This window comes from Myotis daubentonii, chromosome 12 (assembly GCF_963259705.1).
Source record: "Myotis daubentonii chromosome 12, mMyoDau2.1, whole genome shotgun sequence".
NCBI lineage: Eukaryota > Metazoa > Chordata > Mammalia > Chiroptera > Vespertilionidae > Myotis > Myotis daubentonii.
In genome coordinates, this window is record NC_081851.1 from 44,635,997 (window position 1) to 45,173,367 (window position 537,371).

A 537,371-nucleotide genomic window follows, 5' to 3' on the forward strand; every position below is an offset into this window, starting at 1 on the left:
ACCTAGTAATAAAAAGTGAATTGAGAACAGGCTGTATGCTGGATACTTGCTGCTCATTATTTCCCTGAACCTTCACAATCTGTGAGATCACTATTATCCTCCCTCATTTCACAGAGAAGAATCAAGGCTTTGAGAAGTTAAGGTAACTTGCCCAAGATCACATGGCTAGTAAGTGACCAGTTTAAGATTTAACTCAGGTCCCCATCACTCCAAATTAAAAACCATGCAGAATGTGGGTGGTATACAGTTAAGTGCATCACGATGTACAGTTTCCATAGGTACATTTTATCTAAATTATATCCCAGTAAAGTTAAATTTTAAAAATCATGCAGAATGAATATGGTGTTTTTATTATAAAACTCATCAAAGATACAGCATTATGATGATTTGACACATGATAGTTTCTGAGGAAAAACAGATGATGTGATATAAATGTGTTAATAACATACACACTGAAAGACCGGTAACACCATAATCAAAATCATCTAAATGACTTTCCCAAACCAGATACAGATGTATAGAAATATCAACCCGGATGCTCCCAGGGATAAGGGACATGCAAGCCTGTAGTGCCGTGCAAATCAACCAAGGGAACACAAAATTGGAAAAGACATCTGAAGTATGTGATATCAGACCTACCAAAAATATGTTATAAGTAAAAGGCATTAAAAAGTTAGATACTTTGCCTGGCTCAGTGGTTGAACATCAACCTATGAACCAGGAGGTCATGGTTTGATTCCCGGTCAGGGCACATGCCTGGATTGCAGGCTCGATCCCTAACACTGGTCGGGGCACATGTGGGAGGCAAACAATTGATATGTCTCTTTTACATTGATGTTTCTCTGTCTCTCCCCCCCCCCCGCTTCTACTCTCTTAAAAAAAAAAATCAATAGAAGGAGTGGGAGGGAAGAGAAGGATAGGGAGAGAAACATTGACATGAGAAACACATTGATTAGTAGTTGCCATCCGAGCACATGCCCCATCAGGGTCTGGGATCAAACCATCACCAAGGTACATGCCCTTGACCAGGAGACAAACCTGCCACCCTTCAGTTCACAGGCCAACACTCTAACCACTGAACAAACCATCCAGGGCTGGAATTATTTTCTTAATTTCATGTTTTAAGTGTTCATTTCAAGTATATAAAACTACAATTAATTTTTATATCAGTCTTGTGGCCTATAACCTTGTAAAATTGTTTTCTAGTTTTAATAGTTGATTTCTTAGAATTTTCTATATAAAAGATCATATTATCTGTGACTAGAGATAGTTTTATTTCTTTCTAATCTGATGCCTTTTATTTCTTTTTCTTGACCAATTGCCTTGACCAGAATCTCTAGTACCATGTTGAATAGAAGTGGTGAGAGTGGACATCCTTGTCTTATTCACAGGGGAAAAGCATTCTATCTTTTACCATAAAGTCTGATATAGGCTGTTACTTTTTCATGGATGCCCTTTTTTTAAGTCCTCTTTTATTCCTAATTTGTTGAGTGCTTTTGTCATTAAAGAGTGTTGGATTCTGTCAAATGCTTTTTCTGTGTCTTTTGAGATTGCCTTAGCCTGCTTGGGCAGTCATAACAACAATACCATAGATGGAGTGGCATTAACAACAGAAATTTATTTTATAATAGTGCTACAGTCTGGAAATCTGAGATCAGGGTGCCAGCATGGGTAGGTTCTGATGAGAATTCTCTTCCTGGCTTGAAGACACCCACCTTCTCACTGTATCTTCACATGGGGGAGAAAGACCAAATTCTCTGATATCTCTTCTTATAAGGGCACTAATCCCATCATGAGGCCCCCTCCCTCATGACATCATCTAAACCAAATTACCTCCTACAGGACCCATCTTCAAATATTATCACATTGGGGGTTAGGCCTTCAACATATGAATTTGTGGTGGGATAGGGTGGTACTTAATTTGGTCCATAGCAGTGATGATCATGTAATTTTGTTTTTTATTCAACTAAAATTATGTAGTAATTAATTGACTTTCAGATGTTGAACCAACATTGCACTCCTGGGATAAATCCTATTGGTGATAGTGTAGAATTCTTCCTGTAAATTTCAGAATTTAGTTTGCTATTATTTTGTTAAGGATTTTTACATCCATATTCATATGAGATACAGATAGCTCCCTTTCTAGAGCAGGTTCCCTATCTAAATTGTTTAGCCAAAGGTTTTTGTTTCTTAAAAATAACCAGCTTAAAATAATCATTATCCCAAAAAGGTCATATTTGGGAGTTGCAAACTCTGCTCCCCTCAAGTAGAAAGCTCATTTTAGGGTTTATAATATGTAAGACAATATTGGGTAATGGCTATCATCATGGTTTGACATGAACTTTGGTCACATTTTTCTGAATATTTTTGGTTCTTTACTAAAAGATTGTGAAAGCAAGTTTGGCCTGATTTAGCCAAAGTGACACAAGTTTCCTGAGGCAGCAGTAAGCCTCCCACTTCATACCAACATAACCTACTTTCAGACTTATTTCTAGACAGGTGGATGGTATTAAGGCCCTGTTGCTGGTGATTCTTGGATTCAGGATACAGTGGGGCCTTGACTTATGAGTTTAATTCGTTCCAAGACCGAGCTCATTAAGGAGCTCGTTAAGGAGCTCGTTAACTCAAATTACTCTGTCAACTCAATGGAAAAAATCGGGGGAGAGACAGCTGGTATCTCAAAAAACTCGTTAGTCGGGACACTCGTAAATCAAGGCCCCACTGTATTTATGACTGCTTTTGATTCCTTTATAACCACAGTAAATGCCATGGAACCTGTGCCCAAGAGATCCAAAGGCAGCCTGGCTTTACCCAGGTTAGGAGTGTAGGTGACTCCTGGAGTTCAGCAGCATCTCTGTTTGAAAGAGGAACCTGACCCTGCACTTACATGTTATTCAACTCTCTAGCAGCTCATTACTGATAGGGTACAGCATGCATTTCTCCAACATCAAGTTTGATTATTCCTATTGTGCCTATGTTTGGTAAATTCAGTAGTGAAACCATCTAGGCCTGGGCTTTTCTTTGTGGGTAGTTTTTTTTTTTTTTTTAATTACTAATTCAATCTATTCAAATTATCTATTTCTTCTTGAGTTAGTTTTGGTAATTTGTGTCTTCCTAGGAATTTACCTATTTTATCCAAGTTATCTAATTTGTTAGCATACAATTGTTCATAGTAATCATCCCTTTTCCTTATGACTAAACTGAGCTAAATACTCCTAAAAATATAGGGTGTCCCAAAATTCACACAAGAAGTAATTTTGATAGAAAACACAGGTTTATAATTAAAAATTGTAAATTTTTTATTGATTCATAAAGTTTACAATATAAAGTTATGTATGGAATAGCACACCGGGTAAATGGCCTCCACAGCTTTGCTGGCACATACGCAAAGCCGTGGTCTTCATTGGTCTTCATTATCCCTGCTCCTGGGCCATAATTGGTACTTGGTAATGCTTATCAAATTGAAGGGATTGAAATTAAAGGGCAACACATATTAGAATCTGATTCAATGAATCAAGTAAAATTAGGCTTTTATTTTTTGTTGTTGTTAATGCTCACACAAAATTCAAATCTTGGTGAATTTTGGGACACCCTATACTTTCCTGTCCTTTCCATTTTGTACTTGAAAAGCCCTCAACATAATCTCTACCTATTGATACCTACTGGGATCAAAACATTCTTCAGAGTTCTTTAGGAAACACAAACAGATAGACAAGGTCTCGGCTTTCAAATAGCATATGATCTAGTATAATATTTCCTAAAGTATGTTTTTTGGAAATCCTGCAAAATGCAAATAAAAAATAAGGTTCTATGATCAAAGACATGAGGGAGACATTGTATATCATTCCTTCTGTAGGTGATTCATAATTCTCATTGGCATATTAATTGCTCTAAGATGTTCTGCCATAGAGAAGCCCAGTGTTTACTCCAGTGTTTTTGTAAAAGTATTTGAACACAGAACTCTTTCTTTTCATAGCATCTATTAAAAACCCAAAGAACTTCTCTTCCATGGAACACACTTTAAGAAATTGTGGTATAGATGAAACAACACCCAAGTAATTGCAGTGCAAGTTAGAATGTCATAATTGAGCATAAGTTTTTAAAACGTAAGTTGGAAGAACTGGAGAAAAGAATAAAGGAAAGGCTAAGAAGGAAACAGATGAAGCATTCCAGGAAACAGAAAAAGCAGAAGTGGAGACAACAGTTAACCTAGCCGTGCTATTTGGCCCCTTGAGTGTGGCTCTTCCTAAGCCTTAGGAGTACCCTAATTAAGTTAATAACAGTGTACCTACCTATGTAGTTTAAGTTTAAAAAATTTGGCTCTCAAGAGAAATTTCAGTCGTCGTACTGTTGATATTTGGCTCTGTTGACTAATGAGTTTGCTGACCACTGACCTAAGGGAAGAGAACTGTCAACAATGTCAAATGCTGCAAAGAGGTCAAAGAAACCAAGAAATAACTCTTAGATTTAACAGTCTTAAAGTCAATCTTTCAGAAGAACAATTTCAGGACAATGGTGGATCCAAATAAAAAGGAAATGAGAGCAAGGCCACAAAGAGCAGATTAGGAGGAGGCAGGTCAAACATAACAGATAAACTGAACTCATTCAGAACTCTCTGAAAACAAATTCCTCATTATGGGTTCCATATTCCAATTAACTGTATGAAAATTCACTCAAGCACCCAAGCTAGAAACTCCAGTCTTCTTCTTTTTTAAAAAATATATTTTTATTGATTTCAGAGAGGAAGGGAAAGGGAAAGAGAGAGATAGAAACATCAATGATGAGAGAGAATCATTGATCAGCTGCCTCCAGCACGCCCCCTATTGGGGAGTGATCCCACAACCCAGGCCTGTGCCCTTGACTGGAATCAAACCCGGGACCCTTCAGTACACAGGCCAATGCTCTATCCACTTGCCTGGAATACTTTAATGAATTTCTAACTAGATTGAATTTAGTAGCTTTCTGTTCTGAGTCCTTTCTTCCTACTGCGACCGGAACTATGGTCTTAAAACACAGATATGATCGTACCATTTTCCTTTTCAAAAAGAGCAGTGATTATCCATTTCTATCTATTATATTTCCTCATTTATTAAGTGCCTCCTATGTGCGAGGTGCTGGGAATGCACAGATCAATTATGATAAAGGGGACATTTTAAATTAGGGATGAAGAGATCAAATGGCCATAACAAAATGAAAAGATGCTCAAAGATGAAGTGTTATTTTTCTCCTGTGAGATTGGCAAAGATTAAAAAGAATGAAAATGCCCAATGTTGGCAAATATGAGGGAAAACAAGCAACCTCATCCACTATTGGTGAAAGTATTAATAGATACAAACTTTTGGTGTGACATTTTAGCAGTACGTGTTGAAATGTAAGTAATACCCATTTGCCCTAACTATGGTTATCTCTAGAATTGTGGAATTATGGAAGACTGACTTTCTACTTCTCACAGTCTTTTTCACTATTTTTCATAGTATTTCATTTTTATAACATCTATGTATTTATTTTTCAATTTGAAAATGAAGACACAAAAGTGCAAAATAATTTTTTTCTTTGATGGATTCACACTTTCTAGGTCAACATTCAAGACTGTTCAAGTGATTCCCTAGCCCAGTTTCAGCCCACCTTCCACCATTCCCGTTCACAACTCCCTCACCCAAGATAGGTAGTGCTTTTCACACCTCTCTGTCTCTGAGGTTCCTCAAAATGCCTTTCCCCATTCCTCTATTAATCAAAACTATACTTACCACATTTCACTTTTCTACTCATCTTCCCAGAACATCTCAGAGCCACTTCCCTTTCCAGTGAAGATTCTCCTCCCATCTGGTTTAAATTGCCCCTCCCTGGTGCCGCAGAAGGGGTGGTGTGTGTTGGGGGGTGGGGGGTGGGGGGGTAGTTTGTTTACACCTCTAGCAAGCACAATTTGGTTTGTATTGTGACTTGTGTCTGGTGTCTCCCTTGCCATCTTTTATTTTCTATATTTGCCTTTTCTTTGAAATAAATGTTCATTTCAAAATATGTATTGTCTTGTATGTTCAATAAATCCACACTTAAATTATACAGCTCTTGGAGACACACAGCTCAGTCATGTGGGCAATTACCTTCATGTCACAAAATGCAATTTTGTGTTAATTTGTATTTGAAGAGAGTGCAGGAATTAATTATACATGTCTATAGATGCCTGGTATTTATTCACTGACAATGAGCTGGAATTATTACCTCACTTTAAGCCTTTCTCTGGTGATTTGTTTACAGAGTTGTGCTAAATAGCTGAATTGTTGTCATGACCTTTTGCCTAGATCTTTTCAAAACAGTCATTAGACTTGAATTTTACATAACAAAACACACAAAATGGCATAACCAGGAGAGAAACTGAAAACAATTCTTAGAATTTTAAGCTTGCACATGTATTAATATTGGGCTTACAATAATGGGCATAGCCCATGATTTTGTTACTCAACAAAAATTAATTCTTTCCACTTGTAAGTGCTGAAGTGTAATGGTTACCAAACTGTAATAATATGTAGACTAAACTTAAAACCTTAAGTGAACTTTATCAATAGGGATCCTTTCAGTAAATCAAAGCATTAACCACTCTTTGCTATTTGGGTGACTCCACAGTTCCAGGTCCCCAAGTGGGAGTAGTTCTTAAAGCAAAAGTGACAGCCCCATTATCATTTGTAAATTTCCACTAACAAGCCAGGCTGGCAGTGTCTGTTGGCTGCTTGGACTGTGACCTTTCTAATAGCATAGTATTTGTCATTGTTGCGTTTATGAGCATCTATATATGCCATGGAAGTTCTGGAGAGGTTCAGAAAAAGAAAACTGAAACTAAGAAAAAATCAAACGTGAAAAGCCAGAAACTACTTCTTTAGCCCTTTCTTAATGATTTCAGGACTTCTGGGACCTTGAAAGATTGATTTCTTCTCACTCAGGTTTCTTATAAAACTAGCTTTGGCTCATACATCTGTAACACAGTAGTTAATTGTACAAGATAAGCAATACAGGGGAAATGTATCTGAGGGGGGAATCGAGTGCTGCAAGCTCAAGAGACACTTATAAGGTCACAGAACAAAGCTGGTAAGCAAAGTAGTCCTATATAGCCTTGCAAATAGCAAAGGGTCTGCTTTGGGTTAATTTCAGTGTATCTTTCATCACATTTCACTTTTCTTCTCAGCCAGCATTAAATATAAGTGGGCCTTACTGAAACCAGTTCTGTGAGAGCCTTTTGAATTGTCCAGCTGAAGAGCAATCATGATTTAAGTTGTGAAACTTGAACTTTGTATTTTAGCATCCACTTCCCTGTAATGGTCCTGGAGACTGCACTGACACCACAGCAATGAATGCATTAACCAGTTCTTCATGCTCACAGCTACTTATTCCTCGAGTCTAATGTGCTTTCAGTTAAGCACTATTGACTATCTGAGCTGGAAAAAATATTACAGTCTTTTTAAATTCAATCCCCTCATTTATATCAGGGGTCTCTGAGGCTCAGAAAGGCTCCTAAAGATCGAGCAGTTTCTTTGAAAACAAAGCTGGAATTAAAATCAAGTATCTCAATTAATCTAGAGCTCTTCAACTCTGTGACTAAAAGCCAGAATAATGTCTCACATACAGTTAGAGACAGTCTCTGTGAATCAATTAATCGTTTTATTTGGATATGTTAGTTTTTTAAAAGATGCAGAAGAGTCATGTAACTTCAATATACAACAGCATTGGGAGAATGGTAACAAATAAACTTCCCTAAGAAGCATCTTACAGATGTTTTCTAAAACAGTTTGATGGGACTGGCCTGTAAAATTGCTCAATGATTCACAAATTATGAATTTTTAAAAATATATTTTTATTGATTTCAGAGAGGAAGGGAGAGGGAGAGAGAGGTAGAAACATCAATGATGAGAGAGAATCATTGATGGACTGCCTCCTGCATACCCCACACTGAGGATTGAGCCCAAAACCCATGACCTCCTGGTACATAGGTCAATGCTCAACCACTGAGCCACACCGGCTGGGCCACAACTATGAATTTTTAAGAGAACATTAAGCCCGGCTAGCGAGGCGCAGTGGTTGAGCATAATTTAGCTATTTTGATTATTTATTCATTCAAGAAATATTTGATAAGTACCTACTATGAGTCAGGCACTGTTTTAGGTGCTTAGAATACAACAGTGAAGTAAAAGGACACTCATCTCTGTTCTCTCATGGGCCTTCTAGATAGTATGATTTAAGTAGCTTTTTCCTTTTGTTGAAAGAATTCTTAAGTTAATGCTCTCTCAAGAATTCATTTTTTTTTAAATCTTATGACTTTTTTTTTTTTAACCTCACCCAAGGATATTTTTCCCATTGATTTTTAGAGAGAGTGCAAGGGAGAGGGAAAGACAGAGAGAAACACCAATGTGAGAGAGACACATCAGTTGGTTGTCTCCCGCATGCCCTGACCACGGCTGGGAGCCTACAACCGAGGTACGTGCCCTTGACGGGACTCAAACCCGGGATCCTTCAGTCCATAGGCTGATGCTCTATCTACTGAGTCAAACCAGCTAGAGCAAGAATTTATTCTCTCTCTTTTTTTTTTTTATTGATTTTTTTGCAGAGAGGAAGGGAAAAGGATAGAGAGTTAGAAACATCGATGAGAGAGAAACATCGATCAGCTGCCGCCTGCACACTCCCTACTGGGGATGTGTCCACAACCAAGGTACATGCCCTTGACCAGAATCGAACCTGGACCTTTCAGTCCACAGGCCCACGCTCTATCCACTGAGCCAAACCGGTTAGGGCAAGAATTTATTCTTAAGTTCCCAGAAATGAGACAATGAATTACATAATTAACTAGAGGCCCGGTGCATGAAATTTGTGCACAGGTAGGGTCCCTAGGCCTGGCCGGTGATCAGGGCCTATCAGGGTCTCCCGGCTGCTGGCTGGGGCCTTCCTTCCCTGCTGCCGGTTGCCAACCAGGGCCTTCATTCGTTCCACATTGCCCCCTGGTGGTCAGTGCATGTCATAGCGAGTGAGCGAACTCTCGGTCTCCCAGTCGAACTCCCGATGAGACAGTTTGCATATTAGCCTTTTATATGTAGAGATAATTTGCAATACTATTTAAATGCTTTGAAGGAAAAATCCAAAGTGCTATGGGCAGATATAATAAGAGGATTCATTAGGGACTTGTTCATGGAATCTCTTGTTGGGGGCTTGCTGAACTTAATGAGATTCTGAATCTAGCTGTGGGTAGAGAGAACTTGATATTTTGAAAGCCCCTCCTGATGCTTCCAGTTCCTTCTACAACCTTCCCTTTCCTTTATGAGAACCCTACACCATACCCTAGAGCTCCATTCCTGGGCAGGGCAAAAACACGGCACATTCTTCCTAATGCCAGGTGTTCTAGATAAGCAACAAGCAGCAATTTGCTCTGAAAGCAGGGCCAAGTGACAGGAACTTAGGAGGGAGCCGTGCAAGTCTCTCACCATTAAAGACTCTGACATTTTCTTTAAACATGACATCTAACCTAACTTTCTGAAATGTGAAAAACACTCACTTAGTGTTAAAAACCACGCAAGTGTTCATACCCTCTGATTCAGCTTTCCCACTGCTAGGAATTTAACTTAAGAATTAATTCAGCTGCCCTGGCCAGGTAGCTCAGTTGGTTAGAGTGTTGTCCCAATATGCCAAGGTTGCAGGTTTGATCCCAGATCAGGGCACATACAAAAATCAACCAATGAATGCATAAATAAGTGAAACAACAAATCAATGCTTCTCTCTCTCCCCCTTCTCTTCTTCTCTCTCTCTCAAATCCAATCAATTAATAAAAAAAATTTGCCCTGCCAAAACCGGTTTGGCTCAGTGGATAGAGCGTCGGCCTACGGACTGAGGGGTCCCAGGTTCAATTCCGGTCAGGGGCATGTGCCTGGGTTGCGGGCGCATCTCCCAGTGGGAGATGTGCAGGAGGCGGCTGATCGATGTTTCTCGCTCATCGATGTTTCTGGCTCTCTATCTCTCTCCCTTCCTCTCTGTAAGAAATCAATAAAATATATTTTAAAAAAAAAATTTGCCCTGAACGGTTTGGCTCAGTGGATAGAGTGTCAGCCTGTGGAATGAAGGGTCCCAGTTTCGATTTCGGTCAAGGGCATGTACCTTGGTTGCGGGCCCATCCCCAGTGGGGGGTGTTCATGAGGCAGCTGATCATATTTCTCTCTCATCGATGTTTCTGACTCTCTATCCCTCTCCCTTCCTCTCTGTAAAAAATCAATAAAATATATTTAAAAATAATAATTAAAAAATTTTTAAGAGAATTAATTCAACAGGCAGGCTATTTTTGGAGCATGCCTACACCTTTCTTCCCTCTAAGGCATGCATCTTTAATTTTCTCCTAAACTCTAAGGATCCCCACAAGACTTGCAACCAGGGGAGCACTTGGCAATGTCAGCTCATCCCAGGCTTATCACCTGAATCTGTCTCCAAGCTCCTGTTTTCTCTGATTTTTCAGTGAGCTAACAGCAGCCCCACATTGACTCCTTTACTGTGACTTTTACTTCTCAGAGAGTCCATGCAGCTCAATTGCCTCACTTCTTTCCTATAACATTTCTAGAGAGCCAAAGTAGAGCACCACTTAAGGTCTCTCCTGTTGCTTCTACCCTAAGCCTTTCCGTTGTTTCACAGTTCCTTGCTTTAATAAACCTACTCTTGAAATAAGTTTAAAAAGAGTTAATTTGCCTGGCTGCAGTGACTTTAGTGGTTGAGAATCAACCTATGAACCAGGATGTCACGGATTGATTCCCAGTCAGGATACATGCCCAGTTTGGGGCTCAATCCTGTGTGGGGCGTGCAGGAGACAACCGATCAGTGATTCTCTTTCATCATCGATGTTTATAGCTCTCTCTCTCCCTCTCTGAAATCAATAAAAAACATATTAAAATATAAGAACAGTTCTGGGAAATGGTTGTGATTGGCCTGGCTTCAATATAGCAACAATGGCCATGCTACCATGATGGGTACCCACCTCTCAACCAATCATGTGATCCAAAAATCTAGGTTAAGAAGATAGTAACTAACATTTGGATCCTGTTTCTAGAGGAAGAGGGAAGCATTTCTCTAAAAGGGGAGAGGTGCTGCTCCCAGTGGAAATAAATCTGCCTATTGTTCCATTTGACATTTTAGAAAGACATCTCATTCTTTTAGTGCTGCTCCCAATAGCAGATTGTGATTTCCTGATGCAGCATGCTTTATTATAAGGTCACATGGTATAGTGGAAAGAGCACTAAATGCTAGAAAAATGGATTCTCATAGCTCTACCATGAATCAGCTGTGTGTCCTTGGGCTAGTCTTTGTCAATGTAAGAAATATCCATATTAGTAGAGAATTTTTTTACAAGTTTATTTGAACAAACTTAAGACATATGCCAGGAAGCAAGATCTCAAATGCTCCAGAGAATGACAGTTTGCAGTTTCTTTTAAGCATTTGGTATGAAGGAAGGAAAGTAAGGAAGAGTATATGATGGTAGGAGAAAGCAAGGCAGAAATTGGATTATAGGCTAGTCAACAAGATTATGTGCTCACTTTAAAAAATATCTATTTTTATTGATTTCAGAGAGGAAGGGAGAGAGAGAGATAAAAACATCAATGATGAGAGAGAATCATTGATCGGCTGCCTCCTGCACACCCCCTATTGGGGATCAGGCCGCAACCCAGGCATGTACCCTTGAGGGGAACCAAACCCAGGACCCTTCAGTCTTCAAGCTGAGGCTCTATCCACTGAGCCAAACCAGCTAGGGCGATTATGTGCTTTTAAGGGTGGGTATGCCTTTGAAGGGTCTGGAAAAGAGGATTACTTTGGCATTTCAAAGATGTGTTAACCTAATGCACAAGAAAATAGGGCTTGCTTAAGGCAAAGATAAACTTTTTACTAAAAAAGTTATATGACAAATAAGAGAAAACTTTGGCATAGAGATTTTTTTTTTTAAGTTACATGCCATCTTGGCCAATATGGCTCAGTTGGTTGGAGTGTTGTCCTGTGCACCAAAGATCATAGGTTTGATTCCTTCCTGATCAGGACACATATCTAAACTGCAGGCTCAGTTCCCAGTTGGGGCACCTGTGCAAGGCAACCGATTGATGTAGCTCTCTCACATTGATGTTTGTCTCTCTTTTCCTCCCTCTCTAAAATTAAAACAAACAAACAAACAAAAACAAAAAAACTAGTCGTCCTTTAAAAAAACAAGTTATATGCCTGGGGCCTGACTACTCACCATGACTTGCTGGGATAGGAATTTATGATCAGATCATTTTTTACCACTAGACTTGCAGAACCCCTTTTTGTCCACATCCTTAAACCTCTCCAGATGTCAGTTTCTCCATCTGCCAGAACGGAGTCACCTCCATGAGGGCAGGAACTAAATCTGTATGAAAGGGAGATTTACATTTGGCAACAACTGTGGGGGTTTGGGTTAGGCAGAGGAAGAAGTTGAAATATGATATGGTTGTAACAAAGGCCTCAGTTGATCTTGTGGAATGCTCTGAACTTAGAATCGCCATTCAGAGTTGTCACAAATTTCAGCAAGTAGGCCTACTCTATATGCCTGTTTAAACTGGATGTGGTCTATCCCTAGGGAGGGACCATAAACTTGGGCAAGGCAGTTTCCTCAGCCTCTGGCAATTTCTGGAGAGAGGTTCACCTAAAAATTTATGGCAGCCAATACACCCAGTTACTGGGAGAGTGCGTGTCTTGGTCCTGAAGGAAGTTATCTGGGCAGCACACTACAGCATTGACTACAATCAATATGTTTTTAGTACCAATCAGTATAGTACATGGCACTGTACTAATTTAATTAATGGAAAAAGGAAGGACATTTCTTTTGGGTTTCAATATATCAGACTCAGAGCTAATGCTTAGATTGTAGGAGGCATTTTAAAAAGGACAGGTGCTCATTAAATATTTGTTAAATGAATAAATTATAAAAAGGAATGTGTGGATTAGATCATCTCTTTTAGCAATATTGCATACATCTATCTGTTTCCTGGAGAATATGTGGAAAATTTCTGAGTTAAAATCCTCACAGTTTTTGTTGTTGTTGTTTTAAAATAAAGAAGTAGGAATAGGGATAGGAGATAAATGTGTACTAAAATTAATGTTGACTGAACTGCTTGGCTAGGAAAAAAGTATTCTTTGTGATTGAGTTAATAGTAGAAAGCATTAGGGAAGCAATTACTATAGATATTATATAGAATCAAACTGTGTTGTCTAATACAGTAGCTGCTAGCCACAAGAGGCTATTTAAACTAATTAAAATTAAATAAAATTTAAAATGTATTCTCTTAATCACATGAGTCACATTTCAAGTGCTCAGTAGCGTTATGTGGCTATTGGCTACCATAATGAAACAGTGTAGATCTACAAAACTTTTCCATCATCACAGAAAGTTCTATTAAACAGAACTGAATATACTAAATAGTTGTGGGTTTTTACCTTCATTCAATAAAAATCTAATTTACTCTCATGAATTCTGCTGTTCATTATAGTGAGATTGCTGGAACTGGAGCCAAAACTTGAAAGGCTTGGGGGAAAACCATTGCCCTGTATCCAAGTTTCTTATTAGAAATCCAAGTAGTACAGAACAATACTAAAATGGAACAAGTATTTGTTGTCACTTCATCCTGTGTCTTCCATCTGGATCATCTGGGTAACCAAGACAAAAGGCCTTGAGATTCTGAAATGTGCTCGGCTCCTGCTTTCCACAGCCAGTGAGGCACGACTTCAGGCCTCAAACTGTCAAGATTTAGACACTGGACAACCAGATTTATGTCCTTTTCAAAATGCCTCCTACAATCTAGGTATTAGCTCTGAGTCTGATATATTGAAACCCAGGAGAAATGTTGTCTCTCTTTTTCCATTAATTATTTTGACCTCTTATATTATTGAAAACTGTGAACACATACTAATGACTTAAAAAACACACCTTAGTAATTCCTTAATATCTTAAAATATCAAGTTATCCAAACAAGGTACATATAGTGCCAATAGCTGCTGTATCTTTTAAGTCTTTTAGAAGTTTTCAATCTCTCTTTTTATCCCTTATAACATTTTTTCAGCCTTTTAATTGTTTTTATTACTCAAAAAAAACTTCATTTTTTAATTTGTTTAGCTTTCTGATTCTGTGCTTGTGCCTGCAACACTTTCACGATTTTCTGCTCCTCAATAAGGAAAGCACGCTTGATTCTGTCACGGATACATTTAGCACACATGATTCCGCCTTAGGCCCTGCTGACGTGTTTTTTTGTTTTAGACAACCTCATTAGAACTTTAGGTCTCACAGCACAAACTCCGAGAAGTCGGCCTGGGCACACACCACATGCAGATTTTGGTGCTTTCCCAACCTTCTTGGTATAAAGGTAAACAATTCTATTACCAGAGGTTTGGGACAGCCTAGTTTTGTTAGAGGCTGTATTATAGGACAGCCTCCCATGGTATGATGAATGCCTGAAGTCACCACCCCCAGAAGAGGAAAAGGAAAGTGCTTGCAAGTTCAAAGGTCCTCCCTTATAACTTTTTGTAGAGGAAGCCAGGTCTTCTGTCCTGTGAAGTTTTCCAGAGCCTGAACTTTGTTCATTGCATTCCCATCGTAAAATTTAACACAATTCTCAGTCCTCTTTATTTCTCGTAGTTGTAAATGGATAGTTGGACCTAAAAGCTTAATTAGATTTAGGTTTGACCTTTTTATTGATTTTTTACAGAGAGGAAGGGAGAGGGATAGAGAGTTAGAAAGATCGATGAGAGAGAAACATCGATCAGCTGCCTCCTGCACACTCCCTATCGGGGATGCGCCCGCAACCAAGGTACATGCCCTTGACCGGAATCGAACCTGGGACCCACTGAGCCAAACCGGTCAGGGCAGGTTTGACCTTTTAAAATGTATATTGTGTTATGTCCTTCTATTTGGTTGAAGTATCAGATAATTATGTGACCAGTCATTGCTAGTCATTGCCTAGATTCATTAATTAAATTTAAGCTGCAAAACTGTGACAGCCTGGCCAGAATGGCTCAGTTGGTTGAGCGTCGTTCAGTGCACCGAACGGTTGCTGGTTGGATTCCCAGTCAGGGCGGCATACCTTTGCAGATTCGATCTCCAGTCGGAGTGCATACAGGAAGCAACCAATCAATCTCTCTCTCTCTCTCTCTCTCTCTCTCTCTCTCTCTCTCTCTCTTTCTCCCTTCCTCTCTCTAACCATGTTCTTGGGTAAGGATTTAAAAATAGAAAGCAAAACTGTGACAATCTAATTCTGTCATTTTCTTCATTTATTAATTAGAATATATCCATAAAAAAATGATACTTCCTCTCATTACTTATTCAGTTATCCAGAGGTGAAGTTAATGTAGTAAAGGTAGAATAAATCCTTGATTTTTTTTCTCTTTATTACTAGTTTTCTTTTTTTAATATATTTTATTGATTTTTTTACAGAGAAGAAGGGAGAGAGATAGAGAGTTAAAAACATCGATGAGAGAGAAACATAGATCAGCTGCCTCCTGCACATCTCCTACTGGGGATGTGCCCGCAATCCAGGTACATGCCCTTGACCGGAATCGAACCTGGGACCTTTCAGTCCGCAGGCCGACGCTCTATCCACTGAGCCAAACCGGTTTCGGCAATTAGTTTTCAAATGAGTAGATTCCCTCCCATCTTCCAGAAGAGTAACTGTGAGTTTTTATTTTCTTAGTATAATTATAAGAGAGAAACATATTTGATGTGTTTCAATCTATTGTAGTTGTTTATCTTACACACACTGTCCCATCTTTGGCCATTGGGAGCATCAAGTTAACTCTGGAGTCCTTTTGACATGACCTCAATTGTCTTTGGTAATTTCTTTACTATCTGGTATAACAATATGTACCCATTTTCACCGTGGCCAGGTAGTTCAGTTAGTTAAAACATCAACCTAGTTTGCCAAAGTTGTCATTTCAATCCCCAGACAGAGAACATACAAGAATTAACCAATGAATAAATGGAACAGAAAATTGATGTCTCTCTCCCTCTCTCTCTTCCTCTCTTGAAAAAAATTTTTTTAAAAAATATATATATGCTATATACCTATTTTCTAATCTGTTTTCTTTGCTGTCATCCCATGTTTTCCCACAAATACACCAGTCACTGGGATTGTGCAGCCTCAGAACCAGAGATGTTTCTTATATAACAGAGAAATGCAATCCTGTATCTTCAATACATTTTCACTTACTTATTGAAAAAATAGTTACTGAAAATTGGCAATGTATCTGGCACTAGTACAATTCTCAACTCAGTAAGAAAGACAAAAGACAATAAAAGATTACATAAATGGTCCTAACCAGTTTGGCTCAGTGGATAGAGCGTTGGCCTGGGGACTGAAGGGTCGCAGGTTCGATTCCGGTCAAGGGCATGTACCTTGGTTGTGGGCATATCCCCAGTAGGAGGCGTTCAGGAGGCAGCTGATCGATGTTTCTAACTCTCTATCCGTCTCCCTTCCTCTCTGTAAAAAATCAATAAAATATATATTTTTTAAAAAGATTACATAAATGGCCCTAGCCTGAATGGTTCAGTGGATAGATTGTCAACCCAAGTACTGATGGGTCCCAGGTTCAACTCCAGTTGGTCACGGGCAGATACTTTGGTTGCAGGCTCCATCCTCAGCCCTGGTTGGGGCACATGTGGGAGGCAACCAATTGATGTGTCTCTCTCATCCATGTTTCTGTCTCTCTGTCTCTCCCCTTCCCTCCACTCTCTAGTAAAAAAAAAAAAAAAAAGGAAAAATATCCTTGGATGAGGATTAACAAAAAAACAAAACAAAAAATTACATAAATGGTTATATGTAAGTGTGCTATGGTGACCGGACTGTAGAAAAGTGTAAAATGAGAATGAACATGTAATACCTGGTCAGAAGTGTAAGAAAGGCTTTCCTAAGGAAGTTAGTGAGAAGCCAAAATGCAAAGGGTAAAACGCAAAGTAGAGACAGAACAGCATGTGCAAAGTCTGAAGGTGGAAAATACTTATCACATTCAGGGAACTGAAGGGCCTGCATGAGCTGGACTGTGGTGAGAGAGAGAAAGTTCATGATGAACTATTCAGAGATCAAATCATGCAGGGCCTTGTGGGTCATGTTAGGATGTTATACTTCATCCTAAAAGGAATGGGAAATCACTGCAGTGTTGTAAGAGAGAAACAACATGATCAGGTTTCTATTTTAATGAGCCCACTCTAGCTGTTGAATGGAAAATAAATTGGTAGGGGTAAAATGAAAATAAAAATGAGAGAGGATATTACAGGTGAAAAAATCAAAGTGTCTTGAACTAAGGTAACAGCAGTGAAAATAGAAGTGGACAGATTTAAGAGATTTATGGACAACCAAAAAGCTAACTTTGTGCTTACTGCAGAAACAATGGAAGCATTATTACTAAACTCAGGAATAAAACAAGATGTCCACTATCATCATGGTTACTTAATGTTGTTCTAGATATATTAGTCAATGCAATTGGACAAGAAAAAAATAATTAAGTGGTTTTAAAACTGGAAAGGAGGAATTCTAAAGTTTCACTATTTATAAATGATATGATTATATATCTGGAAATCTCTCGAGAATAAAATGGAAAATTCATGATAAACAAAATAAGAACGTGCCTGTCCAGTGTTGCTCAGTGGTTGAGTATCCATCCATGAACCAGGAGGCCGGGGTACGATTCCCAGTCAGGGCACATGCCCAGGGTTGTGGGCTTGATCTGATGATTCTCTCATCATTGATGTTTCTCTCTCTCCTTCTCCTTTCCTCTCTCTGAAATCAATTTAAATCCTATCTAATAAAAGAGAAACATGGTAATTGGCATACGACCGCTACCTTTCCCATTGGCTAATCAGCGAGATATGCAAATTAACTGCCAGCCAAGATGGCGGCCGGCAGCCAGGCAGCTTGAAACTAACATGAGACTTGCTTGCTTCAGTGACGGAGGACTCCAACGTTCCCTGCCTGCCTTGCTGGCCTCTGAGCCTGCAGTTTAAGAAACACTGTAACAAATATAGAAGCTAAACAAAACCCCAGAAACCATTTCAGCGAGCTGGGATCTCAGAGCTGAAGTTGATACAGAGTTTCGATTATAGAACACAAACAAACCAGATACCTTCTTTCAGCACCAGAGACCTCAAAGCTGGAGCAAGAGCTAAAGCTGGCCCAGAATAAAAAAAAAAAAAAAGAAAAAAAGGAGCAGTTGGGAGCTTCAGTCTCAGCCCCTCACCCAGACTGGCCAGGCATCCCAGTGGGGACCCCCACCCTGAAGGGTGTGTGACCAGCTGCAAACAGCCATCATCCCCTCATCCAGGCTGGCCAGGCACCCCAGTGGGGACCCCCACCCTGATCCAGGACACCCTTCAGGGCAAACCAGCCAGCCCCCACCCATGCACCAGGCCTCTATTCTATATAGTAAAAGGGTAATATGCCTCCCAGCACCGGGATCAGCATGACAAGAGGCAGTGCCCAAACCCCCTGATCGCCCTGCAGCAATGTGTGTGATGGGGCGGTGCCACAACCTCCCTATCGGCCCTGCTCTGTTCCTGACAGGGGAAGGCGCCCCAACACCCTGATCGACCCTGCTCTGTGCCTGATACAGGGGGAGCTCCCCAACCCGCTGATCGCCCTGCGGCTCTGTGTGTGACAGGGTGCAGTGCCCCAACCCCCCCACCCCACGGGCCCTGCTCTGTGTGTGACGGGGTGCGGCGCCCCAACTTCCCCCCCCCCCCAGGGCCCTGCTCTGTGTGTGACAGGGTAGAGCCATAACCTCCCCATCGGCCCTGCCCTGAGTGTGACAGTGGCGGCACCCCAACCCCCTGATCGGCCCTGCTCTGTGGGTGATAGAGGGTGGCGCCTCGACCCCCTGATGGGCCCTGCTCTGTGGGTGACAGGGGGCAGTTCCCCAACTCGACTATCGGCCCTACTCTGTGAGTGACAGGGGGGAGCTCCTCAACCCCCTGATGGGCCCTGCTCTGTGCGTGACAGGGGGGAGCTCCCCAACCCCCTGATGGGCCCTGCTCTGTGCGTGACAGGGGGTGGCACCGCAACCTCCCCATCGACCCTGCCTTGAATGTGACAGGGGGTGGTGCCGCAACCCCCCCAATCGGCCCTACCCTGAGCGTGACTGAGGGTGGCATCGCAACCTCCCAATCTGCCCTGCTCTGTGCATGAAAGGGGCCGGCGCCCCAACTCCCCAATTGGTCCTGTTCTGAGCCCGACCAGGGGCTGCACCTAGGGATTGGGCCTGCCCTCTGCCACCCAGGAGCAGGCCTAAGCCAGCAGGTCGTTATCTCCCGAGGGGTCCCAGACTGCGAGAGGGCACAGGCCAGGCTGAGGGACTCCCCCTCCCCCCGGAGTGCACAAATTTTTGTGCACCAGGCCTCTAGTATATATATAAAAGAATTCAATTGCTGTATATAAACCAATAGCTCTTATGTACACAAATAGTAACCTGTTAGATAGTGTGGAAAAGACACTATTTACAATGAGAACAAAAAATATAAATTCCCAAGACTAAACTTACCAAGAAATCCATATGATGAAAACTTTAAAATGTTCCTCAGGAACAAAAAAGAAAACATGCCCTAGTTGGTTTGGCTCAGTGGATAGAGCATTGATCGGCCTGCGGACTGAAGGGTCCCAGGTTCAATTCCAGTCAAGGGCACATGCTAGGGATTGCAGGCTCCATCCCTAGTAGGGGGCTTGCAGGAGGCAGCTGATCCATGATTCTCTCTCATCACTGATGTTTCTATCTCTCCCTCTCCCTTCCTCTCTGAAATCAATAAAAATATATTTTTTTTAAAAAAAGAAAACATGCACAAGTAGAAAAGTCAATCAGGTTCTTGGATAGGAAGACAGAAGACTTAGTCACAAAATAGCAATTCTCTCTACATTAATTTATACATTTAGAAACAGACACTGCCGAAACCGGTTTGGCTCAGTGGATGGAGCGTCGGCCTGCGGACTGGAGGGTCCCAGGTTCGATTCCGGTCAAGGGCATGTACCTGGGTTGCGGGCACATCCCCAGTGGGGGGTGTGCAGGGGGCGGCTGATCGATGTTTCTCTCTCATTGATGTTTCTAACTCTCTATCTCTCTCCCTTCCTCTCTGTAAAAAACCAATAAAATATATTACAAAAAAAAAAAGAAAGAAAGAAACAGACACAGCTTTGATTACATTGGCAAAAGTAATTTGGATCACTTAATAGGCAAAAACAGAAGCTCTGAGATAGGGAGAGGTCAAAATGCAAAGGCTAAATAGATCATGTTAGCTAAGTGTCTTTTTTATGGGAGTAGAGACAGAACAGTATGTGCAAAGGTCTGGGGGTGGGAAATACTTGTTCCATTCAAGGACTGAAAGATGTGCATGAGGTGGCCTGTGGTGAGGAACAAAGGGTATGGGAAGAAGCTAGAAAGGTAGTGAGTCCAGAAGTAGTGATTAGAAAGTGAGGCAGTGGCAACCAAGGATGCAGGCAATGCTGCAGGAAGGCTGCTGCTCAGGGAGTGGGGAGAGGGTGTTAGCTACCATTCTCCACCCTGCCTCCCTGTAAAGGGCAGCATAGGAATTCTTCATTGCTCCTTTCAGCGTAATGCTGTAAGACAGACTAGATCTTCATGAATGCCTCCTGAGATTACTGGGCTGAGGGACCTTGCTCCTTCCTAGCTCCCATGCTCTCACCGGAAGTTGGTGACTTAGCAGCATTTTTCTAGCCCTTCACAGTTACACACTGTTCTTTTCATAAGGCATCCCCACCCTGACTTAATACCAGCAGGGAATGAACTTGGCATTCTTTAGCCAGGAATGAGATGAGTTTGAGAACCTTTACTCCCTCCTGTCTCACCCTCCCATGGTGAAATCTGCTGCATGCAGGCCAGAGAGCCAGCTTATCACAGGGTGGATTTTGTAGTTAGGAATGGAGAAAAGCTAATCTGATACTTGAACAAGACCCTGAACTCATTACCCAGTATATTACCCAAGAGAGTTAACAAATGGCGTTGCAGTGTAGACCTAAGAAATGCGATTTAACATACCTAGCAAATGCCTTGATTTCCCATTGCAGAGAAGCTTGGGCCCTGGGAAGGTGACTTGAAGTCCATTTCCTAGAACAAAGGCACATAGTAGTCCTGCTTCATGAGCTGCCAAGTAAAACTGACAGACTCTAAGAAAACCATGCCCTGGCCGGTATTGTTCAGTGGCTAGAGTATCAGTCCAGGAACCAAAGGGTCTCTGGTTCAATTCCTGGTCAAGGGGATGTACCTGGGTGCAGGTTCAAACCCTGTCCTGGTCGGGGCGCATTCTGGAGGCAACCAATCGATGTGTCTCTTTCACATCAATGTTTTTTTCTCTCTCTAAAAATCAATAGAAAAAAATATCCTAGTATGAGGATTAACAACAACAACAAAGAAAGCAGGCCAGTCTGGCTGTGTTTATTGAGACTAGCCATATGAGACAAAGAGGAAAAGAATTTTCATTCAATTCACTCACAGTTATTTATTGAGCACCTACCATGTGCCAAGTCCTGTTCTCGGTGGTAGGTATACAGAAATGAGCAAAGTAGACAAAAATACTTGTCCTCATAAAGCTTACATTTCAGTGGGAGGAGATAGACAATAAAGATAACAGACAAAGTATTGTGGACAAAAAGGGGCCACTTACTAAACCTGACTAGTTCAGGGAAGTCCTTGCAAACTCAGAGACCTAAAATAACCACCAAGAATGGTCTGAAATTAAAACTTTTTAACTAAAAGCAGTTTATGATAGGGAGTCATGTCCTATGCTAGAATATACCCTGACAAAGGTCAGTCTTTATTTTAAGCCTGTCTGACTATCTTTTGCATCTATGATTACATTTCTTTGAAGTGTCAGGGTAAACTCCCCTTTTTCCAGACCCCTCAGGACTCATGCAATGCACCAGGGTGGAAACCATAAATCCTCTCATTGTTTGAACATGTTAATTGTTGACTGTTAACTATCCTGTACCAACCTATGTAAAAGATGTATATGTTTATCATTTTACTTTTCATCCAGTCCCAGAGGTCCCTCCCACTCTTTCCTTTCTTCCACTTCCTTAATCCATCTACAATGGATTTCATACATCATCTCTTTTGATTGTAATGTATAAAATAAAGTGCAAAACTGCCATTCTCCAGAACATTATCTCAATCCGTTGAGATTTTTGTTTCCCGGCAATTGTCAACAGTTTGATTCAAATAAACTCACAAAAATTCTTCACAGGTTTGAATATTTCTTACATTCATAACACTCCTCAGGGAAATGTTATTCAGGTCATTTAATTTCATTTTAAATACCCTTTTAGTAAATTTCTTTTATTTTGTCAAAGTATTCTGCTTTTTATTTATTTTTATTTATCTTTTTGATTAGTTAAATCTTTATTCTTCAGATTATTACATTTGTTCCTCTTTTTTTCCCCCATAACGCCCCTCCACCCAGTTCCCACCCCGCCCTCCTCCCTCACTCCGCACCCACTGTCCTCATCCATAGGTGCACGATTTTTGTCCAGTCTCTTCCTGCATCCCCCTCACCCTTTTCCCCCCCAAGCATAGTCAGTCCACTCCCTTTCTATGCCCCTGATTCTATTATAATCACCAGTTTATTCTGTTCATCAGATTATTTATTCACTTGATTTTTAGATACACTTGTTGATAGATGCATATTTGTTGTTCATAATTTGTATCTTTACCTTTTTCTTCTTCCTCTTCTTAAAGGATACCTTTCAGCATTTCATATAATACTGGTTTGGTGGTGATGAAGTCCTTTAGCTTTTTCTTATCTGTGAAGCTCTTCATCTGACCTTCAATTCTGAATGATAGCTTTGCTGGATAAAGTAATCTTGGTTGTAGATTCTTGGCATTCATCACTTTGAATATTTCTTGCCACTCCCTTCTGGCCTGCAAAGTTTCTGTTGAGAAATCAGCTGATAGTCGTATGGGTACTCCCTTGTAGGTAACTGACTTTCTTTCTCTTGCAGCTTTTAAGATTCTCTCTTTGTCTTTTGCTCTTGGCATTTTAATTATGATGTGTCTTGGTGTGGTCCTCTTTGGATTTCTTTTGTTTAGGGTTCTCTGTGCTTCCTGGACTTGTAAGTCTATTTCTTTCACCAGGTAGGGGAAGTTTTCTGTCATTATTTCTTCAAATAGGTTTCCAATATCTTGCTCTCTCTCTTCTTCTGGCACCCCTATAATTCTGATGTTGGTACGCTTGAAGCTGTCCCAGAGACTCCTTACACTATCTTCGTATTTTTGGATTCTTTTTGCTTTTCCAGTTGGGTGTTTTTTGCTTCTTTGTATTTCAAATCGTTGACTTGATTCTTGCGATCCTCTAGTCTGCTATTGGAACTCTGTATAATATTCTTTATTTCAGTCAGTGTATGCTTAATTTTTAGTTGGTCCTTTATCACAACCTCGAGGGTCTCATTAGATTTCTTGTAGGTCTCATTAAGTTTATCGGCAGTTTCTAGAAAATTCTTGAAAAACCTTAAAAGTGTGGTTTTGAACTCTATATCCAGTAGTTTGCTTTCCTCCATTTCTGTCATTTGTGTCCTTTTTCTTTGTCTCCACATTTTCTATGCTTCCCTGTGTTGATAAAGTGGTTTTCTGTGCTAAGTGTCCACTAGGGCCCAGTGGTTCAGGCTCCCCAATTACCTGAGGAGGACACTCTTGGTGCACCCCCTTGTGGGCTGTGTGCACAGTCTTGTTGTAGTTAAGCCTTGATTGTTGTAGGTATCACTGGGAGGAATTGGCCTCCAGGCCAATTGGCTGTGAGAATCAGCTGTGTCTGCAGTGGGGGAACTTCTGTGCTGGAGACACCCCTCTGGGGCAAGACTTGCTTCAATGGGGCTTTGGTGCTCACTGAGTCTGCCCCCTGAGTGTGTCCTTTATGTTTCCACGGAGCTGCAAACTGGATGGTCCCACTTTGACCTCTGGGCTTCCTGGCTCCTGGATCTCTAGGGAGGTGCTAATCTAGCCTTTGCCTGAGGCTATCCAGCAAAAACCTCCCTGCAGGGCTTGGGAGGGGCAGGTCCCATGGGATCAACAGGGTGGGGCTAGCAGTTATGGCTTCTGTCAGTCTTGCCCTCAGAGGCTTTGCTTCTCAATGTACCGGTAATCGCTGCAAGCCCCTCAGAGAGAAAGCTGCCCTCCAGTTTCAATCCCTGCCAGACAGTCCCGTTTCTCCCGTGTGAGTTTGGGTCCCTAGAGACTCGCCCGGAACTGGAGCTCAGAGCCTGAGACTCCCTCCCGATTGAAAACGACAACCACGCCCTCAGCCGCCAGCCCGCTCTGCATGCACCTCCGCACCTTACTATTTTACTTCCGCACTGCGCCTCCTCTGAGTCTCGGTATGCTTTTCTCTTTCCTTCTAGTTGTAGAATTTCCACTCAGCCTGCCTTCCTGTGGTTCTGGATAATGTCTGTTTTGTCTTCTTTTTTTTTTTTTAATTAAATCTTTATTGTTCAGATTATTACATTTGTTCCTCTTTTTTTCCCCCCCATAACTCCCCTCCTCCCAGTTCCCGCCCCACCCTCCGCCCTCACTCCCCACCCACTGTCCTTATCCATAGGTGCACGATTTTTGTCCAGTCTCTTTCCGCATCTCCCACACCCCTTTCCCCCCCAAGAATAGTCAGTCCATTCCCTTTCTATGTCCCTGATTCTATTATAATCAACAGTTCATTCTGTTCATCAGATTATTTATTCACTTGATTCTTAGATTCACTTGTTGATAGATGCATATTTGTTGTTCATAATTTGTATCTTTACCTTTTTCTTCCTCTTCCTCTTCTTAAAGGATACCTTTCAGCATTTCATATAATCCTGGTTTGGTGGTGATGAACTCCTTTAGCTTTTCCTTATCTGTGAAGCTCTTTATCTGACCTTCAATTCTGAATGATAGCTTTGCTGGATAAAGTAATCTTGGTTGTAGGTTCTTGGTATTCATCACTTTGAATATTTCTTGCCACTCCCTTCTGGCCTGCAAAGTTTCTGTTGAGAAATCAGCTGACAGTCGTATGGGTATTCCCTTGTAGGTAACTGAGTTTCTTTCTCTTGCTGTTTTTAAGATTCTCTCTTTATCTTTTGCTCTTGGCATTTTAATTATGATGTGTCTTGGTGTGGTCCTCTTTGTTTGTTTTTTTTTAATTAAATCTTTATTGTTCAGATTATTACATTTGTTCCCTTTTTTTCCCCCCCATAACTCCCCTCCTCCCAGTTCCCGCCCCACCCTCCGCCCTCACTCCCCACCCACTGTCCTCATCCATAGGTGCACGATTTTTGTCCAGTCTCTTCCCACATCTCCCACACCCCTTTCCCCCCCAAGAATAGTCAGTCCATTCCCTTTCTATGTCCCTGATTCTATTATAATCAACAGTTCATTCTGTTCATCAGATTATTTATTCACTTGATTCTTAGATTCACTTGTTGATAGATGCATATTTGTTGTTCATAATTTGTATCTTTACCTTTTTCTTCCTCTTCCTCTTCTTAAAGGATACCTTTCAGCATTTCATATAATACTGGTTTGGTGGTGATGAAGTCCTTTAGCTTTTCCTTATCTGTGAAGCTCTTTATCTGACCTTCAATTCTGAATGATAGCTTTGCTGGATAAAGTAATCTTGGTTGTAGGTTCTTGGTATTCATCACTTTGAATATTTCTTGCCACTCCCTTCTGGCCTGCAAAGTTTCTGTTGAGAAATCAGCTGACAGTCGTATGGGTATTCCCTTGTAGGTAACTGAGTTTCTTTCTCTTGCTGTTTTTAAGATTCTCTCTTTATCTTTTGCTCTTGGCATTTTAATTATGATGTGTCTTGGTGTGGTCCTCTTTGGATTCCTTTTGTTTGGGGTTCTCCGCGCTTCTTGGACCTGTAAGTCCATTTCTTTCACCAGGTGGGGGAAGTTTTCTGTCATTATTTCTTCAAATAGGTTTTCAATATCTTGCTCTCTCTCATCTTCTGGCACCCCTATAATTCTGATGTTGGTACGCTTGAAGCTGTCCCAGAGGCTCCTTACACTATCCTCACATTTTTGGATTCTTTTTTCATTTTGCTTTTCCGGTTGGATGTTTTTTGCTTCCTCGCATTTCAAATCATTGACTTGATTCTTGCACTCCTCTGGTCTGCTGTCGGGCGTCTGTATAATATTCGTTATTTCAGTCCGTGTGTGCTTAATTTCTAGTTGGTTCCCCAATATAAGATCGAGGGTCTTATTAGTTTTCGTGTAGATCTCATTAAGTTTATGGGCAGCTTCTAAACAGTTCTTGAGAGACCTTAAAAGTGTGGTTCTGAACTCTATTTCTTCCATTGACAATTTTGTCCTGTTTCTTTGTCTCCGCATTTTGTTATGCTTCCTTGGTGCACCCCCTAGTGGTCTTTGTTTGCAGTCTTATAGATAAATCTTGATTGTTGTAGCTAATTCCAGGGAGGGTTTGACCTCCAGGCCAAGTGGCTATGAGAATCAGCTGTGTCAGCAGTGAGAGAACTTCTGTCCTCTAGGGAGGTGCTAATCTAGCCTTTGCCTGAGGCTATCCGGCAAATGCCTCTGTGCAGGGCTTGGGCGGGGCGGGTCGCACAGGATCAACAGGGTGGGCCGGAGAGAGCAGTTATGGCGGCTCTCAGTCCTGTCCCCAGGGGCTCTGCCTCTCTGAGTCCCAGCACCCGCTGCAAACCTCGGAGAGAAAGCTGCACTCACTCTGACCGAAGCCAGACAGTCCCGCTTCTCCCGTTTGAGTCTGGGTCCCTAAAGACTCGCCTGTATCTGGAGCTCAGAGTCTGCGACTCCCTCCCGATTGAAAACGCCAACCGCGCCCTCCGCCGCCAGCCCGCTCCGCGCACTCTGCACCTCAGAATTTGACTTCAGCACTGCGCCTCCTCTGAGTGTCCGTATGCGTTTCTCTTTCCTCCTAGTTGTAGGACTTCCACTCAGCCAGCGTTCCTGGGGTTCTGGGTGATGTCCGTTCCGTGTTTTAGTTTCACTTTTGAAGTAGTTGTTCAAAGCAGCAAACTCCGGCGTTAACCTATGCCGCCATCTTGGTTCCTAAATAAATACATTTGGTGGTGTGGTCCTCTTTGGATTCCTTTTGTTTGGGGTTCTCCGCGCTTCTTGGACCTGTAAGTCCATTTCTTTCACCAGGTGGGGGAAGTTTCTGTCATTATTTCTTCGAATAGGTTTTCAATATCTTGCTCTCTCTCATCTTCTGGCACCCCTATAATTCTGATGTTGGTACGCTTGAAGCTGTCCCAGAGGCTCCTTACACTATCCTCGCATTTTTGGATTCTTTTTTCATTTTGCTTTTCCGGTTGGGTGTTTTTTGCTTCCTCACATTTCAAATCATTGACTTGATTCTTGCGCTCCTCTGGTCTGCTGTCGGGAGTCTGTATAATATTCGTTGTTTCAGTCCGTGTATGCTTAATTTCTACTTGGTTCCCCAACATAACATCGAGGGTCTTATTAGTTTTCGTGTAGATCTCATTAAGTTTATCGGCAGCTTCTAAACAGTTCTTGAGAGACCTTAAAAGTGTGGTTCTGAACTCTATATCTTCCATTGACAATTTTGTCCTGTTTCTTTGTCTCCGCATTTTGTTATGCTTCCTTGGTGCACCCCCTAGTGGTCTTTGTTTGCAGTCTTATAGTTAAACCTTGATTGTTGTAGCTAATTCCAGGGAGGGTTTGACCTCCAGGCCAAGTGGCTATGAGAATCAGCTGTGTCAGCAGTGAGAGAACTTCTGTCCTCTAGGGAGGTGCTAATCTAGCCTTTGCCTGAGGCTATCCGGCAAATGCCTCTGTGCAGGGCTTGGGCAGGGCGGGTCGCACAGGATCAACAGGGTGGGCCGGAGAGAGTAGTTATGGCGGCTCTCAGTCCTGTCCCCAGGGGCTCTGCCTCTCTGAGTCCCAGCACCCGCTGCAAAGCTGGGAGAGAAAGCTGCACTCGCTCTGACCGAAGCCAGACAGTCCCGCTTCTCCTGTTTGAGTCTGGGTCCCTAAAGACTCGCCTGTATCTGGAGCTCAGAGTCTGCGACTCCCTCCCGATTGAAAACGCCAACCGCTCCCTCCGCCGCCAGCCCCGCTCCCTCCGCCGCCAGCCCGCTCCGCGCACTCCGCACCTCAGAATTTGACTTCAGCACTGCGCCTCCTCTGAGTGTCCGTATGCGTTTCTCTTTCCTCCTAGTTGTAGGACTTCCACTCAGCCAGCGTTCCTGTGGTTCTGGGTGATGTCCCTTCCGTCTTTTAGTTTTACTTTTGAAGTAGTTGTTCAAAGCAGCAAACTCCGGCGTTAACCTATGCCGCCATCTTGGTTCCTAGCCCTAGTTGTATTTTTGAAGTGGTTGTGCAAGGCAGCAATTTCAGGTGTTTACCTATGACGCCATCTTGGTTTCTCTCCTTTTAGTAAATTTCTTAATCTAATTTGCAGAATCATAACAGATTACCAGCATCAGATTGGAAGGGGCGGTCCTTCTGTCCAGTCGACCTATTAATTCAGTGAGTCATTTTGCTTGGAAAGCACCTTTCCCCATGACTGACCTCATCCTATACTGTAAGGATTCCAGGATTCATCCAAATACCCTTATGACATTTACATTTACTATGCCATGATGTAATGGCAAGAACACTGATACATATTAGTCCTGATGCAAATCCTGATTCCAGCATTCATAGTGAGTGCACTATGATGTGCACTGACCACAAGGGGGCAGATGCTCCAACCAGTAGGCTAGCTTGCTGCTGGGGTCCAGCCAATCAGGACTAAGCCGGACATGCCCTGGAGCCCTCCTGCGGTCTCTCCCCAACTGGCCAACCTCCTGTGTCCCTTCCCGGCCCAGATCATGCACCAGTGGGGTCGCTCAGCCTGTCCTGCGCCCTCTCGCAATCATGCCTGAGGGACCCCTGCGTCGTGCACCATGCCTCTAGTATATATAGAAAGAACAATGTAAAGTATAATGTATAAATGTAAGATATTTTGTTACTTGGGACTGATTCAGAGGTGTCCTCAAAGGGTCAAGGAAACCTTTAGGTCCTTGTGTCTACAACTTGAAGTAGTTGCCACTAGGTGGCAATGTTTTCTTAAGCCAAATTAAGCCATTTTTTAGTCTACCCTGTGGTCTTCAAATTGGGGGTTCTCATCCTCTGGGAGTACAGAATGCTTTCCAAGATGTGCTCAGTTATGGATAGCTTTGAGGAAGTCAGTTTTCCTATCCTCAACTTCTCTGAGTCCTCTTTCCTAAATTAACCTGCTTGGGAAAAGTACGATAGTCCTCCAGTTTTTAAAAAAAGAAAAGCACACCCATTATTCATCCCAAATTTGATTTTATGGCACCACCAGGTGAATCATATACACCAGGACATCAAACAAAGGGGAAATCTCCTTCAACAATTAACAAGGAACCAGTCTTATCTTTTATACTAGTGCATGAAATTCATGCAGGGGGAGGGAAGGGTGTCCCTCAGCCCAGCCTGCACCCTCTCCAATCTGGGACTCTTTGGGGGATGTCCGACTGCCACAGGGATCGGGCCTAAACTGGCAGTTGGACATCCCTCTCACAATCCAGGACCGCTGGCTCCTAACCATTCACCTGCCTGCCTGCCTGCCTGATCACCCCTAACTACTCTGCATGCTGGCCTTCTCACCCCCAATTGTCCCCCCCCCACCAGCCTGCTCGCCCCCAACTGCCCTTCCCTCCTGGCTTGATCGCCCCTAACCACCTCTGCCTCGGCCCCGCCACCATGGCTTTGTCCAGAAGGACATCCGGAAGGTCTCCCGCTCTAATTAGCATATCACCCTTTTATTAGTATAGATACTTCTGTGAAGAGTGAAACTTTGCTTTAGACATGGGGTATTTTTAGCCCTGGTTGGATAGCTCAGTTGATTAGAGCATTATCTGATATGCCAAGGTTGCAGGTTCGATCCCGAGTCAGGGCACATACAAGAAGCAACAAATGGATGCATGTTTCTCTCTCCCTTCCTCTCTGTCTCTAAAATCAATAAATTAAATTTAAAAAAAGATTCAGGAAAACAGGTCATGTTATTGACTTCAGAGTAAAAATTTTTTTAAAGAAATGGAATATTTTGGCTCATATTGTCAGAATAAAATATACAATCCAGTACAATGGTGAAATAAGGCTTCTAACATCCTCTAAGAATTATCAAAGAAAGCATTTATCTTAAGGAAACAATATTTTTTTAAAAAATATATTTTATTGATTTTTTACAGAGAGGAAGGGAGAAGAACAGAGAGTTAGAAACATCGATGAGAGAGAAATATCAGCTGCCTCCTGCACACCCCCCACCAGGGATGTGCCCGCAACCGAGGTACATGCCCTCGACCAGAATCAAACCTGGGACCCTTCAGTCGTCAGGCCGGCACTCTATCCACTGAGCCAAACCAGTTAGGGCAGGAAACAATACTTAAATACAATTATTTTTACCCATTCTCAATACTCATCCCAAAATCATGTCATTAGTAGGAAACAAATATGTTGCAATGACCAAAGCACGTTATTATTTTAGATGTAACTAAAATATTTTCTAGGATGGCCAAAACCGGTTTGGCTCAGTGGATGGAGCGTCGGCCTGCGGACTGAGGGGTCCCGGGTTCGATTCCGGTCAGGGGCATGTGCCTTGGTTGCGGGCACATCTCCAGTGGGGGGTGTGCAGGAGGCAGCTGGTCGATGTTTCTCTCTCATCGATGTTTCTAACTCTCTATCTCTCTCCCTCCCTCTCTGTAAAAAATCAATGAAATATATTAAAAAAAATATTTTCTAGGATGACTAAATTTTTCATGACTAACTAAAACAAACCAAGGTCTTACAAGATCTCTTTTAAATTCAGTGTGTTATTCAATAAGATAGTTACAGCATAGCACACTCTCCCTCCCGGGAGCATACCAGTGCCTTTCCCTTTTCCCTCTTCTTCCCTCTCAGGCCTGCATCTCCTTAGCTCTAAGGGACTCCACTAGATGACTTGTAATCAGGGGACCAATGGGCAGCAACAGCTCACTCATCCAGGGCTACCCCCCTACCCTGTCTCCAAAGCCCCTTGTCTCTGACTTTCTAGAGAGACAAAGCAACCCCACCTAGGCTCTTTCCTGTTGCTTCTTCTATCCTCAGTCCTTCCTTATTTCACTGTCCCCAATTATATATATTTTAATATGTTTTATTGATTTTTAGAGGAAAGGAGAGGGAGAAATACCAAAGGGCTGCCTCCTGCACGGCCCCTACTAGGGATCAAGCCCGCAACCCAGGCATGTACCCTGACCCAGGAATCGAATCCTAACCTCCTGGTTCATAGGTCAATGCTCAACCACTGAGCAACACTGGCTAGGCTATATTTATTTTTATAAGAAACTACCAAACTGTTTTCCAAAATAGTTATACCATTTTGCATTCTCAGCAGCAATATATGAGGGTTCCACCAATATTTGATATTACAGTCCTTTAAGTTCAATCATTCTAGTAGTGTGTAATGGTATCTCTTTGTGGTTTTAATTTACATTTTCCTAATGTCTAACATTGTTGAGTCTGTTTTCATGAGAATATTTACCATCTGTATATCTCCTTTGGTAAGGTGTCTGTTCAAATCTTTTACTTATTTTTTATTTTTTAAATATATTTTTATTGATTTCAGAAAAGAAGGGATAGAGAGAAACATTAGTGATGAAAAAGAATCATTGAGCAGCTGCCTCCTGCATATCCCACACTGGGGATCAAGCCTGCAACCCAGACATGTGCCCTGAATGGGAATCGAACCAACTGAGCCATGCCGGCTGGGCCTTTTACCCATTTTTTATTTATTTTATTTATTATTTTTTAAATATATTTTTATTGATTTCAGAGAGAAGGGGAGAGAGACATAGAAACATCAATGAGAGAGAATCATTGATTGGCTGCCTTCTGCACACCTTTCCTGGGGAATTGAGCCCTCAGCCCGGGCATGTGCCCTTGACTGGAATTGAACCTGGGACCCTTCAGTCTGCAGGCCAACACTCTATCCACTGGCCGAACCAGCTAGGGTACCCATTTTTTAAATTGGATTGTTTGTCTTATTATTATAGGGTTGTAAGAATTCTTTATATATTCTGGGTACAAGCCCTTTGTTAGATATATGCTTCATAAATATTTTCTTTCAGTCTCTGGATTGCTTTTTCTTTTAAAGAGCAAACATTTTTAATTGTGACAAACTCCATGTAGTGGACTGAACACTATTCCTCCAACATTCAGGTTCACCCAGAACCTCAGAAACTGATCTCATTTGGAAATAGGATCTTTGTAGATGTAATTAAGGTAAGGATTGAGATGAGATCCTATTGTATTAGGGTATACCTTAAATCCAGTAATACTAACCTTATGAAGCAGGGAAAGATGAATAGAGTCACAGAGAAGAAGGCACATGAAGATGGAGGCAGAGATTGCAATTATGCAGTAAATAGGTTCTGGTATCGATTCTAGTATGTGGGGTTTCCCCCCACACCACTAAGCAATTTTCTCACACAAGCTGGATGTCCTACAATTCAACTAAATTCTGACACTATCTACACAGAGATAACATCAAATTTCACAGGTGAAAGACTTGGTCCCACAAGACTGCCCTCAACTTCAGATGCCAATTGCAAGTCCAGGTTGTTACCTTTGCTTCTGACCAACTGGCTATAAATTGGAAGTTCCACAACTTCCTCTTTGGATTCAATTAATTTGCCAGAATAGCTCACAGATCTCAGGAAACACCTTTACACACCAGATTACTGGTTTACTGAAAAGGATCAAGGATATAAATCAATAGCCAGATGAAGAAATACAAAGGATGAGGTCCTGAACAAACGAGCTTCTGTCCTCATGGATCTTGGGGCCTGGCACAGTGGCATGTGGAAACATTCTGGTTCCCCAACACTTCCCTTTGGGTTTTTATGGAGGTTTCATTACGTAGGCATGCCTGATTAAATCATCAGCTATTGTCAATTAGTTCAACTCCAGCCTCTCTTCCCTCCCCTGAAGTGGGGTTGAGGCTGAAATTTCCAATCCTCTAATCACAGTTGGTTCTCTTGGGAACCAGCCCTCATCCCTAGGTGCACCGCATGAACATAACAAAAGACAGGTTTGTTGCTCCCAGCACTTGGGACATTCCAAGAGTTTTAGGAGCTCTGTGTCAGAAATGGACTAAGACCACATATATCTTTTTTCCTTTTTTTTTTTAGAGAGAGAGGAAGGGGGAAGAAAGAAAAGATAGAGAAACATCTATTTGTTGTTCCACTTATTATGCATTAATTGGTTGCTTCTTACATGTGCCTTGACAGGGAATGGAACCTGTAGCCTTAGCTTATCAGGATGACACTCTAACCAACTGAGCTATCTGGCCAGGGCCTATATTTCTTATTATAAATCACAATATCACATTCTGCCTAGGCACACCAAGAGCCACCAGAAGCTAGAAAAACCATGGAAGGATTCTCCCTTGGAGCCTTCAAAGGGAGTGTGACACATTGATTTTGGACTTCTAACCTCCAGAAATGTGAGAAAATACATTGGGGTAATGTAATGGCAGCCTTAGAAAACTAATGCAGTTTAATTTATCAAATTTTTTCTTTTATTGTTCTTCCTTTTTGTGTTCTATTTAAGAAAATTTTGCCTTATACAAGGTCACTAAGATTCTCTTTTTTCCCCCTCTAGCAGTTTTATAATAGCTCCTACATTTAGGTCTATGATCCATTTTACAGTAATATTTTACATGCTGAGAAGTAAAAATTGGGGTTAATTTTGTTCTTTGCATGTCAATATCCAATTATTCTAATATCATTTGTTGAAAAATTTATTTATTCCCCATTGAATGACCTAGGAAACTTGGTCAAAATTAATTAGTTGTAATTCTGTGGGCCTATTTTTGTACTCTGTTCTGTTCCATTGATCATCTTTTACCATATCACAATGTCTTGATTTCTATAGCGTTATAAGTCTTGGAAACAGGCTTATAAATACAGTCCTCTAACTATGTTCTTTTTCAAAATTGTTTTGACTTTTCTAGGTCTTTTGCATTTCCATTTAAATTTTAGAATCACCTTGCCAATTTCTACAAGTGGGATTTTAATTGGAATTGCATTGGATATGTTAACCTAAAAATAAAAAGGCTTTTCAAAATGAGAGTCAACAAGCATTTATTTGAGATTAATAAAAATAGCTATTCAGGATGCACTGATTTAGGCAGAAGCTGTGTTCTGATTAGGAGATAAAGACAATGGGTATTTATGAGAAAGGAAAGGGACAATTATGTCAATAGAAGGAAAGCATTTCTGTTAGTGCAATAACATAACATAGTGATGTCAATTTTGAACAATTTTTTAGTTTTCAGTCTGGTAGTCATAATACCTGCTTTCTTGCTATTTTTGCAAACAGTTCTTTGGGGCACAGGTTGCTTTAGTCCCAGCCCAAAGGTTCTTTTGCCCTGTTTTAACATTACAGAGGTTTGAGGAATAAGATGTGCAAGTCGGTTCTTCTGGCATGGCAGCTCTGGCTTCATTTTAAAGTAGCTCCAATTATTTATTTACTCATTTATTTACTTATTTAGACAAATTAGTGGTTCTTAACCACTGAAAGAAATATTAAGCAATGTCTGGAGACATTTTTGGTTGTCTCAGCTGGGAGTGGCTACTTGAATCTAGTAGGCAGAGGCCAGGGATTCTGCTAAATATTCTACAATGCACAGGATAGCCTCTCACAACAAAGAATTATTTGGCCCAAAATGTCAGTAGTTCTGCTGCTAAGAAAACTTGTATTGAATATATAGATTATTTTTAGGAGAAATTACATCTTTTTTAAAATATGTATTTTTATTGATTTCAGAGAGGAAGGGAGAGAAAGAGAGAAACATCAATGATGAGAGAGAATCATTGATCGGCTGCCTCCTGCATGCCCCACACTGGGGATCAAGCCCACAACCCATATGCCCTGACCCGGAATTGAACCATGACCTCCAGGTCAATGCTCAACCACTGAGCCACGCTGGTTGGGCGAGAAATGACATCTTAAAGATAGGGAATCTTTTTATCTACAAGCTCAGTATTTCTCTCCACTTACTTGGGTCTTTAATTTCTCTTAACAGTATTTTGTAGTTTTGGTGTACATGTCATACACATTTTATCTTAAACTTATCACTATCAACTATCACCACTATCTAGTTCCAGGACATTTTCATTATCCCAAAGCTGTACCCATTAAACAGTCACTCCCCACCTCCTCCTTCCTGCTTGGCTCTGGCAGCCACTAATCTGCTTTCTGTCTCTATGAATTTGCCTCTTCTGGATATTTCATATAAATGGAAATATTCAATATGTGACCTTTTATGCCTGGCCTCTTTTACTTACATAATGTCTTTAAAGTTCATTCATATTGTACCATGTATCAATACTTTATTCCTTTTATGGCTGAATAATATTCCAATATATACAAGTCAGGACAAAAGTAGATTTACAGTTCACCCTCACACACATACCCCCAGGCCTTCCTCACACTATTGTCTGTGTCCTTGGGTTTTGCTTGTATGCATATAAGTTCTTTGGTTAATCTTCAGGTATAAGTTTTTTGTTTGAAGACCTGTTTGCAATTCTTTTGGGTATATAATATTTAGGAGAGGAATTTCTGGGTCATTTGATAATTCTTTTTCTTTTTTTTTTTAAGATTTGTTTGTTTGTTTGTTTGTTTGTTTTTAGAGAGAGAGAAAGAAGCACAGGTGTGAGAGCGAGATATCGATAGGCTGGCTACCTCCTGCATGCCCCTCACTGGGGATGGAGTTCACAACCCAGGCAGGTACCCTTACAGGGAATGGAGCCAGTGACCTTTTGGTGCACTGGATGCTGCCCAACAAACTGAACCACACCTGCTAGGGCACATCTGGTAATTCTATGCTAAACTCTTTGAGAAACTACAAACTATTTTCCACAGCAGCAGCACCATTTTACATTCCCACCAGCAATGTACAAAGACTCCATTTTCTCCACAACCTTGCTAACCCTTGTTATTTTCCTTTTATTTTTATTTTTTTACATTGTTGCATCCTAGTAGGTATGAAGTGGAATCTCATTGGGATTTTGAATTGCATTTGCCAAATGACTATAATGTTGAACATCTTTCATATGCTTATTTGACATATATATGTCTTTTTGGAGAAATATTCAGTGAAGTCCTTTGCCCATTTAAAAAAAAATGTTTTTAACCCTCACCTGAGGATATTTTTCAATTGATTTTTACAGAGAATGGAAGGGAGAGAGAGAGAAATATCGATGTGAGAAAGATACATCGATTGGTTGCCTTCCCACATGCCCCGACCAGAATTGAGCCCTGGGGATTGAGCCTGTGACTGAGGTACATGCCCTTGATCAGATTTGAACCCAGAACCCGGAGCCCTTCAGTCCGTAGGCCGACACTCTTCCAACTGAGCCAAACTAGCTAAGGCCCCATTTTTTTAAATCACCCCAAATTCAATCTTTATTAACATTTTACCTAGATATAAACATATAGATATACATATACATATAAACATTTTAGAGCTACATATATTTCTATACATTTATATTTGCAAATATATCTACATCTACCCTATACATCAATTTATTGATAGATTGATCTATTAATCTATCTCAGCATCTATATCTACAAACACATGAAATCATGTAGTATACACTATTTGATAACTTTTAAAAACTGAACATATTATGAACATTTTTTTTTTAGATAGTTTACTTATTATTTTTTTCTTTTTTCTTTAGGGTCCCATTTTTATATTATTTTATTTATTTATTTTTTTAAATATACTTTATTGATGTTTTACAGAGAGGAAGGGAGAGAGATAGAGTTAGAAAGATCAATGAGAGAGAAACATCGATCAGCCGCCTCCTGCACATCTCCCACCGGGGATGTGCCCACAACCCAGGGACACGCCCTTGACCGGAATCGAACCCCGGACCCTTCAGTCCGCAGGCCGACGCTGTATCCACGGAGCCAAACCGGCTTTGGCAAGGGTCCCATTTTTAGTTGGGTTGTTTGTTTTTCTGTTGTTGAGTGTAAGAGATGTTTGTATACTCTAGCTCAGCCTTGGGCAAACTACGGCCCACGGGCCGTATTTGGCCCGTTTGAAATGAATAAAACTAAAAAAAAAAATACCATACCCTTTTATGTAATGATGTTTACTTTGAATTTATATTAGTTCACACAAACACTCCATCCATGCTTTTGTTCCAGCCCTCCGGTCCAGTTTAAGAACCCATTGTGGCCCTCGAGTCAAAAAGTTTGCCCACCCCTGCCTACTGGTCCTTTATCAGATATATTATTTGCAAATATTTTTCTCTGTTCCATGAGTTATCTTTTTCCACTCTCTTACTTTAATGCACAAAGACTTTTAATTTTGATGAAACCAATTTATCTGTTTTTTCTTTTGTTATTTGTGCTTTGGGTGTCATATCTAAAAACCATTGTCAAATCCAGGGTTTTGAAGATTTAGCCCTATGTTTTCTTATAAGAGTTTTATTCTTATATTTAGGTCTTTAATCCATTTTGAGTTCATTTTTATCTATGGTTTGAGTTAATGGTTCAGCTTTATTCTTTTGCATTTGGACATCCAGTTGTCCCAGAATCATTTGTTGAAGAGACTGTTTTTTGCTCATTGAATGGTACATTATTTCTTGTTGAAAATCAATTGATCATAAATGTATGGGTTTATTTCTGGTTGCTCAATACTATTCCATTGACCTGTATGTCTATCCTTATGTTAGTACCACACTGTTTTGATTACTGTAGCCTTGTAATAAGTTTGAAATTGGGAAGTGTGAGTCCTCCTATTTTGTTCTTTTTCAAAATTATTTTGCCTTGGCTGGGTAGCTTAGTTGGTTATAGAATCATAGCAATACACCACTGTTGAAAGTTTGGTCCCAGTCAGAGTACATAGAAGCAACCAATGAATGCATAAATTAGTGGAACAAAAAAATTGATGTTTCTCTCGCTCTTCCTCTAAGATCAATAAATAAAAATTATTTTAAATAAATAAATAAATTTCCTTTAAATATTGCCTTAGTTGCATCACAAATGTTGATATATTGTTTTCATTTTCATGCAGTTCAAAATACTTTCTAATTTCCCTTTTGCTTTCTTTTTTGACCTACAAGTTATCCTCCTCCTCACCCTCGCCCCCTCCTCACCCGTTCCAGAAACCTGCTTCTGCTCCAAAAACCTGCTCTATCCACTGAGCCAAACCAATCTGCGCTCTTCTCCTCTCTCTTTTTTTTTTAGGGCATAAGGTAGAGGGTTTTAAAGCAGTACCAAACAGAGAGATAAAGAACTCTACTTGTCTACTTGGACACAGAGCAGTCCAAGTAAGACCCCACAGGCTTGAAATACTGTACAAGTTGGGGAATTATGATGTGTTCCAAACATAGAGTGAAAGAAAGGATGGAAGGAGATGAGGTTGGAGAAAGGGCTCCCAGGCTGTCCTCACGTGGAAGTCATTACAAAGCCTGTCTTTCCCACACTCCCTCTGCACTCTTTCTCCCTTTCACCAAGTTCATCTATTTGCTTTAAAATAACCCCTCAATTGAAAATTGAAAACAATTCAGGACTTACTCTGGATTTTCACCTTTATCCTGAGAACAATAGGAAACCATTTGGCAGACTTAATTAAATGAGTGGTCAGAGCAGGTTTTTTTTTTTTTAAGTTTATTCTCGTTGCTGCATTGAAAATGGTCTGAGAAGGAATGGACAAGAAAGATTTGGACAGAGCAGTCAGGTGGTGGTGATAGGTAAGAGAGATCATGGTGAACTGAAGTGGTGGTAGCAATAAGATAGAAGGAGTATTGGACAGGTGTGAAAGTATTTCCAAGGTAGAATTGATAGGTCTTTGCTGACGGGTTGCGTGATCTTTTACCCTCTCTGCATCCACCCCCTGCCTCTGTCTCCTGACTTGACCATGTGCCTGGCTTTGGGTAATAGAATGAAGCAGAAGTCCAAGTATGGTGCTTCTAAGTCTACAACTGGAGAGGCCTTGCTCTTTCTTGTGCTTCTGTCATCTCCATGAGGACATTCCTGAGGTAGCCTACTGGCATGGAACAGATACGTGGCAGAGACTTGAAGTGCCCAGTCAGCCCAGCTGAGACTCGTCTAGATCAGTGGTCGGCAAACTCATTAATCAACAGAGCCAAATATCAACGGTACAACGATTGAAATTTCTTTTGAGAGCCAAATTTTTTAAACTTAAACTATATAGGTGGGTACATTGTTATTAACATAATTAGGGTACTCCTAAGCTGGCCTTTGCTAAAAACGTCCTCAGTCTGATTGAGGTACGTTCGATGAGGTCCACCCTTTCCAACTCTCCCATCCACACTCGTCTTGTATACTTGTTTCGTATATCTCCTTTCCGAAAACTGACTTCTGCGCATGGGCCATGAAGTTTCAATGGCACTGTACGTGCGCACCCGCATGTGGTATTTTGTGGAAGAGCCACACTCAAGGGGCCAAAGAGCTGCATGTGGCTTGCGAGCCGAGGTTTGCCGACCACTGCCCTAGGAGACAGAATGACTAAATGTAAAGTGTATTCTGAATGGGATTCAGGAATGGAAAGAGGACTTCAGGTAAAAACCGAGGAACTCTGAATAAAGTATGGACTTTAATTAGGTTTCAATACTGGTTCATTATAACAAATGTACCATGTTAATGTAAGATATTAATAATAGGGGGAACTTCCTGAACTATTGCCGGGAGCCGGTCCATCCTTGCTGTTTCAAGGGACCTGGCATATATAGCATACTGTTCTTAATATGTTTGCTCACCTTCTTGGCGCTGTGTTTTAACCAAGGTCACCTCTCCAAGAAAGATTGAATCCCCAGGTAGGGATTTTCCCCTGAAGTTAGGGAGGGAATAAAACCTCTTAACTAAGTGCCAGGCGGGTAATTAATCATTTTAACTACGAACAATCATGCTTAAGCTACATAATCTTTACTCCCTGGAATGGAGATAAGAAACGCCCTAACCTTTGGAATAGAGATTGATAGGATTGGAATCAACTGGTATAAATACAGATGCAACAAGACAGCGAGAGACAGAATTCAGAACACAGAACCTACACAGAACGTTCTCTAGAGACAGAAGAACTTCGCTGGAGAGAACATGGCAAAAGATCCTGGACTGAACCTGACTACAGAAATTGGCAAGAGAACCTGACTAGAACCTGGTGACTGAACCTGGCTGGAGAACCTGGACTGAACCTGGCTGGAGAACCTGGACAGAACCTGGCTGGAGAACCTAGCGAGGGAACATGGCCACAGAACCTGGCTGGAGATCCGAAGCAGAACCTCTCTGGAGATCGAGACCAGAACTTGGCTGGAGATCCTGGCTAGGCTGCTGATCAACTGAACGCTGTCTCCGTGTCATTCCTTCTTCGCCAACTCCATCTACGCCTTTGGGAACCCCTGGACCTGCTGGGGTTGGACCCCGGCATCTGGCGCCCGAACAGGGACCCCTAGGTAAGCCCCACTCTCGGGATGGATAGGACTCCACCCTGGATAGAACATGGCAAGAGAACCTGACTAGAACCTGGTGATCGGTCAGAACCTGGCTGGAGAACCTAGCAAGAAAACATGGACACAGAACCTGGCTGGAGATCCTAACCAGAACTTCGCTGGAGATCCAGACCAGAACTTTGCTGGATATCCTGGCTGGAGATCCTGGCTAGGCTGCTGATCAACTGAACACTGCCTCCATGTCCTTCCTTCTTTGCCGACTCCGTCTACGCCTTTGGGAACCCCTGGACCTGCTGGGGTTGGACCCCGGCAAACTATCTTCATAATAATTTTATAAATCTGAAACTATTCTCTCTCTCTCTCTGGAATAGAACCTGAGACCCTTCAGTCCAGCCAACGCTCTATCCACTGAGCCAAACCAATCAGGGCTCTTCTCCTCTCTTCTTTTTACAGAGGATAAGGCAGAGGGTTTTGAATCCGTACCAAAAGGAGGGATAAAGGGCTCTAGCCCTGACCGGTTTGGCTCAGTGGATAGAGCATCGCCCTGCGGACTGAGGGGTCCCAGGTTCGATTCTGGTCATGGGCATGTACCTTGGTTGTGGGCACATCCCCAGTAGGGGATGTGCAGGAGGCAGCTGATCGATGTTTCTCTCTCGTTGATGTTTCTAACTCTCTATCCCTCTCCCTTCCTCTCTGTAAAAAAATCAATAAAATATATTTTTTTAAAAAAAAAGAGCTCTACTTGGAAACAGAGTAAGACCCCAGAGGCTTGAAATAGTGTACAAGTTGGGGAATTATGATGTGTTCCAACCATAAAGTCAAAGAAAGGATGGAAGGAGATGAGGTTGGAGAACGGGGTCCCAGGCTGTCCTCACATGGAAGTCATTACAAAGCCTCTCTTTCCCACACTCCCTCCTCACTCTCTTTCTCCCTTTCACCGGGTTCGTCTATTTGCTTTAAAATAACCCCTCAATTAAAAATTGAAAACAGGGGGGAGGTTGGGGGTTAGTGGGGGGGATGAGGACACATTTGTAATACCTTAACTAATAATAATAAAAAAATTGAAAACAATTCTGGAAGGAAGACTTGCGACATCAATGGCATCTGTGAATGCTCTGGAAATTAATCCGTTATATACATCATTCTTTTTTGAGGTGGTTTTATCTTCCTTCTAAAGAACTCAGAAACTCAATGACAACTTGAAACAGAACCCAATTTAGTCCTGTCATTAAACCAAGAGGGTTTTATTCTCCCTGGTCCTCTGTCAGATTTTAAATGGATGTTGTTTTATTCCCCTTCTCTAATACTGGAACATCTAATACTGGAACATATCCATCTACAGCAATATCTCACTTTTAAATGATGTTCTTATATTTCAAGAGACCTTTTAAAGGGGAAAAATAATAGCTCCACTCTAGACAAAGCTCATGGCTGGAAAGTGAGTCTACTTATCTCCAAACATTCAACAAATTCTTACAAAGTGTTGGGCCCAAGTTCTTGGTGGCTAGAGGAGGAGCTGGGGTTCAGAAGGGGGACATGACTTGCTCAGAGACACATAGCTAAGTTAGTGTGTCACCTGTGTACTTTCCTTCTTCTCATAGCTATTGGGTACTTTCCCTCGAAGTGAGACCCAGACTCTGGTTGGAACAAGAATTCCTGTCCTATGCTCTTCTGAGATATAGCACCCTAGAGAATTAAAATGTTCAGCTGTTGCCATTGTCTGGTGTAAATCTCTCTATATTCACCTGTTTCCCTTGGCAAAGAGTGACTCAATGGACCATGGCTGAAAACCCCACATAGTCCAAACCTTGGTGATCTGTTTGGCTTATTCCCTCAATGGACCTCTTCTCTGTAGCCACACCCACCCTCTGTCCATTCCTTGTACTGTTTATAGTACCTCCCATCACAGGGTCTGTGCATTTATGTATTTCCCACATTCAATCATCCTAGCCCACCCTACCAGCCACTGTTCACCCACCTAATCCTCTCTCATTCTTTAGGTCTTATTTTAAATGTCCCCAAGGCAACCACCACCAACCACTGATTTCTCAGACTATCAGAAATATAGCTACCTGTACCATTTATTCATCACACTGATCACATTTGTGATTATTTGAGAGTCTCTCCCACTTCTCCATAAACGCTGTTCTAGGGTCTCTCCTGTCAGGTTCTCCAGACTAGGGAGCTCACTTGCACTATACTCCTCCTTCCCTCAAGCCTAGTTTGGGTGGGGAGACGGGGGGTGTGGGAGGGCGCACTTCAGGGAGACCATGTGAAGAATTTGATGTGTCTCAGGAACAGGGAACCCGTGTCTTGGTGTCTATCTGTTTCTTACTTTTTGATTCTATTTTCTTATTTTTCTAAGTATTTCATTGTAAGAATTAGAGCAACATTATTTCATTTTTTATTGAGATGGAATCCACAAACTATAAAATTCACCCTTTTAAAGTATGCAATTCATTGGTTTTTAGTATATTCACAAAGTTGTGCAAAAATCACCCCTATCTAATTACAGAACATTTCCTGTCCCCCAAAGAAACCCCACTTCCTCTTCCCCCGCAGCCTCTGGTAGGCACGAGTCTACTTTTTGTCTCCATGGATGTGCCTATTCTGGATATACTATATAATGAAAGTCTAATATGCAAATTGACCAAATGGTGGAACGACCAGTGGAAAGACTGGTCGCTATGATGCACACTGACCACCAGGGGGTAGACGCTCAATGCAGGAGCTTCCCCCAGCTCTCAGGCCCCAGGCCAGCCAAGGCAGTAGGGGGGGTAGGGGGGGTGGGGGGGGCGGCCCTTCACGATCACCCCGCCAGTCAGCCTGCAGAGGGAGGATACTGATGGTGGTAGCAGGGGGTGGGCCTGGCTGGTGAGCGGGTGGTGGTTGGAGGCATGGCTGGCCGGCAAGTGGGCGGTGCAGCCCCCCAATCGCCCTGCCAGTTGGCGGGGCTGGCGAGCGGGTGGCGCCAGGCCAACCAAGGCGGGTGCCAGCGGGGGGCCCCCCCCCCCATGGGGATTTATGTCTTTAAAAGCAAAAATCTCTTTATTGCCATTTTAATGGGAGGGAGCAAAATTAGAGGTGTGTATTGGATCTGCCATTTTGACCTACATATGTGACATCGCACATTAACTGCTGGGTTATTTTTAATGTTGTATATAAAAAGAAAAAATTACATTTTCAGTTTTTAAGAAAAATTGCTAAGTGATGTTTGAAGTGGACATTCTTACCCTAGACCAGAGCACCCAACTCCTGGAAAAGCCATGAGGTTGAGGGAGGTTAAGTCTGAAGATAAGGGAGATTTGGGATGGCTCAGGGTGTGCACAGGGTGAGGATGAGGTGGGTGTTAGGCAACATGCAGAAGGAAACAGCATAGAACCTAGAGTTATATGTCTATTCTATCACAGGCTTTTTTCACAATCATTCTCTGGGGTGTGTTCATTCTCTGTGAAATCACTCGTATCCTCCATGGTATGCATATCAAATCTCCATTTCTCTCTTAAAATAAGAATAGTCACACACATTTCATTTTAAATAATACATGCATTTGTCAGCTTAATGATAATACATATTTTTTCTTTGAAAACTTTAAAGGAATTATCTGCTCTTGGTAGGTTTCATGATTACAATTCCCCAAGCAGAGTTTGAGCAATTCAGGAATGCATTTCTTAATTTCTCCCTATTGAGGACACAAATAGGGAAATGTCCCCCAATTGGAAAGTATCTTCTTTCATCTTCAGTCAGGGATGTTATCAATTTGTTTATTTTTACATAATGTTTTAATTTTGATTTATTTATTATAAAATGGCTGTAAAAGCCGAAACCGGTTTGGCTCAGTGGATAGAGCGTCGGCCTGCGGACTGGAAGGTCCCAGGTTCGATTCCGGTCAAGGGCATGTACCTGGGTTGCGGGGCATATCCCCAGTAGGAGATGTGCAGGAGGCAGCTGATCGATGTTTCTCTCTCATCGATGTTTCTAACTCTCTATCTCTCTCCCTTCCTCTCTGTAAAAAATCAATAAAATATATTTTAAAAAAAATAAAAATAAAAATAAAATGGCTGTAAAAGAAGAGATATTTATATCACATTATGCAGTCTTATTCTCAGCTCTAGATTACAAAGGATATTTTCAAATAAGTTTTCCATTCGTTTTGGTTTTTTTTTTAGTATCCAATATTATAAATACATTTAATTGGATACTTTAGGCCAGTGTTTGGCAAACTCATTAGTCAACAGAGCTAAATATCAACGGTACAACGATTGAAATTTCTTTTGAGAGCCAAATTTTTTAAACTTAAACTATATAGGTAGGTACATTGTTATTAACTTAATTAGGGTACTCCTAAGCTGGCCTTTGCTAAAAACGCCCTCAGTCTGATTGAGGTATGTTCGCTGAGGTCGACCCCTTCCAACTCTCCCATCCACACTCATCTTGTATGTTTGTTTCGTCTATCTTCTTTCGTTCATCCTCTCTATATGTCCAAACCATCTCAACATACCTTTCTCAATCCTCTACACATCTTCTTTCACTCCACAACGTTCCCTAAAATTAACTTAATAAATTTTAAAGTTTTAAGTCTTGGTTAAACTATAGGTACATTGAATAAAACCTGATATCATACTTAATAACGATATTATTTATTGATAAAATTAAATTCCTTACAATTTACCTTACAATATCTATAAAATTAAATCATGACAATGACTGACAAACACTAATGTGAACAATGGCCTTGCATCTCCTTGGAAAGTTTGGGTAAGTCAGGTTTGTATGTTGTTGTTTCTCATTTTAGGCACGATTCCAGGTTCTCATCAATAAGACGACTTCTCAATTTACTCTTGATAAGGTTCATGCTTGAAAATGATTGTTTGCATAAATATGTAGACCCGAATAAGGAAAGAACAGCAAACGCTAGTTTTTTCAGTTGATTATATGAGTCAGGAATACTATTCCAGGTGTTAAAAATCAACATATCTTCCTTCTCCAGGTCTTTCAAAGCAGACCACTTGTGCTGTGAACTAAGTTCACATTTGTTTTTCTCAAATATTTCTATATCAGCACAAAGACGTTCAAATTTCAAGCGCCACAGTTCTTTGTTTTTTAAATCTAGCAATTGCATTTCAAAGTTGCCCATGTCGATATTAAAGGCAGAAAAATTTAATTCTGTTACAGTAGCATTGAGAGGTTTTTTTAACCAAGGCTAACATCGCTTTGCTGTTTCTGAATTCCTGAAACCTGTTGAGAAAAGCTTCCCTCATATTTAAAAGTGTTGTTTTGAAATAGCAAATATCAATATCAGAATTATTTTCTTGGCAATGTTTCAATAGGCTTGGAAAGTGAATCAAAGTTTCTCTTTCAAAATCTTGAGCAAAAAGAGGTAATTTGTTTTTGAATGAAATAACTTCTTCTAACATCGAAAAAACTGTGCTTCCTTTCCCCTGTAGTTTACAATTAAGCTGATTTAGATGAGACATAATGTCTACCATGAAATAAAATTTTTGGATCCACTGATGATTCGTTAGTTCTGGATAGTGAACACCCTTCTCAAGGAGAAATGCTTTAATTTCTGTTAATAAGGAAGCGAAACGTTTCAAAACGTTTCCTCTTGATACCCAACGTACCTTGTTATGCAGCAGAAGATCTGCGTACTCACTCTCCATTTCAACTAAAAATTCTTTAAATTGGCGATGATTAAGAGCGTTAGCTATAATGGAGTTGATAATCACCAATTCCATAACTGTAAATTTCTTCTGGAAGTGTCTGCGCACAAAGCGCTTCTTGATGAATGATGCAATGGTAAGTAAGTATCTCGTGATAATTTTTTTCTTTCAAAATAGCAACAAACCCGTTTCTTACGCCAGGCATACTTTTCGACCCGTCCGTTGAAATTGAGACAATTTTATCGAGTGGAATATGATGTTTTTCAATGCACTCAATTACAGCATTTGCTATATCCTCTCCACGTGTTTGACCTTTGAGTGGCAATAATCCTGAAAGTTCTTCTTTAGGCCCTGTAGATGACATAAATCGTACAAAAAGTGAAACTTGCGCCATATCATTTACGTCACAAGACTCGTCAACTGCTATTGATAAAGCTGAAACCAATTTAAGATCTTCGACTTGCTGGTTGGTTATATTCGAAGACATTTTGACTGTTCTATCTTTCACTGTTTTAGCAGACAATGGTAACTCTTTAATTTATTTTTTTTTTTAGAATATCTGCTTTGTTCTTAAAATCCCGAAATAGCTCTTCGGATGCATTTATAAAACAACTTTTTATGTATTCGCCATCTGTATATGGTTTTCCTCTCTTAGCAATCTCTTGACTAACCACAAAACTTGCGATATTAACATTGTTGGGAGATTGCATCCAGTAATTAAATACAGAACTTGATTTTTCTTGACTCTTCTGAAGTTCCTCAACTGCTTTCTTCCTTGCATCACCGACAGGATATTTAGTACTAAATGACACGTGTTTAGTTGTAAAGTGTCTCTCCAAATTTGATTTCTTGTTATGCGCCAATTTTTCCTGACAAATAAAACAGGTCGGAAGGCCATTTAAGTTTTGAATAAACGCGGAAGTCTCAGTCCATTCAACTTTAAATTCACGGTTTTCGTCTTCCGTTTTTCTTTGCTTCTTTTTTGTAGCCATGACAAACAGGACACCTAAAAAAATGTTTCATTTTATAATAATAAAACCACCAACACAAAATAATTACAATTCTTAAATTGATAACAAAATACCTGTAGGATTTGCAGCTGGTTGGAAAAATACAGGTAACTTTATGCTTCGAGTAGGTACTTTTGTCACCCGTGCGCGATTTGCGGACTCGACTAGCACTAACCACTGCACAATGAGACTGCTGACTGGCTCACTCAACTCGTGCATGAATCGCGCGAACCTCCCCCGCGCGGCGTATCCCGCAGCCCGCCTGTGCCGCATCTCCAGTCGTCCGACCGACTGACACCCCCCACTTCTTCTAACGCCACTTCTTCAAAATAGACTCGCCCAGGCCGAAAACCGACTTCTGCTCATGAACCACGAAGTTTCAATCACACTGTATGTGCGCACCCGCACGTGGTATTTTGTGGAAGAGCCACACTCAAGGGGCCAAAGAGCCACATGTGGCTCGCCAGTCGCGGTTTGCCAACCACTGACCTAAGAGTATCATTTTCGTGGAGGCAGGGAAAAGAACAAACCATCAAGGTTCTTAAGGTTCCTTCCAAGGACAACAGAATCCACTTATTATCAGGTATTAGTAGGCACATGAGATTGTTGAAAGGGCTAGAGGAGCAGGATTTGCCCACGGCTGTTCTAGATAGAGCTCCTAGAAACAACATCGAGCCCCCAAATCACACTACTGCTCTGTGGAGGAGAAACTGCTTCTGTCACCACAGCAAGCTGCCGACCATTGAGCATACTGCCTCCTTTGCCACATCCATATCAGAAATACAGATAATTGTCTCCTGGTTTTATTTAATTCTGAATTCAAGTCTCATGTGGGAGCATCTGATTGTCAGAACATAAATTGCACTCAATGTCTAGCTAAAAGGGAGTTTGGGAAATGCAGTTTTTTGTGTTCTAACTTTTGCAATAGAGCAAGACACAGTAGAAAGAAGTTGCAATTGCCAAAGCCGGTTTGGCTCAGCGGATAGAGCACCGGCCTGCGGACTGAAAGGTCCCAGGTTCGATTCCGGTCAAGGGCATGTACCTGGGTTGCAGGCACTTCCCCAGTGGGGGATGTGCAGGAGGCAGCTGATCGATGTTTCTCTTTCATTGATGTTTCTAGCTCTCTATCTCTCTCCCTTCCTCTCTGTAAAAAATCAATAAAATATATTTAAAAAAAAAAAAAAAAGAAAGAAGTTGCAATGGATATTGACTGAGCCAATCCACAGTACTTACTATAAGGGTGGGGAGAATATTTGCAACAATGCCAACGTTAGAAAAAAATCTTGGCACATCCAGTCAGGCTGGAATATGCCAACTTAGTAAGGACATGATGGTATCAGGAATAAAAATGAATGTGCAGCAAGGCCTGGGGGTCCCATGGCTCCGCACGGTGTGGCCGGGAGTCCCGTGGCTCCACGCAGCGTGGAGGTGGGACCCCTGGCTCTGGCCTACCTCTTTGGGGCAATCCATTGAGGAGTCCTGGATGGGTGGGTGGGGCCTACCTCTTTGGGGCAATCGATCATGGGGCTCCCGCACTGTGAGAGGGCACAGGCCAGGCTGGGGGACACCCCCCCCCCGCCCCAAGTGCATGAATTTCATGCACCGAGCCTCTAGTGCTAAATAAAAGAAGGCAATCACACAGTACCACAAAATATATGATTCTATTTATATGAAATGTCCATAGAGACAGAAAGATCATGATTATCTAGGGCTGGGGAAATGATGGATAAATTTAGATTGGCAGGTGTTGGCTAATGGGTGCAGGGTTTTTTTTAGGGATAATGAAATGTTCTAAAACTGATTGTGTTGATGGGTACACAACTCTGTGAATGTAGTAAAAGGCATCGAATTGTGCATTTAGTGCATGAATTGTATAGTATGCTAATTATATGGCAATAAATCATTTTTAAATGGACTTCTAAGCTTATGAAATAAACAACCAAGTGGATGAAGGTACAATTTATTGAGATTTGGGCTTCCATTTTCAGTAATATAGCAGACTGTATTCAGACTCACTGTCTTATTGAAAACAACTAAAATTGCTGGCTTAAATATAAAAAAATGTCTTCTTTTTTAAAATTGACTTTAGAGAGAGAGGAAGAGAGAGAAAAAAACAGATTTGCTGTTCCTTATTTATGCATTCATTGGTTGACTCCTGAATGTGCCCTGACCAGGGATCAAATCTGAAATATTGGTGTATTGGGACAATGTTCTATCCTACTGAGCTACCTGGCCAAGGCAGAACCATCTTCTTAAAAGCAGCTTGCAATATAGTAAGGAAAATATCATGCTAAAACAGAAGTGAAGGCATGAACCAAAACAAGTAAGTGGAGCATTGAAGCTACTTTTTTTTTTTAATATATTTTATTGACTTTTTACAGAGGGGAAGGGAAAGGGATAGAGTTAGAAACATCAATGAGAGAGAAACATCGATCAGCTGCCTCCTGCACACCCCCTACTGGGGATGTGCCCGCAACCAAGGTACATACCCTTGACCGGAATTGAACCTGGAACCTTTCAGTCTGCAGGCTGACGCTCTTTCCACTGAGCCAAACCAGTTAGGTGAAGCTACTTTTGAGGAAAATGACCAAACTTGTCAAACTTGAACTTCAGTTCGCATGAAGGACAAAGATCAGGACCTATCCTAGATGGGGGGCGGATAGGAGACCCTGTGTCATAAAGTTTGGACCAGAAATAAACCTATCCCTACTCCTACCCCTGTGGTGCTGTATAGAGTGGGGGTGGAAGAGTGTGGGGAGGGGGAACTGTCCCCAAAAGTTATAACCACAGACTAGCAACATTTCTAGTGTAGATTTGTAGCCCAAATGTACATTCTTGGGTCCTACAAACCTCAGGCTATGCATTAAGTTTAAAGTGATCCAGTACTGATAGATGGTAGTAAAGTGATGTTGCATGATTTCTGAGACTAGGTCAGAAAAGGCCATACAGCTTCCACCAGGTTCTTTTGAAATGTTCACTTTCAGGAGATGCCCCTTCAGAATTCAGCTGCCTCGCTGTGAGAAGCCCAAACCATACAGATTCCAGGTATGCCCAGCCTTTTGAGACATTCTGGTCCATGCATCAGGTATGTGAATGAAGAACTCTTCAGTAGTTCTAAACCTTCCTAATGCTGCGACCCTTTAATACAGTTCCTCATGTTGTGGTGACCCCCAACCATAAAATTATTATTTTTAAAAAATATATTTTATTGATTTTTTACAGAGAGAAAGGGAGAGGGATAGAGAGTTAGAAACATTGATGAGAGAGAAACATCAATTCAGCTGCCTCCTGCACACTCCCTACTGAGGATGTACCTGCAACCAAGGTATATGCCCTTGACCGGAATCGAACCTGGGACCCTTCAGTCCGCAGGCCGACGCTCTATCCACTGAGCCAAACCAGTTAGGGCCATAAAATTACTTTTTTTGCTATTTCATAACTGTAATTTTGCTACTGTTATGAGTCGTAATGTAAATATCTGATATGCAGGATGTATTTTCATTGTTCGCGACCCACAGGTTGAGAACTGCTGCTAGATGATTTAGTGTCAAATCAGTCACGCTTGATGTTCAAGTCTTTCTCACTGAAGATCCAGACATTGTGGAGCAGAGACAAGCCTTCCCTGTTCTACCTTATCCACATAATAAGTCAAATAAAATGGTTATTATTTTAGACCACTAAGTTTGAGGTAGTTTGTAATATAGCGATGATAATCAGAATGGATTTTATTACATGGGAATGGATGCTGCCATAAGAAAAGTCTAATACATGTGGGACTAGTGGCAAGCAGAAGCTGTAAGAGGTTTTGAGATCGCTAGCAGAAGCCTGCCAGAGCTCCAGGGACTGTCAGTGAGGGCTTACAGGGAAATGAGAAAATTTTTGGAAGCTGGAGGAAGAGGGAGTATTTTTTTTTAAGAGGGAGTATTTTTACATAGTGATGGAGAGTTTAGTAGCCCTGTTTCCTGCCATAACATGGAAAACAGGAGCTGTACCTAATGAACTCAGTGATGTACTTAAGGAGATTTCTGGGCAGGGTGTTGAAACTGGTTTCTTATAGCTGTGATAATAAGATTTGGACAGAAATGAGCTAAAAAAAAAAAAAAAAAAAAAAAAAGTAAAAAATTTGAAAGAACTTTATAAAAGAGCCAGGACTTATCCAATTTGGAAAATAAAACTATTTCTTGTTCCCAGCTCTTCCAGAAGGCAAACAATTCTCAAATTTAAGACTTTTCAGGGCAAAGATCAAAGCCAGAGTGGGCCTGTAGGACCCCTACTTAAAACCTCAAAACATCTAAGGTGGTGCCTCATAAAATCTTTCAGCTAAACATAGGCTTCTAAGGATCTCAAAGGTGTGCTTTGTACACCCTGTCTGCTAAAACAAGACTTCTAGCCCTAACCGGTTTGGCTCGGTGGATGGAGCGTCAGCCTGCGGACTGAAAGGTCCCAGGTTCGATTTCAGCGAAGGCCATGTACCTTGGTTGCGGGCACATCCCCAGTGGGGGGTGTGCAGGAGGCAGCTGATCGATGTTTCTCTCTCATTGATGTTTCTAACTCTCTATCCCTCTCCCTTCCTCTCTGTAAAAAATCAATAAAAATATATTTAAAAATAAAATAAAACAAGACTTTTAACAATAATATAGGCATTGTCTTCAGCAGGCACACAAGGGCCCAACATAATGACCTTCTGCAGTGTAACTCTGCCACCACTCCATCAAGAGATGCAACCTAATTTCCCTCCCTCTGAATCTAGAATGGCCTCTATCTCTCTTGTCACCAGTAGAATGTGGCATTGCCTGACTTCTGAGTTAGGAACAAAAAAGGTCTTGCAGCTTCCACCTAGTTCTCTTGAAATGATGCTCCTTCTTGAAAGCCAACCTCCATGCTGAGAAGCCCAAACCACATGGAGAAGCCATAGCAGGTGCTCCAGTCAGTAGTCCCACTGAAGCCAGCCTTGCATTATAACAGCTCAGACACCAGATGTGAGTGATGGAGAACTTCAGATTATCATAGCCCCAGCCATTCAACCGCCCTCCCCCGACCACCCCCCCCCCCCCCCCCGCCTCCACCACCTGGATTTGAGTCTTTTCAGCTGAGGGCCCAGTCACCATGGAGCAGAGACAAGACATCCCCGCTGTGCCCTACCCAAATTCCTAACCCACAGAGTTTGTGAGCATAATAAGATGGTTAATGTTTCATACCACTAAATTGGCAATAGAAAGCATGACATATTCAAAGAACCAAAAAATTGTGTTATGGCAGATAAACATAGGCTACGACTGGGTACTTGAAGTAACAATTATTTCTGCTGTTTTCTACTCTGAGGGGGGAAAAAATCAGATAAAGGAGAAAAAGGCAAGATTATTTGAGAGAGGAATGGTTGGGGAAATTATGGCAATGTGGCTTATACTAGTACCTCTGTATAACCCCCAAATCAAGCAGAGCACATCACTCATTTTCAGTCTTTCCCATTTATTGTAGAGATAAATACAGAGGCCTCTGGTCCTACCCAGGTTCACTTTGCATCAGGCATCCTTACATAGCAGGTCCCAACTAGTGTGTCTCAACCCACGGGGAGCAACAACCCAGCAGATGTCTCAGCTGGCCCTCCACACCTCCCTGTTCTGCTCCTTGCTAGCACCAGGCAACTGCTGCAAACCCTGGGGTTGGGGCTGTTTTGTCCCCTGTCCAACAAAATTAGCTCTCTGTTAGTGGCTGTAGTTGTTTGATCACTGGAAAAGAAAAGGCTAGAAATTTCAGTTTCTTTGGCCCAGATATGACATCCCTATCCCCTCAGCCATTCTCCTACAAGGCAAGCACACCCTGCCATGGCTCATTCTACCCTATCTTAGGTGGCTTTGCATGAATTATGAATCAGGAAGCATTAGATCTTTAGGTCATTTGCACAAGGTTTTCACTTTGGAATGCACTCAGGGCGCAGGGCAAATGCCTGCTGACCCCATGTTTATTTTTTCAGCTGGTGATTGAAGTTCTGGTCCAGTTATAATAGATTGGAATGCCAGTGTCTTGTTCATTTTCAGCTATATTGCAAATCTTGCATAGCATAGGGGTCATATTTCTACTCTCAGCATGTAAAATAAAAGTTATTTTTATGTTTGTGTTTCCAAAATAAATATCATTGTTCGCCCTCCACCCCATAGAACTATTTTAAAAAGAAAATACATGAATATGGAAAATAACATTCTAAGCTTTGGGGGAAATGTTATTAACATGTGAGTCTTTTTTAAATTATCAAGGCTGTTAAAAAATACTGTATTCTATAATCCATGACCACTATTCTGCCTATAGTATCTTATACCTCCTTAACTGAATAACAGTACTCCTTTTTCTATGTATTTAGTCAGTCATTTAATATATATGGATATATATATATATATATATATATATAGTTAATCCTCACCCGAGGATATTTTTCCATGGATTTTTAGAGAGAGTGGAAGGGATGGGGAGAGAGAAACATTGATGTGAAAGAGATACATTGATTGGTTGCCTCCTGCATGCACTCCAACCAGGGCCTGGGATTGGACCTGCAAATGAGGTTCATGCCCTTGACTGGAATCAAATCCACCTTCCTTCAGTCCACAGGCCAATGCTCTATCCACTGAGCCAAAATGGCTAGGGCCATTTAATAAATATTGATTGAGTGCCTATTGTGAGTCAGATATTGGGGATACAAGAGTGATCAAGATGGACAAAGTGTAAAAAAAGAAAGAAAAGATGGACAAAGTGGCACCTATATTTGGGTTCAGGGACACAAACTTTCAACAAGTAAATAAATAAATAAGGTAATTTCACATTGAGATTACTTTAGGTAGAGTGGTCATGGAATGCCTCTCAGAGACCTAGAACCTATGAAGGAGCCAGTCATGCAAAGAGCCTGGGGAAAGAGTTGCAGGCAGAGGGACAGCAAGTGCATAAGCCTGTGGGTGGGTTGAAAGAGCGTGGAAGAAGTCAGAATGCAGCTGGAGAGCTAGGCAACGGCCAGGTCATGCAGGACTTTGCGAGCTTCCCCATAGAGGTGATTTTTGCCAAGGCAGCGACATGATCAGATTTCTATTTTTAAAGTATCATAGCATTGGCCCTGTCTGGATAGCTCAGTTGGTTAGGGCGTCCTAATACACCAAGGTTGCAGGTTCTATCCTTGGTCAGGCTACAGAATCAACCAATGAATGCATAAATAAGTGAAATAAAAATCGATGTTTCTCTCTCTCTCTCTTTCTCTCTCTCTCTTTCTCTCTCTCTCTCTTTCCCTTCCTCCCTCCATCCCTTCTTCTTTCTCTCTCTTGCATATAAATAAATTTTAAAATATAAATAAATAAATAAATAAATGCTGTGTCCCTCCCTTCTCTTGACATCTTTCATTTTGTGACCTACCAGATAACAAATCACCATCTTCAACCTCTGAAAATGAAATAAGTACACTAATTCAATGCTGCAAATGTTTTGAGCACTTGGTATGTATAAGACACTGTTAAGATTTGGATATTGAAAAATAAATGACACTTGGTCCCAGCTCTCTAGGAGACTACAGATGAGAACAAGCAGACAACCTATCTTATGAGAGGCAAGAAAATCAGTAACAAGATGGTGCTTTGCTTTCTTGTGGGAGTAGAATAAACCCCCTCATGACCCTGGGAGCAGAATGATTCTACAGACCTCTGGATGGACTGGGAGAGAAGAATCAGAAAGACTTAGCTAATGTCAGAAATGAAAAGATAATTTGTATCCTCAACTTCATTTCATCTATGCAGCCCTCCCTGGAGTGAAACCTTTACAACTGATTTGCTGGTGTGATTTTCTTTTTTACTTCTTGATATATGGAGTGGTAGAAGCCAGTGAAAAAGGGGTCTTCTGGCTTTAAGAAGATTAGAGTCAGCTCATTCATAAAAAGTGATATCTTCAGTCAAACAAAATATGTCCCACCATGTCTTTCCCTGGCCAAATTTGAAAAAAACAAACTTCCACCCAAGCTGGTTTGGCTCAGTGGATAGAGCTTCAGCCTGTGGACTGAAGGGTCCCAGGTTCGATTCTCATCAATGGCACATGCCCGAGTTGCAGGCTCTATCCCCAGTGTGGGGTGTGCAGGAGGCAGCCAATCAATGATTCTCTCTCTTCCTCTCCCTTCCTCTCTGAAAATATTTTTTAAAACACATAAAAAAACTAACTTCCGTGCCAGATTGGTGTGGCACAGTGGTTAAGCATTGACCCATGAACCAAGAGGTCACCAGTTCAATTCCTGGGGCGGGGGGGGGGGGGAGGGGGGGTTGGTCCCCAGTAGGGGGCGTGCAGGAGGCATCTGATAGATGTTTCTATCTCTCTCTTCCTCTCCCTTCCTCTCTCTAAACTCAATAAAAACTTTTTTTTAAAAAACTTCCAGCCCTAGCCAGTTTGGCTCAGTGGATAGAGGGTTGGACTGTGAGTCAAAGGGTTCTGGGTTCAATTCTGGTCAAGGGCATGTACCTCCTTTGGGTTGCAGGCTCCTCCCCAGCCCAGGGCACTGGTCAGGGTGCATGCAGGAGGCAACCAATTGATGTTTTTCTCACATCAATGTTTCTCTGTCTTTCCGCTCTCTTTCCCTCTCTCTAAAAATCAATGGAAAAAATATCCTCGTGTAAGGATTAAAACAAAACAAAACAAAAAAACTTCCACAAACCATGACATTTAAAAATTATTTTAAATTAAAAAAATGTGTAGAAAAGCTCCTTTAGAAAGAATACCTTGCCCCAACACAACAGCAGCTAGAAACTGAGCTCTTTGTACTTCCATGTACAAAATTGTAAGGCAGAATTGAGCACTGCAACTGCTCTCAACCCTGGCCACATTGGAATCACTCAAGGAGCTTTAAAAAAATACAATAAAATATAATAAGCGATGACTGCATCTCAACCCCAAAGATTCTTCTTTTTCTTTAATCCTCATCCAAGGATATATTTATTGATTTATTGATTTTTTATTTTTTTTTTGAGAGAGAGAGGAAGGAAGAGAGAGAGAAACATTGATGTGAGAAAGAAACATTGATTTGTTGCCTCTCACACAGGCCTCCACTGGGGATCAAACCCACAACCTAGGTATATGCCCTGACGGGGAATTAAACCCACAACCTTTTGGGACAACATTGCAACCAACTGAGCCACTGGGCCAGGGCCCCAAAGATTCTTATTTATAAGTTATGTCCTAGGCATCAATAGTTCTTGAACCCTCTTTCCAGGTGATTCTAATGTGCAGCCAGGATTGGGAACTACTGTCTGCTAGCCACTCAAAAAAAAAAAAAAAAAAAAGAATTGCACTTGGGACCAGGGACTAAATGAGAGAGAGAGATTGCTAGACTAATGTCAGTCTCCCCATCCTATGTAATAAAGAGGTAATATGCAAATTAACCCTCACCCCATCACAAGATGGCTGCCTACGACCAGGCCGGCAAGGGGATTAGTGAGGGACAACCAAACAACTGAACAGCAGGCTGCGTGGGGTGACCAGGCCGGCGGGGGAATTGGGGGCAACCAGGCCAGCAGGGAGGGCAGTTGGGGGCAACCAGGCTGGTGGGGGGGGGGGCATTTAGGAGCAATCAGGCCAGGAGAGGGGGACATGGCTTTGGATCACTTGCTCTGGAGGAAGTCAACTGCCTTCTTGTGAGGACACTCAATCAGCAATGCAGAGGTTCACATGGTGAGGAACTGAGACTTCCTGCCAACAGCCCCATGAGGAAGTCATCTTGGAAGTGAATCCTACAGCCCCAGTCAAGTCTTCAGAAGACTGCAGTCCCTGCTGACATCTGACAGAAAACTCTTGAGAGACCCTAAGCCAGAACCAACCTGCTAAAGCTCTTCAAAATCCCTTACCCACAGAAACTGAGATAATAAATGCTTGTTGTTTAAACCGTTATGTTTTCAGGCAATTTTTTATGCAGCAGTAGAGAACTAATCTATAATAATAAAGGCTTTAATATGCTAATTAGACTGGACATCCTTCCGGACGACCTTCCAGACGAAGCTGGGGCTGCGAGGGAAGCCGGGGTCCCAGGTGCTAGAGGGAAGCCAGTGCTGGCAGCCGGGGGAAGGAAGGCCTACTCTTGCTCGAATTTTGTGCATCGGGCCTCTAGTATAAGAATATAATGTTAAAGCACTTAAATATATAGTAAGTACTCAGTAAATATTAGTCATTGTTGTTACTCATGTTCTCCTTTGAATCCTTATCACCTAACATACTAACATGCTACCTATTTGGAACTCACTATATAGCATGTGACTGAATGGATAATAAATAGATATAAGTAAAATGAAGGCTTGAGGCAGTCATCCATGGCAGTGGCTGAAGTTATTTGAGCAAGGACATTTTCAAACAAAATCTTACCCTGTGTTATCAGCCATAGTTGAGTCAAGAAAACAGAAACTACTTTAGGCATTTCAAACAGGGGGGATTTAATTTTAGGAATTGGTTACATAGGTGATGGAAGAGCTGAGAAGCCAAACAGGAAACAGTAAGACAACCAGAGATTAGCCAGAGCAGGAAGCAGCTATTATTCCTAGAGCTAGAGGGACAATGCGAAGAGGTAGTATTGCCAGAGTCCAGAAGTTGGGGCCATTCATAATGAGACCACAGGAGAAAGGTTGTTGGGCCAGAGCCATGAGAGAGAAGCCACCTCAGTCAGAGATAGAGACTAAGAAACACTTCCTTCTTCCTTGGTTTCTTTCTTTTGCCTACAGTCTTTTACCAGTGCATCCTATTGGCCAAATCTCCATGAGAGACAGCTAGCAGCCTGGGAAATAAATGGAGTTCCCTATGAAACAGAGAGCAGGAGAAGGGTAAGGAATGAATCTAAAAGCAAAATTATATGTACATAATTAATATATGTAATTATATATGTATGTGTTTATATAAGTATGTATATATCAATATATAGACAGAGAGAAAATAATAAAGCAAATCTGGAAAATGACCAACACACAACAAAAAAGAAAACATAAAAGCATTATTTTATAAGGTTAAATGTAAAGCATTTATATTTTTTGTACAATTGACAAGAACACATTAATATATTGGTAGTCTCCAGTGTGTTAAAAATTTAATGTCATGCTCTGCCAGCATGGCTCAGTGGTTGAGCGTCGACCTATGAACCAGGAGGTCACGGTTCAATTCCCGGTCAGGGCACATGCCTGGGTTGCGGAGTTGATCCCCAGTGTTGGGTGTGTAGGAGGCAGCCAATCAATGATTCTCTCTCTCTCTCTCTCCCCCTCCCCCTCCCCCGTCCCCCTTTTCCTTCCTTTCTGAAATCAATAAAAAAAAATACTTTTAAAGATTTAATGTCATATTTGAATATGTATTTAGTTTTTACTTTTTAACTTAAAATATAATCCTAGCCCTAACCGGTTTGGCTCAGTGGCAGAGCGTCGGCCTGTGGACTGAAAGGTCCCAAGTTCGATTCCAGTCAAGGGCATGTACCTTGGTTGCGAGCACATCCCCAGTAGGAGGTGTGTAGGAGGCAGCTGATCAATGTTTTTCTCTCATTGATGTTTCTAACTCTCTATCCCTCTCCCTTCCTCTCTGTAAAAAAAATCAATAAAAAAATAAAATCATAGATTGGGGAAACCACTAATCCAGGTGATCAATCAAAACACTTTTACCCTAGCCCTGGCCAGGCGGCTCAGTTGGTTGGGCATTGTCCCCTACACCAAAAGGTTGTGGGTTGGATTCCTGGTCGTGGCACACACCTAGCTTGTGGGTTCTATCCCCTATTGGGGCGCATACTGGAGGCAACCAATTGATGTTTCTCTCTCACATTGCTGTTTCTCTCTCCCTTCCTTTCTAAGAAAAATAATCAATTGGGAAAAAAAACATTTATCCTAAAAATTATTTTTTTTCCATTGGCCATAAATGGCAATATTAAGATACTTGATAAAATTTTAATAAACTCTTGATTAGAATAATAATATTATGTAAATGTTCATTTCCTGATTTTTATAATAGTGCTATGTTTTTTAGGAAGCATACATTAAAGTATATATTTAGGGGTAAAGGGGCATCATCTTATGTTCATCATGTGTGTCAAATGGGAAAAAGTATGAATATATGAAGAAAGAGAGGGGAAAATGATAAAACAAATGTGGTAAATATTAACATTTGGGGAATCTGGGTAAAGGGAATTCTTTGTGCTATTTTTGCAATGTTTATGTAAGTCAAATTATTTCAAAATAAGTTAAAAATAAATAAAAACATTTTTGCTTAAATTACATGTGATAGAGTGGGGGCGGAGGGTTGGGAGGGAATGATAATAAACTAGTTAAGAACGTAAAAGAAGAAAGATAATTTTGGCGAAATCTGAAAGTGGGCCAGCCTAGTCCCTTCCATCTCTGGCAAACCACATCGTGTCTATAACATGCAGCTGATGGCTGGGGACGTTCCTGCAGCTGCTGACATCTTCAGCTCTCTACCCACAAACCTCTGGAAGGTGAAGACAGAAAGCAACAGACTTGCAGGATTTACAGAGCATTCCAATACTTTTAGCTCTTCTCCCTAGTGGTCGCCTTAAAATGAAAAACAGTAAACCAGGAGAACTTTAAAAAAATAGGACATTTGTAAAATGTAAGAAGAAGAAAATAGGATGCACTTGGGAAATAGAGGGGGGAAAATAAACCTTAAATAATCCAGAAAATGTATAAAAATGTGGGATAATGCTTAAAACTCTAGGACTAGTCTTCATAAATCCAAAGAGGCCATCAGCATATTGTAAACTAAATTTCCTGAAAAACCATCTGGAATTGAACTAGTATTCAGCATATGTAAACTTCATAGAGAGGCAAAAAACTTTGCTGTAGATTAATGAGAACATTTATTCAGAAGTTTTCTACAAAATCAAGATGTAATATCTGAGAGTGAGGCTCAAAAATTCTATTAAACAATACTTACCAATCTACCAGAAAATGACCAGCACCCAGGGAAAAGTATACAAAAACAAACAAAAAACACAGGCAATTTACTAAAAGAAATGCAAAATGCCAAAATAGATTCTTTAAAAAAAAAAAAAAAAACACCCGTCTAGTAAGAAAAAGAACTATATATTTATGCAATGATGAAATATTATTTTTATCTATCAAATTGGCAAATTTTAATACACAGTATTAGTAAATGTGGGACAAAAGAATGTAGATAGTTATTATACATATCAAGAAAGAGCATAAATTAATGCTTTTTGGAGTATAATTTAGCAATCTATTTAGGAAGGCTTAAAAATACACATGCTTTTTGACACAGATATTCTACTTCTAGGAGTTTATCATAAGGAAATAATCCCCAAAGATTTTGCCACACGAATACTTATAAAAAGAAAAAAAAATTGAAGCAGCCTATATTTTTACTATTGGCTAATTAAACCAAGGTATATGGATTGCATGGAGTACTGTGCAGCCATTAGAAATGACATAAAGGAAGAATAACTCTAGGACAGGAAAAATATTCTCACTGAATAAGAAAAAAAATGTGTTATAAAATAGTCATATCACGTTTTTTAAAAAAGCATGTTCAGCCGAAACCAGTTTGGCTCAGTGGATAGAGCGTCGGCCTGCGGACTGGAAGGTCCCGGGTTTGATTCCGGTCAAGGGCATGTACCTGGGTTGCGGGCACATCCCCAGTAGGGGATGTGCAGGAGGCAGCTGATCGATGTTTCTCTCTCATCGATGTTTCTGACTCTCTATCTCTCTCTCTTCCTCTCTGTAAAAAAATCAATAAAATATATTTTTTTAAAAAAAGCATGTTCATAGTTGCAAGACTGAAAGAATTTACACCAAAGTGTTACCTCTGATGCTCTACAAGTGGTAAGATCATGGGCAATTTTTATTTTCTTCCTCTTGATCATATGTGTCTTGCAAATTTTCTCCAATAAACAAATTATTTTTTAAAGTATGTGTTTTTAGTTACAAACCAAACTTACAGAAAAAGTCAGTGGGGATTTTGTCATAACAGTGGAGTCCCTGATTGCTCTCATGTCTTTTCCCAAATAGAGAGAGCTTTGGATGCTCCTCAGTGGGGCTTAGGGAGTTCAGGGGATGCCACTTGGAAAACTGAGGTCCAGCCCAGTAGACTCTCATAAAGGGATATAGAGGATTCAGGTTTGAACAACTTGTGAAATTCTGAGAATTTAGGAATTGGTAGAATCAAGAAATACACATACAGTGATCATGGGAACCCTGGGATGCTCCCTGATGGAGGGAAAGGAAACGCAGTTTTTAACTTTTAAAATTGAAATCAAAGATGAAAGCACTCTTGGTTACTCTTGATATAAACCCTGAATTCAATTGACCAGTCAGATCATCTCCTCTAAACTTTAGTTTAATTAAACACATCTTCCTAAATTACATTGCTAGCCCTGGCCAGTGTGGCTCAGTTGGTTGGGTGTCATCCCATTCACCAGGATGTTGCCAGTTCAATTCCTGGTCAAGGGCACATGCCTGGGTGACAAACTCGATACCTGGCAGGGGGCATGCAGGAGGTAGCCAATAGATGTTTCTGTCTCTCTTTCCCTGTCCCTTCCTCTCTCTCTTAAAATCAATAAGCTATTCTTAAATTACTTCGCTAAAGTCTGAAAATGATATTAAGTGTTCTAAACATAGGAGACTGCTCACATACTTAGCCTATTTATGAGGACTTAGAGAAACAACACAATTCATTTGGGATCATTTTCTGCCTGGGTCTCTGAGAGACCCTAACCACTAAAATTCGAGACCCTCTCTAGAAAATATTCCCTTTCAGGGTACTCAGAGATAGGATCCATCCTGGTTACCTTCAGAACTATGTATATCCCCAGCACAGTTCTCTAATCAGAAAGAAAAAACATTTTTTAATATATTTTTATTGATTTCAGAGAGGGAGAGGGAGGGAGAGAGAGATAGAAACATCAATGATGAGAGAGAATCATTGATCAGCTAGCTGCCTCCCGCATGCCCCCCACCAGGGACCAAGCCCGCAACCCTGGCATGTGCCCATGAACCTGGGATCCTTCAGTTCGCAGGCCGACATTCTATCCACCGAGCCAAATCAGCTAGGGCAAGAAAGAAAAATTTGCTTTCCAAGTTTGGCAGAAAAATTTTCTATTCATACTGAACCTTAAACAGAAACCTAAGTTATTTGTACATCTTGGAAGACAGATTCTGGATTTCCCAAAGAAGTGGTTGAAGGAATCAATTCCTCAAAACTGAAATTGTTACCCTCCATCTGGGAAATTTAATTTCATGCTTCCAAATGTATGTTAAGGGCATCACTTTGTTTTGCAGGGCACACATAGCTCTAATTACATGGGAATAGTGGGCCAAGAAAGCACATGGCAACCATCATGCAATTGGAGAGTAATTACCAGCTCCTTTCTGTTGTCTAAACTACAGCCACACAATAAAATATTAAAACTGTAAATAATATAGCAATTAATCTGTTAGCTATTTGGACAGTGTTTTACTAGGTGTATATGCCTTGGGAGAGGGAAATGTTTAATCATAAAAACTTTCAACCCTCAATTTTCCCAAACAAAAGGACTTCAAAACAAAAGAAATAATGCTAAAATGTTACATAGCATCTAGCTTTTAAAAAAAAAAAAAGAAAGAAAGAAAAAGAAAAGCTGAACTGCCTATTTTTGCCTTACAGAAACTGTAAGGTCTGAGAGATCCAGCTTTGGGGACAATGGAGCCAGATGTTAGTCAACCCTGTTAATTTGGTAGTTCACCCAAAATAAAAAGGATCCCAACCTGTGAAATAGGATCAGTTGAAACTGATTTGATGTTTTCTGATCCTTTTAGGCTAATCCTTTTGGGGTTTGTTTGTTTGTTTACACATAAAATTTTTTAATATTTCAAGAAAAATTATTTTAAATATGATAATGTTGCATGCAATAAACAGTATTTCAAGAAAAACAATTTAAAATATAATGTAACATACAATAAACATTAATATTTCAAGAAAAATTATTTTAAATATAATATTACATGCAATAAACATTAATATTCCAAGAAAAAAATATTTTAAACATAATAATATTACCAAAACTGTACTGACATAGTATAATATCACAAAAGCTGTAGGAAATATTAAAAATCTACAAATAACAGGATTACTTCTATTCTAAAATACTTTTTTCTCTGCCTCTATTTTTGTTCAGCAGTTTATATTGTTCATTATATTCCACAAATGAGTGAGATCATGTGATATTTATCTTTCTCCAACTGGCTTATTTCACTTAGCATAATGCTCTCCAGATCCATCCATGCTGTTGCAAATGGTAAGAGTTCCTTCTTTTTTACAGCAGCATAATATTCCATTGTGTAGATGTGCCACAGTTTTCTAATCCACTCATCTGCTGATAGGTACTTAGGCTGTTTCCAAATCTTAGCTATTGTAAATTGTGCCGTTATGAACATAGGGGTGCATATATCCTTTCTGATTGGTGTTTCTGATTTCTTGGGATATATTCCTAGAAGTGGGATTATTGGGTCAAATGGGAGTTCCATTTTTAATTTTTTTGAGGAAACTCCATACTGTTTTCCACAATGGTTTAGGCTAATAGTTTCGTATAGCTGAAACCTGACAACCAATGGATCCAGGTACCTGTCACTACTTGAGCCAATTAAGCAAAGACAGGGTTGAATCATGTATGAATGTTTATTCCAATAATGCCAGCAGTGCGAGAGCAGCAGGTCCAAGAAAATTTGCTCGGCAACCACCCCCCGTCCCCACCCCATAAGCCAGCTGCTTATACTGGGTAGAAGGACAAATATTACATGGGGAAGTGGGCAAAAGGAATAAAAATGTTTGTGGGTTTTTTTTTTTAACCGATTTGAGACCCTTGACCAGGTAGTTCAGTTGGTTAGAGCATCATCCAGATACACCAATGTTACAGTTTGATCCCTGGTCAGGGTACATACGAGACTTAGCAAATGAATGCATAAATAAATGAAACAACAAATCCCTCTCTCTCAAATCAACCAATCAATAATTAAAAAAACAAACAAACTGATTTGACAGTTGGAGCCAATACTGTTTAAGCCTGCCTCAGGAGTTTTCTCCCTAAACCACTTTCACATTTCTCCAAGCCTCTCTAGAGATTTGTTATTCAATAAATATTTGCATTAAGATTCTACTAAAGTGTCAGGTAAGGCAATTCCTAGAGAATTTCTTTGATTCCTCTAATTACCTGGTGTAGTGCTAATAAGCACAGAATCGAACAAAGTCCCAAAAAGCTAAGAAAATCCTAAGGTGGCTGCCATAAGTTCATGCCAATGGTTTTAAAACCATTATTGCTCTAACCGGTTTGGCTCAGTGGATAGAGCGTCGGCCTTGAGGACTCAAGGGTCCCAGGTTTGATTCTGGTCAAGGGCACATGCCTAGGTTGCAGGCTCGATCCCCAGGAGGGGGTGTGCAGGAGGCAGCCAATCAATGATTCTCTCTCTCCCTCTCCCTTCCTCTCTGAAATCAATAAAAAATATTTTTTTAAAAATTAATTATTTAAAAAAAGAATATTCAATGCAATATTCTTTCTATTAGCAAAAGATTAGATGTAAGTGTCCATCAGAGGGAAACTAACAAAAGACCCATTTCATCTTGTTGCATCCTTGTTAGAAATGACCAATGATTGGTTAGGGAATCTCATTTTAACCTTCCAAACACTTGAAGTCATTTGTGACCCCTTAGCCTTCCTTCTTACCAGTGACCCTAACCCTTAACCTTTACTCAAATATCAATTTAGCAACTATTCAATCATTCTGGCTTCTTTGAGCTCTGCAAATCTTTCTTTAAATGCAGATTTCCAATTGGCTTATGATATTTTAGCAAGGATCACACGTATCAGATATTGTGGGAGGATGATGGAACAGGTTTCACATTACCTTCCATTAACACTTTCCTATGTTCACTTTTGAAAGAAAATCTTTTTATCTTTCCAGAGAAAGCATGGAGTTCAGAAAAGAGAAACAGTTTCAAACCACGAGACCCAACTTTTGAATTTCCACCTCCACTATTTGCTGCCTGAGTGGCCTTTCATAATTCATTTATTCAAAAAATATTTGTTGAGCCTACTCTGTGCTAGGCGCTGTCTAGGCACTGGGGATAGAGTAGTGAGCAAAACAAAGTTCCTACTCTCACTGGAATTTATATTTTAGTGGGGAGAGACCACCAATAATCAAAATGAGGAAGTAATCTATATGTCATCCTATATGGTGATAAAGAAGAGGATATGAAGCCCTAGCCGGTTTGGCTCATTGGATAGAGCGTCGGCCTGGGGACTAAAGGGTCCCAGGTTCAATTCCGGTCAAGGGCATATACCTTGGTTGCAGGCACATCCCCAGTAGGGGTGTGCAGGAGGCAGCTGATCAATGCTTCTCTCTCATCGATGTTTCTAACTCCCTATCCCTTTCCCTTCCTCTCTGTAAAAAATCAATAAACTATATTTAAAAAAAAAAAGAGGATATGAAGCATGGGGGCAGGAGGCACAATTTAAAAAAAAGTATACATTTATTTCAGGGGGCAGAGAGAGAGAGAAACATCAATTTGTTGTTCCACTTAATTTATGCATTCATTGTTTGATTCTTGTATGTACCCTGACCAGGGGAGTACAATTTTAAATAGAGTCAAGAACATCTTTTTTTTTGACAAGGCCACTTTGTAACGGTGATAATTGAGACAAGACTCTAAGGATGTGAGGGAGGGAGTTACATGGATTTCTGGGATAGAGGGAACAGCAAGTGCAAATGCTCTGAGTTGGTAAATGGCCTTGATGAGCAGCAAGGAACTAGTGTGGCTGGACGGGAGTAAATAGAGGAGCAGAGCAGAGAGTTCAGAGAGGGGAGGAGTTCAGCCAGAGAGGGGACTGTAAGGGGCTGGACAGTAACCTGTGACTGAATGAATTAATTTCTGAACAATTATAATAAGACTTCATTCTCTGAGGTTTAAATAATGTAATATACATGAAAAGTGCCTGCCAAAAAGTATGACCTGAGCAGATGGAAGTAAGTTGGCTTTTTTTAATATATTTTCATTGATTTTAGAGAGGAAGGGAGAGGGAGAGAGATAGAAACATCAATGATGAGAGCCAATCATGTGCCCTTGATTGGAATTGACCCCAGGACTCGGCTAGGGCTGTAAGTAGGTTTAATTGTCTGCAAGTTACTGTGGCTGTTTTTCAGGTTGGGAGTTGTTTTTACCTAATGATTTATTCCCTATGATTAGAGAGATGTCTGTGTTCTGAACCATTTTCACAAAGACAAAAAAAAAACACCACACATGTGGCTAATGTCAATTAAGATGTTGGGCCATATCCCAGAACTGATGTTTTTTATATCTAAAAGATATATGCAGATAATAAACTTACTCATCTGTGGCAGAGAGAATGCTGCCAAGACACCCTCCTTTAACAGAAGCCAAAGGTGAAGAGGTGAGAGGAACAGCAGCCCAAGGTCACTGGAGCATAACATACAGACTGATTTAGTTGATTCAGCAGAACATTTAGTCAATGCCATTATCTGATAGTTGAATTCTCTGCAACACAGGCTAGACAACTTATCTAAGACCAGAGTTTCCAAACTATAGTATTGCCTAGCCAAAACGGGTTTTTCTCTGCCAATGTTTCTATTTATTTTCTGATTAAAAAAAAAAAAAAAAAAAAGGATAGAGGCAGCCTGACCTTCCAGAAGCCTGTCTGAGAACAAAGGTGAAAGAAAACCAATGGAGAAGCCTGTTTCCAAATCCAGATTCTACAGGCCACAACTGCTTTCAGTTGCCTCTTCCAGAAGCCCTTGCTTTCTGTCTTGTAGAAAAGATTTGCTGTTCTATCAACAGATAGAAACCCAGGTGGATTGGATTAATTTTGCTATCATCAATCCATTGATCTCACGTCTGTTAAATATTAATGCCTCAGGTCAAGGTGACGTAATGTTCTCCAAGAGGTATCCAGGTAACATAATTCAGCTACATCAATAACTGGAACTAACCTAAACCCTAAACACACACACACACACACACACACACACACACACACACACACACACACAAACACACAGAGTTATGCTGACAGAAGATGAACTAAAATTAGTTGTATTAGAGCAATGAAATTATTTTATTCTATTGTTTTAAATATCACTTTTGAGGTTTTTTTAAATGCATATGGGGCTCAGCTGGCATGGCTCAGTGGTTGAGCATCGACCTATGAACCAGGAGGTCACTGTTCAATTCCCAATTAGGGCACATGCCTGGGTTGTGGGGTTGATCCCCAGTGTGGGGCGTGCAGGAGGCAGTTGATCAATGAGTCTCTCTCATCACTGATGTTTCTATCTCTCCATCTCCCTTCCTGTCTAAAATCAATAAAAATATATTTTAAAAAATGCATATGGGGTTTCTGTTAATGTAGATTACCAAGAAATATTGTGTGATTAATTTGTGTTTTCAAACTCCAGACAACCTATTCTATAAAGGAGATTGATTTTAAAAACTTTAGTGCATCAATATAATATGCAGCCATTAAGATATATTATAGAAGCCATGGCCAGATAGCTCAGTTGTGTAGAGTGGAGTCCCCAAGCACAAAGGTTGTGGGCTCCATCTCCAGTCAGGGTACATATAAGAAGCAACCAATGAATGCATAAATAATTGGATCAACAAAACGCCTCTCTCTCTCTCTCTTTCTCTCTCTCTCTCTCTCTCTTTCTCTCTCTCTCTCTCCCCCCCCCCTTTCCTTTCTCTCTTTCTCAAATCAATAAATAGCCTAGCCAGTGTGGTTCAGTGATTGAGCATCAACCTATGAACCAAGAGGTCATGGTTTGATTCCCAGTCAGGGCACTTTCCCAGGTTGTGGGCTCAATCCCAAGTAGAGGGCATGCAGGAGACAGCTGATCAATGATTCTCTCTAATTGTTGATGTTTCTATCACTCTCTCCCTCCCCCTTCCTCCCTGAAATCAATAGAAATATATATTTAAAAAAAAAAAAAAGAGCCCTAGCTGATTTGGCTCAGTGGATAGAGTGTCAGCTTATGGGCTGAAGGGTCCCAGGTTTGATTCCAGTCATGCCTCGGTTGTGGGCTTGATCCCCAGTCGGGGGTGTGCAGGAGGTAGCCAATCAATGATTCTATCTCATCATTGATGTTTCTATCTCCCTCTCCCTTCCTCTCTGAAATCAATAAAAATATTTTTTAAAAATAAATAAATAAAAATTAAAAATAAATGAAAAAATAAAAGAAAAACATTTTTTTATTAATTTTTAGATAGAGAGGAAGGGAGAGGGAGAGAAAGAAACATCGATGAGCTTCCTCCTACACATCCCCTACTGGGGATAGAGCCCACAACCTGGGCATGTGCCCTGACCAAGAATCGAACCCGGGAACTCTTGGTTCATGGGACGATGCTCAATCCACTGAGGCACACCAGCTGAGCTTATAATAAGAATTATTTCAAATTTGTGTTAATTAAAATTCAGCTGCCTAATATTTCTAAAAATCAAATTAAGTTTCTAACTAGGAACACAAATAAAGCAATTCATCTATCTACTTTCTCTCCTTCAGAAAACAGCTTGAAATAAGCACACAGCCATAAAGATTTGTGTTACTGCGTCACCTCACCTAATTTGCACAACCCCATGTTGAAATCCCCAGTAGGGAGCCCATTTTAGAGATGATAAAACCAAAGAGCAGAGAGGATAAGTAAATTGTTCAAGGCCACAAAGTTAGGAAGAGCACAGACCTGGGTGAGGACTCAGGGTTCCAAAGCCTGAGTCCTCACCACCACTAGTGTCTATATCTGTGCAGCCCTGGTCACCTCCTCATCTATATCTCCTTCAACAGCAGTGGCAAGTTCTAGCTCTATCCTCAAAACCCACTACACACACACACAAACACACACACACACACACCCTATCTAATAAAAGACAAAAGGGTAATTGACCGTACCTTCACTACGCTTCCCATTGGCTAATCAGGATGATATGCAAATTAACTGCCAAGAAAGATGGCAGTTAGTTTGCATACATAGGCGCCAACAGAGCGAAGCCAGCTGGCCCTGGGCAGGAGCAGCAAGCGAAGGCCGGCATGGCGAGCGAAGAGCAAAGAGGGAAGCCTGCCATTCTGGCCTCGGCCACGCCCCCAGGGCCCGCGCGGCGAGTGAATCTGGGTGAGAAGTTAATTCTGTGGTTTGGTGTCCTGGCTCTCCTGGGGCCAGGGGTGGGCAAAATGGGAATCCCTGCTCTGAGAGTTCAGGGTCATGGGGAGCACACTGCCCCCTGGTAGAGCACACAAGTGGTGCCAGTGGCAAGGACCCTCTCAGACCAAATGCTGGTCAGAGACCAGGGTGGCTGGTGGGGTTGGAGAGTCCCCCTGATGCGGACACTCTGCCATGCCCCTGGGGCCTGCGTGCGGCAAGCGAGGAGCTAAGCCCCTCGCCCACCACACCGGCCTCCGCCACACCCCCGGGGCCCGGGCCCCTCCCAGCAAAGAGCGAAGGCCTGGGTTCTGGGCGCTGGAGGAAAACTGGTGCCAGCAGCCAGGGGAAGGGGCCCCCAAGGGGCCCCAGACTGCGAGAGGGCACAGGCCGGACTGAGGGACCCACCCGAGTGCACAAATTTTTGTGCACCAGGCCTCCAGCGCGCGCGCGCGTGCGTGCGTGTGTGTGTGTGTGTGTGTGTGTGTGTGTGTGTGTTAGAGGCCTGATGCACGAAATTTGTGCAAGGGGCTCGGCCCTCACAGCAACGGCTTTGTCCAGGTCGCCCAGACCGCCGTTCTGCTGTTCGTTCTAATTAGCATATTAGCCCTTTATTATATAGCCTATTTTTTTAATTGATTTCAGAGAGGGAGAGGGAGAGAGAGATAGAAACATCAATGATGAGAGAGAATCGTTGATCAGCTGCCTCCTGCACGCCCCCTACTGGGGACGGAGCCCGCAACCGGGCATGTGCCCTGATCAGAAATTGAACCATGACCTCTTGGTACGTAGGTCGATACTCAACCACTGCGCCATAACGGGTGGGCTTCAAAAGGCACCCTTAACAACTGACCCAATTTCAGAGAAAAGGGGAACCCCTTCAGCTTCCTGCATCCTTCCCTGACTTAACCATTCTCTCTCAAAGGAAGAAACCTTATATGATTGCAATATTTGGGATATACTTCTACTAAAAAAGTTATTATTTATCTGAAATTCAAATGTCCTGTTTTGGGCAACCCTACTTAGAGAAGATTCTCAGCTGTGTTTCATACTAAGGAAACATGCCAAAACCACCTTACTTTCTTATCCCCCTCCCACAACCAATCATCTAGCCCAAAGATGTCTATCATGTCTACCATTCCCGTGCCTCCTCCCAAGGAAAACTGTGTGACAACAAAACCACATCTCCTGTTGTCCTTGCCGGTTTTGTTTAAACACATTGGCATCTGGCCTCCATAGCAGATTGGAGACTGTCCTGGGGGATTGCTACAGCCCCCACTTCTGAACTCAGAGCCTTCCCACTATTCTAGCCAAATTTCAGCTGTCCCCCCAGTTGTAGTAATGTCAGTACACTAGGAGATCCGTGGTCAGAGGAGACCTAACACCTTTCACCCATGGTTACCCTCTGCATGTGTCAAAAGCAACCTGTCTGATTCAGCACCTCTCAAGTCCTCGCACCTTGCCCTGGGCGTGGCACAATGTCAGTGAGGTGGGGAATATACTAGTATAGCTCCTCAAGAAAAGACTGAGCCATGGTAGATATTCCTGGAAAAATGGGATTCATCCTGCACAAGAAAGATTACATGGAGGTGGGAGAAAGCAAGGCGGGGATGGGATTGCAGGATAGTTAAGATTATTTGCTCTCATGATGGTGGCTTATTTAAAAAATTTGTTAACCTACATGCACAGAAACAATGAACAAGACTTATTTAAGGCAAAGAGAAACCTTTTACTAAAGAAGTTATATGTCTGGGGTGAGACTACCCACCATGACCTGCTTGATTAGGAATTTATGATCAGCCTACCCTTTGAGATTATGTTCCATAGAACCCATTTTTTCACCCTGTGATGTTACTTTCCATAGAACCCTTCTCCCACCCACCTCCCCCCCCCCCCCCCAATAAGCAGAGACAAGGGGGAAAAAAGAGTGATTGTTGGATAGGTTCCATTACCATGTATTAGTTTTCTATTACTGCTATAACAGATGATCACAAATGTAGTGGCCAACAGTGACACAAATTTACTGTCTAATAGTTCTGTAGGTTAGAAGTCTGACACTCGACTCACAGGACTAAAATCAAGGTGCTGGTAGGGCTCTATTCCTTTTTTTGAGACTTTAGGGGAAAATCTGTTTCTTTCCCTTTCCTAGCTTCTAGAGGTGGCAATTTCTGGGCTCATGATCTTCCTCCATCTTCAAAGCCAGAAATATCAGGTTGCTGATCTCCCCTCTCCCACTTTTAAAAATCTTTGTGAATAGGTTGTACTCATCCAAATAATTCAGGATAACCTCCATATCTTGAGGTTGTTAAACACATCTGCAAAGTCTCTTTACAATATAAATGAACATATCTGTATATCTCTTAGGACATGAACATCTTTGGGAGGCCATTATTCTGCCTCTCACAATCAAATTTCAAAACTAGCCCAGCCAGCATGGCTTAGTGGTTTAGTGTCGACCTATGAACCAGGAAGTCACAGTGAATTCCCAGTCAGGGCACATGCCCAGGTTTCCGGCTCTATCCCCACTAGAGGGCATGCAGGAGGTGGCCAATCAATGATTCTCATCATTGTTTCTCTCCCTCTCCCTTCCTCTCTTTGAAATAAATATATTTTAAAAACTATACCATATGAAACATATATTAGGTATGAATTTTAACACACATAAAATAAGGAAATATTACTTTTAATCCCACATTTTGGCTCCCATCAGATTAAGATGAGAAACTAATTAATCATTGGTTAGGATGCCTTATGTGGTACCCATAATACCATAAAAATCTTGGTCTCAAAAAAAACCACACCAAAATTTTGGTCTCAGGCCATGTGGTTCTCTAATGTACAATGACATTCCGTTTGGTCAGAATGTCATTGGCATTTCTGTCCAAGCAGGTCACCTTGGGGTCCAGTCATTGTAGATACCCCAATACACTCTGAGGTCTTGACCCACTCCTGGGGCCCCAAAATTATTAGTGAAGTTCATGGTAATCCAGGCCCCTCCCCTTTTTAGGAGGATCTCCCCTTTCCCCACCCTTCCTCCATTACTAGTACTCTCTCAGGCAGAGGCCTCTCTCTTTCTTCCTTCCTTTTGACTGGATTTACACTTTTACAAAAAAAGAAGAGCATTTGGCTTTAAACTGCTTTTGGCTTTCCCTCTTGCAAACATCCCAAGAAAGGAATTACAAAAGACCTATGAAGGACCTGTGTAGAGTAGGATGGGGCGGGCTTGTGTGGAGGCTCAGAAATGATACGGTGATCAAAACACATTGGTACAAAACAAAACAAAACCCCAGACTAGTACAGCCCTATCCGGTTTGGCTCTGCAGATAGAGCGTCGGCCTGCGGACTGAAGGGTCCCAGGTTCGATTTTGGCCAATGGCACGTGCCCGGGTTGCGGGCCTGGTCCCCAGTAGGGGGCATGCAGGAGGCAGCCAATCAATGATTCTCTCTCATCATTGATGTTTCAATCTCTCCCTCTTCCTCTCTGAAATAAGTAAAAATGTATTTAAAAAACACATTGGTACAATTAATAAATTAACATCTCAAAAAACAATTCTGTTGCATAAATATAGCCTACTATTTTATCTTTTTCCACCAGGACCTGTTTCTATTTAGATAACTTCTTTCATTTCAACTTCTTTACAGATAGTTCTGCAGAGGCACTGGTAAATTCTGATTTTTTTCATGGTCTTTTTCTTAAGGATCTTTTTCTTGACATATGTTTTTATTGATTTCTGGGAGAGGGAGAACTAGAAACATCAGTGTGCCTCCTGCACACCCCCTACTGGGGGTCAAGCCCAAACCAGGGCATGTGTCCTGACTGGAAACTGAACTGTGACTTCCTGGTTCATAGGTTGATGCTCAACCACTGAGCCATGCCGGCTGGGCTTAAAAATTTTTTTTCTAAAGAGAAAGTTTATTTAGAAAGTTACACAGGTAGTAGAAGTGAGACAGCTGAGTTTCGTAGGCTTAGAAAACAAGTTACAGATGCAAAAGGGATGCACCTGGGGGGAGAGGAGAGAGAAAAGGGGGACAGGAAAGTCCTGGGCCTGCTCCCAAGAAGGAGACTCACCCATTTGAACAATTTTAAAGTGTACCAATCAGTGGCACTGAGTGCCATGTGGCTATCTAGATCTAGAACTTTTCCATCATCCCAAATGAAAATCCTGTACTCATTGTCCGCGGAAGGAAGGGTTTATTTGAGCCCAGCTGATGACATATGCCAGGGAGCAAGATCTCAGATGTTCCCAAGAATAACAGTTTTGCAGCTCTTTTTATGCATTTGGAATGAAGGAGGAGAGGTAAGGAAGATTACATGGAGGTGGGAGAAAGCAAGGTGGGGATCAGATTACTAGATATTTAACAAGATTATGTGCTTTCTTAAGAGTGGCCATACCTTCAAGGGGTATTACTTCTGACTTCTCAAAGGTTTGTTAACCTTGCATAAGAATAATAGAGAAAGCTGGCTTAAAACCTTTCACTAAAGAAGTTACAGGCCTGGGTCATGACTACCCATCATGACCAGCCCAGTTAGGAATTTATCAGATCACACTGTGAGGTTAATTTCCATAGAACCCTATTTTTTTCCTCCACATCATTAACCAGTCACTTTCTACCTACCCAATCCTTCAGTTGTATAGATTTATATTCATTTTTTCATATAAAATACATAAGCAATATAGAAAATGTGAAGATAAAAATCTCTTTCCTGCCTAGCTGATGTTGCTCAATGGTTGAGCATTGACCTATGAACCAGGAGGTCACTGGTTTGATTCCCAGATTTCGGGCTTGATCCCCAGTGTGGGGTGTGCAGGAGGCAGCTGATCAATGATTCTTTCTCATCATTGATGTTTCTATCTCCCTCTCCCTTCTTCTCTGAAATCAATAAAAATATATTTAAAAAATAAAATAAGCCCTACCCAGTTTGGCTCAGTGGACAGAGCGTCAGCCTGCGGACTGAAGGGTCCCAGGTTTGATTCCGGTCAAGGGCACATGCCTGGGTTGCAGGCTTGGTCCCCAGTAGGGGGCCTGCAGGAGGCAAAGGATCAATGTTTCTCTCTCATCATTGATGTTTCTATTTCTCCTCCCTTCCTCTCTGAAATCAATAAAAATATATTTTAAAACATAAAATAACCCTGGCTGGCTTGGCTCAGTGGATAGAGCGTCAGCCTGAGGACTGAGGGGTCCCAGGTTCGATTCCAGCCAGGGGCACATGCCTGGGTTTCGGGCTCGATCCCCGGTGGGGGGCATGCAGGAGGCAACCAATCAATGATTCTCTGTCATCATTGATGTTTCTAACTCTCTCTCCTTCTCCCTTCCTCTCTGAAATCAATAAAAATATATTTAAAAAAATAAAACATAAAATAAATTAAAAATTTTTAAATATATATCTTTATAAAGTTATTGTAGCAGCTAATATGTAGGATTACCATAATTCCTGTTTTGTTTGGGACAGTCCCTCTTATGCCAGTGAGAATTAATCAAATAAATAAATAAAGATATTCAACATCATATCATTAGGGATTTGTAACTAAAACAAAAAGATATTACTATACACCTATCAGAATGGCCAAAATTGTTTTAAAATATATTTTTATTGATTTCAGAGAGAAAGGAAGAGAGATAGAAACATCAGTGGTAAGAGAGAATCATTAATTAGTTGCCTTGGCTGAAGGGTCCCGGGTTCAATTCCAGTCAAGGCCTATGCCCCAGTTTCGGGCTCAATCCCCAGTGTGGGGTGTGCAGGAGGCAGCTGATCAATGATTCTTGTCACTGATGTTTCTATCTCTCCCTCTCTCTGAAATCAATAAGAATATATATATATTTTTTAAAATTGAGTGTGGCATATTTCTAAGAGCCAATTTACTTAAGGTATACATAGTGTTAGATGAATAAAGGAAGTTCAGAAACATATTTTATGATCCTATTTTGTGTAGAAAAAAATATAGAAATGGATATGTTTAAATATGCTCAGAACATTAATGGAAGAGCAGGAAAACTTGCTAACGGGTTTCTTTTGGGGAGTGGGTTGGGGAATCGGGAATGGGAAACTTTTATTTCCTTCAGTATATAGATTAAAATGTTAATATGAGCATGTTCTTATTTTTTATGATTACTTACTTTATTTATGTAACAAGTGGATATGTCTTTTTTTTTACAAAACAGTCTAACAATTCAGATACAGTAAAAGTGTTCTTGACTCCCCTTCATACACAGGCCCACACTCCTCCCAGGACAGAACCTCTGCTGGCAGTTTATTTGTATCCTTGTTTTATGATTTTAGAAGTATAAGTAACTCCTTTCAAGCTGCTTAAATCTCTGTTTATTATTAGTTGTAACATTCCCCAGTGACCACAGAAATACCCCTTATGGGGAAAGGGAAGTTTTAAAATAGGGGAGCAGCAGTATTTGTCATAAACCAACCAGGCAGCAGGGAAAACCCCAGGCCTTTTTTAGATCTCTGAAGGATGGCTTAAGGGACTGGCCGGAGACTGGGAGTGGACAAAGAAAGGAAGGCCAGAACAATAGAGTCACTCCACCTCTGCCTTTCTGGAGGTGGGGCCGCTGCAGTAAGTGTGGGGTTGGCCTAATCAATGTAATTTAGGGAGTAGAAACTCACCACAGAGTTTAAATTTCAAATCATTACTTGGAATTCTAAGATAGAATATGGTGAGAAGAGTGGAAAAGTCTGTCAGTTGCTCCCTTGGGTCCAAACACTTCAGTGGAGTTAGAAAGGCCCGGAAGATGGTGACATTTAAGTTATTTTGCTGCTTTACAATTGTTATAGGGGTTAAAAACACATGGGTGTTAGAGAATTTTTTTTCACTAATGAAGTTGCTTTCTGTGTTGTTTTTGGATTAACAGGCTTTTTCCCCCAAATAGTAATTTATTTTTCTGATCATTAAAAACAACAACAACACTGAATTTTAGCCTGTTTGGTCCAGAAGATGCTTCTGGAGTGCAGGGAAAATCCTAATCTGATTTAATGGGGAAATCCCGGGACTGGGACTCCAGTCCTTACTAACTGGAGTCCTTGAGTCCTTATTGTGTAATCTCTCATTTAATTGCTTGGTGTGTTAACGTAAAAAAACATTGAAACCTGTAAAGAATTTTGTGAGTTTATTTGAGCCAAACTGTCGACATATTGAAGCAGAACCTCAACGAATTGAGATAGCGCTCCGGAGAATGGCAGGGTTACATCCGTATTTATACATGAAATTCATTGGTGACAGATTTAAGGAGGTGGGATTAAGCGAAGCGGGGAAACCTCTGTGATGGGATAAAAAGTAAAATGATGGACACATACTTAGGTGGATGCAGAAACAATTAACATGATGATGAAGGAATTTGTGGTATCTGTCCTGGGCTCAGCACACCTGGCTGTGCCCCAGGGGCTCCATAAAAAGGGAAGTCACAAGTTACCCAAGGATATGTTATTTTAGATGCAAAAAGACAGATAAGCTCAGTTACGGTAAAGGTTGACCTTATCAGTGAAGATACTGGTTTAGGACGTAACTGCCCACCATAACTGCTTTTAGTTAAGGTTTAATTTCAGACCATCCTTTGTGGTTACTTTAGGTCTCCGAGTCTGCAAAACTGCCATGCAGGCCTCTCCTGAGCTTGTCAGGTCAGCGTGTGGCCCCTTTTCGTCCATAGGTGCTTCACTTGTAAAATAAGACTTGGTACAAATGATTTCTATGGTCCTCTGGCTCAAAAATCTGTTAGTTGAACTTGTCTAGTTAATATAAGACTGTCAGACTTATCATACAGTCAAAATGAAGTGGAGAGTTGGATCAATTGTATAGGTCATTCTGGAAAAAAAAGGAAAGTAAATTGGACCTCAATCAGGCCTATTTCAGGCCAAGTTGTTTATTCTGTGTGTTTTTTTTTCTGAGGCTATGAAACCAGAATCCTTTCTACCTGATGGATCAATGCACCTCACTTCTTCTCTGCTCCATTTTACCAGGTGGACTCCACAAAAATTCAAATACTGACACCTAAAACTGCTAGGCATAGTTTTGCTCTGTATGTGCTAGAAAAACAAAAACGTCCTTTCAACCTCAGTGCTAAACGGATTTCACACATAGTGTCTACCATCATGTAGTTAGCCAGCCCTTCTCAAACTTTCTAAAGGGCATAGTCACCTGGGGATCTTTTAAAATGTAGATCTTGACTCAGCAGGGCTGAGTGAAGCAATGAGTCTGCATTTCTAACAAGCTCCCAGGTGATCCTGGTGCTGGCTGTCTGTGTCCTTCACCTGAACTAGCAAGGGGCTAGACTGGGAGCCCCTCACTGTCTTTTGTTATTCTCTTTCTCAAATGCAAATTATTTTTGATGAAAAATAACTAACTCTAATTTAACTGATTAAAAGAATGCTGCTTTCAGATAGTATTTGTAAAATAAAGCCAAAATTAAGGTCATTCCTAAAATAAATGTGTTGGGCCTGGATGCCTGACAACTGCTAAGGTTAGGAAACTTACAGGTATGTTCCTTTTGTCTTTCCATCTATAGATATCTTATACAGAAGGGAAGACTTATTAACATATAAAAATCTTTTGCTCCAAAAAAAGGATTCAAGGCAGAAAGGGGACCTGGCCCTGAACAGGTCTGCCTAGGTCCAGCGGTAGTGTGGATACTCAACTTCGTGCAGAAAAAGTGTCACAATACAAATCCAGGTGAATTTTATTTTTAAAAAAATATATTTTATTAATTTTTTACAGAGAGGAATGGAGAGGGATAGAGAGTTAGAAACATCAATGAGAGAGAAACATTGATCAGCTGCCTCCTACACACCTCCTACTAGGGATGTACCTGCAACCAAGGTACATGCCCTCGACCAGAATCGAACCTGGGACCTTTCAGTCCGCAGGCCAACGCTCTATCCACTGAGCCAAACCAGTTAGGGCCAGGTGAATTTTAGAGGACGTTTATTAAAGCTGGGGACAATGAAACAAAGAAGGACTGGGAAAATGAGTCTAGGAGGGGCTGCTTTGGCTCACCAAATCAGAGAAAAGGGGGCCTTGGGGACAGGTTCAGGGGGTTTGCCTGGGATGAACTGCCACTGCTCATTGCTGCCCTGGTTACAAGCCTCATGGGGTTCTTTCGAGTTTTGGAGACACTTGCCTGTGGAGGAAGAACTGTGGGACAGGCAGGGGAGAACTCCTGGGAAGGAGAGCATGCGTTAGACCTTTGCTTTGAGAGGTTTTAAAGGCTGGGCATTTAGGGGAGGTCTTTTTTTTGGGGGGGGGGACCTTTTTTAATGTTATTTTATTGTTTAAAGTATTACAAATAGTAGTACATATGTCTCCTTTTTTTCCCCATTGACCTTCCCCCAACCCTCCTAACCTCCCCTCCCCCACACATGTCCTCACCACCACCACCACCACCACCCCCTCCCCCGCACCTCCCCACTCCCCCACCACCCCCACCCCCGCCAGTGTCTTGCATCCATTGGTTATGCTTATATGCATGCATACTAGTACAAGTCCTTTGGTTGATCTCTTACCTCTCCCTCTCCCCCAGGGGAGGTCTTAAGGGAGGATCTCAATAAAATATTCATCAGCTGCCGAAACCGGTTTGGCTCAGTGGATAGAGCGTCGGCCTGCGGACTGAAAGGTCCCAGGTTGATTCCGGTCAAGGGCATGTACCTGGGTTGCGGGCACATCCCCAGTAGATGTGCAGGAGGCAGCTGATCAATGTTTCTCTCTCATCGATGTTTCTAACTCTCTATCTCTCTCTCTTCCTCTCTGTAAAAGATCAATAAAATATATTTAAAAAAATATATTCATCAGCTTTATGCTGACATACCAAAATGAGGTTTATTCTCTTAACTTCATCTGTCCTTGGGTGTGGTTGGCAAATGGCACTAATTGGATTTCTGCTATCTGTCTCCCTGAGTAGGGTGATTTAAACTATTTAAATCTGGTTGGAGAGACGTACACATCTTTTACTCTTAAGTGTCCCTGGTTTAGAGAAGATAGGATTTACTAGGGGGCTGCAAACTGCTGTTTAACTATGTCTCAGTTTCCCTATTCTGCCTGTTCTGGTTTACAGACCTGTCTCAGTAGGTTGTGAGGATTAATGAGGTAACCTGTGTGAAAACCCTTCGCCTCGTGCCTCGTATTTACAAAATACATAACCAAAAGATATATTACCAAGTAAGGCAAAAGATCCAAAGGGGCATTTCATAGAAGGGGAATCTTGAATGGTCAATAAACATTTGAAAAGATGCACAACCTCATTAATAATCAAAGAACTGAAAATTCAAACCACAGTAAGATACCACCTTAACCTCCAGAATAGCAAAAAGTAAAAAACCATACAGTAGCATGTATGATTGTTGCAGTTACTTTGGAAAACAATTAGGCATTATTCTGGAAAGTTGAAGAATATGAATATTCTACTACCTAGTAATTCAAATATTAGCTATAAATCCTAGAGAACCTCTTGCACTATATACCAGTAGACATGCACAAAGAAGCTCATGATATCTCTTAAGAACAAAAAAATGAAAACAACCCAAGTGCCCATGCATAGTAGAATGGATAGGTAGTTTTATATTCATGTGATGGAATATTATATAACAGTGAACATGAAAGTACTATAGTCACAAACATCATGGATAAATCTCACAAACTTAATGTTGGCAGAAAGAAAAGGCAGAGAAGAATACATGTAATATGAAAACACAGTGTATTGAAGAACATATATATTCATCATAAAATGGAAGGAAAATAAGAGAATAATAAGTACAAAAATCAGGGTAAAGATTATATTGGGATAAGGAGGAGGGAGACATAACTGAGGTTGGGTACCATGAGGAATTTCAAATGTATTGACAATGACAACATGTACAATATTAAAGTTTTTATCCCTTTCCTATTGTCTTGAGTTGTACACTTTATCATCATATTTTACTCCAACCTCTGTCCACATCATATCAGTTTTTAAATATATATATACTAGAGGCCCGATGCACGCGAAATTCGAACAAGAGTAGGCCTTCCTTCCCCCAGCTGCTGGCACCGACTTCCCTCTGGCACCCTCACAGCCCTGGCTTCATCCTTCGTCCGGAAGGACATCTGGTCTAATTAGCATATTACACTTTTATTATTATAGATTTTTTTTTTATTTCAGAGAAGAAGGGAGAGAGAGAAACATCAATGATGAGAATCATTGATCAACTGCCTCCTGCACACCTCCTACTGCGGTTCGAGTCTGCAACCAGATGTGCCCTGACTGGGAGTCAAACCATGACTTACTGGTTCATAAGTGGATGCTCAGCCACCTAGATACACTGGCTGACCATGTCACTTTTTTACATGACCTCTCTCATTTAGGACATCATTAATCCTCTCACCAAGCCAGAATGTGAAGGTCATCTTTGATTCCTCATCTCCATGTCAATTATCAAGTTCTCTCATCTAAACATTTCTCAGATCTCCGCCTTCATTTCCAACCCCATCCCCACTAATATGTGTTAAGTACTAGTAAATCTTGGACTAGTGGAATTACCTAATATTTCTCTCCTTATCTTATCTTTCTCCAGTCTTCCCCTCTATCCTCTTCTGCTGCCAATAATCTTTCTAAAAAGAAATCCAATGTTGATTCTCCCCTAGAAATCTTAAACAGCTCCCTGTTGTTTTCAGGATAAAAAGCACACCCTTTGTCATGGAAGAAGCCATTTTAACATTATAAAATTAATACTTTTAACTAACATTTAGTCAGCACTTACTATGGGTTAGGCACCATTCAAAATGCTTTACATTTATTACTTGTCCTAACAACAACTCTATTAGGCTGGCATTATTATTATGCATTTGGCTCACAGTAAGTGATCAATAAATGCTGTTGAACGAATGCATTTCTCTTTTAAGGATGGGGAAATGAGGCTTAGCATATTAAGTCACCCAAGGTTTTCATAGCTAGTCAGTGGTAAATTGTATACAAAGGGCAGTCGGACTCCAGGGCCTATAAGTTTGATCCATTATATCTCAAGTCTCTTTATTTATTTATTTATTTTTAAATATTTTATTGGTTTTTTACAGAGAGGAAGAGAGAGGGATAGAGAGTTAGAAACATCGATCAGCTGCCTCCTGCACACCTCCCACCGGGGATGTGCCCGCAACCAAAGTACATGCCCCTGACCGGAATCGAACCTGGGACCCTTCAGTCCGCAGGCCGGTGCTCTATCCACTGAGCCAAACCGGTCAGGGCTCAAGTCTCTTTAAAAGTGGACCCTAGCCCAACCGGTTTGGCTCAATGGATAGAGTGTCAGCCTGTGGACTCAAGGGTCCCGGGTTCGATTCTGGTCAGGGGCATGTACCTTGGTTGCGGGCACATCCCCAGTGGGGAGTGTGCAGGAGGCAGCTGATCGATGTTTCTCTCTCATCAATATTTCTAGCTCTCTATCCCTTCTCCCTTCCTCTCTGTAAAAAATCAATAAAATATATTTTTTTTAAAAAATAAAAGTGGACCCTAGACCTGACTGGATTGGCTCAGTGGATAGTGTTGGCCCAAGGACAGAAGGGTCATGGGTTCCATTCCCAGTCAAGGGCACACACCTCAGTTGCAGGTTCGATCCCCAGCTAGCTGGGGCATGTGCTAGAGGCAAACAATTGATGTTTCTCTCTCGCTCCCTCCCTTTCTCTCTCTTCCCTCCCTCTTCTCCTCCCTCCCTCCCTCTCTCTTTCTCCTTCCTCTTTCTTCTCTCCCTCCCTCCTTCCTCCCTGCCTTCCACTCTATCTAAAAATCAATGGGAAACACAATCCTCTGATGAGGATTTTTTTTTTTTAAGTGGGCCCTACCTTACTTTTCTGGCCTTATCTCTGTATACTTCCTGGTGCTTTTTTCCCACCCTAGTGATTGTTCTCTGCATTTATGAAGCTAATTCATACTTGCCCATCTTTAGTCAGGCTCTTGGCTCTGGAAATGTCTTTCTCTACTCCAGTCTTGGTCAGGGTAGCTCTTCTCAGCCTTCAGTATCCAACTTGCATATAACTGGGTCTGAGAAGCTCTTTTTTACCCTGAGGCTGAATTACTCCTTCCCTCCCCTTTTGCTCCCAAAGCACTTTATTCATGCCTTTAATTACAGACACTTGAACACTATATTATAGTTTATTTATGTGTCTGCATTTCCCTAAGTTGTGTTCTCCTTCAGGGCAGGGACTGGGTTTTATTCATGTTTGTATCCTGTCATGTAATCAGGGTTCAATAAATATTTGTTAAGTGAATGAATAAATGGATATCTTTAATTTGACTTTGCAAAAGATGTAGGAAATATTTCTTTGAAAGGACATATCTTATAATAATCTTTCTATAGAAGCTAAAGCATAAGATTAAATCTTAATTTACAAAGGCCCTTGGCAGGAAACTATTTCAATATCAATAAGGTATCCTGCTTTCTGAAACTATTGAATACAAGGGTATCAAGAAATAGTTAGTTACTAAAACAAATCCTAAGTGCACTTAAATGGAAGAGGCTGAGCAAATAAATATGAATGGTTTGCTGGTACTAGCCATCTGGAGAATGAAAACTAGAGAAATTAGAAACCAAGAAAACTTCAAATATTGTCATTTATCTTTTAAAGTTTAGATAGGAAAGTTGTGAGTAGAGAAAAAAATTTACCAGGCACCCTGAACTAAGTCTATTTTTATGACTTTTAGTTCGAATGCCTTGTCATAAACATTAAGGACTTCAGGTCCCTTATTGTGGATTATGTGTCATCTCTTCTTTGTCTATGAGATGTAGATAACAGCAAGTTTAGTTTCTGAGACCAGTCATTTGGTAGGTCATTTGGATCCTTGGATCTCTGAAAATTGTTAATTCCTGCCAACCTGTCTCACTAACTACTAGCTTAAAAAGAGATGCATCTGACTCATCGACAGATTCAGAAGTTTGCCCATCCTCTTCATTGTTATCCTGGTATAATACTCGACAATTATTCCAATACTTGAGGCCCGGTGCACAAAATTCATGCACGGGTGTGGTCCCTAGGCCTGGCTGGCGATTCAAGCGTGAGCATCTGGCTTGGAAGGGCAGGTCCCAGATGACCTCTGGGCCCTGGGCAGCACCTGGGCCCCTGCTCACACTCACTGTGGCCTGGCGCCACCCGCTCACCTGCTCTACCATCCTGCTTTGGTCCCTATCATTGGGGCCTATCGGGGCCAGTAGCACCTCCACTGCTGCCCACTGTAAACACTGTGTCACCAACACCCGCCATATTCTGCACCGCCCCCTGGTGGTCAGCGCACGTCATAGCGAGCGGCCAAACTCCCAGTTGAACGACTGCCTTAGGGGACAATTTGCATATTAGGCTTTTATTATGTAGGATTATTTTCAGTAACTTGGTTAAGTTTTTCCACCTTTCCCCTCCCTACATTTTCTTGTATAAACAAAAACATCAGCTGAACAAGCAAAGTAATCTAGAGAAAAGAAAATGTTATTAAGAAAATCATAAGGAAGAGAAAATGCATTTATAGTATTTATTGAAAAAAAATCTGCATATCAGTGGACCTGCTCAGTTCAAACCCATGTAGTTCAAGGGTCAGTGTATATGCATAAAGATGTTTTTGTTAGCTATTTGCCACTGCTTCTTTGGTAAACTTGAGCTGCTTGCCAAAATAGGATAACAAGAAGAACGTTTGGGTCCATGGTCACAGGAGCATCACAGAAGTGCCTATAAATAGACAGGGGGAGCCTTCATGCTGACTCTATCAAATTGCTGAGTTATAACTTAACCGGTTAAAGACTAGTGAGCCAGAGAGATTCAAAATTCAGAGAGAGAAGGTGATTAGTAGTGCAGAGCTCTAGAGTATGGGTGTGTGTGTGTGTGTGTGTGATCCGCAGCATAGGTGGAAAAAATAGCTTTAATAGGTGGAAAGGAGGGGTGTTATTTTGGAGGCAGGAAGGCGGGGGAGTTCCTTTTAAAGCCCTCTGTTTTTCTGAAAGGAGGAGGTGAGGTCATTCTTAGAGGGTGAGATGGGAAGGTCAGAGATTTGTGGAGGTTTAAAAGGGCTGTTGTCGATAATAGGAAACACTCCTTGTAGCCTAGCAGTCCTGTGAGCCCTTTTGCAGGTGAACCACAGAAAGGTAAGGGAATGTGGGGTCAAAGTAAAGAACCAAGAGCTACAGGCTGGAGAAGTAAGAAATGAAGGCAGGAGGAACTCAAGCCAAAGATAGAGAGAGAAAAGAGGTCAAAGAACCTGTGTCTGAAGAAAGGACAGGGGGAGGGTGGGGAAAGCTTGGTCAGACAGTGTAAGTGGGTTGTCATTTTAAGTGTAAAAAAGAGTATGAGTTTGAAACAAAATTGAATATACTGCAATTTTGTGATCTTGCATTTGAACATTGGTTTTATTTGTAGATTGTGTTTTTCAAACTTTTAAAATGAAGTTTTAAATAGATCTACCTAGTTGAATCCTGAGTGGGTGATCTAGAGCCCTATGGACCCTCTGCCAGCTTTACACCCCCCACAGCAACCTCTGAGGCACTTTTACCCCAGGACTCCACAGAACACAATTTAAATATCCACTAAAGTTTTGAGACTGAAAACAATTTTATATCAAGTGAACACAATTCTGGCCTTGTTTGTTAAGATATGGGGTCACATACTTACTGTCAAAGTCATGACATCATCTCAACAGCACATTCCTATATTTCCCATAGTGGATATGTATTACATTTATAATGTGTTCTAACTGGAGTCAGAAGTGCAGTTGATCCTAGATTCGGTTCGATAATCTATCCAAAGGAGCTAACACTTGAGAAATCCCAAGAATGGGTCTCCCAGCTATGGAAAAGAAGCAGGTAGAGCTAATTTTCTGTATTTTTTAGGGCTAACATAGTTTTCAGTCTATCCTGTTTGCTTATTTAACATTTGTTAGAAAATAATTATAGGAGAAACCAAGATGGCGGCATAGGTAAAAACCGGAAATTGCTGCCTCCCACAACAACTTCAAAAATACAGCGAAAAGACAAAACGGACATCATCCAGAACTACAGGAAGGCTGGCGGAGTGGAAATTCTACAACTAGAAGGGAAAAGAAAAGCACACGTAGACTCAGAGGAGGTGTGGAAGTAAAGTGCAGAGGTACGGAGGCTCTAGCACACGAGTGGAAAGGGGCGGGCACCTGAGGACGCGGCTGTCTTTTTGAATCGGGAGGGAGTCACAAGCTCCCGACTGCTCTGAACTCCGGTTCCGGGAAGTCCCTGGGGACCCAGGACTCATACGGGGAGAAACTGGACTGTCTGGCAGCAGGCAGAGTTCGGAACTTGAGGGAGGCTTTCCCTCAGAGGTGCTTGCAGCAATTACCAGGACAATGAGATGCGCGGCCCCTTAGGGCAGGGCTGAGGATCCACCATAGCTGCAGGCTCCACCCTTTGATTCCCTGAGACCCCGCCCCATCCAGGCTGCGGCAGAGACTTTTGCATATGAATGCCCTGTCCCTTTGCAACCTGAAAATTACCTAACAAATTGCATCTGGGCCAGACAGACCCAGAACTTCCAAGAGAAGGCCCAAGGCCCCACAGCAGCTTGCATTGCTTCACAGCTGGGCCTCATCTGGGCACCTCCAAACTCCAAAAAAGAAAGGGGAATCTGCAGTTCTCTTTGTAGCTCCTGCTGGGTAACCTCAGGCAGAGGCTAAATTAGCACCTCCTTAGATCCAAGAGCCAGTGTACCCAGTGGTCAGAGGGGGACCATCCGGATTACAACTCCTCAGATCCATAAGGGACACACTCAGGGGGCAGACTCAGTGAGCACCAAAACCCCACTGAAGCAAGTCTTGCCCCAGAAGGGTGTCTTCAGCACAGAAGTTCTCCCACTGCAGATACAGTTGATTCTCACTGCCAATTGGCCTGGAGATCAATTCCTCCCAGTGATCCTACAACAATCAAGGCATAACTACAACAAGACTGTGCACAAAGCCCACAAGGGGGTGCACCAAGAGTGTCCACCTCAGGTAACAGGGGAGGCTGAGCCACTGGGCCCTACAGGACACCTAGCACACAAAGCCACTCTACCAACACAGGGAGGTAAAAAAAAAAATGCGGAGACAAAGAAACAGGTCACAAATGACAGAAATGGAGGAAAGCAAACGACTGGATATAGAGTTCAAAACCATGTTTATAAGGTTTTTCAAGATTTTTATGGAAACCGCCGATAAATTTAGTGAGACCCTGGAGGATATGAAAAAAGACCAACTAGAAATTAAGCATACACTGACTGAAATAAAGAATAATATACAGAGATCCAACAGCAGAAAAGAGGATCACAAGAATCAAGTCAAAGATTTGAAATACGAAGAAACAAAAAATACCCAACCAAAAAAGAAAAAAGAAAAAAGATTCCAAAAATATGAAGATAGTGTAAGGAGCCTCTGGGACAACTTCAAGCGTACCAACATCAGAATTATAGGGGTACCAGAAGAAGAGAGAGGGCAAGATATTGAAAACCTCTTTGAAGAAATAATGACAGAAAACTTCTCCTACCTGGTGAAAGAAATAGACTTACAAGTCCAGGAAGCACAGAGAACCCCAAACAAAAGGAACCCAGAGAGGACCACACCAAGACACATCATAATTAAAATGCCAAGAGCAAAAGACAAAGAGAGAATCTTAAAAGCAGCAAGAGAAAGAAACTCAGTTACCTACAAGGGAGTACCCATACGACTGTCAGCTGATTTCTCAACAGAAACCATGCAGGCCAGAAGAGAGTGGCAAGAAATATTCAAAGTGATGAATAGCAAGAACCTACAACCAAGATTACTTTATCCAGCAAAGCTATCATTCAGAATTGAAGGTCAGATAAAGAGCTTCACAGATAAGAAAAAGCTAAAGGAGTTCATCACCACCAAACCAGCATTATATGAAATGCTGAAAGGTATTCTTTAAGAAGAGGAAGAAGAAAAAGGAACTCTTACCATTTGCCACAGCATGGATGGAACTGGAGAGCATTATGCTAAGTGAAATAAGCCAGTCAGAGAAGGATAAACACCACATGATCTCACTCATTTGTGGAATATAATGAACAACATAAACTGATGAACAAGGACTGATCCAGAAACAGAGAGGCATTGATTGGACTGTCAGGCCTTGGAGGGAAGGTAGGGGAGGGTGGGGGTAAGGGGGAAAGATCAACCAAAGGACTTATATGCAAGCATATAGGCCTCACCAATGGACACGGACAACAGGGGGGTGAGGCATGAGCGGGGTTGGGGGGGGTAGGGGGTAACGTGGGGATAAGGACACATATGTATTATCTTAATCAATAAAAAATATATATAAAAAAAGAAAAAGAAAATAATTCTAGACCTCTACCACCTATATTCCAAAATATATTCTCTATAGAGTAAAGCTTTAGATATAAAAAATTATAATATGTAATTAGAACAAAATATAAGAAAAAAATTATATAAACTTGTATAAGAAAGGCAGCTTATAAACTTACTAGAGGCCCGGTGCACAAAATTCGTGCACTGGGGCTCGGGGGTGTTCCCTCAACCCAGCCTGTGCCCTCTCACAGTTTAGGACCTCTCAGGGGATGTAGCAGTGTGCCAAGTGGCAGGTGGCCAGAGAGGAGCTCAAATTGAGGCCAGGTGCCACGCCACTCACACTCATCCTGGCCCGCTGTACCTGCTGTCGTGGCACAGTAGTGCTGCCGCGGAGTCGGAAGAGGCTCCCACAGTGGCAGCTGTGCTCGTCAGCATGAGCCCAGCTTCTGACTGAGTGGCACTCCCCCTGTGGGAGCACATGACCACCAGGGGGGAGCTGCTGCATTGAAAGTCTGCCCCCTGGTGGTCAGTGCACATCATAGCAACTGGTCATTCTGGTCATTTTGCCGTAACAGTTGCTTAGACTTTTATTATATAGACCAGAGGCCCGGTGCACAAAAATTTGTGCACTTGGGGGGGAAGGGGGGTCCCTCAGCCTAGCCTGTGCCCTCTCGCAGTCTGGGACCCCTCAGGAGATAACGCCCTGCTGGCTTAGGCCTGCTCCCGGGTAGCAGAGGGCAGACCCAATCCCTAGATGTAGCCCCTGGTCAGGCTCAGAGCAGGGCTGAGTGGGGAGTTGAGGTGCCACCCCCTGTCATGCGCAGAGCAGGGCGGATTGGGAGGTTGCAATGCCACCCTCAGTCACGCTCAGAGTAGGGCCAATTGGGGGGTTGGGACACCGCCCCCTGTCACACTCAAGGCAGGGTCAATGGGGAGGTTGTGGCACCACCGCCTGTCACGCACAGAGCAGGGCCCATCAGGGGGGTTGGGGCTCCTTACCCTGTCATGCACAGAGCAGGGCCCATCAGGGGGTTGGGGAGCTCCCCCTTTTCACGCACAGAGCAGGGCCCATCAGGGGGTTGAGGAGCTCCCCCCTGTCACTCACAGAGTAGGACTGATAGGGGAGTTGGGGCACCACCCCCTGTCACACACAGAGCAGGGCGGATCAGGGGGTTGGGGCGCTGCCACTGTCACACTCAGGGCAGGCCGATGGGGAGGTTATGGCTCTACCCCATCACACACAGAGTAGGGCCCGTGGGGGAGTGGGGGGTTGGGGCGCGCCCTCTATCACCAACAGAGCAGGGCCGATCAGGGGGTTGGGGCACCGCCACTCTCACACTCAGGGCAGGGCCGATGGGGAGGTTATGGCTCTACCCTGTCACACACAGAGCAGAGCCCGTGGCGGGGGGCAGGGGGTTGGTGTGCCGCACCCTGTCACACACAGAGCCGCAAGGCGATCAGGAGATTGGGGAGCTCCCCCGTATCAGGCACAGAGCAGGGCTGATCAGGAGGTTGGGGTGCCTTCCCCTGTCATGAACAGAGCAGGGCGGATAGGGAGGTTGTGGCCCCGCCCCCTGTCACACACAGAGCTGCAGGGTGATCAGGGGGTTTGGGCGCTGCCCCCTGTCACGCTGATCCCTGTGCCGGGAAGCCTCTCGGCTCCGCTGATCCCGGTGCTGGGAGGCATATTACCCTTTTACTATCTAGGATAGAGGACTGGTGCACATGTGGGGGCCAGCTGGTTTGCCCTGAAGGGTGTCCTGGATCAGGGTGGGGGTCCCTTCTGGGGTGCCTGGCCAGCCTGGGTGAGGGGATGATGGCTGTTTGCAGCTGGTCACGCACCCTTCAGGGTGGGGGTCCCCACTGGGGTGCCTGGCCAGCCTGGATAAGGGGATGATGGCTGTTTGCAGCTGGTCACACACCCTTCAGGGTGGGGGTCCCCGCTGGGGTGCCTGGCCAGGCTGGGTGAGGGGCTGAGGGCTGTTTTCAGGCTAGCGGGTGACTGAAGCTTGCAACTGGTCCTTTTTTTCTTTTTTTTATTATTCTGGGCCAGCTTTAGCTCTGGCTCCAGCTCTGAGGCCTCTGCTGCTGAAAGCAGGTATCTGGTTTGTTTGGGTTCTATAATCAAAACAATGTATAACTGCAGCTCTGAGATCCTGGCTCGCTGAAAGCAGGTTTCTGGGGTTTTGTTTAGCTTCTATATTTGTTACAATGTTTCAAACTGCAGGCTCAGAGGCCGGCAGCGGCAGGCGGGGAACGTTGGTTTCCTCTGTCACTGAAGCAAGCAAGCCTCATGTTAGTTTCAAGCTGCCTGGCTGCCGGCTGCCATCTTGGCTGGCAGTTAATTTGCATATCGCCCTGATTAGCCAATGGGAAGGGTAGGGGTGGTACGCTAATTACCATGTTTCTCTTTTATTAGATAGGATACCAGAAAGGCAAAGGCAACTCGGGAAAGTCAGAAGCCCAAATTAAAAAAGACAGACCTATCTGACTACACAAAAGGACAAACAATAACAAGGGAAAAGATGCAAAAGACATAATGAAAATCAGGACTGCTAAAAATATCTGCAACACATATGACAAGCAAAGAGTTAATATCATTACAAACAGATAAGAAAAAGACAAGCCAACCAAAAGCAAGGCAGACGAGGAACAGGCAATCCACAGGAAGGAATCCAAGTAGCCAACATATATATGAAAATAGTAGCCAGGAAAATAAAAATGAAAGTAACTATCAAACAACATCCTGTGCTGGGAAGAAACTGTAGATATGGGCACTCTCAAATTTACCATAGTGTGTGTGTGTGTGTGTGTGTGTGTGTGTGTGTGTGTGTGTGTTACTATAGCCTTTTTGAACAATAATCCAGCAACAGCTATAGAATTTTAAATACTAATAAGATGAAAATACAAGTAAACATGTACTTAATCTTTTAATTTTATGTTTAAATTGTTCAAATCTATAGAAAAGTTGCAAAAATAGTACAATGAGCAACCAGTCACCTACAGTCACCAATTGTTAACATTTTATTATATTACTTTCTCTTTCTGTATTTCTATATATTTAATATGTAAATACTTTTTATTTTCAAGAATAAAAAAAGTTTATTGATTTTTTATTTTATTTTTTTAATATATATATATATTTAAATATATTTTATTGATTTTTTAAAGAGAGGAAGGGAGAGAGATAGAGAGTCAGAAACATCAATGGGAGAGAAACATCGATCGGCCGCCTCCTGCACATCTCCCACTGGGGATGTGCCCGCAGCCCAGGTACATGCCCTTGACCGGAATCGAACCTGGGACCCCTCAGTCCGCAGGCCGACGCTCTATCCACTGAGCCAAACCGGTTTTGGCTTTTAATATATTTTTTATTGATTAAGATATTACATATGTGTCCTTATCCCCACATTACCCCCTACCCCCCCCTGCTCATGCCCTCACCCCCCCCCCCCCCGTTGTCTGTGTCCATTGGTTAGGCCTATATGCTTGCATATAAGTCCTTTGGTTGATCTTTCCCCCTTACCCCCACCCTCCCCTACCTTCCCTCCAAGGCCTGACAGTCCAATCAATGCCTCTCTGTCTCTGGATCAGTCCTTGTTCATCAGTTTATGTTGTTCATTATATTCCACAAATGAGTGAGATCATGTGGTATTTATCCGCTCTCCAGTTCCATCCATGCTGTGGCAAATGGTAAGAGTTCCTTTTTCTTCTTCCTCTTCTTAAAGAATACCTTTCAGCATTTCATATAATGCTGGTTTGGTGGTGATGAACTCCTTTAGCTTTTTCTTATCTGTGAAGCTCTTTATCTGACCTTCAATTCTGAATGATAGCTTTGCTGGATAAAGTAATCTTGGTTGTAGGTTCTTGCTATTCATCACTTTGAATATTTCTTGCCACTCTCTTCTGGCCTGCATGGTTTCTGTTGAGAAATCAGCTGACAGTCGTATGGGTACTCCCTTGTAGGTAACTGAGTTTCTTTCTCTTGCTGCTTTTAAGATTCTCTCTTTGTCTTTTGCTCTTGGCATTTTAATTATGATGTGTCTTGGTGTGGTCCTCTCTGGGTTCCTTTTGTTTGGGGTTCTCTGTGCTTCCTGGACTTGTAAGTCTATTTCTTTCACCAGGTAGGGGAAGTTTTCTGTCATTATTTCTTCAAAGAGGTTTTCAATATCTTGCCCTCTCTCTTCTTCTGGTACCCCTATAATTCTGATGTTGGTACACTTGAAGTTGTCCCAGAGGCTCCTTACACTATCTTCATATTTTTGGAATCTTTTTTCTTTTTTGGTTGGGTATTTTTTGTTTCTTTGTATTTCAAATCGTTGACCTGATTCTTGTGATCCTCTTTTCTGCTGTTGGATCTCTGTATATTATTCTTTATTTCAGTCAATGTATGCTTAATTTCTAGTTGGTTCTTTTTTCATATCCTCCAGGGTCTCACTAAATTTATCGGCGGTTTCCATAAAAATCTTGAAAAACCTTATAAACATGGTTTTGAACTCTATATCCAGTCGTTTGCTTTCCTCCATTTCTGTCATTTGTGACCTGTTTCTTTGTCTCCGCATTTTTTTTTTTTACCTCCCTCTGTTGGTAGAGTGGCTTTGTGTGCCAGATGTCCTGTAGGGCCCAGTGGCTCAGCCTCCCCCGTTACCTGAGGTGGACACTCTTGGTGCACCCCCTTGTGGGCTTTGTGCACAGTCTTGTTGTAGTTATGCCTTGATTGTTGTAGGATCACTGGGAGGAATTGACCTCCAGGCCAATTGGCAGTGAGAATCAGCTGTGTCTGCAGTGGGAGAACTTCTGTGCTGAAGACACCCTTCTGGGGCAAGACTTGCTTCAGTGGGGCTTTGGTGCTCACTGAGTCTGCCCCCTGAGTGTGTCCCTTATGGATCTGAGGAGTTGTAATCTGGATGGTCCCCCTCTGGCCACTGGGTACACTGGCTCTTGGAGGTTACCCAGCAGGAGCTATGAAGAGAACTGCAGATTCCCCTTCCTTTTTTGGAGTTTGGAGGTGCCCTGATTAGGCCCAGCTGTGAAGCAATGCAAGCTGCTGTGGGGCCTTGGGCCTTCTCTTGGAAGTTCTGGGTCTGTGGCCCAGCTGCAGTTTGTTAGGTAATTTTCAGGTTGCAAAGGGCCAGGGCATTCATATGTAAAAGCCTCTGCCGCAGCCTGGGTGAGGCGGGGTCTCAAGGAAGCAAAGAGCGGAGCAAGGAACTATGGCGGATTCTCAGCCCTGCCCTAATGGGCTGCGCGTGTCTCAGTGTCCTGATAATTTAATTGCTGCAAGCACCTCTGAGCGAAAGCCGCCCTCGAGTTCCGAGTTCTGCCTGCTGCCAGACAGTCCAGTTTCTCCCCGTATGAGTCCTGGGTCCCCAGAGACTTCCCAGAACCGGAGTTCAGAGCAGTCGGGAGCTTGTGACTCCCTCCAGATTCAAAAAGACAACCGCGTCCTCAGGTACCAGCCCCTTTCCGCGCGCGCTCGAGCCTCCGTACCTTTGTGCTTTACTTCCGCACCTCGTGACCCTCAATGTGCTTTTCTCTTTCCTTCTAGTTGTAGAATTTCCACTCCGCCAGCCTTCCTGTAGTTCTGGATGATGTCCGTTTTGTCTTTTTATTGTGTTTTTGAAGTTGTTGTAGGAGGCAGCAATTTCAGTGTTTCCTTATGCCGCCATCTTAGTTTCTCCCCCTTTTTTTCTAATAACCCAAACCACTTGAGTTTCCAAGTAAGTTATTTTCGTTGTTTATCCTATTTCTCTTCTCTTGAAATTTAAACTCTCTCTGAACTCTGAAAATAAAGGTAAGAAAGAGGCAGAAGGCTGGCCTAGCCGATAGCGACTAACCCACCAGTAGCCGAGGAACTCGGTTTCGACTGGAAAATGTCTTTATTGATTTTTTTAAAATGTATTTTATTGATTTTTTACAGAAAGGAAGGGAGAGGGATAGAGAGTTAGAAACATCAATGAGAGAGAAACATCAATCAGCTGCCTCCTCCATACCCCCTACTGGGATGTGCCTGCAACCAAGGTACATGCCCTTGACCGGAATCGAACCTGGGACCCTTCAGTCCGCAGGATGATGCTCTATCCAGTGAGCCAAACTGGCTAGGGCAATAAAAAATGTTTAAATAAAAATATTTTAAACTTGAGATCTAGGTTTGTCAGTGTCAAATAAAAAAATTAAATGGAGGACAACCAGCTGGGGTACCTCCCCTTCAATAGGAAGCTTTTCCTTAATAAAACTGCTTTTCCTAGATTGAATGAATGAATGAATGAATGAATGAATAAAAATTAATGGAATCAAGCTCTCTGCTCTGCATAAAATAAACCCATTAAGATACATAATTTGCCCTGACTGGTTTGGCTCAGTGGATAGAGCATCGGCCTGTGGACACAAGGGCCCCAGGTTCTATTCCGGTCAAGGGCATGTACCTTGGTTGCGGGCACATCCCCAGTAGGGGGTGTGCAGGAGGCAGCTGATCGATGTTTCTCTCTCATTGATGTTTCTAACTCTCTATCCTGCTCCCTTCTTCTCTTTAAAAAAATCAATAAAATATATATATTTTTTAAAAAGACACACGGTTCTATTTTGGCAATGGCAACAAAACCCTATTAGGACAGGGAGTTTGCCTTATGCATAACTATATCTCCAGTGCCTAGAACACTGCCTAGTATATGGACACTTCTTAGTAAATATTTCCTGAATAAGTGAGTGAATTGAATGAGTGAGTAAATATGAAATTATTTGCATTTTTGTCTGTTTTCCATTCAGTTGAATATCTAACTCAGGTGTCTTAGCTGAATAAAATTTCATTTATAAATATGTTCTGAAGTAAAAACTATGGATTCCTGCATGGTAATTTATGCTTATCAAAAATAATAAGTGTTGTGCTCACTTTGGCAGCACATATGCTAAAATTGGAATGATACAGAGAAGGTTAGCATGGCCCTACCACAAGCATGACACACAAATTCATAAAGCATTCCATATTTTAAAAAAAAAATTGTTCTAGGTTTGTTCATTCATCATTTATTCAGTCACCACTCAGTCCCCAAACATTTACTGAGTATAGTTCCATTCCCAGCAAGATATTTGCTATGCGCCTGAATTAGAACAACAAAAGACATAGCAGTGAGGTGGGGGAGCAAACAAGTAAACAAACAATTAAGATGCTCTGATGGATTTAACAAAACTAGATAGTATTATGAGCACACAGGTTGAGAAACTAAACAAGCTTGGTCAATCAGGAAAGGCTGCTTAAGGGAAGTAATATTTACATTGCTTTTTAAGGGATGAGTAGGAATTAGGCAGATGAATGGCATCCTAGTCAGAGGAAGCAGCATTCATTCATTTATATGTTTATTCCAACATTTACAGCACTTATTGTGAGCCAGTCCATAGGCTCTAGAGATGTAGCAATGAACAAGACAAAAAAGTCTATGCCATCTTGTGGGGAGAGATAAATAAACAAGTAAACAAAAAAAATGTATAAATGACAGGAAGGATGAGGGATAAGAGAGGGCCTGAGGTGGTATGTGCATCTTAGATAAGATGACTAAGGGAAGGACTAACAAAGGAGATAACATTTGAGCGAAGACCTGCATGAAGTAAGGGAGGGACTGTGAAGGAAGAGCAATAAGTGAAAAGGGCCCAGCCTATGGCTCAGTGGTTGAGTGAGATCACGGTTTGATTCCTGGTGAGGGCACATGCCCTAGTTGCGGGCTCAATCCCTAGTGGGGGGCATGCCGGAGGCAGCCAGTCAATGATTCTCTCTCATCATTAATGTTTCTATCTCTCTCTCCCTCTCCCTTCCTCTCTGAAATCAATATATATATATATATATATATATATATATATACAATAAATATACATATATACGTATGAAGGCCCTGAGGTGACCAGTGAAGCTAGAACTGAGTAAGTGGGAGAGCAATGCAACAGGAGATAAAATCAGAGAGATGTAGTGGGAGATCACGTAGAGCCTAGCCCTCAGCAACTGGTGACTTTGATGAGATCGCCAAGGAAATGAGGGTAGAGTTACAAGTCTTAGAAGTGAGCAATATTTAAAGGTCTGGAAATACCAATATTTAGAGGTCTGAAAAAAGATAAAGACAGAGAAAAGGAAACTAAAATAGGAGCAAAACCAGGCATAAATGATGTTCTAGAAGTCTAGTGAGTACGTGTTTTAAATAAAGAAGCTATTTACTCTGCCAAAATATAGAATATTACTCAGGGAGCAGGGAGCAGATTCCGGATAGAGGGTGCAGAATCTGGGTAGAATGATGGCAGGAGAAAGTGGTCACAAGCAACTTTTTCAGTCAGATAACTTAGCAATGATATTGACATGGAGGTCTTAAACATAAAGCGAGGCAAATGTAGAGCACTTTATCATCTTAAAATTACTTTTCCACACACCGGCTCAGTTGTCCCTCTAAGCCAGCAATTTTCAACCCGTGTGCCACAGCAGGCACACTGATGGCCGAAAGAATATTTATTTATTTATCATTGAATTCACTTGGATGACATTGTTTAATAAAATAGGTGTCAGAGGTACAATTCTACCACAAGAATTTTTTTTTTTTCTCCCAAGAATTTTAAAAACATGCAATACCTGACTATTTAGTTAGGGGCACTGACCTCTTTTCCCTTAGATTGTCAAATTGAAAAATGACCATGAAAAACAAGTAAACAAATAAAAATTGACAACAGCCAACACAATAATAAATGTCTGGCGTGAATAAATAAAAATTATACCGCCGAAACCGGTTTGGCTCAGTGGATAGAGCGTCGGCCTGCGGACTGAAAGGTCCCAGGTTCGATTCCGGTCAAGGGCATGTACCTGGGCTGCGGGCACATCCCCAGTAGGAGGTGTGCAGGAGGCAGCTGATCGATGTTTCTCTCTCATCGATATTTCTAGCTCTCTATCTCTCTCCCTTCCTCTCTGTAAAAAATCAATAAAAAAAAAAAAATAAAATAAAATAAAATAAAAATTATACCTTTTTTTTTTTTTTGGTCAGTACAGAAAAAAAAATAATATATTTCTTGGTGTGCTGCAGAAATTTAGTAATTACTTTATATGTGCCATGAGATGAAAAAGGTTGAAAATCGCTGTTCTAACTAGTCCAATGCAGGACAGCCTTAATTTTCTTTGTCTCAAGGTATTCAATTCACTTTATTAATTTGAATCCATTTTTAAGTTATCTAGCTATATAACCATGTTCAAATAATGATACTTTGCCTTATCTTTTAGAATATTTTCATATTGTAGAATGCATTGGCTAGAACTTCTAGCACAATATTACAGGAAAGTACCTGCAATTTACATCAGAAGCCGGAGTTCATCTTCTTTGTATAGAAAAAGCTCCTACCAAACACAGAGAAAAAGACCAACAAGAGAAAAATGAACAAAGAATGTGAATAGACAGTTCAGAGAGAAGAAAATACAAACTTAAACATTTAAAAAAAATCCTCAGCCTTACGTATAGTGAGAAAAATGCTTAGATTGTCAAATGACAAGACGTTTGTTAACACTGTGTGTTGCAAGGCTGTGGGAAAACAGGTGCCCTCATTTACTGCTGACGGGAATGTAAATCAATTCAATCCCTATAGAGGGCAAGTCGGCAACATCTATCAAAACAACATGCATATACCCTTTGACCCAGCAATACCAACCTTAGGAATTTACCCTTGGGACATACTTGCACATGTGTTAATTGACCTATGTACAAGATTATTCATTGCAGCATTGTTTTTAATAGAAAACAAAAAGGAAACAATCCAAATGTCTATCAATAAGGAACTGGTTAAATAAATTATAATATATCCATGAAATGGAATACTATGCTGCCAAGAAAGAATGATGAGCTAATGATACAGAAATATCTTTAGGACATATATACTAACTGGAAAAAAAAAAGGTGAAGAACTGTGTGTATGATATGGGTATGCTACCTTTTGTGGGGGAAAAGGGGCAAAATAAGAGCATATATTTTTATTTGTATATTCATAAAGAAATTCTGGAATAATACAAAAGTACTTATAATGGATTACCTTTGGTAATCTAGGTGTGAGCCAATGGGAGACAGGAATGGGAAAAATTAACTGAACCTGCTTATTTAAAAAAAAAAATGTTTGAACTGTGAGAGAACAGACTGATGGTTGCCAGAGGGGAGAGGCATTAGGGGGTGGCTGGGTGAAAAAGGTGAAAGGATTAAGAACTACAAATTGGTAGTTACAAAATAGTCATGAAGATGTAAAGTACAGCATAGGAAATATAGTCAATAATATTGTAATAGCTATGTAAGATGCCAGGTGAGTATGTACTTGAAATATTGGGGGACCACTTTGCAAAGTATATGAATATCTAACCACTATACTGTACACCTAAAACTAAAACAAAGTACTATTGAAAGTAAACTTTAATTGAAAAATAAAATATTTTTAAATAAAATAAATTTTTGAACTGTGAGAATTTATTATCTATTGAAAAAAAAAAGTGGGGAAAACATGTAAATGAGTTACATACTCAGCATTTAAAAATGTAAATCAGCCGAAACCGGTTTGGCTCAGTGGGTAGAGCGTCAGCCTGCGGACTGAAGGGTCCCAGGTTCGATTCTGGTCAGGGGCATGTGCCTGGGTTGCGGGCACATCCCCAGTGGGAGATGTGCAGGAGGCAGCTGATCGATGTTTCTCTCTCATCGACGTTTCTAGCTCTCTATCCCTCGCCCTTCCTCTCTGTGGAAAATCAATAAAGTATATTTTAAAAAAATGTAAATCAATTTTTAATTGGCTATTTTAGGTCCTTTTTAAATTGCTAACAGGGCATAGTGAAGTGGCTGGACATGTTCACAGGTACTCACGTCAGCTGTTGTGTACATATATCTGTAGCTTTCTGCTTTGGGGCTGGAAGACCTGGATAAGCTGGATTAAATACTGCCTGTGGCCTTAGGCAAGATCCTTAACTACCACCTAGGGTTTTCCTGAGGATTGAATGAGGGAGATAATGTACAGGTTTTAGTTCAGAGCCTGGCATGTGCCAAGTGGAAAAGCGTTGTTTCCATGTTTTCTGAGAGTTGGTTCTTGCTTCTCCCTTCTCCCAAAGCACCTGTTACCCACTTCCTGTCAAAGCTCTCCTGCCCTGTGCTAGCAGTTTGTTTGCAAGTCTGATCCCTTGAAGGCAGACACCCCGTCTTAGTGAACTGAGTCCCCATAGTGCCCAAACACATTGTCTGGCATGTAGTAGACTGTAATGGGCACACAATGAATATGTGTTCCTTCATCCTACAAAGATCTATGAAGCACCTACTATTTGGGCGGGTACTGTTCTTGCTACTGAGCATTAAAGAGACATGTGGTCCTGTTAATTTAGCAAAAGATAAAGACATTAAAAGATACTTGATTGCAGTGGGATGAGTGAGAAGAAGGAATAGCATCTAAAGTACAATGAGACCCTACAGGGAGAGGCTAACCTGGGAGTCTCCCTTAGGAACTGACTTTTAGAGAATTAAAAATAAATCTAATTTAGTTCCCAATATTATGAAGGAAACATTGCAGGCAGAGGGAACTGCCTCCCCAAAGGAAAGGGTTTTATGTCCTTGGGGAGCCAAAAGGCCAGCAGACCCTTAAGGAGCAAGGAGGAGAGAAATCTCTGCAGTGGCCCTGGAGGTAAACTTAATAAAACTTAACACTTGTAGGCTTGATACTTGTGGAGGGGAGGGGGTGTGGAGGAGAATGGTTGAAAAAGGTGAAGGGATTTAGAAGTACAAACTGGCAGTTATAAAAATAGTCACAGGAAACAACCTAACTGCCCATCAGCAGATGAGTGGATTAAAAAACTGTGGCACTTCTATACAATGGAATACTATGCAGCTATAAAAAAGAAAAAACTCTTACCATTTGCAACAGCCTGGATAGACCTAGAGAGCATTATGCTACGCGAAATAAGCCAGTCAGAGAAAGATAAGTATCACATGATCTCACTCATATGTGGAATCTAATGAACAACATAAACTGATGAACAATCAGATCGGGGGCAGGCTGGCCGGACCTCACCCGTGCACGAATTTGTGCACTGGGCCTCTAGTAATATTATAATTATACTAGAGGCCTGGTGCACAAAAATTTGTGCACTCAGGGGGGAAGGGGAGGTCCCTCAGCCTGGCCTGTGCCCTCTCACAGTCTGGGACCCCTCGGGAGATAACACCCTGCTGGCTTAGGCCTGCTCCCGGGTGGCAGAGGGCAGGCCCAATCCCTAGGTGCAGCCTCTGGTCAGGCTCAGAGCAGGGCCGACTGGGGAGTTGGGGCACCGCCCCCTGTCATGCACAGAGCAGGGCAGATTGGGAGGTTGCGATGCCACCCTCAGTCACGCTCAGGGTAGGGCCGATTGGGGGGTTGGGGCATCGCCCCCTGTCACACTCCAAGGCAGGGTCGATGGGGAGGTTGCGGCGCCACTGCCTGTCATGCACAGAGCAGGGCCCATCAGGGGGTTTGGGGCTCCTTACCCTGTCATGCACAGAGCAGGGTCGATCAGGGGGTTGGGGAGCTCACCCCTGTCACGCACAGAGCAGGGCCGATCAGGGGGTTGGGGCGCCGCCACTGTCACACTCAGGGCAGGGCCGATGGGGAGGTTATGGCTCTACCCCGTCACACACAGAGCAGGGCCCGTAGGGGGGCGGGGGGGAGTTGGGGCGCCGCACCCTGTCACACACAGAGCCGCAGGGCGATCTGGGGATTGGGGAGCTCCCCCGTATCAGGCACAGAGCAGGGCTGATCAGGGGGTTGGGGAGCCTTCCCCTGTCACGAACAGAGCAGGGCGGATAGGGAGGTTGTGGCCCCGCCCCCTGTCACACACAGAGCTGCAGGGTGATCAGGGGGTTTGGGCGCTGCCCCCTGTCACACTGATCCTGGTGCCGGGAGGTCTCTCTGCTCCGCTGATCCCGGTGCTGGGAGGCATATTACCCTTTTACTATCTAGGATAGAGGACTGGTGCACATGTGGGGGCCAGCTGGTTTGCCCTGAAGGGTGTCCTGGATCAGGGTGGGGGTCCCTTCTGGGGTGCCTGGCCAGCCTGGGTGAGGGGATGATGGCTGTTTGCAGCTGGTCACACACCCTTTAGGGTGGGGGTCCCCACTGGGGTGCCTGGCCAGCCTGGATGAGGGGATGATGGCTGTTTGCAGCTGGTCACACACCCTTCAGGGTGGGGGTCCCCACTGGGGTGCCTGGCCAGTCTGGGTGAGGGGCTGAGGGCTGTTTTCAGGCTGGCTGGTGACTGAAGCTCGCAACTGGTCCTTTTTTTCTTTTTTTTTTTTTATTATTCTGGGCCAGCTTTAGCTCTGGCTCCAGCTCTGAGGCCTCTGCTGCTGAAAGCAGGTATCTGGTTTCTTTAGGTTCTATAATCAAAACAATGTGTAACTCCAGCTCTGAGATCCTGGCTTGTTGAAAGCAGGTTTCTGGGGTTTTGTTTAGCTTCTATATTTGTTACAGTGTTTCAAACTGCAGGCTCAGAGGCTGGCAGCGGCAGGCGGGGAACGTTGGTTTCCTCTGTCACTGAAGCAAGCAAGCCTCATGTTAGTTTCAAGCTGCCTGGCTGCCGGCTGCCATCTTGGCTGGCAGTTAATTTGCATATCACCCTGATTAGCTAATGGGAAGGGTAGGGGTCGTACGCTAATTACCATGTTTCTCTTTTATTAGATAGGATAATGTCAGATGGGTAGTAAATTTATCAGGGTTATAACTTCATAAGTTATATACTTATCTAATGACTATGCTGTACACCTGAAAGTAATATAATATTGTATTTTTCAACTGTAATTGAAAAATAAAACAAAACTATAAAAGAACAATGAGGCACAGCTGGCATAGCTCAGTGGTTGAGCATCAACCTATGAACCTGGATGCCAGCCAATCAATGATTTTTTCTCATCATTGATGTTTCTATGTCTCTCTCCTCTCCCTTCCTCTCTGAAATCAATAAAAAAAATATTTTTAAAAAGGATTTTAGGCAGAAGAAAGAATTGGTTAGATTTTCATTGCTTAAAATCTTTCTGGCTGCTATGCAAAGATTAAGGGGCTTTTGTAACTGTTGAGGATAATGATAGTGACAAAGTGTTAAATGATTGCATAGGGTATGTGCCCTGACCGGGAATCAAACCATGACCTCTTGGTTCATAGGTCCACATTCAACTCAAACAACAATTCATCACCAATTATATTCAAATTTGTGTTACAAATTTACTTGGTTTGCACATCCTTTTATACTTCACTGAAACTGTTTCCTCTCTATTTTTATTTTTTGTAACATATTTTTATTGATTTCAGAGAAGAAGGGAGAGGGAGAGAGAGATAGAATCATCAATGATGAGAGAGAATCATTGATCAGCTGCCTCCTGCATGCCCTCTACTGGGGATTGAGCCCCAAACCTGGGCATGTGCCCTGACTGTAAATGAAACCGTGACCTCCTGGTTCAGGGGTCCATGCTCAACCATTGAACCACGCTGGCTGGCTCGTATCCTCTTTGACTTTACCTCATCTAGGAATTCACAGATTTCTTCAAGCTGCAGATTATTAACCACTTTTAGGAAGGTTATCCCTATACATAAATCCTATTGCCTGTTGGTATAATTTTACTGTAGAGAGTAATCAAATCTTGGGACTCTGGGGAGACCATATCTGCCCCCACATGTAGCAGGCCTCATAGTCTTCATTCTACCATTCCCAACTGCCCAATACTACTCCCTGCTACCACCTCACGAAATTATTCTACTAGGAAAAGCCTCAGAGAACTTTATAAGAAAAATAAGCAAGTGCATAGCTCTGGCAGAGGAGCAAAAACAAATATGGGAACTGAGGAATGTCTATCTAATTTGTGTGATTTTTACAGTAACTCTTTGGCTGCCTTCATCATCTAGAAATCAGTTTGGGAAACAGTTCTGAAAGTGGTAATCTTGGAATTGTATTGTCATTAGGGAGTTTCTATTCTAATAAGAGCTACCTTGTATACTTGGCCAACGTTAATAGAATTCAAATGAGGCGCCTGCCCCTCCATCAGAGGGCAGATGCCACACCCAGGCGCAGCTTTCACTCTGCCGGACCGGTTTGGCTCAGTGGATAGAGCGTCTGCCTGCGGACTGAAGGGTCCCGGGTTTGATTCTGGTCGAGGGCATGTACTTTGGTTGCGGGCACATCCCCAGTAGGGGGCGTGCAGGAGGCAGCTGATCAATCTCTCTCATCGATGTTTCTAACTCTATCCTTCTCCCTTCTTCTCTATAAAAAAATCAATAAAATATTAAAAAAATATACCTTTAAAAAAAAAAGAATTCAAATGATATAACAACAGATTCCATTTTGCTTACCAAAATAAAAATAACAACACTAATACACAATTTAAAATCTGTAATTACTTTTATTCTGTCTTCATCTTGTAAATAATTTGATATTATTGCTGATATAGGTGCTAAGTAATAAAATTTTGAATGTCTGTTTAGAAGATTGTGACTTTAGGGGGAAAGTATCTTTTTTTTTTTTCCTTCCTGTGGCATTCTAAAAAAGAGGAAAAGGCATTGTTTGATACTATAATTAATGCTGTAGATATCAATTGAGGCACTTCAAGCTGTGTGAATCTGAATGAGTAAAAATTCTAAAGGCAACAAACAAGATTTTAAATGTCTTATTAAACCACATTTCCTCACCAGAGGGAAAGACTGTAAACACCATCTGAAAATGAATCTCAGACCTGGAATCTCCTTTCAGAGTGACTTGATGACTTTGATAAGCTCCCTCTGTGATAAAATTATTCTTTACTCTGAGGGGTAACTATCTGATAATTATACAGAAGTCAATTTTTAAAAATATATTTTTTTATTGATTTCAGAGAGGAAGGAAGAAAGAGTGAGAGATAGAAATATCAATGATGAGAGAGAATCATTGATTGGCTGCCTCCTGCATGCTCCCCACTGGGGATCGAGCCCACAACCTGGGCATGTGCCCTTGACTGGAATCGAACCCGGGACCCTTCAGTCCGCAGGTTGACTCTCTATCCACTGAGCCAAACCAGCTAGACCTAGAAGTCAACTTTTTTAAACCTAGGGAAACACTTAATTTTGAACAAGTGACAAGCAGTATACCTCACTAATTTATAAAAGCCAATTTGTCAAAAAACAAAACAAAACACAATTTTTCATGGTTACAATTTATCAATCAAATAAAAGACGAGTCAAGAGAGCAGTGTGTCTTTGGAATACCTGAGAGTGCCTGGTACCAAGGATTGTACACAGATTCAGGAAACACCTGGTGAGTGATTAATAATAATAGTGATGATGATAATAATATGTATGGAGTGCTTATCATGTGGTAGGGACTTTGAAGCAAGCTTTACAAGTATTACATGTATAACTACCAAATCACACAATGACCCTAGAAATTAGGTTCTGTTGTTATCCTCATTTTACAGATGGCGAGGCTGGATCACAAAGAATATGGGGAACTTGAACAAAATCACAGAGCTAGGAGGTGATGGAGCTGGGATTCAAAATCAGACATCTGCCCCTAGAGTCTTTAATCACTGCTGCTTCTTAAATATGGGATGATGAAAGTTGAGGTTTTCAAGTGGCAGGCCATAACCCATCACTTTAATGGCTCTTTTAAAAATTAAACAGAACAGAATGGAACAGAAAATATCCAGACTGCACGGCAGCAAAGGTAAGTAATGTTACATGAAACGACTGTCATTTATGTGTAGACACATAAACAATCTACTGCACAGTAGCAAATCAAAAAGTACATTACAAAGCCTGATTCACAGATGTGAAACTAACAGAATCAGTTTTCCAAAAAGGGAAGATATCACAGCTATCTTATTTTTCCTGCAAAATTAAACCTAAAAATGCATCAGTTCAACTTATTATTTTTCCAGCTCAAAAGACCACACATTGATCTTACAGTTTATGTGGGTCAGCAGATTAGTCATTTATGTGTAGACAAGTACATGTGGACTGGGTCACAATGTAAAATTTTTACTGTGGGTTGAGGTAAAAAAAAAATATTTGCAAGCCTACTAACCTAAAATATGGTTGATATAGATATATTTTAAAATAATAAGATATATATTATTTATTTTTTTTAATCAATCAGAGAGGGAGCGAGAAATAGAAACATCATTGATGAGAGAGAATCATTGATCAGCTGCTTCCCACACGCACCACAATGGGGATGGGGCCAGCAACCTAGGCATGTGCCCTGACCGGGAATCAAACCATGACCTCCTGGTTCATAGGTCCACACTCAACCACTGAGCCACGCTGGCCAGGCTCAGACATCTTTTTTTGGGTTGGTTTGACCTGTAAGTTCATGAATCATAGTTCAATATTTTATGAGTTACAAGAGGATTTCCAGAGGGAATCTGAAAATTATACAGGATTTTTCTCTGTGGAAAGCACAGAGAACATTGTTTCTGACATTTCTGACATTCTAAGTGACAAGATTTCTCCAAACAGATGTAGCATATAATAGTATACAGTATATTTTTACATTGCTTTGGACAACAGTTCTCTATGTGATACGATTCTAAGTGGCTGGTTGCACAGATTTTTCTCATTGTACAGATTGTGTAAAATGAGATCCTTTTCAGCATATGTTTTAAAATAAGAGTCTCCTTTCTTCCAATAGGAAATTCTTTTTTTCTTAATCCTCACTGGAGGACAGACTTTTATTGATTTTAGAGAAAGTGGAAGGGAGAGGAAGAGAGAGAGAGAAACATTGATCGGTGGCCTCCCCCACGGAGATCCCAAAACCTGGGCATTTGGTTCTGACTTAAATTCGAACCTGTGACCTTTCAGTGTATAGGACTACGCTCCAACCAACTGAGCCACACCAGCCAAGGTTATATTTGCCTTTTTGGAAAATAGGAACACTCCACCAAGCTAGCCTTTTCTGATCTCTTTCAGGCCTAAAATGAGTACCTGAATCACTCTTGATTTGTTGTTGTATTTATTTGTATATGCTTTTTAGAGACAGAGGAAGGGAGAGAGAGAGAGAAACATCTATTTGTTGTTCCACCCATCTAGCACTCATAGGTTGTCTCCTGCATGTGCCCTGAGCAGGGCTTGAACTAAAACCTTGGCGCCTCAGGACAGTGCAGCACCCAATTAAGCTACCCGGTCAGGGCTGTTCTGCTTTGTTTTTAAGAGTCAGGATTTAGCCATGCCGATGTAGCTCAGTGGTTGAGCATCAACTGATGACCCAGGAAGTCACAATTCGATTTACCGTCAGGGCACATGCCCAGGTTGCAAGCTCTATCCCAGCAGAGGCGTACAGGAGGCAGCCAATCAAATCTTTGCCTCTCCCTTCTTCTCTGAAATCAATACAAAGATACTGTTTTTTACAAAGGGTAAGAATTTATCAGCTCTACCTTGTGTATAACACTCACAAATTATTCATCTAATAATTCAACAAATATTTATTGAACACCTAATCTATAGGTAAGCGCCAAAGGTAACTTAATGAAATACAAAGACATAAACTGCAGAATTACTGCTCTTCAGAAGTTTATCTCTTGATTGGGAGGGGAAGGTGTACAGCTGACGAAACACCAAGTTCTGACAATTCTACCCCTTTAACATTTCTTGAATCCTTCCACTTCCTGCCATTTTCAAGCCACCACCAGCTTTTCCTTGGTTTCCTCTAACAAATCTCCTCATCCCCAAATCTGTTTTTCAGTGTGCTTTCTAAAACGCTAATATAATCACTTCCTTTCCTAAAATCTTTTAACGACTCACTTTTTAAAAAAACATTTATTTATTCTTGTTTTTGTTGTTGTTGTTGTTAATCCTCACCTGAAGATATTTTTTCATTGATTTTTAAAGAGTGGAACGGAGGAGGAGAGACAGAGAAAGAAATATCAATGTGAGAGAGACACATTGATTGGTTGCCTCCCACACGCACCCTGACCAGGGCCAGGGATCAAGCCTGCAACCAAGTATGTGCCCTTGACTGGAATCGAACCCGGGACCCTCCAGTCTGCAGGCTGACACTCTATCCATTGAGCCAAATGGGCTAGAGCATGACTCACAGTTGTCCTTAGGATAAAGTCTAAATTGTCCCAGTGACTGAATTGGACTTTGCTTCTCTCCTTTGTCCTATCTTTAGCCACTTGCTTTCTTCAGACATGTTTTTCAGCCATTCTGAGTTCCTTTCAGAGTCCCTAATTTACCATGCTTAACTTACTTCACGTTATTCTCCCTGCTTGGAATGTCATCTGTAAATGTGTGCTCATTAATTCCTTTATTCACTCAGAGCATCTTTTATTTAGGGTGTCTATGTGTCCAGCCCAGTACACATCCTGAAATATCCCGTTGTAGTCAGGAGCTGGAGTGTAAGCGGGCCATTACACTGCAGTGGTCAAGTCCCCGGACGGATGAAGACATAGGAATTGTGGGGGTCGTAGATAAACCCAACCTAGAAATCAGTGAAGGTGCTGGAGGGAGGAAGAGAGTGAAGAGTAGTCTGGATTGAGGAAGCAGCATGTGTAAAGGATTGACAATTAGTGTAGCCTGAGTGGACGATGTGTAAACCCCAGAGCATGAGCAAGACCAGGAGGCATGGCCCAGTCACCAAGTGCCTTTTACATGATGTGCTAGGCCCTAGCAGCTAGGGAGTTGGGGTTTCTTTTCTTTTTTTCTTTTTTTTTTTTTTAATACATTTTATTGATTTTTTACAGAGAGGAAGGGAGAGAGATAGAGAGTTAGAAACATCGATGAGAGAGAAACATCGACCAGCTGCCTCCTGCACATCCCCCTACTGGGGAAGTGCCCGCAACCCAGGTACATGCCCTTGACCGGAATCAAACCCGGGACCCTTCAGTCCGCAGGACGATGCTCTATCCGCTGAGCCAAACCGGCCTTGGCTAGGGGTTTCTTTTCTTGTGAAGAAATGGGGAGCCACTGAAGGGTTTTTTAAAAGTGGAAGGGAAGGATAGGGAGTTGGAGAGGAGAAGGAAGAATAGCATGGTCACATTTGTTTTTAAAATCAATACTAGTAGCATTGCTAGTAAAGGAGGCAATTTGTCACAAATTGCTTAAATAAGCAAACACAGTCCTGAATTAGGGGGGGAAATCACCCCAAAAATTTCAGGGCTGCCTTACGAAGCTGAGGCCATTTACTAGCATGCTAACGAAGTTTAAATTGCATAAATACATGCTAGTTTAAATTTCTCCTATTTTAATAAACTCAGGAGTATGAGTCTTTGAGGGCGGGACTTCGGCCTGACTTGTTCCCTATCATATCTTCACCACCTATAATAGAATCTAGTATGGAGTAGATTATCAATAAATATTTTTGACCAAGTGACTCTGAAATGTCTTCAAATACCCCTTCCAATATTGTTCGATGAAAATAACGCCCAGGTATTTAAAAAAAGCCAACAATGCAACTAAATTAACCCCCATTTATTAAATATAACATGTTCAAATTTATGAAAGTGTGTGATTACTCAGAAACTATTATAGATCCAATTATAGGGAAAAATCATGTCTCAAGAAAATATTTTTTATCATTTGGTCTTTTTCTGTCAAGAGAAATAAAAGGTTTTTCTTATAATTGTATCCCCAGTCCCAACACAGTACATGTCACATGACAGAACTCAAAATATTAGTTAAATAAGTGAATATCTGAATAAGTATAGAGAATGCTTCCTTAAGGCAAACACATTGGCAAAATCCCTAATAAAAAAGTTGCTGTATTTCTATGTATCTGCTCTAATCTTCAAAAGAAAGGAACACACAGAAAGCACCTTAGAGCCTTAACTGGTTTGGCTCAGTGGATAGAGCATCGGCCTGAGGACTGAAGGGTCCCAGGTTCGATTCTGGTTAAGGGCATGTACCTTGGTTGCAGACACATCCCCAGTAGGGGGTGTGCAGGAGGCAGCTGGTCGATGTTTCTCTCTCATCAATGTTCCTAACTCTCTATCCCTCTTCCTCTCCCTTCCTCTCTGTAAAAATCAATAAAATGTATTTTTAAATAAAGCACCTTAGAAACCTTCTAACAGTTGGGTCACTTCAGAGATGGTGAAGAGCTCTGCTGTCTTATTAAGGGCAGAAGGAGTAGGAGAATCCAGATCTGCTTTCAGACATTTTTCACTGTCCCATTTTGCAACTCCAACTTTTTTTAAAAAGTGGCAACATTCATAAGAATATTATTTGATCCTGTGAAACCCACTTTGTACAGTTCAAATGTATCTCTCTCCACTGCAGAGTTACTACAGAGCTATATATCTTCTGTAGCAGCAGAATTTGGAACATAGATGTGGAATTCATAAATGAAGGCATTTTTTGTCCCTCAAGTAATGTTTGTATGCTTTTCTGCGTGCCAGTTATTTCCACAGTATAAGTTGTTTGGCTACAGTCTTCAACAACCAATGAAGTTTATGTTGTACATGAGACCTTCGGGATTTCATGTTCGCTGGGGCCAACAAAAGCAAATTCTCTTATGCCTCCTACCAAGAACCTCCTTATGACATTCTGACAGATGCCTTCTCAGATCTGCATGAGTTTCTACTTCCCCCTCTAGTTTCCAAGACAGGCAAAGTTTGCCTCGGAAGCCCCATTTAGTCTCTCTTCCCTCACTGGTCCTCTTTCTGTCTCTTCAGGTCTCATTAGTGGTCCTGTTTTCTCCTCTAGCTACCCTGATTTCATAAGAAATATACTTGCAGAGTTCTCATTCCCACTACAGTGCAAATGCCTGAAATCACTCTCCACACCCCACACCGTTCATTTGCGAGAAAAAGCAGAAGGGAGAAATAACACCTGCCCCTGTCTGCAGTTCTAGTCTCGAAAGGCAGAGATTACATTCTATAGGCACAAAATCTTATTATTTGTATATTTTTTGAAGAGCTCACAGTCAAGATAAATGTTGTTATCTTTTTTGTTGTTGTTGTTAATCCACATCAGAGGACATTTTTCCCATTAATTTTTAGAGAGAGTGGAAGAGAGGGGGAGAGACAGAGAAAGGGAAACATCGATGTGAGACATCAATTGGTTGCCTCCTGAACGCATCTCGACCAGGGCTGGGGATCAAGCCTGCAACCGAGGTACATGCCCTTGGCCAGTGTAGAACCCGTGGCTCCTCAGTCCTTGGGCTGACGCTCCAGTCACTGAGCCAAACCAGCTAGGGCGACTCTGGTGTGATTTTAATAGCAAATATTTATAGCTTTAATAGGGAACAAACAGGTACTGTTCATATATTGTGATATGTAAATTGATACAATCTTGTTAGGGGACACCTTGGCAGTACCTCCCCCAATAATCTATATATATAAAAGGCGCATATGCAAAGTGTCCCCTCAGGAGTTCGACCGGGAGACTGGGAGTTCTATCATTCACTATGACATGCGCTGACCACCAGGGGGCGGTGCGGAACATGGCGGGTGACCAGCAGCAGTGGTGGCACACAGGCTGCGAGGGAAGGAGGAGGCAGAGTTGGGGAGGTGGGGAACTTGATCGGCCCTGATCGCTGGCCAGGCCTAGGGACCCTACCTGTGCACGAATTTCGTTCACCAGGCCGCTAGTAAATATATATGGCCTTTGACAAAGTAATTGCACTTTTAGGGTGTTAAGATATATTCACATATGTGTCTAAAGATAAATGTATGGGGTGTTCACTGAAGTATTAGTCATGAGAGAAAACCAGAAATAGCCCAATTGTCCTCAGTAGGGAAATGGTTGAATGATTTATACCATAAATTTTATGGTACTGAGATGGGGAAAGCTATGGGACTGGTATAAGGTTGAGGTGGATTTATACACTCTGATCTGTTAAGTAAAGAATAAGTCACTGAACAATATGTATAGTATGATGTCATATATATTGAACAAAACACATAGCAAACATATTTGTAAATCGATAGAAAATACATCAAAGCATACAGACCACACCCTAAAAGATGATTATCTCTAGACAGGGACAGGAAATGGGGAAGGCATAAGAAAGGGATTTTTATTTTTAACTGCAGATAATTCTTTCTCTATTGTTTGAATTATTTACAGTGATCATGTATTGCTTTTTTAAAAATATATTTTATTGATTTTTTACACAGAGGAAGGGAGAGGAAGGGAGAGGGATAGAGAGTTAGAAACATCGATGAGAGAGAAACATCAATCAGCTACCTCCTGCACAACCCCTACTGGGGATGTGCCTGCAACCAAGGTACATGCCCTTGACCGGAATCGAACCTGGGACCCTTCAGTCTTCAGGCCGATGCTTTATCCACTGAGCCAAACCGGTTAGGGCCATGAATTGTTTTTTAAATTTAAAAACAATTTTAGAAAATTTTGGAACACTTCCCAAATTTGTATGCCATCCTTACCCAGCGGCCATGCCCATCTTATCTATATCGCTCCAATTTTAGTATATAGGGAAAAAGTATACACACACTGAATAATTATAAAGGCAGTGTTTATTAAAGTACATTTCATTTTCAGAATTGAGCTATCAGCTGTTAAAATATGCATACATTTTTGGGGGAGACACACTGTATGTGCTGCTGAAGCGAGCACTAAAAATAACTTACAAAAATAGAAATAAGTGCCCTGGCCGGTGTGGCTCAGTTGGTTGAGCATTGTCCCTGCACTGAACGGTTGCTGGTTTGATTCTGGGTCAGGGTACATGTCCAGGTTGTGGGAAGCAGGGGAAGGGGAAACTGATTGATGTTTTTCTCATATGGATGTCTCTCTCTCTCCCTCTTGCTCTCTCTCTCTCTTTCTCTCTCTCTCTGAATCAATAAAAACATTTAAAACATAGAAATACATGACAAGTGGTAGAAAGAAATTTATGAGTTTCTGTTGCTCTTATATCCGATGAATGTTATTGTTTTGTGAGACAATGTGAACTAGTAGAAAGAACACAAATACCCCAGTTTTTATTCCTATTGTCCTGCCATCTAAAAAAAATCAGTGTTCTGGCTAAAGAGCTAAAAATGTGGAGGAAAACACTTTTAAAACACAAGACAGTCCCAGTGTTTCTAGTAATAGAATATAAGTATTCCAAATGATCAGTGTACATCATATATATTATACATTATGATTTAATATTATTCAGGTAGGCAATGCATAAAAACCTTAGGTCTGAAAGTCACTCAACAACACTTTGGTAAATCTAGGCGTTACGTTACTGGGGTTTTCTTATTGGAGGCTGAGGGAGTTACTCACCCTCCTCCACTCCCCCCAATTTAAAAATCTTTGTTGAAGTATTACATATGTCCCCTTTTCCCCCTCTCTGACCCCTTCTAGCCCCGCCCCCCCAGCCCCGCCAGGCCTTCACCACCCTATTGTCTGTGTCCATGGGTTATGCTTATTTGCAAACCAGTTCTTTGGTTGATCGCTTCCCACCCACCCACCCACCTTCCTTCTGAGATTCCAGTCTGTTCCATGCTTCTGTGTCTCTGGATATATTTCGTTCCTCATTTTATTTTGTTCATTAGATTGCACATATGAGTGACATCATGTGGAGGGAGTTATTAAGGGTGCTGTGAGTGAGGATTTGCTGAAGAAAATTGTGTTGATGTAATAAACCATTTATCAACCTCTTGGTGGCACAATGGGCCCATAAAATTTGGGTGGGTAGCTTGCTGCTTCTTAATCAGATAACCAGGAAAGCTGATTTGGAGGGCACCTGGGGACAAAGCAGAGGCAACCATGTGAAAGGCCACGTGCACGTGACTTTCAAAGAAAATGCCACCTGGCGATGGCGCCGAGTGAAGGACAGCTCTGCTGAAAAGAAACACACCTAGAGACGGGGCAAGGGGGGCACCTGGCTTGCCAGTTTACCCACGCGCGATGCTGCATCAATTCCCGGGATGATAGGCTTCGTTTTTAGGAAGGGTTGGTTTTATTTGTTTTGCCGTTTTATTAAATTCATTGGTGTGACCGTGGTTAACACAATCATATAGGTTTCCGGAGCACAATTCTACAAGACAGAGGGTTGGTTGTTGAAGCAGCCAAATGCCAGTCTGGGGAAGAGTTAACACTTGAAGACTTGCCCAAGAACTATTTCAAGTATCTTGTCCAGGGCTCCGAGATCACAGAACGCCAAGAGCCAACGACCCCGCACCTTATCCTAACCTCCTTCTGGGCTTGTTCTCCCACCAACTCCAGGCCCCGAGCCGAGGGCTGGGAAACAGAGGAGAGCCTGGGGCCTACACTTGGGCTGGGTGTGTGGTTTTCGCTTGTCCTCAACCCCCTCCCCGATTAAAAAAAACACTGGGCGCGCACTCCCTCTTCAGAGCGCGGCCCCCAATCGAGGGGCGGGTCCTCATCCCGGCGGGCTCAGGCCACGCAGGTTGGCGGGAGCGGGCGGGGGCGGGCCGCCGCGGGTCCCGGGAAGCCGAGAGAAGGATGCCGCGCGCCGCGCTCAAACTCGCGCCACCACCAGCTCACGAGCTGCTCCCCACCCTCTTCGTCACCAAAGGCGCCAGCCAATGAGCGGGTCGCAAAGGCCGGGCTCGCGGACTAAGCCCTGGGAGGGGGAGCGGCGGGCGGGGAACGGGAAGTCGAGGGCGGGCTGCATTTGATTGACGGATGATCGAACCAGTCCTCCTCGCGGCTTCTCTTCGCTGTCTCCTCTGCTGGGCTCAACTCTGGTCCCACCTCCTCCTCCTCCACCCCCCCCTTCTCGCTCTTTTCCGACCCGCCCCAATTCCCTTCCCCCCACTCTGCGGACAAATCGCTGCTGGAAAGAGGCGGAGGCAGAAGCGGCGGGCTCGTGTGGAGACTTGAGGTGGGATTGACGGGCGATCTGGCCAATCAGAGGTGGGCTGATGGCGCGGCTGTGGCTGGAACAGGCCAATAGACGGGCGGGCTGGGGGCGGAGGCCCAGGTTCCAAACGCTCCGCGGCGCCATGGGCTGAAAACTCAACCGAGATGGAATCTCCCAGTCTGAACCGGTTTCAACCGGTTCCGAGTTGAGGCACTAGGAGGAGGGGGAGAAGCGGCTGCAGCGGCCGCGGCAGGACCAGCGGGAGCTACAGCATCAGCAAGAGCAACAGTAGCTACAGCCCGGGCGGCGCTGCCTCTTCCAGTCTTTGCTGCTGCAGTCCGTGCAACCACCCGAGGGGGAGGGGGAACCACCAGTCGCTGAGAAGCAGGAGAAGGGGGGAAAGTTTAGGCGAGCCGGGGTGGGGGGGCCAGCGCCGGAGCCGCGTGAGAGAGGGAGCCGTGTTTTGGTAGGGGAAGTCGGACTGCAACTGGCGGCTGAGCGTCCCCCGGCCGTGTGGACTCTACACCCCGACTCCTGCCGCTCCCGCCGCCGCCTGTAGCTGGAGGGTCCCCCCCGGGGCTGAATCTTTGGGACTTGACCCCGTTCCCCTCCCCCTCCCCTTACTCCCCAGCCAGGCGGGAGCATTTATTTCTCAGATTAATTCCCCTCCTTTTTTGGGTGTGTGTGTGTGTGTGGGTGTGTGTGTGTGTGTGTCGGGGTGAAGTGTCCCTGGATAGTAAATATTGTTGAGCCTTTTTTTCCCCCTCATCTTTTTTTTTTTAATTTCCTTTTTTTAAGGTGGGAAAACTGAAACCCACCTTGATTTCCTCCCCTTTCCCCTCTCCCCACCTTCCCTCTCCCTAATCCCCCGACCAGGAAGGAAGAAGCAGTTGGTTCCATCTCTGGGTAAGTCGCCTGTGTCTTCGGGGCCGGGGGCCGGGCGGCGGCGCGGCCGGGCGGGAGGAGGCCGGCGTGGGGCGCGGCGGCGGCGGCCGCGGGAAGCGGGCCGAGGAGGCGGCGGCGGGCCCAGCGCAGCCTGCGATTGAATGGAGCCGCTTCTGCCGCTGGGAGATGGAGGCGGGGAGGCGGCCGCGGGAGGGGAAACGCTTGCTGGGTCATCCGCGTGTGCGGGTGACGGTGGAGGCGAGCGAGGAGCGTGGTGGTGGAGCCGGGCCCCGGCGCGGGGGTGGAAGGGCTTCCCCAGCCCACAGGGCTGGGCAGGAGTTGGGGTGACTTCAGGAACATCGCTGTAAATTATTAGGAGTGGAAGTTTCCAGAAATATTTAGTGCAGCAGCAGCAGCAGCATTGAAACGTCCGCCTGCATCACGTGGCCGCTCGGTGGAGAGCTTGGGATCGGGGGAGGGAGGGAGGGGCTGCCGCGTCCCTGCACCTCCTGCGAGGAAACTCAAAATCTTTGTGTTTTTTGCAGAGTGAGATTAGAAGTAGGGAAGATGGGTTGATTTTTTTACCCCCAAGGATCTGCAAATGGGGTTTCGTGCCCTGGTTGGTTCTCGGCGGCTTGAGTTGGTTGCGATCGGTTTTTACTGCTGATATTTCGTAGTGGATGCCGTCCTAAACCTCCTCCATTCCGGGTTCTCGGAGTTTGGTGTGGGTGGGAGGAGTGGTGTAGTAGAGGAAGCCTTAGAGACCTGCCCGGCCCGGACCCCCTGATCACGCAGAGGCCATGCTGCATAGAGAATGGGGCGGCGAACTTCGGGCGCCTGGCGCTGCCTCCTGCGAGTCTGGGCGGGGTGAGTGCGCGCTCCGGGAGCTGGAGGCAGAAGTGCCGCGAACGGGCTCGGAGCGAGGGAGGGCGGGCCCCGTGCGGTGTGTTTCTAGTGAATGGAGCCAGCCCTGGCCCACACACCTAGGGGAGCAGTCTCTCTGCTCTAGCGACTTGGGCTTTTTTATTATTATTTTGCCTGCTGTGTAGTTATCATTAGCCAACGGTTATGCTTTTCTTGGTTTTGGATGGGAGTGGCAGTAGGTGGCTGCCTGCCTCTGAGTTTGAAGTCGGTAGCCCGTCACTTGTAGAGCCACCACATTGCTGGGTAATCCCTTGTGTATGCTCCCCAGCGAGTGGATTTGAGGATTGAGTGTTCCAAGGGGAAAAGGCGTTTGTGGTTTCACCCTTCTCGCTGTGGCTGTTGATCAGGCTGCCTGGTTGTATATCCTAAGTGCATGGGGCACTGCAGTTAGTGGAAAGAATGCTTTGGGAGCTACTTGATTTGGGGGACTAACTGTGCTTGGCATTGACCAGAAAGCCGCCATTTCTGTATGTACTCTACGGTTCAAGAATAGGCAGGTCATATTGAAGATAGCCGCTAGTTCTAAAGAGGCAAACTCTTCAGTATTTAACACAAGCTTCTATTCTAAACCTGATTTTTTTTTTCCCAAAAGAATTTAGCTCAGAGAACTCTGAGAGAACAATTACTTGAAAATGAAATTTTTTAGAGTCATTTTATTTTTTGTTTTGGTTATTAAATTATGATAGGCCAAATAGGAAAGTTCGTTCAATGTTTAACCAAAAAAAAAAAAAAAAAACGAAAACGTGATATGTAGATCTTGAAGCTTTGTGGACATTGTTTTCAGCCTTAACTTTTAAGGTGGTTCTGATCTTTTAAAATTGTCTGGCTCTTGACGGGAGGAAATTGAAACAACTTTATTTGAATCGCATTTCCCTTTTTATGTTAGTATTTAGAGCAAAGATTTTTTTGTTGTGTATGCCAGGTACTCTACTAAAAAACACGTTTAATAACTTCAATAAAAGTTTTTGAAATCTTATCAGTTTTACTGTCCTCAGTAGATCAACAGACTTCAGGTTACTAAAAATCCTTCAACTCTTTTTTAATGCAGATTCTCAAGCCTCTTTTAAAAAAAAAAATAAAAATCTTTCTATTTGATTTCAGAGAAGGGAGAGAGAGAAACATCAAGGATGAGAGAGAATCATTGATCGGTTGCCTCCTGCATGCCCCCCATGGGAGAAGAGCCTGCCACCATGGCATGTGCCCTTGACCGAAATTGAACCTGGGACCCTTCAGTCCACAGGCCTATGCTCTATCCACTGAGCCAAACCAGGTCGGGCCCTTCATCTCTTAGTACCTTGATTTTTTTTACATTATGTCTAACTTAACCGAATTCTAATTTGTTGTAACTGACATTATCATTAAATAAAACATTTGATCAAGCTAGTTTTTCCAAACATAATCAAATTGGCCACTCATTTCCTGATCCTGGAAGGTTTTTAAAAGGGGGACAAGTGGAGATGACCATCTAGCCTTGTTGGGTCTAAATACAATAAACTAAGAGTTCTTAACCTGAGGTTTCGTGCCTGGCTTTCAAAGAGTCTGGCATCTTTTGTAATTGTATACAAAACTATTAGCTTTTAATTTGGCGAGAACTATCATGCTCTCTGATTGTAAGGCATCTTGACCCCAAAATGTTAAGGAGTACTGATTTACTAGCCAGTCAGACTTGAGTGGCATTAACTTTGAAGTAAAAGCAAAGGAAAAATTTTTATATTGCTGAGCAACAAAAATGTGGATGTGTGCCAGCATCTTGGAGTGGAATCCTCTTAAAAGGATAACATTGCATATGAACCAGTAGGTTTTAGCCAGTACATTTTTTGAGGTGACGAAGCTCATTTTCTGTTGTGATGGAATTTGTTTTTATTTGGAAAATAGTTGACAAGCTTTACAGTTTTTACCTTGCCAATGAAGACCTGGAAATTTGAAGGAAAAAAAATCTTGTTTGACATATTTTCATAAAGGTGTTTTTTTCTAGACCATATATTCAGGGAATTTGTATGCTTGTAACCTGAGTCCCAAATTCATTGAGGGTTGAAAGAAACAAATGTAGATGGTTTAATAGCATATAAAAACTTAAGTTCTTTATAGATGTTAAGAGTACCAAATTTGTTAGGCTGGTGGTTCCTGCTAATCATTGACACATACAATAGCAAACCTTGTGTACCGCATTTAATTTTTAGCATCTTCCTGCCTTTTCAGTATATCTTAAAAATTAAGGTAACATGAAATGAGGGAAGTAAGTTTTCGCTGAACTAGACCTACTTATGAAGGGGGAAAATAAACATGCTCATCTGTACTTAAAAATTTGAGATCAAGACTTTGAACTGTCAATATTTAGGGCCATAAATTCTTAATAGATTTATCCTAAAAACAGGTTAGGGTAACTTTATATAAATGTTAGTAGAGAACAATATAATTTATTTGGCATCTAGAGTTGAATAGATGCTAATAACTGGTATGGTTATGGAGTAGCTAAGTAATTTCAGCTTTTATTTGCTTTTGTTAAATCTCTGAAATACTCATTAAAATATTTGTGTGAACATGGTTGAAGTAAAATAACTGAGTAGAAAGTTTTGACTGATACTATCAAAACTTCATAGATACCTTAAATATTTTTTCTTTATTTTCAGTAATCTATGCCAGCAATTATGACAATGTTAGCAGACCATGCAGCTCGTCAGCTGCTTGATTTCAGCCAAAAACTGGATATCAACCTTTTAGACAATGTGGTGAATTGCTTATACCATGGAGAAGGAGCCCAGGTAAAGTAGCTGTTCAAAACTTTAGAGCATAGTGTAACAAAGTTGTTGGATTTTGAATACAGGTTTAAATAATTGCCTTTTCAAAAAGTATTCCATAGTTTGTATTAATTCAGAATTAAATAGCAATGAGAAATATCTGGAGAGAGAAATTGGATTTTATATATATTTTTTATTGATTTCAGAGAGGAAGGGATAGGGAGAGAGAGAGACACACACATCAGTGATGAGAGAGAATCATTGATTTGCTGCTTCCTTCACAATCCCCCCGTGCAGGGCAAGCCTGCAACCTGGGCATGTGCCCTAGACCCTAGTGAAGCCCAGGACTTTTCAGTCTGCAGGCTGACGCTCTATCCGCTGAGCCAAACCGGCTAGGACTGCATTATATTTTGACAGTTAGAGTGGAATAATATTTTCTTATACTTGTTCTGTTATTCTTAAACATTTATTCCATTTAATAAAAAATAGAGCTCTGGCCAGTTTGGCTCAGTGGATAAAGTGTCAGCCTGCTGAAGAGTGCCTGGTTTGATTGCTGTCAAGAACAAGGGCAACCTGACCGGTTTGGCTCAGTGGATAGAGCATGGGCCTGTGGACTGAAGGGTCCCAGGTTCGATTCTGGTCAAGGGCATGTACCAGGGTTGCGGGCACATCCCCAGTGGGAGATGTGCAGGAGGCAGCTGATCGATGTTTCTCTCTCATCGATATTTCTAACTATCTCTCTCCCTTCCTCTCTGTAAAAAATCAATAAAATATATTTTAAAAAAAAAGAAAGAAACTGGACAGTCTTGAGACTTCACCCTGTGGAACTAATGTCAAAGTTTTAAATGAGTAAGTTTCCTTTCTGTTGGATAAGAAAATCTTGTTAATGAGAATTTTAAAGGAAAGGGCCATAAAAATTGTGTGAGTGGAAAAATTACTCTGCTGTGGTATTTATAAGCTTGTTAGTCCAGTTTTATATTCCTACGGGCAGTTGATCAGAGTTCTTTTCTCCAAAAGCATTCCTGGAAAAGTTACTCCATCTGTATCACACATATCATGTAGTTGTTTCCTCATGCTGTACATTCAACATAGAGCTTTAAGCTTAATTTCATTTTAACATGTATGTATGGAAAGCAGCTGCTTTTGGAAGAAAGTATAAAAGTAAGGTTAAAAATGCATCAAGAAAAGTTGGGCTCAGCTTTGAATATATTTGAAACACAAATCTATAGCCATTAGGAAGATGAGCATTTAATTTTTTCACATCATTCAGTTATTGCTGCTGTTTAATCTTTGTCTTTTTTAACCTGATTTACAATATCTAAAAGTAATATGAATAAATGAAGAGACCAGTGTTCTAGTCTAGGCTTATAAATGAGAATTAACAGTAATTTTTATCAAAAATATGTTGTAATACAGCCTTTAGTAATATTTCACAGCATTGAGATTTAATGATTTGTTTTAAATTTGAATTTTAAATAAACAGGTTTAGAAAAAAAATATTTTCTATGTTTAAAAGCAAAACTTTCTCAAATGTAGGGATTTTAAGTTTAGATCTCATGACAAATCAGTTGCATAAAGATCAGTAAACTGCTATTTGTTATATTATGGACTAGAGGCCTGATGCATGAAATTCGTGCAAGAGTAGGTAGAACTTCTTTCCACCCCCCACTTCACCCCCAACTGCCCGGTACCTGCTTCCCTCTGGCCCCAGGCTTCCCTCACAGAGGGAGGCCCCGCCCACACGCCACAACCCACCAGTTGGTGGCCTGGGCCTCCCTCTGCAGGGTGATAATGGGGCGATGGCTGGGCCCCTGACCATTCGCATCGCATCTGCCTTGGCTGGCCTGGCACAATTGGGTGTCATAGCGTAGTCCTGGATGGTCGTTCTGCTGTTTGGCCGTTCGGTCAGTTTGCAAATTACACTTTTATTATATACATAGGATAAGGAAACTGAGGTTTAGAGCCTAAAGATTAAGAACTCCTTTTCTAAAAATCATGTCTTTAAACTTCTAGTTCTGTTTTTTTGTAACCATCTCTTTGAGGATCTTATTTTGAATAAAAAGAAGTAGAAAGATGTAGTAGAAAACGTGTTAGTTGTCTTAATTTTATTCTAGTAAGTTTTCTAGTTATTGCTCTGGAGTCTCCTCTATAAACTATTACCTACCTTGCAAGAGATTGGAGGATTAATGATGAGGTTTGTAAAGCACCTGTTATAGTACCTGATACTTAACAGGAATTTTGTTTAAAGAGTACTATTGGAAGTATAAAGATTTAGTATATGTGATGTCAAATTGTTTTTAAAATACAGTATATATTTTTTCCTAATCTCATAAAATATGTGCTGAAAATGGCAACTAGAAATTATACTGGTTAAACTTTTAAACTAAACTGTAGTTAGTCTAACTTTTTAAAAAGGATTACATAACTTTGGAGGGGAAGAAATTATTAGAAGGGGTGACATTGGTTAATTGATCATATAGGGTTCAGGTGTAGGTTTCTATGTTATAAGATCTGTAACTTGTGCCCACCACCCAATATCAAATCTTCTCCGTCACCATATAAGGACCTCCTTCACCCCCACACCCCAAGAGTGCCTTTTTAAATCTATAAACAGAACTTTTACTTAAATGGGGGGGCTGGAGTAGGATATTTAGCACTGAAACATTAGGACTACCTTCCGTTATAAGCATTTTTCTAGTTTTAGCCAAGTAGGCAGCGAGGGGGGAAAGATACAGAAGAGTTGGGTGTTTTCTCCACTATTGTGTTGTCTTTAACTCTTTTAACCTATTGCTTAGCAACTAGAATACTTTCACCATTCAGTTAGTAACACAGGGAGATGCAAGATTTTCTCCCTCTTTTTAACCTCTTTGGAGTGTTAAGTTAGTAATAGAATATTATATAAGGATAGTGGGATTCGGGCAAAATAAAGACACTAGAATGCAAATACTAGATTTAACTTTGGAGAGTAAAATTACAGGAAAACTAAAAGGAAACATGATTTTAAGAGGCATGGATTTTTGATATCTCTAAAATATTTGTTACTATTTTATATTTTACTTATTTTTTGTTAATCCTAGTCTGAGGGTATTTTTCCCCATTGATTTTTAGACTGTGGAAGGGAAGGGGAGAGACAAAAGAGAGAAACATTGATTTGTTGCCTGCCACACTTGCCCTTGCCCAGAATCAAACCTGAGGCCCTTCAGTCTGAGGGCTGATGCTCTAACCACTGAACAAAGCCAGCTAGGGCTATTTGTTACTATTTTAAATGCAACTCTATGTCTAGTAAGAAATGAATATTTAGAGATTCTCAGAATCAGAACTGCTAAAATGTGCTTTAGCCCTAGATAACTCATATCAAGTACTCTCTCTGCCTTTAGTCTGGCTATTATATAATAAATTATAGTCTCTTAAGTTATCAGTCCTTAATGAAATGAAATCTATAATAAAAGCGTAATGTGTTAATTAGACCGGTAGCCCAACGACCTTCCGGACAAAGCCCCTTGCACGAATTTCGTGCACCGGGCCCCTAGTATATATATAAAAGCCTAAGTGACCAGCCGGTAGCTATGACACATACTGACCACCAGGGGTAGATGCTCAACGCAGAAGGGGAAACCACAGGCACAGAAACATGGAACTGACTGATGAATCTCAGAAGGGAGAGGAGAGGGCGGGAAGAGATTAACCAAAGATCTTATATGCATACTAGGGGCACCGATGCGGTCCGTTGGCCTGGCGGCCTGGCTTGCAGGAATCTGGCTGAAACTGGCTCTCCAACATCCCCCAAGGGGTCCCAGATTATGCTTTTTAAGGGAAACACATTATTAATGATAGAATTAACAGTCTTTGTTCATATATAGACAGAAAACTATAATGGTTTAAAAAACTATATAAATGTCAACCTGTCTAGATCTTTAAAACTGTTCATTTCAGTCATATTTCAGTAAAGGTGAGGAAGCTAAAAACTATCAAATGGAAAGAGCAAATTACAGGAGGATTTCTATAAAATACACGATATAAAATTCGGTGACTACACAACTATTTTTTATTTTGGATGGTCCTCACCTATGATTTGGAAACATTTAAAGCTTTATTTTTAAAAAAAAAATTAAATATATTTTATTTATATTTAACCGAGAGGAAGGGAGAGGAATAGTTAGAAACATCGATGAGAGAGAAACATCAATCAGTTGCCTCCTGCATACCCCCTTACTGGGGATATGTCTGCAACCAAGGTATATGCCCTTGACCGGAATCGAACCTTGGGATCCTTTAGTCCGCAGGCCGATGTTCTATCCACTGAGCCAAACCGCTTAGGGCTAATTTTCTTTATTTTATTGATTTTTTTTTACAGAGAGGGAGGCCCGTTTGAAATGAATAAAACTAAAAAAAAAAAAAAAAGACCGTACCCTTTTATGTAATGATGTTTACTTTGAATTTATATTCACACAAACACTCCATCCATGCTTTTGTTCCGGCCCTCCGGTCCAGTTTAAGAACCCATTGTGGCCCTCGAGTCAAAAAGTTTGCCCACCCCTGGGCTAGAGAGTTAAAAACATCAATGAGAGAGAACCATCGATCAGCTGCCTCCTGCATACCCTCTGGTGGGGATGTGCCGGCAACCAAGGTATATGCCCTTGACCGGAATTAAACCTGAGACCCGTCAGTCCACAGGCCGACACTCTAGCCACTGAGCCAAACAAATGGTCAGGGCTGCTTTTTTTTTTTTTTTTAATCCTCACCCGAGGATATTTTTCCATTGATTTTTAGGAAAAATGGAAGAGAAAGGGAAAGACAGACAGAAATATCGATGTGAGAAGCACATCGATTCGTTGCCTCCTGCACGAGCCCCGATCAGGGCCGGGGCCGGAAAGGGCCTGCAACCAAGGTCGAATTGGGACCCTTTGGTCTGCAGGTTGACGTTCTATCCACTGAGACAAACTGGCTAGGGCTACTCAACTGTAGTTCCTATGAAATTCATACACATGCTCTGTAAATATGGACAGGAAAAGGCCAAATTCATGATAGTGACTATTTTTAAAGAATGAACGAAGGAAGGAAATGGCACTGGAGAAATTTATTAGAGATGACTTCCATAAGTTTTAGATCTTTTATGCTTAAAAGAAAAACACATTCTAGATAATGGCTACATTGATTTAATATTTTTTCTTGGTTTGCATTACAATTTTTTTAAATCTATTTTTATTGATTTCAGAGAGGGAGGAAGAGGAAGAGACAGATAGAAACATCAAGGATGAGAGAGAATCATTGATCGGGTGCTTTCTGCACGCCCCCCTCCCCCACACCCCCCATCCTGGGGATCGAGCCCACAACCCAGGCATGTGCCCTTGACTGGAATCAAACCTGAGACCCTTCAGTCCGTAGGCTGACGCTCTATTCAATGAGCCATACCAGCTAGCTAGGGCATGCATTTTTAAAAATTTAAAGCTTTCAAAATAAGCTAGGATTTAATATATGAAATTTGAGGACATTCAGAAATGCAAGTTTACAATATATTTAAGAGACTCTTTAAAAAATTAGTCTAAGGATCTTAATGTCATATATATCTATAGGTATTTGAGATTTAAAGTATTAGACCTAGTTTATATGCCTTCACACGATACATTTTTATAGATAAATTTTGTTAGGTAGGTTGGTGACTCTTGTAAAACAGAGTATACCATTATTTATCTAAGTAGATGAAATTTTCTATGTTATTTTTGGTTGATTGTAAGTACTGAGAACTTGTTTATGTCAGAGAAGATCTTTGATTTAAGAACCCCAAAAGGCTGTGTTGTTTCAAAGAATAAATATTCCTATTTTTAATTGAAGTTTGAGTGATAACAAACACATTTTTATTTCTATAAAGACTTATTATTTGAGTGTTTCTGAAAGTTGGTAGAACCATTGTCCTGTTAGGATTCGTGCCTTGTTCAATACCTTGTTCAATTTTAAAAAATGATTCAAAACAACAAGTGAGTTTAAAGTTCTTCTTGTATAATATTTTAGCAAAGAATGGCTCAAGAAGTACTGACACATTTAAAGGAGCATCCTGATGCATGGACAAGAGTCGATACAATTTTGGAATTTTCACAGAATATGAACACGAAAGTAAGCAAGTAGTGGTTTTAAATTTCGTTTATTTCTTCTTTTCTTCCAGTCATAAACTTTGAGGAAGGTATCTCATTTTTAGTATGAGCATTTGTTATCTCAAATCATTTAATATTGTTAACTTATTCAAAATTGAGTATTAAACATAGAATTAATTCTTGCAAATAGTCCTAAGAATTATGAAGCTTTGTAATTGGGACTAGTATGCAAGGTGGCTTTTTTGTTTTGTTTTTTTTGTTTTGCTTTGTTTTCTTTCTAGAATATGTGTACAGATCTAAGTAGCATAAATTCTGAATGTATTCAGAGATGAAACATAACATCAGAGGAGTTTTTGGGGGCAAGTAATCAATATAATACAGGCTCTAAGCACCTCCAACACCAAGTTGTGTGGGCAGTGTAAAACCCTACTCTGTGGTACCAATGCTTTTAATGGGACAGCTCTCAGTTTTTATTTGCAATTGAAAATGTTATAATCTAGGTCCTTTTTCTTAAGTTTGAACAGAAGGGTTGATCAAAATGTGTTTTGACTGTTTTAGGCTTGGTGATTCACACTTCTCTTTAAACTGCATTAACTTAACAAAATACCATGCATGGCATTCTGTTTAATATGCACAAGGTTTCCACTTGCTACACATTGTGTTAAAACAGAAAATAGCCATGTTCACATCTGTTTCTGAAATCAGACTGTGTTAATTAACAGTTTTAAAATATTAATTAGTTTTGACATCTTGTAAATTTTCGGGCAAAAATACAGTTCAGAACTTCCTCAAAGTGCTAACCTTAAGTAACATAACAGTGTTTGCCTGTTTGCTTGCCTGGTAAATTTTGCTTTTTATACTGACAGACATTACTAATGTTTAAGTTGATTTATCAACAGTATTTTTAAAAACTCAAATTTGTCTTGTGAAAAATGAGATGATTAGAGGAACAGAAAGAAAGCAACAGGTAAAGAATTCTTCGATTTACATAAATTACAAATGATTTGGTGCTAAAGTTATGCACTCTGACATTTGGCTTTTATGCAATCATTTTTTTTTTCTTTAAAGATGTTAACACTACCTGATATTAATCATAATGTTCCATTATGTTGATTGCTTGTAATAGGAAGAAAAGGGGTGTCTTCCTGTGCAACTGACACAGCTAGGCTTTGACGGCAGGCCTCCACAAGGTCTACCCTTTTGATTCCCTTTAACTGAATTCTGTTCATCAATTGTTTTTGTTTCATGGGCGGTGGGAGGGGAAAGGGGAATTCAATGCATAAAATAAGTATTTCTGGGGGCTCAGTAGAAATTTCTACCATAGGGATCATTTCATGCATTTATTTTTTTCGTTTAGTCTTTGCTGTTTTCTGTCCCTCATCTTCATAACTCAGCAGTGGATTTCTCAAATCCTGAGATGTAAAGCAGAAATGTAACTCTTTAGAATGATTGAATTACTTGTGGATATTTCCAAAGTAGTCATTTTTCATTGGCCTTCGGATTTGGCTGTCACTTTAGATTTTGGGGTGTGTTTGTTGTTGTTTTTTAAATATATTTTTATTTCTTTCAGGGAGGAAGGGAGAGGGAGAGAGGGAGAATCATCAGTGGTGAGAATCATTTATCGGCTGCCTTCTGCATGCCCCACACTGAGGATCAAGCCGACAACCCAGGCTTGTGCCCTGGCTGGGAATTGAACTATGACCTCCTGGTTCATAGGTCAATGCTCAACCACTGAGCCACGCCGGATGGGCCACTTTAGATTTTTGAATAAAAATATTATTCAAATAAATATGAATTCAACTGTGGAGTCTAAATGTTTCGGACAGATTGGGTTTTAGGATATTATGATGGTGATCTATCTATTTCTTCGACCTAACTTGTGAAAAGCTTATATTAGGCTTCTTGCTTCAGCCCCCTTGGCAGAAAGACCCAAATACGAGTTGTGTCTTCTGCAAGCTTATGCTTCCTTTTTACAGTTGGAGAAAGGACTAGAGGTTAGTAAACAGATAATTGAGATAACAAAGTATCAGCTATAAAGGAAGATGTAAATAAATGTAACAATAAAGGAAGGGGATACTATCCTTCAATTAAAAACTAAGCTGAAAAACTATGACTAAATATGGTAATGTTATTTAAATTATTACTTTTTACTGGTATATTTGTGGTTGTTTTGCTTCATAATTTTTAAAGATCTTTTTAATTAGTTTAGTATTAGCAAGAGGACAATAGTCCATATAGTAAAAAAATACATAGCTTGACAACTTGACAGTCTGATTTCATGCCTATAAAATTAAAGATTTTAGAGCAGTTTTTTTAAAAGTTAATTTAGAATTTTAACCAGAAACTTTCCCTTTTTGTTTTATTTACATTTTTCTGAGACCTTTAGAGAGGTGTAAATGAACATGATAGAAAGCTTCACTATTTACTGCTGATTATGAAACACCTGCATCAAATTTATATTTTCAGAATTTTGCTTTGGCCTTACTTTTATCTTGGAAGTCTCTTTAAGGAATGCTTTGCAAATGTAGGATTTCAGTTGAAAATTTTCCTGAAAAGTGTGAAATGTTAAAATGAAAGAAAACAGCAAAAACATTTACTGTTTGAGCACAATGTAGTTTGGGACAGTCTATATTGTGCTTTGGATAAAATGAGCATTCTTGTGATCCCTTTGGTTGAAATACTAATGCTCCTATTTTATTGTGTGATGACTAACCATTTTAAAGATGAACTCTTATTCTCAGCCAAAACTTGCAATCTGAGGTCTATATATGAGTGAGTTTACCTTTCAGGTATTATAGCTGATTCTTCCCTAATTTAACCGTTAAAATATACCACAATAATTTTGTCTTTTTTCTTCCTCCTGTCTATCCACACTAATTGGTCATGATAATAATTTTGGGTTTTAACTCCTACAGCATTATAAATTGTTATAAATATTCTTGACTATTTAGAGTGAGTAATCAGCAGGAGGGACAAAATGGCTTGAAAGTGGTATCTGTTCATTTTTTTACATTTTCAGTTATAACTTCTATATTTAGGAAGGAATACCTGAAAGGTAGATACAGATTGCAACATGCACTTGTATTATTTTTGACTGTGCACAAAAGTTTATCTTTAAGTTAATAGAAATAGCAAATATAAGGGTGGGGTTAAAATTTAAAATTAAACCCATGGGCTGTCTTGCTGCTCCTTAAATAACACACCAGTGATGTTTGTAAAGACTTTCTATAGAAAGTATCTTTGGCAATACTTTAATGCTTGGCCAAGAGCTTACAACTCCTAGAGGATGGTAGGAAGCTTGACAGCATCCAAGCAGCTAAATTCTTAGGAACCTGGTCGTGTTAAAGTACGTGAGCCTGTAAGCAGTCATTTATGCTGTGAATTCATATCTGGCTTCTACTTCCTTCTACAGATAAGCCCAATTGGCTGCAAAAAGGCTTTTTATTTGGTTCTTCCTGGTGTGAGCATGTGTAAACAGCAGGACATTAAATAGAGTAGTAAACAATAAAATGAGGAAAATGCATGAAAACTCAGTATATGGGTGAATAGATCCTTGTTTAATATATGTAATTAAACTTGGTAGCATAATGTTTTTGAAATTTTAGATGTAAATGTGTGAATGTCTGTCCATTTGTGAATCCTGAAAGTTGCTAGTCTTACAGTAATATATTCACATATCTCTGTTATCCAATTTTCAGTATTATGGACTACAAATTTTGGAAAATGTGATAAAAACAAGATGGAAGATTCTTCCAAGGAACCAGTGTGAAGGTAGGAAATATTTTATGAAATTGTAAATTCAGAAACTTTATGAATCCTGACATTTTTTATCATAGTTAAGTATTTGGGTAGTGGGTGTATTGAATCTAGTTTATTATGCTCTAACTTGGCCTGGCCTCAGGGGATCGGGCCAAAACCAGCTCTCCGTCAACCCCTGAGGGGTCCCGGATTGCGAGAGGGCAGTTCTTGGGTTATGCACCCCAGAATCAGGCTCCCTCCTCTCTGGTTCCCGGTGCGTCACCCGAGAACTGCAGCTGCCAAGTCATCGCAGCACAGCATCTCCTGCCTTGAGTGTCAGTGTGTGTCATAGCTACTAGAGGCCTGGTGCACGAAAATTTGTGAAAGAGTAGGCCTCTCTTTCCCCCAGCTGCTGACACCGGCTTCCCTCCTCTGGCAGCCTGCAGGCACCTGGGACCCGGGCTGGCTTTCCTCCAGCCCCAGCTTGGTGGGTCTAATTAGCATATTACCCTTTTATCATGATAGATAGATAGATAGATAGATAGATAGATAGATAGATAGATAGATAGATAGATAGATAGATGATAGATGGATGATTGAAATTATGGATGTCATCATGTGGCAAAGCAGGTTGTTTATAAGGTTATCTTTTTGGGGACAAAGGACACCATACTATTCAAACTTTTTATAATGTGATGAAAAATATGAATTTAGTTACTCTGGAACCATGTCTGAAGTGAATAAAATTTGAATGTGTGAATTGTTTAAAAATGTAGGACAGTAACTGACAAGTAACGAATGTTGTAACACATGAACAGTACACAAACTTAAAAAAGAAAAGGAAAAAAACACATTTTAAAAATCACAGTAAGCCTTTACCTTTTGAATTGTAAGAGGTTGACATCTTAAAATAAAGATAAGAAAACGAAGATATGGTGAGCAAAAGTAGGTTTACAGTTGTGAGTATGTGAAAGTTTATTCTTATTGTAATATTTTCCATATGAACAGTTGTAAGCCCACTTTTGCCCCACCTGGCATTTAACTTTTCCCTTTGTATTATTTTGGTAAAAGTAGTCATAGTTTAAGAAACATGGGATAAGGTAGTCTCTTGGATTTCTCTGCATTTACTTTAATTTTTCATGTACTGCCTTTATTGCCTACTTTATATCACTTGTTTTAATCTCTGAAAAACAGAGTTTGTACTTTATAATAGGGAGTATACTACTTTTGGTGGTATTTTCTTCTATTAAAATACTAGAGGCCCAGTACATGAAATTCATGCACTGGGGGAGTGCGGGGGGGGGGGCGGCTCGCTTCTTACTGCCCACCTTCTCGCTGCTCCTTAGTGCTGCTGTGGAGTGGGAGAGGCTCGTGCCTCCACCGCTGCGCTCGCCAGCCATGAGCCTGGCTTCTGGCTGAGCGATGCTCCCCCTGTGGGAGCACACTTAACCACCAGGGACACCCTGCACTGAGCGTCTGTCCTCTGATGGTCAGTGTGTATCACAGTGAACAGTCTTTCTGGTTATTCCGCCATAGCGGTTGCTTAGGCTTTTATTATATAGACTAGAGGCCTGGTGCAAAAAAATTGTTGCAGGGGCTGGGGGGGTGTTCCTCATCCCGGTCTGCACCCTCTCACAATCCGGGACCGCTGGCTCCTAATCACTCGCCTGCCTGCCAGCCTGATTGCCCCCCAACCACTCGCCTGCCGACCTGATCACCCACAACTGCCCTCACCTGCTGCAACCCGCCTCCTCCGTGTGAGGTGGTGGAACCTCAGGACCACCAGGCCCCACTGTGCGGAGCGGCTGCCAGGCCCCACCTCTGCTGTGCACATGCCATCTTGCGGCGACTTCACACATGAGGGCGCGAGGATCACCTAGGCTTTTATTAGTATAGATGCCCCTTTCTTTGACTATGGATCTTTAAGATGTTGTCTTTCACTTGATTTCTCATGTCATCTCTTTTTAAAAAAATACATTTTTTAAATGATTTCATTGAGAGAGAGAGAAACAGCAGTGATGAGAGAGAATCATTGGTCACTGGCTGCCTCCTGCACACCCCACACTGGGGATTGAGCCCGCAGCCCAGGCATGTGCCCTGACTGGGAATTGAACTGTGACCTCCTAGTTCATGGGTCTATATAGGCTCAACCACTGAGCAACATGGGCTAGGCTCTCATGTCATCTTTATGGTGGGATAGGGACCTGGATTTACTCAGCTAGTCTGACTTAAATCTGGATATCTATTTAGCATGCTTAGAGGTAAATAAGACAAGTTTTAATGACAAATATTTTTAATATATTTTAAAATAAAGATTAAGAATGATAGTATAGGAGGAAATAGTGTCTCCAAAAGAAGTTCCTATTTCTTTAAATGTTTTATTTTGCGTTGCAACCATTTTAGATCATGTTCTGTGACCTTCTCAGAAACTAATTAAGAGCAGTTTGACTATTGGCCCAAATAGATCCTTCATACTTTCCCATTGCTCTTTAGGGACCTTAGATGCCGTTTTCCTTTACTACTTTTGTTTGACACACATGTTCTGGGCCTCAAATTTAACTTTGGCCATGACTTACCATACCCAAAAAAAGTGTTTACTTTTTTACCTCAGTACCATTTTTACTGTAGTATAAGTCCCTCTTTTGTTCTTAAACATCTAGACCTTTACTTGTGATCACATAAAGATTGTACTAGATCAGTGGTTGGCAAACCGTGGCTTGTGAGCCACATGCGGTTCTTTGGCCCCTTGAGTGTGGCTCTTCCACAAAATACCACATGCTGGCGCGCACGTACAGTGCCATTGAAACTTTGTGGCCCATGCGCAGAAGTCGGTTTTCGGAAAGGAGATAGACGAAACAAGTATACAAGACAAGTGTGGATGGGAGATTTGGAAAGGGTCGACCTCATCGAACGTACCTCAATCAGATTGAGGACGTTTTTGCAAAGGCCAGCTTAGGAGTACCCTAATTTAGTTAATAACAATGTACCTACCTATATAGTTTAAGTTCAAAAAATTTGACTCTCAAAGAAATTTCACTCATTGTACTGTTGATATTTGGCTCTGTTGACTAATGAATTTGCCGATCACTGTACTAGGTGATATTCCATGACCTTTTCCAGGTTTAAATTTAAGTGATTTAAAATTATACTAGTTTATCAAAGTCATGATTGTATTTGTTATTTATAAAATTAGAGGCTAAGGGTCTACCTGAGGATTCAACATTGTTTGCTTTCTACATGAAGTGGAATGTGGTATATTTGTTTTTTGTTACATTTAAATTTAATTCTTTATTTATAGTGTTACATAAGTCTCCTTTTTTGCCCCATTGACCTCTCCCCAGCCGCTCCCATCCCCCAGCACATGCCCTCGTCCCCCCTGCTGTCTGTGTCCATTGGTTATGCTCATATGCATATATATTTGGTTTTTTATTATGACATCGTAAGAGCTCCCATATATTAATATGCAAGTATCCAACATATAATATTTCAGAGGCTTAAGACTATTTACTTTCAAGAGCCTATTGTCATGTTTGAAAAGACTGGAGGGGAAGCAGTGGTGATTATACTGCTTGGCTTAAGAGAATTCTGTTTCTGTTCTTTTCTCATCAATAAAGCATTGGAAAATAAATTCAGTACTGTATTAATTTTATAATTCTTTTTAACATTGTCAGTACTGGGGAGGCTTCTCCAGGCTTAAGATTTTGTATTTCACAGAATATGCTAGTATTTCTGAAAGTTAATTTTCCTTCATCTTTAAGTAACTTTGGTATTGGAAATGAATTGGTATAACCCTTCAAATACTGTACATTTCTTTGTCTTGGTCTTTGTCATGTCATTTAAAGCTGTCAGCGCTACTTCTTACTCTATCTTAGCATATATATTTACTAGAGGCCCGATGCACAAAATTCATGCAAAGGGCTCGGCCCCCACCCACCACAGCAGCTGCCTCTGTCTTGGCCCCCACCACGGCGTTGTCCAAAAGGACATCCGGTCTAATTAGCATAGTACGCTTTCATTATTACAGATTTTCCTGGGCACATATTGTGTATCTGCTTCGAACAAAGCATGATTAGGTATTAAGACTATATAAATATATCCTTACATCAGAGTGCATGCTAAGGGTCAGAATGTGCTAAAAGAAGGGAATAATGATTAGGTCGGGCCCTTTAGACAAGTTCCTTCATACAAATTGCAATGCTTGTATTTTAAAGGAAGTGTAGGTTTAGCTACACAAACAACAAACCAAAATAAATTTTGTACATTTTTTCTATCTAGCAATTTTTAAAATCTGATTTCAAGTGCTTGTTCATAAACGGTTAATTTTCACATGTTCTTTTAGGGTAATGGTACTTTTAATTCAGGCCTCTTGTCTAAAGCACTTTGCCAGGGAAATCTCTGACAATTCTAGACTGTGTTTAGATGTCTCTTGCTGCATGTTCCCTAGTAGATTCTGTACCAGTGGATCACAGATGAATACAATCTCATTGAGCAAAAAACACACAGGTAATAATTAGCCAAGTAAGGACATTTAAAAAAAAAAACCACACAGTTAAATGACATTTTAATTTAAAAATGATCAAGGGAGATAAATGTTCATAATAAAACATTTTTAAAAAATATATTTTTATTGATCTCAGAGAGGAAGGGAGAGAGAAACATCAATTATGAGAGAAAATTATTGAACAACTGTCTCCTGCATGCAAACCTGGGCATGTGCCCTTGACTGGAATTGAACCCAGAACCCTTCAGTCCACAGTCTGATGCTCCATCCACTGAGCCAAACTGCCTAGGGCCATAATAAAACATTTTAATAAATTCAGATTTATATACTACAAAATCTGCTACATTGCTTTGTTGTTGGGGTTTTTTTTAGGCCAGAAAAAATGTTAACTATTTGTAGTCTCCCTCTACTACCACCGCCATAACATTTCTCATACGTGGCTGTCATTGTTTTTTCTCACTCTTAATACCTCAAAATGTTAGCTTAATGATGTTAAGGATCAGAGAATGTCTATTGCATTCTTATTTCTTGGTACATGTGTCAGTATATAATTATTCAATTAATGAATTGCATATTATTGAGTTAATGTTATCCAATTGACTGAATTCTTCTACTTTAAGGAAATAATGACTTTCCCTATATTTTTACTCTTATAAATTATGTTATATAATTGATATCTTTGAGGTTAAGTTTTGAAGTGAGTATTTGCAGAGATGAGTGTTAGATCAAAGACTAAATATTTTTGACTTAAAGATGAAGGGGAAATTTTAATATGTGTAGAATAATTTCCAGTTGGGGAGTGTGTGCTAGTCACTGGAATAATTAAAGATATGCTAGGATTGTCAGTGATATTGAATCTATGTCTTAGTTGCACAACAACATTCATTATTCAGGTAAAACCCCCTCCCTTTTAAAAAATAATTTTAGAAAATTTTGTTGTTGTTAGTCCTCAGCCGAGGATATTTTCCATTGATTTTTAGAGAGAGTGGGAAGGGTAGAGGGAGAGAAAAATTGATTTGAGAGAGATACATTGAGTGGTTGTCTCCCACATGTACCCCAGCCCTGGAACTGGAATCAAGCTGCAACTGGTACATGCTCTACACCAGAATCAAACCCGGGACTCTTCTGTCCGGGGGCTGACACCCTGTCCACTGAGCCAAACCAGCTAGGGCTAAAAAGCAATTTTTGTACTTAGTTTAGAAATTTCAAACCATAAAGGAGTGGGGGGAGATACTAAAACTCCTTTTATTCCTCCCTGAAATAATTATCTGTATAAAGGTATCTCTGTATTTTAAAAAATTTAAACCAAAGGCTTGTGTTTTACTCCATTAAGGCATATGATTTATAAATCATTTTATGAGATTGATATGAATTTGCTGATATTGGAAAGAGGAGTGATGAATTAATGAATAGTCCAAAGTGATATACAATCATAATTGAACATTTGGCAGTTTGGTCACGTAAAGTAGTTGGACAAAGTTTCTGAGTTGTGCAGTTCTGTGTTATAATTTATGAAGTTGACAGACCAAAGCTGATTACTCTTAAGGTTTTTTGTTTGTTTTTGTTAATCCTCACCCTAAGATATTTTTCCATTGATTTTTCCCCCCCCCCCCACTTTTCTATTCCATTGATTTTTAAGAGAGAGTGGAAGTGAGGGGAAGAGACAAAGGGAGAGAAACATGAATGTGAGAGAGACACACATCAATTAGTTGCCTCTTACACATACCCCAGCCAGGTCCAGATCAAGCCTGCAACAGACGAATGTACCTTTGACCAGAATCAAACCTGCAACCCTTCAGTCTGTGTGTCTAATCCTTAACCACTGAGCAAAACCAGCTAGGTTACCCATAAGGTTTTATGCAATGCTTTCCTTTGGAATGAGGCACATGGTAATTTACTATATGATCTTACATAAGTTTCTGTACCTCTTTGAATTTTGACTGTCTTGCCAAGGTTATTGTGATATAAGAGGTGGAATATGTGTAAAGCTCTCTGTGCCTCTAGGGCAGCTGTGGGCAAACTACGGCCCACAGGCCGGATCCGGCCCGTTTGAAATGAATAAAACTAAAAAAAAAAGACTGTACCCTTTTATGTAATGATGTTTACTTTGAATTTATATTAGTTCACACAAACACTCCATCCATGCTTGTGTTCTGGCCCTCCGGTCCAGTTTAAGAACCCATTGTGGCCCTCGAGTCAAAAAGTTTGCCCACCCCTGCTCTAGGGGCTGGATATGAATAAACAGCATGTGTTTTGAAGTCTGTTTTTTTCCCCCCACAAAAATATCTCCATTTCCATTTTACCGGCCTATATAATAAAACCCCAGTGTGCAAATCGACTGAACGGCGGAACGACTGGTCGCTATGATGTGCACTGACCACCAGGGGGGCAGGCGTTCAACCCAGGAGCTGCCCCCCTGGTGATCAGTATGCTACCCCTATGGGAGCGCTGCTCAGCCAGAAGCTGGGCTCATGGCTGGTGAGCGCAGTTGGCAAGAGCCTCTCCTGCCTCTGTTGCAGGTGGGCCGTAAGGAAAAAGGGGTCCCAGGCTGCAAGAGGGTGTGGGCTGAGCTGAGGGACACACACACACACACACACACAGTGCATGATTTTCATGCACCGGTCCTCTAGTATACATATACTAGTCTCAAGCTATTTTGAAAAAATTTCTGCAATAGCTTCCTAACTGGACTTTTTTCTTTTATTATTATTTTTTAAAAGTATATATTTTATTGATTTTTTACAGAAAGGAAGAGAGAGGGATAGAGAGGTGGAATCATCGAGTGAGAAACATTGATCAGCTGCCTCCTGCACACCTCCTACTGGGGATGTGCCCGCAACCAAGGTACATGCCCTTGACCGGAATCAAACCTGGGACCTTTCAGTCCGCAGGCCGACACTCTATCCCCTGAGCCAAACCGGTTAGGGCTGGACTTCTTAATACCCACTTTTGTGTGTTATAGTCCCCCTAAAGGATTTACCATGATATTTTACTTATTTGTCTGTTTATTTGTTTACTTATTTATTTTTAAAATATATTTCTTTATTGATTTCAGAGAGGAAAGGAGAAGGGGGGGGAAGAGAGAGAGAGAGAAACATCAATGATGACACAGAATCATTGATCGGCTGCTTCCTGAACACCCCCTACTGGGGATTGAGCCCGCAACCCAGGCATGTGCCCTTGGCTGGAATCGAACCTGGGACCCTTTAGTCTACAGGCTGACACTCTATCCACTGAGCCAAGCTGGCCAGGGATAGGATTTACCATGATATTTTAAAAACAGAACTCATTGGGTCACTCCCATGCTTAATTAAGACCTCCCATTGTACTGAAGATCACATGTTCAATATGTTGATTGTAAGTGATACTGGCTTTTAAAATTATTTGTATTTGCTATTTTGTTTGTTTTATTAAGGTATAATTTGCCATACACTTTGGATAGCATTTCTAAAGTGTATAATTTGATGTTATATTTTATTTTTTCGGATCCTCAACCATCCCCACGCCCCAGTCTGCTTGTACATGCTGCAGTCTGCCTGTACACACCCCACCCTTGACTTCCAGCAGCTGCCAGCAGCCCCCTCCACCTCACATGCCCTCACACCAGATAGCCCCACCCAATTTGATAAGTTTTCATTTATGCATATACCCATGAAGCCACCACTATAATCAAGATGTTCCTCTTGGCCTGGCTGGCGTGCTCGGTGGTTGAACATCAACCTGTGATCCGGGAGGTCATGGTTCCATTCCTGGTCAGGGCACATGCCCAGGTTGTGGGCTCAATCCCCAGTGTGGGACGTGCAGGAGGTAGCTGATTAGTGATTCTCTCTCATCATTAATGTTTTTATCCCTTTCTCCTTCTTCTCTGAAATCAACCTACAGTGGGGCCTTGACTTACAAGTGTCCCAACTAACAAGTTTTTTGAGATAAGAGCCGTCTCTCGGCCAATTTTTTGCTTTGAGTTGCAAGCTAAAATTCGGGTTACAAGCCAGCTTCAGATACCCCACCGCTAGTTGGCTCAGCGAACGTCACAGTGAACGCCACAACATCAGCCCAGCATCACGTGTCTCACTCGTTCACTTTTGATTTGACATACAAGTAATTTGAGTTACGAGCTCCGTCACAGAACGAATTAAACTCGTAAGTCAAGGCCTGACTGTATATAATAAAAGAGAAACATGTAAATTGACCATTCCTTTGCTACGCTCACCAGCCAATTAGTGAATATGCAAATTAACCTCACAAAGATGGTGGGTTAATTTGCATGCACAGGAGCCGGTGGAGAGCAGAAGCGGGCAAGCCAGCAACTTGGGGGGCCGTGGGTCCCTCAGTTGCTTCCTTGGGGCAGCGTGGCTCCCTTGGTCACCGGGCGGAGAGCAGAGCAGGAAAGCTGGATGTTTAGGGGGACGTGGCTCCCTCAGTCACTCCCAGCGCGGGAATTCTGGGAATAGTAGTTCTGGTGGCAGCCCTAGGACCTGAAGCAGAAGCCCAGAGCACGGGGAGCACCAGGAATGCTGGGAATCGTAGTTCTGGTGGCAGACGGATCTCCTAGACCAGTGATGGCGAACCTATGACATGCGTGTCAGAGGTAACACGCGAACTCATTTTTTTGGTTGATTTTTCTTTGTTAAATGGCATTTAAATATATAAAATAAATATCAAAAATAGAAGTCTTTGTTTTACTTTGGTTGCAGAGATCAAAAAATTTCTATATGTGACACGGCACCAGAGTTAAGTTAGGGTTTTTCAAAATGCTGACATGCCGAGCTCAAAAGGTTCACCATCACTGTCCTAGACACTAGATCAAAGTGAGCCTAGAGGAAGTTACTGTTCCGGTGGGGGATGGAGGGAAAGCAAAGGTGAGAGACATAAGTAAAATCAGTGTCTAGGAAAAATTAAAGGGAAGATATCCTAAAACTTCCAGGAAATCTCTACCAATGAAGCAAAGAAAAAAAAGTGCCTCTATTCTGTGAGCAACAAACCAAACTGGGTTGGGAGTCTCAGACAATTCGCTCATATGATTGCAAAGACAGAAACTCCCAGATTGGAGAGGGCTCCCCTGAGACCTCCCAGATTGGAGAAGGTGCAGGTAGAGCTGATGGACCCCCTCCAACACTCCCACCAACCCCCCACCCCTATGCACAAATCTTTGTGCACCAGGCCCCTAGTCCTATGTAATAAAAGGCTAATATGCAAATTGTCCCCACGGGCGGGAGTTCGACCAACTGGGAGTTAGACGTGCGCTAACCATCGTGGGGCGACCAGTGGGGCAATTGGCGGACGGGCGGTGCCCGGCCAAGGTGGGTGCAAGCGGGAGCCCCAATCACCCCACAGATTGGCCCTGATCGCCAGGAAGGCCTAGGGACCCTACTGGTGCAGGAATTTCGTGCACCAGGCCTCTAGTATGTATATAAAAGCCTAAGCGACCAGCTGACCATTCGACCGGCTGACTCGTAGCTATGACGCACACTGACCACCAGGGGACAGACGCTCAACTCAGGAGCTGGCGAACAACAGCAACTTTGCAGAGTGCCCTTTCACACTCCAGGACCCCTCCTGAGGATATCAGTCTGCCATTTTCAGCCCAATCCCCACAGGCCAGGCCGAGGGACCCGGGCCTCTATTAAAAATATAGTTTTTTTTAAAAAAAGAAAAGATGTTAATCTTAATTACCTATTCTACCCTCTAACCTGGTTTCTATTACCCACATAGTGTAGGTGTATGTTTAACTATTTTCCAAAATGGTTGTATCATTTTACATTCTTGTGAATGTAAAGTATATGAATATGCTTTACATCCTCACTAAAGCTTGGTATGGTGAGTGTTTTTAATTCTAGCATATGATGGCTTCTGGTTTTAATTTGCATTTCCCTAATGACTAATGCTGTTGAGCATTCTTTCACATCATCTCTCTATTGCTCTCTATTGAACACAGATGGTGGTTGTTTTCCTTTGTTGGTAATTTTTTAATTATTGATTTTTTACTGAGAGGAAGGGAGAGGGATAGAGAGTTAGAAACATCGATGAGAGAGAAACATCGATCAGTTGCCTCCTACACACCCCTTATGGGAATGTGCCCGCAAACATGGTGTACATGCCCTTGACCGGAATCGAACCCGGGACCCTTCACTCCGCAGGCCGATGCTCTATCCACTGAGCCAAACCAGTCAGGGCTAATTTTGGGGTTCTTAAGCCCTTGTGTCTAAAGCAAATTCATAAGAAATTCATTTCCCCCCACCTAGAATGTGATGTTAGAAGTATTATCAGTCTTAGACAGGTGCCCCTATTTGTACGTTTGTTCCAGTTTTATACCAAGGTGGGATAATAAAAATATAATATTGATTTAAATATGCATTTTATATCTAAGAAAATAAGTCAATATTTTCAAAATGTCCTATTATATTTTAGTGTCATACATATTTGATAGAAAGTAATTTCCTACCACTTCTGGTAAGGTAGCACTTACGTTCTTACAAAGTTTCCTATTTATGTGGAATTAGCATAGGATGTTTACTTGAGACCTAACAATACCTAATACTTAGCTTGTATATAGCAATAGGAAATGGGAACCACTTATAGAAAGACTTGATTACAGGAGGGTGGATTTTAATAAATTTGTTTTTTTTGTTGTTCGAGGAAAAATTGTTAAAGATTTAATAAAATAAAATTGTCTTGTAAAATACACACAACAGTCTTTGTCATATCAAGTGTATGATTTAGTGTTGGTAAGTACATTCACAGTATTGCGCAACCATTGTCGCTGTACCGCTCCAAAATTTTTCATCATCCCAAATTGAAACTACCCAGTAAACATTAACACTTTACACTCTCTCCCCAGTACCTATTAATCACTATTATACTTTCTGTCTCTATGGATTTGCCTATTCTAGTCATCACATATATGTGCAATCATGCCATATTTGGGGAGGGAGGGGGGTGTCTCATTTATTTCACTTAGCATATTTCCAAGGTTTGTCCTATGTTTTAACATGCATCAGAATTTTGTTGCTTTTTATGGCCAAATAATATTCTCTTGTATGTTGAATACACATACTTTACTTATTCATTCATTTCTGTATAGACATTTGGGCTGTTTTTATATTTTGGCTATTATAAATAATGATGCTATAAGCTTAATAAAATTTTGATTTCTGCATTATCTTATAAAGTTCTTAATAAGTATCTGTTTTAGGCTATAAATTTTTTTAAGATAGATGAATAGTCTTATAAATCCATTTCTCTTCAAATTACTAAATATGTAGGCAAGTAAATGAGTTAGTCTGATTCTAGCCTATCTATGGGAGCCCTAGGTTAAGAACTGCCACTTTTGAATTGTTTTTAGCTATTTGTCCCTTTATATTGCTGATCTCACAGGTTCATTCCATCGAGTGACCAGGATGATATTATGGACTCCTGACAATAAGGCAACAAGGAGAACTATTTTAGAGCACTATACAGGGTGGGGTAAAAATAGGTTTATAGTTGTTCATATGGAAAGTATTACAATGATTACTGACACAAGAATAAATTCTCTTTCGTGTGCTCACAACTATAAACCTGTTTTTGCCCCATTCTGCATTTTAGTGTCTGCCATGAGGTAGTAACCACTTGAGCTAAAGCCCACCCTCACCCTATATTTCAGAGACTCTCTGATGATTGGTAGCTTAAATGAACAGATGCTTATAATCGAAGGCACAGGAAAAGAGCCTTCGTTTTTTACAGTTTTGATGGAGGGATTTACTTAGTTTACTCTTTAAAAAAAAAAATATTTTCATTGATTTCAGAGAGGAAGGGAGAGAGATTAGAAACATCAATGAGAGAGAATCATTGATTGGCTGGCTCCTGCACCCCTCCTCCTGGGTATCAAGCCTGCAACCTGGGCATATGCTCTTGACCTGAAATGAAGCCTGGGACCTTTCTTTCCACTGGTAATCCTCACCTGAGGATATTTTTCCATTGATTTTTAGAGAGGGAAAGACAGAGAAATACCATGGGAGAGAAACACACTAATTGGTTGCCTCCCTCAAGCATCCTACCAGACCTGGGGCCCAGGGAAGTGGCGTGCAGCCGAGGTATGTGACCTTGATCAGAGTTGAACCTGGGATCCTTTGGTCTGTAGGCTGATACTCTGTCCACTGAAGCAAACCGGCTAGGGCTGAGCTGCTTTTCAAAAAAAATTTTTTAACATTTTTATTGGTTTCAGAGGAAGTGGGGGGGGGGGGAATCATCAGTGATGAGAGAATCATTGATTGGCTGCCTCCTGCACATCCCTTATTAGGGATTGAGTGTACAATCCGAGCATGTGCCCTTGACTGGAATCCAACCCAGGACCCTTTAGTCCACAGGTCAACGCTCTATTCACTGAGCCAAACAGGCTAGGGCTGCTTTTCAAACATTTTTGAGTAAACTCTAGGAAGGAATTGGGGGGAGGAGTTAAGGTACTTGATCAAATAAGCTCTGGTATCTAGCAATTGGAGATTCTGGACAGTCTTTAAAAAAGTCAGTAGTGCTTGGTCAGAAAGATGGTTGTTTATATATAAAAGTTAGTCTTTTGAAGGGAAAGAAGTACCAACTATGGTAAAGTGACATTAAATTGACTATTGTCTATGAGAATCTGCGTTATTGTCTACTTATATTGCTTCTTTCCTATTTTCATCTTTCACCCTTCGTTCCATCTACAGTGTATCTTAGAAGCCTCTGAAAAGAGGGTCAAGATAATTAATGAATCGGTAACAGAGAAGTAGAAGGCTGTCTCATCCTGTTTTATATTCTCTGAAGCTGAGAAAAGCCTCCAAATCTTACATATTCCGACTAGAGGCAACAGTAGTAGTTTTGGACATTGTCTGGTTCCTTGTGACAAAATAAGAAGAAAAAGTAGTGATTTATTATTATTATTATTCTTTTTCTTTTTCTTTTCTTTTTTTTTTTTTTAGTTTTGGAAGAAAGAGAAACATCAACTTGTTGTTCCATTTATTTATGCATTTAATTGGTAGATTTTTTTATGTGCCCTGACCAGGGATCAAACTCCCAATCTTGACATACCAGGTTGATGCGCTAACCAACTGAGCTACCTGGCAGGTTCCTGAATTTCTTATTACATTGTATTGTCAGCCATTTAATCAAAGAGCAGGCTGCCCTGGCCAGTGTTTCTCAGTGGTTTAGAGCAGTGGTCGGCAAACCACGGCTCACGAGCCACATGAGGCTCTTTGGCCCCTTGAGTGTGGCTCTTCCACAAAATACCAAGTGCAGGTGTTTAGAGTGTTGGCCTGCGCACCAAAGGGACTTGGGTTCAATTCCCAGTCAAGGGCATATACTTCAATTGTAGGTTCCATCTCGAGCCCCCTTCAAAATTTTTTGAAAAGTATCTCAATTAAGCAGCTTGGGGATAGTATGGGAAGTAACCAATCAATGTCTCTCACATCAATCTTTCCCTCGCTCCCATTGTTAAAAATCAATGGGGAAATATCCTTAGATGAGGATTAACAACAACAAAAGCAGGCTGTATTTTTGTTTCTATTTTTAAACTTGTAAACTTGAATTAAGAGGTTTCAGAGGAATGCTTACTCTTTTTTAAAAAAATATATTTTATTGATTTTTTTACAGAGAGGAAGGGAGAGGAGAGGGATAAAGAGAACAGTGATGGTGAACCTATGACACGCGTGTCAGAGGTGGCACACGAACTCATTTTTTTGGTTGATTTTTCTTTGTTAAATGGCATTTAAATATATAAAATAAATATCAAAAATAGAAGTCTTTGTTTTACTGTGGTTGCAAATATCAAAAAATTTCTATATGTGACACAGCACCAGAGTTAAGTTAGGGTTTTTCAAAATGCTGACACGTCGAGCTCAAAAGGTTCGCCATCACTGAGTTAGAAACATGGATGAGAGAGAAAGATCAATTCAGCTGCCTCCTGCACACTCACTACTGGGGATGTGCCCGCAACCAAGGTATATGCCCTTGACTGGAATCGAACCTGGAAGGAACCCTTCAGTCCGCAGGCCAACGCACTATCCACTTAGCCAAACCAGTTAGGGCGGAATGCTTACTCTTTATTTTTTTATTTCTTTAGACGGCCCGTTTCCTTATTTTGGGTGGGCCTTAATGATAGTAATTTATGTGTAAAGAACAGAAAGGTCATTGATATCAGAATTGTTTTGATTAGATCTAACGGGTAATATGGACACATGATTGTTGTGTGGTATAATTTAGTGCTCATTTAAAAAATAATTTGGCTCCCCTAATTGTTACATTTTAAAAATCACCTTATTGAAACTAGACCTGATTTTACTTTGTGTCCACAAAGCCTCTTAATACTTTGAAGTAATTTTAGACTATAGAATTGTTGCCCAGAAAAGTACAGATTGGCTTTATAGTAACAACTTACACACCATAATAAAATGAACAAACCAGAAATTAACATGTGGTTCAGTATTATTAACTGAACTGTGGACCTTAATTCACATTTCATAAGCTTTTTCTCTAATATCCTTCCTATGTTCTACAATTCATTTAGTTGTGTCTCTTTAGTCTTTCAATCTGTGACAGTTTTTAATTCCTCATTCTATGCTTTTGACACTTGCGTTCTGGTCCATTATTTTGTATAGTGGATTTTAGTTTAGGTTTGTTCTTAATATAATTAGACTGCGGTACATATTTTTTTAAGCGAGAATACCACCTAACCAGGGGCTACATAATGTCAATATGTTTAATTGATACTTTATTAGCCTTTATCAGTGGTTATGGTGTCTGCTGGTTTTTTGTTTACAAAATTACTATTTTTCACATTGAAAGTGATAAGTTTCTTGGAGAGATAATTTCACACCATGCAGATAATATCCAATTTCTCCTGAAGGCTTGCCCATTCATTTTAGCACATTGGTGGGCCTTGTCTGCAACAGTGAGTATTGTCTTTTGCCTAATGTGGAACTTATTTTTTTAAATATATTTTTATTGATTTCGGAGAGGAAAGAGTGGGAAAGAAAGATAGAAACATCAGTGATGAAAGAGAATCATTGATTGGCTGCCTCCTGCATGCCCCTTACTGATGCTCTATCTACTGAGCCAAACTTGGATTGGGCCAGCCGGTCCATTCTTAAAAGATGTTCTGATTTGGTAGATGAGGGTTAGGACTCAGTTTCAGAAAGTCTTATCTATAGTTCCAAAGTTCAGACAGCTCTGAAAATTGAAAATCTTTATCAATCATTTGGCAGCAAAACCTAAATTAAACAGATGTGAGATCAGTCTTTATGTAGGGAAAAATAAGAATTCTATTAGGGATCTTGCTTCAGTCCCTTTGGGCATGTTAATGTCAGTACATCACATTACACTAAAAATATTTTTGTCTTTATAAAAAATATTCTTTTAATTGATTTTTAGGGAGGGAGGAAGAAGAGAGATAAAAACTCAATGATGAGAGTGAATCATTGATCGGCTGCTTCCTGCATGTTTCCCACTAGGGATTCAGCCTGCAACCCAGGCATGTGCTCTGACCAGTATCAAACTGACTTCCTGGTTCATAGATTGACACTCAACCGCCGAGCCACACCAACTGGACTTACTTTAAACTTTAAGGAGATCTGTAGTATAGTACATGTAAATTCTGAATGATATAAATTTAAAGCAAAGATATAGAGTCTTAACTGTTTGAAGAATAAGCTGTATTATTAAGGGGTCCTTAGGTAAAAAAAAACATTGCAAACAAAAGATAGTTCCCTAACTCTTTTTTTCCTACATTGTAGTGGGGAAATTTTTAAAGCAAATTTCCAGGTTGTGGCTAGGTAGCTCAGTTGGTTAGAGCATCAACCGGATACACCGAGTTCAGTCCTCGGTCAGGGCACATACAAGAATCAAGCAATGAATGCATAAATAAGTGTAACAACAAATTGATGATTCTCTCTTTCTAAAAGCAATCAATAAAATTTTTTAAAAAATGCTCTCCTGGAATTAGCTTAATGTTATAATAAAATAAATTGGGAAAGGATAAATATATCTGACCTTGATTTATAAGTATTTTACATAAAACTTTATAATGCTCACAAAGTAACATCTTTAGTGTTTTTGCAGTTTTAACCCACAAAAATAAGTGGATATGTGTGTTTATTTAAGTGAAGAGCACATTAGTCCCTTGCGGTATTTTTTTATCTCAAAATTACTATATCGGCATACTTAACTGGTATAGCATCTAAAGATTATCTTAGAACAATGGTCACCAACCTTTCAGACCTCACGGACCATCAGTGGTCTGTGGGCCATGGGTTGGTGACCGCTGTCTTAGAAGATGTTAATTTGTAATTGTTCAATCTAAATTTTTTAAGGTTAACAACAAAACCTAAAAACTTAAAGTAGTGTACTAAAGCCCTGGCTAATGTGGTTCAGTGGATTGAGCATTGTTCTGTGCACCAAAAGGTTGCCCACAATTCCCGGTCAGGGCACATGCCCAGGTTTCCAGTCAATGTTTCTCTCCCTCTCCCTTGCATTCTGTCTAAAGTCAATTTTTTTTTTATAGTATAAAGTAGTATGTTAAATTTTTCCCAAAAAGCCAACATTGGTGATGGGATTAGGCATATTGTCGGGCTGTGCTCTGCCCTCTTCATCCCCCAACTTTTTGTTCCTGAAGATATGCTATAAAAATAGTGATTTTTTTTTCTTCCATAGGAATAAAAAAATACGTTGTTGGCCTTATTATCAAGACCTCATCTGATCCAACTTGTGTAGAGGTAAGAGATTTTTTGAAGATTATTGTGAAAATGTAAAAGCATTCAAATATTGGATCTTCAACTTAAACCTTACTATCACAGAGCTATAAAAACATATACACAGTCATTTTCAATAAATATGCAGTTATTTTTCTCTCAGAGGTTTCTTATGCTTTTGTTCTTAACTATACCTATTTTAGGCTCTCATTTAAACAAAATGTTTCTCTTTTCTTAGAAGGAAAAAGTATATATCGGGAAATTGAATATGATTCTTGTTCAGGTAAGCTTTCACTGTTTTCCTCAGAAGAGTTCAATGTTTCAGTTAGGCTAATTACTTGAACAAAATATTTGAACCCACTTTATTGAATAACTAAACTAACATCTTGCAGAAGTAGTGATAGCAATATTTTTTAAAAATATATTTTTACTGATTTCAGAGAGGAAAGGAGAGGGAGAGAGGTAGAAACATCAATGATGAGAGAGAATCATTGATAAGCCAAGCCTCCTCCTGCTCGCCCCCTACTGGGACCGAGCCTGGCAACCCGGGCATGTGCACTTGACCAAAATTGAACCTGGGACCCTTCATTCAAACTGGCTAGGGCGATAGTAGTCTTTATAATTACTATAATAGTTAACCTACTATGTAGCATTTGAAATTGTAAGCCTGAAAACCCATCACTCTATGGCTCCAATATGGATTGGACTTGATTAAAATTTTCTCGTTTATGCTTGGTACTGTGAGTGTTTCCATGTTACCTGTCAGTTTTAATTTTTATTGTAGCATTCCTTTAAGACAGTTTTTCAAACTTCCTGTATAATCTAACTTTAGAAATTTTAACTTATCTGTTTTTAATATAAAAAAAAATTTTCCTGCCCTGGCGGGTTTGGCTCACTGGATAGAGCGTCAGCCTGGGGACTGAAGGATCCCAGATTCGATTAAGGTCGAGGGCATGTGCCTTGGTTGCGGGCCATCCTCAGTAGGGGGCGTGCAGGAGGCAGGAGGCAGCTGATCTCTCATCTCTCATCTATGTTTCTAACTCTCTATCCCTTTCCTTTCCTCTCTGTAAAAAAATCAATAAAATATATTAAAAAAATTTTTTTTCCTGAGATTGGGTGTGTAAGGAAAAAGAAAATTTGCTCTTTAATAGTTTTGGGAACTTAAATGATTTTTAAAACATTTGCATTTTCACTGAGTTATATTGGCTTTTATACTAAGACTTTTTGTTGGTAACCTATTTCTAAATGGGGAGAGGAAGGAGTACAAAGAAGATAGTTACTAACCTCTTAATTCACAGGTGCTGTTACAGAATATCCGGTTCAGAAATATCCCTAGTGTACAATGTATGCAGTACAGACTTAAAAATCGAACACAGTCTATTATTGGTCAAAAAATTATTCTATCCCCAGTTGTAATGCCTCCTTTCTTCTATTAAATTTATATATCCAAACTTTTGCCTATCTGGCAGATATTGTATGCATACACATTAGAGCCAGATTAGACCAGTTGGGGTAACTGAGAGTAGTTGTAGGGCATTTGAGACAGAGGGCTTCATCTGTGTTGTACTTTCTATCCAGTGTATTTTGTGAATGGTGGCACATTTCCTCTTTTAATAAAGCAGTAGAAAATGGAAAGTGGTTTGATATTTGCTCCTTTTAATATGACGCAATACCTTTGAAGTTTTGCCATTGACGAGTGAAATGAAATTAACATTTTCTTATTTTAGATACTGAAACAGGAATGGCCAAAACACTGGCCAACTTTTATCAGTGACATTGTTGGAGCAAGTAGGACCAGTGAGAGTCTCTGTCAGAATAATATGGTGATTCTTAAACTCTTGAGTGAAGAAGTATTTGATTTCTCTAGTGGACAGATAACCCAAGTGAAAGCTAAGCATTTAAAAGACAGGTGAGTATTGTGTTTAAGAAGCTCAAGTAATTTCTCAAACTATTGAAAGGAATTTAGAGGCAGGCTGTAAGTTTTTAAAGGATTGTGATTGTTAATATGATAAATCACTTGGTTTTTTTAGTGCAAATTTAAAAAGTTTTACAGTGAGCCTAATATTCTAAACATGGAGGCTTACAAAGTACATATGGTGTTAAGATACGATTTTATACTTCATTGTCACAGCAAAAGAACGTCATACGTCACATGGGAAAGGATTGTAGGTTGAGAATTCCCTTTGGGATATGTTTTATACAGTGACTACTTAATTGTGGCTTCCAAGGAAAATTACTTGTGTCCAAATGACAGCTGAATTTTTACTAGTCCTGCATCTTGTCGGTTTCCTACTGTTAACACTAGGATCATGCTAAACTTTATTTTCTTTCTTCTTAGTTATTAAAAATTAGTTGAAGTCATTAAGACACAGCAGTATGTCACTTTTATATACCATTATGTGGTCAAACTAGCTTCAGAATTTACAATATTTCCTCTGATTTGGTGTATTTGGCATATACAGGATATGACAAAAGTACGTTTACAATTTGTTCCTATGGGAAAAAAATATATAGCTAATAAATCATGGAAGAATAAACTGTTTGATGTACTCATATCTGTAAAGCTACTTTTGACCAACTCTGCATATAATGCCACTTCACTTATTTTGGAGAGTTGTGGGGTTTTTTTTGTTTTTTTTTTTAATGTATTTACAGATTTTTTAGAGAGAAGGGATGAAGAGAGAGAAAGAGAAATAGCAACATTGATCAGCTGCCTCCTGCACTCCCCCACCAAGGCATCAAGATAGCAACCTGGGCATGTGCCCTGACCTGGAATCAAACAGGTGACCTTGGTGCATGAGTTGACACTCAACCACTGAGCTACAACAGCCAGGATAATTTGGAGGGTTGTTTTTTATTATTATTATTTTGGTGGGTTTTTTTTAACTAACTTGATATCAAAGACTTGATTGATCTATTTAATATTTACAGTAAGAATGATTTTAAAAATCAAGAAACAGTTTAATAACTGTAGCTTTTGATGAAGTTGTTGGTGTATGTGTTTAAATGAGAGTAACTGAAGTTTTTAATGCGCAGATTGGAATATGTAATATTTGTTAGTATGTAAATAATTATAGTATTTTTATTTGTCTTCTGAACCAATCACTTTTTATTTTTAGCATGTGCAATGAGTTCTCACAAATCTTTCAGCTGTGCCAGTTTGTGATGGTAAGTGCTTTCATTTTTACTTTTTAAAATAACAAGTATATATAAGAAGATAATTATTTTATAGGTTTGTTTTCATTGCAGGAAAATTCCCAAAATGCTCCACTTGTACATGCAACATTGGAAACGTTACTCAGATTTCTTAACTGGATTCCACTGGGATATATTTTTGAGACCAAGTTAATCAGCACATTAATTTATAAGGTAGAGTGAATACATTTCACTTATCACTGAATAGTTGCATTTATTATCTTATTTTATAATGCTCTTTCATATAGAAAATTATTCTGCATTTATAGCCATAAGCAACCTTGTTTCTGAGATAAGGAACCTGCTCACAAGAACTTTTCCATAGTTTCAGCTAGTAGTTCTTTGAAATGATTGTTCCACTTATACCATATAATTTCATAAATTCCATGTGAACAACTAGGAATAGATCTGATTCTATTTTAGGTGATTATATAGACTACAGGGAGGTAAGGTAAGGAATGTTTCTAAAAAATGGAACATTTATATTTATTTCCTAATAATTTAAAGCACCAGCCTGGCCGCCATGGCATAGTGGTTGAGCATCGACCAATGAACCAGGGGGTCACGGTTCATTCTCAGTCAGAGCATATGCCTGGGTTGTGGGCTCAATCCCCAGTGTTGTGAGTGCAGGGGACAGCCAATCAATGATTCGCTCCCATCGATATTTCTCTCTCTATTTTCTCACCCCCCCCCCTCCTCTCTGAAATCATTAAAAATATAACTCTAACCGGTTTGGCTCAGTGGCTAGAGCGTTGGCCTGCAGACTGAGGGTCCCAGGTTCAATTCCGGTCAAGAGCATGTACCTTGGTTGCAGGCATATCCCCAGTAGGGGGTGTGCAAGAGGCAGCTGATGGATGTTTCTCTCTCATCAATGTTTCTAACTCTCTATCCCTCTCCCTTCCTCTCTGTAAAAAATCAATAAAATACATTAAATAAAAAAAATAAAAGCAACATGTAATGCCTAGATGAAGTCTTACACTTGTTTATCCAGACATAACCAGTTTCCAAGTGGTTTTATTTTCAAATCTTTTTTGCACAGATGTAATGAAATTTGCCTAATTGTGACTTTATAAAAGCAGGCAATTATCATTTACATTTTGGGCTTTGTAGTTCAGGGTTTGAGAAGGTCATAATCTGATAAATGAATTTATAATGTTGGAGATTTTTTTAAATATATTTTTATTGATTTCAGAGAGGAAGTGAGTGGGGGAGGGAGATAGAAACATCAGTGATGAGAAAGAATCATTGATTGGCTGCCTCCTGCACGCCCCCTACTGGGGGTTGAGCCCGCAGCCCTGGCATATGCCCTTGACCGGAATTGAATTTAGGACCTTTTAGTCTGCAGGTTGGCGCTATCCATTGAGCAAAACGGGCTAAGGCTGGAGATATTTTATTACTAGACAGTTTGTTTAGAAAGAAAGAAAAGAAAAGGGGTTGAAAAAGAAAGTTACCATGACTACAAATTCTCACCAACACTTGCTATTGTCAGACTTTAAAAATTTTCACCAATCTGGCGGGAATAAAACAGGAACTCGTATTTCTCTAGTAACTAATGAAGTTTGAGCATATTTTCATTAACAGATGCATTCGGTTTAAAGCTGTTCATATTTATCCATTTTATGTTAGGTTTTTTATCTTTTATTGATTTAAAGGTGCGTATGTGTTTAAATGAGAGTGACTGAAGTTTTTAATGCGCAGATTGGAATATGTAATATTTGTTAGTATGTAAATAATTATAGTATTTTTATTTGTCTTCTGAACCAATAAAAGGAAGGGAGTGGGGGAGGGAGATAGAAACCCTGAATCCGCCATACGTGTAGTGAGTGTCTTCCTCCAGATTTTGTTTGTTTTCACTCTGTTGATTTCTTTTGGGGAACAGTTTTATTATTTTAATATTAATGCCGGTGGTTGTTGATCCGGCATCAAGAAGGGTTCAGATAACTGGAGAAGGGGCTGTGCATAAATTAGAGTCCAGAGAAGAAACATAATTTTGAAAGGCATTATAGGGAGTCAGAAGACTTAGCTAAAGGAAACCAAGTTCTCCTTGTCTCAGGACCCCTTGCTTTTTATTAACACAAATTGTCCTAAGGCAAGGTAGATATACACATCAAAGGGTATACACAGTCCGTTGTCAGAATGGGGAATTACCTGCGGCTGTTCAGGTGTTTGGCCAGGCGAAGGCCAGGAGGAGGCAATAACATGTAGATTAAGATGCCCTTAGCTGTCTGGCAGCAAGCAATCATTTAGGTATCCTTTTCAGGTTTGGGGAAATGCCATCAGCCATTCCTAGATGATTCCGCTGTTGCTGACATGCTGGAATTGGCTTCCGGCAAATGTAGTTGAATTTATGCTTAAAAAAAAAAAAATAGATAACTTGTATAAGACTGTTTGCTATTGTCAATAGTACTAAAGGTTACATTCTTATACATAAGACATTTATGCCCTGTGGGAATATTTATTTTGTGTGAACTTGTGTTAAATATCAGGTAAATAATAATGTCCATTTCTAAGGCTTTTGTTGCTTCCCAAATTACCATCCACAAATGGCATGCCATCTTTATATCATCTCAGCAAGAGAATATGAAAGAGCCAGTTTTCCCACGTCTTCATTAATCATTGGTGTGTTTCCGTCTCCTAAAATCTGAACAGTTATAAATCTTGGATTCTTTTTAGACTACACAGAAAATATGATGTTCTTAAAAGTCACGTAATGGGTCTTGGATAGGTTACTAAGCAAATTTGTGTTTTTTAGATGTACCAGACACATCAAAAGAAAGCACAATTTGCTCTTAAATTATTTATTGTCAATAAGGCGGTTAATGAAATTTTCTCAAAATACATGTGCAAAACAAAATTATCTGTCACCTGCTTATCTGCTTTTGGGGAGGGAGGGTTTATATTTGATGTACTAGTAAAATCATTTATTTTTCCCCTCCAATTTTAATTTTAAGTAAAATGTTTCAGGCCCTTTAATTTTGTTTTCTTTTTTGTATTAAAACAGTTCCTGAATGTTCCAATGTTTCGAAATGTCTCTCTGAAGTGCCTCACTGAGATTGCTGGTGTGAGTGTAAGCCAATATGAGGAACAATTTGTCACGCTATTTACACTGACAATGATGCAGCTGAAACAGGTAAAACACTCAAAAACTGAGTAAATTTATGTTCCTTAGAAAAGGGTGGATTAGAGTTTAACCACTTCAGAGTAATTTATAATAGACCGAGTATAATATGATTGCATATTTATTCTATAAAATGAGTAAACTAGCCATTTTAATGAGCCATTTTGAAAATTCATTAAATGCTTACAAATCTGGGGATTAATGTCAGCTGCTTCTGACCTTACGTCTGAAATGAAGGATTGTGCAGTTCTAGTTTATATGAGTTATCTAAAAGATTGATCATAATATTACGTTACTGTATGTTATATGAATAAATTAATTGAATGTTTTTACATTTCTGATAAGATTAAAGAGGGAAAAGTTTGATCCAGGAAAGAATTCAGAGTATAGTCTGAGTAAATCTTACTACTTGCATAAATACCTAAGATCTGGAAATAGCCCAAGTGCCCATCAGTAGATGAATGGATTAAGAGGCTGTGGTACATTTATACCGTGGAGTACTATGCAGCAGTAAAAAAAAGAAGACTATCTTACCCTTTGAGACAGCATGGAGGGACCTGGAGAGTATCATGCTAAGTGAAATAAGTCAGTCAGAGAATTAAGTGTCATGATTTCACTTATATGTAGAATCTAGGTAACAAAATAAAATAATGAATAGAGTGTATCCAGAAATAATGGAAGCATGGAACAGAGTGCAGAATCTCAAATGGAAGGTGGGGAAGGTGGACGACGGTGGGTGGGAGGTAATCAATCAAAGACCTTGTATTTATATATGCATAACCCATCGACATACACAATAGGGTTGTCAAGGTCTAGGGTAGGGGGCAGGGGCAGGCTGGAGGGAGTAAAAGGGGACATATGTAATACTTCAAACTAATAAAGGATTTTTTTTTTTTTTAATGTGTCCAAAGCTAGGACACAAAAATACAAAAACAGTTATAACTGACCAAGAAGAATAAGATATTTGACTACTTTAGTATTGGTAAAAGGGTAATGGAATCATTGGGCTTAGATGTACTGTCTTTTTTCATTGGTTTTAAAATGCAGGCTAATAGTCTCTATTTAAACCTGCAGATGCTTCCTTTAAATACCAATATTCGACTTGCATACTCAAATGGAAAAGATGATGAACAGAACTTCATTCAAAATCTCAGTTTGTTTCTCTGCACGTTTCTTAAGGAACATGGTCAACTTATAGAAAAAAGACTAAATCTCAGGGAAACACTCATGGAGGTAGGCTTTGTGGAGCCTTTGGCTTCTGAAACTTTTTTTACATGATAATAACAAATTCCTAAAGGGTGTTCAGACGTGTCAAGGCAGATAGATAGATTTCAGAGAGGATTGGAGGAGAAATGGATAGAAACATCAAAGATGAGAATCATTGATTGGCTGCCTCCTCCATGTCCCACACTGGGGATCAAGTCCGCAACCTGTGCACATGCCCTGGCTGAGAATCAAACCGTGTCCTCCAGGTTCCTAGGTCCATGGTCAACCACTGAGCCATGGCAGTTGAGTCAGATGTGTCATTTCTAAGATGAAGTCTAATGACCTTACTTAAAAATTGATGTGTAGCCTGGCTTGTGTGGTTCAGTGGTTGATTGTCGACCTATGAAGTGGGAAATTGCAGTTCTATTACTGGTCAGTGAACCTGTCTGGGTTATGGGCTCAACCCACACCCACACCCACACCCACACCCCCTGCGGGGGTGGGGTGGTGGAAGGCCCACATGCCAGGGGCAGCTTTTATATAATTCTCATCATTGATTTTTCTATCTATCTCTCTCCCCCCTTCCTCTCTCTAAAATCAACTTAAAGCCCTAGCTGGTTTGACTCAGTGGAAGAGTTTCATTTCAGCCTGCAGACTGAAGGCTCCTAGGTTTGATTCCAGTCAAGGACACATAATACCCGGGTTGTGGGCTTGATCCACAGTAGGGGACATGCAGAAGGCAGCCAATCAGTGATTCTCTCTCACCATTGTTGTATCTATCTCTACCTCTACCTTACTCTCTGAAATCAATTCTATATAATAAAGAGGTACTATGCAAATTGACTGTTGCGCTCTTACACAAGATGGCTGCCCCCATGTGGTCAGAAGATGGCCAGCAGGGGAGGGCAGTTGGGGGACCATGCTGACAGGGCAGCAGGTAGGCATCGATCAGGCTGGCAGGGGAGTGGTTAAGGAGTAATCAGGCTGGCAGGCAGAAGTGGTTAGGGGCGATTAGGCAGGGATGCAAGTGCTTGGGAGCCAGCTGTCCCGTGAGAGGGATGTCGGTTTCCTAAACCAGCACATCCCCTGAGGGGTCCCAGATTGGAGAGGGTGCAGGCTGGGCTGAGGACCCCCTCCTTCTCCTGCCCCACCACCTTGCATGAATTTTATGCACTGGGCCTCTAGTAAAAATATATTTACAATCAGTTTTAAAGCCCTTACTGGTTTGACTCAGTGGATAGAGCAGGGGTGGGCAAACTTTTTGACTCGAGGGCTACAATGGGTTCTTAAACTGGACCGGAGGGCTGGAACAAAAGCATGGATGGAGTGTTTGTGTGAACTAATATAAATTCAAAGTAAACATCATTACATAAAAGGGTACAGTCTTTTTAGTTTTATTCATTTCAAACAGGCTGGATCCGGCCCGCGGGCCGTAGTTTGCCCACGGCTGGGATAGAGCATTGGCCTGCGGACTGAAGGGTCCAAGGTTCGATTCCGGTCAAGGGCATGTACCTTGGTTGCGGGCATATCCCCAGTGGGGAGTGTGCAGGAGGCAGTTGATCGATGTTTCTCTCTCATCGATGTTTCTAATTCTCTATCCCTCTCCCTTCCTCTCTAAAAAATCAATAAAATATTTTAAAAAATAAAATCAATTTTAAAAACACGTTTTTAAAAAAATTGAGTTGTACTCCACATGAAATAAAACTATCCAGTTTAAAGTGTATAATTCAGTGCCATTTAGTACATTCACAGTGTTTTCAACCATCTCTTTTTCAAAAGATTTTTACCCACAAACTAGTGATATACCCATTGAAAGTTACCTCATTCTTTTTTCTCCCCCATTCCTTCACAGCCACTAATTTGCTCTCTGTTTCTGGAATTAGTTTCTCTAAATCTTTCATACAAATGGAATCATATGGTCTTCTGTAGTTGGGTTTTCAAGGTTCATCCATGTTACATCATGAACCAGTACTTGATCCTTTTTTTATGACTGAGTAATATTTTCTTGTATGGTTATATCAAATTTTGTGTGTTCATTCATCAATTGATGGATATTTGGATTGTTTGCTTCTTTTTGCTTATTGATACCAACTAATTACTGCATAAGTGTTCCAGGACATGTATAAAGAAAACAGAATTTTCCCTGACCGGTTTGGCTCAGTGGATAGAGCGTCGGCCTGCGGACTGAAGGGTCCCTGGTTCCGGTCAGGGGCATGTACCTTGGTTGCGGGCACATCCCCAGTGGGAGGTGTGCAGGAGGCAGCTGATCGATGTCTGTCTGTCTGTCTCTCTCTCTCTCTCTCTCTCTCTCTCTCTCATTCTCATTGATGTTTCTAACTCTCTATCCCTCTCCCTTCCTCTCTATAAAAAAAATCAATAAAATAATATATTTTATAAAAAGAAAATAGAATTTGCTCCTAAAGAATTTTTAGTATGGTGCATGAATAATGAAATATCAGAGTTGTGAAACTTAAAACAGGAACTTTTATTTCTGAATAACACAATGAGTGCAAAGCAATTAATGTCTAAGAGTTATTTTAATAATTTTGGTCTTCTTTGTAGGCCCTTCATTATATGTTGTTGGTATCAGAAGTGGAAGAAACAGAAATCTTTAAAATTTGTCTTGAGTACTGGAATCATTTGGCAGCTGAACTCTATAGAGAGAGCCCATTCTCTACGTTGGCCTCTCCGTTACTATCTGGAAGTCAGCATTTTGATGTTCCTCCCAGGAGGCAGTTGTATTTGCCCGTGTTATCCAAGGTAACAGTAAAGTCGGTGGTTGATGCTCTTGTGGCTTCCTGTGATTTTTAGAGCTAAATGCAAGCACTGGCTTTTGTTTTTTTACTAATCTATCCAAATAAATGGGCTACAAAAAGAGTCCAACTTCCCCGTGCATGTTGAAAACCAGAACATGCAAGAGATTGTTATAAGCACATCTGTGAGTTTGTTAGAAAGTTAAGAGGCTACCCCCTTTCAGTGTCTGGATGAAGCACTGGATATTTATTTATTTATTTATTTATTTATTTTTTTAAATAAGGAACGCTTCACGAATTTGCGTGTCATCCTTGCGCAGGGGCCATGCTAATCTTCTCTGTATCGTTCCAATTTTAGTATATGTGCTGCCGAAGCGAGCACTGGATATTTAATAGATGGTTTTTATTCATGTTAAAGTTTGAGAACCACTGTTAATAGAATTACATTTTAAATATGTTCATTCTTGTATATTGTCAGGGCAGTTTGGTACCTTAAGGTGCATATAATCTAATTTTTTAGTCTATATTTGATGTGGCTGATTTCTGAGATTAACAGATTTTTCTTGTTGTTGAATAGGTTCGTTTACTGATGGTTAGTCGTATGGCTAAACCAGAGGAAGTATTGGTTGTAGAAAATGATCAGGGTGAAGTTGTAAGGGAATTCATGAAGGATACAGATTCCATAAATTTGTATAAGAATATGAGAGAAACATTAGGTAAGTTAATAAATACTATTAATTTAAGTCTTTGTGATTCTATTCCGGAATGGAAATATTGTAGGAAATGTGATCCACTTAGTTTCTGAATCTGTTAATAGCCATTTTATTAATGTGCTGCTCTTCCCTTAGTAAAAGTTTTTACTCATTAAATTTTGCATCTGAAACATCTGGAACTTTTTTTCCTTTGTAGTTTATCTTACTCATCTGGATTATGTAGATACAGAAAGAATAATGACTGAAAAGCTTCACAATCAAGTGAATGGTACAGAATGGTCATGGAAAAATTTAAATACATTGTGTTGGGCAATAGGCTCCATTAGTGGAGCAATGCATGAAGAGGATGAAAAACGATTTCTTGTTACTGTTATAAAGGTATGCACGTGGTATGTATAGACTGGAATCATTAAATAATTATGCTTAATTATAAATTACTGAAATTTGTCTTATTTTACAGGATCTATTAGGATTATGTGAACAGAAAAGAGGCAAAGATAATAAAGCTATAATTGCATCAAATATCATGTACATAGTAGGTCAATATCCAAGATTTTTAAGAGCTCACTGGAAATTTTTAAAGACTGTTGTGAACAAGCTGTTTGAATTCATGCATGGTAAATCCTTTTTATTTAATATATTTTATTTAGTTGTTTGTTTTTGTTTAAAAATTATTTTTGAAATTTTTTTTAAATAAATGTTTTTGTTTCATTAGAGACCCATGATGGAGTCCAAGACATGGCTTGTGATACTTTCATTAAAATAGCTCAGAAGTGCCGCAGGCATTTTGTTCAGGTTCAGGTTGGAGAAGTAATGCCGTTTATTGATGAGATTTTGAACAATATTAACACTATAATTTGTGATCTTCAACCTCAACAGGTATGGGAGATCTTAGCCTATTTTCTTAGAAAGTAACTACTGTTTTAGTCCGATGGGAATAGAAAGAATGTCACTATTAGATTCAGTTCCAAGTATCTCTGATTAAGTTTTTATAGTGAAGGAAAAGTTCAACCAGAGTTTGTCAGACTGTTTTTCTGTCTAATTTATTTCTGACACTTCAATGAAATTAGTTTCAGTATAGACTTGAATTGTTTGTGTATGGTTTTCCTTATTATGATACATAAAAGTGAAATGTCTGCCTTTCAACATAGGTCCATACATTTTATGAAGCTGTGGGGTACATGATTGGTGCACAAACAGACCAAACAGTACAAGAACATTTGATAGAAAAATACATGCTGCTTCCTAATCAAGTTTGGGATAGCATAATCCAGCAGGCAACCAAAGTAAGTTATATTACTTTTTACATAAGTTATGGTGGAATTTAAGAAGTGTGTTATTTTTAGGAGCAGTGAACTCAGTGCCTTTGACATGCACACCTGATTCATAACTACTTTTGTGTGTGTTTTTGTGCATTAAAGAAATAAGTATTTTTATTTTGTTTTGCTGGTACATTGGGAAGATTTCACTCTAATGTTGGTTGTAGGTATTAGTAATAGACTTATGTGTTTTTATACCATTATGGATTATAAATGTGATTATAAATTTGGAATAATGTTGGTAGTGGTTTTTGCTTTAATAATTACAAGGATAATTCTCATGTGATAAATGGATATTTTTGTCTTTCACAGAATGTGGATATACTTAAAGATCCTGAAACAGTTAAGCAGCTTGGTAGCATATTGAAAACAAATGTGAGAGCCTGCAAAGCTGTTGGACACCCCTTTGTAATTCAGCTTGGGAGAATTTACTTGGATATGCTTAATGTATACAAGTGCCTCAGTGAAAATATTTCTGCAGCTATCCAAGCTAATGGTGAGTGATTTTGAATTTTTTTTTTTTTTTGAATTCTTATGGAATGTTGTACAACATCAATTCTACGTTCCCTGCCTTAGTGTAGGCATTCAGTAGTTCTTACAGATTTTAAATAAGCCTCCCTCCAGATAACCCTAGATAATTTTTTAACTAGTTGCATGCCCCTTCCCTTATAAAATTAGTCTTTTTTTTCCCCCATTAAATATATCTTTAGAGGTAAATAGTATTGAAAGTACATGTAATTACCAATATAGAATTTTATTTGTCAAGTTGGATTCCACTTGGTTGTATTTTTTAGGTGAAATGGTTACAAAGCAACCGTTGATTAGAAGTATGCGAACAGTAAAAAGGGAAACTTTAAAGTTAATATCTGGTTGGGTGAGCCGGTCCAATGATCCACAGATGGTAAGTGAGATGTGTTTTTTGTTTTTAAGTTGATGCTGCATTCTCTGGTTTAAGCTTTATCTCTGTGTGTATTTCTCTAATTTAAAGGTAATTTAGATGTCTACATTTGGGGTTATTGTATAGCATTCTATTTATTACAGTCTTTGACTACTTAAAAATACAAAGTTTTAAACCATCTTGCAAAGATGGTTAGATGATGGTGATATGTAATAAGATAGCTGAGAGGAATAGATTGGGTAATTTTAATTTTTCCATGGATAGATATATAGAGTTCAGATGAAATCTTTGTGTTCATCATGATTTTCAAAGCAATTTACAAAGCTTTCATTAGTTTGCCTCCTCAGTAAAAGTACTTTACCAGCTAAAGGTTTGAAAATCTCATTTACTCTTACTGCTTTTATTCTAAATCATTTCCAGAAAGGCATATGATTTTCAGAAACTAAATGAGCTCCATATACCTCAACTTGGAAAAATGTGAATAATTTTTGTTTTTGTTAGACCTTTTCATTCTCTTGATCCTTGGAACATTACAAAAATTTCTGTCTTATTAACACTGCTGCATGGAAATATTGGTTGACAAGTGAGCTATTTGTATAATTTAAAATTTCAATATTGTTCCAATTGATGAGGAAAAAATTTCCAGGAAACTTGTTCAGAAAACTATTGTGGAATTCTCAAGGTATCAGATTTAAATATTGAAAAGTTTTGAACATGTGCATTATAAAAGTACAACTGTATTTAAAATTGGAGAGTAAAAAGTAGAAAGAATTGAAGGAATTATGAAGTTCATAATTTAAAATAGCTTGGGCAAATTTCAGGCATATCAGTGGTGATGATGATGGCACCATTATATTTTACAATTAAGACTTATGTCATGGTTTAGGGCAGTAAATTTCAAAGATACTAAACACTTCAGATTCATTTTCTAGGGAGAAAGTATCAAGAGTAGAAATGAGGCTCTGACCGGTTTGGCTCGGTGATTGGAATGTCGGCCTGTGGACAAGTGTCACAGGTTTGATTCCTGGTCCAGGGCACGTACCTAGGTTGCAAGTTTCCCTGCCCCAGTAGTGGCACTTGGGGAGGCATCCAAACCAGGTGTCTCACATAAATGAGAACCAGTTCTTCTGTAAGATGCCAAGTGGGTAATTGGAAAAATAATTTTGTGCTTATCCTTCAATCTTATAAAACCTGTTCTGTATATTAGTACACCACTGACATTTTTGAATGCACATTGAATATGATAAATAAGGTAATGTGACTTACATTTCAGTTATAAAATGGGAAATTCTGCAAGATATCCTAAACTCTTGAAAGCATAAATGATACCTTTGAGTGCAGCATAGGTTCTGGGGTTAAATTCTTGAACCTTACTAGATCAGGGAAATGCTTATTTTGTTTTTGTTTTAATCTAATCTGGTAATATTCAATGAACGAAAAATAGGTTGTATTTATTGTACGTGTCTTGATATTGTGTCTTGATATAGAACTTAGGAAAAGCATAGATGTTACACCTTAATATGACTATGTTTATTGACAATTCTAGAAACTTCACAGTCTCTCTGGTGCAGTTCTATTTTCTTGTATAAGAAGTGATGGCTATTCTTTTTCTTTATTAAAATACATTGAGTGGGGCCCTGACTGGTTTGGCTCAGTGGATGGAGCGTCGGCCTGCAGAGTGAAAGGTCCCAGATTCAATTCCGGTCAAGGGCATGTACCTTAGTTGCGGGCGCATCCCCAGTGGGGAGTGTGCAGGAGGCAGCTGATCAATGTTTCTAACTCTCTATCCCTCTCCCTTCCTCTCTGTAAAAAACAATAAAATATTTTTTTAAAAAAATACATTGAGTGGGAGTATTTTGGTTTTTATAGATATTATCCACTGAAGAAACTGATATAATCTTGGTTAGGATGATTTTTTCTTTCCTGCTAGGTTCCTCATCCTTCATATACAGTATTCCTAGAATCCTGGTTTTGCTTGGAGCCAGTCGCTTGGTTTGGGGCCTTAGTTTCTTTCATAATTATAAATTTGAACTACGCTATATTCTGCTCCTTCCCAGCCTATTGTGATGTTTTGGTTTCTTTCAGTTAAATGCTTTAGTGTACAAAAAACCTAGTCATAGTATATTTCCAGTTTATAAGATAGCATCCATAGAGACAAGAGTGACTTAGCTTTTTATAATAGTAACCAAATGCATAGATTAAAAGTTTTCCTGGCTAGTATGGCACAGTTGTTTAAGCGTCATCCCATAGCACCTGGAGGTTACCGGTTCAATTCCTGTTTAGAGCACATGCTCATGTTGCGGCCTTGCTCCCCTTTGGGCAGTGTGCAGGAGGCAGTTGATTGATGTTTCTCATCTATGTTTCTATCCTTCACTCCCTTCTCTCTAAAATCTAAACATATATATATATATATATATATATATATATATATATATATATATTTTTTTTTTTTTTTTTTTTTTTTTTTTTTCTAAACTTAAAAGTGTGTTTTTTGTTTTTTGTTTAAACAGGTAGCTGAAAATTTTGTTCCTCCTTTGTTGGATGCAGTTCTCATTGATTATCAGAGAAATGTCCCAGCTGCTAGAGAACCAGAAGTGCTTAGTACCATGGCTATTATCGTCAACAAGTTGGGAGGACATATAACAGCTGAAATACCTCAAATATTTGATGCTGTTTTTGAATGCACATTGAATATGATAAATAAGGTAATGTGATTTACATTTCAGTTATAAAATGGGAAATTCTGCAAGATATCCTAAACTCTTGAAAGCATAAATGATACCTTTGAGTGCAGCATAGGTTCTGGGGTTAAATTCTTGAACCTTACTAGATCAGGGAAATGTTTATTTTGTTTTTGTTTTAATCTAATCTAATAAAAGAGAACATGCAAATTGTCTGCAACTCCGATACGCCCCCAAGCAACGCCCACCAGCCAATAAGATTGGCTATATGCAAATTAACCCAACCAAGATGGTGGCCGACAGCCATAGAGTTGGAGCAAGCAGGAGGCTTGGTTGCCTGGCGATGGAGGAAGCCAAGCCTCCCACCTGCCCTGACTGGCTGTGGCCCCTGCCCAAGGCAACAAAGTTTCAATTATGGAAGATAAATAAATCCCAAATACCTGCATCCAGCCAGCCTCCACTGGGAGTTTGGGTGGCTAGGGGCTGTGGCCAGCTGGCAAACAACCATCAGCCCCTCACCCATGCACCAGGCCTCTATCCTATATAGTAAACTGGTAATATGCAAATTGACCCTAATAGCAGAATGACTGGGAATGACTGATCACTATGACACACACTGACCACCAGGGGGCAGATGCTCAATGCAGGAGCTGCCCCCTGGTGGTCAGGTGGTCCCACAGGGGGAGCTCTGCTCAGCCACAAGCCAGGCTGAAGGCTGCCAGTACAGCGGTGGTGGTGGGAGCCTCTCCTGCCTCCTCATCCGCACTAAGGATGTCCGACTGCAGCTTAGGCCTGCTCCCCGCTGGCAAGTGGACATCCCCCGAGGGCTCCCGGGCTGCCAGAGAGATGTCTGACTGCCAGCTTAGGCCCAATCCCCTGGGGAACAGGCCTAAGCCAGCAGGTGGTCATCCCCCAAGGGGTCCCAGACTGCAAGAGGACACCGGCTGGACTGAAGAATGCCCCCTCCCCCCCGAGTGCACAAATTTTTGTGCACCTGGCCTCTAGTATGTATATATTACCACATTTTGTTTATTCAAATTTTTGTGCATTGGGCCTCTAGTTTTATATAAAATAACAGTAAGGAGTACATTTGATAGATTGCATTCATTCAAATAGTAGATTGAATTTATTGAAAACTGCATTTAGAGACATTAAAAATTTTAACGTATTGATTTGTGAGGCTCCAAGTTACTAGTGATTACATAGCACGTTACACATGATGTTCTTTTATGTGCATTTTGATGAGTTGCTTTATAATGTGACCTAAGGTCTCCTTATTTTCATAATTCATTTGTTTAACAAATGGTAATTTTATGATCCATGAGAGGTGAATTATATTGTCTTTGAATTGGCCTTTCAGGATACCATACTTACCATACCAGCTTATGAGTTCCACTAACAAGTATATTAAATTCGGGCTTGCTTTTTATTTTGTTTTTACCATTTTTAGGACTTTGAAGAATATCCTGAGCACAGAACGAACTTTTTCTTACTACTTCAGGCTGTCAATTCTCATTGTTTCCCAGCATTTCTGGCTATTCCACCTGCACAGTTTAAACTTGTTTTAGATTCCATTATTTGGGCTTTCAAACATACTATGAGGAATGTTGCAGATACAGGTAAATGCATAGAAATTTACTTCTTTGCCTGCCAATTTATAAATTCTACAGACACTTAGAGGTAGGTATACAGTTGTAGACAGGTAGGTACCACTTCACTTGTCAAGTTTTGTCTGTGTAAGCCCTAAAAGCAACTTAGTTGTCTGTTTTGTACATAGTACATAGGCAGAATTAGTTATGGGAGATGGGCATAAAATTAAAAGTAGGGAAATATCACTTACTGATATCTTTTTTTTTTTTTAATTGACTTCAGAGAGGGAGGGGAGGGGGAGAGAGAGAAACATCAATGATGAGAGAGTATAATTGGTCAGCTGCCTCCACATACAGAGGATCAAGCCTGCAACCTGAGTATGTGCCCTAACTGGGAATCAACCGAGACCTCCTGATTCATAGGTCGATATTCAACTACTGAGCCATGCAGGCCGTGCTCCATATCTTAATTACTGCTTCCTTTTCTCCATATGCTTTTCCACTGTGGCACTAATAATTTACTGAGGATAAATCTAAAGAACATCTCTAGCAGGAGGATTTTTTATTTGTTCTGTATTTAAATAGTAATTGGTTTATGTAATAGGAACATCTATTTGTGCTGTTTTTGGTGTGGATGTGGAGAAAATTGATCCTTCAGACATAGTGGTAAGGTGGTAATGGTTATTATTTACAGTTTATCAGAAAGCAGACATTGATTCTAAGAGACCTCAATTACTGATTCAAGATAATTTAGGCAAATAATTAGCTAAAAAGAGGGAGAATGGGCTTTGAATCAGAATAGTTCATTGGTAAAATACTATCATGTGAGTGTTACCAGTCTGTAATTTGCTGTTCTATGTATTTTAGGCTTACAGATCCTTTTCACACTTTTGCAAAATGTTGCACAAGAAGAAGCTGCAGCTCAGAGTTTTTATCAAACTTATTTTTGTGATATTCTTCAACATATCTTTTCTGTTGTGACAGACACCTCACATACTGCCGGTAAGGATTTAAAGCTATAAAAATGTTAAATGTTCCAGTTGTTAAATCTTAGAGCTAATAATAATCTTTTCATCAACAGGTTTGACGATGCATGCGTCAATACTTGCATATATGTTCAATTTGGTTGAAGAAGGAAAAATAAGTACACCATTAAATCCTGGGAATCCAGTTAACAACCAAATGTTTATTCAGGAATATGTGGCTAATCTCCTTAAGTCTGCATTCCCTCATCTGCAAGAGTAAAAATATATATTTATTTATTTATTTATTTATTTATTAATAAACGAATTTCTTATTTTAAAAAAACAATCATTTAATTACTATGTTTTGATTTGCAGTGCTCAAGTAAAGCTCTTTGTGACAGGGCTTTTCAGTTTAAATCAGGATATTCCTGCTTTCAAGGAACATCTTAGGGATTTCCTAGTTCAAATAAAGGTATGTAATTTATCTGCATTTGCAGAAATATAAAACTAACTTGATCATTAGTTTTAGGAGAAACAGCTTTTTTATATCTTTGCTTAATATATTTATATACACACACATATACATACTCTGGCAAGATTATCATGACCACCTGACATTTGTAGTCAAATTAGCTATAATTTCACGCTGAGATTGCTAGAGGGCCAAGCCATTATAAACGTCTGAATAGCACAACATACCTAAGTATCGTTGCTGATCAAGTTCATCCTATCATGTTGATGGCGTATCCCAATGAAGATGGCTCCTTCCAACAAGATAATGCGCCATGCTACCGTGCTCATATTGTGTAGGAGTGGTTCCAAGAATATGAGGGAGACTTTACAATCACCAGATTTCAATCCAATTGAGCATTTGTGGGACAAAGTTAAAAGAGCCATCGGGCCGCTGGTTCCACAACCATCAAATCTCACAGAACCATCACCTTTCAACATCTCGTGCAGTCAATACCAAGAAGAATTGCCGCAGTATTGAAGGCAAAAGGTGGCCCAACGAAGTACTGATTGGGTGGTCATAATAATCTGGCATGTGTGTATATCATCATTCTATGGCTCTTTTATAACCTTTTCCCCACTAGCACCTTTTTTTGGGGGGTTTTTTGTTTTTTAATACGTTTTTATTGATTTTGGAAAGTGGGAGAGAGAGAGAAACATCAATGATGAGAATCATTGATTGGCTGCCTCCTGCAGGACCCTTACTTGGGATCAAACCCGCAATTCAACCTGGGCATGTGCTGTGACTGGGAATTGAACCATGACCTCCTAGTTCATAGGTTGACGCTCAAATTCAGTGCACCACCTTCGGTGTTTAATTCAGACACATAATACTGAAATTTAAACCCAACCAATTGATGGAAAAATTGTATCCCTTGTGTAAACAGGGAATATGCTTATTTCCACCTTTCCCCGAAAAAAACTATTTGTTTTTCATAACACACTTATGTTGACCTTTCAACTATCTGCTTTCACAGGAGTTTGCAGGTGAAGATACATCTGACCTGTTTTTGGAAGAAAGAGAAACAGCCCTCCGACAGGCTCAGGAAGAGAAACATAAACTTCAAATGTCTGTCCCTGGCATCCTTAATCCACATGAAATTCCAGAAGAAATGTGTGATTAAAATGGGAAGTCATGCTGGGGTTTGATTTTTCTCTGCAACTTTTGTTAGCAGAAGAAAACAGCATCTGGATATTTGTCGACCAAAATGATGCCAATTTGTAAATTAAAATGTCACCTAGTGGCCCTTTTTCTTATGTGTTTTTTGTATAAGAAATTTTCTGTGAAATACCTTCCATTGTTTAAGCTTTTGTTTTGGTCATCTTTATTTAGTCTGCATGAAGTTGAAAATTAAGGCATTTTTTAAAATTCTACTTCATGCCCATCTTGTGGCTAGGATGGGGGAGGAGGCAAATCCGATTTGAACATATACTTGTAAATTCTAATGCAAGATTATACAATTTTTTTTCTGTAAACTACCAGTTTTTAATTAGGGAGCATTTTCTTTCTAGCCTGTATTTCAGTCTAGAAGAAAAATAATGAGTAAAACAAATTGCATTGTTAAAAGGATTATAGTGCTGCATTGTCAGAAGTTAGCACCTCTTGGACTGAATGTTTGTCTAGACTACATGTATTACAAGTCTGTATGGCAAGTTTGCAGCAAGATCATGTGCATATCATCCCATTGTAAAGCAACTTCAAAAATATGTGAACACAGTTAGTTATTTTTACACAGTTCTTTTTGTTTTTGTGTGTGTGTGCTGTCGCTTGTCGACAACAGCTTTTTGTTTTCCTCAATGAGGAGTGTTGCTCATTTGTGAGCCTTCATTAACTCGAAGTGAAATGGTTAAAAATATTTATCCTGGTAGAATAGGCTGCATCTTTTTAACAACTCATTAAAAAACAAACAACAAAACTGGCTTTTGAGATGACTTATACTAATTTACATTGTTTACCAAGCTGTAGTGCTTTAAGAACACTACTTTAAAAAGCAAAATAAACTTGGTTTACATTTATTTTCCCTTTAATGGCTCAAAATTATTCCTACATTAATGAAAGGGGATATTTGTGTTTAGGTATTTCATTTTAAAATGATGTGTGCAACATGTTGACATGCAAATATTTCTGAAGTGCCTGGGAGTAAAAGCAGTTTATATATAAAGTGAATATGCTCAGATACCTTCTGTTCCCAAGAATCAAATTTCTTATTTGATACATTTTACCTTTGTGATTAAAGGGAGTGAGTGTTTTGTGTCCTGGTTAGGAGATCCGTGTAATGAAGAATGAGAACCCAGGTGTACAAACTACTACAAATATTGTTTTTTATATTTTTAAAATAGATTTTTTTGAGAGAGAGAGGGAAAAATATTGATGTGAGAGCATATCAGTCATCTGTTTTCTCGGGCCCCCTGTCAGGGATCAAGCCTGAAAACTGGGCAAGTGCCCTTACCAGGAATTGAACCAGCAACCTTCTGTGCACAGGATAACTGCCACACTTGGCCAGGGCCAGATATTTTTGATTTGTGTTCTTGTGAAATGGAACCCTTAGAAGTAAGTGAACGGAAGGGGAAAATGTATACAGGGCCTATAAAACACAGAAAAAGGTAGAGAAGGGAGTACAAAAAGGAAACCAGCTGGGGTGAACTTGTTTCCAGAGGATAAACTAGTCTTCTATAAACTAGATTAAAGCTTAAGCACTTGAAGGACCTCAAGTTACTTGGAGAATTAGCAATTTTGTATAATTGCCATCTTCCTAACAAGTTTGTGGCAACCCTGCCATCATTTCAATAGAATATAATCCTGCTTAAAGCAATTTGTTTCTAAAACAGCAAATGGTAAGGATTTAAATGTATTCAAAGAGGAATATTGGAAGATTTTATTGATTTTTTTTTTTTTACAGAGAGGAAGGGAGAGAGAGAGAGAGTTAGAAACATCGATGAGAGAGAAACATCGATCAGCTGACTCCTGCACATCTCCCACCAGGGATGTGCCCGCAACCCAGGTACATGCCCTTGACCGGAATCGAACCTGGGACCCTTCAGTCTGCAGGCCGATGCTCTATCCACTGAGCCAAACCGGTTCCGGCGAAGATTTTTTTTTTTTTAAAGTTTCAGCTTTGCTCAGTTCTTTGGCTGTATTATTAACTATTGGCATATGACTAAAAATATATTTAAAGGGGCCCTGGCCGTTGTTCCTTAGTGGACCAAAATGTCTTGGGTTTGATTCCGGATCACGTACTTGGGTTGTGGGTTAGCTCCCCACTCCTGGTGGAGTACATGGGAGAGGCAACCAGTCAACCTGTCTCTTTCACATTGGTGTTTCTTCTCCCATTCTCTAAAAAGTGATGGGGGAAAATATCCTCAGGAGAGGTTTAACAGAACTTTTAAAAAAGTGGTTTTAAGGTGTGTTTTTTTTTTTTTAGGTACTTTGTTTTTGTTTTGTTTTTAATACTCACCCAAGGATATTTTTCCACTGATTTTTAGTGAGAGAGAGAGAGAGACATAGATTGGTTGCCTCCAACCAGGGCCCAGGCCAGGGAGGAACCTGCAACCAAGGTACGTGCCCTTAACCGTAATTGAGCCTGGGACCCTTCAGTCCGCTGGCCAATGCTCTATCCAGTGAGCCAAACTGTCTAGAGCAGTGATGGCGAACCTATGACAAATGTGTCAGAGGTGACACGCGAACTCATTTTTTTGGTTGATTTTTCTTTGTTAAGTGGCATTTAAATATGTTAAATATCAAAAATATGTCTTTGTTTTGCTGTGGTTGCAAATATCAAAAAATTTCTATATGTGACATGGCACCAGAGTTAAGTTAGGGTTTTTCAAAATGCTGACACGCCGAGCTAAAAGGTTTGCCATCTCTGGTCTAAGGCTTAAGTGGTTTTCTTGAATCAGGTAAGAGTTTAGGCCTTGATTGCTTGCCCTGTTTCAATTAGTTATATAAAATACATATTGTTTATAATGTTTGTAACTTTTCAACAATGGTCATGTATGATGTTCTTATCTTCCTACAGCTCCACAGGACTCTTGATATGTTCAGGATGTTGCAAGAAACCAAGCTTTGGCTTGGGAACCAGGATAGTCCAACTTTTAATTAATGTTTGGCAACCATGGATTCCACCACTGCCAAAAGCAAATTTATATCACAAATGAATTAAGGATAATTACAGCTATAAGCAAAAAGGGTATCACTTCTTTGAGGTTTAAAATATATTAGCCTCACATATTCAAGGATAATTCATAGATTAAACTAGAAACATAAGATTTAAGTGTTTTTATATAAAGTGAATCTCACCAGAGGTCCCATGATTCTGTTCTGCAGTTCAATCCCTGCCTGAAGATTATTTTGTGGGAGTATTTATTGAGCAAATATATTTGACCAAAACTGTAGAAACCATTCATGGTAACAACTTAAATCCTAGATGGGAAGTTTCTTCCTCAATTAAATGTTAATCATATTTGGGTCGGCCTCAAGGTATTTGACAGCAAATGCCATTTTAGCTTTTTGGCATACTGCTGTTTAACTCATAATGAGGTATTGTTTCAATTGTCAGAAATTACAAAGTATAATTGGAATTGTCTTACTAATAAATAGTAAGAGGGTGTAGATCCTAGTCTAGGTATTTACTGGGTCTGACCTTACCTAAAGCTGTTGGCTATAATATTTGATAGTATTGCTACTTAAAATTGTCTTCCAAAGGATAGTTCAGCATCAAAATAAGTTGTTACTCTTTATGTAAAAAGACAGATATTGCAGATATAAACTTGATATTAAGAAGGAAATCCTCGGAAGGATAACCATAATTCTGCTTTTTTCTATTTTTTTTTTTTTTCAAAGTGGCAACCGAATATTTTTTGCAACCAAGGGCGCTCCTCATAAGCTCTGCAAAGAATTATCTACCAAATGCAATTTTATAAGTGGAACAGATTAATTACATTTTAAAAAGAGGTAACCAGTTCGTACATTTCACACAAGTATCATAAATACATACTCACTTAAAAATATTCTCACGTTAAGGAAATTTATTGAGCCTTGCCAGTTTGTATAGAGCGTAGGCCTGCCGACTGAAGGGTCCCAAGTTAATTCCAGTGATGGCACATGCCCGGGTTGCTGGCTCGATCCCGTTAGGGGGCATGCAGCAGGCAGCCTATCAATGATTATCATCATTTATGTTTCTATCTCCCTGTCTTTGAGATCAATAAAAGTATATTTTTTAAAATTTGTTTTGAATTATTGTGGTGACAATAAAATATAAGCTTCAGGTGTGCGATTCTATAACACATCACCTGTATGTTGTTTTGGGTGTTCATAGTCCCAAGTCAAGTCTATCGCCATTTATCTCCCTTTCACTCTTCTACATCCCTCAACCCTCCTTTCCCTCTGGCAATCATACTGTTGTCCATGTCTCAGCACTTAATCACTTCAACTTACTCACCTAGCCCCGCAACCCTCTTAACAGCTATCACTGTTCCCTTTGAGTCTGTTTATGCTTGGTTAGTTTAGTTTGTTCATTAGATTCCACATATGAGTGATATATGATGCTCTGACTGGCTTATTTCACTTCGCATAATATTCTTCATTCATGCTCTCGGAAAAGGTAATAGTATCCCACTATGTAAATGCACCCACAACTTTTTTAATCCACTCATCTGATGGGCCTTTAGGCTGCTTCCAAGTCTTGGCTATTGTTAACACTGCAATGAACATAGGCGTACATACATTCTTTTGAATAGTGCTTGGGGTTTTTTACATATATTTCCAGGGTGTAATTACTGGGTCATAAGGCAGTTCCATTTTTAATTTTTTGAGGTAACTCCCTATCCATAATGGCTGCACCAATCTGCATTACCACCAACAGTGCACGAAAGTTCCTTTTTCTCCACATCTTTGCCAACAACATATTGATTTATTGATAGTAGCTATTCTGGCAGATGTTCAGTCATTTCATTATGGGTTTAATTTACTAGTGACATTGAGTATTTTTTCATGTGTCTATTGGCTGTATGTCCTCTTTGGAGAAGTGTATTCAGATCTTTTGCCCATTTAATAAGATTGTTTTTGGTGTTGAGTTGCATAAGTTTCATAGGTTTTGGATAACCCCTTATCTGCTGTATCACTGGTGAATATGTTCCCCCATTCAGTAGGTGGTTTTCATTTTGTTGATGGTTTTATTTTTTTTTTTATTTTAGAGAGGGAGAGAGAAACATAAATGATGAGAATCATTGATCAACTGCCTCCTGCACACATCCCCTACTAGGGATCAAGCCCACAATCCAGGCATGTACCCTGACCAGGAATCAGACAAGTTTTCAAGAAAAAGAGTTTCGCCTTAACCAGTTTGGCTCAGTGGATAGAGCGTCAACCTGCGGACTGAAGGGTCCCAGTTCAATTCCAGTCAAGGGCTTGTACCTTGGTTGCAGGCACAACCCCAGTAGGGAGTGTGCAGGAGGCAGCTGATCGATGTTTCTCTCTCATGGATGTTGCTTACTCTCTAATCCTCTCCCTTCCGCTCTGTAAAAAAATCAATAAAATATATTTTAAAAAAAGACAAGGAGTTTCATAAAATATGGTCACATTGTCCTCACCGGTTTGGCTCAGTGGATAGAGCATCAGCCTGCGGACTGAAAGGTCCCAGGTTCTATTCCGGTCAAGGGCATGTACCTTGGTTGTGGGCACATCCCCAGTGGGTAGTGTGCAGGAGGCAACTGATTGATGTTTCTCTCTATCCCTCTCCCTTCCTCTTTGTAAAAATCAATAAAATATATTTTTTAAAAAATATGGTCACATAAAGCAATGAACTGGTTTTGGTTCTGTGTGGATGGCCCTAACTGGTTTGGTTCAGTGAATAGAGCATCAGCCTGTGGACTGAAGGGTCCCTGGTTTGATTCCAGTCAAGGGCACAGGCAGGAGACAGCCCATCAATGATAAGCATTATTGATGCTTCTATGTCTCTCTCCCTCTCTGAAATCAATGAAAATACTTTTATTTTTTAAAAGTTTATAGATAAAGAAAGGTCTGGATTATAAAGAAATATAAGCCATGGCCAGGTGGCTTGTTTGCAGCATTGTTCCATACACCAAAAGTTTGCAAGTTTGATTCCCAGTCGGGGCACATATCTAGGTTGCAGGTTCTGTTCCTGGTTGGGGTGCATGCAGAAGGCAACTGATTGATATTTCTCTAATCAAAGTTTCTCACATCAATGTTTATCTTTCTCTCAAAAGATCACTAAAATATATCCTCAGATAAGGATTAAAGAAACGAATTATATAAAATTGTTTAATTACTATTTATAAGTAGTACTTTTTTAGTGGCATTTATTTTTTTAATTAAATCTTTATTGTTCAGATTATTACATTTGTTCCTCTTTTTTCCCCCCATAACTCCCCTCCTCCCAGTTCCCGCCCCACCCTCCGCCCTCACTCCCCACCCACTGTCCTCATCCATCAGTGCACGATTTTTGTCCAGTCTCTTCCCGCATCCCCCACACCCCCCCATCAGATTATTCACTTAATTCTTAGATTCACTTGTTGATAGATGCATATTTGTTGTTCATAATTTGTATCTTTACCTTTTTCTTCTTCCTCCTCTTCTTAAAGGATACCTTTCAGCATTTCATATAATACTGGTTTGGTGGTGATGAACTCCTTTAGCTTTTCCTTATCTGTGAAGCTCTTTATCTGACCTTCAATTCTGAATGATAGCTTTGCTGGATAAAGTAATCTTGGTTGTAGGTTCTTGGTATTCATCACTTTGAATATTTCTTGCCACTCCCTTCTGGCCTGCAAAGTTTCTGTTGAGAAATCAGCTGACAGTCGTATGGGTATTTCCTTGTAGATAACTGAGTTTCTTTCACTTGCTGCTTTTAAGATTCTCTCTTTGTCTTTTGCTCTTGGCATTTTAATTATGATGTGTCCTGGTGTGGTCCTCTTTGGATTCCTTGTGTTTGGGGTTCTCTGCGCTTCCTGGACTTGTCAGTCTATTTCTTTCACCAGGTGGGGGAAGTTTTCTGTCATTATTTCTTCAAATAGGTTTTCAATATCTTGCCCTCTCTCTCCTTCTGGTACCCCTATAATTCTGATGTTGGTACGCTTGAAGCTGTCCCAGAGGCTCCTTACACTATCTTCATATTTTCGGATTCTTTTTTCATTTTGCTTTTCCGTTTGGGTGTTTTTTGTTTCTTCGCATTTCAAATCTTTAACTTGATTCTTGCGCTCCTCTGGTCTGCTGTTGGGAGTCTGTATAATATTCTTTATTTCAGTCATTGTATGCTTAATTTCTAGTTGGTCCTTTATCACAACATCGAGGGTCTCATTAGATTTCTTAAGGATCTCACTATATTTATCGGCGGTCTCACCAGTCTTTTCGAGGGCCTTACTAAATTTATCAGTGGCTTCTAGACAGTTCTTGAGAGACCTTAAAAGTGTGGTTTTGAGCTCTATATCCAGCATTTTGCCTTCCTCCATTTCTGTCCTGTTTTTTTGTCTCTGCATTTCTTATGCTTTCTTGGTACACCCCCTAGTGGTCTTTGTGGGCTGTCTTGTAGTTAAGCCTTGATCGTTGTAGGTAACACTAGGGGGGATTTGACCTCCAGGCCAACTGGCTGTCTATAAGTAGTACTTTTAGCAGCTTACTCCTGTCCGTTACTAATTACTGTGTCTTTTTGGTAATTAAAATAAGTAAAACTACTGATACTAATAACCTAACTTAGGGGAAAATTGCAGAGTTTGAGGGAAAGGGCCAAATCTGTTGGTTGGGAAAGTTGAAACCATTACTTCCATTGTGGAAAAATATCTTGGAAAAATGTAGAATCTAAAATTCAAGTACTTTCCCTCATCCACTTCAAATTGACCTAATGCCAAACAATACCATTGCTCTCACTTCTCTGTTAAGATATCCAAAGAAATGATATCTTTTCCCCAACGTTTGCTGACTAAACTAGGCCTTTTCTTTCCTAACAAATGTTTACTCCATTTCAAAATACCCTGAGTATTTCTTCTTTTTTAAAAAAATAAATTTTATTGATTTTTTAGAGAGGAAGGGAGAGGGATAGAGAGTTAGAAACATTGATGAGAGAGAAACATCGATCAGCTGCCTCCTGCACACCTCCTACTGGGGATGTGCCCACAACCAACGTACATGCCCTTGACCAGAATCGAACATGGGACCTTTCAGTCCACAGGCCGACGCTCTATCCACTGAGCCAAACCAGTCAGGGCATATTTCTTCTTTTTTAAACTCTCTACTGTTGAAAGTATTACATATATCCCCCCTTTTCTCCTTTGACCCTTTCTCAGTCCCCCAAACCTCCCACCCTCCTGCCCCAGGCCTTCACCACCCTATTGTCTTTGTCCTGGGTTATGCGTATATGAATACAAGTGCTTTGGTTAGTTGATCTCTTCCTCCTACCCACCCACCCCTGCCTTCCATCTGAGATTGGATAGTCTATTCCTATGGTCGGCAAACTGCAGCTCATGAGCCACATGTGGCTCTTTGGCCCCTTGAGTGTGGCTCTTCCTAAGCCTTAGGAGTACCCTAATTAAGTTAATAACAATGTACCTACCTATATAGTTTAAGTTTAAAAAATTTGGCTCTCAGCCAAAGCCCGTTTGGCTCAGCGGATAGAGCGTCAGCCTGCGGACTGAGGGGTCCCGGGTTTGATTCCCGGTCAAGGGCATGTACCTGGGTTGCAGGCACTTCCCCAGTGGGGGATGTGCAGGAGGCAGCTGATCAATGTTTCTCTCTCATCGATGTTTCTGACTCTCTATCTCTCTCCCTTCCTCTCTGTAAAAAATCAATAAAAATATATTTTAAAAAAAAAAGTGGTTACTTACATTTAAAAAAAAAAAATTTGGCTCTCAAAAGAAATTTCAACCATTGTACTGTTGATATTTGGCTCTGTTACTAATGAGTTTGCCGACCACTGGTCTATTCCATGCTTCTATGTCTCTGAATCTATTGTTTTTAATCTTTATTGTTGAAAGTACTGCTTATGTCCCCTTTTATCCCCCACTGACCCCTTCAAGCCCACCCCACCCCCTGCCCCAAGCCTTCACCACCCTATTATCTGTGTCCAATCTACACTAATAAAATAGAAACATGCAAATTGGTGTCACTCTGCTACGCCCACCAGCCAATCAGGATGAGTATGCAAATTAACCCAACAAAGATGACGGTTAATTTGCATACATAGGTGCGAAGCAAAAACTGAAGGCTCTGGCCAGAGTGAAGACTGAAGACTGAAGGAGCTTGGCTTCTCTGCTGCGGCCAAACCAAAGGCCTGGGTACCAGGTGCCAGAGGAAAACCGGTGCCGGGAGCCAGGGGAAGGAAGACCTATTGCGCGAATCTTCGTGCAACAGGCTTCTAGTAAATAAATAAAAAATATGTTATTTATTTATTTATTTAATCTTCACCCAAGGGTATTTTCCCGTTACTTTTTAGAGAGAAGGAAAGACCGAAATATTGATGTGAGAGAAACACATCGATTGGTTGCCAGGGCCCAATCCGGAGAAGAGCCTGAAACCAAGGTACATGCCCTTGACCAGAATCGAACCCTTTGTTTCGCAGGCTGGCACTCTATCCACTGAGCCAAACCAACAAGGGTGGGTTATGCATATATGTATACAAGTTGTTTGCTTGATCACTTCCCACCTACCCACACTCCTCTGCCTTCCCTCTGAGATTCCGCAGTCTATTCTATGCTTCTCTGTCTCTGGATCTATTTTGTACAGCAGTTTATTTTGTTCATTAGATTCCACATATGAGTGATATCATATGATACTTGTCTTTCTCTGACTGGCTTATTTCACTTAGCATACTACTCTCCAGGTTCCTCCATGCTGTCTCAAAGAGTAAGGAATCCTTTTTTTACTGCTGCATAGTACTCCACAGCGTATTTTCTTTTCACACTCAGTATTTCTTTGGAGCCTAATAAGTTAGCATGCACTTAATTTATTAAATCTCTCTTCAGCTAGTCTATTAAAAAGACCAGAATTTTGCAAACTAGGACACACTATTTTTTTTAATGTAGTCCACTTTTTTTTAGAGAGAGAAACAGATGTGTTGCCTCCCATATGCACCCCAACCAGTGATCGAACCCACACCTAAGTATGTGTGCCCTGACAAAGAATGGAATCTGCCACCTTTGGTGTATGGGACAGCGTTCCAACCAACTGAGCCACAGCGGCCAGGGCATGTAGTCAACTTTATTCTCCTTAAACCATAAAATAGTTTTTGGTTGTACAAATAATACACTATTTTTTATACTGCAATAGGTCATAAGAAATCCCCTGCTATCTAACTAGGTCCCTGAGCCTGAATGTCCTTTCACTACAACTAAAACAGGAAAAGGAACTCTGAGCGCCCCTCCCCCACTTTGGTCTAAGTATACTAAGTAAGGTCAGACTTACTCAACATGCCCAATCAGTTCTAAGAGCAAACTTCTTAAATACATTTTACCTGTTTATAACTTGCCTATTTCTTAGATATAGAAAGAAGCGATGTACTTCTCTGCAGGAAGCCACCCATTGTCTTCACTAGCAGAGAAGTATAAATAAGGATCCTGGAATGCTGGTGAACCTTGAACCCATGGCAAGGGCCAGAGTTATGCACCGATTGTTTAGTCCCAACAATGGGGGCTCGAGCTATTTCCTGACCAAATAGTTTCAGAGTAAATCTTTCTATTATTTACTGACCTTTAAGATAGTCTGTCTATTACCGCAATTACCTGCCTAAGGGCTAAATGTGTATCCAAAAGTGAATAAAAGGTTGGCAAGGCCTGGGCACCAGTGGAAGTCCTTTCTCTGGCATTGGGCTTGCCCGCGTGGCCCCCATATTTCCAAATTATTATTTCTTGTCTCACCTCTCATTTGCGTGCCGCCCCTTCTCCAGATCCCCGAACCCTGAACTACACGGGACATGGGAACATTCACACTTCTCCCCCTCATTTTCTAGACTGTTGGTAATGGTCTACAAGAAATTCTTTCGCTCCTGAGTTCACTTGAAGTTTGAGTCTTCATCTACAGGGACCAGCTACCCTTTAGGTTTCCTTAAGCATTACAAATAGTGTTTGCTTTTTTTAAAAACAAACAAACAAACAAAAAAACTCCCAGAATGGAAATAATAAAATAATAAGCCAGTTATTAGGCTACAGGAAAAAATTTTTCTGCTTCTGACAATGTTTGCAACTACTGAGAGCTGTCAAGTCTTCAAGGTTAAAATAGAAAAGATGCCTGGCTGGCATGGCTCAGTGGTTGAGCATCAACTTATGAATCAGGATGTCATGGTTCGATTCCCAGTCAGGGCACATGCCCAGGTTGCAGGCTCCATCCCCAGTGTGGGGTGTGCAGGAGGCAGCTGATCAATGATTCTCCTCATTGATGTTTCTATCTCTCTCTCCCTCTCCTTTCTTCTCTGAAATCAATAAAAATGTATTTTTAAAAAATAGAAGAGACCATATAACTACTTTGATTCATTCATGCATAACACCAAAAAATTGCCCTGATATATTTTGTTGTTGTTGTTAATCCTCATGCAAGAATATTTTTTCCATTGATTTTTTTAGAGAAGCATCAATATGAAAAAGATACATTCATTAGTTTCCTTCTGCATGTTCCCTTAACGGGGCCAGGGATTGAATCTGCAACCCAGGTAAATGCCCTCGACCCTTGGTGCTCTGGTCACCATTCTAAACACTGAACACACTGGCTAGGGTGGCCCTTAAATTTTAGGAGCTAAAATGTTCTGCAGGATACTCCTTTTGGGTCAGCCATCTTTGTTCGTTGAGGTGCTGTGCAGTAAATTGCCCTTCTCCATAATACTTACACATTTTGTACCCCATAGAGCCTTAGCTAACTAATTACATTGCTTGTATGCTCTGCTTTGTCTTTCAGTTAAAAATCTCTGTGCTTCCTGATATCCAGGGTAAAGAAAAAAGACCTCTTTTAGAAACTTTTTACAAACTAGAGGATTCGTTTTTAACTCTTAGCAATGCAAACTCTAACCCCAGAACTTGTATTAATTTAAAATACAATTTGTTTATATAATTGCATGGAATTATAATACATATTCAGTTATATATCTATTTTTTCCATGAATTTATGTTTAAAAGAACTTCCAGAATCTTTCTGAATTCAGTCATCACAAGATAAATTGATTAATAATGAATTTCCTGAATTTAATAGAATCACAACTCTTGAATAGATCCTGAGTTACTTAATAAATGTAAAGTCACAACCTCAAGCAAAAGTCATTGATTTTGGTAAGTCTGAACTATTTAAAATTTCTCAGGCTGCCTTTGCTAAATAAGTTTGAGAATGTGCCTGGATTTTCAGTTATCTGCTCAGTCAAGCTGACTCATTTCAGAAAATCCAGGAATATTGGAGATAAGAATTTCAAAATAATCTTGAAAAATATGCCCTCAAATAGAACAGTCCAGCTGTAGTTCTGTGAAAGCATATTGCTTTTTATGAAACTTCTGAAATAGAAGCTGAAAGTCATGAGACAAGTTTGACAAGTTCCTCATGGTGCAGTCCTGAACCATCTCATTGCACCTCTCAATCTACCCAGGAGGTGTCATCCATTCTGGTTTCAGACACAATCTAAATGTCTTTTTAAATTTAAATTTAAAATTCCTGCTTAGACTTCTTTTCTGCCCATATACCTTTGAATCTTAGGCTCAATAAGACAGAAACTGAATTCTGCCCACCCTATCCCTATAAAATTCAAAATAATCTAGTTCTTCAATGTTCCTTTTCTCAACAGCACCCCATCCCTTTCAATTTTCATGCAAGAAATCTGGGAATCACCTTTGACATCTCCCGTACTCTCACATATCCACTCACTAAGTTTTATTCAAGTCTACAACATAAGAATAGATCTTAAATCCACCTACTTCTCTCTTCTTCCATTGCCATTAACCTAGGTCTCATCTTTCCTGGATTCCAGAATAGCCTTCTAATAGGTTTACAATATGCACATCACCTGGGAATCTTAGGCCCCAGCTCAGATTGAATCAGAACCTGTATTTTAACAAATCTCTACATTATTCCTATGCACAATGAAGAATCTTTTCCAAATGCAAACCGGATTGTGTTACCTCCCTGCTTACAACATGGTATGACTGGTACAATAATAAAGCAATTGATTATATTTCTGAAATGGAAAAACAGCATTGTTGCTTCAACAATATATATGACTAGAGGACTGGTGCACAAAAATTTGTGCATTGGGGAGGGGGGGTCCCTCAGCCCGGCCTGTGCCCTCTTGTAGTCTGGGACCCCTCAGGGGATGTCCACCTGCTGGCATAGGCCTGCTCCCTAAAGGACCGGGCCTAAGCTGGCAATCAGACATCCCTCTGGCAGCCCAGGAGCCCTCGGGGATGTCCACTTGCCAGTGGGGAGCAGGGTTAAGCTGCAGTCAGACATCCTTAGTGCTGCTGAGGAGGCAGGAGAGGCTCCCGCCACCACCGCTGTGCTGGCACCATCAGCCTGGCTTGTGACTGAGCAGAGCTCCCCCTGTGGGAGCACACTGACCACCAGGGGGCAGCTCCTGCATTGAGCGTATGCCTCCTGGTGGTCAGTGTGTGTTATAGTGACCAGTCATTCCCAGTGGTTCTGCTATTAGGGTCAATTTACATATTACCCTTTTATTATATAGGATGGCTTATTGCAGGTTACATACCTGCGAATACAAATGGTGGTTAAATGTCTTATTCAAAGTTGGAAGTGCTAACAACATATTTCATCTAAATGGCAATTAGGTTCTGTTATAACTCATGATATTTAAAAATTTCAATTATCATGGGGACATTTTTAAAATTAAAAGAATATCATGATACTAGTCAGCAATAAAAAAAGAAAAACAGTACTTAATACATGCAACAAAATGGATGCATTTTAAAAACATTGTTAAAGAAACCAGACATAAAGTTATGTCTAAGATGTAGATGGCATTCTCTTAAGTTGCTCACTGCACAGGGCCAACTGTACATCAATGGCTCTGGTAAGACAGGCATCATGAAGTTCAATGAATACTGAAAACAAAGCTCTACCATATCTTCATCTCCACCTAGCATCACTACCACACTTTTCTGGTTAATCAGTTCATCACCCTCCAGAGTTTTTATTTCAAACCTATAGTTCTTTCAGTCTGGCATACTCCTAACTTCTCCTTGACTCCAGATGACCTTGCCTCTTATTTCAGGAAAATACCCCAAATCATCTGATGGGAACTCCCTCAATTCCTGATCGTCAAATGTATGCACATGGGTACCCATTATCAAAATTCAATCCTTCTACCTTTGCAATGGATTCCATCCTCTCTCACCTTCTTAGAAAAATTACAGCAACCACTCTGACTTTTCTCTCCTGGTATTATCACCCTCTGTCTCTGGCACAAATTATTTAACCTCTCAGTACCTTATTATTCTCTTCTGGAAAATAGGGAGAACAATAGCACACAGCATACAAGGTGCTTGAGAAAATTAAATGAGTGCTTAGAACAGTGTCTTTTGCACAGTATGTACAGTGTTACCTATGATTAATTTCATGTTTCCACTAGCATTTACCCCACCTTCTCTTTGAGTCTAAATTCTTAAAATAGTTTTCTACTTTAATAGTTTCTTCTATAAATGGTCTTCAGTCTACTGTAATGAGGCTTCAGTGTCCATAATTCCATCTCCCATGACCTCCATGCACTAAATCTTATAATTTTATAGATCTCGTTTTACTTGACTTTCTAGTATTCCACAATTGTCATCTTTTCCCTTGGCTTAATTGATACCCAATTCCCTCCCCACTCCCTTACCGTATTTGTTACTTTTGGGGATTATCTTCTCTTCCTCTAATCCAGTGGTTCTCAACCTTGGCTGCACATTAGAATCACCTGGGAATCTTTTTAAAATCCTAATTTCTGGGCCTCATCCTCTGGAAATTCTGTTTCTTTGTTATTAATGTTGTGGCCCCACCCCATCACAAAGAAACAGAATTTCTGGAGGATGAGGCCCAGAAATCAGGATTTTAAAAAGATTCCCAGGTGATTCTAATGTGCAGCCAAGGTTGAGGACCACTGCTCTAATCCAATTCAAATTCCTCAGGCTCTGTTTTGATTCTTTTCTTTCACTGTATAGAATTACCTCTCCCTATATTATTTCATGACTTCATGTACCATTTGTGGCAGACACTGTAAGTAAACTGACTTAATACCCACTGCCACTAGCTTTTCCTTGAGGCTTAAATGTGGCCATGTGACAATTTTGGGAAGTGAGACCAAAAGTAAAGTTAGTGTAGGCTTTTTTGAAAGTTTTTGCTTTTCTGATGAGGACAGTTGAGGGAAGTGCTTCTTCATGTATGGAACCTGTGATGCTGAATGTGTAGCAGTTATCTGCCTCCCTCCCCCATATGACAAAGAGCTAGTATACTAAGGATTGTTTTCATATTTACATTTCCAGTCTGGGACTTTCTTCTTGATCTTTAGATCAACATAACTGCCAGCTCAACAACCCCTTCTGGCTGTCTCACAGGCACCACAGTGACATCAAGTTGAGCAGTTCTAAAACATTATGTCTTTTTATTGACCCCACCTCCCTCTGGTCCTTCAAGTGATCCCTATCTTGGTAAATGGCACCACTATATCCAGTTGTGCATTTCAGAAATCTGGAGCCATCCCCGATACCATCATCTCCCCATACCCATATACCAAGTCGTCTTCTTTTCACCCCTAAAATATTCTTAGGTGGACTCATTTTATATCCATGTCTTTCCGATAGCCTTAGTCTAAGCTATCATCATCATCTTTCTGGATTAATGTTAGTAACCCTCTGTTGTCTCTACCTCCAATCCATTCTCTGTAGATTAGTCAAACTATTTTAAAATACAAATATGATTGTATAGCTTCCACACTTCAATTGCTTTTAGGATCTCTAAGCCAACAATTTAGCAAGATCTGTGGTGCTCTGCAAAATCTGGCCTGGGCCTTCTCCCACAACCATGTTCTAGTTATATTGGCTTTATTTTTGTGTTTCAGGGATTTTGCTATATCTGCATGCTACTTTTATTAGTTTTCTATTTTTTTTTATTTTTATTTTTTGCTGTAACAAATTACCACAAATTTAGTGGCTTAAAAATAAATTTCTTTTATATATTTTAGAGAAAGGGAGAGGGAGAAAGGGAAACATTGACTGCCTCCTGCACACCCCATACCGGGGATCGAGACTGTAACCTGGGCATGTATCCTGACCAGGAATTGAATCAGCAACCTTTGTTGCATGGGATGAGGCCCAACTGAGCCACTCCAAGCCACATTGGCCAGGGTTCAACTAAATTTGTTTCTTTTAACAAGCATTATTTTATAATTCTGTAAATCAGTAGTCTAATATGGTCTCACTGGTGTCAGCTGTGTTCCTTTCTGGAGGCTGAAGGGGAGAATTTATCTTTTACAGCTTCTCAAGGTCACCGCATTTCTTGGCTCATGGCCCACTTTCTGCTTTCAAAGCTAGGAAATTGCATCTCTCTGATCACTCTTATGTAGTCATAGCTCCCTCTGAATAAAGCTGAGAAAGGTTCTCTTATTTGAAAGCTGTATATAATTAATTGAGCACATATGAATAATCTAAAACAATCTTCCTTTTGCCATGTTAAGGTACCATATTCAGATTCTGGGGATTAGGACATGGACATCTTTGGGAGTGTGTGTGTGTGTGTGTGTGTGTGTGTGTGTGTGTGTGTGTCTGTGTGGGGAGGGCGTTACTGTGCCTAACACACTAGTTTTAGTAAGTGCAAAACTCCGATAGTGACTTTAGGGTTTTTGTTAGGTAACCAAATGTCTTACATAGCAACAAGTAGGCAGTTAGTTGCTAGCACTGATTCAGCTGCTCAACACCACCAGGTACCCAAGCCTTTTCTCTTTCCATTTTGTCATCTTTAATGCCTTGGATTTTGCTTATAGGATTATTGTGTCATGATGGCTGCTGCTTCTCCACATATCACATTTGTATCCAAGGCAGTTAGAAGAGGGAAGGATGGTGTACCAGATACCATCAGTGCTCCTAGTTCTTTTTTTTTTTTTTTTAGAATATATTTTATTGACTTTTTACAGAGAGGAAGGGAGAGGGATAGAGTTAGAAACATCGAAGAGAGAAACATTGATCAGCTGCCTCCTGCACACCTCCTACTGGGGATGTGCCCGCAACCAAGGTACATGCCCTTGACCGGAATCAAACCTGGGACCCTTCAGTCCATAGGCCGACACTCTATCCACTGAGCCAAACCGGTTAGGGCTGTGCTCCTAGTTCTTATCACTTCAGTGCACAGTGGCCAGACTTCCAGCTGTGGCTTAGTCCTGCTCCATGCTCTCTGTTGACCCATATACCAAGATAGCACTGAAGAGTGGGCCTAAGCTGTCAGTTGGACATCCTTAGCGCTGCAGAAGAGGCTCCCGCCACTGCCAGTCAGCCCCACTTGTGGCTGAGCAGAGCTCCCCCTGTGGGAGCGCACTGACCACTAGGGGGCAGCTCTTGCATTGAGCGTCTGCCCCCTGGTGGTCAGTGAATGTCACAGTGACCAGTCATTCCACCATTAGGGTCAATTTGCATATTACCCTTTTATTATATAGGAGGATGACTTCAACCTCCAAATCCAGAGACAAAAATCTTATTTCAGTAACAGCAACCAGAATGCTCAGGAGGACAGATAATTTCCACAGCAATAATAATTTTCCAAAGTTTATGTTGGGCTGGTTTCCAGGGAAGTATTTAAGAATATAGTATTTGAAATACTAGAGGCCCAATGCATGAAAATTCATGCAAGTGTAGGCCTTCCTTCCCCCAGCTGCCGACACCGGCTTCTCTCCAGCATCCGGGACCTGGGCTGGCTTTCCTCTGGCCTTAGCTTCATCAGGAAGGATGTCCAGAAGGATAGCTGGTCTAATTAGCATATTGCCCTTTTATTATGATAGATACTACAAGCTTGAGAATTAGAAATTTCATAGATTATATAATTTTACTCAAAGCATAATTGTACCACTAGATGGTGACATGTATACAAATTATTGAAAAGTCATCAGCAATGTACTAGCTATCAAAGGTGTATGGTGGTTGATTAGTTTTTTGAAAATCAACTTACAAGAATTTAGGAGATATTTTGTCAGATTCTGTTCCATAATTCTTTTAGAATTCACACCTCTCAAGTATATTAAAAAGTCTCTGTTGACACATATACCAAGATAGCACTGAAGAGTAAAGACTATAGAGTCAGGAGGCAGGCAGGCAACCTTCTTACTAGCTTCTATGCCCTTATCTATTTACCAGCAGCTGAAGTAAAGGGTTGGTAAACTACAACCCATAGGCCAAATATGGCTGGTTACCGGTTTTTGTGTGGCCTGTGGGCTAAGAATAATTTTTAAATGGTTGAAAAAAATTTCAAAGTCCATTAATGAAGTTTTATTGGAGTACAGCCATACTTATTCAGCATATATTCTCTATGGCTCCTTTTCTGCTTAGAGTGGAGTAGTTGGGATAAGAAATAGAGACTAAAATATTTATCTGGCCCTTCACAGAAGTTTGTTGAATACTGAAGTGATGATTAAATGATCATACCTGGGAGTAATTCTCTAATCAATCCTCACCTGAGGACATGCTTAGTGAGAGAAAAACATCCATCAGTTGCCTTCTGTGTGCACCCTGACCGCAACCAGGGTATGTGCCCTGATCGGGAATCAAACGGGCAAACTTTCAGTGCACTGGATGAACCTCCAACCAACTGAGCACTCTGGCTGGAACAAGATTCTCAAATCATTTCACATAATTATTTAAAGAAGAAAGAATAGAAAGCAACTGATTAAAAAAATATTTAAAGGTCAGAGTATGTAGTAGTTTTCCTATTTTCAAGAACTGTTATGTGTCCTCTGTGGTCTTAAAAGCATAGTTGACAGATAACTTACAAGTAATTATCAAAAGAAAAGTTGTATCAGGAATGTGGCTACAAATAATGGAAATCTAAGTGTGGATTAAGGGAAAAGGGGGTAGAAGCTGCTCAAGGATGTATCAGTGATCCACCCACACTTCACAATTCTGTACTATCAACTTTATGGTGGAAGTTTATCTTGTTTGTGGTTTCATTGTGGACAAAAAAAAATCAAAATGGATGCTGTATTACTTTGTGTATCAGGAGCATGTTTCAGGCAGAAAGAACTAAGGGTTAAGGGGCATGTCTGCTGAATTTGACCCTTTTATTAGGAATGGGCAATTCTTTCCAAAAGACCCACTCTGCAGATTTTATTTTTGACAAATTTGTAGAAATTATTTTTGTTTCCACTTATTTGTATCTCCTTCAATTTCTTCCCAGCCTTTTGATTGAATTTGTGTGTGTGTGTGGGGGGGTGATACCGGTTCACCAAATTGCACCGGCTTCTGGCGCCAGGTCCGCGGCCCATCACCCGTAGGACGCGCTCACCGTCAACTCTGCGGCTTTCTGCTTCCGTGTCGCTGGCGAGAGCGCAAACATGCGGCCGCCCGAGAGCTCACACCCGGCCTGGCTTTCAATCGACAGGAGACATTACTGGGGGCTGTCGCGGGACGGGGGTCTCTCCGATGGCCCCTGAAAACACCCACCAACAAACCCACTTGGCTGTGGCGGGTCTCCCGGCGGCAGGGAGGAGGGCAGGGGGGCTGGAGGCCGGAGGGATGTCTGCCCGCGGGGCCTGAAGTCTAGGAGCCCAGATTTCGGGGGAAAGACGGGAAGGGAAGGTGCTGTCTGGAGGGCTCTCCAGCCCCGAGGGGCCCCTGCTCCCGGGGAGCCGCTCACCACAGGACGGGCAGCGCCCCCGCAGCCACCCCGGGCTGCGGCCCGCACGGCGAGGTGGTGGCGCGCCCACTTCCACGAAACCCGCGGCGGAGCGACCCCTCCCCAGCCGGTCGGGGCTCGGTTCGCACCACACGAGGCCCCCGCCCTGGGGGACTTTTCAGCCACGTCCCTCCATCACCGGGCGGGACACATACCGGCGACGAAGGTGTGGGAAGGGCGGGCGCGAGGGCCATCCCCAGGCAGCGGGCTCCTCGGCCCGGAACTCCCTGCCTGCCCCGGCCCCGTCCGCCCCGGCCCCGTCTCCACTCCCTTGACAGCTGCTCTCCCCCGAGGAGCAGCGCCGGCCGCCTCAGGTGAGGACTCAGGTGGACGACGCCTCAGGGGCCCTCTCGCGTGAAAAGGAGGAGCTGCCCATGTGGGCGCCGCTCCCCGCCATTTCTCGTCTCCTCAGGCGTCTCAGGCTCGAGGGAGGATGAGCCCGCGGGACTGAAGGTAGTGAGGGACGCGGCCGCAGGCCAGGCCGACGGGGCCGTTCCGTCCGCGCAAAGCCCGCGGGGGGAGGGCCGTGTGCCCCCCTGGGCGGCGGCGGCGGCCCGGATCCCCATGGCCGTCCCCCCCGCCCCCCCACGCAGCGCGGGGAAGGGAGATGTGGCAGAAAGCGGCGCCCGCTTCCCTTCGCGAGCCCGGAGGGAAAATGGCGAAGCTCAAGGGCGGGGGACAGAGCTGCGCTCGCTGGGCCTCTGCGCCCGCGGAGGGGGCCGTCGTGGGCGCCGCCGCGCAATCGCGACCGGCTCAGCGCCGCCGCCGCCATCTTCGACTCACCCGGGCCCCCCTCCCCCCCGCGGCCGCGCTGGCTGCCGTCTCCCTTCCGGCCGCCGACGGAGATCCGGGCGGGGCGGGGCGGGGGGCGGACGCGCCGAGGGGGTGGGCCGTGGGCGGGGAGGCCGGACGGAAGAGGAAAGGGAGGGCAGCGAGCGGGCCGCGGCTTGGAGCGGAGCGTGCGGCGTGTGTGCGGAGGCCGAGTGGGAGGGCGGGAGGCGAGGCGAGGGCGGGAGGCGGAGGAATGAGCGCGCGCGGCGCTTCTCGCGGGCCCCGTCGCCCGCACGGAAAGAGCCGAGCGCAGCCCGAACGCTCTATTAAAATGGCGGCGGCGGCGTCGGCGGTGGCCGCGGCGTCTGGTCGGTGAAGTGACTCTGCTGCTGCTTTCCCCACCCGCCCCCTCCCTCCCTCTCCCCTCCCCCCGTCCTTCCCCCCCTTCCCCGCCGCCGGCGCCTCGGCGCCCCTCCGGCCTGCGCACCTCCCCTCACCCCCCTCCCCTCCCCCGCCCGCCCCGGCGACCGCCGGCCCCCTCCCCCATCCTGCTCCCGCCCCGTCCCCGCCGCCGCCCGCCCTCGTCGCCTCCCCGCCCCGCCGGCCGGCCGGCCCCCGCCTCCGCCTCTCTCCCCTCCCCCCCGCCGGTCGGGATCAGTCAGCGCGATCCGAAGCGGGGGAGGGGGGGGCGGCGGCCGAACGATGTGCGAGAACTGCGCAGACCTGGTGGAGGTGTTAAATGAAAGTAAGTAGCGCGGCGGCGCCGGTCGGGGTTTAGGGCTGGGGGCCCCCGCGCTGCCCGGCCGGCCGCTGCGGCCCGCGGGAGGGACGGCCGAGCCGGCGGCGTGCGGGCCTAGCGCCGCGGGAAGGTGCGCGGTGGCGCGGCCGCCGCGCCGCCTCGGGCCCAGCTCGGCCGGCTCACCTGGGCGCCGGGAGGGGTCCGCGGCCGAGCTGCAGCCAGGCCCGGCCCGCGGCCTGGGCGCCGGGAAAGTTTCCTCATTACAGGTGTCAATTAGCGAGGCACTAACGAGCGCCTCCGCTCCCGATGGGAGGGGAGGGAGGGGCGGCCGGGGCGGGCTTCCCTCCCCGGGCCGGACCTGCGACCCTCCGGCCGCCCCCTGGTTGTCGGGGTGCTGCCGAGGCCTCGCGTCCCTGTGGTTTCCTTTCGACTCTCTGGGAGGAGGATGGTGGCTTTCCCCTCCCTGGGGGGGGTGGTGGTGGTGGTGGTGGTGGTGGTGGGTGGGTGTGTGAAAACCTTCTGCCAGACCTTAGATACCTGGAAATGAACTGTGGCCGTGGTGATTGGAAACTTCAGACATTTGTGAAAAATGAATGCCGTTTCTTCGCGTGCCTTCGTTGTTTTCATGGTCAATTCTGTGATACTAAGGAGAGTATTGTACCTCAGACACCATCCCGACACAGTCATGGCCTCGCTCCTGGGATAAAAGACCTTATTCCTGATACTTCTGATTATTAAAGAGTGTTAATGCACGTACATGGATCCAGCCAGATTTAAAATTTTTATTCCCGACCCTTGCAAGATGGTCTTTTAGCTTAAAGAAGCAAGCTAACTCCTCCTGGGCCCAAAGGCCTAGTTGGACCAGGTGAATTAGATAAAAGGTTACCGTACAGAAACATGATGGTTAAGGACATGCTCGTTTACCAGCAGCTTCTGTAGGTTTTGGGTTTGTGTTGTGTGTGTGATAGCTTGAAAGACTTTCAAACTACCTGTTTTCTAATATGGTTCTTTAAGACAATTGATTTATAAAGTGTATCATCTTGTTTGTGTTTGAATTTCACTTTAGTGACCAAAGGCAATAATAAACGTGGAAGGGTATTCAGTTTACTTTCAACTGAGTGTTTACTTCCTGAAAGGTGGAAGCAGGGTTTTGCTTATATTCAAACTATACTTTCCAATAATTGTGCCATTCTGAAATTTTCCAGATTTTAAAAATTATTTGTATTTTTAGATACTTTTATTTTTGGTGCAGGTGGTTTGATACACTGATAAACCTAAGTCCTTTGAAGTACTTATTTCAGCAAACTGTATTCTGTATCTCAGATATAAGTTGTGTGATTATGGCTTGATTCTGAAATTGGAAAAGGAATAGCTTTGCTGTGTAATATATTAGGAAAAATTGCTTTTAATAATTAAGTTGGCGTTTTAAAAATTTTAAACTTAACGAGTACAATTAATTTTAAACATAGTTTCTAAATAAACTGAAGTTAGCTAATCTTGATTATTTTTTGAAGAGACTTGGTGAAAGGTCCTGTTGAGGATTATTTGTGAACCCCCTAGAACTCTGTTTAGGAGCACTCAAACATGTAATGGATTTATGGAGAGTTGGAAAGAGTATGGAGAATTGAAGTAGAATTTAGTTTTTATTACCTTTAAGTAAATATAGTTAGTTGAACAAGGCTCACAAAATTTGTCCAGGCAGACCCTCTAAGAAATCCTGTTATTTTTTTAAAAACCTGTTTTAATGAACAAAAAATAGAAGGATTTCCTATTTGTGTCTGGGCCAATGATTTCTGAAAATACTGAGACAGTTTCTTAATATTTCCTTTCAGGCTCAGTTTAAAAATTTGCCTCCTAAACACATTTTCACAGTGATAATTTCCTTTTAAAAAAAGTTACTTAAGCAATTTTTTTGTAGGTTATACCGAGCTATTATAAGTTGCTTCCTCCCCCCTCCTCACACATCCCCCCCATTATCATTTTTTCTTTGTGTAGTTCCTGTATTTCATACTAACATTTATCTATGACTGGGTAGAATTGTACTAGTTGGAACTTGATAAAACTTGTTGAATTGAAGTGTAGGGTATATGTCTTTGTGGTAATCTGGCCCACAATAATTATTAAGACTAATTTTCCCCTTCCATAGGTTGTGCAAAAATGAGCATCAATTCATTCTTGATTAGAAATTCAGAGTTAAAGTATCAAAATAATGTGCTCAGAATTCATTTCTCAATATAACTCCCCATAACAGTTTACCCAAGAGAAGAAATAAAACTATATTTTTGGGTGTTATGTTTCAAGTTGATGTTGAAAAATTATTTTAAAAAGTACCAAAAACTTAATTTCTTTTCAAGTTTACAATCTCTGACCAAACTTAAAGAAGCCTGCCTGGACACACCAGTAAATGTGCAATCTAAAAATTTTGTGTTTTAAATAAAAGGGTAAACATGTGGATAGTATATAGTTTTATATCTGATATACAGTTTTGATAAGGTAAGGACTTTAGATGAACTGTTTACTTTAAAATCTTGTAGAAAGTAATGTAGTTAAAATAAAAATTGGTAGTAAAAGAATGTGAGTAGTTTTTGATGAGAGTATTAATACCACTTATACCTCTGTTCTTGCTGAGAGTCTGAAGCTGTAAACTCTAAATGTGGAACATATATCCGTATACAGACACAATTTTGCCAGCAGGTTAAGGCGCATTGAAGCCTGTCTGTAGAACCAGATTAAGGATCCCATAATAAGGACTCTTTTTAATGTGGTCATGACAGATATCCTAAAACTTGAAATTACATTTCCAAATAGCATTTGGCTGTAGTGTTAGAAAAGATCTCAACAATGCTAACATTTGAATTTCCATTTTACTTTCATGCTTTGTTTTTTAATAAAGAAGACATTTAAAAATATATATTTTTATTTCAGAGAGGAAGAGAGCAGGAGAGAGAGAGAGAGAGAGAGAGAGAGAGAGAGAGAGAGAGAAACATCAATGATGAGAGAGAAACATCAATGATGAGAGAGAATCACTGATCAGCTGCCTTCTGCTTGTTTGAACCCACAAGCAGGGCAGCATGTGCCCTTGACTGGAACCTGGGACCCTTCAGTTCACATGCTGATGCTCTATCCACTGAACCAGACTGGCTAGGGCAAGAAGACATTTTTAAAAGCTTGGAATATATTGGGTGAATTTTACTGTATCAGTTTATGGGATTGCATTTAGTTTAGGAGATGATTTAAAGTTTATATTCCTATGCTGCTTTTGTCGAATTTGTATGTTTGCTGCTTTTTATAGCTATTTTTATGAACAGTTCACTAAGTCAGAGGTATTTTTGGATTTTGATGAGAATTTGGAGGCCTGAAGTTATGCTTTGCCCCATAACCATAGCTAGGTCATTAGTAAATTGAGGTCATTATTTGCTTTGGAAAGGTACATTTCTCTGAGAGCAGAGTGAAAATTACTTTAAATGTACATCAGTCTTTTAAACTATTTGTATGTTGTGGATTTTATTCTATGTTCTATGTTGGGTGAATTACAGTTTTTTTTTTTTTAAAACATTTTATTGATTTTTTACAGAGAGGAAGGGAGAGAGATAGAGAGTTAGAAACATCGATGAGAGAGAAACATCGATCAGCTGCCTCCGGCACATCTCCCACTAGGGATGTGCCCGCAACCCAGTTACATGCCCTTGACCGGAATCGAACCTGGGACCCCTCAGTCCGCAGGCCAACGCTCTATCCACTGAGCCAAACCGGTTTCGGCTACAGTTGTTTAAAATAGACAAATCATTTGCCCTTCCTAACTATCCTTTGAGATAGGCAGGAACATGTATTGATATAATTTGAAAGGTGAAGAATTAAATCTCAGAAAGGCTAAGTGGTTTGCTAAAGATCATCTGTCATCTGCTTAGTTAGTAGTCATATCTAAGCTAGAACTCGAGATACTCTGATACCAGTATTTGCAGAATAATTCTGTTTGCAGAATACTTTATTGAACAGTTTGTGTTGGGTACTTTATCAATTCTTTGAGGTGGGTACTCTATCACCCTTTTCAGATAAGGCTTACGCAACTTGCACAGAGGTACAGGACTATTCAGTGGAGCCAGGATTTGAACAAGATTTAATCCCGAAAAGCCCACGCTCTTAATAGTTATGCTATATACTGTATAAACTTGGATAATCTATTCAAGTGGAGGACATTATTATGAATACAGTGTTTGGCAAAATAAATAGTTACTATATTTTTACGTATTTTAACAAATTCAGGTGTAAATCCATGGTAATTGTAATAGAAATTTATGGTGATAAATGTAGCTGAATGGGAATCTCTATCTTAATATTGTTCGTCAGCAATAATCTCTTTTAAAAAACTACACATTTCACCCTGGCTGGTGTGGCTTGGTTGGAACTTCCTCCCTCCCACCAAGGGGTTGCAGGTTCCATCCCCAGTTGGGGCCCATAACCAGATTGCAGTTTGAGCCTTGAGGCAGACAGTCCATGTTTCTCTCTCAAATCGATGTTTCTCTTTCTCTCTCCCTCTTCCTCTCTCTAAAATCAATAAAAAACAAACACATGTCCTCAGGTGAGGATAAAAACAAATACTACATGTTTCTCTCCGTTATTTTTTTAATATATATATATATATATATATATATATATATATATATACACACATATATATATATATTTTTAAATATATTTTATTGATTTTTTTACAGAGAGAAAGGGAGAGAGATAGAGAGTTAGAAACATCGATGAGAGAGAAACATGGATCAGCTGCCTCCTGCACACCCCCCACCGGGGATGTGCCCGCAACCCAGGTACATGCCCTTGACCGGAATCGAACCTGGGACCTTGCAGTCTGCAGGCCGACGCTCCATCCACTGAGCCAAACCAGTTTTGGCTTTAATATATTTTTTATTGATTTCAGAGAGGAAGGGAGAGGGAGAGATAGAAACATCAGTGAGGAGAGAATCATTGATCAGCTGCCTCCTGCACACCCCCTACTGGGATTGAGCCTGCAACCTGGGAATGTGCCCTTGTCCGGAATCAAACCTGGGACCCTTTAGTCCACAGGCCGACGCTCTAGCTACTGAGCCAAACTAGCTAGGACTCTCCGGTTTTTTAGATAAGTACACAGGCACTAAATAATCAATCATTAGTAACAACATTTTTTGGTAGATTTTTATTCTATTATTTGAACTGATTCTTAAAATTGCAAATTTTATTTCACGACAAAATGAAGTCCCAAATTATGGATTTATATTTGGTAAATTAATCTTGGTACATATATATCCCCTTAAGCCAGTTAACATTTGAAATAGTTTTTCAAAGATAATAGTATTCACGTTTTAATTCAAATATTTGTATAAAGTAATTTGTAAACCATAGAACTATAAACGTGTAGTTGGTATGAAGGCTTTCTGCATAGTCAGTGATAACTATTGATGACTGGCTTTAGCACTGTATTCATGAAATATGTGAATGTTATGTTTAATAATGAGAGTATATATCTAGTATTTCCTATGTGTATTGGGAATTTTTAAATTTTCAGAAAGAAGGTCAGAAACTTTTCAATAATGACTTAATCAAGGTAGACAGACCGTAGCCAAATGGGCTGGGTTATCTTTCTTTTTCACTTACTGTTTTTTCCCTAATTATAAAGGTTGCATATTCTTATTGTAGACATACTGAAAACTGTTCAAATTTAAATCTGCACTAATCTTACCATCCAGTGATGACTCCTGTTAATGCTTTTAAATATTTTTCCATCTTTTTGGTACACATATCCATTTTAAAAATTGATAATGAGTTATATGAGTTTAATATCTAGCTTAACTTAACATTGTGTTTGATCATCTCCTTTAACTTTGGAAAACATTTTTGTGTGTATATTTCCATTTTGTATACAATTTAGTATTTCCTTATTGTATGCTTGTTTCCGATTCTCCCATCTTACCTAATAATAGACAAACATGTAAATTGACCATCCCTCCGCTACACTCACCAGCCAATCAGGAGAGTATGCAAATTAATCCAACAAAGATGGAGCAGTGAAGATTGAAGGCTCCGGCCAGAGCAGTGAAGACTGAAGGCTCCGGCGGGAGCAGAGGCCTGGGTCCCGGGTGCCGGAGGAAAACCGGTGCCGGCAGCCAGGGGAAGGGAAGGCCTATTGCATGAATCTCTTTGAGCAACGGGCCTCTTGTATTATAAATAATGCTGCAGCACTACCGGTGTTCGCTCAGTGGTTAGTGTCGGATCTCGAATTGAAGGGTCTTGGGTTCAATTCCCTGTCAAGGGCACGTACCTGGGTTGCAGGTTTGATCCCTGGCTCTGTCAGGGTGCATGCAGTAGTCAGCCAGTCGATGTGTCTCTTTTCACATTGATGTTTCTCCCTCTTCTCCCCCCCCTCCACTCCCTCCCACTCTCTAAAATTTAATGGAAAAAATTTCCTCCGGTGAGAATTAATAACACATATACACAATCCTGCAAATGATCATCCTTGCATGTAAATATTTTAATACATTACTGGTTCTTTAAGATAGATTCTTAGAAGTGATTACTGTGCCAGAAATAGAAATACTTTGTTTATATTATCCAATTTTCAGAAAGGATATACTGATTTCCATTCTTTCAGCAGTGTCTTCGCAACTTGGGTACTCTCACTTGTACAGAATATTATCCTTTAAAAAGTGTTCTTTTGGCAACACATGTAATAACTAATTACTAGTAAGTTTAAACACATTTTTATTGGCTATTTGCATTTATTTAATGGTATAAATGTACCTTTTTGGCTTTTAATGTTTTGCGTTAACTTAGAAGAGCTGTTCACTTATTAAGTATATCAACCCTTGGTCAAATTCAGCATGTATCTTTTTCCTGCTTTTTTGTTTGTTTTTTTCATTTTGGCATTTTTAATTACTGGTTTAAAAAATGTTTTATGTTGTGCGGCTTCTTCATTGTTGCCTGTCTAAAAAATAATATATGGTCATCATATTGCTTGCTTAAACCATCATAGTTCTTATTGCCTGGAGATTAAAGTCCTAACTTTTTAGCCTGGCATATATATTATAGCATATTTTGGCCCAAAGTCATCTCTTTTTTGTGTGTGTGAGGTCTTCTTAAATCTTTTTGGACCTCTCTTAAAATGATTTATACCCTTTAGTTAGGATACATACTGTGTAATAGCTCATCCTTTTTATATGTATATAAAAAAAATCGGCCTCCTTTGCTGAATGGTGAACTCCTTAAAGTTAGAAGCCATGTTTTATTCTTTTCCCAGTCCTGATACAGTGCCTTGCGGAGAGTAGTGCTTAGTAAACATTTTAGTTAATGAAAAGTTGTGGTATAAGATTGCCTAGATAAGTAAATCAATATTCATGGGCCTATAATCAGTAGTGATTTATTTCATTTATTTATTTATTTATTATTTCATTTATTTTTTAAATTTCTGAAAGCTTATAGTCTTTCAATATTGTTTTTTTTTTTTTTTTTTTTTTTTAGACAGGGAATGGGGGAGGAGGGGTGAGAGATTTGTTCCACTTATTTATGCATACATTAGTTATTCCTTTTTTGAAAAAATATTTTTTTTGATTTCAGAGAGGAAGGGAGAGAGAGATAGAAACATAAATGATGAGAGAGAATCATTGATCGGCTGCCTCCTGCACACCTTCTACTGGGATTGAGCCCGCAACCCGGGCATGTGCCCTTGACCAGAATTGCACCTGGGACCCTTGGTCCCTTAGGCTGATGCTCTATCCACTGAACCAAACGGGCTAGGGCATTGGTTGATTCTTTATATTTTTTTTTTCCTTTTTTAAAAATTATTGTTAAAAGTATTACATATGTCCCCCTTTTTCCACCATTGACCTCCTCCAGTCCCCCCCCCCCCCCCCCGCCCTCTCCCCTTCCATTGTCTGTGGCCATGGGCCATGCACATATGCATACAAGGTTCTTGGATGATTACGTACCACCCACCAATCTTCCCCCGCCTTCCCTCAGAGATTCTGCAGTCTGTTCTATGCTTTCATGTTTCTGGATCCACTCTGTTCATCAGTTTATTTTGTTACTTAGATTCCACATATGAGTATGATCATGTGATACTTGTCTTTCTCTGACTGACTTATTAACTTAGCATGATAACTCTCCAGATCCTGCTATGCTGTATCAAAGGATAAGAGATTCTTCTTTTTTGCTGCTGCATAGTATTCCATGGTAAAAATGTACCACAGCTTTTTTACCCACTCGTCTATTGATGGGCACTTGGGCTGTTTCCAGATCTTAGCTATTGTGCTGCTCTGAACATAGGGGTGCATACATTCTTTTTGATTGGTGGGATCACTGGGTCAAATGGCAGTTCCATATTTAATTTTTTGAGGAAACTCCATATTGTTTTCCATGATGGCTGTACCAGTCTGCATTCCCACCAGCAGTGTATTAGGGTTCCCTTTTCTCCACATCCTCACCAGCACATACCATTTGTTGATTCCTTGATGGTTAGCCATTCTGGCAGGTATGAGGTGATACCTCATTGTCATTTTAATTTGCATTTCTCTGATGATCAGTGACTTTGAACATTTTTTCATATGTCTCTTGGCCATCTGTATGTCCACTTTGGAGAAGTGTCTATTTAGGTCCTTTGCTCATTAAAAAAAATAAATAAATATAAGTATATATATATATATCTACACACACACACACACACACACACACACATATATGTATTTATTTATTGATTTCAGAGAGGAAGGGAGGAGAGAGAGAGAAACATCATTGAGAGAGAACCATTGATCAGCTGCCTCCTGCACGCCCCAAACTGAGGATCGAGCCCACAACCCAGGCATGTGCCCTTGACCGGAATCAAACCCAGGACTCATAAGTCCGCAGGCCAATGCTCTATCCGCTGAGCCAAACCAACTAGGGCTGCCCATTTTTTTAATTGGATTGTCTGTCTTCCTTTTGTTAAGTTGTATGAGTTCCTTATATATTTTAGATATTAACCCTTTATCAGATGTACCATTGCCAAATATGTTCTCCCTTACAGTGGGCTCCCTTTTCGTTTTACTGATGGTTTCTTTTGCTGTGCAGAAGCTTTTTATTTTGATGTTCCATTTGTTAATTTTCTCCTTAGTTTCCTTTGCCCTAGGACAGGGGTGGGCAACTCCTGGCACGTGTGCCAAACATGGCATGCCAGTAACTTTTGCTGGCACGCGAAACCCTGTTATAATCTTCCATTTACAATTTTTTTCTTAATATCGACTTTTTATTTTTCAGATAAATTCAGTGTAGGTGCATCTTAGATAAATAAATAATTTTACGTAACAAGTTATCTTAAAGACCATAGACATGGATTGACAGAGAGGGGAAGAGCAATTTCTATGCCTCTGCCTTAACTCTCCCTGCCTTCCTAGATCCGACCAGTGTTTTGGTTTCATCCACATACGCTTGTGAATCTTTGTTCTCAGTGATGAATTTTGTTAAGTCTCGCAATAGGAGTAGCCTGACGGATGAAAGTAGTAGCTCGTGCATATCTCTGAAGGTCACGAAATATAAACCTGATGTAAAATCTCTGCCATCAGTGATGCAGCAGCAAAAGTCCCACTGATAATATCAAACGGAGTCATAAAGTTTTCTGTCGGACTGTCAGTGTACATGTATACATTAAAAAATAAATGTGTTTTTCATCATCATGTACTGTGTTTTTGTCGCTTGAATGAAATTTATTATTTCTTCAAGGTTCTTCACATACGTACACCTTAAGAGATATCAACTAGGCGTAACATGTTCTCAAAAAATTAGGGTTGGCACGCAGAAGAATTTTGAGTCATAGATTTTGCTGGTTTTGGCATGCACTCACAAAAAGGTTGCCCACCCCTGCCCTAGGAGATGTATCTGTAAACATATTGCTATAAGAGATGTCTGAGATTTTACTGCCTATGGTTTCTTCTAGGATTTTTATGGTTTCACGACTTACATTTAAATTTAAGTCTTTTATTCATGTTGAGTTTATTCTTTTGTGTGGTGCAAGTTGGTGGTCAAGTTTCATTTTTTTGCATGTATCTGTCCATTTCCTAGCACAATTTATTGAAGAGACTGTCTTGACTCCATTGTATGCTCTTGCTCCTTTGCCAAATATTAATGGCTTGGGTCAATTTCTGGGGTCTCTGTTCTGTTCCATTGATTTATATGCCTATTCTTTTGCCAGTACCAGGTTGTTTTGATTACAGTGGCTTTGTAGTATAACTTGAAATCTGGTATTGGGATTCCTCCAACTTTGTTTTTTCTCAAGATTGCTGCAGCTATTTGGGGGTCTTCTTTGATTCCATATAAATTTTTGGAGTATTTTTTCTAGCTCTGTGAAATATGCCATTGGTATTTTTTATAGGGATTGCATTGAATCTGTAGATTGCCTTGGGTAGTATGGACATTTTAATGATGTTGATTCTACCAATCCATGAATAAGGTATATTCTTCCACTTGTTTATATCTTCTATCTCTGTTTTCCAATGTCCTGTAGTTTTCCAAGTACAGGTCTTTTGCCTCCTTGGTTACGTTCATTCCTAAGTATCTTAACTTTTTTGTTGCAATGGTAAATGGGATTGCTTGTCTAGTTTCTCTTGCTGTGACTTCACTATTGGTGTATAAAAAAGCCATTGATTTTTGGGTGTTGATTTGGTATCCTGCTACATTGCCAAATTAATTTATTAAATCTAGTAGTTTTTTGGTGGAGTCCTTAGGGTTTTCTGTGTATATTATTGTGTCACCTGTGAATAGTGAGAGTTTTACTTCTTTCCAATTTGGATACCTTTTATTTCTTCTTGTCTGATGCCTGTGGCTAGGACTTCCAGTACTATGTTGAATAAGAGTGGTGAAAGCGGCCATCCCTGTCTTGTTCCTGTTCTTAGGGGCAATGGTTTTAGATTTTGCCCATTGAATACGATGTTGGCTGTAGGTTTGTTATATATGGCCTTTATCATGTTGAGATATGCTCCTTCTATTCCTGCTTTGCTGAGAGTTTTTATCAAAAATGGGTGTTGGAATTTGTTGAATGCTTTTTCTGTGTCTATTGATATGATCATGTGATTTTTGTCTTTCAATTTGTTTATGTGATGTATCATGTTTATTGATTTGCAAATATTGTACCAGCCTTGCATCCCTGAAATAAATCCCACTTGGTCATGGTGTATGATCTTTTTAATATGTTGCTGGATCAGATTTGCTATTATTTTGTTGTGGATTTTAGCATCTTATAGGTTGATTATTGTATGTGCCCTGACCGGGGATTGAACTTGCAACCTTGGCATATTGGGACCATGCTCTAACCAACTGAACTACCCAGCCAGAGCTTAGTCAGTAGTGATTTAGATATGAGAGTTTCTGGATGAAGTATGCTTAGATTATATCATATGTACTGCTTTTTATTATCTTATTCATAAGCCAGTAGGTATATGCTTATAAAAAATATCCACCCTAACCAACTATGTTCTATACTGATAGACAATGCAAAAAGGCAAAAATTAGCTCTCTCTCCATGTAGGAGGTGAGATTTGGGTGAGACATGGGATGAAATTTGGCTAAATTACTTTTATTTTGGGTTTTATATGCCAGGAAAATTAATTGGACTTTGTCTTTTAATGTGATCACCTGTTAATGTTATTTTTTTTTATCTCAAATTCCATAGAAGTTAAAAACAGTCTCTAAATGTATAGTATTCAGTTAATTGAGAATTGATGTAGTATAAACCTCGCTCATTCTTGAACTTTCCTAATAGTGGTAGAAGACAGGTTTCTCTTCTACCACTTTAGTAGTGGCCATAACCTGCATTAGAGAATTTGCCATGCTTACAGCCTCTGGAAGACCCAATTCCCTAGCCATTGCTGCTTAGATTACAGGTAGACTCCTGACCTCATGGATTTGTGGGGCTGCTGTTAGTCAGATTTTTCCTGTCAGAATATTTGAACTAAAAACCCAGGTAACTGGAGCAGCTGAACTAGAGTGAGTGTTTTTTTTTTTAAAATATATTTTATTGACTTTTTACAGAGAGGAAGGAAGAGGGATAGAGAGTTAGAAACATCGATGAGAGAGAAACATCGATCAGCTGCCTCCTGCACACTCCCTGCTGGGGATGTGCCTGTAACCAATGTACATGCCCTTGACCGGAATCGAACCTGGGACTCTTCAGTCCCCAGGCCGACGCTCTATCCAGTGAGCCAAACCAGCTAGGGCTAGAGTGAGTGTTTTGGCAAGCTGATGAGAGGGAGGCTGTTTGCAAAAGAGTTTTGGGGCAAATTTGTGGAAACAGTTGACATTGAAATTTCATAGAGACAGAAGATAATACCCTGGTGGCTATCCAATACTGAAGCTAGAGCTCCTTTTGAAGTGTGTCTCCTGTGCATACCATTTTAGTATACAACCAAGTGTTTTGATTCCAATATTGCCTGATAAGCTCTCATCTATTGGAGATTTGGAGTAGTTTTTAGCAGTGAGTGCTTCACTATAATCTGGTCTAGGTTTTTGGAAGTGTTGCATGTAGTATTTGGTGGCAGGAGAAAACTTAAAAACCCCTCTTACTTACCTCTTTACCAGGTTGTTCAATCTTTTTTCAAAGAATGAAAGTAGCTTTGTTGTTACTCATTTCTAAAAAGGATGCCTCCTTTTTTAGAAAAAAATCAAATAGTGCAGAAAATAATAAAATTAGGAGAGTCTGAAACTCTACTTACCGAAGAAATGACTTATGTTATGGTGAACATCTCTTATGTCATTCTTTTCTTTTTCCTTGGACATACTATTTTATGTAAATAAACTAAAAACGGGTTATTCTATATCATTTTTATTAATAAGATAGAGGTACCTTTCCATGTCAATATGCAATTAAATTATAATTTGTTTTGCTTTGTAAATCCTCACCGGGGAATATTTTTGCATTGTTTTATTTTTTGAGAGAGCATGGAAGGGAGGGAGGAATGTAATTTTTTTTTAAATCTGTTTTATTGATTTTTTTTACAGAGAGAAAGGGAGAGGGATAGAGAGTTAGAAACATCGATCAGCTGCCTCCTGCACACCCCCCACTGGGGATGTGCCCGCAACCAAGGTACATGCCCTTGACTGGAATCGAACCCGGGACCCTTCAGTCCGCAGGCCGACGCTCTATCCACTGAGCCAAACCGGTCAGGCGGGATGTCATTTTTTAAAATTGATTTTAGAAAGAGGAAGGGAAGGAGAGAGAAAATATTGATGTGAGAGGGAAACGTTGATCAATTGCCTCCTGCACGTGCCCCAACTGGTGATCGAACCTGCAACCTGGGTATGTTCCCTGACTGGAAGTGAACCTGCCACCTTTTGGTCAGTGGGTCGATGGCCAGGGCCATTATAATTTTTAATGCCTTAAAAGTCGTATTCCATTATTTGATCATATTGTAACTTAACCAGTTTTCAATTGACAGCTGTTGTGTTACTATATGTCTTTGTGTAATTGTCTGATTATCACCTTGAATATTTGAAGTCATATTGTTGAGTAACTCATACAGTATATCTGGGAGGAAATCTGGCAATATGATAAAACTTAAAAAAAAGTAAATTTATCTTCTAACATCAGATCATCAGTGTGTAGGCTTCATAGTCTAAGTGTTTATTTTTGATTCCTGGTTTGTGGGTCAGATTTAGCAGTGTACTGGTTCTAAATCACCATAGAACAAAATAGGAGGGTACTTTTTTCTTTTTTAGGTGTGTACTTTTTATTCTGGGTAACTTCGTTGCCAGCTTCATGAGCCATATTTTGATTGAGAACGGTTTAGTAACCAATGATGAATGTAGAAGTATATGAGCGGTAGTAAGTACTAGATCCAAATAAATTGAGACTTAAGAAGATGCTTAAGATAATAGTGCTTTTTAAGTTTTGTTCAAAGTACAAAAATAGATAGTAAGGGGTAGTGTACAGTAGAGTAGTATAATAGAGGCTGGTGGTCAGCAGATCGTTGTTTTACTCTAATAATACTTTGCTTCCATTTTGCCTTCTAAGAGGAGTCCCCAAACTGGCAGGATAAATCATATATTAAGTAAGAAGGAATTTAAATTCCAGATTGTTAAAAATAATGAGAACATAGTTAGTGGAGTTAAGAGTTAAAATCTCCAAAAAAAAAAAAAAAAAAAAAAGTTAAAATCTCCAGGTCTGGAAAGATTCCAGTGAAGGTCATAGAGCCATGGTTTTGTGAATGTGAAGCTGTAGCTCTTAAGTTTACAGAAATTGGCAAGTATTGTCTTAGGTTATTTTTTTTGTCCTCATTTTGGGAACTACAATAGAAACTTACCACTATTAATTAATCACCTAGTAAAGACAAAGAGTGAAAGGAAGGATAGTAAAAAATTGACATGGCACTACTAAGTAACTTAGTTAAACCAATTTCATTTTTTTCTTTGACCTGGAAACTAGTATGATAAAACATGGAAATGCTACTACATATGACATTTTCACAACATTGAGACACCTGACAGAATCTGATGCTAACCTTGTGAAAAAGATGAAATGTATTTTTTTTGTAAACCTGGAGGGACTTGACTATTAGCAAGCCACAGGATCTTGTCCTTAATTCTTTCCTCTTCCAGATTTTCAGTAATGAGCCTTGGTTTATAAACTGTTCCTTGGAATGGAATTGACCCTATTTCAAGGATTGAGGGGAGTTTTGGAACCTTTTCCCTTGTTTCAAAAGGAAAAGCTTATTTTGGTCTGTTTTATTAATTGGGGTGTAAGATTTCTTTTGGGGAGAAAGGTGTAGATGCTTTATGAATAAGCTTGAAAACCATTTACAATATTATATGGGTGCTCAAAAAGCAACACAACATGAAACACTCTTCAAGTATCATAAGCATCGTGCCCAGGTTACTGGAGATAATAGTGCATTGCTTGTGCAGTTGGAATAGAATTGTGTTGAATTTATACAATACAATAATGATGATCTACTTCTGAAGCTATGTGAACACTGTATAACTTAATATTTCTTCATTGAACCTCACAAAAATGATAAATAGAATGATTTGGCCAAGGTTACACAGCTAATAAGCAGAGCTAGAACTAGCATTCAGTTCTTATTTGTACTCATTGTACTTTTCATTAACCATGCTTTTTTAAAAAAAATTTTTTTTAAATAAGTTTTTAATTTTTTAGAGAGAGGAATGGAGAGGGAGAGAGAGAGAAACATAGATTGGCTGCCTCCTGCACGCCCTCTCCTGGGTGGGAGTTGAGTCTGGAACCTGGGCATGTGCCCTGACCAGGAATCAACTCTTGGTGTATGGGACAATGCTCAGCCAACTGAGCACACTGGCTGGGCAACCATGCTGTCTTTTTTTAAAGAGAAGTTGCCTTTGGGAGTTGGGAAACTCATGTTAAAGGAACTATGGAGAAATTTATTCTGACTAAAGTGGATTAGAGTTTCAAGGAAGATGGAAGATTGAACTGGGCCTTTAACTGGTTGGAATAGTTGCTGGAAATGAGTGGAGTGGAACAGCTTACTATGATTTGTAAGGCTCTGCATGACGTATAACCTGGTTCCTTTGTTTTGCCTTTTTTTTTTTTTAATATATTTTATTGATTTTTTACAGAGAGGGAGAGGGATAGTTAGAAACATCGATGAAAGAGAAACATCGATCAGCTGCCTCCTGCACATCCCCCCACTGGGGATGTGCCCGCAACCAAGGTATATGCCCCTGACCGGAATCAAACCTGGGACCCTTCAGTCTGCAGGCTGATGCTCTATCCACTGAGCCAAACCAGTTAGGGCTGTTTTGCCTTTTTAAAAAAATTTTCTTTATTGATTAAGGTGCTACATATGTGTCCTTACCCCCCATTACCTCCACCTCCCCATCCCCCGGACATGTTTTGCCTTTTTTTAATTGATATTCTTTGCTGCCACTGACACTTTTATTTATGCCTGGAACTTTATCACCTTCCTATGCCTTTCAAGTCTTTACTTACATGTTATTTTTTCAGAGTGGCCTTTTTTGAACATCCAGTCTAAAGTAGTTCTGGTTCTTAACCTTTATAGCACCACAGTTTAGAATTATGCATTTATTTTAATTTACTTGTTTAGTATCTTTATTTTACAAGACTGTAAGTTCTTTTTTAAAATTTTTTTCATTTTTATTGATTTTAGAGAGGAATGGGGAAGGAGAAAGAGAGATAGAAACATCAATGATGAGAATCATTGATCGGCTGCCTCCTGGACACCCCTTACTGGGGATTGAACCCGCAACCCAGGCATGTGCCCTGACCGGAAATTGAACCTGAGACCCTGCAGTCCACACGCCAACACTCTATCCACTGAGCCAAACTGGCCAGGGCCAAGACTATTAAGTTCTTTGATTGCAACTATCCTGTTATATTAAATAACTTTCACAATACCCATAAATACTAGGATTAATACTTACTTGTTAAAATAGTTGGAAAAATATTAAGATAACTGTAGATGGGTAATAATAGAGAGGACAAGGGTAGGCTGGATGTGTTGGTTTTCCCTGTTGTTTTTTTTTTTTTAATATATTGATTTTTTACAGAGAGGAAGGGAGAGGGATAGAGAGTTAGAAACAGTGATGAGAGAGAAACATCGATCAGCTGCCTCCTGCACACTCCCTACTGGGGATGTGCCCGCAACCAAGGTACATGCCCTTGACTGGAATCGAACCTGGGACCCTTGAGTCCGCAGGCTGATGCTCTATCCACTGAGCCAAACCAGTTAGGGCTTCCCTGTTTTCTTGGATATTTCAAATACTGTCATTTCTTGTCTTTGTGGTGTCCTCCTCACCACCCCTCTTGGGTTAAAAAATCTAAGATTGGGACTTACTTTTGAACCAGTTAGTAGTCTGTCACAAGAATCAGAAAGAAAAAACAGCCCATATGGCAGAAACAACAAAAATTTTTAAAAAGCTATGACTAAGCATTCCAGGTGTGTACTATCTTTGGGTGTGTACTATTAATCTATGGATTCATAACAGTATCAGGACTTCATTTCTTTAGGGCTTATTCTGCTGTGTTTTCTTGGTTCTGACTTCAGTTTGGCCCTCTTAATGGAAGTAGAAATGGCTATTTTGCCATTTTTATACCATGCTTTTTGGAGACTCACATATTTATACTACACATAGGAAAAGAGATTCTCTTTGGAAACACTGTACAAGAATAAGGAAGCATCTTTTTCTAAAACTTCAATAGCAAATAGTACTTCATATATCATTGGCCTTATTCCTTGGAAGAGTTCAAAGAGGATGGATTTAGTTGTCTTAAACTGATTAGTACTCATTCTTGAAGCTGATCCCACTAAAACCTCATAGCTAAAAAAATGGGTGTTTCTCAAAAAGAAATTTGGCATGTTGTGGCCATGAAGGTGAAATTGTTTTTAGGCAGAAAACATAAGCATGTAGTAGATTGTGCTATACTGAAATTTTTCTTTGCAGTTTTATGACTAATTCTCATCCATATTGACTATATGTAGATATTTGAAAGTAGTGACATGTACATGGGTAAGCAACAAAGAGTTTGGTGAATCTTCATTTTATGTTTTCTGGACAACAGAACAGGGATACATTATGGGACATTCTTATTCCTTTGGCTGAGACACCTTTGTTGAGCCTGGTGTCAATATGCACATCTGGAGTTCCCATTGCCTTCATGGCAGATTTCTGGATCTGAGTGTGTGAATAGCAAGCTTCTTGAAGCCCACTCCATGGATGCACTAGTGAATGTTGATGGCATATTCTCTGGTCACTACCTCATTGATGGTAGAATGGCCCTTCTTCTACTCGTCTTTGAGGGAGCTATTCTGCCAGACCAGGTTGGAAAGTTAAAAACCATTAAAAAAATTTTTAATATACTGATTAGAGAGAGAGAGATCGAGATCAATTTGTTATTCCATTCATTTATGCATATATTGGTTGCTTTTTGTATGTGTCCTGACTGGAGATCAAACCCACAACCTTTGCATATTGGGATGATGCTCTATCTAACAACTGAGCTACTAGGCCAGAGCCTGAAAACCATTTTTAACATTACATTTTTAACATTACATTTACTGAATTTATTATTTTGTGTGTCTTCCTTAACTCTTTATTTTTAAACTAGGGGCCCAGCATGCGAAATTGTGTGAGACCCTTGACCCAGAGTCCCACAGCTCGGTGGGACCCAGAAAGAGTCCTGTGACCAGGGGAGGCGGGACCCAGAAACCCACCCCCGCCTCTGGTCAAGTCCTCCAGAGTCAAGTCCCCACCCACACGTGTGCCTTGCCATGCATGCATCCCCGCCCAACCCACTCACACAGCCTCCTGCTCATCGGTCGTTACGGCGTGTAGCAGGATTTTTATATAATACTAGAGGCCTGGTGCACAACATTCGTTCACTGGGGGGTGTGAGGGTCCCTCAGCCCGACCTGCACCCTCTCCAATCCGGGAGTTTCTGTCTGTCTTTGCAATCATATGAGTTGTCTGAGACCCCAACTCAGTTTGGTTTGTTGCTCACAGAATAATAGAGGCATTTTTTTTTTTTTTTTTGCTTCATTGGTGATTTCCTGGAAGTTTTAGGATATCTTCCCTTTAATTTTTCCTAGACACCCTGATTTTATTTATGTCTCTCACCTTTGCTTTCCCTCCAAACCCCACTGCAACAGTAACTTGCTCCAGGCTCACTTTGCTCTAGTGCAGTGGTTCTCAACCTTCCTAATGCCACGACCCTTTAATACAGTTTCTCATGTTGTGGTGACCCCCAACCATAAAATTATTTTCTTTGCTACTTCATAACTGTAATTTTGCTACTGTTATGAATCATAATGTAAATATCTGATATGCAGGATGTATTTTCATTGTTACAAACTGAATATAATTAAAGAATAGTGATTAATCACAAAAACAATAATGATATATGTGTTTTCCGATGGTCTTAGGCGACCCTTGTGAAAGGGTCGCTCGACCCCCAAAGGGGTTGAGACCCACAGGTTGAGAACCGCTGCTCTAGTGTCTAGGAGATCTGTCTGCCACCAGAACTACAATTCCCAGCATTCCTGGTGCTCCCCGTGCTCTGGCTTCCGCTTCCCGTCCTGGGGCGGCCACCAGAACTATTTCCAGAATTCCTGGTGCTCCCTGCGATCTTGGTTTTCCCTTCCTGCTCTCTCTCTGTCCCGTGGCCTCCCACTCTGCCAAGTCCTCCAAGCCACCAGCTCTCCCTCCCTGCTCTCCGCCCGGCGGCTTGGGGAACCATGTCCCCCCAAGCCTCTGGCTCTCCTGCTCTGCTCTCCAACTGGTGGCTTGGAGGGAGCAACCGAGGGAGCCACGTCCGCCAAGCCGCCTGCTCTCCCACTCTGCTTTCTGCTCGGTGCCTGTGTGTGAAAATTAACCTGCGAGCTTTGTCGGGTTAATTTGCATACTCACTCCTGATTGGCTGGTGAGTGTAGCAGAGGGATGGTCAATTTACATGTTTCTCTTTTAGTATATAGGACTAGAGGCCCGGTGCACAAAAATTTGTGCACTCGGGGGGGAGAGGGTTCCTTCAGCTCGGCCTGTGCCCTCTCGCAGTCTGGGACCCCTCGGGAGATAACGACCTGCTGGCTTAGGCCTGCTCCCGGGTGGTAGAGGGCAGGCCCAATCCCTAGGTGCAGCCCCTGGTTGGGCTCAGAGCAGGGCTGATTGGGGAGTTGGGGCGCTGCCACCTGTCATACACAGAGCAGGGCGATCGGGTGGTTGTGATTCCACCCTCAGTCACGCTCAGGGTAGGGCCGATTGGGGGGTTGGGGCACCATCCCCTGTCACACTCAAGGCGGGGTCGATGGGGAGGTTGCGGTGCCACCCCCTGTCATGCACAGAGCAGGGCCCATCAGGGGGGTTGGGGCTCTGTACCCTGTCACGCACAGAGCAGGGCCAATCAGGGGGTTGGGGTGCAGCCCCCTGTCACGCACAGAGCAGGCCCCATCAGGGGGTTGGGGCGCCGCCCTCTATCACCCACAGAGCAGGGCCGATCAGGGGGTTGGGGCGCCGCCACTCTCACACTCAGGGCAGGGCCGATGGGGAGGTTAAGGCTCTATCCCATCACACACAGAGCAGGGCCCGTGGGGGGGGGGGGGGGTTGGGGTGCCGCACCCTGTCACACACAGAACAGGGCCGATCAGGGGGTTGGGGCGCCGCACCCTGTCACATACACAGCCACAGGGCGATCAGGGGGTTTGGGCGCAGCCCCCTGTCACACTGATCCCGGTGCCGGGAGGCCTCGCGGCGCCGCTGATCCCGGTGCTGGGAGGCATATTACCCTTTTACTACATAGGGTAGAGGCCTGGTGCATGGGTGGGTGCCGGCTGGTTTGCCCTGAAGGGTGTCCTGGATCAGGGTGGGGGTCCCCACTGGGGTGCCTGGCCAGCCTGGATGAGGGGATGATGGCTGTTTGCAGCTGGTCACACATCCTTCAGGCTGGGGGTCCCCACTGGGGTGCCTGGCCAGTCTGGGTGAGGAGCTGAGGGCTGTTTTCAGGCTGTGGGTGACTGAAGCTCCCAACCCCTCCTTTTTCTCTTTTTTTCTTTTTTTTGTATTCTGGGCCAGCTTTAGCTTTGAGGCTTGGCTCCAGCTCTTAGGCCTCCGCTGCTGAAAGTAGGTTTCTGGCCTTTGCTTACAATGTTGCGATCCTGCTGGCTGAAGCCTGGCAGGTTTCTGGGGTTTTGTCTAGCTTCTATGTTTGTTGCATAGTTGCTTGCAGGCTCAGAGGCTGGCAAGGCAGGCGGGGAACGTTGGAGTCCTCTGTCACTGAAGCAAGCAAGCCTCATGTTAGTTTCAAGCTGCCTGGCTGCCATCTTGACTGGCAGTTACTTTGCATATTGCCCTGATTAGCCAATTACCATGTTTCTCTTTTATTAGCTAGGATAGGATTCTTGAGCCCTGGCCGGTTTGGCTCAGTGGATAGAGCGTTGGCCTGCGGACTTGGGGGATCCTGGGTTCGACTCTGGCCAAGGGCATGTGCCCAGGTTGCAGGCTCATTCCCCTATAATGGACATGCAGGAGGCAGTTGATCAATGATTCCCTCTCATCATTGATGTTTCTTTTTTTTTTTTTTTAATATATTTTATTGATTTTTTACAGAGAGGAAGGGAGAGAGATAGAGAGTTAGAAACATCGATGAGAGAGAAACATCAATTAGCCGCCTCCTGCACATCTCCTACTGGAGATGTGCCCGCAACCCAGGTACATGCCCTTGACCGGAATCGAACCTGGGACCTTTCAGTCCACAGACCGACGCTCTATCCATTGAGCCAAACCGGTTTTGGCCTCATCATTGATGTTTCTATCTCTCCCTTTACCTTCTCTGAAATCAATAAAAATACATTACCAAAAAAAAAATAAAAAATTAAAAAACAATTCTTGAGTGCAGTCATAGAGGTCTATTTTTAAGCTTTTTAATTAATTACCTGGTTTTAAATTAGTTGCTTTATGGGTACATTTTCGTACCTTATAGCATTAGACCAAATAGCTACTGAAAAGTTATTTATTCCTTGAGATAAAACTTAAGAATCCTGCCTTAGCTGGTTTGGCTCAGTGGATAAAGTATTGGCCTGCAGACTCAAGGGTCCCAGTTTCCATTCTGGTCAAGGGCATATGCACGGGTTGTGGGCTCGGTCCCCAGTAGGGGGCATGTAGGAGGCAGCTGATCAATGATTCCCTCTCATCATTGATGTTTCTACCTCTCACCCTCTCCCTTCCTCTCTGAATAAATAAAAAAAAATACATTAAAAAGAAACAAAAACAATTAAGAATCCTGTTGTTTATTGCATTGCCTCTCCTCCCCATTGGATTTTAATTGAAATTGCATAATGTATATAGAATTAACCTTGATTTTGCCTGTTTAGCAAGCATAATGTGTTTTTAAATTTATATGATCTTCTATGTTTCTTTGTGAACTTCTGTGGGTTTTTTTCCCCCTTTATGCAAGTTCTGCATGTTTCTTTTACATTTATTCTTAGGTATTTTTGTTTGTTCCTATTTTAAATGGGATATCCACAGACCTTTTTTATTATTTTACTTTATTGTTAACAGCTTTATATTAAAACTCACCCATTAAGCCCTGGCTGATGTTGCTCAGTTGCTTGGGCATCATCCAGTGCACTGAAAGGTTGCCAGTTAAATTCCCAGTTAGGGCACATGCCTAGGTTTCAGGTTCATTCCCCAGTGGGGGGGTGTGCAAGAGGCATCTGATTGATCTCTCACATTGATGTTTCTCTCCTTTCCTCTCCAAAAATCAATAAACTATTAAAAGAAACCCCTATTACCTCACCCATTAAAACTCTACAACCCTGTGGCTTTCAGTATATTCACAGAATTATGTAACCATCACCACAATCAATTAGAACACTTTCATTACCTCAAAAATAAACAGATATCATTTAAATCTCCCCATCCTCCCAACCCAAATCAATCTACTTTCTTTACGTGTTTATTTTGAACCTTTTGTGTAAATGGAATCATAATACACTGTCTTTTGTGACTACTTACGTTTAACATGTTTTCAGGATTCATCCATGGTGGAGCATGTATCAATACTTCATTTCTTTTAATAGCTTAATATTCCATTGTCTAATCTAATAAAAGAGAAACATGCAAGTTGACTGCACCTCCGCTACGCCCAAGCCATGCCCACCAGCCAGTCATAGTGACTAGATGCAAATTAACCCAACCAAGATGGCAGCCGGCAGCCACGGAACTGGAGCAAGCAGTAGGCTTGGTTGCCTCGGCGATGGAGGAAGACAAGCGTCCTGCCTGCCCTGGCCGGCTGAGGCCTCCACTCAAGGCAACAAAGTTTCAATTATAGAAGATAAATAAGTCCCAGACACCTGCCAGCCTCCACTGGGAGCTTGGGTGGCTGGGGGCTTTGGCCAGCCTGCAAACAGCCATCAGCCCCTCACACAGACTGGCCAGGCACCGCAGCGGGGACCCCCACCCTGAAGGGGGTGTGGCCAATCTGAAAACGGCCCTCAGCCCCTCACCCAGGCTGGCCAGGCACCCCAGCAGGAACCCCACCCTTATCCGGGACACCCTTCAGGGCAAACCAGCTGGCCCCCACCCATGCACCATGCCTCTATCCTCCTATATAATAAAAGGGTAATATACAAATTGACCCTAACAGCAGAACCACTGGGAATGACTGGTCATTATAACACACACTGACCACCAGGGAGCAGATGCTCAATGCAGGAGCTGCCCCCTGGTGGTCAGTGTGCATCCACGGGGGAGCTCTTCTCAGCCACAAGCCAGGCTGACGGCTGCCAGTACAGCGGTGGTGGTGGGAGCCTCTCCTGCCTCCTCATCAGCGTTGAGGATGTCCGACTGCAGCTTAGGCCTGCTCCTCGCTGGCAAGTGGACATCCCTCAAGGGCTCCTGGGCCTAAGCCAGCAGGTGGTGATCCCCTGAGGGACACCCCCCCACCCCAGTGCAGAAATTTTTGTGCACCAAGGCTCTAGTATGTATATATTACCACATTTTGTTTATTCATTATCTACTTAAGTAAACATTTTGCTTGTTTTCACCTTTTGGCTGTTATGAATAATGCTTCTGTGAACATTTGTGTGAGAATTTTTCTGTATACTTTATGTTTTCATTTCTCTTGAGTATATAGGTAGGAGTTGAATTACTAGGTCAAATGGTAACTCTTTAATTTCTTGTAGAAACTGCTAGACTTCTTCCCAAAATGCTACACCATTTTATATTTCCTTCAGCAGTGTATGAGGGTTCCATCTTTCCCACATCTTTACTAACAGTTGTTATTTTGACTACATGCATACCTTGGAGATTTTGTTGGTATGGTTCCAGATCACCATAATAAAACAAATAACACAATAAAGGAAGTCACTAATATTTTTGTTTTTTCCAGTTCCTATATATTATGGCTACACTCTACTGTAGTCTGTTAAGTGTAGTCTGTTAAGTGTGTAACAGCAGTATGTCTTAAAAAACAATGTATCCTGGTTGGTGTTGCTCAGTCATTGAGTATCGACTCATGAACCAAGAGGTATCTGGTTTGATTCCCAATCAAGGGCATGTTCACTCCCCAAGGGTTGTAGGTTCACTCCCCAACCCTGGTTTGGTGGTGTGCAGGATGCAACCAACCTATATGTGTCTCTCACCCCTTCCTCCCTTCCTCCCTTCCACTCTCTGAAAAGCAGTGGGAAAAAAAAATACTTGGGTGAGGATTACAACAAAACCAATTTGAAATACTTTATTGCTAAAAAAATGCTAACCATCATCTGAGCCTTCAGTGAGTCAGTTACGTTTTTGCTGGTGGAGGTTCTTGCCTTGATGCTGATTAAAACACAATAATTGCAAAGCTAAATAAAACAAGGTACACCTGTATTTTACTCTAGTCATCCTAGCGGTTGTAAAGTGTTATATCTTTGTGGTTTTGGTTTGCATTTCCCTGATGAATAATGATAACCATCTTTTCATGTACTTGTCATTTGTATATCTTTGGAGAAATGTTAATTTAGATCCTTTGCTCACTTTTTAATTGGGTTGTCTTTTTATTATTGAGTTGTAAGAGTTCTTTATTCTAGACCAGGGGTGGGCAAACTTTTTGACTCGAGGGCCACAATGGGTTCTTAAACTGCACCGGAGGGCCGGAAGAAAAGCATGGATGGAATGTCTGTGTGAACTAATATAAATTCAAAGTAAACATCATTACATAAAAGGGTACGGTCTTTTTTTTCAATAGTTTTATTCATTTCAAACGGGCCGGATCCGGCCCGCGGGCTGTAGTTTGCCCACGGCTGTTCTAGACACATACCTTATCAGATACAGGATTTGCAAATATTTTCTTCCATGCTATGGGCTGTCTTTTCACTTTTCAATAGTGTTCTTTGAAGCACATAAGTTTTTAATATTGATGAAGTTCAATTTATCTATTTTCTTTTATTGCTTACTAGAGGCCTGGTGCACAAAAATTTGTGCACTCGGGGCGGGGGGCGGGGTCCCTCAGCCCGGCCTGTGCCCTCTCACAGTCTGGGACCCCTTGGGAGATAATGATCTGCTGGTTTAGGCCTGCCCCCGGGTGGCGGAGGGCAGGCCCAATCCCTAGGTGCAGCCCCTGGTTGGGCTCAGAGCAGGGTTGATTGGGGAGTTGGGGTGCCGCCCCCTGTCATGCACAGAGCAGGGCGGATTGGGAGATTGCGATGCCACCCTCAGTCCCGCTCAGGGTAGGGCCAATTGGGGGGTTGGGGCACCGCCCCCTGTCACACTCAAGGCAGAGTCGATGGGGAGGTTGTGGCGCCACCCCCTGTCACGCACAGAGAAGGGCCAATCGGGGTTGGGGCGCTGCCCCCTGTCACTCACAGAGCAGGGCTGATCAGGGGGTTGGGGAGCTCCCCCCCCGTCACACACAGAGCAGGGCCCACCAGGGGGTTGAGGAGCTCCCCCCTGTCACCCACAGAGTAGGGCTGATAGGGGAGTTGGCACACCGCCCCCTGTCACACACAGAGCAGGGCGGATCAGGGGGTTGGGACGCTGCCCCCTGTCACGCACAGAGCAGGGCCGATCAGGGGGTTGGGGAGCTCCCCCCCCGTCATGCACAGAGCAGGGCCCACCAGGGGGTTGAGGAGCTCCCCCCTGTCACCCACAGAGTAGGGCCGATAGGGGAGTTGGCACACCGCCCCCTGTCACACACAGAGCAGGGCGGATCGGGGTTGGGGCGCCGCCCTCTATCACCCACAGAGCAGGGCCGATCAGGGGGTTGGGGCGCCGCCACTGTCACACTCAGGGCAGGGCCGATGGGGAGGTTATGGCTCTACCCTGTCACACACAGAGCAGGGCGCGTGAGGGGGGGGGTTGGAGCGCCGCACCCTGTCACACACAGAGCAGGGCCGATCAGGGTGTTGGGGCGCCTTCCCCTGTCAGGAACAGAGCAGGGCGGATAGGGAGGTTGTGGCCCTGCCCCGTTACACACATTGCTGCAAGGCGATCAGGGGCTTTGGGCGCTGCCCCCTGTCACACTGATCCCGGTGCCGGGAGGCATATTACTCTTTTACTATATAGAATAGAGGCCTGGTGCACGGGTGGGGCTGGCTGGTTTGCCCTGAAGGGTGTCCTGGATTAGGGTGGGGGTCCCCACTGGGGTGCCTGGCCAGCCTGGATGAGGGGATGATGGCTGTTTGCAGCTGGTCACACATCCTTCAGGGTGGGGGTCCCCACTGGGGTGCCTGACCAGTCTGGGTGAGGAGCTGAGGGCTGTTTTCAGGCTGGGACTGAAGCTCCCAACTGCTCCTTTTTTTCTTTTCTTTTTTTTTTATTCTGGGCCAGCTTTAGCTCTGAGGCTTCAGCTCTTAGGCCTCCGCTCCTGAAAGCAGGTATCTGGTTTGTTTCGGTTCTCTAAACTCTGTATCAACTCCAGCTCTGAGCTCCCAGCTCGCTGAAAGCTGGTTTCTGGCCGGGACCGGTTTGGCTCAGTGGATAGAGCGTCGGCCTTTGGACTGAAGGGTCCTGGGTTCGATTCCGGTCAAGGGCATGTACCTGAGTTGCGGGCACATCCCCAGTAGGGGATGTGCAGGAGGCAGGTGATCGATGTTTCTCTCTCATCGATGTTTCTAGCTCTCTTTCTCTCTCCCTTCCTCCCTGTAAAAAATCAATAAAATATATAAAAAAAAGAAAAAAAAGAAAGCTGGTTTCTGGGTTTTTTTTTTTTAGCGTCTGTATTTGTTACAATGTTTGAAACTGCCAGCTCAGAGGCCTGCAAGGCAGGCGGGGAACGTTGGTTTCCTCTGTCACTGAAGCAAGCAAGCCTCATGTTAGTTTCAAGCTGCCTGTCTGCCGGCCGCCATCTTGGCTGACAGTTAATTTGCATATCTCCGATATTTGCCAATGGGAAGGGTAGCGGTTGTACGCCAATTACCATGTTTCTCTTTTATTAGTGTAGATGCTTTTACTAGAGGCCCGGTGCACAAATTCGTGCATGGAGGGTCTGGGGCGGGGGCAGGACATGATTGGCCCTCCGGGCGGGCAGTGGGATGCCCTTGCTGGCCCAGGATCCAGCTCCATCCTGCTCACATTTGCGTTGGTTGTTGGGAGCCACCTTGCAGCTGCTTTTATATTGTTTCTTCCTTGTGGAGTGTCTAGGGAGGGGAAAGTGGTCACAGTGCCAAGGCTGACTTCCAGGAGGCCGGCGCTGCTGGTCTATCAGTGCCTGGCCCATTCTCCAGAGATTAGACCTGCAGGACTATTGAGGGAGTGCATGGCTGCTGCTGGGCTGGTGGGCTGCTGGGATGGGTCGGTCAGCTGAGCGACGCTCCCGCTATGGGAGCACACTGACTACCAAGAGGCAGGTCCTGCATTGAACGCCTGCCCCGTGGTGGTCAGTGCATGTCATAGTGACCAGTCACTCTGGTCGTTCCAGTTGTTTGGTCGCTTTGGCTTTTATATACATAGAAGATATATAGCTTGCCAGATCCAGTGGCACAAAGACGTATCCCTGCTTTCTTTCTTTCTTTCTTTCTTTCTTTCTTTCTTTCTTTCTTTCTTTCTTTCTTTCTTTCTTTCTTTCTTTCTTTCTTTCTTTCTTTCTTTTTAAAAATATATTTTATTGATTTTTTACAGAGAGGAAGGGAGAGAGACAGAGAGTTAGAAACATCGATGAGAGAGAAACATCGATCAGCTGCCTCCTGCACACTCCTGACTGGGGATGTGCCTGCAACCCAGGTACATGCCCTTGACCGGAATCGAACCTGGGACCTTTCAGTCCACAGGCCGACGCTCTATCCACTGAGCCAAACCGGTTTCGGCATTTCTTTCTTTTTTAAAAAATATATTTTATTGATGTTTTACAGAGAGGAAGGGAGAGGAATAGAGAGTTAGAAACATCGATGAGAGAGAAACATCGATCAGCTGCCTCCTGCACACTCCTGACTGGGGATGTGCCTGCAACCCAGGTACAAGCCCTTGGCCGGAATGAACCCGGGACCCTTCAGTCCGCAGGCCGACGCTCTATCCCCTGAGTCAAACCAGTCAGGGCTATCCCTGCTTTCTTGTAAGAGTTTTATAGTTTTGGTTCTTACATTTGGGCCTTTAACCTATTGAGTGGATATTTTGTACCTGGTGTGAGGTAAGGGTCCAGCTTCGTTCTTTTGCATGAAGCTATCCATTTGTTTTAGCACCATTTGTAGAAAAGACATTCCCTGTTGAGTAGTCTTGGCATTTTTGTTGAAAATCAGTTGACTATAGATACATGGATTTATTTCTGGATTCTCAGTTCTCTTCAGTTGATTTATATGTCTACTCATCTGCCAGCACTACATTGTCTCGATCATTGTAGTTTTGTAGTAAGATTCATAATTTTACACTGTGAATCATCTTTGTTCTTTTTCAAAATTATTTTGGCTACTTTGGATCCCTTGAGTTTCCATATGAATTTTGGGATCAGCTTGTCAGTTTTGTTTTGTTTTTAAATATATTTTATTGATTTTTTAAAAAATATATTTTACTGATTTTTTACAGAGAGGAAGGGAGAGGGATAGAGAGTTAGAAACATCGATGAGAGAGAAACATCGATCAGCCCCCTCCTACATGCCCCCCACTGGGGATGTGCCCGCACCAAGGTACATGCCCTTGACCGGAATCGAACCTGAGACCCTTGAGTTCGCAGGCCGACGCTCTAGCCACTGAGCCAAACCGGTTAGGGCAGCTTGTCAGTTTTTAAAAGAAATCAAGTGGAATTCTGAGAGGGTATGGAAAATTTGTAGATAAAGCTGAAAAGTATTGCCATTTTAACAATAATAAGTCTTCCGACGTATGAACATGGGATGTTTTTCCATTTATTTAGATCTTTAATTTCTTTTTTTTCACTTTTTTTTTCTTTTTTTACAAACCCTGTGTTGAGGGCTGACTTTCAGTAGATCGCTGTGAGGGAGGTGCTTTGCTACGCACAAAACCCCGACCCAGAAGCAGGTCTTCTACGAATGGTTTAGCATCAGGTTCCCCACGAACGTGCATTGTGTGAAGGGCAAGGAGACGGCCTCCTTTGTGGCCGCACCCCGTTTCCCAGGACAAGGGGCTCTCCGCACCATACCCTGGTCCCGATGCGCAGCAGGGTTCTTTAATTTCTTTAACAATGTTTTCAGTGTATAAGTTTTGCACAAAATCAATGCAATTTCTGTATCCTGGTAATGAACAATGCAAAAGTGTGAAACTTAAAAATAGTTCTATTTACAATAGCATAAAAAACCTAAATTCTCTTACTCTGTAACTTCAGATGTCTTGTACTTCACAGATTTTTATATATGATCAAGTCTGCTGTTGCTATTGTCCCATTACATTTTTATACTTCATTCATTGTTTTGTTATGTGTTGTTTTTCTGACTTGTTTATAGGTCACTGAGCTTCCTTAAAGGGACTATTTTGAAATCTTTATCGGACAAATCACATATCTTCATCTCTTTGGGGTTAGTTACTAAAAAATTACTGTTTTTTTTTTGTGGTCTAGGTTCTTTGATTTTTTTTCATATTCCTTGAAGTCTTGAGTTGCTGTTTTTATATCTGAATATTAGTCACCTTACTGATTGACTTCGAGAAAGATATACCTTGTCTCAGCTCTGTTAGGGATTGAGGCTTTTTCAGTCTTTTCTATGGATATACCTCCTCATTGCTTATACACCCTTGGAGGGAATTCTTAAGATTGTATGCCTTCTCTAGATCATGCAAAGCTGGGTTAGTTCTGGCAGCCTCTGATTTGCTTTCCCTAAGCTGGTGCTGAATTTTTAAGTTTGTGTGCTTTTTCCCACTTCCCTAGAGTTGGGACCCTTTCTGTACCTACCCAGTAGCTGTCTGCAAAGGCTTGCTCATGTTGTTCTTAGGCGTGCACCGCTGGTGCCAGCCATCGATGGGACTGTGTCTACATCAGTGCTTTTCAACCAGTGTGTTGCAAGAATTTTTAAAACCTGACTAGTCAGGGGAGCCAACCTTTTTTCTCTTAGATTGTCAAAGAAAAAATGAGAACAGCCAACACAATAGCCTTCAGGTGTGAATGAATCACAATTACAACTATTTTTTGTCAGATTGGCAAAAAATATTGTATGTTTTTTGGTGTGCCACAGAATTTTAGTAGTTTATGTGTGCCATGAGATGAAAAAGGCTGAAAGTCACTGGTTTAAATGATCAATCATATTGTTATTTCTTGATACATATTTTCAACTCTTGACTTCCTCCTATGGAAGGTCTATTGGTCTTTTGACTTCTATGGAAGGAAGAGGATTAGCTGTTGTTGTTTTTTTTACTCTTGCCATGCCTTTCCAATTGTTTTTGAATTAATACTGTGTATTTGTTACTGGGACTATGTAAATATTATTCACTGCTAAGCCAGGCAGTATATTGTAGTTACACTTTTTGACTTACATCATTTCTTTCATCCCTATATTTAGTAGTTGCCAAGTTTAATATGCATGTGTGTTGAGTTTCTGTCAGCATTTATTATAATTCCTCTAAAAGAGTAAAACTCGTTTTTAGATAAATCAAATGTAAATTATGTTTATTTCCCCCATTGCAGAACCATCTTACTTAGAGCCCTTTTATTCTCTTTCTCCTGTCTTTTTTAAAAAAAAAATATTTTTTATTGATTAAAAAGCACACAAACTTAAAAATTCAGCACCAGCTTAGGGAAAGCAAATCAGAGTGAAAGGGAGAGGGAGAGATATAAAAATCAATAATGAGAGTCATTGATCGGCTGCCTCTTGGACGCCTCACATGGGGATCGAGTCTACAACCTGGGCATATGTTCCATCTGGGAATTGATCCATTACCTCCTCATTCATAGGTCGACGTTCAACCATTGAGCCACAAGTGTTCTTGGGGTCTGTGCACAGTGTTCTTCCTTGTATCTTCCTATTATCCTGGAGATTCTCTTTAAACATCAACTTTACCTAGAATGCTTTAATCTCTCTCTTTTACTCGTTTTAATGTCTGAATTCTTAACATTCTAGTCTTTGTCTAAAAATAACCTCTTCAGAGATTTTCTTCCTGACTTCCCATTTTAAGGTGGGTTATGCTTATTTGGTACATAATAATAGCCTTGTTGATTTCTTATTGGTATTTATCACAATATGTATGAGTATTATTTATTTACATCTTCATGTTCTTCCTTTTCTTGGCTAGACTAAGTTCCATGGGGTGGGGATTGTTGCTATTTCATTCATTATTGTCTATGGCATACATAGTGCTCAACAAATATTAATGTACTAGAGGCCTGGTGCATGAATTTGTGCACAGGTGGGGTCCCTCGGCCTGGTTGGCGATTGGGGCTATAGGAGGTTGGCTGGAGGGAGGGGTCTTGGGAGGTTGACTGGCAGGCGGGGGGGGGGGGGCGAGAGGGACCAATTGGGGCCATTGGGGCCCTCCAGTGAGGGGGGAGGGGCTGTGGGAGGTTGGCCTGCTGGGGGGAGGGGCTGCAGGAGGTGGCTGTGGGAGTGCACTGACCACCAGGGGGCAGCTTCTGCATTGAGCGTCTTCCCCCTGGTGGTCAGTGCGCATCATAGTGACCGGTCATTCTGTCGTTCTGTTGCTTAGGCTTTCATATATGTAGATATATGATGACTTCTAGACACAGTGGAGATTTAAATGCCATGCGTTTTGTTATCTTGGACTTTGTTTAACATGAAGTTGTCAAACTATGCCCATCATGCAAACCTGGCCAGTTGGTCTTTTTGTAACATGGCCATACTCATTTATTTGTTACATATTGTCTGTCACTGCTTTCAAGATACAGTGGCAGAGCTGCGTAGTTGTGAAAGAGACTTGGTGGCCTGCAGACCTAAAATATTCCCTTTCTGGCCCTTTATAGAACATTTTGCTGATCTCTGAATTTAAAAAAAATATATATTTTTATTGATTTCAGACAGGAAGGGAAAGGGAGGGAGAGGTAGAAACATCAACGATGAAAGAGAATCATTGATTGGCTGCCTCCTGCATGCTCCCCACTGGGGATCGAGCCCACACCTGGGCATGTGCCCTGACTGGGAATCAGACCCATGACCTCCTGGTTCACAGGTTGATGCTCAACCACTGAGCCACGCCAGCTGGGCTGATCTCTGATTTTATACAAACATTGTACTTTAAAAGACTTTACTGGGCTATTAGATTTAACTTTAGGTTCCTTTTGTTGTAGTAGTAGTAGTAGTAGTAGTAGTAATAGTAATAGTAGTACATATTGTATATGAAATGCCAATATGTCAGGGAATTGAAGAGGGAATTTAGTAAAGAGAAATAATTAAATAGATGTTGAAGGTTTAAAGAGCAAAGGAACCCAGAGAACATCCAGAAATGATGATGACAACAATGATGATGCCTGCAGGAAACATCCATTCTCCCCTAAGGCTGGAGAAACAAAGGAAAGAGGGTTGTCTAGGACTCCAGGGAAGGGATGCGGCCTGCCTAATCCTGGTACTTCTAAGAGAGTGGTACCATGAGATAGGTTCTTAGAAGCTGGAGCCTGACTGGAATCAATGCTGCTGCTGAGTGTTGCTTTCAGATATAGCAAGCTAAAGAGTCCTTGGTCTCTTTCTACCTTCCAGTCTTTTTCTAGTGTTGTGTAGGCACTGGAGGAAGATCTTAACAGGAAGCCAGTTGGAAATGAAAAATGTAACTTGTAAGAGTCCTAGCCCCAGCATCACAAAACAGAACTGAAGGGTGGATTTGAAGTTGAGAGACAATACCAGAATAATTGCAAAATGTCTTCTTTTTTTTTCCGCTCAGAATTACATATATTAAAAATCTCTTAAGCTCAAATTAGTCAATAATTACATAAACAAACCAAGATTTATTTGGTGAAAGCAAAAAATAAAAAGTCACCTGAAATATTTACATTTCTAAAAATCTAGGCTTTTTTTAAAAAAAATGAAATATTGGCTTTAACATTGGTTTAGCATTATTTATTCATAATTAAAAATTTTCTTTTCTACTTTATTTTAGTATCAGATATAGAAGGTGGTGATGGACTGCAGCTCAGAAAGGAACATACTCTCAGAATATTTGCTTACATCAATTCCTGGACACAGAGGTATGTATTCTTAAGTATGTTGAAGATGACTTTGTGATTTGTATTTTAAATTTGCTTTGTCATGAAGTTTTCCTTTTAGGATGTTGTGTTATATACCTTTAGTCATAAAATGACAATTTATCAATATTTAATAAGTATCTTCTTTCTTATTCATTTATCGTTTTGTTTTTAAAACATTAAAAATAAAAACTCATTTTTTCTTTAACCCCCTTTTTCATTATTAACACATGTGGATGTGGTCAAAATTCTAAAAATTATTTTGAGATGTTAAAAAATTGTTATGGCATAGCTAAAGACCTATAACAAACTTAATCCTTTAAAAAAAATCACTAATGTGATAGATGACACTTTGACCCTTCTGGAAGCCACTTGCTATTTGTTCCTTTCCAATTATGTATACTAGATCCATTTAAAAATAATACATATAATGAAAAATATAGAGAATAAAACTTTAGGGAACACAATACTTAAAACAACCAAACTTTGTTTCAAGTATTTGCAAATTTTTGTTCGACATGATTTTAGTTGGTTATGGCTAAATATTGTTTTCTCTTGTGTGCCTATCCTGTTTAAACTTCTTGGTCCTTCTAAAATTTTTATGGGTAGAGGATATTTGAGGTACTGTGTGTGCAATGATTAATGAACATATTAACTGCAGTGATAACATAAATGAGCATTCTGAAGCACACGGAGTAGCTGATGATAGTTTATCAGAATAGTTTAATTTCAAAAAAGCATTTCCTGTGCAAAAAATACCTTTTCCATCTTTTTTCCCTTTTTTCAATAAAATTAGAAAAAAAGATTGTAGATTTTCGTTATTTGAAATTTATGTGTTGTCACTATTGGCATTTCTTCTGAGTCTCAACCTGAAATTTTTTTTGACTTAAGTTTAGCAATGGTTGTTGTTCCTTTCATTATGGGTAAAATAGATGATTGGATATCTTATGATACTAACATATTAATGCATTACAATTCACATTAATAGCAAAAGGATTTGAAATGTCATTATTTGAGTCAGAATTTTAAATTTTTTGTAACTATATTTAGGTGGCAACATGTGATACTAGGATAAAACCATACTTTTAATTTCACGATTTATAGTGTGCCACTAAATAAAAATGAAATTCAGAGAAATGATATTTTACTAACATCTCACTTCTGATTATTGGTGGAGCTGGGTAGGAGTTACATTCTTGCATTTGTAGTCCACTTTTTAAAAAAATATATTTTATTGATTTTTTACAGAAAGGAAGGGAGAGGGATAGAGAGTTAGAAACATTGATGAGAGAGAAACATCGATCAGCTGCCTCCTGCACACCCCCCACTGGGGATGTGCCCACAGCCAAGGTACATGCCCTTGACCAGACTCGAACCTGGGACCCTTCAGTCCACAGGCCGACGCTCTATCCACTGAGCCAAACCGGTCAGGGCTGTAGTCCACTTTTATCTTAGATGTTTACTCTTAATCCCTGTATCAGGAATTTTTAGCCTGAAGTCTATGGATAGGAATTATAAAGGAAATTTTGATATGCACAATTTTAGACATTAATTTGTAGGTTTCATTAGAATATCAAAGTGTTTGTCCCAAACTGTTAGAGATGCTCTCTGCCTTTATCTCATTCTGCTCCAGCATGTAGTGGTTAAGAGTATGGCTTTGGAGCTACATAGATGTGGATTCCAGTCCTCCTTTATCACATGTGTACTGGATGATTATGACAAATTAAATAGCTTCTGAAAGGTGTAAGCTCCTCCCCATTTGTGAAATGGTAATAATAAAGCAAATACTATCTTAGGTTGTAAAGAAACAAAGTGCTTAGCATGGTATCTGACGAACTTAATAATAAACCATGTATTTTAGTTAAAACTATTAACGTTTATTTTAGGAAATGAAATATATATTGAAGAGTACATAGCTAAAGCGTGAGAAGTTGAACTGAAAATGAAAACACAGTTTGTAATGTTTATAATTCTACTTACATGATAAGTTATGAAAAGTTTTTAGCTGGTAGTAAAAAGTACCAAAAAGCAGATGGTTACATTCTATCATGCTGATAGAAGAGAGATAATAAAATAGTCAGTTGGATCACAGTGCTTTGTGGTAAAATTTTTTGCCTATTCTCCTGTCCTTATTCCCACCTATATCACCCAGATTCTTTTTTGGGCATCAGAAAAATATTGTTGCCTATATTAAGACTAAAAGCCTGGTGCACGAAATTAAGGCATGGGTGCAGGCCATAGGCCTGGCTGGTGATTGAAGCACTGGTCACCATCTGCGGGGCAATCGTCGGGGTGGTTGGGCTCCCACTTGGCTCCCTTGGTGTCTGGGAGCCAGGCAGCAGCCCTGTCTCCTGCCGCTGCTGCTGGTTGCCATCTGCAGGACGATCAATGGGGTGATTGGGTCCTGCTTTCACCTGCCTTGTCTTGCCACTGCCTGCTCATCTGCTCCACCATCCCGCCATGGACCTGCTCTCACTGGGGCCCATTGGGGCTGGCAGCACCTCCACTGCCGCCTGCTGCCAATGCCGTGTCGTCAATGCCCACCATGTTCCATGCCGCCCCCTGGTGGTCAGCGCATGGTCAAACTCCTGGTCAAGGGGACAATGCATATTATGCTTTTATTATAGAGGATCGTGAGTAAATGGCTACTCACAAAGCAGTTATTCTACAAATGTGATTTTAAATTTGGGGGCCCATGACAGTGGAAGCCCGTAAATATACCTTAGTGCATTAATGAACCCATGGCATTTGATATAAAATGTTCTTTATAGGTTTTCTGGGAGGAAAGTGATAACAGCTTTCATAAGATTATCAGTGGTCAAGGATAATATTTTTAATGTATTGAATATAGGTAAAATAATTTTTGTTTAAAAACAGTATGTTAAGCCAAACCAGTTTGGCTCAGTGGATAGAGTGTCGGCCTGTGGACTGAAAGGTCCCAGGTTCGATTCTGGTCAAGGGCATGTACCTTGGTTGCGGGCACATCCCCAGTAGGAGGTGTGCAGGAGGCAGCTGATCGATGTTTCTCTCTCATTGATGTTTCTAACTATCCCTCTCTCTTTCTCTCTGTAAAAAATCAATGAAAAACAAAAAGAAAACAAAAAACCAGTATGTTAATAAGAATTTAATAACTTATAAGCATCACAAACATTTTAATATTTTATATTCTTTTTAAAAGATATAAACTCCTGTTTAAAAGATACACTTATAAAAATCAGAAAAATACAGGAAATCAGAGTTTGAAAAAGCATGCTGCCATCCAGAGTAAAAACTTTTTTTTTTGTTTTGTCTAACCTAGGTATGAGATTGTGAACAGTACAGTTTAAAATTTTACAAAATGTGATTTTATTACATGTCTGTTGGATAATCTGATTTTTCACATATAGTCTACTGTGATCAGTCTCTGCATGTCATCAAATATTTATGTTATCATTTTACATTATTGTATAGCAGCCCAGTCAATGTGGCTGACTGGTTGAACCATGCACCAGGAGGTCACTGTTTTGATTCACCATCGACCTTTGCACCAGGAGTTCTCTGGTGTGATTCCCCGTCAGGACACATATCCAGATTGTGGGCCGTGCAGGAGGCAGCTGATCAAGTTGATGTTTCTCTCTCTGTGAAATTAATAAAAACATATTAAAGTTAATTACTGTATAGTAGTCATACAACTGCCACACCTTTGTCTTGTTTGCAAGATCAGGAAAGTTATGTATGTTGGTTTAACTGTTAACAGATTATCATTATTTAATTTTATTAATATGGTAATTGGGAATTGTATGAAAGGAAAACTAATTCAGAGAATGGGAAGAGCAGATTATGGGAATAAACTGAATATACAAAAGAGCGTACAAGGGTCTGAAAGGAATATCATGGTTGACAAATTCATTGATAACATAAGGCATAATCCTTCATGTTGGAAGTGTTGCTAGTTTTTTTTTTTTTACTTGTTCAGTGCTTATTATAAAACAGGCTTAGGTTTATATCTTGTAAATTTTATTTTCCTTAGCAGGCAGTCAAGGCTCTTTGTTGTCTCTTATCTACTTTTTAACTATTTCAAAAATTCTCTTCTAAAAGAATTCTGGGTCCTGGCTAAGATGAGGTTCTGTCCGATCTTTATATTAATTATAACATTCATACCTGTCATTTGTCCTTAAGTGTTTGAGGCTACTGCTTTTATTTTTCATTGTTCTAATAAAATTTTCATTTTATTTTATTTAATACTAGAGGCCCAGTGCACAAAAATTTGTGCACTCGGGGCTAGGGGGGTCCTTCAGCCCGGCCTGTGCCCTCTCACAGTCTGGGACCCCCTCGGCGGTGACCACTTGATGGCTTCGGCCTGCTCCCCAGGGGATTGGGCCTAAGATGGCAATCAGACATCCCTCTGGCAGCCCGGCAGCCCTTGGGGGATGTCCATTTGGCAGTGGGAAGCAGACCTAAGCTGCAGTCGGACACCCTTAGCACTGCTGAGGAGGTGGGAGAGGCTCCCACCACCACTGCTGTACTGGCAGCCGTCAGCCTGGCTTGTGGCTGAGCAGAGCTCCTCCCATGTGAGAGCGCCCTGACCACCAGAGGGCAGCTCCTGCATTGAGCGTCTGCTCCCTGGTGGTCAGTGTGTGTCATAGTGACCAGTCATTCCCAGTCTTTCTGCTGTTAGGGTCAGTTTGCATATTACCCTTTTACTATATAAGATAGAGGCCTGATGCACGGGTGGGGGCCGGCTGGTTTGCCCAGAAGGGTGATCCGGGTCAGGTTGGGGGTCCCCACTGGGGTGCCTGGCCAGCCTGGATGATGGGCTGATGGCTGTTTGCAGCTGGTCACACCCCTTTCAGGGTGGGGGTCCCCACTGGGGTGCCTGGCCAGCCTGGATGAGGGGCTGAGGGCTGTTTTCAGGCTGGTGGGCTACTGAAGCTCCCAGCCTCTTATTTTTATTCTTTTTGTTTTATTCTGGGATTTATTTACCTTCTATAGCTGTCACTGGAGCTTAGAGCCTGCTCCAGCTCTGAGGCCATTGCCAGCTGAAATCAGGTATCTGGGTTTGTTTAGCTTCTATAATTGAAACTCTGTTGCCATCACTGGCCACTCTAAGCTGTGAGGCCCCGCTGGCTGAAAGCAGGTACCTGGGGTTTGTTTAGCTTCTATAATTGCAACATTGTTGCATCCGGAGCTTGCTGCCACTGAGTGCGGCAGGCGGGGATCGATGACTTCCTCCATTACTGGAGCAAGCAAGCCTCCTGCTTGACTTCAGCTGTGTGGCTGCTGGACGCCATCTTGGTTGGCAGGTAATTTGCATATCCTGCTGATTAGACAATGGGAAGGTAGTGAAGTTACAGTTAATTACCATGTTTCTCTATTATTAGATAGGATGTCTATTGATTTTTAGACAGGAAAGGAGAACTTGAGAGAGGGAGAGAGAAACATCAATGAGAAAGAAACATTGGCTGCCTCCTGCATGGCCCCCACTGAGGATCAGGCTCCCAACTCAGACATATGTCCTGACTGGGAATCGAACCAATGACCTTTTTGTTCATGGTTCAATGCTCAACCACTGAACCACCTGCTGGGCTAAACTTTATTTTTTAAAACAGTTTTGGAAGCTGTTGCTTTTGCATAGGTTAATGTGTGTTCTCCATTGCTTAAGGATCTAACTTTCATTTTGGCATTAAAAAATTTGACCAGTGGTATATTGATATTGACTCTTTAAAATAGTGTTTTTCAGAAATTAGCTCATAAATAAAATAACTTTTATTGAGGTTGACTTCTGTGGATCAATAGTACTTGCATGTATTCAGCTGTACCACGCCAGGGAAAACGTTAGATCCAGTGTTTTTTATTTTTAAACTAGAGGTCCGGTGCATGAAATTTGTGCATGGGTAGGATCCCTAGGCCTGGCCAGTGATCGAGGCCGATCGGGGACTTCCAGCTGGGGCCTTCCTTCCCTGGTTGCTGGCCAGGGCCTTCCTTTGTTCCATGCCGCCCCCTGGTGGTCAGCGCATGTCATAGTGAGTGATAGAACTCCTGGTCGAACTCCTGAGGGGACACTTTGTATATTAGCCTTTTATGTATATAACTAGAGGCCCGGTGCACAAAAATTTGTGCACTCGGGGGGGGGGGTCCCTCAGCCCGGCCTGTGCCCTCTTGAAGGCAGTCTGGGACCCTTCGGGAGATAACGACCTGCTGGTTTAGGCCTGCTCCCGGGTGGCAGAGGGCAGGCCCAATCCCTATGTGCAGCCCCTGGTCGTGCTCAGAGCAGGACCGATTCGGGGGTTGGGGCGCCGCCCCCTGTCATGTACAGTGCAGGGAGATTGGGAGGTTGCGATGCCACCCTCGGTCACGCTCAGGGTAGGGCCGATTGGGGGGTTGGGGCACCGCTCCCTGTCACACTCAAGGCAGGGTCGATGGGGAGGTTGCGGCGCCACCCCCTGTCATGCACAGAGCAGGGCCAATCGGGGGGTAGGGACACTGCCCCCTGTCACTCACAGAGCAGTTCCCATCAGGGGGGTTGGGGCTCTGTACCCTGTCACGCACAGAGCAGGGCCAATCAGGAGGTGGGGCCCCGCCCTCTATCACCCACAGAGCAGGGCCGATCAGGGGGTTGGGGCGCCGCCACTGTCACACTCAGGGCAGGGCCGATGGGGAGGTTATGGCTCTGCCCCGTCACACACAGAGCAGAGCCCGTGGGGGGGGGGGTCTGGAGCTCCCCCCTATCAGGCACAGAGCAGGGCTGCTCAGGGGGGTGGGGCACCTTCCCCTGTCATGAACAGAGCAGGGTGGATAGGGAGGTTGTGGCCCCGCCCCCTGTCACACACAGAGCCATAGAACGATCAGGGGATTTGGGTGCTGCCCCCTGTCACGCTGATCCCGGTGCCGGGAGGCCTCATGGCTCCGCTGATCCCAGTGCTGGGAGGCATATTACCCTTTTACTGCATAGGGTAGAGGCCTGGTGCATGGGTGGGTGCCGGCTGGTTTGCCCTGAAGGGTGTCCTGGATCAGGGTGGGGGTCCCCACTGGGGTGCCTGGCCAGCTTGGGTGAGGGGATGATGGCTGTTTTCAGCTGGTCACACACCCTTCAGGGTAGGGGTCACCACTGGGGTGCCTGGCCAGTCTGGGTGAGGGGCTGAGGGCTGTTTTCAGGCTGGGGGTGACTGAAGCTCCCAACCGCACCTTTTTTTCTTTTCTTTTTTTTTTTTTTATTCTGGGCCAGCTTTACCTTGAGGCTTGGCTCCAGCTCTTAGGCCTCCGCACGGCTGAAAGTAGTTTCTGGCTTTTGCTTACAATGTTGCCATCCTGCTGGCTGAAGTCTGGTGGTATCTGTTACATAGTTTCTTAAACTGCAGGCTCAGAGGCCTGCAGTCGCAGGCGGGGAACGTTAGTTTCCTCCGTCACTGGGGCAACCAAGCCTCATGTTAGTTTCAAGCTGCCTGGCTGCCCCCCCCCCCCCATCTTGGCTGACAGTTAATTTGCATATCTCGCTGATTAGCCAATGAAAAGGGTAGCGGTCGTACGCCAATTACCATGTTTCTCTTTTATTAGTGTAGATATAGATTAAAATTAAACTAAATTTTTATTTTTTAAAAAATATATTTTATTGATTTATTACAGAGAGGAAGGGAGAGGGATAGAGAGTTAGAAACATCAATAAGAGAGAAACATCGATCAGCTGCCTCCTGCACAACCCCTACTGGGGATGTGCCCGCCACCAAGGTACATGCCCTTGACCAGATTCGAACCTAGGACCCTTCACTCCACAGGCCGACACTCTATCCACTGAGCCAAACCAGTTAGGGCAAAAATAGGTGTTTTTTTTTTTTTTTTTAATATATTTCTTTATTGATTTCAGAGAGGAAGGGAGAAGGAGAGAGAGATGGACACATCAATGATGAGAGAGAATCATTGATTGACTGCCTCCTGTATGCCCCCTACTGGCGATCGAGCCTGCAACCCAGGCATGTGTCCTTGGCTGGAATCGAACCTGGGACCCCTCAGTCCGCAGGCTGACGCTCTATCCACTGAGCCAAGTCGGCTAGGGTTAAACTAAATTTTTAAATCCTCAACCGAGGAGATGTTTTTATTGATTTTTAGAGAGAGCAAGAGAGAAACATGCATGAGAGAGAGAAACATTGATTGGCTACCTCTTTAATGTGCCTGACTAGGGATTGAACATACAACCTAGGCATGTGCCCTGACCAGGAATTGAACTTGCAAACTTTTGGTGCATGGGACAGTGCTCCAATAAAATGAGCCAACGGCCATGGGTATCCGTTAGGATATTTGTTGTTAGATGGAATTATAGAATGCAGATTAAAAATAATTTAATTTTGATATGTAGGTTTGTTTTGATTGTTTAGTTACTATTTTTTCATTTTATTAATTTAAGCTATATATATTATGGTAGGCATTTAGAAATTTTTATTACTCATTTTTAAAAAATATGTCTTTATTAATTTCAGAGAGGAAGGGGGAGGAAGAGAGAGGGAGAAACATCAATGATGAGAGGAAATCATTGATTGGATGCCTCCTGCACACCCCCTACTGGGGATCGATCCTGCAACCAGGACCTGTGTTCTTGGAGGGAATCAGACCCCAGACCCTTCAATCCACAGGCTGATGCTCTATCCACTGAGTCAAACAAGCTAGGGCTCATTGCACATTTTAAAATGTAAGCATACTCCACCTAGGTGGGCAGAATATAACTCTTAAGTATAGGCTGGTTGATTTTAGGATGATAAAAATAGGGGTAGGATTGAGAATAACATAAGCTCAGATAGTGGAAGGGTATGAATGATATGGTATATAAATGCAAAGTAATTGGTGTATAAATTGATAGGAAAAGCCTGTCTTTTAAAAAAAGTCAATATTTTCCTATTTCCTCAGCCCCATTTTTATTTTCAACTCTTTCAGATGTTGGTTTTGATATTAACCTTTATATTCTAAAACATTATTTTGGCACTAGAGGCATTTTGCATGAAAAGATTCGTGCAATAGGCTTTCCCTTCCCCTGGCTGCTGGCACCGGTTTTCCTCCCGCACCCGGGATCCAGGCGTTCGCTCTTGCCGGAGCCGTCTTCAAGCCTTCGCTGCCCCGCCCGCCGCTCCAGGCTGGGTCGCATACGGGACATCTGCTGCCCTGGGTTGCAGATAGTAGGCCCGGATGACGGCAGGGCAGGTGGGATGGCGCTGTCCCACCCTGCCTACAGTATGCAAATTAGCCGCCATCTTTGTTGGTTAATTTGCATATCACACTGATTAGCCAATGGGAGACTTGGTGAAGGTATGATAAATTACCATGTTTGTCTATTAGTTTGGTAGTAGAAGGTAGTAGAATTTGTGCACTGGCAGGGAAGGGGGGTCCCTCAGCTCAACCTGTGTCCTCTCACAGATCATGCTGCCGCTTGCCCCGCCCACCCCGCCCTAGACACGGCAGGCTCAGATCTTTTCGCTGGGGCAGACAACAGCTCGGACATGCTGCTGCTTGCCCCACCTGCCCTATCCAAGACACAGCAGGCCCCTATCCCGGGCTGGGGTGGACAGCAGCTCTGATCACGCTGCCGCTCGCCCCGCCCACCCCGCCCAAGACACGGCAGGCCAGGATCTCACCTTGGGCTGCACAGCTGCACAGAGGGATCCGCCTGCAGTATGCAAATTAGCCGCCATCTTTGTTGCAGGTTAACTGCCATCTTAATTGGCAGTTAATTTGCATATCACCCTGATCAGCCAATGGGAAGTGTAGCGAAGGTACGGTTAATTACCATGTTTGTCTATTATTAGATAGGATGACTTCATCTATCAATTTTTGGTATAATTATGATATTCCTTTTCTTATATATAAAGAGGTCACCCTTACTCTTCCTTATCCTTTCAGTAAAGTTATATTAGTTCTCAGGGTAGTTAAAAAAATAAAAATACTGCTCAGTGAGGAGCCAATAATGGTTTTTGGGTTCATTTTATATCTTAACATGATATAAATTCTTATTTATCTGTTGTCATTTCTTTGGTTTCCTAGAGTTTACTGTTTTTTTCATTTGATTAATTTTCTGGGTTTGGATCACTAATTCTTCCCACACTCTCTAACTTTTCTTAGTACTAATTTTTACATTTTTATAAATCACTAAATGATCTATTTTCTTCTTTTCTCTGATCTCCCCAGTCTTCTTTGGCCTTTCCTATTCCAATCTGTATTGATTTCTTACTAGGATTACTAAACAGCTTTCTTCTCTTCACATCACCTTTGAAATTTCATTTGCTTTTCTGTTGTTCTGGATCTCCAGTTTCTGGGATTCCATGTTGTCAGATCTATTGGTTTACTTCTTTGTTTTTTTCTGAGAAGAGTGCATGGGAAACATATATTTTTAGAGCTTTCAAGGCCTCAAAGTGTGTGTTCTACCCTTATTTTTATTGACAACTTGTTGGATACAGATACCTAGATGGAAGATTTTTTTCTGTCAGGACTTTGAAAATATTGCTGCATTGTATTCTGGATTCCAATATTGCTTTGAAGAAGTACTAGCTATTTTTATTCCTGAGCTTTTCCTTGTCATTCTTCACTCTCCCTGAAAGCTTTTAGGATCTTTGCCCCTCCTTTATTTCAGGAATTTCATGATATGTGTTTTGGTGGGCTTTTAAGTTCTGAAATTAAAATAATGTCATAATTTCCTCACATCTAGATTTTTTACTGTGTCTTCTTAGAATTATATTAGTCAGCTGATTTTACCTCTTTTCCTTCCCATTCTTCCCATTGTCTTTCTTTGTCGACTTTCAGAGAGGTTTCTTTAGTTTTACCTTCTGAACTTTGTGTTGAATTTTACAAATTGCTATAATTTTAATTTATTATTAAATTGTGAACGTTGTATGTGCAAAAGCTATCTATAATAATAAAAGCGTAATATGCTAATAACACTGAACGTCCTTCCAGATGACATTCTGAATGAAGCCAGGGCTGCGAGGGAAGCCTGAGTCCCTGGTGCCAGAGGGAAACCGGTGCTGGCAGCTGGGGGAAGGAAGGCCTACGCTTGCACGAATTTTGTGCATTGGGCCTCTAGTATATATTTGTACACATTAAAGGGCTCTGTTTTGTAATTTGAATGCATTAATCTTTTGTTTCAGCAACCCATTATCTTTTATGTCTCAGGATATAAATTAATTAAAGTCTTTTATTTCACTTTTTTCTTTATGCATTTTATCTACTTCCTTTGAAATTAAAAAAAATACATATTTTTATTGATTTCAGAGAGTAAGGGAGAGGGAGAGAGAGAGAGAAATATCAATGGTGAGAAGAAATCATTGATCTGCTGTCTCCTGCAAGCCCTACACTGGGGATCAAGCCTGCAGTCTGGGCATGTGCCCTGACCTGGAATCAAATAATGTCCTCCTGGTTCATAGGTCAACGTTCAGCCACTGAGCCACAGCAACTGGGCTGAATTTCTTTTTACTGCTTGTTCTGATCTGGCTTTGGTGTTGAAGTTTTTCCTGGAAAGTCTTATTATCCTTTTCTGTCCCTCCATGGTTAAGAGAGGGCACTGAAAGCCTGGCTGGTGTGCTTCAGTGGTTGAGCACTCACCCTTGCTTGAAACCTTTTATTTCACTTCTTTTCTTTCTGCATTTTATCTACTTCCTTTGAAATTAAAATATATATATATAGTTTTATTAATTTCAGAGAGTAAGGGAGAGGGAGAGAGAGATAGAAGCATCAATGATGAGAAATAATCATTGATTGGCTGCCTCGTGCACATCCTCCACTGGGAGATTGAGCCCCCAACCTGGGCATGTGCCCTGATTGGCAATTGAACCGTGACCTCCTGGTTTATGGGTTGGTCCTCAACCACTGAACCATGCTGGCCGGTCTCATTTTTGTTTTTTAAGATTGATTCCACAGTCAGTTATCAAGCAGTTTAATGCTCATTTCCTGACAATGAATTTTTATGGTAAAATTGACTGGCCTTTTGGCTTCCTTAACCCAAATCTGACTTCAAGATTTTTTGTGGGGGAGGGCAGTTTAGAATATTTTCACAAAAGAAACGTATTCAAAGGTATGGTCCTTTGAACTTGGTTTTTCTAAACCTAAAGGAAGACGCTATACTTCAGGAAAAAACTTTATTTTTCTTATACAAATTGCAATATTATAGAATTTTAAAACTGGAGGAGGCCTTAGAAGGAAAATCCCTTTCATTTGCTACTGATAAAATAGGCATGATGTGTCATTTAGCTTTTTCTGTGTAGTAGATTACTCCAAAAGTAGTGTTTTAAGGCAATAATAAACATTATCCTCACAGTTTCTATGGATAGGAATTTGGGAGTGGTTTTAACTAGTCAGATCTGGCTTGGATTTCCCATAAAGTTATACTCAAGATGTTGGTCAGGTTAGTCACCTCAACCTTATGTGGGGCTGGAGCATATTCCAGATGGGCTCACTTTCATGATTGGCAAGTTGTAACCTGTTGTTAATGTGATACCTCAGTATTTTTCTTATGTAGACCTCTTCACTCTTTGAGTGTCTCACAACATGATAGCTGGCTTCCCACAGAGTGAGTGATCAAAAGAGAGCAAGGCAGAAGTGGCAATGTCTTTTATGACCTACTCACAGATGTCATACACTGTTATTTCTGCCACATTCCATTCTTTAGAAGAAGCCAGTCATTAAATCTGGTCCATATTCAAGGGGAGGAAAATTGGCCTTCACTCTTTAAAGGGAAGAGTATGTGGCCATACTTTAAATCTGCTACACTTGAAGAAATGGGATTATTTCTACATGGTCACACAAGGAGTTGGTGATCTATTTGGACTACAATATAGATGTTTTGATAATATAACTAGGTGAAAATTATAATAGTTACTTAACTGTCATTCATTATTGGATGTAATTATTATAACCTATTGTGTATCACTTGTTGATTCAACAGACCCCTTTGATTATTTACAATATGCTAGGCATTGTGCTAACTAAACTTGTCTAAAAAAATTAGACAAGTATATTAATTACTGACTCATTGTTTACATTTATTTTTATATGTTGTTTTGTGTGTGTGTGTGTGTGTGTGCGATGTTCCTAAACTCTTGCTCTACCAAATAGGGTAGGAATGCTCCTCCCAAGTAGACTTCAAGCAAATTATTAATTTTAAAATGTGGGCTTTAAAATTGACAACAAAACCACTTTTGTAAAATAAGCAGCTTTACTAATAAGGCATATTATTATAACCTGTTTTCCTGTTATTTGCTGAGCATAAAATGTACTTGGTTCTCAGAGAAGCAAAAATATTTGCCACAATTCTTATGCTTAAATAGTTCTTTGTATAGAAGGACAGGTAAATGCCTACATAAAATTGAGATGATAGCTGTCCACTTAATACGGTGACTTTTTATTAACTAAAGTACCAGTTTTTTGTTTTTTTAAAAAATATATTTTATTGATTTTTTACAGAGAGGAAGGGTGAGGGATAGTTAGAAACATCAAATCAGTTGCCTCCTGCATACCCCCCAACTGGTTATGTGCCCGCAACCAAGGTACATGCCCTTAACCGGAATTGAACCTGGGACCCCTGAGTCCGCAGGCCGATGCTCTATCCACTGAGCCAAACCGGTTAGGGCTAAAGTACCAGTTTTCGATGTTACGCTATCTAAAGTTATTATGGTGCTACTTAATCAGGAAGGAGGAAATAGAAACCATTTAGAAAAATGTATTTTAGTATTTGCTTAATTTTTTATATTGTTATATATAATTGTTACTTCTCTAGGAAGTATTGATGAATTTATTTTTTTCCCCTTACAGGCAATGTCTATGCTGCTTCAAGGAATATAAGCATTTGGAGATTTTTAACCAAGTAGTGTGTGCACTTATTAACTTAGTGATTGCCCAAGTTCAAGTGCTCCGGGACCAGCTTTGTAAACATTGTACTACTATTAACATAGATTCCACGTGGCAAGATGAGAGTAATCAAGCAGAAGAACCACTGAATATAGAAAGAGAGTGTAATGAAGGAAGTACAGAAAGGCAAAAATCAATAGAAAAAAAATCGAACTCTACAAGAATTTGTAATGTGACTGAGGAGTGTTCTGATCCTTTTAGTTTATGGAGTACAGATGAGAAGGAAAAACTCTTACTATGTGTGGCAAAAATTTTTCAAATTCAATTTCCCTTATATACTGCTTATAAGCATAATACTCATCCTACTATAGAGGTATGTAAAAATAAGTATTGTGAATTTTAAGTAATACTATGTTAGTATATAGTTGTCAGTTTCTAAGTTATGAATATAAAGACAGTTATTGATGGGAAAATATATAAAAATTACTATTATAAAAATAATTCCAGTTTTCTTTAAACTGTTCCTGTAATAACTTATATTGAACATTTGTTCATATTCCTATTAAGGAAGGATATATACATTGCAGTCATAAAAATTGAACTGTTCATCGATGATCTAAATATTTTGCTGATGTGGATCTATGCTCTATTGTTAGTCTTTCAAAAGATAATGATTGGGAAAAAGAAGCACATAGAATTTTGAATTTCATTTTTAGAGGTCTAGGTAACAGAATTTGAAATGGTCTTAGTCAAAAAAGTAACTATTAGTCTCTATATATAAAGAGCCAGGGTTTGTAATGTCCAAAACGACCGAAGGGACGACCAAATGCTAGGCTGCGTGCGCAGCAGGCACAGGTGGGCGGGGACTGGCGAGTGGGCGGAACTGCTGACTTGGGTGGGGGGGGGGGGGAGGCAGGGCTGATCAGCAGCTGCCTTGGCTGCTGGTGAGGCCTGGAGTGAGAAGCAGGGTCTGATCAGCAGCCTCTGTGCAGCTGCTGATCAGCCCTTGCCTCTCTCTGGCCTCGCCAGTACCCACGCCTCTCCCTCCCTATCCCCCCCCCCCCCCCCCCCCCCAGATCAGCAGTTCAGCCCACACGCCAGCAGCACGCCAGCAGCCTGAGTCGGGGCAGCCCCGTCCCTCTGACCGGGAGACGCTAGCATAGAAACCGACCAGTAAGAACCTAATCTGGGTGAACTGCTAAGGCAGAATCTAAGGTGGGGCTGAGGAGAGGTTTTAAAAGTGCAACAGCTGTTTCGTGTAAGATGTAAAAAAGCGGTTCAATTTTTTAATGACCCGTTTGACAGTATAGTGCATTTGGCTGGCTATCAGTCCAGATATAGGGATTATGTATTTTTGTCTGCCAGGAACATCTCCTCCTGCTGAAAAAGGCGCCCCCCCCCCCCCCCATTTAAGCAATCCTATCCTACATAATCTACATAATATGCTAATTAGACCGGGTAGACCAGCCATATTCTGGATTTCCGACTTCCTTCCATGGTGGGGGGGCAGAGGCAGAGGCAGTTAGGGGCGATCAGGCCAGCAGGGGTGGGCAGTTGGGGGCAAAATCAGGCTGGTGGGGGGGGCAGGGCAGTTGGGGGTGAGATCAGGCCGGCAGGGGAGAGAAGTTAGGGGTGATCAGACAGGCAGGCAGGTGAGCGGTTAGTAGCCAGTGGTCCCAGAGTGTGAGAAGGTGCAGGCTGGGCTGAGGGAACCCCTCTTCCCCGGCGCACAAAATTTGTGCACTGGGCCACTAGTTTTAAATAATAGTATTTTCTTTTGTAACGTAAGATGGCTTGACTCATTCTATTAGTAATATTTTTTTAAGCCCTTCTAAAGAGTTTAGTAACTCATCTTAGGTTTCTAATTTAGATAATGGCATTTCTTTCTAAGTGTAGTGAAAATTGAGATAGTTACGTGGCAGTGCATAATATTAGTGGTTTAAAACAATAGTGATTTATTATTATTCATGATTCTGTGGGTTGGCCTGGCAATTCCTTTGCTGGTTTTGTGTGTCTCATTTATGCAGCTGCATTCACTTTTGAGTGTTTTATGGTCCAACTTCCTTTCTGACTTTTGGTGCTGGCTGTTGTCTAGGCTGGACAGCAGTCACCAACCTGTGGTTGCCTGCCATGTTCCACGCCGCCCCCTGGTGGTCAGCGCACATCATAACGATTGAGCTCCCGCTCTCCTGGTTGAACTCCGGAGCAATTTGCATATTAGCCTTTTATATATATAGATCATTTTTATAATCCCACCTGGGGATTTTTTTTTTTAAATTGATTTCAGAGACAGCAAGAGAGAAACATGTATGTGAGAGCTAAACATTGATTGGTTGCCTCTCATATACACCCACCCAAAATGTATGGGATGATGCTCCAACTAACTAAGCCACGGCAGCCAGGACTCCCCTTAATATTTTTGAAGGATGCTTAAAAAGCTTAGATAGTTATGCCACCATTTATTTAGCCATCCTATTGATACCTAAGTTGTTTCTAATTTTGAGATGTTAAATGAATAATTTCTGTGAGTCCGATTACATATACATTTTCTAAATGTTTTTTTTCTTAAATTTTTATTGACTTCAGAGAGGACGGGAGAGGGAGAGAGAGAGAGAGAAACATTAATGATGAGAATCATTGATTGGCTGCCTCCTGCATGCCCCTCACTGGGGATTGAGCCCACAACCTAGGCATGTGCCATTGGCCAGAATCAAACCCAGGACCCTTCGTTCCACAGGCTGATGCTTAATTCACTGAGACAAACTGTGCGTGTGTGTGTGTGTGTGTGTGTGTGTGTGTGTGTGTAAGTATATATATTTTACTGATTTCAGAGAGGAAGGGAGAGATAGGAACATCATTGATGAGAATCACTGATCAGCTGCCTCCTGCACGCCCTCTACTTGGGATGGACTCCACAACCCAGGCATGTGACCTTGACCAGAATCAAACCCAGGGCCCTTCAGTCCACAGGCCGACGCTCTATCCACTGAACCAAACTGGCTAGGGCTAGAATAATTCTTCTAAAAACACTTAATATGGTTTTGAAACTGTGCTTTGGAATTCTCTGTTTTATAATGTGCTTTCCATACATAAAATTTAACTACCCAGAAGCACACTCATCCATTGTTAGTGAGAGTATAAGCTGGTAAGGCCATGTTGGAGGGCAATTTGGCAATGTGCATCAGCATTTAAAATGTACATTCCCTTTGGTCCTGTTCATCATTTAGTCAATTATCCTAAACAACTAATAAAAAAGATATATATACGTGTGTGTGTGTGTGTGTGTGTGTGTGTGTATGTATGTATATATATAAAAGAATTACTCCAATTCTTTAAGGAAAGATTTTTGTTTAAGATAAATAATGTGTACTACATAGTATAGAAATATTTATTTGGAGAAGAGTTAACATATATTTTAGAACTCAGTCATATTAGCTTCAATTAGGAATACCACTGTTCATGATGAGAAGCAATCGCAAAATCTGAGTTTTTATAAAATCAGTCCTTAAAAAATTGTATTTTGTAACGGTTGTCATTAAGTAGTGTGACCTAATTGTATTTACTTTTTTTGATACACTCAGGATATATCAACCCAAGAAAGCAACATATTGGGGGCATTCTGTGATATGAATGTAAGTTTTTGCCTATTTTCATTCTCAGTTTTATGGAAAATTTTGTGGTTGTTCCCCCCACCCCCATTTATGTCTTTTGAGTTTATTTTTATGTATGATCAGTATTTTTCCAGTATTGATAATAAAATAAAAATCATTCCTGATGTAGTATTAAAATAACATTTTCTTTTTTTCCTCAGGATGTAGAAGTACCATTGCATTTGCTTCGTTATGTATGTTTGTTTTGTGGGAAAAATGGCCTTTCTCTCATGAAGGATTGCTTTGAATATGGAACTCCTGAAACTTTGCCATTTCTTATAGCACATGCATTTATTACAGTTGTATCTAACGTAAGTGTTATTTGGAATTGGTTTTACCCTTGAGTATAATGTCTAGATTTTAATAACAAATTTTATGTACAGTAAAGGCAGGTTTTGAATGATTTGTATGTAGAATAACTTTTTTTCACTATATTTAAAAAAAATTGAGTACAGAATCCTCCTTAGAGTATTTTTTTTCATAGAAAGGGTCAAGATCTCTTTTATTTAATTTGTATACTACCTTCTTATACTAACAAATAACCAGAATTAAAAAAGAATTCATTAAAATCCAGAAAGCACTTCTGTGGTCTTAGGTCAGTTGTGACAAAGGTACCATAAACTGTGTGATGTAAAACAATAGACATTTATTCTTTTATGGTTCTGGAAACTAGAAGTCATAAATCAGGTGTCAGCAGTTGCTTTTTTTGGAGGTTCTTAAGAAGTATTTGGTCCTATCTCCCAGCATCTGGTAGTTGCTTGCAATCCTTGATGGTCCTTAGCTTATATAGAGATGTATTACTGCAATTTCTGCCTCCATCTTTACATGGCTTTCTCCTCTGTGTGTTTGTATCCAAATTTCCTTCCTTTTGTAAGGACACTAGTCATTGAACTAAGGTCTACCTTAATCCCATGTGACCTCCACATTACTTGATAATATCTTTAAAGCCTTCTTAAAATCTGTATTATAATAAAATTGAATTTGTATAAATAATTGAATTTAAGTTGAATAGGTAAATTTAGCCATTTACCTCTTAATCTGAAATAATAAAAGGCTAATATGCAAATTGACCAAAAGGCGGAACGACCAGCGGATATGATGCGCACTGACCACCAGGGGGAAGATACTCAACGTTGGAGCTGCCCCCTGGTGGTCATTGTGCTCCCACAGGGGGAGTGCCTCTCAGCCAGAAGTTGGGGTCATGGCTGGCGAGCGCTGCAGTGCTGCTGGGAGCCTCTCCACCTCTGTGGCAGTGCTAAGCTGTCAGTTGGATATCCTCCGAGGGCTCTGAGGGACCCTCTCCCCCCAAGTGCACGAATTTCGTGCTGTGGGCCTCTAGTCTGAAATACAGCTTGCTATTCATCACTTTGAATATTTCTTGCCACTCCCTTCTCGCCTGCATAGTTTCTGTTGAGAAATCAGCTGACAATCAGCTGGGTACTCCCTTTTAGGTAACTGTTTTTCTTTTGCTGCTTTTAAGATTCTCTCTTTGTCTTTTGCTCTTGGCATTCTAATTATGATGTGTCTTGGTGTGGTCCTCTTTGGATTCCTTTTGTTTGGGGTTCTCTGTGCGTCCTGGACTTTTCAGTCTATTTTTTCACCAGGTAGGGGAAGTTTTCTGTCATTATTTCTTCAAATAGGTTTTCAATTATCTTGCTCTCTCTCTTCTTCTGGCACCCCTATAATTCGGATGTTGGGACCCTTGAAGTTGTCCCAGAGGCTCCTTCACTATCTTCATATTTTTGGGTTCTTTTTTCTTTTTGTTTTTCCGGTTGGGTGTTTTTTACTTCTTCGTATTTCAAATCTTTGACTTGATTCTTGCGATCCTCTAGTCTGCTGTTGGGATTCTGTATAATATTCTTTATTTCAGTCAGTGTATGCTGTATGCTTAATTTCTAGTTGGACCTTTTTCATATGCTTGAGGGTCTCAGTAGATTTATTGAGAGTCTCACTAAATTTATTGGTGGTTTCTGGAAAATTCTTGAAAAACCTTATAATCGTGGTTTTGAACTCTATATCCAGTAGTTTGCTTTCCTCCATTTCTGTCATTTGTGACCTGTTTATTTGTCTCCGCAGTTTGGCTGCTTCCCTGTGTTGATAGAGTGGCTTTCTCTGCCAGGTGTGTTATACGGCCCAGTGGCTCACCCTCCCCAATTACCTGAGGTGGACACTCTTGGTGCACCCCTTTGTGGGCTGTGTGCACAGTCTTGTTGTAGTTAAGCCTTGATTGTAGTTGGTATCACTGGGAGGAATTGACCTCCAGGCCAATGGGCTGTAAGAATCAGCTGTGTCTATGGTGGGAGAACGTCTTTGCTGGAGACACCCTTATGGGGTAAGACTTGCTTCAGTGGGGCTTTGGTACTCACTGAGTCTGCCCCCTGAGTGTGTCTCTTATGGATCTGAGGAGTTGTAATCTGGATGGTCCCACTCTGACCACTGGGTACACTGGCTCTTGGATCTCTAAGGAGGTGCTAATTTAGCCTCTGCCTGAGGCTACCCAGCAGGAGCTATGGAAGGATCTGCAGATTCCACTTCTTGGTTTGGGGTTTGGAGGTTTCCACATGGGGCCCAGCTGTGAAGCAGTGCAAGCTGCTGTGGGGCCTTGGGCCTTCTTTTGCATGTTCTGGGTCTCTCTGAGCCAGCTGCAGTTCGTTAGGTAATTTTAGATCTCACAGGGCCAAGCCATTCATATGCAAAAGCCTCTGAGCACAGGTTGGGTGGGGCAGGGTCTCAGGGAATCAAAAGGGCGGAGCAAACAGCTATGGCTGACCCTCAGTCCTGCCCTAAGAGGCCCCAGGTCTCAGTGTCCTGGTAATCGCTGCAAGCACCTCTGAGAGAAAGCCGCCCTAGAGTTCCGCCTGCTGCCAGACAGTCCAGTTTCTCCCCGTATGACTCTGGGTCTCCCGAGACTCGCCCAGAACTGGAGTTCAGTGCAGGAGCGTGTGTCTCCCTCCTGATTGAAAAAGACAACTGCGTTCTCAGTTGGCAGCCCTTTCCGCACTGCCTCCGTAACTCTGCACTTTACTTCCGCACCTCCTCTGAGTCTCAGTGTGCTTTTCTCTTTCCTTCTAGTTGTAGAATTTCCACTCAGCCAGCCTTCCTGTGGTTCTGGATGATGTCCGTTTTGTCTTTTAGTTGTATTTTTGAAGTGGTTGTGTGAGGCAGGAATTTCAGATGTTTACCTATGCCACCATCTTGGATTCTCCTGTCTGTTTCTTATTGATAGGTGGAGATTTCTTTTTATGTTTTGGATATTAGTCTTTTGTGTGACATCTATGTATTGTTATATCTTCCACTCTGTAGTCTGATTTTTATTCTCTTGTCTCTTTTAAGAGTTATCCATCAAACTGTGTAATTTATAAAAAAAAGTTTTATTGTCTCTTTTAAGAGTTATCCATCAAACTGTGTAATGTATAAAAAAAAGTTTTATGGTTAATGTTTTATTTATGGTTGGAAAAATGTTCCTTACCTTGAGATCATGAGATTTTTCTGTGTTCTAAAAGTTTGATTGTTTTACTTTCACATTTTATCTATAGGTCAGCTGGAATTATTATTATTATTTTTTTAAAATATATTTTATTGATTTTTTACAGAGAGGAAGGGAGAGAGATAGAGAGTTAGAAACATCGATGAGAGAGAAACATCGATCAGCTGCCTCCTGCACATCTCCCACTGGGGATGTGCCCGCAACCCAGGTATATGCCCTTGACCGGAATCGAACCTGGGACCCTTCAGTCCGCAGGCCGACGCTCTGTCCAGAGCCAAACCGGTTTCGGCTGGAATTATTTTATGTATGGCGCGGGTAAGGGATCAAGATTCATTTTTTTTTTTTTTGATTTAGACAACCACTGTTCCTAACACTATAGCAACGGAAGTGTTTCTCCTTTTTTTCTACAGTATCATTTTTACCGTAAGTTAGGAACCTATATGTGCATGGCTCTGGGATTTCTAGTTTATTCCATTAGTCTATTGTTCAATCTTGTGTTATTTGTATACCACCTTAATTTCTGGAGCTTTATGAGCAGGGTTGCTATCTTGTAAAGCAAGTTCTATCTCCCTGTCGTTTTTTTAAAATTGAGGTATAGCCGGAACCGGTTTGGCTCAGTGGATGGAGCGTCGGCCTGCAGACAGAAGGGTCCCGGGTTCGATTCCGGTCAAGGGCATGTACCTGGGTTGCGGGCACGTCCCCAGTGGAAGGTGTGCAGGAGGCGGCTGATCGATGTTTCTCTCCCATCGATGTTTCTAACTCTCTATCTCTCTCTCCTTCCTCTCTGTGAAAAATCAATAAAATATATTAAAAAAAATAAATAAAATTGAGGTATAGTTGACATATAACATCATATTAATTTAGGTGTACAGCATAATGATTTGATATTTGTATATATTGCAAAATGATAACCATAGAAAGTCTAGTTAACATCTGACATCATTCATACTTAAGTTTATTTTTCTTGTAATGAGAACTTTTTTAAAAAAATACATATATTTTATTGATTTTTCACAGAGAGGAAGGGACAGGGACAGAGAGTCAGAAACATCGACGAGAGAGAAACATCGATCAGCTGCCTCCTGCACACACCCCACCGGGCATGTGCCCCCAACCAAGGCACATGCCCTTGACAGGAATCGAACCCAGGATCCTTGAGTCCGCAGGCTGACGCTCTATCCACTGAGCCAAACCGGTCAGGGCTGTAATGAGAACTTTTAAGAACTATTCTGTTGGCTACTTTCAGATACAAAATACAACATTATTAACTATAGTCACCGTACATTACATCCCCATTCTCGGTCATTATTAAAGAATGTTTTATCTGTTTTTGGACCTTTGTATTTGAAAGCAGAGTCTAAAGTTTGTACATAAACTTTTTGTTTGCATTGAATTTATAGATCACTTTGGGGAAAACTGTCATTTTTGTACTATGAGTCTTCTATAACTGTGACAACATGTGTTTTTATTAACATGTTCTTTAATATTTCTCATAATTTCTGTTTCTATATAGAGGTGTCATATGTCTTAGATTATTCTTAGGCATATGCTATTTCTTGATGTTGTAAAGAGAATATATACGGATATGTGTATATATGTATATATATTTTTAAATCTTTATTTGTTGAGAGTATTATAGATGTCCCTTCCTCCCACCCCCCTTCTCCTGCTGGTTCCTTCCCCACCCCAGGCCTTTGCCACCCTATTGTCTGTTTCCATAGGTAATGCATGTAAGATCTTTGTTCAATCTCTTCCTGCCCTTCCCACCCCTCTTCCCTCTGAGAATTGTTAGTCTTTTCCATTTCCATGCCTCTGATTCTATTCTCTTCAGTAGATTTCTTACCCATTTATTTTGAGTTTTAGATTCAGTTGCTGGTATGTATTTATTGCCATTCTATTTATATTTTTGATCTTTTTCTTTTTCTTTTTCTTCTTCCTCTTCATAAAGAATACCCTTCCACATTTCAGATAATACTGGTTTAGTGGTGGTGAATTCCTTTAGCTTTTCTTGTCTGTGAAGCTTTTTATCTGATGTTCAATTCTAAATGATAGCTTTGCGGGGTAATCTTGGTTGTAGGTCCTTGCTATTCATCACATTGAATATTTCTTGCCTCTCCCTTCTGGCATGCAGTTTCTGTTGAGAAATTAGTGTTCCTGTGTAGGTAACTAATTGCTTTTCTCTTGCTGCTTTTAAGATTCTCTCTTTGTCTTTTAGCCTTTAACATTTAATTATGATGTGTCTTGTTGTGGCCCTCTTTGGGTTCCTCTTGTTTGGGACTCTGTGCTTTCTGGACTTGTAAGTCTATTTCTTTCATCAAATGGAAGAGTTTTCTGTCATTATTTCTTCAGATAGATTTTCAATATCTTGCTCTTGCTCTTCTTCTGGCACCCCCATAATGCGAATATTGGTACGCTTGAAGTCCCAGAGGCTCCTTACACTATTTTCATATTTTTGGATTCTTTTTTTTCTTTTTGCTCTTCTGATTGGATGTTTTTTTTGCTTCCTCATATTTCATATCATTGATTAGTTTCTCAGAATCCTCTGTCTACTGTTGAATCCCTGTATATTATTCTTCAGTCAGTATATGCTTAATTTCTGACTGGTCCTTTTCCATGTCTTTGGCATTCTCACTAATATCTTGGAAAGTCTCACTAAGTCCCTTGAAGGTCTCATGAAGATTCTTGAGTAACTTTATAACTGTGGTTTGGAGCTCTGTATCTAGCAGTTTGCTCTCTTCCATTTCTTTCATTTGTGACATGTTTTTTCTCTCTCTGAATTTTGGCTACTTTCCTATGTTTCTATGTAATGGGTAGAGCTACTGTGTCTCCTGTAGTAGAGTGGCTTTGTGTAGTAGATGTCCTGTGGGGTCCAGTGGCTTATAGCCTCTCCAGTTACCGGAGTTGGGCACTCTGCACCCCTTTGTGGTCTGTGTGTACAGTCTTGTTGTAGTTGAGACTTGATTGCTGTTGGTGTCACTGGGAGGAATTGACCTCCAGGCCAATTGGCTGTGAGGACCCGCTGTGACTACAGTGGGAGAGCTGCTGTGCAGGATACACCCCTATGGATCAGGATGTGCTTCAGTGGGGCTTTGGTGCTCACTGCGTTCGCCCCTTGAGTGTGTCGCTTATGGATGTGTAGAGCTATAATTTGTTATGGTCTGATGATGACCACTGAGTGCACTGGCTGTTATGTCTCCAGGGAGGTGCAAAGTCAGCCAGTGACTTAGGCCACTTGGCAGGAGCTGCAGGAGATATGCAGATTCCTCCTATTTGTATTGGGTTTGGAAGTGCCCCGGTAAGGCCCAGCTGTGAAGCAAGGCAGACTGGTGCTAGTGCTGTGTGTTGGGCCTTTTATTGATAGGTTTGGGGCACCTTGGGAGATTTGAGCAAAGTCTGAAGCCTGAGCATGGACAGTTCATTCGTATGCAAAAGCAGCTGCACTCAGTTTGGATGGGGCTGCAAATTGGATAGGGCGGGGTCTCAGGGAATCACCAGAGTGGAGGAAATAGAAATGTCTGCCAGTCAGCCCTGCTGACCTGGGAGGTCCCAGCATAGGATCAAAGACCCCTGCAAGCACCTTGGTCTGGTTCTCCTATGTCTCTGGGTCCCCCAGAGCCTCACTCTAGCACTGGAGCTAAGAGGAAGTGGAACCTTGTAAGTTCAGTTGGGGTGGGAGCCTTTTAAGAGGAACAGCTGGGTCACCAGCAGCCTCCTCGTAACTGAGCCCCAATCCCTAATCCTCTGCTCTGTAGAGACCATCTCCCTCCAGATTAAAAAAGTGTCACTGGTTTAGCGCCTCTATCCCTTCTACCAGTTTCAATGTGCTTTCTCCTTTACTTCTCTAGTTGTAGGGCTTCATTTAGCTAGCTTTAAGGTGGTTCTGGATGATGGTTATTCTGTATTTTAGTTGTAATTTTGATGTGGTTGTGGGAGGCAGTGAGTACCGGTGTTTACCTATCGTCATCTTGGTTCTTAAAGAGAATATTTTTGAAAACTGTAATTACTCTTTGTTCCTGGTATAAAGGAAATAAACATACATATATATGTATAATATAGTTTTTGTGTGTATGTATGTGTACATATGTATGTATATATTTATTTATTTTTATTAACTTCTTAAGCAGCAATCTTACTAAAATAGTTAATTCTAAGAAATGTTTATCTGAAAATTATTTTGGATTTTCTACTTATGTAGTCATATCATCTCAGAGTAATATTGATTTTATTTTTCCCTTTTCTTTGGTTTCTTGCCAATTGCACTGTGTAGGCCCATTAATTCAAGTTGAATTGAAGGCATTCTTGTTTTGTTCCTGGTCTTAGGAGGAAAAGTTTGTACATTTCAACATTAGTATAGTATTTGCTATAGGACTTAGTAGGATATCTTATTAGATTAGAGTGAAGTCATACATTCTGCATTTGCAAATTTGTTTTTCATTTATATCCCTTAACTAGGCTTAGTATCATAGTTTCTTGTTAGATGCTTTGCTTAGAATTTTTATTCTTATATTTAAATCATTATGAGAATAAAACTACTGTAACATAAGCATATTAGATTTAGAAATGGATTTGAATATCGTGCAGAAAAAAGGAAACATTTTATATCTTAGACCAGGGGTCCTCAAACTACGGCCCGCAGGCCACATGCAAATACAAATATTGTATTTGTTCCTGTTTTGTTTTTTCACTTCAGAATAAGATATGTGCAGTGTGCATAGGAATTTGTTCATAATTTTTTTTTTAAACTATAGTCCGGCCCTCCAACGGTCTGAGGGACAGTGAACTGGCCCCCTGTTTAAAAAGTTTGAGGACCCCTGTCTTAGACTGTAGTAACAGTAAAAGCTTAATTCATAAATATTATTTATATTGTAATCAATGTGTGACTCCATAAAAAGTGTACATATTATTGATGTTAGAGGAAGGGAGGAAGAGAGATAGAGAAACAACGATGTAAGAAACAATGATCAGTTGCCTCCCCCATGCACCCCAAGATTGGGGATCAAACCTGCAACCTGGGTATGTGCCTGACTGTGAATTGAACCTGCCACTTTTTGGATAACACTCTAACCAACTCACTGGCCAGGGCTAAGTATATTTGTTTTAAATTTAATGGAAGTGACTAGAAATCAGAGGTAATTTGATATTTTTTAGAAAGAATGGTAAGATGGTTTATTAGAAAACTAATTTAGTGCTGTGGTATTTGGGTTGCTACCATATTACTTGGATAAGTGGTTGTCCCTTTTTAAGCAAGAAGCTAATAATTTTTCAGATTGATTTTATGTTTGTGTGTGTGTGTGTGTGTGTGTGTATTCTTATATTTATATAAGTATAAAATTAAATCCAAACTCCCACAGTATATATAAAATGTATATAGGTTAAATTAATTACTTGATAATGTGTTTTATATTGTTATCTTTCTCAAAATAGATAAAATGTATGTAGTTTAGATCCAACAAAATTCTAAATAATTTTGTTTTTAATTAAAGTGAAATACACTTGTATTCATATATTTATTATACATTAATGCCATCTTTACGTTTCTTTATAGATTAGAATATGGCTACATATTCCCGCTGTCATGCAGCACATTATCCCTTTTAGGACCTATGTTATCAGGTACGTTTATAAAATCTTTTCTGTCTGATTAACAATGTAATACATTTAAACAATTTATGACATAGTACAGAATCATACTGTTTCAAAGTCCTTTGTTTTCACATTCTTTAGAGAAAATTTTTATTCTCAGTTGGTGTGTAGTATTTTTTATGTATATGTAGGTTTATATTTAATATTGCTTTTTTTATATATATATGTTTTATTGATTTTTTACAGAGAGGTAGGGAGAGGGATAGAGAGTTAGAAACATCAATGAGAGAGAAACATCGATCAGTTGCCTCCTGCACCCCCCCCCCCCCCCCCCAATTGGGGGTGTGCCCGCAACCAAGGTACATGCCCTTGACTGGACTCGAACCTGGGACCTTTCAGTCCGCAGGCTGACACTCTATCCACTGAGCCAAACTGGTCAGGGCTAATATTGCTTTTTAAAGCCATTTATGTCAGACTTTTTAAACATGGTATATAGATTAAAGAGATTACCATTGGTTACATGGGATTCCACTATATTCAGTCAACAAATGTATGCTAAGTATTATGTTCTAAGCACTGGGGATGTAACAGAAGAAAAAATTTTTTTGTCCAGCTATGTACAAAATGAATAAATAAATGATATAGTTCATCAGATAATGATTCTTATTAGAGAAAAATAGCAGCAAAGGTAGATTGAGAGTTCTAGAGAGTGGGTTACAATTTTTATTATGGGAATAGAGAAAGTCTCATGGAGGAGAAGGTGACAGTTGAGTTTTGTAAGCCTCAGCCTAGGAAGGAAACATATGAAGAGGATAAAGAAGAATTGTATTGATTAGACTTAAACTATGAACTGTTATGAGTTCTAAGATTGTATTTCTTGATAATAATTTTAGGTTCTTTATACTTTTTTTCATTCATTTGCAAATTATTGGGTGTTTAATAATTTTTCATTGCTGTTTGAGTTATTGGAGAAAGTGTCAGAAAAATAAACAGATACTGATGAATACTACAATAGTAAGGTAACAAAGTAAAAAGGTAAAGGGGGCAAAATATATGGCGACGGAAGATGCTTTGACTTTGGGTGGTAGGCACACAATTCCAGTATAAAGATCATGTATCATTTGAAACCTATATAATCTTATTAACCAATGTCACCCCGGTAAATTTCATTAAAAAATCACTTTGGCTTTAATTGGATCATATGTTATAGGGGGGTTGGAATAGAAGACAGGAGACCAATTGAAAGGTTAATGCAGTAGTCCTGGAAAGAAATCATGCTTGCTTGTGCAAGGATTATTTGTGGTGATTTTGAAAATTCAGTGGATATAAGTGAAAATGAAATATACAAGATTGGTGATTGTGGAGTTTAAGAAAAGGGTAGTATCATGGATTACACTTAACCCACACCCCTCAGTTTCTCTTTTGTGCTGTATTATTAACTGAGATGTGAAAAGACTGGGAGAGCTTAAAAGACTTACTTTTAATATGCCTTTAGGATGTTTAAGAGGCACTGGCAAATTGGGAGTATAAGTCTGTTATTCAGAACAACATCCTCAATTTATAAGTTGTCAACATAAAGGTAACACTTAAAAACCATAGGAGTGAATGGGGTTCTCTGGGGAGAGAATGTAGAAAGAGAATAGACGTGACTGTAGGATGGAGTCCTGTGTCAGTTTCCTTTTGCTGTATAAGAAAATGGCTCCCAGCCCTGACCAGTTTGGCTCAGTGGATAGAGTGTCGGCCTTCGGACTCAAGGGTCCCAGGTTTGATTCCAGTCAAGGGCATATACCTTGGTTGCTGGCACATCCCCAGTAGGGAGTGTGCAGGAGGCAGCTGATTGATGTTTCTCTCTCATCATTGTTTCTAACTCTCTATCTCTCTCTCTTCTTCTCTGTAAAAAAAAATAAAAAATAAAAATAAAAATCAATAAAATATTTTTTTTTTTTTAAAAAAGAAAGAAAACGGCTCCCAAACTTAGTGGCTTGAAATAACAGCTATTTAACAATTATCTTCGGACCCTTGAGTCCCAAGGCCGACGCTCTATCCACTGAGCCAAACTGGTCAGGGCTGGGAGCCATTTTCTTATACAGCAAAAGGAAACTGGCACAGGACTCCATCCTACGATCACGTCTGTTCTCTTTCTACATTCTCTCCCCAGAGAACCCCATTCACTCCTATGGTTTTTCACTCCTATGTTTGGCTAGTTCTCCTGATCTGGGCTGACTGGCTAGAAACTGGGTGCTTTAGGATAGCCTCACTCATATGCCCTGTGCTTGTCTGAGTGATTGGTCAAAGTGGGGAAAAGAGTTTCATATCTGTCTTGCAGTTGGCTAGATGTCATTTGGGGCATTGACCATATCTTTTTCATCAAGCAAGCTAACCTTAGTCACTGTTCTTGGTGGTTGAAGAGCTCCCAGGGAGAGATGGCAAGCTCAAAGGCGTTTGAAACTTCTGCTTACGTCACATCTCTTTCTTTTTTTCTTTCTTTTTTTTGTTTTTCAGGGGATCATCATAGCCAGATTCTGTTTAGGTTCTCCAGCCAGGGTCTGTCTTTTTTTTTTTTTTTTTTTTAAATTAAATCTTTATTGTTCAGATTATTACATTTGTTCCTCTTTTTTCCCCCCCATAACTCCCCTCCTCCCAGTTCCCGCCCCACCCTCCGCCCTCACTCCCCACCCACTGTCCTCATCCATAGGTGCACGATTTTTGTCCAGTCTCTTCCCGAATCTCCCACACCCCTTTCCCGCCCAAGAATAGTCAGTCCATTCCCTTTCTATGTCCCTGATTCTATTATAATCACCAGTTCATTCTGTTCATCAGATTATTTATTCACTTGATTCTTAGATTCACTTGTTGGTAGATGCATATTTGTTGTTCATAATTTGTATCTTTACCTTTCTCTTCTTCTTCTTCTTAAAGGATACCTTTCAGCATTTCATATGATACTGGTTTGGTGGTGATGAACTCCTTTAGCTTTTCCTTATCTGTGAAGCTCTTTATCTGACCTTCAATTCTGAATGATAGATTTGCTGGATAAAGTAATCTTGGTTGTAGGTTCTTGTTATTCATCACTTTGAATATTTCTTGCCACTCCTTTTTGGCCTGCAAAGTTTCTGTTGAGAAATCTGCTGACAGTCGTATGGGTATTCCCTTGTAGGTAACTGAGTTTCTTTCTCTTGCTGCTTTTAAGATTCTCTCTTTGTCTTTTGCTCTTGGCATTTTAATTATGATGTGTCTTGGTGTGGTCCTCTTTGGATTCCTTGTGTTTGGGGTTCTCTGCCCTTCTCGGACCTGTAAGTCTATTTCTTTCACCAGGTGGGGGAAGTTTTCTGTCATTATTTCTTCAAATAGGTTTTCAATATCTTGCTCTCTCTCATCTTCTGGCACCCCTATAATTCTGATGTTGGTACGCTTGAAGCTGTCCCAGAGGCTCTTTACACTATCTTTGTATTTTCGGGTTCTTTTTTCATTTTGCTTTTCCAGTTGGGTATTTTTTGCTTCTTCGCATTTCAAATCTTTGACTTGATTCTTGCGCTCCTCTGCTCTTCTTTTGGGAGTCTGTATAGTATTCTTTATTTCAGTCAATGTATGCTTAATTTCTAGTTGGTTGTTTATCACAACATCGAGGGTCTCATTAGATTTCTTGAGGATCTCACTACATTTATCGGCAGTTTTTAGAAAATTATTGAAAGACCTTAAAAGTGTGGTTTTGAGCTCTATATCTTCCATTTCTGACATTTGTGTCCTGTTTCTTTGTCTCCGCACTTTTTTATGTTTTCTTGGTGCACCCCCTAGTGGTCTTTGTGTGCAGTCTTGTTGTAGTTAAGCCTTGGTTGTTGTAGGTAATACTAGAGGGGATTTGACCTCCAGGCCAAGTGGCTGTGAGAATCAGCTGTGTCTACAGTGAGAGAACGTCTGTCCGCTAGGGAGGTGCTAATCTAGCCTTTGCCCGAGGCTATCCGGCAAATGGCTCGGTGCAGGGCTTGGGCGGGGCGGGTCCCGGGGGATCTACAGGGCAGGCTGAGCGAGCAGTTATGGCTGCTCTCAGTCCCATCCCCGGGGGCTCTGCCTCTCAGAGTCCCAGCAACCGCTGCAAACCTCGGAGAGAAAGCTGCCTTCGAGTTCCAACCGAAGCCAGACAGTCCCGCTTCTCCTGTTTGAGTCTGGGTCCCTATAGACTCGCCCGGATCTGGACCTCAGAGTCTGAGACTCTCTCCCGATTGAAACAGACAACCGCACCCTCAGCCGCCAGCCCTCTCCGCATGCACTCTGCACCTTATTATTTTACTTCTGCACTGCGCCTCTGAGTCTTGGTATGCTATTCTCTTTCCTCCTAGTTGTAGAACTTCAACTCAGCCAGCCTTCCTGTGGTTCTGGATGATGTCCGTTCCGTCTTTTAGTTGTATTTTTGAAGTGGTTGTTCGAGGCAGCAAACTCCAGCGTTAACCTATGCCGCCATCTTGATTTCCTCCCATAAAAGTCTCCAGGTTCTGTCTCACATCAGATCTCTTAATGTCCCATTGGCCAAAGGATGTTTCATGGCAAAACTGAGATTTAAGGGAGTAGTGAAATAGATTACAATGTTACTGTTCCACTTTTCCCATCAAGAAGTGTAAAGATTTCTATATAAAGTGATGAGAGGAATATGGGCCTTTTTGCCATTCATTACAAGCCCAGAGGATCCCTAATGTGGATAGGTTAGAATAGAGAAGAGAAACCAACCAAATAGAATATTCAGGATCTGAGAGGAAAATCAGTGACTTGTGATTTTTTGAAGGCAAAAAAGAATGAAGTTTAAAATGTTCACATTTAAAAGAATTTTGGCTGAATATGGGAAGTAGATACACTGTTTATATGACAACAGCTGAAATTTAAAACAAGATGTATACATTGTAGGTATTAGAGAATAATAAAGCTTTACTGGAGGTGCAGGATCCTGTGTTAAATGACTTGGCTCTTTGCAGTTAATGATTTAAATTGGCCTTTCAGTAAAGCACACATTGCCACAAGTCATAATCTTTGAACCATCACTTTGAAATAGTTTAAATTGGGAATGTTAATTAATCCCAGGATGCCAGATTCTACCGTTCTAAACATTTTGCATTTTGAAGGTTATGGAGTAAAGAAATAGTATTGAATCATTAAGTGGTCTTTAGAAATATTTTGCAAGTTTTTATTTCTGAAACATTTCAGGTATTTATGCAAGCTCTCTGATCAGGAGTTAAGACAGAGTGCAGCTCGCAACATGGCTGACTTAATGTGGAGCACAGTGAAAGAACCATTGGACACAACGTTATGCTTTGATAAAGAAAGCCTAGATCTTGCATTTAAGTACTTTATGTCACCTACTTTGACAATGAGGTTGGCTGGACTAAGTCAGATAACGGTAAGTTATACTTGCTTTATTTTTGTTTCATTTTTTACGTTTAAGACTATCATCATCACCATAATAATGCCAACTTTTTACGGAGCACTTACCTTATTGCAGGCATTGTGCTAAGTATTTTACATGCATTATGTTGTATGATTCTTAAAAACAATTTTTGTGTTTTCCCTATTTTATTTTTATATTTAATTATTCTTTGTTAATCCTCACCTGAGGATATTTTTTTCCATTGCTTTTTTGAGAGTGGAAGGGAGGGAGGGATAGGAGGAAGAGGAGGAGAAGGAGGTGAGAGAGAGAAAGAGAGCGAAAAACATCCTTGTGAGAGAGACACATTGATTGGTTGCCTCCTGCATGTGTCCCAACCAGGACCTGGATTTAATCTGCAAACTAAGAATTGCCCTTGACTTGCATTGAACCTAAGACCCTTCAGTGCTCTGGCCAACACTCAGACCACTTAGTCACACTGGCCAGGGCTGTATTTTCCCTATTTTAAATATGAAGAGACTGAAGCTTAGATTTAGAAGGACTTACACCTTAGGTCTTTTTTATTTCCGGGTCCAACTCCTTCACTTTTTTTTTTTTAACTCTTCATTTAGAAATCAGTGTTTTCAGAGAGAAAAAGAATTAGAGATTATAAATTAGGTACTTAATTCATTGTCCAGGGAGAAACCACAAATTAATGGGCCATAGGCCAAATTTGACTACAAAAATGTTCTGTTTGTACAGTAGCAAATATTGTTGTAAATAGGTCAAAATCTGTATTATTGACCACTCTTGTGGGTGGGGCTGGGTGGGATGGGGAGGGAGTTGGTGTAGGGAGGAAGACTTGTTATCCTTGAGTCTGTATTGCATTAACAATTTGCTAGAGCTAAGTAATTAGCTGCACTCTTTAGAATGGATATGCTTTCTATGGTTTACTAAGGCCACCCTTAACCTTACTTTTTATTTTCTGCCTGTTTTTATAGTGTAGTTATTCTGAAGTAGCTGGATTTTACTCATGTATTGGGCTTTGAGAATGTGGAAAATATTTGTTCACATTTTTCCAAATTAAATCTTTAATTTAAATTCTTAATTGTTTTAAGTACTACATATCATGTTTTTCCTCCATTGACCTCTCCCTAGTCGCTCCCATGCCCAGCACATGTCTTCATCCCCCTACTCTCTGTGCCCATTTGTTATGCTCATATGTATACATACAAGTCCTTTGGTCCATCTTTTACTCCCCTCCCCCCCTTCCCTCTGATTGGACGGTCTGTTTGATGCATCTGTGTCTCTGGCTCTATTTTTGTTTATCAATTTATGTTATTCATTATATTCCACAAATGAGTGAGATATGTGATATTTATCTTTCTCTGAATGGCTTATTTCACTTAGCATAATGCTCTCCAGGCCCCAAATTAAATCATTACTGTTTATTTAGTGGGCCTTTACAAACTTATATGTCTTTAAGAACATATTGTTGCCTTGCATTAGGTTTTTGTGTTTTTCTATTACTTAGCTATTTCTCTGTAGGGTGCATAGTGGAACAAAGCATAATTAATACTTGTGGAATGAATTTATTTAATGTTTTAATATGATAAAGGAAATAGCCAGACTAGTTGGGAAGTGTATGTATGATTTAAATGATTCTCTATTTAAATTTTATAATTTTGTTCTGGTTATTGATTATGATCTGCAAATATCAAACCATGTTTCTTAACATCTGCTAACACATATAAGAATAATTTTGGCAAACTTTATTTTTCTAATTATAGAATCAACTTCACACCTTCAATGATGTGTGCAATAATGAATCATTGGTATCAGACACAGAAACGTAAGTAGGAGCATTACTTATACATAAATAATATTTAATGTGTGACTATTTACATGGTAAGTATAATTGTGACTATTAGATTTGAAGTGTTCACTAGAAATTCTTTTCTTTTTGGTTTCATTTGTGCAGTCTTAATAAGATTTCAGAATAACATATTGAAACATTTCTCCATGTTTTTTAAAAGCATATACCAAGCCCTAGCTGGTTTGTCTCAGTTTATAGAGCATCGGCCTGCGGACTCAAGGGTCCCAGGTTCAGTTCTGGTCAAGGGCATGACCTTGGTTGTGAGCACATACCCAGTAGGGAGTCTGCAGGAGGCAGCTGATCGATTTTTCTCTCTCATTGATGTTTCTAACTCTCTATCCCTCTCTCTTCCTCTCTGTAAAAAGCCAACAAAATATATATATATAAAAAAGCATATACCAACATAGTGTTTATTTGCACAAAATGCAAAAGGTTACTATTTACAATAGGAGAATTTGGTAGTGAAGAATATGGTACGGATAGTTTTTAGAAAGCACACTTGATGCAGAAAACCTACAGCTAACATCATACATAATGGTGAGAGGTTCAAAGCTTTTCCACTAAGATCAGGAGCAAGAGAAAGATGTCCCTCTCACCACTGCTTTTCTCCATTTTGCTGGAATGTCCTGTCTAATGCAATAAGGGAAGATAGAGAAATGAAAGGTATACAGATGGGAAGGAAGAAGTAAAACTCTTTGAAAGATATTAAAACTTTGATAAAAGATACCAAAGAACTAAACAAATAGGAAAATATTCCATGTCAGTGGATAGGAAGATAACATTTTGAAGACATCAGTTCCTCCCATCTTGATATGTACAAATGCAGTATAATCTCAGTCCTAGAAAGTTATTTTGAGGACATTCATGAACTGATTATAAAGTTTACATAAGAGGCAAAAGATCTAGAATAACCAATATGTTACTGAAAGGAAAATCACAAAATTGGAAACTTTGTACTTCAAGACTTACTGTACTGTAAAGCTACTGTAATCAAGACATTGTAGTTTTGGTCAAAGAAGAGACATCAATAGAGGGGTCAGAAATAGACCCATATTAATAGAGTCCACTGATCTTTGACAAAGGAGCAAAGGCAGTATAAGGAACAATGATAGTCTTTTCAACAAATGGTGTTAAAGAATTGGACAAACACATGCTAAAAAAAATCTAGACACAACCTTACACCCTTCACAAAAATTAATGCAAATGGGATACACATTAAACATAAAATGCAAAATTATAAAACTCTTAGAAAATAATGTGAGACAACCTAGATGGCCTTGGGTATGGCGATGGGTGAACTATTGGTTACAATACCATGATTCATCAAAGAAAGAATTGATAAGCTGGATATCATTAAAATGAAAAATTTATGTTTTGCTAAAGACAATGTCAAGAGCATAAAAAGATAAGCCACATACAGGGGGAAAATATTTGCAAAAGACAAATCTGATGCTCTAGCTGGTTTGGCTCAGTGAAGAATTAATGTCAGCTTGTGGACTGAAGGGTCCCAGGTTCAATTCCTCTCCAGGGCACGTACCTTGGTTGCAAGCTGGATCTCTGGTCCTGGTTGGTGTGCATGCAGGAGACAACCAATCAATGTATTTCTCTCACACTGATTTTTCTTTCTTTCTGTCTCTCCTTCCCATTTTTCTAAAAGAAACCTATGGAAAAATATGCTCAGTGAGGATTGACGACAAAAAAAAAATAAATAAATAAAATAAGTGTGAAGAGAAACATAAAAAAAAGACAAATCTGATAAAGGACTATTATTCAAAATATATAAAAAGAACGGAAAACCCAGTAATAAAACAACCTGATTACAAAATATGCCAAAGACTTTTAAAAAAATATGTTTTTATTGATTTCAGAGAGAATAAGGGAGAGATAGAGAGTTAAAACATCATTGATCAGCTGCCTCCTGCACACCCCTTACTGGGGATTGAGCTCGTAATTGGGGCATGTGCCATGACTGGGAATTGAACCATGATCTCCTGGTTCATAGTTCTATGCTCAACCACAGAGCCAGACTTTGGGCAGCAGACACCTTATCAACGAAGATAGACAGTCCTGGCTGATTTGGCTCTGTGGATAGAGCTTTGGCCTGCGGACTGAAGGGTCCCAGGTTCAATTCTGGTCAAGGGCACTATTAAAAAAAAAAAAGTTGTACAGATAGTAAGTACATAAGCACAAAAAAAGATGCTCCACATCATCCTTTGTCAGGGAAATGCAAATGAAAATAACAGTGAGATTCCATTACACAACTATTAGGAACGCTCAAAATCCAGAATATTTAAACCACCAAATGCAGACAAGGATGTGATGCAAGAGGAAGTTTCATTCATTGCTGGTGGGAATTCAAGAAGGTGCAACTACTTTGGAAGAAAGTTTGCAGTTTCGTACAAAATTCAGCATCCTCTTATCACATGATCCAGCAATCATGCTCTCTAGAATTTAAAGAGGTGGAAAACATGCCCACACAAGAACTTGCACACAGATATTTATAGCAGCTTTAGACATAATTGCCAAAACCTAGAAAGAACCAATGGCCATTGATAAATGCAACAAATGGATAAATCTTATTTTGAGTGAAAGAAGCCAGTTTAAAAAAAAGTGCATACTTTATCACTTTATTTAAATATAAAATTCTAGAAAATGAAAACATCTATACTAATAAAAGAAAGATGCTAATTCACCGTACCTTCGCTATGCCCATCAGCCAGAGGGACTATATGCAAATTGACCCAACCAAGATGATGGTTAATTTGCAAATACCGGCTGGGAGAGAAGACTGAAGACAACATGGAAGCGAAGCGCTGCAGAAGGGAGCAAAGTAGAGGTGGTGGAGACAGGAACGGAGCCTAGGCGGCGGAGGTGCAGGAGGGAAACCAGCCAGGTGGTGGGGCGGGAGGGAAGCCCGCCTCTGCGGGTTTAGCTCCCTTCTCTGCTTCACTCCAGCCACAGGAAACTCTATTCTTGCAGGAATCTTCCTGCAACGGGCCTCTAGTATATAATAATACAAAGCAGGTTGCTAGTTGGGGAATTGGGTTGTGGGGGCTGGGTAACAAAAGGGGCATAGAGAAACTTTGGGTCGATTATGTATTATCTTGATGGTGGTGATAGATACATAGATACATACTTAAGCTTTAACTCATCAGACTGCACATTTCAAATACAGGGTTGGGCAAAAATAGGCTTTAAGTTGTTCATGTGGAAAATAATGCAATATTATACGAGCACAAATTGTTTCACATACTCATAACTGTAAACTTACTTTTGCCCCACCCTGTAAGTTTAGTATTAGATGTTATGTATATCTCAAAATTGTAAAAGACAACTGATAAGCCCATACTGCCTTATTGGGAGAACTAACATAAATAGGTTAAATTGTATGCCAGTCAGTGAGTTGTTACTCTAAGAGAGAATAGCTTTTATTTATTTATATTTAAAATATATTTTTGATTTCAGAGGAAGGGAGGAGAGAGAGAGAGAAACATCAATGATGAGAGAGAATCATTGACTGGCGGCCTCCTGCACGCCCCACAATGGGGACCGAGCCTGCAACCTGGGCATGTGCCCTTGGCGGAATCGAACCCAGGACCCTTCAGTCTGCAGGCCAATGCTCTATCCACTGAGTGAAACCAGCTAGTGCGAGAATAGCTTTTAGATAGTTCTTAAAAAAATGAAAGGTAATCAGAATGAGTGTATGTATCCCTATGTTGATAACAGTGCTATTTACAATAGCTAAGATCTGAAACAGCCCAAGTGCCCATCAGTAGAGAGTATGAAAAAGATGTGGTATATGTACACAATGGAATACTATGCAGCTGTGAATAAGGATTCCTTACCTTTGAGACAGCATGGAAGAACCTGGAGAATATTATGTTAAGAGAAATAAGCCAGTCAGAGAAAGACAGCTATCACATGAGCTCACTCATTTGTGGAATTTAATAAACAAAATATTTTGGAATTTAATAAACAAAATAAACTTATGAACAAAACAGGTCCAGACACATGGAAGCATGGAATATACTGACGAATCTCAGAGGGAAAGGTGGAGGACGGGGGTGGTGGGGGTGGGTAATGGGAAGAGATTAACCAAAAAGTTTATATGCATAACCCATGGACACAGATAATAGTTTTGGTGAACCCCTGGGGCGGGGGCGGGAGTGGGGTGAAGGGGGTCAATGAGGGGAAAAAAGGGACATCTGTAATACTTTCAAAAATAAAGATAAATTTTTAAAAAGAAGGGTAATCTAAAACCATTCTAAAATAAGATTATTTTTTTGAAATGATGGCTAAGATGTTAGTAAATGTAAGTTGTTCTGAATGATCAGTTGATATCTTTGGACTACATTAGTGGAATCATAGTATCAGGCAGGAAACTTGTAGCTTGGCTTGGAAATAATTTTTTTCATCCTTTTGGTAATCTACATTCGGAAACATTCCCTGATCACTTCAGTGCCTATGGAAATTAAAAAGTGGGAAGGCAAAGTCCTTGAATAGGAAAATACATCACTTACTTGGTTTTATACTTGGTGTTCTCACATGTGTACTTGCAGTTAGTTGTTATCCTAACTTTCCAGGACTTTTTTTACTTGTTTATAAAATTAGGTAATATTTTATTTTGTTATTCTTTGTGTAGTAACTTAAACAGTTAATTGTGTATAATCACTTTTTTCTCATTTGTAGGTGAACAAATTGAGATTTTCAACTGTGTTTGCATTTTAGACATGGGAATGAGTGATAACTAATGTTTTGTTGTTGTTTTTGATAACTAATATTTTTTAATGTATTAACTATTTTTTAAATTTGATTTTAGGTCCATTGCAAAAGAACTTGCAGACTGGCTTATAAGCAACAATGTAGTAGAACATATATTTGGACCAAATTTACATATTGAGGTTTGTGGATGATTATATGACTTTTCTGCACTATTAAGACAGGAGAATATTTCCAAAGATTAACTATAGTAAGTTTTTTTTTCTTCCAGATTATCAAACAGTGCCAAGTGATTTTGAATTTTTTGGCAGCTGAAGGGCGACTGAGTACTCAGCATATTGATTGCATTTGGGCTGCAGCACAGGTAATATTAACAGCTCACGTTTATTGAGTACTTTCTCTTTATGTGTTCTAAGTCCCTTACTCCCCTAGGAGGTTAGTTCTGTTATCCCGTTTTATAAAGAAACTGAGATATGGTTTGGCTCAATGGTTGAGTGTTGACCTACATTTTTATTTATTTATTTTTTTTTATATTAATGATATGTACATAAATTTAATTGGAATCCTTATAGTTAGAAAATTAAGGTAATGGTTTGTTTGGATAAGAAAATCCTGCTTATGTAGAATTTCAAAATTGTATGTATTGCCATTTATGATATTTGGTAATTAGCATTTACCAACATACTAAAAAAATATTAGTGTACCAGTTACCTTGGCTTTTAAAACTATATAACTTAAAAAAGTATAAACTGGCCCTAGTCGGTTTGGCTCAGTGGATAGAGCGTCGGCCTGCGGACTCAGGGGTCCCAGGTTTGATTCCGGTCAGGGGCATGTACCTTGGTTGCGGGCACATCCCCAGTTGGGGGTGTGCAGGAGGCAGCTGATCGATGTTTCTGACTCTCTATCCCTCTCCCTTCCTCTCTGTAAAAAATCAATAAAATATATTAAAAAAAAAAGTATAAACTGCGTAACTTTTTTGGTACCAAATTATTTAGTTATGTAGGGTAATTATTTTTGACTCTTGTTTCTACCTTTATTTTGTAGTTGAAACATTGTAGTCGGTATATACATGATTTATTTCCTTCACTCATCAAGAATTTGGATCCAATACCACTTAGACATCTTCTTAATCTGGTCTCAGCTCTTGAGCCAAGTGTTCATACTGAGCAGGTAATTTATTCAAAACATAATGATAGTTAATTATTTTTCATACACATTAAATATGAAAATTTATTTGTGATTCAGATGATTTAACTTGTAGCTTATTACTGTTAACATTTTAATTAGGCATAAGGATATTAAATTTGTTATCATGTTGCCTAAAACCTCTAATTCCTACCTCTCTCTCTCTTTTTTTTTTAAAGACATTGTACTTGGCATCAATGTTAATTAAAGCATTATGGAATAATGCACTAGCAGCTAAGGCTCAGCTATCTAAACAGAGCTCTTTTGCATCTTTATTAAATACTAATCTTCCCATGGGAACTAAGAAAGGTTAGTAAAGTATTTTAGTTGTGCAAAGTTTATAACTATAAAATATATTTTCTGCTTAGTAGTTCAGTTCAACCTTAATTTCAAGCTAAGTTTGAGATAGACACTATAGTATTTGTGAAAGGGTGAATAAATTGGAGTTGCTTCATCTTTCTGGCTATAATTTCAAGCGTTTTATATGTGCTTTTATGTATATATATATATAAATATATATAGCTTTCTAGGACTTTCTAAAACTTTATCAACTTTACCCCAATTTTTGTCTCCTGACATCATATACTACTATTTTCTTAGGCTTTTCTGTGCAGGGACCCACAACTACCACTACAGGTGGTGGAGACTTAACATTATTGCAGATTTCCCTACCTGTACCTTGTTGACTATGTAATAGAACAACTGATAAGCTGTCCCAAAGAAGCCCAATCATTTAGAATATTCCCTCCTGTTTTTTCCTTTTCCCTCAGAGGAAGAAGAGCTGAGAAGAGCAGCTCCATCACCTTGTAAGTTGAGTCTAGATGTGCATGGCGCCATGGCTTCCCTTTCCTAGAGATGATCACAGTTAACTGATTTCATGTATTTGTATCAGTCATAAAGGCCCTTTTGAGCAAAAGACGTATACCCTTAAGTAGTTATCCAACTCACCCCTTTGTTTAATAAACTGTTGGTAATCTTGACTTAATTGAAATCGTGTATATCCTCTTGGCAAATGTTAACATATTTACAGATTATATTTTTGGCTACTTAGCATGAAGCTTTGGTAAATCAAAGAACCAAAGGACTGTGCCATTCTGATAGATCCATGTTAATATAAAGTAGGAGTAAGACAAAAAATCTATTTAATATAGGGTCACCTGCAGCTAGTCCTCAAAGCAGTGATAACAGTGATACCCATCAAAGTGGAGGCAGTGACATTGAAATGGATGAGCAACTTATTAATAGAACCAAACATGTGCAACAGCGACTGTCGGACACAGAGGTATGAAACCTGCGCGCCCCCCCCCCCCCCCCCCAGTGATTTTTGGGTTTCTGCCATGTTTATCCTTTGAACTGGGAATATAAAAGGCTTTCTATGTTCAGGCCTAATCTTTCTCTTATGTGGTATTATTGAGATCCTTTATTTTTTTTTTGGTTGGAGTTTTTAATTCCATTTTGTATTCTAAGATAGCGGTTCTCAACCTGTGGGTCACGACCCTTTGGGGGTCGAATGACCCTTTCACAGGGGTTGCCTAAGACCATCGGAAAAAATATATATAATTGCATATTGTTTTTGTGATCAATCACTATGCTTTAATTATGTTCAATTTATAACAATGAAATTGGGGGTCACCACAACATGAGCAACTGTATTAAAGGGTCGCAGCATTAGGAAGGTTGAGAACCACTGTTCTAAGGAATGAGTCAACACTGTGGCAGCCTTTTAAAAATAAGTGTGTTAACATCAGTTACTTTTTATTACTAGTGTAAATATTTATTTAAATCTGTTTGTTTCTGAATACAGGAATCCATGCAGGGAAGTTCTGATGAAACTGCCAACAGTGGTGAAGATGGAAGCAGTGGTCCTGGTAGCAGTAGTGGGCATAGTGATGGATCTAGCAATGAGGTGAATTCTAGCCACGCAAGCCAGTCAGCTGGAAGCCCTGGCAGTGAAGTACAGTCAGAAGACATTGCAGATATTGAAGCCCTTAAAGAAGAAGATGAAGATGATGATCATGGTCATAATCCTCCTAAAAGCAGTTGTGGTACAGATCTTCGGAACAGAAAGTTAGAAAGTCAAGCAGGCATTTGCTTAGGGGATTCCCAAGGCCCATCAGAGAGAAGTGGGACAAGCAATGGAACAGGAAAAGATCTGGTTTTTAACACTGAGTCACTGCCATCAGTAGATAATAGAATACGAATGCTTGATGCATGTTCACACTCCGAAGACCCAGGACATGATATTTCAGGGGAAATGAATGCTGCTCATATAGCACAAGCATCTCAGGAATCATGTATTACACGCACTGGGGACTTCCTTGGGGAGACTATTGGGAGTGAATTATTTAATTGTCGGCAGTTCATTGGTCCACAGCATCACCACCATCACCATCACCATCACCACCACCATGATGGGTAGGTCTACTTTAAAAAACAGCTACATTTCTTTTAGGGAAGTAATTTTGTCTTATACTTATTAAATTACAATTATTATAGATCAGTGTTGTCCAATAGGTATATAATACCAACTACAAATGCATGCCACAAATATGCAGTTTTTAATTTTCTGTTGGGCACATTTTAAAAAGCAGAATGAGCCTGGCCGATGGCTCAGTTGATTGAGCGTCATCCCGTACAGCATAAAGGTTTTGGGCTTGATTCCTGATCAGGGCACATACCTAGTTAAGATTGCTGGTTTGATCCCTGGTACGGGTGCATTGCATATAGGAGGCAACTAATTGATGTCCTTCTCCCTTCCTCCCTCCGTCTCTCCTTCTCCCTCCCTTCTCCTCCATCCTCCCTTTCTCTCCCTCCTCCTCCCCTTTCGCCTCCTCCCTCCTTCTCCCTCGCCCTCTCCCTCCCTCTCTCCCCTTTTTCCCCTTCCCCTCTCTCTAAAATCAATAAAAATCTCAGGTGAGGATTAAAAAGGCAAAATGAAACAGAAGAGGTTACTTTTAATCATTAATTTTATTTAAAACAATAATATATAAGATATCTTCACATGTAACAAGGATAATAAGATTTTTCTTGTACTGTCTTCAATATTCTGTGTATATTCTGTGTATATTTTATACTTAAATCACATCTCAGTTTAGACCAGCCAATTTAAACAATTTTTTTTTTAAAGTTTATAGTTTATTAATCCTCCCATGAAAAATCTGCACAACCATCACAGATAAAGTCACCGAAGAATCTTTACTCCTTGTTTTTGCCAGCACCAACGTTGGCCTTTGCAGTCCCTCTGACTTTCTTCATTCTGTTCTTGCGTTCCTTTCTCTGTTTTCTTGAGGTCGTCTTCTTCTCATATAGGCCATGTCTTGCAAGTCTGTGTTTGGGTTCGTTTTTCTTTGCGTAATCCAAGGAATCATAAATCATGCCAAAGCCAGTGGTCTTGCTACCACCAAAGTGGGTTCTAAATCCAAACACAAAGATGACATCAGGTGTGGTCTCATACATTTTGGCTACTTTTCCCCAGATTTCTGTCTTGGGTACTGTTGCCTTCCCAGGGTGAAGGACATCAATGACCATTTGCTTCTGCTGAAGTAGTCTGTTGGTCATGAACTTCCTGGTCCAGATGGTTACTGTGTCATTCATGATGAAGGTTGGTCTTCAGGCAGCCAGGGAGGAAAAGAGCTAAACAATTTCTTCATTTTAAATTATGGCTGATGCGCAATATTATATTAGTTTCCGATGTACAGCCTCATGATTAGACATTTATATAACTTACCAAGTGATCACCCTGATAAATGTAGAACCTGTACGACATCATACGTAGCTATTATTATTATTTTTTTTTTTTAAATATATTTTATTGATTTTTTACAGAGAGGAAGGGAGAGAGATAGTTAGAAACATCGATGAGAGAGAAACATCGATCAGCTGCCTCCCGCACATCTCCCACTGGGGATGTGCCCGCAACCCAGGTACATGCCCTTGACCGGAATCGAACCTGGGACCCTTCAGTCCGCAAGCCGACGCTCTATCCACTGAGCCAAACCGGTTTCGGCCGTAGCTATTATTGATTACATTCCCTGTGCTATGCTTTACATCCCTGTGACTGTTAGTTTAAATCCCTTCACATTTTTCACCCATCTCCCCAACCTCTGTCCAATCAATCTGGCAGCTGTGTTTGTTTCTATGTATTAGGTAATGCTGCTACATCTACGTGACTTTGTGTAGAATGGCCTTATGTGGTAGGTGTCCTCTTCTGTAAGGCCCAGTCGCACAGCCTTCACGGTCACCTGAGCTGGGCATTCCAGGTGTGCTCCTGTGTGTCCTGCCCTGTTGCAGTTGAGTTGGTTGCTGTTAACCATGCACTGGGAGGGATTGAACCCAAGCCAATCGGCTGCAAGGTCTGGCTACTATTGCAGTGGAGCTGCTGTGCAAGGGCCAACTCCATGGAGAAGGCCTTGCTTCAGTGGGACTATGGTGCCAGCTATGTCTGCCCCTTGAGTATTTGCTTATGGGGCAGAAGCTGTCCATCAGGTACATTGGCTCTGCGGCTTCCCAAGAGGTGCAAGGAAAGCCACCACATGCTGCTCAGGACCACCCTGCATGAGCTACAGAGTAATTAGTAGATGGTTGTTACTTGTGCTGGGCTTCAGGGTGCCTGGGAGAGACCAATCTGCAAACCGAAGCTGGCTGCCTCTAGTGGCAGACCTTGGGCTACTTAGCAAGAGGTATGGAGTACACAAAGTCCAGATGCTGCTTGAGAGATTTTATGAAAGTTTGATGCATGAGTTAAGAGAGTCCATTTGTATGGAAAAACCATTGGGAATAACTTGGATGGGCCCAAAAGTTGAGTGGGTTGGGGGGTCTCAGGGAATCACCAAGGTGGGATGAACAATGTTAGCCCGGTTGGGAGACTCAGATATGGTGCTCACCTGCTGGCTCTGTGGGGGTAGGGCTCAGCAAAGGAATAACAGCCTCAGATAGCACTTCTATCTTGGAAAAAGCGGCGCCTTTAGCTCTTGTCCTGAAGCCAGACGATTTAGTTCCTCCCCATGTGTCCCTGGCACCTTTCGCGATAAAGCCCCAGCATTAGATCTCAGAGTGAGCTAGCAAGTATGTCAGTCAGTGTGCAGGGCCTTTAAGAGAAACTTCAGCCCGGGACTCCAGGAGCCCTTTGTCTTAGTCACAATCCCAGCTGGTTTTTACAGCCAGAAGTTATAGGGACTTCTCTTCTAGCCACAGGAATCCTGAGCTGGGGTTCTGATTGGGGTTGGAACCCATTGCTGCTTAGGGGAGACCTCTACAGCCAAGATATCCCTCCTCACTTTTAACTACCACACGTGGGTGTGAGACCAGCCTGTTCCATGTCTCTGCCCTTTTTACTATTCTGGACATGCTTGTTTATATCCTTAGTTGTAGGATTTCTGTTCAGCTAGATTTCAGGTATTCTGAATGACCAATGTTCTGTAATATAGTTGTAAATTTGATGTGCTTGTGGAAGGTTCCGAATACCATGTTTACCTACTCTGCCATCTTAACTGGAACTCAGCCACTTTGTACATGTGCAGTGGCCACATGTAGCTGGTGGCTCTCATTGGACAACACAGATCTGTATCTTCAACTCCTTATAATAATTGCTTAAAAGCAGGTGTAAAATTGCTTTTGGAAATTTACATGAAAGTTTGATAGTGAAACAGGAAACTATACATAATCCTAATTTTAGGGTATTAATAAGCATAAAGCTTCTTGATTATTTGTGAAATACACCTATGGTATTTAATAGTAATAGTAATTCTGTCACTAGTGTTCTGATAGTAATTTTTCTGTTCTTTGTTTTAATAAAATAAACAATACTACTTATGTCATTGGTTTATTGTGAGCATTTCATAGACTAATATGATTGGCATATAAGATCTCAGTATATGTTAGCTGCTATTTATTATTACTATCATTGCCCGTAGTAATGTTTGAGTTGATGAAGTACAAACATGTGTTTTATCAGGATGAGTTTTCTTAGACTTGACAATTTGCCAGGCCTTTCACAATTTAATATGGTTGTTGGGGAGGACTACGTATTCATATATATTGCTACTTTATTTCCTTTGCTTTTTTATTCTTATCAGTAACCCATATGAGTTTAAGGTAATGTTTCTCAGCCTTGGCAGTCTTCACATTTTGGCCCAGATAATTCTTTGTTTTGTATTTGCACCAATGTGAATGCTGTCCTGTGCATTGTAGAATTATTATTATTTTTTTTTATTTTTTTTAATTAAATCTTTATTGTTCAGATTATTACATTTGTTCCTCTTTTTTCCCCCCCATAACTCCCCTCCTCCCAGTTCCCGCCCCACCCTCTGTCCTCACTCCCCACCCACTGTCTTCATCCATAGGTGCACGATTTTTGTCCAGTCTCTTCCCGAATCTCCCACACCCCTTTCCCGCCCAAGAATAGTCAGTCCATTCCCTTTCTATGTCCCTGATTCTATTATAATCACCAGTTCATTCTGTTCATCAGATTATTTATTCACTTGATTCTTAGATTCACTTGTTGATAGATACATATTTGTTGTTCATAATTTGTATCTTTACCTTTTTCTTCCTCTTCCTCTTCTTAAAGGATACCTTTCAGCATTTCATATAATCCTGGTTTGGTGGTGATGAACTCCTTTAGCTTTTCCTTATCTGTGAAGCTCTTTATCTGACCTTCAATTCTGAATGATAGCTTTGCTGGATAAAGTAATCTTGGTTGTAGGTTCTTGGTATTCATCACTTTGAATATTTCTTGCCACTCCTTTCTGGCCTGCAAAGTTTCTATTGAGAAATCAGCTGACAGTCGTATGGGTATTCCCTTGTAGGTAACTGAGTTTCTTTCTCTTGCTGTTTTTAAGATTCTCTCTTTATCTTTTGCTCTTGGCATTTTAATTATGATGTGTCTTGGTGTGGTCCTCTTTGGATTCCTTTTGTTTGGGGTTCTCTGCGCTTCCTGGACCTGTAAGTCCATTTCTTTCACCAGGTGGGGGAAGTTTTCTGTCATTATTTCTTCAAATAGGTTTTCAATATCTTGCTCTCTCTCATCTTCTGGCACCCCTATAATTCTGATGTTGGTACGCTTGAAGCTGTCCCAGAGGCTCCTTACACTATCCTCGCATTTTTGGATTCTTTTTTCATTTTGCTTTTCCGGTTGGATGTTTTTTGCTTCCTCGCATTTCAAATCATTGACTTGATTCTTGCGCTCCTCTGGTCTGCTGTCGGGCGTCTGTATAATATTCGTTATTTCAGTCCGTGTGTGCTTAATTTCTAGTTGGTTCCCCAATATAAGATCGAGGGTCTTATTAGTTTTCTTGTAGATCTCATTAAGTTTATCGGCAGCTTCTAAACAGTTCTTGAGAGACCTTAAAAGTGTGGTTCTGAACTCTATTTCTTCCATTGACAATTTTGTCCTGTTTCTTTGTCTCCGCATTTTGTTATGCTTCCTTGGTGCACCCCCTAGTGGTCTTTGTTCGCAGTCTTATAGTTAAACCTTGATTGTTGTAGCTAATACCAGGGAGGGTTTGACCTCCAGGCCAAGTGGCTATGAGAATCAGCTGTGTCAGCAGTGAGAGAACTTCTGTCCTCTAGGGAGGTGCTAATCTAGCCTTTGCCTGAGGCTATCCGGCAAATGCCTCTGTGCAGGGCTTGGGCGGGGCGGGTCGCACAGGATCAACAGGGTGGGCTGGAGAGAGCAGTTATGGCGGCTCTCAGTCCTGTCCCCAGGGGCTCTGCCTCTCTGAGTCCCAGCACCCGCTGCAAAGCTGGGAGAGAAAGCTGCACTCGCTCTGACCGAAGCCAGACAGTCCTGCTTCTCCCGTTTGAGTCTGGGTCCCTAAAGACTCGCCTGTATCTGGAGCTCAGAGTCTGCGACTCCCTCCCGATTGAAAACGCCAACCGCCAGCCTGCTCCGCACACTCCGCACCTCAGAATTTGACTTCAGCACTGCGCCTCCTCTGAGTGTCCGTATGCGTTTCTCTTTCCTCCTAGTTGTAGGACTTCCACTCAGCCAGCGTTACTGTGGCTCTGGGTGATGTCCGTTCCGTCTTTTAGTTTCACTTTTGAAGTAGTTGTTCAAAGCAGCAAACTCCGGCGTTAACCTATGCCGCCATCTTGGTTCTCCTCGCATTGTAGAATTAGTAGCATCCCTAGCCTCTATCCTTAGATGCCAGCATCATCTGTCCAGTTTTGATCACCAGAAATGGCTCTAGACATTGCCAGATGTCCCTCCCAGGGGCCAAAATCACTCCTGATTGAGAACCACTGGTTAAGGTCTGACTTTATAGATAGGTATTCAAAGTTTTCTCCTTGAGAGCTCATACTGTTATATTGCAAATATCTTTTATTTTTCCCAAACCAAACTCCTGTCTCACAAGACCTAATGATTTTATCTTTGTTAGCACTTTCCATATGCTCTCCATTTGGTACTACTACCTGTGAGTCTCTAAGTTAGTCTTGAACATTTTTTCTTCATGTTATTTTTTCATTCTTTTGTCTTTATATCAGAGTAGCCAGTATAGTATGTTTTAGAAGTGAGTGCTTAATTGGTGTTTATTGAGTTAAAAGTCCCCCAATTAATATTAACCACATTTAAATTGCTACCTTAAATTGAAAAAAAAATTTTTTGGTAGTTATCTCACTTGATTCTGCAGTTGTATAAGTAAATGTAAACAAATTTTAAGGTTCCTCACATTGTGATTTGAGTTTATAAAATAATTATGTAAAAGTAAGTTTACTGACCTACTCTGCAATTACTCTCTTTGAAGTGTGTTGATGAACCATAAAACATGTAGGTATATTGTAAAATTAATATATAGTTCTGACGTGGGCTTTTTAGTTTTTGTAAAGCTCTTAACATACTGTCTTATTAAAAAACAAATGTAGCTTTATTCTTGAGTGTGAATAACTTGTGCCAAATGTTTTGAGAGATATTTTTGTTATTCAGAAACTGTTTAAATATCTAATTAGTAACTTTGTGCTCTTCTGTGTTATAGGCATATGGTTGATGATATGCTAAGTGCAGATGATGTCAGCTGCAGCAGCTCCCAGGTCAGTGCAAAATCGGAAAAAAATATGGCTGATTTTGATGGTGAAGAATCTGGGTGTGAAGAGGAGCTAGTTCAGATTAATTCACATGCAGAGCTAACATCTCATCTTCAACAACATCTTCCCAATTTAGCATCTATTTACCATGAACATCTTAGTCAAGGTAAGGTTCTGTAGTAAGTAAAATATATTACTTTCTTTAAAATAGGAATAATCTATATTACATTGTTAAAATGAATCAAAAATTAATGTCACTTAAATGTTTTTGCCAAATAAGTTTTATGTGGGAGTTTTCTTTTTGAGTGAATTAAATTGTTATGAATACTCAATCATGAATATAAAGGCTGCAGTTCCATCAAGAGATACTTAATTAGAAGAAATATAAAAAATATGTATAAAAATTATAGCTTTGTATTTTAGAACATAAGTAACTTTATTAGATTTTATATTAAGCAGTCATAGGATCAGAAAGTAGGAGATTAAACAGGATCAGATATTGCATAATTCAGTTTATATAAAATGTATAGCCTGGGGCTAGGGATAATTAGAAAATAAGAGGAGGTGTGACTGCTAAAGGGCAAGGTGTTTCTTTCACCCGGGATGATAAAATCTTCAAAAATGATGTTCTAATCACTCTAAATAAATCTAAAGTAATAGGACAGACCAGATTTGGAAGAATGGAGTTGAGAAGGGGTTAAAGAATAATAGAAGAAAAAGGAGGAAAGAAAAAAATGAAGAGAAAAACAGTTTTAGAATTGTCAGTTTCAAGGTCTATATCCTACCTCTTGTTTGGTTAGGTGCCATCAGCACTTGCTAGTCTATGAAATTGGTTTTGGGATGATAGTACATTGCAAACTAAGTAAACCTGGTCAATTAGATTTAGTCTAAAAGGTCATGATTAAACTTGGAGATAGAACTTGTGGACCTTGGTATCAATTTACTGATTTCAAATGTTACTTGTACATAACTTAGATAAGGTTACCGTTTTTTAAAACTGTGATATTGTGATTGCTCATAACTGAATAGGTTAAGATTTGATACTACATTAATACATTTTGACCATTCTGTTCTTAACTCATTTTCCTTTTATTAAGTAGTGTACATATTGTTTACTCTATGGAGTTAGAAGTTGAGCAAAATTATTAAATGTATTAATGCTGTCCAAATTCACCTTGCAATACAATGTATTTAATACTATAAAGAACTCTTCCAACACATTAAGACACTCCAATTTGGAAATGATCAAAATATTGCCGAAACCGGTTTGGCTCGGTGGATAGAGCATCGGCCTGCGGACTGAAAGGTCCCAGGTTCGATTCCGGTCAAGGGCATGTACCTGGGTTGCGGGCACATCCCCAGTAGGAGATGTGCAGGAGGCAGCTGATCGATGTTTCTCTCATCATCGATGTTTCTAACTCTCTATCTCTCTCCCTTCCTCTCTGTAAAAAATCAATAAAATATGAAAAAACAAAAAAAGCCCAAAATATTTGAACAGTTAATACATAAAAGAAGATATAGAAATGGTCAATAAATACATGAAAAGATTCTCAATATCTCTAGTCATCTAGAAAATGCTAGTTGAAACCAGAATGCTACACACCTGCTGGAATGGGTAATATTAAGGCTAATGATAATGAATGATGCTAAGGATATAGAGAAATTAGAACTCTTGTAAATTGCTGTCAGGGAGTACAGAAAAGTATGGCTAGTTTGGGAACTATTTTATTAGTTTCATATAAAGTTAAACATGTACCTACCATATGACCTAGCAATTCCTGTTCTAGGTATTTATTCAAGAGAAATGAAAACATATTCACAAAAATATGCATGAATGTTCATATATGCTTCATTCATAAGAGCCTCAGCTGGAATTAACTGGTAGATAAACAAAGTGAATATTTCCAGTGTAATACTACTCAATAAAAAGGAAGGAACTACCGATATAGTGCAACACAGTGGATGAATATCAAAAACATTATAAGCAAATGAAGTTAGAAAGACGAGTATATGCTGTATATAATTTATATTCATTTCTATAGTATTCAAAATTAATTTATTATGGTTGAAATCTACTCAGTGGTTACTTGATATTTGGTGGTGGGGATTGTAAAAGGTCACAAGGAAACTTTGGGGTGATAAAAATGTTCTGTATCTTATGCATTTATGTTATATTTTAATAAAATTAATTTTAAAAAGTAAATACCAAAAAGTCAAGCCTCAGTAGTAAGGCAACATAATTAAAAAGTGAGGAATGATTTATTTCACAAAGAAGGTACATAAATGGTTAATAAGCAACTGAACATCAGTAGTTATTAGAAAAATGCAAATAAAAACCACAATGAGATTCTATTTCACACCTATTAGATTAGCTACAATTAAAAAGACAAGTACCATATGATTTCACTCATGTGGAATCTAATGAACAAACTGAACTACTAAAATAGATTCATAGATAGCAGGCAGACAGTTCTAGGGGGAGGCTGCAGAGGTGAAGGAATTGCGTAAAAAAAAGAGAAAGAACTCATGGACACAGACAATAGTGGTGATTGTAGGGACAAGGGAAATGGATGGGGATGGAAGAGGGTATGGGGGGGATAAATGGTGATGGGAAAAAAGAAATAAAATAGCTATTTGTAAAAATCTAAAAAAACATTAACCTAATGGATGACTATTAAATACATATGTATGCATTTATTGTTCAAGACACTTTTAGAAATGGAATTTATATAACTGGGAAGCAAATCATTATTTTAAATGGAGCAGAATAAAGAGTAGACTCTTAAAAAAAAAAGTGACCAAAGAGTGTTGGGAAAGGATGGGGAGGAGCAGGAACTTGAACTCTTAATATACTGTTGATGGGAATGTAAAATGGCACAGCCATGTCAGAAAAGAGTTTGGCAGTTTGTTTCTAGTAAATGTACATTTATTTACCTTTTGATCCATTAACTCCTAAGCATTTACCCAAGAGAAAGGAAAACATATATCCATAAAAAGACTTGTTATACAGATGTTTATGGCAGCATTACTCACGTTAGCCCCAAACTGGAAACTATTCAAATGGTCATTAACTGGTGAATGTGTAAACAAAATGCACTATTTCCACATATGACATATTATTCTGTAATTAAAAGGAACACACTATTTTGATACATGCTTCAAAATGGATTAACCTCAATGAACATTTTGCCAAGTGAACAAAGTTAGACATAAGACTATACCTACTGTGTGATTCTATTTACATGAAATTTCTAGAAAAGGCTAATAATTTTGGGGGTTGAATAAAGACGGGGCTGAGGAATGAGACCAGGGATTAATTGGAATTGGGTATTAGGGAATGTTTCAGGATGGTGAAAGTGTTCTAAAACTGTGTTGTGTTGATGGTGTTACAATTCTTATTTTAATGAAATCAATGTATGAGTACAATCCAGTAGAGAAATTTCGTCGTAAAGCTGTTTAAAAGACAAAAGCAAAGGAGCTTTTTGCTTAATATAACAGAATTAGTGAGAATTTATTTAGCCTGGTACTCAGAAAGTATGAATTATTTCAATAGAGTTTTTGAATGTGAAGTTTTGGGTAAGTAATATCCAATCTAATTTAAATTTTTTTTTTAGTGTAAGAATATAAGACAACTATATAGAAAGTCAGTTAGAAGACTGTCCCTTGGCTATAGAATTATTTTACGTAAATTGTCTTCTTTATGCTTAATTTGGGTTTTAAGTATTTATGTATAGTTCTCCTGACCTGTGAAAAAAACATTAAGTCATACTTAATTAGAAGTAGTGAAGAGACTATGGAAAGAAAACTTTTCTCACTTTAGTCTAATCAAACTTTAAACAATACTATTCTTTGCCATTCATAAAGCAACTATTGTGCTAATCTTGTATTGATTTTATTTTGTTATATAAATGATATTGTTATACTTTTGATTTGTTAACATTATGAATGCTATAATTCACATCACTATTTTAGTCAGCTATCTTCCTCTACAGTGTGTTGTACTTTGCCCCCTCAGGTCCTGCAGTTCATAAACATCAATTCAACAGTAATGCTGTGACAGACATTAATTTGGATAACGTTTGCAAGAAAGGAAACACTTTGTTGTGGGATATAGTCCAAGATGATGATGCAGTAAGTTGTTTAATAGAACCAAAGACTGCAAAATTACTGCAAAATGCCCTCAGAATTAATAGTAACTTTATGTATTTTTTGTAGGTTAACCTTTCTGAAGGATTAATAAATGAAGCAGAGAAACTTCTCTGTTCCTTAGTATGTTGGTTTACGGATAGACAGATTCGAATGAGATTCATTGAAGGTTGCCTTGAAAATTTAGGAAACAACAGGTAAATAGGAATTTAAAAATTTTTTTTATGTAGTAGCCAAAGTTCATTTTGTATATTATTGACTAGGTGTGGTGAAATCATAGCATTTATGTGCAATTATCAACCTATTTTTTAGTAATTGTGGTTTTCTTCATACTATGTTTAAAGACTTCCTTTTCAGGGTTCATATTTTATCACACAGTTTTGCTTTTTTTTCAGCACTTTATTTTATTTGGCACTCTTGTTTAGATTCCTACCAAGAGAAACAAAGAAATAATAATACTCTCTTCTTGATTCTGAGAACATATTGGTGATTACTGTGTGTTCACATTGCAGTTAAATATTCTTGAACTGTGTCATATTACATATAAAGGAAGATAAATAAGATAAGTAAAGTAAACTTAAGCTGAAATATAAACGTTTTGATAATGGCATTGTTCTTTCATTTGGGTCGATCATTGTTCGTTTGTTTGTGTCTTGATTTTTGTAAAATATAAAGATTTAGGTTAGTGTTTTTTCCTCTAGTTTAAATTCTGCCCTATATTTATAATCTCCTTATCAGATAGAGCTCAAATGGTTACCACAAGTTTCTTGAATTTTATTTTTGGTTAATCCTCACTTGAGGATAATTCTTCCATTGCTTCTTTTTTTTAAAAAAAAAATATTATTGATTTCAGAGAAGAAGGGAGAGGGAAGGAGGGATAGAAATATCAATGATGAGAGAGAATTATTGATCGGCTGCCTCTTGCACATTCCCTACTAGGGATTGAGCCTGCAACCCAAGGCATGTGCCCTTGACCAGAATCGAACCCGAGACCCCTCAGTCCACAGGACGATGCTCTATCCACTGAGCCAAATTGGCTAGGGCCATTGATTCTTAGAGAGAGTGGTGGAAGGGATGGAGGGGCGGCGGAGAGAGAGAAACATCGATGTGAGAGAGACACATTGATTGGCTGCCTCCCGCACATGCCCTAACCCAGGCCTGAATCTGGCCTGGAACCCAGGTACATGCCCTTCACCGGGAATTGAACCTGGACCCTTTTAGGCTGATGCTCCAACCACCGAGCAAAACTGGCCAGGGCTCTTTATTAATATTTTTTAACTTCTGTTCTATTGTATAATTTCAGGTTTTTCTTTTCTCATACTGCTTTGATGGTTTATTTTCTGGCATAGTAAATTCAGTTATTAATATGTTATTTATATTAATATAATGTTTTCAGCCTACCTCTTCCAAGACTGATATAAATGTCTAATTTTATTGAATATTTAAGTGCGTCAAAAAAGTTTTTTTTTACCTAATTGAATTAATACACTTCATTAAGACACTGTATGTGTAATATTTTCTACTTTTGGTCTTTAAAGAGCTAAAATTTGAACAATCAAATAGAAAATAGCTTTTTCATGCAGGTTTTAGAAATCACTAATAGAACTTCTTTTAGTGGATCAATAGCCTCATTTAGCATATATTGCTTAAAAGGAATGTTGTTAATGGTTGGATCATATTTCATCATTCACATAGGTATTATAGTAGTTAATTTAAAAATGATAATTATCTTTTAAAAGACTTTGTGAAACCACCAAACATTTTTTAAAGTGGTTTTATACTTAACCAGAAATTAAGAGGATGGGTTTGGAATCAGATTGCTTGACCAACTTCACTTTGTGATTTTTGGTGCAACACTTGTATTTCCTATGTAAAAATGAGAATAATATTAGAACCTATTTTGTAGGGTTGTTATGAGGATTAAATTAAAAAATACATGTGAGGAAGTTATTGTCAATAGTTGTATTAGATGTTAATGCTTCTACATTTATAATTATATATATGAAATGGTGGCTTTTTTCTGTTTAAAAATGTTAATTGTAGAATATGTGAAAAAACAAAACACAAAGAAAAATTTAAACTATCCATAATCTCATAACCTCAAAGAACCATTTATATGACTTAATAAAACCACATATGAAGGTATGTGTCTATATCTTTTGTTGGTAGCATGCTATACATTGTTTTTAATCTTTTTAAAATTATCATTTAATATTGTTTTTCCAATCTAAATATTTGTTCTTTTCCAACTGTGTGATAAAAACAGTTAAAATTAAAAAAATAAAGTTTTAATAAATTTTATATTCCTCATATGTGTATCTGCATACCCTGTGACCCAGCAATTTCACTACAAAGTATGTGTGTTAAGAAATTCATCCCGATGGTTACCAAAAGACATTCCAGAAAGCACTATTCAAAATAAATATTCTTTGTGTAACTGTCCAAATGCCAAAAAAGAATAGGAAGGAAAATCAAATTTTGGACTGTTGAGTGATGTAATATATATATAGCAATAATAATAAATGAACTACAACGGCACAGAATAGTGAGGGTGAATCTCAGACACATAATGTTGAGTGAAAGAAGTCAGGTGATCTATCTTTAATTTTATAATGTTTAAAAACATGAAAACTATTATATTTAGTAGTCAGGATAATGGTTACTCTTGTGTTGTTAGTGTCTGGAAGGGGCACAGTGAAAGCTTCTGGTGTGCTGGTAATTTATTGATAGTGCTGGTTGCACAGGTATGTTCACCTAATATTTTGAACTCTTACTTAGCTTTATATATGTTTTTGCATGTATGTTATACTTCAATAAAAAGAAAAAACTGAAAGATAAAATATCATGTAGTCTTTTAGAGTCTTGTTTTCAAAGATTAAAAATAACACTAGAGGTTCGGTACACGGATTTCGTGCACTCCAGGGGGCCCCTCAGCCCGGCCTGTGCCCTCTCGCAGTCCAGGAGGCCTCCGACTGGCGGGAGCGGCCTAAGCCGGAAGTTGGACATCCTTAGCGCGCTCTTAGCACGCTGCCACGGAGGCGAGAGAGGTTCCCACCACCGACCTTGTGCTCACTAGCCGTGAGCCCGGCTTCTGGTGCACTCACCACCAGGAGGCAGCTCCTGCGTTAGCGTCTGCCCCCTGGTGGTCAGTGCATGTCATAGCAACCAGTCGTTCCGATGTTTGGTCAATTTGCATATTAGCCTTTTATTATATAGGATGGGCATATATTCATAGGCCAATTTACTAAAAAAATTGTTATCAATATGAGATTGTAAATGGTTATTTTCTGGTAGGATTGAGGTGTTGTTTTTTCTTTACGCTTTTCTGTTTTCCATTTTTCCACTATTAGCATATTTTTCTCATAAAAGGACAAAAGGAAAAATCTGTGTATAAAATGAAAATTGTCAATCTGGATCTCTTATTAAGCTTGAATTTGTCTACTCCCAAATTGGTTGAAGATGAAACATTTTACATTTGTTTTGAGGCATTCCCTGCACACTAATCATGTAATGATTGAAAAATAAATATTTTCATTGATATTTAGAGAGAAAGAGAGAGAAATATGCATGTGAGAGCTAAGCATGATTGCTGCATCCTACACGTTCCCCACTGGGGATGGAGCCGGAAACCTGAGCATATGCCCTGACCAGGAATCAAACTGGCAACCTTTTGGTATAGGGGATAATGCCCAACCAAGTGAGCCACACAGGCTAGGGCTTACTTAATGAATTTTTTAATGGCTTCAAACATAACTATTATGTTGAAGTTAATTTTGCCCTCAGACTTTCCTCCTCAGAGGGTTGCTATATCATGCTAGTCTTACTATAAAAGACATTAGTCATATGTGACAATACATAGTACATAGCAGCATTTTCCAGCCAATGATATATGCAACATATGCAGTATATCAGCTGTACTTACTGAAGTTACCATGCAAGAGGAAAAAAAATAAGTTTGAAAATATTTTAATCATCACTAGTCTGGATTTCCTGATAAACCATTGGTTTTTCAATGGGGGTGATTCTCTCCACTTTGTCCCCAGTATTTATGTCTGGAAATGCTTTTTTTTCTTTTTCCTTTTTTAAAAATACGTTTTTATTGGTTTCAGGGAGGGGGAGAGAGAGAAATATCAATGATGAGAGAGAATCATTGATCAGCTGCCTCCTGCATGCCCCACACGGCATCGATCCTGCAACCTGGCTATGTGCCCTGAGCAGGAATCCAATTGTTACCTCCTGATTCATAGGTCAACACTCAACCACTGACCTACACTGTCTGGGCTGGAGATACTTTGGATTGTTACACTAATGAGTAGGTTTAGATGTGTTATTACTAGTACAGGCTGGAGTTGCTGCTAAAAATGCCTGCATAATCTTTCTCTGTAATATTCAACATGTGCCTTGTGCACATTTATCCCCAGGCAGATTCGTTTATAACACACATCCTTCCAGGCAGAGGACAGCCTGTACAACAGAGAATTATATGGTCCAGAATGTCAGTAATAACATCAGAGTTGAGAAATCCTATTCTAAACACAGTAACACAGTTTATCATCACAGTAAGAAAGAAAGTTGCACAAGTGTGCTCATACTAATAGGAAAGTTCTTAGTTATGTTAAACAATGGGGCAGTGTAACCTTAACACATTTACCATTTTCCTTACATTTGACAAAAATCAGAGGTTTACTTCTTGATGATGTTAATGTTTTTATGTACTTAGAGTCTTTATGTTTCTTTTTATTTTTCTATGCTGATCTTTTCATTTTCTATTCAGTTCCTTACTCATCATGGTTTATAAACCTGTCAGCATTTTTTGTTTGCTTTTGCTTTTCTGTGGTCATATTCCAACTAATTTTATAAAATGGATGTAGTTTTTTTTTTTTGAACAATAATTTGGACTCATTACTTCTCAGGAAACAGATCTGAAGAAGAAACTTAAGTCTTTCATACTCTCCTATAATTCTATCGTTTATATGGACCCATTGCAAACATTTTTTTAAAAAGGCCTGAGTAATCTTTCTCTGTAATATTTAACACTAGAGGCCCAGTGCACGAAAATTGTGCACTCAGGAGTGTCCCTTAGCCCAGCCTGTTCACTCTTGCAGTCCAGGAGCCCTTGGGGGATGTCCGACTAACGGCTTAGGGCCGGCAGTTGGACATCCTTAACGCTGCCAAGGAAGCAGGAGAGGCTCCTGCCACTGCCGCTGCATTCGCAAGCCATTAGCCCAGCTTCTGACTAAGACTGCTCCCCTGTGGACGTGCACTGACCATCAGGGTGCAGCTCCTGCGTTGAACGTCTGCCCCTTGGTCAGTGTGTGTCATAGCAACCAATCGTTTCACTGTTCGGTCAGTTTGCATATTAGCCTTTTATTATATAGGACAGTGATGGCGAACCTATGACACGCGTATCAGGTGACACACAAACTCATTTTTTTGGGTTGATTTTTCTTTGTTAAATGGCATTTAAATATATAAAATAAATATCAAAAATGTAAGTCTTTGTTTTACTACGGTTGCAAATATCAAAACATTTCTATGTGTGACACGGCACCAAAGTTAAGTTAGGGTTTTTCAAAATGCTGACAGGCCGAGCTCAAAAGGTTCGCCATTGAAACTAAGATGGCGGCATAGATAAACACTGGGAAATTGCCGCCTCCCACAACAATTGAAAAATACCGCAAAGGACAGAGCAGACATCATCCAGAACAACAGGAAGGCTGGCTGAGTGTAAATTCTACAACTAGAAGGAAAGAAAAGCACACTGAGAGCCAGAGGGGCTATGGAGGTGAAATGCAGAGGTACGGCGGCTCGCACGGAAAGCGGGTGGCACCTGAGGACGCGGCTGTCTTTTTGAATCGCAAGCTCCCTACTGCTCTGAACTCCGGTTCCGGGAAGTCTCTGGGGACCCAGGACTCATACGGGGAGAAGCTGGACGGTCGGGCAGCGGGCGAACTTGAGGGCGGCTTTCCCTCAGAGGTGCTGGCAGGAATTTTTGGGTCACTGAGATGCGGGACTCGTTAGGGCGGGGCGGAGAATCAGCCATAGCTGCTTACTCCGCCCTTTGATTCCCTGAGACTGCGCCCCACCCAGGCTGCGGCAGAGGCTTTTGCATGTGAATGTACCTAACTGCAGCTGAGCCAGGCAGACCCGGAACTTCCAAGAGAAGGCCCAAGGCCCCGCAGCGGCTTGCATTGCTTCACAGCTGAGCCTCTTCGTGGCTCCTGCTGTGTGGCCTCAGGCAGAGGCTGAATTAGCACCTCCTTAGATCCAGGAGCCACTGCACCCAGTGGTCAGAGGGGGACCATCCAGATTGCAACTCCTCAGATCCATAAGGGACACACTCAGGGAGCAGACTCAGTGAGCACCAAAGCCCCACTGAAGCAAGTCTTGCCCCAGAAGGGTGTCTTCAGCACAGAAGTTCTCCCACTTCAGACACAGCTGATTCTCACAGCCAATTGGCCTGGAGGTCAATTCCTCCCAGTGATCCTACAATAACCAAGGCACCAAGAGTGCACCAGGAGTGTCCACCTCAGGTAACGGGGGAGGCTGAGCCACTGGGCCCTACAGGACACATGGCGCGCAGGGCCACTCTATCAACACAGGGAAGCAGCCAAAATGCGGAGACAAAGAAACAGGTCACAAATGGAAGAAATGGAGGAAAGCAAACGACTGGATATAGAGTTCAAGGCCACGTTTATAAGGTTTTTCAAGAATTTTATGGAAACGGCTGATAAATTTAATGAATCCCTCAATAAGTATAGTGAGACCATGGAGGACATGAAAAAGGACCAACTAGAAATTAAGCATACACTGACTGAAATAAAGAATAATTTACAGAGATCCAACAGCAGACAAGAGGATCCCAAGAATCAAGTCAAAGATTTGAAATACAAAGAAACAAAAAATACCCAACCGAAAAAGAAAAAAGAAAAGAAATTCCAAAAATATGAAGATAGTGTAAGGAACGTCTGGGACAACTTCAAGCGTACCAACATCAGAATTATAGGGGTACCAGAAGGAGAGAGAGGGCAAGATATTGAAAACATTTTTGAAGAGATAATGACAGAAAACTTCCCCTACCTGGTGAAAGAAATGGACTTACAAGTCCAGGAAGCGCAGAGAACCCCAAACAAAAGGAATCCAAAGAGGACCACACCAAGACACATCATAATTAAAATGCCAAGAGCAAAAGACAAAGAGAGAATCTTAAAAGCAGCAAGAGAAAGACAGTCAGTTACCTACAAGGGAGTACCCATACGACTGTCAGCTGATTTCTCAACAGAAACCATGCAGGCCAGAAGAGAGTGGCAAGAAATATTCAAAGTGATGAATAGCAAGAACCTGCAACCAAGATTACTTTATCCAGCAAAGCTATCATTCAGAATAGAAGGTCAGATAAAGAGCTTCACGGATAAGAAAAAGCTAAAGGTACTTTATATCATTTTTTACTTTTAAATTCATCAGTTTAAATAAAATGCAGTATTTTGGGGTCACTTTGAATTTGGATTTAGTCATTTCTTATTAAGTAATCAAGCCCTGGCCAGTTTTGTTCAGTGGATAGAGCATCGGACTGCGGACTCAAGGGTCCTGGATTCAGTTCTGGTCAAGGGCACATGCCTGGGTTGCAGGCACATCCCCAGTGGGAGATGTGCAGGAGGCAGCTGATCGGTGTTTCTGACTTTATATCTCTCTCCCTTCTTCTCTGTAAAAAAACAATAAAGTATATTTTTTTAAAAAAATTTCTTAAAAAAAAAAATATATGACTGTTAAGTCCTAACCGGTTTGGCTCAATGGATAGAGTGTCAGCCTGCGGACTGAAAGTTCCCAGGTTCGATTCCGGCCAAGGGCATATACCTTGGTTGCAGGCACATCCCCAGTAGGAGGTGTGCAGGAGGCAGCTGATCGGTGTTTCTCTCTCATCGATGTTTCTAACTCTCTATCCCTCTCTCTTCCTCTCTGTAAAAAATCAATAAAATATATTTAAAAGTAAAAAATAAAATAGGACTGTCAAAAACTGTCAGTTTCTTAAAACCCCATGAGACTACAATTCCATTTTTAGGTAGTTGATTAAAATGAAAAAAATATGTAGGTCTATACATATTTTTTAAAGTATTTTTTAAATATTAAAATTTTTAATATTTTTCTGCAAGTTGCATAGTGTTTGGAAAAACAGGCCATGGAGAATGAAGAGGAATTTCAGATTCTTTATCTAAAATCCTTTGTCAAATTTCAGAAACATTTGTGGTTTTTCCTAAGAATCTATAATAATAAAAGAGTAATATGCTAAATAGACCGAATGCCCTTTCGGATGAAGCTGAGAACGGAGCAAAGCCCAGTTCCCAGGTGCCTGCCGGCGGCCAGAGGAGGGAAACTCGGGTCCTGGGTGCCAGAGGGAAGTTGGTGCCAGCAGCCATGGGAAGAAAGGCCTATTCTTACACGAATTTTCGTGCACTGGGCCTCTGGTTAACATATAAAACACTAGACCTGAGCCAGTGATTTTATCCTTTTTCATCTCATGGCACACATAAACTAGTTACTAAAATTCTGTGGCACAGCTAAAGAGTATACTTTTGCCTATCTGACAAAAAAATTTTTTTAAAAAAATATACTTTATTGTTTTTTTACAGAGAAGAAGGGAGAGAGATAGAAAGTCAGAAACACCGATCAGCTGCCTCCTGCACATCTCCCACTGGGGATGTGCCTGCAACCCAGGTACATGCCCTTGACCTGAATCGAACCTGGGACCTTTCAGTCCACAGACCGACGCTCTATCCACTGAGCCAAACCGGTTTCGGCAACAGTCATATTTTAAAAATATACTTTAGAATGTTAATGTTTTTAAATATTCGAAGAATATTTATATTGTACTTTATAGTGCGGATATCCCAGGCACTAACTGTCCTCGTTACTTCACTATGTACTCCTTAATCTTTACCAATGTAGGTTTGATCCTCTAACATTCTAACGTTCTGTTTTGTTTTGTTATCCAGTAGTATTTTTTTTTTTTGCCCAAGTTCTTCATGACAGTTATATAGCATTTAAAAAGTTGGTCATCACCCTGATTGGGTGGGGCTCAGATGGTTAGAGTGTTGTCCCATACACCAAAGAGGTTGTGGGTTCAATTCTTGTTAGAGCACATACCTAGGTTGTGGGTTGGATCCCCTGTTTGGGCATGTAACCTATCTCTCTCGCTCTCCCTCTCTCCCTCTCTCTCTCTAAATCAAGAAAAACATATCCTTGGGTGAGGATTTAAATACATAAATAAAAAGTTGCTCATCTCCTTCCTTGAGAATCTTGCTTTTACGTTCTTTGCTGGTTCATTATTTACTAGGTGTACTGGCTAATAATGCGGATTTTTTCCAATAGATGGAGTTACACATATCTTGATATATATGCGATTTGATATTATGCTATTTTGTTGTATTGACAACAAGCTTCAAAACTTCATATGTTAAATTTTCTGAAGGTGTTAACATCATAAATATTTTTATGCTTAAAAATGTCGAATTTCGTGCCAAAAAAAGCATTTGCAAGAAGTTTTAATTCATTATTTTGAAGAAAAGTGCTGCTAAATACTTTGGGAAGCTTATGGTGAACATGCTGCATCTCAAGATACTTGTGAACGCTGGTTTAAACGCTTTAAAAGTGATGATTTCGATGTCAAAGACAAAGCACGTCCAGGTCAATCAAAAAAGTTTAAAAACCAACAATTACAAGCATTATTGGATGAAGAGGCGTGTCATACTCAAAAACAACTTACAGAAAGATTAAACGTTGCTCAGCAAACAATTTCCGATCTGATTACAATTAATGGGAAACATCTTAAAGGTAGGAAAATGGGTGCCACACCAATTGAACGAAAGACAAATGGAAAACCGAAAAGTCATCAGTCAAATGTTGCTTCAAAGGCACGAAAGAAAGTCTTTTTTGCATGAAATTATGACTGGTGATGAAAACTGGATTTATTTTGAGAATCCCAAATGCACAAGATCATGGGTTGATCCAGGTCAACATCGAGTGCAAACCAAATCGCTTCGGAAAGAAGACAATGCTCTGCATTTGGTGAGATCAGGAAGGTGTGGTGTATTAAGAGCTTCTAAAACCAGGTGAAACTGTTAATGCTGATTGCTGCTGACAACAAATAATGAATTTGAACCATGCTTTGATCGTGAAATGACCAGAATGTGCCAGAAGACAAGGCAAAGTAAGTTTGCTTCATGATGACACACCAGCACACACTTCAAAACCAGTTAAAGACATGTTAAAAGATCTTGCCTTGGAAGTATTAACCCACGAGCTGTATTCACCAGACCTTCCTCCTTCAGATTACCACTTGTTCTGATCGATGGCACACGTAGTTTCTGAGCATCACCACAAAACGTACAAAGAAGTGGAAAATTGGGTCTCTGAGTGGTTTGCCTCAAAACAAAAGTTTTATTGGGATGGTATCCACAAATTACCTGAAAGAAGGAGGAAATGTGTAGCTAGCATGGACATTACTTTGAATAAAGCACTTTTGATGTTTCTTTTGAAATTACCATGTTTTCTCTGATTACAAAATCCGCATTGTTAACCGATACACCTAGTAAGTATATGTTCAGTGTGCACCATATGCAGAGAATTTTAATAAGATAGTCTTTGCTCTCATTGAGCATATATTAATGATGGACACATTAAAATAAAGCAATATTTTTTAGATGATGAAGAAAAATGGGAAGAAATCAAGAGGAATAAAGAGATTCAATTCAAGGGTGTTATTTAATAGAGAATTATCCTGGTCATCTTTTCTGATGACTGTTGAGGAAACATGAATAAAGTAAGAGAAGGAGTAGTCCTGTAGATAGATATTTAGGTAAAGAGCATTTCCAAGTACAGGCAAAAGTGAAGGCCCCTACCAGTAATGTGCTTATGTGTGTTGAAGGGATAGCAAAGAGAAAGATCTGAAGGAAATAGACTAATTGGAGTAAGGACTTATAACACAGGGCTTTGTAGTCCAATTTAAGTACTTTGGATTTCATGCATAGATAATTTTTTCTAATTTCTTCTACTCAGTATTCCACCACTGTTTCCCACTCACACCTGTTACTCTGCTATCCCTGGTACCCTTCTCAAAGAGTAGGCATTTTGGAGGACTAACTTGTACACCAGACTTGTGGTTAGGGTGCCAACTTTTGAAAAAATTTTTTTCAAGAAGCTATATTGGCTCCCGAGCTTAAAAAAAAAAAAAAATTCAGTATCTCATTAGAGTTTGTCCTTCTTTGAAGGCTCATGCAGCCGATCTCCTTACGTGCCGGGGTCCAGCCCCAGTGGGTTCAGGGGTCCCCAAAGGCGTAGACGGAGTCGGCGAAGAAGGAATGACACGGAGACAGTGTTCAGTTGATCAGCAGCCTAGCCAGGATCGCCAGCCAGGATCTCCAGCCAAGTTCTGGTCTGGATCTCCAGAGAGGTTCTGCTTAGGATCTCCAGCCAGGTTCAGTCACCAGATTCTAGTCAGGTTCTCTTGCCATGTTCTATAGTCAGGTTCAGTCCAGGATCTATTGCCATGTTCTCTCCAGCGAAGTTCTTCTGTCTCCAGGCTCCGTGTAGGTTCTGTCTTCTGAATTCTGTCATCTAAGTTCTATGTTCTAAGTTCTGTCCCTAAGTTCTGAGTAGGTTCTGTGTTCTGAGTTCTGTCATCTAAGTTATGTATTCTAAGTTCTGTCTCTTTCTGTCTTGTTACAACTGTATTTATACCAGTTGATTCAATCCTATCAATCTCTATTACAAAGGTTAGGGCGTTTCTTATCTCCATTCCAGGGAGTAAAGATTATGCAGCTCTTACGTACTAAGACTACTGGGATTTGTATGCCAGTATCTCCTTTATACGAAGATAGGCATACTCAGATGTACTTGTGTGAGCTTTCCTATTAATCTTTTGCTCCTTCATACTTGAGGTATATGGTGTGCTTTCATTGTTAACATGGCTCCTAATGCAGTGAATCTCAACTTGGCTGAAAATTAGGGAGAAAGTGATCATTTGTATAGTTTTTAATAAATGTCATCTCTTGATTATTGTTTCTCGGAATGTGGTCCATAAACCCAACAGTTTGTCACTGGTGATCTTGTTATAAATGCAAAATTTCTGAACCTACCTTAGACCTACTGAATCAGAATTTGTTTTTTAACAAAATTCCCTCAGGTGAATGAAGTGCACATTAAACTTTGAGAAGCCCTACTCTGGTTTCTGCTTTCTATTTTCCTTAATTAAATTCTTAGAGCCCCCATGACTTGTTAAAGAATATGTACTTTCATGGGGAGAAAAAGAAACAACCAAATTACCTTTAAATGCTTTTCACTTGCTTTTATACTCAGATACTTATAGTGTATTTTACTTTGAAAGTCTTGGATTGGAATTTTAAAACTTGATTTCTTGCCCCATTGTATAAATTTGTACTTCATTAGAAAAAATTTTAATGTTTGTGTAAGAAATATATATGTAAATTTATTGAATTCTTTTGCATTTAAGATCTTAAAAATAGTTGAATTTCTGTAAAAAGCTAGAATTACTGATAGTAGTTAAAATTAGTTTATTCTATAAATATCTGTTTTTGCTGTTTCAGGTCAGTTGTAATTTCACTTCGGCTTCTTCCAAAACTGTTTGGTACTTTTCAGCAGTTTGGGAGTAGTTATGATACACATTGGATTACAATGTAAGTAAATAAAAAAATTTTTTTTTCATTTTAAAGATCTTTTTTTCAAATCATAGTTATCAAACAAGGTTTTTAATAACTTACTGATTTTTATTCTGTACCAGAAAAATTTGACTTTCATGTGGTTCAAATGTTTTCTTCGATTTTTAAGAGTGCTATCTCTTCCACTTAACTCCATGGAAATTATATTCCCATCAGTAGGAAAATCTGACTTTTGTATTCTTTATAGTTAGAGAAAAATGTTGTAGCAATTAGTGCTGTAATTTTAGTATGCCTGGCCATACCAAAGAATCCTGAAGAAGATCCCCACTAAAATGAACACTCTAGGATGTCTTTTATTTTTCCTGTGCTTAGGAATTGGTTCTAGACATTATATCATGTTGGGGTAATCTTGACCCCATCCTATTAATCAATGTTAAAGAAGTCTTTCAAAAAATTCTTTGTGAAATTGATCTAGTTTTTGTAACATTCTAGAGAAAGTTAGCTATCACAAGCACTTCATTAATCTATAAGAATATGGTGCTTATTCAGAATAGACTTTTGGAGAGATTTCAGAGACATTTAAACTTTAGGAAAAATTAGATTTGTTGAAGGATTCATTTTTGAAGTCAAGTAGGATGGCTTTTTACCTAGTTAGCTTCTCAAACCTAAGATTAGATGGTAAGAGCACTTGCACTTTGCTTGCTTTCAAAATGAATACCATTTTAAAAATTCTTGGAAGTCTACATTATAGTTCTTCTGAGTTATAGCTCTTGCTTATTTATTGCTCTTTTAAAGGAGATCTATTTAACATGAACCTCTATTTTTCTAAAAGCATCTTAGAAAGTCTTCATTATAGTTCTCCTGAGTTATAGCTCTTGTTTATTTATTGCTCTTTTAAAGGAGATCTATTTAACATGAACCTCTATTTTTTTAAAAGCATCTTAGAAAGTCTTTGGTTAATATTGCAATATGACTCTAGTGATAATTCTAGATTATGAATGCAAGGAAGGTCCTTGAGCTGCTAAACAGAGGGAAACTTTTAGCATCCTTAAAATACAAGAATAGCATGAGTCTTACTTCATTGACACTTCCCATAGTGTTTAAAAGGCTGAATCACAAAATTTCTAAAGTATGAAAGGGATTCACTTGGGCAAATTGTTGACATATTGTGGCTATTTGAGAAGGTTATTATTAAGGAGGAAGAAAGGGTAACATTCTTGTAGAAGAGGCAAACTCTGAATATATAGTTACTTATCTAGTACCTGAACTTAAATATATTGAGTTGAAACTCTTCGAGCTTATTCTTTAAATTAAATGTAAATAAGCTCAGTTAATGACAGATCACTGGGTCTCTAACATGAGACTGGTATCCTAAATCTTATCAGAACCCTTATGATTATTTAGTATCAGTAATAACAAAAACTATTTATTGTGAATCTGTTATGTGCAGCAGCCCTCAACATTGGTGAATATTATCTGTTAAACTCTTAGGGCCATATATTAAAATTGGAAGTTGTCCCTGATTCTCTTAGTAAATGTTCAGGTAACCAGCAAACAGACTTCAAGAGGTCAGGTTACTTGCCCAAAGCTGTGGAGCAAGTCTGTTAGAACTGGTTTTAAGCCTTAAGTTTTAGGTTTTCTTTCTACCACTTGATCTTCATTAAATGATTGGCAAAGTGAGAGTAACTTATTTTGAAAAGAGAACTATATAGCAAAAATGATTTAAACTACATTAGAAGTTTGGGAGTTTTAATCCTTTTATATCTATACATTTTAGCAGGTGTATTGTTAGTAAATATTGTGTAAGATGGATTGTTAGTTATGAAAGTTAAAGATCCTGGGATCTTTAATTATATTTATCAATATTTCTTTTTCCCCCTACTTTGGAGTTTAATACCTGAATATTTATTTGATTTTTAAAAATAGTTAAAAAATAAGCAGATTTCATATTGATAGTAAAATTTTCTGGTTTAGTAATTTTATGTTGTATGTGTTTTATATGTCAGGCCCTCTATTAAATTCTGCTAAATAATGACCAATGCATGCAGTCTATTCTTAAATGAACTGTGTCAGACATTTTTAATATTCATGATAACCATTTATAATTAGCACTGTACCAGACATTTTCCCACTTCACAAGGATTGAGTATTTTGATATTTAAAGACATTATAAACTGATGAACAAAAATAGATACAGAGGCAAAGAAGCATCGAACAGACTGTCAAACTATAACGGGAAGGCAGGGGAGGGTTGGGGGCGGGTAAGAGATCAACCGAGGACTTGTATGCATGCATATAAGCATAACCAATGGATGCAAGACACTGGAGGGGGGAGGGGGGAGGGGGGAGGGGGGAGGGCAAGTGCAGGGCGGGGGATGTCAGTGGGAGAAAAAAGACATATACTACTATTTGTAATACTTTAAGCAATAAAATAAAATAAAACAACATTGATACTTTAATAAAAATTAAGGTGTAAGTTTTGGCAATGAAAAGATTTCGTATTTGAAGATTTTAATATATATATATATATATTTTTTTTTTCTCCCCATTCTATAATAGATTTACTATCTTACCTTATGGCTTTAAAATTATTTTTTCTTTCAATTGGTCCAGGTGGGCAGAAAAAGAACTGAATATGATGAAGCTTTTCTTTGATAATTTGGTATACTATATTCAGTCAGTAAGAGAAGGAAGGCAAAAACATGCACTGTAAGTATCCCTTTAGTTATGTTTAACTCTTGATTGTCCCCTGAAAGATAATTTTCCAGTATTTCTACTTCTTTTATATAGTAAATAAAAATAAAAATGTGAAAAATTTAAGAGAAAGAAAGGATTTTTTAAAGTTGTATTTCATAAAGTTATTTTTATAATTCTGAATCTTTTATAACTTGGGCATGGTTAACCTTCACTATTGACTTCTGTTCGAAGTTGTTTTCAGGAACTAAAAGTAAATTTTCCCCAGAAATCATCAGTATCCATGTCTTAATGTATTAGGGGCATTGATTCGAAAATTTTTAAATATTTACTTTCAAAAATATATATTTAACATATAATTAATTTAAAACATTTCCCTTTATTACTTTAATTGGATACTAGTTTAAAAAGTTTAGGACATGTGTGGAAAGTTTAAAAACTGTTGGCATAACTGGTTAATATTTCATTATTAAAAATGTTCTCTGGATATGTTGAACTGACTCTGGATAAGAATTGGTAGAAATTGGTCAGTGATATAGCTGTATTTAAAACTGCTTACAGGGAAATGCCTGCCCAGAAGTAAACATTTAAATTCATAAGGTTACTGCTTGTGAGTTAATTGATGGGGACTGATGGTCTAATTGAGAAACCAACTCGTTGTTAATATCAGCATATTAGTAAATATGAGAAATAGCACAGTATTTACTGAGAAGATATACACACAGAAAACTTCCACATAGATGGAAGCTGAGTTGACTGGAAAAGTGTTCAGAAAAGTCACAGACCTTTAAAGCATACATACTTATTCACCTTCAAAAATAAATTTACTTATTTTTTTCCACATATGGATTTTTTGGGGATTCTTTTATTTCCAAACATGAATAATGATGATGATGTTGATAAAAATAGCTAGTGTTCATTGATATTGTGTGCTACATGTTATATAAGTAATAAGTATTAACTTCAAGATATACAACAACCCTTTTGAGGTAGGTAGTTGCATTTTAAAAATGAAAACATTTAAGCTCTGAGGTAAATAACTTGCCCAAGGTCACACATTTTATAAATAGTGGAGCCAGAAAAATAAAATAGTGTAGCCAGGGTTTCTATAATTCATTTTATAAACACATATTTTATGAACAAGGAAACAGTCTGTTTTCTATAATTCCTGTTCTTGAGTGTTCCCTTGTACTGTCATCAATCTCTAGTTACCTTAATGCTAAAATATATTTCATGTCTTTTCACAAGTTGACATTACCACAAACACTGTTCCAGTTCTTTTAACCAACCTCTGGATCAGTCTTCTTGCCTAAATCTGCCCCTGTGATTGTTAATTTCTTATCTTTATTAAATTAGGAAGTCAGTATGATATTGTTGGAAAGCACATGAGTTTTAAAAATCATACAGACATGTATTTAGATTACAAATCTCTTGCTTTGGCCTTATTTCAGTTGTTTACTTCTCTAATAAATTTCATTTACTTACCTTATGAATTTTTGTAAGGAGTAAATAAAATAATTTAGTAAGTAATATCTGGCACATAGTAGAGTATCTATAAATTGTGATTACCTTGCTAAAGCAAACAAGAAACTTGTGCCTTAGCCCATGTAGATATTCCCCTGCATAAAAAATAAATACCAGTTTTTTACAGCCTACTTTCTGGGCCCTCTAAAATCTAAACTCAGCCAGCATTTCCTATTTTATTGTTCAATGATTTCTTAAGGTATCCTATTCTACAAGCCTATCAAATTATTTTTAGATATTTCCCTAAATTTACTCTATTCCATAGTTTTGCTTATAAAGTTACCACTACGCAAGATGCAGTCTCATTAAAGCCTATTAAAATTCTAAGTGTTGCCCTAACCGGTTTGGCTCAGTGGGTAGAGCGTCGGCCTGCGGACTCAAGGGTCCCAGGTTCGATTCCGGTCAAGGGCATGTACCTTGGTTGCGGGCATATCCCCAGTAGGGAGTGTGCAGGAGGCAGCTGATCGATGTTTCTCTCATCGATGTTTCTCTCATCGATGTTTCTAACTCTCTATCCCTCTCCCTTCTTCTCTGTAAAAAACCAATAAAATATATTTAAAAAAAAATTCTAAGTGTTCTTCATAGTCTGTTTTCTCCTTTAATTTTTCTTCTTGAAGCAGAGGTCAAGGATAATTATGGCCTGAATGTGAGCAACTCCATACATCCTCTATAAAATCTATAAGATAAAAAAAGGAGCAGAAATTAAATCACATGTGACCCACATCCTCAGCATTTTCAGGAGAGAGAATTCAAGTTACCTATCAGAAGAGAAATAAACCTTAAGTTACAAAAGGGCTCCTACCACAACCACAGCCTGTGGGCTTAAAGAGAAGGGATGGGGTGCTTAAGACAGGGGAGTGGAAAACAGATGAATTACCCTAAAAAAGTGAAAGTCCCAACATTAAGTGACAAAAAATAAATACAGGTCTGAAACTTGGTTGTTTACAGCATTGTCTACAGGCTTGTCACTTTGTTAGTAGAACCAGAGGTGGAGCCTCATACAAGCATTGATTCTGTGATAAAAAAAATAGAGGAATAGTGCTCTTTGGAGATGAGTTTCATATTTCCATAGGTACACCAGAGCATCTTTCCAATCATCCAATCAGCTTTGTTGCCTGGCATTTTTAGAGAATAAAACCTTAGAGCAGAGAGACGTCGTCTGTACTATTTCAGTATAACTCCTTTGTTCCTTCAGGCTATAAAACAGTTTTATATTTGCTCCTCTTTGGTAAAGCATACTGAGTTCCTAGCACATTATTTTCTACTTGTTTATTGGGTTACAGAAGTGTAGATAGAGTCAATGGTTTTGTGGAAACTGAAGAATGGGTGACGGACTGGATCCATGCTTCCTAGGGTTATGGGTCTCTTACTCTGATTTGCGAGTATAGGGAAGAAAGTATTCAAGAAATAAAGTATTCAAGCAATTTGTAAAGAACAGGACTTTCTTCACCTTTTATGTCTGTGATCAAGGTCCTTCAGACTTAGTCTCAGAGTACTTCAAGGCCTCTGCTACAAAATGTGTCCTATTAGAAAAGGGTGAGAAACTATTAATAGCTGTCCTTGAATTCTATTTAGATAGCATTTTAGTCTGTGAGTGGTTTATTATATTCCAACCTCCCCCACTCCAGCCACTTTGCCACATGTACTTTCATCTTTACAAAGGGCACTGCAACAATAATGAAGCAGAGTTCCCCCTCTTCTCTCTGTCTCTTTTTTTTTTGGCCAGTATTAATGAGACAATTTAGTAAAGCTATATCCAGCAAACTCAATCTGTAGAAAAACTTTAACTTTAAAATGTAACAATGAATTTAATGAAATTTTTGAAACTAATTTGGGGAAACTTGAAAAAAATCTGTACTTAAAGATTATTGGAAATTGATTTAAGAGGCTCTGACTCTGTAAACTGGATTGTGGATCAGGGCTCAGGCTGGTTGCTGCCTTTTGTTGGCAAAGTAATTTGGGCAATTCATCTACAATCAGACTTTTGTTTTGTAACATAGAGATAAGAACTCATTGACTTTGTTTTATTGATTGAGTGCTCAGTTTCATTGGTTGAGTGCTCAGGTGCTTGTAGTACTAGAATTTTGTGATATCACTTTGTTCAGTGTGCAGTTCACAGGGTTGCTAAAGGAATCCTAAAATAAAAACCTGATCATTAACTTTTTCTCCCCCCAATATCATTCAGTGACTTCCACCCATTTCAATACCAACCTCTTCTATCTGACATTCAGGCTGGCTATAATCTGGCCCTCTGTCTATAGCTCTTCAGACCACCTCTTACGTTTCCTCATCCAGCATTTTTAAAAAATATATTTAATTGATTTTTTTACAGAGAGGAAGGGAGAGGGATAGAGAGTTAGAAACATCGATGAGAGAGAAACATCTATCAATTGCCTCCTGCACACCTCCCACTGGGGATGTGCCCGCAACCAAGGCACATGCCCTTGACCTGACTCGAACCCGGGACCCCTCAGTCCGCAGGCCAATGCTCCATCCACTGAGCCAAACTGGTTAGGGCTCATCCAGCATTTTTAAAATGCTATTTCTTTTCAAATGCCTACAAACTGAATTCCCAGAAAATCATGCAAAATTACCTACTTAATAAGCTTCCAAAGCAATTCTTAAATTAACAATTGAATTTTTTACACATGAATTATAGTTATTTAGATTTGAAATAACATTCAAAAGTGTCAGTTGTGTATCAGCCGAATTCCTCAAGAACTTGATTTATGGAATTGATATTTTACTAGCATTTCTTGTTTAAGGAATAAGGTTGTATCATTGGAAGGACAGTGATAATGAAACATGCAATTTCTAGAATAGTTTTTTTTTAACTTGTAATTTATGTGCATGTTGCATAATTTCAAAGTGTATTTGTTCCACTGTTGGGTTCTTATGTACTTTCTGATCATCTAATTTGAAAGTACATTTTCTAATAGTTTAGAGATTTTTATAATTTATTAAATAACATAAATCTCAAACATAACATTTGACTGTATGACCTTTTGTGTAACCAAAGTTATGTAATAAAAATATTTAGTAATTATGAAAATGAATTTTACTTCTTTGTATAATTTAAGATTAGGGTCATTAAATCTTTAAAAGTAATTAAGAAATAGGGTTAATTATTTTAATGACTTTTTATATGTAGGTATAGCCACAGTGCTGAAGTTCAAGTCCGACTTCAGTTCTTGACTTGTGTGTTTTCAACCCTGGGATCACCTGATCACTTCAGTAAGTTTTTAAATCAGTATTTTAATCATTTTTTAGATCTGTAGTGAGAAGAGTCCAGTGAAATATACTCATGCATTTTGATTTCTTTAGTCACTAGATTATTCTCAATAATGAATGTCTTCTCAGTATATATGGCAATATGAGCATGAGCCTGACACATTCTTACTTTAGTCTCTGAAAATGCCAGTTTTTCAATGGATAAATGACTCATATCAAGACCATATCATGTTAGGGTGATTGCATCTTTTATTACCTTTGGTTATAGAATCTTCCTATCACCACAGTTGGAAACAGATACCGTCTACATATTATTATCAGAGCTAATCTTACCCAAAATTGCTTAGTTTCATAGGTAATAGAAAGAAACATTTAGAGACCCTACTTTTATTTAGATTAATCTCAAACTCTATTTCATTAACAGTTAACCTTTAAAAAATAAGAGATTGGTCAGGTATATTAAGAGTGTCAACCATGTCCAAATCTGCATGCTAACTGTTCTCACAAGAGAGAAGGAAGATGGATTAATTGATTGATTGATTGCCAGAGCTGCTTCTCTTACTAGACTGATTATGTTGTCTCTCACTCCCCACACTCTTTATGTGTGTTCACATCAGTAAACCTCATTTGTGAGGACATTCTCTTTCTTAAACTATTAGTATAGTCAAACGGATAAGTGTCTTACTAGCCTGAGAGGTGTCATCACTCTTTTTAAGTCCATATCTGTGCTCGAGATGCACCGTGTGTTTATTTTACTGTTTCAGTCTCTAATTTTTTTGAGTTGAGTTATTTGTAACAAATCCCACTGACATTGTCATACCCACAGATTTCAAAATGAAGACTCCTGTTTTTTATAGGAAACCTTGTCTCATGTTACAAGGTCATTTATCATATCCATTATTATAGATAACATACAGGAAATAAATAATATAAAATGTAAAAACCCTGTCTTACTCATGGAGAAGTCAAGCCAAAACAAATATTATCAGCATAAATAATTTCACATGCCCACTAAGTTTCATGTTGGCTTAGAATAGATTCATGGGAAAATGTTAACCACTCTTCTATTTGAATAATGAATTATTTATTTTGCTGCTCCCATCACAGTAAGCACAGTATAAATTCTTTGTGTATTATAGCTACTGTCCAGATAGAATCAAGTTGAAAATTTCACTTCTCCCAGATCATAATTGTACTTTTACTGGTATAGTTCCTGTCAGGTATAATATGATCACTCCAAAGTTATATTCAGTAGGTTAATACTGATTATTAATGTATCAACAAATATCTTTTTTAAAAACTTAAAGCAATAACAAAGCATTGCCTATTGAATGTGGATTGGTGATTCAGCCATTTATAAATACTATACCTCTGTTTTATCATTTAATTTATAATTTACCGGGGCACTGTTTTTTAGGCCTGTTATCTATTTTCTTCACTTATCTCTCTCCTTAATTAATGTTTTAAGTTATTATATACCCTAAAGGTTGTTTCTAGTTTTATGGTGACTCCCAGAGGCACAAGTTGTTCTTAGAACAAATATTTTGAACATTAACTATTTTAAAAAATATATATTTTATTGATTTTTACAGAGAGGAAGGGAGAGGGATAGAGAGTTAGAAACATTGATGAGAGAGAAACATCGATCAGGTGCCTCCTGCACACTCCCTACTGGGTATGTGCCCGCAACCAAGGTACATGCCCTTGACCGGAATCGAACCCTGGACCCTTGAGTCCGCAGGCTGACGCTCTATCCACTGAGCCAAACCGGTTAGGTGGAACATTAACTATTTCTCTGAGACACTGATAGGATACTGATTATTTGTTTTTTTACTAAGAAAGAAACTTGTTTGAGGGCAAGGGGATACAAGCAATATAAAAATCAAAAGCTTATCTGGCTTTATTTTATTTATTTATTAATTTTTTTGCTTAAAGTATTACAAAGAGTATTACATATGTCTCCTTTTTTCTTCTCCCCTTGACCTTCCCCTGGCCTCCCCTACCCCCCAGTGTCTTGTGTCTATTGGTTATGCTAATATGCATGCATACAAGTCCTTCGGTTGATCTCTTACCCTCCCTGGACTTCCTGCTATAGTTTGACAGTCTGTTTGATGTTCCTCTACCTCTGTATCTATTTTTGTTCATCAGTTTATAATGGTCTTAATTATCCATAAATGAGTGAGACCATGTGGCATTCTTTCTCCTGTTGAATGGGCTGGGATTTTACACACACACACACACACACACACACAACACACATATCGTTAATCCTCACCTGAGGATATTTTTCCATTGATTTTTAGAGAGAGTGGAAGGGAGGGGGAGAGGTAGATAGAAACATCAATGTGAGAGAAACACATAGATTGGCTCTGCCCTGCCTATGCCCCAACCGGGACTGGGGATAGAGCCTTCAACTGAGGTATGTGCCCTTGACCAGAATCATCCCATGGCCCTTCAGTCTGAATGCCAGTGCTCTATCTGAGCCAGACTAGGTAGGGTATTTGTATATTTGTTAAGGGTCCCAATCTGCTCATGAAATTTCATACAGGGGGAATCTGTGGGGCACTTATTTCTTAAGCGACTCATTGGGAGAACTGTTATCAGGGTGGAAGTAACTGCTCAGTGCTGCCTACTTCCTTTCCTTCTGCTTCATGTGTATTACAAATGTCATTGCATGCTATGGTGAGCTTGATAGTTAGCTTAGAGAAGTTCTGGAAGCCCACTCTGCTGTCTTGGCACTCGCCCAGGTCCTTCATTATTTTGTCTACGGTCAGAGATTCTTTTTGATTTTCCAAAAGTCCAGGGAACTCCTTTTCCATGAGTATTCTCAGGTCCTCCTTTGCTAAGTAGCCTTTATCACCAGCAAATTTATGAAACATGAACATCATGGTTTCCATAGCGTGTTCCATTTTGATGAAGTCTTGGTGGGAGGCGTGGCAAGATCGTTTGGCTGGCTTGGACTGGAGACCCTAGGATACTGTGTTTCCGCTTAAACTCTTTAGACTGGTATTGCTTCTTGGTAAATATTTTCTGAGGGTTTCTTCCCCCCTCCCTCCATTTTCTGGATCTCACCTATTTTTTCCAGAAAGAGGTTTCTTATGATTCTGTCATAACTTCATATCACTTCTGATTCTGGGGGGCAGTCCCAGGCTTTGGAACCCCTTATGATATACTTTAGAAATCCATGTGATGCTTTTATTTCTATCCCTTTAGATTGTCTCATCCATATTCAGTCTTCAGATTGCCTTTAATGCCTTGTCTTCTTTTTGATTAATTCTCTGACTTCCTTCTGTCACACTTTGGAATCATTTAATACTTGGGTCAAAGTATCATACAGATTTCATCTCATTACTTTGGCTTCCCAGCTGAATGTATCCCCTGATGTGTTGTTGTTCTCTGTTTTAGGCAGGCAGTTCCATTTTGCTTTATCACAAGGATCCTTTTCACAGTTCACAAAAATAATGCTTATTAGCATGCATTGTTTACCTCCTGTGTGCATAGAATGAGCTTTGAACATGGTATCCACTCTGTTCTTAATGCTTAAAGCTTAGAACTGACTCCTCAACTTTTGGGGTTACTTTCCTTTAATTATGTGTACTTTAATACAGTAATATGTTCATACTTTAGGAAGAATGATTTTCCAGACCAAATGACTCTTCTAGTATATTATATAAGTTGTATGTTTTTAGATAATTTATATATAGGTAATATTTAACTACATTTGAAAGCATAATTATGTGAAATCTCTTACAGAATAATATTTATAAAAGGCTATAAAAAATCTATTTTTTGATATATTGGTTCTTCTAATACATTGAATTAGGATCGAAGCATTGTATGTTTCATGATTCAAAATTTGTAATTTTTATCTAGGGTTAAGTTTAGAGCAAGTTGACATTTTATGGCATTGTTTAGTAGAAGATTCTGAGTGTTATGATGATGCACTCCATTGGTTTTTAAATCAAGTTCGAAGTAAAGATCAACATGCTATGGGAATGGAAACATACAAACATCTTTTCCTAGAGAAGGTAATTTTATTTCTTGACAGTTTTATTGTTTATATTGTTTTTCCATATCTCCTTTTTATCTCTTAAACTCTGTAATGTTAATTTTTCATCTTTTAACACTTTTTTTTTTTAAAAAAGGTAAATGTGCTGTTTTTCAGCAGCTCTTATATAGTTTTTGCCACTTAGATTTTCACATAATATCAAGAGTCTTCAACACAGTGGATTCCATTTCATTTTGTCTTCTAGTGTTTATATCAAAATGAATATTTAGTTTTTATTTACAAAAATATTCTGTTCCTTAACTAAAGTATTTATGCTAATTAATGTTGAGTATTAATTCAGGCAAATACTTATAAGAAATGTGGGGAGTCTTTTATTTTTAAAATAATAACATTGTAGTTACATTTTCAGGAGTGTATTCACACCCACAAGTGTAGAGTTGTGTTCTGTGACTCTTCCTTAGTTAAATAGGTTGTGGGTTCAGCCAGTCTTCTAGCAGATGTAAACCAAAATTTATGTAGATGTAGATCCCTGGCAAAGCAGGAATTGCTATAATGATAATAATGACATTCTATCTAGTTTTTGTTCTCCTTTATCAGATGCAGCAATTGGTTCAGGTGTTAATTTTCCATTTGAATTTTGAGGACATTGATAATAACACAGAAATAGACTTTTAAAATTATTTGTATGCTTTTGAGATTGTAAAGGCTCTCTGCAAACTCTCACATGATCTCTGTGGTAGAATTGAGTAAATGTGAATGAGTATATGTAAATTAAGTCACTTAGTAGTTCTAAAGCAAAGCTACAAATAGACCCTCACTATCTTAATTTCCATCTGTGACTTACACACAAACTTACACATGTAGCTACACATCTCATAAATGTGCATGGACTATGTATACAAAAAATGATAAAATTTAAATGATAAAAATTTTTTATTTGTTTTCTCTGATTTGAGGCTGTGTTTGGTATAAAAATAGAAACAATTGAGAGATGTTTTAATTATGACCTGAATAAAATTTTGATTAAATTATTTATTTTAATTTTTTAAATTATCATTGAAAATCTGAGCTGCTACATTTCTTTCTATAATATTTTCAGTAAAATCAAGTTTAATTTAAATCTCTTAAGTTAAATCCAATAAAATAAAATGTTAATTCACCACACTAAACCAGCTTAAAAATTTTTTTTTAAGATGCCCCAGCTAAAACCTGAAACGATTAGCATGACTGGCTTAAACCTGTTTCAGCATCTATGTAACTTGGCTCGATTGGCTACCAGTGCCTATGATGGTGGTTCAAACTCTGAGGTAAGGATTTAGACTTGTCATTTTATTAGGTCAGCTTGTGGAATTTTTGTTTTTATTTCTCAGATTACTGAATTATGTTACATAATTTGTCAAGCATTGAATTTACTATGAAGACTTTTATTCTTAGGTTTTAGAATAAAAGTTTTATAAAGCAAATTTGATGACTTTTCATTACCAATGATAATCTTGGTTGTGCTTAATGAACTTGTTGCACATTCTTGGATTAATAGAGAAGATTCTATTTGAGTGTTCTTTTAATCCTCTAAACACTCCCAGGTAATATTATCAAGTAGTTTTATCAATTAGAAGGTTGATTTGTCTAAAATCTAATTTTAATGCCATTTGTTGAGGCCAAAACTTTTAGTTGCTCTTGGGCAGTTACAGAGCTCCTGTTGCTAACCTCTATTATGGAATAGAATCTCAGTCATCTTTGACTATGAGTCATATAATCTGTTTATTTGCTGAAACTCTCACAAGTTGCTAGTCTTATCTCTAGAGTTCTATTTGCCTGATTGATTGGCTACTGGGTTTTGTTGAATGCATTATTTCTAGACTCTCCTGATACAGACTATTTGAAAGTCTTCCTCATTGGACATTCCAGCTTATTAATGATAGTTTTCATTTATTATTATCCATTCACATTTTTCATTACTTTTCTTCAGAAGTTTGAGTTGTGTTATAGCGACAAAGGCATAGAAAACTGATGTTAATTTATGTGGTAAAGAATATATCTAGAGTGCTTTCATAGTATCTTCCTACTCTTCTATCCTTGTTTGAATAGTGTTCTTTTTTAAATTTAATGTTTTGGCTCTAACTCTCACTTTGATGGTACTATGATTAATTTCAGTTTGTGATTTCAGACAACCAGATAGATCTGATTTATCTAAGAAGTAGTCATACTCTAATTTTGAGATAGTACTGCTTTTCATGTAGATGTTGTAAAGACTATGACTGTTTAGTCACTTATCAGAAGGATATCTTGCTTTACCCCGCCCAGCTTTTAAGAACTTCCATTCTCCATGTTTTCTGTGGTTTTCAGGAAAACATTTTTTTTTTTTTGTCATCTCATAGTTAACCTAAATTTAAGTGACAACTTGGGTTAACATTTAAAAATTTTTTCTGTGAATACCTGTAAGGAGTGACTTTATCAGAGTAAGTTATATGAAAGCATAGAATCATTATTATGCTAATAATTTTGTGTGCTTTTATTCTTTTGTAGCATGTTTTGGGGACTAATACCATTATGTAGTCACAAGTTTTGAGTTACTGAACATTACACACACATACACAGTCAACTGCTTTATAAATAAGTATTTTTACAGTCAATTCAGCTATATCTCAGTAATTGAGGAAATTTCAACTGCTCTTGTTTTTTATATTCTATAATTTAAAAGGCTAATATGCAGAGTGTCCTCTGGGGAATTTGGGAGACTGGGAGTTCAATCACTCGCTATGATGTGTGCTGACCACCAGGGGGCAGTGTGGAATGAAGGAAGGCCCTGATTAGCCATGATCATCAGCCAGGCCTAGGGACCCTACCTGCACATGAATTTTGTGCACCGGGCCTCTAGTTATTTAATAACTAAGTAATAGGAATTACCATTTAAGTATTTTATAGGACCATGGTCGGCAAACCGTGCTTGCGAGCCACATGCGGCTCTTTGGCTCTTCCACAAAATACCACGTGTGGGCACGCATGTACAGTACGATTGAAACTTTGTGGCCCATGTGCAGAAGTTGGTATTTTGTGGAAGAGTCAGTATTTTGTGGAAGGGCCACACTCAAGGGGTCAAAGAGCCGCATGTGGCTCGCAAGCCGCAGTTTGCCGACCACTGTTATAGGATATTAAAACTTTTTGATGTATGACTCTTAAATTAGTTACTTCAAAATAGATGTTGTCACATTTTTCTTTTTTAGCTTTGTGGTATGGACCAATTTTGGGGCATTGCTTTAAGAGCACAATCTGGTGATGTCAGTCGAGCAGCTATCCAGTATATTAACTCCTATTATATTAATGGTGAGTTATTTGAAATATTCCCTAATAGATATTTTTTTATGTGAAGATTTTTAGTTTAGCTACAGTTAATTTTCTTTATATAGCTAAGCAAGAATATAAGATTGATTCACATGTCTAAACATCTGATTTTCAGGTAAAACTGGTTTGGAGAAGGAACAAGAATTTATTAGTAAGTGTATGGAGAGTCTTATGATAGCTTCTAGCAGTCTTGAACAAGAATCACACTCAAGTCTCACTGTTATAGAAAGAGGACTTCTTATGCTGAAGACACATCTGGAAGCATTTAGGAGAAGGTAATTTTTGTTATACTAAATTAGAATGAATTTCAGACTTTTTTATTGCTGACATGTCCAAAAGTATTCTTAAAAGGGGTTTTTTTTTGGAGGCAGGTAGAAAGCATAACTTACCAAAAATGAAAGTGCTAGTATTAGAAGCAATTTTTGTTCATAATATGTAACATATAGTGGTACAATAGGCAATATAGATTCCTGGTAAATATTGCAGAGCTTTAAAATCATTAGGTTGTGAGAAGGTATGCATGAATAAGAATTTCTAGTCAGAATTCCATCACTAACAAAGTATTACTAAGATTGAAAAGGCAAAACACTACCAAAAACGGTTTCACTAAAACCCTTGCCAAGAGATCAAATAATCTCTCATAGTTGAACCAAGTTGAGGTTGTTTCATTCGCTGTTTTTTGTTTTTTTTTTTCTTCCTGGACTAGGAGAAAGTATTTTAATTTTGAATTTCCATTTACCATGGAAACATGATAAAAAATTCTGTTAATGAATATCTGTATAATTAATTTAGACATACCCTGTGTAATACAGAAATAAAGCAAATTAACACTTATGAATGTATCGACTGAAGTGAAAGGTGAGTAGATAGTTTTAATTAAGAAATTCTGTGTAGTAGAAATCATGAGTAAATGTAAAAGTATAAAGAACTGTTTTGTGCGTTGGCCGGTGTTTCTCACTGGTTAAAGTGTTGGCCAATGCACTAAAGGATCTCTAGTTCGATTCCCAGTCAAGGGCATGTACCTGGGTTGCAGGTTCAATCCCAACCCCTGTGGGTGTGTGTTGGGGAGGCAACCAGTTGACATCTCTCTCATATCAATGTTTCTTTCCCCATCTCTCTCTCTTTCTTCCCCTCCCTCCATCCCTTCCACTATTTAACAATCAATGGAAAAAATATCCTTGGGTGAAAAATAACAACAACAAAAATATGATGAAAAAAATTGTTAAAGTTAATTATTTCTTTCAACTTCAGAGCTTAGTTTGATAATGAAAATGCCATACAATTGACATTTATTGACATTTTTATTTAAAATATCAGGAAATAATGAACAATGAAGGTCCTCTAGGCATTCCTTATACATAACATGACTCTATGATTAAAACATTTGGGTACTGCAAAATTTTTACTTTGATTATGGTTGAAATTTGTGGAAATTCTTTTTAAATAATTCTTTGTGGTTTTAAAGAATGTGTAGTGAACTTAAGATTTTTGCACAGAAACTAAACACTGCCAGGTAACTTGTACCACTTTTAAAAATAAATAAGAATAAGCAAATGTGATGTTGTATTCAAATTAATAAATACTCATAAAATTTATATGTTACACAAGATAATACTATAGAAAATAGTATCAGATAGTTACTGTTAATGATGTAAATATATACCGGGTGGACAAAACTAAGTTTACAGTTGTTTGTATGGAAAATAATGAAATAATTAATAAATTATAAAAGGAGCTGTGCTTTATGTACTAAAAATGTAAACCTAGTTTTGCCTACCCCTATACATATATTCCAAAATTTTCTCTGTGCTGCAGTGTCTACAAACAACAAAATAAAAAGAGCCTGTTGGTTCAAACCCTTAATCCTTATACGATGTTAACAGTGTTGTAAGATAAATAACTTATTTAAAAATAAACTAAGGTTATTTAATTTTTATGGGTGGCTAGTAGAGAAACTAGGAAACAATTGAATATTTAAAAAACTAAGAGGTAGTTTAATGATTTATCTAGGTATTTTCATGCGAATCTTTGTGCATTATCATTGTACAGTTTCAAGTGCTTAATGTTGTCAGTGCTACTATTTAAAATTGCTAACATTTATAGAATGAAAATATAAAGTAATTATTGTGTTTATATATTCCTTATATTAAGAGAGCAAATAAAAGTGTCTCTTTTAAAGGTGTTTTTCTTCTTTTCCTTTTTTTTTTTTTTAAAGATAAGGTTATAATAAAACAGTGGTTCTCAACCAGAAGCAATTATGTTTCCTGGAGGACATTAGGTAACTTCTGGAAACATTTTTGATTATCATTGCTTAAGGGAGAAGGGGCTACTATTGGCATGTAGTAAGCAGGTAGAAACCATGGATGCTAGTAAAAATCCTACAGTGCATGAGACAGCTCCCCTCCTCCCATAACGAAGAATTATTGGGCCCAGAAATGTTGTCTAAGGTTAATTTTTTGCTTAGTAATAGAAGCCAGACATTGGCCCGCTTCTAGGAAATAAAGTCCATTTTATTCTCTTACTTATCCTCTTTCTGTTCCAGAATTGATGATTAGGTAAGATATTGATAATTTTTTTCTTATCTGAATTTAGGTACTCTGGATCCTGTCTTCAACTACTAAAAATCACTTGGAAAATTGACAGATATTTAGATTGTCATGTTAGATGCCTGTGTCCTTTGAAATATTAGTCTTCGTAATTTAGTTTTAGCAGTCATGAAATAAGCCCACAAAATTCTGTTAGGCTGATTAACATATATTTACTAGAAAAACTTCTGTCTCTGAAAAAAAAAATATTTCTAGTACCCCCCCCCCCCCCCCTTCTGAATGTAGGAATTACAACTTGCTATTTAAGTTTAATTCAGTATGATGAACCTAAACTTAGTGCTTTTATTTTGGGGAAAAAAATTAAACTTAATGGTATTGATAGACTAAATTGGAATATATTAGAACCTTTTGTGGGCTTTTTCATTTTGTGAAATAATAAAAACTTCAGTAATATTAAAATGTTTTGAAATGATATCCTTCTTATATGTGGTTTTTGTGTGTTTTAGGTTTGCATATCATCTCAGACAGTGGCAAATTGAAGGCACTGGAATTAGTAGTCATTTGAAAGCATTGAGTGACAAACAATCCCTGCCGCTAAGAGTTGTCTGTCAGCCAGCTGGACTTCCTGATAAGGTAGTTGCATAATTTTAGTTTTCAAATTGATAACATTTCCCAGTTCAAATATCTGTTCTTTTTGTATTTTTAAATTGGTTGCATCTCATATTTCAGATGACTATTGAAATGTATCCTAGTGACCAGGTAGCAGATCTTAGGGCTGAAGTAACTCATTGGTATGAAAATTTACAGAAAGAACAAATAAATCAACAAGCTCAGCTTCAGGAATTTGGTCAAAGCAGCCGAAAGGGAGAGTTTCCTGGTAAGTCCAATAGTTCCAATTTTCATATTTCTTAGGTAGCATTATAATAACAACTTTGAAGCTTTACTTCTTTAAAGACTACCAACCATGTCTGTGGCTCCCACTCACCTTCCCCTACTCGTGGTATGCCATTCATTCTTAAGCAGGAGTTAAGAGTTACTTCAGATGTTACTTGTAAACATGTTCTCTCCCTTTTTAAGAAAATTTCTACTTTTGGAGGTTATTTGATGAGCACTGTGGGAAATAATAATTTGTTTCCATGTACTATTTGGTAATCAATAATTTGTTTTGCCATTTAGATATATTTTGTTTTTGTTATTCTTCATAGCATATGAAAATAATGCATCCTTCAATTCCACCTGTGCGTCTCTCCCCTTCCCTCCAAAAAAGTATCATATTAAGAAATTTTTCATGTGGGCCTGAAAAGTATATTTGATTTCTACATTACTATTACGACTAGTACATTTTTAAAACATATATTTTACTGGTTTTTAGAGAGAGGATGAGGGAGGGATAGCAACTTAGAAACATTGATGAGAGAGAAATATCGATTGGTTGCCACCTGCATGTCCCCTAGTGTGGATGGAGCCCGAAACCTGGGCATGTACCTTGACTGGGAATTGAACCATGACCTCTTGGTTCCTGGACCAAGGCTCAACAACTAAGCCACACAGGGTGGGCAAGGACTAGTGATTTCTAGTGTCTTTCTATAATATATAAAATCTGAGCTAATCAGAGGATTGATGATAAAAGCTGTTAATTTTTCTTAAAATTTAAGGGTCTGAAATTATAACAGACTAAATACATATTTAGGGGGAAAATCTTACAGTATTAAAGCTTGTTTTTAGGATTTTTAACATGATTATGTGCAGAATGATAATTCTTTGACATCTTTTAGTAAAGAGCCAACCATTTTACTACAGTGTGCTTAATTAAGATGAAACCATGTATATCTTCTAAAGTAGCAGATCTTAAATGTTTTCTTGAATAATGAATAAATATTCTTGGCACAGTAGGTGTTGAAAAGTCTCCCTTTTACCCTGATCTTTAAAGCATCAATTTTTCTCTCCTGCTAAGGTAGATGTTATTAGTTTCCTACACTTCCTTCAGAAGATACCAAGATATAATGTAAGCATATTCATATAGATATAGGTAGATACACACACACACACACACACACACACACACTCTCTCTCTCTCTCTTTTTTTTTAATATTTTATTGATTTTTTACAGAGAGGAAGGGAGAGAGATAGAGAGCCAGAAACACCGATGAGAGAGACATCGATCAGCTGCCTCCTGCACATCTCCTACTGGGGATGTGCCCGCAACCCAGGTACGTGCCCGCAACCCAGGTACATGCCCTTGACCGGAATCGAACCTGGGACCTTTCAGTCCGCAAGCCGACTCTCTATCCACTGAGCCAAACCGGTTTCGGCCACACACACACTCTTAAAATACAAATGTAGCATTCTATTTATACTCTCTGTCCTTTCCTTATAGTACTTAACATTCTTAGAGAACATTCCATATTAGTGCGTATAGAAAGTTACTTCATTCATTCACATTTTATTTTTTATTTTATTTTTCTATCACCTTTATCCCCTCTATGCCCTCTACCACCTCCACCCCTGCAATCACCACACTCTCATCCATGTCCATCAGTTTTCTCTCATTTTTTTGTTGAATCCTTCCACTGTCCTGTCCCCCCCCTCACCGCCCAGTGCTGCTATCTGCCTGCTCTCTATGAGTCTGGCTCTGTTTTGCTTATCTTTCTCTGACTGGCTTATTTCACTTAGCATAATGTTCTCCAGGTCTCTTATGTGTCGATACACAAAGCAGTAGTCCTGTTTCACTCATTCCTGAAAATAGCTGTTTCGTGCCCAGCCTGTGGAGTTTATCTACACTAAGTTTATAAAAATTGACAATATTTATTTAAGTTTCAATGAATTAAGTAAAATATCTTATTTTACTTAACTTTTCTATTCATTTTTTTATTAAAAATTTTTTTTTAATTAGAGTTGACATACAATACTATATCACTGGGTATACAGCCCAGTGATTAGATATTATATAATTGGCTAAGTGATCACCCTGATAAATCTAGTACCAATCTGAAATCAAACATTTTTTACAATATTATTTACTATGTTCCCTACGCTGTACTTCTGAAACCCTTCACCTTTTTTACCCCTCTCACCAAAATCTTTGTATCTGTGAGTCTGTCTCTCTTCTGCTTTATTTTGTTTTTTAGACCTATTATGTCTGGTGTGAGTATTGCTACCACAGTTTTTGTTTGTTTCTATTTTCATGGAATATCTTTTCCATCCCTTTACTTTTAGTCTATGTGTGTCTTGATATGTAAGGGCCTTGTTATACATTCAGCATCCATGTGTCTTTTGATTGGAGTATTTAATCCATTTGCATTTAAAGTAATTGTATTTTTTTTATTTATTTTTCTTCTTCTTAAAGCAGACCCTAACATTTCTTGTAATACTGGTGGTAAAGAACTCTAGTTTTCATTTGTCTGGGAAGCTCTTTATCAGTCCTTGGATTCTAAATGATAGCCTTCCTGGGTAGCATGATCTTGGTTGTAGGTCCTTGCTTTTCATCACTTTGAATATTTCTTGACACTCCCTTCTGGCATGCAAAGTTTCTGTTTAGAAATCAACTAACAGTCTTATGGGAGCTCCTTTGTAGCTAAGTAACTGCTTTTCTCTTGCTGCTTTTAAGATTGTCTCTTGGTGTGAGCCTCTTTGGATTCATCTTGTTAGGGATTCTCTTGCTTCCTGTACTTGTAGGTCTATTTTCTTCACCAAGTTAGGGAAGTTCTTCATTTTTTTCACATAGTTTTTGATCTCTATGTCATTTATTTCTGCTCTAATCTTTATTATCTCCTTCCTTCTGCTCACTCTGGGCTTTTCTTGTTGCTCTCTTTCTAATTCTTTGAGCTGTAGATTTAGATGATTTACTACCATTTTTTCTTGTTTGTTGAGATAGGCCTGTAGAGCTATAAACTTCCCTCTCAGGACTGCTTTCATTGCGTCCCAAAGGTTTTGGATTGTTGTGTTTTCATTGTCATTAGTTTCCAGGATGTTTTTAATTTCTTCTTTGATCTCATTGGTAACCCAATCAATATTTAATAACATGCTATTCAGCTTCCAAGTGTTTGAGTATTTTGAGTTGTTTTTATTGTAGTATATTTCTAATATTATGCCATCGTGGTCTGAGAAGATGCTTGGTATGATTTCAATCTTCTTGAATTTGGGGAGACTTTGTTTGTGACCCAATATGTGGTCTATTTTTGAAGATGTCCCATGAGCACTTGAGAAGAACGTATATTTTGTGGCTTTGGGGTGAAGTGTTCTGAAGATGTCAATTAAGTCCATCTGATCTAGTGAGTCATTTAGGATTGCTGTTTCTTTGCTGAGTTTTTGTCTAGCAGATTTATCCAGTGATGTCAATGGTGTATTAAAGTCCCCTACTATGATTGTATTGTTGTTGATCTCCCCCCTGATATCTTCCAGGAGTTTTCTTATGTATGTGGGTGCTCCTGCATTGGGTGCATATATGTTTATCAGGGTTATATCCTCTTGTTGTATTGATCCCTTTAGTATTATGAAGTGGCCTCCCTTATCTCTTGTTATGGCCTTCACTTTGAGGTCTATTTTGTCCGATATAAGTATTGCTACCCCAGCTTTTTTTTCATTTCCATTTGCCTGAAAGATATTTTTCCATCCCTTCACTTTCAGTCTGTGTGAGTCCCTTCTAATGAGGTGGGTCTCTTGTAGACAGCAAATATATGGGTCATGTTTTTTTATCCATTCAGCCACTCGGTGTCTTTTGATTGGACCATTTAGTCCATTTACGTTTAAAGTTATTATTGAAAGGTACTTGTTTGTAGCCATTTCTATTTTTATTTGTGGCTGTTTTCTTTCCGGGCTTTTTAGTTCTTCTTTTTACACCAGTCCCTTTAGCATTTCTTGCATTGCTGGCTTGGTGGTGATAAACTCCCTTAGCCTTTTTTTGTCTGTGAAGCTTCTTATTTCCCCTTCAATTTTGAATGATAGCCTTGCTGGATAGAGTATTCTTGGATTCAGTCCTTTGCTTTGCATCACTTTGTAAATTTCTGTCCATTCTTTTCTGGCCTGATGTGTTTCTGTTGAGAAATCATTTGATAATCTGATGGGGGATCCTTTGTAGGTAACACTCTGTTTCTCTGTTGCAGCCTTTAAGATTCTCTCTTTGTCTTGTACATTTGCCATCGTTATTATGACGTGTCTTGGTGTGGGTCTTTTGGGGTTCATCTTGCCTGGGACTCTGTGTACTTGTGTAACTTTTTTCTTCCCCATATCTGGGAAGTTTTCTGACATTATTTCTTCAAATAGATTTTCTAATCCTTGCTGCTCTTCTTGTCCTTCTTGCAGCCCTACTATGCGTATGTTACTTCTTTTCATGTTGTCCCGAAGCTCCCTTAGGCTCTCCTCCTGATTTTTAATTTTTTTCTCCAGTTGCTGTTCAGATTGAGCTTGTTTCTCTACCTTATCTTCTAACTCACTAATTCGGTCCTCTGCTTCTTCTAGTCTGCTGTTGAAACTTTCCATGGTGGTTTTGATTGTAGCTATATCACTTTTCATTTCTTCTTGATTCTTGCATAGGTTGTTGATTTTCTCATCCATCCGGTGAATGAATTGTACAACCATTATTCTGAATTCTTTTTCTGTCATGTTGCATGCTCAAACTTCATTAATTTCCTTTCTTGGCGACCCCTCATTGTCTTTCAATGTGGCCTGAAGCTCTCCAGCAGGTGTGCTGTCTTTGGGGCCTGCTGGAAGGTGCAGGCCAAGGTCAGCTCCATCTGTGTTCTGCCTGGGACCACCTGGAATGAGCTAGTAATCTGCGATGGTTGCTACTTGTGCTGGGCTTGGAGGTGCTCAGGAGAGGCCATATTACTAGTGCCGGGCTCAAGGCCACTTAGTGAGAGGTACACTGTATGACTAGCTAGATGCTGCTTGTTTGAGAGATTTTAGGAACGTTTGAATCATTAATCAAGAGGGGCCCTTTGGCCCAAATAGTGTGGCTCTGTGATTGAGTGTCAACCTATGAACCAGGAAATCACAGTTCAATTCTCAGTCTGGCACATGCCTGGGTTGCGGGCTTGATCTCCAGTTGGGGGCATGCAGGGGAAAACCAATCAATGTTTCTCTTTTCTCTCTTCCTCTCTGAAAAATATAAAATAAAAAAATAGGGCCGTTTGTATGTCAAAGCCACTGGGAATGGCTTGAATGGGACCAAAAGTTGGTTGGGGTGTGGTCTCAGGGAATCAGCAGGGCAGAGTGAACTGTGTGAGCCAGGTTGAGGGAGACTCAGATATGGCTCCTCTTTGCCAGCTCCTTGAGGGGAGGGCTCACTAAAGGAAAAATGACCTCTGCTAAGACTTCGGTCCGGAGAAAGCTGCCCCTCCAGCTCTTGTCCTGATACCAGACAATTCAGTTCCTCCCATATGTCCCTGGTGCCTTTCTAGCTGTTTCCCCAGTATTGGAGTTCAGAGGGAGTTAGTTTGAGTAAGTTTGTATGCTGATCCTTTAAGAGGAATGTCTGAGACTCCAGCAGTTCTCTGTCATACTCTGCCATAATCCCCTCTGGTTTTTATAGCCAGAAGTTATGGGGCCTTTTTTTTCTGGCACTGGAACCCTAAGCTGGTGGGTGGCATGGGGGGGAGGGTGGTTCTAATGTGGGGCTGGGACCTTTGCTCCTCAAGGGGTTACCTCTGCAGCTGCGATATCCCTCACAATTTTTATCGAAAGGACATGGGTGTGGAGCCAGCCTGTTCGCTGTCTCCGCCTCCCCTACTAGTCCCCCCCTACTAGTTTTGATGTGGTTTTTTTTATATACTTAGTTGTAGGACTTATGTTCAGCTAGATTTCAGGCTGTTGTGAGTGATGGTTGTTCTATAGTTTATTTGTAAATTTGATGTGGTTGTGAGAGAATTCGAGTACTGCATTTACCTATGCTGCCATCTTAACTGGAACCCCTTAATTTTCTTACTCTGTTAAGCATTTCCTTTTTTAAAAAGAAATGTATCGATTAAACTATTTAATTTGAATGCCTGCTATGTTCTTGTACTGGGGATTACAGCTGTAAATATAATAAAATCTCTGCCTTTGTGAAATTGGATTTTTTTTTTTTTTATGGAGGAGAAACAGATAAATATATAATGTCAGATGCTATTAAGTGCTTTAAAGAAAGATAAAGCAGAATAAGGGATTAATAGTGAATTGAGGCCCTCTCCCTCCAGGGAGCATGCCCGTGCCATTCCTTTTCCCTCTTCTTCCCCCACAACTCACGTGTCCCCTAACCTCTAAGGGATCCTATGAGACTTGCAATCAGGGGAGCAATGGGCAGAGGCACCTAGTCCCAGGCTAACCCCCTGAACATGTCTCCACGGCCTTCTTTTCTTTGACTTCCCAGTGAGCCAGAGCAGCCCAGCACAGGCTCTCTTGTGTGCCCTTCCTTGTTTTGTTGTCCTAAGTATATTTTTGCAGTGGTCAGTAAATTTTTGCTTGCTTTTCAAAAAAATAAAATAGTGGATTGAGTGGGTAGGCGAAAGGCCTTACATTTGCTAGATAAGTGAAGCAAGTGAGGGAATGAGCTATTGAATTTCTGTGGAGGAACATTGTAGGTCTTGAGATGGGAACATTCTTGGCATTTTCAAGAAAGAGTAAGGAGGCTAATTGGCTAAAGCATATTTAGGTAGGGATGATGGTGGGAAATGAATTGAAGGTGTGGGCAGCAAAAAGGACTTCATGCTTTCTGGAAATAAAATGACTCAATCTATTGACTTTCTTGAATTTACCATAATCTGGGATGTTGTAACATACATATTTTTTCATGTCAGAGCTTTGCTTTTTAATTTTTTTCCTGCATTATAGTTTATTTTACTTTGCTTTGGTGTGCAAGAACAGGGAAGAGAAAACTCGATCATTAAAAACACTTGCTGTGTCCAGGAGATCAGGGTTCGATTCCTGGTCAGGGCACATGCCCAGGTTGTGGGCTCGATCCCCAGTGTGGGGCATGCAGGAGGCAGGTGATCAATTATTTTCTCTCATCATTGATGTTTCTATCTCTCTCACTTCCTCTCTGAAATCAATAAAAATATATTTAAAACAGTACTGGATGGTTACTTGTGTAATTAATGCATTACTGAATCTGATTCATCTTCATGTGTTGCTAGGGCAAATGCTTAGGTTCCCATAAAGCTCCATAGTGTTTTTTACTTGTAAAATTTTCCACATTGTTAACAACTTGCTGACTGGTCACCAGATAACTCATGGTTCCATGTCCAAACATTGCTGACTGGTAAGGTGTGAAAGTAATGTAGAGTTTAAAATTACTTAAAGTAAGTGCAGACATGACTTATCTCATGACTGGTCAGCAAGGTGTTAAGCAGAAGGGAATTGATCTTGTTAAATTGATGCTAATTGATAATTTCATTTTAATTTTTCACTGCATAAGGTTAACTTGTACAACAGAAAATAATGCAGGATGCTTAATACTGTCTCCACTTTACTCAATAATTATAGTAAGCTTAATGTACAGTGAGATTAATTCTTATAACCATATTTTCATGTCACCAAATAAGTTAACTCTTATAAAAGTGTTCACTTAAGTTTTCTCCTATTTTTAAGGAGGCCTTATGGGACCCGTCAGGATGATTTCATCTGGACATGAGCTAACAACAGATTATGATGAAAAAGCACTTCATGAGCTTGGTTTTAAAGATATGCAGGTACATATAAATGTGAATTGAGTTTTAATTTATTTCCTGTTATAGACAGTAGTGGAATATTTGAAGGTATAGTGTAAAAACAGTTCTTACTGCTTTTGTTATATTAAAATCATAATGAAGTTATTTTATACTTAAGAACTTTATTACACCAAAAACTTGAGATTCACACACACACACACACACGCACACTTTTTATTTGTTTTTCTTCCCTATTGCTTCTATTTTCACAGATGGTTTTCGTATCTTTGGGTGCACCGAGGAGAGAACGGAAAGGGGAAGGTGTTCAGCTGCCAGCATCTTGCCTACCACCCCCTCAGAAGGACAACATTCCGATGCTTTTGCTTTTACAAGAACCACATTTAACTACTCTTTTTGATTTATTAGAGATGCTTGCATCATTTAAACCACCTTCAGGAAAAGTGGCAGTAGAAGATCGCGAGGTGACTTCATCATTTCATTTCCACAAAGTTTTTTTGTGTGTTTCTGTGGAGTGGAAAATAATTTTCTCATTAATCTCTTAAGAGCAGTAAAACTTAGGAAACCAATTATTCATTCATTAGCTGTTTAAGTGTCTGATATGACCTAGGCATACTGTTTAAAGTATTGTTTTGCAGGGATCAAACTAAGCATAGTTTCGGTGTTTATTGAATCCAGTGGGGAAGACAGATAATTGATAATGTCGAACAGATAAATAGTTTCAGATCAACTAACAGGTAAATCATAGATAGAGATAGGTGCTAAGACTGAGACGTGAATTATTAGGACATGGTGATAGAGATTCATTTATATATTATTTGGTCAGGGAAGGTTTCTCTGAGGTAGACTATATGTAATCTGGGGATGATGGGTAAAGAGCCAGCTGAATGAGAAATGATTTGGATAGAGCAGTGGTCAGCAAACTGCGGACCCTTGAGTGTGGCTCTTCCACAAAATACCATGTGCGGGAGCACACGTACAGTGCGATTGAAACTTCGTGGCCACACTCAAGGGGCCAAAGAGCCACATGTGGCTCGCGAGCCGCAGTTTGCCGACCACTGGGATAGAGTAATTTGATATGATAAGTAGTTAAACAGGTTTAGGAATTGTTAGAGAGCTAGTGAGTAGAATGTGAAGGGTGATGAGAGGAATGAGATTGGAAAGGTAAGCAGAGCCAGACTAGCAAGCTATTTCCATTTTACTCAAAGTAAAGTGGAGAACATTAAAATATCTTAAGCAGAACACACATGTTCTGATTTCTGTTTTAAAAGTAATAGGTTTGCCGAAACCGGTTTGGCTCAGTGGATAGAGCGTCGGCCTGCGGACTGAAAGGTCCCAGGTTCGATTCCGGTCAAGGGCATGTACCTGGGTTGCGGGCACATCTTCAGTAGGAGATGTGCAGGAGGCAGCTGATCGATGTTTCTCTCTCATCGATGTTTCTAACTCTATCTCTCTCCCTTCCTCTCTGTAAAAAATCAATAAAATATATTAAAAAAAAAAAAGTAATAGGTTTGTTGCCGAAGCCGGTTTGGCTCAGTGGATAGAGCGTCGGCCTGCGGGCTGAAAGGTCCTGGGTTCGATTCCGGTCAAGGGAATGTACCTGGGTTGTGGGCACTTCCCCAGTGGGGGATGTGCAGGAGGCAGCTGATCGATGTTTCTCTCTCATCGATGTTTCTAACTCTCTATCCCTCTCTCTCCCTCTCTGTAAAAAATCAATAAAATATATTTTAAAAATAAATAAATAAAAGTAGTAGGTTTGCTTTGCACACATGTTCTGATTTCTGTTTTAAAAGTAATAGGTTTGCTCGGCAAGGATAGAGAAAGGTGTAAAGAACCCAGTGCACTAGTCCAAGGGAGCATTATTGATACCCTGAAATAGAATGGTGGCAGTGGACAGAAAGTAGATAGTAGGTCAAAACATCAAGGTTGGTGGTGGATTGGCTTAAGAGTAGGGATAGACTTGGGTTTAGGAAGAAGGAAAACAGGTTTCTGGCTTGAGAAACTAGGTAGATTCCATTTGAAATTAAGAATGGAAGCCTGTGGGATATGAAGTGTAGATGTTAAGTAAGCATTTAGATATATGAATTTGGAACTCAGAGAAAAGGTTTGATCTAGAAAAGTAAGTTTGTGGGTTACCACTAATAAGATGGTATTTAAAGTCAGTAGTGTGTATAAGATCACCTAAAGGAATCCTTTCAGTCCATTGACTTTTTTAATACCTTTAAATGGATTTATCCTAAGGGGTTCATTGATTTTCTCATCCAGAGAATCATTATTTTGAGGTAGAGTGGCAATTAATAGTGGTTTGCCTTTAATGGCTACTGTTCTTTCTTTCTCAAGAATAAGTGACTTCTTTCTATGTTTCTAAAATGTATGTGATCATGGATACAGTGGTAGCCACTGAGTCCTCTATTCCTGATAGTTTGGTTTCTTTTGTGGTGGTACATTCTTTTTTTATTATTTTTTTTTTAACAAATGGACCCAGGGATAGGGGACCAGGGGAGCAGGGAGGAGGGGAAGCGAGGCCCCAGCTCCATAACCCCTCTCAGCTGCCCCTTTCCCCTTATCTATACTAATAAAAGAGAAAAATGGTAATTGGCGTACGAGCTACCCTTTTCATTGGCTAATCAGGGCTATATGCAAATTAACTGCCAACTAAGATTGGCAGTTAACTGCCAACAAGATGGCGGTTAATTTGCATATGTAGGCACAATGCAGGGAGGCGAAAGGGAAAGCAGGAAGAAGCCCCCTGCCACTGACAGTGATCGGAAACCCAGGGGGGAGCTAAGATCTGGGGGGCAGGGCAAAGGCAGCCCTGGGGCCGCCTTTGCCCTGCCCCCCAGCCATGATCAGAGAATCAGGCGCCTTTTCCGCCCTGGCCAGTGATAGCAGGAAGTAGGGGTGGAGCCAGCGATGGGAGCTGGGCACGGTCGAAACTGGCAGTCCCAGGAGCTAGGGGTCCCTTGCCTGGGCCTAAAGCGAAGCCCACGATCGCGGGGCCGCTGCAGCTGCGGGTCCCCGCTGCCCGGGCCGGACGCCTCAGCCAGAGGCTTCCTGCAGGGGCAGGGGCGGAGCCCGTGCGATCGCGGCGCCCCCCGCTGCCACTGCAGGTCCCCGCTGCCCGGGCTGGACACCTAGGCCAGAGGCGTCAGGCCTGGGCAAGGGGCCGATCCTGCGATTGGAGGGTGATGGGGGTCAACGCCTGAGGGTTCCCAGTATGTGAGAGGGGGCAGGCTGGGCTGAGGGACACTCCCCCGCCCCCCACACACACCCAGTGCACGAATTTCATGCACCGGGCCCCTAGTATATTAATAGTCTGTATAAAAGGCCTGAGGGGAGCAGTTAGGGGCAAATAGGCAGGCAGGCGAGCGGTTAGGAGCCAGCGGTTCCAGGTTGGAGAGGGTGCAGGCTGGGCTGAGGGACACCCCCTTTCCCCCGTGCATGAATTTCGTGCAAGGGGAACCCTCTCAGGGTGGAGATAATCTAGGCTCCTTGTCCCTGGGAGGCCCAAGCTCTTCTGCCTATAGGGAAGAAGTTCCTTCTCAGAAAGATGGATCTGCCTGTTGCTAGGGCTTCAGCATCCAGTGTAGGGCATCAAGTGGGAGGCCTGCTGTTGAAAGTCAATGTGCTGGGTGCAGAAGACACCGCTGTAGGTGATGGGTGCGGCTTTGAGATGGTAACTGAGACCAGAGAAAGACTTTGCAGTTGGGGGAGAACATGATGACCTGGGTCCCCCAAGGTTGCTGCTCAGTTTTCGATAATCCTGACATAGCTTTAATTCTACTGGGTGAAGCTCTGCTTGCCCCAGCTAGGGTTAAGGGCCTGGCAGGTGAAGGTAGCATCCAAGGAGCAGGTGGGGGCCGCACCGACAAAAGGTAGGTGAGGGCTGTAGAGTTGACCCACAGGTAACAGAGAAGTGGGGCAGGAGGCAGCACTGGTTGCAGGGAGCCAAAGTTCACTACAGGCAGCTGGGAGTCCACCATGAGTGGGTACATTCTTAATTCCTAAGAAATCTCCCTTTTGTTCAAGCAAGTAACTAATAATAGATGCCCATGAACTCCCATTTCCTCACCTTTTAAATTTTATGCCATAAATACTTAATGACTTTTTTTTAAAAAATCGTGACCCGAGGATATTATTTTTATTTATTTTTAGAGAGAGAAACATCGATTGGTTGCCTCCCGGACACATCCTGATCCAGGGATTGAACCACACAACCTTTCGGTGTATGGGATGACACTCCAAACTGAGCTATTACTAGGACAGGGCTTAATGACTTTTTACTTCTTTTGAGGACTATATTGGCAGTTTAAAAGAGAGAAAGATAATTACAAGAGTTCTCCAGTGTTCCAGAAGGGTGCTACCCTTCTCTGTAGGATGTTATGGGAATATAGGGGAGAGGAAAAAATTGGGGAGAGGATTTTGCAAAAGGAGAGTCTTTAATATAGGGTCCAGCTGCTGATAAAAGTAAAGAGAAACATTACAGATTTACAGAAAAGTAAATGGCATGTTTGAAAAGCTTGGGACTGTGAGTGTAGTGTAATCCTGTATAATAAAACCTAATATGCTAAGTGTCCGGTCGTCCAATGACCAGTCAACTGTTCAACCAATCTAAATGTAATATGCTAATGATTTGCTAAGGCCGCTCAACCGCTTGCTATGATGTGCACTGACCGCCAAGGGGCAGACGCTCCAACCGGTAGGTTAGTCTGCTGCTGGTGTCCGGCCTATCGGGACTGAGCAAGATGGGCCGGACATGCCCTGAAACCCTCCCTCCCTTGCTGGCCAACCTCCTGCGTCCCTCCCCAGCCAGCTGTCCCTGATTGGGACTGGGCGAGACAAGGCTGGACACACCCTGGAGCCCTCCTGGGGCCCCTCCCTGTCCTGATCATGCACCGGTGGGGTCCCTCGGCCTGGCCTGTGCCCTCTCGCAACCTGGGACCCCTTGGGGGATGTTGGAGAGCCAGTTTCAGCCCCATTCTGGAGGCCACCCTGAGGGACCCCACCCATGTATGAATTTGTGCACCGGGCCTCTAGTACAAATATAAGGACAGAAAAGGAGATCGTAACAATACCACAGAGGATTGCATGAGTTTTTTATTCTCTGTAAAAAGGATGGCGATCATCATGGAAGGCTTTTTAGCAACAACATGGGATCATTTTCGGGGTGTGGGCTTTTAGAAACTAAGTTTAGGTATTAGTGTGGAAGATGTCTGAGAGAAAACAAATACCACAGCTGGAGGACCAATTAATAGGCCATTCCAAAGGCCAGAGGTGGAGGACCAGTTAGTAGGCCATTGGAATAGTCCACATGAGACCTAAACAAAAGGGAAGAATTTATTTCATTAGCAGGTATTTTATTGAATTTTATTTGTGGTAAGTATATCATTGTTGATGTGGAGTATCTTGTTGAAGACTGATTTGGCCTCAAGATAAAAATAAAGGACATTCACTGTGTATGACTCATATTGTAGGGCCTTAGAGACATAACATAGAATATAGTCATATAAGGTGGGTGAAATTTTTTTTTTCTTCAAATAGTTTTTTGCAGAATTCCATCTTTTTCTTATATAAAAACTGTGAGTTTACAAAATAATAAATTCTATTTTTACTGAAGAACTTTCACTACCATTTTCCTAACTAAAGCAAAATTATTAGTTGGGTTCCTTCCCTCCCTCCCTCCCTCCCTCCCTTCCTTTCTTTCTTTTTCCCCCCAAATATATTTTTATTGATTTCAGAGAGGAAGGAAGAGGGAGAGATAGAAACACTCATGATGAGAGAGAATCATTCATCGGCTGCTTCCTGCAAGTCCCCCACTGGGAATCGAGCCCACAACCCTGGCATGTGCCCTTGAACAGAATGGAACCCAGGACCCTTTGGTCCTCAGGCTGATGCTCTACCCACTGAGCCAAACAAGCCAGGGCCTTTCTCTATCTTTATTAGGATTATGAAAAGCAAAATTTACCTTGAAACTCCATCTCTAACATTCCCTTGTCTTCAGAGTATACTAGCTATTTACCATTATACAAAAAGAACCAAATTACTTTTTATCCTATATAATAAAGAGCTAACATGCAAATGGGCATCATGCCCTAGCAGCTCAGACACTCAACACTGAGGAGAGAGGAACGGGACCAGCCAGGCACAAATGAGCTCATGAGAGAGGAATGGGGACTAGCCAGGTTGCGGCCTGGGAGAGGGACAAGCCAACTGCCCCGTGGTCCTGCACGCCAGTAGCTGAGGCTGCGGCCCAGGAGAGGGACAAGCCGCCCGCCCTGCGGTCCCGGGTGCCAGCGGCTGTGCCTGTGCCTGCGGCCCGGCCTGGGAGAGGAACAAGACCCAGGCCTTGTGGTCCCGGGTGCCAGAATCTGGGGCTGTGGCCTTGGAGAGGGACAAGCTGCCTGCCCTGCGGTCCTGGACGCCAGTAGCTGAGGCTGTGTCCCGGGTGCCAGTGGCTGCGCCTGTGCCTGCGGCCCGGGCCGGGAGAGGGACAAGACGCATGCCTCGTGGTCCCAGGTGCCAGCGGCTGGGGCTGCGGCCCAGGAGAGGGACAAGCTGCCCGCCCCGCGGTCCCAGGTGCCTGCAGCTGTGGCCCAGGTAAAGCCGCCTGCCCATGGTCCCCTATGGCTGTGGCTGGCCCAGGCGAAGCCGGCCTGGGTCCTGAGTGTCTGTGGCTGGTCAGAGGGAGGGAAGCCCAGGTCCTGGGTGCCTGCGACTGGCTATAAGAGGGAATCCTGGGTCCTGGGTATGGGGTGAGGCAGAGGCAGTTGGGGTGATCAGGCCAGCAGAGGAGAGTTAGGGGTGATCAAGCTGGTAGGGGAGCAGTTAGGGGCAAATAGGCAGGCAGGCAGGCGAGCGGTTAGGAGCCAGCGGTTCCAGATTGGAGAGGGTGCAGGCTGGGCTGAGGGACACCCCTTTCCCCCGTGCATGAATTTCGTGCACTGGGCCTCAGAGTATAAAAGAGTCCTTTGGCAATCTAGACTATGTATTATTTATATATATTTATATAGATATATATAGATATATAGATATTTTAATGTTGTTTTATTGCTTAAAGTATTACAAAGACTATTACATATGTCTCCTTCCCCCCCCCCCCCCCCTTGATCTGCCCCCTGACTCCCCTACCCCCCAGTGTCTTGTGACCATTGGTTATGCTGCGGTTGATCTCTTATTTCCCCCCTCCCCCCCCCCCCCCCCCCCCCGCAACCCTCCCAGGCCTTAAATGAGTGAGGTCATGTGTATTTTTCTTTCATTGACTGGCTTATTTCACATAGCATAATGGTTTCCAGTTCCATCCATGCTGCTGCAAATAGTCTTCTTCCTCTTCTTAAAGAATACCTTTCAGGATTTCATATAATACTGGTTTGGTGGTGGTGAACTCCTTTAGCTTTTTCTTGTCTGTGAAGCTCTTTATCTGAACTTCAATTCTGAATGATAGCTTTGCTGGATAAAGTAATCTTGGTTGTAGGTTCTTGGTATTCAACACTTTGAATATTTCTTGCCACTCCCTTCTGGCCTGCATAGTTTCTGTTGAGAAATCAGCTGACAATCATATGGGTACTCCCTTGTAGGTAACTTTTTTTCTTGCTGCTTTTAAGATTCTCTCTTTGTCTTTTGTTCTTGCCATTTTAATTATGATGTGTCTTGGTGGGTCCTCTTTGGATTCCTTTTGTTTGGGGTTCTCTGCACTACCTGGACTTGTAAGTCTATTTCTTTCACCAGGTAGGGGAAGTTTTCTATCATTATTTCTTCAAATAGGTTTTCAGTATCTTGCTCTCTCTCTTCTGGCACCTCCATAATTCAGATGTTGGTATGCTTGAAGTTGTCCCAGAGGCTTCTTACACTATCTTCATATTTTTGGATTCGTTTTGCTTTTTGCTTATCTGGTTGGGTGTTTTTTGCTTCTTCGTATTTCAAATCTTTGACTTGATTCTTGCGATCCTCTAGTCTGCTATTGGATCTCTGTATGATATTCTTTATTTCAGTCAGTGTATGCTTAATTTCTAGTTGGTCCTTTTTCATATCCTTGGGGGTTTCACTAGATTTATCGAGGGTCTCACTAAATTTATTGGTGGTTTCTAGAAAATTCTTCAAAAACCTTATAACCGTGGTTTTGAACTCTATATCCAGTCGTTTGCTTTCCTCCATTCCTGTCATTTGTGACCTGTTTATTTGTCTCCGCATTTTGGCTGCTTCCCTGTGTTGATAGAGTGGCTTTCTGTGCTAGGTAGTCCTATAGGGCCCAGTGGCTCAGCCTCCCCAATTACCTGAGGTGGACACTTTTGGTGCACCCCTTTGTGGGCTGTGTGCACAGTCTTGTTATAGTTAAGCCTTGATTATTGTAGGTATCAATGGGAGGAATTGACCTCCAGGCCAATTGGCTGTGAGAATCAGCTGTGTCTACGGTGGGAGAACTTCTTTGCTGGAGACACCCTTATGGGCAAGACTCGCTTTAGTGGGGCTTTGGTACTCACTGAGTCTGCCCCCTGAGTGTGTCCCTTATGGATCTGAGGAGTTGTAATCTGGATGGTCCCACTCTGACCACTGGGTACACTGGCACTTGTTTCTCTAAGGAGGTGCTAATTTAGCCTCTGCTTGAGGCTACCCAGCAGGAGCTATGGAGAGATCTGCAGATTCCTCTTCTTTGTTTGGGGTTTGGATTTACCCAGATGAGGCCCAGCTGTGAAGTAATGCAAGCTGCTGTGGGGCCTTGGGCCTTCTTTTGGATGTTCTGGGTCTCTCTGACTCAGCTGCAGTTTGTTAGGTAATTTTAGATCTCACAGGGTCAGGCCATTCATATGCAAAAGCCTCTGAGCACAGCTTGGGTGGGGCGGGGTCTCCGAGGGTCCTGGGTCTCAGTGTCCTGCAGAAATCACTGCAAGCACCTCTGAGAGAAAGCCGCCCTCGAGTTCTGCCCGTTGCCAGACAGTTCAGTTTCTCCTTGTATGAGTGTGGGTTCCCCAAGACTCACCCGGAACTGGAGTTCAGAGCAGTAGGAAGCTTGTGCCTCCCTCCCGATTGAAAAAGACAACCGCATCCTCAGTTTCCAGTCCTTTCCACGTGCGCCTCCGTACCTCTGCACTTTGGTTCCAAACCTCCTCTGAGCCTCAGTGTGCTTTTCTTTTCCCTTATAGTTGTAGAATTTCCACTCAGCCAGCCTTCCTGTGGTTCTGAATGCTGTCCGTTTTGCCTTTTAGTTGTGTTTTTGAAATGGTTGTGCGAGGCAGCAATTTCAGGTGTTTACCGATGCCGCCATATTGGTTTTCGACTATGTATTCTATTTTAAAAAATGAATGACAACAGCAGTGGTAGAATAATAATATACAAATTCATACTCTGTGGAAAATCCAAAACTATAAATGAGCTTTTGCTGCTTATTTAACCCTTGAGGTTGTGCTATAATTAAAAAGAAAAAATCAGGAAACTTGCCCATTCATTTCTTGCATATTTCCTGAAACATCAACACTAATAAAAGAGAAAAATGGTAATTGGCGTACGAGCTACCCTTTTCATTGGCTAATCAGGGCTATATGCAAATTAACTGCCAACTAAGATTGGCAGTTAACTGCCAACAAGATGGCGGTTAATTTGCATATGTAGGCACAATGCAGGGAGGCGAAAGGGAAAACAGGAAGAAGCCCCCTGCCACTGACAGTGATCGGAAACCCAGGGGGGAGCTAAGAGCTGGCGGGCAGGGCAAAGGCGGCCCTGGGGCCGCCTTTGCCCTGCCCCCCAGCCATGATCGGAGAATCAGGTGCCTTTTCCGCCCTGGCCAGTGATAGCAGGAAGTAGGGGTGGAGCCAGCGATGGGAGCTGGGCACGGTCGAAGCTGGCAGTCCTGGGAGCTAGGGGCCCCTTGCCTGGGCCTAAAGCGAAGCCCACGATCGTGGGGCCACTGCAGCTGCGGGTCCCTGCTGCCCGGGCCGGACGCCTAGGCCAGAGGCGTCAGGCCCGGGCAAGGGGCCGTTCCTGCGATTGGAGGGTGATGGGGGTCAATGCCTGAGGGCTCCCAGTATGTGAGAGGGGGCAGGCTGGGCTGAGGGACACTCCCCCCCCCCCCCCACACCCAGTGCACTAATTTCGTGCACCAGGCCCCTAGTAATTGTATTTCAACACCTTATGGAGTCAAATTTAACAAATGATAGTGGAGAAAAATAGATTGTTAAAAATTTTTCTTTTCCTCTCAATCCCTGCTTGTCTGAGAAGAAAATATAGGTATGGATAGGCAAAATAAGAAGAACAGGTATACTCTTTTCCCAAATGTAAGGTTAAGGACTTAATCCACCAAGTCTTCATAGAACTTAGAATAGTAACCTGCAAAGGGGATGTAGTTGATAGTCCTATTGAAATTTACTTGTATGTCTTTATAAAACAGACATTTTCACTGTGATTTGGAAAGTTTCCTAAGAAAAAGGGCTAGAATTAAAGGTCACTTTTCTTCCCAGAAAAGTGTTCAATAACAAGTTGGAAGAAAGACTGTAACTTTGACATAATTTATTGATAAATGTATTTATGTACATAGTTTATTTCTCACTGTTATAGTAAGATTATAAAATATTATCAAACTTGATCATTAGTGATTTTATGCAAAAAATTGAACTTAAGTTTAGGGATTTTTTTGGTTTTTTTTTTTACTGATCCACCTTGATAAGCAGTTGTTCTTATTTATGTAGAGCTTAAGATGTGAAGAACTTCATCTTCATGCAGAAAACCTCTCTAGGCGTGTATGGGAACTACTGATGCTTCTTCCTACATGTCCTAATATGTTAATGGCATTCCAGAATATCTCAGATGAACAGGTAAGCCCACAGAATCTCTCTTTCTATATTATTTTATTGATTTTTAGAGAGAAAGAGAGAAGCATCCATTTGTTATTCCACTCGTTTATGCATTCATTGGTTGATTCTTATATGTTTGCCCTGACTGTGGATTTAACCCTCAACCTTGGTATATCAGGATGATGGTCTAACCAGCTGAGATATCCAGCCAAGGCCTACAGAAGCTCTTTATTCTCCTGGAGGATGGTACCAGTTTACATTCCTACTGGCAGTGTTTGAGTTTGCATTTTGACCTGTATCTTCAGTAAAATGTGCCAGTTCATTTTAACATTTAGTGAAAAGGTAGGGTAAATATAAGGCAAGGATGTTTACTAAAATTATCTTTAGAAAAAAACATGGATTTGCCTTTATATTAGTATTTTTTCATATTACTAAATATTCTGAATATTGCTTAGTTTTCAACAATAAAAATGTCTAGCGAACATATAGTATGATTGAATGACATGTATCAGTGCTTGTCAACTTGTATGATGCTCATACAAGTGAACTGATAGAATTAGGTAAAAAAATGTAGCTAGGAAATCTAATAATATGTTTGTTGATTTCCCATAGGAGCATGACCTCACATATAATATTAGATATCTCCCTATAAAGATATCTGTTAAAATGAGAGATTATTTTTTAGTGGTTACTTTCTGGAGATACCAATGGAACACTTATAGGATGAATGGAAAAAATAATCTAATGTTACGCTAATCGTCATCTTAGATTTGGGATGTTTTCATGTGATTTCAGAAAATCCTATATCTGGAATGATTTAGAAATGAAGACGATGGCCTTGGAAAATGGTGGTTCATGATGCAGAGTAGCTCTGATAATAATAATATTGTCAAAGACGCACACTAAGTGTGAATAACAATTTCATAAGTTGAGAGTAGAAAACAATATTTTCAAATGTATGTATTTGCGTATGACTTTTAAATGGGTCGGTGTAACTTACAAATACATAGACTTTACTACTTCTATATTAAAAGTACACGAATTCAACTAGGCTGCTATGTTTTTTATTAGTCAAATGATAAATTGATTCAGCTGTTGTGAAGGTTAACAAGATACAATTTTTTCCTATTCTGCTATTTGTATATTAATTTTACTTTAACAAATTTAATCAGTAATTGATGTTTTATTTTTTATTTGTTTAAACCATATTGTTGAGAGTATTACAGATGACCCTTCCTTTTTCCCACCATTACCCCCCTCCCCCTAGTGTTCAGCCCCCTCTCCCCCTGCATTCACTACCCTATTGTATGTATTTATAGGTAATGCATATATGCATATAAATTCTCTGGTTAATCTCTTTCAAGCCCCCCTCTCCCATTCTCTCTGAGATTCTTCAGACTGTTCCAGGTTTCTATGCCCTTGGTTCTATTTTATTAATTAGTTTATTTTTTCATTAGATTCCTTGTTCATTTATTTTAATTTTTAGATTAATTTGTTGCTAAATATGCATTTATTGCTATTTTATTCTTATTTTTGACATTTTATTTTTTCTTCTTAAAGAAGACAACCTTTAACAGTTCATGTAATATTGATTTGGTGGTGATGAACTCTTTTCGCTTTTCCTTATCTGGGAAGCTCTATCTGACCTTCAATTCTAAATGATAGCTTTGCTGGGTAATCTTGGTTGTAGGTCCTTGCTTTTCATCACTTTGAATATTTCTTTTTTTTTTAAATATATTTTATTGATTTTTTACAGAGAGGAAGGGAGAGAGATAGAGAGTTAGAAACATCGATCAGCTGCCTCCTGCACATCCCCCACTGGCGATGTCCCCGCAACCCAGGTACATGCCCTTGACCGGAATTGAACCTGGGACCCTTCAGTCCGCAGGCCGACGCTCTATCCACCGAGCCAAACCGGTTTTGGCTAAATATTTCTTGACACTTTCTTCTGGCCTGTTGAGAAATCAGTTGACAGTCATGTGTGCATTCCCTTGTAGGTAACTAACTGCTTTTCTCTTGCTGCTTTTGAGATTCTCTCTTTGTCTTAAACCTTTGGCATTTTAATTATGATGTGTCTTGGTGTGAGCCTCTTTGGTTTTCCTCTTGTTTGGGACTCTGTGTTTCCTAGACTTGGATATCTATTTCTTTCACCAGGTAGGGTAAGTTTTCTGTCATTATTTTTTAAAATAGGTTTTATCTCTTGCTTCCTCTCTTCTCCTTCTGATACCCCCATGATGTGAATGTTGGTATGTTTGAAGTTGTTCCAGAGTCTCCTTACACTATTTTCACATTTTTGGATTCTTTTTTCTTTTTGCGTTCTGATTGGGTATTCTTTGCTTCCTTAATATTTCAAATTCTTGATTTGATTCTAGGTATCCTCTACTGTTGAGCCCATGTAAATTATTCTTTATTTCAGTTTGTGTTTCCTTCATTTCTGACTGGTTCTTTTTTATGTTGTTGATGTTTTCACTAAGTTCCTTGAAATTCTCACTAAATTTCTTGAAGTTTTCATTAAGTTCCTTGAGCATCTTTATAACCATTGCTTTGAACTCTGTATCTGGTAATTTTCTTCCTTCCATTTCATTTAATTCTTTTCCTGGAGACTTCTCCTTTTCTTTCATTTGTGACATGTTTCTTTGTCGCTGCAATTTTGGCCGACTCCCTGTGTTTTTTTCTCTGAATTTGGTAGATCTGCTATGTCTCCCAGACTTGGTGTAGAGTCACTTTATGTAGTAGGTGTCCTGTAGGGCCCAGTTGCTCAGCCTTCCCAGTCACCTAATCTGGGTGCTTCAGGTGCATCCCTTTGTGAGCTCTGTGCACTGTCCTATTATGGTTGAGCCTTGATTTACATTGGCCTCAATGAGAGGGATTGACCCCCAGGCCAATTGGTTGTGAGGATCATCTGTGACTACAGCATAAGAGCTGCTGTTCGGGAGCAGGACTTGTTTCAGTGGGGCTTTGGTGCTCACTGAGTCCATCCCTTAAGTGTGTTACTGGTGGAGGTAGTAGGATTGTAATCAGGTGTGGTCGAAGTTGACCACCCGGTGCACTGGCTCTGAGGCCTCCTGAGAGGTGCAAAGTCAACCTCTGCCTGTGCCCTGCCTGGGGCCACCCAACCTTAGTTACAAAGCAATCTGCAGATGGCTCCTACTTGTGTTGAGCTTGGATGTGCTCAGGAGAGGCCAAGATGTGAATGAGGGCAGTCTGCTGCTATTGCTGGGCCTGGGGCCACTTATTGAGAGGTACACTGCACACTGATGCCAGGTGCTGCTTGTTTGAGAGATTTTAGGAAATTCCAAAGCATGAGGCAAGAGAGGCCAGTTGTATGGAAAAGCCACTGAAAATGTCTTGGATGAGCCTGCCAGGAGGGAGGGGTGGGGTCTCAGGGAATCACCGGTTGGTGTGAAAACTGTGAGCCAGTTTGATGGAGATTCAGATATGGCAGTAGTCTTTCAGCTCTGTTGCAGGAAGGGCTCAGCAAAGGAACTATGGCCTCTGCCACCACTTCTGTCTGGGAGAAAGCTGTCCCACCAGCTCTTACCTCAATTCCAGGCAAGTTAGTTCCTCCCCTAATGTCCCAGGTTCCTTTCAAACTGCTGCGCTGGAGCTCAGAGGGAGCAGTTCCCAGAAAGTCCATGTGCAAGGCCCTTTAAGAGGAACTGCTGGTTTTTACAGTCAAAAGTTGTGGGGATTTCTCTTCCTGGCACTGAAACCCTGGGCCGGGGGCCTGGTGTGGGGCAGGGATTCCTTGCTCCTCAGAGAAACCTCCACAGCCATGATATCCCTCCTGATTTTAAACCACCACACTTGGGTGTGAGACCAGCCAGTTCCCACATCTCTGCCCCTCCTACCAGTCTCAATGTACCTTTTCTGTAGTTCCCTATTTGTAGGACTTCTGTTCAGCCAGATTTCAATTGGTTCTGAATGGTGGTGGTTCTGTATTTTAGTTGAAATTTTTGATGTGGTTGTGGGAGGCAGTGAGTACCATTTTTACCTATGCCACCATCTTCCTTCCTCAGTAATTGATGTTTTAAGCATAACATTAGTACCAATTATATGATTGGTCTTCACATGTTTGAATGTATTTCAATGTATATGTAATATTAGAGTGTTTATATAGTGTCAATTTCTTTAATTTAGGGAGGTTCCCTTAGTAAGTTGGCATGGGAAACTTATGTTTTTCTTTTATTTAAGAGTAATGATGGACTTAATTGGAAAGAACTTCTCAAAATTAAGAGTGCTCACAAGCTATTATATGCCCTGGAAATTATTGAAGCACTGGGAAAACCTAATAGAAGAATAAGGAGAGAGTCAACGGTAATTGTATTTCTATTGTTCTCATTACATATTTGTATTCACTCTGGAGCAATATTCCAGAGCATGTTATCTTTTAATTCCAGAATAATTTTTTCTTTTGCCATTCTCTCTCATTCTTATTTTTTTCCATAGGGAAGTTACAGTGATCTTTATCCAGATTCTGATGATTCAAGTGAGGATCAAGTGGAAAATAGTAAAAATTCATGGAGTTGCAAGGTTGGATCATGTGTTTTACAGTATGATGAAAATAATTTATTTCTAATTTTCCAAAAGTAGACACCATAATTATTTATTGGTTTTCAACTTATTTACTATTAAAATAAAGGGTTGTTTAAAAATACAGATTACTCCAATTCACTGTAAGCTAATATGTATTAATATCTTGGAGCTCCTAATTATAGCACTTACATATTTCCTTCATTACAATACTCTGTTAGTACATCCCACTGTTTGGGATTAAGTGGTTAATGGAATATAAAGATATGTTGTAGATTTTTGCAAGAGTCTTTTAAAAATTCTTGAAAGTAGGCTGTATGTTACGTGTATAAAAATTATTTTGATTATTTAAGTTAAAGAGAAATTTTTTAACTGAAAGATAGGTAATATTTTACTTACATATACACATACCTCAAAGCAGGTCTTCATTACATTATGTAGCTGCTTTTTTCTTACCATTATGCTCATAATTGCTTACAGTTTGTTGCTGCTGGAGGGCTTCAACAGTTATTAGAAATTTTTAATTCTGGAATTCTGGAGCCTAAAGAGCAGGAATCCTGGACTGTGGTAAGTGAAAATTCACTGTTAGCTAGTTACAATAGTTATCCCATTTTAAGCATTTCCATTTCCCTTTAGCAAGTATAACTTGAGCTACATCAACTGTCGCACAGGAGAGTATGGAGTATAGTAGAAATTACTGTTTCTTAAATAGGGTTTGATAAAGAAATTACGCAGTAAGAGTTTTCCATGTCAACTTTGTTTAAATTAATGACTCTTGAACTATGTCTAATGAATATTTTTCCTTTAGGTTTATACATTATATATTAACTAGAGGCCCAGTGCATGGATTCGTGCACATTGAAAAGAAATTAATTAGAAGGTGACCGGCAGGGCCGGACACGCCCTGGAGCCAACCTCCCGCAGTTCCTCCCTCGCTGGTCGCACCTGGGGCAGTGCTGGGGCTCGAAGGGTGTCTGCGGAGTGAGCGGGTCCCTCTGGCAGTTGGGGTCCCTTGGCCTGGCCTGCAGGGATCGGCCCAAAACCGGCAGTCCGACACCCCCCGAAGGATATAGTAGTGCGCAAAGCGGCAGCCAGCCAGAAAGGAGCCTTGGCTGGCACCGCTCCTGCTCATCCCGGCCCTGCTGCGCCTGCCGCCTCCACCGCTCAGTAGTGCACTGCCATGGAGGTGGGAGAGGTTCACTCTGCTGCAGCTGCTCTTGCCAGCATCTGGCATCTGTCAGTCAGTTGACCGGTGCTCCCACTGTGGGAATGCACTGACCACAGGGGGCAGCTCCTGCATTTAGCATCTTCCCTCTGGTGGTCAGTGCATGTCATAGTGACCGGTCAAACGGTCATTCAGCCATTCAGCCAGTTAGGCTTTTAAATAGATATTCATATAGTTAAACTTTGAATGCTTTTTTAAAAAAACTTGGTGTATGTATTTAATTTTTTGAAGAGACTCTTTTTCAGTTTTTAAAACAAATGGAAAGGATGCTCTGTTTCCTGACCTCCAACAAAGCAGAGTAGCACTATGAAACATTTCGTTCAAGTAATTTCTTAGTACTTGTTTTTTAGAATTATTTTAGAATTTAGGAGACAGGTGTTTTTTATATATCAAATGCTACTCTATAAAAGATTAATGAAAGAAAGTGCATTTAGAAAACATTGCTATGTTTTTAAGATATATATATTTTTATTGGTTTCAGAGAGGAAGGAAAAAAGAGAGGTAGAAACATCAATGATGAGAGAGAATCATTGATTGGCTGCCTCCTGAACGCCTCCTATTGGGGATTGAGCCTGCAACCCAGGCATGTGCCCTTGACTGGAATCGAACCCAGGAACCTTCAGTCCACAGGCTGACACTCTATCCACTGAGCCAAACCAGCTAGGGTGGAAAACATTGCTTTCTTACCACTGGTTTCAATACTTGGAAATGAAAAACAATACATTTTTATTTTACATATTTTACTACAGATATTTTATGAAAATAGATACCTTACTATAATAAATATTGATGTCTGTGTCTTATAATTTAAATATTTGTTTTGTTTTATTGTTTCTCATGTCTTTCTTGTCCCATTAATCTCTTAGTGTTATAAGGTGTTTTTTAGTTCTTTGGCAAAGTGGGAGTATTTAACTAAAATCTTTAATGAGTAGTTATGTGCCATTTGTAGAAATTTTGTTTATAAAATAGTCTAAGTTTAGTATTGAATGGTATTGCAGGGAATCATGCCAAAGGTTTTCTTTGTTTACTTTGATAGTTTGGGTACTGTTATGAAATATTACTGATAAGAAAAATTTGCTGCCATATACTGGTAGGCCTAGCAATGTCAGAGATGCCAAGCATGCCTGAGAGACAGATTGCTTTAAGTCAGCTGATATATCCCCTATTTATAATGCATCTCTGTTAATATATTATAGTTCAGAATCATTTTTGTTTCTTAATCACATTTTTTTTACTTTATAATGAACTTAGCTGAAGTACACTTTTAAAGTTAAATTTATTTGAGGTATAATTCACATACAATAAAATTATTTTAAAATGTGTAAATCAGTGGTTTTTCATATATTCACAAAATTGTGCAACTATTACCATTGTCTAATTCCAGAACAATTTCATCATCCTCCAAAAGAAATCCCAGACTCATTAGAAATCACTCCTCATTTTTTCTTATGTTTGAGCCCTAGGCAACCACTAATCTAATCGACTTGCTATCTCTACAGATTTGCCTATTGTAGACATTTCATATAAATTTTTCTATATATACTAGAGGTCCAATGCACGAAATTCATGCAAGGGTAGGCCCTCGCTGCCTCGGCCGGCCCTCACAGCCACACGGCTTCATCCGGACGGTCATTCCGCTGTTTGGCCATTCGGTCAGTTTGCATATTATGCTTTTATTATTATAGAGATGGTCCTTTGTGACTGGTTTCTTTCACTTAGCATATGATTTTCAAGGTTCATCCTTGAAAGTAATGTTTTATCCCAAGCCATGAAGATTGATGACTGTTTGCTTTTAAGTACTTTACATTTTTAGCTTTTAAATTTTGGTCTTTGATCCACTTTCAGTTTTATGTGTCTTACGAAGTTGAATATATTTTAAGTTTTCAAAAATGTGTATACTTGTGTAATCCTCCAACACAATTGAGATATAGAATATTTCTACCACCTCAGAAGTTCCATCCTCCCCTTTTATAATCAGTTTCTCCCAGCCAACCACTGACATGCTTTCTGTTGCTATAGGTTACATTTGTATTTTATAGAATTTAATGTAAATGGAATAATAATGGTAAATGCTCTTCTGTATCTGGCTTCTTTCACTAAACATGTTTATGGAGATTGATAAATGTTGCATGTATTTTTAGTTTGGTTTTTATTACTGAGTAGAGAACCATTGTATATGTATACTACTACTTAGAGTATGCAGTCACCTATTAATGGACATTTGAGTTTCCAATTTGGGGCTATTACGAATAAAGCTGATATAAACATTCATATGCAAGTCTTATGGGGTACATATGTTTTTGTTTCTCTTGAGTAAATGCCAAGTAAAAAAATAGCTGAGAAGTATGGTAAGTGTAAGATTACTTTATAGGAAGCTGCCAAACTGTTTCCAAAGGAGTTTGTACCATGCATTTGTTACACATTCTCACCAATAGTTGGTATAGTTAGTCTTTTTAATTTCAGCCATTCTAGTGAGTATGTAGTATTATTTTGTGTCTTTGTTGTCCTACTCAAGAAATCATTGCCAAATTCAATGTCCTGAAGCTTTTGTCCTATATTTTCTTCCAAGAGTTTTATATTTTAGATCCTTGATTCATTTTGAATTAATTCTTGTATATGTGTTAGGTAATGGTTCAACTTTAATCTTTTTCATATGGACATCCAGATTTCCCAGCATTTCTTGAAAAGGCTGTCCTTTCCACATTAAATGGTCTCAGAAGTAATTTTATTTTAATATTCTCTAATTTGTTTTTCATTTACATTGACATTTTCCATTTGCATTTTTGTCCTTTTTATTGAATTTATTGGGGTGACACTGGTTAACAAAAGTATACAGATTTCAGTTGCACAATTCTACAACACATCATCTATACACTGTATTGTGTGTGCACCACCCCAAGTCAAGTCCTCCATCCATCACTGTTTACCCTCTAAACCAGTGGTTCTCAACCTTTTGGCCCTTTAAATGTTCCTCATGTGCCGAAACTGGTTTGGCTCAGTGGATAGAGCGTCGGCCTGCGGACTGAAAGGTCCCAGGTTCGATTACGGTCAAGGGCATGTACCTGGGTTGCGGGCACATCCCCAGTGGGAAATGTGCAGGAGGCAGCTGATCGATGTTTCTCTCTCATCGATGTTTCTAACTCTCTCTCTCTCCCTTCCTCTCTGTAAAAAATCAATAAAATATATTTAAAAAATAAATAAATAAATGTTCCTCATGTTGTGACCCAACCATAAAATTATTTTCGTTGCTACTTCATAACTAATGTTGCTCCTATTATGAATTGTAATGTAAATATCTGTAATGTAAACATCTGATATCTGTTATGAATTGTAATGTAAATATTCACAGGATGGTCTTAGGCGACCCCTGTGAAAGGGGTAGTTTGACCGCCAAAGGGGTCACGACCCACAGGTTGAGAACTGCTGCTCTAAACCCTCCTCCACCCCACCCCCAGCAGTCACCACTCTGTTGTTCATATCCTTGAGTTTTTCCTCTCTTTTTCTTTTTTCTTTTTGCTCAATCCATCCACCTCCTTCACCCAGTGTCCCCCTGCCCCTCCCCAGGTATCAGCCTATGCTCTATCTATGAGTCTCTATCAGTTTTGCTTGTTAATTCATTGTATTCATTGGATTCCATATATGAGTGAAATCATGTTGTCTTTTTCAATGTGTAGAGCATTATTCAGATTTTTTATTTTTTTATGAATGAGTTTTGTGTTTCTAAAAATTTGTCCATTTTGTGTAAGTTATCCAATTTTTTGATATACATTGACAGCATCACCTCTCTTGCACAGTGGGCTGTTATTAAGTAAAATAAGAGTTACTTGAACACAAGCACTTTGCTACTGAGCCAGCTCTACTTAGTGATTAATGGTTGAGTAGTGTATGCAGTGTGGACACACTGGACAAAGGAATGATTCATATCCGGGCGGGACAGAACAGCACGGCAGGAGATTTCATCACACTATTCAGAACAGCACAAAATCTAAAACTTATGAGTTGTTTATTTCTGGAATTTTCCATTTAATATTTTCAGACTGTTGTTGACCATGAGCAATTGGAACCTCTGAAAATTACACTGTGACTAAGGGAGGGACTACTGTAGTAGGAATATTTTCACTCAGTCTGTGGCTTACATATATAAATCAACATTTATGTTTTTTTAAGCAAAGTTTTAAATGTAACAGTTTTTGTGTCCTGTATAAGAAATCCCTTTTTTAAGATCACAAAGATTTTCTCCTGATTTTTGTTTGTTTATTTGTTTTCTGTAAGTTTTACAGTTATCTTTCAGATTTAGGTCTGTGATCATTTTGAGCTAACTTTTATATAAGTGGAGTGAGGATGAAGTTTTGTTTTATTTGATTTTTTTATGCCTACCTAATTTTTCTAGCACCATTTGTTGAAAAGACTATTCTTTCCTCACTGAAATTTCTTTGTACCTTTCTGAAAACCAGTTACATATATGGGGTTGCTATGTTTCAAGTATATTGGTATATTGTATAGATATACCACTTGGCACTGGCATTAGGAAAATGGGAAGAAGAAGACTATTAAGGCGAAAGCTCTGAAACTCTCATCTTGAACATAAATGATAATTCTTATTAATTCATTTTAAGGAAGTGTTTTACTTTAAAAAATTTTAAGTAGATCTTCTAGTCAGAAATATTACACTAAAAAATGTTTTACCAAAATATTTTTACTTTAAATATACATATAGAAATGTAACATTTTCAGTTGAATTATATTCTAGAGCTATTGAGAATTGCTATGGCCCCAATATATTAGAGTATATGCAACTTGTTTGAGAAACAACTTGTTAGTTGTTTAACTGTTTTAAAAATCATAGTACATTTTGAGCAGTGTACAGTGGAACTGCTGGGAGCCAGTCCATGCTTGCTGTTTCAAGGGACCTGGCATATATGGCATACTGTTCTTAATATGTTTGCTCACCTTCTTGGCACTATGTGTCTTAACCAAGGTCTCTGAGAAAGGTTGTTTCCCCAGGTAGGGATTTTCCCCTGAAGTTAGGGAGTGAATAAAACCCCTCAACTAAGTGCCAGGCGGGTAATTAATCACTTTAACTATGAACAATCATGCTTAAGCTACATAATCTTTACTCCCTGGAATGGAGATAAGAAAGGCCTTAACCTTTGTAATAGAGATTGATAGGATTGAATCAACTGGTATAAATACAGATGTAACAAGACAGCGAGACACAGAACTTAGAACACGGAACTTAGAACACAGAATTTAGAACACAGAACCTAGGCACAGAACCTACACAGAACGTTCTCTGGAGACAGAAGAACTTCGCTGGAGAGAACATGGCAAAAGATCCTGGACTGAACCTGACTATAGAACATGGCAAGAGAACCTGACTAGAACCTGGTGACCGAACCTGGCTGGGGAACCTGGCGAACCTGGCTGGAGAACCTAGCAAGAGAACATGGACACAGAACCCGGCTGGAGATCCTAACCAGTACTTCGCTGGAGATCCTGAGCAGAACCTCTCTGGAGATCCAGACCAGAACTTGGCTGGATATCCTGGCTAGGCTGCTGATCAACTGAACACTGTCTCCGTGTCCTTCCTTCTTCGCCGACTCCGTCTACGCCTTTGGGAACCCCTGGACCTGCTGGGGCTGGACCCCAGCATGGAACCTTGGTGCTCGAACTTAATTCATGCCGGAAGGCTTTTCAAGAAGTGATTTGTTAAAAAACTGAATCATATTTTCCCATTAGAAAGAATGTAAATTGAATTAATCCATTCCAGATCCCCAAAGAATTCCCTGTTTAACTTTTCTTATATACAGTACATGTATAATGTACTGTTTAATCTATAAATAAACACTTATTTTCTTAAATTTATCGAGCTATCCCCTACTAGCCTGAACGGGATCACTTTCAGCACTTCTTCCAGGGGTGTCTTTCAGGTCAGGATCAGCATCTTTGTTCAAATATCACTGCTTCCAAAATGCTGTACTGTATTTTTATTAAAAACCCCGTATCTCCCTATTACATACATTTATATGATGTTTTCATGGTAGAAATGTGTGTCATTTCCATTTCATTACATGCACCCTCTTAGTGTTTTGATAATTTTTCTTCAGTTTCATGAGATTGGGTTGATATATGCTGAGGAAAATTTTATAGCACATGGATTAACTACTTGGTATAATTATTTTTATTTTCTAGCCTTTCATTTTAAGTTATATAGTAGCCATATTAAGTTAATTAAAATAGGGAAATGACATTTTTTTCTTATCCACAGTGGCAGCTAGACTGTCTTGCTTGCTTGCTGAAGTTAATATGCCAGTTTGCAGTAGATCCATCTGATTTGGACTTAGCTTATCATGATGTCTTTGCCTGGTCTGGTATAGCAGAAAGCCATAGGAAAAGAACTTGGCCTGGCAAATCAAGAAAGGCTGCTGGTGATCATGCCAAAGGTCTTCATATACCAAGATTAACAGAGGTAAAGTTCAGAAGTTATTAAATTATAGTAATGAATTCTATTTATGTTTTAAAAGAGCTTGTGTATTTTTTGTTTTGACAAAATGATGTAAAACACTAATGCATAAGAAATGCTATTCTACAATACCACAGTATGACTTACCATTTGAAGTGATGCCTTCATTTTAATGCAGAAGTAATTATGATGCTTAGTTCATCATCCAAAATGCAAGAATAAATTATATGGCATTTTAATGTTATCTAACTGTAGGATTGAGTTTATTATTTGGATTCAGTAATATATATATGGAATGTATTAGGGTCCATTCAGGAAAGCAAACCACATTAGATATTTCAACAGAGGAAATTTAAAATAGAGAATTGGTTTTATATGTATGTGTTGGAAGACTGAACATACAAAAGAGAAATGTTGAGGTAATCTAGACAAGTAGCCATTTACTGCTCAGGGTTTTCAGAACATATGGGAGGAATAGGTTGGGGTTTTCAGAAATAAGCTTATAGAATAAAAATACTGTTGAACTGGGGTTTAGGCCTCTCAAGAAAGGGGTTTTGCTACTGCTTCTAAAACCAACTAAAAACAACTGCCTTTTCTGGGTGAAATACTTTGGAGCAGTGCCAAAAAAAAAAGAGGAAATCCACAAGGAAATAATTTATAGTGTGTCAGATTGACAGAACCTAATAGGAAGTCAGCTGGCAAGGAGAAATTTGATTTGTTATGTACCAGCCCTAGGATTGCAGAGCAAGTATAAAGTATATATAATGGATAGAGCTGAAGAAAATAACACAATAACCAGCAGTAAAATTAGAATTATTTTTGTTCACGTGATTATATATTTGTATTTCCAATGTCTTCACCAGTGGTCTTGGAAGTGGGGAGGAGATGATGATGAGTTTTTAGTGAAATCTCTTTTTCATTTTGTAATCTTTCGTGACTAGTGCCTCACTTCATACCTGCTAAAGAAAAAACAGAATAATGAATTGGTTACTGATAGAAAACTATTGTGGTGGTTATAGGTTGGAAACTGATGGTATAAATGGAAACATAAAGCATATTTCCCTGGAATTTGGGGAGATTAAAAGGGGAAAATGATCAATGTTAGTATTCCAGGGTTAAATGGGAAAAATGGTCTATGCTAGTATTTCCAGGTTATAATGTCAAAAGCACAGATTGAATGTGCTTTTTCCCATCAGCTCACTAAATAACTTAAAAGCTTTTGACACTTAGTGATTTCCTCTTGAGATATTAATAATATATAAATATAGGTACACATATAGAATTTTAAAAATAATTGGCTTGTTTTTTATTTTTTTACCTTTAATTGTTGACACTATTATAGATGTACCCCTTATTCCCACTTTGGCCACTTCCACACAGCCCCCAAGAATTGGCTTATTTTTTAAAAAATATATGAAAGTACATTCTTAGTGAAAATAGTTCTGAATATACAAGTGAACTCCTCAGTCATAGATGACAACCATAAATAGCATTATTTTTTTTTTTCTATGCACATGCCAGGGTTACGTTTTTGTAGTTTACAAAAGGTACATACATTATGTATTTTGCTGTTTATTCATCATAATAATTAGAGCTTAGTATGTAAATCTCAGCTGTTTGGGAACAAAAATTCTTGTTACACTAATTGTGGAGACAGAGCCATCCAATTTTGGTACACTATAGATAGTACAAAATTCTTTGTATTTGTTTAATAGTCTTTACAAAGGTTGAAATTCCAAATTGAACTTTTATATTCCTACCTAAACATAATTTTTCTTGAAGCTTTCCTGATTTTGCCAGGGACAGGTTTTGCACATTTGACATATATATACTTGTGTTACAGCGCTCTCTATGTTATCTGCTGCACTTGTCTAACATCTCCAGGATGGAAACAGTGTCTTATAAAATAAGTGCCCAAATTTTAGGGTGTTTTTTATGAACTCCCATACTGCTTTTCTAGATTTGCATATTATTATCAACAGTTTGCCAATTTTATCACATAATCATGAGTGTGTATATCTGTGTGTGCGCGAACACATTCATTTACATATTATACTGAATCTTTGCGAGTTTCAGACATTATGACCATTTACTCATAAGTACTTTTATGTGTACCTCCTAAGACCAAGGACATTTTATTAACTACTAGTGTAAAATAAGTTTAGAAAATATTATCTAATCTGCAGAAGAGATTCAATAAATTTTTAAATTAAATTAGAAAATTCTTATTTTTTCCTATTATATGGACGAAGAGCTAGAATTTAGAAATTAAGTATTTATTAGAGTTGAGGCAGCTTGAAAGTCAGCAAACTTAACATTGAACCTTAGGATTTTAAATCTGAAATCCATGCTGTATATCCCTGGAATATTATATTGTCTTCCTATATTCATTTCAGAATGGTTGAGGAGTCTGCTGTTGCTTGACTTCTTTTTCCTTGTTTCAGAAGTAGAAAATGTTTTATTCTTCACCTATGGTGCAAAAATCCACCAGTGTGTGATATAGTATTTTTCTCTGACATGCAGGGAATCTGTGGAGCAAATATAAAAAAATAGTTTTATTTGTGTATTTCTAAATTTTGAATATTTTTTTGTTAAAGTTGCTTGTTTTCTAAAATTTGATATTTTTACAGTATTTTCAAATGGCCATTCTAAGATACTCCTTGTCATAAAAAAATTCAACATAATTTTGAGTCAGGTTAAAAATGCAGTTGTGTGGTTTTGTGTGTTTTTTTAATGTATTCAAAGACTTTTTAAAAATGTTTTTTGTTTTGTTTTATTTTAAAGGTATTTCTTGTTCTTGTGCAAGGAACCAGCTTGATTCAACGACTTATGTCTGTTGCTTATACCTATGATAATCTGGCTCCTAGGTATGATGTTTTTAACATAATTTATGTATGCATTTGTGGTAAGAATATAGTGTTTTAAAGCTTCATTTTTGAAAACATTTAATACTTAGAAAAATTTTAGGGTGTTTTTATGAACTCCCATACTGCTTATCTAGATTTGCATATTATTATCAACATTTTGCCAATTTTATCACATAATCATGAGTGTGTATATCTGTGTGTGCGCGAACACATTCATTTACATATTATACTGAATCTTTGTAAGTTTCAGACATTATGACCATTTACTCATAAGTACTTTCATGTGTATCTCCTAAGACCAAGGACATTTTATTACCTACTAGTGTAAAATAAGTTTAGAAAATATTATCTAATACACAGTTGGTACTCAGTGTCTCATTAGAACCACATACTACTATTGCATTTAGTTGTCATATTTCATTTCCTTTAATCACTGATACTATCTTAGCTTTCTTTTATGATACTGACATTTCTGAATAGTACAGGCCAATTCTTTTATAATGCACCTTTCGATCTAGGTTTTCCTGATTGTTCCTCATGATTAGATACGGATTATATATTTTATCAGGAATACTCGATAAATAATAATCTTCCCCAGTACATCCTGGTGATGTCAGTTTGTCCATTATTAGTGATATTAATTATGATTTGTTAATCTGGTTTCCTTTAGCTTTTTCTACAGTGTTTCTGATTTTTTTCTTTGCAATTAAAAGTAACCCGAGGGGACTATATTTTGCAATTGCTTAAATTTCCAGCTCCTATAATAAAATTTTCATTCATTGATTTTTTTTTTTTTACGCATTCAGTGATGATTCTTGCCTGAATTAAAAATATTGGTATAGCCCTCGCCAGGTGATTCAGTTGGTTGGAGCATTTTCCTATACATCAAAAGGTTGTGGGTTTGATTCATGGTCAGGGTACATACTTTGGTTATGGGTTCAATTCCCAGTCGGGGTACATTTGAGAGTCAATTGAGCGCTCTCTCTCTCTCTCTCTCTCTCTCTCTCTCTCTCTCTCTCTTCTCCTTACCTTCTTTCTCACTCCTTTCTTCCTCTTTCTAAAATCAATAAAAAGACATATCCTAGGGTGAGGATTAAAAGTTAAAAAAAAAGTAATATATATTTACAAACTAGTGGTTTTTCTAACTCTTAACATTCCTTTTATGTTTATTAGTTGACATTTTATTGTTAGGAAGTGCTTTCTCTTCTTTCCTTTTATTTAATATCAGAGTGGATTTTTTTTCATTCAACATGTTGTAATTCATTACCATTACTAATCACTTTACTAAAATTATTCCTGAGTTGGCCTCGTCAGGCTTGTTCATGTGTCTTTTGACATATAACATTATTTTGTGTGGAGGGGAGGGATCCTTTTTTCCCCCTTCCAGGTTTGTAGTTTCCCTGCCTTAGTTCTAGAATCAGCCATTTTCTTTAAGAAGCCTGTTGGTAGAGAACAGAAATATGGGTGCGTGGTCTACTCATTGCTACCAGTGTTTCCGTGCTTCTCTGCCCTCTGGATAGGGTTGGAAATAAGAATATAGTTAAACGTGTAATATGATTCTATGTATTTGAGTTATGTTGGAAAAGCTTTTTTAAATGTACAAGTTATTTTTCCCCCCCGAAATTAAAGTATTGTATTTGCTGACTAAATACATGGGGAGCAGAGAGAAAGGGGGAGAGAGAGACCAATTGGTTATGCCTCCAGTACATACCCCTACAGGGTATTGAACCCACAACCTAGGTATGTGCCCTGACCAAGAATCAAACCTGCAGCCTTTGGTATATGGGACGATGCTCCAACCAACTGAGCCACATCAGCCAGGGCCTAAGATTATGTCTTTCTTAATGTACTTTTCTTCAGTGTCTGTCCCAATTTAATTCACATTCATTCCTTGATCAATACCTGCTTTACCCCACTAGACTGGTTAAGTGTAAGTACTATATAAACTAAATGTGATTTTGCTCACCATTATATTTTCAGTGCCAGGTATCTTACCTCATAGTTTAAAAACTTATGAACGAGTAACATGGGGAAATGAAGAAAATGATGTAACATGGCTTTGATTAATATGATAAAGTACGTTTTATGCCCCAACCACCAGTTACTCTCAGCTAAATATTTCTTAACTCTTCCTCCTTGTCCTCTAACACACACTGTTCCTCAGCATTCACGCACTACAATACATTGAGTTAAGGCAATTCAATGACTGCTTTAGTCCACTTTTTGTTCACTTGACTTTGTTAGCCTCATGCAATGAAAAATAAATATGCAGATTTGATACCAGGTTTTGCTGCTGGTTCTCTGTGTGGCAATTCTTGTTTTCGTTCTAGCAGTTCCATTTTTATTTTATTTTAGAGAGAGAGAGACATCGAGACATCAATTTGTTGTTCTATTTATACATTCATTCATTGCTTGTATGTGCCCTGACCAGGGACCGAACCCACAATCTTGGTGAATTTGGATGATGCTCTAACCAACTGAGCTTCCCAGCCAGGGCCAGTAGTTCCATCTTAAAAAATTCATTAAAATCTTTGTAATGTGAGCTCTTGCCCACTCCCCATTCCCACACTTCATCTCTGTGACTTCTCAGCTTCTATTTCTGCACCATTATCTTTTCATAGGTTCTAACCCTTCATTCATAAGGTGCTAGGACAGTGGTCGGCAAATTGCGGCTCGCAAGCCACATGCGGCTCTTTGTGTGGCCACGAAGTTTCAATCACACTGTATGTGCGCGCCCGCACGTGGTATTTTGTGGAAGAGCCACACTCAAGGGGCCGCAGTTTGCCGACCACTGTGCTAGGAGATTTACATCAAAGCAGTTAAAACACTTTTTGCTTGTATTATCAAAAATCATTTAATACTACAAATTTAAAAGATAGGTGGGTAAGCTGCTCTGGTGAAGTTAATATACCAATATGTTTGTTTATAGTATGTTTAATATTAAAAAAGTTCGATTTATAAAGTTTTTACTTCTTAGTACCTTTTACTTTAAATCAGTAATATGGGTGAGCCTTGCTTTGGGGGACTTTAAAAGGTATTCTGTGAATTAATAGCAAAGTGTAAATGCTAGAGATTAGTGATTTTTTAGAAGTTTATTTGTAAGCCCAAGCTGGTTTAGCTCAGTGGATGGAGTGTTGGCCTGCAGACTGAAGGGTCCCGGACTTGGTTCCCATCAAGGGCATGTGCCTTGGTTGTGGGCTTGATTCCTAGTGGGGGGCGTGCAGGAGAAAGCTGATCAATGATTATCTCTCATCATTGATGTTTCTATCTCTCTCTCCCTCTCTCTGAAATCAATAGAAATATATTTTTAAAAAGTTTATTTATAAGGCAAATAATCTATATTTAATCTTGTTAAAATAAAAATTTCAATTAGTTTTCTTGAAACTGAATACATTTTCTTTTAAAATATTTTTATTGATTTTAGAGAAAGGAGAGAGAGCTAGAAATATCAATGATGAGAGAGAATCGTTGATCGGCTGCCTCCTGCACGCCCCCTACTGGGGGTCCAGCCCACAATCTGGGCATGTGCCCTGACTGGGAATTGAACCATGACCACCTCCTGGTTCATAGGTTGCATAGGTCGATGCTCAGCCACTGAGCTATACCAGCCGGACAAAGTAATACATTTTCCATTGAAGTTACTAAAAATATTAGGGAAAATAAAGATGAAATTATATTAAATTAGTCAGCTTTCTCTACTTTTTAATAATTTAAAAATATATATATATATATATAATTGATTTTTTACAGAGAGGAAGGGAGAGACATAGAGATTTAGAAACTGGAACACTTGTTCCAGATGAATACAATCAGCTGCCTCCTGCACACCTCCCACTGGGGATGTGCCCGCAACCAAGGTACATCCCCGTGACCAGAATCAAACCCGGGACCCTTCAGTCTGCAGGCCGGCACTCTATCCACTGAGCCAAACCGGTTAGGGCTTAATAATTTGCTTTTAACTATTCATGCTAGAAACTGGCACTAACAATACAACAGCATTAAACAGAACCTTTCATAGCTGAAAGCTTTTCTGAAAAGGTTTGTTGAGCTGAATGCTAGCCAGAAGAGGACTAAGTCTGGGGCATGAAGTATAAACCACCGGCAGACTACATGTCCCCCATTCTGGAGTTGATGGGCTCTTTTACATTATAGAAGAAAGATGTAAGTTGTTTTGAAAGAATTTACATTGGCTAAGTAAAGGAGGAAGGTAAAGCAAGGGCAGTTCTGGGATAGGTGCATAGTCCCTGAGGAAGAAATGTTTACTACTTTTGATTGGCTGCAGGGAACAGTCCTGAAAGTTCATGCATAAGCAGATTGTGATGGTTTCTGGTGGTTGCTCTAGGACAGTGATGGCGAACCTTTTGAGCTCGGCATTTCAGCATTTTGAAAAACCCTAACTTAACTCTGCTGCCCTGTCACATATAGAAATTTTTTGATATTTGCAGCCATAGTAAAACAAAGACTTATATTTTTGATATTTATTTTATATATTTAAATGCCATTTAACAAAGAAAAATCAACCAAAAAAATGAGTTCGCATGTCAACTTTGACACGCGAGTCATCGGTTCGCCATCACTGCTCTGGGAGTTGCTTCAAAGCTCCTTCATGTATTCAGGAATGTGAGCATTGTTAGTTGGCTCACAGACATTAATTAACTGGTTGAATACTCTTGTCTCTCTGTTTCACTTTCTGGCCTGCTATAATTTAATTTAGTACTGCTCAGAATTTTTTTTCTTGTCAAAGGAAGGGCATTTTATGTCAATGTATGATTCTTTTAAAGCAGCAGTTCTCAACCTGTGGGTCGCGATCCCTTTGGGGGTCAAACGACCCTTTCACAGGGGTCTCCTAAATACATCCTGCATATCAGATATTTACATTACGATTCATAACAGTAGCAAAATTACAGTTATGAAGTAGCAATGAAAATAATATTATGGTTGGGGGTCACCACAACATGAGGAACTGTATTAAAGGGTCGTGGCATTAGGAAGGTTGAGAACCACTGTTTTAAAGAGTCTGAAGTTTAGACTAAACCATTGTGACCTTTCTCTTGAATAACAGCCCATGAATATTTGTTGAGGGTTTACTTACTGCAATCAATATCGGTTTCAGTCAAATTTTATTAAATCTGAGCATCCATTTGTTTGCTATAAGATTTAACCAGTGAATTTTAAAATAAAAGATAAGAGTCATAGAAAAAAATAAAAGTAGCTTTCTAAAATCTAATGTTTTTTATGGGGAAAGTTGTATATACTTTTAACTAAGTTATTTTTAATTCATTACTGAATTTAATTGGTGGTGGTGTATTTTTATTTGCAGAGTTTTGAAAGCTCAGTCTGATCACAGGTCTAGACATGAAGGTAAGGATTTAAGAAAGTTAATTTTTCAGAGGTAAAAATTTAGATAACTAGATAGATTTATATGTATTTTTAAATAATGAACATTGTTTTCTTTACAGTACCAAGCCCTTATAATTGTATTTTTTCTACTTTTTCTTTAGTTTCACATTATTCAATGTGGCTCTTGGTGAGTTGGGCTCATTGCTGTTCTTTAGTGAAATCTAGCCTTGCTGATAGTGATCATTTACAAGATTGGCTAAAGAAATTGACCCTCCTTATTCCTGAGGTAAGATAAAAATAAAGATTAGTAGTTACGCTTTACTTTTTATATTAACATCCTATATAATAAAAGCATAATATGCTAAGTGTCCGACCGATCGGTCAACCATTCAGTCAACCACTCCACCAGTTGCTATGATGCACACTGACCACCAAGGAGGAAGATGCTACAACAGGTAGGTTAGCTTGCTAGCTGGGGTCTGGCCAATCAGGACTGGGCGAGATGGCCCCGATCCCTGGCCAGGCCGAGGGACCCTACCCATGCACGAATTCATGCACTGGGCCTTTAGTTGACAATAAAAAAACTAATGGAAACCAATGACCCACAAATATATCACATTATCTGGAAGATCTATAATATTTTGGAACTATCTATACTTAAGTGTGAATTTTAGATATTCTATAGCATTCATATTTGTCTTTTTCTGAAATACTTCTTTTAGATTATTTTGCTTTTTTTAAAAAAATTGCTCTGTTTTGGGACATGGAGAGGTGAGCGTTTATTGTGGTCACTTAGCATTTATTGTGGTCATTTACGTTTTAGAGAAGTTCTTATTTGTGGTTTTTTTTCTATTTAATTAGAGTGTATCTTAGATGCAAGTGAAAATAAAAATAAATATATTTTCTTTGATTCCATTATTGACACTGAGGAGGACAATATAATTTTCACTAACTATATCTTTGATATTACTCACACCATATTCCTACGTGAAATAGTAGAAACACACTCTTACTATCACTTAGCCCCAACAATCACATCTTTTTTAGACAGTACTGTATAAAACTGTACTCTTAGTTGATGAATATGTGTTTTTGTTCTGGTTCTGTCCCAGAGAACCATTGTGACATTTGGGCAAGTACCTTAGAATTGGTAAAATGTTCTACTTTAAGTGTTTTATAAATTGCTGTTATGAAAATATTTTATCCTGTTACTTAATCTTGTACATAAATTTATATGTATATTTTCTCCTCAATCCCCTTTGTATTTGTCTATTGTTTAATTGGTTTTATTTTATGACCATATTTAGGATTTCTCAGATATGTTTTTACATAATACTATATACTTTGGAGTACTTTATTTGGTCATATATTTATATGCGTGAATATGTGATCAGAACATTGCATTTTAAAATGTTATTAAATAAATCACCTAATGTTATTTCTGCCAACATATTAAGCCTAATATTAGCTGTTTAATACTAACTCAGATTGTCTTTGGAACTTGTTTTTTCATTTAGACTGCAGTCCGACATGAGTCTTGCAATGGTCTTTATAAGTTATCTCTATCAGGACTGGATGGAGGTGACTCAATCAATCGCTCTTTTCTGCTACTGGCTGCCTCAACATTGTTGAAATTTCTTCCTGATGCTCAAGCTCTCAAACCTATCAGGGTAAGATTTTACTGTATTCAGGAGTGGTTTCTATTTTTGCAGTTTCCTATGCCCAATTTTATTATCATATTATATTATTGTAGTAATTTTGAGTCCTTGTTTACTATCTATAGTTTTTACCAAGGTAATAAATACTTACATAGTTCTTAAAGTGACAGCATTGTGACCATGTTACACCTACGAGTAGAATATGTTTGTTTTGATTTCAGCTTTAGGGGATCTGTCATGGATATTCTGTTTTGGAAATAACATTTGTTCTTACTATATTTTTGGGCCTGTGTTAGTAAGTTGAATGTCAGAAACATCATAAATGTAGCTATCATTTAATTTAGTCACATAGGGTTTTATTATTATTATGATATTCTCAATTTCTAATTTTCATCCCTTTCCCATGTATATATTAGCCTTGTAAAAGCATCTACCACATAATAAATCCTGAGCCCATTAGTAAGTAAATTTTACTAATCCCAGAAATATGTTGTATTGTAGGATTTACTTTCCTCCACCATATTAACCTATCATCGACTATGTAAGAAATACGATGTATTCTTTATTTTTCAGATTTCAAAATTATAATAGACCATTGCATGTGGGTAGCTTTATATATACTCATGTTCTGTAGGTTTCTTGTATTCCGACATTTTCATTGAATTCTTAATTTATATCACATTATTTAACATTATACATTATTCATATCTTTTTCAAGTAGGTTGTAAGTAATTTGAGAGCAACGTTATTCTGAGTTTTCTCATTCACTATGTTCTTAGTTTTCTAACTTTATAGAAAATAGGAGTGTTGTCTTCATATTTTTGTTAAGTTTTTATTACTGTTTAGTTTGTATTAGGATTTAATTCTTTTCATAGTGTAGTTTCTTAAATATATTGTAATTTTAAGTTGTTTTCCTTTTAAAAATGATTTTACAAAGTTAAAATTTTTTTAATAGATAGATGATTATGAAGAAGAACCAATGTTAAAACCTGGATGCAAAGAGTATTTTTGGTTGTTGTGCAAATTAGTTGACAACATACATATAAAGGACGCTAGTCAGGTATGTTCAGGAAATTATACATTATCATGTTAATAGAAATGAATTATGCACATATGTGTTCATACTTTATAGGTCCTTATTAAAGCATTTTAATCAATGAGTTGAAAATGTTTTGATTTTTCTACTCGATTTGCACCTTTCTGTCCTGCTCTAATTCCTTCCTTCTTTTTACTTTTATCTTTGTTGAAATGGCTTTATCTAGTATCTACATATAAGTAGTTTTCCTGTCTCTGTTGAGTAAGATTTCTGGATGCAAAATCGTGTTTAGAATGTGATATTCAGACTTTAAATTTAAATACAGCTTTCTATAATAGCCTGTAGATTTGGATTTCTGAATATAAAATAAAATTGCAATTCAAATAGGAGTTGTTTTAAGGTCAAAGAAACACTGTGAGTTTGCTGATCTAATTTTCTTTTAGTAAACTAAAATATTTTCATCTAAACAATTGTTTAAAACAAGTGAATTTCAAAAACAAATTTGCCACATAAAGTCTTTTGATTTTTTTCACTTATAAATTTAGTAAACTAAAATGCATCTAAATGATCTCAGGGGGAAAAAAAGAGAAACAACTTAAACAAAATACATTTAAATATTTAGGAAACATTTTCTCTGATTTTTTTTTAATATATTTTATTGATTTTTTACAGAGAAGAAGGGAGAGTGATAGAGAGTTAGAAACATCGATGAGAGAGAAACATCGATCAGCTGCCTCCTGCACATCTCCCACTGGGGATGTGCCTGCAACCCAGGTACATGCCCTTGACCAGAATCGAACCTGGGACCCTTCAGTCCGCAGGCCCTCTATCCACTGAGCCAAACCGGTTTCAGCTTCTCTGATTTTTTTAATGTATTTTGATCGAAGTGCAATATATACACTTTACATACAAAATATCCTGTAGTGTTTGAACTTCTCTTTAAGAAACTGTTAAATCTGAATTCTTTTTTTTTAAATTTTTGGTTAATCTTCACCCGAAGATATTTTTTTCCATTGATTTTTAGAGAGAGTGGAAGGGAGGGGGAAAGATAGAGAGGAATACTGATGTGGTGAGAAACACACTGATTGGTTGCCTCCCACATGCCCCTGACCAGGGCCACAGCCTGCAATGGAGGTACGTGCCCTTGTCAGGAATCCAACCTGGGACCGTTTAGTCCACAGCCGACACTCTATCCACTGTGCCAAACCGGGTAGGGCTAATTTGAATTCTTAAGTTTTCTACTTTTCATTTGAGAAATAATTGTAAAAATTAATATTAAGTATGCTTTAATTTGCTTGATTATTCATAAAACTAGAGGCCTAGTGCACGAAATTTGTGCATTGGGAGAGGGGTGTCCCTCAGCCCAGCCTGCACCCTCTCCAATCTGGGACCCCTGGGGGGATGTCTGACTGCCGGTTTAGTCTAAACGGGCAGTCGTACATCCCTTTCACAATCTGGGACTGCTGGCTCCCAACTGCTCGCCTGCCTGCCTGCCTACCTGATTGCCCCTCACCGCTTCTGCCTCTAGCGTGATTACCCCCTAACCACTCCCCTGCCAGCCTGATCGATGCCTAACCACTCCCCTGCCGGCCCAATCGCCCCCAACTGCCCTCCCCTGCTGGCCCGGTTGCCCCTAACCGCCCTCCGCTGTAGGCCCGGTCACTCTCAACTGCGCTCCCTTGCCGGCCTGGTTGCCCCTAGCTGCCCTCCCTCCGCTGTAGGCCTGGTCATCCTCAACTTCCCTCCCTTGCCAACCTGGTCCCCCCTAACTGCCATCCCCTGCTGGCCTGGTTGCCCCAACTGCCCTTCCCTGCCGGCCCTGTCCCCCCTAACTGCCCTCCCCTGCCGGCCTGGTTGCCCCTAACTGCCATTCTCTGCTGGCCTGGTTGCCCCCAACTACCCTCCCCTACTGGCCCGGTTGCTCCCAACTGCCCTCCCCTGCCTGCCTGGTTTCCCCTAACTGCCCTCCCCTGCTGGCATGATCACCCACACCTGCCCTACCCTGCCAGTTATCTTGTGGCCATCTTGTGCCCACATGGGGGCCATTTTGTGCGAGGGTGTAATGGGAAATTTGCATATTACTGCTTTATTATATAGAATATTGATGTCACATAAACATCGTGGTTTTTTTTTTTTAAATCTGGTGGTGTCTATTAAAAGTAGGAATCTAATATTTCTTGCTTGCCAAACATTTTCCTTCACAGAGATTGTCTTTAAGAATCCTCTTAAATTAAGTTCTAGCCCAGCCTGTGTGGCTTAGTGTTTGAGCATCAACCCATGTACCAAGAGGTCCCTGGTTCAATTCTTGGGCATTTTATGCCTGGGTTGCGGGTTCTATCCCCAGCAGAGGAGGGTGCAGGAGGCAGCCCCATTGATCAGCATTGATGTTTCTGTGTCTGTCTCTCTTACAATTTTTCTAAAAATCATAACATTTTTAAAACATTAAATTCTAGTTTATATAATCTTAAAATTTTTTGCTCAGTTGTATTGGTAATTAAAGCTTTTTGAAATTATTTAACTGTATGTAAGTTTATTTTTAAAGCCTAGTTTAAAGGTGTTGTTAAAAAACCTTAATAGCTGAATTGTACAGTATGTGATTATATCTTAGTAAAATTGTTAAAGAATAAAAAACAACATGAAACCTTAGTATCTCCTCAATAAATAACTGTGACAATCATAATTTGTTAGTGACATCCCATAGCATCTTTTGTTTTTTAATTCTTACTGATATATATATGTATATACATAAACATATATATGTATGTATTTATCTTTTTGAGAGAAGGAGAAAGAGAGAAACATTGATATGTTGCCTCCTTCATGCACTTTGCCTAAGGATTGAACCCACAAACCTGGCTGTGTGCCCTGCCCGGGAGTTGAACCCGCTACCTTTTGGTGTATGGGGCAGCGCTCCAACCAACTGAGCCATAACGGCCAGGGCCCATTGTATCTTTTTTGAAGGACTGTCAATGATGTGTTTACAACTATAATATTATTAATTTGACATATATAAGTAAATGAGTTAATTAATAGGTATATTCATGTATTTAGGAGAACCAAATTCTTATTACTTTCAAGGAAAACATTTTTTATGCTGTTTTAATAATCTCTGAATTACTAAATAAAAATTTACATTTGAATTTTATATTTTCTCTTTGTATTAAGACAACACTCCTCGACTTAGATGCTTTGGCACGGCATTTGGCTGACTGTATTCGAAGGTAAAATTTGATTTAAAATTGACAGTTATATTGTTGAGGAAAGGTAAAAGGACATAATCATGTAAACTATCTTGTTTTGCTTGTATTCTCTGTAGCAGGGAGATCCTTGATCATCAAGATGGCAACATAGAAGATGATGGACTTACAGGACTCCTCAGGCTTGCAACAAGTGTTATTAAACACAAACCACCCTTTAAATTTTCAAGGGAAGGACAGGTAGGTATTAAGACATCTAAATATCTGTGTGAAATGTGTTTGAAACTTTTTTTTGTTGCAATGAAAAATTTCCTTAAACATACAAACGTAAAGTTTACTAGAACTTTACTGCTGGGAGGAAAAGTGAACTGTGAATAAAATGAACCCTGGAAATATAAACCTTAGGCTCATTTTTAGAATGCAGAAATAATTTTTAATTTCTATGACTATATATAGAGAAAACCTTTAATGGTATAGTTTTGTGGGATTGAGTATTTTGAATAGTAACTTACACAATGGAGTTAATAACCAGTCATTATAGAGTACCTGTCTTACTGGTTTTATATTTGAAAGGCCCATTTGACATAAAATCTATTTGATACACTTAATGACTAAACCAACAAATGTCCAATTACTCTTTAGATTGAGTTATTCACTCTTCCATTGGCACTTTTGTAATTTCTTGTAGGGAGTGAGTTATTTATGATCTGGAGAGTTGGTTATTGATTGTGTCAGAAAACACAGGCTGGAAAATTGTTCCCATGAGCATTGACTAAGAATTCTTGAGATGAACTTAGCGTGACATTCTTACCTACCTTAAATCTGTGTTACTTCCCCTATTCCTTAAAGCTCCTTCCTGTGCTGTTTCTTCTGGGTCCTTCCATTATTTTTCCATTATACCCAGTGGGAATAATTTGAATGTTTCATAATCTTTCTGGTTGAAGTCTTATATATAAACCAATATATAACTATTCTAAAGTAGAAATAATAATTTTTCTGATAACATCATTGTAAAGCAAAAATCATAAGAGAAAAATTTTAGATAGTAGAAAGAGAAGATTCCTTTATATAGTTCATTTTCCAATGATGCTTTGACTATGGCATTCCAGGGCTTTCTGTGGATATAGTAAATACACAAGTATATAATTTATGTTATAGAAACACCATTCTGTGATCTGCTTTCTTCATTTAAAAAATGAATACATTAAAAAATAATCTTTCAAAAATTAAATACAAAGGAGGGAAATAATTTCATGTTTTTGAAAAATATATATTTTTATTGATTTCAGAGAAGAAGAGATGGAGAGAGATAAAAACGTCAGTGATGAGAGAGAATCATTGATCAACTGCCTCCTGCATGCCCCACATTGGGGACTGAGCCCCCAACACGAATATGTGCTCAGCCATTGAACCAAACCAGTAATAAATTCTTAAAGTAAATTTAATTAATTAGAATACATCACTTTACAAAAGACTATATCATTTTTATATTCCCAGCTATACTACATGATAGGTGTTTTCAACTGGTGTGCAACAGAAGCACAGTAGTGAGGTTGAGCTTCTTTTCATGTGTTTGAAAGCCATTTATCTGTGTTACCTTTTCTCTAATCTGTTAAAATCTTTTTCTCATTTTCCTAATGTGTGTATAACTAGAGGCCGGGTGCACAAATTCGTGCACAGGTGGGGTCCCTCTGGGTGGCCTGCAGGGATCGGGCCGAAACCCACAGTCCAACGCTGCCTGTAGCTCCTGCCTGTAGCTCCTGCCTCCCGCTCCCACTCATCCCGGCCCCACTGTGCCTGCCGCGGGCTCGCGACCAATCAGTCCCGATCAGGACAAGTTCGTCCTGCTGCAGCAGTGCTCACCAGCCATGAGCCCTGCATCTGATGCCCTCCCAAGGGGAGTGGCCTGCAGGATCAGGCTGAAATCGGCTCTCCAACATCCTCTGATGGGTCCCAGATTGCGAGGGGGTGCAGGCCAGGCTGAGGGACTCCACCGGTGCACGGTGCACGATTGGGCTGGGGAGGGATTGCAGGAGGGCTCCAGGGCACATCCAGCCCATCTTGCTCAGCCCTGATCAGCCAGACCCCAGCAGCAAGCTAACCTACTGGTCAGAGCATCTGCCCCCTTGTGGTTAGTGCATATCATAGTGACTGGTCGATCCATCGACTGTCCCCTGGTGGTCAGTGCACGTCACAGCAACTGGTTGACCAGTTGACTGTCTGCCCCTTGGTGGTCAGTGCATGTCATAGCGAGCAGTTGAGCTGCCTTAGCATATCATTAGCTTATTATGCTTTGATTGGTTGTCCTGCTGTTCGGCCTATTTGCATATATTTTTTTATTATATAGGTGTGGGGTTTTTTTACTAATTTGTAGAATATTTTCCATAAAATAAATTTCTTTGTAATGTGAATTGCAAGTACTTTATCTCTTTGTCTTTTTTGTTTGTTTTTTTATTTTCTTTATTGGTTAAGGTATTACATATGTGTCCTTAACCCCCTTTTGGCCCTCACGCCGCCCATGCCCTGATTGTCTTTTGACTTTGTGCTTTTGTTTTGCTTGTTTTCCTAAGCAGATTTCACTTTCATTTAATCAGATTTACTAATCTTTTATAGCTTTTGGATTTTGTATTATACTTTAAAAACTCATAGTTTTCTTACACTTTCATTATTTTAGTTTTTACTTCTAATTTTGTACTATAAGTGATTTATTGAGGTGAAAGGAATGAAATGGGGAGTTAATTTCTTTTTTATATAGCTACCCAGTTCTAATAACTGGCTAGGTTTTGTTTTGTTTTGTTTTTGTTCTTAATCCTCACTCGAGGATATTTTTCCATTGGTTTTTTTAGGGAGAGTGGAAGAGAGAGAGGAAGACAGAGAAAAACATTAATGTGAGAGAAACAACATCGATTGGTTGCCTCCTGCACAAGCCCTGACCAGGGCCTCGGTTGGGGAGGATCCTGCAACCAAGGTACATGCCCTTGACCGGAATCAAGCCCAGGACCCTTTGGTTCACAGGCCGACACTCTATCCACTGAGCCAAACTGGCTTGAGCAAGGCTAGCTTTTTTTAAAATCATTGATTAGAAATTCCTTTCTAGAATCATCCTAAACTGGCGTATGTATTTGTATTTATTTCTTGACTTCCTGTTTCACTTTACCCATCCATTCATTCATCAACCTTATATCCTTATTACATAGTTGTATAGTTAGTATCTTGTAGAGATGGCCCATCTTTCTTATTACTCCTCAGAATTTTCCTGGCTATTTATTTTTCACGTGAACTTTAGAATCAGTTTGTCTCATTCTTTCAAAAATTTAAATTCTGTTACTTTTTAAAATTTGGGTTGTATTAAATTTATGGTTGATATAGAAAAATTGACATTGTATTGAATTTACCTGTACAAGAACAGGATCTGTCTCTTTATTTATAGAAGACCAATCTTTTTGTGTTTTTCACTTTGAGGTTTTCATTTGAATATTGTGAATTTTAAGCATTTCTTAAGATTATTTCTAGGAATTTTATTTTCATAACTAGGGGCCTGATGCACGAAATTCGTGCACTGGGTGTGTGTGTGTGTGTGTGTGTGTGTGTGTGGGGAGAGTGTCCCTCAGCCCAGCCTGCCCCCTCTCACATACTGGGAGCCCTCAGGCGTTGACCCCCATCACCCTCCAATTGCAGGATCGGCCCCTTGCCCAGGCCTGACGCCTCTGACAGAGGCGTAGACGCCCAACACCCTCCGATCGCCTGATCGGCCCCTTGCCCAGGCCTGACGCCTCCGCCAGAGGTGTCAGGCTTGGACAGGGGACCCCCATCTCCCCCTGATCACTGGCTCTGGCCCCCGCCCTGGCCTGAGGCCTCTGGCCCAGGAATCATGCCTGGGCAGGGGACCCCCATCTCCCTCTGATCACTTGCTCCACCCCCGACCCAAGCCTGACGCCTCTGACCCAGGCTTCAGGCCTGGGCAAGGGGACCATCATATCCCCCCAATCCCCGGCTCAGCCCCCCGCCCAGGCCTGATGCCTCGGCCAGAGGAGTTGACCCTCATCACCCTCCGATCACCAATCACCGGATCGGCCCTTTGACCAGGCCTGAGGCCTTTGTCCTGCCCCCCAGCTCTTAGCTCCCCTCTGGGTTTCTGATCACTGTCAGTGGCAGGGGGCTTCTTCCTGCTTTCCCTTCCACCTCCCTGCATTGTGCCTACATATGCAAATTAACCGCAATCTTAGTTGGCAGTTAATTTGCATATAGCCCTGATTAGCCAATGAAAAGGGTATCGTTGTACGCCAATTACCATTTTTCTCTTTTATTAGATAGGATTGGTATCATAAATGGAATCTTTTCTACAATTATGTTTCCTAACTGGTGGTTTATGTACAGCATTTATTGTGTATGAATTTGTTGTAGGCCATCTTAAATTCATCTGTTTATAGACTTTTTTCAGCTGTCTTCACTGTAATCTTCAGTATTGTCATTGAGTTTCCTTTTGTTTTTTTATTTATCATCTGCAAGTAATTGATTTTTAAGTTTTATCTCTTCCCAGTTTTTTTAAATACATTCTATTGATTTTTTAAAGAGAAGAAGGGAGAGGGATAGAGAGTTAGAAACATTGATGAGAGAGAAACATCGATCAGCTCCCTCCTGCACACCCCTTACTAGGGATATGCCTGCAACCAAGGTATATGCCCTTGAGTGGAATCAAACCTGGGACCCTTCAGTCCGCAGGCTGACGCTCTATCCACTGAGCCAAACCGATTAGGACTCTTCCCAGTTTTTAAAATTTATTTTTATTGTTAAGGGTATTACAGGTGTCCATCATACCTTTTGCCCCTCTCCACCTGGCTCCTGCCCCACCTCTGGTCTTCACTGCACTAATTATCTGTGGCTTTCCTTCCTTTTAACTTGTCTAATTTTGTCTGGAACTTCCAGAACAACGTTAAATAATAGTTTTATTGTTTATTAGTAGTTGTTTGTTGAGAAGGTTTTCATGTTTATGTAGTCAAAACTATAGTTTTTTATAACTTTTTGGTGAGATGGGAAACCTATAGAAACACGTACAGGAGAGATGTGATCTGCATTGACATTTTAAAAGCTTCACTATACTCTGTGTGTGGAGATCTAGGTGGAAAACTAGGAAAGGCAAGTGTGTTTGGATCAGGAGTCCAGTTAGAAAGTTTTGCAGTGTTTCTGGTGAAAAGTGGTTGGATTTGGAATATTTTAGAAGGTGCTCACAAAACTTAAATTTAGATAAGATTGTGAGGTGGAAGAGAAGTTAATCAAAAGTGACTCCTCAATTTTAAGTCTTAGAAACTAAGTGAATGATGCCATTTACGAAGAAGAGGAAAACTCAGACTCCACAGGATGGGGAGAGAGTGGGTGTATCAAAATTAGGAGTTTTGTTTTAGACAGGTTAAATTTGAAATGTCAATTTAGATAACCAGTGGCAGTTTAAGGCGGTTGGTTTGGGTGTAATTTTAAGAATAATCTGTATCTCCAATATATTTAATGTTCCTTTTCTATTTTAATGATTTTGCTTTTTTATTTAAGAATATTTTAAAATTTCATTTAGAATTTTACTTTAGTTCAGAAGTCAGTAAACGTTTTCTGCAAACAGCCTTACAATTTTAGGTTTTGCAGTCCAGGTATGGTCTCTGACACCACCATCACCACTATCAACACTATTGTTACTGCTTCTCTTTCCTTTCCTCCTTTCTTCCTCCTGTATTCTCGTTCCCCTTTAAAAATATAAACTCCATTTTTATCTGTTCTACCTTGCATAGTATCTAGCACATATATGTTGAATAAATGCATGCTTAAGACTTAGTCCTGATTCTTAAGAACTAACAATTTAATGGTTCACTTGTTCAGCAGGTAATTATGGAGAAGCTTGCCTTATGCAAAATTTGTATGTATCCTCACAAATAATGGCTGCTTATGATACTTGTAACTCATGTTAAAATAATAGGCTACTAAAGGGATATTATCAGATATATTTAAGATCAGATATCGAGAAGATTAGGAAAGGCTTTGAAGAAGATAGCTTTTGTAATACAGGATAAAGTTTTCTTAAATAGACATATAAAGGAAACATTTAATCATAGAAAAGAACACGAGTAAAAAAGAATTCATAGAAAACTACTGGGTATCTACAGGAAATTGAGTGGTTAGTTCAGTTTGGCTTGAATTTGAGGAAGTATAGGAGGTAACTTTGGGAAGCTAGGTGGCCATCTATTGTGGTCACAGGAAATTGTTTTTATATGTACAATAAAACAAAAACCTTTTGTAATTTTAAAAAGAGTCTTTTGAAGTTTTGATCAGTCAACATCAGGAATATGTTCTGGTAAAGTAAATGTGGCAACTGATTGAGAGACAGTAGTGCAGTGGTCTGTTAAGCTAGAATGATCCTGTCTTTATATTTTTATGGATTTTTAAATTCTGAGAAACTTTGTATACATAGTGGAAATGTAAGCCTTATTCATATGTTTACAGTGGGAATTGAAGTTTTGTTTTAATATCATTTCTTTGAATTTCTTCTAAATTATATATCAAAAATACACTGTGATCAATCTTCAGAACTTTTTAATATTCTCTCAGGTAGCTGTTTGAGGTTCTTTCTGGGAAGTATTCTAAAATGGCTTTACATTATTTAGCAAATGGGTATGTTAATATACATATGTTACTATTTCACTTAAAGACACCTGCTCAGGGTAAGGAAAATAAAAATATTGTTTATTTTAGCATGCTTTTATCAATCTAATATTTCTGATAAAATGCTTTCTTCTTATCACAGGCTTTAGATATATATATATTTTTTTTATTGCTTAAAGTATTACAAAGAGTATTACATATGTCTCCCCCCTCCCCCTCCCCCCCCTTGACAATCCCCCGGCCTCCCCTACCCCCCAGTGTCTTATGTCCAGTGGTTATGCTTATATGCATTCATACGTGTCCTTCGGTTGATCCCTTACCCGCGCCCCCCCCCCCTCCCCCAAACCTCCCCAGCCTTCTGGATGTAGTTTGACAGTCTGTTCGAGGCTGCTCTGCCTCTGTATCTACTTTTGTTCATCAGTTTATAATGGTCCTTATTATCCATGAATGAGTGAGATCATGTGGTATTTTTCTTCATTTGACTGGCTTGTTTCACTTAGTATAATGCTCCCCAGTTCCATCCATGCTGTTGCAAATGGTAAGAATTCCTTCCTTTTTACAGCAGCATAGTATTCCATTGTGTAGATGTACAATAGTTTTCTGATCTATTCATCTGCTGATGGACACTTAGGCTGTTTCCAGATCTTCGCTATGGTAAATTGTGCTGCTATGCACATAGGGATGCATATATCCTTTCTGATTGGTGTTTCTAATTTCTTGGGATATATTCCTAGAAGTGGGATCACTGTGTCAAATGGGAGTTCCATTTTTAACTTTTTGAGGAAACTCCATACTGTCTTCCACAATGGCTGCACCAGTCTGCATTCCCACCAGCAGTGCACGAGTGTTCCCTTTTCTCTGCATCCTGTCCAGCATTTGTCATTTGTTGATTTGTTGATGATAGCCATTCTGTCAGGTGTGAGATGATACCTCATTGTTGTTTTGATTTGCATCTCTCGGATGATTAGTGACTTTGAGTATGTTTTCATATGTCTCTTGGCTTTCTGAATGTCCTCTTTTGAAAAGTGTGTATCTAGGTCCTTTGCCCATTTTTTGATTAGATTGTTAATCTTCCTTTTGTTAAATTGTATGAGTTCCCTATAGATGTTGGAGATTAAACCCTTATCGGTGACAACATTGACGAATATATTCACCCATGCAGTGAGTTTTCTTGTTTTGTTGATGGTTTCTTTTGCTGTGCAGAAGCTTTTTATTTTGATGTAGTCCCATTTGTTTATTTTCTCTTTAGTTTCCAATGCCCTAGGAGCTGTATCGGTGAAGAAATTGCTTCAGCATATGTCTGAGATTTTGTTGCCTTTGGATTCCTCTAGTATTTTTATGGTTTCCTGTCTTATGTTTAAGTCCTTTATCCATTTTGAATTTATTTTTGTGTATGGTGTAAGTTGGTGGTCTAGTTTCATTTTTTTGCATGTATCTGTCCAATTTTCCCAACACCATTTATTGAAGAGACTGTCTTGACTCCATTGTATGCTCTTGTCTCCTTTGTCAAATATTACTTGAGCATAGTGGTTTGGGTCGATTTCTGGGCTCTCTATTCTATTCCATTGATCTATATGTCTGTTCTTCTGCCAGTACCAGGCAGTTTTGAGAACAATGGCTTTGTAATACAGCATTATATCTAGTATTGAGATCCCACCTACTTTGTTCTTCTTTCTCAGGATCGCTGCAGCTATTTGGGGTCTTTTTTTTATTCCAGATGAATTTTTGGAGAGTTCGTTCTAGGTCTGTGAAATATGCTGTTGGTATTTTAATGGGAAGCGCGTTGAATTTATAGATTGCTTTGGTTAGTATGGACATTTTAATAATGTTGCTTCTACCAATCCATGAATATGGTATGTTCTTCCATCTGTTTATGTCTTCCTCTATCTTTTTTTTCAACGTCCTGTAGTTTTCTGAGTAGAGGTCTTTTACCTCTTTAGTTAGGGTTATTCCTAGGTAGCTTAATTTTTTTGGTGCAATGGTAAATGGGATTGCTTTTTTAGTCTCTCTTTCTGTAAGTTCACTATTGGTGTATAGAAATGCCATAGATTTCTTGGCGTTGATTTTGTATCCTGCTACATTGCCGAATTCATTTATTAAGTCTAATAGTTTTTTGATGGAGTCTTTAAGGTTTTTTATGTACAATATCATGTCATCTGCGAATAAGGACAGTTTTACTTCTTCATTTCCAATTTGGATGCCTTTTATTTCTTCTTCTTGTATGATTGCAATGGCTAATACTTCCAGTACTATGTCGAACAGGAGTGGTGAGAGTGGGCATCCCTGTCTTGTTCCTGTTCTTAGGGGAAATGGTTTTAGTTTTTGCCCATTGAATATGATGTTGGCTGTGGGTTTGTCATATATGGCTTTTATTATGTTGAGGTATGATCCTTCTATTCCCACCTTGCTGAAAGTTTTAATCAAAAATGGGTGTTGGATTTTGTCAAATACTTTTTCCGCATCAATTGATATGACTATGTTGTTTTTATCTCTCAGTTTGTTTATGTGATGTATTATGTTTATTGATTTGCGGATATTGTACCATCCTTGCATCCCTGGGATAAATCCTACTTGGTCATGGTGTATGATCTTTCTGATGTACTGTTGGATCCGATTTGCTAGGATTTTGTTGAGGATTTTGGCATCTATGTTCATGAGGGATATTGGCCTGTAATTCTCTTTCATTGTGTTGTCTCTATCTGGTTTTGGTATTAGGGTGATGCTGGCTTTGTAGAATGAGTCTGGAAGTGTTCCTTCCTCTTGAATTTTTTTGGAATAGTCTGAGGAGGATAGGTTTTAGTTATTCCTTGAATGTTTGTTAAAACTCCCCCGTGAAACCACCTGGCCCTGGGCTTTTGTTTGCTGGAAGCTTTTTGATGACTGCTTCAATTTCTTCCAAAGTTATTGGCGTATTGAGATTTTTAGATTCTTCCTGATTAAGTTTTAGAAATTTGTATTTTTCTAGGAATATGTCCATTTCCTCCAGGTTGTCTAGTTTGTTGGAGTAGAGTTGTTCATAGTATTTTTTAACAATCCTTTGTATTTCTGTGGGGTCTGTTGTTATTTCTCCTCTTTCAGTTCTGATTTTGTTTATTTGGGTCCTCTCTTTTTGTTTCTTGGTGAGCCTGGCTAGAGGTTCATCAATCTTGTTTATTTTTTCAAAGAACCAGCTCTTGGTTTAGTTGATCTTTTGTATTTTTTTTTTTGGTCTCTATGTCATTTATCTCTGCTCTGATCTTTATTATTTCCTTCCTTCTGCTTACACTGGCTTTTCTTGTTGCTCTCTTTCTAACTCTTTGAGTTGTAGGGTTAGGTAATTTATTATCATTGTTTCTTGTTTTTTGCAGTAGGCTTGTAGAACTATAAATTTCCCTCTCAAGACTGCTTTTGCCGTGTCCCATCTGTTTTGGATTGTTGTGTTTTCATTGTCGTTTGTTATGATGTTTTTTATTTCTTCATTGATCTCTCTGGTAACCCAGTCATCCTATCTAATAAAAGAGAAAAATGGTAATTGGCGTACGACGATACCCTTTTCATTGGCTAATCAGGCTATATGCAAATCAACTGCCAACTATGATTGGCAGTTAACTGCCAACAAGATGGCGGTTAATTTGCATATGTAGGCACAATGCAGGGAGGCGAAAGGGAAAGCAGGAAGAAGCCCCCTGCCACTGACAGTGATCGGAAACCCAGGGGGGAGCTAAGAGCTGGGGGTCAGGGCAAAGGCGGCCCTGGGGCCGCCTTTGCCCTGCCCCCCCCAGCCATGATCGGAGAGTCAGGCGCCTTTGCTGCCCTGGCCAGTGATAGCAGGAAGTAGGGGTGGAGCCAGTGATGGGAGCTGGACACGGTTGAAGCTGGCAGTCCCAGGAGCTAGGGGTCCCTTGCCTGGGCCTAAAGCGTAGCCCATGATCGCGGGGCCGCTGCAGCTGCGGGTCCCCGCTGCCCGGGCCGGACACCTAGGCCAGAGGCCTCAGGCCTGGTCAAGGGGCCGATCCGGTGATTGGTGATCGGAGGGTGATGAGGGTCAACTCCTCTGGCCGAGGCATCAGGCCTGGGTGGGGGGCGGAGCCGGGGATTGGGGGGATATGATGGTCCCCTTGCCCAGGCCTGAAGCCTGGGTCAGAGGCGTCAGGCTTGGGCGGGGGGTGGAGCAAGCGATCAGAGGGAGATGGGGGTCCCCTGCCCAGGCATGATTCCTGGGCCAGAGGCCTCAGGCCTGGGCGGGGGCCAGAGCCAGTGATCAGGGGGAGATGGGGGTCCCCTGTCCAAGCCTGACACCTCTGGTGGAGGCGTCAGGCCTGGGCAAGGGGCCGATCAGGCGATCGGAGGGTGATGGGGGTCAACGCCTGAGGGCTCCCAGTATGTGAGAGGGGGCAAGCTGGGCTGAGGGACACTCCCCCACGCACACCCAGTGCACGAATTTCGTGCACTGGTCCCCTAGTTGTTTAATAACATGCTATTTACTCTCCATGTGTTTGATTTTTTTGGATTGTTTTTATTGTAGTTGATTTCCGGCTTTATGCCGTTATGATCTGAGAAGATGCTTGATATGATTTCTCTCTTCTTGACTTTGAAGAGACTTTGCCTTTTTCCCAATATATGGTCTATCTTTGAAAATGATGTATGTGCACGTGAGAAGAATGTATATTCTGTGGCTTTGGGGTGAAATATTCTGAAGATGTCTATTAATCCCATCTGATCTAGTGAGTCATTTAGGATTGATGTTTCTTTGCTGATTTTTTGTTTAGAGGATTTGTCCAATGGTGATAGTGGGGTATTAAAGTCCCCTACTATCATTGTATTGCTGTCAGTCTCTCCCTTGATCTCCTCCAGAAGTTTTCTTATGTATGCGGAGACTTATATTGGGTGCGTATATGTTTACCGGGGTTATTTCTTCTTGTTGGGTTGCTCCCTTTAGTATTATGAAGGGGCCTTCCTTATCTCTTTTTATGTCCTTCACTTTGAGATCTAATTTGTCAGATATAAGTATTGCTACCCCAGCTTTTTTTTTTTCATTTCCATTTGCCTGAAAACCTTTTTCCGTCCCTTCACAATCAGTCTGTGTGCGTCTTTTTTTCTGACGTGGGGTTACTGTAGACAGCAGATATATGGGTCATGTTTTCTTATCCACTCAGTTACCCTATGTCTTTTGATTGGGGCATTTAATCCATTTATATTTAAAGTTATTATTGATGGATACTTGTTTGTTGCCATTTTTATTCTTTACTCCTGTGTTCCTTCTTCGTTTTCTATTTTTTCTTTTTATAGTAGACCCTTTAGCATTTCTTGCATTGTTGGTTTTGTGGTAATAAACTCCCATAGTCCTTTTTTGTCTGTGAAGCTCCTGATTTCACCCTCAATTTTGATCGATAGCCTTGCTGGGTACAGTATTCTTGGATTCAGACCCTTCTTTTGCATGACTTTGTATATTTCATTCCATTCCCTTCTTGCCTGATGTGTTTCTGTTGAGAAATCAGTCGCTAGTCTGATGGGGAATCCTTTGTAGGTAACTTTCTATCTCTCTCTGGCCGCTTTTAAGATTCTTGCTTTGTCGTTGGTGTTTGCCAATTTAATTATAATGTGCCTTGGTGTCGGTCTTTTGGGGTTCATTTTGTTTGGGACTCTGTGAGCTTCTTGGGTTTGTGTGAGTTTTTTCTTCCCTATATCAGGGAAGTTTTCTGTTGTTTTGTTTTTTTTTTCAAACAGGCTTTCTATTCCTTGCTCAGTTTCCTCTCCTTCTGGTTCCCCTATTATGCGGATGTTGTTTCGTTTTCTGTTGTCCCAAAGTTCTTTTAGGCTCTCCTCCTGCTTTTTAATTTTTTTCTAGAAGCTCTTCTGCTTGGGTATTTTTTCCTACCTTGTCTTCTAGCTCACTGATGCGGTCCTCTGCTTCTTCTAGTCTACTGTTGATGCTTTCTATTGAGATCTTTATAGCAGTGATGTCATTTTTCATTTCTTCTTGGTTCTTCTTCATTTCCTCTTGGTTCTTACACATATTGTTGAATTTGTCTTCCATTCTCTTCATCCACCTTATGACCATTTCTCTGAATTCTTTCTCTGACAGGTTGCTTGCCTCCATTGTCTCCATTTCGTTTACTTCCTTTTCTGGTGATGCCTGTTTTTCTTTCATATGCGGACTGTTTCTTTGTCTCCTCATGATCTCTCTTCTCCAGGTGTTTGGTTATGTAGTTCTCTCTCTGCTGCATTGATTTAAAGGCACAAAATACAACACACAAGGCACTGAACACAAATGTATTCATGGTATTAATAACCCCAAATAAAGATGACCACCAGAGCAAAGAGAATTAGGGGATTAGGAAAAAGAAGAGAACAAGAAAAAAGAGAAAAAGAAAAGAAAAGGAGTGCAAAAATGAAGTTGGGAAAAGGAAAAAAAAAAGTAAAAGAGAAAAGAAAGAGAATGAAATAGAAGAGGGGAAGAAACTATTTATATGGGGAGAAAACTCCAATAGAACAACCACTAATCCCAACAGATTCCAGCAACAGATCCCTAGAGATGAATGCAAACTACAAACAGCAACTAATAATAGGTGAGGCGAGGGAAAACAGAAGCAAAAAAATAACCGGGGGGAAAAAAAAAACAGAAAAAGAAAAAGAAAAGGCAGAACAATCTCACAAACAAACATAACAAACCCCAGCATACTCAACAATCAAGCCAAGAACAACAAAACGACAGAGAGAAAAAAAAATTTGGATAGTGAAGAAAGAGAAGAGAGAGGTGTATATGGATGTAGAGTAGGGGATTGGAAATCTATACTAATAAAAGAGAAAAATGGTAATTGGCGTACGATGATACCCTTTTTATTGGCTAATCAGGGCTATATGCAAATTAACTGCCAACTAAGATTGGCAGTTAACTGCCAACAAGATGGCGGTTAATTTGCATATGTCGGCACAATGCAGGGAGGCGAAAGGGAAAGCAGGAAGAAGCCCCCTGCCACTGACAGTGATCGGAAACCCAGGGGGGAGCTAAGGGCTGGGGGGCAGTGCCCAGCCATGATCAGAGAATCAGGCGCCTTTGCCGCCCTGGCCAGTGATAGCAGGAAGTAGGGGTGGAGCCAGCGATGGGAGCTGGGCACGGTCGAAGCTGGCAGTCCCGGGAGCTAGGGGTCCCTTGCCTGGGCCTAAAGCAAAGCCCACGATCGCGGGGCCGCTGCAGCTGTGGGTCCCCGCTGCCCGGGCCGGACGCCTCAGCCAGAGGCTTCCTGCAGGGGCACGGGCGGAGCCTGCGCGATCGCGGCACCCCCCGCTGCCACTGCAGGTCCCCGCTGCCTGGGCCGGACGCCTAGGCCAGAGGCGTCAGGCCTGGGCAAGGGGCCGATGATCCTGCGATTGGAGGGTGATGGGGGTCAACGCCTGAGGGCTTCCCAGTATGTGAGAGGGGGCAGGCTAGGCTGAGGCACACTCTCTCCCCCCCCCCCCCCCACTCAGTGCACGAACTTTGTGCACCGGGCCCCTAGTTAGATATATAAGGGTGAAATTTTAACAGGGTAAAAAGAAGGAATATGGAAAATCTAAAGCATGAATAGGGTAAGAGAAACAGGACAACAGAAGGGGAAAAGTTAGGAACAGAGATTTGGCATAAAGGTAAAGTTGAGGTAGAGTAATATGATGCTAAAGGAAAGATGAAAATAGAATATGAAACACTAATTCCAATATAAAATAAAGAGAAAATAAAATGACACTATAAAAAAAAGGTAACATGGTAGTGGTAATAATACTGGTTAAAAATAAAAATGTAGTAATTAAAAAGGTAAAATCAGGTGATGAAAAAAGAAAAAAAATTAGTTTCTTAAGTAAAAGGTGGGAAAAAAATGTGCAGTAGTGAAGGTCCTTCACTTCCTCTATTCTTCTGTTTGGCATGCTTTATTCCTGTCAGGTATTCAAAAGAGTGTTGAAGTTCCCTGCGATACACTGTTCCTCCATGTTGTAAACCACAGTCCTGATTTTAAAGCAGGCAGTATTTATTTCCCAGACTGCCTTTATTTGTGTTTACAGAAGAGTCAGTTTGTGGTTCAGCCCCTGGGTGGCAGTGTTTCTGGATTGACCTCCAAGGCTATAAGTCCTCTCTGGCCAGTAGTTAGGTTTTGTTTTCCCTATCGCACTTAATACTGGTTTGGGAAAGTTGGCTGACCCAGAGCTGGTTCTTTGATCGTTACTCCCCGCTCTGATTCCCAGGTTCGACAAAAACAACTTTCCCCTGCAGTCTCTGTGAGTGACCCCAATTAGGTGATCCTATGTATTGGGTTTAATAATCAAACACAAAGATTTAAGGGGGAGAGAGAAAAGAAAAAAAAAAACCAGCCTGAGAAGGTGCGCGAACTGGCAACCCCCCACCGTCCAGCTCTGTGCGCAGTCTCTTCCGCACGTCCTCTCTTCCCTGGCACTAAGCAGCCAGCACACTGGCAAAATCCGAGGCTGCCTTTTTGCACTCAGTCCAGCTATGGGCTAATTTTTAGAGTTCCCTTCTGCCAGCAGCCCTGCAGGACCCTTCCACACTCACGGATCATGCTGGCCCCAACGGCCACAGACTTTGTGGGGCGCAGACTTCCCCCGCGTGCGTTCCTCTCTCCAACCTGAACTGCAAACCACACCTTTATCTAGGCCAAATCTGACCTTTCCGTGAGGAGGAGCAGGGCTTGTCTGAGTCCATGTAGTTGCACTGCTTGAGATGATCCCTGGATGCCATGGTTGCAGAGTCTCTGGATGTATACGCTTCCAATATCAGCCACTCAAGATGGTGCGGTCTCCGTGGCTGAGCCGGCCGCTTCAGGAGAGATTTCAGCAGTAGTGGAGGCTGCCCGGTTAGGGGAGCCTGATCTGGCAGTCTCCAACAGCCCCCTTTCTCCTGGAGTCCTCTGCCTTTCCCGGCTGCAAACTGTCTCCCAACTGAATCTCCTCTGCCAATTTGGGCTGGATGTTACTGGTTTCAGCTGCTCACCCTATCTCTAAATATATTTCTTCAATACTTTGGAGCTACAGATATTTAGCTTATTCAATTTCTGCATCTGAACTGATCGGCAAAGAAATTCATTGTTAAATGGTTACTAGCCAATTCCCCCCCCCCCCCTTTTTTTTTTAAGTGAGCCTTGTTTTGTTTTCTAGTTCAAGTAAATATGTTACTTTGTGTCCAAGATAGTCATCTCACCTCTGAATTCTAAGATAGACAAGTATAATCTTTCAACTATATGAAGTAAGACCATATTTACTTTCAATATTTCTTAGCCAAAGTTAGGAACTATGTATTTTACTTTCTTTGATAATAGTGGGGTAGAAGAGCTTTGAAGTCATTAATGGGAAAATATTTCATATTGTCCTGTATTGGGTACTCATGTTAGAGGTTCCCATGACTATCCCCAGCTTCATTGATTAACTAAAAGGAATCAACGGGCTCAGCATTTAGTTGTACTCATAGCTGAGCTTTATTACAGCAAAATGAAAGCAGCAAAGGAAAGTGTGGGGCCACCTCTGGTGGAAACCTGGTACATGCTTTTTAGAGTCCTTCCCCAATGGAGATTCACAGATTGTGCTTAATTCACCCAGCAGTGAATGTCACAATACATGTGCAGAGTAAGGGAAACTCTCTTGCGTTTAGGAGTCCAGGGTTTTTATTGGGGTGGATGGTGTAGGTGCATAGTATCTGAATAATTGACCACAGTCACTGAAATTCCATACTCCCAGATAGAAAGCAGTTACTCAGCATAAACCAAAACAAACAGGCACAATAAGCTACTTGTATCACTTAAGAAATTTTTATATCACAGGAGGATACTGTTTACCGTTCAGGTTTCCAGATGATAGCCAAGGGCCAACCTTACAATCCAGACTTTCTAAAGTATAGCAGAATCTCAGTCTTAACAACATTACCTCTTTTCTATGCAGTGTCCCAGGTTTTATGCCCCAGAACAATCTATGATAGCAGTATTTGAGATGGGTGAGGGACATAATTGGTCATTTGCTACTTTACCAAAGAAAATTAAGAAACAACAAGTAGGAAAGGTAACTCTTTCTCAAGGTTATCAAATTTAGGAAAAAGTACATCTGAAATGTACTTTACCTGGTAAAACCTTGCACATTAGTTTGAACTTCACTGGTATAGAAGTTAAGAGTTTGGTATATTAAATCCTGACTCAGGCACCTGTCAACTCCATGCTAGATGTGTTTTTATTCATTTGAGAGAGACATCGATGTGAGAAAAAAACATTGATTGGTTGCCTCTTATACACACCCCTAGGTTGCAGGGGATCGAACTTGCAATTTAATGTGCCCTGACTGGGAATTGAACCCACAATCTTTTGGCGAATGTGACAATGCTTTGACTGAGCCACCCGACCAGAACAGACATGGTTTTTAATGTTTTTTGTTTGGGAGCCTCTGGCACTTAAAAATTCTCATTATGCATAAGTTGCTGCTTTGATGGCTACTACTGTTATTATTAGAGCAAAGTAAGGAGAAACTTAAGTAAGTGCAGAAGCAGTCAAGATAGGTAGTAATGAGTTCTTAACAAAAACTTTTGGTCACTTAATGGACTGTAAAATAATCGCATTGTGGTAAGAATGAGCTATATTAGGTGTCAAGAGGGATGTAAGAATGAAGGTGATTCTCACCCTTCTGTTTTCTCTAAGAAAAGGGAACATTGGGAATACTTTCCAGTATTGTATATGATGCTGCTTGAAATTTTCAGTCTTTTAGAAAATTGTAGATTGTCATAGGATTTAGTTTAAGTAAGTTACTCATTATATTTGGAATATAATTAATATTTAAGTTTAAGATAATATGCTTGGTTTTTCTGTTTTTCAGGAATTTTTAAGAGATATCTTCAATCTCCTGTTTTTGTTGCCTAGTCTAAAAGATAGACAACAGCCAAAGTGCAAATCACATTCTTCAAGAGCTGCTGCTTATGATTTGTTAGTAGAGATGGTAAAGGGGTCTGTTGAGAACTACAGGCTAATACACAACTGGGTTATGGCACAACACATGCAGTGTAAGCATTCTTCTTTTTCTTTAATCTTTTTAAAATTTGTATGCAGAAATCAGATTTTTGAAGGGCATATTTCAAAGAAAGAAATCACTGTTCACACACTTATAAATGATTAACAATCAATTATAAATGATTGTTGCTTAGATGTTATTGAAGTTAAAAAATTTTAATTGTTTTTAAAAAAAACAGGTGTGAAGGCCGTTTTATAGATAGCTGAAGCACTTAAACATTTTTTTGTTAAATAATTTAGTATTAAATGAAATGAAGTTGTGACAGTCCTTTGAATTTTTAGGGAATGAATTAGTTTTACTATGTGTTCTTACTACTAATTTAAAAATTACCATATATAATATTTTATGCATATTAACTAAATACGTAATGGAGGGTAATGGTTGTTAATGAAAACAATACATTATGTTTAATTGTTTGGGGGACATTTTTCCTTCCCTCTCTTTTCAGCAGCCCATGCACCTTATAAATGGGATTACTGGCCTCACGAGGATGTCCGTGCCGAGTGCAGATTTGTTGGCCTGACTAACCTTGGAGCGACTTGTTACTTGGCTTCAACTATTCAGCAACTTTATATGATACCTGAAGCAAGACAGGCTGTCTTCACTGCTAAGGTACAATTTTCTCACTTTAAAAATTAAAACTATAAAACAAAATTTTAAAATTCTGTGGCTAAATCTTGATTTTTTTTTTGAATTTACTGAAATATTGTTTGAGAAGCAATTTATGAATTTTTTAAAAAAATGACAAAATTTGATTTTATCACTAGCTAACTCCATGTGTGGGCTTTGTTTTTTTAATATATTTTTATTGATTTCAGAGAGGAAGTGGGAGAGAGAGAGAGATAGAAACATCAACGATAAGAAAGAATCATTGATTAGCTGCCTCCTGCACACCCCCTACTGGGGATCGAGCCTGCAACCCCGGCATGTGCCCTTACCAGGAATTGAACCGTGGTTCTTAAGTCGAAGTTCATCCACTGAGTGCACAGGCCAGACAAAGAAAGTGACTTTTTAAAGATGTCTTTATTCAATTTTCTTACATAATAGTGATGGCTGTATTTATATAATGAACAAAATACTTCCATTTTTAATGCTAAAATTGCTGGACTGTGCCTTTGTTTTTTCTACACATATCTAAAAGAAATTGAATGGTGTAAAGCATATTGTAATACTTTCTTTGCTAGAATGTCTAATGTCAGTATCTTTTAATTGAATGTTTTCTTTTGAATTTCAGTATTCAGAAGATATGAAGCATAAGACCACTCTTCTGGAGCTTCAAAAAATGTTTACATATTTAATGGTATGTTTGAAAATTGTGTATGGGATGGGGTTGGGAAGAGATTAACCAAAGAACTTATATCCATGTATGCATTGCCCATGAACACAGACAATAGGGTAGTGAAAGGGGAGTAGGGGGGTAAAGAGGGGGAAAATGGGAGGGGGACATCTGTAGTACTCCCAACAATAAAAATCCTATATAATAAAAGCCTAATATGCTAAGTGTCCAACCGTTCATTCGACCATTCAATCGGTCGCTATGTCGCACACTGACTACCAGGCGGGCAGACACTCCAACCCATAAGTTAGCTTGCTGTTTGATGTCCGGACTATTGGCACTGGGCCAGATGGGCCAGACACGCCCTGGAGCCCTCCTTGGGTGGCCAACCTCCCACAGTCCCTCCCTGGCCCCGATTGTGCACCAGTGGGGTCCCTCGGCCTGGCCTATGCCCTCTCGCAATCCAGAACCCCTCAGGGGATGTCAGAGAGCTGCTTTCAGCCCAGTGCCCACAGGCCAAGCCAGGGGGCCCCATCTGTGCAGGAATCTGTGCACCAGGCCTCTAGTATTTTCTTAAAAACGTGATTAGATACACCCTCTGACCAAAGCTGAAAACATTAGAGCTCATTTGTTTTGACGTCCTGACTATATACCGTTACTTTTCAAATGAAATTTGTTACTTACTGGTACTTTCAATAGCTATATCTCAGTTATTTACATCCTGTTATTCTCTTTTGAAGAATCCCTTTTTCTGTCACAGTCCCTCTGCCCCCCCTTAGGCTTAGAGTTTTCTGATTTCCTTGCCCCCCCCCCCCCACCTTCCATAACTATAAAAGGTCACTCAATCAGTGTGTTGTGTTTTTTTTAATTGCTAATCTTACAATATTACTTCCGGGCTTAAAACTTTTCAGTGGTTCTTTATTATGAACAGAATAGTATCCAGGTTCATCAGCATGGACCATTACCCTGTGTGATTTTGCTGCTTCTCTTCATTTTCTTTTTTATTCATTGTTTGTTAATCATTACCCGAGGATATTTTTTTCCATTCAGTTTTAGAGACAGTAGAAGGGAGGAGGGTGGGGAGAGAGAGAGAGTGAGAGAATGAGAGGAACAGAGAGGGAGGGAGAAAGAAACACATTGATGAGAGAGATACACAGTGATTGGTGCCTTCCACTTGCATCCAGCTGGGGCCAGGGATTGAGCCTACAGCTGAGGTGTGTGTCATTGACTAGAATTGAACCTAAGATCCTTCCATGCTTGTGCCTATGCTCTTACCATTTAGCAATACCAGCCAGAGCGAGACTTAGGTTTCTTTATTTGATTATTTTGTAATCATTTTCCCCACTCCCAACCCCACCATTCATTTACAGGAGAGTGAATGCAAAGCATATAATCCTAGACCCTTCTGTAAAACATACACCATGGATAAGCAGCCTCTGAATACTGGGGAGCAGAAAGATATGACAGAGTTTTTTACCGATCTAATTACCAAAATTGAAGAAATGTCTCCAGAACTGGTTCGTACCAGAATACTGAAGTTTCTTGACATTTGTAGAGATTTGCCCAACTTAAGTTACTGACTTTTGTTTGTTTGTTTGTTTCAAAGAAAAATACTGTCAAAAGTTTGTTTGGAGGTGTAATTACAAACAATGTTGTATCCTTGGTAAGTATTCTACCTGTTCTTTGCTTTTTAGAAATCTTAATTGGCTTATTATAAAGATTACTAACTTTTTACTGTTAATTGACCAGGATTGTGAACACGTTAGTCAGACTGCTGAAGAGTTTTATACTGTGAGGTGCCAAGTGGCTGATATGAAGAACATTTATGTAAGTAATGTATATATTTGTAGACTTTTTCCTGCTTTAAACTATTTGTATATAGCAGGATTATGTTTCTCATCTTGAAAGTTAACTGTCTTCTATTTTCTCATACTGTGCTACTCAAGTTAAGAACTAAAGATAGACCACAAAGTTGATCTTTTCCTAATCAAAATTTAAATGCTTCACTTTTGAAAAATTTAATAAGACTCAGTATTTGTGTCAATGTGAGGAAAAGGCAGTTGTTATTGAAATTAAGAATTCACTTTAAAAAATATTTTGGCCCTAGCCGGTTTGGCTCAGTGGATAGAATGTCGGCTTGTGGACTGAAAGGCCCTAGGTTTGATTCTGGTCAAGGGCATATGCCAGGTTGCAGACTCTGTCCCCAGTGTGGGACGTGTAGGAAGCAGCCGATTGATGATTTCCTCTCATCATTGATGTTTCTATGTCTCCCTCTTCTTTCCTGTCTAAAATCAATAAAAATGTTTTTAAAAATGTGGTTTTCCTCTGTGTATTTACCCAAATTGTAATTACTATTTTTTTGTATTTTTGCATGCTGTAAATAATAAAACTTTTAACTCTGGCTTTATATACAGGAGTCTCTTGATGAAGTTACTATTAAAGATACTTTAGAAGGTGACAACATGTATACTTGTTCTCATTGCGGGAAGAAAGTACGAGCTGAAAAAAGGTATGTTTTCTTAAATGTAATGTTATTTTGATAATCATCAAATGTAAGTAAAACACAAACATATAAATTAAAATTATCTGATTAAGGTTAAGGTCATCTGCTTGGAGCTCATTCTATTAGTTTTTTATTGGTAGTATTTTAAATATACTTTCAAGCACCCTTAAATATTTCAGATTTTCTCTCTTAATTAATCAAATATTTTCCAAGTCTGTCTGATTGCTTATTTCTCTCCTCTGCATTTAGTGGAGCAGGATAAAGAGTCTACTCATGAACTGAAGACATCCTTTTCTGAATCTCTATAATGAGAGATTTTTTTTACTTCAGAGCTCAGGCATACGATAGCCAGTTCAGGACAGAGTAATTGGGTAAAGATGTTTAAGTTCTACAGGTGAATATTGAATGACAAGTAGAAATTAGATTGAAAGAGCATCTTATACAGCTAGTTGCTAGGAACAAAAGCAGAGAAATAGAAATGACCTTGTATATGCAGCAGGTCCAGAAATAGGCCAGCCTACATCATTCAGGTAGAGGATTTGCACGATTGGTAATATATAGTAACATCAAGTAATTAATATCTAGATTTTAGATCAGCCTTGGGCAAACTACGGCCTGCTTGAAATGAATAAAACTAAAACAAAAAGAAGACCATACCCTTTTATGTAATGATGTTTACTTTGAATTTATATTAGTTCATACAAACACTCCATCCATGCTTTTGTTCCGGCCCTCCGGTCCAGTTTAAGAACCCATTGTGGCCCTCGATTCAAAAAGTTTGCCCACCCCTGTTTTAGATTAGCTGCATAATTGACTGAAGGCATCAGAACATCTGCTTGAGAAAGAACATAACTATTGCAAAGTACAGAGACTTAAGCCATCTTAAATGTACAGAGGGAAAATTGACAGAATCTAAGAACGAAAATCAGGACAGGCAGGTAACCCAGAAACTGGGGAAGAGAACCTTAAGAATGTATTCAGAGATTTGGGGTCGGGGAGGAAAGCTGAGTAAAAAGCATTGGGTTTTGTTTCAAATAAGTAATTGGTGTGTTTTGTCAAGTTGTAGCAATAAAAGCAGGTTGTCAGGGCACATGGTGTCAAATACAGATCATTCATTTTAGAAGTTTGACAAAAATCAGCAAGGAAGATGGAATTTAAAATGAACTTGCGGGGGAGAAACCAAGATGGCGGCATAGGTAATCACCGGAGTTTTCTGCCTCGAACAACCACTTCAAAAATACAACTAAAAAAAGACGGAATGGACATTATCCAGAACCACAGGAAGGCTGATTGAGTGGAAATTCTACAACTAAAGGGAAAAAGAAAAGCATACTGAGACTCAGAGGAGGCGCAGTGCGGAAGTAAAATACTAAGGTACAGAGGTGCCCATGGAGCGGGCTGGCGGCTGAGGGCGCGGTTGTCGTTTTCAATCGGGAGGGAGTCTCAGGCTCTGAGCTCCAGTTCCGGGCGAGTCTCTGGGGACCCAGACTCATACGGGAGAAGCGGGACTGTCTGGCATCGGTTGGAACTCGAGGGCAGCTTTCTCTCGGAGAGGCTAGCAGCGATTACCGAGACACTGAGAAGGGGAGCCTCTGAGAGCAGCCATAACTGCTAGCCCCGCCCTGCAGGGAGGCTTTTGCTGGATAGCCTAAGGCTGAGGCTAGATTAGCACCTCCCTAGAGACCCAGGAGCCAGCGTACCCAGAGGTCAGAGTGGGACCATCCAGTTTGCAGCTCCGTGGTCCATAAAGGACACACTCGGGGCAGACTCAGTGAGCACCAAAGCCCCACTGAAGCAAGTCTTGCCCCAGAGGATGTCTCCAGCACAGAAGTTCTCTTACTGCAGACACAGCTGATTCTCACAGCCAATTGGCCTGGAGGTCAATTCCTCCCAGTGATACCTACAACAATCAAGGCTTAACTATAACAAGACTGTGCACAAAGCCCACCTCAGGTAATTGGGGAGGCTGAACCACTGGGCCCTAGAGGACACTTAGCACAGAAAACCATTGTATCAACACAGGGAAGTATAAACAATGTGGAAACAAAGAAAAAGGACACAAATGACAGAAATGGAGGAAACCAAAGTGCTGGATATAGAGTTCAAAACCACACTTTTAAGGTTTTTCAAGAATTTTCTAGAAACTGCCGATAAACTTAATGAGACCTACAAGAAATCTAATGAGACCCTCGAGGTTGTGATAAAGGACCAACTAGAAATTAAGCATACACTGACTGAAATAAAGAATATTATACAGAGTTCCAATAACAGACTAGAGGATTGCAAGAATCAAGTCAACGATTTGAAATACGAAGAAGCAAAAAACACCCAACCGGAAAAGCAAAATGAAAAAAGAATCCAAAAATACAAAGATAGTGTAAGGAGCCTCTGGGACAGCTTCAAGCATACCAACATCAGAATTATAGGGGTGCCAGAAGAAGAGAGAGAGCAAGATATTGGAAACCTATTTGAAGAAATAATGACAGGAAACTTCCCCTACCTGGTGAAAGAAATAGACTTACAAGTCCAGGAAGCACAGAGAACCCCAAACAAAAGGAATCCAAAGAGGACCACACCAAGACACATCATAATTAGAATGCCAAGAGCAAAAGATAGAGAATCTTAAAAGCAGCAAGAGAAAGAAACTCAGTTACCTACAAGGGAATACCCATACGACTGTCAGCTGATTTCTCAACAGAAACTTTGCAGGCCAGAAGGGAGTGGCAAGAAATATTCAAAGTGATGAATACCAAGAACCTACAACCAAGATTACTTTATCCAGCAAAGCTATCATTCAGAAATGACGGTCAGATAAAGAGCTTCACAGATAAGGAAAAGCTAAAGGAGTTCATCACCACCAAACCAGTATTACATGAAATGCTGAAAGGTATCCTTTAAGAAGAGGAAGAAGAAGAAAAAGGTAAAGATACAAATTATGAACAACAAATACACATCTATCAACAAGTGAATCTGAAAATCAAGTGAGTAATCTGATGAACAGAATGAACTGGTGATTATAATAGAATCAGGGGCATAGAAAGGGAGTCGACTGACTATTCTTGCGGGGGAAACGGGTGAGGGCGATGTGGGAATAGACTGGACAAAAATCATGCACCTGTGGATGGGGAGTGAGGGAGGAGGGTGGGGTGGGAACTGGGTGGCGAGGAGTTACGAGGGGGGAAAAGAGGAACAACTGTAATCTGAACAATAAAGATTTAATTAATAAAAGAATAAAATAAAATGAACTTGGGGATCAAACAGTTTTCTAGATGAAATCATGTTGAAGGCAGAGAAAAAAAAGCCATTGCTCATGTACGTAAATATGCATTTGAAGGGAATGGTACTCTTTGTCTTGATCTTCAGAGTTCAAGTTGATTGCAAAAGAGAAAGGTTGTGGGTGGACTTATTCAAATGAAAGTATAACTGTACAGGCAGTTATAGGAAGAAGAAAAGCTCATCTGATAATTGGATTAGGGTAAGAATTAAGGACTCACAAAATGGTGTCACTCAAGTTTTTTATTGTGGTGGAATATAATGAGTCAGTCAAAAGATAATTGATAGAGTGAGTCACGTTCTTTGGAGAATTTCTTTTTACTTGGAATAAATCTGTCATTCTTAATATGCTTCTTTTAACATTTCCTTTTTTTTTTTGCTATTATACTACTAGTTTTGGTTTTTCTAAACACTGTCTCATCTCTCCCAGGCAAAGTGTTAATCAGACTTTTATATTCTTAACATACTTATAGATGTCTGTAATAACATAGTAAGTGGTCAACAGAAATGTACGAAGGATCATATTCTGCTCTATCTTTAACCTTTTGTTTTCTCAGTTTATTCTTTCCTGAATAATTTTACATACTACCGTAACATTAATCTCTGCTGACATACTAATGATTCCCAAATTAATCTTACCTAATTCGGAGTGCTGTGCTTTTCTCTTACAACTGTCTTATTCTCATAGATTTAATAGGTCTGTAACATAAATTCTTATCTTTCCAAATGTTTATTTTATCCTCTGACTCAATGCACATTCCATTGCCCACCACAAGTCTGTGAGTGACTCTCATATTTCAGGATAATTCATACTCTTAACATTACATACAAGGCCCTTCATCATTTAACTCCTTTATACTTATGTAACCTTATCATTTGCTAGTCCTAAACAATCAGTAATGATGAATTTTTGGACTACTTACTGCCTTTACTTAATGACATCTTTTCCCTATCTCATCTTTCTGAATTTCTTTATAAAACAAAAATACTGTGCTCTTGGTTTAAACAAATTCTCTTTTGACTCCTGTGTACAGTGAAGTATTGTTTCATAAAATTAATATTTTTCATAAATCTATATATATATACTAGAAGCCTGATGCACAAAATTCGTGCAAGAGTAGGCTTTCCTTCCCCCCTGCTGCCGGCACTGGCTTCCCTCTGGCACCCGGGATCCAGGCTTCCCTCGCAGCCCTGGCTTCGTCCTCCTGATGGAAGGACATCTGGTCTAATTAGCATATTGTACTTTTATTATTATAGATTTTGTTTAAATCAAAATTTTGTGTTTTTTTTTTTTTGTTTTGTTTTGTTTTACTTGAACTACCGGTAATGTCAACCATAGATTTAGGTAACCAGTTGACTTTCTGCTGCTACTGCTGTGATTGTATAAATTAAATGATATTTGCCAGGCAGCATTCTAAAAGTTATAGGGAGTAGCCACTTTAGTCCCATTTTACAAAGCAGGAATTAAGCTTAGAGAGGCTAAGTAATTTGTTTAGGGTCGTACATCTAGTAAATGATACAGAAACTGCAGTTCTAGTTCACAAAAATAAATACTTCAAACCCTGTTCTTTAAGGTGGAAAAGGAAACTGAACCAAAGACCTCCTTGCCTTTGAAGTATGATGTGACTCTTTTCTATACTTCCATAGCACCTTTATATATCTTCATTATGTTATCACAGTCTACTTAGTTTTCTTTTATCTAGACACAAGAAAGTTGTTTCAGAATGAAAAAAGTCATATAAGAAGTCATATATGTATATGTCCCCCTCTTACATGATTGAAGTATTTTTGAAAGATAATTTTTAACAAGTTTTATTCATTAATTTTTCTGTGTTTCAGGGCCTGTTTTAAGAAATTGCCTCGAATTCTGAGTTTTAATACTATGAGGTATACATTCAATATGGTAACGATGATGAAAGAGAAAGTGAACACACACTTTTCCTTCCCACTACGTTTGGATATGACACCCTACACAGAAGATTTTCTTATGGGAAAGAGTGATAGGAAAGAAGGTAACTTTCCATCTCTTTTCTTTTATTGTAAGTCTCCATAACCAGATAGTTATAATTACAAAGTTGTAATAAACTATACATTTTAACAAAATGGGACTGAATCTTAAAAAGAAGAATGTTTTTAAAGACAATGTGGCACATTCAGTCAGTTACCAAGGTAATATTTAATATCTACTAGAACTGTGTTCTAGGCACTCTTCTAAGCATTGGGGACACGGTAGTGAGCAAGATAAATGTCCCTCCCTTGTAGAACTTAAGTCTAGTGGGCAAGTCTTACATTGAATGAGAAATTACAAACATGATGTAATGTCAAATAGGACAGTGAATGTATTACATACTTCTAAGGGAATCGGGGAGGACTTTTATGAGAAGGTGACATTTAAGCAGAACTTGAGTAAGATCTAGATTGAGAGGAATGGGTAAGCTCTTTGGCAGGTGAGGAGTGGAGCTGATGAAATGGGCAAATGGCAGGGGCCAAATCATTTTTTCGGTAGGTCATGTTAAAAATTTTGATCTTTATTCAGTGTGAAACCATTGGGAGATTTTAAGCAGAGAACTGAGATGGGAACCAGGTGGGATCTGGAAAAGGTTAATCTGACCACAGCAATCAAAATGGATGACAGAGGTGTGGGGAAGCCATTCTGGTAAACTACAGAGGTGTGGTAACTTAGATGAGAAAGCGTACCAGTAAGATTGGAGAAGTGCATAGAGAAGCAGTTTACAGGACTCAATTGAATAAATGAATCCAACAAAGTTATTGAACATCTACCTACTATCTAATTTGCTATTCTTGTAGTAATGGGACTATAGTGACAACAAAGAACAAGGTATCTGCCCCCTTTGAAGATTACATTTCATTTTAGTCAGTCTGCTACTAGAATGAGGAGAAAAAGTCGAGTGACTCAGGTTTCTGGTTGGATCAGCTAGGTGAATAAGGGGTCAGTATTTCAAGATCTCAAGAAAGAAGGAATGTGATCAGAATTATTGGATGCTAAAGAAAAACAACAGTTTCAGTAAGAATGTGATGGAGAAGAATTTTGGTTATCTTTACTGGAGCAATTTCATTTACACAGGAAGGTAGATTTCATTTGCAATAGGAAGGTAGATTGCAATGAGTCAGAGATGGCCCTTGGTTCAAAAGTTACCTCCAAATTGCTATTACTTCCATAAGACCAGTGATTTTCAAAATTCTTCATATGCCACTCAAGGACCACAGAGGTGAGGAATGGGAATAGATGAGAGAAGAAAGCAGAACAGATCTAGGGCCCTTGCCTTTTACATTCTTTTTTAGTCAGAGAAGTTCCATTTTACATATTAAAGGTCCTGGCAATGGTTTCTTTGTATAAAAAGTTATGCTGATTTAAAATTTTAAGGTTTAAAGAAGTTACTATAAGATTTAGGAAAGAGAACAATGATTTGATCTTTATATTCTATTGCCTGGCACTTACTGAGGTGAGAGAGGTGTAAACAATGGGTGTAGGGTATTCTTTCAAGAGAAGAACATGGTCTTTATTTGAAGAGAGGAGAGAAGATGGCGGCTATAGCTATGAAGGAATATGGAGTTATGGGAGGGAATTTTTAAAGTTAGCATTTGGGTATATTTAGAAGCTGCAGGAAATGAGCCAGTAGAGATGATAAGTTTTAAAATACAGGTGAAGTTAAGAAATGAGCATTGTGTATATATATATATTCTTCTTTTTAGAACTCTTCAAACCATTTCTAAAATTATAGCAAGACTGCACAGGAACTGTGCTTCTTTCTATTTTTCATGACACTTCCATGGATGGAAGTAGCAGAAACTTATGTCAAGATAAGGAATTTGTTGTCCATAGTTTTGCACTGATAGGTGGTTGTTTTTCCAATTTGTATAACTGTTCCTTAAAATTTTAGGCTATGGATGGTGAATGACTAGCAAATGCAGTTGTTTTGTACCTATTTTAATATATAAAGTACCTGTACCTGCTTATGTATGTAAATTATATAAAGTGATTCTAAGGTGTCACTGTAGTTTTCAAAATTATTGCCATTATTTTATGTAAATCATTTCAGGCTTTAAGGAAGTCAGTGATCATTCAAAAGACACAGAGAGCTATGAATATGACTTGATTGGAGTGACTGTTCACACAGGAACAGCAGATGGTGGGCACTATTATAGCTTCATTAGAGATATAGTCAATCCACATGCTTATAAAAACAATAAATGGTGAGTTTTAAATGTTTTATTGGGATTTTAAAAAATCTTTTTTTAAAGTATAAGCTGTTGATAGTTTTCTCTTCAGATATGTTTTCTGGTGCCAGTTTTCTGAAAACTTTATAAATTTAGGAAAGGGGTTAGACAAAATTTTTAAATGAGAGTGACTTTCAAAAGACAATATGACTTAATTATTAAACTTCATGGATCTCTAGACTCCTTTGAGAATTTTATTAATGCTTTCTTAAGAAAGAATGAACAGAAAATTTTGCATGCAATTTTATATTCATAGAACATATTGCACCTTCCAAATCTTACCTGTCTGTGTTCACTCATTCAAGAGCTTTTACTGAATTCTGTCTATAGGGTGGCCACAAAGTCCTTATATATTCTGGTTAGAAGCTAACCTAACTGGGATGGCATGACTTAGTGGTTGAGCATCGACCACAATTTGATTTCTGTTCAAGGCACATGCCTGGGTTGCAGGCTCAATCGCCAGTGTGTGGTGTGCAGGAGGCAGCTGATCAATGATTTTCTCTCATCATTGATGTTTCTATTTCTCTCTCCCTCTCCCTTCTCTGAAATCAATGTATTTTCCAAAATAAAACAAAAACAAAAAAACCATAGTAAGTTAACCTTCATGCTCCACTCTCTTTACCTTTCCTTTCTCCTTTGACACACACATTCTATTTTATTTTCTTATATCAAGTTAACTAGAGGCTCAGTGCACAGATTCGTGCACTGGTGGAGTCCCTCAGCCTGGTCAGTGGGGATCGGGCCGAAACTGGCTCTCTGATATCCCCCAACAGGTCCCGGATTGCGAGAAGGTGGTTCTCGGGTGATGCACCTTGGAATCAGACTCCCTTCTCTCTGGTTCTGGGTGTGTCACCCAAGAACCACAGCTACCAAGTCAACGCAGCTTGGCAGCTCCTGCATTGAGCGCCCGCCCCCTGGTGGTCAGGGCATGTCATAGCTACTGGTTGGCCGGTCGCTTAGGCTTTTATATATAGAGATGGTTGGAAGTTATTAAATCAGTTCTTTTGTAACTATTTTTTGGTTTTCAAATGCCTTCAGATGTTGTTAGATAGAGTCTCAATCTGCACTTAATAGAATAGTTCAACTATTTCTCTTTAAGTCAATCATGTTATATCTTTAATGTTTTTGTCCATTTGAATATATTTCCATAAATATACTTTGAATCATTTTTTTATCATAAATTTTAAAATGGCAGCTTTATCTTTGGAAGTTCTTCCATCTCTTAATATTTTTTGTCCATGTTACATGTTATATTTATGCAGACTTTTTATTGCTTTTACAAACTCCTGTTACTTCTAGGTTATAAATGAATCTCAAATTTTAGGGTGGTTATGACTGTTGTAAAATTATATTCCCAATTTCTAGTGGATTAGAGTTGTCAAAACAAGAGCTTAGTTAGAATTTACCTTATATTAATAATAGTTTGATAATTACTTATAATATATCAGTATATAACCTAAGTATTTTTAAAATAGGCATAATAGAGAGGTATTGACTACATATATACTTTATCAACACTACTTGCTCTCTTTTAGGTATCTTTTTAATGATGCTGAGGTAAAACCTTTTGATTCTGCTCAACTTGCCTCTGAATGTTTTGGTGGAGAAATGACAGTAAGTTTTATTTAGAAATTATAAATAGTTTGTGACTTTCACATGCTTTGCAATATCATAAAATCCAACAGCAGAATCACTTAACTTTCTTTTTAATCATTATGATTCGATCTAAATTTTATTCTGCTGGTATTAATGGAAGTTTACTATGTTTGGAGTATATAATAGACCCTGGAAAATATTTTTAAAATTACTATTTTTGCCTTCAACTGATGAAGAATGTTAAGACTTAACAATTGAAAATTAAATAATAGTATAGAACTTGAATTACCTTGCCTTGTGACATTATGATTGAATAAGTTGTTTTCTTGAATGCTTTGGGATTAAAGGCAAAAGAAATTACTCTTTATTGACTTACTAGAGGCCCAGTGCACGGATTTTCATCTTTGGGGTCCCTGGGCCTGGCATGCAAGGATTGGGCCTAAACCGGCTCTCCGAGGGACCCCACCGGTGCACGATGGGGGCCAAGGAAGGAGTGCAGGAGGGCTTCAGGGCGTGTCTGTCCTGTCTTGCCCAGTCCCGATCAGCCAGATCCCCAGCAGCAAGCTAACCTACGGGTCAGAGTGTTTGCCCCTTGGTGGTCAGTGCGTGTCATAGCTACTGGTCCAACAGTCACTTAAGCTTTTATATATATAGACTAGAGGCCCGGTGCACAAAAATTTGTGCACTCGGGGGGGAGGGGGTGGTCCCTCAGCCCGGCCTGTGCCCTCTCGCATTTTGGGACCCCTCGGGAGATAACGACCTGCTGGCTTAGGCCTGCTCCCGGGTGGCAGAGGGCAGGCCCAATCCCTAGGTGCAGCCCCTGGTCGGACTCAGACCGGAGTTGGGGCACCGCCCCCTGTCACACTCAAGGCAGGGTCAATGGGGAGGTTGCGGCGCCACCCTCAGTCACACTCAGGGTAGGGCCGATTGGGGGGTTGGGGCAGCGCCCCCTGTTACACTAAAGGCAGGATCGATGGGGAGGTTGCGGCGCCACAACCTGTCACGCACAGAGCAGGGCCAATCGGGGTTGGGGCGCTGCCCCCTGTCACGCACAGAGAAGGGCCCATCAGGGGGTTGAGGAGCTCCCCCCTGTCACTCACAGAGTAGGGCTGATAGGGGAGTTGGGGCACCGCCCCCTGTCACACTCAGGGCAGGGCGGATCAGGGGGTTGGGGCGCCGCCCTCTCTATCACCCACAGAGCAGGACCAATCGGGGGTTGGGGCGCTGCCACTCTCACACTCAGGGCAGGGCCGATGGGGAGGTTATGGCTCTACCCCGTCACACACAGACCAGGGCCCGTGGGTGGAGGGGGGTTGGGGCGCCGCACCGTCACACACAGAGCCGCAGGGCGATCAGGGGGTTAGGGAGCTCCCCCTATCAGGCACAGAGCAGGGCTGATCAAGGGGTTGGGGCGCCTTCCCCTGTCACAAACAGAGCAGGGCGGATAGGGAGTTTGTGGCCCCGCCCCCTGTCACACACAGAGCTGCAGGGCGATCAGGGGGTTTGGGCGCTGCCCCCTGTCACGCTGATCCCGGTGCTGGGAGGCCTCGCGGCTCTGCTGATCCCGGTGCTGGGAGGCATATTACCCTTTTACTATATAGGATAGAGGCCTGGTGCATGGGTGGGGCTGGCTGGTTTGCCCTGAAGGGTGTCCTGGATCAGGGTGGGGGTCCCCACTGGGGTGCCTGGCCAGCCTGGGTGAGGGGATGATGGCTGTTTGCAGCTGGTCACACACCCTTCAGGGTGGGGGTCCCCACTGGGGTGCCTGGCCAGTCTGGCTGAGGGGCTGAGGGCTGTTTTCAGGCCGACTGAAGCTCCCAACTGCTCCTTTTTTTCTTTTTTTTTTATTCTGGGCCAGCTTTAGCTCTGGCTCCAGCTCTGAGGCCTCTGCTGCTGAAAGAAGGTATCTGGTTTGTTTCGGTCCTATAATCGAAACAATGTATAACTCCAGCTCTGAGATCCGGGGCTCTCTGAAAGCAGGTTTCTGGGGTTTTGTTTAGCTTCTATATTTGTTACAGTGTTTCTTAAACTGCAAGCTCAGAGGCCGGCAAGGCAGGCGGGGAACATTGGAGTCCTCCGTCACTGAAGCAAGCAAGCCTCATGTTAGTTTCAAGCTGCCTGGCTGCCAGCCGCCATCTTGGCTGGCAGTTAATTTGCATATCTCGTTGATTAGCCAATGGGAAGGGTTGCGTTCATACACCAATTACCATGTTTCTCTTTTATTAGATAGGATTATGAACAGTTTTTGACAAGGAAGTTAGATTGAGCTGGGCTTTAAAGAATTTTTTATTCGGTCCCTTTTATAAAGCAGCAGCAACCTGGTTATTACAAGTGACAGGATAGAAAAAGAATAGCTTACCTGTTACATAATTAGCAGTAAGATATACAAAAAGATCATTAGGTTGGAGTAGAATTGTAATATTTTCACGCCTATCAGTTTTATGAAAACTTTAAAAATACCCTGTTAATTCTTATAAGTGAAATATTTAATAGTCATTTCCATATCACAGATAAGCCCAGATAAACCAGGTTTTCACTTTGATAGCCATGTTTATTGTGAAATAATTATTCACATTTTGCATTTTAATGGACTTTTTATTGCTCTTTGGTGTCCTTATACTATTCTGAATATAAAAGAAGTAGGAAAATTGCTGATACTTTGGAAATGGGTAAAAGTAGGAGTAAATAATGAGTTACCACTGAAGCTATCACTAAACTGATTGCATCTCTAAATGTTATTCATAGAACTATTCCTAAAAAAAAAAAAGTAAACTTAACAAAAAACTCTTCTTTCATAAGAGTTTTGAAAATTGCAAGTTCCTTTTATTTCTTTATGCTTTATATATTTTACGGTAAAGTACGTTAAAATACATTTTGAATCTCCAATTTTAGTACTCTTAGCCAAAAATTACTGTTAAGGATTTTTATGAATGCAATGCTATTTGAGAAACTATTGATGAAGTTATTGCATAGTATTAAACAGCTTTTTAAAAAATACTTTATATGTAATTCAACTGAATGTGCCCATTTTCTAAAGAAGGAAACTTATTTTTTAAAACAGACCAAGACCTACGATTCTGTTACAGATAAGTTTATGGATTTCTCTTTTGAAAAGGTAACCACTTCATATGTAATTTTACATCATTCTCTTTTTTTATGTTGCTTTTTTTAAAATTTTGTTTTATTGCTTAAAGTGTTACAAAGAGTATTACATATGTCTCCTTTTTTCTTTTCTCCCCTTGACCTTCCCCTGGCCTCCCCTACCCCCCAGTGTCTTGTGTCCATTGGTTATGCTTATATGCATCCATACAAGTCCTTCGGTTGATCTCTTACCCACCCACCCTTTACCCACAACCCTCTCTGGCCTTCCCCCTGTAGTTTTACAGTCTGTTCAATGTTGCTCTGCCTCTGTATCTATTTTTGTTCATCAGTTTATAATGGTCTTAATTATCCATAAATGAGTGAGATCATGTGGTATTTTTCTTTCATTGACTGGCTTATTTCACTTAGCAGAATGCTCTCCAGTTCCATCCATGCTATACATGTTGCCTTCTTTAATAATCATATTTTATCAAACTGAAAATGTACTTTTTTTTTTTCCTCTTAAAGACACATAGTGCATATATGCTGTTTTATAAACGCATGGAACCAGAGGAAGAAAATGGGAAAGAATACAAATTTGATGTTTCATCAGAATTACTAGAGGTATAAGCTAATTTAGCTTTAGCAACAATTTGAAAGCATGTTTTAAGTAATAATAGTACTGTGATACAAGATTAGGCTATGACAGCATTAGTACCTATAATCGAGGATAAACCTTAACACAATATGCAAATACTCTTGGTAATACTGACATACAACAGGTGAATATAAAGTGAATGAGATTAAAGGGAGTAAAAAATTCTTAGTAGCATTTAAGAAAAATAAGAAAGATAAAATGGTTGATGGCATTACAGCAAGCCTGCAGGTAGCTTGTATGGTTGGTAATGTTCTTATTGGTGATAGAATTGCAAGTGTTCTCTTATTCTTTGTTGCAAGTATAAGTGTGTGTATTTGAAATGCATTTGAAATATGGTTTTTTTTGCATTATAAAGTGTTTGATTTATAGTAATGAGGCTTTCTTTATTTCATAATGTAAGTGGTAATGTTACTTTAATGTTTTAAGACTTACAAAAGTACTCATCACTCAGTGTGTGTTGTGTCATTGTTGTAAACTAAGCCAGTCATCCAAAAGTACAAAAAGTAAATCTCCAGAAAGGTATACCTGAAAAAATACCCTCCCATATAGACAATTCAGTTTTTACTATCTAATTGATTTGCTGATATTTCCACTATGTGTTCAGGACTTAAAACTGAGTTCCCCCAAACACATACTCTAAATTGGTATCTTGCCTACCCATAATGTTACTGATTAAAAGCCAAGAATATTGTTTTCATTACGCCCTTGAATTGTATTTACCAGAAAAATTAGTTGCTTTGCTACATTTTAGGCCATTAAACTCACCTACTTGTACAGTAATTTCAACCACCATCCATAATTAAAATTAAATAGATTAGAATCTCCATTATGTGTAAGACTTTATATGCCCCCAGGGTATTCGGGCAGACTTAGAAAGTATTACATATGTTCCCCTTTTCCCCCCATTGACTTCTTCTAGCCTGCCCCGTCCTTTTTAAAAAATATATTTTTTATTGATTTCAGAGAGGAAGGGAGAGGGAGAGGGAAACACCAACAATGAGAGAAAAATCATTGATCGGTTGCCTCCTGTACACCTCACACTGGGTATCAAGCTTGCAACCCAGGCCTGTGCTCTCACTGGGAATTGAACCATGATCTACTGGTTCATAGGTGACACTCAACCACTGAGCCACACCAGCCGGGCTGAGAATTTTAGAGTTTTAAAAAAAATTTTTTTTTCTCTCTCAGAACAATACTATTCAGTGAGAAAAGTGTCCCTGTTTTACATTTTTGCAAATCTCTTTAATATCTGATTTAATACAAGACAGCTTGTGTCTCATAACAACTTCTGTATTTTGGTGTATTATAATCTCGTCATTTAGCTTCTGGAAAACTCCATTGTATGCTTTGGATCTTATAGACACCCTAAAAATGTCACAGGGAGACCACAGCTCTCAGAACCATTCTTTGAGAAGCACTGATTTACCTTGTGAGAAAAGGGAATCCCAGACGTTTGCTTATTATAATAATAATAACAAGAAAAACAAACTAGACTCTGTTAGACTATTCTTGATTGTAGACCTAAACCAACCATTTTTTTCTATCATCGTTTCAGCTTATTAATTTAAAATGTTTGTCTGCACATACATTTTACTAAAAAATTTAAAATATATAATAATACTATTACTTAACATTAACATAGATTTTATATGTAAACTGGAATCTGGTTTTTTAGATTTGTACTGTTAAAATATAGCTAGTAGCAGACTTTACCAGAGGTAAAAAGAAAATTTTTAGAACCCTCAAATGTGTGACTATTATGGATAAAACAAGTAGAGTGCTCAGAAAAGGATAATTGAATCAGGAGTGCTGTGGAAGGTATTCAGGAAATGTGACCTTCAACTTCAGTTTGAAAGTTAGTGAGGAGTTAATCATTTGAAGAGTACCCTGGGAAAAAAGAATGTTACATACAGAGTCCTGAGGAAGAATAGAGTTTATTGGCCTATTTTAGACGCTGAAAGGTGACCTCTGTAGCTGTGATGATTAATAAATGCAAAGAAGAGTGATCCAAGATGAAGTTGGATGGGTATATAGAAAAACACTTAGGAAAGTTCTTTCTGATCAATGTAGTACAATAGTTTCACACTGAAACATACCCAGTTGGTTCCACATACATTGTATTGATACAAGGCAAAAAGGACAATAAAAAAATAAGATGAATATTTCTATAGAACAGAAATGGAACATAATTAAAAGCAGTAAATCTGGTGGAAATCATGGGACTACCAGGCTTTAGGTCCAAAGCAGATAATGGTGGCCAAAGGTTCAGCTCTTGGGAGGTTAAAGAGATAGTATCTAGCTAAAAGCAAGAATTTGGAATAGGGCTCAGTTGCCATGGAAAGGCACTGAATTGAGTGGAGTGAGTGCTGTCAAACTTTCCTTGTGGCTACAGCTAGTCTATGCCTAGAAATAGTAGAGGACCAAGAACTCTGAAGCAAGGCCATTCAATGACTAGGTCTGTGATTTTCTAAATATATTGTACAGCAGGAGCCCTAATATGTGATTATGAAACCTGGGTCCAGAGTAGTAGGGGGCTGTGGGGTAAGTAGAGTTAGTTGAAAATCTTTAGGGGGATAAAGATAGCCAATAATATCAATAATCAGAAAATAAAATTGAACCACGTAAAAATAATGTTATGGAACTGCCTGACAGTAACTTAGAGCATGTTTTTAAGGTATTCAAAGAGATGAAGGAACATAAAAACTAACGACAGAGTAGTTCCACAGGACTGTTGTCAGAAATAATAATTTTTCATTATTTTTATAGAGTAAACAGGGAAATCAGCTCCCATATAGGTCTGCCAACATAAATTAAAGAGTGGTTGTCTTTTTTTGCCAGTTTTTAAACATAAACCTTTCTCTTATTACCTATTCTTATCCAAATATATATGACAGTTTTATTCATGTATATGTTTGTTCTTCAAAATCTTTGTAAATATGTTCTTAAACAACAGTAATCACTTGAGATAGCTAGATATAGAATGATAAATTGGATCAGGTTTAGTAACTTAACAGTACTTTCATGTTCCTTATTCCTGGAAAAAAATCAACATGAATTTTAAGTGCATGTATTTTGGGGGGGTTGTTCTTAAAATATTGGTAAAATGTAATGAAGCAATATCTGATGTTAACATTTTTTTTTTTCCAGTGGATTTGGCATGATAACATGCAGTTTCTTCAAGACAAAAATATTTTTGAACATACATATTTTGGGTAAGTTTGATAAATTTAGTAATAGATTTTTAAAATTTATTGAATTTATTGGGCCGACATTGGTTAAATAAAATGATATATGACACAGGTGTACAATTCTATAATATATCAATTATTTATTGTATTGTTTGTTCACCACCCAAAGTCAAGTCTCCATCTGTAACCATTTATCCCCCCTTTAACCTCTCTGTCTCCCCCCATAATAGTTTTTTTTTTGTTACACGTTTAAATTTTTTTCCTATAAGAATTTCAACATACTATTTTTAAATTCTAGGTTTATGTGGCAGTTGTGTAGTTGTATTCCCAGTACATTACCAGATCCTAAAGCTGTGTCTCTAATGACTGCAAAGGTAATATATAAGCCTTCGATAACTTTTTCAAAATGACTACTTTAAAATAATTCTGTCTTTTTTGCTTAATTTCATCTTTCTTTACAGTTAAGCACTTCCTTTGTCCTAGAGACATTTATTCATTCAAAAGAAAAGGTATGTTTTATTTTGTGCATTTTTGTGATTTGATATCTTTTGGTTTTCATTATCTATCTTTAGCTGAGAATTCCTTATGCCTTCAGTGACTTCTTTCTTTCTTTTTGTTTTTTTAGCCCACAATGCTTCAATGGATTGAATTATTGACGAAACAATTTAATAATAGTCAAGCAGCTTGTGAGGTGAGGTGAATAATGCAACCAGCAACACATAGCTTAAGATTCATTTCTTAATTTTCTTAACATAGATGCTACAGCAAAATTGTTTATCTATCAAATCATAGGGAGCCCAGTGTGAGTTTGTCATAAAATCATTTGATAGCTGAAAGAAAGTTATAATTTATTTATCAAATCTATTACACCCATTAAATAACTGATTCTTAAGTTACTTTAAAACTCTTTGGTTCCCCCCACATTAGAAGAAAAAGTATAGAAAATTCCAAAGACTACCAGATATTTCTTAACTACTTTTGAATGTTATCAGAAACTACTTAAAATGTATATCTCCCCTACCTCTCTGAGAAAAAAATACATATATCCCAGTGGATCAGTTTATATTCAGTTTTTATCTCCTCCAATATTGCATTATAAGAGAAAGACATCCCTAAGGATATTTGCTCCCAGATAATGATCGCTAAACCATATTGCCATCTTAATATCAAAACAAGCACAAAAGAAGAAAGGTGTACCTATCACCCAATTTCAACAAAAGATAACATCTTCTTTTTTTATTTCTGTGTCTCCCCCCATGCTTTTTCTCAGCTGAAGTATTTTAAAGCAAATCCAGATACCATATCATATATCAATTAAGCTCAGTATGTATCTCCATTCACTGCTAGTAAAATTAGAAGCGATTCCTTAAAATCCAGTACCCATTCCGTGTTCAGTTTTCTCTAATTGTCTCTTTAAAAAAATGTATTCTTTTCAGTTGGTTTGCTTACATTAGTGTTCAAACAAGGTCCACATTTTGCTTTTGTCTCTTCAGTCTTCCATATATTAGCAGTTACTTATTTTTCTACTTATTTGCTACTTTGTCATTTGTTATGCAGGATTTTCCACATGTTGGCTTTAACTAATTGCATCCTACTGGTGTTATTTAACATTTTTCTCTATTCCCCTTCCACTTCATGATTTTTAAGCTGTTTCATAGATCCAGAGGGTGGGTTGATTAGGTCATAATTAGTTTTTTTATTTTTTAATGCATTTTTGCTTTAGAATTTTAATTAAGGATTTGCCATTGGAACTCTGTCAAGGAATTAAACATGTTTTTTACAATTGTCATTAATTGCGTGTATGCATAAATAGTACAATTCAGTAGAAGAGTTAAATATTTGATTAAAAGATATCTCAAAATCAGTGGGAAATTGTTCTTAGCTTAAAGAAGCATGTTTTTTATTATCAAGAGAGCATGATTTGTTTTTAAACATAAAGAAAATGAATCGTACTCAGATCATAACAAAAGAAACAAAAGATTCTACAGTATGACATTTATGAGGACTAAGAGGAAAACAGTATCCCATCCTATATAACAGGGGTCCTCAAACTACGGCCCGCGGGCCACATGCAAAATACAAATATTGTATTTGTTCCCGTTTTGTTTTTTTACTTCAAAATAAGATATGTGCAGTGTGCATAGGAATTTGTTCATAGTTTTTTTTTAAACTATAGTCCGGCCCTCCAACAGTCTGAGGGACAGTGAACTGGCCCCCTGTTTAAAAAGTTTGAGGACCCCTGCTATATAATAAAAGGGTAATATGCAAATCGACCAAATGGTGGAATAACTGGTCGCTATGACATGCATTGACCACCAGGGGGCAGACATGGTGAGCGCAGCGGCAGTAGGGGGAGCCGCTCACCCGAGGGAGTGGGCCTAAGCTGTCAATTGGACACCCCCCGAGGGCTCCTGGGCTGCTAAAGGGCTCAGGCCAGGCGGAGGAGGACACCACACACACACACACACACACACACACACACACACACACACACACACACACACACACACACCAGTGCACAGATGTTGTGCACCCGGCCTCTAGTTCTATAATAAGGTGATCCTGATTATGACTTTAGGCATTTTAGGTTTTGGATTTTTTAGCAAATGAAGAATCTCTTTTGGTAAAATTTTAAAATAATTGAAATATTGATGTGTATTAAAATTCTTATAGGATTTTTATCCCATTTAACAAGTTTTGGTTAAATGTTAAAATCCCACTATTTTCTTACAGTGGTTTTTGGACCGCATGGCTGATGATGACTGGTGGCCAATGCAGATATTAATTAAGTGTCCTAATCAAATTGTGAGACAGGTAAGAAAAAATGTATTTGAAAAAGAAACGGCTGTCAGGTTGATTCTAAATTTGCCCGAGACTATGTCTTAACCTATCACATAATAAAACCCTAATATACAAATCAACCGAATGGCGGAATGACCAGTCGCTATGATGTGCACTGACCACCAGGGGGCAGACGCTCTAACCGGAGCTGTCCCCTAGTGGTCAGTGCACCCCCACAGCTGGAGCGCTGCTCAGCCAGAAGCCAGGCTCACGTCTGGCAAGCACAGCAGCTGTGGCAGGATCCTCTTGCGCCTCCACTGCGGTGCTAAGGAGCAGCGAGCCAAGCAGTAAGGAGCAGTGAGCAGGTGGGCAGTAAGGAGGGAGGGGTCCCGGATTGCAAGAGGGCACAGGCTGGGCTGAGGGGACACACCCCCAACCCCCAGTGCACGAATTTTGTGCACCGGGCCTCTAGTCTTTTTATATAGTTGGGAAAGATCAACCTCTTACCATAAAAGTCATTTTACTGTTGTTTTCACCAGCCCTTTTTACACAAATATTTCAATCAAGCAATTTAAATCATTCACATGGCCTGGTGATAGGAAGGTAGCTATAGCCACTATTGTCTCAGATCCTATTCTGGCTGCTTTATGAGTTGTACTGGTTCTTTTTCACATCTTTAAGATATTCTAACCATGGGGACTGAAATGACCTTGAAAGTTAAATAAATAGTTTATAATTCATTTCTGTGACAAGTCCTGAGCTATCACATGAATATTTGTTTTTCTAGTTGGAAAATTGACGCAAGGAAAATACAAATATTACTTTATATTTATTTATTATACAAAAACAAAAATTTGATCTGAAATATGCCACTTTTCAGTTATTATTGAGATGTAATTCTTATAATATAAAACTTACCGAAACTTTTCAAAGTGTAAAATTTAGTGGTTTTTAGTATGTTTCTAAACTTGTGCAACTATCATTTATCTGATTTTATAACACCCCAAAAAGAAGCCTTATACCTATTAGTAGTCACTCCCCATTTTATCCTGTCTCTTCTCACCAGCCCTTGGCAGTACTAATCTGCTTTCTCTTTCTATAGATTTATCTATTCTGACCATTTCTATAAATGAAATTATATAGCATGTGGTCTTTTGTGACGGGATTCTTTGATTTTATAATATTTACAAGATTTATCTATGCTGGATTATGGATCTGTACTTCATTTCTTTTCATTGCCAAATAATATTCCATTTAATGGATATTCCAGATTTTGTTTATTCATCCAGCAATTGATGAACATTTGGGATGTTTCCACTTTTTGGCTATTTTGAATAATGCTGCTATGAACATTTGTATGCAGATATTTGTGTTGACATATTTTTTTTAACATAGATTGCAAATCTTTATTCAAAGTCGGTGAGAATATTTTTCCAAACAATGCTATTCTGATTTTTGCAATATTTACATTATTATTTTTGAAAATGCCCCATAACCCAACCACTTTTTAAATATAATTCTTTGTTGTTGAAAATATTATATATACCCCCTTTTTGCCCCCGTTGACCCCCTTCAGCCCACCCCTATCCCCTGACCCATGCCCTCACCACCCCATTGTCTATGTCCATGGGCCATGCATATATACATACAAGGTCCTTGGTTGATTACCTCCCACCCACCCATCCTCCCCTGGCATATGTTTTCAATATTTTTTAAAAATATATATTTTATTGATTTTTTTACAGAGAGGAAGGGAGAGGGATAGGGAGTTAGAAACATCGATGAGAGAAGAACATCGATCAGCTGCCTCCTGCACAACCCCCACTGGGGATATGCCCACAACCAAGGTACATGCCCTTGACCGGAATCGAACCCGGGACCCTTTGATCCGCAGGCCGACGCTCTATCCACTGAGCCAAACTGGTCAGGGCTCAATATTTTTTAATATGTATCTAGGAGTGGAATTGTTGGGTCATATGGTCACTTTATCTTCAACAATTTTTGGAACTACCAAACTGTTTTTCATAGTTTCTACATCAGTTTATACTCCCAGCAGGAATCTATGAGGGTTCCAGTTTCACTACATGTTCTTCAACATTTTTTACTGTTTTTTATTTTAGCCATCCTAATGAGTATGAAGTGGTATCCCATTGTGGTTTTGGTTTGTATTTTCCTATTAATTAATGATATTGAAAATCTTTTCATGTGCTTATTGACCATTTGTATATCTTATTTTGAGACTCTCCACAGTTAAGAGAGTTTTGTGAAGCTTTGTTTTTGGTAATCTCTATTACTGAAACTTAACTTGTTTTTGTTTATCCCTTACAATAAAACTGAATGTTGTTTTTTAAACTAACTTTGCCTTATATCTTAAGTCTGCAGTTGAGACTCCAAGAAAGCTTTAGAATGTAAAATGATTTAATATGCAGGCAAATACAAATGGATGGCAGAGAAGAATTTGAATTATGTAAATTTTTCAGTATCTTTGTTACATGATGTGAGTTGGCTTCCAGATTGTTTTAATCTTTTCATTTATAGATGTTTCAGCGTTTGTGCATCCATGTGATTCAGAGACTTAGACCTGTGCATGCTCATCTCTATCTACAGCCAGGAATGGAAGATGGGTAAGAACTATTTTTTGAACATTTTATTGTTAAGCTTTTTGATGATCTGCCTACAAAGTTTTTTTGTTGTTGTTAATCCCCACCTGAGGACATTTTTTTTCCCAATGATTTTTAGTGAGAGCGGAAGAGAGAGAGAAACATTGATGTGAGAGAAACACATCCATTGGTTGCCTCCTGCAGGGCCCGGGTTAGAGAGAAGCCTGCAACTGAGGTATGTGCCCTTGACCAGAATTGAACCCGGGACCCTTCAGTCTGCAGGCCGATCAATGCTCTATCCACTGAGCCAAACCAACTAGGGCTTCCTACAAAGTATTTGTAAATATTCACATTGAAATATTTAGGTGGGTTTTTTTGTTTGTTTAAAAAAAAAAATCTGTAATTATATAAATCAAGAAGGCAAAACTTGTTTTACTTCTTTTATTTTTAATTAAGTGCATCTTCAAAATACTCTACAAATAACTTTATGACTTCATCTTTTGCTTATATTGATTTAGCCAGGCACAATAATTGGAATCCAACTACTACATTGTTGTAATTGGTATTTTATTATTATAAAGAAGAGAGAGTTAAATTTTGGTGTTGTTTTTTTAAGTCCTTACTTGAGGACATGCTCATTGATTTTTGAAGAGAGGGAAAGGGAGAGAGAAACATTAATGTGAGAGAGACATCTGTCGGTTACCTGCTATATATGCCCCAACTGGGGATCAAACCCACAACCTAGGTATGTGCCCTAACGGGGAATCAAACCCATTACCTTTGGGTGTACTGGATGATGCTCAAACCAACTGAGCCACACTGGCCAGGGCAAAATTCAGGTTTTTAAAAACAGTTCTCCTCCCAGAGTATCTATCTCCAGACTTCATACTTTCTCTTAGATATATTAAATTGTGCTTTCAGGTCGGATGATATGGATGCCTCAGTTGAAGATATTGGTGGTCGTTCATGTGTTACTCGATTTGTGAGAACTCTATTATTAATTATGGAACATGGTGTAAAACCTCATAGTAAACATCTTACAGAATATTTTGCCTTCCTTTACGAATTTGCTAAAATGGGTGAAGAAGAGGTGAGGCCATATCATGTTTATTTCTGGTATTATGTACCTATTTTCAGTATTTAAAATTTGTTTTTATATCATATTTTTAAACCAATATTTTTATTTTTAGAGCCAGTTTTTGCTTTCATTGCAAGCCATATCTACAATGGTACATTTTTACATGGGAACCAAAGGGCCTGAAAATGTAAGTACAATCCTGTCTCATATCAGGGATTTATAGGCCATGTTTACAAGTTTGCATCATGAAAAATCATGAAATATTAACTCTTTAAAGTCCCTTCGAGCTGTGATATTAGATAGTTTTAAGAGTCTAAATTTGATTGATATTTTTAATGGATATAGCAAGAGAAGAAACAATCAAGCAGTAAATTTGATTGGTAAAGCCATGGAACAAAGGAATAATTTAGGCAAAATGGCCACCACCCACTTTGGGGTTCTATCATTAGCTTATTGTTTCGATGAAAATTTGTGTTGCCCGTATTTTTTATCAGAGTCTCAAAAAATTTAAGTAGCTAGTCTATATATTAAGACATTAATGTGGATTTTGTGTTGTCTGTAATGACAACATTGGATTGAATGCTCTATTTGCACTGTTCTATTTAATCCGTTTGTAATCCTAAGAGGTAAGTAGTTTTGTTATCTCCATTTTACAGATGAGGAACTTGAGGCATAAAGACATTAACTTGTTTTAAATCACAGTGAGTTGGGCTTTGATCCTTGGTCAGACTCCTTACCTATAAAGTATTAATCACATCTATATATATGAAAGCCTAACCAACCGTTCGACCGGTAGCTATGACACGCACTGAGCATGGGGGGGGAGGGGCGGGGAGCAGACACTCAACGCACAGGCATGGGAACATGGAACAGACTGATGAATCTCAGAGGGGAGGGGGGAGGGGGGAGGGAAGAGGGTGGGAAGAGATTAACCAAAGATTTTAACCAAAGATATTATATGCATACTAGAGGCCCGGTACAAGGATTTGTGCACTGGGCCTCTAGTGTATATATGAATGCTTCTCAGAATATGGACAGTTATTATGTAATTCTAGCCTATATGGCTGCTTGTTAAGACTGCTTTTCTCTTGCTTTGTTAGATCATTAAACCTTTTCAGTCTCTTTCATTTCAAAGCCCAAGTGAATATCTCTTCAAAATACCTACTATTTAGATTATTTGACAACTGCAAATAAGGATGCCTTAATTTGTGTAACCGGCAGTTTTATTAAATAATAAATACTCTTTTACCATACTCATAAATTTTGATCTGGTTTATCTTCCAAAGGGCTTGCCATTAAGAAAACAATTTTTTAAAGGATTTATTCCTTTAGGCAAGGTAAATAGTCACAGTTTTGAGAATCAATCATGGCTCTTTACAGTTCTGCCTATTAAATCTAAAATTGTCCTGATGTGGTTTAGACTTTTAAAGTTAGGGTTAGGCCTTTGAGTGTTGTTGTTTTCATGACACATACTCCTCCCACCATCTACCTTGGTTAGTTATATAAAACAATCAAGTTATATGCTCTCAAGATAATGTTAAAACTAATATATTAAAATTGGATTTTGTTCTGTTCTAGCCTCAAGTTGAAGTGTTGTCAGAGGAAGAAGGGGAAGAAGAGGAGGAGGAAGAAGATATCCTTTCTCTGGCAGAAGAAAAATACAGGCCAGCTGCCCTTGAAAAAATGATAGCTTTAGTTGCTCTTTTGGTTGAACAGTCTCGCTCAGAAAGGTGAAATGTTTCACATTCAAAATGCTTAAAGCATGTTTGATTTAATTTTTTCATGATCGTTTCACCACTGTTATGTTAATTCAGTAGCTTTTGTTTTTTAACTCCTTTTAAATAACACTGCATTTTACCAACTCTTGTAGCTTATTTCAATCCTTTGTAGCAAATTCGTACGGTATTTATCTGAGTCATATTAGAAATATACATTGAAGAAATTATACAGTAAAATATGTAGCAAAATTATATGTGCATTCATCCTTTAACCTAGCAACCCCATGTTTAAGAATCTGTTCCCCAAAATAGAAAGATGTATAGGCAGTGCTGTTTATTGCTGCAGTGTTTGTATTAACAAAAGACGAAATGTCCACCAAGAAGGGACTTGTTGAAAAACAGGGTATTCACTCAATATAGTTGAAAAAAGGAAGCATGGAATATATCTGTACTACCTTGGAGAAATCTTTAGGATAAGTATTACTGAGTGAAAAAAGCAAGGTGAGAAAAGTATATATAGTATGCTACTTTTTAAGAAGGGCTATGAGAAAGAGAGTGTCTGTGTGTGTACGCGTGCACATGTATCCTCATTGATCTCCTATTTTCGAATTTGCCTTCTTGCTAAAAATTTTTTAATCCCCAAATCAGTACTCAAGAAGCTTTTACAGTCACTTATGAACTGTAGAAAGTACATGTGTAGAGTGGCAAAAAAAAAAAAAATTGAGTTGCCTATTGTACTGTTTTCCAGTTTTCATATTGTAAACAATGTTCTTTTCTTGGCATATGTCACATTTTTACGTTTCTGCTTTTTGTTGTGACTTGGCTGTTTAAAATGGTCCTGGAACATAATGTTAAGTGCTGCCTAGTGTACCTAAGCTCGAGAAGATCAAGTTCATAATATGTCTTAGATAAGCTTCATTCAGGTATGACCTAGGGCGTTGTTTGCTTTTAGTTTAATGCTAATGAGTTAACTATGTATTAAATAAGGTATCTTTAAACAGAAACACGCTTGAGAAAAAAGGGAGTATCTATCAGTTGATGAAAATATTGTGACCAGGGGCTCACGGAAACCTAACCCTGTATTTCCCCTTCAAGCAGTGATTGAGTATTCACTACTTGGTGTTTGCAGCACTTTATAGAACATAGTACTACAAATGAGAATTGACTGTATTTTTTTTTAGTTGAAGGCTGACTCAAAAACAAAAAAAAAGCATTTCCTATAGTTGGGGAGGGAAATACAGGTTGGAGGGGAAAGGAATGAAAGCTTGACTTGTTTGAATATACATTTTTTGTGTATTGATTGTATTTGTTTTAACTTTGGAATCATGTGAATGTTTAAAAATCAAAAGCAGACTGAAATAAATGAACCTAGCTGTGTATTGAGCTGGTGGCATAGCCAATGGAGAGGAATTAAAGTAACTTTAGAGCACATTAATATCACTGTAAATTGCCAGCAAGTAGGTAACTGGAGGACAAAAAGAATTGTAAAATTATCCTAAACTGTTTTTGAAATTATTATTCTGAAACTTTTTATATTATAGAGTAAAGCAAGTAATTGTTAATGTCATTAGAAACCAAGATTCTTAACAAAATAAAAAAGAAATCTATAATAATAAAAGCATAATATGCTAATTAGACCAGACAGTCAAACGAACTTCCGGATGAAGCCAGAGTTGCGAGGGCCGAGCCCCTTGTACGAATTTTGTACATCGGGCCGCTAGTACAAATATAATAGGGTTTTTATATAACTTCTTTAAAACTAAATTTAGAAATATCAGTAGAATTCATGGTGTATTTTTGTCTTAAGCAAACAAAACATGTATTATATACCTCCATTTTCTGAAAAGGCCTAGAAATCCTGTCCAGCTCAGAATCAATGAGTGCCCCTAGCATCTAGGTTGTAGTCACTAGATAACATTTCCCACTGAAAAAATTAAGATTCCTTGGAAATATGGCCAGTTCCAGGTCTGGGGCAAGAAAAGAATGGGAAGCTGGGAATATTTTGTAACCTTGGAAAATGAAGAGTCTGTCAAAGCCTACTGAGGCCATGTTAAAAGGATTCAAGAGCCAACTTAAAGATGTTTATAGATTGCACAACCTGAGCATCAATAACAACAACTACAAGTGGACTAAAACACATCACACATGTTTAAATTCATGAGTTTATAGTGATACTTAAAAACAAAAATTTTAAAAACTCATTGACAACCTTTGGAGTATATTAAGAAACCTAATCATAATTTTGGAAATTTGATAATAAAGGAATATTAAGCATTTATCTTTACCTGTAAGAATTATAGCTCGTGGCAACCAAATGGTAAGTGAGAGGAAGTTTGTCATCAAAGAGGTATTTGAGCTATTAAATAAGCAAGTAGTGCTGGAATTACAATATCAACATTTTGCATCCCAAATGAAATATTGGATCTAGGAAAGGATCATCGCTAACATCATCATTAACAAAAAGAAAGACAACTTTCAATTGTGTACCTCCTGATGAAATCTATACTATCACTGAAGTATTCTTGGTTAAAAAGTCAAGAATTGATCAAGATTTGATTTGATCAAGTCTCTATCTACCTACGAGTTTATAGGAAATATGGGCACAGAGAATAGCATGTATAAAATACCACCACAGGGTACAATCAGCAAAATGGAAATGTGGGAAATTCTATAGGACAAACCACCTACTTTCTTTAGCAGATAAATTGCAAGATAAAAAACGAAATCAGAGGGGAGACCAGTAGTCTAAAAGATTTGAAAGATAATTTCATCCAACAACAGAGGGTTTTATTTGGATCCTGATTTAAACAAATTAAGTGTAAGAGGTTTTTTTGTTAGAAACTTGAGGAAATTGTACACTGCGTATTGTACAATAGAAAGTAATTGTTGATGGATTTTGGGTGTAAATAATGTAAGTGTGGTTCTGTATTTTAAATTTATCTGTTAGCAATATGTATTGAGATTTATGGATTAAATTAAAATACTGGAATTGCTTCAAAATAGTCCATATTGAGTGAGTAGGAGGTACAAACAAAACCAGACTGGTCATGAGTTGATAATTAGAAGCTGAATGATAGGATATTTACACTATTCTTTTTATTTTTGTACTAAATTTTTTATAGTAAATTTTTAAAAAATATGCACTAATTTTAAACTGGAAAATGAAACTTTCAAGTATTTCTTATAAGTTCGTTTTGTTTTTAAGGTTCTCATTTCAGGAAAAGCTCTCTAAGTGTCACAAAATATTAATTAAATGGAAATAAATTAGATTTGAGCTGTATTATACGAATTTTGGATTCTTGAAAAATTGTCTAAAATATGTCTAGCAACCCTAGTTGGTTTGACTCAGTGGATAAAGAATCAGCCTTTGGACTTAAGGGTCCTGGGTTCAATTCCAGCCAAGGGCACATGCCCTGGTTGTGCTCAATACCCAGTGGGGGGCATGCAGGAGGCAGCCAATCAATGAATCTCTCTCATCATTGATGTCTGTATCTCTCTCTCCCTCTCCCTTCTTCTCTGAAATCAATAAAAATATATGTAAATAAATAAATAAATAACAAAATATGTCTAGCAAAAAAGTCTAGCTAGCAGATAGTTCAGAATCATCTTATGATGGTTGGTATGATTATAATTGGATTGACAATTTTGATGTGTGTCATGATGCAGATAGCTATAAAGTAGTACAGAGGGAAGAAAAACTTATTTCTACTAATGTTTTCTTTTAGGCATTTGACATTATCACAGACTGACATGGCAGCATTAACAGGAGGAAAGGTATTACCTACTCTATGTTAGACCATTTGATAATCACAAAAATAATAATAACAGTTCCTAAATGAACACCTTTTGTTTTTAACAGGGATTTCCCTTCTTGTTTCAACATATTCGTGATGGCATCAATATAAGACAGACTTGTAATCTGATTTTCAGCCTGTGTCGATACAATAATCGACTTGCAGAACATGTAAGTGCTAAGAAAGCTTAAAGTTTTAACTTTAAAGTATTAAAGTTTTTTGATAATTTTTAAAAGAATATTCTGAAATTTTCCTTTTTCTGTTTTAGATTGTATCTATGCTTTTCACATCAATAGCAAAACTGACTCCTGAGGTATGTAGAAATTTATTAAATCATGTTTTTAAAACTAATACCAGTATTGACAGTGCTTTCAAATGAACCATTGTAATTATCCTTGAAAAAAAAATTATTCATTTCCCCATAATAAACCTATTTTTAAGTATATAACTTGAATAAATGGAGTTAGTTCTTTATGTCTTATCACAAATGTAATTTTCTCAATTAAATATAAATTTTACATATAAGTTCAACATATCAGTGGCCTGCCTAAGCTTGAATGTTGTTTGGCTTTAAGCATATAATTGGGCCCAAGAAAAAAATATATACTAATCAGATGACTGGATAGGTGGGAAGTATATAAAAAAAATGGAATACAGTATTGTACAAAACTATCTTTGTAAAATGGAAATGTCACAGCTACTTTGATAATACATGTCAAATATTAATACAAATTATATCAGGTCAAAATTTGCTGCAACAAACTTTTAATCTAAATTACTCTACAAACATGGTTGTCTCATTTAACAAGAGTTTTGATTTTTTTCTCTCCAAATTAACATCCAGTAAAAACATGTTTTCTGTTACATGTGGCTCCCATGCAACTGACTTTGTATTCCCAGCTGATTTTTATGATAGTTCAAATTCATATGCAGGAGTACTCTGCTCTGCAAATATAATGCAGCATATTTAAATGTGATGTATACAAGAGTTATATGTGTTTATTTTTTGCTGATAGAGATGGTTTCAAATAGATATAAATACAGTCTTGTATGTCTCTTACAGGCAGCTAATCCTTTCTTTAAATTATTGACTATGCTAATGGAATTTGCTGGTGGACCACCAGGAATGCCTCCCTTTGCATCTTACATTCTGCAGAGGATATGGGAGGTAAATCTTAGAGCAAATGTCTCAGTATTTATTTTTCTGAAGATTTTATTTGTTGAATACAGTCACTAACATGTTAAGTACCAGTTTCTTCTTACTTAGAATTCCAAAATGGGTTTAGTAAGTCCTAGGTTGAGGAAAGAAGAGAGACACTTTAGTCAGAAAGTATGGGGGAAAAGAGTTTTAGGCTTGTCTCCCAGATGTTTAAAGAGAACAGCCTTCAGCCAGTCCACGGTTCTCATTTCCCTACTCTCAAACAAACATGGTATGGCTCAGTTGGTTGGGCGTCATCCCGTGCACCAGAAGGTTACCAGTTTGATTCCGGGTTGCAGGCTCGATCCTGGTAGGGGGCATACAGGAGGCAGCTGATAGATGTTTAGTTCTTGCATCCATGTTTCTCTCCATCTCCCTTCCTCTCTGAAATCAATAAAAAAAATTTTTTTTAAGTATTTCTAAAAAAAACAGCCATGAAAAATAAATAAATGAGGGGTATGGCTGTGTTCCCATAAATACTTAGCAAACAGCCCTAGCTGGTTTGGCTCAGTGGATAGAGCGTAGGCCTGCGGACTGAAAGGTCCCGTGTTCGATTCTGGTCAAGGGCACATGCCCAGGTTGTGGGCTCGATCCCCAGTAGGGGGCGTGCAGGAGGCAGCTGATCAATGATTCTCTCTCATCATTGATGTTTCTATCTCTCTCTCCCTCTCCCTTCCTCTGAAAAAAAATACTTAGCAAACAGGCAAACTACAGAATTTGGCCCAGGAGTCATAGTTTTCCAACCCCTACTCTAGATCCCTAAAATTCTATTTCCCCTTGAAGAAAACAAACAAAAAACTCCTCAGTGGTGCAGTGAGCTGGTTTTCATTCTCATGTATAGAAACAGATTGGGCAAACAATAAGAAAAGTAAAGATGAGAAACTTTAAAGAATTAAAAGCACTTTTAAGTTAATTTGCAAACTAAAGACCTAAAAATGATTGGCTTTTCTTATTGGTCTCATGTTAGAATCCTTGGTTAATGTGTCATTGGTTTCTCTTATTGGTCTTATTTTAGAGTCCTTGGTTATTTTAATTTTATTTTGTAATCTAAAGACAAATGTTTCTGAACATTTTCTGTTGATAAGAGTAAAGTAGCTTTAAAAATGGGAAAACACATGGTTGAAACTTTTTTTAGGGTCTAGTTTTCATAAAACTATTTTGGTTACGTGTATAATGGCATATACCAAAAGTAAGTTAAAAAGTTACTGCTCATTCAATTGGCTTTATATTCTGTTCTTGTCTGTTTTATTTCTAGGTAATTGAATATAATCCCTCTCAGTGTCTGGATTGGTTGGCAGTGCAGACACCCCGAAATAAACTGGCACACAGCTGGGTCCTACAGAATATGGAAAACTGGGTCGAGAGGTTTCTTTTGGCTCACAATTACCCTAGAGTCAGGACTTGTAAGTCAAATATTCAGAATTTAACAAACCATTTGTTGTTCAAGTTTTCTTTCTTTCTTTGTTTTGTTGTAAGGTGACTACAATATGCCCATTGTTGTATAATTCAAATGCTCTTAAGGGTATTATTTTTTTAAAAAAGCCAAAGTTATATTAATATTTGGAAACCTGTACCAATGTTTTACAAATATCTATATAGTGGTTTTGGTTTTTTAAGGATAGGAAAGTATGTCCTTTCTTAGGTGACATCACCATAAGCCATTTTTGTTTCCTTGCTTGATAGAGTGACAAAGCATGATTAGCATTAGTAAATAGAGTAAAGGGTCATAATTCTATCTTAAAAGCAATTTAAGAAGGCTAAAAATAGCCCTATCCGGTTTGGCTCAGTGGATAGAGTGTTGGTCTATGAACTGAAGGGTCTCAGGTTCAATACCTCTGTTGTAGGCTCCTCCCCGGCCCGTGTAGGAGGCAACCAGTCAATGTATTTCTCTCACATCGATGTTTCTCTCTGTTTTCCCCTCTCTCTTCTCTCTCTAAAAATAAATAATAAATAAAAATAAAAATGAAGGCTAAAAATAAAGTAATAATAAAGACATAAAACAAACTGAGGGAAAATATTCACTGAAATTATGGGCATTAAATGATAAACATCTTTTTTTTTTTTACTTTTTAAAAAATATTTTATTGATTTTTCACAGAGAAGAAGGGAGAGGGACAGAGAGCTAGAAACATCGATGAGAGAGAAACACCGATCAGCTGCCTCCTGCACGCCCCCTACTGGGGATTTGCCCGCAACCAAGGTACATGCCCTTGACCGGAATCGAACCCGGGACCCTTGAGTCCTCAGGCCGACGCTCTATCCACTGAGCCAAACCGGTTAGGGCGTATAGCGCTAGATTGTGACCCAAAGTATAAAATAAATATTCATGAGTCCATACTGATAAAAATAAAGGACTAATTGAATGAATAAATTAATAAATGGAGAAGAGACAGATCTCCCAACCAGAATTTCAGATAATTTATGTCCCCAAGGAGATGGAGTATATCTCCCCACCCCTTTTGTGTGAGCTTAGTGCCTTGTTTTCAAAAAGTAGAGTTTGTGGGATGGAGGAAATAATGAAGTAATGAAACTTGACAAATATTAACTCAGCCATGTGATTAAGGTTAACATCATCACTGAGGAGTTACATTTATATTATAACATGTACCCTTGATATAATGTAATGCAATGGTTACTGTACCTGTGTGTGTGGCACAGTGTGGTCTTCTTCCCAAAAACCAATAACCTGAGTCTAACTATGATAAACATCAGGTAAACCCAATTTCAGGGTTATTCTACAAAAATACCTGACCTCACACAGCCAGCATGGCTCAATGGTTGAATGTTGACCCATGAACCAGGAGGTCACTGGCTTGATCCCCAGTAGGGGTCATGCAGGAGACAGCCAATCAGTGATTCTCATCATTGATATTTCTATCCCTCTCTCCCTCTCCCTCCTCTCTCTGAAATCAATAAAAATGTTTTTTAACCAGTTAACTGCCACACATCCAAAATGGAAACCATCCCCACATGCCACGATATTTTGAATTTAATTTTAAAAAGTCAATTTGTAATGAATATTATAAAAATAAATATATTACTCACAATTCGGGTGTTCTTCAATATTTTCAGCTGAAAATTCTCACGAAAAATGATTTTAAAGTTGGTCAGGGGCTGCCACTTAGGGAAAACATTTTTTTTTAGATGTACATGGTGTGTGGGGAAGGTCTGCCACTTGCATCTACAGATGCTTATGGTGTACAATAGGTTAAAAAAACCCACCTGACCTCAAAACTAGCAATGTCACCAAATGCATGGGAAGTCAGAGAAACTGTCACAGCCAAAAGTTGCTTAAGAAGACATGATAATTAAATGTACTGTATCCTAGAACCAGAATAAAAGAACATTAGGGCAAAACTACTGAAATCTAAAGTGTGACAGTTATGTGCCAGTGTTGGTTCTTTTAGTCACAACAAGTGTTCCTTAGTAATAATGGCTATTAACAATAGAGGAAATGGGGAGGTGGTGTATGGAGATTGTCTGTTCTACCTATTCTAAAATAAAATATTTGGGAAAAACACCTTTCATCATGGGTAGACATGGATTGGCATTGGTTCTCTGCTTATAGGCTTGCTTTTCTTGCCAGTTTAGGTAACCCCACAGTAATGGGATATTTGTAAGAGCTGACACATATGCCGGTTGGCATTCGTGTCCCTCTACTACCCCAAAAAGATTTTTGGCTAGCCATTACACCTAATATTCATGACGGTGCTTAGGAAACGGCATTCTCATGCATTGCAGTTTCATTCTAAGTTAATATTGCCCTTATGAAGGGCAACTTAGCAGTATGTGATGAGATCCTTAAAATCTTTTTCCTTTTTAACTCAGTAATATCATTTCAGGATTCCAGTATAAGTAAGTCATCTAATATATGGATATCCAACCACATTATTTATAGTTGTGAAAAATTTAAAGCTGGATGTTCTGTTAGGAAATAAATTGTTATAATGCATCATTTTTTTTTTTTAAGTATTGTGGTGGAGATTGTAGTAATATCAAAAAGCATTTTTTATATAACTTGAAAAAAGGGCCCAAGTATTTGAATAGAATGAAGATAATTTAGAATAAGAATTAGAGTAACATGTATAAAAGAAAGATTATAGAGAACTACTTTTAAATCTTACAAAATAACTTTAAGGAATGACTGAGAATGTTTAGTTTAAGGAAGAAAAATTGAGATACGATAGGTGCCTTAAAGTAGTTGAAGAGTTGCCATATAGAAATGGAAGTAGATTTGCTCTAAGTTCAACTGACTTAAGGTGTGTTTTTTTTAATCATGACTTTTCTTAGTTGCAGTTTTATACAAAAATTTATCAGAATGATACTTATATGCCAATTTTTTATATTTGACGCACATATCAAATTGAGCCATACTGATAATAGACTACTGATATCGGTGAAAAAATACATAGAAATGGAGTATTGTGCAGAAATAAAATTTAATTTATAATCTATAAACTAGATTACAATTAATTTTAGATATACTGACTTTTTTTGCTTTGACAGTACAATGGAAATTATCAAATTATTGATAAAATAGAGGGAGACAGAATTTAGTAGGTGTATTAAAAGTAGAGTTAAACTAAGTCATTAGAAGCCTTGAGGAGGCTCTGTAGTGACTGTTAGGAGCTCATGAGACTGACCTGGGTTTGAATTCCAGTTGTGCCACCTATCTGTGTTATAAGGGGTAGTCTTACTATTTTAAGTCTCAGTGAAAGTAGGGATAACAAAAGTAGTGCCTGCTATATAAAGTTATGATGTTAAATAGTAAACATTCAATAAATGTTAGCAATTCTTGTTATTGTTTTACCATTATCATAATCATCGTTTCCCAAGGCTGATTATGGGCTTCTCCTCTTTATCTGTGTGGCCTTGGTCTTTGCTTTTCCAAGATTCAGAGTTTCCAATGCAATGTCTTTCAAATGTACCTACCTCCAAGGTGGTTGTGAGGATTAAATGAGATAATATTTATAAAGTACGTAGCTCATTTCCTTGCGCATAGTAACTGCTTTTATATATGGACTCAACTAATGAGTCATTAACCTCTCAGAATTATAGCATAGACTTAAGATTTTTCAGGTATGTTGAAGGAGAGATTCTTTGTGTGCAAGATTAGCCTAGAAGACTTTTAAATAAGATTTTCAAAGTTAATGTTCTAAAATTGGCATATATATGATCTTATGTATTACAAAGGACTTTTAAATAGATCTCATTCTGTCTTTATAATGTAAGTAAATTTTACCTTTACCTATAAATTATTACAAAAGCATTTACTATTGCTTTGTAAAGAATAAAACTAAGACCCTAAAACATTAAATGATTTGACCATGTTTATCAGCCTTATATAGGTCTTCTGGTTCTAAATATTGTGTTCTATTAAACCATATTGTGTCCTGAGAAGAAATGAAATGATAAAATAACTGGGAAAACTCTACATCTTGGGAAAGCTAAACTAAAGCAGTTTAAAGCTATTTTTGCCAATGTGATTATTGTCTCTACTTAAAAAAGAACAGTGACAGAATGGAAGATATCAGTCTACATCATTCCTTGGGATCTTTCTCTGGGACTAATGATAGAGCAGAAAGATATTAAAAGAGATGTCCATGTCCCTTAAATTTTATTCACTTTAATTTTTAAAGGGAAGAGTGGCTTTGTGTTTAATGACTACTCTTCAGTTTATTTTTTATATCTTGTAAGGACCTATCTGACAGGTGTTTTTTTTTTACATTTATAGCTGCAGCTTATCTTCTGGTGTCCCTTATACCAAGCAATTCATTCCGCCAGATGTTCCGGTCAACAAGGTCTTTGCACATCCCAACCCGTGACCTTCCACTCAGTCCAGACACAACAGTAGTCCTACATCAGGTCTACAACGTGCTCCTTGGTTTGCTGTCAAGAGCCAAACTTTATGTTGATGCTGCTGTTCACGGCACTACAAAGCTAGTGCCCTATTTTAGCTTTATGACTTACTGTTTAATTTCCAAAACTGAGAAGCTGATGTTTTCCACATATTTCATGGATTTGTGGAACCTTTTCCAGCCTAAACTTTCTGAGCCAGCCATAGCTACAAATCACAATAAACAGGCTTTGCTTTCATTTTGGTACAATGTGTGTGCTGACTGTCCAGAGAATATCCGCCTTATTGTTCAGAACCCAGTGGTAACCAAGAACATTGCCTTCAATTACATCCTTGCTGACCATGATGATCAGGATGTGGTGCTTTTTAACCGTGGGATGCTGCCTGCCTACTACGGCATTCTGAGGCTCTGCTGTGAGCAGTCTCCTACATTTACCCGGCAACTGGCCTCGCACCAGAACATCCAGTGGGCCTTTAAGAACCTCACACCCCATGCCAGCCAATACCCTGGAGTGAGTAAAATCGATCACTTTTATCTGTGTCCTCAAATTGATTGGAAATACCTGTTTTTCCCCTGTTGGGACATGGTGAGAAAATATGGGAGTATGGTCTAACTTTATTCTTTCTTAAGGACTTAACATATATTTGTTTTCTTGAAAACATAAAATGCTGTATGGTTATAAAATTTATAAGTGTATGGATAGTTTTTCGTAGGTTGATAATGAAATTTTCTCTAATGGAATTTACCTATTTTAATTTATGGTTTTGTAAATGTATCTTTCATATGTACCTAATGAAAAAAAGTTAGCTTTATGGTACAGTTTTAACGAAGTGAATATTTTTATTTTGATATTTATTATCAAGGTCTATATGCTAAGCTAAGTTGTGAGCTAAATAATATTTTTATCTTTGCTGTAGTATTCCCTAGTATTTTTTTCTCATACTACATTGAAGTGAATGAAATGGTTAAATGTTCTATCAGAATACAAATATATTCAGTGTAAATAGGATTTTTTTTCTCTGCAGACTATTTGTAGGTTTGATATTACATCTACCCCCCCCCCCCCATCCCCATATAAGGCTGTCATTCCTGGATATTTCTTTTCATTGTCATCTCTTATTCTCTGTTGTCAATTGAAATTATACCAACAGGGTATAAGTCTGGGAAGGTGTTTGGAAGGGGAGTGCAGAAACCTTTTTAAGGCTATTGTGAACTCAGAGGCCACAAATTGCTAATATGAGAAGTTGTTTGCTAAATAGGAAATGGTGGGAGTGGAGAGTAGACATTTTTCAAGACATTCAACATTTAAGAGTTAATCAAAAAATACAGTGAAGGGTATTTTAAGGATTGGTATCCTTGAGTTATGTACTATACTTTTTTTCCTGTTGAAAAAAAGGACCTTAACAGTTCTTTAGACATAATGTAGTGAATTGTTTATAATTTCTCACCTTGAAAGAACCTAATTTCCAGTGAAGAAAGTTAGAATGCCTATAATAAAATGATTGTATTCAGTACAAAAAAAGAAAAACACATTCAAAACCAAGGCAATAAGAATACATAAGGAAAAGAATGAGAGAGTCTGCCTGACTTAGGAGTTAGGATAAGATTTATTAAGAGTGAATCCATTTTTTTCTATCACATTCATATAAGTAATACTTGATTTCATTACTTAACATGTCCATAGTTAAATATACCTCTGAAGAGTGCTGCATGAGATTATCCCCTAATGTTTTTTTGCCCTTGACATCAGTGAAATGTAACAGTTTTTATTGTAGAACTTATCTATTAAAGACTTTAATGAAAATGGTGCTTAAATGAATTTTTGCCAGGTAACTTGAACTGAGCATCCATCAGTCAAGAAAGATCATTCCAAATGTTGGCACCAAAGGGTTTTCTTAGAAATGGTCTTAATTGAGGGATGTAAAATTCTTGTGACAAAGTGATAATTTCTCACTTACTAAAGAAAAGGTGGTAAAGGTTTGTTGTAGCATGTCTCTGAATGCACATTTGAAGTTACAAAACCTGGTCTTGAAACAGTATTAAGACTAAAAATGAACTATCTTAACTTGCAGTTTTTAATCTTCCTAAAATTATATTTTGAGATTTGCACTAAATGAATTATATATGAAATTTTAAAAATAGAATTCATTGCTAATTTTATAACCATTCTTGAATGTTACTGTAACTGAACTCATTTGTGTAATTGTAAGGGCTGGCTAATGAGTATAACGTCTAGAATGAGAAGCACACATTCTAAAACGTTGTAGGGTTAAAAGATCACCATGATATTTATTTGCCCTTTTTAGGCAGTGGAAGAACTATTTAACCTGATGCAGCTGTTTATAGCTCAGAGGCCAGATATGAGAGATGAAGAATTAGAAGATATTAAACAGTTTAAGAAAACAACCATAAGTTGTTATTTGCGTTGCTTAGATGGTCGCTCCTGCTGGACTACTTTAATAAGGTAAAAAGATGGTTTGTGGGGGTTTTTTGTTTTTGTTTTTCCAACTGAGATGATGGGCACCATACTTCGGACAATTTAAGTTATAACTAAACGTTTACCAACTCTGTAAGGTTATTGGGGGAAGCATTTATGTGTTTAGTCACCATGAAGAATTTATATTTTGAAAGCTGATGAGCTACTTTTGAGCAAGTTTTGTTTTTGTTTGGTTTTAGATTGTCTGTGTTTTGTCAAAATGATAGAATCTTAAGGTCGAAAGGAACCTTAATAGACAGTGTTCTGCCTAAAGCTTGACACTTCCCTTCTCTCTGACAGTCATCCAAATTATGCTTGAACAGTTCTGTTCTAGAGGCCTCCAGAAATAGCTTTTTTCATCTTTGAATGAGTCTCACTGTTAATATGTTTTTCATTTGTTTAGCCCTATCTTTTTTAACTAGGAATTAGGAAAATAACAAATCATGACCTTTATAATTAATCAGAGCAAATTAAAATCCAGGTTAATTTCTTAAAAATTCTTCTATATCCTATATAATAAAAGAAACATGCAAATTAGCTGTCCCTCCACTATGCTGAAGCCACGCCCACCAGCCAATCCGAGTGACTATGCAAATTATCCGACAAAGATGGCGGTTAATTTGCATGCACAGGTGTCAAGAGCCCCAGGAGGGGCTCCTAGGACTTTCGCTGGCCCCGGGAGGCGAGGCCATAGCGATGCCCGCAGGCTCCCAGGACTTTTGCTGGTCAGGGAGGTGCGGCCACCCGTGCCTAGCCACGCCCGCGGACTCCCAGGACCTTGCCAGCAGAGAGCGGGAGGTTTGGAGGACTTAGCAGAGCAGGAGACTGCTGGACATAGAGCAGAGCGAGAGGGCGGCTTGGAGGGTGCGGCTCCCTCTGTCACCTCAGCTTCCTCATCACAGCTGTGGAAACTGACAACAAGGAGGAGGAAGTCCCACCCCCACAGAATCAGCCATTGGTCAGACAGCTCTCAGTGGCCTGACAGCCAGGACTCTCATTCACCTGCATCTCAGACCTTGACAGTAGATAGGTGGGACTATGTCTAAAGAACAACAGTTGATACAACGTAGGTCTGCAGCCAAATGATGCTGGCGTTATCGACAGAAAGTGTCTGCAGAGCAGCATGCGTCTGATCTTGAAAGAAGGCGGTGCCTGCAGCAGGCTGTATCTGAACAGCTACTGGAAAAACATTGCTCTGATGCCGAAAAACATCAGTGTTATCGACGGAGAATGTCTACAGACCAACGTGCCTTTGAAGTTGAAAGAAGGCGGTGGCGATGACAGAATATGTTGAGAGAACAGTCATCAACAAGTACTACAAATACCTGTAGGAACTGTCTTCTCAGCAAAAATGGAGTACATGAAGATGCAATCCTCCAACATAGTTGTGGTGGAATGACTGTTTGTTGTGAATTTTGCCTATCACTTAGTTTCTCGGATGAAAAACCATCAGATGGGAAATTTACTCGATGTTGTAGCAAAGGGAAAGTCGGTCCAAATGATATACATTTTTCAGATTACCCGGCATATTTAAAAAGATTAATGACAAACTATTCTGACAGTAAAAATATCATGGAAAATATCCATCCCATAAATAGTTCCTTTGCTTTTGCTTCCATGGGTGCAAATATTGCATCGCCATCAGGATATGGGCCATACTATTTTAGAATACACGGACAAGTTTATCACCGTACTGGAACTTAACGTCCTTCGGATGGTGTTTCTCGGAAGTTTGCTCAACTCTATATTTTGGATACAGCCAAAGCTACAAGTAAAAGATTAGCAATGCCAGAAAACCAGGCTTCTCAGAAAGACTCATGATCAACATCAACAACCTCATCCATGAAATAAATGAATTAACAAAATCGTACAAGATGCTACATGAGGTAGAAAAGGAAGCCCAATCTGAAGCAGCAGCAAAAGGTATTGCTCCCACAGAGGTAACAATGGCAATTAAATACGATGGCAACAGTGACCCAGGTAGATATAATTCTCTCCGTGTAACTGAGGTTGCTGTCGTATTCAGAAATGAAGATGGAGAACCTCCTTTTGAAAAAGGGACTTGCTCATTCATTGTAAACTAGATCCCAATCCAAATGCCACTAAAATGAAACAAATCAATATCCTGTTTCCTACATTAGATGCAATGACATATCTTATCCTTTTTCCACATGGTAAACAAGGCTGGGGAACAGATATTGCATTAAGACTCAGAGACAACAGTGTCATCGACAGTAATACTAGACAAAATGTAAGGACACGAGTCACACAAATGCAGTATTATGGATTTCATCTCTCTGTGCGGGACATGTTCAATCCTATTTTAAGTGCAGGAAAATTAACTCAACAGTTTATCATGGATTCGTATTCAAAAATGGAGGCCAATCAGATAAATTTCATCAAAGCAAACCAATCTAAGTTGAGAGTTGAAAAATATGGTGGTTTGATGGATTTTCTCAAATCTAGATTTGAAAAGGACAATGTGCCGATTGGTAAAACGATAATACTTCCATCATCTTCTGAGGGTAGTCCCAGAAATATGCAGCAGCGATGTCAGGATGCTATGGCAATTATAACGAGGTATGGCAAGCCCGATTTATTCATAACCATGACATGACAACCCCAAATGGGCAGATATTGCAAACAATTTACAATGCTGGCAAAAAGTTGAAAACAGACCTGACTTAGTAGCCAAAGTTTTTAATATGAAGCTGAATGCTCTTTTAAATGACATCTGCAAATTCCATTTATTTGGCAAAGTAATAGCTAAAATTCATGTCATTGAATTTCTGAAACGCGGACTGCCTCACGCTCACATATTATTAATATTAGATAGTCCAAATTACATTCCTCTAATTAATTCCCTTTCAATGTGCACAAATTTCATGTACCGGGCTACTAGTATTACAATAAGACTTGGAGGTGATGTCCTTTATTAGGCACATTGCTTGGCAGTACATTCTTGAATACTGTAATAACTTCTTAAATTTTTTTAGATTAAACTTATTGGGGTAACATTGGTTAATAACATCATACAAATTTCACGTGTATAGCTTTATAATACATTTGTATACTCTACTGTGTGCACATCACCCAAAGTCTAGTCTCCTTCTGTCACCATGTCACCTTTATTATCCTCTTCATTTTACCCCTACACCCCTTACTGAGTTTGTTTTTTTGTTTGTTCATAGTGTTGAACACTCTAGTACCTTAAGCTATTAACCCAAGATAACGTTATTTTACATTATCTTCTTCAGAAAACTTTCAATTTGGGTCTTTATTAATACACTAAATGCTTTCGCCAGGACTCTTTAAAGGAAATTTTTTAAATGTTGACATTAATTTTGAATATCTTGGTTTCCCAAGATTTACTACTTAAAGTTTTTATTTTCAATAAAAGATTTGGAGCTTTCTTAATTCTTTCTTTTGAAAAAAGAAAGATAACATTTTGTCAAAGTGCAAGGATTTCCAGTCATACTATATAACAGCAGTTTTCAGTACCTAATAATGGAATTAGGTCCGCTAACAAGAATAATAACTGCTTTTGATTATTATATAAATTATTTTTAAGGCTACTGTATGTTTTTGTTTGTTTGTTTGTTTGTTTTTTGTTAATCCTCACCCAAGGATATTTTTCCATTGATTTTTAGAGAGAGTGGAAGGGAGGAGGAGGAGGAGAGAGAGAGAAACATTGATGTGAGAGAGACACATCAATTGGTTGCCTCCCGCATGCACCCCAACTGGAATCAAACCTGGGACTCTTCAGTCTGCAGGCCTATGCTCTCTCCACTGAGCCAAACTTGCTAGGGCCACCATATGTTTTTAATGTTTTTCCCGTCATGTTTCTCTTTTTTCCCAATTACCACCTAATGAGTGACTTGATAATACAAGTATATATTATTGTTCAGAACTTAGCATAATCTCAAAGATAAGCCCATTATAAAAATAAGCATTTTTTTGTGCTGAAACTTTCAAAATATTCTTATTACATCTCTCTTCTACCATTGTGGATAATTAAGAGCAGACTAGATACTGTTAGACATAACTTTCCTTTAAGTTACTTAGAGGGTTTCATATTTAATATTATCTCCTTTTATTGAATTACTAAGAAATAGATGAAGTAGTCTCTTTTCTATTGGTAGGAATATAGAGAGCCTAAATGACAATATACTTCTGGTTTTGTTTTGTGTTTTTAATGAGCAAAGTGTTCTATTCTGATTCAGAATTCTCAAATTAGACTTTATGTATTCTTCCAGTGCCTTCAGAATATTATTAGAATCTGATGAAGACAGGCTTCTTGTTGTATTTAATCGAGGGTTGATCCTGATGACTGAGGTAAATATTTTGTAGATTTATTTCATTGTTATTTTCTCACCAAGACTTCTTGTTTTGTGGATATTTAGAGTTTATGGTAGACTGTTTCACAGCTATTTAGATTTTAATTATACCAATCAGTAGATGCTAATTAATATTCAGAGAATAATTAAGTCACAATTTTTAGGGTGCTATTTACTTTTTCCATAGTAATTCCATACTTTCCCCCTCAGTTTGTATTTGGAACAACCACTTGAAATAGACTAGTTTTATGCATTTTATTCAAAGGCACAGTTTCTCAAGAGCTCACTTATTTGATAGCGTTAAGAAACTGAGCTTAGCATAATTGAGAAAGCTAGTGAGATTGTGACAGGTGGTTAAAATCAGCCATTCATTCTTCCCATAATTCTTGAACATCCTTGCTTTGAGATGATTTTAAGGCCATAGAGGTCCATTGTAACCTTTAGTCTACTAATGGAGATAAGTTGAAAGATATATGCCATGGGTACCATGTGATTAGGAGGTAGGGTGGTTTTTTCCAGAAAATGGTATGGCAGAATAGGAATACAACATGTTTGAAACTACGTTGAAGAATTTGGACTTGGAATGATAAATGACTTAATTGGCACAGAGGCAAGAAAGTTTTGGTCGTATTTGAGAAATGCCAACTTTTCTGTTTGGCTAAAACAAAAGGTAAATGAAAGAGCAGTAGTGAGAATTTCATTCAGCAGATATCTGAATGTCTTCTCTGCCAGGCTTTGTGCTAGGCACTGTAGTTACTGTCTTCACAGTCTACAGGTTAAGTGTCGCACAAGTACATCGTTCAGATTATGTACTGCCACAGATTAGGCCATGAATTTTGAACTGATTTGAGAGGATTAGAAAAAAGATGCTTTGGTGTAAAGGAAGTGGGGAAAAGAATCTAAGGGTTTAATTAAACTAATATAGTTAAAGGAGTTAATAGATTTAACAAGCCAGTACCTATATATATAAAAGGCTGATATGCTAAGTGTCCACCTGGGTAATGATGTCAGGTAGCAACGCCCAGCTTCTTCTCCCTCACGACTAGCCTCCTTGGAGTTTCTTCAGCCCAGGAACTCAACTTGCTTTATAGCCAGGTGGAAACATTTTACACTGTAACCAAATGTTTGTGCCTCATCTCATTTGATCCTCACAGAAGTCCTGTAGTAGGTAGATAGGAGACTCGGTGGAATCCTATTTTCTTTTCATTAGCTGGAAAATGGAGATTTAGAAAGCTGAGAAACTTGACCCAACTTGAAAAGAAGAAATGGTGGACCTTGAAAATACTTCAGGTTTTCTCACTGCGCAGAATATAGTCAAACACTGCTGCAGTTAAATATTTCACCCTTTATTTTCCCTGCGTGATCTACGATAATAATTTGCTTCGTGTTGATATTTACTGCTGTGTTGCTGACAATTACCTGAAAGAGAAGTGCTTCATTGGGCTGGAAAAGTTTAGCTAAATCAGAAAGTAGGTCTAATTAAGCAAGTTTATTCTATATCTATAAAAGGGTAAGTTGACTCACGCATGCGTGATACAAGTAAAGCTCTCGCTGGCGCCAATTATACATGTGTTTCTGTCATTGTCAATCGTGAATTTGGTTGACATTTCTATTACAGAGAAAGGGCAAATAGCAATATTAAAATATTTCTTCTAATTAATTTCCTTTTAATGTGCACAAATCGGTGCACCAGGCCATTAGTGATGAAAGAAATTCCTACCCTTTTGAGCTCTTTTACCTCTTTCTCTGAATATAGCTGACAACTATGTCACCATTTTCTTTCTTCAGAAGCCATGCTATTCTCCCTAATCTTCATGTTGTTGCCTGCTGCCTTATACTCTCTAAGGCTTGCCATCTTAGAGCAAACAGTAACAAAAAGAAGAAAAATCTGATTAAACAAATTATTTCTTCACACTAAAATGTGTACACAAAATATGAGGGCTCTGAAGTGTGAGGACTGTTTTATATTTTAAAAGAGCTGAAAGAGAGAATTTGACTTTTAGATAAAAAAATAGATATTTTCTTTGTGTTTGTATGCATATACATAGTCTGAGCCTGAAAACAACTGAGCTCTACAATTTTGTGGCTCAATAAAGTAAAAATGAAATGAAGTTTTCTATTTTTTAAATCACTTGTAGTCATTCAACACACTGCACATGATGTATCATGAAGCCACCGCTTGCCATGTGACTGGAGACTTAGTAGAACTTCTGTCAATATTCCTTTCGGTATTGAAGTCTACACGTCCATATCTTCAGAGAAAAGGTTTGGCTATTCCTCTCTTTTTTTGTTTTGTTTTTTTCTTTGTTTTTATTGTTGTTAGTTCAACTGTTAAAGAATAAAGTAAGGCGTTTAAACCACATGCTTCAGAGAATTTGTTTTTATCTCCAGTTACAGAAGATGGGGCTGTTGCTAGTTAAAAGGAAATGCTTATCATGACCTCTTGATATAAGATTGAAGGGCTCTTATTTTCTTTATGTCTGCCCCCAAAATAGTCAGGCATGTTGTAAGTGTCAAGATGTAGGAGACTGGAAAACATTTCCAGCCACTAACAACATGAGTATAACAACATGTGAAGGTTCTCTAAACATGAAACTTCATGGCTTAGATTAGATCATTTTAATTTCAAGAGAAATAACTATAAAAATGTCTCTTGTGTCCCTGTAAGATAATGTGAACTCTGAACTTCATATAAATTTCTAGAAAATAGGGTATATTCATCACTAAAATCTGTGCTTTAAGAAATCTAGCAGGTTTAATAGTAGTAGCCATCGGATGAAAACAATCATAGCTTTTACCCAAGATGTTTATGTAATTAATATGAGTTTCTTAGTGTTAGTATTCTGTAGTTTATATAGAAAATAATTGAGGGGGTTTGATCTCAAGTGGCATATTTATGTGTGTTTTTGTATTTGCAGATGTGAAACAAGCATTAATCCAGTGGCAAGAGCGAATTGAATTTGCCCATAAACTGTTAACTCTTCTTAATTCCTATAGCCCTCCAGAACTTAGAAATGCCTGTATCGGTAAGTAACTTAGAAACACTAGTGAAAGAACATTTTTGTGGGACTATTTTTCTATAAGATGTGATGTTCTGTAGGGTTTGGAAAGACATTTGTACTTTTTACCAGTATGTATAACTTGCAATAGCCAACAGGTCTTAAGAAAATCAAATTTTATTTCTTAACATGCCAATAATTACCTTTATGATCATAGGCTGGTCACTTAATATATCTGGGCTGTTTGACCTTAGGTTATCTCTAGATCTCTTGCTCTGAATATTCTGTCCTATAGAAGCAAGATAGAATCATGCAAATGTTTACAAAGTAGAATTGACATTGTAAAGGGTTGTGGTGATTATTTCACTGTGAGCTCTTCTGCCTAAAGATACTTCTTAGTAGTTGTTCAAAGACTCCTAACTCCTAAGTATTTTACCTTTTTATTGATTGCATATTAATAATAAAATAATTTGTGCCTGTTAAAGGACCCCCTCATTTAAAATTTATATTGAATTTTTTAAAAAATATATATTTTATTGATTTTTTACAGAGAGGGAGAGAGAGAGTTAGAAACATCGATGAGAGAGAAACATCGATCAGCTGCCTCCTGCACATCTCCTACTGGGGATGTGCCCACAACCCAGGTACATGCCCTTGACCGGAATTGAACCTGGGACCCTTCAGTCCACAGGCCGACGCTCTATCCACTGAGCCAAACTGGTTTTGGCTTATATTGAATTTTTACTACTTTAGAAGCCACTTTAAATCTTTAGATACTATAACTGCTTATAAAAGTTCCTCAAAATAACATGAATAACGAACTGGCTGTCATATGTAGCAGTCAGTCTTAGCAGGCATTGGCCTGATGGTCTGTGGAATTACTGGCCTATGACTCTCCAACAAGAGGAGAGAGGCGCATGGTGGTAATCTTGCCAGAATCTCTCCCAGTTGCCTGTCGTCATGAGCTTGACACGTGATTAGAAGATGAGAGTCAGTCCAACCAGCACCGTGAAACATTAAAAGTAGATTAAGGATTATTCCTTATATCTGAAGAACTTTGAACCTTACTTACATTAATATGTTTCTTTGGTTGATTTTATGAAAACAATGTGCATTAAATATTTCCCTCAGTGTACTCTCCATGATTCTTCTCTTGAATAAATAATATACAAATAATTAGTTTTAAATTTTAGTATCTAAATGATAGCCCTTTTGTGGTTAGTAACTCTGCTGATCCAGTTTTGATTGAGCATTAGACATGATTTCTCCCAGTGTCAGAAGCTAAAACAGTTTTAGACCCATTAAAACTTTCCAGCTGCCACACTGCAACTAGTCACTCCAAACGGGTTTGTGAGTTTGAAAGTAACAGGTAGACATACTCCAGTTTTTTAATACCCAAATTGTGTTCTTATTTTCAGATGTCCTCAAGGAACTTGTGCTTTTGAGTCCCCATGACTTTCTTCATACTCTGGTTCCATTTCTACAACACAACCATTGTACTTACCATCACAGTAACATACCAAGTATGTATTCATCTAGCCCAGTCCTTGAATATGGTTGGCATTTAATCTTTCTGCACACTGAAACATGGAGATTTATTTTTTCCATTTATTCTTATTGTACACTTTTAATGTCTTAGTGTCTCTTGGACCTTATTTCCCTTGTCGAGAAAATATCAAGCTAATAGGAGGGAAAAGCAATATTCGGCCTCCGCGCCCTGAACTCAATATGTGCCTCTTGCCCACAATGGTGGAAACCAGTAAGGTATGTTGGGATGCCAGGAAAACCATGTTTCTATAGTACACAGTAATTTGAAATTTCCCCTCTGGCAGTTAAGAGTATATTAGACTTAAATGACCATTTTGTGGATCCTAAAAAGATTAGACTCATTTGGACTTTTCCTTATAGTGCTCAGAAATTTTGGTTTAATATTTGCAAAATCAACAATAAGCACAAGTAGTAAGTTTTTTTTCCCCCCTTAAAAATACCTTAATGGAAAACCTTATTAGTGTTTGTTACTAGGCCAAATTATAATTGGGTCATATATATCTAAACCTGAAAAGTCAAGTTAGGTATACTTACTACTGTTTAAATTCACGTAATCAATGACTTCTCTTACCTTTAATTATAATCCTTTGACCTAAGCTTTGTATCACAATTGATAGATTTATCATTTGTAGTCTTGACTTTTGTCCTCTAACGCTTATTCTAAAAATAATACTAATTTTAAATTATGGAGAAAAGGTACAGGATAATTTGTTTTAGTTTCAACATTTTTTAAACAATTTTCCCACTTACCTTTCTTCACCCCACTTCATTCACACTCTCCCTTGTCCACTATCTTTGTATCTTAAATATACTTGAGTTTTTATAAGATAAACTATAAAAATAATTAACCCTATAGTAACCATTACAAAAATAATTTGGAATCTATTTCAAAAATAAAATTTAATCCTTCTTGATTATATGCCTATAGAGTGAAAGTATCACATTTTAAAATCTTATAGTAATTTTACTTTATTAAAGTATGTAGAAATAATGGGTAATTTTAATTGACAGCATTTGCACACTGAAAATAAACTTGTGACAATTAAGATCTTAATAACCTTAATAGAAACTTGGAAATTAAAACTAGATTCTTATAGATTTTAAATATTTAATCAGCTTTTTAGTTAAATTTATTACATTTGCACAAAATATGCTCTTTAATTTATTATACAATTTAAGTGCAACCATTTTATCATCTTTAACCTTCAGGGCAAAGATGACGTTTATGATCGTATGCTGCTAGACTACTTCTTTTCTTATCATCAATTCATCCATCTATTATGCCGAGTTGCAATCAACTGTGAAAAATTTACTGAAACATTAGTTAAGCTGAGTAAGTATAAAAGATGAGCAGTAAATTCCACTGAATTATTTTAAGCCCTTAGCCATTCAGGAAGGGGAGGAAAAAAATGAGACAATCCTTTTTTTATTTTTTAAAGTGAATGTTTAAAAATATTAATTATTCTTGGGAACATTTTTATTTTTATTAAGAAAACACCAACTTACTGGTTTCCATTGAATAGTTCTGCCCAGAGTTTCAGCTGGCCTATACAGGAGTGTGGAGTAGGGCTGCTCACTTTTGTATGTAGAAGCCCATGTCCTCCTCCATCTGCCCAGCAGAATTGAAAAACAAAAACTGTTCTGCTTAGGGAGACAGGCTTATTTCCCTAGCCCTGATCTTGAGGGTAAGTTGAGATCTATAGTGCCAGCTGTGCTTTGGAGCTGGTAACACCAAGAGCAAGCTGACTGGGCTTGCTAGGGTGAAGCAGAGGTGCATATATGAGTAAATTAGGAGGTAAGTCTCATAAAATAGAGAGGTGAGTAGAAAGGGAAATTTTAAAAGGAATATGTGAGAAATAGAAAACAAAACCATCAGTGAATTATTAAGGGGGAAGAAAATGCCAATTAATAAGTAATATTGTCTTTCCAAGGATGTGCCTGAGAGCTGTTAGAGAATGCTCCCTTTGGGTGACATTTTTTAGCTGATAAGTCTTTGGAAGACATGTAGCCCTCATCAGATGTCCCTTATCTCAGGACCTCCAGAGTTCCCAGGGTCTGTGTGTCTTGCTTCTTTAGGGATGGTCCAGGATCCTCTCCAGTGTTTTGTAGTTTTATTTCAGAGCATGGGAAATAAAATACTCATGGAATTATCATGCAGGTCAAGAAATAGAATGTTACCACACATTATTATAATTATAACCCTATAAGTCGCCTTGTGTTCCTTCTCAATCACAACCCCTTCCTTTCTTGGAAAAGGTTTTGATCCGTTATAGGTAGGGCAAAAGATGTGAACCTATTTTAGGTTTCATTATCCAAGAAGAAGGAAGTGGTAACAGCTGTCAGGGATAATTCCTCTTCAGAAAAACCATCTTATTGGTAAGTGATTAGAGCATCTTCAGATTTGAAAGGCTGTTCCTTCCACCTGTTATCATTAGCTGAATATATATGTAGCTGAGGTGCCAACATGGTGGTGGGAGGGATGAGGATATGCTCAGATTGGCCATTTTATGATTGCACAGTTGGGTTGTGGCACTTGGTAAAATGCTAAAGCATAGCAGCAGCAGTGATCAGATGTAAGATAATATCCAAGAGTTCTAGTAACACAGCCTTGCTCCCAGATAAAGAGGGGACTTATAAAGATGCTGACCTTAAAAAAAGTTCTTGGTAATTGTGTTCATGTGTTTTTTACCAAAAATTATGTGAGGAGCTATTTTAGCTACTTGAACAGCTCTGACCAAATATTGAATGTTCTTTCCTGTTTGGAACTGTTTCTTATCAACGCAAATATACAGTTTCAAGGACATTATATATGGAGGAAGCAGGAGGAGGGAGGAAAAGGACAACTCAGACATCCACATTAGCTGACTCAGCTTTCATAATATTTTATACTCTTATTACTATTATTAAAACCATGAAGCACTGTTTATGCTGTCTCATGGTATTTAGTTCTCTACATATGCATTATTCTATAGAACTTTTTACAAGGATGGAAATATTCTCTAATTGCATCACCATGCATAATATGATAGCCACTAGTCATATGTGAGTGTTGAGAACTTGAAGTGTGATTAAGGAACTGATTTTTTTATTTTATTTTAACCAAATTAAATTTAAAGAGCCGGATGTGGCTGGTGGGCTACTGTATTAGAATAGCACATTGGCTGATGTCTTACAACTAATTGATCACAGCCAGTTACAGATTTCTTTGTTCCTTCTCCATTCCCACTGCTTCACTTGACTAGTCTAAACTAGCCTAAAAAAAAAAAATAATAATAGCACAGCTCTAGATAGAAACCAAAGCCTTCACAAATTGAGCAGGATGGAAATTTTTCATGGTTATATCTTACTTAATGCAGGAAATTGGATATGAAATAAGACAAAAACCTAAGAACATTGCTTTCCTTGTGCCTCGTATAAATGGAGAGATTATGTCTCAGTGTTTGAAGGCAACTCCTTTTGCCAGCTGACATAATTGTTTCCAGGAGAGGCACCTAGGAAAGAGCTTGAACAAAGCAAAGCCCACATTAATGACTGTAATGGGAAGCAGAGAGTTGAGTTTTCATTTGTATAATTTCTTCAAAAAATTATATTTGACAACAAGGAGAGGAAAGGGTAAGTTTAAGTTGGTTGTGTTCTTAATCATTTGAGTCTTGAGGTTAGATGGTCCAAGGGCCAGAATATTGTGACCAACCATAGGTGGGATTGTCTCAAGACCTATATTGGATTGCAAGTCATTGAATTAAAGTCTTTGTGGTAATTTTCACATGGGTAACTGAGCAGATTTTAAGATTATTAGGGGATAAAAAGGAATTATGTAATAACTATAGATTAGAATTGCAGAGGATAGAGTTTCAAGTACTAAATCGTAAACAAAGGGAGGGTAGAAGTACTTTTGAAGTGAGGACAGTCAGGTATGGGGTTAGGAGAGACAGAAGTGGGAAGAGAATTCAGGAAGGGTGAACAGGCTGTTGACTGCCATGTGAAATAACTGTCTGAAACCACAGTATTTTGATACTTTACTATAGCGGAGTTTAGCTAGAAAAGTTTGACAAAGGGACTGGCACTCTTGATTTTTAAATACTTACTAAAGATACAGTAATTTTGTTTTTTAGTATTTACTAAATATGTAGTTCACAATTCAAAACAATATCAGGTACACATCATAGCACTCACAGCCTCCTACCACTTTTTATTCACTTTTTGTTTATCCCTTTTTTGCATAAAAACAGCAAGTACGGGTTTATTTTTTCCCCCCTTTCTTAAATAAAAATATACTATAATGATTAAAACCATGTGATGCAGATACGGAAATACACAGGCAGAACAGTGGGGAAAAGGTTCAAAAACAAATATAAAGATATACAAGGACACATCAGATCAGTGGTGAATGGGTGGTATTGAGATAGTCATCTGGGAGAAGGTGGGAAGCCTTGAATACCTGCTTCATGCCTTAGACCAGTGGTTCTTTAAATAGAGTTCCTCAGGTTGTGACCCAACCATAAAATTATTTTTGTTACTACTTCATAACTGTAATGTTGCTACTATTATGAATCGTAATGTAAATATCTAATATGCAGGATGGTCTTAGGCGACCCCTGTAAAAGGGTCGTTTGACCGCCAAAGGGGTTGCGACCCACAGTTTGAGAACCGCTGCCTTAGACCAAAATGTATTACAGGAGGATTAATGATTTAATTGTGAAGAGTAAAATCATAGAAATGTTAGAGATTATATAGATGCCACCTTGAGATTTCAAAGACTCAGGAAACAAAACCCAGAAACAATAAGAAATTGAAAATTTTGTCTACATAAAAATACTATATAATTTTTAAAATGCCATAAATTGAATGAAAATACAAAGAAATAACGGGAAAAATATTTGCATTTGTAACAGATAAATGGCTAGTATTGCCAAATAACAGAGTGTTTAGGATTCCGTATGATGGTAAAGAATATAAAGTAAAATAAACAAAAACCATGACTAGGCAGTATACACACACACGCATGCACAGTACATATGAAAAGTAGTCCGAACTTCATAAAGAAAGCAAATAAGAATTTCTCTTTTTTACAACTATGAGTTAAAGTTTAGATAAAACGCATGTTTGGGGGAAATACATCTTATACTGGGGTCGGTTTGGAGAGGCAATTTGGCATCAACTTAGATCTAGAAAGTCACTCATAAGTGTGTACAACAATATACATAAGATGTTTATTTTCACTTAGTTTGTACTAAGTAAAAATTGGGAACAATCCAATGTCCCTTAATAGGAGCTTTGTTAAATAAACCAAACTTTATCAAGCCTTTAAAATAAAAAGATGGGAATTGACTGTGGATTATGTGAAAAAAATAAATTGGAAAACTATGCAGACAGAATGTGACATTTGAAACCAATTTTTTAAAAGATTTTTTAAACTGATTTTTTTTTTTCTATAGAGAGGGGGAGAGTTAATGGGGGGAGGGGGAAAGAAAGAGGGAAAAAGAAAGAGGAACGTGAATTGGCTACCTCCTGCATGCCCCCTACCAGGAGATGGAACCTGCAACCGAGGCCTGTGCCTGACCTTTCAGTACATGGAAGGACACTTAACTGACAGCCTTGCTGGCCTGGGCTGATACATTCTCATTTTAAAAGGGGGAAAATCACTCAGTATATGCAAAAAAAATTAACACCTATAGAGGATTATGTTCTAATTGCATATGGATAAAATTATGGGGTGTTTTTATTTCCTAGGTTGAATATCTGTAAAGGTTTAAATTATTTGTAAGGATCATGTGTTGTTTTTGTATTTGGGAAACAAAAAAAGTTTAAAGTAACAGAAAACTGGTACTACAAATTCTAATACCATTTTTTAGATACTATATAGTTTATGCAGAATTAACAAGATGCTCAAGTAGAATTAAACTTAATTACAAATCCCTAGATTTCATCATTCAGTTAAATAATCTTCAGAGACAAGAATTTATCACCTTTATTATTTAACATGGTTTTGGAAAGTTTGCTTAATGCATTAATAGCCAGAAGTAAAAATAGATTTTCTTAAAGTAACATTATGACATTACTAGAAAATCCATAATCTTCAAATATCTAGAATTGAAAAATTGTTATAGTTGGTAAAAGTAAACGTGTTAAGGTTTCAAATCATAAAAAACACAGCACTGGTTCATGCTTTACCTTTTTGTGATGTCAAGGTGGTATTTGATTAGAGAAGCAACTGGTTAGCTGTTTCCAAAAAGGTACTTCAGAACAGGGCCAACCACTTAGTGCAGATCAGAGCCAGCATTTATTAGTCCACCCAAGGCAAATAAATCCCTTTATCCTAGACTAATACATGGTAATTATATGTAATAGACATATTTATAATTCTACTTACTATAGCAATTTGGTAATTTACATAGAAAAAAAAACTGGCACCGGTATTTGAATATTCTGTGGTAGGACCAGCAGATTTTTCCAGTAACCTACAAGGGAAGCCAAGTAGACAACAGTAGGTTACTTAGTGGTTGGAAGTCATAACAGGGGGAATTAGAAGCATCTAAGAGGTCTTGGTGATTCAGTTTCACAGTGGAGCATTGAGACTGAATTGTGGGCCTTTCATCCATTGGCTGAAGCTATCACTTCCCATAGATAATGCTGGCATATGATAAATACTCCTATAAAAACTAGATAAAGAATTGTCATATAATTCAGATAGGAGTAACCCTAACTGGTAAATATACATATGAAATATTTTATCCTCACAGCAATCATCTGAACTATTTTACCTACAAAAGCAGTTTTAAGATTTTTCATAACACACCAGCAGCTGCTACAGTATAAGTGTTACTGATGAAGAAAAGATATGTTGCAATAGTTTTTTATTCTTGTGTATTAGTTCCTTTGTGCATGGGGGATGAAGAAATATAAGTGTATAGAAGCCAGTAGGTTTTAGGCCTGCCCGTCCTGTTTTACTGAGACAAAGCTTGGATGTGTGCCTAAGAACTTGGGTGACTGCATCACACTGTGCTTTCCGCCCAGTAAGTGAAGATTCCTCACGAGGTACTGAGGAGTGTGTGGAGTAGGATGATATCGGTGTCTACCATGAGTCACAGAGCCAAGATGCACCTGATCCTCAGTGTTCTGTGAAAATGCTAGGAAGAAATGGAAACTCTCTTCCTTCCAAAGGAGGTGCCACTTGGAAAGGGAGTAGGTGGGACTATGAAGAGGGTCCTTAGCGTACCGTGGGTGTTTCCAGAGTGCAGTGTACAAGATGGCCTAGCAGTGGGCGGCAAACTCATTAGTTACAGAGCCAAATAGCAACAGGACAACGACTGAAATTTCTTTTGAGAGCCAAATTTTTTAAACTTAAACTACATAGGTAGGTACATTGTTATTAACTAATTAGGGTACTCCTAAGGCTTAAGAAGAGCCACACTCAAGGGGGCAAAGAGCCGCATGTGGCTCGCGAGCCCCAGTTTGCCGACCACGGGCTAGGGAAAATAATGTTTATATTTAATATGTGTGGATCTTACTGTATTACAAAAATACATAACTACTACATCAAACCCATGATTTAGAATCAGATAAATCTAGGGTAGACACAAATGTATCGTTCACTGGCTTTTGGGATGAACATGAGCAGATTACATAATCTATCTGAGCATAATTTCCTCATCCAAAAAAGGGAACAAAAATGAGAATAATGCCTCCAAATTGAAGAGAAAAGTGTGAATATCTGACATACCTAGCACAGTAGATGTCAGCATGTGTTTATTTTCTTCTTCACTTGTAAAATAAAGATACTTGTATCAGAATATCACTTTAAGCTACCTAGATTATAAAAGGCCTCCATGGGGGTTTTGTTTGTTGTGGTAGTGCTGGCTTTTTGGTAGTTATGGAAAATAGGATTAAAGATTGTTTTACTTTGAAGAAGCAAAGAGAATAAAGACCAGAGAAATATAAACTGAATTCTACAGTCTGCTTTCCGTAAGAGGGTTTATGTCAGTGCAGCCTTTAGTTCAGGGGTTGGCAAACTTTCTGCAAAGGACTGGATATTAAATATTTTAGATTTGCAGGCTGTATGTGGTCTCTGTCACATATTCTGTTTGCCTGTTTATTACACTCCTTTAAAAATGTGAAAACTCATTTTAGCTTACATGGCCATACAAAAACAGGCTGTGGGGCCACAGTTTGCCAGCTCCTGCTCTACTTTTATGGGTAATTATGATGCTGGGATATGGGTTATAGATACTCTGTTCCAACAGATGATGACATGCCCTTGTTTGCTTACATATATTAGATACAAGAGAAAGATGATGGAGTTCCCATGGATCTTTATTAAGGGATTAATCTTGACTGGAAAGCAAATGGGTTTGCCCACAAAAGGGAGTCAAGGCATCTTTGGATGACTAAGTTGGGTGACTGATCTGATCTGATTTCCCTTTCTAAAATTTTCTCAAATCCTTGGTCTAATCCAGAGGTTGGCAAACAGAGCCTGCATGCTGCTTGTTTTTGTATAACCAGTGAGCTACCTTCAAGCTTAGGAAGGTTTTTGCTTGTTAGGTAGTTTAAAAACCCCCACTAGATTCTGAATAGTTTGTGACACATGAAAACCACATGAGATTTAAATTTCAGTGTTCTTAAAATTTTATTGAAAGACAGCCACACCCATTCATTTAATGTTATCTGTGACTGTCTTCACACTACTCTGCCGAGTTGAGTAGTTTTAAGAGAGGAGATCATATGGCCATGAAGACTAAAATATTTACTGTTTAGCCCTTTACAGAAAAATTTGCTCACTTTAGGTCTAATTTTTTAATGGAGGACATAGCTTTTATTGTATTTCTCCTTCCCCATGATTATACTTTGCCTAGGGGTGGAAGAGTGAAGGATGGGAAGTTGACTTCAAACTATGGTATTGAAATTTCTGTGGTTTGAGAGGTGGGAGGGCAGAGGGTAGGGGAACGAATTTCTTACAGATGTACTTGACATCTGGAACAGGCAAGAAGAGGAAAGATTAGAACAACAGAGGTTCCAAATAGGATGCTGACATACAGCTAGGTATGGTCTATCCAGTAGATCCTAGGAACAAGGCTAGAAGCTGTTAGACTCAGAGCAGTGTTTAATTCTCCCTATCTTTAGAGAAATAAGGTAAAAGAGGAAGTAATGATGTCATCTAATTCTGAATATCTTTTTGATCTTAGGAAAGCTCACGTGCATGGGTGCACACATCTACCTTGCAGTCTAGCTGTTGCATAAAAATTCTACAGGCAAAGTGGTACCTTAATCCAAGAAAGCTTTAGAACACTTGGCGCAGTAACCTTTATTAAATTGTCCCAAATAAAGTTCCAGTACTCAAAAAGCAGAATTGGTTTAAGTTGCCTCAGATTCTTCTGAGAATGAGGTGTGGGATATTAAAAAATTGAAAGTGTACTGCATTCTAAAGTATTTATGTGGTTAAAACATTGGAATGAATTCTTCCCTTAAAGTATTTTACATATTTCTAAAAGATAGAAAATATGCAGAGTTATGATTAGAAATAGCTATTATAATGCACCTGCATTGCAGTTCAATACCTCAGAAGTGCAATTTATAACCTATTCTGATTTCTTTTCAAATATTAGGTATCCTAGTTGCCTATGAAGGTTTGCCACTTCATCTTGCACTGTTTCCCAAACTTTGGACTGAGCTATGCCAGACTCAGGTAAAGAACATTAGTTTTAGATTATTTGGTCTTTAATCTCATATGACCCAGGTGGTTAGTAATTTTAGGAACAATGTGTTGAAAGCTGGCTGGACACTGAGGGCTATTTTAGAATCTTCATAAGTAAAATATGATTAATGGAAATAATAGCTATTAAGCATTGGGCATCTAGTTGCTCTCTGAAGTTTTTGACTTCAGTAGATTTGTATCACAGGATATCCTATATAATAAAAGGGTAATATGTAAATTGACCCTAACAGCAGAACCACTGGGAATGACTGGTCACTATGACACACACTGACCACCAGGGGGCAGATGCTCAATGCAGGAGCTGCCCCCTGGTGGTCAGTGCACTCCCACAGGGGGAGCTCTGCTCAGCCACAAGCCAGACTGACGGTTGTCAGCACAGCGGTGGTGGTGGGAGCCTCTCCCGCCTCCTCAGCAGCACTAAGGATGTCCAACTGCAGCTTAGGTCTGCTCCCCACTGGCAAGTGGACATCCCCCGAGGGCTCCCGGGCTGCCAGAGGGATGTCCGACTGCCAGCTTAGGCCCAGCCCCCCCCCCCCCCTGGGAGTGGGCCTAAGCCAGCAGGTGGACATCCCCCAAGGGGTCCCAGACTGCGAGAGGGCACAGGCCAGGCAGAGGGACCCCCCCAAATGCACAATTTTTTGTGCACCGGGGCCTCTAGTTTCTAATAAGCTGTTTATAATTGAATTCTTCATTTGTAGGTCACTATCAATAGCTGTGGTAAAAATCCAAAACGGAGGTACTAGGGGAAGAAGACATGTCACTTCTTGTTCTCTCTGCCTTTCCCCCATTTGTCTCTTGATTCCCTCCACCATCCCAAAAGCTCTAGCAGAAACTACTTCAGCAATCTGTCCTTTATCTCTTGCTTATGTTACCTCCAAGTAGTTTTCAAATCGGATGCACTCGTTTTCTCATCATTAATCTCATAAAAAAAACAACAGGAAATACTGTGCCCTTAAGTATCCGAGAGCCAACCTCTTAAAGTGGGCACCTAAATAACACATGTTAAATTGTGGAGGGAGAATGTCCTGGAGCGGGGAGAAACCAGATTGGTCCAAAGGTTGGGCTCATTCCTTAGGTCAGGCAAAAAGGATCCCCACTCTTTTAGACCCTGAAAAAGGTATTGTTTTCCTGCCTGATTACATCTGCTCATTTCCAGAGAAAGAGATGGGTTTCTTAACTTCCCTTGGGCATAAACCTTTTATCCACATTATAGTATCTGAATTACTTTGAGCTTGGTCCAGCCTCCTGCCCAGGTATAGTGTTCTGTATGTTCTCATAATGGATCTGTGTCAGGTACTGTAATAGTTGTCTCCTTGTCCCAAACTCTGAGCTCCTCTAGTGCAGACACTTTTATCTGTCATCTCTGTTCCCTGAAGAAATGTCATTCCTACAGTAGGAATCTTGGAAAGGCTAGTCACATTGACCACATGGTTTAGTACTTCATAGACAGTCAGAAAATGAGTTGCTGGTTGACTTTTTAGCTGAGTGGTCTATTCAGTAAATTAAAGCCGATCAGGTCTCTGCTTTTTTCCTTGTCTGTTGTTGATCTTTCTTCCTGATTTGGATGGTTGCTTTATTTGTATGTGTTGGTGAGGGCTGCACTCTGCCACTTCCTACTGCTTCCCTATTGCGCTGTACTCTCCTACTCTATTTGGCTTCCCCGCTGCCCCAGAATTCACCATCCCCCAAATGCCAAAACCAGTCCAGCTGAGGCTTCCTAAGTCCCTGCCGGCAATCCTGTGCGAGAACCATAGGCAGAGGCAGAGGCTGTGTGTGACTGGGAGAATAAGGCAGCTTTTCCTGACACCAAAAATCTGAAGACATGGTCCTGGTCCTACTTGACTAATTTTTGGGTGACCTTGAGAATTTTTTTAAAATACATTTTACTGATTTTTCACAGAGAGGAAGGGAGAGGGATAGAGAGTTAAAAACATTGATGAACGAAAAACATCGATCAGCTGCCTCCTGCATACCCCCCACTGGGGATGTGCCCATTGCCAAGGTACATGCCCTTGACCAGAATCGAACCTGGGACCCTTCAGTCCGCAGGCTGACGCTCTATCCTCTAAGCCAAACCAGTTAGGGCGACCTTGAATATTTTACTTACTAGTTACTGTAATAAAACCTGTAAGTATGTAATGTACATATTATCTAAACTTTTGTCCTATTTTTTAAGTCTGTTTTGCTTCCATATAAATGATCTGTTATTAAAACACACATAAGTTATCTAGGGAATATATCTATTTAAAGACATACTATTTGTGTTTAAGAGCCATGACCATTTGAAAACAGGAAAATGAAATTTCCATATATTGGAAACCACTGAGATAATTAGGAAGAGGTTTGCTGTTTATCTTTGCAATGTTTATGGGGGGAGCGGGGGGAAGAGTTTTAACAAATTACTACTACTAATGAGATAATACAGCAAAAGTTTTAACTCATTTTAGAGAATACATTTAAGTCCTAAAATTATCTCTACCTGTGCTCTGGTTACCTATTATCCATTAATTGGTCCCCTAAAAACATTCTATTTGACCAGTCCTTTAATTTTCTTAATGTTAATTAAAGCTGCATTATTTTAAAGGAAATATTGGTTAGTTTTGCCATTCAAACCCTTTTATCAGTCTCTTCTGCTAGCACTCACCCATATAGTCCAAGTTAGTAATATTTTAACTGATGGGAGGACAGTTGCTGTAACTGAAAGTTTAGACAGTTACAAGTGTTTTTCCAGTCGGATGCACAGACTCCTGTACATCATAAGCAGTATGTTTGAGGTTTACAGTGATTTCAGTGCTCACCCATCAGTACTTCTTCTCCCCACTTTAGTCTGCCCTGTCAAAAAATTGCATCAAGCTTTTGTGTGAAGATCCCGTTTTTGCAGAATATATAAAATGTATCCTAATGGATGAAAGAACTTTCCTAAACAACAACATTGTCTACACATTCATGACTCATTTTCTTCTAAAGGTATGTTGTACTTTGAAAACTCAGTATGTTACTTCCAGTTAGTTAATGGTTGTGTTTTCATTATGTTGGTCTTTTGGAGATTTTTTTAATCCCTTTTTTTCAGGTTCAAGGTCAAGTGTTTTCTGAAGCAAACTGTGCCAATTTGATCAGCACCCTTATTACAAACTTGATAAATCAGTATCAGAACCTGCAATCTGATTTCACCAACCGAATTGAAATGTCCAAAGCAAGTGCTGCATTAAATGGGGTAAGAACTGTGGACTTCAGACCTTCCTTACATCAACTCTAAATTTGGCCTTGCTGTGATTTTATTATGCCTTTATTATTCAAACTCTAGAAGTCAAATATGAAAAACTAATCAGAGTTTTAAAAATTTGTTCACTATCCCTCTTATGTACATAGCACACACTTTTAAATATACATTTTTTAATTTTTAGAGTAACATCAATTTGAGAATGAAACACTGATTGCCTCCTAGATGTCCCCTAGCGGGGATCAAGCCTGCAACGGGGAAGGTGCCCTGACCAAGAATCAAACCGGCAACCTTTCAGTGTGCACAGGAGACACCCGGTCGAGCCACACTGGCCAGGGTGCACACATGTTCACTACCTTAAAAGACATGAGCTAATGTCATTAAATGCCTAAGGCAGTATGACCACTAAAAGACATTCCCTTTAACTCAACTTGTTTACATTTTTTGAAACAATTGTGATTTTTCTATTGCCTATTGCTCATAAGTAACTAACCAATCAGATTAATAATCTATTATAAAGCCAGTTAAAACTAGGGAATTAGTAAGTTGCCTTATGTTGGCTCCCGTGATGGCCATGCCATAGAGTAAAGGAACATCCTGGAAACGTGCTGGCCTGTCTCCAGCAGCAGCCTCCTTAGTAACAAAATGCTGGTGCCAGCAGATTACAGAGATGAGGAAGAAGACCATACTGTTTTTCACATATTTGAGAAACGGATTTCTAGATTAATAAGCCCTAAATTTCTCACAGATCATTCAGGGCTTGGTTTTTTTTCCATTCCTATATAAGTTCTATTCCCCCCACACACACACACATTTTCAAAAAAACACTATTTGAGTCTCCTAACTTTTTAAATGATGTGATGTATAAAATAATGGTATTAGTTACTTAGGACTGATGAGATATAGTATCATAACATTGGCTTTCTAGTTGCAGCATTCTTCTAAAAATGCCAGAGAAGCCAAGGTAGCTTCCTGGGAATGTAAATATGTGCATTGAACTGTGAACAAAGTGTTTCAAATGTTGGCTTTAGAATTTGAAATGTTCGTGTCCGGGTTGTTGTAGGACCTACGGGCACTTGCTTTGCTCCTGTCGGTACACACTCCCAAACAGTTAAACCCAGCTCTAATTCCAACTCTGCAAGAACTTTTAAGCAAATGCAGGACTTGTCTGCAGCAGAGAAACTCACTCCAAGAGCAAGAAGCCAAAGAAAGAAAAACTAAAGGTTAGTTTTATAGACCAGAATTAACTTTAGGGTGGGAGGAGGGAATACACTCGGTGTAACTGACCATACAATAGCTCTTTGTTCACATGGGCCTCCTAAATGTGAATGCTGTAAAGCAAATTTCCATAAACACCCCCTCCCTCAGTGTGATCTTAGTGGCTCCTTTCACAGAAGTTCGTTTTGATGTCTTCACAGATGATGAAGGGGCGACGCCTGTTAAAAGAAGGCGTGTCAGCAGTGATGAGGAGCACACTGCAGACAGCATCAGCGACATAAAAACAGACACCAGGGAGGTCCTGACCCCAACCAGCACTTCAGACAATGAGACGAGAGACTCCTCAATTATTGATCCAGGAACTGAGCAAGATCTTCCTTCCCCTGAAAATAGTTCTGTTAAAGAATACCGAATGGAAGTTCCCTCTTCATTTTCAGAAGACATGTCAAATACCAGGTCACAGCACACAGAAGAACAGTCCAACAGTGGTAGGTTTGAAGAGTGTAAAGAGTTTAAAGACCTCCACTGTCCCAAGGATTCCAACTTAGCTGAGGACGAATCAGAGTTCCCTTCTACTTCTATCTCTGCCGTTCTGTCTGACTTAGCCGACTTGAGAAGCTGTGATGGTCAACCTCTGCCCTCCCAGGACCCTGAGGCTGCTCTGTCACTCAGTTGTGGCCATTCCAGAGGACTCTTGAGTCACATGCAGCAACACGACATTTTAGATACCCTGTGCAGAACCATTGAGTCAACAATTCACGTGGTCATAAGGATATCTGGCAAAGGAAACCAAGCTGCTTCTTGACATTGGATGTAGCATGTCTACTTTTAAGGTCCCCTGCTCCCCAATGCTGTTTGTATAAGTTTTGCTTATTTCTGTTTTTGTGCTTCAGTTTGTCCAGTGCTCTCTGCTTGAATGGCAAGATAGATTTATAGGCTTAATTCTTGGTCAGGCAGAACTCCAGATGAAAAAAAATTTGCATCTTCAGTATACTTTCTAAAGGGCAATCAGATAATGGATGTTTTATGTAATTAAGAGTTCACTGTAGTGGCTTTCATTTAATATGGCTGTCTGGGAGGAACAGGGTTCCCTGGCCCTGTACAATGTAATTTAAACTTACAGCATTTTTACTGTGTATAATATGGTGTCTTCTGTGCCAGTTTTGTACCTTATAATAGAGGCAGATTGCCTCCGATCGCTGTGGTTCTTATTATCAAAATTAAGTTTACTTGTATACGGAACAACCACAAGAAATTTGATTCTGTAAAGAATCCTCTTTAGCTGTGGCCTGGCAGTATATAAATGGTGCTTTATTTAACAGAATACCTGTGGAGGAAATAAAGCACACTTGATGTAAAAATAATTGTTTTATTTTTATTGACATGACTGATTGCTATTCTGTGCACTTAATTAAACTGATTGTGATTACTTTTAATTTGTTTACATACGTTGCTTCAGTCTTCTCAGGTGAAAGTAATGAGAAAACTGTGAATGGGGGAAGCACTTACCGGTTGTATTCTATTTCGTCGTGTTAGTGGCAGTCCAAAAGTAACTCATTCCCATAGACTTTTCAGTCTTTCCACCCTGTAATGCTCACTGCTGCAGGGAGAAGTGTGACAATACAACCAACTCCTCTCACTTCAACATGCTTCTGAGTGCAACATGCCACTTCTTGTCTTCCTGAACTAAAACTACAGCAGAAAGTAAGCTTGCTACAAGGACAAACTTTAGGCTAGGAAGCTACATCTGTACTCAGGAATTCAAGGTATTCCCAGAGGAGCATCTATGGGAGGTAAGGTTAAGTACTTAATTTCAGGTTGCTTGCTACTTCTTACTTGTAGTCAAGATTCAAACAATGCTTTAAATTCTGTAAAAGTTCATGGATCTCATCCAATATAAATTAAGATTTCTGTTTTCCTTTTTTAAAAGAAATGATAGGGAACAAGTAACTTTCTGCTTACAAAAAGTAATGCTCTTGTAAAATCTTCTAATTCAACCACTTAGAGTGGTCAGCTGCAGTAAACCTTTTATTTCTTCAAAATGCTGCTTCTGCCAACAGAATTTCATGTTCTCTTCTTTACAGACAGGAACTCCTTTACAGTCCAACTGTAATTCCGTTTGCCCTGGAGTAGGCACAAAATTCAGCACAACTGTGGCATAGTGTTCTGGAAGAAAAATAGGAACCATTATGAAGAGGAAAACAAATGAGTACAGCTTGAGTGTTCGGACTCTTACAACAAAGAAATGGTACTAATAACATACCTTCTGGCCAGTTCCTACATCTCCATTTCATGACAATCTTTTCATTTGCTAACTGAAAACAAAGAGGAAGTTCTATTGAAAACATCTTTTTAAATTTTCTACAGTACTATACAGAAAAACAGCGAAGCCTTTCATTAAAACCCTTATGCACTAAAAGTTATCAGTGAACAACATACAGTCTCACCTTCCGTTTATATGCCAAAACCATTAAGAATTCATTGTCCCTAGTGCCAAAATCTGAAACAGCAGTTAACGTCGGGACAAGTGTAACACAGGGAACGGAGCAGAGCTGCTAACACTTGACACTGCAGACCCTGTGAGTCAGGCGGCAGAAAGCTGAATGTTCTACACCAAGAGCTGGGAGAATTATACTTGTTTCTTCTAAAATCATAAGCATTTGCACAAATATTGTGAAATTAAGGCTTCAACTTTCTCATTATATATAACATTTTTTATTTGCTTTACAACCAACTATATAAAGTTCTCAAGTTTCTGTGAGCTCAATTAAAAGCCCAAAACAAGTAAAAGAATGGTAACAGAAATGAGTCGGTCCCCAGCTTACTTTTCTTTTAACCAGAGATTTCTTACCAGGTCTATATATTCACCGGTGACATTCCCATCAAACATCTGGAATTTCCCTCCCTTTTCAGCTTCTAATACAGCAGGAGATTTAGAAAATTTCTGCACCAACTAACCAAGAAAAACATAGACGTTAGTTCAGTATAGAATAATTACTATGGTTTTGGGCGGGGGGGTGTTTTGTTAATCCTCACATGAGGATATTTTTCCCATTGATTTTTTTTTTTTAGAATGGAAGGGAGGCAGAGAGACACAATTTTTAAGTCCTGAATATGTAGCTTGCAATTATTTACAGTTTTCCTCACAGAGGGAGAAAACTAAGTAAATTTATGTATTCCCTAATTACTGATATATTCCCCCCAAATATTTCTGAAGCTACCCTAAAGACTTGTATCCCCACATTCTGGATCAGTGATGGCGAACCTTTTGAGCTTGGCGTGTTAGCATTTTGAACAACCCTAACTTAACTCTGGTGCCGTGTCACATATAGAAATTTTTTGATATTTGCAACCATAGTAAAACAGATTTATATTTTTGATATTTATTTTATATATTTAAATGCCATTTAACAAAGAAAAATCAACCAAAAAAATGAGTTCGTGTGTCACCTCTGACACATGTGTCATAGGTTCGCCATCACTGTTCTAGATCCCTTCAATCAGGAAAACATGAACATAAGGGAAACCAAAATCCAGCTCCATATCTTAGTGGGACAGTTTCTCCCAGTGCCAGCATTTAAGATCCTTGCTTGAGAAGTGACTCACCTCTTTCACAGTGAAGATGCTATACAGCCGCTCTACACCTGTGTCGAACAGCTCCGTCATGTGCAGCGCCACAGTGGGGATCCTGACACCCAGTGGCACCTGAATCTCAAGAGGTTTAAAAGGATAATTAGCAGGCCAAGTTATAAAGTTGCTTAGATTTTAAAATTTAGTCTTCCTGCCTTAATAGAACACCAAAATAGCCGAAATTCCACACTACCCATTCCAGAAACAGAGAGAGAGCATGAAAAGGCTTTTTAGCACCACCGGTCCTGGCCTTTACTTTGGAAACAGCTCATTATTCCTAGAGCTCTTTCGCTCTGTTCTTCTGGGCTATGGTTTAACACCCCAAGTCCTACTTGGACATATAAATGTGGCTTAAAGGGTATGAAGATAAGCGGATCAAAGACAATAGCACATAAGGACAAAGTGTCAATTTACACCACAAGATTCCAAGAACAGGATTTAAAACCTCCCAATCTAAAAGTTTGGAGAGAAGGTTGGTTCACTGAAGCTCAAAGTCACCTGGTTTTGAAATCTGTTGCTACCAAAGAACAGTGCCTTTAGAATAATCTTGAATGAAATTCAATATCCCACAAAAAGGTGTTTATACATTCCCTTCCATCAAAGATGAGAATCTCATCACCACCACCCCCCCCCCAAAAAAAAAAAAAAAAACAAAACAAAAACACACAACAGCATGGAGGCAAGGATGGACTCACTATGCTCTATAGTCCATCATCAAAAGGCTGCTGAGAGCTTTGAAGAATTCTCACTAAGCACTTCCTTCCCCCTTCCCTACATGTTAACCACTAGAGATCATACCTGCAAGGTGTTCTCACTCAGTTTCCTTTTAACAGTCAATTCCTGAGTTGCGGTTGCTCTCGTTGGTAAAATCATTCCCACTGTAAATTCTACAAAGGAAACATAGGAAATGGTTTTAATAAGGAACTTTTTTCCTTTTCAGCATCAATTGGCAGAAAACCCAAAAAAAGTGTAAAAAAAAAGAGTCCTAAATCATTTTGAGAATTTCAAGAACATTACACATCCTATATAATAAAAGCATAGTATGCAAATTGTCCCTTTGGCCAGGGGAAGGGAGGGAATACCTGGCCGGCAGCCACTACAGACCCTACCAGGGCATGAATTTCGTGCACTGGGCCTCTAGTTTTTATATATAAAACTAACATGAGTTCATAGCAACAAATGCCTTTTATTTTTTCAAATGCCTCACTTTTATTCAATTCTTGATAAAACAGCAAAAATTTTCAAATGCTCTTTTCCAAGAACATTTAAAAAATATATATTTTATTGATTTCAGAGAGGAAAGGAGAGGGAGAGAGAGAAACATCAATGATGAGAGAGTTTCATTGATTGGCTGCCTCCTGCACACCCCATACTGGGGATCAAGCCAACAATCCGGGCATGTGCCCTGACCAGGAATCGAACCATGTCCTCCTGGTTCATAGGTCAACACTGAGCCACGCCAGCTGGCCCAAAAACCTCATTTTTAAACAACTAATTACTAATAGCTTTATGGCCTTCATCTACTGTCAAAACTGGACACTTGCACATTGCTTCACCACCACCTCACGATATTCAGGCCTGTGGGCCAGTGGCAACCTCAAACCTATCTATGCCAACACCTAGACACAGCAGAACCCAAGGAAGCTATGCAGACAGGCCCCTGTTGGCCACCTTGCCTGGCAAGTAACTTATCTAATGTAGGGAAGAAAGCAATAAATAACCTCACTTCCACATAGTATAGGTAGGGATTTCCTAGGTAAATTTCAACTACACCTGTACTACCTGCAGTCAGTCATTCAACAAAGATTTATTAAGCACCTACTATGTGCCAAGCATTGTGCTAGATGTTGGAGATACAGCAATGAACAAGACAGACCCCTTCCATGCCCCCATGGAGCTCATGGTCTTTCAGGGAAGACACCAATTAAAAAACTAATTATACAAATAACTCATTAAATGATTATCATTCATTCCAGAAAACTTAACAGTCCTATAGACAAAATGGTTCACGTGGTGTACAAGACTGACAACCACTAATTATGGTCTTACTCATGACCAGCTCTCAACATCCAGACTACAATTTATCGTGCAGCATAGGGTTGTTTCTGGAGCCTTAGATGTCAGCCTGACCTGCAAATCCAGAGCACAGTGCAGATACGCAGGAAAGGGGCCCCAGGTCCACAAGGGATGCCTTCTTTACCCGTCTTAAGTGCCTTCAGGTAATCTCCAAGGGCCTCCCTGACCTTGGCGGTGCCTGCAGTTTTCATAAGATCCTTCAGTACATCCCCATCTCCTTTCTTTTTACTCACATTCACCTACAAATCAGAAAAATACAAACCTAAGAAAAATCTGGTCTGATGTATTCTTACAACATTGGGACAAATGGATGAGAGGAACTGTGACTGTGAGGGAAGGGGAAGAAGTGACTATTAAGAGATGTGACAGGCAGGATTCTCCCTATAGTTGAGAAGATGGAAGGGTTTTTAAATCAAGTCTCCCTTGACTAAGCTGGCCAAATCTGGAATGGACTTTTAGAATGTGAGCCCCTTAATTTGCACACAATTTCATATGTATATGTATTATATTGATGCAGTCCATGGCTTTTACTAGGATCTAGAAATGCGCTGTCCAAGCATGCTCACTACCACCCGCATGTGGCTCCTCAGCACTCGAAAGGTGGCTGGTCTGACTTGAGATGTGCTATAAGTGTAAAGTAATACACACCAGACTTGGAAGACTTAGTAAAAAAAAGAGAGTGTAAAATAATCTCTAATAATTTTGATATTAATTACATGTCTAAATGATGTTTTTTACATATTGGGTTAAATAACATTAATATTAATTTTACCCATTTCTTTTTACTTTTTTTAATATGGCTACTAGAAAATCTTAAATTCCATATGTGGCTTGCATTATATTTCTATTGAACAGCACTAGTCTATAACCCCAAAGCCAATCTATGTATATAAAAAGCCAGCGACCGAAATGGCCCATAATGACTGGTTGCTATGACGCCCACTGTGGCCAGCGAACCAGCCTGATCAGGGGGTGGGGCTGGCCAGCCAACCTCGCAGCTCCTCCTCCCTGCTGGCCTGCCTCTGATCGGACTCCCACCCCGATCAAGAGCGGGGCGGCTGGCCAAACACCCCATCTCTTCCCCCGCCACCCCCGATCAGCCAGCCCCACCACGATAGGCCTGCAGCCCCTCCCCCTGGCCAGCCTGCCCCTGATCACACCCCCCCACCCCAATAGACAGGGGGGGGGTGAGGGGGGGGCTGGGTGGCCAACCTCCTGCAGCCCCTCCCCCCAGCCGGCCCCACCCCTGATCGCCCCCACACCCCAATAGGGGGCGGATCAGCTTGCCAACCTCCTGCTGTCTCCTCCTCTTAACAGGCCTGGCCCCAATCCACCCCAATTGGGCCCGGGCCAGCCAGACCCCACCCGTGCACAAATTCATGCACTGGGCCTCTAGTGTAATTAAGAAAAACAACTTCCCACATAACATGCCCTTGAGCTACACATTTCTGGCAGGGAGTAGAGCCAGGAAGGGGAGAGGAAAAGTAGAAGGGAAGGAGGGAGGGAGGGAGGGAGGGAAGGGAAGGGAAGGAAAGGAGCAGGGGGAAGGCAGAAGGGGGCGTGAGACAGGGAGAAGGAAACATCAAAATGCTGCTCTGAGATGCTTCTGGTATTCTCAGAATGAAGAGCCCTGTTGGTTAGAACTCATTTAGTGTCCCTATGATTCAGCTGAGCTGGGTCTGTCCCAGGTCCCATCTAAAGAGTTTTTCTATAACGCTACCAAGGACTGAATCTAAATGACCAGTTTACTATGCTGATGAAAAATTTCTCAGCTGATGGATCTGAACATCGTAAAGTGAAACCAGCCCCTGAGTACAGCAACCTCATGTCTGAAGATTTGTCAGAGGCAGCCCCCTTTTCTGGCATTTTATAACTTTTCATAAAGGCAAGTCATAGACCAGTGATGGCGAACCTTTTGAGCTCGGCGTGTCAGCGTTTTGAAAAACCCTAACAACTCTGGTGCCGTGTCACATATAGAAATTTTTTGATATTTGCAACCATAGCAAAACAAAGACTTATATTTTTGATATTTATTTTATATATTTAAATGCCATTTAACAAAGAAAAATCAACCAAAAAAATGAGTTCGCGTGTCACCTCTGACACGCATGTCATAGGTTCGCCGTCACTGTCGTAGACTGTTGCCCAGGATGTTTTAGTTTTTATATCTTTGAAAGCCTTCGCACTGAATAGTTTCACAAACCAAAAAAGACATTTTGTCAAACTGTTTGGTTTGGAACATACCGCTGCTGTACAAATGGTCTCTCCCCAAAACCAGCGTCCAGCTTCCAGGAGGCACCGGCTGAAAACCAGGGTTAGGATTTGCCACCGGCTCATCACCCAAAGAACAGAGAGCCAGTCAAAAGCAATACGTACTAGTTAGTTTAGGAAAAACATACGATATAACCCAGGGAGATCACAGCTAACAGCTGGGGATTTTCACTATTAAAGGGAAACAGCGAAGATGCAGGGGAGGAGAAACAACCCCTCCACCAAACCGCACGCTCCCTGACACCTGACAGTCCGCAGACGGATGAGACCACGGGCTGCAGGTCCAGGCCCCACACTGGTCCGGGGGGCAGTCTAGGGCTGTCTCCGTTTACTCTCCTACACCACTCTGCTCCGCTCCGCACCCCATGCTGCCTGAGCAAGCAAGCCCTCCAGAGCTGACCAAAACTGCAGGAATCGCTGTCTGATGAACAGTTTTTCAAACCTCCTCCATCTATAGCAGGAGCTTGATATTACAAACAAGGAAACAGATACTGTACCTCAGTGTCGTCTACTTCATTTTCTTCAGAAAGGTTGGGTATTTCAATCAATCCCTTGTGCTTTGCACCAGATTCTTTAATTATACCTAAAATGAGCAAAACATGTTCTTCAATTACAAAGTAACAATAGGTTTATGCAAAACTTCCCTGCATAACCGAAGAGCCGGCCCTCCTCACAGGAGCCGCCACAGCTAGTGACCAGGAGGCTTCAGGCTTTCCCACCACACAGGTACCAACACTGGCCCTGTTTTCCTGGCCCACGGACAGGGAAGCAACCAGGACCCGGCCAACGAACGTGCACACAGAACCAGGGCCGGGTGGGAGCGTGGGGTTGGAGTAAGTGGTTTTGTAACCAGTGTTTCTTCTTCATCCCCCAATATTCTCTACCACATCAAAGCAGGATAAAGGGCCACCCTGATGAGTCACAGAAGAGATGGACGAACAGGAAGGGACGACGAGTTCTGGTCAGGACAGAGTGGGAGGGGGAGGTCGTGGCTTGGGAAGTTCTATGTGGACTCCATGCAGCTGGATTTTCTTCAACGCCAGAGCGGTTTCAGTGACCACATCAAGGTGGCAGCACACTGGTACATTATCCCCAAGGTCAGTGCCCTCACAAAATCACCAACTAGCAGCTGCCTAGACAGGACACACTGTGAAAATCCCAGAACCCACAGGTGAGGCTGGAACCCCCTCCTGGACCCGGGGCAGAGAGGACGGCACTAGAGGCCGAGGAGTAGTAACACTGACCGAATGACCCGCCCTCAGGCCAGCACAGCCCCAGGGAGAGGTTCCCACTGTGGTTTCTCCAGAGGGAGAGCAGCACGAGGTGCACACCCAGGGTCCTCCAGAATGGCGGGGTGCTGCCTTGGAGACTGCCTGGGCCTTCTCACGGGGAATCAGAGGAGTAGGGGCAGGGCTTCCAGCAACCAGCACTCAAATCTTTTTTTCCACTTACATTCAATGTTATGTTTGCATCAGTTTCAGGTGTACAGCAGGGTGGTTGGACAATCGTGTGCTGTGCAGCACTAAGATCTTGGTGGACCGCACTCCTGCCTGCAGCAGCACATAAGTAGACGTCCCAGTCAGGGACAGCCCACCAGGGGCCCAATTTAGATCCCCAGGCAATGGCCGAAGCCAGCTGTGGAGATAGCAACACCCAGGCAGGAGACACATCCGCAGCCCTGCTCAACTGCTAAGCAAAGCCTCCAGTCCCAACCATCCAGGAAGCCTGACCGGAACCAGGATGGGCCCACCTGCAGCCCCACTCAGGCGGGGAGCCTAACCAGCACCTGGCCAACTGCTGAGCACAGCCTCGGGCCCTGCACAGCGAGGGAGCCTCAACAGTGACCTAAGCAGCCACAGAGCCCGGCCCATAGCCCTGCCCAAATGCAACACAGAGGTTGAGGCCTCATCCAGACAGTGACCCCGCCCAACTGCAGAGCACAGTCTTAGCCTCACCCAACGGCTGGAGGCTCCTCCTGGCTGAGAGCCCAGCCAGAGACTTTGCTCAACAGTGGAGCATAGCCTGCGGCCTACGGGCCCACCTGGCACAAAGGCACGCCTGCACACCTGTCTGTGTGCCCACCTGGTCACAGAGCACAGCCTGAGCCCAGGTCCAACCCCAAAGCCCTGCCTGCACAGAATCCACCAGTGGCACCATCTGATCAAGAGGTATAGTCGGAGACCCCACCCACCCAGGAGCAATTGTGGAGCTAGCCCACAGGCCTCCCTAATCATAGGGTCCAACCAGTGACAGTGCCCTGCTAGGGACCCGCCTGACTAGAGGTAACTGCAGAGCCCAGCTACTGGCCCTGCTTCAATGTGGAGCCCAGCCATCAGCAATCAACTCCTCAAAGCACACGTGGAGGCCCCACCCAACCAGAGACCCTGACAACAAACTCCAAGAGACCATGGATACCACTGGCTGGCCCACCCAGTTCCCAAGCTAAGCTGAAAGATGGTCTTTTCTTGCTGACACAAACCTGTAAAGTCTGTAAGAGGAGACTACTTATATGTACAGATGCCAACGCAAGGTAAGGCTCATAAAGAAATAAGAAAATGTGATAACACCTAAGGCAACTAATAAAGCTCCAATAATTGCCACAAAAGAAAGAGATCTGCCTGGCCCGTGTTGCTCAGTGGATGAACATCGGCCCATGAACCAGGAAGTCAAGGTTTGATTCCCAGTCAGGGCATGTGCCCAGGTTGTGGGCTCGATCCCCATTGGGGGGGGGGGGGGGCGGGGGGGTAGACAGCCAATCAATGTTTCTCTCATTGATGTTTCTGTCTATCCCACTCCCTCTTTCTAAAATCAATTTTTTAAAAAATAGATGGAGATCTATAAACTGTGACCAGGAATTCAGAATAAACCTCCTAAAGCTTAGTCAACTATAAGGGCACACAGACAACTAAGCCAAGCTAGGAAAACAATGCATGGACAAAATGAGAAGTTGAACAAGAAAATAGAAACCATCAAAAATAAATTTAAAAAACAAATCCTAGAGCTGTAGAGTATAATTACTGCACTCAAAACTTAAATAGCTTCAATAGCTAACTCGAGCAAGCAGAAGAATTAGTGAGCTAGAAGATAAGTCATTTGAAATTATCCAGACCTAGAAAGAAGAAAAAAGTAAAGAGTGAAGAAGCCCACAGGACTTATGGGATACCATTAAAAGAAACAAATACACATAATGAGAATCCCAGAAGAGGAGACAGAAAAGGGGACAGAAAGTCGATTTAAAACAATAATGGTCAAAAACTTCCCAAACCTGGTAAGAGAAGTGGACACCCAGATTCATGAGGTACAAAGGACCCGAATCGGCTGACCCTAAAAAGGGCAGCACCAGGACACACACACAATTAAACTGTCAAAAGTCAAAGACAGAATTGTGAAAGCAGCAAGAGAACAGTGACATCACATACAAGGGCAATTAAACAAAAATTTGACAGGCCAGGAGTCAGACTATATATTCAAAATATTGAAAGAAAAGACTATCAGGGCTTCTGGTCAAGATGGCAGCACAGGTAAATGGTACTCTTATTCTCCCACAACCACATCAAAATGCCAACTAACCTACAGAAGAGCCATCACTCAGAACCACCTGACATCTAGTGAACAGCGGTCTCACAACTAAGGACAGGACGACGCCAGGTGGGAGGGACAGAGACTCGGGACAGGCTGGGCCCACACCGACATGTGGTGGATAAAAGTCCGGAAGGGTTTCTTGGCTGCGGAGAGTCCCCATTAGAAACGGGGAGTCCCAGCCCCGTGGCAGGCCCCCAGCCCAGGGTCCCAGCACCAGGGAGAGAAGTCCCATAACTCGCAGCTGTAAAACCAGCAGAGCGCGCTGAATGAGTGCAGGCTGCGAAGTCCAGGCACTTCTCTTACAGAGCCTGCATTCAGACTGACTCGGACTCACTCACTCTGAACTCCAGCGCTGGGGCAGCAGCTCAAAAGGCACCGGTGACATACGGGGAGGAAATGAATTGCTTGGCATCAGGGCAAGAGCTGAAGGGGCAGTTTTCTCCCAGACGGAGAGCTGGCCGAGGCCACTGCTCCTTTTCCGAGCCCTCCCCCCACAGAGCCAGCAGGCGGGTGCCATATCCATCAACCTGGCTACACTGTCCAGCTCTCCCTGGTGATTCCAAGACCCTCCCCACCCAAAACAAAATAAACGAACAAGCAGAACAGAAACACTCATGGATACAGAGAACATTTTGATTGTTGCCAAATGGGAGAGAGCTAGAGATATGGATGAGAAAGGTGAAGAGATTAAAAAATACAAATTAACAGTTACAGTGACAGGGATGTAAAGGCAATATAGTCAATAATATTATAGTGACTATGTATGGTGTCAGACGGAGATGAATTTATCAGGATTTATCACTTAGCAAGTTACATAATGTATAATCACTGGGTTGTACACCTAACACTAATATAATATTGTATGTCAACTGTAATTGAAAAATAAAAAATTATTTAAAGTCCTAGAAAACCCCCCCAAACAGGAAAGACTGTTAAACAGGAATATTATAGAAGCAACATCAATAACCTAAAATGTGAGAGAGAAAAAGTACAAATTTCTGTATGCTATTAAAGTTAAGTTGTTACTAGTGTAAATAGGATAGTTTATGTAAGCCTCAAAGTAATCACAAAGCAATACCTGTAGTTGATACACAAAAGATTATGAAGAGGAGTCAAAGCATACCCACAAATAGGCATCCAATCACCAAGGAAGATGACAGGAGAGGAAGGAAGGAACATGGGAGCTACACAACACTCAGAAAAACAACAAAATGGCAATAGTAAGTCCTTATCTATCAGTAATTATTTTAAACATAAATGAATTAAATTCTCCAATCAAAAGACATATAATGGCTGAATGGGTTAAAAAGTACCAAGATCTAGCAATATGCTGCCTGTACAAGACTCACTTTACCTTTAAGGACACACATGAACAAAGAGTGAAGGGATGGAAAAAGATATTTCAAGCAAACGGTGACCAAAAAACAAACAAACATGAGTACCTATATTTATATTAGATAAAATAGACTTTAAACTAAAAATGCTCAAAAGAAACAAAGAAGGTCACTGTATAATGCTAAAGGGGTAAATTCATTAAAAAGATATAACAATAATAAATACTTATGACCCAACATCGAAGCAACTAAATATATAAAGCAAGTACTAAGAGAACAAAAAGGAGAAATAAGTAGCAATACAATAATATAGTTGGGGAACTTTACTATCCAATTCTCAGCAGAGGATGGATCATCCAGACAGAAAATCAATAAGGAAATAGGAAATTTAAACAACACTGTAGACTAAATGGATCCAACAGACATAGAAAGTACATTCCATCAAACAGTAACAGAATACACATTCTTACCAAGCACCTGTAGATCGTTTTCTGAGATAAATCATATGTCAGGGCACAGAACAAGGCTCAATAGATTAAAAAAGATAGCGATTATGATAAGTATCTTTTCCAACCACAGTGGTATAAAACTAGAATTCAATAACAGGGGGAAAGCTGGAAGATTCACAAATACATAAAAATTAAACAAGCCGGGCTGGCATGGCTCAGTGGTTGAGCGTTGACCTATGAACCAGGAGATCACAGTTAGATTCCGGTCAGGGCAGATGCCAGGTTACTGGCTCAATCCCCAGTGGGGGGCATTCAGATTAATGATTTATTAATGATTTTCATCAGCCAATTAATGATTTTCGTCATCGATGTTTCTCTCTCTCCCTCTCTCTTCCTCTGAAATCAATAAAAATATATATTTTTTAAAAAGAAGTTAAACAAAACACTCCTGAATAACCAATGCCTTAAAGAAATCAAAAGAATATTTAAAAAATATCTCAAGACAAATGGAAATGGAAACATAATACACCAAACTTAGGGGATGTAGCAAAAGCAATTCTAAGAGGAAATAAAAAAAAGAGAAGATCTCAAATAAAGAACCTAACTTTACACCTCAAGAAACCAGAAAAAGTAGAACAAACTAGCTCACATTTAGCAGAAAAAAAGGAAATAAAAAGCAATATACACAGATTCAATGCAATCCCTATCAAAATTCCAATGGCATTTTTCCTTGCAACAGAACAATCCTAAAATGTGTATGGAATCACAAGACACCAAATAGTCAAACCAATCTTGAGGAAGAACAAAGCTGGAGACATCACACTTCCTGATGTTAAACTATATTACAAAGCTATAGTAATCAAAACAGTATGATATTGACATAAAAACAAAGACAAAAATCAATGGAATATAATAGAGAATCCAGAAATAAAACCATGCACATTTGGTCAAGTATTCTGTAACAATGGTCAGCAAACCGCAGCTCGCGAGCCACATGCGGCTCTTTGGCCCCTTGAGTGTGGCTCTTCCACAAAATACCACGTGCAGGTGCGCACGTACAGTACGATTGAAACTTCATGGCCCATGCGCAGAAGTCGGTTTTCAGAAAGGAGATAGACGAAACAAGTATACAAGACGAGTGTGGATGGGAAAGTTGGAAGGGGTCGACCTCGAGAATGTACCTCAATCAGATTGAGGACGTTTTTAGCAAAGGCCAGCTTAGGAGTACCCTAATTAAGTTCATAACAATGTACCTACCTATATAGTTTAAGTTTAAAAAATTTGGCTCTCAAAAGAAATTTCAATCGTTGTACTGTTGATATTTGGCACTGTTGACTAATGAGTTTGCCAACCACTGTTCTATAACAAAGGAGCCAAGACTAATCAGTGGACAAAGGAGAGAGTCTTTAAAAATGTTGCTGGGAAAACTGAGCAGCACAAAAAAGAAAAGAAGAGAAAAAGAATGATCAGGACACTGAAAAAAGAGACAGAGGAAGACATAAACAGATGGAAGAACATACCATGTTCATGGATTGGTAGAATCATCATCATTAAAATGTCCATACTGCCCAAAGCAATCTACAGATTCAAATACCAACGGCATATTTCACAGACCTAGAATGAACTTTCCAAAAATTCATCTGGAATAAAAAAAGACCCAGAATCACTGCAGCAATCCTGAGAAAGAAGAACAAAGTAGGAGGGATCTCAATACCAGACATCAAGCTGTATTACAAAGCCACTGCAGACTAGTGCAGCCACTGTGGAGAATAGTATGGAGTTTCTCAAAAAGTTAAACATGGAACTCCCATCTGACCCAGTGATCCCACTTCTAGGAATATATCCCAAGAAACTAGAAACATCAATCAGAAAGGATATATAGCCAAAACCGGTTTGGCTCAGCGGATAGAGCGTCGGCCTGCGGACTGAAGGGTCCCGGGTTCGATTCCAGTCAAGGGCATGTACCTGGGTTGCGGGCACATCCTGTGGGAGATGTGCAGGAGGCAGCTGATCGATGTTTCTCTCTCATCGATGTTTCTAACTCTCTCTCTCCCTTCCTCTCTGTAAAAAATCAATAAAATATATTTAATAAAAAAAAAAAAAGGATATATGCACCCCTATGTTCATAGCAGCACAATTCACCATAGCTAAGATTTGGAAACAGCCTAAGTGCCCATCAGCAGATGAATGGATTAGAAAACTGTGGTACATCTACACAATGGGATACTACGCTGCTATAAAAGAAGGAATTCTCACCATTTGCAACAGCATGGATCAGAGGTCCTCAAACTTTTTAAACAGGGGGCCAGTTCACTGTCCCTCAGACATTCCACACATGCGCACTGCGGGCCCAGGAGGCTGCTAAGCAGGACAGGCAGCGGCGCCAAAAACACCCGGCGGGCCGGATAAATGCTTTCCGCGGGCGCATGTGGCCCGCGGGCTGTAGTTTGAGGACCCCTGGGATGGACCTGGAGAGCATTATGCTAAGTGAAATAAGCCAGTCAGAGAAAGATAAATATCACATGATCTCACTCATTTGTGGAATATAATGAACAACATAAACTGATAAACAAAAACAGATCCAGAGACAGAGAAGCATCGATCAGACCGTCAAACCTCAGAGGGAAAGCAGGGGAGGGTGGGGGTAAGGGGGAGAGATCAACCAAAGGACTTGTATGCATGCATATAAGCCTAACCAATGGACACAGACACCAGGGGGGTGAGGGCATGAGTGGGCTGGGGGGAATAAGGGGATAAGGACACATATGTAATACCTTAATCAATAAAGAAAAAAAAAATAAAGATATACAATTTTAAAAAAGGAAGAAAAAGGATGAAACTGGATCCCTATCTTCCACCATACACAAAAATTAACTCAAAATGAATTAAAGATGTAAACATAAGACCTGAAACCATAAAATTCCTAGAAGAAAGCACAAGCGGGAAGTTCTCTGACATGGGTCTTGGCAATTATTTTGGCATCTGACACCAAAAGCAAAGGCAACAAAGCAAACTAAACAAGTGGGGCTACATCAAATAAAAAGCTTCTGCACAGAGAAAGAAACCATCAACAAAATGACAACCTACAGAATGAGAGAAAGTATTTGCAAGCCTCATCTGATAAGGAGCTAGTGTCCAGACTATATAAGAAACCCATACAAATTAACAGCAAAAAAAAAAAAAAAAAAAAAAAAAAAAAAAATCCTATTTAAAAACGGGCAAAGGACATAAATACTTATGCAAAGAACATACTCAAATGATGACCAACAGGTACATGAAAGGTGTTTAACATCACTAATCCACCGGGAAAGCATTTCAAAACCATAATGAGCACCACCTCTACCATCAAAACGAGAGCAAGCGTTGACAAGGAGGTAGATCGCAGCGGGACGAGGCGGTGCAGGAGCCAGCCCTGCTGCAGTCCCTCCAGCAGCAGCACGGAAGGAGAAACTGACAGCAAACCCGACCCGAGGGTTCCAAGGCAGCAGCGGGGCCACTTCTGATGCTGGCTGACATCGCCCTGGGCTCTGGGCAGCTTGGAGGGAACAAGGTGGCCACTAGGGCAGAGGCCCAAGGCCAGCTGACTGGGTGGCTCTCCAACCCAAACTCTCAAGGGGCTGACTCCTGGGCTGAGGCCCAGCCTTGAACACAGCACAATCTTCTTGAACCGGATTCCCCCTCCCTCCTCCTCTTCCTTTTCTCCTTTGTCTTCACATCTGTGGTTATTTTAACAAGTCTTCACTGAGCAAAGGCTGCCTGTCCGGCCAGGAGCTGGGCACCACAGGAGAAATTTATTCATTCAACAAACACCCCGTTCCAGACAGGGATCTGGGCCTGAAACAGAACCAATCAGTTCCTGACCAGAAGACCCAGAGTGAAAACAACCCACAAAATGTGCCGTATCTGTACAAAGAACATAAAAAAAAGAAAGAATGAAAAATGCTACATACAACATAAATGAACCTTGAAAACATTATAAGTGGAAAACAATCACACAAAAACACACACACTGTATGCCTCCATTCAGATGACATGTCCAGAATAGGCAAATCCACAGACAGAAAACAGACCAGTGGTTGTGGAAGGCTGGGGGAGTGGTTGCTAATGGATACAGGGTTTTGGGGAAAGTGATGAAATTTTTCTAAAATTCACTGTAGTGATGGCTATACGACTCTGAACGTATTGAAAACCACTGAACTCTATACAAGTGGGCAAATTATATAGTATGTGAATTATACCTCAATAAAGCTGGTAGTTTTTTAAAATCTCCACCCTGATGAATTGGGAGAAGAGGAGGAACCAGAACAAACAAAATATTTAAGTAACCACATATAACAAAATATCAGCAGTCTGGGGGAAAAGAAAGCAGGGAGGCAGGACAAGGATGACTTCTGAAATGTTTACAGATGCAGACAGGTGGCCTCACTCGGGGATGAAGACCTGAAGGGCCCAGAGGAGCCAGCAGGCGGCTACCAGGGGGAAGCGTGTTCCGGGCAGCAGCTCCGGGGAATGCTAGGCCCGTGGTCGGCAAACTGCGGCTCTCGAGCCACATGCGGCTCTTTGGCCCCTTGAGTGTGGCTCTTCCTAAGCCTTAGGAGCACCCTAACTAAGTTAATAACAATGTACCTACCTATATAGTTTAAGTTCAAAAGAAATTTCAGTCGTCGTACTGTTGATATTTGGCTCTGTTGACTAATGAGTTTGCCGACCACTGTGCTAGGCTCACAGTGCCTGGCAGGCAAGAGTCCTGCTGAAAGCGATAAACTCTAAGTGTCACTGAGAAAGGGAAGCCCCCAGAGCAGTGGTTCTCAGCCTTGGCTGCACATTAGAATCACCTGGGAATCTTTTTAAAATCCTGATTTCTGGGCCTCATCCTCCGGAAATTGTTTCTTTGTTACTAATGTTGTGGCCCCACCCCATACATAACAAAGAAACAGAATTTCCGGAGGATGAGGCCCAGAAATCAGGATTTTTAAAAGATTCCCAGGTGATTTCAAGGTTGAGAACCACTGCCCCAGCATGACGCACAGGAGCTCCAGGTGTGGTGAGGTTGTGTCTGCAGCTACCAACACCAATTCGGGGTCCAGTCTGTGCAGGGTCCACAGCAGTTCTAAAAACATGTGCTGGATGGTGAAGGATGCATCAGCGAGTCTGCCCCGAGTGCCTCCAGCCCTCCTGGCCCCCGAGGCCCGTACCTTTCCAGCCCAGTTTGATGTTCCACTCGTAGAAGAAAATCAGCTTCCCTTTGCGGCTGCTGCAGGAAGCCTCGCCTTCCACCTGCTTCAGGTCACTGATCTGGCAGCGCCCAGCCTCATTCTCCACCACGATCCCCACCAGGGACTCTCGGAGCTTCCCCTTGGACCAGCTGGTGGCGTCCCGCTCTGTCCTGCGGGGACCAGAAGGGCGGAGCCGTGAGTGGAAGGCCCAGGTGTGCCACCTGCCAGCCCAGATCAGCCTGACTCCTCTCCGGCCTTAAAAGAGCTGCCGCCCTCAAACTTACAGCCTCCTCAAGCCAACCTTCTACCGGATAGCCTTTACCCCTCCTGCTCAGTTTCTTAAGTAGCATTAGCCACTATATAAAGTAGGATTTTGTCTTGAAAACACCATCTTATTTTGGGGAAAAGAGGGTCTAGCAATCTGACCAGTTGGAAATGGATGGGCAAAGCCTGGACCATATGAAAAGGTGGCAATAATTGAAATAATTCTAATCACAGCAAGAAAAAGTATCAAGTGTGTCCACACCTATTATTTTATGCAATCATCCCAAATGATGTTCCCATTTTGGGGAGCGGAAATGAGCCCAGAGAAGTCCATGATGTGTCCATGGTGACAGGGCTAGGAAAGGGGAGGGCAGCTCCTCCAAGCCCCAGGCCAGGGCACCCCAGTAACCCATCCCCTCACAGGCCAGGGCACCCCAGTAACCCATCCCCTCACAGGCCAGGGCACCCCAGTAACCCATCCCCTCACAGGCCAGGGCACCCCAGTAACCCATCCCGTCACAGCCCAGGGCACCCCAGTAACCCACCCCCTCACAGGCCAGGGCACCCCAGTAACCCACCCCCTCACAGGCCAGGGCACCCCAGTAACCCATCCCCTCACAGGCCAGGGCTCCCCAGTAACCCATCCCCTCACAGGCCAGGGCACCCCAGTAACCCATCCCCTCACAGGCCAGGGCTCCCCAGTAACCCATCCCCTCACAGGCCAGGGCACCCCAGTAACCCATCCCCTCACAGGCCAGGGCTCCCCAGTAACCCACCCCCTCACAGGCCAGGGCTCCCCAGTAACCCACCCCCTCACAGGCCAGGGCTCCCCAGGGCTCCCCTCTCCCGGGACCTGCCTCAGCATCACCTGATGGCCCTGAGGTCCCACAGGCCTGGGGGGGGGGGGGGGGCAGGGAAGCGATGGTGGGGGAGCGAGGGAGGCAGAGGAGAGCCAGTGTCCAGATGAGGCCCCAAAAGGAGGGTAACTTGTCCAAACTCCTCCAGGGCAGAGCTCCCCCAGGCCCATCAGGCGGAAGCCGCGTTAGGTCCAATTCGCACAAACCACAGCACAGACCCCGCTCCCCGCACTCGCTTTCAAGCTTCATTTCACTTCCAACACCAAGATGATGAGGTGTGTGCGGCGGGGGGGACGCTTCATTAGGGGACAGGCTGTCCAAGTTGGAGAGTGAGTCCAAGGCCATTCTCGGGGCCCAAACCAACTTTCCAAAGGGCTCCAGTCCCGGGGGCAGCGCCCACGCGAGGCCAGGACCCAGCTCGGAGGGCGCCGCGGACCGCGGCCGCGGAGGGGGAGGGGAGGGGGGGCGTCCTGCACCTGCGCCAGCCCCGCCCCCGGAGGGACCCCGCGGCCCGAGGCGCCCCGAAACCCGCCACCCTCCACCCCCGGCCCCTGGGCACCGGCGCCCAGAGCAGAGGGGCCCCGCCGGCCCGCGGGAGGCGGCCCGGAGGCCGCCGCGGCCCCGCCCGCCGCACCAGTGCCAGTTGTTCACGTTGGTGCCGTCCTCCCGCTCCTCCACGATCCAGCGCGGGTCGCCCTGGCCCCACTTGGCCATGTCTGCGCGGCGCGCCCTCGGCGGGGACCGGCAGGGGCTGCGGGCCCGGGGCTGCGGCGCCGGCGCTTCCGGCCCAGAAAGTGCGGGAGCCCCGCCCCTGCGCCGCCCCGCCCACCGCCCCGCGCGGCGCGCCCGGCGCTAGGAGCTCGGAGCTTGGAGCTCGGCCGGCCCGGCGGGCTCGGGGGAGCGTGCGGCCCCGAGAGGTCCGCCCGAGAGTCGGGAGCGGGGGAGGGCGGGAGAAGGGGAACGTGGGGTCCGGGGAGTGCGGTGTGAGGAAGCGCAGGTGGGGCGGGGAGATGTGCCGAGACCGGGCTCCTTGGGGCGGCCCGCGGGCCGGGGCCTGGCAGGGGCTCCTCGGCGCCTCCCCTCGGGCGGGCGAGGACGGCGATGGTCGGTTTCGGTGCCGGGAACGGGCGGCCGAGGCCGTGCTGGGCCGCAGACCGAGAGCGGCTGTCGGCGATGGCCGCGCCATCGATCGGCCCCAGCGAGGACCCACCCGAGCACGAATCGCGCCGTTGGTTCCACGACCGGGCTGGGACAGCCCGGAGCGCGCCCGCGTCCGTGTTCGTCTGCAAGTCGCTGCGGTGGGCGCACCGGGTCCTGCCCGCGGCCTCGCCCACCGGCGCCCGGAGCGCGAGCCCCCGGGTTCCCAGCCACTCAGGACGGTTTGCACGTTTCGCATGTCATCCTCCCTGATGGCCGGCGCGCGTTTCAGCTTGCCGCAGTTTTACAGTAATTAGGTGAATATTGGTTCCTTAAGGAATCTTCACCTTCTAGCGGAAACTTTGTACCCGCGGTGTGTGAGGTGCTGCTAACGGGCCTGTGGGTGTTTAGTGTGGGAAGCGGGTCTGACAGCTGGGAGGGCGGGAGCTGACTGTTCCACCCCGGCGGAGCCCTTCCCTTTGCCGGGCCTGTGCTCATCAGAGGAACTAGCTGGTGGGGAACATTTTTTCTCCTTTACTTACCTGGAGCTACCGCGTTCCAGTTTCCAAAACACAACAGTTCTATAAACAAACTGCTTTCAAAGTGTTTTAGCCCCAAAACAAAGTGACATTTTGATTTCATCTTTTACACTTTACCTCACCAGAGGCATGGACAGCTAAACACTCGTATCACATAGACAAGAATTGCAATGGCAATGCCCGTGGCACGGTTTTCTTGTCCATTAGCTGTGCAGCTTTTATCCAACTCGTAAAGAATATTAATGGTAGAGCACGACACAGTAAGATGTAGGTACGGGTGATTAGAACCTGGGTGGGGAGGGGGAATAAAACAACAGAAAACCTACAAAGGCAGAAGCTATAATCACTAAAATTTTACGCGGGCAAAAATTTGGGGGGGCAATATTTATATAAAAAGAACTATCCCAATGGAAACAATTATATTAAAATGTAAATGGAAAAGGCATTCTGTGTAGTAATTGGTCAAGAATTAAATTGGCCTGCCCGGTGAGAGTGGCTCAGTGGGTTGATCATTGCCCTATGCACCCAAAGGTGGCCAGTTGATTCCCGGTCTGGGCACATACGGAAGGCAACTGATGTTCCTCACATCAATGTTTCTTTCTCTCTCCCTTCCTCTCTCTAAGCATGTCCTTGGGTGAGGATATTTTAAAAATACTAATAATAAACTCAAAAATTTATTTCTCTCTCACTAGTGGTTCAAGACCAATATGGAAGCCTGATGTGTTGGGCTCCCAAACTATATATACCATTTCTGAGATGCTGCCCTCGTCTGCTTTAGCCACTCCCATATTCTTACCTGTAGGAAGACGGGGAGATAAAAGGAGGGCGTGCTTTTCTCCATTTACAGGCGTGACTCAAAAATTGCAGACACTGTTCTTCGATGACTCCCCACACTCACCCCTAAGCAAGGCTCACTCAAGGTCTGGCGTGCCTGCCTCTCCAGCCCCTCATCTTGAGTTGCTCCCGCGCCTGCACCCAGCACAGCAGCCACCCCATCTGCGCTGTGACTTTCAGGACTCTGCCTGGCGGGCTCTTTCCACCCTCACCCCTTTCACCCAGACTCTGCACTAATGTTTTTCTCCACAAAACTCTCCCTGGTGTCTCCACTTCTCAGTCCCACCCCCTCTGCCAGTCCATTACTATGTTGAGTTTTATGTCTATCATATCATGCATTTTCATAGCTCTGAAGTCAGGGCGTCTGCAATGGGCAGTGACTTACAACTGCTCTTGGCCCCTAGTGAAAACAAGTCCTCCCAGAGAGCGTTTATTTTTGCTGTTCCCAGGCAGTACTGTGTGGGTGGCAGTTCTAAGATGAGCCTCAATGGTCCCTGCCTCTTGGGATTCATGTCCTGTGTATCTCCTCCCCTTGAAACATTGATGAGGGAGCATCCATTGGCTGCCTCCTGCACCTCCCCACTTTGTGGGGATCGAGCCTGCAACCCCAGGGGGCGTGTGCCCTGACCAGGAATCCAACCTGTGACCTCTTGGTTCCTGGGTCAACGCTCAACCACTGAGCCATACTGGCTGGGCCCGAATTTTTTTTTTTTTAAAGAGTGTAATTTATCCATGCTTTTCTTTTTTGGCTTTTGGGTGATGTGTCCTGCCTAGGGTAGTCATTTGAAGAAAACCCCTAGGTTAAGAGCTAATTAAAAAGGAAAAGTGGCAAGCTTCACCCCACTTCTGCAAGAGAAACAACAATGAACATTGAGAAAGACTTACTCAATTTTTCACTGGATCCATAGCTTAGGAGAGGGAGAGCCTATAGCTTTACTGCTCACTGTGTCTTTATTTGAATTTCTGGCAAACACATCAAATTCAACTGAACTAAAACCCAGACAACCTTTTTCCTCAAATTAGGACTTTCCTATTTCTGACAGTCTCATGAATCCAAACTCAGAGGTCATCTCTGTGTCCTCCCTTCGTCCCTCCCGTACCTAACCAGAAATTGGCATTCCTTACTCTTCATGTTCTCTTTATTCCAGATCACCTCCCTGTCACAGACCCTCATCCCTCAAATCTGAATTGTCACGATAGCATCTCCACTTGTCTCTGCTTGCTACTTGCCAATATCCTCATCCTGCGAGAAAGTTCTCGGGGATTCCCCCCACCATTATTGCCTTAAACTGTATATATATATAGTCACTTAAAATATGTGTAAACATAAAACTGGACATTAACTTATTATCCTCAGAGCCCTATCTGACTCTAAAACCAAAACAAACTACAAATCAAATACAAACAAAAGCATAAAACCAATAAAATTCACGTTACCATTTAGTGCCAGATGCTGTTCTGTTGACTGTTCTGCTGATCCTGTTGCCATGGCACTGACGGCCTTCTGGAATTCTGTGTGCCTGCAGTGTTATGGGCCCTGATGGCCAATTTTCTACTCTTCTCTTAGAACTGCTACGAAACCTTGGTTACTATAGTCAGTCACCAGGAAATTTGGCCTTCACTTTAACATAGATGCATCATGTATATATTAATTCCTCCTCTACTCTTTTCTCCTCAGCTTATGACTAAGGAACTTGGTTCCATAAATATAGACGCAGATATGGGCAATGAATCCAAGACATCATAGGGGAATACACAACTATAAATGGACATCTAGATAAGTCTGAGCTTTCTTAGATTAAAATTTTAAATATTCATAGCAGCATTATTCACAATAGAAAAAAAGGTAAGCAGCAATCCAAGTGCCCATCAGCAGGTGAGTGGATAAACAAATTGTGGTGTATACATACACATGGAATATTATTCAGGCTTAAAAAGAAAGGAAATTCTTGGCACATGTATAAGCCTTGAGAATATTATTCTAAGTGACATAAGGACAAAAGGACAATCCTATGATTCCACTTATGTGAGTTACTTAGATCAGTCAAATTCATAGAGACAGAAAATAGATTGGTAGTTACCAAGGGCTGGGGTGGGGTTGGGGGTGAGGAGTTAGTGTTAATGGATATAGAGTTATAGTCTTACAAGATGAAAAGTGTTGTGTGGGTAGATGTGGTAATGTACAATGTGAAGGTACTTAACATTATTGAATTGTACACTTCAAAAATGGTCAAGATGCTGTGGTACATTTACATAATGGAATACTATGCAGCAATAAAAAAGAACTCTTGCCATTTGCAACAGCATGGATGGATCTGGAGAGTATTATGTTAAGCAAAATAAGTCAGTCAGAGAAAGGTAAGTATCACATGATTTCACTCATATGTGGAACCTAATGAACCAAATAAACTGATGAACAAAAACAGACCCAGAGACATAGAAGCATAAACAGATTGTTGAACCTCAGAGGGAAGGCAGGTGAGGATGGGTGGAGAGAGATCAACCAATGTACTTGTATACATATAACCATAACCTATAGACACAGACATTGGGGTGGTGAGGGCCTGGGGGGTGGAGTAGGGGATAGGAGCGGGCTGGAAGAGGTTAATGGGAAAAGAAGGACCTATGTAATACTTTCAACAATATTTTTTAAAAGTGGTTAATTAATATGGTAAGTTTTTATGTATATTTACCACAATTTAAACTTTTAAAAATATTATCAAGTGAAAGACCAAAATTTGTAAGTGCTTGTAGAGAACTCATGGGCTCTGAATGAATGTTTTTGTAGACCCACACACCCTGCAGTCCACACTGCTTCCATCTGTCCTCCACCTATACTCCCAGCCTGGGACCCTAAGAGTAACCTTGCTCTGACTCAGTTACCTCTTAGCTCTCCTCAACACCAACCTGCAGCTCCAGCTGACTGGTGTCCACCAAAATCAACACATATGCTCACCTCTTTGCCTTGGCTTGTGCCTTTCCCTGTCTGAGATGCACACTTTCCTCTGCTTGTATCATCCAATCCTTCCGTTTGGTTAAATCCCTTCTCCTCCTCACAATGAGATAGTCCCAGGCCACAGTGAGTGCCAGTACTCCCCATTTAGCATTAGTTACACATTCTAAATTATGTTATCACTTACTCTTTCACTCCACAAACATTTATTGAGCATAGGCCATATTCATGACAATGTGCTAAGCCCCTGAATCAAATGCTGTGTTTTCTGTTTATTATCTCTCCCACAGTCCCTGACACATTTCATAGGTGTTTACTGCAGTGGTTCGGGTGATGTTGCACTGGTCTGTACTGTCATAGTCCTCATATAGACAGCAAATTTTAAACTACTGAAATCAGGAATAGTGTGATCTCAGGACTTCCCTAACATAACAGGATATTGTTAGTAATGGTAATTTTTTAAAAAATCAATATTGAAAAGCAGTTGTCAGTACAAGAACGGTTTCAGAACTGAGTGCAGTAGGGATTGTATGGTAAGGGACTCTAGACCTAGTTATTGGAGGTTTCCTTGGTGACGGTAGGAACGGTTTTGGCCATGAATGTCCGTGGTCATCAAGGACATGTGCTGATTCCGACGTTCCTTTGAACACCATTCACATAAGATAACTGCACAAAGTAACTTTGTTCACAGGTTAGGCGGTGTTTGAGTAGACTGAGTTGCAAGGACACTTAATATAATCAATTTCTTGAACTCGGATTTGTGTTTAAAAACACACACATTATATTCAAGTTCTGGGTATTTTACTTACAGAATTTTGCATGTAGCCCACTTCTTTCTGCACAAAGATAAAATGTTATTTGTATTTGCTTAATTCTCCATTATTTTGCCGTTTCGACATGATTTCATACCCCCAGTCATTGCACTGCTAGTCTCAGGTTACGTTGCTTTCACTCTCAGCCTTTTCTGACCTTCATTTTCTCTCTTTATGTTCTTGAATATGGCTTTGCGGTGCAGGGTGTTCCTCCCCGAGATCCACAACAATCACCTCCCTAGAAAACGTCACTTCTTTTAGAGGTCTTTTGCTGATGTCAGTAACTGAAGGGGTTCCAGTGACAGATATGTGTGCTCCTTGCAAATCAGCGTCCTGCAAGAGAATGGGACGAACTGTGTAAGTGATCATTTTATGAACACAACAAGCCCTGCTTTTGAAAATACAGGTTATATGTACATTGTTAGTAAGGAACAGAAAAGTATCACAAAGTGATATAGGAAAGCTGTGAGAACCCATCGTGTTCGTATTTCTAGGGTTTTAAAAGCAAACACGGACACATCCCAATAGCATTTGGTAACGTGTGTTGTTCTCTCTATGCTGCAGTCAGACCCGGGAGCTGCCTGGATCATCGTTCTGTCTCTGCCTGGGCCTGGGTCTTCTGTTGGGAGGGCCTGTGAGTTGTTCTTACTAGGGAGCTCCAAGCACGGAGCCAAGGAGCCCTGGCAATGTCTGTGTGCTGGCCTTGAAGGAGCCTGAACTCAGAAGGGACACAGTCTGGTCCCGAGCTAAGCCACGGTGGAGGAATGAGCTTGAACAACTCATGTCACTTTCTCATTTGTTGGATCCCTAGATGATCTCCAAGACCTCCTCCAGCTCTAAGCTTCAAGGATTCTGAGAAAAGCAGCAAAATGAGGGGAATTATTAAGAAAAACACAAATGTAGCCATGAAGAAGGAGCAAATGTCAGGCTTGGCATATGTAAGTCATTAATAACATGAACCAATGAAGGTAAGAAGAATGGTTTAAATGACCATGGACATGGCACTCCTTCCAGGTACAAACCTAAATCACAGGCAAGAGCAGCCCTTATTGTGCCTGGCCACGTGAGCTACCCCCTTACCGTCAGACAGATTCTAAACTGCCCTTGCGAGGTGCAAGCCCATCACCTTTGGACTGTTCTCTTTAGGACCCTCAAGATCTGGCTCCTCTTGTATTTTGCCCTCCACTCCGCCCTCTATGTCCTTGTTGTTTTTCAAGTATGCGGCCACCATTTCTTTACTCAGTCTGTGGACAAGGATGCCAGGCCTCATGCTTTGCTTTAGATTACTAAAAAAAAAATAAATTAAAAAAAAAAATCAACCAGCAGGGATTTTAAAATTCATGCACATTAGCCACCAGTATCACACGCAAAAATGGCTTTCTACGACATTCTATGGACATTCCATGAACAAACTTACTTTTCTTGGTCTCCTGGTTTGCTTGTCTGCACATTATCAGTTAAACAATCTTCACAAGGACCGTTTTCTGTCTCTTCAGTTTTCCTGCTTTGGAAACTAAAAATGAACAAGCAAACAGTTCAGAAAAAGGAAAAATGGTCTTGGTTTAATACTAGCATGGAACTTCATGTCTACAGAGGCAATTTGCATTTCTCAAACCCTGAATGGGAAAAGTAGCTACAGCATTCTTATTTCATCTATTTTAAAGTATTTGATCTTATTTCAAGATACATTTGCTAGTGTGACTTGAAATCTGATCCCAATTTATCAGCATGGATTTATACCATTTATATAAAAACAGCATCAATAAAAAGAGGATGGAAGTAAAGCAAATGAGGAGGAGGATGACGAAGATGATTGCTATGGTGTCAGAGCTCATAGGCTCAGCTAGGAGACTTATCCACTCTCGCAATCACGGTTTGTCCAAATATTCCTTTTCAGTTCAGTTTGAATGTCGATCTCTTGTTCTTTAAGTTTTCTAGAAACAGAAGAATTAAAGGCTGTTTTCATTGTTCTTCTGGCCAGCTTTGTAAAAGATGCTCTGCCGTGTGCTCCCTCAGCTCACCGCCCCTCATCCCCCAAACTATCCGAATCTAAGGAGAGAGGCACTGGAGCATCTGCAGCTGAGCCCAGCTACCCTCTCTTCTCTCTTCAGTGACATCACAGACTCATGGAACCATTGGGTTAGAGGGACTGGAGCCCAGCCCAACCCCACCCATCACCTGGAATCAGGAAAACCACAGAGCTCTCCTCTGGGCTGCTGTCTGTCTATCCTCTCCTCTGAGACGGTGGGGGTGGAGGTCACCTGACACCATCTTGGCCACTCTTTGGACAAGGATTTTCTTCCTCTTCTCAAAACGCCATCCTTCCTTTCTTTCACCGGAGCCTGCTAAACTCACTGCTTTTTACACAGACCCTGAGGCCGGTAATCAACTCACCTCCTAATAGCATTCTCTCCAGACCGCATAGCCCATATCCTCCTCACCCCACAGCAATGGGCCTACTTCCTGAGCACTGGCAGCTCTAGAGGCCCTGGCTGAGCTGACCAGAGCACCGATGACCCCTGACCCACCCTAACTTCAGGTGAGTGAGTGGTGCCCAGGACAAGGGAGGGCAGAGCTAGGATTTTCTGAGAAAAGGAAGGTACAAAGGAGTATGGTAGCAGCTGCCAATCACATCTATAGAAGTCCAAGGTGAGCTGAGGGGTCTCTGGGCTGCAGCGACACCGGCTACCTCCCAGAAAGGCAAGGACCATGGCTTCTTTACCTTTGTATACTCCACCAAGTCAGGACCTGAATTCCATAAATATTTAGTAAGCGTGTGTGTGTGTGTGTGTGTGTGTGTGTGTGTGTGTGTGTGAGCACAAGTGTAGTTTACTGAAGGGCTCAGGCAAGGCTGATTCTGCAGAATGTGAACCTCTGAGCCACTCAGCAGTCAGCAGGTTCCTGGATGAAGCGTTCTCCAGCCAAGGCTCTGAGATGAAGGCTCAGATACACTGCTGTCCAACTGAGGCTTGAGTTCAAGTCTTCTCATGCCTCATGGACACACAGGTTTTTCTGGGAGATTTTATATCTAGTTACTGGTGATTACACTGAGTTAAACATATGTAAAAATCCATTAAATTTGTGTACTTAAGATTAGTACACTCCAAGCCCTCTACTGTGTGGAGGTTATACTTAAATAAAAAAGGGGGAAAGGGCCCATTCCCTTACTTAAATTTGAGTGTGTGTGTGGTGCAGAGCAGTGCTGGACTGACTAGGTCAGTGATGGCGAACCTTTTGAGCTCGACGTGTCAGCATTTTGAACAACCCTAACTTAACTCTGGTGCCGTGTCACATTAGAAATTTTTTGATATTTGCAACCATAGTAAAACAGAGATTTATATTTTTGATATTTATTTTATATATTTAAATGCCATTTTACAAAGAAAAATCAACCAAAAAAATGAGATCGCGTGTCACCTCTGACACGCGTGTCATAGGTTCGCCATCACTGGACTAGAGGGCACTGCTGCTGGGTGGTCTGTCTCCAACATTGTTCACCACACATACTCTAAGACCAGAGACTTTTGCAAGGATACAGCAGTAGCAGCAAGTAAGGGCTGGATAAGACTGTATCTAAGGGCTTTCTTTCACTGAATGTGCCTTGAGAATTATACCTTAAATTTATATGCACAGTTAATATACTATAATATGTGGAGGGTTATTTGAATTTGGTCTCTAAATTGTATTTTAAATACTGGACTGTAACTGTGATGCCATGGGGTTTTACTTATAGATGGGTCTCCAGGGCCTAACACTATATGCTATGCACAAAGAAGGTTTGTACTGCCCTAACCAGTTTGGCTCGGTGGATAGAGTGTTGGCCTGCGGACTCAAGGGTCCCAGGTTCGATTCCGGTCATGGGCATGTACCTTGGTTGCGGGCACATCCCCAGTGGGGAATGTGCAGGAGGCAGCTGATGGATGTCTCTCTCTCTCATTGATGTTTCTAGCTCTCTATCCCTTTCCCTTCCTCTCTGTAAAAAAAAAAATCAATAAAATATATTTTTAAAAAAAGAGGTTTGTACTAAAAAATTACTTGTGATGGGACATTACTACCAATATTAAAGAAATAAAAAAATATTCTGACAGTACCATGAACAATTGTATGCTAACAAATTGGTTAACCTAGCTGAATTAAAATATTCCTAGAAACACAAAACCAACGAAGACTGAATAATGAAGAAATAGAAAATGTGAGTGAGAACTGTAATAAGGAGACTTAATCAATAGTCAAAAAGTCCCAACAAAGGAAAGTCCTGGACCAGATGGTCTCACTGGGGAATTCTATCAGACATTTAAAAAACTAACACCAATCTTTCTCAAAGATTTCCAAAAAATTGCAGAAAATGGAACATTCTCTAACTCATTCTATAAGGCCAATATTACCCTGACAACAAAGCCCAGGACAATACAAGAAAAGAAAACTAAAGCCCAATATTCCTTATGAATACTGAGGCAAAAGTCCTCAACAAAGTACTAGCAAACTGAACTTAGCAGCATATTAAAAGGATTATATGACCATAACCAAGTAGGATTTATTCCTGGAATGCAAGGATGGTTCAACATGCAATACACCACGTTAACAGAATAAGGGGGAAAATACATTATTATGTCAATTGATTCAGAAAAGGCATTTGACAAAATTTAACATTCCTTCATGATAAGAAGGAAAAACATTCAACAAACTAGGAATAGAAGGAAACTACCCCCAACACAATAAAGGCTACATATAGAAACCTCACAGCTAACATCATACTCAATGTTGGGAAAATATTTGCAAATCACATATATGGTCACAGATTAATATCAAGAATATATAAAGAATCCCTATAAGTTTGTGTTTATGTGTTGTATGAATATATAAAGAATTCAACAACAAAAACAACCCAATTCAAAAACGGGCAAAGAACTTGAATAGGTAGTTCTCCAAAGAAAATATACAAATGGCCAAAAACCATATAAAAAGATGCTCAACATCACTAATAACTAAGGAGTAAATCAAAACCACAGTAAGAGGATGGGAGCATGAGTTTGTGTGTGGGGGGGAGGTTGGGGGTTAGTGGGGGGGATGAGGACACATTTGTAATACCTTAACTAATAAAAAATAAATAAATAAAAAACACACAGTAAGAGACCTACCCGGTTTGGCTCAGTGGATAGAGCATTGGCCTGCGGACTGAAGGGTCCCAGGTTCGATTCCGGTCAAGGGCATGTACCTGGGTTGCGGGCACATCCTTAGTAGGGAATGTGAAGGAGGCAGCTGATCGATATTTCTCTCTCATCGATGTCTCTCTCTATCCCTCTCCCTCCCTCTCTGTAAAAAAATCAATAAAATATATTTAAAGAAAAACACAGTAAGATACCACCTTACACCCATTAAGAAGACTAGCATTAAAAAGAAGAGAAAAAAATAGAAAATGACAAGTGTTGGTAAGAATGTGGAGAAATTGGACCCTTGTACATTGCTGGTGAGAATGTACAATGGTGCAATCACTGTGGGAAATAGTATGGCAGTTCCACAGAAAATTAAAGAATTACATATCCAGCAATTCCACTTCTGGGTATATACTCAAAAGACATGAAAGCATGGGCCCGAGCAGATATTTGTACACCCATGTTCATAGCAACATTATTCACAATAGCCAAAAGGTGGAAACAATCCAAGTGTCCATCAATAGGTGAATGGATAAACAAAATGTGGTATACATACAAAAGAATGCTACTCAGCCTTTAAAAAGAACAAAATTCTGGCACATGTTGCACATAGATGAACCTTGAAGGCATTATGCCAGGTGAAGTAAGGCAGCCACAAAAGGCCTGATTTCACTTATATATCTGATGCCTGGGACAGTCAAATTCATAAACGCAGAAAGTATAATAGAGGTTACCAGGTGCAGGGATGAGGGGGAAACAGTGAGTTATTACTTAATGGGTACAGAGTTTCTGTTCAGGAAAGTTAAAAACTTGTGGAGATGGACAGAGGTGATAGCTGTGTAACATTGTGAATATACTTAGTGACACTACAGTGTACACTTAGAAATGGTTAAAACGGCCAATTTTGTGTTGTCTGTGTTTTATCACAATTAAAAACGTATTTGTGGAACAAAGGAAAGTAGCTTGGTATATGGCAGGCACTGGAAAAACAAAACAGAGACCTTGTTTCAATCTCCATCCATTTGCTCATTTTGTTGCCCACTGTGAATGTCCTTGCCTCTCCCTCAGACCTCTGCCTGTCCTCACCTCTAAGTCCTCCAGGTCTCGGTCTTGGATTGCTCCTCCATGATGCCATCGCCATCCGCTGGGCTCCTTGCTTCCTCTCCGTTGTCACTGCAGCTCAGTGATGCACTGTATCACCTACCTGATCCCAAGCCCTTGCCCTGCCCAGCTCCAGCTGCAGGCACCCGGGGAAGTGGCAGCATCTTCCCCATTCTTTGTTATTTATCTCCTCCCACCTCACTTTCCCTTGGCCTCAGGCTCCCAGAACCCTGCACATTTTATTCCCTCCTGTGATCAAAGCCTGCTTTCTAATCCTTCACTCTAAGAATTCCTGACAGAAATGTAAAGTGTTCCCACTCTCAAGGACATTTATATTTTAACACGGGCTTAAAGCAAAAGCAAGACAGGGTAGAATGTCAGGCATCAGCCAGCAGATAGGGAGTTCTCTTTGGAGCCAGAAGGGCTTTTCTGGTGGTCATGGCATCTGTCACACTGCGGTCAGACATGGGTTCCTCCAGGCTGAGCAGTCTGCTCTCCCTCCCCCTCCTGCCTCGAGGTTCCTTCGGGGTAGTGGCCAGAGGATGTGCACTCCTGGCGACAGGTTCTACAGCATCTTGTGCTCCAGCTGGACCTTGATCCACATGAGCTGGTGACATCCTTTGACAAAAGCATGATGCTTGAATTGCAGGATCAAGATGAGGACATCCAGAGGATTCACGAGTCACAGCTGCCTCAGTGTGAAAACCAGGGTGCGCACAGGACCCAGTCCTGCTTGATCAGTCGCAGTTCAGGGGTCAACATGTGCTCTGAGTCATCTCAGCTAGTCTCAGCGTCGGGACGTTTGCAGAAACCACCAGCACAGAAGTGTAAGCCAGAAGCTGAACCTTCAGTTGTATGAGCCAGTGCCTCTCCTTTTTGCCTTGCTGGTCTGAGTGAGGTTTATGTCTCTTGCGATCTAAGATTCCTGATCAACACGTTATAATCAACACCATACTGCCTCCCTTTATGAGCCCTTGATTCCTAACATGAGATTCCTGCATTCCTCACGTGAGTGCCACTGAGCCCATTCACTACCTTGTTGGACATTACATAGGTTCACCCCAGCCTCAGTGACAAGGGAAATGAAATGAGTTCCTTTTCTCTTTTATCAAATCAGCTCAGTCTTTTCCCAACCACAGCCAGTGGGCTGCCTGGAGATCTTCTTTTAGATTTTACAAGGCTAAATGGAAGGTACTGAAACTCCTCAACATCAAGGTATGAGATTTAACCAGGCACTTGTATTGAAATAGGTTTTTTCCCCCTACATTAATGGACAGCAAATCAGATATGGGGCTTTATTGTGTTAGGCCAATGGAAGTTGGTGATGAAATCATGCACTGTCTGTGCCACAGCCCCACCTGGGAGATCCAGTCTGCTCACCGTCACCAACCCCCAAATGCCACAGTTCAGCAGAAGAGCCTGCCAATTCACTGCAAAAGATGTGGCAAGACTTTACAGCTAATATCTATTCATCTGGAATCAAAACATCTCTGAAAGTGTCAGAAGCAGGGCACTGTTAATATTACATGATAACCACCCATAATTGAGTTAGTACATCCCTGACTTCGACCACAATAGACACAACATGCAAGCGCCCACCCATTCCAGGGAACATTTTAAAGTCCTTCTGTCTCATGCTCTACAGCAGACCTCAGGAGGAAGGGGGAATACAGTGTTGGGGATTCTGCCACCACTGCCCGAGCCATCATTCCAATGTCCCACTCCACCCTTCAGGTTTGTGAAGGGCACACCGAGGTTACCTAAGTATATCCTGCCCTTGAGCTCAGAGCTTCGCCATCCACTGCGTAACATGAGCCAGAAACCTGGAAGTCAGCACAAACCTTCTCCTCTCCCCCCCTCCATCTAATCAATGACCACATCCAGCTGACTGACATCCTAATCTTTCTCCAAACCACTCCTTTTCATCTCTACCACCTGTGACCCAAGGTCAGCCAGGATGTCATTAACTCTACCTGGACTATTACAAGAGCTGCCTAACTGGTCTCCTTAACTCTGAATTTGTTCCTCTTCACCTCACCACTTACCAACCCATCCAAGTGTTCTTGGTCAAATACAATTCTGGAAATGCTATTCGTGGCCTAACCTTTCATCAGCTCCCCATCACCGGCCAAGTAAGCTGTTTGAATCTAGTCCCGCCTCCTTTCTCTGGCCTCAGTTTCCATCATGCTGCTGAGAATTCTCCACTGTGCTTCGCACTGTCCGCGCCCTGCACCTCTTGACCCTTGTCAGCCCCGCCTGACCCCTGATCATCCCTCATGGTTCACCTAGAAGCCTTTTCTGCTCTGCAGGGCTTCCTGAGTTCTACTGAAATAATTTCTTCTCCCGTCTGCAGTACCCCTGATTGGGTTCCTTGAGGACAGGGGCTGAGGCTTACCTGTCGTTTATACTCTGAGTTTGGCATCCATTTGAAAAGTACGTATTGGGGACCTCCTGTGTGGGTACTGTTTCGTGGGCTGGGGATGTGGTGGTGAGCAAGGCCGCAGGCACCTGCATTTCACGGCACAGACGGTCTACTTCTAAGAGACACGAGAGGCCTATTCTGGGGAGCGTGCTGGCCTCCACAGGTGCAAATAGAGAGCAGCTCTTCAAACTCTTTTTAGTTTAGAACTTCTTCCCTTCTCCAGGCAGGCTCTGACAAAGCTTGACGTTGGTCATTGCTCTCTCTTTCCACTCCAGACCCTCCTCTCCCACGCCACACTTCATGCTGCCTGCCGTCAGAAGGGTTTCAGCAATTTTAAAAGCTGAGGAAGTAGACTTGGGGATGTACTCCGTTTGAGTGCGACGGGATACATCTCCACGATTTCCAGAGACCTCCATGTGCAGTGAAGTCATTGCTGGCTGTCTTGGCATAGGAATGGCTTCCAGGAATGCTCCCCCTGCCACTCTCCTGGTGCTCGGCACCACGAAACAGAGGTGCAGGGCCAGAGGGGATAACAACATGGAAGTTCCCTACAGCACTTGATGCTGGACATGAGAAACAGGCTTGAAGGGTTCAGAGCTAGAAGCTACTGTCCAATTCTGAATTATCTCAGTTTCTGAATGGATTAAGTTGCTCCAAGACTGACAGTGCTCCTAGCCATCTCTCAGAAGAAAACATGTATTCTCTCGGGAGGAAAAATAACATTATTTTAGGCTTCAAATTATCTCTATAATTTTTCATATACAATGACCACTTTTCAAAATAAAAGATAATCAGGCATTCAAGGAGACAAATTGATGTACTTAAAAATCAAGGGGAAAACCTTGATTCTCTTGTGTTTGAGCCATTTTTGGGTTTGCAGTTAGCATAACCTTAAAACAGAATTTAGTATGTAATAAATTTAGCATCACAAGCTAGTGGAGGAAAGAATTCTATTTAATACATGTGTTTACTAACACCATGGATAATTGGTTAGCCATCTGAAAGGAAAATAAAATTGGGTCCATATTTCAAAATTATAAAAACTTTCAAATGAATCAAATACTTAAATGGGAAAAATGAAATCATGCAAGTTCAAGAAGAAAACATGAGAGAATTTCTTTATAGCTGGTATTGATTTAAGAGAGGAAGGGAGAGCCCTGGCTGGTTTGGCTAAGTGGATAGAGCATCAGCCTGTAAACTGAAGGGTCCAGGGTTCGATTCTGGTCAAGGGCATATACCCGGGTTGCAGGCTCAAACCCCAGACGGGGTTTGCAAAAGGCAGCCGATCAATGATTCTCTCTCATCATTGATGTTTCTTTCTCTCTCTCCCTCTCCCTTCCTCTCTGAAATCAATAAAATATATATACATTAAAAAAAAGAGAGAGGAAGGGAGAGGGGGAGAGAGATAGAAACATCAATGATGAGAGAGAACCATTGATTGGCTGCCTCCTGTGTGCTCCCTACTGGGGATAGAGCCCGCAGGCCAATACTCTATCCACTGAGCCAAACTGGCTAGGGCTAGCTGGTATTTCTTTATATGTGAAAGGCCTTTGACTCGAACTCTAAAGTCATAAAAGATTAGACTGGTATATCTCAGTAGCTAAACATAAAAACTCTCTGGATGGCCAAAATATATCATTCACTAAGTAAAATATAAATGACAAACAGGAAAATCATTTTCTATTCATATTCACAACCAGGCAAAAAGCTAGACTCTTTACTATATAAAGAACTCAGAAAATGATGAGAAAATACTAACAATCCAATATAAAAATGGATAGTGATTGAAAAGAAATGTCTCTTCAATGTATGAAAGATGCTCAATTCATATAAAAGAAGTGCAAATCAAAATGATGCTGACACCATTTTTTTTTTTTACCCATGAGATAGTCAAAAATCCAAAAATTTGACAATACTCTGTTTCTGAAGCTGCCTGGAAATACACACTTCAGTGCATTACTGGTGAAATTGTTAGCTGTACATATGAAAGGTGATTTGGCAGCATCGAAGTAACAAATCTTTGACCAAGAAATTCCACTTTGAGGAATTTATCCTGCAGATGTACTTGTTTGTATAAGAACAAACTGATTTATTATATATTCACTGTATATTATTTGCAACATGAGGTTGGAAAACACCCAAGCATACTTCAGTGGGGACCTGGTTAAATAAATTATGGTACATCCTCAATGGATGTTATGCAATTGTTTAAAAAATGAAGATCTCTATTAACTTTTATACAAACATACCCAAGGAACTTATGCTAAAGTGCACAGTGTATATATGTTAGTTTTTGTGTTGAAAGAGGAAAAGCCCATATTTATATTTCATTGGACAATGACCAAGGGAACAAAATATGCATCACAGAAACACTTATACATTCATAGAGACATGGTACAGGACAGGCAGCATTATAAACCAGTGGAGAAAGTGGAGAAAGTATGAAGCTGGGGGCATATTTAAAAGGAAAAAAATAAGAATCAGATTCCCACTTTATACCATATACAAAGTCAATACCAGGTGGAATAAAGATCTCAATGTGAAAAAGCAAACTTTGAAACTTCTGAGAATAAGTATTGGTTTAGGTGTCAGGATACGAAAGGACTAACCATAAAGGAAAAAATTAGAAAATATGACTACATTAAAATTAACTTACATGAACAAAGATACCTTAAAGTGAAAAGAAGTGTCACAGTCTGAGTTATATATATATACATATATGTATATGTATATAGCCAATCAAGGATTAGTATTCAGAATATAAAGAAATAATACAAAATAAATTAAAAAAAATTCAACAGAAAAATGAGCAAAGGATATAAACAGGCAATTTCCAAAAGAGGATACATAAGTGACCAATAAATCTGTGAATATATGCTCAACCTCAATAGCAATCAGGGGCATATAAATTAAAATAACAAGACACCGTCTCATACACACTAGAGAAGTAAAAATGAAAGTCTACCAGTACCATGGTAACCACTGACATTCAGACCCTAAAGTTAGCAAAGGGAGCTCTTTGACGTTAGATGTGGTCACATGACTTGTTTTGGCCAAATAAATGTGAACAGAAGGGATGTGTCACTTCTGTGCGGAAATGTGAGCTGGTGGCTCTTTTCCCTGCCTCACAGCAGCACATGTCAGGATGGAGTCTCCACAGCCCAGGCCCTGAGTGACTCCGCTGAACTGCACTGCTGGCGCACACTGCACTCGCAGCATGAATGAGAAATAAACCTTTGAATCAAGCCACTGAGATTTTTGTGGTTGCTGGTTATTGTGGCAAAATTTAGTTATCCTGACCGATATAACCTTACTTGCTGGTGAAGAAGCGGACAGCAGGGAATCTCACATACTCCTGGCAGGAGGCTACGCCGCTGCATCCCTGGAGAAAAGCTTGGAAACGGTTAGTCAGCTTGACGATGTGCATACCCTTCAATCCATGTAAGCACAGGATACTGATCCAAAACTTTTACTGCAATTTTATTTTAAGAAAAAAAATTGAAAATAACCTCAATGTCCATCAATAGGATATGAATAAATACCTTTTGGTAGATTCATATAGATTATTATAGAGGAACCAAAATAAATAAATCTAAGCTATCTGTCTTAAAATATTTAAATCTCAAAAACATAACTTAGAGTCTAAAAAAATCATAGGAGATGTACAGTATGAGTTCATTAAAGTTTAAATAGTATATTATGTTGTAGATACATAATATATGTAGTAAAAGTATAATGACAGGCATGGGCATAAAAAGTATAATGGACAGGCATGGCTGGTGTGGCTCAGTATGTCCTGTGCAACAAGAGGTCGCTGATTCAAATCTTGGTCAAGGCACATGCCCAGGTTTTGGGCTTGATCCCCAGTAGGGGGCATGCAAGAGGCAGTTGACTGATGTTTCTCTCCCTTTCCCTTTCTCTCTCAAATGAATAAAACATTTAAAAACATACAACAACAATAACAGAAACCCACATTAGCTTCAGGGAAGTGTTTACTTCTGGGAAAGTAAGTTGGAAGCAGAATCATCTATAATAGGGTAAAGATACTTGGACTGTTTCATTTCTTATAAAAAATGTATATCATGTTATTATGTCAAAATACTGAGGCGTGAGTACCTGGATATTTGTTGTATTATCTGTACTTTTCTGTTGACTTTAAATATTTAATAATAATTGGAAAATACAGGCAAGCAAAAAGGAAAAGAGCACCCATAACCCTACCTCCCCCGCCCCACCCGTGGAATAACCTCTGTTACCATATTGGTATAAATCTGCCCAACGCTCTCCTGTGTCTTTGTGTCTCTCACGCCCAGACAGGGAGGAGCAGGCGTCAGGTCCTCGGATAACTGCAGCGAGGACAGGGCATGGCACTGAGCAGGCTGGGTAATCTGCTGAATCTCAGTGATAATTTACTGGTACAGAGGATGTACGTTTGCTAAGTAAAATATTTACAAAAAGGAGAAACATTTCATGATTTAATATTTAAGAATCTATATTAGTTCACTTCCCATCACTTTTTAGTCACACTATTTAAACATTTCCCCCCTCAATTTTTCAGAATGATTAGAACTTTCTAAATGCTTATAATGCATACAGAATAAATACACAACAGCCTGAGAATAGACAATTCTGGCCCTGAGCAATTTCACTATACAAGTGGTGTTCCTTGTTCTTTTTCTGATCTTTCTTTCTTTTTTCTCACTTGTCTTCTAGGATCCTTTATGTATTTTAGCTGTACTTTACCTTACCAGCTCTTTTTCCTATATTCTGTTTTCTTCTATAAATAATCCACATATGCACACTTGCTAAGGAAGAATAAACATAAAGGAAATTATGATTTTAAGCAATGGTTTCTTTACACTTCAGCGCCACCTTGTGACAGTGTTCTGGTATCAGAATCTATGTTTTCCTGAAAAAATATTTTTTTTAAAACTCCTGAACATTTCCTGCCCAGGCTTGCTGTGTTAGTCATTTAACGACATTATGTCACATAGCAGTATGGTTCTCAACCTTCTGTACAGAGAGTCACCTGGTGACCTTTAAAAATGCCAACACTAGGTCTCACTCCAGAACCACCGTGAGAAAGGCTTCAGCATTGATTCGTTGGACAAAATTAGATGTCACTGAAGGAGCAGTCAGCTCCTTTACTTACTGGGGGAAAGTAAGCTCTCTTCCCTGATTACGTAACCACATACACTCACAGTCTTGTGACTACTTACAGTCAGAAGTAAATACACTTTAGAGATCCCATCATGCGTTTGTACCTGATATAAAATAATTCTGAGTTGCCTACATTTGTTGCTGAAGCTTTTCTTTCTCAAATGTTTAATTTCTCAAATTTTTGGGTTTTTTATTTCTCTTTCTCAAATTTTTAAACAAATCCTCATCATTTTAATGGTCAATAACTTCTGGTTGGCTTAGTATTTTTAATTTGGGAAAATGTATTAACTACAAACAACCAGAGTCTAAAACAGTAATCACCATTCAAAACTAATAAATATGAAACTGTCATGTTTATATAATAACAGTTGACCCTTGAATAACACGGGTTTGAACTGCATGGTTCCACTTATACTCAATTTTTTTCAATAAGTATAGTAAGTGTATTTTTCTCTTATGATTTTCTTAATGTTTTCTTTTCTGTAGCTCATTTTTTTTAAAGAATACAGTATCCTATCTAATAAAGAGGGAGTACGCTCATTGACCCTCACACCGACACAAAGATGGCGGCTCCCACAGCCAATAAGGAGGGAATATGCTAATTGACCCCCCCCAAAGATGGCGGCGCCCAGTCTTCTCAACCCCACCAGGGTGCCTGCCTCTGGAGTCCCCCAGTCCCCTCAGCCCCCCAGGGCCGGCCTGAGGCACAGGCAAGCCTCAGATAGTGGCTGCCAGCTGCCCAGGGCCGCCCGAGGCTCAGGTAACCAGGGTCAGCCGAGGCTTGAGCTGCCGGCAGTGGCAGCAGCAGAGGTGTGATGGGGCGTCACCTTCCCCTGATCGCCTGGTCGCCTCCCGCCCCTGAGGGCTCCCGGACTGTGAGAGGGGGCAGGCCGGGCTGAGGGACCCCCCCCCCCTCCAGTGCATGAATTTTCATGCACCGGGCGTCTGGTATAAAACATAAAGCATAAAATGTTAATCAACTTTACATTATTGCTAGGGCTTCTGGCCAACAGTAGTCTATTTACAGTTATGTTCTGGAGGGAGTCAAAAGTTATAGGCAGAGTTTGACTGTTCAGGGAGTTTGAGCCCTAACTCCCACATTGTTTTGGGAATCATCTACACTAATAAAGGACAAAGATGCTAATTGACTATACCTTCGCTATGCCCCAGGGAGCAGGCCTAAGCCAGCAGGTGGTCATCCCCCGAGGGGTCCCAGACTATGAGAGGGCACAGGCTGGTCTGAGGGCCCCCCTGAGTGCACCGGGCCTCTAGCCTATATATAAAATATTACTAGTAGAGCATAGGAGTTGTTGGGGACCCAAGGGCAACAAAACAAAACAAGGAATGAGAATGTGTGACTGCTAAACTGTGGCAATGTCGTGAGTGCAATAAAATTCAGAGAGAGGGACCAGCAGATTCACGGAGGTCTGAGCAGGGACAGAGGGCCAGGGGGAAATTTCAATAAGCAGCAAAACAAAAGGCCATCAGTCCAGGTGGGAAAACGGCATGAACCAGGGTCAAAAATGGAAATGAGCACCATATAGTTATTTCTAAAAGTCTTCCATGTGGTCTAATAATAACATCTTTTGAGCACTTACTATGTGTCAGGCACTATTCTTTTTTTAAAAATGTATTTTTATTGATTTCAGAGAGGAAGGGAGAGGGAGAGAGAGACAGAAACATCAATGATGAGACAGAATCAATGACTGGCTGCCTCTTGCACGCCCCCTACTGGGGACTAAGCCCACAACCTGGGCATGTGCCCTTGGCCAGAACTGAACCTGGAGCCCGTCAGTCCGCAGGCCGACGCTCTATCCACTGAGCCAAACCGGCTAGGGCAAAGGCACTATTCTTAGTGTTTCACATGTATGTATTACCTCATGTAACACAGCAATACTGTCACGATGAGCACACTGCACAGAACATTCTTTCTGTTGCCCTTAGTCACGCTGCCATCTCTGGGTCTGTTTCTCCTCCTGCATGAGAAGGTAGATAATGCTACTGTCCTGTGCATGAATATATGCATATGGATAAACACAAGAAGAGACTAGATAGAAAATAATATACCTGTTAGGATAAATTGATAGATGGTAACTCTATCTTAAATTTCTTTTTTTAGGAACTGCAGACTGCTCTCCAAGGGAGCTGCATACGTTACATTGTCACCAGCAAGGTATGAGGGGCCCAAATTTGCCACATTCTCTACCAGTCCCTAGGTGGATTTTTCATTACAGTCATTCTACCAGGTGTGAAGTGGTATCTCTTTGGGGTTTTAATTTGCATTTCCCTGATGGCTAATGATGTTGAGCATCTTATGAAGTGCTATTGGCTGTTTGCGTATCTTCTTTGGAGGAATGTCTATTAAAATCCTTTATCATTTTAAAAACTGGGTTGTCTTTTTTAATGTTGAATTGTAAAAGTTCTTCATATATTCTGAAAAGAAGTCCCTTATTAGACATATGACTTGTACACATTTTCTCCCATTCTGTAGGCTGTCTGTTCACTTTCTTAATTGTGTTTGTTCTCACATTTAGGTGGTTAATCCATTTTGAATCAATTTCTTTTGGTACATGGTGTAAGTGTCCAACTTCACTCTTTTTGCACGAGGCTATCCAGTTGTCCCAGCACCATTTGTAGAAAAGACTATTTGTTTCCCATTGAATGGTCTTGGCACTGTTGACAATCAGGTGGCCATAAATAGATGGGTTTATTTCTGAACTCTCAATTCTGTTCCATTGATATATACATATGCCTATCCCTTGCTAGTGCTATACTGTGCTCTACAGTAAGAATTTAGAACAGAAAGTGTGAATCTTCTTTGTTCTTTTCAAAACTGTTTTGGTTGTTGTGGGTCCCATGAGTTTCCATATGAATTTTAGGATCAGCTTGTCAATATCTACAAAGATGCCAGCTGGGATTCGGATAGAAATTATGGTGAAACTATGAGTCATGCTAGCTTAACATTTAAGATTTTTGATCCATGAACATGGAATAGTTTTCCCATTTATTTAACCCTTCTTTAATTTCTTTCAATTATATTTTATAGTTTTCAGAATGTTTTGCATTTCTTTTACTTTATTTAAGTATTTTATTCTTTTTGATGCTATTATAAAGAGAATTATTTTATTTTCAGATTTTTCATTAATAGTGTATAGAAATGTTGATTTTTGTACATCGATCTTGAATCCTGAAATGTTGCTGAACTTAATTATATGTTCTAATAGGCTTTTAGTGGATTTCTTAAGATTTTTCTATCTAAAAATCATGTCATTTGTGAATACAGTTTTACTTCTTTTCCAATTTGGATGCATTTAATTTCATTTTCTGGCATTAGAGACAAACTGCAAACCAACAAATAAAAGAAAAACATCAGAGCAATAATGTCACAGTTGTACAGAAATAAACTATGATATGACAGTAACCTGAGTAGCTACTTTATTTTTTTAAAAAAATATATTTTATTGATTTTCCACAGAGAGGAAGGGAGAGAGATAGAGAGCTAGAAACATCGATGAGAGAGAAACATCGATCAGCTGCCTCCTGCACATCTCCCACTGGGGATATGCCCGCAACCCAGGTACATGCCCTTGACCGGAATCGAACCCGGGACCCTTCAGTCCGCAGGCCGACGCTCTATCCACGGAGCCAAACCGGTTTCGGCCTGAGTAGCTACTTTAGATTGAGACATGGAAATGCCTCCTGGTGGAACTAAGAGCTAACCTCAAATCTGAATTATAAAAAAAAAAGCCTTCTAGACAGTGAGAACAGCTAATGTGAAGAGACTGAAAGGTGGGAATGAACTTACATGTTGGAGGAAAAGGTGAGCTAATGTGACTGGACTGTACTAAGCAGGAGGGAAAGGAGGTCTGAGAGGCAGCCAGGGGCTGGGCCATGTAGGACTTTGTAAGCCCACGCCACGGATGTTGGATTTTATTCTAGGTTTGATGAAGTGCTACGAGAATGTTAGCAGGGAAGCGATGTGATCTGATTCACATTTCAAAATCACTACAGTTGCTTTGTGGATAACAGAGGTTGGAGTGGAAGCTGGGGAATCCCTTGGGAGACGTTTGCAGCACTTCATGTAAAAGATACTGACTTGGGCGGTGCTAATGGCGATGGAGAGAAGCAAAAAGATGTATAGGCTATGATGATGAACTGGATGTGGGGGGTGAAGGGAAGAGAGGAATAAGAAGTAATTTCTAGATTTCGGTTTGTACACTGGGGAGGCAATAGTACCATTTCCTAAACTGTGGAAGACTGGACTTGAACAAGCAGGGAGCTGTGGGGCTGTTGGCTCTGTTTTGATTATGTTAAGCTGCAGACACGTATTGGTGTTTCAAGTACAAATGCCAAGTAGGCGTTGGATACAGAAGACTGAAAGAAACGACAGGAAGTGAGCTAGGGTCACCAGTGAGCCAGGAGAGACTGACTGTTTAGGCAATCCAAGGCATATTATTTCAAGAAGCTGTTGGGCCCTAACCGGTTTGGCTCCGTGGATAGAGCGTCGGCCTGCGGACTGAAGGGTCCCAGGTTCGATTCCGGTCAAGGGCATGTACCTTGGTTGCGGGCACATCCCTAGTGGAGAGTGTGCAGGAGGCAGCTGATCGATGTTTCTCTCTCCTCGATGTTTCTGACTCTCTATCCCTCTCCCTTCCTCTCTGTAAAAAATCAATAAAATACATATTTAAAAAAAAAAAAAAGAAGCTGTTGGAATGTGCGGATAGGCCCAGACCCCAATCCCTGTGTGTGTTACTTTACTCTCTGAACTCACTTCTCCACCCATAAAATGAGAATACTGGATTTGGGGGCGGGGAGGGGTGGGTATTGTGAGACCTTCCTGGGGAGATGGAATGATTCAGATCAAGGGATGTTTCAAACTACTTTTGTCATTATCATTTATTTCAATTAAAGAAATGTGAATTCAGAATTAATGTAAGGTCAAACCTCAAAGTATTTGCAAAAGAAATGCTATTAAGAGTTTGAATAAAATGTTTGTGGTACTTGTGTTATGTTCAATAGACATTAATAAAATAAAAGCACATTTTGAAGAGAACCAAATTCTGATAAATTGTGGTTTGTAAAAATCAATTCAGTGGTACAGTCTCCCTAGGGGACAAGCAAGTTGCCTTGTTACTATCAGTTAAAAATCAAAAGGGCATCTTTTCCTCGTCTGGTTGTGACTGTCACAGCACAATATAACATGTATATGCCTAAATCCTTTAAATTAGAGAATACAGTAAACTAAGCAAGACTCTGGTATTTAGCAGGGCTTACAGATTATGTGCTATAAAACATTTTCTTTTAAAAATAAAAAATGTATAGTCCATTTCAAAAATATCAATTGAAAAATATAGAAACTGCAACACAAGTTTCCAAACAGAAGTTCCAAAACCTTGGCCAAGCCATATATATAACATCAAATAAAATCTAACTTAATTTAGCAACTAAAACACTCACTAAAAATAATGGTTTCTGTATGTGTTTACTAAGTATAACACTTCAATATTTCAACAAAAATTGCTGTTCTGTCATATTATCAAAGTCAGTTCTCTAAATACTTTGAAGAAATGTCAATTATAAGGCAAATCTTCATTTAAATTAGAAACAGTGCATCTTAAAGAGACCTATATATAAATAATTCCTAAATATATACTTTATGTGCTTATGGTTTGGAAAAATTTTCCCTGAGCACTCTTTCTTCTTTGTTAGAAAAATTAAAACATGATCTATAGAATTTTGATTTCTCTCGAATATATGCAGTTTTTCACCCATCAAATGCATTCGGGAATCTTTCTTCCTAGACAGCTCTAAAGCAATGAGTAACTGTAACTGCTTTAAAGGGCTATTTGAATAGCTATAGACATATGGTTGGGTTTTAGAACCCTGAGAATGGTATAATGGGTATTTCAGACAACCTAAGTGATTTACTATCCTAAAACTATCAATGGTTATTTTAACAAATTCAGGATGGCACTAGCCTCACAGAGAAAGAGTCAATAATCAGTAATTCCAGCTCAGATGACCAATAGGTAAGCATTAAAAAACAAAAGAAAAAAAATTGGATTGACATTGTGCTTTCCATGGAATAACACTGAAAGCATTTAACCCTTTTGCCCAACACAAGACATACCTCACCATGACACTTTATTTAATGCAGTCTTGAGATCCATCCCTCCTTAATATTCATGCAAACTTAAAATCAGCATCACTGAGAATTTCATCACACAAACTGCAGTGCTCAATGCTACTCCACAATTCACAGGAGACATGCCAAAGTCGGTGCACATGCATGGTACCACTACCAGGTGTGTTCGCCTAATTTTTTAAGGTCTTAAGAGATCTTAGCTACTCAAGAGTTTAGGCCTCTTCTCTTTCAAATAAATAAACGAATATTAGGAATCTAAACTAATTTGTAAATACTAATTTTCTATATAGCCTAGCATCACACTAAAAGAAAATTAGATAAGAATTTCATATTTACAATTAGATTTCATAAGACCTAATTATATGCTTCCCTTAGCATTCTGATTTATGATGTTTGCAAGAATAATTAATAAGTAACTTAAAACATTTAGAAGTCATCGTTCTGAAGATTTCCGAGAGGTGAGCAATTTCGGATGTCCGGAGGTGTGTCTGCTGCCTCTGTAGTTACACGCTAAGGTGCTTTATGCAGGACGCCCTGGACCAAAACGGCTTTTCGACCTACATTTTTTAAACAGGAAAGAAGGTCAGAGGTGCTTCTCAAACAATAGAAAGTTACTGCTGCTTAGGTTATGCTTGCTTGACAGTATCGAAGATTAAGAAACTTTATGTAGCTCCCTAATGCCTTTTTAAAAACCCTTGGAGTGAGATTCGGATTTTTTGTTTTGGGGAGATAATATGGCACCTGGATTGTATGTTAACGGATCTGGAGCAGTGTCCCATGATCGAACGCTTTAATGTTCTTCACAGTGAAACAAATGAACATTTTCATTAAGTGGGATAAATAAAAACTACAAATAACATCACAGTAGCTCAGTTTAGGTTTGAACTGACAGATATAAAAAAATCTTGTGGTTTTCTGAGCTTTCTGGATTTCTGCATTGCAGATAAGGCTTTGGATCTGTAGTATTAATGATCAAATCTCAGTTACTGTTAATCTTTAAAAGAAAAAGTGTGACATAAAATAACACAGGGCCCACAAGTTAGATTTTTTAAAGAGAAATAAAATAAAACAAGGAATGAGAAAGACTTCAATGATTTATATAAAGTAATAATATATAACTCATAAACAGTATAAAATTCTGCTAATTCACAGTAATACTATTGCTTACATTTTTATCAGCAGTTGGGTCAGAACAGAACTGAATCAATCAACAGAATACTTATAAGAACTATTCTTTCATTAAATTTTGTGCTTATGACCTTTTAAAGTCTTAACTTTTAGGTTAAAATCTGATTCTTATTAATGTCTTGGTCTAATCCTTGAAGCAAAACAAAACTCAAATTATGTGCTTCTAGTGTCATATAATTTTCCCTAAAATGAAATAAAATAAAAATCCCTTCAAAGCCAATGGCGCTCTGAATTCTCTGATGCTGACTTACCTCGTGTTTTTCTCGGAGCTTCCCTGCCGTACACTGACTGGCACTGTGGCCTTGATTTGTGCTTCAAGCCTGGAATAAATACCTCCTGCAAACTGCAGAGTAAAGGGACAAAATTTAGACATTATCTTTACAGAATCAACAGAAGCTGTGCTTTATTAAAACGGCATTGCTTTTGCCCTAGCCAATTTGGCTCAATGGATAGAGACGCTAGGCCTGCGGAATGAAGGGTCCCTGGTTCGATTCCGGTCAAGAGCACATATCCAGGTTGTGGGCTCGATCCCCAGCAGAGGGTGTGCAGAAGGCAGCCCATCAATGATTCTCTCTCATCACTGATATTTCTCTCTCCCTCTCCCTTCCTCTCTGAAATAAATAAAAATGTATATACTTTTAAAAAGGTATTACTTTTTAACTTAAAAGTAACTTTATTTTGAAAAATTCAGGCTGACTTATAGTTTACATACATTAAAATTCACCTTTTCTTAGTAAACATTTTGTTTTGATAGATGCATACAGCTGTGAACCATTGTTACAACGGAGACAGAATTGTTCCTTCACCCCAAGAAAATCCCCTTGAGCCTCTTTTAAGTCAACTAATTTGACACTAGCAATTCTTGGAACCACCCACCTGTTTTATGACCCTATGGTTTTGCATTTTTCTAGAATATTATATAAATAGAACTAGAGGCCCGGTGCACAAAAATTTGTGCACTCGGGGGAAGGGGGGGTCCCTCAGCCTGGCCTGTGCCCTCTCGCAGTCTGGGACCCCTTGGGAGATAACGACCTGCTGGCTTAGGCCTGCTCCCGGGTGGCAGAGGGCAGGCACAATCCCTAGGTGCAGCCCCTTGTCGGGCTCAGAGCAGGGCCAATTGGGGAGTTGGGGCGCCGCCCCTGTCATGCACAGAGCAGGGCGGATCGGGAGGTTGCTATGCCACCCTCAGTCACGCTCAGGGTAGGGTTGATTGGGGGGTTGGGGCACCGCCCCATCACACTCAAGGCAGGGTCGATGGGGAGGTTGCGGCACCACCCCCTGTCACGCACAGAGCAGGGCCAATCAGGGGGTTGGGGCGCTGCACCCTGTCACTCACAGAGCAGGGCCCATCAGGGGGGTTGGGGCTCCGTACCCTGTCACACACAGAGCAGGGCCTATCAGGGGGTTGGGGAGCTCCCCGTCATGCACAGAACTGGGCCGATCAGGGGGTTAGGGAGCTCCCCCCCCCCCCGTCACTCACAGAGTAGGGCCGATAGGGGAGTTGGGGCACCGCCCCCTGTCACACACAGAGCAGGGCGGATCAGGGGGTTGGGGTGCCACACCCTGTCACACTCAGGGCAGGGCCGATGGGGAGGTTATGGCTCTACCCCATCACACACAGAACAGGACCTGTGGGGGGCAGTTGGGGCGTCGCCCTCTATCACCCACAGAGCAGGGCCGATCATGGGGTTGGGGCGCCGCCACTGTCACACTCAGGGCAGGGCCGATGGGGAGGTTATGGCTCTACCCCGTCACACACAGAGCAGGGCCCGTTGGGGGGGGGGGGTTGGGGCGCCGCACCCTGTCACACACAGCCGCAGGGCGATCAGGGGGTTGGGGAGCTCCCCCCTATCAGGCACAGAGCAGGGCTGATCAGGGGGTTGGGGCACCTTCCCCTGTCACGAACAGAGCAGGGCCGATAGGGAGGTTGTGGCCCCACCCCCTGTCACACACAGAGCTGCAGGGCGATCAGGGGGTTTGGGCACTGCCCCCTGTCACGCTGATCCCGGTGCTGGGAGGCATATTACCCTTTTACTATATAGGATAGAGGCCTGGTGCACGGGTTGGGGCCGGCTGGTTTGCCCTGAAGGGTGTCCTGGATCAGGGTGGGGGTCCCCACTGGGGTGCCTGGCCAGCCTGGGTGAGGGGATAATGCCTGTTTGCAGCTGGTCACACACCCTTCAGGGTGGGGGTCCCCACTGGGGTGCCTGGCCAGCCTGGGTGAGGGGATGATGCCTGTTTGCAGCTGGTCACACACCCTTCAGGGTGGGGGTCCCCACTGGGGTGCCTGGCCAGTCTGGGTGAGGGGCTGAGGGCTGTTTTCAGGCCAACTGAAGCTCCCAACTGCTCCTTTTTTTCTTTTTTTATTCTGGGCCAGCTTTAGCTCTGAGGCTCCAGCTCTTAGGCCTCCGCTGCTGAAAGCAGGTATCTGGTTTGTTTGGGTTCTATAATCGAAACAATGTATAACTCCAGCTCTGAGATCCCGGCTGTCTGAAAGCAGGTTTCTGGGGTTTTGTTTAGCTTCTATATTTGTTACAATGTTTCAAACTGCAGGCTCAGAGGCCGGCAAGGCAGGTGGGGAATGTTGGTTTCCTCCATCACTGAAGCAAGCAAGCCTCATGTTAGCTTCAAGCTGCCTGGCTGCCGGCCGCCATCTTGGCTGGCAGTTAATTTGCATATCACCCTAATTAGTCAATGGGAAGGGTAGCGGTCGTACGCTAATTACCATGTTTCTCTTTTATTAGATAGGATGATACAATCTGTAGACTTTTGCATCTGGCTTCTTTCATTTAGCATGATGTATATGAGATGCATTTATGTTGTTGAATTCAGTAGTTTGTTATAGAACTTGCCAATCTGTTTTCCAAAGTGATCATTCCTTTCGCATCCCTATTTGGTATATTTAAGGGTTCCAGTTGATCCACATTCTTGCCAGCATGTTTTTAAAAAATCTTGAGATATTCTAATTGGTGTACAGTGATGTATCATTGAGGTTTTAATTTACATTTCCCTAATGACGAAATCTGTCGCATCTCACCTGGCTGGTGTGGCTAAGTGGTTGAGCATCTACTGAAGAACCAGGAAGTCGCAGGTTCGATTATCTGTCAGGGCACATGCCCGGGCTGCAGGCTCCATCCCCAGTAGGGGATGTGGAGGAGGCAGCTAATCAATGATTCCCTCTCATCACTGATGTTTCTATCTCTCTCTCTCCCTTCCTCTCTGAAATCAATAAAAATATATTTTTAAAATCTGCTCAATCTTTTTGTGTGCTTATTTGCCACCTATAACCTTCTTTTAAGAAGTGTATGGTTAATCTTTTGACCATTTCTTTTAATGGATTATTTATTTTATTTTTGAGTTTTGAGAATTATATATTCTGGATACAAATCCTTTACCAGATAAATGTTTTACACATATTTTTTCAAAGCTTATGACCTGTCTTTTCATTTTCTTATTAGTGTCTTTAAAAAAGAAGAAATTTTACATTTTGATGAAGTCCAATTTGTTAATTTTTTTTCTTTTATGGGTCATGTTTTTGGTGTGGTAGCTAACATATACATGATTTGCCTAATCCAGGTCACAAAAATTTCTTGCCTATGTTTTCTCTTAGAAGTTTTATACGGAAGTAAATTTTTAAATAAAAAAGTAGGAGCAAGTCCTAGATTGTTTGACTCAGTGTCGGCCTGTGGACTGAAGGGTCCCAGGTTTGATTCCGGTCAAGGTTATACGCCCAGGTTGCGAGCTCGATCCCTGGTAGGGAGCGTCCAGGAGGCAGCTAAACAATGATTCTCTCTCATCATTGATGTTTCTATCTCTCTCTCCCTCTCCCTTCCTCTCTGAAATCGATAAAAATTAAAAAAAATTTTAAAAAAACATAGCAAGAGTAATTATAACTAAACATTACCAATACTGTGGTAATACATAATGTTATGGTTAATATATAATTCTAGTAAGAACATAGGTATTTCTAGTCATCATTTTCAGCAAGATAGTATCTTATTTTAGAGAGAACATCTAAGCACTGAAAGCAGAGTTGATCAAATCAGCAACTTCTTAAAAGTCACCCTCTGGATAGTCAGCATCTGGTCAGCAATGCATCGTTAGCCTCTGTTGGTGTGACATCACACATCCAGTGACAATGCACTTTATTATATGTGTTATAGAGGACCTATGAACCACAGACAATAAGTGGTAGCAGAAAACTTTTATGTGAATGAATTGGCTAACTGGTATAGAATATAAAAATATTTAAACCATTCTCTTAAAATTATTTCTAAAACATCTTTATATTCTTCATGATGAACAGAAGGCATATCTAAGCAAGCATAGGGCACTAGTTCATAATTCTTACTTCTTTTGATTCCTTTGACTTGACTCGGTCCAGATCACCCAATCTCATCTTTATAAGGTGCCCTGTAATCTCAGACATCCGTCGCTGATCTGAAGGTAAAAAATAATAAACCTTACTTTTTATAAGGGTGATTTATAACTTTTATTTCTTAAAAAAGATTGCAATCAAGTGTTTATGAAAATGTTTTACAGACTACCTACAGCCTAATTATCATTGAAGAATTTTAGACTACAAGTGGAAAAATAGCTCATACATGGATAATTTTCATGCTTTTAAGATTACTATAAATCAGCCTAAACCATATTCTGTCATCTTTAGAGTGAAAGTAGTGAGCAAAAGTCAGTCTGAGAGACCTTAAAACCATACACGTGCATAAAATAGAGGGCAGTCTAGTAATGAAACTCTGGTTGATGTCTAAGGAATGTTTTAATTCTGAGCCTTATTCCAGTTGAAACCTTTAAAGCTATTCAGCATACTTCATAACATAAAGGATTCCTATTATTGTTATTTATACCTAACTTGCATATTACACAAGTAATAAAACTTACCATCTTCTCTTTGTGCATCCTGGTTGAATCTCAAGGATCTTGTGACATCCCACTTATTCTTCTGCATACTCACACTAGTGAAAAGTTAAACCAAAGTCAGCACTGGTGCTTTCAGAGTGAATATTTAACTGGATTCAGGAGCAATACTCACAGGAAAGGAGACACATCTCTAGAAGTTGACTAAAAAAAAAGTAGACAACAGTAAACCCCAATGGACTGATTAGTGCTATAGTAATAAAAGTTTATATTTAATGAGTGCAAAATACTGTACCAAGAGCATTACAAGTATTTCATTTAAGCCTTACAACAACCATGTGAGACAGATTTTATTATTATCCTATATAATAAAAGCTTAGATGGCATCGTGCGACGTCATCGCAAGATGGCCACCGCAATGTTGTCACAAGATGGCTGCCAGAAGATGGTCACCACAGGATGGCTGGCAGGGGAGGGCAGTTGTGGGCAACCAGGCCTGCAGGGGAGGGCAGTTTGGGGCAAGATCAGGCCTGCAGGGGAGGGCAGTTTGGGGCAAGATCAGGCCAGCAGCAGAAGGCATTTGGGGGCAAGATCAGGCCAGCAGGGGGGTGACCAGGCCTGTAGGGCAGGGCAATTGGGGATGATCAGGCCGGCAGGGGAGGGCAGTTGGGGGCGATCAGGCCAGCAGGGGAGGGCGGTTGGGGGCGATCAGGCTGGCAGGGAAGCAGTTAGGGGCCAATCAGGCAGGCAGGCAAGTGGTTAGAAGCCAGCAGTCCTGGATTGTGAGAGGGATGTCCGACTCCCGGTTTAGGCCCGATTGGAGAGGGTGCAGGCCAGGCTGAAGGTCATCCCCACCCCCCCCCACCCCCGCATGAATTTCATGCACAGGCCTCTAGTCTCTATAATAAAACAGGTTTATAAAAATTAAGAATCGTATCCAAAGAGAAACAAACCTGGAATTTGAACCCAGCTTTATTTGTTTGATCTGGAAGCCCCAGCTTATGCAATCTTTTATAATTCACCCATTTATGTGCCTATAGTACTTAGCACGAAGATGAATGTACAACCCACCCAATGCAATTGTGTGGTACTTGTCTCAACCCCAGCTTTCACACGTTTTGGAATCCAGGGCTTTTCTTTTAGCCAACTGTGGTTTATACTGTCCTCTTATTCCCACCTGGCTTTTCACCCCTTTCTTTGATGACATGGGGAAATAAGAATTATTTTAAAATAATATAAATACATGATGGGGCAAACGTAGATATACAGTTGCTTGTATGGGAAACAATACAATTAATAAATAATAATACAAGAATAAACTCTGTGCTTCAGGTACTCACAACTATAAACCTATGTTTGCCCCATCCTCTATAATTTATTAAAAAAAAATTTTTTTGTAGTAACATTATGTTTATTTCCCTTTTTAAAGAACAACAAGGTGGTCATAGTTACATAACATTTTTCTTTTTTTATAAATTCTTTATTGTTGAAAGTGTTACATATGTCTCCTTTTCCCCCCACATTGACCTCTCCCAGCCGCTCTCACCCCCCAGCACATGCCCTCACCTTCCTAGTGTCTGTGTCCATTGGTTATGCTTATATGTGTACATACAAGTCCTTTGGTTGATCTCTTACTTTCCCCTCCCACCCTCCCCTGCCTTCCCTCTGAGGTTTGTTGGTCTGTTTGATGTTTCTGTGTCTCTGGATCTATTTTTGTTATCAGTTTATGTTGCTCATCATATTCCACAAATGACTGGCTTATTTCACTTAGCATAATGCTCTCCAGGTCCATCTGTGCTGTTGCAAATGGTAAGAGTTCTTTCTTTTATACAGCAGCGTAGTATTCCATTGTGTAGCCATACCACAGTTTTTTAATCCACTCATCTGCTGATGGGCATTTAAAATCTATTTATTTTATTTCATTTTAAAGTCTATTTATTTATTTTATTTTTTGAATAATATTGGTTCAAAATTCAAAAGTTACAAACAGCACACACGGTAAAAAGCCTTTGCCCCAAGACATTCAGTTCCACTCCTCAGAGGCAACCAATCTTATCAAGTACTTATGTAGCTTTCGATATATATATATATATATATATAACATTTTTAAAATATATTTTTATTGATTTCAGAGAGGAAGAGAGAGAAACATCAATGATGAGGGGGAATCATTGATTGGCTGCTTCCTGCACGGCCCCTACTGGGGACCGAACCCACAACCTTGGGCATGTGTCCTTGACCGGAATCGGACCTGGGACCCTTCAGTCCACAGGCCAATGTTCTATCTAGTGAGCCAAACTGGCTAGGGCTCGAGCGATATTTTATTTACATACAATATATTCATATGTATTCTTTCACCTATACTACACAAATGGTAGCACAATATACCACTCTACATGCTATTTTGCACTTTCCTTTTTTCACCTGTCAATACATCTTAGAGGTATTTAATTAATCTCAGTCTTTATAATAATTTATTCATTTTACACTACTAGCATTCCATTATGAATATTTGCTTCTCTTCTTTTTCAGATTTCCCTGGCTATACTTGCTTATTTCTCAATATGAACTTTAGATTAGTAGTATATAATTTAGAATTACCTTCTCCAGTGCCTTTTCTTTCCTCTGACCACAGGGTGAAGACATCTGCTTTTTTGGTTGTTTAGTGAATTTCTTTGGCTTCTCCTTTTTCCCTGACAACAGAAAATTAATGTTAGGAGTATAAGTCCCATATATTTCTCCAAAGCACTTGTTACTTCCAAACAATAAAACCCTTGTGTTCACAAGGGTTTACACTAATGTTCACAACAGCATTATCCAAGAGTCAAAAACTAGAAACAACCTAAATGTTCTTGAAATGGCGACTGGATAAACAAATTATGGTGTATTCACACAATAGACTACTACTCTGCAATAAAATGGAACAAACTACTAATATATGCAATATGGGCGAGTCTCAAAAACATCATAGTAAGTGAAAGAAGCCAAACATAAAAGCCTACTCAGAATTACACTTACTAGTATCCGAGATGTTAGAAAAGGTAAAACATCCTGACAAAAAGCATCGTACTGTGGTTACCTGGGGCTGGGAGTGGGGCAAGGTGACTGAGTGCAAAGGGGCAGAAGGTAACTTCTTGGAGTAATGTTCTAGGTCTTGATTTTGGTGGTGGTTTATACAACCATATGCCAAAACTCATCAATGTGTACACATTTTAAATCTTATTACATGTAAATTATATCTTAATCAACTGTGAAAAAAACATACAACATAGTAGCATTTTCTTCCTTGACTAATTAGAATTAAAAAATAATTGATAAAGGACTACATTTAAAGAAAAATTATATAAAACTTGGAAATAAGACAAAGGGTGGATTGCAAGTTCTTTCAGTGCCTACTGGAGGACTGTTACACAGACCCACAAGGACTGTTTAATTCTCTAAGAGAATGTCCTTGTGTTTGACTTTCCCATCTACTACTGACTAAGGGCTCAGATTCTATGAAGTTTCATGTTAACTTGCAGATTTTTGTGTTTAATAGAAATGCAAATGATTTCTATCTTGTAGAAAAGATAACCCCAAAGGTCATAGGTCTATTGCATTGTAGGAAAATCTGAATCTTGAAATGCTCTTTGAACTACTTTCTCTGCTATTTCTCTCACCAGTGATTTGAAAATCTTTGACATAAGTTCATTCTCTAGTTGTATAAAATCATGTTTTTAATTTTAAAGTCACATTTTGATAACTGTTAGTCAATGTTTCATTTGAGTGTCACTTCAAATCATCTCAGGTACAATGATGTGAGTCATACATTTTGAGAAACCCATTAAAGGTTACACCTGAAATAAAAACTTGGAGGATTCTAAGAACACTGCACTGTCTTTACAATTTTATGAGTATTCTGTGTTAGTGCCAAGGTTAGGAAATCTTGATGGAGCTTCCTTTATTTTCTACATATTATAAACCAATATGTAGATTTAGAAAGCCAAGTCCTCATCCATTGCATTAAAGCCTTCAGAATACAACCCCTTCATAAAAGTAAGGCTTGGTTTTAAATTTAGAAACAATGTACTTCTCCAAAGAGGACATACAGATGGCCAAGAGACATATGAAAAAATGCTCCAAGTCACTAATCATCAGATAGATGCGAATTAAAACAACGATATATTACTCCACACCTGTCAGAATGGCAAACAGGTAAAAAAGAAAACTAAAATTGCTGGCAAGGATGTGGAGAAAAGGGAACCCTAGTCCGACTGGCATGGCTCAGTGGTTGAGCATTGCTTTATGAGCCAGGAGGTCACGGTTCAATTCCTGGTCAGAATACATGCCCAGGTTGCGGGCTTGATCCTCAGTGGGGGGCGTGCAGGAAGTAGCCGATCAATGGTTCTCTCTCATTGATATTTCTATCACTCTCTTCCTCTCCCTTCCTCTTTGAAATCAATAAAAATACATTTTAAAAAAAATTTAAAAAGAAAAAGGGGGAACCCTAGTACTCTCCTGGTGGGAATGCAGATTAGTGAAGCCACTATGGAAAACAGTATGGAGTTTCTTCAAAAAATAAAAATGGGACTGCCATTTGACCAGTGATCCCACTTTAGGAATAGATCCTATGAATCTGGGAACATCAATCAGAAAGAATATATGCACCCCTATGTTCATAGAAGCACTATTTATAATAGCTAAGATCAGGAAACAGCCCACGTGCCCATCAGCAGATGAGTGGATAAAAAAGATGTGGTACATTTACACAATAGAATACTATGAAGCTATATATATATAAAAAAGGATCTTTTACCCTTTGAGAAAGCATGGAGCAACCTGGAGAGTATTAGGCTAAGTGAAATAAGCTAGTCAGAGAAAGAGAAGTATCATATGATCTCACTCATATATGGAATCTAATGAATAAAATAAACAGATGAGCAATAAAGAGAGAGAAAAAATGAAAAATAAAAAAAATGAATTGATGAATAAGATTGAATCAGAGGCACAGAAGTATAGAATAGACTAATGAATCTCAGAGGGCAGTGGGGGGAGGCAGAATAGATTAACCAAAGAACTTATATGCACAGACAATAGTGCAGTGAAGGCCTGAGGAAGTTGAGGGGTGGAAAGGGGTTACTGGGGGGAACAAAAGAGAACATCTGTAATACTTTCAAAAATAAAAATAAATGTTTTTTTTAAAGTAAGGCTTGATTTTTAACTCAGAAATCAATGTACTTTGTTTCCTGGATACTTCTTCTTCATCTCCAACTTCATCTTCAGTGACCTCAGATCCAGTGGTATATTCTTCCTCTTCTGAAAATAATGACTGTTGTTTCTGAATTAAAGAAACAATATACATCCTATTAAAAATGTAGTATTTATCACATCCCTAATGAATTTTTTCAAACACATTTATCTAAATTCGTTTTCAATGAATGAGCCAAGCAAGAGCTGATAAAATGACCACTGCCTAGCACAACATTGAGGATTGCTTTACATCAAATATTTTTTTATTTCCTTCACAGATTCTAGCAGAGTGATGGGCACCTTACAGGTACTCAGTATTTGCTGAAATCGTACCTCATCACTTAACTGAATGTATGTTCCTTGATATTAAGAATAAATTAAAATATAGCCCTGGCTGGTTTGGCTCAGTGGATAGAGCGCCGGCCTGCGGGCTGAAGGGTCCTGGTTCAATTCCGGTCAAGGGCACATGCCTGGGTTGTGGGCTGGATCCCTAGTGGGGCGTGCAGGAGGCAGCCGACCAATGATTTTCATCATTGATGTTTCAATCTATCTCTCCCTCTCTGAAATCAATAAAAATATATTGAAAAATAAATTAAAATATAATAATTGCCAATATTAAAGTAGTCTCATAAACAAGCACATGTACACATTCTCTGGGTCAGCGGGGTCCTAGATTACTTAAAAGTATCCGTATCTGTTTCCTGTAGCTATCCACCCTACTGCCTGCCATCACTGATCCAATTCTGACTCCATTTTTGTGAATACTGATGGCAGATTTGCATAGTAATGGCAAACAGGTAGAAAAGAAAAAAATCAACTAACCAACTAATCAAACGACCAAATAATTAGAAAGTTCCAATTACAGATTTGTTACTTTGTTCAGTGTTCTAAATGTGACATAAAAATAATTTTTAATAAGCCATTTAATAGACTTATAAATTATACAGCCAGATAATAGAATATGTGTCTGTTTTATTTTATTTTATTTTTTAATATATTTTTATTGATTTTTTACAGAGAGGAAGGGAGAGGGATAGAGAGTTAGAAACATCGATGAGAGAGAAACATCAACCAGCTGCCTCCGGCACACCTCCCACTGGGGACGTGCCTGCAACCAAGGTACATGCCCTTGACCGGAATCGAACCTGGGACCCTTCAGTCCGCAGGCCGATGCTCTATCCACTGAGCCAAACTGGTTTGGCAAATATGTGTCTGTTTTAAACAATAACATTTTTAGTAAAGTACAAAATTATAGACACTGAAAAAGATGATAAACGTTTAAGTAAAATCTATAAAATAAGATGTTGATAACATTATATTAAACTAAACTGTAGCAAGAAAGAGATCTATGAAAGTGGAATATAGTTGTTTACTTACCAGTTGCAGAGTCCAGTTTTTCAGTGATAAAAACTATAAAAAAGACAAAAGAATAAGAGATTAATAAATCTGCATATACCCACGTTGCAGCTCCTTATTTTCATATGGATATTGTAGAAGAATTTTAAAAATTATATTTCCCTTTCAGGTTGAAATATAATTTTAAATTCAGGCTGAAAATGGTAGATTATTATCTTTATAACCCCTGTGTAGAGAGGATGTATATGTTTACCAAAACAAAAAACAAAAACCCAAAAGACATTTCCTAGTGTAATTTCCAAAAGACAAGTAAATCACATGTAGACATAATATTAGTTTTTTTTTAACGATTTCAATCACTTTTTAATGTTTATATTTTTATAAATTAAAGAACTAGATTACATATGAATACTCAAGAAATCTAATTTGCTACTTTGTATACAGTTCAGAAATAAATGTTAATGATTGAACACTTATAGCCAGCTGGAGTTTATAACCTCTTTCACAGGGAGTATTTCTCTTTCTCAAGTGAAGCTATCTCAACCGACATGAAGGCAGGAAGCTCACCAGTAAACAGAGACTTCCTGGCTGTTAGCAACAGGAATCAAAGCTTTCTGGTCATATTTCAGTTTTGAAATTTTGGAAAAACTAAATGCACTCCTGATTACAATTAAAAAAAAAAAAGCATTTCTTACCAAAAAGTTTATAGGACTACAGGAGAGGACAAAATAGACCATTCATACTATCTTCATTTATCAAATCATTATTTACCCATAATAAAAACCCTGAAGGCCAATATTATATTTTCCCCCCAAATTAAAGTCGATTAGTTATTAATTCTTTGAGGACAATGAATGTGCCCTATTATCCTTATAATCCTATTAACTCAGCATAATACCGTGGTATGATCAGGTAGTCAGTAAATACTTATAACTAAAAATTTCAACTTCAATTTATTTTATTTATTTATTTATTTATTTATTTATTTTTAATATTTTATTGATGTTTTACAGAGAGGAAGGGAGAGAGATAGAGAGTTAGAAACATCGATGAGAGAGAAACATCGATCAGCTGCCTCCTGCACATCTCCTATTGGGGGTGTGCCTGCAACCCAGGTACATGCCCTTGACCGGAATCGAACCTGGGACCTTTCAGTCCGCAGGCCGATGCTCTACCCACTGAGCCAAACCGGTTTCGGCTCAACTTCAATTTAAACTGATCAGGTTTCTGTCAAAGATAAATGTCATCAATTGTTTATATAAATAAAGAATAAGTGAAACAAGCTACTCACAGCATTGAGCTCCCCACTTTTGGGGCCCCATGGTGTATTTGGCTCCAGCAAAATATCACAGTCCAGACCCTTCTCATCATAGGGACCAACCCCAGAATCACTAGGAAGAAAAAGACATTTAATGGAGAAGTGTTCAATTTTTAAAGAATTTAAATGCAAATGATATCTGTTTATTGCAAGTGTTTTATAAATTGCTCTTTAGAAGTATAGTTCTTTAGTATAAGGTATGCACTTCAACTTTTACATTTCTTTATTCACCTAGAGATTCCCCTACAGAAATCACTCCATACAGAAATCACACCATTGCTCTCCAGGCATACTTGCCAGGTGGTGAAATGGGCTTCTATAATGGGTACTGGCCTGAGAACAGCCTTTTTTAAGCGTCCTCCTACCATAAACCTGACAGCCTGCTGTAGTTGTAAGATGATGGAAGTAACTTCAGAAATTACTGACTTCAAGGAGCTCAAATTTATGAAAAGATAACCTCAACCATCAACTATTTTTCCAGTTGTGTCAATCAAGCATTGAGGACGAGCTTAAGTAACTTGGGAAAAGAAAAAGAAAAAACACCTCAAAAATTGGATCCTAACCTTTCAATCACCAAGGACTCCTTTTACTAGTTTTCCCACCTCTGGACTGCCAATATTCTGAAGTGCTTTTCCTGTCAAATAAACACCTGCTTGCTCTTATCGTCAGCTAACATATAATTCCAGTTAAGCTTTCAGAAATACTGTAAACTATTTGAGGACTGATATTAGTGATTGGGGAAGCATAGGTGGATAAAGGATTCTGAGATGGACTCACTGAATAAATATGCAGTACAGCATCCCTCTCCCTTCCCACCCCACCCCACCCCCTACCTCACCTAACTGTATCTTTAGAAAAAGGCACAACAATGACATCTTTGTGTTTGTGCAGATCCTCCAGTATTCTAGCAGTTGGATAGGACAGCGAACTTCCACCTTCACCTTGATCATGAAGAGCAACTATGTGGTCCCTCACTTTACAACCCTGTTGTACAAGAGACATGAAATTGGAGAGGCTGGTTCATTTAGACACATTCCTTTAAAGATGACTATATGTTTTTGTTGTTGTTAATTCTCACCTGAGGATATTTTTTCCATTGCTTTTCAGAGAGAGTGAAAGGGAAGGAGGTAGGAGAAGGGAAGGAGGGAGGGAGATAGAGATAGAGATAGAGATAGAGATAGAGATAGAGATAGAGATAGAGATAGAGATAGAGATAGAGATAGAGATAGAGATAGAGGTAGATATATATATATATATATATATATATATATATATATATATATATATATATATATATATATATAGAGAGAGAGAGAGAGAGAGAGAGAGAGAGAGAGAGAGAGAGAGAGAGATGTCTCTCTCACATCCACTGGTGGTCTCCTGCATGCACCCTAAACCAGGGTCTGGGAGAGAACCACTGACCAGGAATTGAACCCAGGATCCTTCAGTTAGAGGGCTGATGATCTAACCACTTACCCACACTGGCCAAAGCATACATTTTTGTTCTTCTTTGTCTGGTCATATCAACCATTTTAGAATTTCTCAAGAAAAGAGCATGAGACATAAATGTACACCTAAAGAATATCCAAGAGCATTCATGCAACCACCACCCACATTAAAAAATAGAGTATTTGCAACACTCCAGGAGTCCCCATGGGCCCATTCTCCAAGGGTCCACACCTGCCTCTTTTCTCCCAAAAGATAACCTCTATCCTGCCTTTTATAAGTACTTACTTCTTGGTTTTTGGTGTTTTTTTTTAATTTTTGTGAGTTTATTTGAGCCAAACTTACTTCTTGTTTTCATCCATTACCACGTAAGGATGGATCCCTAAATACTATCATTTAGTTTTACCTCAGTTGTTTGGTTCAACATTATGTTTTTATGATTCAACCATGTTATTGCATGTAACTAACATTTACTTTAATGTACAGTATTCCTTTATATGAATATACACACATTTATTTATTCTCCAGTTGATAGATGGGTTGTTTCCAGTTTGGAGCTATTACAAATAATACTATTATGAACATTCTTTTACATGTTTCCTGGCACATAAGTGCTAATACGTACTAAAATCTATTACTCTCAGCAGTGTATGAGAATTATCATTACTCTATATCCTCACTAATAATTGGTGAGACATTTTTAGTCATTCTAATGAGTATGCAGTGGTATCTCTATTGTGGTTTTTATTTGCCTTTCCCCAATTACTATTTTTTAAAATATATTTTTGATTGATTTCAGAGAGGAAGGGAGAGGGAGAGATAGAAACATCAATGACGAGAGAGAATTATTGATCTGCTGCCTCCTGCATGCTCCCCACTGGGGACCAAGCCCACAACCCAGATATGTGCCCTTGACCGAATCGAACCCTGGACCCTTTGGTCTGCAGGCCGACATTCACTCCACTGAGCCAAACTGGCTAGGGCCCCAATTACTATTGAGGCTGAGTTCCTCTCATGTTTACTAGACAACAAAAAAGAACTTTGTTGTATGAGTTTCTGTTGTCTTTTTCTTATGAATTTGTAAGAGTAATGAAAAAAATCTTAATATGAACCTTTTATGGAGATCTGTTGCTAAATTCTGCTCCTACCTGTGAGTTTGTCTCCTACTTTCAGTTTATTTAATGTAGTTGATATACCTGAATTTAAAATCTCTTCCTTCATGCCATTACCTTTTAATAGCTTTGTTTCCCTTCCACATATAGGTCTTTTTTTAATAGTTTAGGCTAGAATCTAATTTTATTTTTCCCCCATATGGATATCTCAATGTCACAGCACCTCTTATTGGAAAGTCTATCCTTTGCCCACTGTTCTGTAATGACACCTGTATCAGTCAAGTATTCAGTGGCTCTCAGTACTTTATTTGTTTCTATTGGTCCATTAGTCTATTCTTCATCAGGATCACCCTGTCTTTTTTAAAATATATATATATACTAGTAGCCCGGTAAATGAAATTCGTGCACATTAAAAGGGAATTAATTACCCTAACCAATTTTGCTCCGTGGATAGAGCATTGGCATGCAGACTCAAGGGTCCCAGGTTCGATTCCAGTCAAGGGCATGTACCTTGGTTGCGGGCACATCCCCAGTGGGGAGTGTGCAGGAGGCAGCTGATCAATGTTTCTCTCTCATCGATGTTTCTAACTCTCTATCCCTCTCCTTTCCTCTCTGTAAAAAATCAATAGAATATATTTTTTTAAAAAAGGGAATTAATTAGCAGAGATATTTTAATATTGCTATTTGCCCTTTCTCTATAATAGAAGTGTGAAAGATGAAAGGAAATTAGTAAAATGTGTATGAAAATAATATATAAATTTATTAATAAATAAACAGTAACAAAGGATGTAACAACAGAGGCATGATATAAAAATGACAAAAACATGATATGAAAACAACAAAAACATGATATAAAACAACAGTGATGCTGATAATGCTCCTAGGGCAATGGAAACTAAAGAGAAAAAAAACAAATGGGACTACATCAAAATTGAAAGCTTTTGCACAGCAAAGGAAACCATCAAGAAAACAACAAGAAGACCCACTACATGGGAGAACATATTTGCCAATGATATCACCGATAAGGGTTTAATCTCCAACATTTACAGGGAACTCATGAAACTTAACAATAGGAAGATAAATAATCCAATCAAAAAATGGGCAAGGGACCTAGATAGACACTTTTCGAAAGAGGACATACAGAAGGCCAAAAGACATATGAAAACATGCTCAAAGTCACTAATTATACGAGAGATGCAAATCAAAACGACAATGTGATATCATCTCACACCTGTCAGAATGGCTATCATCAATAAATCAACAAACAACAAGTGTTGGAGAGGATGAGGAGAAAAAAGAACCCTTCTGCACTGCTGGTGGGAATGCAGACTGGTACAGCCACTGTGGAGAACAGTATGGAGCTTCCTCAAAAAACTAAAAATGGAACTCCCATTTGACCCAGTGATCCCACTTCTAGGAATATATCCCAAGAAGCCAGAAACACCAATCATTAAGGATATATGCACCCCTATGTTCATAGCAGCACAATTCACCATAGCTAAAATCTGGAAACAGCCTAAGTGCCCATCAGCAGATGAGTGGATTAGAAAACTGTGGTACATCTACACAGTGGAATACTATGCTGCGGTAAAAAAGAAGGAACTCTTGCCTTTTGCAACAGCATGGATGGACCTGGAGAGCATTATGCTAAGTGAAATAAGCCAGTCAGAGAAAGATAAATACCACATGATCTCACTCATTTGTGGATTATAGAGAACAACATAGACTGATGAACAGGGACAGATCCAAAGACTGAGAAACAGTGATCAGACTATCACTCCCCAGAGGGAAAGTAGGGGAGGGAGGGGGTAAGGGGAAGAGATCAACCAAAGGGCTTGTATGCATGCATATAAGCCAAACCAATGGACATGGACAACAGGGGGATGAGAACATGACTGGGGGGGGGGCGGTTAATGGGGGGGGGATAAGGACACATTTGTAATATCTTAACTAATAAAGAATTAAAAAAAAACAAAAACAAGTGATGCAAACAATGACTGATAAAGTGATTAAATTTATTCTAATATCTCCCTGTACACCACATTAAGAGCGAAAACACTTTCAGAGTGCTTGACTAATTTCCCTTGTGATGAAGTACTTAGAACTTTAACTGTAACATCACATGCTCTTCAAACTCGAGAGAAAGCAACATGTAACTGACCATGTGCAAAACGGGTTCAGGTAGGAATATGCCTACTTTGTCTAGAGTTTGTCCTTGTGATTTATCAATAGTCATCAGAAATGCTGGTATCGTGGGACACTGTCGTCGAATCAATTTAAATGGGAGGCCAGTGTCAGGTGGGGACAAATTAATTCTTGGAATCAGAACAGCCTCTCCCTCTGCAGATCCTGTCAATACTTCAGCTTCGATAATGTTAGGATGTAATCTTTTGATAATAAATCTGGTACCATTACAAAGACCCCATTTACTATTGAGATTTCTCAATAGCATGATGATTGCACCCACTTTCAATTTTTTTAAAAAAATATATTTTATTGATTTTTTACAGAGAGGAAGGGAGAGGGATAGAGAGTTAGAAACATCGATCAGCTGCCTCCTGAACACCCCCACTGGGGATGTGCCTGCAACCAAGGTACGTGCCCTTGACTGGAATCGAACCCGGGACCCTTCAGTCCACAGGCCAATGCTCTATCTACTGAGCCAAACAAGTCAGGGCCTCACTTTCAATTTTAATTTGTGACACAGCATTCCCGAAGAAGTAATACTATTAAGAAATTCAATGGGAAAATTTTCCTTTTCAGCATCATCTGTGGAATCAATGGAATCATCACTCAAATATGTGTGAAAATCTCCAACGAGTATATCCAAATTTTCTTCATTTAATTTTTGAACATGCTCATTTTTTGGACAAAGAATTGCACGTTTAGATATATTTTTAATATCATCTATAGCAGTGGTTCTCAACCTTGGCTGCACATTAGAATCACCTGGGAATCTTTTTAAAATCCTGATTCCTGGGCCTTGTCCTCCGGAAATTGTTTCTTTGTTATGGGGTGGGGCCACAACATTAGAAACAAAGAAACAAAATTTCCGGAGGATGAGGCCCAGAAATCAGGATTTTAAAAAGATTCCCAGGTGATTCTAACATGCAGCCAAGGTTGAGAACCACTGATCTATAGATATTTCCAAAGTTAGCTTCAATAATAGATCCATTACAAATCATTTCATTTCCATGCTCTGCTCCGAGGGTGGGTTCCTGCCTGAAACCCTGCCCTCCAGGAAACAGCTGGGGGAGGGCACAGCCGTTTCCAAGACAACCGCTGCAGGACTGACTTCCTTCCGTTGGATGCGCTTCTAGCCGTGCTGTTACACCCAGGGTTTTTATATAAGTAGATTAAAACTTTATTGTACTGAGCCACTACAGTGTTTTGGACAGGTTCAAGCCTTGGACTGATGAGAGGGCACAGTCCTCTCATTGCCACATGCAAGTCCCAGCTTGGAGGGCAGGGCCCTCCCAGCACAATTACAGCCAACAGCTATAGTTGTAAGCTTGAACCTATGGTCCAAACACATGGCCCCACGTGCCTGAGTGATGTAGGCTTGATAGAGTTCAGGTGCATGTAGTTGAGTAGGATTGAAACCCAGGAGAATACTGTAAACATCTTGGTCACGCCCTTACTTTGCCTCGTGGCATCTGCTATAAAATAAAGACATGGCTGTGGGCATAGTTGCTGTCTCTCAGAGAAGCAGCATCCCACAGAGACCCGGCTTTCATTCTCTTATCTGTCTTTTCTAAGCCTTTCAGCCGCCCCCACTCAAGTTCATCCTTGGCTGTGCTGGCGCGGCACACTTTATAAAGATATGCCTCCACACTCCAAGGGCAGGTTCCTGTCTCAAACCCCGCCCTCACAGGAAACAGCTCAGGGGAGGGTGCAGCTGTTTCCAAGACAACCCCTGCAGGACTGACTTCCTTCTGCTTTGTCGCCAGACCGGTCGTGATGTTACACCACCCAGGGTTTTTATGTAAGTAGATATTTTTATTGATTTCAGAGAGGGAGAAGGAGAGAGAGATAAAAACATCAGTGATGAGAGAGAATCATCGATCAGCTGCCTCCTGCACACTGCACACCAGGATCAAGCCCGAAACCCAGGCATGTGCCCTGACCAGGAATCGAACTGTTACCTCCTGGTTCATAGCTTGACACTCCATCATTGAGCCACACTGGCTGGGCAGTATCACCCTGTCTTAAATACCACAGCTGTATAATAGAGGCCCAGCGCACAAAATTCGTGTGTGGGGACAGTCCCTAGGCCTGGCCTGTGACCAGGGCCATCTTCCCCAGCTGCCCACAGCCAGCCCCACCCTCCGCCATCATCCACCCCCAGTTTCCCGTTCGCCATTGGGTGATCGGTGCCTGATGGCCAGGTGAAGGGACCAAGAGGTGGTCAGTAGTGACTGGTCCAGCTCATCTGGTCATTCTGCTGTTAGGGTCAATTTGCTTATTACCCTTTTATTATATAGGATAGAGGCCTGGTGCACAGGTGGGGACCGGCTGGCCTGCCCTGAAGGGGGCCCCGCATAGGGACAGAGGGGTGTCTCTGCTGGGGGATGGGGTTGGCCGGGGCGAGGGGCCATGGGGTTTGCAGGCCGGCCCTGCCCCCAATCAGGGTGGGGGTCCCCACTTGGGGCGGGGCTGGCCTGGATGAGGGGCCACATGCAGTGTGCAGGCTGGCTATGCCTCCAACTGTGTCAGGAAGGACATCCAGAAGACATCCGGTCTACCTGGTATAATTAGCATATTACCCTTTTATTAGTATAGGCTAAAGGCCCAATGCACAAAGATTCGTGCAAGAATGGGCTTTCCTTCCCCAGGCTGCCAGCACTGCCTTCGTTCTGGCCTGGAGCTGCCTTTCCAGCTTCCCATGCTGCCCAGAGGCCTGGAGCAGCTGGGGTGGTGCAGAACACCTGCATCCCGCCCTGCCCCCAGCCACTTGGCGCCTGCATATGCAAATTAACCCGCCATCTTTGTTGGGTTAATTTGCATACTCACTCCTGATTAGCTGGTGGGTGTCCCAAAGGTATAGTCAATTTGCATCGTTCTTTTTTATTAGTGTAGATTTTAATATTGGGCAGAGCAAGTACTTTTCTATCTTGGTGATCTTTGAAGTTATTTTAGCTATTCTTGGTCCTGTGAGTTTCTAAATACATTTTAGAATCAGGTAAGCAAAGTTCCCAATAAAACCATTAGGATATTTATTGAGATTGCATTGATCTATATAGATAAGTTTGGTGAACATTTACATCTCTACAATACTGAGTTTTCTAATCTAGGAACCTGGTACAACAATCCATTTTTTAGTTTTCTTTATTTTCTCTCAATAATGTTTTGTTTTCTCTATAGCATTCTTGCACATATTTGTTACATTTATTTCTAGGTAACCTCACTGGTTTACAGAAATATAATTGATTTAACTAAATGCCTTTTTCCCCCCTAAAAATAAATTACCTGGCAATCTTTTTTTTTTTTAATATATTTTATTGATTTTTTACAGAGAGGAGGAGAGAGAGATAGAGAGTTAGAAACATCGATGAGAGAGAAACATTGATCAGCTGCCTCCTGCACATCCCCCACTGGGTAAGTGCCCACAACCCAGGTACATGCCCTTGACCGGAATCGAACCCAGGACCCTTCAGTCCGCAGGCCGACGCTCCATCCACTGAGCCAAACCAGCCTCGGCTACCTGGCAATCTTTTTAAAAAAATATTTTTATTGCCCTGCTGGCATGGCTCAGTGGTTGAGTGTCAACCTATAAACCAGGAGGTCATGGTTTGATTCCTGGTCAGGGCATGCCCAGGTTGCAGGCTCAATCCCCAGTAGAGGGCATGCAGAAAGCAGTCAATCAATGATTCTCTCTCATCACTGATATTTCTATCTCTCCCTCCCTCTCTATACCTCTCTGAAATCAATAATATATTTTAAAAATAAATAGGTCTCTCCTATCAAAACAAAATAAAACAAAAACAATAAACAAATACTCATAACCTGTTACTGATCCATCTTCTTCTTTTCTCAAATTTCCTAAAAGAGTTGGGAAATTTGAGAAAGAGTTGCCTCCATTTGTTCTTTCACTCATGTTTCAGCCCACACTAATGAGGCTTCAGGATCTGGGTAACAACAAAACAGCTCTTCACAACTCTGAATTCCCAGTCAACAAAGTCAAAACACATTTCTTTCATTATCTTAATTGATTTCTTATCAATGTTTGACATTGTGGACCACTCTCTCGTTCTTTAAATACTACTCTCTTGACTTTCATGGCAACATTCTTCACTTCCCTCCTATTATTCTGGCTATTCCTGATTATTATTCTTGGTAGCTCATGCTTCTCTAGCCATTAAATGTTAGAGTTTCTCTAGGTTCCATTGTAGGGCCTCTGTTCTTGTGCTCACCTATACTTCGTGGCTTCAAACATCATTTATTTGCAAGAAGAGTTACAAATTATTATCTTCAGCCTAGCCCAGCCGTGGGCAAACTACGGCCCGCGGGCCGGATCAAAATGAATAAAACTAAAAAAAAAAAAAAAAAAAAGACCGTACCCTTTTATGTAATGATGTTTACTTTGAATTTATATTAGTTCACACAAACACTCCATCCATGCTTTTGTTCCGGCCCTCCGGTCCAGTTTAAGAACCCATTGTGGCCCTTGAGTCAAAAAGTTTGCCCACCCCTGGCTAGCCACTCCTCTGAGAACACAAACCCATATATTTAACACTCTTTGCCTGGTTACCTCAGAGCATCTCACATTGAAAAATGTCCAAAATAGAACGCGTGAGCTTCTCTCCAAACCTAATTCCCTTCTGTTGTTTCCTCTTCAATGAATAATACCACCATCGATCAAGTAGCACAAGCATGAAACTGAGTCATCCTTCTCCCTCTATGATACAATCCATCAATCAGTTTTATGTCCTAAATAGAATTCATCTATTTCTCTTCATTGCCATTACCCTAGTCCAAGTTACCATCATCATTCTCTAAGGCTATGTAATAACTTCTTGACCCTAATTCCACTGATTATTCCTCAAGCCATTCTCCAGACAACTGATATTTTCAAAAACTTAAAATGAGGAAAAAAACTCAAAGATGGCTTATGAGGTCCTGTCCGTCCATGGCCTGACATCTCCAGCATCTCCAGCCTTGTCTTGAACTGTCATGTTTTCTGTAACAAGCATGGTTTCTTTCAGTCTCTCATATTCACTGTGCTCCTTTTGGACTTGCTGTTTTGACTGGAAGGCTCTTTCCCTTCATCAATGAAATACCAACTCCTAAAGAAGGCATTCCTTGGCTTCAGTGGCCAGGTAAGACCAGCCTATTAACAGACATTATAACTCTGAATACTTCTTCCAACATTTCTTTGTGTGCTTTTTCCCCTTTTGATATTATTACCTGAACTGTAAAGCTCCATTAAGACAGAAACTATCTAATTTATATACTACTCTTTGTCTTGCACAGTATGTGATACAACTTTAGTACTTTATAAATGTAGGAGACGGGGAGAGATAAAAGTAGGTGTATAGTCGTGAGTATGGGAAATACAGAGTTTATTCCAGTATTGTTATCTATTAATTGTATTATTTTTCATACAAAAACTGTAAACTTACTTTAGCCCCACCCTGTATTTGTTGTATGGAGGATGATGAGAAGGAGCTTTAGGTTCCTTTCAGCACTCATGAAATTTAATTACATAAGATTTTCTTTTTTAAAAAAAATATATTTTATTGATTTTTTACAGAGAGGAAGGGAGAGGGACAGAAAGTTAGAAACATAGATGAGAGAGAAACATCGATCAGCTGCCTCCTGCACACCCCCTACGGAGGATGTGCCCGTAGCCAAGGTACATGTCCTTGACCGGAATCGAACCTGGGACCTTTCAGTCCATAGGCCGATGCTCTATCCACTGAGCCAAACCGGTTAGGGCTACATAAGATTTTCAAAAGTGTTAATGATCAAGGACTCTAACCTATGGCAATACTCATGTATTGTACCAAGATGCATGTGCAAGGATGCTCATTGCAATACTGCAATACCATCAATCCTTTACCTTTACCTTTGTAAACTGAGTAGGATCAAACCGAAGGACCTTCTGGTTACAGCAGGGATAAATTCCAGTGCCCACAGTACTAAGTGAACTGGCTGCAGGAGGATAAATCACCGCTTCTGAGTGATACTGACAATGTGAAAATTCTGTGCAGAGGAAAACCTAAATAAAAGAAAAATATAAAATCAATTATTATTACCACATTGAAATTTACATCTCAAAAATACTTTAATCAAGATCACATACTGTATGTTCCCTTTACATAAAAAGTACAGAAGTATCAAATCTCTGGAGACACAAAGTATATTTGTGGTTGCCTGAGGTTGGAGATAAGATTGGGGAGTGGCAGCAAATGGACACAAGCAATCTTTTGGGGGTAATGGGAATGTACTGAAATTGGATGGTGGTGATGGTTACACAACTCTAAATTTACTAAAATGTATACTTAAAATGAATGACTTTTATGGCATATAATTATACCTCAATAAAATTATTAAAAAGAAAAACCAAGAACACTTTACTCAAAATTCAGATGAATTAATTGATCTTGATGTACATCTAATTTTACAATAGCCAATCATATAAAAAGTTTCTAGTGAAAATAATGAAATAAAATTTTGTCTTGATTATTCTTTGCATTTTAAGATAAATATTTAACATTAGTATTACTGAAAACAATGGAGTAACTTGGAATCATTGGTAAAGAAACATCAAGGTTTAATTATAAAATAGACTGTTTTTTAAAAAGTAATAAACTGTTAGAATTACATTTACCATACAATCCAGATATGTTTATAAGTTGATAAAAATAATTTAAAGAAAATAACAAAATTAATCATTTTAAGCACTGATCTTTATTTTTGTTGTTAATCCTTACCCAATGATATTTTTCCATTGATTTTTATTTTATATTATTTTTTGATCATATATTTATATATGTATTTTATTGATTTCAGAGAGGAAGGGAGAGGGAGAAAGAGATAGAAATATCAATGATGCGAATCATTGATTGGCTGCCTCCTGCATGTCCCCCACTGGGGATCGAGCCTGCAACCTGGGCATGTGCCCTTGATTGAAATCGAACCCGGGATTCTTCAGTCTGCAGGCCGACGCTCTATCCACTGAGCCAAACCAGCTAGGGCTCCATTGATTTTTAGAGAGAGTGGAACAAAGAGGGGGAGACAGAGAGCGAAACATTGATGTGAGAGAGACACATTGATTGGTTGCCTCCCACATGTACCCCAACCAGGGCCAGGGATCGAGCCTACAACTGAGGTACATGCCCTTGACCAGAATTGAACCTGGAACTCTTTAGTCCACAGGCCAGCCAGCACTCTGTTCACTGAGCCAAACTGGCTAGGGTTAAGCACTGATCTTGAACACAAAGGCAAAAAAGGATAATCTATAATTCAGAATACTTACTTGTTAGTTCTAGTTGATTTTCAAACGATTTTTAATTAAAATTTTTTGAGTCTGATAAAAGCTATAAGGCATACACTCACACACAAAGTATTTAGCATACGAATTATTTTTTGAGTTTATGAACTCTCCATAATAAATGTTAAATGCTATAAATAAAATCAATTTTCTATAAAGGAGAAAAAAAATCCCTCAAATTTTCTATGTTCTGACAAGCTAAACAAGTCAGGTTTTAGAAGCCTGATATTCTTTTTTAAATATATACATTTTATTGATTTTGTACAGAGAGGAAGGGAGAGGGACAGAGAGTTAGAAACATCCATGAGAGAGAAACAGCAACCAGCTGCCTCCTGCACACCCCCCACTGGAGATGCGCCCGCAACCAAGGCACATGCCCCTGACCAGAATCGAACCTGGGACCTTTCAGTCCGCAGGCTGACGCTCTATCCACTGAGCCAAACCGGTTAGGGCACCTGATATTCTTGATTATAAGTGATATGATGTTACAGCTATTAAATTTACAAAAAACATAAACACCAGCTTGACAATATCAAGTGCTAGTGAAAATGTGGAGCAACTAGACCTCTCAGAGACAGCTGGGTGGAATGCAAGTTCAGGACTTTGGAAAACTGTTAGGATTACATTTACCATGCAATCTAGCAATCCTATTTCTAGGTTACCTAAGGGGAAAATCTATCCAATATAATAAAGAGCTAATATGCAAATGGTCATCATGCCATCACACTGGGGCCAGGGGACCTGAGGCTGGGCCAGGGGACCTGAGGCTGCGCCTCTGGCCCTCCGGGGCTTGACGGGGGTGGGGCTGCTGGGTCTGGGTCTCGTGCGATTTCAAGGCGCGGACAGGTGGGCGGGGACTTGACTCTGGGTCCTGTGGCGCGCCCCAGACTCTGACAGGAGGGAGATTTTCATATACATTTTACTAATTTTCTTTCATCTCTGACACTTCTATTATAGAGAAAGGGCAAATAGCAATATTAAAATATTTCCTCTAAATAATTCTCTTTTAATGTGCATGAATTTCACGCACTGGGCCACTAGTATTTACATGAAAGTCTATAGGAAATGTTTATAGTTGCTTTCTTCATAATAGTCCTAAACTAGAAACACCTACAAAGTTCTTCACTGGTGAATGGATAAATATTTCAAGTCCATTTTACTAGATAAAAAAATCTGGACCCAAAAAATAAAAAATGTTATAATAGTATCTATATGACATTTTGGAAGAGTCAAAATTATAAAGACACTTAATCAAGTCAGTGATTGCCAGAGTCGGGGGTGGGAGAAGGAACTGACTACAAACGGGCAAAAGAAATTTTCAGGGTGTTGGAACTGGTTTATGTTTTGATTGTGGTGGTAGATACATAACTGTGTGTGTCAAACCTCTTAAAAGGAACTGATTTTACTGTATAAAGGTAAATTTTACTGTATATAAATTATATTTCAATAAGTCCAATTTTTAAAAATTGAGGGGACATAGGGAGTCCATAGGGTATAAACCCATACAGTTTGAGAAATCTCACTCTGAAGGTTTTAGTAAGTAGCTCCTCCTTCACTCTACATAAAATCATTACTCAAGTGAGAGAGGAAAATTACTGGGGGCAGGAAGACATTAGGGAGTCATAAAAAATTTTACATAGCCCTGGCTGGTTTGGTTCAGTGGATAGACTGTCAGCCTGCGGACTGAAAGGTTCGATTCCAGTCAAGGGCACATGCCCAGGTTGTGGGCTTGATCCCCAGTAGGGGGTGTGCATGAGGCAGCCAATCAATGATTCTCTCATCACTGATGTTTCTCTCTCTTCCTCTCCTTTCCTCTCTGAACAATACAAACATATTAAAAAAAACTTTATGTGGAACACTCTGAATCCTATATAATAAAAGAGAAACATGCAAATCAACCATCCGTCCGCTACACGCAAGCCATGCCCACCAGCCAATCAGGAGCGAGTATGCAAATTAACCCAACTAAGATGGCAGCGGCCACGGAGCTGGAGTGAGCAGGAGGCTTGTTTTGCCCCCGGCAATGCAGGAAGCCAAGCTTCCTGCTTGCCCTGGGCTACGCTCAAGGCTACAAAGTTTCGATTATAGAAGATAAATAAATCCCAGAAAAAGAAAAAAAGGAGAGGGTGGGAGCTTGGATTGCCAGGGGGTGTGGCCAGCCTGAAAACAGCCATCAGCCCCTTACCCAGGCTGGCCAGGCACCCCAATGGGACTCCCCTACCCTGAAGGGGCTGTGGGCAGCCTGAAAACGGTCCTCAGCCCCTCACCCAGGCTGGCCACACCCCCATGGGGTGAGGGTCCCTGCTGGGGGGCTTGGCCAGCCTGCAAACAGCCATCAGCCCCTCACCCAGGCTGGCCAGGCACCCCAGCGGGACCCCCACCCTGGTCTGGGACACCCTTCAGGGCAAACCAGCCAGCCCCCACCCATGCGTGCACCAGGCCTCTATCCTATATAATAAAAGGGTAATATGCAAATTGACCCTAACAGCAGAACCACTGGGAATGACTGGTCAATATGACACACACTGACCACCAGGGGGCAGACGCTCAATGCAGGAGATGCCCCTTGGTGGTCAGTGCGCTACCACATGGGGAACTCTACTCAGCCACAAGCCAGACTGCCAGCTGCCAGCACAGCGGTGGTGGCGGGAGCCTCTCCCGCCTCCTCAACAGCACTAAGGATGTCCAACTGCAGCTTAGGCCTGCTCCCCGCTGGCAAGTGGACATCCCCCGAGGGCTCCTGGGCTGCCAGAGGGATGTCTGACTGCCAGCTTAGGCCCAATACCCCAGAGAGCAGGCCTAAGCCAGCAGGTGGACATCCCCCAAGGGGTCCCAGACTGCGAGAGGGCACAGGCCGGGCTGAGGGACCCCCCAAGTGCACAAATTTTTGTGCACTGGGCCTCTAGTTTATACATAAGCCTAATTAGGAATGATTGTGATCTATAAAGATCTATTTATTCTATAAAAGGATTTATTATAGGTACCTTCACATAGCAAGCTTTCCTGTGCTTTTATTATAGACTCATTTATTAAAAAATGAACAAAACCCTTTGGGAACACAGCTGTTATAACAAGAAGGGATATGTCAATCGCATCCTATCTGCAAAGGTGTTTCTAAAGAAATGCATGGGCTACCATTTACATTTGATGTTTGACTTTTAAATGAAAATAAAGGTGACAGCCCAGTTCAGTGCTCTTCACCTGGCAAGGAAGAGTGTTTGGCACATTAGTATGTGCTCATGAAATGTTACAGAATGAACAAAGATAGGCTTTGAGAAAGCAAAGTGATATTAAAGAAAGGTAAAATTAATTTAAAATAAATAAGTACAAGTAAAAAAATAAAGAAATGTATGGGCCAACAGAGAAACAGTTTAGCTGGAAATAATTGGAAAAATGTATTTGATCACTTATAACCTGTTGGTTTTCTAAAAATTCAGCAAGTCACTGATTGTTTCAACAATGAAAATAAAGAGGAAGAAGAAACATAGTAAGAGAAATTAAGTCAGATGTAAGCAATGTTTAATAGAACTGCTTTTGCCACCAAATTCTTATAAAGATGTTAGATATTGTCAAAACACATCCAAATATACTAATTAAATAGCATATACCAAAGAATCTGCTTTCAATGTTAGCAGAGCAGGATATATTTTTAAAAACTCACCTGAAAACACCTCGAACAAGTTAGCCAGTTGACTGTTCCCCACAAGCGCCAATATACATCTCTCCAAGATTTTAATTCTTCAAAAAGACTATTCAAATACTCATGAACATCCCAAGTCTTATCTCTGGGGAAAGAGCATCAATTGTTATATTATTTTATAAGAAATCAATATTAACAATTGTTTAGAGCAAATGCTTTTAAATTTGTGGTTTATATCCAAGAATAGTCCCTTACTAATAGTTGTAGAATGGACTGAACAGTAGGTAAAATATCATTTGGGAGTCTGTTTATGCTTTATTTTTCTGTGGATAACAGGAAAAGGTATGAATGGTTGAATGCCAAATTATTTTGCTAAGGTACATAAAGGATTATAAGTTAAATAAAGTTTGAGTAGGCTAACATTTGGGGCTTCAACATATGTTGCTTTATTCTAATTGTACATATTATATAATAAGTTGTTAATTATGGGTGATTCTAAACATTTCATTAATGTGTTTATATTATTCTCAGGAGGTATTTTTTAGTAATTAAATAATATAATAATATATAATTAGGTGTTGGTAATATACATTTTTATGTTAAGATCAACTTTAAAAATAGCAAAGGCACCTGGCTGACATGGCTCAGTGGCTGAGCATTGACCTATGAACCAGGAGGTCACGGTTTGATTCCTGGTCAGGGGCACATGCCTGGGTTGCAAGCTCAATCCCCAGTGTGGGGAGTGCAGGAGGCAGCCGATCAATGATTCTCTCTCATTATTAATGTTTCTATCTCTCCTTCTCCCTTCCTCTCTGAAATCAATAAAAAGTGTATTTTAAAAAATAGCAAAGGCTTAAAACCCTATTTGCTATGGTCATATGTAACTCAAGTTCCTATTTTTTCCCCCCAAGTTCCTTAATCTTTTCAGACTGTTTTTTTAAAAAATATATCTTATTGATTTCCTTACAGAGAGGAAGGGAGAGGAACAGAGAGCTAGAAACATCGTTGAGCGAGAAACATTGATCAGCAGCCTCCTGCATACTCCCCACTGGGGACATGCCCCCAACCAAGGCACATGCCCCTGACCGGAATTGAACCGGGACCCCTGAGTCCACAGGCTGACGCTCCATTCACTGAGCCAAACTGGCCAGGGCATCTTTTCAGACTTTTGCTATTTTTGTCCTTAACAAATAACAAAATGACATCATATTATTGCAATTTACATAGGCACATCTGTTTTAAGTTAAAGACAATTTTTTAAAATGTCATCATCAGCTGACTTGCTAAAATACTTTGAATAAAACAAAAATGGATGTTGAAGTTATCAATTTTTCTCACATAGTTCCCAATGTCAGAATATATATAGAATACATAATAGTTATTGCTATCAGAATGGAAATAATTTTCAAAATAATTGAAAACTGATATTAGATAGAGGAAGAGAGAGAGAGAGAGAGAGAGAGAGACAGAGAGAGAAACACTGCTCCTGACAACACTGGCCAGGGCAGAATGGACATAATTTTTTTTAATATTCACCTGAGGATATTTTTCCATTGATTTTTAGAGAGAGTGGAAGAGTGAGGGAAAGACAGAAATACTGATGTGAGAGGAAACACATCGACTGGTCGCCTCCTGCATGAGCCCTGACCAGGGCCCGAGCCGGGGAGGAGCCTGCAACCTGCTCTTGACCGGCATTGAACCTGGGACCCTTCAGTTCGCAGGCATAACTGAACCAAACTGGCTAGGGCCAGAATGGACATAATTTTCAAAATATGAATCAAGTCTCAAGATAAAAAAGTATAAAATCCCAGGTGCTTATAATAACTAAAAAGATTCCCTGATTATTGTATGAAGAGAAAAATGAAACATTTTAAAGTTGACTGTGCTATTCATATTAAGGTCAAATATGTTTTCTGTACTTCCATTTTAATGTTTAAACTATGAAATTAACATTTGTAGTTTTTTTCTTTAGTAAAAGTGGTGCACATTTTTAATGCAGAAAAAAGAACAAGCACAAAGAAAATTAAAACCATCCATAATACTCACTCAATGGTAACACTGTTAACATTTTAGTGGGCATGTTTCTAGTTTTGTTTTATAACCTGTTCTTCTTTTCACTTAATTTACCACTAACAACTTTATATGTAAGTATATAGTCCTTTACAACATTATTCTCAAAGGCTGCACATTAAGAATTGATTAGCTGTGCTTTATATACATTATTGTATAAATATTTTAGGTTGTTTAATTATTTGGGTGTTTCCCTTTTAAAATTTAAACAACATAGCAATAAATGTCCTTATTAAATGCTTTCACAAATCCAATATTACCTCTTTGTGTTAATTCCTAGGAGTAGGATATATTTGAAAGTTTTTGCTTTCTTGAGACATACCATTTAACAACACTCTCCCTCCAACTCAGAATGAGAACTGGTTTTGAACTTAAAGGGGAATAAAAAAAACACTATGTATTAATGGAATATTGACAAAATATGAAGAATACATAGATTATGGAATATTCAATTTTAAAAACAATTTTCCTCATTTACAAAAATTCACCTGAAAGTAAACTTGGTTCTCTTGTCATATTCAAAGTAACATTTATATAGATAACTAAAATCTGTTAGTAAAAAGAAATAATTGTAATGGTACTGATCAAAATATCTTTTGAGATAAATACACAACCATTTTTATCCTTTTAAAACTTAAAAAATATACTTACCCAGTCAATAAGACATAGCCTTTAAAACAATTTTGTTTTGGAAATAGCATCTCTCTAAATCACTGGTTCCCAACCTTTTTTTTGGCCATGCCCCACCTAAGCATCTCTGAAATCCTGATGCCCCCTGTGACATAATTCTTATTCTTCAAAAAGTGAACTCCTATTCATGTAGGAGGAAGCCTAAAAGGCCATTAACTTGGTCTAAACAAGCTTCCAAAGTACATGGCATCCATGAAAGAGAAAAACAAAAGAATGAAAGGGCAGCTGAAGTACTAAGGAACAAGTCACTAAGAAATTGTTTAAAAAATCTTACCTAATCCAGGTTAATGGGGGGCGGGGGGCAATGAGGACACATTTGTAATTCCTTAACTAATAAAGAATTTAAAGATTAAATTTTAAAAAAATAAATAAATAAAAGCGAAAAAAAAGAGGGAATATGCTAGAACCATAAGAAATGCAAAAAATTCACTGTTAATAACTCATTCTCAAATTGCGCCCCCTTAAAAACCACATTGGCCCTAACCAGTTTGGCTCAGTGGATAGAGTATCGGCCTGCGGACTGAAACATCCCAGGTTCAATTCCAGTCAAGGGCATGTACCTTGGTTGCAGGCAACATCCCCAGTAGGGGGTGTGCAGGAGGCAGCTGATCAATGTTTCTCTCTCATCGATGTTTCTAACTCTCTATCCCTCTCCCTTCCTCTCTGTACAAATCAATAAAATATATTTTAAAACAAAACAAAAAACCAAATTGCCCCACTGTGGGGCATGTGCCCCACTTTGGGAACCACTGCTCTAAATCAAAGTTGGATCACATGCAGAAAATATATCCTATTCCTTATAGGAGTAGTTATGCTTCTATAAATACACTAGTAATTTACATTTGAAAAGCTGTATTTTATTTTCACTACACCTTATGTGAATATACACAAGATTTCCATGTCGATCCACATTGATTTTTCCAGGAATGCAAGAAATTCTTCTTTCTGTTTCTTTTGTTAAAAGTTTCTTACACAAACAGCATCTATAACAAAAATTGATATAAAAACATACAAGAAGGAAAATGTAAATATAGTAAATAAGGATTTTGGCTGCATCATACAGCCTACCAAAGAAAAGCATGCCACTATACCTGTACAGCGTTGCTGCAGTATTCCGAGAATCTGGGTTCAAGTACTCAGGATCAAATAGTCTCTCAATCTTCTTACAAAACAGTTTACTAGTAACAACAAATGACCAAGTTAATTTCCTTTATTTATTTTACTAAAGTTACGTCATAGCAATGAAAACAAATGCTGACCTATCTGCACATGTAGAAAATAAGATTAATAAATCCTCAGATTTATTAATTCTCTTTGGGAATTTACAAATTAATTCTCCTAATGAGAACTGCTTGATCAATAATCTATTTTAATAAGAAAAATAAGACTGATAAATACCTACCTCTCTTTTAGTCTTTCGGTACTGTAATATTCAAGATTGAAGATTTTGGAAATTTAACAATTCTAGGTCTATCAACAACTCAGTAGTGGTAGTGATAAATACACAACCATTTTTATTCTTTTAAAACTTAAAAATATACTGATAATTACCAAAAAATATACTTATAATTGCCTTTAAAAGTGAATATGCGATAATCTATGTATTCTTCAACCCTTGACTGACCCGCTCCCTCTGGAGGCTGGGCAATGTCTCTCAAGGCCAGATTTGCAAGAAGGTGCCAGTGGAGCAGATAGAGAAAAGGGGGAACACACGCTCTTGGAAGGTGACACGGAAAGTGTAGAGGTGGGTGCAGGTCCTCCACAGCACAGAAGGACGCGGCCCCCACTTTGAGGTCCAGTGCCACCCTTAAGTGGGATAGGTGGCCACAGCTGAGGGGGTCCGCTCAGGACTGGACACAGCCCAGTACTGCCCATCGTTGAGCTGCAGTGCCCAGACACCCTCCTTGGGAGTGAAGGGCATGATCTTTAGCAACCTAACCTCTCTGAACCTTGTTTTCTCATCCACAAAATGGGGTTAATAATTCCAAACTCATAAGTTTTTAGGACGGTTAAATGAGATGTTTTTAAAGAGTGCCAGACATAGCATTAAGCATTCAATAAATATTAATACTTTATTAATATGCATAATTTGACTGAATTTTCTAATTAAACTAACTGCCATTAATTCCAAGTGTACCATTCTATCTCCATTTTCCCTCATGTAACAGCTGCTATTAAAGTCCAGATCCAGATTTAGGACCCTGATCCCATTTTTAAGTATTTAGCTCTTAGATAATTCCCCTTTGTCTCATTTCCCTTAATGATTACACTCTTGGATCAATTCCCTACATTATCAATTCCTCTCACTCTAATGAATCATCCTGGTCAGCAAATAAACATAATTCTCTCCTTTAAAAAAATACTTATGGCCCGGCCTGCATGGCTCAGTGGCTGAACATCAACCTATGAACCAGGGGGTCAAGGTCTGATTCCCAGGTCAGGGCACATGCCCAGGTTTCAGGCTCCACCCCCAGTAGAGGGTGTGCAGGAGGCAACCGATCAATGATTCTCTCTCATCATTGATGTTTCTGTCTGTCTGTCTCTCTCCCTTCTTCTCTGAACTCAATAAAAATATATTGTAAAAATACATCTGGAAAAAATCTATCTAAATTCAACTGGACACAGTTCTGTCCTCTCCTTATTCTACATGTGACAGCATTCTACACATTTGATCACTTAACTACTTCCACCTGTTTGAAAGCCTTTCCTTCCACCCATTGGCTCCTCCTTCTCAGGCCCCTCACTGGCTACACTCCTCTGTTGAACCTCTAACTAAATTTTAGATAGTCTTTTATTAATATTCTCATGCTAACAATTAGAAAATTAAATAAAGATAGCACTTACAACAGCACCCTGAAATTAAATACCCAAGAATAAATTTAATAAAAAATGAAAAGGATCTTTCCACTGAAAATTATAAAGCACTGCTACAATAAATGGGGGATTATACCATGTTCATGGACTGAATGACTCAATATTATTAAGATGTCAAATCTTCACAAATCTACAGGTTCAATATTAACCCCAAATTATTCTAGCAGGTGTGTGTGTATGTGGTGTGTGTATGTGTGAAAGAGAGAGAGAGAGAGAGAGAGAGAGAGAGAGAGAGAGAGAGAGAGAGAAATGGCCAGGCTGATTATAAATTTTTTAAAAATATATTTTTTGTTGATTTCAGAGAGGAAGGGCAAGAGATAGAGAGATAGAAACATCAATAAGAGAAAATTATTGATTGGCTGCCTCCTGCACGCCCACTAGTGGGGAGATAGAGCCTGCAACCTGGGCATATGCCCTTAACCGGAATCAAACCTGGGACCCTCTAGTCCGCTGGCTGATGCTCTATCCACTGAGCCAAACCGGCTAGGTGATTATAAAATTTATATGGAAATGCAAGGGACCTAAAATGGCTAAAGCAGCAATCTTGAAGAAAGGCATAGTTGGAGAATTTAGATAACAAAGAATATAAAGCTATTACAATTAAGACAATGTGCCTCTGATATATGTATCCACAAAGAAATCAACAGAAAATGCAGAATTCCGAAACAAAATTCACATATATATATTCATCTGATTTATAATAAAGGTGCCACTGCAATTCAGTGGAGAAAGGTTTGCTAGGAAATCTTATCCAGTTCCATGGTTTCAAACCTCATCTATGCTTATATTTCTGTTTTAAGCCCTGACCTCTGACCTGAACTTCAGCTATCCAACTATCTACTTGCCATCCTAACTGATGTCTAAAAATATATTAAACATGTACTTTTGGGTCATTAAATAATCTTAACATGACCCAAACCCATTTCTTGATTCCCTTCACTTCAATCTTTCTACTCTGTGGATGACACTACCATCCACTTAGTTGCTCAACCTTAAAGCCTAGTAATTACCCTAGGATACTCTCTCTTCCTACATCATTCTATAGGAAAAATCTACCAAATCTGTCTAATGACCTTCTCTGAATACATCTATTTCCTTCCAGCTCCATTGCTTCCACTCTAGTCCCAACACTTTCCTCTCTGGTGCATTAACTTCCTAGTAGGTCTCCTTGCTTCTTATATCCTTATAGTCTATTCGCCACACAGAAACCAAAATGATCTTTTGACAAATCAGATAATGCCACTCCTCTGCTGCCAATGACTACTGCTGACCCCTCCTCATACCACTCTTGCCCTTTATACTAAGGTCAGTCTTAATAATTACATAATTCACTGCCACAGTAAACTCATATATACACTATACAAAATAACTAATTTAATTACTAATATTTATCTTGGGCAATTGGCTCTGGATAAATTTTACTTCATTTAAAATAAAATGGAAATATATTTTTAAATGTAATCTAAAAACAGACTATTTTACTATTTTACTAAAATGAAATAGAAATAATATATTTTTTCTAATAGGAACATCAGATTTAAAATTAAAAATTAGCCCTAGCTGGTTTGCTCAGTGGTTAGAGTGTTGGCCTATGGACTGAAGGGTCCCAGGTTCGATTCTGGCCAAGAGCACATGCCCAGGTTGCGGGTTCAGTCCCCGAGGGGGGTGTGCAGGAGGCAGCCAATCAATGATTCTCTCTCATCATTGATGTTTCGATCTCTCTCTCCCTCTACCTTCCTCTCTGAAATCAATAAAAATATATTAAAAAATAATAGTAAAATTAAAAATTACCTCCTAAACTTATCTTTCTTGTCTTTTAAGTCATCAACCTCATTGTGTGTGAATAGATCAGCTATACGTGTAATAAGATTTGCATTAATACAGTTCATGTTGCATGGCGTAGCTACTATGGCATTCATATTTTTGTGGCAATACTCAATACATTGTTCAACCTAAAAAACATAGAATAAAAAATGAATGTTGAAAATAGCAGCATAAAGGATAATATAATATCAATACCTTTCAAAGGTAAAATTCATTAAAAGCCTTATCCATGTATTGCTATGTACTATCTGGGTTTTGCTTATCTGGGTTATCTACACTGTTCCAAAGTGGTCCAGCAGGTCAAATTTGTACAAACATATATCCATAGCTAGAATAATCATTTTCCACCTTCTTAAGATATTTTAAAAAGTAATGCAATGAGCATCTTTCATAGCTGTGGCAGGTATAAATCTTAGTCCACAAACTCAAGTATATAGGATATCACTGAACTTAGATAACAATTTTAAGTTTCCATTTCTCTGAGTAGCAGAAACATAATTTCAGTCACTTCAGGATTTTCTCAGTTGTGTTGTGCTTGCTCTCTTCCTCCTTCTCCAACCTGAGGTATATTTATTTACTTTTTTCATATTAAATCATTTATGAAAATTTACTTTTTGAGGCGGACTTGGGTTCCAGGGAAAACTAGCATTGGCAAATCAAGTATTCTTCAAAATACTTTGCTTATGGCAGAAAAATATCCTTTAGGGCTTAGATTTCAGAATTCAAATGTTAAGGATTCTTTTAATTTCTGTTTTTTTTCTGTAACCCTTTCCTGAAGCATTTAATATCAACAACTGACTAGGAGAGGACTAAGGAATAAAAAGAACATAGTAAACTAGTAAAACCCCAATCAATCAAATAAACAAACAAATTTCACATCTGTTAGCATAGCAAAGGAGTGTTCTGCCCTGTGTAATCTTCTTGGGGACTAAAAGCAAATATTTACTTAAAGGAAAACCATAAGAATATATAAAAAAACATTTGAATGATAAATAAATTCATTAACAAGAAAAAAATACAAATATATTTCATGTTAAAATTTGATATGTTTATGTACATATGCTTTTGTTTCATCAACTACTCTTAAACAATAGAATGAATGAGCATCTGATTTACACATACAAAATTATATTATTTAATAGTTGGGTATTAGTTCTTAATTTGCTGAACTATAAGTGAAAGACACAAATTAACAAAACATGCTTAAAGAAATTACTTAAATAGTGAAACAAATATATTCCAATTAATTTTCATTTAACTTGATTTTAGAGCAAATTCTTTGTTAGGGTAAAGTTAATTCTTTTTTGTTTCATCTAATACAACAGAGAGCTACTCCTTGAGGATAAATTGCTTGCTTTATAAGCATCATATACAAATGATATATAACAGCCTTAACCCCTTTCACAACAGAATAAAATACCTTCAAACATGAGCAGTTTATTCTAATGGAATCACACCCTTGAATTAACAATTACTTCAGAACTTGAAGGAAAAATCAAGTTAAATATTAAATCAAGCATGGGTGAGCAGAAGAGCTTAGATCTTTTATTAATACTTACCAATGAATCCATTTTCAAAAACTCTGAAGAAATAAGAATTGAAATGACATTTCCTGGCTCTTAAAGAAAACAAAAACAAACATTTAAATTCTCCTTTTAATTTGTACCTCGAATTCCTGAGAAAAGGCTCCTTCTCACCTTAAAAGAGGATGATACTCTAATAAGAACAATTAAAGATTATCTTACTATGGCTTACATATGTGAAAGAAAGAAAATGCAATGTTCAAACTTAGGGTATAAAGAAAATGCACAGTAAATTTGCCCTGTAATTAGATGCATTATCAAGTAAGAGGACGCAAATTTCTCCTTAACTAAACCAGGGAAAAGATAATAAAGATTGAGAATAGCCCTAACCGGTTTGGCTCAATGGATAGAGCATCGGCCTGTGGACTGGGGGGTCCCAGGTTCGATTCCAGTCAAGGGCATGTACCTTGGTTGCAGATACATCTCCAGTGGGGAGTATGCAGGAGGCAGCTGATCGATGGTTCTCTCTCATCGATGTTTCTAACTCTCTATCTCTCTCCCTTCCTCTCTGTAAAAAAATCAATAAAATATATTTAAAAAACAAAACAAAAACAGAATATAACTCATCACACAAAAATCAGTGAGAAAATTTTTTAAATGATTGAGAGCCCTTGTTCATAAAAAGCAGTTCAATGTTTTTTAAGAACAAGTACTTAGTGAAAAAGATTCTGAAAGACAATATAAAATTTACTCCTGCAGAAATGCTAAAGTTCCTTCCTAAAGGCAGACTGAGTGGAGCCAGGGAGAGGAGGATGCCCTATGATGCTACTGTTTCAGTAAACCTAAGTCATCTCCTATGAAGTATAGTTAAGAAAAAGAAAAATCTGATTTTTACCATTGTAGCACTAAGACAATCCAACTAAAGAACTATACAAACAATGATTAAAATAATTAACCCCTATCTTTTCTTAAATAACAACTCTAGGTGAAAGTTTCTCAGATAGAAATGAAGGGAGGAAGGAGCTGGTGAAAGAGTTCCTCAGGAAATTATAATATGGTCCATTCCAGTTAAGACCCATTGTCTAGATTATCAGAGATTTAATTAAGCATTTTGGTAGTTTTCCAAATCAGAATAAAGATTATGTGTGTAAAAGTTTACATTTCTAGTCATTTTTTAAGGTCAAAGATTAAAGTGACTTGTTTTGCTCTACTTTTACCTTTACCATCCACATAAACATGCTGGATCAAGAAATAGCTTTTTTTTCTCTACATAATTTGATTTTTACTTCACACATACATATCATCTGCATGGTCCAGTATCTCTGGACTCTGATTGGTTGAAATTTTTTAAAATTAATTCATTTTGCCGAAACCGGTTTGGCTCAGTGGATAGAGCGTCGGCCTGTGGACTGAAGGGTCCCAGGTTCGATTCCGGTCAAGGGCATGTACCTGGGTTGCGGGCATATCCCCAGTAGGAGATGTGCAGGAGGCAGCTGATCGATGTTTCTCTCTCATCGATGTTTCTAACTCTCTATCCCTCTCACTTCCTCTCTGTGAAAAATCGATAAAAATATATTAAAAAAATGAAATAAAATAAAATAAATTCATTTTATTTTATCATAAACCACTAGAAACGATTTCCATTAAAATAGAAATTATAAACTTCTTCAGAAAAGTTTTAAACTGTCAGTATAGATTCATTTACTAATAAGAGATTAGAAATATTTTGGTGCTGGCCAGTGTGGCTCAGTAATTGAGCATGACCTATGAACTGGGAAGTCACGGTTTAATTCTCAGGACAGGGCACTACTAGGACATTGCTAGCATGATCCCCAGAAGGGGTGTGCGAGAGGCGGTCGAGCAATGATTTTCTCTTATCATTGATGTTTCTGTCTCTCTCTCCCTTTCCCTTCCTCTCTGAAATAAATAAAAATGTGTATTTTTTTAAAAGAAATATTTTGGTACTGCTGTAAATAGCAATTTTAGTGCACAGAAAGACTTTCTTAAACCACTAGTGAGATTTCCTATATAAAACTATGCCCAATGAAAGATTACTTAATAATTATTCTTCTTATAATCTAGAATAGTGGTTCTCAAACTTTTGCTCTCAAGATCCCTTTGTAATCTGAAAAACAGACTCCTAAAGAGCTTTTGTTTATATGGGTTATATGAGTATTTACCATGTTAAAGATTAAAACAGAAAATGTATTAATTTACTTTAAAAAAATAATAAACTTATTACATATTCACATATTTTTATGAAAAATAACTAGTATATTTTCCAAAATGAAAAAAAAACTAGTGAGAATAACATTGACATATTTTGCAATTTCTTCAGTGTCTCACTTAATAGAAATCAGCTGGATTCTCATATCTGGTTCTACATTCAATATATGGGTAATCTTTTTTGATGTTATTTCAAAACTTGACAAATGGTACTTTCTTAAGGTTAGTTGCAATGGGGTCTGAAATTGTATCAATGGACTTTTCCATTCTATTACCTTAAAATCCACTGATTTATCTTGTGCTTTGAATCTTTAACTCCATGCATAATTTTTTAAAAAATATGTTTTATTGATTTTTTTACAGAGAGGAAGGGAGAGGGATATAGAGTTAGAAACATTGATAGGAGAGAAACATCAATCAGCTGCCTCCTGCACACCTCCTACCGGGGATGTGCCCGCAACCAAGGAACATGCCCTTGACCGGAATCGAACCTGGGACCTTTCAGTCCGCAGGTAGACGCTCTATCCACTCAGCCAAACCAGTTAGGGCTCTATGCACGATTTTTAACATCATGTACGAGTTAAGGAAAATATTGGTTCACGGAGTTATGCAGATCTTCCAAATGTTGAACCATTTCATTGTACAATATATTAAAAAATCACACTTGTTAATATGACTGCAAGTCTCATCAGAAAAGTCTTTAAATATTAAGAAGCTGTCAAGCACATAAATGTTTTCCAAACTTTCTCACTTGAAAGCTTGAATTTTATCATTGGCAACAAATACTAGCAGTTGTTTCTTTTTAATTGACCAGCTCATTTAATTCATTCTCTTTTCTTTTTTTGGTGTTATTTTTGTTGTTGTTGTTAATCCTTACCCAAGGATATTTTTCCATTGATTTTTTAGGGAGAGTGAAAAAGGGAGGGAAAGACAGAGAGAAACATGGATGTGAGAAACACATCGATTGGTTGCCTCCTGTACGAGCCCTGACCAGGGCCTGGCCCGGAAAGGAGCCTGCAACCGAGGTACATGCCCTTGGCCGGAATTGAATCCGGGACCCTTTAGTCTGCAGGCCGATGCTCTATCCACTGAGCAAAACCAGCTAGGGCTTAATTAATTTTCAAGACAATATCTGCCAAATGCCTAGGTCTGAGTAACCATAATTTGTCTGTCAGTCATTCTCTCAAGTAAACACAGTTTTCAATTTTTAAAAAAAGCAACGAGGTTAGATTGCAACTCAAACAACTGCACAAGTGCTTTTCCTCAAGACAACCATCATACTTTGGTGTGTGGCAGAATATTAAAAAGATGTATACTCAAGATGTATATTCTGTATACTCACACAGAATATTAAAAAGATGTATACTCAAGGCTCAAAACTTAACAAAATTAGTAATTTTTACCACTTCATCAAGGACATTCTTAAGTGAACCTGGATTTTTTTTTTTTCCTTTTAACTTTGAGTTCATAGTGCTGAAGAATACAGAGACCACTAGTACAGTTTGGTGCACTGGCCTTGATATATGCTAAAGATGCAACAGTTTTACATCTGTACCACCTGGACAAATGTCAACACATAAAGACAAATAACACCTTGGTTTAATTATGCAAATTGTCTTGACCTCCTGGATCCTCTAAAAGAATCCTCTAGGACTCCAGTGGTCCATGTACCATACAATGGGAACTGCTGATGTAGAGACCTGTCCATTCGCCATACATCCTCTATAATAAAAGGCTAATATGCAAATCAACCAAACAGCAGAACGACCGGTTGCTATGACGTGTACTGACCACCAGGGGGCAGACGTTCAATGCCGGAGCTGCCCCCTGGTTGTCAGTGCACTTCCACAGGGGGAGTGCAGCTCAGCCAGAAGCCAGGCTCATAGCTGGTGAGCGTAGTGGAAGTGGTGGGAGCCTCTCCCGCCTCCGTGGCAGCACTAAACCATCAGTCGGACATCCCCCCCAGGCTCCTGGACTGCAAGAGGGTGCAGGCCAGGATGAGGGACCGCCCCCCTTCCCGAGTGCACAAATTTCGTGCACTGGGCTTCTAGTTCATTATAATTTACTAAAAAATATGAGGTATGTTTTCTAAAGGGCAATTACTAATTTGTGTATAAACGCTAATGTTCAAGCAATTATCCACATTTCATGTTTGGCCTGAAGCAACTACCAGGTGACACACAAACTTAACTACAAAGTAAGTAATAGATTGTCTTTTACCTAAAGTGGGCATCTCACAACCTTTATTCTCCTTAGTGTTCCTTTTAACATATTTTATCAACCAGTTGAAAATTTGAACGTCACAGTGAACTGAAATGTCCACCTCTTCCCAGCGCTGGGCATCCATAGATAAATATTCAGCAAAGTACTTCATTTCTGATATCAAAAGGTCTCGTGGGCAAATAAAATCTTCTTTCAAATTTTTTGCTTCATCACATACATGGATCACCATATTTGGCCTTCATAAAAAATGTTACATAGAAATAAAATTATTAGAATTTCAAAAGAGGAGTCAAGAATATTAACATTTATTGGAAGTATGCGAACGAGATGTTTTTTAAGATTTGACCACAAATCAGTTTTATAGGATTTAAGTGTCTTGCTAATCTTATCCATATCTGAGATTATGAAAATTTTAATTAAACTACTCACTTAATTAGACAAATAAAAATATTTTTTACTATGGGACTCATAATTTACAGGTTTTAAATTCATTATTTTCAAGGTATAAGTAAATTATGAAAATTTAAAAAACAGTACCAATTCATGAAGAAAAATTAAGTAATACATTCTAATTCTTGTGATGAACATAAAACAGTACTTTTACATGGCTATGGGTCTTGGAAGTAGATAAAGCTGAATATTAAAATTTCCTTACTAATAATAAGTAGAAAAAAAACAGTTAAAACTATTCACTAAAAAATAAAAACATTAGTAGAGTAACTTAGTTATTTTTAACAGCAAGAAAGTTTGTCAGGCCTGGTTGGGAGGCTCTGTGGTTGAGGTTTAACTCCTGAACAAGGAGGTCATGATTTTATTCCCAGTCAGGGCACAAGCCGGGTTGTGGGCTGGATCCCCAGCAGGGGGTGTGTTGTGTAGGAGGCATCCAATCGATGATTTTCACCATTGATGTTTCTCTCTCTCTCTCTCTTTCTCTCTGAAATCAATAAAAATATATTTAGCCAAAACTGGTTTGGCTCAGTGGATAGAGCGTCGGCCTGCGGACTGAAAGGTCCCAGGTTCGATTCCGGTCAAGGGCATGTACCTGGGTTACGGGCATATCCCCAGTAGGAGATGTGCAGGAGGCAGCTGATCGATGTTTCTCTCTCATCGATGTTTCTAACTCTCTCTCTCCCTTCCTCTCTGTAAAAAATCAATAAAAAATATAAAAATAAAAATATATTTAAAAACAATAACAATAAAAACTTTTTTTAAAAAAAAGAAAGTTTGTCAGGCATTCAATAAATATAAACTAGTAAATATAGTTAAAATAATTCTTAATACTACAATGTGCTTATTTACATATTTTTTAATAATTTGAGAATAAGTTTAGATGATACATCAGAATGACTGCTTTGAAAATTATGTACTCCTTGAATTTAGTATCCCTTGAAAAGTATATCACCTCAAAAAGAAACATTAGTATGATCCACAATTGCCTTCATGTCATTACAAAAGGAAGAGATTAAATAAGAAGGGATATACTGTCCTACAAGATGAACTGGATGTGTGTTTAGTGGAACTTTATTTCTAAATATAAAAAATTACCACTATGCTCTACATCTCAAACAAATATAAAATGTTACTGAATGTCAACTGTAATTGAAAAATAAAAATAAGTAAGTAAATAATTGCATTTGAAATAAAATTGGGCTACCAGAAAAAGGGTTATTAATCAACACTATTGTCCAAGTCAAAAGAATTTAAATAACTCTCTGAAAATTGTTCTTCCAAATAAATTATGGTCAAAATATAAACAGGTAATGGCTGGTATAATGAAACATAAAGTTTCTGTGGCTTTTTGGACCACTATCTGAAATACTAGATAATTCCATGTAAAAAAATTATCTGATAAAATTTTTGTGATACAAGCTTAGCAGTTAAAAAAATCTACGTAGCCCTGGCTGGTCTGGCTCAGTGGATAGAGCGTCGGCCTGCAGACTGAAGGGTCCCAGGTTCGATTCCAGTCAAGGGCATGTACCTTGGTTGCGGGCACATCCCCAGTAGGGGGTGTGCAGGAGGTAGCTGATTAATGTTTCTAGTTCTCTATCCCTCTCCCTTCCTCTCTGTAAAAAATCAATAAAATATATATTTTTAAAAATCTACGTAAAAATTATATGTAAATAAACTAAAAATCACTTTTAAAGGGTGATTTTATTTTATTGTGGTAAAATATACATAACATAAAATTTGCCTTTTTAAGAGTACAGTTCAGTGGCATTAAGCACATTCACATTGTTGCAATTATCACTACCATCCATCTCCAAGACGTTTTCAAAAGGGTAAATGTTATAGTATGTGATTTATATAGTAATAAAACTGTTATAAAAAGATCTAAACTGAAAATACACAAAAGAACTTTTAGAGACAATGAAAATATTCTATATCTTCATTTGGGTCATGGTTACATGGTGAGCCCATTTGTTAAAACTGATCGAAGTGAATACTTAAAATATGTGCAGTTGACTGTATGTAAAGTATACAAAACAATACAAAAGTATCAAGACTTGCAATACAGCCCTGGCTGGTGTGGTTCAGTTGGTTGGAGCATTGCATACACCAAAAGGTGGTAGGTTTGATTCCAGGTTAGGGCACATACCCAGGTTGCAGGTTTGATCCCCGGTCCGCTTGGGCAACCAATCAATGTTTCTCTTCCACATTGATCTTTCTCTCTCTCTCTCTCTCTCTCTCTCTCTCTCTCTCTCTCTCTCTCTCTTCCTTCCTCTCTCTACAATCAATAAAAGAAAAAAATAGGGAGATTTAAAAATAACTTGTAATATATTGAAAGATATATTCTAATTTTTAAATGTTTCTATAATGAATAATTATATTCAAATACGTCATTCTAAAATACATACCCAGTTTCTTTAATAAAACTGGAGAACTAATAATTGACTTTTCCTTTAGATTTAAAATTTACTTTTCAAAGTTTTAGGTTAATAGATGTTATTTCTAATATTTACAAAATGAAAATAAAATTTTAAAATGAAAAACTAGTCCAATTTATAAACAACACAAATAAGCATATGTTTAGCTATCAAGCAATTATATATAGTTCAACATATGAACTAATTTCAACTGTTTCAGCAATTGTGGTATTCCTACATTATGGTACCTGATGTATATAATCACCAGTCATGTATTTTATAATTTAAAGTTGATACTCATATTAAACTTATCTAGCAAGGAACCAGCCTCCTACCCTTCAGATTCTTCAGTCTCTTCTCCACCATTACGAGTAGTACAATTTTCACTTTCTGAAGAACAATTCCTTGTGGAAGCTTAAATACAGAACCAAACACATACAAAAACAAAGGGGGGAAGTTAGCATTTCTAGCTCAGAATGAATTTTTACTTATTGAATGGTTATACTGTAAATGCATGGCTTCCAAAGCTAGTTAAAGGTGGCACTTCCCTTAGTATTCCAAAGGTTTACGCAAGAAACAGTCCAAAAAAGGGATAACAAATTGCTAATGTTACAATGAAGATTTAAAAAATACTGATATGGCGTGTACAAATAGGGTCAAATGCTCAAAAGTCAATAATATAAATTTCCCTTCCTGAAGTAAATTTCACATCAATACTCTGACTGCTGTTGCTGAGATTAAAATAATTCACTACACTCTGAGGATTTCTAAAACCAGTTATTATTTCCAAGCAATTGCGGAAAAACATCTCTTCTATCCTGCCACGGTGTCATTTGAAACTATCATTGACTGCAATAAAGGATAGACAGCTGTAAAAAAGATAACACAAGAGACAAGCAAAATTCTCTGAGGGAGGGGAAAAAACCTTAAGTCAAATCCCTTTAATATTTATGACATAACTTGGAATAGTAAATTTTGGTATAGTAAATAAATTTTTTTGTTAATAATATTTGACCAGTATATTAACATTTAAAATTTTTTCAAATATAGAAAAGAAAAATTTCAAAAATTTAGGAAGACACAAAAATGCGTAGATTTTTCTATTAATGTTTATATTAGCCTTTACATAAATAAAGAAAAGATGATTGGAATACATAATAATTTGCAGAATTATCGTAAGGACGAACACTGCATTTTGTTTTAAAACCTTACCTGTTTTGGAAACTGCATCCTGATCAACAGAAGCCTCCTGAAATTCTCCCTGTGTGTCAAGAAGTGAGGATTTGATATACGTGGCTAAAGTTTCAACAGGACTCTCTCCAGCCATTAGGGGACTATACCGGTTGTCAACAGGTGAGCTTCCACTGCTCTTCAGTTCCTCAAACCTTTTTGCACACTGTGATAATATCAAAGGAAGAAAATGCAGGTCTGGGAGTTTTTGTTTGTTTTTAATTATGCTTTTATTTATTTTTAGAGAGAGAGGAAGGGAGAGGGATAGAGAGATGGAAACATTGATGAGAGAGAAACATTGATCGGCTGCCTCCTACACACCCCTACGGGGGGGTGGAGCCCACAACCTGGGCCCGTGCCCTGACCTGGAATCGAACCAGTGACCTCTTGGTTCATGGATCAATGCTCAACCATTCAGCCACACTGACTGGGGTGGGAGTTTTAAAATTAAAAAATAAGAAAATATATTCTTGTCTGTTATTTGAAGATACTGTTCTATAATTATTTTTTTTAGTTGTTCCTTGAAATTGATCACTTTTTCTAATTTTTTTTTCAGAAGATATCTGTGGGACTGTTATTTACCTCTTTGGGCGTTAATCCAGGAACAAGCCTTGCCACAGTTTCCCAGTTAATCGTCTGATGGATTCCGATTAATGGATAAAGAAGCATGTCCAACACCATTTGGCTGTTATTGTTCAGGAAATTGTTGTTTTCTGAATATCCACGACTCATCTTTTGGAACTAGAGACAGATCAAAGCAGATTTATTTGCATCTGATATACAAATGTTTTCAGAACATTTTAAATCAGTTATAATTAATTCCTAAAAATTATCTGCTACTATATAAAGTAAAGCTGACATAAAATAAACACAAAGGATATAGCTCAAACTCTTCAAATATAATAGTATTTTGACATTATGACTTGGTAAATGGATGGATAGAAGGATGGACAGATAGATAAATGGTTAAAAGTGTAATGTGAAACTATTAATCATCAACTATAATTAGTGTTATTTTTATATGTTCGAAACAACTTTTTTGGGGAAAGTTCTTCTCTTCTTCCTTGTCTTCAGAAGCAATGGAACAATTGGCCCGATAAGTTTTAATCCTTAAATACACACCCTGACGCTCATATATACAAGGCAAGACACCTCCACACACAGGCACTTCCTGAGCAGAATGGAGGCTTCCCATGCTTCTTCACCTGACTCTCCACAAGCCACATCCCCTATTTCACTCTAGGAGCCCTTGAATAACATGTGCAGTGGCCAAGGGTGTCCAAAATCTTCAGGCAATAGGATCACCAAGAAAAAAGGCTCCAGATGGCTTTCCGAATGCATGTAGTGCAATAAATATTCATTCAGTGGGTCCCAACTATGTGCCAAGCACCAGGGATGCAAAAATAAATATGGCATGGTCCGGGTCCTCAAGGAGTTTATGGTTTAGCACGAAGTATTAGCAGACAAACGGATCTTTTTAATATAATTTTCTGAGAGCCAAAGCAGAGGGGAGCCAGAGGGGCAGAGGAGGGACACATAACAGCTATTATTTACTGAGTACTTCCTAGGATGGTAGAACTGTTATTTCAATGAAATTTCACCACACCCCTATAAGAAAGGTGCTCTCCCCACTTTTACAAGATGAAGAAATAGGTTCAGAGAAGTACAAGGCCACAGAAGTAATAAGAGGCGGGGCAAGGTAAAACTGACGCTCACATCCATGTTGTTTCCATTATATACAAGAGGTATATTACAGGGAGACAGCAGGCTGGGAATGATGACTTAGGGGAGAGAAAGACAGTCTAATTTTGAAGTCAGTTATAATTCAAAGAAATAATTCTGAAAGCTTCTGCTTGTGAGGTAAGGGAGGGGGAAGGCTGTGGTATCAGAACAAAAATGAAGCCACAACATTTAAACTTAGAGAAGTTTAAGTATTTCTGGCAATTATACTTCAATAAGGCCAAGATTTAAAAAATAATTTTAAAAAACTTTTTTTTTTGGTATCAATGTATGTGAGATGTCTCTTATCTTATTCAAACACATGCTGAGCCCTTGCTATGGGCCAGGCATTCTATCTGAAGTTAGAACATAAACTTACATATGAAAATAAGACAAAGGTTTATGGCTAGTCATATCTGTGATTCAATTGATGGTGAATTCTGGGTTGGGAATGTAATCAGCAAAGAGAAGCTGTTACTATGGAAAACTACATCTATTGTAGGGCATGAAGTATGAAAACAAGAATCCACTGACAGACAGGTACAGTGCCAAAAGCAGTGCACCCAGGAGTCCATAGCTCTGCTTTGAGTATTAACTCCACACATGCTAGTCAAGGCAAGTGATCTGAACTTCAGTAGTTAGACTAAATGATGATAGTATCGCCCTAACTGGTTTGGCTCAGTGGATAGAGTGTTGGCCTGCGAACTGAAGGGCCCCAGGTTGGATTCCAGTCAAGGGCATGTACCTTGGTTGCGGGCACATCCCCAGTAGGAGGTGTGCAGCAGGCAGCTGATCGATGTTTCTCTCATCAATGTTTCTAACTCTCTACGCCTCTCCCTTCCTCTCTGTAAAAAATCAATAAAATATATTTTAAAAAAGATGATAATTCTTCTGACTGACATCATAGAGAGAATCAAAGGGATTATTTTGTGAGAGCACTTTGAAAACAATGAAAGTGCCTCACGAATGAGAGTTATCTACCTCCTAGCATTGTGCTGAGGATTATGTGAGATGTTTTAATGTTCAGATGGGGAGTTGGAATGTAGAAGCTCTCAGTAAGGGTTAACTATGATTAGGACTATGTAACTGTTTCCATAAAACACTGATATAAGACATCAGGTGGCAGACATAAAGTTATCCTACATGTATCTGCCTGAGCATTAAAAAGAAACACTTAAGGTTCAGGTTACTTATCTCTGTGTCTCAATTTCCTCATCTGTAAAACAAAAAAATAGTGGCTAGCCCACATACTTTTGAGGACATATGGACAGTGCTACCTGGTACACAGTAAGGACTATGTAATGTTTGTAGTAGTAACATTACCATTCTAGAGATCCTCAGATTAAACAAATTCATATAGATAAATGTGGCAGATAAGAGACAGTAACTTTTCAATGAAGTATCCTTTTGACAAAATGAGTAAAAAAATCAGATCTAGATTCTAATCCAGTTTTTACCACTTTCAATAGTCTCAGCTATAAGAAAATAGTACCTACCTTTGGTGTTACTGTGAGGATTAAATAGTAATAGATAAAGCATCCAGCACACTATCTGGCATACAAAACGTGCTCAGTAAATAACTTGTCACCACTATTATTATTTTTCTTCCTCCTATTTTGGCCATTATTGGCATTAAAAATTTCTAAGAATTATTTTAATAACTGTAAATCACTGCCTTGAGCCCAAATAAAAATAGATTTTCCAGAACTTCATTGTCCTCCACCTGTGTGCCTGGCACATCATCACTTTTTCACACCACACAATTTGAGATGTATGTTAGGGCATGGGGTAGTTTTGTATAATTTATTTGGGTCTCAGTCTAAAACAGAGTTCAGGGCAAGGAACAGGGGTACTTTTTTTTCCACTTCAAAAACATTTATTTAAAATTCCTAAAATACTTATTGTGTCCTACAATGTGTAGGCACCTACTAGCTAATCAAAAATACAGTCCGGACTAAATATTTAAAAACGTGTATGTATATTTCAAATATGGTACTCACAATATACATGTGTAAGAATAATTTAGCCCTAACTGGTTTGGCTCAGTGGATAGAGTGTCGACCTGCGGACTGAAAGGTCCCAGGTTCGATTCCAGTCAAGAGCATGTACCTTGGTTGCTGGCACATCCCCATTAGGGAGTGTGCAGGAGGCAGCTGATCGATGTTTCTAACTCTCTATTCCTCTCCCTCTACCTTTCTCTCTGTAAAAAAATCAATAATATATATATATGTAAAAAATAAACTTATTTGTTAAAAAAAAAGAATAATTTAAATCATTTAGAGATGAAAAAAAACTTTTTTAACCTGAAGCTGATACAATTTTTCAAAGTGGGTAGTCTTAATCTTCTTTTTTTTAAATTAAATCTTGATTGTTCAGATTATTACAGTTGTTCTTTTTCCCCCCAGAGGGTCCCACTCGGTTCCCACCCCATCCTCTGCCCTTACCCCCCCACTGTCCTCATCCATAGGTGTACGATTTTTGTCCAGTCTCTTCCTGCAACCTCCACCCCCCTCCCCCTCACCCCCCCGAGAATAGTCAATCCACTCCCTTTCTATGCCCCTGATTCTATTATATTCACCAGTTTATTCTGTTCTTCAGATTTTTTATTCACTTGATTTTTAGATTCACTTGTTGATAGATGTGTATTTGTTGTTCATAATTTGTATCTTTACCTTTTTCTTCTTCCTCCTCTTCTTAAAGGATACCTTTCAGCATTTCATATAATACTGGTTTGGTGGTGATGAACTCCTTTAGCTTTTTCTTATCTGTGAAGCTCTTTATCTGACCTTCAATTCTGAATGATAGCTTTGCTGGATAAAGTAATCTTGGTTGTAGGTTCTTGGTATTCATCACTTTGAATATTTCTTGCCACTCCCTTCTGGCCTGCATAGTTTCTGTTGAGAAATCAGCTGACAGTCATATGGGTACTCCCTTGTAGGTAACTGAGTTTTTCTCTTGCTGCTTTTAAGATTCTCTCTTTGTCTTTTGCTCTTGGCATTTTAATTATGATGTGTCTTGGTGTGGTCCTCTTTGGATTCCTTTTGTTTGGGGTTCTCTGTGCTTCCTGGACTTGTAAGTCTATTTCTTTCACCAGGTGGGGGAAGTTTTCTGTCATTATTTCTTCAAATAGGTTTTCAATATCTTGCTCTCTCTCTTCTTCTGGCACCCCCCTAATTCGGATGTTGGTATGCTTGAAGTTGTCCCAGAGGCTCCTTACACTATCTTCATATTTTTGGATTCTTTTTTCTTTTTGTTTTTCCGGTTGGGTGTTTTTTGCTTCTTCGTTTTCAAATCTTTGACTTGATTCTTGTGATCCTCGTCTGCTGTTGGAACTCTGTATAATATTCTTTATTTCAGCCAGTGTATGCTTAATTTCTAGTTGGTCCTTTTTCATAACCTCAAGGGTCTCACTAGATTTCTTGAGGGTCTCACTAAATTTATCGGCAGTTTCTAGAAAATTCTTGAAAAACCTTATAACCGTGGTTTTGAACTCTATACCCAGTAGTTTGCTTTCCTCCATTTCTGTCATTTGTGACCTGTTTCTTTGTCTCCACATTTTTTATGCTTCCCTGTGTTGATAGAGTGGCTTTGTGTGCTAGGTGTCCTATAGGGCCCAGTAGCTCAGCCTCCCCAATTACCTGAGGTGGACACTCTTGGTGCACCCCCTTGTGGGCTTTGTGCACAGTCTTGTTGTAGTTAAGCCTTGATTGTTGTAGGTATCACTGGGAGGAATTGACCTCCAGGCCAATTGGCTGTGAGAATCAGCTGTGTCTACGGTGGGAGAACTTCTTTGCTGGAGACACCCTTATGGGCAAGACTCGCTTCAGTGGGGCTTTGGTGCTCACTGAGTCTGCTCTCTGTGTGTGTCCCTTATGGATCTGAGGAGTTGTAATCTGGATGGTCCCACTCTGACCACTGGGTACACTGGCTCTTGTTTCTCTAAGGAGGTGCTAACTTAGCCTCTGCCTGAGGCTACCCAGCAGGAGCTACGGAGAGATCTGCAGATTCTCTTCTTTGTTTGAGGTTTGGAGGTGCCCAGATGAGGCCCAGCTGAAGCAATGCAAGCTGCTGTGAGGCCTTGGGCCTTCTTTTGGAAGTTCTGGGTCTCTCTGACCCAGCTGCAGTTTGTTAGGTAATTTTCAGATTGCAAAGGGCCAGGCCTTTCATATGCAAAAGCCTCTGTGCACAGCTTGGGTGGGGCGGGTCTCAGGGGATCAACAGGGCAGAGCAAGCAGCTATGGCTGCTCCTCAGTCCTACCCTAAGAGGCCCCTCGTCTCAGTGTCCCAGTAATCGCTGCAAGCACCTCTGAGAGCAAGCTGCCCTCGAGTTCCAATCGATGCCAGACAGTTCAGTTTGTCCCCGTATGAGTCTGGGTCCCCAGAGACTCGCCCACAACTGGAGTCAGGGCCGTCGGGAGCTTGAGACTCCCTCCCGATTGAAAAAGACAACCGTGTCCTCAGTTGCTGGCCCTTTCCATGTGTGCCTTCATACCTCTGCACTTTACTTCTGCACCTCCTGAGTCTCAGTGTGCTTTTCTCTTTCCTTCTAGTTGTAGAATTTCCACTCAGCCAGCCTTCCTGTGGTTCTGGATGATGTCCGTTTTGTCTTTTAGTTGCATTTTTGAAGTGGTTGTGGAGGCAGCAATTTCCGGTGTTTACCTATGCCGCCATCTTGGTTTCTCCAAGATGAAAATTTTTTTGTTTTCTGTTGACATTTTCTTTACACAACTGAATCACACCAAACAAGGGAAGAGCACCCTGTACAAATTCCAGTTAAATGAATGTTCAAGAAAGCAACCCTTAGCAGTGGTTCTCAACCTTCCTAATGCCCCGACCCTTTAATACAGTTCCTCATGTTGTGGTGACCCCCAATTTCATTGTTATAAATTGAACATAATTAAAGTATAGTGATTAATCACAAAAACAATATGTAATTATATATGTGTTTTCCGATGGTCTTAGGTGACCCCTGTGAAAGGGTCGTTCGACGCCCTAAGCGGTCATGACCCCCAGGTTGAGAACCGCTGCCTTAGAGTCCGAATGTAAGTATGAAAGGATACTTAATACTTGATGGATAACATAGGAGCTGTCACAGTGCATCCCATTCTGGGGGGCAAAGGGGAGTACAGACTTATCAAAAACCGTGACAAAAAGTTCGAAGCTCAAATTATACCTTGACTAACTCTACTCCCATTCATGACAAAGTATATTTTAAAAGTTAATGTTTAAGTAGAAACGTGTGACTTACTGGAAACAAAAATTCTACTTGTTTAATACACAACGTGCTTTAAGCGTGCACTTCACGTCGTCTCCCCCTTCGCACAAGCTCGGTTTACCGAAATGTATCTACAAAGAACAATCTAATTAAGGCCAACAGGGGTCCACGACTGGCATCTGATGCTTTTTCCTTTTGAAACGGACAAGGCTCCTACAGAGAGTGACCACTGTCCCTGAGCAGCGGTAGGACGGGCAGCGAGGGGCGGGGCGGGGGCGGGCCTCGGGTGACCGGGTGGGAGTAACCCTGAGTCATCCGCACGCGGGGAGCCCAGGCGCGTCCATCCCGCGGCGCGTCCATCCCGCAGACGAGGACGGAGCCGGCGGGCTCAGGACAGGGAGGGGACAGTCCAAGCCCATCGGACACCCGGATGGACAGGGCAGAGCCCAGCAAGCCTCCGGCCAGGGGGTCCCTCGCGGCGCCTCCGGCTCCGGTTACGCCTAAACCCGGGGGGCGGGGGGCGGATGGGAGAGGCTCCCGGCGGGGGACGGGGGGCGGGAGGGGAGGGCACACAAAGGCGCGGGCAGAGGGGCGAGGCGGGGGCTGGGCGGGCGGGCGGGCCGGGCAGATCTGGCTCCGGGGCTGGTGCGCGGGCGGGGCGGGGCGGGTGGAGGGGCTCTGGGGCTGCGGGGCTGCGGGGCTGTGGGCGGGGCTGCAGGCGGCGCTGGGGGCGTTCGCGGGCGTTTGGGGGAGCGGGACCCCGGCTGTCCCGCCGGGGATGGAGGCCGCGGTGGGAACGCGCTGGCGGCCCCGCCCCTCGCCGCACTCCCCGCCCCGGCCGGCCCCCGAGCCCCTCGGCGCCTGGCTCACCTCCACAGGGCCGGGAGGCCCTCGCTGCACCTCCGTCCCCTGCGGCGGCCGGCTCTGCCCGCGCTCCGGCCATAAGCTCCCGCGACCCCGCCGGCAGCCCTGGCCGCAGCCCTCACCGGAGCCCTCACACGCCGCCCCGCCCGCGTGGGAGCGGCCGGGACCAGCGCCCGGGGGCGGGGGAGCACCGCCCAACGCCGCCCGGCCAATCGCGGGCCAGCGCCGCAGCGGCGGAGCCAATGAGCGACGAGCTCCTGTCGGGCGGGAGGGAGCCGAACGGGCGGCTGCAGCAGGGGCCGCGGCGCCTGGCCCGGTCTTCCCCTGCCCCCCCCTCAGCGTTCACTCCCGGGCCTGTCGCAGTGCAGCGTCCCCACCCTCCCAGCGTCTTGTCTCTTAGCAACCAGGTCCTCCAAGCCGATCCTAGGTGACCAACTCCGAGTCCAGAAGAAAGGGGGAACATGGGAGAGAGAAATGAACTCGAACAAAGGGTGGACGAAACGGTTTTCGGTGCAGGTCCCTTCGGTAGCGCTGCTTGGGTTAGTAGAGGCAACATTGTATGATCCGAGGGACACGAAGAGTGTCTTGGGTTAAGCATTGTCTTTATCAGGAGGCATTTTTTGTGGGGAAAAATGTAAATAGCTCTGGGTTACAAATTCAATTTTTTAAATGTATTTTATTGATTTTTTACAGAGAGGAAGGGAGAGGAATAGAGAGTTAGAAACATCGATGAGCGAGAAACATCGATCAGCTGCCTCCTGCACACTCCCTACTGGGGATGTGCCCGCAACCATGGTACATGCCCTTGACCAGAATCAAACCTGGGACCCTTCAGTCCGCAGGCCGATGCTCCATCTACTGAGCCAAACCGGTTAGAGCACAAATTAAATTTTTATTCACAATAGGTTCAGCATGTGTATGCTATTGTGAATGTTGCCACTGGGAACCTCGTAAGGCGTACAAAGCCCAATCTCGTAGGGTAAATACTACACACCACCTTTTAAATTTCCACTTGGAATCTGTCTGTTCTGAGAACCAAAAACTAAATGTCACAGCCAGAAAGGACAGAGAACGAAAAGCCCTACTCAAGTGAATGATTACTGCCATGAGACCTGATGATGACCTGGCCAACTGCACAGTTTTTCCCAATTGTATCACCTGTAACTCTGCAAATCTTTTACTATTTTTGTTCCACAAACACGTTAATTAAAGTTAGGTAAGTTTTGTACCACGGATACCAGCCAGGTACATTCGTAAGAGAGACTGCTTGTTCTGTACTTCCTCTTCGCCCTCTCACGTGGGCTGCAACCCAGTTGTGACCATGGGGAGCCCGTTTAAACTATGAGAACAAGAAGGACCCCTAAGGGATTGCAGAGCAGTAAGGAAGGGACCTCGGCCATGAATTACCTTGTGAAGCAAAGTTGCCTAAGAGGCCCTAGACTGCCTGTCTACCTCTGGACTATTACATGAGAGGAAAGTGTTCATCTTGCTTTAGCTACTGCATTTTTTAAAAAACCTATTTGCTACAGAAACTTGATCTATATGGCACTGGCAGGTAGAAACACAGTGCAGGCTGGAAGGCTGCTGACTCTTCCCAAGTGTCACGTGTGTTGGCTGCCACTCCTTGCTTTTAGCAAGGTTCAAGAAAAAGAAAGGAAATCAGTCCAGAATTAACCAGTTTGCAAGTAGACACATTAGAGAATAGTCTCTACTACTGGACCCCACCCGTAATATCTGCTCCAGCTGTTGATCCACATACCAGTATTACTATGCATCTCTGGGGGATCAACTCAGGTACTTAATGTTTGAGGTTTATCCTCATCTCTCTCCAGTCTCTTCTAGAACGATATTCATTTATAGAATGACAGGGCTAGAAAGGATCCTTGAAAAATCAACTTCTTCAATCTTTTTTTTTAAAGACTTTTTAATTGATTTTGAGAGAAAGGAAGAGGGAGAGAGAAACATCAATGTGAGAGCAATACATCAATTGGCTGCCTCCTGAATGACCGCTACTGGTCATTCAGGGGGGGATTGAGCCCACAATCTGAGCATGTGCCCTGCCTGGGAATCGAACCAGCAGCCTTTGGGTGCAAGGGATAACATTCAACCAAATGAGCCACAGTTGCAAGGGCTTCAATCTTTTTATGTTAAGGTCAGATAAAGTTTAAGTGACTTGTCCAAGGTCAAATAGCCAACTCAGGTTCAATGACCTTTGCCCAAAGAAGAATCTTGCTTTGGTATTGTGCAGATGTTCCTTCCTGAGGCCTTTTATGCAGAATGGGCAATTGAACCTAACTCTTCCATCCACTTTCCCTTCCTAGGCAAGTCTAACTCTTTTGTGTTCACAAGTTCATCTATCCCTCTGCTAGGTTTAGTACAGACTAAGTTGCTTTAACAAAGATACCCAAAATACAGGAGCTTAAACACGATGTAAGTTTATTTCTCTGTCAAATTACAGTAGAGGTGGTAATTCAGGGCTGACATAGCTGCTTTGCCATCTTGACACACAACTTCCATTGCAGCATCTTGAAATGACTGCAAACACTCATACTTCCACCCCGCACAGAAGAAATGGGAGACAGGGCAAGAAATGCAAGCCCCAGGACTTTTAAGGCATGATCCAGAAATCACATGTATCATTTCCACTATATCCCATTGGCTACAATTTAACCATAGACGAGAAGGCCAGATAATGTAGGCTCCATGTGAGCAGTTGTGCACCCACTTTTAAATTATGGGAGAGTGAGCCTCTACACAACAGTCTAGTTTCAAGGGTTATATGCTACCCAGACCTCTATTATTGACTTCATTACAGTAACTTATTTTTGAAACATTTTTAACTAGTGAAATATGAAACTAAAAAGGAACTCCATTAGTACTACAAAAATTATATATACACTCAGATAAGTGTTTATGAGTAAAAGACAATAAAAATGCAATGCCTTTTGGACTCCAGCTGGTACCAAACATCACTGCAGAGCACGGTTTAAAACTAAATAATGTGCCCAGCTGGTGTTGCTCAGTGGTTGAGCATCGACCTATGAACCAGGAGGTCAGGTTCAATGACCTTTGGATTCCCGGTCAGGGCACATGTCTGGGTTGTGGGCTCAACCCAGTAGGGGGCGTGCAGGAGGCAGCCAATTGATAATTCTTTTTCATCATTGATGTTTCTATCTCTCTCTCCCTCTCCCTTTCTGTGAAATCAATAAAAATATGTTTAATAATAAGACATGAAATAATGTAACTTTTTGACAAGGCAAAGAGCTGTATAAAACAACAAAAAGGAATAAAATGTGGAAAAGTAAAAGATAGATCAATAAGCATATTTCCTTTATTTGCTTCAAGTCTGGAAGAAATCATGTTGGAGACCATAATCACTTCCCAAATGTCTCTGATAAGTTACTATATCCCAGTGTAGAATTCTTTTTACTACCCAAAAGTGGGCTCTTGTTCACAAAACTCCCTTAAATTAATATGCCTCATGTTCAGACTCCAAGTCCCACATGGTGGAATCACATATGTGTTTGTGTGGGTGGCAGTTCTATGCCCAACATGGCAGAATCTTGACTGCTTACTTCTGAACAATAATATTTCCCCGTCCCTCAATATCTGTGCTAGCAACAGGCGGAGAATATCCCACTCTTCTAATAGGATGTACAAGAGAATATCCCTGTTCCTGAAGGGCATTGTCCCACATGATCCCCTTGGCAGGTCATTGGCCTTTTTTTCTTTTTTCTTTCTTTAAATATATTTTTATTGATTTCAGAGAGGAAGGAAGAGGGAGAGAGAGATAGAAACATCAATGATGAGAGAGAATCATTGATCGGCTGCCTCCTGCATGCCCCCTACTGGGGACCGAACCTGCAACCTGGGCATGTGCCCCTGACTGGAATCAAACCCGGGACCCTTCAGTCCACAGGCTGATGCTCTATCCACTGAGCCAAACCAGCTAGAGTGGGTCTTTGGTCTTTAAAGATAGCTGCTGATTCAAACTTGCAGATAACAATTAACAAAGCTAATCACCTTTAACAAGAACCTTTACTATATGTCAGTTGCTCTGCTAGGTGCTTAAGACAGTTTCCTCCCAACAACTCTAAGTAGATATTATTTAGAACTTAATGAATATTAACAAGTTTCAAATGAAAAATGTGTTAACCATTTATAAGTTCATTTTGGTTGGCTTTAAAAAATTTGTGTTTTCACATACAAATGGAAAAACAGTAAAGTAATATATGTCTAATCATTAATACAATGGTTGAGGAGTGGATTTTTCTTTTTTTTTTTTTTAATGTATTTTATTGATTTTTTTACAGAGAGGAAAGGAGAAGAATAGAGAGTTAGAAACATCGATGAGAGAGAAACATCGATCAGCCGCCTCCTGCACACTCCCCACTGGGGATGTGCCTGCAACCCAGGTACATGCCCTTGACCGGAATCGAACCTGGGACCCTTGAGTCCACAGGCTGACACTCTATCCACTGAGCCAAACCGGTCAGGGCAAGGAGTGGATTTTTCCAATCAATTTATGAGTTTAGTGGCCATGTACCATATATGGATGAACATTTTCAAACAATATTGCGACAGACTAAAACACACACACGGAAAGCTACATTGTTATAAATATATCTGCTTTTTTTCTCTGAATCAGAAGGCACTAAGGAATCTCCTAAACCTTAAAGCAAAAGTTCCCAAATATCTATCTTAGTTTAAGGACCTGTGAGAATCTGTGGCAAATGGGAAAAAAATATAAAATGTACATGCGTGCAGGTTTATTATGTTTATTAGTAGAAATTATGGCTTCTCTACTTTCTGGTGTTAATATCCTTTCTTCCTTCCTGGTTTCTCCTTACATCCCATTAAGAATATTGAGTTTCCCAGCTAATTTCAAACTAAGGAGTAGTTTTTTACAAAGTAAATATTATTAGTTTTTACAAAGTAAATATTAATAGCTAAAACATCACAAAGAGCCCTAGCTGGTTTGGCTCAGTGGATAGAGCATCAGCCTGAGGACTGAAGGGTCCCGGGTTCTATCTATTCCAGTCAAGGGCACAGGCCCGGATTGTGGGAATCGGTCCCCAGCAGGGGGTGTGCAGGAAGTAGCCAATCAGTGATTCTCTCTAATCATTGATGTTTCTATCTCTCTCTCCTTCGTCCTTCCTCTCTGAAATCAATAAAAATATATTTTAAAAAATATCGCAAAGAAAAAAATACATTTATTGATTTTTTTCACAGTGTAAAACTTGAAATAATTGGCCACAAGTCTCTGGAAATTGGAGGGAAGTTCTAATTGTTGGCATTGTGGTGGACTACATGTGAGGCTCTCCTGCTGCACAAGACCCTGTCTGGGACATACACATTAAAGCACTTTGAGTCTCATAGGAAGTTGGGGAGCAGGCAAAAATCTATCAAAACCAATGAGCTAGAAACTGCAGGCAGAAGGGTGGGGTATGGGTGCCCTGAGGGGAGATGCCGGACGTTGTCAGGAGTTTGAGCTTTGTGCCAAACAGCAGAGTGAGGGGGAGGGGAAACTGATCCTGGTCTCCTACTCTTACTTAAGACTTGCAAGGAAGGACTTAGTTGGTCCCAGAATATGATGCCTCCGGTATAGGCAGAAGTGAATCCTCTGTGGAGTCAAGCCTTACTAGCTTTGGCCTGCAGAACTCACAGATTAACAAGCCATAAGCTCAGAAAGATCACCATAAATATGAAGCCAGACAGCATCAAAACAGACAATAAACATTTAAACTTCTAAGGATTGCAGATACGGGAGTTCTTGTAGATATTAACATGGCATCCTTAAAAAAGGGCACAATAAATGACCAATAATGAACAAGCTGATTAAAAGAAAAAGAACTTTTAGATATAATTATGAAAATTTAAAGAAATCAGTGAATGAATTCAATGGTAAATTAGAAACAGCTGAAGAGTGAACATGCAAATATACATGAAAAATTATCCAGATTGCAGCATACAGGGACATAGAAAATGTGAAAGACAAAGCTATGGAGGACCGAATGAGGTTTGACATATGTCTAATTTGAATCCCAGAGAGAACAAACAGAATGGTGATAACTGTTGTACAATTTCTAGAATTGATTAAAAAGATGAATCCAAAAGTCCACAGATCCTGGAAGCAAGTCAAATGTATTCCAAAAGCAGTTGCCTTCTAAAAGATATGCTATCTGCCCTAGCTGCTTAGGCTCAGTGGATAAAACATTAGCCTACGGGCATGTGCCCTTTGATTTGGGTTTAAGGGCACATGCCCAGGTTGTGGGCTCGATCCCCAGTATGGGTGTATAGGAGGCAGCTGATCAATGATTCTCTTTCGTCATTGATGTTTCAATCTCTCTCCCCCTCTCACTTCCTCTCTGAAGTCAATAAAAATATATTAAAAATAAAAATTAAAAATAAAGGATAGGCTACCTAAACCACGGTCACAGACAATAGGGTGGTGAAAGCCTGGGGCAGAGGGCGGGGGCAAGTTGGAGGGGGCTATTGGGGGGAAAAAGGGGACATATATAATACTTTCGACAATAAAGAGGAAAAGAAGTAATAAAAAGATATGCTACCTAAGTGACTTGTGGCCTTTTCTCTGGGGCTTACTTTCCAACTGAAATGTACTGTACTGGTTTAAAAC

At 40.0% G+C, this 537,371-nt stretch overlaps 6 protein-coding genes, 3 non-coding genes and 1 pseudogene across 24 annotated transcripts; 3 read left to right on the forward strand and 7 right to left on the reverse strand.

Moving 5' to 3' along the window:
• Positions 1 to 94,501: 94,501 nt before the first annotated feature.
• Positions 94,502 to 94,608, forward strand: LOC132213974 (U6 spliceosomal RNA). The gene has a single exon (XR_009448088.1). It is a non-coding gene; the product is annotated as a U6 spliceosomal RNA (small nuclear RNA).
• A 16,319-nt stretch (positions 94,609 to 110,927) lies between these two features.
• LOC132213993 (U6 spliceosomal RNA) lies at positions 110,928 to 111,032 on the reverse strand. The gene has a single exon (XR_009448104.1). It is a non-coding gene; the product is annotated as a U6 spliceosomal RNA (small nuclear RNA).
• A 2,455-nt stretch (positions 111,033 to 113,487) lies between these two features.
• On the forward strand, positions 113,488 to 165,888 carry XPO1 (exportin 1). Of its 4 annotated transcripts, none has more exons than XM_059659675.1 (25): positions 113,488 to 114,261; positions 117,795 to 117,926; positions 123,912 to 124,013; positions 127,690 to 127,762; positions 144,888 to 144,949; positions 145,164 to 145,208; positions 146,653 to 146,834; positions 148,045 to 148,093; positions 148,175 to 148,294; positions 151,122 to 151,250; positions 152,313 to 152,471; positions 155,007 to 155,204; positions 155,775 to 155,913; positions 156,107 to 156,288; positions 156,371 to 156,527; positions 156,626 to 156,789; positions 157,062 to 157,196; positions 157,542 to 157,725; positions 158,024 to 158,130; positions 160,638 to 160,832; positions 162,259 to 162,427; positions 163,265 to 163,399; positions 163,479 to 163,638; positions 163,738 to 163,834; positions 164,850 to 165,888. In XM_059659675.1, the coding sequence occupies exons 2-25, from the start codon at positions 117,801 to 117,803 to the stop codon at positions 164,994 to 164,996; spliced, it is 3,216 nt and encodes a 1,071-aa protein (XP_059515658.1). In that variant the 5' UTR covers positions 113,488 to 114,261; positions 117,795 to 117,800; the 3' UTR covers positions 164,997 to 165,888. The 4 variants fall into 4 exon arrangements, with proteins under 4 accessions (XP_059515658.1, XP_059515659.1, XP_059515661.1 ...); XM_059659676.1 differs by lacking the exon at positions 113,488 to 114,261 and adding an exon at positions 114,817 to 115,107; XM_059659678.1 differs by lacking the exons at positions 113,488 to 114,261; positions 117,795 to 117,926 and adding an exon at positions 125,118 to 125,181.
• On the reverse strand, positions 155,473 to 155,579 carry LOC132214139 (U6 spliceosomal RNA). The gene has a single exon (XR_009448216.1). It is a non-coding gene; the product is annotated as a U6 spliceosomal RNA (small nuclear RNA).
• A 19,739-nt stretch (positions 165,889 to 185,627) lies between the features above and the next one.
• USP34 (ubiquitin specific peptidase 34) lies at positions 185,628 to 431,253 on the forward strand. Of its 10 annotated transcripts, none has more exons than XM_059659679.1 (80): positions 185,631 to 186,227; positions 219,159 to 219,246; positions 233,005 to 233,413; positions 236,622 to 236,672; positions 236,852 to 237,001; positions 245,723 to 245,790; positions 250,954 to 251,146; positions 252,901 to 252,962; positions 257,806 to 257,887; positions 257,977 to 258,069; positions 258,750 to 258,875; positions 259,070 to 259,199; positions 259,661 to 259,696; positions 260,042 to 260,172; positions 260,695 to 261,305; positions 267,863 to 268,077; positions 271,927 to 272,042; positions 272,127 to 272,254; positions 284,657 to 284,746; positions 287,342 to 287,437; positions 292,098 to 292,180; positions 296,051 to 296,205; positions 297,380 to 297,493; positions 299,411 to 299,510; positions 299,644 to 299,803; positions 302,581 to 302,707; positions 302,804 to 302,951; positions 310,638 to 310,738; positions 310,969 to 311,178; positions 321,391 to 321,516; positions 325,690 to 325,812; positions 325,945 to 326,028; positions 326,509 to 326,595; positions 333,522 to 333,722; positions 336,501 to 336,583; positions 341,904 to 341,944; positions 342,085 to 342,209; positions 343,441 to 343,593; positions 344,537 to 344,641; positions 347,783 to 347,838; positions 347,934 to 348,054; positions 365,278 to 365,461; positions 365,918 to 366,081; positions 366,704 to 366,769; positions 368,116 to 368,262; positions 368,352 to 368,408; positions 368,495 to 368,572; positions 369,160 to 369,254; positions 374,361 to 374,533; positions 376,583 to 376,736; positions 378,296 to 378,374; positions 381,418 to 381,471; positions 381,966 to 382,061; positions 385,243 to 385,307; positions 385,582 to 385,657; positions 385,745 to 385,792; positions 385,909 to 385,974; positions 388,017 to 388,097; positions 390,603 to 390,688; positions 391,586 to 391,754; positions 391,855 to 391,929; positions 393,321 to 393,472; positions 397,186 to 397,234; positions 397,320 to 397,424; positions 397,523 to 397,567; positions 398,318 to 398,422; positions 399,708 to 399,855; positions 404,187 to 404,821; positions 406,617 to 406,774; positions 411,043 to 411,121; positions 413,262 to 413,388; positions 414,042 to 414,149; positions 415,541 to 415,645; positions 415,762 to 415,886; positions 416,880 to 417,003; positions 425,270 to 425,349; positions 428,206 to 428,346; positions 428,450 to 428,593; positions 429,663 to 429,822; positions 430,018 to 431,253. In XM_059659679.1, exons 1-80 carry the CDS (start codon positions 186,185 to 186,187, stop codon positions 430,620 to 430,622), a joined length of 10,629 nt encoding a protein of 3,542 aa, XP_059515662.1. In that variant the 5' UTR covers positions 185,631 to 186,184; the 3' UTR covers positions 430,623 to 431,253. The 10 variants fall into 10 exon arrangements, 8 of the variants coding, with proteins under 8 accessions (XP_059515667.1, XP_059515662.1, XP_059515663.1 ...); XM_059659680.1 differs by having other exon boundaries at positions 365,921 to 366,081; XM_059659682.1 differs by having other exon boundaries at positions 302,882 to 302,951.
• On the reverse strand, positions 262,004 to 262,524 carry LOC132213325 (small ribosomal subunit protein eS24-like). Its single transcript, XM_059659716.1, has one exon. It carries the CDS (start codon positions 262,482 to 262,484, stop codon positions 262,086 to 262,088), a length of 399 nt encoding a protein of 132 aa, XP_059515699.1. The 5' UTR covers positions 262,485 to 262,524; the 3' UTR covers positions 262,004 to 262,085.
• On the reverse strand, positions 294,807 to 295,086 carry LOC132213816 (protein S100-A10-like; annotated as a pseudogene).
• Positions 421,615 to 450,307, reverse strand: LOC132213323 (activator of 90 kDa heat shock protein ATPase homolog 2). 3 transcript variants are annotated; one of them, XM_059659713.1, is made up of 10 exons: positions 450,131 to 450,307; positions 448,355 to 448,545; positions 438,292 to 438,377; positions 435,648 to 435,762; positions 434,246 to 434,334; positions 433,424 to 433,528; positions 432,669 to 432,770; positions 432,081 to 432,132; positions 431,780 to 431,983; positions 421,615 to 422,128 (listed from the first exon to the last, which is right to left on the reverse strand). In XM_059659713.1, exons 1-9 carry the CDS (start codon positions 450,208 to 450,210, stop codon positions 431,811 to 431,813), a joined length of 993 nt encoding a protein of 330 aa, XP_059515696.1. In that variant the 5' UTR covers positions 450,211 to 450,307; the 3' UTR covers positions 421,615 to 422,128; positions 431,780 to 431,810. The 3 variants fall into 3 exon arrangements, with proteins under 3 accessions (XP_059515696.1, XP_059515694.1, XP_059515697.1); XM_059659711.1 differs by lacking the exon at positions 421,615 to 422,128 and having other exon boundaries at positions 431,173 to 431,983; positions 450,131 to 450,306; XM_059659714.1 differs by lacking the exon at positions 421,615 to 422,128 and having other exon boundaries at positions 431,173 to 431,983; positions 433,424 to 433,522; positions 450,131 to 450,305.
• Positions 450,308 to 455,818: 5,511 nt separating this feature from the next.
• Positions 455,819 to 457,606, reverse strand: C12H2orf74 (chromosome 12 C2orf74 homolog). Its single transcript, XM_059660739.1, has 4 exons — positions 457,512 to 457,606; positions 457,189 to 457,284; positions 456,898 to 457,057; positions 455,819 to 456,104 (listed from the first exon to the last, which is right to left on the reverse strand). Exons 1-4 carry the CDS (start codon positions 457,604 to 457,606, stop codon positions 455,931 to 455,933), a joined length of 525 nt encoding a protein of 174 aa, XP_059516722.1. The 3' UTR covers positions 455,819 to 455,930.
• A 16,882-nt stretch (positions 457,607 to 474,488) lies between these two features.
• SANBR (SANT and BTB domain regulator of CSR) lies at positions 474,489 to 530,893 on the reverse strand. Of its 2 annotated transcripts, XM_059659717.1 has the most exons (21): positions 530,741 to 530,893; positions 523,519 to 523,677; positions 522,919 to 523,102; positions 522,042 to 522,120; positions 518,840 to 519,078; positions 514,430 to 514,488; positions 512,838 to 512,998; positions 509,264 to 509,350; positions 509,045 to 509,155; positions 505,434 to 505,557; positions 500,345 to 500,497; positions 490,557 to 490,702; positions 489,692 to 489,791; positions 488,422 to 488,454; positions 487,033 to 487,132; positions 484,417 to 484,508; positions 481,991 to 482,019; positions 481,840 to 481,913; positions 481,292 to 481,380; positions 477,192 to 477,283; positions 474,489 to 476,309 (listed from the first exon to the last, which is right to left on the reverse strand). In XM_059659717.1, exons 2-21 carry the CDS (start codon positions 523,666 to 523,668, stop codon positions 476,273 to 476,275), a joined length of 2,139 nt encoding a protein of 712 aa, XP_059515700.1. In that variant the 5' UTR covers positions 523,669 to 523,677; positions 530,741 to 530,893; the 3' UTR covers positions 474,489 to 476,272. The 2 variants fall into 2 exon arrangements, with proteins under 2 accessions (XP_059515700.1, XP_059515702.1); XM_059659719.1 differs by lacking the exons at positions 522,042 to 522,120; positions 522,919 to 523,102; positions 530,741 to 530,893 and having other exon boundaries at positions 523,519 to 523,655.
• Between the last annotated feature and the right edge of the window lie 6,478 nt (positions 530,894 to 537,371).

What these genes read in the sequence shown, in the direction of transcription:
- SANBR (XM_059659717.1), bottom strand. Translation starts at nt 523,668, where the DNA reads ATGAGTCGTGGATATTCAGAAAACAACAATTTCCTGAACAATAACAGC. An exon ending in AAGAAAGATAAGTTTAGGAG is followed by an intron (nt 509,351 to 512,837) that starts GTAATTTTTAAT and finishes TGTTGTTACTAG; the next exon opens with TAAACTGTTTTGTAAGAAGA. An exon ending in AGCTCCGAGAAAAACACGAG is followed by an intron (nt 476,310 to 477,191) that starts GTAAGTCAGCAT and finishes TAAAAAATGTAG; the next exon opens with GTCGAAAAGCCGTTTTGGTC.
- USP34 (XM_059659679.1), top strand. Translation starts at nt 186,185, where the DNA reads ATGTGCGAGAACTGCGCAGACCTGGTGGAGGTGTTAAATGAAA. An exon ending in TAGCAAAACTGACTCCTGAG is followed by an intron (nt 397,568 to 398,317) that starts GTATGTAGAAAT and finishes TGTCTCTTACAG; the next exon opens with GCAGCTAATCCTTTCTTTAA. An exon ending in CCATCACAGTAACATACCAA is followed by an intron (nt 415,646 to 415,761) that starts GTATGTATTCAT and finishes TTAATGTCTTAG; the next exon opens with TGTCTCTTGGACCTTATTTC.
- LOC132213323 (XM_059659713.1), bottom strand. Translation starts at nt 450,210, where the DNA reads ATGGCCAAGTGGGGCCAGGGCGACCCGCGCTGGATCGTGGAGGAGCGG. An exon ending in ATGAAGTAGACGACACTGAG is followed by an intron (nt 435,763 to 438,291) that starts GTACAGTATCTG and finishes TCTGATTTGTAG; the next exon opens with GTGAATGTGAGTAAAAAGAA. An exon ending in TGAGTGAGAACACCTTGCAG is followed by an intron (nt 433,529 to 434,245) that starts GTATGATCTCTA and finishes AAACCTCTTGAG; the next exon opens with ATTCAGGTGCCACTGGGTGT.
- C12H2orf74 (XM_059660739.1), bottom strand. Translation starts at nt 457,606, where the DNA reads ATGAGCTCTGACACCATAGCAATCATCTTCGTCATCCTCCTCCTCATT. An exon ending in AAACCAGGAGACCAAGAAAA is followed by an intron (nt 457,058 to 457,188) that starts GTAAGTTTGTTC and finishes TTTTTTTTTTAG; the next exon opens with TAATCTAAAGCAAAGCATGA. An exon ending in CTAAAGAGAACAGTCCAAAG is followed by an intron (nt 456,105 to 456,897) that starts GTGATGGGCTTG and finishes ATTCTCTTGCAG; the next exon opens with GACGCTGATTTGCAAGGAGC.
- XPO1 (XM_059659675.1), top strand. Translation starts at nt 117,801, where the DNA reads ATGCCAGCAATTATGACAATGTTAGCAGACCATGCAGCTCGTCAGCTG. An exon ending in TGAATATGATTCTTGTTCAG is followed by an intron (nt 145,209 to 146,652) that starts GTAAGCTTTCAC and finishes TTCTTATTTTAG; the next exon opens with ATACTGAAACAGGAATGGCC. An exon ending in GCTAAGCATTTAAAAGACAG is followed by an intron (nt 146,835 to 148,044) that starts GTGAGTATTGTG and finishes TTTTATTTTTAG; the next exon opens with CATGTGCAATGAGTTCTCAC.
- LOC132213325 (XM_059659716.1), bottom strand. Translation starts at nt 262,484, where the DNA reads ATGAATGACACAGTAACCATCTGGACCAGGAAGTTCATGACCAACAGA.